The 542,501-nt window shown below is 35.3% G+C and overlaps 1 protein-coding gene and 1 long non-coding RNA gene across 4 annotated transcripts; one reads left to right on the top strand and one right to left on the bottom strand.

The window, feature by feature from the left end:
- Positions 1 to 61,297: 61,297 nt before the first annotated feature.
- On the bottom strand, positions 61,298 to 517,633 carry PLD5 (phospholipase D family member 5). Of its 3 annotated transcripts, none has more exons than XM_001377837.3 (10): positions 516,986 to 517,633; positions 355,190 to 355,326; positions 270,567 to 270,735; positions 248,887 to 248,998; positions 196,563 to 196,690; positions 97,880 to 98,077; positions 92,624 to 92,760; positions 90,530 to 90,698; positions 80,410 to 80,524; positions 61,298 to 67,410 (listed from the first exon to the last, which is right to left on the bottom strand). In XM_001377837.3, exons 1-10 carry the CDS (start codon positions 517,172 to 517,174, stop codon positions 67,142 to 67,144), a joined length of 1,623 nt encoding a protein of 540 aa, XP_001377874.1. In that variant the 5' UTR covers positions 517,175 to 517,633; the 3' UTR covers positions 61,298 to 67,141. The 3 variants fall into 3 exon arrangements, with proteins under 3 accessions (XP_001377874.1, XP_007481612.1, XP_007481613.1); XM_007481550.3 differs by lacking the exon at positions 516,986 to 517,633 and adding an exon at positions 443,368 to 443,957; XM_007481551.2 differs by lacking the exon at positions 516,986 to 517,633 and having other exon boundaries at positions 355,183 to 355,320.
- Positions 322,783 to 355,681, top strand: LOC107651316 (uncharacterized). Its single transcript, XR_001627941.2, has 4 exons — positions 322,783 to 322,901; positions 352,609 to 352,651; positions 354,225 to 354,362; positions 355,218 to 355,681. It is a non-coding gene; the product is annotated as an uncharacterized LOC107651316 (long non-coding RNA).
- Positions 517,634 to 542,501: the final 24,868 nt, after the last annotated feature.

The following is a 542,501-nucleotide window of genomic DNA, read 5'->3' as shown; positions in this document are numbered from 1 at the left end:
CCTTGTGACCTTTGGGGCTCCTTCCGACTCAAAGATTCTATGTTTCTACAGTTCTGTGCTTTGTACCAACCCAAGTCTCTAAGTGTGGATGGATAGCTAGTACACTTAGAATGAAGGATAATAAGGAAACAGATTTCATTATAGTTAAAAGTACAGGATTAATATCACCAGAAAGGCTCTATGATCACCCTGTTAGCATTAGAGTCATCTTTTCCTTCATTCCACCTCCTTTAGTGCTTAATGTACTGACTTGAACTTTTTCCTGGTTGATTCATGTATATATTTTTTGCCTTCAAAGATAAAGCTCCTGAAAGGATTAGATCTGATAATTACTTTATATCTTGAAAAGCACCCAAAATATTTCTGTGCACAAATTAGATGTTTTATAATACTTGTTAATTCTTCAATGTTTTTTAATCCGACACTGAGGATCTCAAGGACATTCCCTATCTAAGATGGGAGTGAAGTGAGAAGGGGAGTGAGAGAGAAGCAGGAAGAATAGCAAAATGGAAAGATCATGAACCTGAGAGTCCAGGCTCTAGTCCTGATTTTTCCACTAATTAGTTCTGTGACTTGGAGAAAAACATATCAACTCTGAACTTCAGCTTGCTCTATTGTAAAATGCTATCACTGTATTTGATAGTTTGTCAAATCCTTCTTGCTATGATATTTTATGGTTCCAAGAGCTTCCTTCCTGCATGATACTCTTAATTCAAGGCTGTCCTTCTATGTTCCTTCCTGTTATTATGGGTTACTTTTGAGCCTGCTGAAAAGACAAGAGTTATGGATCAGCCAGGAAGCTATTCCAACTTTGCCTCCTTTGCCAATATTTTCCTTTTTATTGTCATATGGAGCTTTTCTCTGAAGTTAGACAATTTAGAACTTATGGTTTTAAATAGGCTCTAATAATAACAATAAAATAACAAAAAAAAATAATGAAAATGAGATGAACCTGATTTTAGCAGCTTTCTCTGGGAAAATATCTAGCATACAGTGGTGTAGTATAGATATCTGGCTTGAGAAAACCAGGGTGCAGGTTTGTCATCAATATGCTAGACCTGACAGCTGGAAGAAGTTGGAGGTTTTAAAGAACTTCTGGAAATTACTATATATATATAGAAGGGGGAAAATAGACTCCTCTGCAGTCAATCATCCTCTGCTAACATGCCTCTGAGCTTCGGAAGCCAGGTCATTTTCCATTCTCTGACTAAACGTTTTTCTTCTTATCTGTCCCTCTAGCTTGCTAAACTTTACCTCTTTTAAAAAGAAAAGCTTAATTAATGTCCTTCCCCCCCCCCTTTTAAACACCGTAGGCATTTCTGTATCTCTCTATCCTCATCATCCAAAGCTCCAACCCAGATTTTAAATTTCCCCAAACAAAGAAAAACATTTAAGCAAAAACAATAATACCATTAACGAATCTCAAAGTGTACATAATACTCTGCCTCTATAATCTTCTACCTCTCTGCTAAGAAGAGGGAAATATGTTTTATTATCTATTTTCAGGGCTACTATTGGTGTATTTATTTACTCGATGTTTGATTTCTCTTTAATAACCTTAAAAAATATCCTTACCTTCCATCTTGATTCCATAGAATCAATACAATTATTGATCCAATTATCATCAATACAATTATTATCCATTTTATACAGTTTCAAGACAAGGTCTAGGCAATTAAAGTTAAATACTTGCCCAGGGTCACACAATTTGTAAGTGTCTGAGGTCAGATTTGAACCCAGGTCCTCCCAACCCTAGGCTTGTCACTCAATCCACACTGAGCCAACCAAGTGCTCCTAATATTTTCTTTCTTTTTAAAAAAATATTTAAGGGGGCAGCTGGGTAGCTCAGTGGATTGAGAACCAGGCCTAGAGACTGGAGGTCCTAGGTTCAAATCTGGTCTCAGACACTTCCCAGCTGTGTGACCCTGGGCAAGTCACTTGACCCCCATTGCCTAGCCCTTACCACTCTTCTGCCTTGGAGCCAATACACAGTATTGACTCCAAGATGGAAGGTAAGGGTTTTTAAAAAAAATATTTAAAATATTTTTTCTTTTTAAATTTTGGATTGCAAATTCTCATCCTCCCTCTCGTGCCTCTCTTGTCCACTGAGAAGGCAAGCAATGATATCAATTATACATGTGAAGTCATACAAAACACATTTTCATATTAGCCTTATTATTTCTTAAAAGCAAGAGAAACAAAGTGAAAAAATTATACTTCAATTTGCATTCAGAGTTCATCATCTGGAGACAGTATTTTTTCATCAAGTCCTTTGGAATTGTCTTGGATCATTACATAGATCACAGAAGCCAAGTCTTTCACAATTGATTGTCATTACATTACTATTACTGTACACAATGATCTCTCTACTTTGTTTCAATTCATGTAGATCTTACCATATTTGAAACCACTCCCCTTGTCATTTCTCATAGCACAATAGTACTCCATCATGATCATATACCACAACTTGTTCAGAAATTCCCTATTTGATGAATATCCCTTTGATTTGCAATTCTTTGTCACCACAAAAAGAGATGCTAGTAATATTTTTGTACATGTAGGTCCTGTTTCTTTTTCTTTGATCTCTTTCATATACAAACCTAGTGGTGGTATTATTGGATCAAAGGTATACACAGTTTTATAGCCCTTTGGGTAGAGTTCCAAATTGTTTTCCAGAATGGTCAGACCTGTTCATAACTGTCACCAACAGTTCATGAGTATATCGATTTTTCCCTCATCCTCTGCAGCATTTTTTATTTTTGATACATGTGAGTTGGTGCCTCAGAATTGTTTCAATTTGCATTTCTCTAATCAATATTGACTTGGAGCATTTTTTCATATGACTAGATAGCTTTGGATTTTTCCCCCCTGAAAACTGCCCATCAGACCATTTATCAATTGTGGAATGGCTCTGACTTTTATAAATTTGACTCAGTTCTAAACTCAGTATATACTTGAGAAATTAAGTGTTTGTCAGAGAAACTTGATGTAAGTCTTTTTGTATTAATTCATTATTTGGGATATTTTAGAAAAATACAGTTTCCCTAATTATCTCCTTAAAATGGGTCCATTTTTGCTTTGTCATGACTGCTACTCCTGTCTTTTTTTTTTTACTTCATCTGAAGCATATTAGTTTTTATTTTAGTTCTTTATTTTAACTGTCTTTCTGTTTCAAGTATATCTCTTGTAAACAACATAGTGTTGGATTCTTGTTTCTATTCCATTCTCCTATCCATTTCTGTTTTGAGTGAGCTTATCCTATTCACTTTCATAGTTTTATGATTGCTATGTATTATCTTCTTTTTCTTACCCTTTCTCTCTTTTTATCCTGACCCTTTTCAAAAGTCCATTTTTCTTCTTACCACTTAATCTGCCCTACACTTGATCCTCTTCCATTTTCTTATCACTTTCCTTTCCTCTTTCCTTATTGGATAAATAACATTCTATACACAACCAATTGTGTATATATTCTTACTAATTTGAACCAATTCTCATGAGAGTAAGGTTTAAACATTGCCTGCCACCTCTTCCCCATTTTCTCCTCCATTGTAAAAGCTTTTCCTTGTGTGCCTCTTTTTATGTGACAAAATTTTCCCCATTCCACCTTTCCCTCTCCTAGTGCATCCTTTTTTCTCCCCCCACCCCACCCCTTCATGGTTTAGGACAATGATGGTGAACCTATGGCACAGATGCCAAAGATGGCATGAATAGTGCTCTCTGTGGGCATATGGTCATCCCTTCTCCCTCTCAGTTTGTTAGTAGAAAGGCAGAGGGATGTGGGAGGAGCTGCTCCCTTTTCCCTCTCCACCAGGCCTGACAACATTTTTTCACATCCCTGTCCCTCTGTCTAGCAGCCCAATGGGAGTACTTCCTCCCTCTCCTGTGGGAGGGGGGAGGGAGCATGTGGTCTAGGGGGTGGGATCCAGTACTCTGTCTCTAAAACATCACTGTTTTAGGAGATCATTCTAAGATAAACAACTTATACTCATGCCCTCTGTCTGTGTAAACTATGTAAACTGTTCTAACAATAATAAAGTTCTTAGGAATTACATATATCACCTTCTATAGGAATATAGACAGTTTAATTTTATTGAATCCTTTTTGATTGCTCTTTTTATTTTTAAAACCCTTATCCTCTGTCTTAGAATCAATACTGTGCATTGATCACAAACTGAAGAACAGTAAACACTAGGCAAAAAGGGTTAAGTGGATTACCCAGGGTCACACAACTAGGAAGTATCTGAGGCCAGATTTGAACCCAGGACCTCCCATCTCTGGACATGACTGTCTACGTACTAAATCACTAAGTTGCCCTCATGATTACTCTTCATAACACCTTACACATATATAAACAAAAATAACATTAAACTATTATTCAATACAAGCAACCTGATTATACATATCTGGTTCCTCTAAAAACATTCAAAGAAATACAGTGCAATGTGCCATCCTAACTCCCACTTGCCTAGCAAGTCAATCATATTAAGCAAAGCTTAGCAAGCACATTTTTCAGTGTAATTGAAAACAAATTCATGAATTCTTTTGCTTTGGTCTACGGCAAACAAAATTCAGATTGTTGGTTAAAATTAGCAAATGTTTTCATTAAGTTAAGTATTTCAGTAGTTTCTTTGATCTGGAAAGATCTACATGAACTGATGCAGAGTGAAATAAGCAGAATTGGGAGAACATTGTACACAGTAGCAGTAATGTTGTGGAATGATCAACTGTGATATGTAGATACTCTCAGCAATACAATGATCCTGGACAATTCTGAGTGACAGGACAAAGAATGCGATCGACCTCCAGAGAGAGAACTGTTGGAGTTGGATGCAGATCAAAGCATGTGATTTTTCCCTTTAGTTTATTTGGGTTTTTATTTTGGGATTCTGGTTTTATATGAATATTCTCTTATAAAAATGAACAATATGGAAATATGTTTTGCATGGAAATACATGTATAACCCAGATTAAATTGTTTAACAGGAAGGGAGGGAGGGAGAAATTTGAATCATATAACTTCAGAAAACTTACATGGGAAATTGTTATTACATGTAATTGGTAAAATAAAATATCTTCACAAAAATAGTTTCTTCTTTGTTTTTATTTGTTTTCTGTCTAAAATAGTTTGTTTCTACCTCAAGGCAGCATCTTAAAATCCAGATAGAAAACTTAGGGAAAGATGAGAGCATATTTGAGTGAATTTGGAATTCCTTGAATGATTAGACCCCCCCAAACAGTCATTAATGACTCAAAGTCATGGCTAGAGTGGAGCCACAGACATTTGTCCTTGACCTTGGCTTATTTAAAATTTTTCTCAACTTTTTGGATAAAGACATAAATGGTAAACTTCTAGAGTCTGCAGATGCCATGGAGATGGGAGAGACTACAAACATACCATAAGACAGAGACAAAATCCAAAAAGATCTCAGTATACCAGAATGATGGGCCTTATTAACTAATTTAATAGAGATAAATATAAAGTCCCTACACTTGAGTTCAAAGAATAAACTTACAGGTACAAGGAAGGAGGAAATATGGCTTGAAAACAGATCATGTGAGAATGATCTGGGAGTTTTAATGATAACAGATATAGTTATAATACTTTATGGTTTTCAAAGCACTTTACACAATTATCTCATTTGGGTTCTCACAATAGGAAAAACTGTGAAATGTATTTTAGTTGTGATTATTCCCATAATACAAAGAAAGTGAGGCTAAGAAAGATTAAGTGTTTTGTCCAGAGTCATATGATTAGTAGGTATCTGAAGCAAGATTTGATCTTCTCTGTCCAAGATCAGTGGTTTATCCACTATTCCCCCTTTAAAATTATAATTAAAAAATATGGAAATAGGTCTCGATCAATGACCCATGTAAAACCCAGAGGAATTGCTCGCTGGCTACAGGAGGGGTGTGAGAGGAGGGGAAAGAACTAAATAAATAAACTTTTAAAAAGTTATAATTAAAAAAATCTGGCACATATAGCATTTTAAGGTTTGCAATTCATCAAACCCCTTTTAAGTACATTATATCAGCTGATTCTCAAAACTCTATGAAATAAGATTCATAGTTATTATTATCATCCTCATTTTGTTGTTTTCCAGTTTTTTTTTAGTCATATCTGACTCTTCATATCCTCTTTCAGGATTTTCTTCATAAAGATATTGGAGTGGTTTGCCATTTCCTTCTCTAGCTCATTTTACAGATGAGGAAACTGAAGGTTAAATGACTTGTCCAAGGTCACACACTCTCTGAGGCTGAATTTGAACTCCGGTCTTCCTGACTCCAGGACTGGCATGCCATTCACTCTGCTGTCTAGCTATCCATTAGTCCCATTTATATGTAAGTAATCTGAGGCTTAAGGACATTAAAGAACTCCCTAAAGTTCACCATATAGGTAGGAATTGTCAGAAACAGGATTCAATCCAAAGTCTTCTTGACTCCTAGGTCTATCTTTTGTTCCACACTATTTCAGCTGACCAAGTTGAATAGGAGTCAACAGTGTATAGTATAGGAATAAAAACAAAACACTATGTATTAAAATAAACTCTTGTGTCTGAAATAAAGCAATTCTCTGGCCACGTAACCTACTCTGTGTAGACCATGTCTAGAGTACTGTGCTCTTTCTAGAAGACACCTTTTGGGAAGGCTATTGAGAAGCTTGGCTGAATGCAGAGGAAGGTAAAAGGATAGTTAGAACACCAGAGACCGTGCTATTTGGGGAGTTAGAGGAAACAGAGATGCCTAGTCTGGAGAAGAGCAGAACACCTGATAGTGAGGGTGGTGGAAGCTGCAGAGGTCTAGATTAGCCTTGAAATAAAGAACATTTTATTAATAAGAAGAGCTTTCTAAAAGTGAGATTGCTTGCTGCAGATGGTGGCCAGAGCTCCATTGGCAGTCTTCAAGCAGAAACCAAAACCCACTTGTTGAGTACATGGAGGGCGATGCAATTCAGGTACAAATTTGACTGGATAATGTGATCCCGGACAAGCCATTTAACCTCTGTCTGCCTCAGTTTCCTCATCTGAAAAATGGAGACTTAACTCCAAGGGTTGTACTGAAAATGAAATGGGATATTTTTAATTCTTGCTGCTGAGCTGTGTTGGAGATATATAGAAATGCTGATGACTTATGTGGGTTTATTTTGTATCCCGCAACTTTGCTAAAGTTGTTGATTATTTCAATTAGCTTTTTGGTTGAATCTCTAGGATTCTTTAAGTAGACCATCATGTCATCTGCAAAGAGTGATAACTTGGTCTCCTCCTTGCCTATTTTGATGCCTTCAATTTCTTTTTCTTCTCTAATTGCTACTGCTAGTGTTTCTAGTACAATGTCAAATAGTAGAGGTGATAATGGGCATCCTTGTTTCACTCCTGATCTTATTGGGAAGGCTTCTAGTTTATTCCAAAATGGGGTGTTTTTAAAAAGGCATTGCAAACTTTAAAGTACAAAGTCAGTGTTAGCTATTTTTCTTATTAAGTGGTAGCCAATGTCCCGTTTCAGTTGTAAGATTGTAACAACACATCTAGAGAGAAGCAACTGTAATAGCAGGTGATGGCCACTAGATGTCGCACCTCACCTAGTGTTTTCCTGGTTAACTCTCCAAAGGCATGGGGATAGCATGAGGTTGACATGCACTCAATTTCCTTTAGTTTTTTGTTTTTTAAGAAAGAAAACAGTTCAGACACATATTTTTCACTCTTCTAAACAGATTTTTGAATGTTATTTATTTTCCTATTTCAATGAACTTAAAAAAAAAACAAAAAAACCTCTTACCTTTTGTCTTAGAATTACTACTGTGTATTGGTTCCAAGGCAGAAGAGTGGTACAGTCTAGGCAATGGAGGTTAAGTGACCTGTCCAGGGTCACACAGCTGGGAAGTGTCTGAGGCCAGATTTGAACCCCAAACTTACTGTCTCTGGCTCTCAATCCACTGAGCTACCTAGCTGCCCCCAATGAACTCCTAATTATCCTTGCTAACAGGGAGAACAATAGTATGGTTTATATGTGATCATTTACATTTGGCTTCAGAATGTATTATGTAACGTCCCCCCCTCCCCAATCAGATTAACTTGTACTGCCTGATTACAACAAAATCATCCAGGAAACAGAACAGAAGAATGCTGGATATAAGAGAAAAGGATCTAGAAATGATCAAGTCACAAGATGGATAATTGCAATTTGTCTTTACCTAGAATTTGGTTTTCCTAGGAGGATTAGAAATAGTTTTTTTGGAAAATAGTTTCATAGAAGGTGATATAATTTTACTTGCTTGAAATAAATACCAAGACTCAAAAGTTATAGTTAATAATAACATCAAGTTCTTTTGGCCTGGGTATCTATGAAAATGAGGATGGAGTTAGAATAAGCTCTTCCAGAAAAAGAGACGCAAAAGGCATTTTTACTTCACTGTGAGGTGTCCATTGCCCTTTAAGGAAAATGATTCATCTCTCCCCAATACACCCACAAGAGCTCAATTAAAAAGGCTTGCTTATTTGGTTGTGACTATGGCTGTCTCTTAAGGTTAGCTTTCTCCCTACGGTCAGCTCCCTGTAGCCTGCCTTTTACTGAACCCATTATCAGAGATGCCCAGGGCACTTTTCTTTTCCATTTAGGGAAAGCAGATTGCTATGTTACATTAACAACAGGATGGCTTTTAATCCAGGTCAATATGCATGGAGGCTCCCCTTTTCCCACTAGTGATTATAAAGCCCTATCACCAAGTATCCCAGCAACCTTCCTCTGGTTTCCTGTATGCCTCTGGTGAAGCCCCCAAGCCCACTAACATTTTACTAGATTTTTCTTCTGTTGTCCGTGGACTTATGAGTCCTGATAGGCATATTTGTCTGTTCAGTGTGATGAGAGGTAGCAAGGTATATAGATAATAACCTTGAGTTATCCCCAGGACTCCTGGATTTGAGTCTCCAAACTCTTATCACTTATCAGTATAACCTTACTAAATCATTGAACCTCTCTGGGCCTCAGTTTCTTTATTGGTAAAATGGAAATTCACTTTAATTTAGCAATTTATTAAATGGCTACTACATATAAGACCCAACCTAGATATAGTACCTATAAACTCTGGGGGTTCTTATTCCAATTCATAAAAATACCGGCAGGTCAAGTCCCCAGAGGGGTAGCTACATCTCTCCCTCAACATTTTATGCGTAAGCTTAAGTGATAGGGCTTGAGCCCCCAACCGCCCCCAAATCAATAGCTCAGTTTATATCTCTTCAATATCATCCAACCAGTGATCAGCATCTAATGTAATTTTGACCAGTTAATGTCTCTTCATTTAGCAGTAATAAGCAATGAACATCAATTAGTTTTTACAAGCCAAAGTATGACCACCTGAAATTAGCAGCTATCTTTCCCCCCTCTATGTACCTCTTAGCTTCTTAGTTTCAAATGATAGTGGTGATTACAAAATATTTCTACCACTGAATTCACTTCCAGGTGCAACAGAACTGATGGATGAGCTAATCCTTTAAGGATATGACATCACAGCTTCCAGGTTAATTCCCTTCTGGGTAGGATAAGGCAGCTTGTTTCTCAGGGTTGCTTCTTGCCATGGTTTGACCACTGGACTGCTGGCTTTCTTTTGAGCTATCAAAGCTCCCTGGGTAGCACTTTGGTCAGTTCCATTTCAGACAATTATAAAAGAGTAGTAAAAAGGAAATACAAGCAGGACAGCAATGGTGTAGGTTCAGAGCTATATCTGTGCAGCCCAGATTGGGAAAGTACTCTACTGGCACCACTTCTCTTCCCACCACAGACACTTACCTTGCTTGCTCCCAGGAAAAAGAGTGTTGGTGTTCCTCAGTGGGAGAATTTTACGAAAAGCACCTTTATCTCTGGTTTAGTAGCCTTAATTGGTCTTTCCTTTTTACCCAATAAGTGGATGGGACTATGTCAACAAATAGGTATGAATGATCTGAATCAGGTATGGGACCTTCCTATTAAGCATTATCACACATTGCCATAAGCATTCTCCCCAAATGTCCATGAAGTTTTGCACCAGGTAGGGCAGATTCTGTATGTTCAAACGACTTTGCTTCCAGGCCCCCTTCCTTCTCTTTTTTCATTTATACCTTTTGATATTCTTGATGTTTTGTTGCTTCAGATGAATTTTGTTATTTCTACTTGCCTGTAAAGAAATCTTTTAGAAGCCTAATTGGTATAACACCAAATACGTAAATTAATTTAGGTAGTATTGTAATTTTATTATATTAGCATAGCCCAACTGTGAGCAATTAATCTGTTCCAAATTATTTAAGTCTGTATTACAAGTATTTTGTAGTTGTATTCATATAATTTTTATGTCTGAGTTGATAACTAGATTCTAAATTTTAATATAATCTTTAGTTATTTTTATTCAGTTTTATTATATTTTCAGTTCTAGATTTTGCTCTCTCCCCTAACCTCTGTTATGCAATCATTTTGTGTAGAATTTCTTCTCTTTTTACTATTTTTCATATATACAGAAAGTATGGTTTTGGGGAGGAGTTATTTTACATCTTGTTAGTTTGTGAAAGTTAATTAAATTAATTTTTAATTTCAATCTCTAGGGGCCTCTAAGTAACCACTATATGATATTAAGAAGGGATAATTTTGTTTCCTTCCTGGTTATGTTTATTCTCTTAATATATATTTTAAATGATTTTTGTTGCTACCCTTAGCATTTATAGAATTATATCAAATGGTAGTGGTGATAATAAAAATCTTTGCTTTATTCCTTGCCTTATTGGAAAGGTCTCTGTTATGTCTCCATCATAGATGATTTTAGATGAATATTATTGATGCTGAATTTCATCATCATTTAGCACTTTCTAATTAGACTAATGTTTTTTACTATTCAACTGAAAGGCTAGTGGAAATAATTAACAATGTTAGCAAAGTTGTATAAATTATCACCTTTTCTAATTTGATTATGACAACTTTTATGTCTACATCATATATCCATTTTGATCTTACCTTAGTGAAGGGTATATAATATCAATATACCTAGTTTCTGCCAAACTACTTTCCAGATGTCCCAAAGAGTGATTTCTTATCCTAATAGCTTGGGTCTATATTTTTGTCAGATACAAGGTTATTATAATCTTTTATTACTATTTTTTTACATCTATTCTGTTCCATTGATTTACCTTTTTGTTTCTTAGCCAGTACCATATAGTTTTTATAATCATTTCTTTATAATCAGTTTAAAATTTGGTATTGCTAAACCTCCTTCCATTACATTTATCATTAATTCTTTTGCTATTATTGATCTTTTATTCTTTCAAATGAATTTTGATATTATTTTTTAGATCAAAAAGATATTTTTTTGGTAATTTGATTGGAATGGCATTGAATAAGTAGATTGGTTTAGGTAGGATTGTTATTTTAACTGTATTGGCTCTGCCCAACAATGAATAATGAATTTATTTATATCTGACTTTATTTGTCTAAAAAGTGCTTTTATGATTATATTCATATGGTTGTTGGGTTTGTTTTGGCAGGTACACATCCAGGCATTTTATTCTATCTGTGGTTATTTAATTTATTTTTTATTTTTATTTGTTTATTTCATTAAAACCCTTACCTTCCATCTGGAATCAATACTGTGTATTGGTTCCAAGATAGAAGAGTGGTAAGGGCTAGGCAATGGGGGTTAAATGACTTGTCCAGGGTCATACAGCTGGGAGTGTCTGAGGTGAGATTTGAATCTAAGACCTCCCATCTCTGGGCCTGACTCTCAAACCACTGAGGTACCCAGCTGCCCCCTATCTGTGGTTATTTTAAATAAAATAACTTTCCATCTCTTCTAGCAGGACTTTGTTAATATATAAAAATGCTGATGATTTATGTTAGTTTATCTTATATCCTGCTACATTACCAAAATTATTGAAAGTTTCAACTAACTTCATTAAATCTCTAGGATTTACCATGTTTATAATCATATCACCTGCAAAAAGATATAGTTTTATTACATCTTTGTCCATTATGATTCCTGCAATTTCTTTTTCTTCTCTTATTGCTATTGCTAGCATTTTTAATACTATGTTGAAAAATTTTGGTGATAATGGACATCCTTATTTCACTCCTGATCTTATTGGGAAGATGTCTAGTGTATCCTTGTTATAAATAATACTTAATGATGGTTTTAGGTAGATGCTTGATATCATTTTAAGAAAAATTCCATTTATACCTATGCTTCCCAGTGTTTTTATTTTTTTGAAAATTTTATTTAATTAGTGAATTTAGAATATTTTTCCTTGGTTACAAGAATCATGCTCTTTCCCTCCCCTCTCCTCACCACTTTCCATAACAGACATGCAATTCCACTGGGTTTTACATGTGTCCTTGATCAAAATCTATTTCCATATTGTTGATGTGTGCACTAGGGTCATCATTTAGAGTCTAAATCCCTAATCATATCTCTGTCGGCCCATGTGATCAAGCAGTTGGTTTTCTTCTGTGTTTTTACTCCCACAGTTTTTCCTCTGAATGTGGATAGTGTTCTTTCTCATAGATCCCTCTGAATTGTTCTAGATCACTGCATTGCTACTAATAGAGAAGTCCATTACGTTCGATTATACCACAGTGTATCAGTCTCTGTACAATGTTCTCCTGGTTCTGCTCCTCTCACTCTACATCAATTCTTGGAGGTCATTCCAGTTCACCTGGAGTTCCTCCAGTTCATTATTCCTTTGGGCATAATAGTATTCCATCACCAACATATACCACAGTTTGTTTAGCCATTCCCCAATCAGAGGGCATCCCCTCATTTTCCAATTTTTTGCCACCACAAAGAGTGTAGCTATGAATATTCTTGAACAGGTCTTTTTAATCTCTCTTTTTAATCCAGCAGTGCTATGGCTGGATCAAAGAGCAGAAAATCTTTTAGTGCCCTTTGCATATAATTTCAAATTACCCTCCAAAATTATTGGATCAATTCACACCTCTTTCTAATCCACTCTGCTATTGGCTTCCATTTTATGGGTAATTTCATTCTATTTACATTCCGAGTAATGATTACCAGCTGTGTATTTCTCAACATTTTGATTTCCACTCCTAGTCCTGCCCTTTCTTCCTTCACTATTTCCTTCTATACCAGTGTTTTGTTTTTAATCAGTCCCCCTATTTCCCACCCTTATTTTGCTTCCCTTTCCCCCCTTCTTATTCCCCTTTTATTTTTCTTTAGGGTCTTTTTACTCTACTCCCCACACTCTCCCTCTCTTGTATTACTCCCCTCCCCATCAGGCCATTTGTTACCCTTCTACTTATCTATAGGGCATCAATCAATTCTCTGCCCCAATGGATCTGATTGTTCTTCCCTTTTTGAGTCAATTTCAATGCACATAAGAATTAAGTATTTTCTGTTTCCAACCTCTTTACCTTTCCAGTGTATTGGTGTTCGCCCCCACTCCTGCAATGAGCTTCTTTATGACATATACATTTACCCCATTTTGTCTCTTCCCATTTCTCTTAGTATTAACCTTTTTTTACCTCTAGTTACACACACATACACACACACACACACACACACATCTATATATCTCTTGGCATTTCATCATATACAGGTTCTCACTGTTCTAAGTATAATTCTTCTAGCTACCCAGGTAATAATAACAGTTTTTAAGAGTTACCAATATCCTCTTTTCTTATAGGGATACAAATCATTTCAACTTATTGGGTCCCTTAAAAAAAGTTTTTTCCCCCTTTCTTAATTACTGTTTGGTGCTTCTCTTGAGTTCTGTGTTTGGGCATTTTTCTGTTCAAGTCCGGTCTTTTCTTTATGAATGCTTGGAAGTCTTCTATTTTATTAAATGACCATACTTTCCCCTGCAAGAATATAGTCAGTTTTGCTGGGTAATTGATTGTTGGTTGTAGACCTAGATCCCTTGCTTTCCAGAATATCATATACAATTTCTTCTTAGCAGATTGTAATTTTTTTTTCTTGGTCTGGCAGTTCTAAATTTGGCTGTAACATTCCTGGGCATTGTCAATTGAGAATTAAATACAGGAGGTGATCTGTGGATTTTTTCAATCTCCACTTTTCCCTCTTGTTCTAGAATGTTGGGGAAATTCTCTTGTATGATTTCCTGTAGAATGATATCCAGGCTTTTTCTTTTGTCATGATCTTCTGGTAGTCCAATGATTTTAAAATTGTCTCTCTTGGACCTGTATTTTAGGTCTTCCACTTTTGTGCATGAGGTGTTTAATATTTTCCTCAATTTTTTCATTCTTTTGATTTTGTTTTATAGCTACCTGCTGCCTTGTGAAGTCATTTGTTTCTAGTTGTTGGATTCTAGTTTTTAAAGACTGAATTTCATCCCTGGCTTTTTGGTCATCCTTCTCCTTCTGATCTGATTTTCTTTGGAGGTCATCTTTCATCTCCTTTGCCTCATTTTCAAGCTGGTTAATTTTGGCTTTCAAGACACTATTTTCTGTTTCCAGATGACTTATTTTGCTTTTTATGTTCTTTTCCTAGTTGTCTTCAGCCTTTCTTAATTGTTTTTTGAATTGTATTTTGAGTTTTTCCAAAGCCTGGGTCCAGTTTGCTTGAGTTTCTGTGTTTTTGCTTGGTATTCCTTGGTCCTCCTCTGTTCCATTTACTTTTTGTTCATTGCCTGGATAGAAGCTGTTGATTGTAATTTCTTTTTTCTTTTTCTGTTGTTTACTCATAAATTTCCCCCTATTTCCCCTTCCTCCTGTAATTGCCTGTAGTCTTGCTCCTCTCATTATATGGTGGATCTGTGGGTTTGGGCTGTTCTGTACTGAAGGGGCTTCTTCTTTGCTCTGCCAATTGATCAAGTTAGGCTGATGGTATTAATGAGCCCTGAGGTCAGATCTTCCCCAGCTGACAGCAGCAGCTAAAAAGGAGCTAGGCTTCCCACTCCATTATCAAGATTGTAGCCTGTAGTGGTTGTAGCCTTTGCCCTTGGAGATTGGTCAACAAGGCTTTCAGAGCAATCTGGAGGAGGGGTGTTGGAGCATGAGTTTCCATGCCCTCTGAAGGCTTCTTATCTGCCATATTGATGAAATTGAGCCAGGACAGAGTTGATCTTCAGAGTTGGATGTGCCCTGAGGCCAAAACCTCAAGAAGGGGGTGGGCAAGATGGAGTGTCTTGGCTGTGACTAGGCTGCCTGCTCTGAACTTCTCTTCCAGTTGCCTCCTTGCTGCCTGTGTTCAATGCCCTGAGCCTGGCATAGCTATGCCAGAAAGAGGCCTTGCCTGCCCAGAGATTCCAGCCACTGCTGGAGGCTCAGCACTGTAAGTCCTAGGACCTTCCTTCTTCCTTCCTCTTAAATCCATGTGTTCTAGAATTCAGGCTTTTTGGGGGTGCATACCTTTTAAGTTGAGTCCAGCTGGAGGGTTCCCTGGCTCTGTCCTATTAGATTTGGTTTTCAGTCCCCTCAAAGCATTGTGTTTTTGATTTGGTGAGGAAGGGTTTGCAGAAGTCTGAACTTTTATTGCCCCTAAGTCTCCATCTTGACCCTGCCGCCTCCTCCCAGTGTTTTTAATAGGAACAAGTGTTGTATTTTATCAAAGGCTTTCTCTGCCTATGTTAATATAAACATATGATTTTTATTACTTTTTGTTAATATAATCCATAGTTTCTCTTATATTAAAACATTCTTGCATTCCTACTATAAATCTTGTTTAGTCACATTGTGTAACTTTTATAATGGATTGTTGTAGTCTTTTAACTAGAATTTTATTTAGGATTTTTGCATTCATATTCATTAATGAAACCGATCTCTAATTTTCTTTCTTTATTTTTTTCTCTTCCTGGTATAGGTATTGTTACCATATTTGTTTCATAAATGGTGTTTTGTAAAACTCCTTCTTTACCTATTATTTCAAGTGATTTATTTAATACTAGAATTAGTTGATTTTTCAGTGTTTGGAAGAATTCACTTTTGAATTCATCAGATTCTGATTTTTTTTTAAGGAAGTTCATTCATGGTCCATTCAATTTCTTTTTCTAAAATAGGTTTATTGGGACAACTAGGTAGCTCAGTGGATTGAGAGCAAGGCTTAGAGATGAGAGGTCCTAGGTTCAAATTTGGCTTCAGACACTTCCAACTGTGTGACCCTGGGCAAACCATTTAACCTCCATTGCCTATCTCTTACTTCTCTTCTGCCTTAGAACCAATACCCACTATTGACTCTAAGACAGAAAGTAAGGGTTTTAAAATAAATAAATAAAAATAGGTTTATTTATATATTCTGTTTCATCTTATTGTAGTCTAGGCAGTTTATATTTTTGTAAGTAGTCTTCTATTTCACTTACATTGTTAAATGTGTTGGCGTATAATTGAACAAAATAACTCCAAATAATTACTTTAATTTCATCTTCATTTGGTGATGTATACAACCTTTTATCTTTATTGCTATGATTTGGTTTTCTTCTCTTTTAAAAATCATATTGACCTTTTTATCATTATTTTGATTTGGTTTATCTATTTAGTTGATTTTTTCATAAAACCAGTTCCTGGATTTATTTATTAATTTAATGGCTTTCTTACATTCAATTTTATTGAACTCACTTTTAATTTTTAAGATTTGTAGCTTAGTGTTTTCTTGTTTGTTCTTTTTCTAGTTTTTAAAATTGCATTCCCAATTCATTGATCTGTTCTTTATATCTCATTAATATAAGCATTTAGAGATATAAAATTTCTTTTACTACCTTTGCTGTAGCCTATAGTTTTTTATATGTCTCATTATCATTTTCCATAATAAAATTATTTATTGTTTTTACAGCTTATTCTTTAATTTACTCATTCTTTAAGATTAAGTTACCGGGGGCAGCTGGGTGGCTCAGTGAATTGAGAGCCAGCCCTAGGTTCAAATCTGGCCTCAGACACTTCCCAGCTGTGTGACCCTGGGCAAGTCACTTAACCCCATTGCCTAGCCCTTACCACTCTTCTGCTTTGGAGTCAATATACAGTATTGACTCCAAGATGGAAGGTAGGGTTTAAAAAAAAGATTAAGTTATCAATTAATTTTTATTTTTGATTTCCAGGGTCCCTTGTTACATACAACTTTTATTGCATTATGGTCTGAAAAGGGTACATTTAATATTTTTGCTTTCCTACATTTAACTGTAATGTTTTTGTGCCCTAACATATGATCAATTTTTGTAAAGTTACCATATACTACTTACCAAAAGTTATACTCCTTTTTATGGGAGTATGGGGATAACCATTCAATTCTCCCTAGACATCTGTTATATTTAATTTATGTAAGAGTCTATCAATCTCCTTGATTTCTCTTTTATTTATTTATTTTTTTGTTAGATTTCTCTAGTTTTGAGAGGGGATATTTAAGTTCTTCAGTATTACTTTTTGTTATCTATTTCTGTCTGTAACTCTTTCTTTTAAAAATCAGGATGGTATAACATTTGGCACAATCAGGCTTAATATTTCTAATGCCTCATGATCTACATTACCGTTTAATATGATATAGTTTCTTTTATTTCTTTTGATTATGTCTATTTTAGCTTTAACTAATTTGTTATAGATCATGATTGTTACTACTGTTTTTTTTTTTTTTGGTATCTGCTGAGGCATAGTACATTCTGTTCTCTTTATTTTGACTTGATGTGTCTCTCATTTTTAAGTGTGTTTCTTGTTGCATTTTGGTTTTTGATCCATTCTACTATCCATTTTGGTTCATGGGTGAATTCATTCCACCCACATTCAAAGTTATAATTACTACCTGTATATTTTGCTCTATTCTATTTTCCTAATTATTTGTCCTCTTTTCCTTTTGCCATATCCCTTCTCAGGCATCCAATTTCTTTTACCCACTTGTTATCCAATTCATATCCCTTATTAGAATCCCTTCCCTTATCCTCTCCTCTTGCTTTCCTAATTCTAAATTGGTACACCCATCTATGGTTCCCTCCCTTCCCTTCTCCCTTCCCTTCTAGTTCTTATTCTATCCCTACTTCCAAATGTCCTTCCCTTATCCCTTCACCCTGCCCTTTAATTTCTTGATATCAATTCCCTTCTAAAAATCCCTCCCTTCCATTCTGAGAAATACTCTTTTATTTCCTTACCTGTGTCTCCCATTTTTTGATATGTACTCTCTTCTAGGAATTACTCCCCTTTCTCATCTCCTTGCTCTACTCTCTTTTAATCTATATGGTTAATTTTTTTTTTTTCTGAACTAAGGTGGTCTACAACTTGGTGTTTCCCTATTTCCAGGGTCTTACCATATTGGTACTGGGGCTTGGACAGTCACTCAAGTTGCTTTAGCCTTGCTGCTCATCAGACCTCCCAAACTCAGGCAATCCATTAACCTCAGTTTTCTTGGTTGCAGACTATAGAAATGTGCCACACTGGTCTAAATGCTTGTTAAATGGAATTGTTTCTCTGGACTAGACTCTCAGTGTATCTAAATTTTAAAAGTTTTTAAATTTTAACAAAATCCATACCATGTTTTCCCTAAAGCCATCTCTTCAGATCCTTAAGTTTTCTTCACACCTCCCATACTCCCATATACTAGACCTTATGGGTCATATTATTGCAAGGTATTGGGGACCAGAATAAAGTCTACAGAAATAGTAAGTGAACATTTCTTTAGAAAAGAAACAATAATTCCAATGATGTTTTCACTAACCATATAAGGCCCCTCTGAAACCCTCAAATTCTGCCCTTTCAGTCTCTCTAGGAACCCCATCTACTTGTGTTTTTTTTTTTTAAACCCTTACCTTCCGTCTTGGAGTCAATACTGTGTATTGGCTCCAAGGCAGAAGAGTGGTAAGGGCTAGGCAATGGGGGTCAAGTGACTTGCCCAGGGTCACACAGCTAGGAAGTGGCTGAGGCCAGATTTGAACCTAGGACCTCCCGTCTCTAGGGCTGACTCTTAATCCACTGAGCTACCCAGCTGCCCCCTACTTGTGTTTTAAAAAATATTTATTTATTGTTTCTAATTGGGATTTCAGGAAATCATAAGCAACTAGATTAAATTGAATTTATTTTGGCTTGTAGGACTTAAGGGAAATGCTAGACTGAAGTAAATATTCTTTCTGTATTATACCATGGATCAATTCCTTCTCAATCCCAGTCTTTGACTAAAAAAATTCAGATGTTAGAGATGATAGCATTCTGCCCCTTGAAATCAGGAAGTGTTTCCCATTACAATTAAATAGCACCAGGGAGACTGATCAAAGTCAGAGGTATAGAGAAGAAAAGGACTAAAGAAAAACTGGGGGCTCTATACATGGTTGGCACTCAGGAAAATGGACTATGGGATTAATGACAGTTGGTAAATATGAAAATCATGGAAAAGTATTAAGTTTGTAGCTTCTCTTAACTCTCACCTGTGAATGCCTGATATGGCTGATCTTTAAGGAAATGGTGATCTTTAAGAATGACTTCTCTCAATGAACAATACACCTGCTTTCTCTCTACATTGAAAAACTTCAGGCTGTTTGAAGAATTACTGAAAATGGTAAGGGGTAACCTTTCCCTTCCCAAGTACTTTAAAGAGTTGTTCATTCTATTTCTTCTTCCTCACCACTTGGTAAAATATCTGATCCAAGTATTATTTTCTTCCTATTAATACATAGAAGCAACAGATAGAATTTGGGAAAGCTAAACAGCTGTTTGATAGCAGAGTTCACAGGAAAAGTCAGTTGATGTTTTCTGTGCTTATGATTGAGAATCCATTCTATCCCTGGATTCATGGTTTCTTATTTTATTAAGATGAAGAACTTTGAGAGAGGCATGACCATAACCTTCAAAGCAAGACTTGATTTAAAAATGTCTTTCTTTTAGAAGATGATGGGCAGAGGAAGAGAAAACATCTGGGAAGGAAAAGGACTATCAGAAGAAGAAGCAAGTTAACAGGGTCACAGGACTCAAGACAAGATCACATTCAGATCAATAAAGGAGCAGAGCAAATTCTGAGTGGCTGTAGAGAAGGCTCCTTGGAGATATAAGATCGCATGCTTTATTTTCAAAGACTCCTGAAATTTCTATTTTGGTGGAAACATTACAACATGATTTTCCTTTAAATGTTCTTATTGAAGGTATATTTATCCTTACTTATGGAGTCTTAAAGATATAACTGTCCTTCTCTCAATGGTCCCTGTGGGTGGGAAGATATGGTTTCTTGAAGAAATTTTCCCAGAAATAATAGCCTACATTTAATCTAGTGCTATAAGGTTCACAAAGAGTTGCAGGTACTGTGAGAGCTACTATTTCCATTTTACAAACCAGGGAACTGAGTGAGGTTTAGTGCCTTGCCTACTGTCATATAAAGAGTAAGTTCTAGAGTCGGAATTTGAATCCAGGTTTTTGGATTTGGAGCTGAGCATTATTTGCAATAATGGGGTAGCTAGATAGCACTTTGGGTAGAGTGCCAGATCTAAGTCAGGAAGGCTCATCTTCCTAAATTCAAATCTGATCTTAGACACTCTAACTATATGACACAAGACAAATCACTTAACTCTGTTTGCCTCAGTTCTTAGCTATAACATAGCTGAGAATGAAATGCCAAGTAACTCTAATGTTTTAAAAAAACTATAAATGGGGAATGGCTGAACAAATTGTGGTATCTGATGGTGATGGAATATTTTTGTGCTAAAAGAAATAATGAACTGGTGAAATTCCATGTGAACTGGAAATACCTCCAGGACTTGATGCAGAGTGAAAGGAGCAGAACCAGGAGAACATTGTACATAGAGATGATATACTGTGGCACAATCAAATGTAATGGACTTCTCTACTAGCAGCAATGCAATGATCCAGTAAAATTCTGAGGGACTTATAAGAAAGAACGCTATCCACATCCAGAGAAAGAACTGTGGAAGTATAAACACAGAAGAAAAACAACTGCTTGATCACATGGGCTGACGGGAATATGATTGGGGATGTTGACTTTAAATGATCACTCTATTGCAAATATTAATAATATGGAAATAGGTTTTGAACAATGATACATGTAAAACTCAGTGGAATTGCTCTTTGGCTCTGGGAGGGGGAAGGGAAAGAATACGAATCATGTAACCATGGAAAAATATTCTAAATTAATTAATTAAATAAAAAATGGAAAATGGTAACAAAAACCCCAAATGGAGTCATGAAGAATCAGACAAGAGGAAAGTTTTGAATGACTTATTCCTGCTCATTATTTGAGCAATACATTAGCCATTTATTGTTTGATTCAGTTATATCCCATATGAAGGGATGATAAGAAACTGAATCCTAGAATTTTAGAGCTGTGAGGGAATCATAAGGGTACCTGAAGCCCAGAAAGTTTAAATGGGTTAAGCAAGATACCAGCTAGTTGGCAGAAGAGAGACTGGGACCTGGGACTCCTGATTCCTAACTTATCTCCTTTCTATGACTCCTCAGTGCTTCCTTCCACTGTAAAGAATGTGGTTTATCCCTTCTCTGACAGCTAATTTTTGCAATTTCTCTATTACTGGTCTAAACATTGATTACTTGCATCCTGTGACTCCCAATCACTATTGAAGTTGCCTAGTATTGCTTGATTTAAACAAATCCTTTTCAATACAGGAACATAATTTGTTTTATTTCATATTCACTTAATTTGTCTAATCATTATTAGTTAATCTAGTGGCATTCAGAGTTTGTTCGGATTGTAGAGACCACACAAAGCAATTCAAATCTTTGCTTAAAAATAAAAGAGTCTGTGCCCTAAGGAAAATTGCTTCATCTTAGTTTTCATCCCCTAAAAAATGGTTTTCAGTGTATTGATCAGTGTCACCAGAGCTAGAGATATTTCTTGAAACACAGATTTACTTTGCTGACTCACTCTCAGGATATATCACATTCTCTGTCATAGCGTTTGCCATTTATGGAACATAAACTTCATGCATTCAAAGCAAATATGTTTTAAAGAAATGCTTGATATCCCTAATATTTTGACCTAAGAATCATTCATCTTTGTTGGTGATCAGGCAAGACATCATAAATTGTTTCTGTTCTAATTCTTTTCCCCTAAGTAACATTATGAATATTGATGCTGCCAAGAGCTCTAGTCTATGAGTGGGTGTGGGTAGAATGGATGATTATTAAAAAAAATGCAGACAGAAATCAATGTGGTATAACTTCAGGGCTATGTTTGTATTTTACTTCAGGGACGGCCTTGTGGTTTGGAAGGATGTGTATTCGATAGTATTTGTCTGTGACTTTGTAGGATCAGTTAACTATATCCAGAGAATGGAATCTCAGTCAATGAAAACTGTGAAAAAAAATGACAATCCCAATATGAAAAATTACGGAAGCCCAGAAGAAGTAAAAGTAATATTTTTTCCTTCAATTTTTGACCTAAGTAGGATTACTGCCTGATTATTACATGGTTGTTAGGATCCTTACTGTGTGGTGGTTTTATAGGTAAACCTGTCCTTTAAATACTTTGGTACTTCAGAAAATTAATGGCCTTTATCTAGTCAAACATACCTTATACCAGATTTCATTTGATAATGAACAATTGTTTAAAAAGGGTATAATATATTTATTTTCTCTTTGTCCAAATTATTAGCATCATTCAGGTCAAACAATCAATTCCGCTTCTTCTACCACTATGCAGAAATTCAAGGAAATGGTCCACTAATGACAGCAAGATTTATGGGTCATTCACTGGAGGAAGTACTTTCCAAGTTGAGAAGGTTCTCAGATTAGATTATCCACTATCTCATTGCTCACACATTGTGAAAAATCATTATAATAATCTCATATTAAGAATTTTTTGCCTCATTTTCACTAGAAAATAACAGTGTATCAGCCCCCCTTTTCTCCAATTTCTATCATTAGTACCCTCCTCAATATCCTAGTCCTATGATGGTGAACCCATGGTACATTCCAAATATGGCATGTAGAGAACTCTTTGTGGGTATGTGCATCATAGCCCACCAGAGTTAGTTACTAGAAAGACAGAGAGACTTGGGTGGAGCTGCTCCTTTACCCTTCTCCACCATGCCTCCCCACCCCTCTGCACAGAATCTCAATGGAAGCACTTACTCCCTCCCTGGAGAGGAGTGTTGGAGCCACTCCCCTCTCCCTCTCCACAGGCACCTCTCCCTCCCCTGAGTGGAGCACCTGGGCCACTTCCCTCCTTTTTTCCCTCCCCCATTTGGGGGAATGGAATTTGGTCTCTGGAGGGTGGGAACATGGCACACAGTGTCTAAAGGGTTCTAAAAGGTGCTAAAAGGGGGAAGCTAGGTGGCTCAGTGGATTAAGAGTCAGGTCTAGAGACAGGAAGTCCTGGGTTCAAATATGGCCTCAGATACTTCCTAATTGTGTGACCCTAGGCAAGTCACTTAAACCCCATTGCCAAGACTTTACCACTCTTCTGCCTTGGAACCAATACACAGTATTGATTCTAAGGTGGAAGGTAAGGGTTAAAAAAAATGGCACTAAAAGGTTCACCAGCACTGTCCTAGTCTAAGCCTTTCTAGAAGACAAGAGGAAGGCAACTAGCCATTGATATTCTAATATAAACTACAGAAAGACCTCCAAAGGTAATTAAGGGGGTGCTGGGGATAAGGGAAAGAGGCAAGGTTCCTCTTATTCTATTTTTTCTTCCAGTTATTTTTGAGCTCTATTAAGTACCATGGGGGCAATGAGCACTAAAACATTACACATTTTATATTATATCTAAAAACTAAAAATGAATCTAATAAGGTATTGGGAAGACTTATGAAGAATGGGAAATGGCAAAGTATAGGACAACAGAGCATGAATGCTTTCCTCTACTGAACCAACTTTGTGCCAGCTCAAAGGAGTGTTTTAGGCTGAAGCATCAATGGAATTGGCTGAAAGAATGGAGGTGGAAGATCAATCTCTGTGTCTTTCAGTTGTCAGGAAATAGAATCTTGCTATCTGGCTTTCAACATAAGCACAGACAACTTGTCTGAAAGATAATGAATCTCTGGAAACTCCTTTGAAGAATGCACATCATTCTGCAACCACAGGCACAGTCCCCCAGGCAGAGACAAGAAGACGAACTAAGGAAGAAAGGTTCAGCCTGGAAACATAGCAGGTTGCTTCAGACTGTTTGAGGCAAGTGTCATGAGTAAAATTCCAGAGGGTGATAGAATCTACAGTTAAGTTTGAAGCTTAATAAGTAGAGAGAGAAGGACTGAAGGATTATGAAGTTTTGTTATAACTCATTACTTGATAGTGTAAAATTCATTAGAGCTACAGCCAATGGATATCCACTTTTTTGTTCCTTTGGAGAAAGGTAGGGATGAGGTAGGGGGAGAGGAATAAGACCCATTTCTGTACCCATTGTATGATGGAAAGAGATGGAAAACTGAGGTACTCTCTCTGTCTTCCAGATTTATCTGAGTATAGTACTATAAAGGGCAACTACATGGCATAGTGGATAGAGTGGAATTCAAATCTGGCCTCAGACACTTTCTAGCTATGTGAACATGGGTTAAACCATTTGTGTCAGTTCCTCATCGGTAAAATGAGTTGGAGAAGGAAATGGCAAACCACTTAAAGATTTGTCAAGAAAGCCCCAAATAGGGTCACAAAATGTTGGACACAATCCACACAAGTGAAGAAGAACAATGTACTATGGTACAAATTCTCATTACATTAGATATGCCATCACTGGCACTGCATACTTTATAAGAAACTAAAGTAGCCATGGAACACTTAGAAATAAAGCCCATCTGGTGCCCAGCCAAGGGAAGGAATGACAAAGTAAGCCAGGTGTTGCAGCCTATGTTGTATCATCTTTTCTGTTTCCTGCCTTGGAACTACATTGGAAGCCCTGCTCTACTTTTGGTAGATGATATGCACTCATGTCAAGGGAAGAAACTATTGGTCCACACAATCTTTTGACAGAGTAAAGAGAGGAAGAAACTGGGAAAGCCAGTAGTTGTCCCTTAATAATCTCAAGCACAGGCTTTTCCTTAAGATGATTACTAATTACTAATTACTAAACTAATTACTAAACCTCCAAAGGAGATAATGATTTTCATATGGGTATTACCCATTGTAGCCCAAATGTTTACAGTCAATGCTTCTATTCCTCAAATTTAATTCCATATATTATTGATTGGGATTGAGTCATCTACTTCCTCCTTCTGACATTTCTTCAATTTAATCATCTGTAAAACAAAAAGGCTGAATTACTGGGGTATTTTTTCCATTAAAGCTGATAATCAAGAATTAGTCATAATTGTTCTTATAAAATATTTCTTTTATCTTAGTACAATTCAAAATAACTGGGTAAGAGAGAATTTGCAAGACATACATGCAAGAGAGAATTTACATGCATGTAAGACAGAAAGCTGTGGACAGAAGAGCTGTCAGTCAAGTGACAGTTCCTTTGGAATGTTTCCGGGAGAAGCAGTTGGAGCCAAGCCAGCAACTGTAAGGGGCTGGACTTACTTCTGACCTAGACTGGATCCCTTTTGCTTCTGGAGTTGGGGGAGAGACTTGTGAACTAAGTTTGGCTGTTTGTTACTGATGGTGAAGACCCTGAAGCTTTTGCTGACTGATTGATATTTACCTGGCTGGTTAGAAGAAAAGAAGACAGAGTTGTCCTCACACCTCTCTGACAGACTTTGTGTCACAGTTGTGACAGAAATGCCATTTCCCCAATACCCTCCAAACCAAGGCTCCTTATATAGACTATGGAAAACTCTACCCCTCTTACCTCATCCTCTATCCTTGTCTTATCTTCCCCAATAAACCTCCTTATTTGAGAAATTAAGAGAAAAGAGTATCTTCTCTAAACCTCATAATTCACTCTGGGAAGTGAGGGAGATCTAAGTTGAAAGTTGCCCTGAGAAATTCAGCCAGGAAAAATGCCAAGGCCCCACAGACAGATAAGCTTCCAGCTTGCGCTGGGACCTGTCCAAGGTCCCTGGTAAAATTCAGCACCGAGACCCCAGGTGCAAAAAGCAACTTTCCAACAAAGGTTATTCATGAAAAAGTATTTAAACCCCAGCCTGTCAGAAGCAACTTGGAACTCTGATGGCAGAGGTTCCCACTGATGCGCGTATCAGTTTTTCAATAAAGGGCCTTTTCCGTGTCTGATTGCATTGTCCGTGATCTTCCATGATGGTGGGTGAATTCCTGGACACTAACAGAAGGAGAAGGGGGAAGGGAAGCTAAAGGCTTCAGAAGAGGGGAGGAAATGGGAGGCATTGAGGGAGGAGGGTAGGAAAACCTTTGATCCATTAGCCATCCAGCATCATTCAATAGATACCCTCTGAAGTATCTCTCTATTACAATTATCCCTCTATTAAATAACTTGAGGTGATTTTGACCAAAAACATGACTATGGAATAATGTCAGATTGATGCTATATGTGTAGATTTATGTATACATAATATATAGTATATTTGTATACATACACACATATATGCATGTATACATATCTACAAATACAGATGAAGATACATGAACTAAAGAAAAAATCAGCCTGAGAACACAGCAAATGACTTCAAATTGAATTGTGTCATCAGTCAAGTCCACAGGGAGATGGAGAGAATCAAGACTTAAGATTGAAATATTTATTGAATGCACATGTATGGGTGTGTATACACATTCCTACCTGCAATACACACATATGTGTATGTATATGTGTATACTTAATTCTTCTTTATTTCTTTGACAAAATATCTTCTGCTTTTGAAATCCTGGGTCTTCTGATGAGTATAAATCTGGGCAGTATTCCTTGTAGTTATGCTGATTTTAGAGAGCTATTTGGGTCATCTATTCAAGACCACTATTTGAAGCCCCCAGCAATGTATCCGTAGAGCAGACCATACCAAAAGATACAGGATTTCAAAAACAGAAGACATTTTGCCAAGCAAATAAGGAACTTAAGGAGGTAGGAAATGTTTTCTGCATCCATACACAAATGTCCTCTCTCTCCCATGCCCTGGGGAGAACAGCAGTCAACCACATTTAATCCCTCTGTATTTGTAACATAAGGAGAGAAAGACACAGCCAAATCCAAGTCAGACCACTAGTGCTGAAGTGTTTACTCTGAAATTGCTCTATTTCATCACTTTTCCCTTTAGACCTGGCAGGGAAGGCTAGAGAGAAATAGAAAAACAGTCTTATGGCCCCATGATTATAGTCTAGATAGATTACTGAACCTCAGGACACCAAGGCCAGATCTGCACCATTTGCTTTTTCTCTTTTCAGATTTCCTTCCCTCTGCTTGTATCTCTTCCACCATTTAGGGCTATCTGTATCACCTTAGTTTGAGTCCACCTCTAAGGGGAGAATCTCACGTTTTAAACTTTCCAAATTATTGTATATAATGTCAGACTTCATCATTGTGGATAATTTTACTATACTTTCCCTCTCCTCTGTTTTATTCTTTGTTATAAGAAATTACAGAGCCTCCTCAATCAGAATCTGGATCATTAGAAGATGACTCATGAACAGCTTTCTGGGAAAAGAAATCCAAAGAATTTGCACCAGTGAATGAGGCTTTCTCAGTCCCACACTGCTCATCACCCAGATGAAACTGCTAAAGGTGCTTCAGAGGCAGCTCTGGGGAGTCACCATCCCCAGTATCCATAGCTCTTCAATGCTCTCTGATGTGTATAGCCAGATAACAAAATTAACTCAAAGAAAAGGCAATTAATGAAAAAATATAGTAAGAAAAAGAGGAACATATTTTCTCCATAACCTGGGGCACAATGTCCCACAAATACACATATCCATCATTTGGAAAAAGTAGAGAAAAACAGACAACAAATATCAAGGGCACATGCTTGGTTGGGTACATATATATATATTAAACCCTTACCTTCTGTCTTGGAGTGGTAAGGGCTAGGAAATGAGGATTAAGTGACTTGCCCAGAGTCACACAGCTGGGAAGTGTCTGAGGTCAGATTTGAACCCAGGACCTCCTGTCTCTAGGTCTGGCTCTCACTCCACTGAGCTACCCAGCTGCCCCCTGGTTATGTACATATTATGTACATATTAAGAGACATGTGTAGGGGGCAGCTGGGTAGCTCAGTGGATTGAGAGCCAGGCCTAGAGATGGGAGGTCCTAGGTTCAAATCTGACCTCAGACACTTCCCAGCTGTGTGACTCTGAGCAAGTCACTTAATCCTCATTTCCTAGCTCTTACTGTTCTTCTGCCTTGGAACCAATATTGGTTCCAAGGCAGAAGGTAAGGGTTTAAAAATTTTAAAAATTAAAGTATTAATTTACTAATTAATAAATTAATAATTATAAATAAAAAAATAAAGAATTAAAGAAATTAAAAATTTATAAAAAGAGAGAGAAAGAGACATGAGCAGCCAGAGTATATGGGTACAAGAGCAACTCATACCTCTGATGTTGCAGGACTGCCAAAATCTTTTGGTAACATGACTGATGGGCTTTCTAGGCCTATTTCTCACTGGACATATAGGCTCTGACAGGTAAATGCTGTTTTCTGAATACACAGATACTGCCAGCTATAGATTTTTGCTTATCTCACTTGGCTACTGTTTAGGTGGTTCTGTGGTTACTCCTGATTGCTGCTGGACAAATCTCTTTTGGGCAGGAGGTTTTAGAATACCTCTTTGCTTCCAGTTTATGGCTTCAGCTGCAGTCCTCAGCTGGTTTCTTAGCATATCCTTTAGGAGAAATGAGTTTTAACTACTTTTTTTAAACCTTTACCTTCCATCTTAGAATCAATACTGTCTATTGGTTCTAAGATAGAAGAGTGGTAAGGGCTAGACAATGAGGGTTAAGTGACTTGCCCAGGGTCACACAGCTGGGAAGTGTCTGAGGTCAGATTTGAACCCAGGACCTCCTGTCTCTAGGCCTGACTCTCAATCCACTGAGCCACTCAGCTGCCCACTAACACTACTTTTAGCTTAAAGTCCAGACACTTTTCTGCAATAGCTCTTTCGAAAGGCAAAAAGTCTTTCTGATATAGACAGTCATTGAGCAAGGGGGAAAGACTCTCAAAGGCTTAAAAAAAACTGGTCTCTTTCTTTGAGCTTAGCCCAGAAGGGATTTTCTTCTTTAGAAGGGGAAATCTTGCCCCAAGCCAAGTTCTTAAGAACACAGAACCAGAACCACTCTACTAGCCAGTACCCTGAGGCTTAAATTTGATTCTCCATCTGCATTTCAAGGTCCCCCATGTCTGCTTCTCTATTAGAAGTCTCTATGACTTAAAGTGAAAAAGTCCATGCCTCTTGCTGCTTAATAGTCAATTGCTAACTATTTCCAGTTGGCATCAGTTTACATAGTACTCTTGCAATAAACTACCAAGGGCTCTCAGGGTTCAGCCTCTTCAGTTTCTCAATTACGGAAGTCTTATTCCCTTATGTAGACCATTAGAAGAGGGTCAAGGTACAGGGGCAAAATTAAGCCCAAGAGGAGAGACGATTCTTTGTTTTTCCTCAGTCTAACTTCATTGCTGGCATTTCATATAGATATGTGGCCAGAAAAGCTTTCACTTTGAGGTTCAAGCTTTTAAGTCACCCCCACATCTCTGTCCCAATGTAGTGCTAGATTCCTTATATCTCGGGGAGACTGAAGAAGTAGTCTTGACTATCAGCTCTACTGGAGAAAAAGCAAGCATAGACAGTTCAGTTTAACAGACATTTATTGCCTACTTATTAATCAAAGGGTTAGTCAAAGGGAATAGGAAATTCAGAAGGGAATAAGCATTCATGAAGCAAGTGCTCTGTGCCAGGCATGTGCTATGCACTTTACAGATACCATCTCATTTAGTTCTCACAACAGCTCCTTGAGGTAGGTGCTTCTTTTATTCCCATTTTACAACTGAGGAAACTGAGACACAAAGAGGTTAGGTGACTTGCCTTGGTTGACATGGCTAGTGTCTGAGGCAGGGTTTGAATTTAGGTCTTTCTGACTTCTGATTCAGTGCTCTATGTACCGGCTACCTAGAGAAGGCATGGTTCCTGACGTTAGGGAATTTATAGTCTAGTGGGGGCACCTGACACATACCCAAATAAGTGTAAAATAAAATACTAGACCTACTGGAAAGCATTGATGTGGAATTTTCTTTGCCCTGGCATAGGTCACAACTTCTGAAAAGCAACCTGGCAGGATGGAGAGAGGATTGGATATTGGAATCAGAGAAACTCATGTTTAAACTCTGTCTTGGGCACTTCCCAGCTGTGTGCCCTCAGGGCAAGTCACCTAGTTTATTTGATACAGTTTTATCATCTGTAAATTGAGAATAATGCTAGCACCTATGGCATACAGTTGTGAGAATAAAATAAGATAATACATGTAATTTACAAACTTCAAAATAATATATAAATACTGTATGTTATTATTGCTTAGTGGGTGATCTTCAAGAGTTACTGTAGGTTGAAATTTAATTACCCTAAAACCAGGTTTAGGATGAGTTTCTCCAACTTTGCTAGCCTGGTCATAGGGCAACAAACATCCTCCTATCTTGGTTTCTATGACACTATATTCTTATAGTTCTCTTCCATCTCTGAATGCTCTTTCTCCTTTGCTAGTTCTTTTTTCCTCTTGCCCCCTAAGCCATGTTTTGTAGAGGTTCTGTCTTTGGCTCTTTTCTTTATCCTTTCTACTCTGATCTCCTCATCCATTCCCTGAAGTATACCAATCACTCCTATATTTTCAGCAGCCTTTTGGATATCTCCATCAGGATGAGTCACCAGTCCCACAAACTCTATGTGTTCCATCTATCTATATCTATCTATAAAGATAGATGACTAATTTAAGACATTTGACATGATAACAATTTAAATAACTACGTATATAATCTCATTCTTAACTGCTCATTTGTACTTATCCCATATGTCCAATTTTATCATTTCTACCTTCACAACATTTCTCATATGCTTCTCCTCTATACACATACTGCTGCCAACATAGTATAAGCCATTGATGGTGAACATTTTAGAGTCCGAGTGCCCAAACTGCAACTCTCACATGGCATGTGAGCCATCCCCTTACCCCAGATGGGGAGGGAAGAAGTACTTCCATTGGGCTGTTGGGCAGAGGAGTGGTTCATGTGAGAAATGTCCTCAGGTGTGTGGGGAGAGTTGGAGGGGAGCAGCTCCCTCTGACATTCTCTAGCATGCGTGCCATAGGTTCACCAACATGGTTAGGGCATGCTGCCTCTATGCTCTAGGATGGTGATGGTGAACCTTTTAGAGAGGTGGGTGATATGTGAAATGTCCTCAGACATGTATGGAGTGGTAGAGGAGAGCAGCCCCACTCCACCTCCCTCTGACTTTCTAATAACAAACTCTGGTGAACTCTGTGCTGGGGTGATGGTGCTCATGCCCAGAGAAAGGGTTCTGAGTGCCCCATCTGGTAAACATGCTATAGGTTTACCACCACAGATATAGGTCTTCAACTTCTCTCATCCAGACAATTGCTGGTCTACTTGGTGTGTCTTCTTCAAATTGGGCTCCTCCTTTCAAGTTTCTTTCCACACTAATCTGTCTTCTAGTCAACTAATTAAGTGATTTTCATAAAAAGTAGGTCTGATCATGTCACCTCCTACTCAATAAACTCCAGTGGCTCTCTATTATCTCCAGGATCAAACATAAAATCCTTATCCTCTCTTTGGCCTTTAAAGCCTTTCCAAACCTCGCTCTTTCCTGCCTTGCCAGTGTTCTTACACTTGACTCTTCTCCCTTTTGCACATTCTTCCATTCATCTGCACTAGATTGCTTACTGTTCTTTACAGACAGCACTCCATCTCTGTACTCTGCCTTTGCAAGGCCCTTCATGTCTGGATAGTTTTCCTGCCTCACCTTTGCATTTTATCATTTAGTCATCTTCATTCTATTTGTCCTACAGCCTTCTAATACCATAAAACTTCTAGAAGTTTGGAGAGAACCCTGGGCCTCTGCATACCAAGATTTGTCAGTTCTTGATTTGAATGTTATAGTAGACCTAGAAAAAAAAGCAATGAAGGTTTGCCTCATCTTTTCTTGTATGATATATCCATTTCTCCAGTCTAACCACTCAGCCTTGAAATTTACCCTTTCCTTGGATTTATTGTTCTGGCAGAGGAGAATGCCTATAGATTTCAAAATAATAGCAGAGATACAAGTATAGGACATTACTAGACTGCCACATGTTGCAATGACTAAGTAAGCATGTGAGAGGTGTACTTGTGTGACTCTGGGCAAGTTACAGCCTCTCTGGGCTTCAACGCCAGAATACATGTCCAACAAGGTTCCTTCCAGCTCTATATGTCTAACCCATAAATCCCCAAGTTTGAATTGGTTCTCATCAATACATGAAAGGAATCATCTATAACATATCTATCAAGTGATCTTCCAACCTTTGCTTGATGACCTCTTGAGATAGACCATGAGATCTTTGGATAGTTCTAATTACTTAAGTTTTTTATATAATCAAACCTAAATTTTACTCTTTTGTTACTAATTTTGGGAGTCAAGTGAACAAAATAACCACTCCTCTACAACTATCATTTTTCCTCCTTGAGTTTTCTGTTTAGTCTAAACATGGCCAATTCTTCCAATTTATCGTCATATGACATGGGAGCCTTTACTATCCTTGTTGACCTTTTTGGGACCCTCTTAACCTTACCAATTTTCTTAAACAATGACACCTAAAATTGAACACAATGTTTTCTCTGAGTGCTGATGAAAGCAGAGTAAACAAAAATGATGATAAAAGAGTAGAATAATTATGTTTTGATTTTTGGAAGCTATGCTCTTTTTTCTTCTAGCTACCACATATTTATTTTTATACATAGCATAATATATGTAATATAACATAATGCATATGATTTGTTATAAATACATAATAAATTATACTAAATATGCTTATCCAAGAGAAACAAATTCTCATGTTAACTATGTCCAAATATACTATCTTCACTTTACTTCCTTCATGGACTTTTCTCTAGTGTAAGTAATATATGTCTTATTTCCCAAAATGATGAATAGAGAAATATGTTATATGGTAATAACTATACAATCTATATCATATTACCTGCCTTCTTGGGGAGAGGGAAGAAGTGGGAAGAAGAGAAAGAAAAAAGGGCTATGCACTTTTAATGTAGCCCCAAAATCACATTAGTTCTTTCACACTACTAATACTATACCACTAACTTAAATTAAATTTACAGTCTACTAGGCACCCTAGGTCCTGGATAAAGAAAGCAAAATAATATTCACTATCCATTTCTCTCTCAACTCACACCTTGTAAAGTTGACTCTTTATACCCATGTTCCATCATCCTATGTTCCATCCATCTTCCTCTGGATCCAATATTGATCAGTCTATCTGACACTGGGCTCTTCTAGAGGAGTCCCATCCTTTGCACAAAAAAGGATGGGGAGGGAGGATATGAGAAAAAAGAGAAAGGGAATGAAAGTAGAAAGGAAGAAAATAATCTAAAGCTTATCTTGGAGTGATGCAGTGATTATTCTGGAGAAGTTTCCACCAACTTGGAAATGGGATATAAAAGGTCCAGCATGCTCTTCCATTTCAACTTGGGTCCTTTAACATATAGGTTTTCAACAACAAAGTATATTTACTGAATTTTTCAGCCAGACTGAATTTGCTCTGGGACATCTAGTCACAGAGTGGCATCTTGCCATAGTACTGCAGGGGTAATGGAACCCCTGGCAAGGTAAAGGGCAGTCTTTAAAGAGAATTTAAGTAGTTTTATGGTGATTACATTTAAATTAGAATCCATCTCCAAGGGGAAGATATATGCTTATCCAATCCGCTCTTTGAGAGCTAGGGACTTTTTACAAATGCCACCTACTGCTTTAGAAACTGTATGTGAAGCAGCAGAAGCAGCAGTAGAGAGCAACTCGAAAGATGTCCCCTGCTGTTGAGAATGCTGTGATAAAAATGGAGGTTTGCTTTGGAGTTTTCAAGCCTATGCTGCTCAGGCATATTTAAGATTGCTCTAAAACACCCCCTTCAAGGCATCAGGATATCCTTTAGTTACAGACAGGTGCCACTTATCCACAAACATCTACCTAGAAACATTTTCAGTAAACCAGGGCAGCTCCAAGATGATCTTTTTTCAAGCACCCAGAGTGTGAAGCCTATTGCTCAGTCACCTGCTGAGTCCAGACTCCTTTACTGGTTGAGTGGGAGTGTGGGGATTCTTTCAACATGCTTTAAACCATTGTCAGGCTGGAGGAGGTAGAAAGGAATAGGAAGGGAGGAAGCTGATGGAACATTGGGGTGAAGTGGTAAAATCACACAGCTGAGAGATCTTGCTTTGACACTAACCAGCTGTATGACTTTGAGCAAGTCACACCATGAATGAGTAGATGATGTGTAACATCATCTTCTCTTCCAACATTCTCTGATTCTGAGGTCCCCTTTCTATATGACATTATGCATTCTACATTCTTTTCATAATACTATCTCTCCGCCAAAAGACAATAAATAGTGAGCAAACGAGAAGGCCACCCCAACTCCATCTCTCCCCTCTCTCCCCAACTCCAACAATTACATTTCTTTTTTGATGAAGGGTTGAGGGTAAGTTCATAATTTTACTTTGGGACTCTTCACTAAGCTCTAAGTATATTGCTTAAACACTGGGTCTGTGCCTCTAAGAAATCAAAGTGAATTTTTCATTAGTAGAAGTGAGATGTAGAATAATAAAAGCAATAATTTGTATTTGGATAAAACTCAGTTTCCCCCAAAATCATATTTATTATTCTAGTCAATCTTTATAACAACCCTGTGAGGTAGAAAGGTATCACCCAATTTATATAATCAAATATTCATATTTGATTATATATAATAAATATATATTATATTTATATGTATTATAAATATAATTATATAATCAAATAAACATTTATTAAGTATCTACTTTGTTGGGTACTATGCTAAGTGCTGGAAATTGAGACTCAGCGTAATTGACTTATTTCAGGTCACACTGCTGTTAAATGATACTCAAATATTCCACATCTGGACTATGTTATAATAACTAAAATTTTAAAAATTTCTTTTCCCTGGTGAAGACTTTATTAGAATAACTTGTGGGAGGGGTTGGGCAGGTGGGTAGCTTAGTGGATTGAGAGTCAGACCTAGAGGTAGGAGGTCCTAGGTTTAAATCTGGTCCCAGATACTTCCTACCTGTTTGACCCTGGGCAAGTCATTTAATTCCCATTGCCTAGTCTTTACTGCTCTTCTACCTTGGAAGCAATGTACCATATTGATTCTAAGACAGAAGGTAAAGGTTGTTGTTTGTTTTGGAAAAAAATTTGTTATTAAAAGAAAAGAAAAAAACCCCATGAAAATGTGATTTCTTAACCGTATATGCAGCCTGTAGGGATCTTTACTGATGGGTTAGAAATGATCCCCCATTTCTATTTGACACTCCTGCATTCTGCACTCTGCTTCTCATGTAACAGAGATGATAATAATAGAAGGTCTTAAAGGTCTAAAAAAAAAAGAATAAATTAGCTGATTTTTCTACTTTCTGCAGCTCCCTTTCCTCCTATCTGTAAAGGACTAAAACATGGCCAGGTATCATGGACTAATTTTTGATCCAGCCTAGTGTTTGAAGAACATTTTATAAGTAATAATTATAACCAAAAGCTACCTTTTTGAGTATTCATTGAAATTTTCATGAAAATTCCAACTTCAGGGTCTAGTCTGATTTGATCATCTGAAGAAGTAGTTGTTGAGCTTTCTCTCAACTTCTCCCAATTCCCAGGATTTCAGGAAACTCTCATAGAATTCTAAGTCTAAAGATGAAAGGGCTGTCAGAAACCATGTATTCCAACAATAATTTCATAGTTAAGGAAATAACCCAATTGGTCCTCATAAAAGTCCCTGAAATATTTGGTATGCTTATAAAACTGGTTTGATGATTATAGCAAAGAGAGACAATGGTAGCCAAAACAACAAATCTTCCTTTAGAGCAGGAATCCTTGCTCTTTTTTGGGGTGTATTTTGACCCTTTTGGCAATCTGATGAAGTGTTTGGGTCCCTTATCAGAATAATATTTCAAATGCATAAAATAAAATATAGGATTAAAAAGGAAAGCAACTATGGTACAATAAAAATATGATTTGTTTTTCCCCACTTAAGTACATGGATTCCATGAAATCTATCTATCTAGGAACTCCATATTAAGAGAGCATAAGAAGAGATAAGTGGGGTGGAAGTCAGAGAAAAAGAGGAAGTGAGAAGAGAAAGCCAAGATAGTGAGGAGCAAAAGGAAAGTGAAAAATACTCATGAAATGAAGTAGTAACCTCTTTACTTTTATTTGTTTATGAAAAAGCAAAATATCAACATTGGATTTTTAGTTCATCCAGAAAATTATATCAGCATTGGGCTTAAGATATGAAATCAGAAATTGCTATTGCTCTTGTGCCCACTGCTTGAATAACAGAAATTTTGCCTTTAGGAGCTTGAATTTGCAGCCAAATCCAGTTTATGCATTTTCATAAGCACAGCCATGTATAAAGTATTTGGTCCGTAGTACAATAAATTGCAGTTGAATTGAGTATGTCCTTGTAAATTTCATGGTATTACTATACATTTATCTAGATAGAAAAAACACTTTACCAGAGGATCGTATTAGGATTGTCAAAAACAAAATAAAACAAAACAACTTTCCTGTCAAACTCCAAAAGACAGAATATATTTCAACTTACATTTTTCCTTTGTGTATTAGAGAGACAAAAATAACTCACTGCCTCTCTTGCATGTTAGATTTTTGGCTTTAGAAATTACTTCTTTGAGGGTTAGGATGGAAGAATACTCCAGACACATTACTTTTTTTTTTCAAGGCTAGTATAAATCAAATTACAACTGGGAGAAGAAATTATGATCTCAGAGTTGATTCTGTTATGGCTATGTAAATAAGTTTCACACACTCTTCCCAAATATTCTAAAGAGTGCTTAGATTTTTCCCTTCTTAATTAAAAATATCATATTTCATTTCTCACATCCTAGGCAGCCACATATTATTGACTCTCTTGAGGTGTAAAAATGCTCTCAGAGTCAAGTTCCTACCTTCCATGTACTTTAGTGAACTAGAAGTGTTACTGAAAGCAAAAAGGTTTGATTTTGCTTCTCTGAAACTATCCCACTGGGAAACTTTATTTCTTTTCTCTCTCCACTCACATATTCTTTCATACTTTGGCTGAATTGGGGAAAAAGGAGGTTGTTACACAAGGATGTGCTATTAAATGTTTAACAATTACCTTACCCAAAAAGCACAACACACTTTTAAGTTTAATCTGAGCTATTAACATTGTCTTCTTTCCTTTCTATTGTTAAGTTGTTTCAGTTTCCTTTGCGTCTCTATGTAGGGTTTTCTTGGCAAAGATACTGGAGTGTTTTACTCTTTCTTCTCTAGCTCATTTTATAGATGGGGAAACTGAGACAAGCAGAGTCAACTGACTTGCCCAGTTTAGGTCAGGTCAAATTTGAACTCAGGTCTTCCAGACATCAGGCCCAACACTGTATCCACTGCTCCTTCTAGCTGTCCCCATTCACTTTCTTAAGTCTAGACAATCAATATAAAAATAAATCAGCCATGATTTGTAGCATTCACTAATTTCTGAGGTAAAAATGCTCATACTGAAAATTTAACAAATATTTCTTATCAGCTGGCTTTAGCATGCCCTTGGTGTTACATGATGCCGATTCTCCCACTGACTGTTCAGTAGTTGTTGTAAGGAGGCCAAATGAAGGCTAGCTTGAGTGCATTCATCCTAGGAGTCCTTTCAAAATAATGTAAGTTAAATCAATCAATCAAAACATTTATTAAGCACCTACTATGTGCCAGACATTCTTGCTAAGCTTGGGGATACAAATAGGAAAAAGAAGGAGTCCCTGTTCTCAAGGAACTTGCAATCTGATGGGGGAAACACACAGACACAGAAACTAAAAGAGGAAGAGGAAAGGGCAGGGAGTAAGTAAGGGGCATGATGGAGATTCAGGGGTTTATCTGGGCAAGGGATGGCTCTCCTAGATCACCCCCTTCAATGGAGGTTTAGGAGTTCAAGTCTCCATCCTCCAGTGAGAGAGGCAGAGGATACTGATGAGGTGTGAGTACCAAAGCTGATAGACTCTTGCAGGATGATGAGAGTTCTTGATGAGGTTCCTGGGGTTGTGAAAATTTCAAACAAGCACACAGAGAATACAGTTGGAGTGAAATCATAAAGCATAATTCCTTAGAAATTGAACAAATGATTTCTTATGAATGGAAATTAATTCATGCCTTTGCTCCTAGTCTGATAGCACTGTGTTCTTATACTTCACTTATTCACAGTAGATTTTACTTTCAGGTTTTTGAATAGGATGGAAAGAGAGATCATTGTTAGACATCAAAGGATAGATGTCATACTCCAAAGGAAAAATAGTTGAAACCTGCATAAACTTGCCAAAATCAATAGGTCCCAGACAGAAATCATTATATCTCCCCTCAAACCTATTCCTTTTTCAAAAGTTCTGGTTCCTGTTGAATTATCACTCATCTAGTAAGGTACATCCACAAACTTGGAGCCATCTTCCAAGCTCCTTACTTCCCTTCACACCATACATCCAGTTAGTTGCTGGGTCTTATTGATTTTGCCTCTAAAAATATCTCATTCATCCTTTCCTCTAAATTGCCATCACCATCAGTATAGTACAAATTCTTATCACTAAGTTGGCCTTCATGTTGTTCCTCATAGAGACCCTTCTTTCTCCCATCTCTATGCCTTTGTACATAGGCTTTCCCTTACATCCAGAAAACACTTCTTCCTCACTCTTCCTCTTAGAATTCCTAGTTTCTTTCAAAGTTCAACTCAAATGCCACCTCCTACATGAGGCTTTTGTGAACCCCAGCTCCAGATGCCAGTCCTTACACATCCCTAAATTGCTTTGCATTTACTTTGTATAAACTCACATGCTTAATAGGAACATCCATTCCCATGAAGAAGAACCACTAGAGAAATAATGGAACATGCCTTAAAATGATAAATAGCATCTATTTAAAATGACCAGTCCACATTATCTTTAATGGGAATAAACTAGAGGCCTTCCTAATGAAATCAAGAGTGAAGCAACAATGTCCATTTTCACCACAACTATTAAACTTTTGCTAGAAATACTAGCTGCAGCAATAATAATAATGAGAAATTGAAGGAATTGGATTAGGCAATTAGGAAACAAAACCGTCACTCTTTGCAGATGATATGATACTATACTTATGGAATCCTGGATGATCAACCAAAAAACCAATTGAAATAGTTAACTTTAACAATGTTTCAGGATATAAAATAAGCACATGTAGATCATCAGCATTTCTTTATCTTACCCAATAAAGCCCAACAGCAAGAGATAGAGAAATCCCATTCAAAATAATTGGAGACAATATAAGACACCTGGCCAAGACAAACTCAGGAACTATCTGAACACAACAAAATAATGCTTTTCATATAAATTCAGATCTATATAATTGGAAAAATATTAACATCTGAATAATATGGTAATAGGCTGAATCAATAGAATAAAAATGATAATTCTATCTAAATTAAATTACCTATTCAATGACATGCCAATCAAATTACCCCAAAATTATTTTATAAAGCTAGAAAAGATATGAATAAGAATTATCTGGAAGAAAAAAAGGCCAAGACTATCAAGGGAACTGATGACAAAAAGTATAAAGGAAGGTGGCCTAGCTATACTGGATTTCAAACTGCAATATAAACTGGTGACCATCAAAACAATTTGTTACTTTTTGAGAAATAGCATAATGAACTAATGGAATAAATTAGAGACTCATCAGGCAATGATAAATGATCATGGTGTCTAATGTATGATAAACCCAAATTTCTAAGCTTTTGGTACAACTCACTATTCAACAAAAATGGCTGGGTCACCTGGAAAACAAAGTGGTAGAAATTAAGCATAGACCAATATCTCGTGTCGTCTACCAAGATACAGTCAAAATGGATACATGATTTAGAAATGAAGGCTGCTGATACTGAAGCCAAGAAGAGCAAAAACAAAAAAAGAAAATTATAGGCCAATTTCATTAATGAATATAGATGGAAAAATTCTAAATAAAATATTAGCTAGGAGAGAACAAGAATGTATCAGAAAGGTTATACATTATGACAAAACAGGATTTATACTAGGTATGCAGGGATGGCTTAATATAAGGAAAACTATTGACATAATTAAACCAACAAAAAGTAATGAAAATAATATGATTATATCAATAGATATAAAAAACTTTTGATAAAATACAAAACTCATTCCTACTAAAAATACTTGCAAGCATAGGCATAAATAGATTTTCCTTATCTGAATAAGTATATTTAAAAAACATCAGCAAATGGAGATAAGTTAGAAACCTTCCCTATGAGATCAGGAGTAAAACAAGGATACTCATTATCATTAATATTATTTAAAATTGTACTAGAAATGCTAGCAATAGCAATGAGGGAAGAAAACAAAATTTAAAGTATCAGAAAAGGCAAAGAGGTAATAAAACGTTCTCTTTTTGCAGGTGATATGATATGATATGTATATAATCCAAGATATTAAACTGAAATTAATAAAAAGCTATTAATTTAAGCAAATTGTCAAAATATAAAATAAACCCACAGAAATCACTGGTGTTTCTACATAGCACTAACAATGTCCTGCAAGAAGAAATAGTAAGAGGAGGGGATGTGGAAAAATGGGAACTATGAACTGATCCAACCATTCTGGAATTATGTTCAAAGAATTATAAGACTGTATATTCCTTTTGACCCAGTAATATCTCTATTAGGGTTATTTCCTAAGGCAATCAAGGAAAAAGAAAAGGAAACTATATATTCTAAAATATTTATAGCAACTGTTTTTGTGGTAGCAAAGAACTAGAAACTGAAGGGATATCCATCATTTGGGGAATGCCTGAACAAGTTGTGGTATATGCTTGCAATGGAATACTATTGTGCCATAAGAAATGATAAACAATGTGATCCCTCAAAAAAATCTGGAAAGACTTCTTTGATATGAAGAGAAGAGAGCATAACCAGAAGAACATTGTACACAGTAATAACAATAATGCATGATGATTAACTGTGAACTATTATCAACAGGGCAAGTATAAAGGACAAAAGGACTCAGATGAAAAAAGATATCCACAGTCATAGAAGGAATTAGCAGATTGAAGCATACTATTTTCTTTATTTCCTCCATGAATTTTCCTCTAGTTTATGCAGTATGCATCTTCTTTCACAACATGATGAACAGGGAAATATGTATTATATGATAATATATGTACAATCTATATCATATTACCTGTCTTCTTGGGTATGAGTTAGGGGAGAAAGGAAGAGGAAAAAAAGAATGAGACATAGATTTTTGGACACAGCTAAAGTGAGAATTTGTTTCTCTTGGATAAGCATATTTATAACAAACATATTATATTATTATGTTATATATTAAAATATTAAAACAAATGGTAACTAAAAAAGAAATAGAGTGATACCATTAAAAAAATTAGGGGAACACACAATACTGTACCTATTAAAATCTATGGAACTTCTAAGGGAAGAACTTATGACCAAATAATACAGAGGGAACAATTCAAGATCTAAAATAGATAATTAACATTCAATTAAAAGTTTTTGCATCAACAAAACCAATAGAACCAAAATTAGAAGGGAAACAACAAACAGAAAAAAATTTGATAGCAAGTGTCTTTGACCAAGACCTAATTTCTCAAATATATAGAAAACTGAGTCAAATTTGTAAGAATACAAATCATTCCCCAAATGATAACTAGTTAAAATATATGAAAAGGTGGTTCTTAGATGAAGAAAGTAAAGCTATTTTTCATCATATGAAAAATGCTCCAAATCATTATTTGAGAAATGAAAATTAAAACAATACACGTATTGAATTGGCTAAAATGACAAAAAAATAAAATGATAGACATTGGAGAGGATGTGGGAAAATTGGGACACTAATGCGCTGTTGTTGGAGTTGTAGACTGATACAGGCATTCTGGAGAGCAATTTGGAACCATACCCAAAGGGTCATAAAATTGCATGCCCTTTGACTAAGTAATACTAGTTAGGTCTGTATCCAAATGAGATTGAAGATAGGAGAAAAGGGCCTACTTGTACAAAATATATTTATAGCAGCTCTTTAATGTGCCAAAGAATTGGAAACTGAAGGAATGCCCATCAACTGGGGAATGGCGGAACAAGTTGGTGTACAGGTTTGAAGTGGAATACTATTGTGCTATTAGAACTGAAGAACAGGAAGATTATTTAAAAAAAAAAAAACCCTGAAAAGACTTATGTGAAGTGACCTAAGGTGAAGTGAGCAGAACCAAGAAAATGTTATACATAGTAACAGCAATAATGTATGATTGTCAACTGTGAATAACAACTATTATCACCAATAGATCTAAGACAACTCCAAAAAAAATCTGTTAATTATCACAAGACCTATGACAAAAAACAAACCAACCAACTGTCCACCATTACATAAAGAACTAATGGTGTCTGAATGCAGATTCCAGCATATCATTTTTTACTTTATCTCCTTCATGAGTTTTTTTCTTGTATAAGCAATATGTGCTTTCTTTCAAAACATGAAGAACATGGAAATATGTATTGTATATTACATATATGACATATATTACCTACTGTCAGGGAGAAAAGAGAGAGAACATGAATCAACAAAAGTATGAGAATGATTATTAAAATTTTTGTTGGCTTAAAAAATTTAATGTAAAAATATGCTTAAGTGTCAATCTCCCCTCCATGATATAAGCTCCTTGAGGCAGGAACTATTCCATCTTTGTCATTAGATCCCTAGTACCTAGGACAGTGCTTTGGTACATATTAAATATTCAATAAATGCTTGTTGCTTGGTTGGCCATTACAATCATCAAGAAAAAGTAATGAAAAAATTTCAGGACAATGACTCTAGTCTTTCTTATACCCAATTTGTTAAATGAAGATTCTTCTATATATCCAACTGGGCTTTTTCTCTCATGGGAGTTCACAGGTCTTTGAAGTAGACTGGAATCATTGACTACCCGAGGTGAAAAAGAATTAGGTTCAATAGAGTTAGAGTAGCCACTTTTCGACCAAAAAATTTCTATTCCATTCTCTACAGAAGCTGTTCCAAACTGTATCTCCTTTAGCCTCCACTGTCATATTGCAAAACTGCCCCTCTCTCTTTCCCCTGGCTAGCTGAGGATCTTGTCTCATACTTCACTGAAAAAAAAAAACAACACAAAACTATTCTCTGAGAGCTTTCCCCTCTCTTCCCAGTTCATATCATTTAGACATCTTCCTCCACTATTTCCTCCTGTGTTCTGGTCTAGGACAAATAGGTGGCCATTCTCTTTGCCCAGAGAAAGTCCTGTACTTACACCATTGACCTTATTCCATCTTGACTTATCTAACAAATTGCCCCAACTATCAATCCTGAACTTTCTTTTTTTCAATCTTTCCTCATTTTTTGCTCCTCCTTTCCTGCTTACAAATGGATCCATGCCTCTCCCGTCCTAAAAAAACAATCAAGAAAACAAAACAACTTCCACAACAAAAAACCTTCAATTGATGTTATAATCCCTTGCTAGCTTTCTTTCACTTTTATAGCTAAATTCCTTGTTAAAGTCCTCCACAGTCTATAATTTGGCTACTGACTTCAGGATTCAGCTGAAACTCTTCACTTTCAAGTATTTGATCTCTAATAGTTTTTGATCAATACTTATTCTTCTTTAGATAATAGTTGTAAAGCATTTAGCACAGCACATAGCACCTAAAAGGAGTTTAATAAATTCCCTTCTCCTAGTACAACTTTAATTACAGGCAGGTAGGTAGTACAATGAATGGAACACTGGGAGAGGAACCAGGAAGACCTAAATTTAAATTTGGCCTAAGACTAGATTTGTGCCCTTGAGCCACTTAACTACTATTTGCCTCAGTTTTCTCATCTGTAAAATGATGATAATAACAGTACCTTTCTCAAGGGGCTGTGGTAATGATCAAATGAAGTAATATTTGTAAAATGTTTATCCCAGTGTCTGGCATATAGTAGGCACTTAATATATGCTTATTCTTCCTCCCTCTTAGCATTTGGTAAAATTGATTATCTTCTCATGGATATTCTTTCCTTTTTTTGGTGTGGCATTTTTCTCTCTTGGTTCTCTTCTGTTTGGCTGACACCATCAGTTTTCTTTGCTGGTTTTTCATTCTTATCAGACTCATTAAGATTGTCCTTTGATCCTTTCTCTTTTGAATGCCTCAAACAGGATGTCCTGAAGGAATCTCAAACTCAACAAGTATAACAGAGAACTTAATATCTTTCTCCCCAAACAAACCCTTTCCAACTTTTCTATTATTTTTGTGGGCAAAACCATCCTTCTAGTGACTTAGTTTCAAAACCTCTGTGACATTCTTGACTTCTCACTGTCACCCATCCCAAATATCCAGTCTAATGCTAAAATTTGATGTTTCTATCTTCACATCTCTAATTTACTTCTACTTCTCTCCACTTGCACAGATTTAACCCTAGATCAGGCTCTCATCACTTTTTGCCCAGACTATAGAAATACTCTTCTAACTGATTTCCTAGCCTCTTTCTATCTCAATCTCAACCACTGATATTATTATAAAATGTTAGTCCATCCAAGTAACTCCCCTTTTCACCTCCACCCATCTTAACCCACCCAAATTAGTTCTAGGATCAATTATAAAATTATCTATTTGATATAGAAATATCCTCATATCCCCATCCCTTCTTGTAATTCTTGCCTTTTTATAGTTTACTCTTTTTAATGTACTCAACAACCCAGCTATACTTTCCTACTTGTTATTCCTCACATACAGCTCTTCATCTGGAGTCTCTGTGCTGTGCACTAGGTGTTCTCTATATCTAGAATACTCTGCCTCTACCTCTCTTAGTTTTCCCAGCTTCCTTCAATATTCAGATTAAATCCTACCCTCAGTAGGAAGCCTTCAATGTTAATGCTTTCCCCTTTAAGATCATATTCCATTTATCCCTTGAGATTTTGATTATTGCTAGATATTTGCTTATTTGCTCCTCCATTAGAATATAGTCTCCTTCAGTTCAAGGACTTTTCCCCCCACCCCTTTATTTAGTTGCCTAACAATTGACAAATGATCAAAGGGGAGGGCAAAATGAAAGGCAAAATGCCTCCCAAACTGGGAGGCATTGAAAGTCAATTTTGTGCCACTGACAATCTAGTCCTCCTATTTATTTCACACTGGCTAGTTCTAGTTCCTTGTTAATGTTTTCAATCTGTGATGAATGCTGCCTTGTTGAGGATTCTACATGATCTAGGCTAAAAATAATTGATGTATCCCAAATGGGGTATGAGGATCCATCCAGTTTGTGTAAGGAATTTTAAAAATTCTTGGGATAGAAATAGGAAAGCTTTTAGAAAGATTTTTCTAGATAGGATAATTTTGCTCCTCTGTGGAATTTTTCACATTTATCCTCTGTTTTAATCAATCAAATGAAAAATTATAACGTGAGCAATAAGATAGTTGGAAAATATGTCATGCTTTTAATTTTTTTTTATTCTAGGTAAATCTGCTGATTGATGAGCATTGCTCAACTGTAGAACATATCTAGTCTGTTGACAGAGAGATGACACATGTATCAAATTAAAGACCTAGAAGTTTCCATTCCATCACAAAAAATGAGGCACTGATTAGTCAAGCAGTAAACATATTCAGTGAAGAGAAACACTGAAAAATAAGTTTATGAAAGGTAAAAGATGATAAAGAGTTACAAATTTTAGAGTTGAAGGACCCTATGTAGAGGTAGTCATCTGGTTCCAGTCCCATGTAAATGCATGAATCCCATTTACATTTACATTAAGTGCTCATTTAGACTATAATTAAATACTGCTATTAATAGGGAAGTCACTATATAATAGGATAACATTCAATTTTCAGACAGTTCTAATTTTTAAGACATTTTTTCCGATGTTGATCCAAGATCTTCTTTCTTACTATTTCCACCCATTGGTTCAGTTCTTACTCGATTAAACTGCGATAAAATAAATTTATTCTCTCTGCAATGTAATAATGTTAGGAAAGAGGTCTCTGATTTTGTTAGAAAACCCTTCATAAAGAAACTTCCACTACCAATGAATATTGGAACCTTTTCTTTGCACCTTATAGATTTAGAGAGTTTCTTAGAGCCCTGGGAGGTTAAGTAGTTTGTGCCAAGTTCTACATCCAGCATTTACCTTTAGACCCAACTTCTCCTTGACTCCAAGGCCAGGTCACTAAGCACTCTGCTACACTGTTGCCTATCAAATTCAAATAGAAGTCAGGTTTCCAACTGTACATAATTACCCCTGAAGATTGCATATTGACTTGCTTTTCAAATATAACATTATCCATATTTTATTGTATTTTAATTATTTTGTTAACCATTTCCAAATCACATTTTAATCTGTTTAGGCATCCCCTGGAAAGCATTTTGGTATGTGTGTTTGACACTTCTGGTCTATATAATAGCCATCTTTAAATATCTGAAGGGTTAGCTTGTCTTTCCATTCAGTTGTTTTGAAAAATATTAATACTTCCCAGCATTTAGTTATGACTTCTTGCCAACTTTGTCACCTTCCTTTAATAATGCTTTTACTTTGTCAATGTCTCTCCTACAATGTGATTCCCAGAACAAAAATCCAGCTTTCCTCACTGAAAACTAAAGGAAACCAAAACCTATTCTAGACGTGTGTAGTTAAGCAAAATGAATTTCCACATAAGCTAGGGGAAAAATGTCTTATTCTGCATCCTGCATCTTTCACCTCCTTAAGCGAGTGGCATGTTTCATCATTAGTACTCTGCAATGGTGGTTGGTCATTTATGCTGATGAGAGCTCTAAATCTTTCAATGATGTTTGCTTTTAACATATGTCATAATACAAATTGTACTGGTTCTGCACTTTGCATCTGTATGTACAAGTGTTTCTACATTTCTCTGAAAGCATTTCCTTCATCATTTTTTTGCAAAATAGTTTTCATTACATATATACACCATGAATTATTTATCTATTTATTTATGGGCACCCCTCTGATTCCCAAAGCAATTTCCTGAAAACTATCCTGAAATAGGTATACAAAATATTTTTACCATTTTACTCTATCATGACATTTAGAGATAGAAAGAACCATTACTATTATTTGGTCACTATCATAATTTCCCAAATGAGAGAACTGAAGACCAGATAAGGTATAGGACTTCTCCAAAGTGTCACAGCTTGTTCATGGTAGAACTTGAATCAGAACCCAGACTTTCTGACTCCAGATCCAGTAGGTCTGCTTATCAATGGTAGCATAACTTTGGAGATGAAATCGACTATTTTCTGACATTCCTAGACAAAATCTTGGGATGTGCCCATGGATTATATTAACTATGTGATTGTCACCTGATAGTTAAATTCCTCGATAATAATCTCTACCTTAATATCCTCTCTCTTTAATTTTCCTTCCCCTTCTATTTCTTCATTGAGTGAAATGTGGTTTTGTGCCCAACTCTGTGTGTGTTTTTCTTTCTTTAAGCAGTTCAAGTTAAACTTCCCCATTCCTCCTCCTTTTTTGTAGGGAAGTCTACTTGTGCACTTTTATTATGTGAGATTTCCCCCCTAACTTTCCTTTTACCTTCCCTTCCCTTCTCCCTAGGTATTTCTCTTTCCTTCTTTTTCCATTCTTTTCTTAAGATCATCCATACATAACCTCTCTCATGTCTTGTCTAATTAGTCTTTCTCTATGACCCTGATGATGATAGCGATTAGATGGGACATGTATCATCTTCCCACATTTGAATATAAGCAGTTTATCATTACTTTTCATTTTTTTTTATGTTTTTGAACTTAAAAGTCTTTATGCAACTCTGATCTTTTTATGCTTGAAAGTCACTAAATGTTCATTTCCACCATTCCTTACTCAGTTTTCATGGTTAAGTTATTCTTGAAAATAAGCCCATATATTTCTGAAATATATCTCAAATTCTTGGTTCATTTATAGCAGTGGCTGTTAAATTGCATATAATCCTGATTGCAACACTTAGTAGTTCTTTCTTTCTGGATGCTTGCCATATTTTTCCCTCCTGTAAACTAGAAGTTCTGATTTGACTATTATGTTCCTTATAGTTTTCTTTTGGGAGTTTCTCTCATGTGACCTATATATGCTTTAAATTTGTCTTCTGGTTTCAAGAGGTTTGGGAAGTTTTAAGATTTTTTTGAAATATAATGTCTATACTTTCTTCTTGGTCATGGCATTAGGATCTCCCAATGGTTATTATTTTTTTTTCTTCTTGATCTTTTTTTTCCAGACCAATTATTTTTGCTTTGAGACATTACATTTTCTTCTATGTTTTTTTTTTTGCATTTTAACTTTGTTTTAATAATTCTTGTTGTCTTAGGGAGTAAATGGCTTCTATTTGGTCCATTCTAATTTTCAAGGAATTTGTAACTTGGGCAATGTTTTGACTTTATGCTAAATTATTAATTATTTTTCCAATTCCTTATGCCATATCTTATTTATTTTCCATTTCATCTTCATATATTTTTATTTATGAAATATTTTAAATTCTTAAAAGAATAATAGAAATCTTGCTTTATCTCTTTCTGGACTTCTAGTTGAATAAGTACTCAAGTTGTGTTTTTCTCTCAGGCTTTGATTGTAGATATTTTGGAGTCATTCTCTTCTGCATTTGTGTCTTGAGTTTCCCTGCTACCACAATGGCTCTTTTTAAAAAAATATTTAGAATATTTTTCCATGGTTACATGATTCATAATCCCACCTCCCCCACTCTCTCCTTCCCTCTCCCAAAGCCAACAAAAAGTTCCACTGGGTTATACATGTATCATTGTTCAAAAGATATTTCTTTCCTACTTCATTATTTTGGACTTGATTTTAGGGCAAAGCTCTTCGGCACTTTTTAAAAGAGAGTCTGGGTTTGTTCTATTGCTACTTTCTTACAGTATTGGGTATTGTGTTGTTCCAGCATGTTAGGGGCAGCCTGGGAACTCATAAGCTTTCAAGGTGCACAAAATGGTTTGATATAGGCAAAGTATGGATGCTATCCTTCTTGTCTTAGTTCCTCACATTCCTGATCTAAGTATGGATTTGAGCAACAGTAGAAGGCTCTGAATCTTTGATTGTGATCTAGAACTGGCTAATGGGTAACAAAGTTACTTCTTACTATCTATAAACTTTGAGATGCCCTGGTATAGACCTGGGGATGCCCCAATATAAGCTTGGATTCTCCTATTGCTTTGGTACATAACTTTTGCATGGGCATTCGAGTGGAAGCCTTCTATATTATATCTGTCTTGTAAGAGGAACCATCTTGTGTCATCCATCCATTCACTAGTAGTTAGGACCTAACAATAGGTAAGCTGGTAAATGAATGGTTGCTTTAGAGAACTTTCAGCTACAGAAGCCCAATAGTCATTAATCTGACAATCTCTTTACTTTGTCAGAAGCTCCACTAAACCTGGTCCTTAAGGACAGAGACTAAAAAAACATTCCCCCCCCCCCCACCTCAGGATCATAATGATCAGAAAGAGAGATTGCTTTATGTCTTCCAGTTCTATTGATCTTAGTCCTACCTGAATGAGGTAGACAGAGATGACTCAGTATATATGGTGAGTATTAGGATTTCTAGTTAGTAAATATGGGTTCTCTAGAACCTGCAAAGTCTAATAAGCAATCGAGCTTCCTTTTTAGACTATAGGGGAGTGACAGTAGCTTGTGGACTACATCTAGAATTATATAATTTTTCTTCATTCAATATAACCCCTAAAACTTAACTAAGAATGCTGGACTTTAAATTTTCTTAAGATTTATATCCTGTCCTTTGTTTTCAATATAATCCACTATTTGATCCAGGGCCTTTGATATCATGGCTTCAATTAGTTCAGTCAACATTACATCATCAGTATGGTGGTAGAAAATACATTCCATCAGTAAGTTGGATTTCTTTTGGGTGTCTGTCCACTAAACTGGCAAGAGGAAGAAGAATTTTTATGAAGAAAGATTTGGAGACATACTAAACTCTTCAGGGAAAAGCAAACTTCTGCCTAGGAGACTATGAAGAGAAAAAAATATTAGTGAGATCAATAACTCCATACCACTTACTGGGGGCCCAGGCTGTCTGGTCCATCATGTTGATAAAATCAAGAACAGCTGCAACAATTGGCATAACAGTTTTATTAAGTTCACTATAATCTTCTGTAAATGACTAGGTACCATCTATGTTCTCCACTGCTCATACAGGGTCCTTATGAAGGGAGCTTGCACGTGAAAATATTCCAGACTCCTTCATCTTCTTTCCTCCCTCATATTGTTTGACATTAAGTACACCAGATGGAGCAGGAAATTCTAAAGTCTTCCTTTTAATATGTAATAAATGGTAAATAAGCTGCTCTCAGTGCTGATACAGGTATTGATGCCCCTAAACTCATAACACCCATACTCCTGATCCACTCTTCCTGACCAGCTGTCACAAGTGAGACCCAGATAGGGGTCTTTCACCTACCTCCACCTGAGAAAAAGTGTTCTATTCCTCAGTGATTTTCTTCCCAGACCCCTGATGGAAACTAGATTATCTATATAAACATGTTGAGAGTTCCTTGGTATAATGGTATCTTAACTATTGGTATTCAGCAGCCTTTTTAACACTTTCTTCCTCCACTCCTATCCCCTACTTTTCAAGTCATTGTGACCTGTAAAAATTATATGTCCTCTATCCATCAATGCAGTTCTCAACTTAGAACAGAATAAGCCACAGTCTAAGCTCTTGCCACAGGAGTATTCATCCTAAGAGTTCCTCAAATCTGAACAGAAAGATTTGGGTGCCTCAAAAGACCAGATGGGCCAAGGCTAAGGACCCCATCAATTGCCTAAGGGATACATATTTGTGGGTTCCCCATTTTAGCCTTCTCTAAAGGGACAAGGAGTAATCCTTATCTGAAACCTCTTATTGGTTCAGCTGATTTTGCAAGAACAAATCTTTGGTAATCTTTTTAAAAAGTCTGCAAATAGAACTAGAAGAACATATACTGTGGCACAATCAAACGTAATGGATTTCTCTATTAGTAGCAATGCAATGGTACAGGGCAATTCTGAGGGACTTATGAGAAAGAACACTATCCCCATTGTAAACCTCAAAATTTCTTAGACTTATAAATGTTGGAAATTTCACCATTGGGAAATTTCATACTTGAAAAATTTCCTATTGATAGTGGGTCTTGGCTATTGGAATGTGAACCCCATTGGCATGAGAGTTTCCTCCTCCTCCCTTCTTAAGATTACTTTAGGATAGAAACCTTTTGCTGAACAATGGAAAGGACTTTGACCTATGCTTAAGCATAGAACAGGAATTTCTTTGAGTCATGATTGATTTTAGAATTGATACAATGGAGATACTTGGAATCAATCTCCACCCTACTCAGTCCTAACAGGATTGAGGAAGGGCTGCAGCATAGATCAAAATTTAATTATTCCAATCTCTACCCTACTCAGGTTAACAGGATTTAGGAAGGGCTGTAGCAAAGGATCAAAGATTTAATTATTTGAAAATATGACCTTCAACAGACATGTGCAAAGCCAGAGACCTCTGGGCAGTCCTGGGTTAAGCTAGAGCCTCCATTGGCACAGGGAAATTGATGGACAGTGATTGGTAGATGTGAGAACTGAGGGGAGGGAACTTGGATGGTTTCCTTAAAGATAGAGGGCTCTGAAGACTCAGGGTGGTGGTTGAGGAGTTTGTCTGAGTGGTTGGAGTGTGCTCTGAGAAGCTTGCTCTGAAGGAAGCTGAAGGTGGGGGCCTCTGAGACTGTTTCTTCATTTTGGTCACGTGAGTAATAGGGACTGATCTCTTTTCTTTGCCCCAGCTATCTAAGGGCTTGGGCCTTTTGGCCCAGCCTAAACAGAAGGGGTATTTAAGCCCTATTCCCTTCTCTCCCTTTTCTCTCTCTCTATCTCTAATTCCTTTCTTCCTCCTGTTGTAATTAAACTCCATAAAAGATTGACTGCTGACTTGAGTTTTCATTTAGGAATTACATAGCTGAATTCCTTGGCGACCTTAAATTAATCTATATCAGTCTTTTAAAGTGATTTCCTTGTCACACCATCCAGAGAAAGAACTGTGGGAGTAGAAACACAGAAGAAAAACATTTGCTTGATCACATGGTTCAATGGGGATATGATTGGGGATGTAGACTTTGAATGATCACTTTATTGCAAATATTAATAATATGGAAATAGGTCTTGATGATGATACATGTAAAATTGTTGAATTGCTCATTGGCTATGGGAGGGGGAGGGAAAGAATATGAATCATGTAACCATGGGAAAATATTCTAAATTAATTAATTAAATAAAATTTGAAAAATAAATAAAAACTTGACAAATGATAAAAAGTCCAAGTTACCACCATTTAGAGACACCCTTATTAACAACTGGTTTGTGATTAATTAATTTACAGTTTAAATTTTTCATGTAACCACCTCTTCCCCAGTTCCTTGGTCATGAAAGCCCACTTATCCTCTAATTTGCCCATAAAAAGTACAAGTGGCATATTATCCTTAATGACTTGTATGTGAGAAGTAGAATAGAATCTGTCATCATGGACATGCATTTATTGAAAAAAGAAGTGATCATGTAATAAGAATAAAGGGTAACAGATGGTGAGGCTAAGTGCTACATCACTATTAATAAATAAAAAAACAAAGAGAGAAAGTTCACTAGCACACTGGATGACTCTTTCATGGACCTATTTATGGAACAATATGTATAAAAATAACACAACATGAGGAAGTTACTGGAAGATGGAGTACTCACTAATAACACTTTATCAGATTGGGTTACTGTTCATTGTGTGTGTGTGTGTATTTAACAACTAGAGGCTGAATGGAAGAAGTTTCTTATTGAGTTACACAGTATGAATGACATCCTAGTCAAATTATTAACAGAGAAATTCAACTTCCAAATACCTTAACAATCAGAACATCTTACAATCTTAACTAAAAAAATTACTGCTTTCCCTCCTTGTAGATGTCTATAGAAGTCATTTTATTTATGTTCTTCAGAAAAGTAGATCTTGTCTCTTACCAACATGGTCCCATATGGGATTTTAAAAACACTGTAGTATTATTATCACTTCCTCAAATAGTGGTGTTGCTTGTTAAACATTTTTTGCTCTAAAAACAAAATGAAAAATTGAAATCTCTGGGCCTTTGATCATGCAGCTTCCTATGTCTGAAGTGCCCTCCCCATTCTTCTCTGTATATTAAAATCCTGACTGCCTATTTTTCAAAGCTCAGATCAAATTCTACCTTCTTCTTCTAGCTTTCTTCATTACCTTTACTCCAGTGAAAGATGATACCTATAGCCTATTAACTCTCCTAATAGAACTTTGTATCATGAATGCATTTGTAGGTCTTGTATCATATTTATCTTTATGTATCTCACTTATACTTGTATCTCCTGTCTGAGAACACTCTACTTAAATGTGAAAATGGTCATTACCAGAAGTGTGATTACCAAGTAATGACATGGATGTCTGTGGTGAACCATGAAAGGTCAAGAGTAAGGACAAAAGTACAAAATAGTCCTCAAACCTGTGTGACCTCCTTTTGCTTCCATTCTAGTTGAAAAATGGCAGAAAAGGAGGAAATGTCTAGAATTGTATAAATCTTAGGAAGTTCATGATAATTGTCATTACACTTAATGTGGAATATATCTAGTCACAAAGGTGATGACACAGGAGGAATAGAATTACATTTATACTAAAATTCATACTGTAAATGTCATTAGAAAATGTGAAGTTCCAGCTGAATGAAAGAACAGCTAACAATATCTCATTGGAGAATTCCATATAAGTTGGCAGAATTGAGTTCATTAAATGCCCAAAGCAACAAGAAACATCATTTCATGGGATAATTAAGGACTGTCAATCTTCACAACAAACACAAGCAAATGAGCTACAAGGGCAGCTAGATAAATCAATCAATAGAGTGCTAGGCTGGGAGTTAGGAAAACCTGAATTCAAATCTGGATTCAGATAATTTCTAGCTGAGTGACCCTAAGAAGGTCACCAAACTCCATTTGCCTCAGTTTCCTCATCTGTAAAATGAGTTGGAGAAAGAAATGGCAAACCACTTTGTATCTTTGCTAAGAAAACTGCAAATGGGGTCACAAAGAGTTGGACATGAGTTAAAACAGCTAAACAAAAAAAAACTGGCCACAGTAAAGATAATTACAGATTATGCATCATCAATGACTTTCTCAAAATTAAAAAGTGAAGAAATTCTATGAAGAACTTGACAACATCCTCCAAACTAAGTTAAGATGACTTGATGCTTCTAGATTTTAATATAAAGGTGAGAATAAGGGAGAATATGTGTGAAAATTCTGTAGGGAAATATCAGGATCAAGATAAAAAGAGGTTTCTAGACAATTCAGAACATCAGATTGTACTCAAATATCATGAGTATTGAAGTGATACTGAGGTACTGAATAAAATTGCCTTTACCTCCAGCAGATATTCTGGGCTCACATGGATTAATATGATCTGAGGGGGGTGGGTTGGGGGTGGGAACTGACTCCAAGAGGGTCAGTTTTTTTTGGCTCATTGATTACATCTGGAGATGCTGTTAGACAACCTTCTAGTATACTCATTATATAATTTATATCTAGATATCCTGAAATGTGGATAATAAGATATCTGGGCAATTAAGTGGCACAATGTATAGAGCATTGGACTTGGAATCACAATATTTATCTTCATATGTTTAAATCTGGCTCTAGACATTCCTTGTTTGACCCTGAATAAGTCACTTAACCCTTTTGCCTCAGTTTCCTCAGGTATAAAATGAGCTGGAGAAGGAAATGGCAAACCTCTGCAGTATCTTTGTCATAGCTCCTAAATGGAATCATGAAGAGTTGGACACAACTGAAAATGACTAGTTTCTATAAAAGCACTTGGGGTGGTACAACAAATATGTATGTGTGTAAACATACATACGTGTAGATATATGTGTATGAGTGTTCACATAGATGTGATGTATATGTGTGTGTGTCTGTCTTTCTATATATATACGTATACATGCCTGTGTATATGAACTTTTATTTCTACTTACAGGAAATAAAAGAGAGAAATGACATAAGGGAGCCTACAAACAGATATAGAAACACACCGAGCACCCAAAATAGCCTATCTCCCTCAGGAGAACTGAATTTGGGAGTTGCTTTTGAGTCATTTCCATAACATGTTGGTGAAATCCCTCTCTTCCATAAGATCATATACAGTCTTTTCCATATTAATGCCATCCTGTGCTTTAGACTTCCCCCAAGAAGGTAAACATATGCTGCTGACTACTCTCCTCTTCCAATTGGACTGATTTTACCTGAGTAAATTACTGGCTTTGTTCACAGGATGTTGCACGTGAGCTGTATGGAGAGTTTCTTTTTTTTTTTTCCCACCAAGTTGCTCACTGAATCAGGAAATCATTGTAACATACAATCCCTGAATTTCAGGACTGAAAATGTCTTAAACTTGAGGTCAGCTTTTGATTTGAATTTAGTCTTAATGAGGTCAGAGTACTTATGTGGCCCTAAGCCATAAGTAGAATCTGGGGAACTTGTTATGGATCAGTTGGGTTGATTTCAATCAACCTCAAGTGTTTAATCCCTTCCTCAAGGGAGCTTATATATATCTGAGGTGTGTCTAGATTTGCTTGACATTTTTTGAGCAGGTTAGGACTTCTTGCTCTTTCATTTGCTCAGATGATTTGTCTGTGACACTTGGACTCCAGATTCTATGGAGTCCAAATCTATGGGACTCCAGATAAGTTATTTCTCTTTTTTAGAGCATTATCTTTTATGTTGCTTAAGAAGAAGGTGAAAAAGCAATGGCAAAGGGGAAACCCAAACAATGTACCACATTAGCTCTTCTGAATGATACTATGATTAGAGGTAGAGCTGGAACCTGTAATTTCACTGGTATAGGGAACTCTCAAATAAGGGAACTCACTCTACCAATGTAGGTTAGTACATTCTCCACAACTTACAGTCAGAGTCTCATAGATCAAGAGGTCTCTCAACATCCCCAAGTACATGTGAAACCAGATGAAAATGTAATTGGGAAATATTTAACAAAATAAATAAAATACAACTATAGGCAATATATTTTAAAATTAAGTCAATAGGTAGTCACAGAGATCCTTATGTGTGGATCAATAGTTTCTACTTCTTTTTTAAATTTAAATTTATTTGGTTGTTACCTTAAAATACCTAGTTAAATCTTCCCTCCCTTTCCTCTCCCTATTAGATAAGGCACCATTTCACAAAAAAATATGTATATATAAAACTATATATTAATTATTTCTGTCAGGTCTTTTCTCTGGAAGTGAACATATACAATTCATTCTTCAAACAATATTTTCTGTGGCTGTATACAATGTTCTCTTGGTTCTGCTCATTTCACTCTTTATGATTTCATGTATTTTTATGTATTATTTCCATATTTTTCCAAAATTAACCTGCTTATCATTTCTTATATTGCAGTAGTATTCCATCACAATCATATTCCATAACTTAATGGACATTTCTTCAATGTCTAGTTTTTTGCCAGCACAAACAAAGCTGCTATGAAGATTTTAAAACAATAGTTTCTTTTCTTTTTAACCTGATCACCTCATGAAATAAACCTAATAGTAATATTCCCGAGTCAAAAGATAAACAGTGATACCTCTGTTTTCATTGACATTGGTTATCATTGGTTTCAGTTTTCCTCTATTCCCCCCCCCAAAAAAAAAATTTGTCTGGATTTTTGTTGATTGCCTTGGATTTCATTAGTGTGCCCACTTGACCTTGATGCTAATTTTGCAAAGACAAAGAGCAACTCATGCTTTCTCTTGCTCAGTGTGGCATTGTTTCTCTTTGTGTGAGCATCACCTTGGGTGTCTAGCAAAGCAATTGCATTGCTTTCCAGTGTTCTTGTGCTAAACTTGCCATGACTTTGAGCCTCTCCTTATCTGCCTTGATGCTGATGTTGTCTAAGATCTTCTTCAGGTCCTTGGAGTTGGGGGAGTCATTGTTGCCGAGGACAGCCAAAAGGCAGGCAGCCACGTAGTGTATCCTGATGGTCTGGGTTCTGCTCAGGTGCTCATTTATTCTTTACATTAGTCTTTTATATTCATTTTATATTCATTTTTTATTGGTTTTAGTATTAAACACTATATTTATTCTCTATGAAGTGTGTTTTTGGTATGTATTTTGGAGTGTCTAGAATGAATTAATGGGATTTACATTGATTCAAGTGACAATAATTGTCTCAGTTTTCCTCAGTTTTGGATTTTGCTGACTGTTTTCAGACTGATTATCAATGAAAAGGGAAGTATCACTGTAGATAGTTTTATAATTCTTTGAGCATAGTTCCAGATTGCTTTTCAAAATGTTTGGATCAGTTCACAGTTCCACCAGTAGTATATTAGTGTCCCCATTTTTTACATCTCCTTCAACATTCGTAATTTTTCCCTTTTGTCCATTTAGCCAATATTATAGATGTTAGGCCCAAGTTTTTGGAATAAGAATTCACTATTTGGTAAAAATTGCTGGAAAACTAAAAAGCAGTCTGGCAGAAACTAGATATATATGATTTAGTCATTTACCAAGATCAGTTCAAAATGGTTACATGGCTTAGGCATAAAGGGAGATATTATAAGCAAATCAGAAGAACAGGAAACATATTACCTATCAGATTTATGGATAAGAAGGGAATTTATGAATAAACAAGAGATGGAAAGCATCATGAGATATGAAATGACTAATTGTGAATCATTAAATTAAAAAGGTTTTGTATAAATAAAATTAATGTAGCCAAAATGAAAAGGAAATCAGTTAAGAAAAATTGTTGTGGACAATTTCTTGGACAAAGATCTCTATCTAAAATATACAGAGAACTTTGTCAAATATATAAGAATGAGCCATTTCCCAGTTGCAGTTGATAAATAGTTTAAAGATATGAAAAATAGTTATTAAATTAAGAAATCAGAGCTATATATAAAATATGAATAAAATGCTCTAAATCATTATTAGTGCTGCATTTCTATTTTAGTTTGACACTACTGTCCTAGAACTCTGAAAGATTGAGTGATTTTTTCAGGGTCACATAACTAGAATGACTCAAAGACTCAACTTATAATCTTTGAAACCAGCTTCCTATCTACTAAATCATGTTGCTTCTGTTACCAAAACTAAGAGCAGAGAACACATAATCAGCTATCAACCCTTAAGCCCACTTTAATTCTACATATATATCAAAGGTATTTAATTAAAACAGGAAGCTTTTTGCAGATGATCTTCCATCAGGTTATCTAGCAGATACTACAGTAAATGGCATAGGACTTAACTGAAAAGTATAGGGAATTTAAGATAATCTATGTCTACTGTTTTTTTTTATGCAAGTATTTGACTTTAAAGAGAATATGTAGCTTCAAAAATTCTCTTCAACAAAGTATCTCCTTTGTACACATTAAAATCATATAAGATTGTATAATAGATGCTTCTGGGAACATAAATTAAATCACTGAAATTGACATCAAGTGAGCCATAAAAACTTAGATGCATTTTTACTTAGGATATTTGCCATTGCTATATGTCTCTTATGTACAGTTCAAATAGAATAATTTTCCATCATTAGGACAGCATTTGCTTTCTTTTTTAAACTCTGTTTTAGTGGCAACTCTAAGAAGGGCAAGGGCTAAGCAAATGAGGTTGGTTAAATGACTTGCCTAGAGTCACACAACTAGGAAGTGTCTGAAGCTAGATTTGAATTGAGGTCTTCCAGACTTTAAGCCTGGTGCTTTACCCGTTGTGTAGGGGAATGCTTTCAGTGAGCCCAGGGGGCCAGGAGATGCAGAAGTCAATTTCTGTAATATTAATATACTCCTGGTGAGACTAATTGGTTGCAAAACATGGAATACTACCATCCTGCAAAAGTTGGAATTTGGTATGAAAAGAGGGCAACAGAAAGGAGAAACATAATAGAGAGCAGGAGATTAGGCTATGGCATGTTCTAGCAATGACTTGACCTGCCAAAGAGATATGCTTTGAAGTGAATTATTGAATGCTCTATTGGTTACCTCTAGTTATTAAAATGAATGAAAGAATGAATTAACAAATAAGCAAATGAACATAAAAACTAGGAAAAGAATACAGAGCAAACCACAGCATTTGATAGGACCTCTATGAAAATGCATAGGATAACATATCATGGAGGTGATTTTGTTTGCTCTTGTGGGATGAATAATCGCCAATGGCATCACAGATATGTCTTTTTCCTCTCTTCTAGAGTAGCAACCCCTTCAGGATTTAATACTTTTTTTTTGCCTCTTTCAGCATGTAGCACTCAGCTGAAGATTAACTAATATTGCTTTAAGTGACTTGAATTCTTTTAAATAAAAATAATCAAAACAGAGATTTCAGCTCTACTTTATTTTATATTATAAAGCCACATTTTCTAAGTGGCAAATATGAGTATCTAATACTCTACATTTGTTGTTGACTACTCCTTTCAGATCTAAAAACATCTCTTGAAACCAATGATTGTTTTATTTTGAATTTTTTCTGAACTCTGGCCTGAAGTATATACTTTTGTGCCTTTCTAAGGAAAGGCAGAATTTAATATCACAATTTATTTCTCAGAATTTCAGACTTGAAGTAGATGACATAGCAGCACTATGATAATTCTAATAACTTGCAAGCTTTTTGAGCCCTAGAAGGATAGGTTTAATGATAATTATCCATCTTGAGAAAGAAATCACTCTTTTCTCCATATGATTCTATTGCATGTATACAAAAATGCTTACCCAACACCACACTTAAAATTTAAGCATATTCACATATTTTCCTGCCTAGTAAGCTGTTAGTTACGAATAAAACATGAATAAAGGCAGTCTCATGATTTATAATTTAGTCACTGACTTCAAGCATCACAATGAAGAAGAAATTGCTCAACTTGTGGGTCACTCCCATTTGGATTTCTTCTCACACTTTTCCTGTGCCAACTGTGCTATCACTCAAAGAACACTTATTAAACACTTATACTCCTAATCCGGCTAGAGATAATATTCCATTTCTAATCAAGTTGTTGTTCAGGCTTTCAGTTGTGTCTGATTCTTTATGACCCCATAGATAATCTAATCAGTGGAAACCAAAAAAATGTCTGCCTGAACAAGTTCTGGGCTTTTATTTGTCAAGGCAAAGAATAGTATTTTATTGTTGTAAGACTGACCTTTTAGAAGGCATTGAACAAGTCTACAAACACTAAGCAGACATTACCATGGATTGAGCAACTCTGGGGGGGAAATAATGGACCTGAAAAAAAGGAAATGTTGATGGTTGAAATTCTTCTTTTCTCAGTTGAGATGCAATTCTTTGTTGAAAGCTTTGTCTAATTTCTCTCTCTCCCCAGTTTCCCATTCCTGTCTTTCCTACACACTTTTACTCTGATTTATATTACAACCACTTGTTTTTTTAAATATATTTTTATTCTGTTAAATATTTCCCAATTAAATGTAAAAAAATTAAGATTCATTTAAAAAATTGGAGGCTTTTACTTCTCTCCCTCAAATTATACATATGAAGTTATTATTTCAATTATTTGTGATCATATCTAATAATTTTATCAGACTCTAAGCTTCTTGAATCATATATGATAACATTTTTTCATCTTTGAGAGAGTCTAAAAGAGTCTACATATGTTTTTGGTGTTGATGGGGAACCAGACTTTGTAACAGGGAATTTCCTATATGTATTCCTTTACTGTAACTTATAGTCTTTGTGAATTGCCCAAGAGATTATATGGTTTATTCATGGTCGTATAGTTAATCTGTGTCAGAAGCAGGACACAGATCCAAGTTTTCCTAACTCTTAAGACTCATTCTCTATCCTCTACACCAATTGGCCTCACTGCCCTACACATAGCAGGCATTTAATAAATACGTTTGTTTGCTGAGTGGTTCATTTCAAGGAGGTATTTTGATAATTTCAGAGGACAGAGGCAACCAAAGAAAGGAAATGCTTACTAAGTAGACTGTGATAAGACATCTCTGAAAATGGATCATTTTCTACCTTGTCATCACTGGATCATCCATTCAGTAGAATGAAAAGCAGCATCTCCCCCTTGTTCTCTTTGATGTCTGTGCAGAGAAAGATTGGATACCCAATGGCTTAGTGTAGAAAGATGATGAACTAGACTTTCCATGTACTAATTTTCTCATTTGTAAGACATTACTAGTACATATACAGTGACCCTGGTACTTTTTCTATATCAAAGAGATCACTCATTCATTTACAACCAACACATTGTTAAAAACAAATATTTTTATAGAGATAAGAGTAATGTTACAAAGACAATTTCTTGGGCTAATTTACAAAACAATGGGACCATAACCCCTGGTCCTTCAGCATAGACTTTATTCTTTTCAGTCACTTATCATGATATAATATGGTAATTGCCATCTAACTTGATTTCTGAGACCAAGATATGATGAAAAAGAAAACCAGCCTCATTTCACAGTATGAAAAGGCCTTCATTTTGATACTTTATTCTATAAAGTTTAGTGCTCAGTTACGAAAGAATTGAGATTTATAACCATCTCCCAAACCCAGCCTTTATTGTGCCAACTTATTTATGAATTGAAGAACTAGTTTCATGTCCCTACATAGGCTGAGATATATTATTCCATCAGTATAATTAAGATGCATTTACAAATTTAATATATTTATAACAGAATAGAATGTTGTTAGCATAGCAAAAACAAATACCCATCCAGCTTCTCAAAATTCATACTTCTTTTCACCTAGGTATCTAAAGTTACTTATGTAACAAAAGTCATCTCAAAAAATTCTGGACCTGCAGTCCTGCTCATGGTCCACATAAAATGAAGAAAATACAGTTTTTGGGGTTCAAGAAACTGCACTGTGACATAAATAAAGTCAGGATTGCAAGATATGCTGCATCTGAGTCCAAGGTTTATTTAAGCCTTTCAGCAATTTTAAATGGATAAAGCAGAAGTGGCAAACAGCAATTTGGTTATCAAAATAGAGCAGGAAAGGAGTAATAGCTCCCATTTAGGAAAGGAAGCAAATTTATATTGCATGGTGGAAAAAGAACCAAAAAATGTATTCAGCCTGTCTATAGTTAGAGGGAATTCAGATTAATTTTATATCCCAGAAGGCTGAAGATAAAGTATATCCTCTCCAAAAGTCTGGCATTAGGAATAAGGTGTATAGATAAAATGAATGAAACATTTACTAGGAATACATGGGACTCTTTTAGGGGACTTGTTTGAACAATCAACAACAAACATTGCACTTGACAAAGTAAGCTGGTTCTAATTAGAATTCAGGCAGTTTTTTTTAAAGAAGCATCAAATATAGTAGAATGAATTTTGAACTGGCAAACTTAGGAAAAGAGGCATCATAGTATAGTAGGCAGAGGGTTGACCTTGATGAAGTCAAGGAAGATCTGGATTCAAGTCCTGCCTCTGAGAGATGCTAGCCCTGTGACCATGGGTAAATCACTTAATCTCTCATTCTTACCACACTATTCTCTAAAATTAATATAATCTGTTATAGATAATTTACTGATTTGCATTAATGGAAAGAGTTTTCATACTTGGGGTCCTCCACTCTGACGAAATCATATGCCAGATTAAAAACCAACAACAAAGCAACATCCCTTTCTAGTGTAATGAAGTATAAATGACACATACAGAAAAGGCAAATTCTAATACACAATTATTGGGCTGGATGGACCTTCAGTTTGGCCCAGTTTAGTGGTTCTTATGTTCTAATGTTTTCTCAGTCTCAAATTCCATTTGTATTTTTAGAACAAAACAATGTCTTATACAGTCTTCTGTTTCAATTGATTTACTTGACTACAACTATAGGTTGGTGGGAAATGAGTATCATTCAGTCTCTAGGGCTCAATGAGGCACTTAAAAAATAATCCAGTAATTGAATTAACAAAAAGTTAAAAAGGTTAGATTTAAAAAGGTTTGAACTCATCTCACTTCAACCCAAGATGAAAATTATCTATATCTACATACAGATATCTAGCTAAAGATATGTAGATTATAGATACAGCCTTATTGGGAAATGCTCCATGACCACTGAGATAGGGATGATGCTATACAGATTGAGAATATTTTCTTAGTTCTCAAAGCTGTGTATTTGGGAGCTCTTGACTCAGTCCCTTCTGTTGTCAGTTAGAAGATGTCAACACTGTGATGCACTGAACCGCAGAATTCCATGTTATACCTTTCTACATGTTCTTTGAGACACAGTAATATCTTGGTAGAAAAATTTAATGTTTATTCCATCACATTCAGGAATAAACTCAATATCAAGGCATGGAGTCTTAAGATCCACCTTACTGGAGATGCTCAGTCTGGTGCTGGGTGACTATTTGACAAAGATGTCATAGATGGGATTAATACTTTAAGTAGGGGTTAGATTTTTAAGGTTCCTTCCTAAAATATTCTAAATTAACTAAATAAAATTTTCAAAAAAATATTAATAATATGGAAATAGGTCTTGATCATTGACACATGTAAAACCAGTGGAATTGCACATCAGCTACAGGAGGGGGTTGGAGGGAGGGGAGGGAAAGAACATTAATCTTGTAACCATGGAAAAAATATTCTAAATTAACTAATTAAATAAAATTTTCCAAAAAATTAAGGTCCCTTCCAACCCTTAAGAGTCTATGACTCATAAAGGAAAGAATGATGGTATGATCTCTAGGACTTTTAAACCCAATGATTTATGGCTAAATTAATCTTTCAAATGCTTATGTTTCAGGGCCCAATTACAGTGCATGACATACCAATGGTAACAAAAATATATATAGGTGCTTGAATTTGATTGTGTAATGAGGGAAGTATGACTTGAGAATGGTAGAGTGGTTGAAAGAATTGGGGTATTTATCTGCAAGGCTGTAATAGAAAGGTTCTCAATCTTTATCTATTCAATAAGTGATATCACATTGAACTGAATAATTGCCCATGTACAAGTAACCATTATTTGAACTCAATGCTTGAGAATGAATAAGGCACTAGTCAATGTTTGCAGTACACAGGTCTATCATATATTCTCAAATAACAACCATGTTTCATTTTGATTTACTTGGAAGAATCATCCCTGGGGTCAACCAACTACTCTTATTGGAAGTATGATGATAACTTCTTGAAAATTCTTGTAGTGTTTGGGGAGAGTTTAGAGAAAACACAATTTCCTCCAGCCTTCTTCTGATGGAAGTAGAATCTTTTGAATCTGTAAGCATACATAGCTTCAAAGCCAAAAAGGAGATAAGCCATTTCACAGGGAAGCAATGAAACCCCCTTCCCCACCCAAAATAGAAAAACAAATCAAAATGCTACAGAGCATAATACCTTCTGCATAGTAATGTGTCTGCCTATCACTGCCCAAGAGCAATCTTCTGAGAAGTTGGATAATGTCAATGTTGTCTTGAAGCATTTCTTGACCAATCTGCCATTGCCAAATATGTTCAGGCTGGTAAGTCTCTGCACCATATTTCATGGGGTTACTAGGGTAGAAATATTGCTATTGGTGCATGGGCAGAAGCAGCAGATTCTGTGCACAATCTGGATATAATGGTTCTACCTGGGCAGGGTAGGGAGGTAAGTTGCAATGCCCAGCCAGAACAATGTCTCCCCTCACATGTACAATGCTTAGCTGTACTTTCTCCTCTTCTCATCCACCCCCTGTCATTTCCAACCTGTTTCTTCACTGTAGCTATTCCAAGAGAGTTTGTGTGGTGTTTCTCACCTCTCCCTCTAAAGCTAAAACAGTGCTGTCCCAGTGGAACCAGCTGTTCCCTTCTCCCTTTAGAGCTGTCCTTTGCAGATCTAAACTCAGGCTTGCTCTATTTAGTTCAAGGGTATTCTTCATCCCCACCCCACCCCATTTTATTTTTATTGAAGCTAACTTACCAAAATGTACTGCACTTTAGTGGAATGGTTATTGATCCCCGCATTACATCAAAGCTATCCATGTAGCACCCTACAATAAATGGAATCTGTGTAAAATATTCAGACTAGACAGGCTGGCCATTAGTGATAAAAGAATGTCTTTAAAACCCACAGACCTTTTAAAAAATCAAATTCTTTCACAAAAGTACAGTATCCTTTAAAAAAATACAGTTCTAGTACATGCACCATTTTCTAACTGGTTGACATGTCCAACCAAGCATTATTTGAAATCATCTGGAAAGTTTTACAGTGGTGAGTCAAATAACCAGTTGTTTTTAATAGCAGGATCCACCTGATGAAGTTGATGCATATTTCTGTTTCTTCTGGTATGATAAGAACCAAGTGGTTGAAAAAGAAGCATGGTCAGAGAGAATGCTTTTTCTTGTTCTGAAAACCAATTGTTTTGTTGGTTTCAAAAAGGATGGCCAGCTAGTGTTCCATGTTGATGCTACTATACACTGGTACAAAAATGGCACACCAAAATGTTCCACTCAAATGTTTTCCTAGCATCATTGATAACACAGACTTCCATTAGGGTTCTTATGTCTCCATGAGATTTTCATACAAATCTGTAACTTCGAAGACACATGCTTTGTTCCTCCATCAGTTCCTCAGGAAGAACTTAGTATTTATTATATTAGGTTATCACCAAGTTGATTTCAAGAAAGAAGATTATATGTAATAATGCTTAGCATTTATATAGGCTCTTTTGATTTCAAAACACTTTGTAAATATTTCCTAAACCTCACAACATCCCTGTGAGGTAGGTGGGTATTACTGTCCCTACATTACCAATAGAAACTGGAGGCAAAGGGGTGATGTGTCTTGTCTCTAGCTATAGAGGGAACCAGGAGAAGATCCGGGACTCTTTCATCCTGGCTGCCAACTCTGTGCTCAGACTAGACCATGCCTCTCTCGTATGACAACAGCCTCTATTAATATATTTATGGGTCTATATTGTATATTTATAAAATAATGACTAGAGTATAGAACTAGAGTATAGAACAAGCCTAATCAGCATTAGTAAACCAGCTGATTAGTAAAATATGGAAAGCACAGTTTTAAATTTAAAATTGCATTTCTCTGAAAAGCATTTGGCATCTTAAGTGACTATAGAGGAAGAGTGCTACAAACTTTTGCTGAATTACTCTCAAAAGCAAAATAATGATTCAAAGCAATCTAATACCATTGTTCCACAAAGGTCTTTCCTTCATAATGCCAAATTCTTTACAAACGTAAAATAAAAAATTCATCCCTCTCCAAATCCAAACCCCAACAAACCTAAACCAAATCTGGCTTCACCTAACTTTGTTGGAAATTAGTAGTGATTATTATTTTTCTAAATTGGCAATCCACCTGACTTTTGGAGCAGGCAAAAATGCACAAGAGAATGCAGGTTGCAGTTCAAAAATACCAATTTAGTAGAAAAGCATAGTTGGAAAAGTGAAAATTGAAGACTTTCATTTCCTTTGTATAGTCATTCAGAGGAATAAGGCATTTGCAAAAGATACTGTATTCAGAATTAATGTTGTAGAGAAAGAACATAATAGAATTTAGAGGGATTCCTTAGAACAAGAACATTTTATAAGGGGTGAAGAGAATATAAAATTTATGCTATTAGAAGGAACTGAGAAAAAAAAAACCAAATGGAATTTTTTTACACATAGTTTTGGAAGACGGCATATAAATGGTAGCCAATAATGCTTGCAGGAGGATGTGGTGGTCTAGGAATGGAGAGTGCTTTATATGCTCCTACTGGTATCCTTTCCAAGGTGAAATACACACCCTCCTCTGTAAGTCATCAGATCTTGAAGTGGCATCACAGAGCTCACCTTCATTTCCCCTCAAATCTTGTGGTATAACCAGGCAAGGAAACAGGAAGAGAATTGAAGTCTTTAAATTGAAATGTAAAACTTGAAAACTAACCTCTAAGCAGAAATGACATTCATTGTCAGAAGTAACAAATATAAAAGTCTTAAGTCACTGTATATAGAGCTATAATATAGTTATATAGATATTATTGTATGCAGTTCTGAGAACATTTTTGATGTGTGCTTTTTCCTTAAAAAAGACTTTTTTTTTTTGGCTTCCCCACTTCCCTTAGTTTCTTATTAGTAGATAGGAAATGTTCATCTGTCCATCCTGTTGGGTGTCTTCATTCATGTTGTACACTCAAGAGGTCATTCTCACTTGTATTATATGCCACAGCAGTTTTGTTTGTTGCCAATTTGTTAAGTTTGTGACTGGAGCAGTTTGACTGTTTAGTTGGTTGTAAGTTTTTGGCATAGGGTGAATACCAGTCCCTTTCAAACACCCCTTTTAGTTGCCTGATGATACTTGTGCTGTTTTCCACATCCGCCTGGTTGATTACGAGGCCTGTGCCAGCATTCTGGGTAAAATCATTTCCTACCCAATCAAAATTCCCTGCAAAAAAAGAGAGGAAGGGCTTCATGATGAAAAATTCACACCCACTGGAGTCTATTGCAAATGCACTAAAATGTTACACTACTACTCTCCCCCCCCAAATAAATAGGAACAGTAGTAGAGAGAGGCTTGCACTGACAATTATGGGGGAAGAAAAAATGTTCTGAGAGCCCTTACATATGGCATATTAATATTTGCATATTATTTTGGCATTTTCTCATCAGCTTTGCTCAACTTGAAACTCAAAACAAGTCATCTGCTGTTCTTTTTGTAAATGTTATTTCTTATTGACATTCACAAGATGCACTAAATACAGCAACATCTAAAATATATAGGAATAAACTTAAAATTCCTGTGAACAATTAATACCTCCTCAAAGAGATGACACATTACTCCATATGTACACATATAAATGTAAGTCATTGTCCAGAGGGGGAAAAAGTCTTCTCCTATCTTGATACTATGTCTCTTTGCCCAGGGATATGGATCATTTCCTTGACACCAGGGTCAGCTTGTTTTTGCCCTGAATGCTGAATGGCCATCCATATAGGTCTTGGTCACCTGGATAGAACTCAAGGAAAAAGTGGGCCAAAAAAGAACTAGAATCGATCCCAGAGAGAGCTCAAATTCATCTGCAGGCACTATTTAGCCTTCTTGTAAAGGTGTAAGTGGGTGACACTTTTGAAAGCTAAGGGTTCCAATCTCCAATATCTCACTTTTCATACCTGGAGCCTAGAGGAACAGCAAGGGCTGCCCTTGGAATGGTCTACTTAATATCTTTGTTATGGTTATCTTTCACTCTGTTTATTTAAAAGCAGGCAGGACTATTTTCACTAAAAATGAGATTCATTCAGATGAAAACAAGCTGAGTTAGTCATCTTTCCTTTCCTCCTAAATATCACTCACTATAAGTATCTGCACTTGCAACCCTTTTTGGCTATCAGATGGTACCAATCAATAGATGTGCCAGACTTCTCTGTGGCATCTTTTTGTAAAAGAAACTGATGGGTGCTAAAGGACAGTGCATAATTTCAAGGTCCTCAACTCTATCTTTTGCTATGTAACTCTACTTCTACCCCACCCTGCCATGATTTTTTCCCCTGAAGGACAGCCTTGTGACCTGTGCTATTTACTTGTAAAGGGATGTGACTCTTGATTGGCTGAGAAAATGCTGAGCTGTGATGTTGTGTGAGTGGAGGAGATATTTATTTCAGATGCTTGAACAGATACTTTGAGAAATGACCTTGAGAAAGCCAAGTCAAGAAGGAGCTGAGGTACATCCTTTGAATGGTAGGTGCTGTGGACATACAGTGGAAGCTACTCTCCAGCATGTCTTTTGACCTCCATGTTCTGTACCCTTAAAGACTGCTGAGAGTAGACTCTGCCTCAGTGAAATAATTTTCTCCTCCTTTGAGTCATAATCTTATCTCTCTCCCAGCTGGAGTCTATTAATTCCTTTATCTTTTGTGGTATATTCTAATCTGTATAAGTTATTGAATTTCTGTCTATTCTCTTATTTAACAGTGGGGGTTACTAGCTATTTATGGTGGTCTTTTGTATAACCAACATTTGATGAGAAGAAGCTAAACTGACAGAGAGAGGCTAAGGGCTTTTCCCCCTAATGTGAACAATCAGGGATGGAAGCCATTGTTCTGAATTCTTCAGAGTTGTACCCCTTTGCTAGAGATTAGTGAAGGTGATAAATTTATCTAATTCTAGCCTGACACCCATCTTGGAGTCTGGAGGAGAGATTTCTCATTCTTGACAGTTGTGGATCCTGCCTTTCTTAGATGCTTATATTAACTATGGGATCCTGAAGAAGTTGCTTAGACTCAGTTTCTTCATATGTAAAATGAGTGGGGAGAGATAGATGACCTCTGATGTTTAAGACCTTCTGGCCTTCAATCCATGAATTAGCTGGATGATCCTGAATAAGTCACATACTCTCTGAGCCCCTATTTCTTCATTAGAAAAATGGGGGAAAAACCATTTATCTCAAACAGTATTATTGTGACTTTCAAATGAAATAATACATGCAAATCTCTCTGCAGTCTTTAATGGTCTATATACACTTGAGCTATTATCATGAACATTTTTATTATTAGACTGCACCCCAGATTCCACAACTAGAAGGACGGAATGTTGGACAATGTGGAAGAGGCATGCATGCAAAGGGCAAGAAGCTGGAGATTGATCATCTGTCAGTCAAATGAAGATTCCATTTGGAATGTGACTGGTAAATAGTTGGAGGCAAGAGCCAACTACTGGACTGGACTTGGCTGAAAGGTCTTTGGCTGATGGTGGTGACTGAAGCAAGAAGCTGGTTTTATCTCTGGGACTTGAGATACTCAAGTTGGAGGTGGCCTGGCTGATTTGAAGGAAGAAGAACAATAGTCCTTATATCTCTCTCTGACTGGCTCTGTTTTATGCTAGGGACTGAATTGCCATTTCTCTCAATATCCTCCAACCTAACACTCATTGTAGAGAATAGGGAAAACCCCTACCCCTCTTACCTCCATCTTTCACCCTTGTCCTGTCTTCCCCCAATAAACCCCTTGTTTGACAAAGAAGATTAAGAACTATTTCATTGAAACCTCACAGCTCACACTGAGTGACTTGAAGGAGACTGAAGAAGAGGGGAGGGGAGGCTGAAAGGCTTCTGAAGAGGGAGGTACAAAAGGGAGGGGGTTAGACAAAAAGAAGATAACTACTTGATCCATTAGTTATCTAGTATCCATCAAATATACACCGGCAAATATCATCTATTACAAGAGAGAGGACCTTGGAGGCCAACCAGTCAAATTCTACCCAGTGTAGTAAGCTACAGAATTTTAGAGTTGGAGCTTTAGAGATCATTAGGTTTAAGCCCCTTGTTTTAAAAATGAAGAAACAAAAGTTCAGAAAATTTTAATAACTGGTTCAAGATCATAGAGCTAGTTAGTGGCAGAACTGGGACTAGAAACCCAGGTCTCTTGATACATTTCTGTAACATCCTTCATAGATACCCAGCCAATCTCTGCTTCAGTATTTAAATATTAGGTTAATCTGTTCTAATATTGTTAGAAATTTCCTTCTCATGTTGAGTCAAAACCTCTTTTCTTGTAAATCTTACCCATGGTGCTAGTTCTGCTCTGTGGAGCCTCATAGAATAAATTAAAACCATCTCTCATATGATAGCCCTTCTGATATTGGAAGCTATCAATCATGCTTCCCTATCCTGTGTTCTCTTCTCCAAGCTAAATATTCTCAGTCTCTTAAGTGATTCTCATTAAAGCCTAAGGAATCAGCATTATTGAATATAAATCATTATTATCATAGAGAGGAACAATTCACAAACAAAATTCACATTACTAAAATGTTTTTACTGTTTTCTTACAAACATTTCTGTAGATATATCTTTTCTTAACTAATGTGTCAGTGCCTTTACATAGATATGTTTTTTGTTTTGATGAAGAGGGTAAGTTGATGAGGTGATGGTTAGGGATTCGCAAGGTTTTCATCTATCATTTAATAGCAAATGCTTTCTAAATGTGTGATTTCATGCTGTCCATGGCCAGACTAGAAAAATGAAGCTGCTCATGCATACAACATTTACCTGAAGTCAAATTTATTGAGATGAAATTTGGAAGTGTGGGCATCTGGCTTTCAGTTTTATGGCAAAATATAGAACACTTTTGTTGACTTTGCCTCTTAGCATCTCCAGCTTATATCATGTTCTGTTAGACCTACAGGGTCTGTAACTTTAGGTCATTGATGATTGTTCTAGTGGAAGTGCCAAGAACTAGGAAGAAGGTCTACAGAGAAAGCAAAAACCCAAAGATGGAACTTCTTGGCCCTCCCTTGTGTAAAGGAGGAGATGCAGATTCTGCCATAGATTATGATGTTCCTAATAGTTTTAATAATTCAGAATCTATAGTGTAGGAGTCCTGAGGTTGTGATGGCTAAGATAGAAGTAGCTAAATTCAGCATTAGAACATTTGACTCTTCTTTTTCAAGGCTTTGAGATGGAATTCCCTACTTGTATATTCCAAGACACAGGGACTTTGGCCTATCTCACAGATGTTCAATATTTATATAAATATAGCTGCTTGAGAATTGGGAAAAGAGCCTTAACGACTTGGATATTCAAGGCTAGAAAATAGCAAAAATTAAAAAAAAAGCTCTAAAGATTCCACAAAATCTATCCATGGTGAACACATGTCAACTCTCCAGGTCAGTTTCTTAGAAGTCTGCCATATACAGTAGATAGAATAAACAGAGTAATATCCTTTCAGTGCTTTTCTTCAGTACTTTATATTCTGGGGAACTTTGCATTTATCTTTGAAATGGTCCAACAATCAAGTAAAGGGGGCTAAACGGCTACCATAACAGATGCACTTCTTTCTTTTGCCTTTCAGTTAATTCAACTGTTTCTTTGGGTTATAAGGTCCTCCCAAGAAACACTGCTTTCTTTAACCACACTGTTTTCCTGATTAAAGTATTATCAATATTCCCAGAAGTAGAATATAAATTATGCATAAATGAAATGTTCCTTTCCATGCCTATTAGCAGACTATGGGTCCAAAGGAGTAAAAACACATGGCTATTGGTAGAAGCACCTGAGGTGTGTCCTTGTAAGCAAGCAACCCTTTTCTGTTGAATGCTGGGGGATTTATTAAAAAAAAAACCATGAGGGATGCTTTCATGTTGCTGATGATCTTTTTCTGGGTTATTAATGTTGGTGCTGGGGCAAGTTGGAGGGGGTTGAGAAAGAAGTATGTTTTGGTGGATTGTGCAGATGAGGCTAATTAAGTTTGTATCAGAGGCAAGCAGGGGCTGAAGATATTCAGACTCCTGCCAAGATTAGGAGAAGGAAGGAAGAATCTCTGTGAATTCACCTCAAGCAGGGTAATAATGAGAGTATCACGAGTGTGGGCAGCAGAAATCTGCTGGTGATGCAAAACTGGCTAATGCCATTTTATTGCTGAAGAAGGCAATCTAGGATGGGTCAATTGATGTGAAAGCAGTCTCTAAGGCCCATGAGGAGTCAGGACGGTTTCTACAGGCTGGAGGTGTCCTCAGCTCCCTTTTTTTTTAGGTAGCCTTCCTGGAACACTCAGAGATCTGCTCTATTTCAGGGAGTGCTTTCAAGCTCATGCTCACACTGACAAGAAGTCTTCTGAGTCCTACTCAGATGTCACCTGAAGGGATTGGCCTGGGATGAATGGAGTGCCCTCAGACACAATTAGCACTGCATGCTTCAAGTGTCCTGCCCAGGACTCCCCACTTTCTCTTAAGAGAGCCCTAATCCAAGAGGTCTTGGCTTCTGACAGACTGAGAATATATTTCTGAGGCTCTTTGTGTCTGTCTCTCTTCTACCTCTCACACACAGAAAGAGGAACAAGTACCTTCCTATTGGAGAGATTTTCTTGTAAGATCTAGAGTTTAGAGCCTACAGAGCAACACAGGGTCTCCTTTTTCAGGTCATTATCGAGTTTGATTTTTATATACACTTATAGTCCGTCTGAGCAGAATACTCTAATTGAAAGAACGTTGATTTGCTGTCAGAGTTCTTGGGTTCAAATCCGGCACGGCTGCTTTCTGTCTATGTGACCTTGGGGAAGTCACTAAAACTGTGTAGTAAACCATAAAATAAGAAGGTTAAACTGGATGAACTTTCAAGTCCCTCCTTGCTCTGTGATCTGATCAGCCAAGTAAAACAATCGAGGCACTGAGACTGGACATTAGAGTATAAGATTTAGAGAAACTAAGGAAATTGACACTGGGTAGGTTCTCCCACTGTCAGGAGAAATAAGCAAGCATCACATGTTCTTTGCTGCCTTTCCAGGGTATTGCTTATATGTATTTCTGGGAAGACAGAAATAATTTCCCTTTAGGCTAGTAATAGTGTTAGCACTTTACTATGGACTTCAAAATCACCTTGTCCTGGGCAAAGAAAATCACAATGCTGCACCATGGAAAAATGTAGTAATTAGAACATTCAGAGCAGCTAGATTATTCACTTGTATGTTTATTTGTTCTCTTCTTGTCTCTGTGTTTTGCTCATGACATTGTCTGGGCCTAGAATGCCAGCCTTAACTACCAGTCTTTATGCTTACTGATGTCTAATCTACCCTAAGGCCCAGTTCAAAGAAATCTCTTCTATGAAACTCTCATGGATTCAACCTCACTCAGTTGGAAATGAGCTTAATTGTTCCTTCCTCTCAACTTGAATAACATTTTGTACCACTCCCATGTTTATATCTAGCAGAATTTTATTTTATATAATTAAATTTTATTAAAATATCAAATATTTGTATATTTAAGAACTATATATCTATTGTGTTATTCTATTTAATTCTATTTTTAGGGCAGCTTGGAGGCACAGTGAATAGACTGCTGGAATCTAGAGTCAGGAAGACTTATCATTTTTTTTAATTTTTGGTTCAAATCTGACTTCAGATACATTTTAGCTGTGTGATCCTGGGCATGTCACTCAACTTTGTTTGCCTCAGTTTCCTCATCTGTAAAATGGGTTGGAGAAGGGAATGGCAAACCACTTCAGTTATCTTTGCCAAGAAAACTCCAAGTGGGGTCATAAAGAGCCACACATGATTGAACAACAAAATTCTACTTTTGTATCATTATTGTATAAATAGTGTTCATATTTGCCTATGTGGCATAACACTATGATGATTATAGGCTTCAAAAAAGCAAAGATCTAAAAAATTCTCTTTGAGTCTTGCTAAGTCCATAGCACGGTGCTTTTCTGACAGTAAATAAGTACATTTTAAAAAATTTTAATAAGTAAATGTCAAATGAATGACCTTGTTTGTGGCATATAAATGCTAATTAAATTTGGATCCCATTCTGAGAAAGTATAAAAAGAATAAAATAAGTTTTTTTCACCCCTTTATACCTTATTGAAAGATCCAAGGAATTCTATGTATCTTTGCCAATTTTTCTAAAGGTTGAATTAAATCATTCTCTGTAAATTATGGCTCTCTGCAGCTTTCACAAGACTTACAGTTGGATTCCCAAACACAGTACTGGCTTTTATTCTCCTTTGTCCTCCCAAACATATAATTTAACTTCCAAACTAACATACAGGACCTCAGTGTTTTCTAATTGGGATGTAATTTCACCCAGCTGCAAATCTCCTTCTTAGCTTCCAAAATACATCTTGAAGTCTCTGATTTTTGAGCCTCACTAAGCCACAAGCAGTCTAAGTGTTTGCTGTGGCCCTCCCTGCCAGTCTGCCCAAAGGAATAACAAAGGGGTCCAAGTTAGGCCAGTTAGGGAATGTGGGAAATGGGCCCTTTTGTGACTTCTTGATTCTATTGATTAACTTAGCACCCTGCTGGTAGTTTCCAGCCCTGTCCCAGAACTTTCTAAGCAAGTTGGCCATCTCTAATAATCTCCATCACCTGCTCCTCCAGGAAATAACATGCTCCAATTATGTTTTGGAGAATTTAAGAACTAGTGAATACATAGGCTTGAGGATGTCCTTGGTGTGAAAGCTTTGTGTAGCTGCATTTCTGTGATAAGGCTTCAAATGGATTTTTCCAAGCAGCTTTACTCAGTATTCTAAATATGACCTTTTCCAGAAAATGCCTGACTGAAGATTAAAAAAAAAAGATTCCTGGGCCAAGCTGTTAATTATTTAAAACATCAACAACCCTTTCCTTCTGATACCCTTTAAGTCCTCCCACAATGCAGCTGCGCTAACTTGATGGTGTAGATGTGTCTCTGAAAAGTGATGTGGAAATCAAATCATATTTTAGATGTACTAGGGACAGTCAGATGCTGTGAATCTTTTTGGAAAGTGAATAAGGTTTTGCATAAAATTGGGTTTTCATTAATTTGCTTAAACAAGATTATTTGTTTATATCTTTTAAAGTGACTCAACTTGATTTTATGACTCAAGTCCTCTTTTCATAGCTATGATTAGATTATATTTCTCTTAAGTCATTTCAGTTGGATCTGACTCTTTGTGACCCAATTTCTTGGCAAAAATATTGGAATGGTTGGCCATTTCCTTCTTCAGATCATTTTACACATGTGGAAACCGAGGCAAATATGTTTAAGTGACTTGCCCAACTAGTAGATTCTGAGGATCACTTCACTTCTGTTGCTCTATCCATTATACCACCTTACTGCCCTATAAGGTGTTTAAAAAGCAGCAAATTATTACACTACAACAGGGAAAAATAGTCCTTGTGTTTAGATGGAATCTATTATTATTACTTTTATGTTTTTAACTTTTATAAATTAATAATTTAGAAGTAGTTATTCATGGATATTGTGAAGGCAGCATTGTTTAGCCTTTAGAGAACTGAGCTTAAAGTTAGGAAGCACTAGGTTGGAATCCTACTTCTGATATTACAACTATAACATGTAACTTTGGCCAAGTCACTTAACTTTCATGGGGCTTAGGTAACTGTAGAACTTGTCTAGTAGGCAGAATAATATTAGGAGCTCCTAGGAGAAAACTCCCTTTTTCAATGCATGTCAGTGCTTTCTTTGCAAAGTACATGTTTAGAGAGTTTCCCAGAGCACTGATATATCAAGGAACTTCCTTTTGGGTCCAGTATATGCCATAAGTGAACTGTAACTGAAGTTTTCCCAGCTCTAATGCCAGCTCTCTATCCACTATGCAGTTTTCCTCTCTGTCCACATACACAGTGGAAAAAAAGTATAAAACTCCTTATGAATTCTGAGCATCAAGACTTATTAAAAATTTCTTGCCTTGCTTAAGAGGCAGGAAAGGAATTTTAAGTATTGTTATTTACTAATCACATTTTATATTTGACTACCTCTCAATCAATGAAACACAAGTAGGAAAAACTCAGTGTCCATATATTAGTCAACAAAAGTAATCCACTTAGGGTTACTAAGAGAAGCAGCAAGGATGAAATAACATTCCTGTCTTCCAATGGAATTAGATCACATTCCATTATTCATTACAGTTATATGGAAATAGTGTAGCATGTATCCTAACATTTTGCAATATTGAAAAAAATAACACCACCAAAATCTTAGCTCTGAAATAAACCAATATTCTTTAAACTTTTAAGTCTCTCCTTTTTGCAGATGTAGGTTTTCCAACTATTTCAAGTTAGAGGAAAAAATGTTTTTCTTGGTTTTCTTGAAGTTGGGGTTAGGGCATAATAAATATGAATACCCTATGTTTTCTTAGTGTTTGCAACTCTACTGGATATTTTCACATTTTTATGTCTTCACATGATCTTCACAAAAACTTCATTAAAAAAATATGAGAGTGATATGGTAGCCAGTAGGGTCCTTGCTTTAGAAATGAGGAAAGTCTAGCTCAGCAAAGATAAGGGACTTGTCCAAGATCCTCAACTGATTATAGACTTATCTAGGATTAGAACTCAGGTTTTCTGACTGTAAGGTTGGGGGTTCATTATAGAAGAGAGAAGTTACAGAAGGAGAGAAAAATTCAGATCCAGCAATGCAAAGGAACAGCTCAAGTGGGGAAAGGGCAAGGAAGACTCAAGATTCCAGGAAGGAATAGAAGAGCTGAGGGGAAAAACCCCCCAAAAAACTGCCAGTTTACTTCTGGTCAGCTCGCTACTAGAGTGGACAGTCTGAGAAGAGGGCCTCTGAGGTGGAGGATCCCTCTGGACACTGACTACGTTCCAGTGAACCCCTAAATACCTTTGGCTCCAGCTGAAGATTAAAGTAGACTGGGACTTTATAGAAAGCCATCTACTGAGATCTCTCTTTCCCCAAATTGTCCTGAACTTCAACTCATAGCCAGATTAGTTTAGGAGGAAGGACAAACCCAACAACTGACCAAAAGGAGGATCAGGCAGACAGCCTGAACCCCTCAGGATTTTCGGGGGAGGCCAGTTTCTAATCTGTAGGGATTCCTATCTCCCACTTTCCTCAGTAGACACCCTCACTCTCCCTGCCTTATATGTTCTCAAGAATAAAGCATCACAATTTAGATCAGGTCTGCCTTCTTGCTGATATCAAAGGAGACTGAAGATTTGGGGAGATTCATACCGTTCCTCAAAAACAGAGAATAGTTCAATACCAGGGCTGGGGAATGAACTAAGTCTCAAAGGGAAAGGTGGCAGTTGGGATAGTGGGAGGATCCAGAGGCAGGAAATTTACCTGCCTCTCAACAACATCTAAGATCAAGAAAGGAGGCTGTGGGTCATTTCTCTTAAGACTTTCTCCTCCAGTCCTTAACCTCTGTCTCCCAAACTTAATCTCTGAGGAGACATATTCTGTCCCTCTGGAAAACAAATTGTTCTATCTTCCCCAAGGGGAAAGGGGAGGATCAATCTCTTCCCTCTCTCCATTTCTTCAGTTCTCTCACCTTCTTCTTTCCAGTTCCCCAGTGTGTGCCTGACCTCTTTCTGGTCTTATATTACAATTGATTATTACCTCATCCTCCTCCACTTAAAATTAATTATCTTTGTTACAAAGCTACTTCTTGATTCAATCAATCAATCAGTCAGAGATTAGTAGAAGAAATGATTGTATATTTCTGTAAACCAATGGCATTTCAATTAGTGCAATAGGAATACTATTATGAATGGCTGATAGGGCTTAGTCCCACCCTTTGGAGATTGCTTAAATGCAAAATTACTTCAGCACTGATGAGAGATTTTGAGGGTCTGACAATGAAAAGGAAAGCATAAAGACATCAGGAATTGAACTAAAAAGAACTTACAACTCAACAGGTGAAAGGAGAAAGAAAGTAGGACAGAACTGTGACACAGAAGGGAGAGACTGAGGATGGACTATGGTCCTTCTGGAATCTCAGAGCAAGAGATCTAGTCATTCAAAAAACATTTATTGAGCCTATTAGTTTCAGGCATGGTGCTAAAGTGTTAAAGATTTAATAGTTGGGACTTAAAGGAAGTCAGGGAAGTCAGTAATGGGTGGAGAAGGGAGATCATTCCGTACATGAAGGGCAGCCAGAGAAAATACCAGAAGCTAAGAGATGGTTAAAGTAGTCAGTGTCCAGAGGGATCCTCTGCCTCAGAGGTCCTTCTCTCAGACTGTCCACTCCAGGAGTGAGCTGACCAGAAGTAATAGTGAATAGTCAGGGAGTCAGTTTCACTACTTTATACATGTTGGAGTGAAGTATAAGGAGAATGGAAAGACAGGACAGGATTGAGTTATGAAGGGCTTTGAATGCCAAAAAAAATTTTGTATCTGACCTTAGGGGCAACAGGAGGCCATTATCGAAGGTGGTGGAGTGTGTGTGTTTTAGGAAAATCTTTCTAGAGTATGAGTTGGGGTGACTGGAGGCAGACAGACCCATAAGCAGCTATTGCAGCAATCAAGACCTGAGGTGATGAAGACCTGCAATAGAGTGTTGGTGGCAATATCAGAAGTGAGAAGAGGTATATTTGAGAGATGTCACAGAGGTAAAATATCAACAGGCTTTGACAATAGTTTGATTTTTCCCAACATGTATCTACCTAAGATGTATCTACCTTCTCATAGACTGAGCGAAATTCCAAGGAAAAGGATGCTCTTTTCCCAACTTTCTGATTCAATGTTTGTCTGTTTTCAGACATGGTAGGTAGCATAGTGGAAAGAACATCATGCCAGGAGTTAGCAGACCTGGGTTCAAATCTGGTCTTGGATACTTCCTACTTGAGTGACTCTGGGCAAGTCCTTGTTCTTCTGTCTTAGAAGTGATTCTAGGACAGTAAAGACTTTTAGAAAAAAGTCAAAAAGAAGATTTTATATTTAATCCTGGAGGTCATTGGGAGCCACTGGAGTTTATTAAATGCAGTGAGATAATCAGTCTTAGGAAGATGAGTTTGACAACTGACTGGAAAATGGATTGGGGTGGGGAGAGACTTGAGGATGAGAGACAGGCGTGAGATGATGAAAATCTTCACCAAGTTAGTAGCAATATCTTAGGAGAGAATGGAGGCAGAAACAAAGGTTAAAAACAATGGGTAGCTGGGTAGCTAAGTGGATTGAGAGCCAGGTCTAAAGATGGGAGGTCCTAGGTTCAAATCTGGCCTCAGACACTTCCCAGCTGTGTGACCCTGGGCAAGTCACTTAACTCGCATTGCCTAGCCTTACCACTCTTCTGCCTTGGGACCGATACACAGTATTGATTCCAAGACAGAGGCAAGGGTTTAATAAGAAACCAAAACAAAACAAAAACAATGGGACTTGGCGAGTGATTTTATATGGGATGTGAGAAGGAATAAGGACTTGTGAATATCTGGGTTATGAACCTGGAAGAAGCAGCAGAATAGAGTATGTTACCAAGCTGCCCTCTGGTTGGCTTTTAAAGTTCTTCAGAACCTGGCCCTTCCCTTCTTTTCCCTCTTATAGCCCCCACATACTCTGCAATCTAATGACACTCTTTGATGTTCCCTACACATGACATTATTCATTATTATGAACCTGGGTGAATGTAAGGATGTTGGTGCCTTCATTAGTCATAGGGAATTAATGAAGAGGCGGCAGGGGAAGGATAATGAGTTTAATTTTGGACATGTTGAATTTAAGATATTTGGAGATATCTAATTAGAAATGTCCAATAGTCAATCAGTGAGTTAAGACTGGAGTTTGGGAGAGAGGTTAGAGCTAGAAAAATAGATCCTAGAATCATCTGTATAGAGATAACAGTTGAATCCATGGAACCTGGTAAAGTTTCCTTGTGAAATAGGTTAAAGGGAAAAGAAAAGTGGGCATAAGAAAGAGCCTTGGGCAGTACTTTAGTGGTGTGACCTGACCAGAAGATTCAGAAAAAGATACTGAGGAATAGTCAAACCTACAGAAAGAGAAGCAGGAGGGAGAAGTGCCATGAAATCCTAGAGAGGAGAGCATCAAGAAGAAGGGTGATTGGCAGTATTCAAAGTGGCATTTTCTTTACTGTAATAATGGAAAAATAAAACTTTTACTAGCTATTTAAGAGGATCAGTGTGAGGATCAAATTAGATATTGTACATGAAATCACTTTGTAGACTACTTAAGTTTGTTTCAGCTCTCAAATCCTATGACACTTACCAATGTAAGCTGCTCCATCAGTTACCATATATTTATTTCGGTTTAACTTGGGAAAGGAATTGTTCTTTTGTTCTTTTGTAGAGCAGGCACTCTCTTTTTCTAAATCAAAGAACTTCTGCAATAGTGAGAAAGATAAAACAAATGAATAGAAATGAACAGGGAATACTTTTTGTTTTCATTCAAAGGGAAACAAGTAATACAAGGCAGAATATTTCTATCAGACCTGGGACATAGTTTAACCTTTTAAAATACATTTCTATTTCATACAAACAGCCTTTATGATTGCATTTCTTCCTATCACTTTACCTGAGTAACCAAAAGAGAAAGCATACATTTATCAATTCATATTATAATTCATAGTTTTAAGAAATAAAATTAACATAAAATCTGCCATTTCAATGAATTGAGTGCCAGGAGGTTATTTATCTCTCAGTATTATTCATCAAGGTATATTGGGATTAAGTCAGCCTTGGGATATTGGCTGCCAAGCATGCCAGGGAACTGAATGAATATTCTCATGTGTTGCATAAGTTATGAGAAGTGATGTTCCCACCTTAATGACTCCTCTTGATTAAATGTGAAACTCATAGAGGTCACGGTATTCTATGCAAAGGAGTGAGTTTTCTTTCTGAAAAATGTGCCTGGAAGGTTTCGTGTTAACAAGTTTCCCAAGAATTGCATTTCAAATAACAGTGTCTCTGTTTTCTCCTCTAAGATGGCCCCTCCAATTTAGAAGGTGTCAACTATTTAGGAACTGAGTGCTTTAAAGGGAAAGATTTGACAATATAGCATGGTAGATAGAGTAATTAACTTGTAATTAGGAATTGAGTTTGAATATCAATTTTTGCATTTAGTATCTGTGATCTTGGACAATCTATTCATTCTCTTTCAGTCTTGGTGTCCTCTGAAGCCAGGTCCTCTGACTCTACAGCCAACATTACTTCCATTTGACCCTACTGCCTCCAAATCCATCCATTTGTCCATCCATCCATCCATCCATCCATCCATCCATCCATCCATCCATCCATCTATTTTAATATAGGTATATATGTACATATATTTGAAGTTATAACATTAAAAATATAAAATAATATTTTTATAAGTAATAATAAATATGTTATATATAGATAGGTGAGCTCACTTTTTAATGCAAATTCTTAAAATGCAATGCAATTGATAATATTGTTATTGGGTATCTTTTTTAAGATTGAGGATTACTATTTTGTCTTTAGAATAACATAAAACCCTTTTTAGCAGAAATAAGAATCTATATACAGTAGTAAAATCTATATTTTGATAAACTAGTGAATTCTTCACTAAAAATGAAAGCATAAAATAATGTTTATGTTCAAACACATTTCAATTTTAGTGTACTAACCAAATGATAAGTCTATAGAGCATATTTGTTCATGGCAAATGGTTCTTTATCTATTAAAAATTTTTTAATGTAGTTCTTTAAAATGAGAACTTTTGAAAAGTGACTTATAATTAGCTCTTTCATTTCAATAGCTGCAGGTAGCACCAATATTTCTCTTACCAAATGAGGCTATTTTCATTTAGCAATTCTATAAGCAAACATGCAGTGTAAAAGATCTTTTTGATATCACAGATGACTTTTGAAAAAATTGTTTTTACAACTAACTTTTTCTAGAAAATCTCTCTCTTGTCTTGACAGTGTATTCTGCAAGAACATTTTCAAGATATCCTTTCAGCTTCTCCATTTTTGAACGGCAGAGTAGGTTCTTCTCTCATTTGGTGGTATGCTGGACCCCTGCTCTGAGAGAGTCACTATATTCATGCCATTTCAAGTGGACTCTGGATCACATTAGTCCACTGCAACTCAGAACTTCTGAGCTCGAGATATGCTGGCTTCAGCCTCCCAGAAGCAGGCATTATAGGCCTGTGCTACCACACCTGGCTTAAATTTAAATTAAATTCTGGGAAATTTCAGTAGAGTATTTGTAAATTTTCTCAAGATATTCCAATTTTTAAAAGTTGAAGGTTTTTTTTTTGCAAACTAGTTTATTATAAGACACTTCCCAATGTGAATGAAGTTGATAAATATAATAGATACTGTGATCATTTTAACTTTTGCCCAGAAAATATTTAACTTCTAAGTTTAAAATCTTTACATTCAAAAGCAGCAGGCAGTGCTATAACATAATTCAGCTCTGTTTATAAGTCTACCCCACCTCATGACTGATGACAGTAGCAGATTGATATTTGAAACACATATTTGACTCTTTCAACTCATTGATTACTCATTTTGACCTTATTTTTACATAGTATATTAAAATATTGCTGTATAGCATTCATGGTCAATTGACAAGAATTTACTATGTTAACTTTGCATTTGTTGACTTTGACTTGAACTTTTTTCCATGAACAAAAGCCGATACATTTAGGTGGTCATTAGTTTTGGTTATTGCTTAATACTTCCTTTGAACCTTGGGAAAGTATCTTAAGCGAAGACCTCCATGACTTGATGATAGCTAAAAAACTCAAAACTTAGTGACTGCTATTTTTGTTATAAACTTCTCTATACTTAACTCAGATGGCAGTCATGCAACCACTTGCTAGGTCCCTATTCATTTTGCATCTTTGTAAAACCAACTTGGGATCACCTCCATGCCATTTACAAATACCCTGGAGAATGTTTTAATGTGCCTCTAGTCAGATTTGATATTCTTTCTTTAAATCAAAGGTTTTACAGTTTCTTTTTTCAGAGTTATATAGAACTTGGAAAAAAATCAACAGTTGATATTGGGTAACCTGTGGGGAGACAGTCACTCTAATATCGTGTTGATATAACTTTTGATCTAACCATTTTGGAAACAAATTGGAATCATGCAAGGAAAGTGACTAAGCTCTTCATATCTTCTGACCCATCTTTCTTCCTTCTGGGTATACAGTCCAAAGTTAAAAAAAGAAAAGAAAAGCTCGCACATATGCCAAAATATTGTAATTTTATTTTTTTGTAGTAGCAAAGACCTAGAAAGAAAGACGTATCTTTCAAAAACTGAACAGTGTGTAGCATGTGGATATAATGTAACATTACTGTGCAGGAAGAAATTAAACATGTGAAGAATTCAGAGAAACTTGGGAGGTTTCTTGTGAACTGACACAGAAAGAAATAAACCTAACTAGAAGGATTATATATATGACTATAACAATGTAAATGAGATTACTAAAAGAAAACTGAAAAACTGAAAAAAATTATTCTAGTATCTATTTCTCCAGATACTTATATTTTTTGAAACTTTATCGCTTTCTTCCTTTACACTCCTGATCTTGGGATTTGTAATAACCTGACTTTTATATCAGCCCTGTCAAATTTGATTGGTATAAATTCAGCTTGCCTGGAATAGTCAGAGCTGCCTATACCCAGGTTAATATATAACAAATACACCTTGACAAGTTGCTAAAGGCCATTTAAATATATTTCCTTTAATAAATATTTAATTTTAAGGGCACATTCATATTGCACTGAGGAATACTACCCAGAAGAATGAAACTTAGATACTCAGTTTATTAACACAAAATAGTCATTCACTTGACATTTTCTTCTGTAGGAAGATATTATTAGGGGAAAAAAAGCTAACATATGGACAAAAGAGAGATGCATTTTAATGAAAGCTGGGATTAGAATGACAAAATAGGGTTTCAGTAAAAACTTCTTTGCTCTTAAAAGTGGCCACAGGGAAGAGAAAGTCTTAGATAGGAAAATGAACTTAGATAGCAAAAAAACCTGCCAGAACTAGTACATTCCTAGAGCAAAGACTTGTTAGTCATTGAAATATTATCATCTTTTATGTGTGTTTGACAGAAAATGGAGAGGTTTCAAGTATGGTTTATTTATTTAATTAAAACCTGACTCTTTTGGATGGCCTTGTGAAATCTACATTCATCCATTCTCCCAATGTCCCTCCATAAAGGCAGTTGTATAGTATTACTGGATTCCAATCAATTTTACGATCATGATTAGCTTTTCAGACACTAGAGCACTCACTGAAGGGTACCTGAGGACATGCTATCACTAAGTTCTTTGTCTGCCTTCATAAAATGCTCACCCTCTGTAGCCACACAGGGTATTTGGGGAAGCAATCTGCTTTTCTACTTAATCTTGTGGTTGTTTCTAAAATTAATGGATTGTCTACCCTAAAGGACACTTTTATAGCCTTTGCATTGCAAACTAGCTATTGCCAAAGACAATCTCTTAGTAATTTGCTTTACTTATTCAAGTAATGGAGCCATCTGTGTTTAGTAGAGGCTAAATTGATTAAGTTGCTTTAAAAAAAGATTAGAAATCTTAACCAGAGGCACTTAATATTCCCAAATAAAATCCTTCCACCTGATGGGCATCCCACTAGAAGGCATTGATGGTGTCAGACCCTCTGTAGAAAGTGGGATGAATAGACAGGGGTTAATTTGCAAGCCAGAATGAGGAGCCGGTACAGACAATACTCCAAATTATAGCTATTTGCCTCTTTTGCCCTATCCTGAGCCTGAACTGTGTGGATTCCCTTCTCTCTCGTGCATGTGGCATCCCAGCCACTGGATCTCTGTCCTATTACATAGCTGAACTTTTGCTTATGATATTGACTTTGCCTTGGATGCTGATGTCTGTATTTTTGATTCATCCTCTTGTGATTATTACTTTTCCTTGACAGTTTGGCTTGGATTCTTTGATCATCAACCCTTGCCTTTGTGAGTCGGTAGGAAAGTCTCAAGTCTCATCCCTCTGATGTGAAATAATAATCACAAGAACTCAACTTTATTTTCAGTCTCTTTACTGATATGTGCAATTTTGGATTTGTGTATGCTTGCCTCATTTCCCCAATCTGCAAAACAGGAATGAGAACCAGCCCCTATTATCCAATTCACCAGCAGGTTATGAAAATAAAGGAAAACTTTGCAAAAAGCACTGATATCCTAGATTGTACAATGAACCCAAAAGCTCTGTCCTCTTTGCACTGTTCATTCTCCCTCTACCTTTCACTTTCTGTTAAGACTGAATGAACATTCACATGACAAAGTTAGACATCATTAAGTTGCTAACTTTGGCCATGGTGATTTTGAAGCAAGAATTGCATGTCTAAATTCACTAGCCATTAGGTGGGTCTAGAGTCAGGAAGACCTGAGTTCAAATCCAACCTTGGACACCTATCAGCTATACAACCCAGGGCAAATCATTAATTTCTGTTTGCTTCAATTACTTCTGTAAAATGGGCATAATAATAGCACCTGCCTTTCAGAACTGTTGTGAGGATCAAATGAAACAATTGTGAAGGATTTAGCCCAGTGCCTAGCACACAGTAAGTGATATAGAAATGTTAGTTATTATTATTACTTTGATCAGTAGCAATAGTAGAGGTTTTCTAAAAACAGATTAAGATTTTTTCCAAAAAAGAACTTTCTGGTCTGAATGACAGGGAACTATGAAGCTTTCTATCCATGGCTAAAACCTTTTATCAATAAACTCATAAAGAGTGACAATAACCTATGGATTTTAGAACCTGGACCAAACCACTGAGTTCAAAGAAGGTTAGTCCTAGCAGTCAAAGTTGCTAAGTGAGAGCTAGTCTTTTCAGTGTGAATTCTATTATCTCTGATCAGGACCCTTGCTATTAGAATGGCTGGGCTCCTGTAGCTAAAAATGAAATGAATGATAAGTAAGGATGTTTTAGGTGAATGAGAAATTTCTGATAAAATGAAAGTGATAGGAGAGGTTGGTTGGTATTGCTCAAAGAACCCTAGGCTTGCTGTCAGGGTCCCTGGATCCTAGCTCCAGTTGTGCTATTACTGTGTGATCCTGAGCTGGTTAGTTCTTTGTGCCTCAGTTTCTTTAAATATTAAATAGGGGAGATGTTGTCAACCCAACTACCTCTAAGGGTAGCTGTGATGAGAAAACAGTCTAATAGGGGATGAAGTGTTTCAGAGAAGTAAAATGTGCTGCAAATACAGAATGTGATTATTATCTGAGAAATAAGACCCATGGCCTTCTATACTTTCCCAGTACTTCTCAGTAAGAATGACCTGGCTTTTAGAGGGATGACATCCTGGAATTAGGTTTGAAGAAGTCTCGAGGATGGAGCTGTTTTTATATGAGAGGAAGACTGTCCCACCAACTCTGAAGTCAAGAGAGACCTGGGTTCATCCTGGCTCTGCCATTTATTAGTTGTGTAACTGAACAAGTTGTGGAACTTCTAAGCCCTCAGTTGACTCTTCTATAAAATTTATACGTTAAAGTGTGTACTTCCTGCCTCACCACATTTTTAATGAGGAAAGTACTTTGTAAACAAAGGGATTGTAAAAAATAGACTCGAATACAGGACTACAATCCCCATGAGCCTTTGCTCCACTTCCCCAGAATGCCTTGTAATCTCACCTGGGCCGAGATCGAGAAGATATTTAAGCAAAGGCTTTTGAAGGGTTTGGGCTTTTTTGGACTTCCGTTTTTGGAGCAGAGAGGTCTCTTCCATGATGTGAGGTTATTTTGTCTAGGCCTCTGGCCTAGGCACATGTTTCATACTTGTATATTCTTAATCTTTAACCTTTAATAAACCTCTAAAAAATATATATTCCTTGCAGAGAGAAACTAATTTCTACCTGCCTCAGTCTCCCCCTCTCCCCTAAATTTTATTCATTACAGTTATGGCGACCTAATGGGAAAAAGAACTTTCAGTCTTCTGATTTCTTTTCTGATCTTAAATTCAATTTTAATAGCTAGTACCTAGAAAGCGGCCCCGCCGCTTCCTGCCTGCAGCCTGCAGCCCTGATCATCCTCACCTGGTACCTGGTCCCGGCCTTGCCCACCCCCGCAGCCTCTCCTGCTCCTGGCCTCTCACCGGCCCGCTGCCTGACTATTTCTGCGCCCCAGACCCAGGAGCCTGACCCAGCCGGCTCATCACCCAGATCCTTGGAGCAGATCGCTCAGGACTCATTGCGACCAGCTGGTAACAGTATTGGCCACGTGGGTGGAGGGGAGAGACTAGAGGGAAAGGAGACGGGGAAATTTTCCCTTAGGCTAAGCCTCCACGTGGCTGGGGGTATTGGCTGCAGGGGTATCAGAGAGGGGAAAGACAGAAAAGACTAAAGAGAAGAAACAGATCTTTTCAAACAGAAACTTAATAGCAATGGGCTGTTTAAAAGGATTTTTGACTCTTCTGGCAATTTCATTGATTTTGCCTGCCTATCTGGGAGCAGACTCAGCCCAAAGATTCAACTTTGAATTTGAAAATGGGTGGCCCAGCGAACTGGAAGCCAGGCCCAGAGACCGGAGGTCTCTAGCTAAAATCTGGCCTCCGATGCTTCCCAGCTGTGGGGCCCTGGACGGATCCCTTGAACCCCATAGCCTAGCCTTTACTACTCTGCCTTCGGACAATAGACATTTAAATGGATAAATAAAAACAAACAAACAAAAAAAACCCCAAGGAACTTTGAAGAGGCTAAAGGCTATATTCTAAGGCATTTCAGACTCCAATGGTTTATAAAAATCTCTGTATTCTATTGCATTGTTTTGTTTAAGGTTTAACTTTGTGATTTTAAGTTCATATATTACTGGATTCAATATTATTCTGCTTGAACTGAAGGTTGATTGAATTTATTTTGAATGTACTGAATTTTGAAATTCTGTTGTTTTTCCCCTATAATTGTGTTGAACAAATATTGTGAATAAGCCCATATATGAAAAAACAGCTTTTTTTCTATTTTGCTGAGGATAGATGGACTTCAGAACTGGTTATAATTGTATTAACAACCTTTGGAATTTTAATGTGCTAAATACCTCAAATGATTTGATTTTAAGGGTTTTTTAAATATGATTTTGGAATTTTTTTTTAACAGTCTGGTTATTTTTGCCTGCCCCTACCACGAGGTAAGGCCCATTCTAGTAGCTGAAGTGAAATGTATTTTATAACCCCCAACCTTCCCACATGCGAATGGAAGTTGGGCAGTTAATTTCAGGGCATTTGTACCCTTGGGAAAAGCCTCCAAGAACAAGGAGCACCCCTTTATTTATACTCTTCAGCTCACTATTTTACTTCTACCAGGATGATATATAGATTTCTTGATTATGTTCTTAACCCAAGATGAGTTTTACTTTGTTTAAAAAATATGTTTATTACCAAGGTTGAAGGATTGCTACATTTGTAAAAATTGTGACAAATGTCCATCAATTCATAGGTTTTAAAAATGTCATACAGCAACTTATGTGAAATATGAAAGTGTGTTTGTTTGCTATTGTAATTAATTGGGCTATTGAGAATTTTGGGGATTTTGATATCTACATATTTGTACTACTGTATTTTTAAAGATGAAAAAATTGTTAACCTTGTTCAATTCATTTGCCTTCTACTCACAGTGATCATGGCCACATACAAAGAGGAAATGGATCTCATTTTTTGGTGAGAAAGCCTTGCATATCTCTTGCCAATTGATTCATATACCTCATACCTCAGCCATGCATCCCTAACTGATTCTGAATCTTTCAATCACCCACAACACGGGGGAATGTAAAAATATCATTATTTAAATTGCAAAGTTTAAATTCCTTTTGAGAAGAATTTTAGGTGAAGAAGATGCTACCTCTCTGAATTCAGAAACTGAACTGTTGGAGAAGCCACCATGAAGAAGCCTCCAGACCACAAGTTGCACAAAATTGAACTTTGGGTGTGGTTGATTGAACATTTATTTGTATGTATACTTTCATGCCAAAGGGGACTGCCCCCTAACGGCTTTTTGTCAATGTGTTCAGAAATTATTGGTTTTATTCTTTTTTCTCTTATCCTCACACTATTGTAATCTTTTAAGTTTATTATGTTTTTATGATCCTTTTGGGGAAAAATTAATTTTTCCACAAATGATCACACGGGGGGATGTAAAAAATAGACTCGAATACAGGACTACAATCCCCATGAGCCTTTGCTCCACTTCCCCAGAATGCCTTGTAATCTCACCTGGGCCGAGATCGAGAAGATATTTAAGCAAAGGCTTTTGAAGGGTTTGGGCTTTTTTGGACTTCCGTTTTTGGAGCAGAGAGGTCTCTTCCATGATGTGAGGTTATTTTGTCTAGGCCTCTGGCCTAGGCACATGTTTCATACTTGTATATTCTTAATCTTTAACCTTTAATAAACCTCTAAAAAATATATATTCCTTGCAGAGAGAAACTAATTTCTACCTGCCTCAGTCTCCCCCTCTCCCCTAAATTTTATTCATTACAGGATACAGAAATAATGAGCTGTTGCTATTATTTGAAGGTCAAATTCATAATAGAGACGTGTAAATAATAGAAGGGAATATGTCCCTAGGAATTCTTCCTAAGTAGTGGATTAAAGAACAGCAAAGCATCTTAGAGAAACCATTATGTTATGTGTTCTATCTTATAAATAACTCCAAATTATTGCCTAATGGGAAATTCAATTTGTATGAATTTTCGCTGAGCTGATCAGTAATTTAACAAAATCATATTTAGAAAATAAAAATATGAAAAAAAATTTATAGTAGAAGGAAGATCCTTGAGGAAGGTAATGTTCTGTTTTTGTTTTTATATCCATAGTGAGGTAAAAATAGTTGGCTATTTAATAAGTGTTTTTTGAATCATATTGAATAATGAAAGTCTAGCACTGCTTGAATACCTGAAGTTCTTTTGATAATAAAAAATTAAAATAATGACTACCATATTATTCATCTTTCATTAGTAGGCCAAAGCAGTTCGTAGCACATCATAGCCCCTATTAAAAATATATTGATTACTAAAAATGTTCGACAGCTAGGTGGCAAAGTGGCTTAGAGGCCTGGCTGGGCCTGGAGTCAAGAAGATTCATCTTCCTGAGTTCAAATCTAGCCTCAGACACTTGTGTGACCCATGGCAAATCACTCAACCTTGTTTGCCTCAGTTTCCTTACCTGAAAAAAAGAGCTGGAGAAGGAAAGGGCAAACCATTCCAGTATCTTTGCCAAGAAAACCCCAAATGGGTTTACCAAATGTTTGATGGACACAACTGAAAAGTGACTCAACAACAATTAAATGTTTGCAGATTAATTAATAAATTTTATTGGAGGCCATTAAAGGAACATTCCACACACTCACCGTGAAATGATTCAGAAAACCTGGTACTTACCACTTTCAAACTGCAGTTGGCGATTTCAGTGCAAATTGCTTTAAGAGATGAAACAAAGTTAAATGTGAGGGGGTCTGTTTCCTTCCAGAAACTGATGAGGAGCCTAACTTTAACTCTTCGCAAAACTAACGCTTCTCTTATTTTCCCATCCAAATCTGGCCAGTAAGTTCTGTGGAAAAACAATATTCTTTAGTTAGGTGAAAAGAAAGCAAAATACTGAAGAAAAATGTAAATTTGGGGGGAGGAGAGGGCAATTTATTTCATAATAGTCAAAAGAGGTTTGGGAATAGGTTGATTAAAACATTTCCATAAACAGATTTGTCAAAATCTGTGAAACTAGAACTAGTCCTATCTTCAATCTCTTTTTGCAGATATATTAGATATAAATGCATCTGTGAAGCTATGGTTTTGCCCTAGGGTAGGAGTGGGGCATAAATTTGTCTCTCAAAGAGCATGACCCATGGATACATCAACCCATATTTCACCATCTTCAGCTGATGGCATGATATACCAAAGAGTACAACTGCACCTGGACTGCAATGGCCAGGATCTCATTACTTGAGGGACCTGGGGTTTACCTTCTTTCTTCTACCCTTTCTGGGACAATCATATTGTCATTTTAGGTTAGACTTGGGTAGGAGTCTTTCCCAGTAATGCCATGACTTGTCCTTACCCTTCAATAGAATAAAATATTAAAGCACCTGATGAGTACTAAGAGCTATTCTCATGTGCCATTTCAGTGAGTGGTCAACAGATAAAATAATTTATTCAGTCATCTATTTGTGATGTCCTTTTATGTAATCACTCTTGGGATGTGTCAGACCTCTGAATGCAAGATTGAGGTACCCTTTCTCCTTTAACAATTAGTGAATGGGAAATTTACCTTAATCTAAAAATCATTTACCAAATACTAACAATATTTAGGGGACCAGACATATATAATTTTGTCCCAGTACTCCTCTCTGAGAGACCAAAACAGCCAGTCTTATGGCCCCTTTTCCTGCTCACTTCTAGGCAGAAGTAAATTTTTTTCTTGGAGAGGGATAGATTAGATTCTAGATATATCTATTCATGCCTTCCTTCAGGCCACACTGAGACAAACTTATATATTCATGCATGTAATATCCATGGGCTACACAACACACTCTATCAATCATCTAAAAATTAATTTCCTTATAAAATGTTATTTATCCATTTATAACACTAATAGAAAATACTTTCAAGATATGAAGAATAAATCATATTAAATTCTTAAGCCATAGGAAATTATTTTGGAATTCTGCTTTCCAAGAGAAAAAGTTCTATATTTCTGCTCTCAAAACTTATATTTAATTTTGCAAACTTTCCCTTAATCAAATTGATCATTTCATGCATTTGTGATATTAAACTCCATGTATACCCAGTAGGAAAGTAAAACTGGAAAGTCCTAGGACATGGACATCTATCTATTTATTCATACAATGATTTTCCCCAAGAGTTTGGCATAAATTGTATGCCTAAATTTAGTCCATGCATTTGCATGCTGAAACAATGATGAATTATTGAAAAACTTCTCTATTTGTAACACATTGGGGCTCTGTGTCTCCCACAGAAGAATGAATAGATTTGATGAAAATGTTTTTTAAAGCTTTTTTTCTCCTTTAAGTTAAAAATATCTTTATGAAAATCCAGGTTTTGATGGAGGTTGCACCAAATGACATAAAACTATTTCCCCTTTCAAGAGAAAGCTTCCAAACTTCACTGAAAGGCAGCATATCCTTTAGAAAGATTTCAACAGATAATTCTAAATTTGGTGGCTGCCATATCATGCTGTGACATCCCTAACTCTTGTTCAGTTTGGCCTTTTAACTTTAAAGAGCTCACAGGTAGATCAAAGGGAAACATGTTGATACCTTCTGCAGAGCAAGACCCTGGGATCCTAGAATGGTTCCACTTAGGGTACAGATCCTTGTGGATAAATCACTGCAAATATTCCAGATTCTCATTTTACAAAACTCAATATAGTTGCCACAATATAGCCCTGTGCCTAAGGTTAGTTTCTCAGTCATTTCTTTTCTCAGTAATTGTGTGGTCCTCATCTAACATGGCACTCACCTTTTGGTGCTTGTGTTAGAGATAGGCAGGTAATCCATCACAGCAATGAACACAAACTCCTTAGCATCATCAATGACACTATAGATGGCGTCTATGTCAAAACTCCTGTTTTTAGGGCAAAAGACTTTAGGAGAATTCTGTGAAGATACAAAGATCAAATTATTGAAGAAGAAAAATATGTAACTGAGGACTTTTTGTTTTTTCAGCGTCTGCCTCTTAGCGAGTTTTGATAATGGCTAGTTGCCATAGTCCTAGACCTGGTTCTCTTTAGTTGACAAGCAAATAAGGTATTGTAGGTATCTGATCCCCTGTAGAACAGGACCTAATACCAGATTTATCAGGGCTATGGGAAGGGATTTTCTACTAGTGGAGATGTAAAAATAGATGTACTATATTTTCTTCCACTTTTATATAGCCTATCTGTATACCTGATTGGAGTCTGGATCTTAAGAGATATATCTCTGCTGGTCTATATTCAGAGCTTTAACTAGAGAGGGGAGAAAGGGATTTCCCTCTAGAATTGCTATCTAGAAGGTGTATTTTTTTCTGATAATGTTTGGAGATCATCTCCATGTGAACCTATCTGGTCCACATCCTTGAGAAGCATTAAGGCTAGAATTGAGTTGAGCAAAACACATCTAGCAAAGGCTGATGAGATATTGTCTTTGGGATCCATACAACAAGCTTCTTTTTTTTTCCTCACCTTAGTCCAACAGTATCTAAATATTTTTCCTATCCAAAGACACTGTTCTGCAATAGGCCTTTGGTGCCCTCTTTGGTTGGTGTTTTGGCTCTAGAGAGCAATTATAGAAGTAGCCATAAGGCATCACATTGGCAAGAGTAGAGAGGCTTTATCAGTTCTACAGATTAACTGTAGTTGCTGTTCATGTTACTGTGAGTGTGTAGTCTCCCTTAACCTCTGTGTCTTTATTTCTTGGATGGATGGATGGATGGATGGATGAATTGAAGAGTTATTGTGGAGATAGAATTGACTGAACTTGGTAACCAATTGTTTACAAGAAATGAGTGAAGAGTCAAAGATAACACCAAAATTTCAAACCCAAAAAATTTTATCAGTGGAACAGGAAGAGAAACCAGTATCAGAGACAGAGGAATAATAGTAACAGAGTTTGGACTCAGGAGGTTGTAGTAGTAGAGATATCAAGGAAGGAGATTATGAATGTATCTATTATAGCAATATTTAGGGTCTGGATCCAAATTGGAAGAGGGGGTTTTTTTATATACAAACAATGACTTTTCAAGTCTTTTAATTTCTTTAATAGAATATTTCACTTCACCAGGCCCTACAAAGCATACAATGGAAATGATGATTGTTAAAGTTGTTCCACAGCCAGAGTGAAGACTATTGTTCAAATATGGAAAACCTAACTTGCAAGTTAATAAGAGAATAGGCATTCATATTGCTAATTAGCAATCTTTATTAGTTCTCTAAATGTTCTTTTCAATTCTTTTGTATTATCCCTCACTGGCAAAAGAGAAAGAAAAAAATAAGGATGAAAATGACAGGTGATATTCTGAGGGGAAAATGCTGTGAATTGGCTTTTTCCAATCAATTATTTCCCTGGAAACTCATTTCTGAATCAACACCAAGCATTCTGTTCTAGTACAGTTCAGTGTCCCATATCTACTATGTTAACATGAGCACCAATAGGCTTCCAGCTTATTTCCAGGCTTGTTTCTGATTTTCAAAAAGCTCTTTTCCATAGCATCTTTTTCAAATCACAACCAAGTTGTTTTTAGGAAAAATAATCTAAACATCACTTTAATGGATTTCTCTTCAGACTCACCAAGTTTTCAGTGCTCTAACTCAAAAAATATATTTTAGACTAAATGACTTTGATGGGTGATTGATTTGGGTAATAAACAAGAAGAAATGAAATCCACCTCCTACCCAGCTCAATCAAAACAGACCTTGAGCTAGTCCTTGTCTTAGAAGACAAAGTACAGACTCTCAAAGGCTTTGTAAACACACACACACACACACACACACACACACTGAGAAAGAAGCTATATCAACTGGTTCAGCAAAAAAATGTAATAAAAATAAAATCCTTTCCCCCAAATTTAGAGGAAGTTTAAAGTTATATTTAGTTAGTGGTCTATTCAGGAAGATGAAAAACTGGAAAATAAAAACAAAAATATAACCAGTATAACCCACAGCTTTATAAGAATTTTTTAGCAGAAAATATTAAATATGGCAAAGTTATGTTATTTTTCTGGGACTTCCAAATGTGGACTTTTGCAATATTTGCATTCTGTAAACTCTTGTTGGGATCGATATCATACTAAAACCAGAGCACAGGAAACCATTTTGAAACATTGTATAAGTATAGCGAAAGGTAGATTTTTCTGTTGAATCATACAGAATATTTAATGCATTGTTGGAACAACAGAAAATACTTATTATTAATAACATCCCAGAATTATTGATGTGTGTGAGAGAGAGGAATTTGTGAGTAGGCTATTCTTTCACAGTATCTATAAACCTCCAAGGATATTAACCCAGATGGCAGCAATGAACTGGTTTTTGTTTAATACATGTAGAGTGATGAAAAAAAAAACCTGCCAGTGAGAAACTGAAAAAAAAGGAGTTAAATTTCCCTGTATAAGAGAAGAGAATTTTTCAGGGTGAATTAATAAAACATTTCTCAAAGTTGTCCTGTCCTCAAGGTATGAATTCTGCAGAAGTTGCCTTAAGAAATCCAACAGGTTCCATTAAATGTGGTGAGGGTTCTCCTACTTCTAGGCTTTTATTTTGCAGTAGCAATTTTTCTTTTTCTGGAGATCTTAGAATGTAAAATTATGCTATTGTCAAGATTATTTCCCAACTGTTGTTCAGACATATGGAACTCCAGGTATGGAAACTCTATCAATGCAGATAGGCAACTTAGTCTGGGAGAGCTGTTTGAGGCACTTCAATGTTAAGTAATTTTCCCATGGTCACATGGGTACTATTAGGAGAAGGACTTGAATCCAGATTTATTCTGATTCTAAGACTGTTTCTCTATCCACTATGCTGTATAGTTTCTCATCTTCTAGCATAAAACCACAAATTTAAGACTGTATATAGTAGAAGTTATATATTGATTCAATTCCCTTTGGTTTGTATATGTATTTTATATAAATTTCTGCTCCATATAAATTCTCTCTAGGCTTCCTGTCTCCCTAATTCAGTATTCACTGGTAGAGGCTGACATGAGGTGACGACCACAGATTCAAGACATTCTGTGAAAATTATTGCTTGTGAGTTCCTACCTGTGCATTCACCATGAAGGGTTAGTCAATCGATGCAATGTCCTTAAAGCAAAAGCATTTACTGAAATGGTATATCACAAACAGTAGTAACAAACTTCCTCTTACTCTTAATATACCTAGCATGCGTTCTCCTACAAACATCCAGGGATCAGTGGAAGGGTTGAGTATATACACACCAGTAGAGAGACATACATACATATAAGGAAGCTTCCAAAGCCAAGGTAATTCATACCCCCCAAAATTTTGGTCCTGGTTTCTCTTCTTATGATATTCTGATGCTGATCTCCTTGGATGCACTGTGTCTCCTGGGCATATTATTCCACTGGGCTCCATGGGTCTGTTTATATCAACTCAAAATTTACAAATGACTCTCTGTGACTACTCTGTGTTTGGTATGGTGTTTCCTACTGGGCAAATAGCTCTGACGTGAGATATTATTGCTTTTGGGAGAAAGGAGAGAGAAATCCCCCTTCCCCTATCCTATACTATGTAGTCTGGAAGAGGCAGAAGGGAAAGAGTGATGAGAAATTCCCTCTCAAAAAATCAGGTTTCTCATCCGTAGCTGGTTCTCTGTCTGTCTGTCTGTCTGACTGTCTGTCTCTCTCATCTTAGATAACTCAACTGGCTTCTAGGAGACTCCTTAAAGATATGACTGTTACTTTTTAAAAAGGCTCACCAGGGGTATGAATGATGCTCCAACTAGTCAATGACTAGTTATTTTATGATTCTATTAAATTGGTTAAGGATCTCTTTCATACTTTTTAAAGGAATAAAGAAATATAAATACTTTATTAACTCCCTTTTATATGTAGGTAGTCTCATATATTTCTATTGTCCATCTTGTGGTCACAAATCCTTTATGGTATGAACTTTCATATATTCATAGAATTTAAGATCTATAAAGGATAATAAAGGTCATTTAATTCAAACCCTTCACCTGGATCCCTTAGAACTAGAGATGCCACATGACTTTTCATAGAGCTATTTGTAACAGATGCCATACTGGAATTCTGTTCCCTTAGCTGTCAAATGATTTTCTAATGGATTCCCACTGCTTCTATTTCCATGGCTATTTATCAATCTTATCTCATTCATGTATGTAATGTTACTCCTAAAATTCACACACCTTTTAACTTGCCTACTATTACAAATATTGTGTTATCATTTCACTGTTTCTATCTTGTCTTCTAAATATCCTGTAGATATGTGGGTTTGTTATCTTTGCATTTCTCTGACTGCAAACTCTTTGGAAACAGAAGGCTAATACTTAGCATGTTATCATGGACCATTTGGCATTTGATTTTGATGTGGATAATAATGTGAATATTTAAATATCTCCTGAAGAGAGGCAGTCCAGAGCCATTTAACAAATACCCAATTTTCAGAAAAGAGTGGAGAAGAAGAGAAAAATAATTCTGCTAGTGGACTCTATCTCTTCACTATCCTTTTCTTGATGACAAAACTAGAGGTAAGGCTCAGTCATGCAAGAAATAGTCTAGCTATATTGGTGATATAGCTCTTGATAGAGAAAAAAGGTTTGCCACAGAATATGTATATTGGAACAATTAGAAGTTATTATTTCTGATGAAAAGTAACTTTACCATTTATTTTGACCACATGCTTTTCAAGGAACTAGTACATGGTCTCTAATTTAAAAAGATTGAGCTAGTGTAGTGTTAACTTTGATAAGATATTCCATAGCCTTAGCAAAGTTGATACAATTATTAATTTGAAGAACAGCTGAGGTCTAATGCCTAAAGAGAGATAACATTCAACTGGGAGCATATTCTATAGCTATAGATTTAAATAGCCCATTTGGTATAATACTAAATAACAGTCAAACCAAATGATCAATAAATGATCAAAAAGCAAAAAGGCTTGAGGAATCTATATCTCTGTTAACTCTTTGTACATTCACATTAATAGCACAAAACATAAATAGACACTCAATATAGGTCTTTGATAAGGATGTCAACTCACCGACACAAATGCTTGAGATTTTGTTTCATTCAGTTGAAGTTGTAATTTTTTTTGATTGTCATACACTCCATACAACCTCTTTGACCAAGTTTGAGGTACTCTGCTCTTGTATCTTAATGAGCTATACAAGGCAAATATCCTTTGTAGATCTAGGACCAGACAGCTGCAGTTGTAAAAGATGACACCCAGTTCTTTCATCTGTGTAATTAAAATGGAAGTCATTAATTGTGTCACTATCTTTCTTAGTCTATTTGAATAAGAGATATTTCAACATCATTGTTTTCTTATATCTATTGTCATTCAGGAATATAAAAATAAACAAGATTAATGTACAAATGATATGAAAATGTATAAATTTACAATGATACACAAACACAAACACAAAAGAAAAATAACAAAAAATACCTCTTGGATACTCAGGTTAAGGTAAATTAAAGTCCCCATTTAGCTGTACTCATTTGTGATTTGAAGCAGAAGTGCTCTTTTTCCTTTAAATATGTTCAATAGAATTGTCATCATACTTTCAGTTTTTTTTCCCAGCTCTAAGATTGTTTAAATATAGCTTTGTACCCTGCAGTATTTTATAGTATCTTTTTCTTAATCTGTTACATTTTTTCATGTAATTTTTCTATAATTGATTTGTTAATTAAATAATCTTAATATAAAATCATTCTTACATTCCAGGTTTAAATTCAATTTGGTTATAATGACTATTTTGAGGATATATTGTTGTTTCCTCTGCTAATATTTTCTTTACTTTTTTTAATCAATATTTATTAATAATATTGCCCCATGATTCTCTTCCTCTGCATTTTCTTTTACTGGATTTGATATCAGTATCACATTTATTTCATATAGAAAGTATGATAGGGTACCTTATTTTCTATTTTGAAAATAATATATGTTGCATAGGAATTATTTGTTATTTAAATATTTGATAGATTCACTTGGAAATTTATCTGGATGAGGCTTATTTTGTTTTTGTTTATTAGAATTTGGAGTATATTAGCTTGCTCTCCCATTTCCTTCAAGAATAGGTTGATTTAATTCTTTGTTTTCTGTTACATTAATTTGGTTTGTTTATATTTTTGTGGAAATGTAACTAATTTATTGGCATGACATTGGATATAGTAATTTCTGATAAAATCTTAATCCCTTCTCCATTTCTTATTAATTTCTCTTCTCATTTCTAATCTAGGCAACTTGATTTTCTTCTGTTTTTTTAAAAAAAGTCAATACAAGAGGTAGGTAGATGGTTTAGTGGATTGGGAGCTAGACCTATGGATGGGAGGTCCTGGGTTCAAATCTAGCCTCAGTCACTTCCTAGCTTTATGACCCTAGGCAAGTCAGTTACCCCCATTGCCCAGCCCTTTCTGACCTTCTGCTTTGGAACCAATATACAGTATTGATTCTAGGATGGAAAGTAAAGTTTTTTTTTTAAAGGTCAGTATAGCTAATGACTTGATTTTTAAAAGGTCTTTATTAGGGGGCAGCAAGGTAGCTCAGTGGATTGAGAGCCAGGCCTACAGATGGAGGTCCTAGGTTTAAATCTGACCTCAGACACTTCCCAGCTGTGTGACCCTGAGCAAGTCACTTGACCCCCATTGCCTAGTCCTTACCACTCTTCTACCTTGGAACCAATACACAGTATTGATTCTAAGATGGAAGGTAAGGGTTTTTATTAAAAAAAAAAGGTCTTTATTAGTTTGGCATTCATAGTTTAAAATTTTACTTGTCTGTCCCTTTTTCAAAAAATATATATTTTTTCGCTTGCCTTGACTATTAATTTCTTGGCTTCCTTGTTCTAAAATTGGACAATTAATTCATTAGTCCTTTCTCTTTCCTGTTTTTAATGAAACTTATTAGGAATATATGTTTTCCTCTAAGGATTGCTTTAGCTTAATATTATAATTTTTGGCATGCTATTTCACTGTTGTCATTTTCTTTAATATGATTATTCCTTGATTCTATTCTTTTGTGAATCACTCCTTAATTAGGATGTCATTATTCAGTCTCCATTTAGATTTATATCTTTTGTTCATACTTCCCTCATCAGTTACAATTTTATTGTCTTATATAGTATAAAATGTCTTTATTTTAAAGAAAGCATTTAATAGAGCAGAACAAAATGCTCATTTATAGACCCTTTCATACAAAATATCTATCATCCACCTATCTAGCTAATTCCAGATTCTTTGGAAGGTACAACAAAAGAAACACTCTTGTTCAGTAATTCCCTGATAATAAACACTGGTTAAAGCATACAATAGAGGAAAGCATACTTGAAAAGGTATTTAACAGTGTAATGAAGAGAAAGTGCTGAGTCCAGGTTGAAGAGAAATTTCCTTGAAATAGTGAGATATTTCAGACTCTCTTGTTTTCAAATAACATGATGCCTATTGCATCATGCCCCAGAATACTACTGGGACTGTTGGAAGAGACTTTTAATCACTCAAAAATTTTTGGCCTGTCCACCTATATAGGAAAGATCAAGTAGAGGGAAAAAATGCTCATTTCCCTGGATTTCATCATGTATTTGGATCCACACTGTATATAGCTTGTCAAACAGTATGAATATCTGGGACAGACAATACAGATAGACAATAAATTGAACCTACGGTTTATAAAAAAAGAATAGAATGGACTGGATTGTTTCTGGGAACCTTCAAAGTTCTTATACAGATCCAAAATTTTCTATGAAAGCAAAGGCCCATTTTTTTTTATAGCAGCATTTTACAAGTGTTGCTAAATTGAAGCAAAACATGGAACACTGTTGCCTTTAAAGAATTAAAAATGAGCACAGAAGGCAATTAAGAGGTATGTGGTAGATTTGAACAGATTGTAATGTATAACCATTGAGGAACTCTAAAGTAGAACAGGAGTAAAAGATGTTATCAAGAAATTATTTACTAGGAAGTAAAGATGGGCTGATTATGTGCCAAGGCAAAGGATGGCAGGTGGATAGCCAGAGAGCACCATCAATAACCTAGAAATTTTGGGAAAAATTGAGAAAGACTTCCAGCACATAGGGTGGACCCCTACCCTACTCCTAGATGAATTTTTATTAGGACATAGACCCAAGGTCACACAAGATGAGCAAGAATGAATGGATGGTAATCTCTATCATTTGAAAGAATAAAAAAATTGATGAGATAAAAGATACATTTGATTAGGCCAATAATTAAAATCTTAAATAGATTATATTACTGTACAGAGAATCTTAGATTACACTAAGATGTCAAAATAGTGAGAAATCCATCACAATGTGACCTTCTTTATAACAGACTGTTTTTTGCCTTTCTTTGTATCTCTCTAGCCAAGGACCTGGCACATAATAGCCACTAAATAAATGATAATTTAATGGAACCATATTCACTGTCATGTAGACTTAGAAAACTTTTCATTCTATCTATCCTACCTTGAAGTATCTATATGTCTATGGCATGAAATACATGCTGTATCTTTATTTTTAGAGGTGTTATTAAAAAGGTTTTAAAGGAAAAAATCTAAATATCACATGTACCATCTATACATTTTGATGGTATTTAATAATGATACTTTTAAGAGATTATAAGCTTTTATTTCCTGGACAAACACAAAGCAAAATTCAATGGAAATTGGTTTTATGCTGGAAAGTTTCCTGTGACTTGGAAAGAAATGGCACAATGGGAATATATATGATACATTTGTAATATCATGTTCATTATAAATATCAATCGAAGCTACTAGCATATATATATAGCTTTGGAACCTCAGAGATTGCATCTTGCTTCAAATGCTTTTAAATGGAACTTCAAGAGATGGACTTTATTTTTAAAATGTGAAAATTCTAGAAATTTAAGATCAAAGACAAATTGTCAAATTTTGTTCAGAAGGGGAACAGGAAGCACCACTTGGATCAGTCAATAAAAGGCTCTGTAAGAGGATTAAGGGCATTATTTCTTCAGATTTTCAGTATTTCAAGGATTTATGATTTCATCTATGAGTGTTCTTGCCACTGCTGTGAATGTAAATCCTTCATGCCTTAGTAAAGTTGTAAGTTGTTATGGCTAAAAAAAAATTAATTAGCCAGTAGTTGGAATAGTGTATCAAGATAAGCATTATATTTAGAATCAGAAAAACCTGTTGATTCTGGCTCTGTTTACCAGTTGATTTGTAGGCTTAGATGATAGTACAATTATATAATATTTTAAAATTTTCAAAGTAGGACAGGAAGATGTCATAACAGATAGAACTCATGGCTGAAGTCAGGAAAACTTGACTTCAAGTCTAACTACAGATGTATTCTAGCTGTGTGGCCCTAGGCAAATCACTTAACTTCTGTTTGCCTCAATTTCCTTATCTGTAAAATGATAATATTAATGTCCCTGAATTATGATGATTAAAGGAAATAATATTGGTTAAGTGCTATCCCCAGAGAAATTCAATAATTATTTTAATGGAATTTAAGGTGAGGATGGGCAATGCAACTATCTGTTGACATATATTTTGATTAGTATCAACTTGGATACCACCTAGAGGAAAATAGTAATACTAACCAATTATGAGTTCAATATGCTCTAGTGTCCAGGCAAAATAAAATTGTAGTTTAAAGTTCTGGACTTCCCCTAGTGCAGAGTTAGTATATGTGAACTTTGTGTCATTGAACTAGTCCTTTTTGTCTCAGTTGTCCTTGTCCAGTGGATGGCTGGAGAAAATGGCTGCTAAAGAGTGGTCAAAGAAGTAAAAAAGTGAACCTGTGCAATTCAAGCTTCATTTCTAAGAAGGCACTTTACTAATTTATATAGCTCCAACTCCTCACATCTACATTAGAAAGTCATTAGGCACCTATTACATTCCTACTATGAGAATACAAAGAAAGGTATATGATAGGTTCTGTTGTCAAAGAAGTCACAGTCTAATGGAAGAGATAATATCCAAACAATTATGTACAAATAAATTACAGACAGGATAAATTGGAGATAATCAACAGAAGAGACATTAGAATTAAGGGGAATCTGGAAAGTCTTCTTGGATAAGATGGGATTTTATCTAGTTATTGAAGGAAGACAGAAAAGCCAGAAAGCAGAGTACTTTTAGTATGGGAAGCAACCAGTGTGCCAGAGTTTAGAGAAGAAATATCTCTTCTGAGGAATAACATGGAACCTAGTATCATTGGATCAAAGAATAAATGGGGGTTAGTAAGATATAAGAAGACTGGAATGGTAAGAGAAGACCAGGTTGTGAAAGGCTTTGAATGTCAAGAAAAAGTTTATATTTGATCCTAGAGGTTAAAGGAAATTGATAGGGTTTACTTAATGGGGAAAGTAGTGACATGCATTTTTAGGAAAATTAATCTGATATCTTAGTAAAGAAGGAACTGGAGTGAGGAGAGAGTTGAGGCAGAAAGACCAACCAGTAGACTACTGAAATAATCCAGGTGTAAGGTGATGAATGCCTCTACCAGGATGTTGGCAGTGTCAAAAGAGCAATAGGGATATAGGTATATGTATCAGAGCTTTTCTGAAGGTAGAATTGAAAGCACTTGGCATCATATTAAATATGGTAGGTGAAACACTGAGGCATTGAGAATGATGAGTTGTGAGCCTGGGAAGGTGTTTCCATAGAGTAGGGTTAGGGGAAAGTTATGGACATGCTGATTTGAAGATGTCTAACAAGTAGTTGGAGATATCAGTATGAAGGTTAAAAGAGAGGCTAAGGTGGGATAAGTAGATATAAAATCGTTAGCATAGAGATGATAATTAAATCCTTTGGCACTGATAAAATTACAGATTGAAATAGTATAGAATGAGAAGAGAAGAGGGCTCAAGATAAAGTCCTGGGGAACATCCTACCTTTATCAGGCATGACCTGGATGAAGATCTAACAAGGGCTACTGAGAAGTAAGGATTAGACATGTTGGAAGAGAACCAGGACAGAGCAGTGTCATGGAAACCTAAAAAGAAGAAGCTATTGAGAAAAGGGTAGATGATCAGCAGTGTCAAAGGCTTCAGCAAGGTCAAGCAGGATGGAAAGTGAAAAAAGGCTATTAGATATTGCAATTAAGAGAACAATTCTGGTTGACTGATGAGTTCAGAAGCTGGTCTGTAGAGATAAAAGAGAGCAAGAGGAAAAGAAGTGGAGATATAGATTATAGATATCTCCTCACACTTTTCAGATTGGCTAATATGACAGAAAAGGAAAATAATAAATGCTGGAGAAGATGTAGCAAAATTGGGACACTAATGTACTGTTGGTGGAACTGTGAACTGATCCAACCATTCCAGAGAGTGATTTGGAACTATTCCTAAAGGGCTTTTGTGCATACACTTTGATCCAACCTATACCACTAGTAGATCTATATACCAAATATTTTTTTTAAAAAAGGGAAAGGACCTGTTTGTACAAAAATATTTTTAGCAGCTCTTTTTGTGGTGGCAAAGAATTGGATGTTGAGTTGTCCATCAATTAGGAAATGGCTGAAAAAGTTGTGATATATGATTATAATCAAATACTACTGTGCTATATAAGAAATGATGAGAAGGATGATTTCAGAAAAACCTTGAAAGACCTACATGAACTGATACAAAGTGAAGTTAGCAGAACCAAAATATTGCACACAGTAACAACAATGTTATATGACAGTTATATCTAGCAATACAATGATCCAAGAAAATCCTCAAGGACTTATGATAAAAAAAATGGCATCCACACTCAAAGAAAGAACTGATGCATTCTGAATGCAGACTGTGACATACTGAATTTCAATTTATTTCTTTGCTTTTTTTACTTTGAGTTCTGTTTAACAAAATGACTACTATGGAAAAATATTTTACATTGTTACACATGTAAAATCTATATTTGACTGCTCACTGTCTCAGAGAGGGGATAAGTTTGGGTGAGAATTTGGTTCAAGGTTTAAAAAAGGAAGCTTAAAATTGTTTTCTCATGTAATTGAGGGAAAAATATCAAAATTATAGATGATTTTCTCAGGGAGTTTAAAAAAAGGGAGGAGAAATTGGGGATAAAAATAGATGGGTCATCTGAAGGCTCTGTGGATGCAGGAGACAGGTTTGGATGTGTTTGTAGATGGGAGGTAAGTTTTCAGGTGTGGCATGAGCCTTTTTATAAGCTGAAGAGAGCACAAATGGGAGTCCCAGAGCTCAAAGGTGGAGGGTAGCCTTCAGCTGCCAAGTTGAGGATTGGTCTAGACAGTGATGGAAAATCTTTTAGAGACCAAGTGCCCAAATTGCTGCATATGAACCCCACAACTTACCCCAGATAGAGGAGGGAGGAATCACTACCATTGTGCTTCTGGGCAAAGGGACAGGTTTTTTAAAGAAATGTCCTCAGGCATGTGTGGAGAGGGGGAAGTGAGCAGTGCCCTCTGGCACGAATGCCATAGGTTGGCCAACACAGTCCTAGGAGATGTTTCTAGTGCACAGTACAGTTAAGTTTTAAATGTCATATTACAAAATCTTTTCTCACTCTTATTGATTAGAGATTTTTGCCATATCCTAATGTTTCATATAAAATGTTAATCTCTTTTTCCTTGAAAGTGCATGGAGAATTTCACTTCTGTAATTTAATCTCATTATCTTTATTTCATCTTATCTAAATGCCAGTTATTCTCTCAGTACTTAAAAAAAAAAAAACTAAATTCAACACAATCCCCATCCCTTTGGGATGTTAATGTCTCCTAGATATTTGAAGAGTTATGGAGCTGCCTAACTAACTTAGCACCATATTTATCTACCCCCTTCAAGGGAAGTATTCTGAATTTACAACCATTCATTCTTAGACATGAAATTGTTAAAATTAATCCTGGGAAATAGAATATTTGCAATTGAATTTGAATATCTTCATAAGAGGAAAAAGTAAAATCATTAATTTTCATTGTAATAGAGGGAGGAATGAAGTATGGGACTCTGAAGGACCATCTTTATAATTTCACTACCTATTTAGTGCTTCCTCTAGGAAAGAGCAGAACCAGGACACAGGTCTCCTAGTTTCTGATGGATATTCTATTTTCTTGTTCTGCAACACATCTTGTTTGGAAGACAAAGAAATATTCAGTTCGACTGGAGGGTAAGATACTTGGTTGGTAGTAGTATGAGAAACACCTGAAAAGTATGGTAATGCAAAATTGTATAGGGCTTTGAATAGGAGGCAAAGTTTTAAAAACTACTTGGTAGACAATAGGGCATCATTGAAGATTTTTGAGCAGAGTAGTGATATGGTCCCATATGTGAAAGAAAAAAATTAGTTTAGGTGATGGCATTAAGATTTGAGGAGAGAGAATAGAAACAGGAAAATGTATTAGGAAGCTATTTCTTATAGCATAAATGGGCTTTAATGAAGTGGGAATAAAAAAGAGAGGAAGAGGCAGCAAGGTTGCACAGTGGATAGAGCGCCAGGTCTGGATTTGGGAGGATCTGCATTCAAACCTGATCCCAGAGGCTTTCTATCTTGTGACCCTGGGCAAGTTAACCCCATTTGCCTAGCTCTTGCCCTTCTGTTTTAGAATTGCTACTAATATAGAAAGTAATGAATTAAAAAGAAAGAAGAGGAGAGAGATAAAAGAGATTATAGAGAAACTCTTTGCCTGTGTAGCTATAAGAGCAGACCATTGGAGAAATTGATTATTTAGGATTATACTAAAGATTACATTTTGTATTTATAGAAAAACTTCCTTAAATGGTTATAAGTGGAAATAATTGGATTTGGAGAATTTATGCTTCCAAATCCTGAAAATATAGGAAAGATCTTCATTTCTCCCTCCCAGGGAACTTTAATGTAACAAACAAATCAATTAACGTTTAATTTTAAGAAATTAAGGCAACAGCAAAAAAAAAAAGAAAGATCTTCATTTCTAACTTATTGGTGGGTATATTTTTAAAGCTGCTTTAGAAATGAAAACAAAGGTTGCTTATATAATCACCCTCTTATTCAGGCTCTATTGACTAAAGTCTTTGACTTTTAGTATGACTCAAATGATTCATTTCCTCAAACTTTCTGTGTGTCTCTATATATTCTTGGTTTGAGCATTCTGACACACTTCACTGATTTTATAGGATCAAAGGAATTAGAACTGGGGGTGAAGTACTTTGCTACCTTATAATATAGCTATGATTCACTTGTCACAAAGATAGTAAGCAGCAGAGTTGGGATTTGAGATAAGGTGAAAAGTTTGAATTCAATGTTCCATCCACTATACTATATTGAACAGTTTTCTAAAATAATTGAGTTGTTTGGAAAGAAAGAGTGAAGAAGAAATAAAGAGGAAGGTTGAGGAAGAGGGATAGTTAGATAATGATTAAGTAGTATTTGATCACTTTCTCTAATACTTTCAATAGAAAGACCACTCCTTTAACCTTTTCTGTGTTTAAGCAAGTATAAAGAATTTTCTACCTGGACAAATCACTGTGCTGTCCAGGAAGCAGATGTACATTAACCTCATGGCAGAGTCATAATTACTGGCACCTTTCATGTTTTTTTTTTTTGTGTCCGAGGCATAGAAGGTAGCTTCTTACACTGTTTAGTGAATAAAACTTTCTTTAAAAATACAGACACATATGAAATGGCAGTAGAATAATCTCATTCCTTTGAGAAACAGTGATCTGCCACAAAAAGGTCTTTACAAACTCACTTCATCCCCTTTCTATCAATCCAACACATATTGCAATCAGAAATAAGGGATTTGGTTTAGAAATGCCAAGCCAGAGTCATGAGCTAACCTCATATTTATGTAAGGGAGTTAGATTTTCATAAATCTAATCCCAGGAAAAAGGACTTGAAAAAGTCAGAAAATTAATAGTAAAATTGTGATAATGATAGGTATTGTGAATTTTAGATTTATTCCACCCTGATTAGTCTTTAGAATTTTAGCAATCAGGAATGTATATACCCCCACTTAAGTATTAACTGTGGGGGAGGAAGGTCTATGACCCTAAACAACTGACTGACCCCCTGGGCAGTCCAAAGCCAAGTTTAAGCCACCATTGGTACATGTGAGACACAGGAAATGATGTAAAGAACTGCTTTTATATTTTGAGTGACTTCCTGTGAGAGGACTTTGGTGATGGAACTTGACTTGGAGCTCAAGTATGGGACCTCAGACAGCTTCCCTGAGACGACCATCTGGTGAGTGATAAGGCTGACTCCCCTTTTCCTTGGCTCTTTCTGGAGGCACCAACCTCCAAGGAGGCCCCTTGTCTTGGAGGAGGCCTAGTGGCTGGAAGTCAAGTAGATTTAATCTTCTGGGAAGGTCCCCTGGCTGAGGCCTCTGAACTCCCCCTGACTCAGACCAAACTGGAGCAGATCTTCCCCTTTCTCTATCTCTCTCTCATTCTTAATTTCTTCCTTCTATTGTAAATAAACCACCATAACATTCCATTCTGACTTCTTGAGTATTTCATTGGGATTTAGAATTTAAATCCCTGGAGACCACTAAAATTATATTCATTCTCAATCCTAAAATTTTACCTTTAACAGTATTCTCTTTCTTAGGTATGAATAAGTCCCTTGAGTGAATAAGAAAGGAAGGCAATAGCCTCATATAAAAATGTGACATGCAGATGAACTTTAAAAGTTAGTTCTTTGAATTTTAAAGAAATTCTTTATTACTTACTGATTAGTTTAAAATATTTTATTTTCCCAATTACATACAATAAAAATTTTTAACATGCATTTTATGAAATTATAAGGTCTGAATGGTTTCCCTCCATTCTCTGTCTTTCCCTGAGATAGTAAGTGATTTGATCTGGATTATATATGGATAATCATGCAAAACATATTTCAATATTAGTTAAGTTTTGAGGGACTATTCATATAAAACCAAAGACCCCAAATAAAAATATGCATGAATAAAATAAAGTGAAAAATATTTTGCTTTGATCTATATTCAGACTCTATCAGTTCTTTCTCTGGAGATGTATAACATCCTTTGTTATATGTCCTTTGATCATGGTACAATATAATTGCACTATGTACAATGTTCTTCTGCTTCTGTTTACTTCACTTAACATCAGTTCATATCAGTCAACAACTTTTCCTGAAATCATCCTGTTCATCATTTCTTATAACACAATAGTATTCCATTATCATTATATACCATAATTTGTTTAGCTATTCCCTAAATTATGGACATACCCTCAATTTCCAATTTTTTTGCCACCACAAAAAGTTGCTATAATTATTTTTGTACAAATAAGCCACTTCCCATTTTTTGGATCCCTTTGGAAATAGGTCTATTAAGTGGTATTACTGGATCAAAGTGTCTATGAGTCTTGATGACAGAATAAAAAAAGGAATGCAGCTCCTGATAGAAGAGTAAAAGAAACATGAGTTTGGAGAAAGGGAATCTGTAAGAAGACATGTAGAGCTGGGAGTAGAGAAGAAGTACAAGCAGAGGAAACCACAACAAAGAAAAAGGACAGGACCCTGGAAGTAAGGCTGCTTGGGACAATAAAGCATGAGCCGTCTGGATCCTTAAGACTTTTTCCTCCAGGCATCGGAAATATTGATATAGTTTTATTTATTCAAAATATCTGTCTTTTTAAACAGTGTTTCTTACTGGTTGTACTTAGTGGGAAGGCAATTGCAACTGAAGGGAGAATACACCAATAAATGAGAGAAAGATATATCTGACACTGAAGGACTTTGCCAGAAATATCATCTCTGGCTGGGGGCTCAGGGCTAACAAAAAGATAAAGAGAATTAGAGCTCTTTGGATACTACTTCCTAGAGTGGAGGAGTGCTTATTACAGGAAATCCATTTTAACCATGTCAGCAGGGGGAAAGAAAAAGTGAAGTAGTTGAAAAACTCTGATTAAAACCTCACCACTGTTACATAATTTCAGATTAGGAGGCAAATTGAAATCCTTAGAGCTATTAACATCAAATGTCTTCTTACCTCAGCAGTTCTACTGTTCTGACTCTGAATGTGATAAAAATTTCACCATAATAATATTTGTTTTAAAAGTAGAACAAGCAAATGATGGAAAAAAGTTTTGTGAGGAAAATAGTTTTTTTTTAAATTTTCTTCTCAAATATTCGTTGGGGAGAAGGTTGTTAATGGAACAGGGAGGAATGTGTGAATAAAAATGAATGATTTTAAACCACTAGCAAGATAGCTACAGAGTCCACAGATTTCTCTGTAACAAGAAGAAAAAATCTGGGTATAGATGCTGCTTTTGATGAACTATATTGAGCAATAACTTGATGTATTGCACTGGAATGGAAAGAACAGTAAAATTGGTTTCATTCCTGCTATGTTTTAGAATAAGTAATCTGAGTTAGTATAATCATAGCTCAATTTATCATTAACAAATCAGCCTCCAGTTAATTTTTTACATGATTATATAGCAATGTGAACAAGTATTTCTCTAATCTCTTTGGCAAAAGGATCTGAAAATGCAAGCAACTTAATTTCTAGCTAATTTAAATTCTGTAATGTTGCAAGAAATATAATTACTGTGATGTCTAACTTGATTTTCTTTCTGCCTGCAAGGTGAGATTTTTTTTTTTGGATGCAGAACAAAAGGATTGATTCTTTGTTGCTCCAAAGTACCTCAAATCTATACTCTTTTCCTTTCAGCAATATTTTGCACTTTGCTTCCTACCCTTATTCCTACAGTGTGTTATTGGCACCACTTAACTTCTTGTTAGTTCATGTCCTGCATCTGCCAAATGAGAATCTTGCTTTCCATATGAAGCATGCTGGGGTTTTAATCAATGCTACACTTTTCACAGCCATCTTAAAACTTCAAGGATAGTCACTTTGTAGCATTCCCTCCTGGCTATGAAGACTCACACCCTATAGTCTTAGTTATTTTCCAAGAAAAGGAGGAGCTAGGTGGTATAGTGGTTGAGTGCCTAGTCTTGAGTCAGGAAGATGTCTTCTTGAGTTCAAATATAGCTTCAGACACTAATTAGCTGTGTGACTCTGGGCAAGTCACTTAACCCTCTTGGCCTCAGGTTCCTTATCTAGAAAATAAGCTGGAGAAGAAAACGGCGAACACCTCCAGTATCTTTGGATCCTGGACCCCAAATGAGGTCATCAGGAATAAGGCACAACTGAAGACTGAAAAAACACAAAAAATTCTGAGAAAATGCAACAATAGTATAAAGAACCCAGGATATTGAAGGATTTATATGAGAGGAATCTAACAGTTTTTACTTTTTAGAGATTTAAAGTCTGTTCTTCTGAGAAGATTGATGATCTCTTTCCTCTATCAACTCTATATCGTCCTGTCCCACACTTCTACTTTCTTTTCTTCTAGTTGACTTCCCTCCCACTTTCCTTTCCCTCTCCTTGAGGGTGGAGGGTAAATAAGAAGGGCAGATTCATTCCATCTTAAGCTTTGTCTGGGTTGTTGTCTCAGTTCTTATTTGACTCACTCTCTGGTGCTGCATTATTTGGGTGTCCTGGGTTTCAGTATTGGGGTTTGTTAAATGGAGCTACTGCCCTAGTTGTCACACCAGGATATTGACTGGGAAATAGATAATACTCCTTCCCTTTTCTATCCGAAAAAGATAATAGGAAAAATAAAATAATAACAGAAAAACATATTTTTTACTTAAAAGGAAGAGGAAAACCCTCTATATGCTATGTTTCTAGAATTTTGGGAGAGGGATCATGGGCAAAGGGATTGGAAAGTTTTTTTGATACTCTATGTAAAGCTGATTTAGTTTTTGAAGGAGGCAGAGAAATCCTGAACCTGGCCAGATAGATGTGAAAATGCAGGAAGATATTAAGAAAGGATATTGGTCCCTCTGTACTTCTCCCATTGCTTTATTCATTGTAATGCAGAGTGTGGCATTCTCAGGAGGATTATTCACAAAATAATATGTTTATATAAAATATTTCCTAGTTTTGTTCTAACTTAGCAGCCTCTGAAGAAACAAAAGCAATGGATAATCATTTTTAAAGAAGAATTCTATACCCAAATGATCTCATCTCTTCTCCTGTTCAGCTTTAGAAATGTCATCAAATGTCAAAAAAGTGGACCAAATGTAAACATACCTATTCTGGTTTTGTTTGGATTAGCCTGCTGAGCTATGAAAGAAATAACAGATTTCCTGTGGGCTGCTAGCTAGATGATAAAGGAGATCAAGTTCTGGGCATGAAGTCAGGAAGACTCATCTTCCTGAGTTCATATCTGGTCTCACACATTTACTTGCTATGGGACTCTGGTCAAGTCACTTAACCCTGTTTGCCTCAGTTCCATATCTATAAAATCAACTGGAGAAGGAAATGGCAAACTACTCTAGTATCTTTGTCAAGAAAACCCCAAATGGGGTCATGAAGAGTTGGGTATGACTAAATAACAACAATGTACAATTAGAGTTCTGGGTTGTATTTGGTTCTGGTTCTGGTTTGTCTTTGTACACATACACACACACAGAACTATGCATTCATCTATATAAATATACTATATATTTTAGAGAAATACTACAGATGCCCAATCCAAAGTCCATCTTTTAATATAATTAATATATGTAATATAATATAATAGCAATATCTATATAAAGCTGAAAATCACAAAACACTTGTCTATCATCTGTCTGTCTATCCATCCATCCATCCATCCATCCATCTATCTATCTATCTATCTATCTATCTATCTATCTATCTATCTATCTATCTATCCATCCATCCATCTATCTATCTACCCATCCATCCATCTAGTTAGCTAACACATATATACACATATACATTGTGTTTGCATGTTATTTTCCTCATGGGATATGAGTTCCTCAAGGATATAGTACATTTTTCCTTTCTTTGTAATGTTGATGCTTAGCACAGAATCTGGAACATAGTACGTGCTGAATAAGTTTCTAATGACTGACTATAAATTCCCTCGTACAATAATTTGCATAAAGCTATATAAAGTACAGTGCAGGTTATAGTCTTCCTAGGTTCTTAGTATTTAAAAGAAAACAAAACTGCTCCTTTTAAGGATATCATTTATTGCCTTTTTATCTATTCTTAATATCTCTATTCTCTTTTTTCTCAGATTGCCATAGAAGTGCATGGGGTATAAAAGATGGCAAGGGGATTAAAGAAGGCTGAAGGCAGAGGCAGAAAGGCAGAGCAACAGTATCAATTAAAGGACACAAAATTACATGGCAGTGGATATATTGCTGGACCTGGAATCAGGAAGATGAGTTCAAATATGATATAAGACATTTACCAGCTGGGTAATTGGGGCAAATTACTTATCCATTATCTACCTCAGTTTCCTCTTCTGTAAAATGGGGATAATAAGAGCACCTACTTTCCAGGATTATTGTGTGGATCAAAAGAGATAATATTTATAAAGATAAATGATACATAGCAAATATTTGATAAATGCTTATTCTCTCCCTCCTTCTAGTGGAAACTTTTTTTGCTATTGTAAACTGATTTTTACTTTGACATCTATTTCATTCTTACAATGACCCTATGAGGTAGTTAAAATACCAAAGAGATGGACAGATGCCCTAGTATTAGCCTGTTCTACCATTACTGATACTCTTTTTTATCCTTAAAATAAAGGCTTATAGTTTTTTTGTAATATGACAACTAGAAACAAGATCTTACCTAGATCAATAGTATTTGATAGCTTTCAATGAAACCAGTAGAAGGAAATTAGAAGGGAAGTGCTTGGGAGGCAGCTACAGGGATGATGAGGCTTTATTTATCTCCTTATATTTTTTGAGCACTGGAGTATCTGAAAGTTTACCTACTCTTAGTAAGACACATTTCTTTTTACCATCTCAGCATTAGATCATGGAATTCCAAAAGATCATATCAATCCATCTATATTCAAGCATTTATTGACCATCCACTCTGTACCAGGTATTAGCTAATCACAAACAAAAATAACAAACTACTTTCAATCTTGTGATTAAAATCTCTCAAAAAAGAAATGTTAACATATAAATGCATACATACTTACATATTTTCTATTACATATAACACAAAAACAAAGTAATTTCTTGAGAGAAAATAGAGGGATCAGGCAAGGATATATGTAGAAAGTGTTATATGAGCTGTTGTTCAGTCATGTCTGACTCTTTATGACTCAATGAACTATAGTACACCAGACCCTTTTATAAAACTTTCACTATTTTCCAAAGTCTGTCCCAGATCATCTTCATTGTTTCCATGACACTAGCTAACAATATTATCCACTATAGCTCTCTTCTCTTTTTGACTTCAATATTTCCCAACATCAGAGTTTTTTCTAACAAATTTTGTCTTCTCATAATGTGGCCTAAGTATTTAAACTTCATTCTCACTATTTGACCATCCAAAGAATAGTCTGAATTAATTTTTTAAAGTAATTACTGATTTGCTCTCTTTGCTATTCAAGGGACTCTCAGAAGTCTTTTCTAGAAGTGCAATTTGAAGGTATCATTTTTTTCAGCAGTCAGCTTTCCTTATAGTCCTAGATATATGCCTTCTATGTTTGTGATATATATATATATACATACATAAACATACACCTATATGTATATGCATATACACATATGCAACACATTAATAATTTTGAAATGTTTGATAGAATTCATTTTATGCACACCTAGACTGTTCTGCTTCTCTCCCTAACATCCCTTTCCTTAAGAGTTCATTTAGTTTATTAAATTTTTTTTCTGATACTTATTTTGATTTTTTTAGTTCTCTAAATTTAGGTATTTTATTATTTAACAAATATACATCTACTTTATATTTCCAAAATGTCAGTATAGAATTGAACATAAAAGGTTCTGACAATTTTCTGTTTCATTTGTTGTGAATTTCCTCTTCATTTTCATTTTAGTGATTTGCTTTTTTTCCTCAACTCCCTTTTAAAATCAAAATAGTTAATGGGGTTTCTATTTTAATAGTCTTTAAAGAACTCTTAGTTTTACTTATCATTTCAAAAGACTTTTTGGTTGTAATTTTTATTCTGTGATTTTTAGAATTTTTATAAGGTTATTGATTTATTGATTTTTAATGCTTTAAAATTGCATGCTCAATTCTTTTAATCTCTTTTTTTCTTTTTTTCATTATGTAAACATCTAGAGAAAAAAACTTTCCCCTCAGGAGTGCATTGGCTAACATCCCAAAAGTTTTTGTGTGTTATCTCATTATCATAATTTTCTTTGATATAATTATTGTTTCTATAATTTGTTCTCTGACCCAGTCATCCTTTTGGATTTGTTTATTCTCCATTTTGGGATGAAGTTTTTAAAATCAGATTTTCCTTATTGCATTATGATTTGAAAAGAATGTGCTTACTTTCTTCCTATCTAATTTATTTATAGTTCTTCATTCCCTAAAGTGCCATTCCAAAGCTGAAAAACATGAATAATTCTTATAATTCCCATTTGGTTATAGCTAATAGTTTCTCATACCTACTTTTTCTAATATGTTCTTATTCCTACATTCTTTCTTAAAGTGGAAGAATAAAAACATTTCTTGGTTATTGCTGCTCATCTCCTTTTTGTCCAGCCCAGACCATGGTCTGTGCATAAATGTCTCTCTATCTCTTCAACATCATTAATCTAAATTTATTTTGGTTATGATTATTTACTTGCTAACTGTACCCTTCTTTCAAAGCTTCCTTCTTCCATTCCCCATCCCAGTACTGAATCTTTATTTTATTATATTTGTACACTATATTTTCCAATTTTCTAATATTCTGTTCAGGTTAGAATGAAGTTTAGGATATTATTCCTCACTCCCTAACCCACTCCTGCTCTGCCCCACATTCTTGTGTAAATTTCTTTGAGAAATATTAGGATTCTACTTCTTGTTCGCCATTCTTTCTCTAGGATATTAGAATGCTGTATTTTTCTTTGCTTTCCTATCCTTTTTTTAAAAAAAAGATACCCTGGACCACAGTTCCCTCAATAGACTTTTATTAGAGATGGTAGGCTTTTGAAGACATCATAGTTTCTTTTATCCTTTTCAGATTATAAGCATCTGAACATCATTTAACTGTATCAAGTGATTTAAACCTATTTAAGTATCATTTGTCACCTGTGTTTATTTCTGAGATTTTACTTAGTTTGAATTCTTGGAATTCATCAGTGCAATTAAAGGTTTACTTTATTCTCATAGGGTTAAATTCAGTTTTTCAAGATAATTTAAGTCTTTTTGTTTTACCCTCATGTGTATTTTGTTCTACACTTCCCTTATGGGGATTTTAACCTACTCCTGAATGTCTTATTGTGGCTCCTTGATAATTGGTCTCTTTCTGGCTATTACATTTCTCTTTTCCCCCCACTAACTTATAAGGTCTGGAGTTGATTAATCATATTCCTGGGTGAATAAAATTTGGAATATATTTGAAGATATGAATTCCATTTTCGATTTGTCATTTGGCTAAATGTCTAAATTAAAATATCTAATAGTTTTGAACTGTTTAAAATGATTTTTTATAAATAGGTTGAATTAAAAATATTTTTAAAGTACTTCATTGATTTTTAATTCATAACTGCCTTTCCTGTTTTCCAGGGTAGTTATTTCTTAAAATAAATATTTTGTTTATTCTTATAATATTTAGTCTATTCATAGGGTTCTAATAACCTTGCAATATGACTGAATTTGCTAATTCTATTTCTTCCATTCTATTGCTCCTGGTGTCTAGTATTTTCATAAGTTTGTACAGTTTTTATTTTGGATTATTTTCTTTCTAAAATTTTTTGATGGAGAAGAGAATTATTTTCCTGGGTTTCTTTCTGTATATGTCTCTGTCTTAGTTACTTTCTTTTTTCTATGTTAATACAAAAGCATTTCTGTTTAATTTAAACTAGTTCAGCTGACTTATTCCTTCATTCTAAGTAGCTATTTTACTTTTAAATTAAAAAGCTTCACTGAACAAAGAGGCAGCAGAGATTATACATGCCCAAACAACTACATGGCAAATAAGAGAAGAATATAATTTTGCTATTTTTATTACATCGTATTTATAAGCATAAGGCCAGGTATCATTGCCATAAGAAGCAAATGACCTGTCAATATTTCTATTTAAAAAGTTGTTCTGAGCAATTGAAAAGAGAATGCTTTTAATTAACCCATGGGACGTGGTTTAAATAAGTTTCATACTTTTAAAAAGCATGACTAATGCCAATTTATTTTTTAAAGAATGCATGTTTTTAAACAAGTTTGTGTATTCTTTTATTAGCTGAACTTGACACCAAATTATTGCCTGGTGTGACAGCAACTATAAAAATTCAACTCTATTCACTTTTTAAAAAAAAACCTTTTCCTTCTATCTTAGAATCAATACTAAGTATCGGTGACAAGGCAGATGAATAGAAAGAGCTAGGCAACTGGGGTTTAGTGACTTGTTCAGCGTCACACAGCTAGGTAATATCTGAAACCAGATGTGAACCCAGGACCTCCCATCTCCATGTCTAGTGCTTTATCCACTGAGTCATCTAACTGTCCCTGACTCTATTTACTCTTGAAGACTCAGTTCAAATGCTATCTCCTCCATGAAATTTTCCTTTATACACTTATTCAAAAATGATCTTTCCATCCACAGATCTTTCATAACACTGAGAATTTCTCAAGCATTTACTTACATTCTATTTATATTACATCTATTTTCTTGTCCTATAAGACACAAGTTTCATGAAAGCAGACAACCATAACTCATTCCATCTTTGTAGATTTTTTCATCATGTTCTGTACTCCCATTGTTATTGTTGAGTTTTTTTTCCAACTCTTCATGACCTGTCTAGGGGTTTTCTTGGCACAGATACTGGAATGATTTGCCATTTCCTTCTTTAGCTCATTTCTATAGATGAAGGAACTGAGGCAAAAGGGTTAAGTGACTTGTTCAGTCATATAACTAGTAAGTTTCTGAACCTAGATTTGAAGTCATGAAGATGAATCTTCCTGATTCCATGCCCAATGCCTTATCCATTATACTACCAAGTTGCCCTTGAATGCTAAACAAATATTTGCTGAAATGATTGAATTTAAAGAAGAGGATAAAATGCACCAGTCTTCATTGAAAAGTACAATATGAAATGGAAGTGAGTTGGTTATTTGGCAAGGATTAGAAAGACAAGGGCAGTGAGGTGGCTTAGTGGTTTCAGAGCCAGGTCTGAAGATGAAAGGTCCTGGGTTCAGATACTGTGTGATCCTGGACAAATTACTTAACTCCAGTTGCCTAGCTGTATCACTCTACTCCCTTGGAACCAAAACCTAGTATTGATTCTAAAAGAGAAGGGACACTTTAAAAAAAAATTAGAAAAAAATGGCCCAAGTGCCACAATGCCATCTGTGGAATTATAAAAGACCTAGAGGAAGTTCTCCAGCACACTGAGTGGATCCTCTGGGCAGGATGGAGGAGAAGGGGGGGGGGAGCAGATGCAATCTGTGTTATGGTATCCCACTGATGTGATTATATACCCATTCACTGAACCACATTGTGCTGGCATATACATAGACTTTTAAAATTATTAAATGATATTTGAAAAATAAGTGCTTTCTTCATTAAACAAACAACTCCTTACCTTCTGTCTTAGAATCCTAAGGCAGAAGAACAGAACAGTAAGGGCTTAGGCAATGGGGGGATCAAGTGATTTTCCCAGGGCCATATGGTGTCCAAGACCAGATTTGAACCCCAGACCTCCCATATCAAGGCATGGCTTTCTATTCATTGAGACACCTACTGCCCCCCACAAGTACTTTTGTATGTAGGACCAGAAGAAATGGATTCAAGTCTTGGCATATTATTATCTATATGACCTTGAGAAAGTAATTTTACAGTAACCACAAAATATAATACCTATATTATCTATTTCACAGACTTGTTGAACCAACCAAATAAGATGTGGTAAAGCAATAAATATATCAAAGGTATACATAATATATACATATATATGAATGAATTATGATAGTCATTTTTTTCATGTTTTCTGAAAAAAATTTGAGACTATTCCAAGTCTTTATCCCTGAAATATTAGTTAGAACCATCAACTCACATTTTTGTATTGCTATGGATAATTAGTCAAATAATCAACATTTCTGGGCAAAGTTTCAATAAAGTCATTAGCATCATAGAATAAAGGAAAATATTAAGGTTGAAAGGTATCTTAAAGGTCATTTAATTCAACTTTCTCATTTTATGGAAGAGATCATTGAGGCCAAAAGAGGAGACATTTTGGCCCAGAGTGGCTAAAATTTTTACTACTTTATAGCCAAAAAAAGTCATTAATCATTTCCTAAGTACTTCTTATGTGCTAGGCATTGTGTTAAGTGCTGGGGATAAAAAAGGGAAAAACAGTATCCCTCTCCTCAAGGAGCTCACATCTTAATGGGAGAGATGGAAAATAAATAACTATGAATTTTAAAAATGAATACAGTGCAAATGAAAGGTAATCTTAGAGAAAAAGCATTCACAGATAAAAGAGATTAGAAAAGACCTTGTTAGTAATTGTTTTTTTTAAAAAAATAAAACAACCCAATAAACTATTAGCTAATTTGATTTAACAAGAAGAAAACACAAAATTATCAGTATCAAAAAAGATGAATTAATAATAAATAAAAAAGAAATAAAGGAAATGATTAAAATTATTTTCTCAAATTACATTCCAATAAAACTGTTGACCAAAATAAAATAAATTAATATTTACAAATATATAAGATACTCATATTAACACAATATCCAGAGGATTTAAATGTCCTAATGTCACAAAAATTAAGAATTAAATGATTCACTCCCTCCGCAAAAATCCATTTATGGATTTATCTGGGCAAAAGTTCAGATAGATTTATAAGAAATATTCATAAAATATTAAAAAAAGTGAATTTCAACATTATATAAACTGAAAATATAGGAAAAGAAGGTGTCCTATCAAATTCTTCTGTGAAGCAAATATAGCCTTAATACTTAAGTCAGAGAGAGTAAAAGCTAAGAAAAACATTATAGAACAATATCCCTAATGAACACCGATGACAAATTTTATAATAAAACATTAGGAAGGAAACCATAGTGACATATTACAAAGATTATAAAGTATTACTAGGTTGTATTCATATCATATAGTATTAGTTCATTATTAGCAAAACAATCAATATTGTAAATTAATAATAAAATAATAAAATATTATATTAAGATATTCCCAAAAGAAACTCCTTAACAAGACATATTAAAGCATTCCTTTTTGTAAAAAAGCCATAGTCTATCATAAGCAGAACTTTCCTTGATATAATTAGCATCTAAAACAGAGCCGGCACTATATGCAATTGGGATAAATTAGAGGACTTTTGAGGAGACCAGGGGGTACATCAAGAATTTCCATTTTCAATACTATTATTTGCTAAAGTGCTAAAGTTGATAGCTATATCAATAAGAGAAGAAGAGATTAAGGAAATAAGCAAAGACAAAAAGGAAATAGTTTAAAAAATAGATGTTACTTAAAGTACTATAGTAAATTAAATAAAACTGAAAAAATAACCAGTGATGTTTCAAGATATAAAGTAAATACATATAATTAATAAGCATATTTTTATATTTTACAAAGAAAACCCAGCAGGAAGACACAGAAAGAGGAATTCCACTTAAAATTGCTATACAAGGTTCAATATACTTGGGAGTCTACTTACCATGATACACAAGAATTATAAGAACATAATTATAAAACACTCTTTATTGAAGTAAATAAAGACCTAAATGGAGAAATATGAATTGATCATGGATAGGTCAAGTCAAAATAATAAAAATGACAATACTTTCTAAGTTAAGTACCATACCAATCAAAATATCAAAAGATTAATTTATAAAGAGTGAAAATAATAATAAAATCACATGGGAGAACAAAAGTTCAAAAAACAATTATGAATGACAACTATGTTTAACAAGACAAGAATCTAGAACAACTTCAAGGGACTCATGGCCAAAAAAAAAAGGATAACATCATTATAAAAGGAACAGACATAGTCCAAATGGAGACAGAAATATATCATTCTTCACTTTATTTCTTCCATGAATTTTTCCCTAGTGAAAGCAATATGCCTCTTGTTTCAAAACATGACAAACACGTGGCTATATATTATGTGATAATATGTGTACAACTTATATAATATTACCTCCCTTCTTGGGGAGGTAGGAGGGATGAGAGGAAGAGATAAAACAAAAAGAATGAGACAGATTTTTTGGACAACGGAAATGAGAAAATTTGTTTCTTCTGGATAAGCATATTTATTTCAGTAAATATTTATAACAAATCATATGTATTATTTTTATCTTATATGTCATATTGCATCATATATATAAAATAAATATCTACACTTTAAAAAAAGAATCTTTAGGCTAACTAGTTCTCAAATTTTACTACAAGGCAATAATTATCAGAATGATCTGCTAGAAATAGAGAGATTATTCAGTAGAATAGATTATGTATATAACATACAGAATCAAACACTTTAGCTTTATTTTTGATAAATGCAAATATCCTGGCTACTGAGGTAAGATTTCACTATTTAAAACAATAATCATATATTCCTAGGAAAACCAGAAAGTAATCTGACTGTAACTAATTAGAAACCATGAACCTTCACTTTACATGAAGATGTGCTTTAAGTGGGTATAACTTAGACATAGATGACATCATAAACAGCTTACAGGAGTAAGGAAGGAATTACTTACCTTTCAGATGAAGAGAAAAAATATTCATGACCAACAATTAATAAAATGGACAATTTTAATTACACAAAAATAAGTTTTTTAAAATAATAAGACAAATTAGCTAAAATTAAGATAGAAACAGATAACTTTTGAAAATATTAAAGGCAAGTTTCCCTAAGGACCTCATTTCTAAGATATTTAAGGATTTGATTCAAATTCATACAAATAAGAGTGATTCTCCAATTGATAAAGATCAAAGAATCTGAAAAGATGATTTTCTAAAGAAAGAATCTATGCAATTAAAAGCTATATCTCTTGAAAATGCCCAAGTCACTAGTAACTAAAGAAATTCAAATTAAAACCATTGTGAGTTCTACTCTATACTCAAGATTGGCAAAGTTGGGGAAAATGGGAAGATGACAAAGAAAGGAAGGACATTTGTTTTAAGTTTTTCTTTTTCTCCCAATATAGGATGGAAAAGGAAGGAGATGAAACTAATTTTTGTTCACTGAAAAAATAAAATGAGATTTAAAAAATAGGAAATAAATTTGGATAGATAAGAAGGACCTGGTTAAAAAAAGGATTATATTCCAAATAGGATTTTATTTATGATCCTAGAGGTAACAGAGAATCATCAGGGTTTATTGAGTAATGGTTATGTCTATATTTTAGGAAAATTATTTCAGTAGTATCAGGCAGATTTAAGCAGGGAAAACAATTGGAAGACTATTGTATTAGTTCAGGCAAGAAATGAGGTTCTGTACTAGGATAGTGGCTGGTGATCTGACAGAAAAGGACATATCCCAAAGATGACATGAAGATAATAATTCGACAACAGATTGGATATGTGGAGTGACTACAAGTAAAAAGCAGAGGATGGCACTTTCTTCATGATCCTAGATGACTAAGAGAATGGTGAAAAGAGAGGAAAGTTTTGTGGTAAAGATAATGAGCTCTGCTTTACTCATGTTGAATTTGAGGTGTCAACAAGACATCTATTTCAAGATAACTAAAAAGAAATTGACAACATGAGAATGGAGCTAAGGAAAGTAGGATTATCTATTTATCTGGGTGTATATATATGGACACACAGATATAAATATAAAATGCATAATATATCATATATATGGGAATATACCCATGATATATAAATCTATATATTCCACAGGGAATCATTAAGGCATATATGATAATTGCAGCCAAAGGAGCTAATGAAATCAGACAAGATAGTATAGACCAGGGGATTTAAAAATTTTTTTAGCCATGAACATTTTTGAAAAAATTTTAGGGAGTGGGGCCAGAATGGTAGAGAAGATACAGAGGCTCATCTGATCTCTACCAAATTACCCTCCAAAAATTATAATATAATACTTCAGAATGAATTCTGGAGCAATATAGCCCCCCCAAATGACAACATTAAGTAATTTTTCAGTCTGAAACAATATGGATGGCCAGCCTGAGGGGATCTAGTGCATCAGGATAGAGGAGGAACATAACCCTATCATGGCAACAGGCCATGGGGCAGCTGATGCAGGAGCAAAGCCTACCAGAACTTTCAGCTGCAGATGGTAAGGAGGGTTGGACAAATGCTCAGAATATTACTGGAATCCCTTTGCTGACTCTGGCTGCAAGACTGGTCACATTGCCCATACACAGAACCAGGATTCAGACTTGGTGCTAGATCTCAGAGTGAGGAAGAACATTAGCAGACAACAGTGCTTATGGTCCTAGGGAAGCAGGGGACCATAGTCACAGTTCCAACGGGGAAAAGAGTGCTTGGGTTACTCACAGACCAGAGCGCCAGCCAGGAGAGTATTAAACACACCTCTTCTTACATTGTACCACCTTGGAAGAACTGAACGTAAATAGATCCTTATAGCTAGCTCTGAAGATTTCTGCACAAAGGTCCTGAAGGTTGGAACAGTGCTTCCTTCCTTCACCATAGCTACAAAACTCAGTTTTAAGTTTTTTAAATTAAAAGAAAAAGGCTGGAAAATGAGCAAACAACAAAAAAAGAAACTCAAAATAGAAAATTATTTTGGTGACAGGGAAAACCAAATGCAACTTAGAAGAAGACAACAAAGTCAGTACAACTGCATCCAGAGACTCTAAGAAAAATATGAATTACTCTCAAGCCCCAAAAGAATTAATAGAGGAGCTCAAAAAGGATTTTTAAAATCAAATAAGAGAGGCAGTAGAAAAACTGGGAAAAGAAATGAGAGTGATTCAGGAAAATCATGAAAAAAGAGTCAACAGTTTGGCAAAGGAGATACAAAAAAATACTGAAAAAATTAATAACTTTAAAAAAACTAGGCCAATTGGAAAAAAGTACAAAAATTCACTGAGGAAAAGAATTCTTTATGAAGTATAATTGGCCAAATGGAAAAGGTGGTACAAAATCTTGCTCAAGAAAACATGTCTTAAAAATTGTAACTGGGCAAATAGAAGCTAATGACTCCATGAGACATCAAGAAATGATCAAAATCAAAAGAGTGAAAAGATAGAAGAAATATGAAAAACAACTGAGGTTAGATGCAAGGTTAAGAATAGAAACCTTGGTGAGTGGAATTAGCAAATTGATTAGTTATATGTAAAAAGGATTGTGTCCTCTGATATTTTCTAGAGTACACATTTAAGTAGGTTAAATAGGACCACAAATATATTGACATAGAATTTGCAAATGGTTGTAGCATCTGTTGTTTCTTTTCTTATAAATATTTCAATCTCATTAGGAATTATTTTTCTTCCTTAAATTTTTTTAAGTTGATTGTCTTTTTTTTCTTTTCTAACATCACTGTCAATTCCCAGTCACTCCACAAGACTTCTCATTCCACTCTAAATCTTTGCCCCTACTTAATAAATGCAATAAGCAAAATAATTCAATAAATCAACCATCAACCTCATTCTACATCTTTGTAGTTTACCACCTCTCTGCTGAGAGATGGAAAATACATTACCATTAGACATCTAATGTTCTGATTGGTTATTTCATTGACATCTTCCTTAATTTCCCAGCCATGTTAATTGTTTTTAATCACTTACAACAGCAGAAGGAGACAACACAGAAAATAGAATGAGCAAGGATAGCAAAGAACACCAGAAATGTTTATGGGGTCATATGGTTCCTAGGAAAGGATTTAGAAGACCTTGGCTTCTTACTACATAGTGAAACTGGCAAAAGGGAAAAGAACTTCTGGGTTATGATAATGATCCAAAGTTGTCATGAAACTATTCATTCTCTGAGGCAGCTGGTGGTACAATGGAAAGAGTACTGAGCCTAGATTGAGGAAAAGCTTAAGTTCATATCCAGTTTCAGATACTTACTAAAACTGTGTGACTCTAGGTAAATAACTTTAACCTGTTTTCCTCAGTTTCCTAAACTGTAATAATGGAGATAATAACACCTACCTCAATGGGTTATTGTGAGGATCAAATGAAATAATAATTGTTAAGTGCCTAGCACAGTGCCTGGAACATAGTAGGTATGCTTACTCCACTTCCTTCCTTTCTCTTCTGCTTCCCAAACCTTGTTATTATGTACTGGTTTCAAAGGATATTGTAGTTGATGGGCAACAAATACTCCTAAAAGTATAAATAGTAAATTAAATCAAATACTGGCAATGAAGTGCAAGGCTATTATTAGGCTATCACCAATGAGAAGTATTTTGGCCATTACTTTGGAAATGAAAATCCTTGTGAATTCCAGACATAATGACGTTGATACAGCTAAATAGTTTGTACATGTATACATTTTTTGGGGTGCTAGATTTATGATCTCTGCTATAGAAAACTCCTGTGAGTAAACTCTCTCTACCAATGTAAATTAGAGACTATTCTGACAGTCTTAGAATTTCTTGGGACACTGAAATGGCAGGTTGCAACTAGGATCACACAACCAATAATTTATATGACCAGTTTAGATTTGAACCCACTTCTTCCTGATCACAAGGCTGGTGGCCTATCTATTATTCTTAGACACCTCTTAAGCATTAACTTGGCACCCACTAAATGTCAAAAGGTTGATATTATTGAATGATGAAATAAATATCACCCAACAGGAAAGCATTGGTTTAAATTAAAGGACAACTTTTTTTATCCTTCCTGATTAAACTAGATGTGTCTGGTGAGTATTTTCAGTACCAAAATAACCTTCCATTGTTTTCATCCATCATTCACTTCCCCTTGATGGCAGAGTAGTAATTTAATAGCTGAAAGGTGCTATTTTGTGATTATAACTACATACTACTCATCCAATCAGACCAATCTTACTATTGGCATTTTATAACTAAGGAAAGGAAAACACTGGGGAAAAGACATTTGACTGAGATTATACAGCAGATCAGAATAAGACTTTGATGGGAACCAGTTCATTACATTTAGTGTCTCTTCATCAGAGTCTGCAGACCTTGTTAATGAGCAGATAACTATATGGAAATGGAAAGCAGTGTTACAATCTAATGTTTGATAATAAGCAATGAAGGTAGACAACCATTTAAACATTTCTAGCACCAACATTAATTTTCATTTTATCTTTTTTAGAGTTGGTGGGAGAGGAGGGAATGGAAAGCCAGAATTAGCTTCTAAATGAAAATTTGCTTCAGGCTCATTTAAAGCAAAAATATATCAACTAAAAAGGACAGACTCTGGTCCAAAAATCATTTCTGTAAACAACCCCCTGCAAATACAAATATAGATAGAGGATAGCTCATTAGATTTGGCTGATGCTTTAAGTTATGTGCATTATTTTTAGGTTAGAACTGGGTGTTTTTGGACAGTGTGGGTAGAACAGACCAAGAAATGCACTCTAGGTTGTCATGAAGAGAAGAAACCAGTTTCCTCATTCGATCCCTAAGTATAGAGAAGAAAATTCTAATAAATATTTAAATTTAGAATGTTAATAACAATAATATATGTTTTATCAAAATAGCAATTCTTAGCATCTCTGACACAACTCACTTATTACCCCTTGATTTTCATTATTATTTTTTCAGCAAAAGTGACAATGAAGTCCTTAGAACAGATTTGAAAATTCAAAAAACATAAATGCCAGCAGAATCAAAAGAAGAAAAAAGTCTGATACTTCTCTGTATCTCAAAGCCAAGGCAGTCATTATAATGTTTTAATTTTCAAGGAAGCAGTACCCTTTGATTTGGGGAAAGGGTTGGAGTGAGCATTGCCACAGCTATACCAAAGAGTTAAGATTAAAAAAAAGTGGAAAGGATTTTTTAATTATCTCATTAAGGAGGAAGGAAGAAGGAATGCTCAATAAATTTACACATATGGTAGAATCACATAATGTTAGCTCCACTGGAAAGGCAACACAGCTGAGATACAAAAAATGGAAGTTGTCTATATGAGTTATCTTAATTGTGTTTTCAGGGTCCCTTTCCCATATTGTGGACTGAGTCACCTTAAATATAGCTGATATATTTAGCAAGGCTAAAGAGAGTTTATGCTTTCAAATGCCTTCAGGAAAGTTATAGAATAGAGTCCTCCATCCTGCCTTAAACAAAAACCAGAAAGTCTCAGGTCAGTTAGAAGTCTTTCGGCTTGTGAGTAAATTACCTTAGCTTTAGAACTGAATAGCCTCTGCCTGACGTTCAGGGTTTAAGGAAATGAATGGTTTCACATAGGAATGTTGTTTATAAATAATACAATTCAACATTAATTTTCCTTATATCTCTATTGATAATTGGGGTAGTCTTACAGGTTAGTAATTAAGAAAATGAAACTTTAGTTGGGACTAAAAGGAAGTCATGAGGCACAGGTAAAGAGGAAGAGTTCCTGGAATGTGGAATGGCCAGTGAAATATTCAGAATTGGGAGATGAACTGTCATGTATGAGGAACATCAAAAAAATCAATAATGTTGGATTTGAGGATCATGGAATCATAAATTTAGTGTTGGAAGGGACCTTAAGAGGTCATCTAGTAAAATCCTCTTCATTTTTTGGAGATAAGAAAAATGAGGCCCAAAGAAGAATAAGGAGGTGAAAAAGAAGATAGAATTCAATACAATAAGCATTTATTAGGCATATATTTTGTATAAAACATTTATCCAGGCAGTGGGGAAATTCAAAATTAAGAGGGTAAAATCAACATAAAATCACAGAATCTCTGAAGAAACATCAAAGGTAATCTGTCCCAAACCATACTTGGCTAAGTTTTTCCTTCTGGAACATACATAACAAGTGGACAACTGACTTTTGTTTGAATCCATCTAGTGAAGAAGAAGTTTTAGGCAGTTCATTCCACTATTGGGTAGATATGTCTTAGGAAGTTTTTCTTTACATTAAGCCTAAATAGGCCTCTGAGACCCTTCTACATGACTACCCTTCAAATATTTAAAGATAATTATCATATTTCCTACCCACTCCACTTGAGTTTTCTTTTAACTATGTTAAATATCCATATTTTCTTCAAACAATATGTCATAAACTTAGGGTTTTTTGGCATCTTACTTGCTCTCCTCTGTATGTTCTTTAAATTATTAATGTCCTTCTTAAAATGTATATAGATCCAAACTCAATACTGTAAAAGTGGTCTAGCCAGAACAGAGTATAGCAGGACTGTCACTTCCTAAGTCACCAAAACTATTCTCCCAATATATGAATTAAGGTCATTCATTTTCTTGTGTTCCATATTACTCTGTTGATTCATATTAAATTTGTATTTCTTAATATCATGGAATTTACATTTGATTAAGAGGAAATGACAGAAATAAATATAAAATAATATGCAATAAGTTTTTAAGAGTCCTGGGGGTGGTAATTTCAAGATGTCTATAGGCTTGTTAGATCAGGGAAGGCTTCCTGGAAGAAACAGTAATTGAATTGAGCTTTAAAGAATGAGTAGAAAGGCAAAACACAGAGAAGCTGAGTAGAACATTCTAGGTATAGGGAACATAGGGATCAAAAATCCACGACTGGTAAAGTCTGTGTCAAGATATGGGGAATGGAAATCTGAAAAATGGAGTAAAAAAGTATGGTGAAAAAGCTAGAAAGGTAGGATGACATCAGATTACAGATGGCCTGGAATATCAGCTGATGGAATTTGGTCTTTATACAGTGTGTAAAAGAAAACAAAAAAGGTGAGATGAAAAGGGGAAAGCATGAAGAGGAACAATGTAAATACTCACATTTCTGCTCTGTATCTATTGATATATTCGTGATTTTTTCCCCTAAAATTTATTGTTGACTTTATTACATTAGTTATTCTAATATTGGATAATCTTTGTCTCCCTGGTAATAATAATGACAATAATAAAATTTATGTAAGCATTTTAAGGTTTACAAAGTGCTTCATAAATAATATCCCATTTTATCTTCAGATCGACCCTGAGAGGTAGGTGCTCTTATTATTTCCATTTTACAGATGAAGAAATTGAGATACAGAGAGGTGAAGTGGTTTGCCCAGAGTTAAAAAGTTGATAAGGACCAGATGTGAGATTTGAACTCAGGTTTTCCAATTCCAGATCCTATGCTGGAATATTCTATCCACTGCACCATCTAGCTGCCAATATAAATCCCAACTAGATGTGATGAATAAATATAAATATATACTTCTATAGATGTTCACAAATATTCCTTTGAATGCTTTCATATGGCTTTTGCATAGCTATTTATTAATATTGCACCAATATTGTTACATGACTTTAAGTCATGGAATAGCAGAATTAAAAATGAGTATCACAGAGGAGGAAAAGAGTTACTTATGAGTATTAGCAGGCTACAATATATAATAAAGGAGGTTTGAAGAACTAAAGGACAGCATAAAGATACTTTTTGAATGAAAAGTATGGACTGGTCATATGAAAGTCAGGGACAACAGATGACCAGATTAAGTGTTCTACCCCTATTCTTGAGACAATAGGCAAAAGTGAGGAAGACCCTCAGGAGATGGGAAGAGTTACAAAGGATGAGAAGGTGTGAGTAGATTGTGATCTTCTTCATTTAAGGGGACATCCAAATCAATGAGATTACAAATCCATTGAAGTAGTTGAATATTTGATGATATCCGTCTAGACTTCTCTTTATGTGTCTCTCTGATTTGGGGAAATTGAACCACTTTTTTTTCCTCAAAAAATTCTGTGCCAAGCTTTAGAAAAATTTAAACTTCTGCTCTTAAAAAAGGAATTATAGGTTTTTTCCTTCTTGTTTTCAAGAGATCCAGGAAGAGCTATAGTGTTTGAAAACTACAGGGGAAATAGCAGCAGATGGGAACCAGAAGCTCTGAAGTATCTAAAAAACATCCTAGATCTTGGAAACAATCACTTGTGGTAATTTCTTGATATTGGCAATGTTTGAAACTTTCTTAAACAGGTGATTTAAAAGACCACGGGCATTAGAAGCACTTGGAAGTATGTGAAGGTTGATGTGACTTCTTCATCTAAAAAGAAAGAACACCCAATACATGGATTTTGGTCAGTTAGTTATGCATCAGTAAGAGATCAACATGGGGAAATTGATGAACTATATGTATATACTAAAGTGTGGGAAACCATCTGTTTCTGGAAACCAAAATCTTTCTTAACTGAACTGAATATAAGAAACTTGAGCCAATGTGGGGTAAGTGACCATGAAAACTAATTTTGTAATTGAAGAGAATCTTTATTTGCTTGATGGGAATTGAGTAGGATATGCCAATAGAAACTAAAACTGAGATATTATCAGTCCTCCTAGGGATATGTCAAATGGTTTTCAAATCTATTATATGTTATCTAATTTTTTGTGTCATGTCTACAATGCCCACATTTTCTGGAAATATCATAATTACTTAGGCCATGTTCTCATTAAGTTTTGCAACATTTTCCTTGCAAAAGGCAAAAGAGGAAAAGAAAAGAGCTTGGGAAGGGTTCTTGCAAGAATCCATATCTAAATCCACCATCCTATCCACACTGTATGAAATGATTATAATATTTTATTGTCCAGGTTCCATTTGACTTATAAAACAAAGCAGTATCATACTAATACCTTTGAACTTTAAAACTTCTTTCCTTTATTCCATATAAATGTGTGTATTTATATGTCAGAGGCCTCTTTTAGGGGGTTTTCATTTGTTTTCAATAATGTTTAGCTCTGTGACCCCATTTGGCAAAGATACTGGAGTAGTTTGCCATTTTCTCCTCTAGCTCATTTTATAGGTGAGAAAACTGAGACAAACAGTGTTAAGGAACTTGTCCTGGGTCACACAGTAAATATCTGGGGCTAGCTTTGAACTCAGGAAGAGGAATATTCCTGACTGCAGTCCAGGTACTTTATTCACACATCACCTAGCTGTCACAGGATATGAGAGATTATCTAGTTTAATCCAATCATTAAACAGATGAATAAACTAGACACAGAGCTTAAATGACTCTTTTAAAGTCAAAGAGTTAGTAAAGCAAAAAGCTGAATGAAAACAAAGATATATTTCCTTATTCTACTTGGTGTTATTTCCATCATGCTATACTTCCTCTTGTTATAATTGAAATTCTCTGGAAACTGTATATTAATTTGTAATTAATTTTATGTAAAAGTTAGAGGGGGAGAGAATCTGATGATAGCTTAACAGCTCCTAATTAATCTGTATGCCCTACTACCCAGCTCTATTTGAAAGACTCTCCAGTTGAAAGAATCCAAGCACCTACTCCATCCTCTTTCTTATAAGGCCATTGATGCTGCTCTTTTTCTCTGGTTGGACAGATTTGACCTCAGAATGTGTTAGAGCCCAGTCTTCTGGATGTCAGGAATCATGTGGCACTGGGGGCCAATGTCTTCCTAAAGTCAAGGAGCCACAAGACCTTTGGCATCTTCCCATAGTCAAAGTCTGGGGCTGACATTATTCAAAGTGGGTTTTCAAACAGAATATGGGGTACAATTTATATTAAATTCACACAAATCCCCCCTATGATTCTTTGGGAGATTAACATGTTAGTCTCCCTACTCTGATTCTTCAGGAGATTAGTATGATAGTCTTCCCAATGAATCATCCCATATATGAAGTCTATTTACTTCAGGATTGTCTCACCAGAGTGCTTAAGGGCACAAAGTCTTCATGGAGGGTCTAGCTATAATTTAGTTGTTCTTAACAAATTAAAAATTATTGATAGGTGCATTAACAATGAGCCACTCAAGGGCATTCCCCTTTTTGGCACGACTTCTCAGGATTAAAAAAGGCCTATCTGGCTACACTTACCAACAAACCTGTTCACGATAGCCATAAGAGGTTCTACCACACATTATCAGATGCCACATGTATCTCTAAAGCAATTTGCTGAGTATCATTCAAAATTCTTTGAAGCTCATGGACATTTTTAACAACTTCATCTGATCTATTTATGTAAGAACAACAAGATTAATAAGAGGATAGAAATCCCTGAATGTGACTGTAAGCATATCAAGAACTAGTTGGTTTTGTATGACTATCTTTTACCAATGAATCAGTCTCCTCCTGGAGGAGGGAGATAGCCTTAGATGTTTGGGAGATAGCTTGAACTGTATACTGAGTCAATTTCTCAAGCTCAGCAGAGATGTTCCCAATAGAATCTATTAATGCCATCATCCCCAAAGTGGGCATAAATGCCTAGAAAAATCTCTGTGTTGTAGATGAAGTGGCCACTGAATTAGACCTACATCTTCTGCTCTGTGTATGTCAAGTGTCCATATTTCTAGTCATGGACTTGTATACCCAGTCAAGAAAATAATTATGCACCAACACTGGTGGCAGACCACAGATTCAACAACACTCTTCGGGAAGGGAAAAGTAAGCAGAAAAGTTAAAAACATAGAATTACTTGGGGGCCACCCAAGCCAATGGGAATTCTGTATTTAGCTGAGATGACACAGTAACAATTACAAAAGATATGGATTCATGTGACCAACCCTTTATGCTATTGAGCTTTTTCTTAGCACAAATAATGCAGTGGTATAGAATGGAATAGTGAGGTTGTACCTCACATTGTCCATATATCTGCTATTCAATGGATCCTTATCTCTTTTACCACACAAGTCAGAGGTGGGCACATGATCAGTCAGTGATAGTGGGACTCACGAATATCTGAAAATTACCTTGGAAGGCATTTTTAAAGCAACCATGATGTACAAATCTGTGAATCTCTCAAAGGCCAAAGATAGTGACTGAGATCAGGTGGATGGACTCTACTTGTCACTATTGATATGACATATAACTAAAGCAAAAGGGGCATAAGACTTGTTTGGCAAAAATATGACCCTTATAAGATACAAGTCATAGCAAACTCTCATTTATATGGACTGGATTGTTGCCCATACTAAAACGAAACTGTATTGGAGCTGGTGAGATACCTAACATCCATAGGATCCAATGACTATGCTTTATTGTAGGGTATACTCTATCTGGCTATGAACACCAATAATGGCATTATCCTTAGTTTATTCATCAGAAGGGGTAACAAAAGAAGAAAATATTACATGTTTTAAGACTAAAAACAAAATAGTATTAAATGAATGTAATTTTTTAAAAACAGAGTAAACTAAATTAGATTAACCTATAAACTCCCTAATCACAAAAAAAGAAAAAAAGTGAAAGCAAAACCAAATCCAAAAACAAATAAATAATGATGTACAATAAAATAGACAGTACACAATTAATCTGTGTCAGTATATGGTAAACATATTAAATGAGAACAATGAATCCCAAGTGCCTTTTTCTCAAATTTTAATGGGATTTGGAATAGTAAGCAACACTTGAAAAGGACCTTCCCAGTGAGCTAAGTCTCTTTAGTCCACTGAAAGCTCTTTGCATATACCTTGTCTCCTGGGTGCAGTGAGAATTCTAAAAGTCTAGCCTGGAGGCAGAGTCAAGATGGCAGCCTAGAAAGAGCAGAAGTTCAGACCTCTGAATACCCTTCCTTACCAGTCACAAACTGAATGCTCCTAGGGGACTGAAAATCAAACCTAACAACAAGACAGAGCCAAGGAACCCTCCTGCTGGACTCAATTCAAAAGGTATGTTCCCCCCCCCCCCCAAGCCGGAATCTGAGAACACTTCAGTTTAAGGGGAAGGCAGAAGGAAGGCCTCAGGACCTCTACCCCCCTGTGCCCACCTAGAGCGCTAAGCCTCCAGCAGCAACAGAAACCTCTGGGTGGTAAAGGCACTTGTCTAGAGGGTGTACCTTGTGGGCAAGACTGTGCCAGGCTCAGAGCATTGAAGACAGGAGGTGGGGAAGGAGCTGGAGAGGGAGCGCAGAGCAGGCAGTCTGGTCAGAGTGGTGGAGACCCTCCATATTGCTCCAGCCTTCCAGGAGGTTTTGGCCTCAGAGCACATCCAGCCCAACCCATTTGAACTTAATCCCATCAAAAGTCTTCAGAGGTCAGGGAAGCCCAAGCTCCAACACCGTTCCCTCACAGACTGCTGAACTTTAATCCAATCAAAAGCCTCCAGAGGACAGAGAAGCTCAAGCTCCATCACCCCTCCCCTGGAGACTGCTCTGAGAGATCTGACAAAGCTCCAAGAGGGGAGACTGACAGAAAACCCCAAAACAAAAAAAATGAGAGGAGCAAGAGCACAGACAAATAAGGGGAGCAAAGAACGGTAAATATTTTTTTTCCCATTTGAATTAGTTTATTTAGTCAATTTAGAAAATTATTCCTTGGTTACAATAATCACATTATTTCCCTCCATCCCCTCCACTGACATTCCCGCAGCCAACATGCAATTTCATTAGGTATTACTTGTGTCTTTAATCAGAACCTTTTCTCATGATGTTGTTTGCACTAGGATGTTTATTTAGAGTCTACATCCCCAACCATATCCCGTTGATCTATGTATTCAAGCAGTTGATTTTCTTTGGTATTTTTACTCCCACAGTGTTTCCTCTGGATGTGGATAGTGGTTTTTTCCCCATAGATTCCTCCAAGTTGTTCAGGGTCATTGCATTGACACGAATGGAAAAGTCTATTACATTTGATTGTACCAAAGTGTATCAGTTTCTGTGTACAATGTTTTCCTGGTTCTGCTCGTCTCACTCTGCATCAATTCCTGAAGGTTGTTCCAGTCCCCATGAAATTCCTCCACTTTATTATTCCTTTGAACACAATAGTATTCCATCACCCACATATACCACAATTTGTTCAGCCATTCCTCAAATGAATGGCATCCCCATATTTTCCAATTTTTTGCCACCACAAAGAGCGCAGCTATGAATATTTTCGTACATGTCTTTTTCCTTATCTCTTTGGGGTACAAACCCAGCAGTGCTATGGCTGGATCAAAGGGCAGATATAGTCCTTTATCGCCCTTTGGGCATAGTTCCAAATTGCCCTCCAGAATGGTTGGATCAGTTCACAACACCATCATCAATGAATTAATGTCCCAACTTTGCCACATCCCCTCCAAAATTCATCATTTTCCTTTGCTGTTCTGTTAGCCCATCTGCTAGGTGTGAGGTGATACCTCAGAGTTGTTCTGATTTGCATTTCTCTGATTATAAGAGATGTAGAACACTTTTTCATGTGATTATTAATAGTTTTGATTTCTTCAACTGAAAATTGCCTATTCATGTCCCTTGCCCATTTATCAGTTTGAGAATGGCTTGATTTTTTATACAATTGGTTTAGCTCTTTTTAAATTTGAGTGATTATACCTTTGTCAGAGGTTTTTGTTATGAAGATTGTTTCCCAATTTGTTGCTTCCCTTCTAATTTTGGATGCATTAGTTTTGTTTATACAAAACCTTTTTAATTTGATGTAATCAAAATTATTGATTTTACATTTTGTGATTTTTTCTAGCTCTTGCTTGGTTTTAAAGTCTTTCCTTTCCCAAAGATTTGACAAGTATACTATTCTGTGTTCACCCAATTTGCTTATAGTTTCCTTCTTTATATTCAGGTCATTTCCCCATTCTGAGTTTATCTTGGTGTAGGGTGTGAGATATTGATCCAAACCTAATCTCTCCTATACTGTCAAGAAGGGGTAAATATGAGCAAACAACAGAAAAAGAAGAAAGAAATTACATTTGACAGCTTCCATACAGGCAACAAACAAAGAGTAAATGGAACAGAGGAGGAGGGATCACCAAACCATAAAGCAGAAATCCCAGAGAATTGGATACAGGTTTTGGAAGAACTAAAAATGCAACTCAAAACACAATTAAGAGAGGTTGAAGACAATTGGGAAAAGAATTTAAAAACTAAGATAAGCCATCTGGACACAGAAAATAGTGTATTGAAAGCCAAAATCAAGCAGCTTGAAAATGAGGCAAATGAGATGAAAGATGAGGCAAAGAAGATGAAAGATGAGGCAAAGGAGATGAGGGATGAGGTAAAGAGAATGAAAGATGACCTCCAAAGAAAATCAGACCAGAAGGAGAAGAATGACAAAAAATCCAGGGATGAAATCCAGTCTTTAAGAACCAGAATACAACAACTAGAATTAAGTGACCTCATAAGGCAGCAGGACACTATAAAACAAAACCAAAAAGAATGAAAAATGTTGAGGAAAATATGAAGCATCTCATTCACAAAATAGAGGATTTAGAAAATCATTCGAGGAGAGACAATTTAAGAATCATTGGTCTACCAGAAAACCATGACAAAAGAAAAAGCCTCGACATAATACTACAGGAAATTATCCAAGAAAACTGCCCTGATATTCTAGAACAAGAGGGAAAAGTGGAGATTGAAAGAATCCACAGATCACCTCCTGAACTTAATCCTCAACTGACAACACCCAGGAATGTTACAGCCAAATTAAAGAACTATCAGACCAAAGAAAAGGTATTGCAAGCTGCCAAGAAGAAGTCATTAAGATACCATGGAACCACAGTGAGGATAATAGAGGATCTGGCTGCATCCACACTGAAGGACCAAAAGGCATAGAATATGATATTCCAGAAATCAAGGGAACTAGGTCTACAACCAAGAATCAACTACCCAGAAAAACTGACTATATTCTTACAGGGGAAAGTATGGTCATTCAAAAAAAATAGTATAATTCCAAGAATTTATAAAGAAAATACCAGAACTGAACAGAAAATTTGATGCCCAAGCACACAACTCGCGAGAATCATCAAAAGGTAATTAAAAAAGAGGGAGAAAAGAAAAACAAAACAAAAAAAACCACTTTTTAAAAGAGAATCAATAAGTTAAAATGATATGTATCCCTGTAAGAAAAGAGGTTATTGGTAACTCTTAAAAATTGTTATTATCACCTGGACAGCTAGAAGAATTACACTTAGAGGGAACAGTGACAAACTGTATAGGATGAAATGACAAGACATAAATAGGTATATAGATATATGTATGCCTAAATTCATATACATGTGTATATATACATACATACATATATATATACATACATACATATATATATATATATATATATATATATATACAACTAGAGCTAAAAAGAGGTTAATACTAAAAGAAATGGGAAAAGAAACAAACGGTGGTAATTTTATATGTCACAAAGAAGCTCATGGAGGGAGGGGGGAGAACATCAATATACTGGAAGGGTAAAGCGATTGGAGATAGGGAATACTCAACTCTTACATGCATTGAAATTGACCCAAAGAGGGAAGAACAATCCAATCCATTGGGGCAGAGAATAGATTTGCACCCTATAGGGGAGTAGAAGGGTAACAAGCAGACTGGTGGGGAGGGAAGCAGTACAAGGGAAGGAGAGGGTGGGGGGTAGTTTAAGAAAGACTTCAGGGAAAATAAGGGGGGTGGAATAAGAAGGGAGGGAAGTAGAAACTAGGGGGACTGATTAAAAACAAACATTGGTGTAGAAGGAGATAGTGAAAGAAGAAAAGGCAGGATCAGGAGTAGAAATCAAAATGCTGAGAAATACACAGCTAGTAATCACAACTCTGAATGTGAATGGAATGAACTCCATGAGAAAAACCACTATCCACATTCAGAGGAAATACTGTGGGAGTAAAAACACTGAAGGAAAACAATTGCTTGAATACATGGATCGAAGGGATATGGTTGGGGATGTAGACTCTGAATGAAATCCTAGCGCAAACATCAACAACATGAAAATAAGTTCTGATCAAGGACACAAGTAATACCCAATGAAATTGCACATTGGCTGCAGTATGGGTGGGTGGAAGGGAGGGAGGGAAATAATGTGATTATTGTAACCAAGGAATAATGTTCTAAATTGACTAAATAAACGAATTCAAATGTCAAAATAAATAAATAAATAAGAAATTAAGAAATAAATAAAATTCCAGGCTGTATCACAGCCCCAGATTCTTGAAGTCCATGTAATTTGCCATAAATTGAATCAGAAAACTATCCTGGAAAATCATATTAGCTAAATACTGTTGTAAAATTTGCAAAAACCAAATTGGACTCTCTACAAATCCCTGAGGTAACTTTATCCATGTCAAATAAACATTTCCAGGCAAAGGCAACTATTTTCCAAGAATTTTTATGCATAGGAATGGAGAAAAATGCAGAACAAAGATCCACAACTGTAAAATATATAGTTTCACTAGGGATTGATGAGATGATGGTTGCAGGATTTGGAACCACTGGATATAATATGGTATAACATGTAAATTAACTGCCCTCAGATCTTGTATAAACCAATAAAGAGATTTCACATGCAGTTAGGCCTATCTTTTTTACCACGAGAATTAGCAAATTATATTCAGATTTGCATGAAACTATTATCCTTTGCTCAATTAATGAATCAATTATCAGGGAAATCCCTTGGGTAAAAGAATCTGAGTTATGGAAGGTGGGAGGGGCCACCTTTTGTCTTAATCTGAACAGGAACAGCTGATTTAAGGAGGTCTTTATTAGAAGAGGATGAAGCTCACAAAGATTGAAGGATACATACCGGGATTTCCAAGGAAGGGGCTATTATCTCCTGACTATCAGGAATAAAGACCAGGAAAAAAGTTAAAGTCCTCTATCTAGAAAACATGGTTTAAATAAGAGAACTCTCCCTAACAGATTTGTAGGAAATCAGCCATTAAGCAGAATGAATGTTCTACTGACACAGGCCCCATAGACACTATGCACCAAAAAAAGCTTTCTAACATTTTTGAGGCTTCCCTGACACTCCTCCCACATATAAAGAATCAACAGAATTATATTCAGAATCAGGTTTGCTCATTAAGAGCAATCTTCTAGAAGGCCAAGGGTTACTGAGGCCTTTTACTTGGGGGAAAAGAGTGGACTGGAATAATTGTCATTAAAGCATTGAGATATGGAAAGGAATAGATGTCACCCCCAAACAATGAGGTCTCTTCTCCTTCATGCCATCACAAATCATGAATCCTTTGACTATTCCTCTGAGGTCTCCCATACTGTTGACAATTTCCTCGAGGTGCATTATTTGGTTTGCATCATGAGAATTATAAACCCTGTTGGAGTCCCTATTATTCCTTCAGTTTTTGTTTTTAAATTTTTTATTTTCCTTCTAGAGTTCATTGCTACATGACCTAGCCTGCCACAGAAATAAAACTGTATTGAAACTCTTATCTATTAGAGTCTTGGCAACTTCCTTCAAAAGGGCTATGATTTCTTCAGTTGTAGTTGTTAAAATGGTAGCCAAAAAAGCTGTTTATCTTCCCCTGTCCTGTTTAATTCCATCCAATTTGTCCATTTCAGCTTTTTACTTTTCCTTTTTCTTATACCTTCAAAAATACACGTAGCTATCCTCTTCAACTGTTCAATATTCATACCAGGGCAGTTTGGACAAAAAAATTCTTTTATTTTTGGGGAAGAGTGTTTCACAAAATGGTGCATTATGATGTGAGCATCAATCAGTTTAATGAGGTTGAGTGCAGTGTTATCTCAAATCCTTATCTATACTGTGATCTTAAAATTGATTTGGATGCTCATTCTCTTCCTGATTAACATATTCAAATCTTTGCCAATTTCCTGGGAATGAAGAACAGGCCCTCGTGTGATTCAACAGTTTCTCCCTGGCTTCACATAAACTCAAGTAGTCTTCAGGTTTATTTGGGTTCTGTTGTGGGTTATGTAATGGCCAATGTTTCACTTCTTCATTTTGAGAATTATTGCTGGCTTAAAAAATGGCCTTTCTCACTTGGTAAGTAAAGTATGCATGAGATCAATTACATCAACTCAGCTTGGATTAAAACTCCATAAAATACTCTCAAACTTCCTCATTATGAGCAGGGATTCTGTTTCAGAGCTTGATATCTCTTTAATCCACATGTTAAGATTCAATGATATAAACAGGACATGTTTTATTAATGTTACCAGACTTCTTCTCATTTGTGGTAACTTTCCTCAGAGGAAACATGCCCTTATGGGAGACATCATTTTCCACTACTGAGTCTAAAGTCTAGGTAAAGACTGAGTAGTGAAGAGGAGGGGGAGGGAAAAACAGAATGAAGGAGTATGATCTGAGAGGTTTGTGGGCCACAGCTGAAAGATAGAGCCTTAGGGAGAAGGCCAAATCTTTAGTGAAAAGAAATGGAGCAAAGGTCAGGGTGTAGATGAACAGAGTGAGTGTGGGAGGGAAGGTCAAAAAAATTGGGGGGAGGATCCTAGAAAAGATGGAAGAGGCAACAGGCTCAGACATTGGGAGAAAAAATGCCCAAATATACCCATATTTAAATTCCTTACAATTGCTATCTCCAATAGTTAATCTTAACTCTTTTAATATCTTATAATCAAAAGAACTGAATGAGGCCATATAAATCTATTTTTTACCACTATTTGCATAAATCGATAACTTCCTTTCTAGACATGCCTGGCTCAATCAGTAACCATTTCTCTGCCTATGAGATAAGTAGTGTATATAATGGGCTCCCACATGGGATACTCCTAGTATTTCCCTTTTTCAAACTCTTAAAAAGAAGAGAAAAGGAAAAAAAATCAGGTCATAAACTATGCCAATCTCCATCTTAGACATCTCTCTTAAGACCATGTGGTTCTGTTGAACCATCTAGGCACAGTTTAATTTTAATGAAAGAGTAGAGATAAAATGGAAGCTATTCTCTTTATTTAAATTCATACTTATTCCTATCTCTTTAAGGTTAAACAAAAGGCTTTTTTCACTTTTCTAATTCCAGAACTTATTCTATTATCCCTTCTCTGTATTTAAAACAACACAGGAAAGAGATGATAATTTACTCAAAACTTCTCCATGGTAGCTTCTCAAGAACCCAGAAATAAAAAAAAAATAAATAAAATTATGTATCTGTATCTATATCTGTAAATCACTCTTATCTGACAAGGAAAAAAGTGAAAGAGAGAAAAGAATATGTGAGAGAGTTGTCTTCAAACTACATGGTCACTAGACTTGATTAAAATTCTCTGGAGATTGTATGCTATTTCATAATTATTTATTAGGGGAAAGAGGGGGAGAGAGAGAGAGAGAGAGAGGGAGAGAGAGAGAGAGAGAGAGAGAGAGAGAGAGAGAGAGAGAGAGAGAGAGAGAGAGAGAGAGAGACAGAGAGAGAGAGAGAGAGAGAGAGGGATACAGAGAGACAGAGAAAGAGAGAGAGAGAGAATAATGTGACAACTTGACTGCTCCTAATTACTCTCTATGCCCCCCTACCCAACTCTGACTCTCCAGCCCAAAAGAGTCCAAACACCTGCTCCATCCCTTTCTTGTAGAGTCAATGATGCCACTTCTGCATCTCACTGGTTGGAGAGACTTGACCTCAGTCTGGGTCAGAGCCCAGCCTTCTGGATGCCAGGAGTCACTTGGGACTTGGAGCCAATCTCTTCCTGGAGCCAGGGAGCCATGAGAAGTCAGGCGTCCTCCCATAGTAAGTATGTGGGCTAAGTCAGAGAGTGGGGCTGATACTAATCAAAGTAGGTTTTCAAGTAGAACAAGGGGGTACAGCTTATATTAAATTTACACACTCAACTATTTTCCTCAAAAACGTTTGATACCTCTTCTAGGAAGCTCCACTTGATCATGAACGCCTTCTCCCTGCTTTATTACTCATTTACCTTTTGTCCTTTGAACACCCAAATACATAGTTTACACCATTAATTTATAGGTTTAGATATGTTACTATCTTGCTTTGTTTTATAGACTCCATATCTCCCCACCTCAAATGGAGAATCTTTTTACATCCTTCTTGTAAGCCACATAGTAGATATTCAATAGATACTATTGGCTATCCTCCATCTGTTAAAGTAGTATCTGTATTAGGAGAAAAAAAATGAACTCTCAGGTGAGGAGGGAAGTGAGAAGTCTATATTTTACTCAATAGAAACAAAATCCAAATTCTCTTAAAGGAAGCTTTCTGCATGAATAAGAAACACTGACATGAAAGGGAATGAGAATATTGCTCAACAATACCTAACTATTAAGGAAAAGAAATTATAGGCTTAGTATTGTTTGTCACCAAGCAGTAATATTTAAAGGAAAAATCATTCTTACCAACTCAGTGTGTCAATAGCCTTTTGGGGGAAGCTTCATTTTTTTTCTCCCATTCCATCTACAAATTTTATTTATGGAAAATTAATGTTTTTTCAAACTCTCTTTTTGATAAATATCTTCTATAGGAGAACCTTGCTGAAAACAAATACCTGTCAGTTCCCTACTGAAACACAGACTATGCCAAAAAGTATTTTTTAAGTCTTCACAGTAGTATTCACACTTTCACTAATGACTGGTCTTTACCTATTTGATGTATACAATTAAGTACAAGTTTAAAGCTGCCATTTAAAACATTCCCATCACTGATAAAGCACAGGTATTTTGCAGCAAGCATCTCTTTCTGTTCTAATGCTAAAGGAGATCTAGGGAGGAAAAAACACTATGCAAGAGACAATCTTACTTAGAAGGGAAGCAAGAAATTGGGGGGGGGAAATCCTTATAAGAAAAACTTCTGACAAAGGTCTAATTACTCAAATATATAAGGAGCTAAATCAGTTGTACAAAAAAATCAAGTCATTTCCCAATTGATAAATGGGCAAGGAACATGAATAGGCAATTTTCCAATAAAGAAATAAAAAATATCAATAAGCACATGAAAAAGTGTTCCAAATCTCTCATAATTAGAGAAATGCAAATCAAAACAACTCCGAGGTACCACCTCACACTTAAAAGATTGGCTAACATGACAGCAAAGGAAAGTAATAAATGTTGGAGGGGATGTGGCAAAATTGGGACATTAAAGCATTGCTAATGGAGTTGTGAATTGATCCACCATTCCAAATGGCAATTTGGAACTATGCCCAAAAGGCCCTAAAAGACTGTCTGCCCTTTGATCCATCTATACCACTGCTGGGTTTGTACCCCAAAGTGATAATAAGGAAAAAAAAAACTTGTACAAGAATATTCATAGCTGCGCTCTTTGTGGTAGCAAAAAATTGGAAAATGAGGTAATGCCCTCTGGGGAATGTCTGAACAAATTGTGGCATCTGTTGATGATGGAATACTATTGTGCTAAATAAAAGGAATAACGAACTGGAGGAATCTCATGTGAACTGGAACAACCTCCAGGAATTGATTCAGAGCGAAAGGAGCAAAACCAGGAGAATATTGTATACAGAGACATACACTGTGGCACAATCAAATGTAGTGGACTTCTCTACTAGCAGCAATGCAATGGTCCAGGTCCAGTACTGAGGGACTTATGAGAAGTGATGCTATCCACATCAAGAGAAAGAAATATGGGAGTAGAAACAGAGAAGAAAAACAACTGCTTGAACACATGAGTCGATGGGGCTATGACTGGGGGTGTAGACTCTAAACAATCAACCTAGTGCAAATATCAATAATATGGAAATAGGTCTTGATCAATGACACATGTAAAACCCAGTGGAACTGAGAGTTTGCTATGGCAGGGGGGTGGGAAGAGTGGAAGGAAAGAACATAAATCATGCAATCATGGAAAAATTTTCTTAATTAATCAATTAAATACAATTTTAAAAAAGATACTCTTTTCAGTTCCCTCCTTTTCTCTTTTTCTAGTGGGAAATCAATGTGACAATTCCATTTTTTCCACCAGGAAAATAAACATCCTTTTCACTGATAAATTTCATACTTCTCCAAGAGGGTATGATTGTAAAGAGATAGGGAATTAAATTTTATATTTATTTCAAATAGGATACCAAAGCCACAAACGTTCATGGAGATCAGTCAACTAAGAGACCACAAAAGCCATGGAGGGGGCCACATCTCTAGATAATTCAGCAGATTCCCAATTTGTTTTGTGGATTAATTTGATTCATCATTTATAGTCTTTCTCCATTTTGTGACTTTACTTTGGGCTATTCTACTGATCATCAATTATACCATCAGTCAGGAAAAGTACTATATCTTCCTCATTTAAATAAATCTTTGAAAAAATTTATTGGTGCCATAAAAAGGTGATGAGGGATTTGAATCTATCTATTCTCTCCATATCCCCTACTTATACAGATAATTCTCTCACATACATAAAAGAAACAACTCATTACATAAGAGAATATTCTTGGAATATTTTTGAATGCCAAAGATAACTGATTTCCATTAGAATTTTCTTCCAATACCTCCCTTGGTCATGGACATGACCCTTGGTTATCGATGCCTTTGTCTATAGAATCTAAGGTCTGCCCTTTGACCCATCTATACCACTGCTGGGTTTATACCCCAAAGAGATAATAAGGAAAAAAAACTAATAGATTAGAAAGACTTTGAATCAAAGTAGGTCACAGACTAAAAAAATCCATTATCTGGAGATCTTCAGATTTGAATTTTTTCAGCAATGGAAATCTTTGAAGATAATATGTTAATTAGGCAAAGTAATGAAAGAGGTCTTAATACATTTGAATTTTTTGTTTTTTTGGCTGTGCTATGATAAGGTTTTAAATACAAATGGACAGGAAATATCAAATATTAATCAGTGCTTAAAAGCTTCACTCATATTTTTGACTTTGAACATTTTCACTAGCAGTCTAACATGCCAAGGAAGCTCTTCCTCTTCATCTCCACCTTTGGTTTCCTTCCTGTTTCAGCTAAAAAGCCCATCATTTATAGGAAATCTTTACTAACTCCCCTAAATTCTAGTGCCCTTGTGTTGATTATTTCAAATTTATCCTGTATATAGCTTGTTTTCATGTTGTCTACCCAACAGATTTGCTCCTGGAGATCAGAGACTGTCTTCAACTTTCTTTGTGTCCCTGGTGATTGGTACAATGTCTTCCACATAGGAGATACAAATAAAACTTAATAAATGTTAAATGATTGACTAGGAAAAAATAGCCATATCTACAAATATACATATAGACACAGGTACACAGATGTATTTCTTTCATATCTCATATTGTGTGGTTCTTGCTGGAGAGAAAGAACTAACAATCACATCATGGAGAAAGACATGAGAAAAGTTGCGTCCTATAACTATGGTGTTGATTCTATTGAGTTTCATGTTGACTTTCACCAGCACCAGATTTGGAATTAGAGAACCCCTGTGTTTGAAAACTAGTTCTATTCCTAATGGTTTCATGGACAATTCATTTAAGTTCTTTGTCTCTCTTTCTTCATTAGTTGGACTGGTGACTTCTAAAGGCCCTTCCAGTTCTAAATTTATTTTACAATGAGATATAATTTAAATGCAAGATGACACCAGGCTAAGAAAATTTCCATTAAAAACTTTTTTCTATAACATCCCCTTTCCCATACTCCTCCTTTTATATCTCTTGCATTTCACAACAGAACCTCTTATTCACACACATGCATAATTGCCCTTCATCAAATCACAGAAATTCTCTTTTTTTTAAAAAAAGGTCATTTATTCACTATATTCAGTACGAGCATGCTATAAGCACTAACTTAAGTATTGAAATATAAATATTCTGCTACAAAAAGAGGATGATTTGCTTTTTATTGATCATTTGGGGGTAAAAAATTCAATTATTGAATCTGTGTAGATGATTTATTCAGTTTTTACCTCCAGTTTTACATTTGCAGCTGCCAACTGGACATCCTCAACTGAATGTCCTGTTGACATCTCAACCATATCATATTTGAACTGGAACTTATTATCTTTCTTCCCAAACACTTCCATCTTCCAAACTTCTTTATTACTGTTGAGGGCATCATCAGGCTCTTACTAACACAGGTTAATAACCTAGATATCATCCTCAATTCCTCGCTCTCTCTCACCCTCCATATGCATTCTGTTGCCAGGGCTTGTTGATTCAATCTTTGCAGCATCTCTTGTCTCAAATCCCACCCTATTCTATTCCATTTATCACTCAGCTGTGAAAGCAATTTTCCTGAAGCAAAGGTATGACCATATCACTTCTGTATTCAATATGCTCCAGTGGCTCTCTATTACTTCTCTATTAAATATAAAATCTTCTGGATTTTAAGACCCATCATAACCTGGCCCCTCTTACTTTTCCAGGCTTCTGTATATATTCTACATTTGGATAAACAGGCCTCCTTTTTTGGAACACAACACTCCTCCTAACTGGGTATTTTCACTTTCTGTTTCTCATACCTGAAATGCTCTTTTCTCTTGTCTCCATCTCTTGGTTTCCCAGGCTTCCTTCAAGTCTCAACAGAAATTTCACCTTCTACAAGAAACTTTTTCAGTCTTTCTCTTATTCTGTGTCTTTCCTATAAGACTATCACCAATTTATCCTGTACATATCATTTGTATATAATTGTTGGCTAAATGTGTGTGTGACAGAAAGAGGTTTCAAAGTGAGGTAAAAGTTAAAGTTTTTGGAAAAAATATTTTTCTGATGAAGAAGGTATATACTATACTAGAAACATGACAAATAAATAAAGCTGCTTATTTGGACTTCATTAAACAAAGAAAAATTTGTGATAACTGACCTGGAATGAAATTCTGGGAAGAGAGAATTTGCTAACCAAACCAACAATATTAAAGGCTTTAGGTGGGAGAAATCCCTACTCTGAGACTAACTATATGATGTTGGCCAAGCCACTTTTCCTCTTGAGTCCTCAGTTTCTCATCTTTACAAAGAGAAAAGTGAACAAGATGATCTATAAGGTTTATTCCAGTGTTAACATTTTCTTATTCTGTAAATGATCTGATAATTAATATTTCCTTATTTCTTAAGGGAGCAAAATATTTTAAAATACTTTCAGCAAAGGGTTTGAGTAATTATGAATACTTGAAACAATTTCTTTGAACATATTCTGTAATTCGATCCCCCCCCCCCATTACCTTGTTACTGTTTTACAATACCATGCTATGGAGCAGGTTACCAAGAAATTGGTTCTATTTATTTAAATTATAATTTGTTGAACTATCTGTCATTGAAAAATTTCCATGAATTATCTTCTTCCCTATAGTCAGTTAATAAATGTTTATTAAGTCCCTTCTATGTATTAGGCATTGGGTTCTGTTGAGTTAGTATAAAAGAAAGAGTTCTAGCTGTGCATGCAGAAAACCTAGGTGTAAAACAGATTTTTTTTTTTACTTTTTAGCTATGTGACCTTGAGAAAATTTTCTAGGCTTTAGAATTAAATTAATTCATATTGTATGGAGAGCTTTAATTCATTTCCAAACAGGTTCAATTAATAGTATTTAGTATTAGAAAATAGTATTTCCTAATATGTACTAAGTTTCTTTTGGACAAATAATCAGGTCTACCATTAGAAAAAACTTTTACTGGATATTCTCAAGCTAACTGCAACTCAAGGGTTGCAGTTAACTCTGTCTAGGTGGTAACTTGGCTGGATTTTGAAGGAGATAGGGCTTTTTTTAGAAGCGTAGATATGAAGGAAATTCCCTAAGATGTATGCTTGTGCATGGGGTGAGGGGTGGGGGAAGAGTATAGCTTAGCTGAAAACACACAATCAGTGAAATAATGAGAAGAGAAATTACTTTCCACTTATCACAACTTGCTTATACCCTAAAGCAACGCAGCTGCTACCCCCTAGTTGGAGTTACTTATGCCATCTGTTGCCTCTGTGGGATTCACCAGGCCTATCACTCTATCACCAAGTGAAATGAGGCCAGTTTGACAGGACCTGCTCTTTACCAATTAATGCTAGTGAAAACCTCTTGCCTTGCTCTTGTGGCAAATATTTTCCCCACATTTTTGGGGGCATAGTTACTAAAGAAATCTGTTTCTATTTCAATGATTCTGTATGCTCCAGGAGTGAGATGTTCATATGCTAATGCCTTCTAGCTACTAATACATTAATTAACACCCAAATCACAACTTAATCTCCATAGAATTGCAAGTTGCTGCCATATTGCAGAATCTGTATCATTACAGGAAAATCAAAATGATTAATGAGTTTTGGAATCATCTCCATGTCAGTATTCATTGAGCCAGATGTGGGGAGTGTATTCTTTCCCAGTAGGTTTACTAAGGGGTAGGGGTGGACATTTGAGAAGGGCATTTTTCTTAAATAAAGCTGTTTTTAAAAAAATCTTTAAGAAAATCCAATACAAAAGTTATTTTCCTTTAATAAGTACAGATGATATCCAACTATAATGTCTAGCTATTAGACATTATATATTTCTTCCTTTCTTTTTTGTCCATTTTTAGGAACATCCACTCTTCTACTTTCTTTCCAGATACACTGTAAGGAGGACATTAATGTGCTGGAGTGGTTGCTACTCTAGTGGCATGGCAACTTGTCTTCTGGCATCAAGGCCTTGGGCAAGTCACTTCAATTTTGAATGCCAGTTTAAGATAGACAATGATAAGCTGGAAAATGTGTAGAATGGAGTAACCAGAATAATGAAAGATCAAGTCTATTTCATAGAATTGGTTGAAATACCTGGGAATGCTTAGTTCAGAGAAAAGAAGACTTGGGATGGGTTGGGGAGGGAGTAAGAAGCTTATCTTCAAATATTTGAAGAGTAGTCATATGGAAGATGACAGATTTGATTCTAGGAGTTAAAACTAGGAGCAATGGGTGTATATTGTGGAAAGACAAATTTTGACTTGATATCTGGGGAAAAAAACATTTTTTTAACAGAACTTAACCATGTTTGCCTCAGTTTTCTCAACTGTAAAATATCTGGAGAAGGAAATGGCAAACAATTCCAGTATCATTGCCAAGAAAACTCTAAATGGGGTTATGATGAGTTAGATATGACTAAAATGACTGAGTAACTCTTCAACTGATAAGCATTAATTAAACTGTAATTATGTTCCAGGCAATGTACTAGGTTCTAGGGATACAAAGAAAAAGAGACCTAGATCTGAGATTTGAAAAGTAGTAGAAGAAAGAGATGGGAAGTACTAAGAGTAAGATTCTGGCTCATTCTTTCAGAGGTAGGCAGGCTATACTTTCTTCTTGGGGCATAGGATATTTTGAAGAGTTCAATGTCCCTTTTCTGAAGCTTCCATAACCACAAGCTCATGTTTCTATCTCCCTCTCCTCTTTTCTCTTCATTATGTGCCTGTACTGCTGCCACAATTCCACTTAATAACTTATTAACTTTCATGAAGGGATATTTACTTCAAATGTATAGCAAGACCAAAGTATACATATTCCCCCAATGCCTCAAGGATTCATTCTTTCTATACTACCTGAGTATGCTCAAAACTCAACTCACTTTCCATATAGCCTTATTCCCATGAAATTCACATCCAAATGCCAAAGGGATGAATCTATCTCAGAGTTGGGTCCAACCCTGAAGGTCATTGCTTGCCACTCTGGATTATGAAATGGCTGCAAAACATGGATACAGGGAATCCTGCTTGGCCACTATCCTGACTTTTTGAAGCTCCCAGAGTTGGAGTTCTAACCTCTCTATTTATACTGAAAGAGCAAAAACAGAGGCTAAGGACCAAGTTATATATCTCAAAGCCATATGGCCTTAATAAGGAGAAATCCCTCTCTAGTAGCAGCAATGTAATGATCCAGGACAATCCTGAGGGACTTATGAGAAAGAACACAATCCATATTCAGAGGAAGAACTGTGGGAGTAGAAACACAGAAGAAAAACAACTGCCTGATCACCTGGGTCGATGGGAGTATGATTGGGGATGTAGACTCTAAATGATGACCCTGGTGCAAATATCAACAATATGGAAATAGGTTTTGATCAATGACACATATAAAACCCAGTGGAATTCTGTGTCAGCTATGGGAGGGGATGGGGCGAGGGTAGGGAAAGAATATGACTTATAACCAAGGAAAAATATTCTAAATTGACTAATTAAATAAAATTTTCAAAAAAAAAAAGAAAAAATAAGAAGTCCCTTTATACCATGACACAAGTAAAGAATTTCAACCATAAAAAGAGCAGTTGAAGAGAAAATAACCAAAAAAAGTTGGCTGGAGCTAATCAGGTCTTTTTGAAGACATTACTTATTCATGATACAAGTTAGCCAGAAGTCCAGAACTTGTTACTAAATGGTTACTCATGCTTCATATCTTCTGCTAGGTACTTCTGTTTTATGTCATCATATATAAATAATGTTGGGGTGTATGGGGTACTCAGGGAGGGGTAGTATCTCTGGTATGGAGGGCTTGTCATGCCCTCTTAGGGCAGCTCTCCAGCCTCTGACCCCCACCTGACACCCAGCTCTCACTTGTGGCTCCCAGTAGCTGCTAGCATGTGGCAGCAGCCACACCCCGGGCAATGGCTTCGACAGGCCGGCTAAACCTTGTGAGGGTAGCCATCGGGTTGTTGACCCCTGGTGAACCAGGGCTTTGCTCACCCAGCATGTGAAGACTGCTTTGGCCAAACAGACGGAATAAACCAATAAGAAGGTTCAACGGCTGAGATGGCAACACAGCAAAGCACTGTGGAGTTCTCAGGGAGTGTTGGAGCACAAAAGACAACATGGTCTTCCAATGCAGCTGAGGAAGTCTCCAGGTGTAATGACTTTTCGTGCCACTGGACCCAGGCTTCCAACGCCGAGAGAGTGGGACTGTCTCTGTGCATCGACTTTTCCACTTAAATCTCCTTCATGCACAAGTGTCTTTGTGCACACTCATCTATACACCATAGATGAAAACACACAAAGACAATTGTCATCCTCGGTTACCAAGAGACTACTACTATAATTAAGGTTAGCTATAAGCAAGCTTCATCTGAGGAATTTATATCAGGAGAGCACTTATTACAGAAGTATTAACTCAAAACAAGCAGGCAATGTGGGAGTCTCAGACCCTGAGAATACAAAGTTATTGAAGATCTTTTTTAGTATTAAAACTATGACAAAATAATCCTTGGGTAATATAGAAATTTGTGATGGGTCTGTGGGTATTACAAATTTTGGGCAGGTGTGTGTATGTGGGTATTGATAGGGTTTTTTCAGGTATAAAGTTTATGCACCTAGATCATTCCTAGATCCAATTCCTTTCTTTTCCAAATGCTCTCTCATCTTTAGCCTGTGATGTTCCCTAATACAGCAACAGTCTTGAATAGAAAGTGAAAAGTATACCGAAGTGTTTCTACCTGGGGATGGGCATCATGTTTTACAGTAATCCAGACCAGAAACACTGAGAAGAAAGAAAACTACAAGCATCCCTATTTGTACCCTTTCGGTCTCTCTTTCAAACCTGGCTACCCAAAACCTACCCAAAGATGGCTTCTGAATCTCCAATTAAGGAGGGCACCTAGGCATCTCTTTGTTTCTCCCTTTTTCTTCTTCTCATTCCTACCACCCATCTCTTTTCAGATTTCTATTATGTGTTGTCTTCCTCATTAGCATGTAAGCTCCTTGAGGACAAAGAATATCTTTCTTTTTTGCTTGTATTTGTATTCCCAATGCTTTCCTCCATCTCTGGTACACCGTAAGTGCTTAATAGATGCTTTTTGCTTTGCCTGTCTGATATATTTCTATGTCAATGTTTCAAGTAATGGAGAATTCATCAGTATGGGCATCTTTTTCTCCCAAACAACTTTTTAATCCTCTTCAGCATCTTAGTAGGAACTTCTTATGTGTTGCTGTCCTCCTCCCAAATCCCAAATTTATTTCCTGGCTGTCAGCCCTCTGGGCACGAATACCATTGAATTTAGCTAGCCAGGGCTTCAGAAAACAGTCAATGATTCCAACAAACTTAGCAATGGACCCATGATAAGCCTTCCCAATATAGAAGAGCCTGTATGAGTTATTTATCCTCTACTGGCAGAGCTTGAGAATCTAGGCTCTAAAGTCACTTCCATAACACATTAAATATCAGAATAGGATTTCCTTGGGAGGTGTCATACTAATATTTAGGTAGATAGGTAGTTGAGTGGATAAATTGCCAATCCAAGAGTCAGATTTGATCTTGGATTCAGATTTGATCTCAGAGGTATAAAGTGCTAATGAAGTTAAATATAAGTGAGGAACTATAAAGTGGGAATGAAAATAGAATCTACACCCCAGAGTTGTTGTGAGGATCAAATCAGTTTATATTTGTAAAGCACTCTGAAATATTAAGGTATCATGTAAATGCTAGCTATTATTAATATTTTGTCATATTTATACACTATTATTTTGGACCCCTCCTTATTATAAACCGTTAGCTACAAACCCACTTATTTTTTACTTCATTGTCACTTTCTCACTAGAACATTTTGATTAGAGTTTTTCAAAGTAATTTTTAAAAGTATTAAGGTTCCATTAGTTGAAAAAAATTTAAATCCCTGAACTGGCTCAAAACTCATTAGAATTTGAGAAAAAGAGGCATCCTTTGGTAGGATTGCAGGCAAACAAAAGAAAGCAAAAGGTAAAGATAGTTGAAGTGTTGGAGAGTCACAGGAATCCTAGACTTATGACTAGAAGGGACCTGAGAGGTCACCAAGTTCAACTTCCTCATTTTATAACTGAGGAAACTGAGACCGAGAGAGACCAAATGCCCTGATAATTATGACAGGTAGAGAAGCATTTAAAGTTTGAACTCAGGTGGGTAATTTAGGCTCCAAATCAATATTGTTCTTTCAAAGAAGTAGGGGAATGAGTGATGACAATGTATCTGCCTATCTCACTATTCTAACACTAGAGTTGAAGGTGAATCAGCAAATACCTATCAATAGCTAAAAAGTCTAGAGGTTATTAGCAAAACTGACAATTCTTCCCTCTTTCATCTCACTTAAGAACTTTCCTAAAAACCCATTTTCTTCTCATTAGATTAGAGAAGAGCTCCCAGGCAACATGGCTTGACCAACTTAATCAGCATCCTTATGTATGAAGCTATGATTGAGAATCTGGGACAGTGGGGACTTCCTGAGCCAACTGTCTGTCTATGTTTATCTCATTTGGAATCCCACTTGGGAAATACATTCATTTGTCACACTGTGTTTCTGTAATCGAATGAGTCTATATATTAGCCCTGCATGTAATTAAAATAGCCTGGTGCCACATCTAGACTATAATGAAGGAAGTTTCCCTCGCCAAATGCAAAAGGGATCTACCTCAAGTTTGGGAAGCTTCCAAACAACAAGAAAGCGGGCAGAAAGGAGTAGGTGAAATATAACCACTATATGAGACAAATGCATAGGTCAGTCAACAAAATGCCTCCAACCATTCATTTCCAGGACCTGGGCCATTTTGTAAACAAATGAGAATACTGTTCATTCCTTCCAGATTTTTTTTGGAGATATGAAGGCAAAAATAATGCCATTTAAAAAATTATTTGTTGCATTAAAATACTCAGTTAATTTTTCTTTCTCCCTCCACTCCCCTTATCATTTGAAAAAGTAAAATAAGTATATATAAAATGATGTCTTACTTATTTCTATTTATCTGTTCTTTTTAGAGGCCAAAAATCCCATTCTGTATTATTTTTAGATAAGACAAGAGCAGTGCTAATATTGTTTAATTAGGCTTGCCTGGGGGCACTGGAAAAGACAGACAAGATAGCAACTGTCTTATTTGTCAGGGAATCAGATTTTCATACTCTGTCCTACATTATTTTTCTTAGCCTCCACTTCCTACTTCCCTAAAGAATATTTCCAGTGTCTCCTTTCCAGTGCCTAATATTAGCAAGTCAAATTGACCATTTGTTATCCAAATGAAGACACAAAAAATATGATTCTATACATCAATGATTTTTTTTAGAAAATTTTCTTTGCTTCTCTTAGCAAGGGGAGGGATGCTCTACAGATTGTGGGTGGCATTCCAGAGGGTCCCTATTGCTTTCAGGTATCCAATATGAAATCACATTTGGTCAGCACAGATCCCAGGTGATTATCCATTATTTATGAGGATCCTAATTAAGCCAGTTGCTCTTAGAAAAATTTTTTTTGGGGGGGGGTAGTGGGAGAATTGCTGCAGTCATATCTCATGGCAATTACCTGATAATGGATAATTCCAAAATTCATTCTTTAAAATTTTTTAAAAATCTTTATTAATAATTTTATTTTTACATCCCTTTCCTTTCCAAATAGAACCCATTTCCTTTTCTACCCAAAGTTCCATTACCTACAAAAAGAATTTTTAAAAAAATGGAATTATAAATCAAATTTTTGACATCTTGAGAAAAAATGAATTTAAACAGGGTTGAAACAGAGTAGAAGAAAGGCCAAGAAATATTGCCATTCAAATTTCTAGTATCAGAGTTAATTCTTCATTTCAGTAAAAAACCTTCCTTCTTGGGCCTCATGGAACCTTGTTTTTTTAATAAGTCAGCATTTGTTAAGGTACTACTATGTTCCAGGCATGGTACTAATGTCAGTCACCTCTTTAATGCTTTCACTTAATAGCATTTATTCTATTACTTGTGCTTATTAGTTTTAACCTCTGACTAGATATATATGCACTATTACAGGTAGGGATTATTTTTTATCTAAATTTTGTATTTTTCCCAGTACATATTTTCTGTACAAAGTAGATATTGAATGAATATGTTGGATTCAATTTTATAGGAAATATACTACAACTAGGAGTTTACTGGTCTTGGATATATCTGTAATCATTTGTAGTCTAGAGGTAGAGATCATTGTAGTATATGGTTTTGGATAGAGATTTATTGATTACCAGCTATATTCTTTCTGGCAGAGTCAAGTGTTTGAATGGTTAAAAAGCAAATCGAAAGTAGTTCTTTCATCTCAGAGAAAAAAAATAGGCTGGGCATTTTTTTTATCAAGCATGGGCTTTCTTTTCCTTCTTGAGTGCTTTCCAAGCCTCCCTGAAGGGCCCAGTTAATGAGTGAGTTCCCATGAAACCATCTTGTCCAGCTAGTATTGGTGGGCTATCAGTATTGTCCAAGGAACTCATCTGTAATATATAAACACTCATGCATTGAATTCCCTCACTCTAAGGCATTTTCATTTCATGGATTCTCAAAGCTGATACTTGGAGGTTATTTGTCTAACTCACCGATAGTCCTTTTCAACGACTTTGAGAAGTAATTATTTATTTGACTTCTCCTTGAAGGACTTCAGAGTTGAGGAGCCCATTACTTCCTAAAGCAGATAGCTCATTCTACTTCTAGAGAGATCTCATTATGGGGAAGTTCTTTCTTATATTCAGCAGAAATGTTTTTGGGCAACTTCCAGTCTTTGCTTCTAATTCTTCCCCCTTGGGCCAAACAGCACAACTTGATCTAGCCCCTAGATGCATAGAACGCTGGAACCAGAATGGCCCTTTGAGATCATTAGTAACATTAACTCATTTCCATCTAATTAGACTAGAGTTACTTCAGTACACAAAAGATTAGTTCCAAAGATTGTAGAGAGTGAATCATTATGTTAATTAGTTAATGGTGTAATGGGAAAAATAATAGAGATGAGGATAAGATTTAAGAGAAGTGGAAGGTTGTCTTTAAGGCACATGCTAGGAACTCTAGAGAAAGGATTTTAGCAGGAAGGGGGCAGAGGAGGAACACTTTGGAAGGGACAAGTGTTAGAGTGAGTGACTTCCTGTGGTAGAGGAAGAATCTTCCTGACCGGAAGGGAGGAAGAAAGTTTGCTTTGTATGAGCTTGGCTACTTCAGCCTGTCTGTGGAGAAGAAAAAACCCTAAAATCATCTTGGGAGGGGCTCTGTTTGACTGGAGAACATGTAGCAAAGGATCTGGCTATAGCTGCTGTGTTTGATCAACTTTTCAGAAGGTTTTGTCTAAAATCCTGTCAGGTTGGCTTTGAGGTTTTACCTCAGGGTTCTGACCCACCAGGGTTGGACTTAGCCATTTTGAGAGCAATCATTATGGGTTTTGGAGACAGCTTTTGAACTCAACCAAACCAATGACTGAGCATCATAGATAAGCAGCTTAGGCAGCTCTTTTGGAGGAACACCAAGGTAGACATAGAGAGCTGGTAGGTTAGCTTGAAGAACAGAAGACTCCCTCTTGTGAGGGACATAGTTTGTGGTGGGTTGAATAGCTAGATCCTTTAGAGTCAGAGACACCTTGTTTTGATCCTCAGTTTGTACTCTCTTTGTATAGAGATACTGATTTTATATATCATTGTCTCCAAGGCATTTTGAGAGACTGGCCCAGTGAGAGAAAGTGAATCTGCTTCACTCACTAACAGGGACTAGAATACCCAGAGACCATGGCTGAGTATTTAGGGAGTTCTTTAAAAGGAAACTACATCTATTCCCTTGAGTTCTCCTATTAGCCTTCTGGGCTTATTAGCTACCTTCTGTTTTTTTTTTTTTAATTGTTAGGAGAAGATAGAGAAGGATAAGGGAAAGGAAAAAGGAGAAGAAAAGAAGGAAGGGTGAGGGAGAAATGCATTTATATGAAAAGAAAACTTTTGGTTATTGACTTAAAGGCATACAGATGGGATTATAATTTCAGATAGTAATCTGCATCTATCCATATTGGTTGAGATGTCTGTAACTTAAGGTCTAGAGAGTTACTGAAAATTGAGAGACTTGTCCAAGGTCACATAGTCAATATATGTCAGAAGTGAGACTTGAACCATTCCTTCTTAATTCTGAGAAGAGCTCTCCCTCCACAACATCATTTAGTGAACACGCAGTTAAATTACTGACACCAGAAAAGATAAGTATCTTATGTAACAGAATCCCAGAATTTCTATGGGGCAAAGGAGGAAACCCTCAAGAAAGTAATAGTAGATTTAAAGACATAATAACTTGATATTTCTTTTATATTTATCATCCTTGACATCTCTGAAGTCTTTGAAATTCTTGATCATTTTCTTCTCTTTAATACTTCAAATTTTCATAACATTTTTCTCCCTTGGTTTTCTTCCTGCCTATCTGACCACTCCTGTTAAATTTACTTTTCTGGATCTTTACCTAGGCTGCATCTTCTAACTATGAAAGCCCACCAAACCTCTGTCTTGGATCATCTTCTTTTTGCCTTCTATAGTATTTCATCTGATGGTTTCATCAGCTTTCATGGATTTAGTTATCATTTTCCTGCTGAAGACTGTCAGTTCTATTTAGCTAGACCAAATCTCTCTCATAAACTTTAGTCTTGCATCTATAGCTGTCAACAGGATATCTCAAAATGAGCGTATTGTGTTATCTAGACTGTCTTACACTAAACTCTTTGTCTTTCCTCCTAAACCTTTTCCTCTTCTGAACTTCCTTAGTACTGTTGAGGTCACTGCACCCTCCAAATCATCCAGGCTGAATGATCTGTGTATCATCCTTAACTCCTCACTATCTCTCACCTACCATATTCAGTTTGTTGCAAAACCCCTTGTCTTCCTTTACTCTCATATATGTCCCTTGTCTCTGATACTGCCACCATCTTGGTACAGGCCTTCATTACTTCATGCTTAGCTTATTGCAATAAACTTCTTGTTGTTTTCCCTGCTTCAAGTCTCTCCCTACTTGTCTGTTCTCCATTCAGTTGTCCATTCTCCATTCACCTGATAAAGGGCTCTTGTGAATGTATAGATCTGACCATTATTTTGTTGTTCAGCACTTTCAGTCATATCTGACTCTTTGTGATCTCATTTGGGGTTTTCTTGGCAGGGACATTAGAGTGGTTTGCTATTTCCTTCTCCAGTTCATTTTATACATGAGGAAACTGAGGCAAACAGGGTTAAGTGACTCACCCAAGGTTATATAATTAGTAAATGTCTTCTAGACTCCAGGCCTAGCACTATCCACTAACTGCCCAAGGTCTGACCATATCACATGTTTAACCCTGAAGGTGCCATTGCCATTTACTGAATAGGTATGTGAGGTTTGATCCCTATTCAATAAATGCCGATGGTTCCCTATTGCCTTTGGGGTTAAACATAAATAAATATAAATATAAAATCCTGTGTATATCCTTTAAAAACCTGCCTATTCTGACCTACCTTTCTAGTCTTCCTATACCTTAATGCTTAAAATCCAAAGACAATGGCTCTCTCCCATTCATGCTTAACATCTAGTGACAATAAATAGCTTTCTTGTTCCTCAGACAGGATAATCCATCTTCCCAATTCTGTGATTTCATTGACTGTCACCCACATCTGAAATGCTTTTTTCTTCTGTCTGCCTTCTTTTTTTCCCTGGATTCCTTCAAGTCTCAGATCAAATCTTATTTTCTATGAGAAGCCTTTTTTCGGTCCCCTTTAATGCTAATGGCTTCCCTCTGAAATTATCTCCAATTTACCCTCCATATATCTTCTTTATACATAGTTGTTGGCATGTTGCTCACCAATTAGAATGTATGTTTATTCAGGACAGGGACTGTTTTTGCTTTTTTTCCCCTGTCATTTTAATACCCAACATACTTTTATTTTGGACTTAATATTGAGTTTCATTGCATTTTTATCAGAGACTGTTCAATGAAAGACTATGGACCTAGATTGGCACTTTATGTATGACCAACTTAGGGAAAAAAGGGACCATGAAACAAAACGCAATTTTTTAAAGTCAATGCACAAAACAAAGGCTAAAGCAGCTTCTGGCTACTGAGTTGACTTCTCAGGGTTGAAACTCATTCACATTTAGGTAAGTGTTGTTCATCCTGCATCTTTCATTTCAGTAAACAAAAGCCATTCTGCACATTTCAATACTCCAATCAGACATATCAATTCCCTCTTTCTGCCCCCTTGCCGATCCTTCCCAGAGCAGGAATAAGAGGAGCTTCGTTACAGGTCTGAGGGAGATGACAGGGTATAATGTTAGGATGTAAAATAGCTTAAACTTAGTCTGCTTCTACAAGACCACAGTCAATGCCTTTTTTAAAAAAAAATTCACTTCTGGCACTGAAGTGTAGTGATTGATCTCCCTACTTTTCTCTGATATAAATAATAAGTACAAATAAGCAAGCTATCGGTTTCAATTTTCTAGCCCAGCAGTTTTTCACACTTTTTGTTTTCAAGATACCTTTACCCTCTTAAAAATTACCAGGGACCTCAAAGAGTTTCTGTTTATGTGGGATTTTGTCGATTACTACTTACCAGGTAAATCCTGTGAAGGGTGTCATGGATTCCTAGAGCTCCTCAAACAATATGTTGAGTATTGTTGCCCTAGTCCTTTATCGGCTTTCAAAAGGGTGTTTACCACCAATCGTTTGATCTCTATTTCCAACAAGAAGAACAACTCTCTAAAACAAGCATTCTTAATCTGAGTCCATGAACTTAAATGGGAAAAATCATATATTTATTTTGATAAAAGTAATTTCTTTAAAAATTCTGTGTATTTTATTAATTTAAAAACATTATTCTGAGAAGGGGTGGTAGACATTTATTAGACCACCAGAAGTGCCTATGACACCAAAAGTTTTAAATAGTGCACTAACTTGAAGATAAAATACCTTTAGTTCCCCTCCCATGCCTGCCTAGGCAACTGCCATTTAGGAAAAAATTAAATTGAAAAATGAATTTTTTTTGGTGAGAATTCAAATGTTTTCAATTTATCATTTAGCTAAATTAAGAAAAGGATTTAGGAAACTAGATTTAATTAATATAGTTAGGATAACAGAAAGAAGGAGATGAGAAAAATGCAAAAAGAATAAGTAGAGACATTAAGGGGAAGAGAGAGATTATACACAAAAGATGAAGTGGAAAAGAGCAGATGGGATAATAAGGGAATACAGGAAAAAAATAAAGAAGGTAGGAGAGGCACAGAGGGGAAACGCATGCATAAACATCTAGAGAGTGGCAAAATGTAAGAGGTAGAAGAATAAAGACAGAAAATAGTCAAAGATGAGAAAAAATGATTGACAACTAGGTGGCACAGTCATCCAGTATATTGGACTTGGAGACAAGAAGACTTGAGTTCAAATCTAGCCTCAGTTCGGTGTGACCTTGACACTCTCTGAGTAGTTTTTATAATCAAGTGAGATGTAGATAAAGCATTTTACCAACCTTAAAGTTCTATATAAATGCAAGTTATTATTATTAATAAACTATATTAAGTTGAAGTGAATGCTAGTTATGGAAAAGTGCTCTATCATTTACTGCTATTCATTTGTGAGCATTAGAATTATAAATCATATTATTATAATTTAGATATTATAACTGTCCTTTGATATTGTATCATTATTCTTACTAATATTTGCCAAGACATAATTCTTCTCCTTGAAAAGCTTATGCATTAATTTTGTCAAGGAAATAGAATTGATACATTACTAACAATCCCAGTGCTTCAACATCTTAAATTCTTAAACTTTTAAGAGACTTGCTGTCAATAGAATAGTCAGACCAGTTCATCAGGGAGAAAACTACTATTTGGTCAACATCATCAAATAACTGAAAGAAATAAAATCTAAGGTGAAATTTGTGCTGAAAGCTTAAAAGAAATTCCCAATCATTGCTCTCAGTTAACTGTAAGTAAAATATTATCCAATAAGACATCCACAATATTTTTCTCATAGTGTCAATCAGGTATAATGGTGAAATGTCTAGAAATCTTATTCCTAGTTTGGAGGAGCAAGTGAAAAGATATTCCAGTGTTCAGAGAAGAGTTAAATCAGAAAGAAGTGTTTTGAAGCCAACAAGAATAAGAAAGATGGTTTAGGTAGTTTTTCCGGTGGTATGTTTTGGCTGTTTGAGTGAAAAGGGGCAAAGAAATTTTAAGGATAATTACTACTGGCTGGCTGAAAAAAAGAGAAAAAATTAATGAAGCTAAGTTTAGCTAAACAGATAACGAAATAACATAGTACTGTGGAAAAGATCAATGGATCTGGATTCAGAAGACCTCAGTTCGAATCCTTCCTTAGCTGATTACTCCCTATATGACCTAGGTAGAGTCACTTAATACTCTTTGACCCTCAGTTTTCTCATCTGTAAATTGAGGGAGTTGGACTAGATTGGTTCATAGATCTATTATCCTCTGATCCCATATTCAGGTATAAAATGGTATCTGTGGTGTGGTAGAAAGAGCATTGGATTCTGAATCAGATGATCTGGGTTCAAATCCTTTCTCTTCCACTTATGTCATGTATCATTAGGCAAATTATTTCATATCCTCCAAATCCAAGTATATTCCTAGAAGGGATCCACTAGTATTCACTAGATCACTGAAGGTGTCCATGACAAAAAATGGTTATGATTCGTGCTCTAATCTGAAGACAGATATCCCTTTGGTCCCCCTTTTTGTCAGGGATTACTGACATTTGGGCAAGTAAGTATGGGGATAGCAGTCATTATCTACTTGTACACTATCACAGTGGTTTCTTGCAAGTATAAAATGAGATAATTTATGTCACTAAGATATGATTTACATCCATATTACGCTTAACATTGACCCCACTTATCTAACGTGTTGCCAAATTTTGTGTTTCTACTTGAACAACTTCTCTTGAATAAAATCCCTTTTCTCCATACTTACACAGCCATCATCTTAGTTCAGGCTCTTGTTACCTCTTGCCTGGGCTATGGCAATAGCTTCTTACTTTGTTTCTTGGCATCAAGTTTCTCTTCACTCAATCTATCCTCTATGCTGTTGAAAAAGTGATGTTTCCTAAAATACATTTCTTACTATTATTGATGTTATTTAGTCATTTTCAGTTGCACCCAAATCTTCATGCCCTCTTTTGGGATTTTCTTGGCAAAGACACTAGAATAGTTTGCTATTTCCTTCTCCAGCTCATTATACAAATGAGGGAAATTAAGCAAACAAAGTTAAGTGACCTGCCCAAGGTCACACAGCTAGTAAGTGTTTGAGGCCAGATTTGAACTCAGAAAGTTGAGTCTTCCTTACTCCAGGTTTGGCACTCTATCCACTGCATCAACTATCTGATCTATATTACTGATATATTAAAGAGAAGCCAGGAATTCTCTATTAAACTGAGAATCATATATAAATCCTGGCACTTAAAGCTCTTCCCATACTGGTGCCATGCTCGATGCTACTTTTTTATATTTCTTTTGTAACCCATGATCTGACCAAACTGATCTTATTTCTCATCATTTATGATACTCCATATTTTGCCTCTATGGCTTTGCTCTGATTGTCTCTCATGCCTGGAATATTCTTCTTTCCTTTGCCTCTGGGAGTCCCTGACTTCTTTGAAGAATTAAGATCTTTTCTGATGGCTGCCTTCTAAGAGGTAGGGTCTTTCCCCACAAGATTACCTTTATTTGCTCTAAATGTGTTTTATCTATGCACATCTCTCACCCTAAGAGAAAGCAAGCTCCTTGAGGACAAGGAGTCATTTTACTTTTGTCCTTGCATTTCTAGTACTAGACCCATAGAAAGTGCTTGAAAAATGGCCACTAATTTATAATGCAAACTAGTTTTAAAATCATAAGGTTCTATAACACGTTGGAACTCTCCATTGCCATGGTTTTTGAATAACATTTTATATGCCTTCCATCATGGGATCCTCAGAGATGTTCACTTCCCCACTGGGCTGTGGGACAACTATGGAAAACAAGACAATTAATTCTAATAACTTCCTAGCAAACATTTCATGCATAACTTTAAACATGCTATGAGCCACTTCCCCTTGGTTAATAGAATAGATCAGGCATAAATAACATCTCTGTTTCCTTACCATGACTATTGAAGTCTCAATCCAAAGGGATTTTCCATAGGTGACTGCACTCATTAAACAGCTTTTTAAATCCTACTCTTTTGAGGTCACCAAAGAGAAGACTGCTCAGGACCAAATTATCACACACGAATACATTTGTGTATGTAATTTTGAATCTTTGGAAGGCTTTTGAAGAACAGTCTTTACAACATCTCACAACTAAAAAAGATATTATATATGTCTTGTGTAGTTTTATAGGGTTGGATTAGGACTAATGATGGGAAGTCACAAAGAATTTTATTTTAGCTCAATATAATAGGAAGAATATTCTAATGATTGGAGTTGAAAGGCACTTTTGACATCATCCAGATCAGCTGACTTCTCACTCCAATTGGAATTCTCTTTATAACTTCCTTCCTTGCCTCTTCCTTCATTCCAATTGCATAAGGAAATCTTGTCCATTCCTAATTCTACAGTTTCATGATTCCATTTGGTCTATTTAGAGACAATGTGGTACAGTGGCAAGGGGACTGTATTTGCAGTCCTAGGACCTTGCCTCATTCTCAGTCCCAACACAAGTTCCATCTCTGTCACTCATTTGAATGACTTTGGGCAAGTCAGATTAGGTCTTTGGGCCTCAGTTTGCTCATCTCACTCTTCTCTAAAATGAAGAGATTATATTAAATTATTTCTAAGTGCCTTTTAAACTCTATATCTTTGTTCCAGAGAGAAAAAATAATAATGAAATTTGAGCTGAAAGGGATCTTAGAAATAACCTCATCTGACCCCCCTTCAAATAAATGGGGGGGGGTGTCCCACAGAGACAATTTTTTATCAGGAAATCTATGAAGAAATACCAGCTCATTACTCCCCTGCATTTATCACTTTGGTGAGTAGGATTTAATTTACAAAGAATTGTTTTATGTGATGTTCTCTCTTCCTCTCTTTCACTTGGTACTGGATGTAAGTGCTAAGTGAATCTAGAAAACTGACAATATTAACTAAAAATAACTAAAAAATAAAAACATTTAAGACTTCTCTTTTAAATATGGAAAGCCAGCTGTGAGTGTTATGCTTGTCTGGCAGGCGAATTCATAACTAGGGATAGAATTGGGGCCAACTCTTCAGCCTCCTCCATATATCACATGTCTCTCCCTCTCTTATGAGGGTTTTTTACTGACTCCTTTAAGGGGAGCTCCACATACAAAGGGTGAAATGAGAATGTGCTTCACTGCCTCTCAAGCAGAAAAGCCTTCTGGTTAAGTGGCTTCATGAAAAAAGAAGTCACTTAGGCAGACAGTTCAGGATATTTTTGAAGATGTGAGCTTCAAAAATGAGAAATGAAAGGAAAAAATGTTACATGTAATTTAAAGGCATATTTTAATTCAATAGCTATGTCAGGGTCTCAGGTGTGATGTGAAGAAGGGATGTGGGAAGTTTACCATCTGTGAAAGAAACTAAACAGATCCACTATATGAGACTTCAATTAACTTCCACAGATCAAAGTGTACACTAGAAATCTAAAGTATGGAAGAATTAATTTGTTGAGCATATTAAGGAAGTGGTTTCATCATAGTCATGCAAATAAATACTACCAGGTGAATAAAGATTCAGCTGACCTAGAGAGTTCTAAGCAGAAGTTCTTAATATAATCAGGTTAAATTTATGTCTAGGAAGAAAAACCTATATTTTGGAAACCTCAGATTTGTCTGTTAATACATAAAGGAGAGAGAGAGAGAGAGAGAGACAGAGAGAGAGAGAGAGAGAGAGAGAGAGAGAGAGAGAGAGAGAGAGAGAGACAGAGAGAGAGAGAGAGAGACAGAGAGAGAGAGAGAGAGAGAGAGAGAGAGACAGAGAGAGACAGAGAGAGACAGAGAGAGACAGACAGAGAGACAGAGAGACAGAGAGAGAGACAGAGACAGAGAGACAGAGACAGAGAGAGACAGAGAGAGAGAGACAGATAGACAGAGAGACAGAGAGAGAGAGAGACAGAGAGACAGAGAGAGTGTCCTTAATTTCCTTTGTTCTTACGCAAATGACATTGGTGGTTATTGGTGTTGCTTTAAAGGATACAGGTGGTTGGCCAGAAATTAATCCTCTTTTCTCCTCTCCTATGATAGATAGAGAGCTGAATCTGTACCAAGCCCTTTCTATCTCCTCTCTAGGGGGTGATTTAAGGTGAAATATTTTCTCTAGTCAATACCTTCTGGATTTTCCTTGGAGAATTAATCAGTCACATCTTGTTACAACAATTGTATCACTTTTTAGCTGGAATTAATATTTTGACCCCTCAGTTCCACACAGTCATTTCTTTTGCTTTATGGAGTTTACATCAGAAGCATGATAACTAATATAATTATTACAGAAGTTCAGAACCTCCTCCCCAGGATACGAAAATTTGTAGCATTCAGGTAGAGCTTTTGTTTCTGCCCTAATTTTAAAATATATTTATCTCTAACCAAACTTTGTTCTCTTTTGAGGGAAAAATGAGGATAGTGGGAAAGAAGGGGGGGGGAGTAGAAAAGGGTATATTGCAATATATTGTTTAGGCATAAGGAGAGGAATTTAGGGAAAGAGAAAATTTTAGGAGGAACTTCTTTCAATCTTTGATATAGATAATGCAATCCATAGCTTTAGCTTGAACCTTCTCTTCCAGGTAGGTGCCAATAGCCCTCCTTTCCCTGATAAAGTCCAGTTTTCTTTTTTATTTTCTCTTCTTGGTTTCTATTTTTACCTTCACTTTTCATAGCACCAGTTCTTTCCACATCGGATCATTAAATCTTGGGTAGAGATGGGACGCTGTATCTCCAAAGATACTGTTGTTCAGATCTTAAAATCCTAACTCTTATCTTGGTCCTACTATCACAGACTACGTGTGTTTCTTAAGAATGTCTGGGTATGATCAAGTTTGGCTTCTGGCTCAAAGATCATCAGAGTTCCAAATTACTTTTAGGGCTAAGTAGGGAATTCTTGTCCCCGTGAACTACAAATCCCCACCAGTCAATTTTCTAATGTAAACTTTTGGTGTCTTTCAAGATGGTGGAGCATTATTTATTTACAGAATGTCCAAGTAGATTGGTACAACTTCACTTTAAAAATGGGACATACCATTAGCCAAAATACAATAAAATTATAATGGCAATTGTTATCTGTGAGATATTCTTTGAAGAAGATTAGCAAGGTAATAAGTGTGATGATAAAACCTAATTCTAAGAATCAAAGTTCTATAAATTCTATAAATCAGTGGTTATTGTTGTTTGGTGGACTTATTAAATGAAAGAAGCTCTTAACAGTGTCAACATAAACATTATAAAGCATCTCTCATTCCTTTGAGAGCAAAAACTCATGAGTAACTATATACCTGTCTTTAGTCAAGGCTCAGATTAATAAGCTTAAAAATGAGCTAAAATAAATCATTCAGGTGCAAAATATTCATAGTAATAGGTGAGACTTCAGTCATTTACAAGAATTACAAGAATTATTTTTGTATATTCCACCTTAAAGTGTGCATGATTAATATCCATAAACAGCTTGAGCAAGAGCCTTGGGACTTCTTACAGGAGCTGAACCACTGAGGGAAAAACCTGAGGCACAGAAAAATAACTTGTTCTGCCTAAACCAATACTGTCAGTTAATAAGAGAATGAAGTTCCTAGTGTCTTTTCCCATTAGTATAGTAATAGACCATTGTATTTACATATTGATTTAAGTTTGGTATAGCTTTCACAAGTATACTCTCCTGTATTACTCCTCACAATGGTGCCATCTGATAGCACAGAGCTGACTCAGTAATTCTCCAAGGAGACACCAGGAAGCCAAAAGTCTGACATATCTTTCAAGCCTGAGAAGGTTTTGAGTGGGCTCTAGAAGTCTGCTCTGTTTCTATCTTTTTAGTACCATCCAAAGCTAAATGTGGAAAAGAGACTCATGGAAAAGAAGGTTGACCATTAGGAGATGAAACTCTTGACCTGACCCCCAACAGCAATTCATGAAATTGTCCACTAAGGTTCATCTAATGTGGATTAATAAAAACGATACCTACAATGAGGAAATTAAGTCTCTTTGGAAGTAATAGACCATGAAATAGCCTAATCTATAATAAATTTAAATGTAAAGAAATTAGGTTACCCTTTGGCAATCATAGAATTAAATATATTGGAATATATATGTCATAATAAATAAACCAATAATATGAGAGCAATTTAGGAAGATTTGTATGAACTGATGTAGAGAAAAGGGAGAAGAAACAGGAAAATAATCCATATAATCATAGCATTATAAAAACAAACAACTTTAAAAGACTTTAGGATCTTGAATCAATGCAATGACCAACCTTTATTTCAGAGGACCAGTAATAAAGCAACATGCTACTCATCTTTTGACAGAGATGGAGCCAAGATAAAGAATGAACATAAATACTTTTGGATGTGCCAATGCTTGCCTGACTTTGCATGTTTGTTACATGGACTTTTTTTTTTCAAAAGTGAGGCAGTGGGTAGAAAGAGAAAATGCATGCCTGTTAATTGAAAAAAAATTTAAGTGGTCATATATATGGAAGTAAATTCTTAAGCATTTTCTGTCTGTTGTGTTCAAAATACTGATGATGATGATGATTAAATAAGGTCAAGGAATACTCCTCATTTATGACATATAAACAATATTTTGGGATGCCCATTGCTAAAGGGATTGTAATGAAAGCTCTTAGAAGACAATGATGGTGTCTTTTATCTTCTTAAGACAGTACCACAGATAGCAATATCTGCTAAAAATTTCTTCTGTTGCTAATGATGATGATTATGAAGGAGTTAATTAATGTTAATCATTTTCAAAGGGTATGAAATTCCTATGTTAGCTTAGGTGACAAATCTTGCAATCTGAAATCAATACTTATGATACATGAACTTCTGACTACAGCTATTCTGAAGTAAAACTCAGAATAATCAGCCCTGTAAAATCAATTAATGAACAGATCAATTAATCAAAAAGGCACTTATTAAGTATAGACAACCTGATAGGTCATGCAAAAATTATATAGTCCCTGTCCTCAAAGAACACATATTCTACCTGCTATAAAAACAAGTGGCTTACTCTAATCTTTCTGGACTAATCTTGCAAAGTAAAGTTGAAGACTAATAGCTGTACTATATTGATAGGGAGAATTCCTTGATGGGAAATCTGAACCAATAAAATCTGAAGTCACTGTACCTGATCTTTGTTTATATTTTTTACCTCCTTGGAATATATGCCCAGTAGTAGAACTGGTGGGTCAAAAATGTGTCAATGGTTTAGTTACTTTTTTTGAATATTTACAAATTGATATTCAGAATTTTTGTACCAATTCTTCACTTTACCAATTATATATTAATGTACATATATCTTCCTTCAATCTCTCCAATACTGTTTCCTATTTTTTTTAAAAAAAATCTTCACTACCCATGTACTGGATGTGCCATAAAAGTTATTTTAATGCATATTTCTTTGACTATTAGTGATGTGGAGCATGTTTTCATTTGGTAATTAAAATTTGCCATTCTTTTAGAAAATGTTTGTTCATACCCTTTGACTCCCTACCTACCAGGAACAATGTGCTTTCATTTGTAGAAACAGAATTGATGAACTATAATTAGCTTCAGGCTTCATGACTTTTCAGCATCTTTGGACATTTCCCCACCTTTCTCCTTGTTGAACACCTCAAAATTAACATGCCTCAAGCAGAATTTATCATCTTTCTCTAAATTTGACTCTCCTTCCAACCTCTCTATTTTTGTTAAGGACAATAACCATTCTTCTAATCGCTCAATTTTCAGGCTTCTGAGTCACTCTTCTCTCCTCTTCATCCCACATATCTAGTAAGTTGCCAGTTCTTTTAGAGTTTATACACACAATGTGTGTTGCATAAATTCCCTTCTTTTCCCTCAAACAGCCACCACCCTAATTCAGGCCCTTTTAACATTTCCCCTAACTATTGGAATAGATTCCTAATCAGTGGGCTCCTACTAGAGAGAACTGGGAGTGCAGTGGATAGAATACTATGACTTGAATCAAAAAGATCTGTATTCAAATCCAGTCTCAGACATTTAATAACTGTGTGATGCTAAGCAATGACTTTACTTCTGTCTGCCACAGTTTCCTAAACTGCAAAATGGGAATAATAACAGCACTTATCTTACAGGGTTATTATTGTAAAGAACAAATGAAATAAAGTTTGCAAAGAATTCAGTACAGTGCCTGACACATATTTGTTCCTTTACAAATGCTTATTCTCTTTCCTTTCCTTCCAGCTCTTCTTTGATTATACCAAAATCCTTGCATTTCAGGCGATAAATTGGCCATAGCCTGAGTTTCAGAGAGAAAATGTTGTTGTTCAGTCATTTTTATCAGCTGTACCCAACTCTTTGTGACCCTATTCAAGGTTTTCTAGGTAAAGATATTAGAGCAGTTTGCCCTTTCCTTCTCTAGCTTATTTGACAGATGAGGAAACTGAAGCTAAAGTTTAAATAATTTGCTCAGAGACACCAAGCTGATAAGTGAGCCAAGAGTTGAGTCCAAGTTTTTTTGATTCAAGTCCACCATTCTTTCCATTGATCAGGCTCCCTCTTAGTATAGACTTGGACAAGGCTATTGTTACTACTTAAGGAGATAATTTTGGGGGCAGCTAAGTGACTCAGTGAATAGAGAGTCAGGCCTGGAGACAGGAGGTCCTGGGTTCAAATCTGATCTCAGATTCATCCTACCTGTGTGACCCTGAGTAAGTCACATAATCCCTATAGCCTAACCCATACCACTTTTCTGCCTTAGAACCAATATATAGAACTGATTTTCAGATGGAAGGTAAGGGTTTAGAAAAATAAAAAAAATAATTTTAAAAAGGAGATAATTTTGAAAGGAATTTATGAACTGTCAAATCCTAGAGTAATATAAGTCATTTCTTGTTATACAAATGTTAGTATTCTGATTAGCATGAACACACTTGTCATATTTTTTAGTCTCTTGAAATAAACTACTTGTACTATTCCTAAATTTCTCAATACGTAATCTTTACAATATTATTATTCTCATTCCAAATATTTCTATCATAAGCTAAGATGAAATTCAGAGTTGTTGTTTCTGGAACAGCCATTTTCAAAGCCTCAGGCAATTCTGATGCAAGTGAGTATTTTTAGACAGCTCTTTAGGTCCCAAATATGGCATATCTGGCTGGTTCAAACCTGTAACCAGGTAATTTAGCAGACTTCTGGATGGAGTTGAGAAGAGCAGGTTAAAACTGAGAAGAGCTGATTTTCTGCCAAGTTAATTTTCTGCACACACTTTGGTCACAGAGTGCTGGAACTCAAGACAAGGTTACAAAAGTATGAAAGACTGTTTTTAGGGAATCTAACAATAAAGCAGCGAAGTGACAGCTAATTACATTAATGGATGCACACAGGGTAGCAGTTGAAGCATATAGCATGATTTATAATGCAAGGGAAAAGTGTTCCCTCAACTCATTGTATTGGGATAATACATTATAATTTTTTTCCTATTAAAATATGAAAGCCATGAAAGAAGAATGAGGAAGTAAAGTTCACCTAAATGAATCTTCGTTAATAGAACTGTTACAATAAATACATTTGTCTGTGTCAGAACAGAACCTTTCGAGGTCTCCTGTGAAATATTTTAATATATTTTTGTTAAAGTAACAAATACACTTACATTTTTGGGCAAACTGTGACAATTAGAATTTTAGGTCAGCAATAAGAATTGATGTCATGGAACTTAAAAAAAAAGAACCAAGCCTCTATTTTCTTTTCTATGTTCAGAATTTTGGTATGGAAACTCCATTCACCAATACAAGTAAACAGTGCTTGTAACCTGTGGTCTTAGAGAGTTGCTTGGGGGCCACCAAGAGGGCAACTTGTTAACAGAACTAGAACTAGAACAAGGTAAGACTTGAATTCAGGTCGTCCTGATTCCAAAGGCAACTATATCAGAATGCCTCTTGAAAGACCTGTGATGGTATTGGGCTAGCAAACTCGAGATAAGCAAATTCAATTTATCAATGCAGATTGTAGTTTATAGTCTTAGAGTTTGTTGTCTGGAGCAGTAGGAGATTGATAGAGTCTCAATGTACGTTAAACAGAAAGAGGACTTGAACCCAAATCTTTCTGATTTTACTACTCCATACTGTCTCTTGCCCCTAGAATATTAATATAAAATAATAACGGATATTTATATACTTTCATGGTATTTCCCCCTTTGATCTTTTATTCCTTGTGGCATCCTCAACCTAGAAGTTCATTTCACAATCTCCTGCCCCAGAAGTCTGCTCATTCTGTATTTCTTTTTATCCCAACTTGCACACTTCACCACTGGATGAGAAAGAAAAGAAAGCTCTTTACTCTTGAAGAGTCTTAAAGTTTATACGAACAAGGACGGAATGGGAATGATACTTATGCTTGGACATTGTAAGGATTTTTTGAGTCCCACTTCTGATCTGATACTTTATGTGGAACAACAAGGAGTCAATTAACCTCTTATAACCTAGGTTCCTCGTCTGTAAAAGTGGGATAATGAATTGTACTGCCTACCTTTTGGCTGAGTGGTACAATGGACAAGGTACCAGACCAGGAGTCTGGAAGATGAGCTCCTGAATTAAAATCTGGTCTCAGACACTAGCTATGTTACCCTGGGCAATACATTTAACCCTCTTTTACCTCAGTTTCCTCATCTGTAAAATGAACTGGAGAAGGAAATCCTCCAGTATTTTTGCCAAGAAAACTCAAAATACAGTCATTAGGAGTTAGACATGACTGAAATGACTGAACAACAACTACCTTCCTGGTAGGTTACTGTGAGGAGAGTGCTCTGTAAACTTTAAAGTTTCATATAAGTATATACACATAAAAGTATGAACAGAGAAAAGACAGAACTCAACTTGGTTTCCAGCAAAGACAACTTTCTTTAAAACCCTTACTTTCCGTCTTAGGATAAATACTAGGTAACAGTTCCAAGGCAGAAGAGCAGTAAGTGCTAGGCAATTTGGGTCAAGTGACTTGCTCAGGGTCACACAGCTAGGAAGTGTAGGAGACCAAATTTGAACACAGGATGTCCCATTTTCAGAATTGATGCTACCTATCCACTGAGCCACCTAGCTGCTCTTGAAAACTGTCTTTTAATTGAAAAGATTAGAATACCCATGTTTAGTGATCTAGTGACATTAGCCTCCTTGCTATTCCTCACATATGGCACTCCATCTCTCAACTCCAAATATTTTTACTGTTTGACACCTGTACCTGGCATGCTCTTTCTCTTCTTTCCCTCCTGACTTCTTTTGAGTCTCATTTAAAGTCCCAGCTATGACAAGACTCTTTTCCCAGTCCTCCTTAATGTTAGTACCTCCCCTCTGAAATATTTTCTAATTCATCCAGTATAAAATCTTGTTTGTATATTATTATTTGCATGTTATTTCACTCATAAATCTGTGAGCTCCATGAAAGCAAGGACTGGTTGGTTTATTTTGATCTCTTTCCCCCAGTACTTAGCATAGTGCCTGGCACACATTAGGTATTCATGTTGTAGGGAAAAAAAAGGTTGAAAGCTGAGGAAAAAATATCAGTGCTTTGGCAACCTCTGGCGCTACAGCCAAAAGCTCCTGGACCAAAAGCCCCTCCTTAGCATGGGATTGATCTACTTCTAGACCAATACCACACCAGGACGTAAAAAGAATGGAACCCTGAGGAGAGCAGGGAATGCTGGGGATGCCCCAGCATACAGTTTAAAAAAACAATATATAGTTGTTGATGATGATTTTACTACTTTAGTATTCAATATTTTAATAGGTAACTAAAACTCAGATAGAAATGGTAAGAAAGAATTCAGCTACTTTAAATGGGGCCAAGTCTCTATGCTGAGATGAATGATTTCCCAGAGCACTACTAAAGAAAGCTGGAGATGAGATTCCAAAGCCACTGCTGATAAGCTGTGAGGAATGATGATAAATGGTAAAGATGCTCAAAGACTGACAATCAGTATCTGTTCCAGTTTTCATTAGAGGGGAAATAATTTCAGAAGCTATTACTTGGATGCTTTGTGGCTATTTAGAAAATAAGATAATTATTAATAAGGGCTCTTCTAAGAATTATTCATGTCAACTGAAAATTTATTTTTTGGATGGGTTTATTAGACTAGTACATAAGAAAACAAATGGAACTGAGGCCCCTATTCATATGCTATCGGTTTTGTTTTCCATTCTTTTTTGTCCAAGAATTATTTTAATGACTCTAATTATCAGATTTGTAGATGACACAAAGCCAAGAGATACTTAATCTCAGAAGTGATAGAAGCAATAGTTGAGACAGATTGGAACAATGCACTTAAATAAAATAAAAGTAATTTAGACAGAAATACTAAAGTCAATAAAATCATATTTATTGAGACCAAATATAAAGTTCTACAATTGGGAGTCAGAAATAATTTGTGTAAATAACTGGTTTGGCAATAATTCATGTAAATATTCATGGAAAGAAAAGTCAAGTTATGCAATAATGTGGACATAAGGATTTTTATGAAATCATGAGCTTCCTGCCATTAGGTGTATTCAGGCAGAGACTAGATGGCCATCTATAAGAGATACTGTAGAAGAGATTCTCTGAACTAGGCAAAAATTTTGACTAGAAGATGTCTGTTCTTCCAAACTTCTCACGTTCCATTGTTATTTTATTTTTTAATTTTTATTATTTGAATTGAAAAATTTTATTTAATTAATTTTTCTTTGTTATTTTAGTAGCACAAAGCAACATATCTTGCATAAGTCAGGTGTTGGATACTTGTGTATAATGTGGAAAGGAAACTAGACTGACAGTTGGTGGGGGAAAGGGCATCTGGGAGTGGCAGTTGGGTCTTGTGACTAGCACTTCCTTCCTGCTGGGGTTTGTCTTCCTTCCTGGTGTTGGAGGAGAGAGGAGCTTGTTCATCCCAGTCTGGAGTGGCATGCTCTTCTTGATTCAGTCTGAAGACACAGGCTTCTGAAGGTTAGAACTGTTCTTGTTTGCTTTCTGTTTACTGCTAAGAATCTGAATTAGACAAAGCGGGGACTGATATAGAGTAGAAGGGAGTGGGAAAAACCCTCTACCAGCCTCTGGGGCCTGGCCTCAACTCTGAAGCTGAGGAAAAGACTCCAATCCCAACTGGTTATTAAACTTTATATTATTTGAATTCACAGTCAGATAAGTGGACTATCTTTTCTGGTCATAGAGGGAGCTGAACTTCAGTTCAGTCATTTCAGGACAAACAGTCCTTATCGGACCCCTGCTGCTTCCTCTCAGCAGGGGCATCTCCCTCCTTTGCATCACCAAGCAATATTCCCTCTCTCCCCTCAACTCCTCCATACCCTGCTACAGACCTCACATTATCTCCAGTTTTTCCTATCCTCCCCATCTCTCCCAATAAATATTACAATAATAACACCAACAACTCTGCCCTCATTACATTTTAATATTCATATGTTTAATGTCTAATGTTAAGTATTTTACTTTTCATTTTGCTTAACATATTTCTAAATAGGTCATACATATGTAATTATTTGATTCCCCCTTTATTCTTTTTTCCTAGATTTTGTATCCCTTTGCCTTATATGTAGTAATAATTATACATTTTAAATGCTTGTTGATAAATTAATAAATAAAGCAATATATAAATAATAATCAATTAATTAATGCCCATTGAATTAGGGTGAAGCTCTAAATAAGCTAATGAATAAATGTAAGATCTACAACAGATTAAGTCACTTGAGGGGAAGTTGGTTTAAAGTGAGAGGAGGAAAGCAACCTGATGATCTAATGCTCTTTTTATTCTTCCCTTCTCAGAGAAAAGATGGACTTTGTCCCAGTTTGAACAATTTTCTTGTGAAGTTCTTCTCTTTACTTAATTCTATTCCCAGTTCTATGTCCTTGAGCCAATACTAGTGTTCACAATTATGTCTCCCACATATACAAGAAAATAAATGTTCAACATATGTTCAGCTCTTCTATTTCTTCCTAGGGATACAAACAAGCAAAGGATAGAAAGTCTATCTGTCCCATAATTACTAATTTCCCCTTAGTTCTAGGATCCCTTATACTCTAATAGCCATTTTCTCAATTCTCATCATTCTCCACTCCTGGAAATTACTATCTTCCCACAGAAAATCTTTCCTCTTTAAGTTTTCATGACACCATTCTCAGTTCTTTCTCTATTTAGCTGAATGCTCCTTTGTTATCTCTGATGTTAGATTTCATCCAGGTCACACCCACTCATCATAGGTATCTACCCAAAATTCTATCTCCTCTGGGCCTTCTTAACTTCTCTGTCTAACTCTATACTATCTCAGGTTGTGGTCTCATCAGTAACCATGAGTTCAATTATGCCTTTTCATATTATTCAGTTTTATATGTGCTATTGATCCATATCACTTCAAATTAAATGCCACATAGGCATCCCAACTCCAATATGTCCAAAAATGGGAATTATTATCTTTTCCCCAAAACCCTCTCCATGCCTATTCTCAAAATTAGTTTCCTTGACCCAGATATTCTCTCAAGCCATCATGCTCTCCATCCCTATCCTACTGTTGAACCTCTAGAAAAACTGGTCTATAATTGCCTTATCCATACCAACAATTTCACTGAAAGTGCCCTAAGGTCATCAATGAAATAGGCAATATGATCAAATGAAAAGAGCAGTGAGACTGCAGTCAAGGAATTGGGTTCAAGTTATATCTCTTATGCTTATTAAAAGTGTGACTTTATAAAGATCACTTATTTTCCCTGGAATTTAATTTACTCATCTATAAAATGAGGGATTTGGAATAGGTGATTTCAGAGGTCTAGTCCCTATAGATGTATAATTCTATGCCAAATCCTATGCCTTTTTCTCAGTTTTTGGTCTCCATTTTTCTTAGCCATTTGACCACTTCCTGGCCAATTCCTCCATGTTATTATTCTCTTCTCATATTTTTGGTGATACTTACTACTTTATTTTGATTATTCTTCCACTTCATTGTGCAGACTTTTTAGGTCCCCCTTATTGGTCTCTTGTCTTCTTCTGCCCTCTAAAAATGAGTGCCCTCCAAGTTTCTGTCCTCACTCCTCTTGTTTTCTCTAAATTTTCTTCTTAGCATCTTATCCATCATCTTTGTTCAGATTATTACTACATATTTATCTTCAGAAAAGAGCTCTCAGGTCCTGATTCTGCTTTGTCAACTGTTTTCTGGTCAGTTCTACTTAGACACATAGACACCTCAATTTCAATGTAGCCAACCTCAAACACACCATTTTCCCTCCAACTACTGACCAATTTTATATTTAATAGTGTAATAATTATGAATATAAAATAACACCCAACTTTTGTTATCTCTTCATCATGTTTTCTACACTCTAGACATTTCTATCTCTCCTCAATTGAAACCAGAGACTTCCTCCTCCTGTCTCCTAGTAGTTCCATAATATCCTCATTGGTGATCTTCATCCTTGCCTAGTGAGAATCTGTTTTTAGGATTTTTTATGCCACTATACATATACTTCTTTTAAACCATCTCCAGTAAATAATAATTATTATAGAAACTCATTTATTGTCTCCTAACTGAAAGATCAAATTATTAGCAAGGTAATTTTTTCAGCAGCTCTGCTACTATTCCATTCATTTCTTCAACATTGAATGAGAATTTATGTTTCTACAATAGCAAAGATACTATCCTGGAACTGTAGTGAGTTAATACAAGTGAACATGCAGATTACCTGAGTGCTCTATCACAACTCATTTTTGTTGTCATAGTGGCATAGATCTATGGTGGACAAAAGGTAAATTCAATAAAATTCAATAAAAAATTCAATATCCATCACTTCCACCTGGCGTGGCTTTCTCTAATATGCTTCCATGACAATTTTACTTTTGTTCATCTTGCATGTAAATGTTTTCTATCACATTGTAGTCAGGTTCTTGGGTTTATGACAGGTGTGTATCATCTTGATATACAAAGATACTCTAGTTGTCACTTTTATCAAATATGTTCCTTTTGAAACAGCAAGTATTGGTGAGTAAGGATCTTTGATGATATAGAAACCAGGGATAGAAGAGAGAGACTCTTTATGCGCTTAGTCACCAAGAGAAATAATTTTAGCAAAATCACTAGAAGCAAATGATTTTGGTACTGGCTCTCTGAAAATACCTAATTGCCAATTTACCAATGTAACTAGATTAACAAACCATCTAGAACAGATTTGTTGGTGGTAGGGAGTTGGGGGATAGGGGAGTAGAGGAAGATAAAGAAGAAAGTTTTGGAAATAAATAAATGTATTCATAATTCTGAGAATGAACTACAGCTAATTTTACTCCCCTTAAAATAGTTTCCATAGGACAAAAGATGATCTTATTACTTCATCCAAATGTTAAAATCATGACTATACACAGAATGCAATAGACTTGCTATGTTGGAATTTTTCCCATGAAAACATTGAGAAGAATGTTTCTGTCTCTATTTAGATCTCTTTTAAATGGTATTATCTTCCATATAAAGTTGCTTTCAACACTGTGGAAATTATGCATGAGTTTGAATCAATTCTGGAATGGTTGTACAGAAATATTATGCACGCAGTTCATTTTTTAAAATAAGAATTCAGCCCCCTCATTCCATTTAGAATTCTGTGAACAACAATGACAATTTTGAGAAGCTAGGGTAATTTCTTAAGTCAATATTGAGGAACAGAAGCATTAATCTTTTGTTTTCTTTCAACTGATATTTCCTGAGCATGATTAATTGTTCTCTCTTATGTTTGCAACTAAATTATTTCTGTACTTTATTGTGTTTTCAATTTAGTTCTGACATCGAACTCCCTCCACAAGGAATGTCTACAAAGTGACATACAAACTTAAATTCATTAATATTATGATTATGATTCTTATTTTTCCTATATATGACAGTTCAGATGTAAATGGTACAGCAGCAAGTTAATATCTCACTCTTGGTTTTTTTATACTTAATGTTTGTTGGATTATTATGCAGGATGATAAAATAATTTCCTTTTATTTTGAATAAAAGTGTTAGGGTATAAATTCATATTCTGTCAGTTCATTCTAAGCATTTGTGAGACGATTCTGAGAGCAAACAGGATAATAGGAATTAGTATTGTTATTATCAGTAGAACACTAATTTTCATCTTAAAACCCATTACTTTCTGCCTTAGAATTAATACTATGTATTGGTTCCCAGACAAAAGAGTGGTAAGGGCTAGGCAACAGGACTCAAGTGACTTGCCCATGGTCACACAGCTAAGAAATGTCTGATGCCAGATTTGAACTCCAAACCTCCCATTTTTAGTCCTGTCTCTCAACCAACTTATTTGTTTCAATAAGCATTTCTTGATCACCTGCTTAGCAAAGTACTTTCTATTGAAGGAAGTCATATAGAGGGTCTTTGGATAAGTTGCTACAATGCTATTTTCATTTTGTATTTCATGTCTACAGATCATTGAAGTAGATATGCATGAGTATAAATTTTTAAAAATTAAATAAAGTCATTAGGATATAAAGTTATCTTTTATGAGTTAACTGAAAATATGTTCAGGAAAACTCCAATAATCAAGCACAGTAAGGGAGATGATTTTTCAAACTGTGCTCCTGTGATTTTTATTCCTTCTCCTAGTTGTCTTTATTTTTACTTTTTGTTGTTTTTTACCTGGTTTTGGGATTATTAGTATTCTGTATGTCAATATTTATAAAAAAAGTTTTTCTTAAAATTTTTATCGTCTAATTTTATCTCTAAATTATTTTAGGTAACAGTTCCATCTGTAAGAATAGTCCAGCTAGTGTAGTTTAATTGAACTCAAGGAAATTTTGAAGTCTGTATTTGTGCATATCTTTCATCTGTTAATTTATGAAAAATAATGAGCTTCTCTTGTATAATTCTAACTACCAAGTCTTATCTCAGTACATATTTGCTGGGTGTTAAATTTTTGCGACTAATGCTAGTCTGTACCATTTTGTTGCATTGCCTACCTTAATCAATAAATCTAGGAATCTTAAGAATAGCCCTTCTTTAATTTCTGATGATAATGATTTGGTCTTGAACTGATTTTATAAATCACTCTGTCTCCAGAAATACATCTGACAGCCATTTGATCAATATTTCTTCATTAATATATTATTAGTTGAATTTATATGAATGGAGGGTCTTTTGATTCCACTTGTGAATCTTAGTAATTTCACAAACTTGATTCAAGGATGACATTTAGGTTTTATTAGCCAAATCATAGGCATGAACCTATTTTCAGCCTTTCCTATGGCCAATGAAATGGTGTCTTTTGTATCAGAGGTGTTCTAAATACTTTTGACCTATTTATCTATGTGCTTCAAGAATGACTATTAATAAAAGGAGAAAAGACCTATTTGTACAAAAATACTTATAGCAGCTTTTTTGTGGTAGCAAAAAGTTGGAAACTGAGGGGATGTTCATCAATTGGGGAATGACTGACAAGTTGTGGTATACAATTATAATGGAATGCCAATGTGCTATAAGAAATGCTGAGTAGAATGATTTAAAAAAACCTGTAAAGACTTATATGAACTGATGCAAAGTGAAATGAGCAGAAAAAGAAGAATATCATACACAGTAACAGAAATATTATTAGATGAAAAAGTATTAGTACCTTAGTTATTCTCATCACTACAGTCATACAAGACAATCTCAACCACTCATAATGAAAAATACCATCTTCCTCCAGAGAAAGAATTTATATATGAATGCAGACCAAAAATACCATGCTTCACTTTCTTTCTTCTTTTTTTAAAGAAATCTTCCACAAAATGACTAATGTGGAAAAATATTTTACATCATTGCACATTTAAAATCTGTATTGGATTGCTTACTATCTCTAGGAAGGGGTGGAATGGAGTGAGAGTAGAAGAGAATTTGAAACTCAAAATTTAAAAAAATGTTAAAAACTGTTTTTGTATAAAATTTTTTAAAAATTTTAGAAAAGAGAAAAAGAATATCTATTTTTTCCACTATGATCTTTTGATTTCCCTTTTTGGTTTGGTCTATTCTGCTTTTCATGGCTTCCAGCAGGTCATTTCTGGTCTTCAATTTGCTTATAATTTAATTTGATTTCTGGACATCTTTTTCCAAGGTTGAGATTCTGTCTTTTAAACTGTTATTTTCTTTTTGAACTATTTCCCACTTTTCTTGCCAAATCTCTTTCATCTTTCTCATAATCTCAGATTTGAAATCTTTAAAAGCTTGTGACCAATTTCCATTTGGGGGGGGGGGGAGGTTTGGATGTGTTTATTTGTTTGTCATCCTCTGCTGTCACCTCTGTAGTTTGGATTTTTTTCTCCATAAAAATTATCCAGGGTCAATGCCTTTCTCTTGTTCTTTCTGGTGGCTGAAGGTTATATTTCTTGGACATTGCTGGTCATTATATGCTCATTTTCCCTTCCCTTCCCATCCAGAAGTCTGAGTGAGGAGGGTAGGCCCTCTGTGTATGGAGCTATAGAGTGGTTTTTGCCTGAGGCTATTTTTTGGGTCTCTGTGGCTTCTACTGTGTGCTGCCCCTCTCTGCCCAAAGTCCACACTCCTCATCAGTCTCAAGTTTAGTTGCTCTCAGGGGTAAATCCTTGGTCTTAGTCAGCTGCCAAGGACATAGAGATTGACTCTCACTCACTCTGATTCTGGCACTGTAGGTGCGGTGGGGGAGGGTTGATCAGTTCCCATTTTGGTGGGAGCTATTTCATGCCCTTATAGTGTAGAAATGACCAAATCCCATGTACCATCAATGCTGTGCCCTATTGTGGAGTGCCTTCATTCATTTGAAATTGTTTTTTTTTCTTTTTTATCCTTTTGAGGTAGCCTATACTGGTCAGTGGTGAGGAGAGGGAGAGTCCTGCTTCTCCATATAAGCTCGGAAGTCTCACTCTATCTATCCTTTTAGATGAGCAAATTTTCATCTTTCCCTAGTTGCTTTAGAGTGTTTAAGTCAAGTAAGTACATAATCATTTATAAGCACTTACTCTGTTACATTAATATTATATGAATTTTTATTTGGATACTTTCCAAGTCTATTGTGGCCAATTTTATAGTTATAAAACTACATATTAGATGGGTATTGTTCAGATAATAATTATATTAAATATGTTTTCATCATTGAGTTCTGATTGGAAGATGGAAGGCTTTTGACATAACACAATCACAACTTTCACCCTGAAAGATTTACACTTTGATTTTTGCATGGAAGAGACAAAGATATTTCCAGATATTATCTTCATCTGTTGATTGTTTGACTTCTGGATTCAAGTGCAGTTTTCAGTGACTATTTTTTTTATTGGAGTACATTAAGACATTTATACATATGAAGTTTAAATGACATTTGATTTAAATGGAGAAAATTTTACTAGATGGAGAGGCTAACTGCATATTTTAATGGAGTCGTATAACATAATGTCAGTCATGTATTTCAAGTGATGATAAATGTTCCAATACAAGTTTGTTTCTTTAACTTGGAAATTACATGCACTCAGTTTTAAGAGAGATTAAGTGGGATTTAAATCTTGGTGGAACCATAAGGGGCTTAAAGGTGGCCCTTTTTATATCAATGGTTCATGGCATTATTGTGTTGGTGGTATGGGGAAAATAGAGAAAAATTTCCTGTGTGAAAATCAAATACTCTCATTATCTCACTATACTTGAGATATTTGTAAGTATCGTCTTCATCCGCTGATTTAATAATTGGGTCTATTTTATACATATAGAGTATAAGCTATGAATGCAGAAATGAGTCAAAGGTTTACAATAATCAATAATAGAATTATAAATGTAAAAATTCTTAAAGATAGTTTGATGATTACTGAACTGCTAATAAGTTGTTCACATTCCTGGAATTTTTTGGCCCCTTCCTATTGCTCTGTAGCAGAAAGATTTTTTTTTCAGTAATGTTTATAGATTTCTTTTGGAGGGGGTGAGAAATAAAAATCACACACATTATAGAAAGCAGAGCTGTAAAACATGGGCAGTTGGCTACAGCTGGAAACTCCCAATTCAAATTAACATGGAATGGGGAAATATTTAACAAAATAAACAATCCAATAGAACCTAGTTTCTGCTAGTATATGGTATTCAAAGTTAATATGCATCCCACAAGGATTCTTATGTAGGGATTATATTTGAGTTTTATATTTCATATTTGAGCTTGACACCACTGACATATAGCAAATGGACACATCATTGACCCCTTTGCTTGGAAGGTTCACTGTTATTTTCATATTTTGGTAGAGGATATGTGATACTTTCTGTTAAAAGAAAAGTGAGACTAATCTTGTACCCTAGATAAAGCCAGAAAAGTGCTTTAAAAGTAATTCATGAATCATCATGAACTGTCTGAGCCAATAATTATGTTTTTTATCCAGCCACCTGCTACTTTCCATTTTTACAGGGAAGGTAGAGTTTAGTAACCACCTGTGATGTAACTAGTCTCTTCATTGTATTCACGCTGTGCAAACTTTCTGTTTCTTGTTCAAATCAGCTTGCACATTCATTGTGTTGTACTTCTTGTGTCTATATTGACAACTATAAATAGTTTAATATCTTATTTCAATATGGGGTCACTTTTGACTATAATTTCTTTAATTAAATATTTTTAATTAAGTTTTTATTGACTAACGAGTTTACTTTGTTCTTTCTGCTATTCTCTGTTCCTAATATTACTTTAACCTTTCGATTTTTGCTTTTAATTGCTGATTGATTAAACCTAGAATTTCTTACATGTTTTTGTTTTCCATATTCTTTTTTGTGTATTTGTTTCTAATTGTCTTTAATTGGCCAATATGACATTAATCTTCATTCTGCATTTATTAGCTAGATATTGATGAAATCTTTTAATGCTTTCCTATAGATCTCTTATAGATTCAACATATTTTTTCCATGGTGATTTTAAAAGTATCTTTCCTTTGGAGAATATTCCTTAATAACTTTACTTCCCTCTATATGATTCTTACTTTGGCAATGACTGTTGCATATAATGTCTGTATGCCCTGAAATGCTTTTGAACTTGCTTTCAAATACTGCAGACAAATGCATTTAATCATGATGTCAATAGTAGATAGCAGCTTGAAAAAAAATTCTTGTTTTAGTATTCATGGTCTGCTAAGTGAGATTCATGCTGTCGAACTAATTGAGTTTTTTTCTAAATTCCAGTCTAAGAATGCTCGTTTCCTTTTCAAAACAATTTGAAATATAGTTTTTATCATCTATTTTGTAATTATGTATACTTTCTAGAGTTAGCTTACTACCAACAATATTTCCAATGACCTGAGGACCTTCATCTTTTCCCTTCGATTATAAGAGCACCTAAAATCTCTTATTTTATCTAATCTGGGTTTAAGGATGATTTAAAAAAATGATTGTCCTGAACTGGTAGGCAATGTGTTATGTGACTTGGAGCAGAAGATATCACTAACAGAAACTAGTATTGTGCCCTTGTCTATAATCTGTAAGGTCTGATTCCAATTTTGATATAATGTAATAATGAAAATATTCATGTCTTCCCTCTATACTATGTATGCTTATGGTTTTCCTATTTTAGAGTCAGTACCATATGCAGTGAAGCATTTCTAGAGGGTTGGGTATTGGTTTTTCTGATTTGTTCTAATATAACTTGCCTTCTTGTGGTAGCAGAATACAAAGGATAGATGATTTCTTTCAGATAATTTTGGTGATTTCAAGTAGGGCCAGCATAAAAACCTAATGGTATTTATATTTCTTAGATTTCTACAGGTATTTATAACATGTTAGTTGGGATACTAACTGAATCACTGACATCATGAGAGCCCAATTGGCCAATATTTCAGGACTCTCAACAAGCCTTCACAACAATTATAACTGTCTCAGGGGATATAAAGTCCTAAGTATATATCCCTTTTACTGACATTCTCTTACTTTATGTTTTTTTCCATCCATATAACATAGACAGAAAGTTGGGTTTTTAGAGGAATATTATTGTTGTTATTGTTGTTATTATCCAAAAGTGCTGTTTTTTTAGGAGTGAAAACATATTCTCAAAGTCCTATAAACAAGGAGAGATGTGTTAGTTGAATTCTAGGATGAGTGTAAGACATCATAGAAGGTATTGCTTTCTTGGCTATGTGATCTTGGCAATTCATTATTTAATTTCCTCATCTGTAACATGGGAATAACAATATTTTCTTTACATATTTTATAGGATTTTTATAAGCATCATTTCACAAACTGCAAAATATTTATTATACAATTGCAAGATATTACTATGAAACAATAACCAGTTGACATTCATTTCTCCCTTCCCATCCTTCAACTATGTAAGGTAAGGGTTAAAAAAAGAAATAGTGTGTATGCTGTGTCATTTTCCTCTTTTCTCTTAGTAAGGGAAAGGTTGATATCTTCCTGGATACAAGAAACCAGAATATACAGGACAAGGGGATAGGGAGAAAAGACAAAAGTAATATATTATTTCCATCCCCACTAGGACCAACAGAGAGGAAGATTGTATGAAAGGACTAGAAGGAGGGAGAACTTTATCAGGGGATCCCTTACACTCTAGACTTTGACTTACTTGCAGCTATGGGATAAACAGTTGCTGCTTCATTAGGAATTTATTCTTTTTCAAAGGGGAGCCAGTTTTATATTGAGGGTATCATGTACCAGAATTGGGATTTAAAAGCCAAGACAAATGAGAAACAACCCCAACCTTATAATATATCCAGAATTAGGAGTTAGAAGTCAGGGCAACTGAGAAAACTCCCCATATTAAAATGTAACCATTGTCAGAGACTTCATTGACATGAATTAACCAAGTATACAATGGCAGATTTTATATTTAAATTTTTTATTAATAACATTTTATACCACTTAATTCTGAAGATATGCTCCTCTCCTAGATCAAATAAGATGTCCCCTATAAAAAGATTTATAATAAAGATTTTTAAAAGCAGTTCAGAAAAATAACAAAAAGCTAAATTTATTCTGAAAGTCCATGCAATATTCTACAGTTATATTCCATATTCTTGCAAAAAAAAAGGGAGGAAGGCACATTTTCTCATCTCTTCTCCGTGGTCAAAATTGATCATTTTAACTATCCAGTGTTCTGTTTTATTTAACACATTTTTATTATTCTGGTTCAGATTCCTTCACTTTGTATAAGTTCATATAAACTTACATATGCTGCTCTTTATTCTTTATAGTTATTGATTACTGTACCATGTCTATCTATTTCCTAACCAATGGGCATTTACTTTGTTTTCAGTTTTTTTGCTGTTGCAAAGAATGTAGCTCTTACATACATCTTTCTTTCCAGGACCTGATCTTTAGTTCAAAGGACATTTTATTCTCTTTTTATGATGAGATGTATTTATTTTAATGTTTTTTTCCAATTACATGTAAAAAAGCTTTTATGCTTCTTTTTTAAAATTTCAAGTTCTAAATTCCCTTCCTCTTTCATTGAGAAAACAAGCAATTTTATATAGACTATACATGCATAGTCATGCAAAACACATTTCCATATTTTCATGCTATTAAAGAAAATATAAACAAATAAGCCCTTAAGAAAAACAAAGGAAAAAATTAAAACTATACTTTCATCTGCATTAAAACTCCATCAGTTCTTTCTCTGGAGGTGGATAGCATTTTTCACTATAAGCCTTCAAGACTGTCTTAGATCATTGTATTGCTGAGAATAAGTCAGTTATTCATGTTTGATCATCATAAAATATTGCTGTTATTGTGTACAACATTTCTCCTCTTCTGTTTACTTTCCTTTGCATCTGTCATTTAATACACTCTGCTCTCTGCTTCTGTTTGGATAAGTTAATTCCATTCACACCCACAGTTATGATTTCTATGTATTTCACTCCATCCTACTTACCCCTCCCCATTTATCTTTCTTTCTCCTTTTACCAAAAGTGTTTTGCTTCTTACCACTTCATTCCCCCAATATGCTCTCTCTTCTAAAAGACTCACTCTTCTTATCCCTGTCCACTCCCACATACCTATAGTGTAAGATAGATTTCTATACCCACCTGAATGTATATTTTATTCCCAATATAAGCCAATTCCAATGAGAGTAAGGTTTAACCTTAGCTTCCTCATTATCTTCCCTTCCATTGTAAAAATCTATTTCATTCCTCTTTTATGCGCTAATTTACCCCATTCTACTTCTCCCTTCCCCCACTTCTCCAAGTGTATCACTCTTTCTCATCTCTTAATTTTATATTCTTCCTAAATGCCATAATGAATGTTTGAAAGTCTCCATTTTATTAAATATTCATTTCCTCCTAATGGATAATACTTAGTTTTTCTGGGTAAATCACTCTGGGCTGTAATTCTAGGTCCTTTGCCCGATAGCATATATTTCAAGCCCTTTAATCTTATAATGTAGAAGTTGGTAAATCTTGTATCATCCTGAGAGTGGCACTATGGTTTTTTAAAAATTTTGACTGCTTGAAATATTTCCTTCTTGACCAGGGAGTTTTGAAATTTGCTTATAATATTCCTGGGAGTTTTTGTTTTGAGATTTCTTTTAGGTGGTTATTAGTGAGTTCTTTCACTTTCTAATAAACTCTCTGCTTCTAGGATGTTGGGATAGATTTCCTTGATAATTTCTTGAAATGTGATATTGAGGGTCTTTTTTATATCAGGGTTTTGAGGTTGTTCAATAATTCCCAATTTATCTCTCCTAGATCTATTTTCCAGGTCAGCTGTTTTTCTGATGAGATATTTCACATTATTTTCTATTTTTCTTTCTTTAAATTTGTTTTTATTATTTCTTGATGTTTTAGGGAGTCACAAAATTTTAAAACCTTTAACTTCTGTCTTAGAATTAATACTTTGTATTGGCTATAAGGCAGAAGAGCTAATAATTGAGGTTCAATGACTTACCCAGGGTTACACAAATAAGAAGTGGAGAGATTTGAACCCAGGAATTCCTGTGTCTGGTCCTAGATGTCTTTCCATTGAGATATCTAGCTGCTCCTTGTAAATTCTACTTTTAAGAAGTTCTCTTCATTGAATTTTTGTACATCTTTTTCCATTTGGCCAATTCTATTTTTTAAAAAGTTATTCTCTTCAGGGTTCTTCATGCCTCTTTTACCATTTGGCCTAGTTTATTTTTACAGATCATTTTCTTTAGGATATTTTTGTGCCTTTTTTACTAACCTATTGACTTTTTTCATGATTTTCTTGCATTACTCATTCCCTCCTCCTAATTTTTCTTCTATTTCTCTTATTTTATTTTAAAATCTATTTTCAGTTCTTCCAGGAATGATTTTGTTCCTCAGACAAAATTACATTTTTTTCCTTTAGGCATTGTATGAAGTTGCTTTGATTACTTTATCTTCTTCTGAGTTTGTGTTCTTATCTTCCCTGTCACCATAGTAACTTTCTATGATCAGATTCTCTTCTTTTTTTTTGCCCATTTTCTCAGCTTATTTTTGACTTTTAAGCATATTGATTGATTCCCAAGTGGTATGATCAAAGGAGAGATATTCACTGCTCTCCTGGGCTGTATTCTTGCCTTTTAGCATCTACAAGCAGTCTTTACCATCCTGGAACTGTGTCTAGTGTTTCTTCTCTTGCTAATGTATCTTCATCCCTGGGGACTGTGACCCAGAATTGCTTATAGTCAATGCAACAGAATCCTGCTCCCAGTGCCAGCAAACAGTCTCTTGTAATATCCTGAATAGTTGTCTGTCCTCCTGATAATTCTATGAACTGAGGGCTCTGGAGCCATCATTGCCTATTCAGTTACTCCCAAGGCCTACTGTTGGCTTGCTGGGACATAGCCAGAGTTGGTAAAACCTCTGCTAGATTGCAGTCCATTCTCCTTCCAGTGAGACTAACTTCTGGACTGACCTTCTATTTTGTCTGGGGCTGGAAAATAGTTTCACCTTCTCCTTTGTTGGTTCAACCATTTCAGAAATAATTTTGAGGCATTACTGTTTTTTAACCTTTACCTTCCATCTTAGAACTTAGACAGAAGAGCAGTAAGGCTGGGCAATTTGCTCAGGGTCATCCACCTAAGAAGTGTCTGAGGCTAGAATTGAATCTGATTGAGGCATTATTTTAATGATATTTGGAGGGGTATTTGGCAGAATTTGGAAAAATATGATGATGATGTTCTTTCTTCCTAAATGGACCCTGGTATTTGAGACTTTAAAAGGAGCTCCACAACCACAAAGGAAGTCAGGGGATGGGGTGAGGCTGGTTTTGACAACCTATTCTTTTAAACTCATAACCCAGAGCACAGGTGAGTTTGAGGTAACTCAGATACTTAATGAAGTAATGGCAACTATTTGCCTTTAGTCCTCCATTTCTGCTCTCCTGCTCTCTTCCTATGTTAGTCACATTCAAAGCATTACTTCAAATTGTCTTCTAAGAATGGCCAGTTCAATCCCTAGATTCACCCTTAGAAGATCTCTAATATTTGTCTTAAAAAAGAATTTGGGTGATCATTGAGAATGATAGATAGGTGATTCCTGTTTGGGTGTAGGCTAGATCATATGGTTTTGAGGTCCCTTCTGATTCAGTGATTCTGTGAAAGAGTTAGAAGGCATATTCTATCTTGCTCTTACTTAATGAGCTGTGTGACCAAATCACTAACAGGTCTTCAATATTTTCATCTTTAAAACTAGACTAGATAATTACAAAATTCAGAGCAGCTCTAAAATTCTATGTTTCAAATTACATGACTCATTAACAAAATTTAAGTTGGCCTCTTCTCAATTTGTTCTTGTCTTATGAGAAAATTTCCTTTGAAAACATTTTCATACATTTTGATGATCAATGAACATATTGACTTCTCTTTTAACCCCCAAAATTATTCAAGAAAATCATCATTTTAGATATACTTTTTGGAAAGTTTCAAACTCTACCTTTTTAAAAAGCAGGAGAATTTAACTTTTCTTCCTTGTTCTTTTTACAGGCTTACACCCACATAGTCCTGTGGCTTGGATACTGCTGTTCTATTCTCCTCACTCACATACTGGCTGGAATTTTTTGTTTAGTTTTATCAACAATGCGTTTTTTCATCTCCTCTATGGTGCTTGCAAGGCCCCCAAGAGCCTTCATAAAATAAGACGCCCATGTGGAAAAATGTGATGGTGATGTTCTCATTCTTCCCAAATGGCCCCCGGTGTTTGTGACTTTAAAAGGAGCTCTTCAACCACAAAGGAGGCATGAGGTGTGGGGCTGGTTTTGACAGCCTATTCTTTTATACTCATAACAGGTGAGCTTGAGGTAACTCAAATACTTAATGTAAGAAAAAGTCTTTTTACGTCTATGTAATAATGGGCATTTTAATGACACTGAAGTTTGCAAAACCTCTTACATATATTATTTCATTTGATTCTCCCAACAATCCACAAAACAGGTATTATTAGTCTCTTTTTACAGATGAGGAAACTGAGGCTCAGAGAGCTTAAGAGACTTGTCTATGGTCACACAGCTGTCAAGCTAGCAAATGTTATAGGGGGGACTTGATACTTCATCTTCTTACCTGTCCTTCCTGCACTGAGCTCATACTATTGTGCTCACCTACTTGTATCTCTGTAGAATTTATTTCTAATTACATTATATACTATGACTTCCTTCATCTTAGATCAGCGGTTCTCAACCTCTCAATTTGTAGTAATGAGAATACATAATGCATATCAGGTATTTACATTCCAAATCATAACTGTAGCAAAATTACAGTTTTGAAGTAGCCACCAAAAGCTACATGAGGGGAAGGGTGGTAGTAACACAAATAGTGCTGTTAAGCCCTTTTCATTATTCAAATAACTAATGTTTACAGTAGAATCCAAATTCCTTGCCTTTTCCTTCCCCAATATTTTGGTTTATTCACTGTAGTTCTTCTAGCCTATGGATCATGCATCTTCTCACCAAGAAGTTGAACTCAATAACCCTGCTATATCTTTTTCCCCTAATCTTGAGGGGATAAGATTCTAAAATCCATTTTTTTCTTCAAGAGGTTGGTACTGCTGTGACACTCATTTCCTTTCTCTAGTACAATGAGTTCTGGAACTCTCAACTTTGGGATACTAAAGAGGTGCTTCCTAGGGATTGCTGATGTCTTTCTAGAAGCCTGGATTTCTAAAATGATGGTACAAGTATTCTTTTCAAGCTCTATGGGTGAAAGAGTAAGCAGATTTCATATATGACTCTACTTCAAAGCTGCCATCACTAGAGATGAGATGGGGCGGGGGGGGGGGGGATGTGTGTGTGTACATAGTGATCTGAATGAAGCTTTGTTAATTTTTAGTCTGTCTTTCAGAAAAGGCAAGAAGGAAAAGGAAATAATTGCCATTAACTTGCTTTTTGAGGGATTATCTATTTCGCAATGGTCCAGGTCAAAGAATTCATCGATGTCCTCCCTCCTGCTCCATATCCCAGAGAAGGTCACTATATTATAAACTAATTGCATTGATTATGGAACTGTCTTGATTAACATCAACCTGAACCCAAACTGCCAAAATTAGAATAGTTATTAGAAATTAAGCAAACTAAATTTTCTCTCTAAAGAATATTGGGAGAACCTGAATTTGAATTCTTAATTCCTTGCTTATTTACTGGATGACCTTGGTCCAATTAAACTCTTGGAGACTTTCCACATTTGAAAAGAGGTGTTGGACTAGATGATATCTAAAATCTCTTTCAGATGTCTTCTAATCTTAAATCTTTTAAACTACGAGTAAGAAATCACTTCTAAATAAATGAGTTAATTATAAGAATTCAGGAACATTGGGGCAGGGATGGTAGGAATTGTTGATGGAGATCTGTTATAATTTACATGCTTTACTTGAAATACATATACTCTGTCTCTCTCTGTCTCTGTCTCTCTCTTATGTGTACACACACATAGACACACACACAGACACACAAATAGAAAGAGAAAAAGAAATTCTGGAACAAAAGTAATAAATCTATAAGAAGCTTTAGACTTTGATGATTAAAACATACTAAAATTGAATAACTGACTTTATTAAATCGTCTTTTGCTTCTCTATAGCTAATGAATCACACTCCTGTCATCCTTCTTAAGGAAAGTCCCAATCAAATGATTGTGTATCATTTTTTGTCTTCTCTGCTTGGGAGAATTTCAGCATTTCAAACTGTTTTCCAATAATGGATTTATTCCAGGTGAGAAAATGAACATTATTTATTCTTCTATTAAGCCATATCTATAGCAAAGAAATAACATATTAATTCAACTAGAATTTTTATAACTCCATAATAACATTATTTAGATATTTCTTATGAAACACTTAATGGATGTGACTAAGAATCTAGTAAATTATTTCTCTGACCATTTTCTTGCCCTGGAAAGAACAGAAGCAAATAAATACTTCAAAGGGCATAACTCAGGTTCAAATCTATATGAAATGAAATGCCACAAACAGTTAAATAACATAACCTCATATTTTAGCTCACCAAATAGCAAAATCTTTGACTAGCACAGGGTGACTAGACCTTTACACTAGAAAACAGACAGGGGAAGGAGAAAAATGGATGATATATTTGCTTGTTTGTTATCATCCAAATGTTTGAAGTTCATCTGCTTACCCTGAAAAGTTCTGAGCCACAAGAATCCTGCTCTTCTCCCACACCACAACTAAAACCCCTCTCCTTAGTTCTCCAACCCTATTTCCTCTACCTCCTTTCCAGGGCTTCTAAGTGTTGCTATACTATCTTGGGGTCCACCTTCTATCATGAGCATCTGTCCCTCTTTCATGTGCCATTCAATTTCCTCCACCTCCTTCACAAGCATTATTAGCCAATGAGATTATACCATTAGGGCAGTGATGGTGAATCTCTTAGAGATGGAGTTCCAGACCCCACCCCTACCCGATCCCCCAGACCAAATGTTGTGCCCCCCATCCCTCTCTGCAGCCTCCATTAGCCCAGTCCCTCTGGCGTTCTAGTAAAGAACTTTGGCTGGTGATTGTAGGTGTGCCCTCAGAGAGAGCCCTGCATGCCCTTTTTGGCACCTGTGCCATAGATTCACAATTATGGCATTAGGGCATTGCTCCTTTTGTGTCTCAGTATCCCATTTTCTGCTTCCTTCTCTACTTCTTCTCAAGGGGTACAGGACTATTCCTTACTCTCACCCATTACACAAGTATAATGAATATCCTATACTCAACTGAGCAGGACTGGACCACAGCTCTCATAATTGAATTTGCACCAGCTGCCAGAACTCCCAATTAATAGGTTTATCAACCACTTCCTTTTGGACTTTTAAGTACATGAACAATAAGGAACTGAATACTCATTATGAAGGGAACTTGTTTGTTACTGAGTTATGAAACTCAGCCATAGCACTTTCTTCCTTTAGTTTCTGACTCACCAGAAAATATTTTGGACTTTAGTAAGATAAAATAGAATTATCTATCATTCAGAATAAGTAAGATTTCATGATGGCTAAATTACTAAAGTTCTTAATCAGAAAGAACAATTCTCTTTGAGGTTTTCTTTTTAAGAACCATTTTATGTGGTATGTTTACTATGGAAAAATAATTCTTTTCCTGATTATTATTAGAGAAAAAACAAACTTCTATGTCAACTATGATATTTTTTCTTCTAGGCAACTGAAGGACTTTTTATTTTGAAATCAGGAAGGTATTATATAAGTTTTAATGCCATTTTAGACTAAATGTTTAGAATACCCTGTACTCTAGAATAAGGAAAAGAGTCAGTATATGAAAAGAATCAAGAACATTAAAAGGAATATGAGAAAGATAATTTTGATTCACTGTATTATTTCTAATATAATTAATCAGGAATTTGTGGTGGTTATTATCTTGGAGTCATGAAGAACTGAGTTCAAATATGCCCTAGTCACCATCATGTCCTTTAACCACTGTCAAACCCAGGTCCTTCATTTAAAAAATGGGAATAATAACAGTACTTAACTCCAAGCTTTGTTGTAAGGATAAAATGAGATATTTAAATAAATTTTTCAAACCTTATAGCCTGTGTAAGTGTTAACTATTAGGTAGACTGATTTATCTTTGCCCAGAAAAAGGATTTACTGAAAATTAGCATTGTAGATAGGCCTTATTGGGGGAAAGTTTTTGTAAGTTCAAAAAATCAAACTATATTCAGTATTCAAGATTAAAACCACTTAATCTGCACTCATTTACACACAATCAATATGCTTAAATACTGCTGATTCTTATCTATTTATGCAGCTCTAATCTCAGTGCCTAGAAGAAAAAATATCTGGAGAGCACAAGGAAGCAAATGACTCCTCTATGACCATACCAGGGAAAATCTGACAAGAGAAGCCCTGAGGCTCAGATGAAAAGCTATACTTTGTAGGAGACATTAGTTCACTTTAATCCCACTTGAAGGGAGCACTTTTAAAATGGTCTCAGACTCACCAGAATGAGTCTTTGTCTCAGAAATTCAGAGCTGCCATATATAAACACCTGCTGGGTACAAGGCCACTGGATGTCTCATTGTGCTATGGAGTTGATGCTGGGTTATTAAAGGCTGGGCTCTCAGAACATCATAAGCTTTGGCAAGTTCTTCCATGCAGAAAAACTTCCAGTATGTAAAAGAAGAAAGATTGAGGCAATATTAACAGATCATCCTAATTAAGTAGTATTAGGAAGTGATTTTTAACATTTCCTTTGCCTAGGGTATAACTACTAAGAAAATCATTTGTTTAAAAAAACATTATCTTTTGATAGTTCACTTGTTTGGGAAATCAGTCTGGTTAGAGTTTTAAGAAAACAATTAATCTGTCTTAGAGCCCTGAGACACCAAATGCTTGGGTTTTTTGTTTGTTTGTTTGAATTCTTAAATGAGAGCTAATAAATACAAGAATGAATGGAGGACACAGACTGCCTCAATGATGTGTATATAAAGAACTGAAGAATTTAAGTAAATTACTGGGGGGAAAAGGGCAAATATAATTTATCTAACATAGAAAATGAGAATTTGGCTATAAATTAGAACTTATTATTATTATTATTGCAGATGGGACCTAGAATCTGAACAGAGAAAGAAAAGAGAGATTAAAGGACTCTTTTAGAATCATGTAAAAGAGAGACATTAACTCTCTCTCTTAACTAGTCTTTTGAGTTAAATTCAGCTGAACAGGGGAAGAGTTAGAAGAAGAGAGTCAGAGAAGTCACTCAGCAGGTTACCTGGCTTGGCTGAGATGTGCTTAATAAGGTGTTAATCTTATATATGTATAGATGTATATATCTTATATATGCATATACATTAAATATAATGTGTATCAAATAAACTTCTTGTTAGAAGCATAGGCTCAACTCAATGGATGTGTTTATCAAGGAGCGTTAATGGATAGTTACAAAGCCTGAATGATGAAGTTTATAGTTACAGAGTTATGAGTTGCCATAAGCACATGGATTTTGCTCAGTCATGATTTTCCTGTTAGGTTTATGCCAGTGGATGCTTCCACTCTGATATAAATTGCTGGGTAAGTATGATCAGAGTATATAAATAGATTATAATAAAATTAGTATTATTGTATTTAAAATATGTGATTGTGATAAAATTAGTATTATTGTATTTAAAATATGTGAGCATCTATGATATTGTTATTGCTTTGCTTATTCCCAAGTAAGTGGTCATGTTGAAGGTCTAAATGTAACAACATTCAAGTGACTCAGCCAAATAAGCTGTTCATACTGAAAACTGGAACCTGGAAAAAGGCAAAGATATCAACCAATATGATCATCAATTGTGGCACAAGGTGAGTTAAATCAAATAGTCACAATATGAAAGCCAAAAGAGACCAGGAACCACTTCAGTCCACAAACATTTGATCATCATGTAATTTCCAAAGGGAATATCAGTTTAAAATGAAACTTACTAAGGGAAAAAATTAAATAAGATGGCAAAAGATTATAGACAATTCCTTTATAATATGAAAAAAATCAGGGAAAACAAAAACAAATATATAGAAAAGTTGGGATAAGATGCAGTTGAGTTATAAAACATCAAGAAAGCTAACATATAACTGAAGAGACTACAAATGGATGGAAAACATAATAAATTTGTCTGTATTTATACAACAATTAATTTTCATCATCAGTGGCAAGAACTACCACATTGGCTTCCTAACCCCTGTCTTCAATGAAAATGGAAATGTCACTTAAGAAGATAAAGGAATGAACCTCATTTATGTTATATCGAGTATCTCAAGGAAATTTATTTTAGAGGTGACACAGATATAGAAGCACTCAGAGAAAGTTTTATGATAGCTCAGATAAAAGTAATAATAATTTCCCTCCAAACAAAAGCACACCAAAACCCCACAGATGATATTATTAAGTACACAAGATAACTTATGAAGATACCAATAAATATCAATCCATATATTTATAAAATCCTTACTGATGAGGATCCCTTTACCCTTCCTAGACTATTGTTCATGTTGATACTCTTGGTTTGTTATTCAGTCATATCTGACTCTTCTTGGCCCATGAACCACTGATGTCCACGGGGTTTACTTGGCAAAAATCCTGAAGTGTTTTGTCATTTCCTTCTCTAATATATTCTTATGTCAGACTATTAGAAGTTAAGTAACTTGCCCAGAGTCGCTCAGCTGGGATGTGTCTGATACTGCATTTGAACTCAGTTCTTTTGGACTCCAGACCTGGTGCTCTAGCCACAGCCACCAGCTGCCATTCCTTGATCCTTTCACAAAACAATGCTCCTGGCTCCATCCTACCGTTTATTAATATATTACTCTAATTTTTCCATCATGGCATGAAGATGATCCATGAATCCAAAGCCATCTATGCTCCTTTAGGGAGACCAAACTGGAAATGCTTTAACTATAGTCAATGATCCATTAAGTATATATAAAGTGATTTGTCAACCTTATATTAGTCTATAAATGTCAGTTCTTCTTATGCTTTTTAATGGTTATTATATAAGACTAAGTCTAGATGATCCCAAGAATTTTGGTGATGAATTTTTATTTATATCAAATCTCTACTAAGTTGGTTTCAGTGAAAGGAATAATCAACTAATAAAATCATAGACCCCCAAAGTGAATACTGCATGACACATATTTATAAAACATTCTCTTTATATAATCTTGGGAAGGGTTAATAAGTTCATTATTAATCTTCTTATTTTATTGAAAAGAAGCTTGCCTAATAATAATAATAGGATTCAAACACAGGTCGAATGTCCTCTCCATTAAACCAAACTGTCTCTTCCACACAATCCTGACCTACTCATATCTTCTATAGTCCAGAACAGAAACACATACAGATTTATGCATACAACGGAGGCAGGCAAAGGGTGAGAATTGGGGAATAAATAGTCTAATAAGAGAACCTTAGATTTACTTAATGTGACATTATTTATTTTTCTTTTCCTTAGGATAATTTAGGGACACCTCAAGATATAATTCCTTTTCATCATAGAGTCATAGATTGAGAGAAAAAAGGATTAGGAAAGTTAAGTTACTTGTCCAAGGTCACAGAAGTAGTATATGCAAATTGAACCCAGGCTCTGACTCCAGTACCACTGCTCTTTCCATGGTATCATGCTGCCTCCTTAAATTTGTTTACTATTTTAAGTGTCATGAATTGTTAAACACAGTGACTAAAATATAAAATAGGATCTGAAGTTTCCATTGTTGTCAGCTTTGCATGCCTATGCAATGGAAGCTTCAGGTTTTACAGATAAACCATGTATAGGGTGTCTCTTAGTGAAATTTTCATCTTGTAAGGTTTAAAACTAAAGTAATTATGTAACCATAAAAAATATTCTAAATTAATTTATTAAATAAATAAACTAAAAAAAAACTAAAGTAAAACTTTCAGGACTCCCTGTAGAATGACAAGACAATGATTTTTTTAAATTCAGTGTGACTTACCTCTAATATACATAGGCTTACTGAAACTATCTGATATTCCATAAACATCTTCAGAAAACTCATTCATTGTCAAAAAGTGGAAAGAAAACTGCTTATTCATTTTGAAATTTATTAGAATTGAATGATTGTAAACAGCAAAATAAAATGAATAAAAGTCATGAATCACAAACTAGTGTTTTTTTTTCATTCCCATAAAATGCTTAAACTCATTTTGAAAATCTGAATTTGACTCACTTAAATGATACACCAACCTGCTCTGCTGTGCTCCAAACTGTACACAGCTTCTGAGATGCACGTTTGGAGAAATGGTTTATTTCTGTTACAATAATTCTGCTACGGAAGGGCTAAATCGTTTTCACGTGAAATGAACAGTTTCAGCCATCACAAACACATCGCTTGAGATACAAAAATAATGAGAAAATGGTCTGGTTTCCCAAGACATGGTAGAGGGCTAGGTGAAGAGTAGCTTTTGGACATTGTATATTCTTTGACTGATATCATGTGAAAAAGTTACCTGCCCTAGTGACCTCCAGTCCAAGCTGGCACTACCAATGTATATGTGCTGTTTATCAACGATCCAGAAGGATGACTGGAGTCGACCTTTGTTGTAGGCATTCATGTCGATGTATGTCACCTCTGCGCCTAGGAGGGCAAAGACATAATATTAAAAATCTCTACTTTAATGTTCAATGCTTATGATAAATCATTCAATTAATCAAAACAAGCTACAAAATTCTCAAAGCTTTCCATCAAGCACAGCTAGTAAGCAGTGAAAGGAAGATATTTTAGTAATAGCAAAAGAATGAATATTACAGAATGAGAAACCCCAACATAGGAAGGAACCTCAGAGCTTCTCAAGAACCTAACCCGGAGCCTTCACCATATCACCTAGTCAATAAATACTTGATGAATTAATTTGAATCCCCTTATCTAAACTCTTCACTTTACATAGGGTGTCAAAGAGGATGAAACAGGAGGCAGCGAATTGTCTGGAAAAAAACAACACTTGGTGAACCTAGAGAAAGTTAGGTGTGCAATGGATAGCATTCTGATCCTGGAATCAAAAAGACCTGACTTCATATTTGACCTCTGTTTTAACCTCTGTTTGTTTCCTCATCTGTAAAATGGGGATAATAATAACATTTCTTGGGGTTATTGTAAGAATCGAATGAGATGATAATAATTGTAAGATGTAAGCACTATGTAAATGTTTAAAAAAATCAAAATGGGTGGTAGATCCACAGTAAGAATTATGTAAACTCATTGGACCTTTGCTTTCTTATCTGTTCTTTCTATTATTGCACATTTTCTCTTTCCTTCTCTTATTGAATGCAGATTAGACTTCTAAACTCATGTTTTATGTCCCAAGATTCTAAGACATATGTTTCCACAGAATATTTGATATTTTCTGATATCTTGTGCTATTTTCTTACTTTTCTGGCATACTAAAATATATAACTCTGGTTCCTATATTATTTTCATATCTAGTAATATAACATCAATACTATGTGCCACTGGAAAATATCTTTTATGCTAACAGAAAGTAATTTACCATTATATTTCTTACCCTGTAATAAATTTGCCTTGTGTACATTTGATTCAATTTAAGATATTTATTAAGGCTCTACCATGTACAAGATACTTTATTAGGCACTGGGGAGACAAAGTTCAAAATGAAACTGTTCCTGCACTCCAGAATCTCATATTGGGTAGGTAGGTGGATAATATGTACATAGTTGAATAAATATAAAGTAGGAAGAGAAAGGAATTAAGAAAATCTTAGACAAAAAGCTTTAGGAAAAATTGAGAAGGGAGAAAGCATACAAATCTGGAGGCAAAGAAAGATTCTTAAAGTTGTATAATATATCTATATATATTATATACTATAGATATTAGAAATGCATAATGAGTCAAAATAGGCTCTGTCTTACACTCATTATGCCAAGTTAACTCCCTCAGTACTGCTTTCCAAATTGGCTTTTGATTCTAGCCACAGAGAAAACTCAAATTACCATAAAAAAATAGAAAACCTAATTACCCATGAAAGGTAGGCTCTAAAATTTATTTGAAAAGTCACATTATGCAGACTGAGGCATATAAGGCTAAAGGAAGGACTTAAATAACCAAATGACCAAAAAGGAGTCAGAGGGAATAAGAAGAAAGTAAAGAAGGGAAAATAATGGAGGTAAATGCAGGGTTTCATGCAAAAAATTATTTTTTAAATAAAGTCTGAAGTTTATTGTCCTAATAAGATTGCTCATATGTCACACAAATTGTGACATGTGAAAAGAAATTTCATTGGGAATGGGAAAAGAAATAATGTGTACCTTTAACTACGAGAATGTTTCAAGAAAAGAAACTCTAAATGCTAGAGTATCTACATAGAAATCTCTTCTTGTCAACAACATATTATTCATTTCATTGATCATTATTTACACTTAAGGGGGTTTACCACCTTAGAACCATTTAGAGATCTCTGCCTTGCCATTTCTCTCAGCATAGAAACAAGTTATATTATTTAATTTAAAATTGCATTTACAAACTAATTTTGGGATTTCTCTTTTGATTCTTGACATGAATCATCTTCATATTTCTTTGTAATATTTGCATGTAAAGGGAAACAAAGCTGAAACTTTTACTATTTGTATTTCAGACTTGAATATAAAACATTACAGTAATCTTATTAAATGTACAGCATTAATTAATTTTTATTTTATGTTAATGTAAAATTGTAATTAGCAAGCTTTGTTAAACAAAAATATGGAATTCTTCCTTTAGAGAACGCTTTTATTAACAATATATTTAGATGGTTGTTTCACATGATATTTTCAAAGACTAGGCATTTGTCTAATAGGCAAGCATATTTATTTTAATGGAAATTTTTAAAGATTTGAAAAATGTAACTTCTCCAATTTTTTTAAAGAGTCTTTCACAATTTAAATAGGAAAACAAAATGGTATATTTATCCATGCTTATCATGTGGTTTTCTTGAGGGATTCTTACTTCTTTGAGAGATTACATATAACATAGATACTGTAGTCAATATCCTTCAAGAAAATGGTCGATGATAGTTGTTGACACACTTTTTGATCTGATCACTCACTTATTTAATTGAAAGATATATGAACATTTATATACTATAGGTTACATTTTGCTAATGCTTACTTTTTGATTCCCAAAATTTAACTGATAGTTTAAAATGTATTATTTTAATAGCTTTGTTATACATCAAAGAATCCCACGGTAATATGAAGTTTAGAACAAAACTTTCAATGGGGTAGAGTGGATTAAACTGTTACTTAAACATGAATGGGTAACAAATCTTGATAGTTAACACTAATACAATTCCAGAGGTGGATAATTTATAAAATATTCCAGTTGGAGGGGATTTCAGTGGCCATCGGATCTAACCAACAACTATCTGAATAATATCTGCTTCATGTCTGAGAAATGGCCATCTCTCCTTGAAGACCTTCAAATAAAGGTCTAACCTCTAAGAGAAGCCCACTCTTTCACTTTGTGATCTTTATGCCAGTGGTGGGAAACCACTGAACCTTCATAAGCAAGCTAGTGATAAAGTTTGATCTAAGCTTCAGAAATAATCATTTAGCAGCTTAATGGAAGATGGGATGGAGAGAAGAGATTGGGAATCGGTAATATTAATTAAGATACTATTGTTATAATAGTTCAGGTGAGTTGTGAGAAGGGCCTGAAATCCAACCTATTTTTATATAGTATCATCTTGAGGTCTTTGGCCCTGCTGTCTTCCTCTGTTTTCTTTCTAGCTTATCAATGTCCTTCATAAATTGTGGTACTCAGAACTGAACAGAATCCTTTTGATGTACTCTGATTAGGGAAGTGCACACTAGAATTATCACCTCCCTAGTTTTGTCCACTATGTAACTTTTTTTCATCCTTATAGTATTTATTTATTTATATCTCATTTCCTCCAGGATTTTAATATGTATTCTTTACATTTGCTGCAGAAACAATTCTTAAAATTCATTTTCTGACATTTTATAATCTAAATTATTTTCTTCTCTCCCTCCCTTTTACCACTCCACAATATGGCAAGCAATATGATAAAGATTTATACACATACTATCATGCAATGCATATTTCTATATTCATCATGGGAAAGAAGACACATATCATACACACAAATAAATACTCATGAAGGATATAAAGGGAAAAATAGCATCCTTTGGTCTGCATTCAGACTCCATCAGTTCCTTTTTGGTAGTGGAGAGCATTTTTTATTATCAGTCCTTTGGAGCTGTCTTGGATCCTTGCATTGTTGACAGTAGTTATGTCATTCATAGTTGAACATGCAACATTAACATAATTGGGTATAATGTTCTCCTAGTACTGGTCACTTCAAACTTCTTAATATCTTACAACATTTACCAAGAAAAGTTCAATATATATATATATATATATATATATATATACACACACACACACACATATATATATATATATATATATATGATCTAGGCATAAAGGGAGACATCATAAGCAAATTAGAAGAACATGGAACATGTTACCTATCAGATTTATGGACAGGAAAAGAAATTATAAATAAACAAGAAGTAGAAAGCATTGGGAGAGGTAAAATGAATAATTTTAAGTGCATTAAATTGAAAAATTTTTAGAAATAAAATATATAATGCATAATGCAACAAAGATTAAAAGGCAAACAGTAAGTTGAGAAAAAATGTTATGGACAATTTCTCAGAGTACCTCGGACAGAGGTCTTGTAACTAAAATGTTTAGAGAACTTTGTCAAATATATTAGAATATAAACTATTACTCAATTGATAAATGGTCAAAAGATATGATGGTTTGGGGATGAAGAAATCAAAGCTATATATAACCATATAAGTGTTCTAAAACATAGATTAGAGAAATGCAAATCAAAACAATTCTGGAATATCTTCTACCTATCAGATTAGATAAAATGATAAATGGAGAAAAAGGCAAATGTTGGAGGGAGGTGGAAAAATGGGGAAACTAATACACTGCTGGAATAAGTGTGAACCAATGCAAGTATTTTGGAGAACAACCTGGAATTATGCTTATAGAATCATAAAACTGTGCATACCTATTAACTGAGCAATATTACTATTGGGCTTATTTCCTAAAGAAATCAGGGAAAAAGGAAAAGAATATATATATGTATATATATAATCAGCTTTTTTGTGGTATCAAACAACTGAAGGGCTATTCATCAATTAGGGAATGACTAAGCAAGGTGTGGTATATTATAGCACCATAAGAAATGAGTGGAATAGATTAAGTATTCAGTACAACTAGTAAAAGACCATAATGACCTAGTGTTTAATAAACCTAAAGATCTAAACTTCTGGAGCACAAAATCATTATTTGTCAAAATTTTCTAGGAAAATTGGAAAGCAGTTTGGCAGAAACTAGATATAGACCACATCTCATACTATATAAAAGATAAAATCAAAATGGGATCATGATTTAGACAAAAAGGATGGTGTCATAAGCAAGTTAGCAGCACATGAAATATTTTACCTGACAGATCTATGAATGAGGAAAGAATTTTTGATCAAAAAAGAGATAGAGGGGATTATAGGATGAAAAGGAGAATTCTGATTATATAAACAAAAACCAATGCAGCTAAAATTATAAAATAAATTGGAAACTGGAAAAAATTTAAACATCAAGTTTCTTTGATTAAGGTCTCATTTCTCAGTATATAGAGAACTCTGTCAAATTTATAAGAATATGAGTCATTCTCCAGTTGGTAAATGGTCAAAAAATATGAATGGGCAATTTTCAGAAGAATAAACCAAAGCTATTTTTAGTCAGATTAAAAACAGTCTAAATCACTATTAATTAGAGAAATGCATATTAAAACAACTGTGAGATACAATTTTATACCTATCATTTTGATTAATATAACAGAAAAGGAAAATGACAAATATTGGAGAGGATATGAAATAATTGAGACACTATTGTACTGTTTGTAGAATCATAAATTGGTCTGATCATTCTTGAGGCACTTAGGTGGTACAGTGAATAGAAAGCTGGACCTGGAGTCAGGAAGACTCTTCTTCCTGAGTTCAAAACTGGTCTCAGATATCCACTAGCTGAGTGGCCCTGAACAAGTCACTTTGTCCTGTTTGTTTGTTTTTTTAATATGTAAAAAGAACTGGAGTTGGAAATGGCAAACCACTCCAGTATCTTTGCCAAGGAAATTCCGAAGTGGTTCATGAAGAATTGGACATGACTAAAATAGCTGAACAACTAGGAGGAAACTCCATTTAGCAAGGTAGATCAGTACCTGTTTTGCAACTTAGTCTTGGAAGTTTCCTGAGATGCTGAGGGATCAAGTAACTGTCTCAGTCACACATCCAATGTCTGTCAGAAATGGGACTTGAACCTAGATCTTGACTCTAAGAATAGTACTCTTAACTGCTATGCCACTAACTTCCCAAAGATTTTATTTAAGGTTTTGGGATATTTCCTCTAAGTATCCCACTGTGTATTTGCAATAAATTAAAAAAAAAACATATCTACTGTTTTAGAATTTATCCTAAATACTGGTTCCAAGGAAGAAAAATGGTAAGGACTAGGCAATTGGAATTAAGTTACTTGCCCAGGGTTATACAGCTAGGAAGTGTCATGCCAGATTTGAACCCAGGAAAACCAGGCAATTAGTTGGCAAATATTGATCTAACAGTGTCAGAAATAAAGATTTGATCTACTTTTGAAACCACATTATTCAAAAATTTGGACAATTATTCACTCCATCCTACCTCTTGACCCATCACCATCTAAAACATGATCCCTTTGATTTAGGCACTTATAGTACCTAAGTTTTTCTACATTTAAAAAGAGAAAATGATTAACTGTATGGAAAAAAATGAGAAGGAAAATATATATAGTACTTATGGGAAGAAGGGGGAAACCTGTATGATTTCTTGATAGGAAGAGTTTGAAAATCTTCAGAAAAAATGAGAGAAGTTAGAAAAAATGTGTGCCTATTACATGTAAAGTTAATACAAAGTGAGCATAAATTATTATCTGCTTTCTATTTCTAACCAGCAGTTTGTTGGTAAAATCCCATTTTATAGTGGAATAAATAGAAGCCCCATCAATGAGACCTACAACCCAATATTTCAATTAATACATTCGATATTCAATGTAATCGATCAATATTTACAAGGTCCAAGGCAAAGCAACTTGAACAGCTCCTTAGAAGTTTTTGTTTTTCTTTATAAGTAACAGGATGTGACCAGAAGAAATTGGTTAAGAAAGATTATGATAGATATAAATGAAGATGGATCATAGAAAATAAAACTTGATGAAACTCGAGGAAAATTTTTTTAAATGAGAATTTTAGTTTTTAGAGAGACCATATGAAAAATAAAGGGGATCTGGCCAATAAATTTTGGTTGCTGTAAAATAGCTACTTCTATTCTTGAGAGCCTGCTGGTGCCCTATTTTCCATTTCCAAACAATCAGGCTGACCTGAATAGGCACTCTTATTTATCACCCACACAGGTACAGTATATAAGACATAGGCTTTGTCTAGTAAGAACTGAAGTCCAGCTGACTGTGGCTATCAGGTGAGAAATGCAAATTATACCAAGCACTCAAATTGTGTAATTGAAAACCAATTAGCATACTAGAATGTTTTAGAAGTGATCATCTATTTCTCATAATAATATCTCACATTTATATAATATTTTAAGGCTTACAATATTTGTTCATAATCTTGATTATAAGGAGGTAATGTGGTGCAGTAAAATGAATACTGGATTTGTAGTCACACAATCTGGGTTTAAATCCCAGTTCTCTGAATTGTTAGCTCTTTGGCTTTAGGGAAGGCAACTAAATCTCACTGGAGTCTCTAAAACTTTCTCTTCATTTATAATCTTCTTGAGGACAAAGTATTTCTTTTCTTTTTGTTTTTGTATTCCCAGCACCCAGCACTGTGAGTGGTCATAGAGTAGATATGTTATGAATGCTTGTTAATAGGTCTTGTGAAAGAAAAACTGAATCAAACTTTGGCATTTCTGCCCCAGTTTTCCAAGAAAAGAATAGAGGACATTGTACTAAATTTATTGTAAAACCCCAAAACTACCCTTACCCAAAACTTTCTTGCAAAGAATTCCTTAGAATTATAACTTATAATTATAATATTAGAATAGGTTAGCATAGGATAGTGATAGAGTGATTGAGGGAAGATTTTATTTTTAGGGGAGTAGTTAAAAAGTAGATTTAGTAGCTTGGTAAGTATAATAAATATAAGTGATCTTGAGAAGGTCACAACAACAAAAAAGGGAACGATTGTGGAAAGGAAAACTGAATCAAGTTTTGGCATTTCTGCCACTGAGGTGGAGGAGACAACAGTTGGAATGTTAGAGTGAAGACTGTTGAACAGTGAAGGCAGTTGGATAGGGGAGGGGCAACTGGGAGAGTGACAGTTGCTCTCGAGTGGTTACTCTCTTTCCTGGCCCTTGGACTAGAAGGAGTGCTCTCTCCCTGTCTCTGGATAGAAGTATCTCTATTCCTGGATTTTTCCGTAATGTGTGCTCTCCCTGAATTCCTGTGGATCGTGTTATCGAACAAAGGGATTTAAGGGGAGCAGCTTGAACTGTAGCACTGGTCTTTAGGGTGTTAGCCTGAAGAGACAAGCCCAATCACCTCTGAAAATCAGAACCTTTTCTTCCTTTTGCTGTCTAATGCTAAAGATTTTGAACTTTTTAAAAGCTAGCATAGATTAGCATAGACAGGAATAAAAGAAACCCTCCACCAGTCTGTTAGGCCTGAGAGAGACTCAAACCATGTCTGTGGCAAAGTATAGGGAAATCCCTATTCCCTGTATCCTGATATCTTTCAAAATCCAACTTATTATTAAATCATCTTTAGTTAAATAATGCAGTCAGATATCTTTGTAAGGATGAGGGGACCCTGAAGGGAGTAAGGGTTTTTAGGGGAGAAGGTTCTCTGTAACCTCAAATACCCAAATCTTGAGCTGCCTGTCCGTGCCTCTCCTCCCTTTCACCTGTGGTTAATATCTATAAGAAGACTATTTTCTTAGAGTCTACAGAAGAAGGATAATATATGTATCATAGGGTTCTGAAAAGATCATATGATGAAGTACATATGAAATGCTTTTAAAAATCATAAATGTTACAAAAATGTAGCTGCTAATGATAATCACCCCTCTCATCATCTCTTTTTCTTATCTTTTTTGATAAGGTTTAGAGAGAAAAGTCACTGAGACATGTGCCTTGCCTAGAGAAAACCAAGGTATTTGTAAGCATCATCTTTATCTATTTTTTTTAAAAAAACCCTTACCTTCCGTCTTGGAGTCAATACTGTGTATTGGCTCCAAGGCAGAAGAAGAGTGGGAAGGGCTAGGCAATGGGGGTCAAGTGACTTGCCCAGGGTCACACAGCTAGGAAGTGGCTGAGGTCATATTTGAACCTAGGACCTCCCATCTCCAGGCCTGGCTCTCAATCCACTGAGCTACCCAGCTGCCCCCAAAGCGTGGTAAGGGCTAGGCAATGGAATCAAGTGACTTGCCCAGGGTCACACAGCTAGGAAGTGTCTGAGGCCAAATTTGAACCCAGGACCTCCCATCTTTAGGCCTGGCTCTCAATCCACTGAGCTACCCAGCTGCCCCCATCTTTATCTATTGATTCAATTTAATCTCCAAGTTCAAAGTCTTCAGCCTGTATTTTTCTTTGGTATATATTAAGAATTTTATATTTAATGAGTTCAAATTGTAATTTGATACAGTAGTAACATTTTCATATAATAACCAGCACTAAGTTTTGCAAAGAGCTTTATAAATTTTTACTTCATTTGATTCTCACAACAATATTTTAAGGTAATGCTATTATGGTTGCCCTTTTATAGCTAGGGAAACTGAGGCAATGTTAAATGACAAGCCCACAGTCACTTAGTAACTATATGAGGTTGAATTTGAACTGAAGTCTTCCTGACCCTAGGTTCAGTTTTCTATCCACTATATTCTCTAGTTGTTTTTTTTTAAATAATAATGCACTTTTCAATATGCTTTTCAAAATTCAGTATTCAATAAGCCATATAATCTCCTTTTAATCATAAGCATTAAGAGACCACTGTACTATTTTGAATGAATCACCCCCTTTTTTAACTTGATAGTCATATTCAGTTCTATTCAGGTATTATAATAAAACAATTTAAGATTAGGTCGAATCATACTTAAACTGCTTCCATGAAAAAGGCCATATTTTATATAAATAGTTCTTGAAATTATTGTGATAGTTGTATGAGTTCAATAGATAATCTTTTCCTATGTGGACATCAACTACTTTAGTGTTCTCACTAAATCTATTTATTTGAATCTATTTTTTTTTACCTTTGTGGCATATGACTAAACCATAATTGTGAAATGTAATCAAAAGTTTTGTGAGAATCAATGAAACTATAATAAGCATATGGACATTTTTGGTGACTTGCTCAGTAATCAAAGAAATGACAAATAAGCTTTTTTGTGTGTTCCAGTGCCATTTTTCCTCCTTAACAAAAATATCCTATTCTCGTGATTATGGGTTTTTAGAAAAAAAACATTTTATTATATTATCTTTGAATGTTTACATAATATATATATGTATATAAACATGGAACTGATATAAATTTTGAAATTTCTAATGTCTTCATCCTTCAATAATAAATACATGATGCTGTCTGTTAAGAAATATATCAAGCTTATATCAGAGAGAAAGCTCAGAAAGTATATTCCTAATAATTTCTGTGGCCCAGTATGGTATGCTTATATCAGTAATTATATGTCTCATTCAGATCAGGTTGTGCAGAAGTTAAGAATTTGCTACTTCCCTTGGTTTAAATATTCTGTCATGAATTATATTAACAATAGACAAGCTTTCTGTTTTGTATTTAACTCAAGTTATATTTTCCTTATGTTGAAATTCTTTTATCAGAAATTTTTCATAAAGGATTCTCTCTCTTCTCTATTTATATGCCGAATTCTTTTATTCTTTGTATTGCTTTGGCTAGTTGCATCAACTTAAATTTTTGCATTTTTCTCTTAGTTGCCAATTTAAGAATGCAAAGAATTCGTTGTTTTCATGTTGTTTCTCCATTTATACTCTGCTTTGTACTTTCTCTGTGTCCACAGAACTTATCTCTAAAGAAATATTTACTGCCTGACTGATTTATAGAAGGACATGGAAAAGAAGTCAAGAATGGGTTGTGATTTTCACCGATGGATAGACTCTCCATATCAATAAGATCATGGTGCTTTGAAATATTGAAATTTCATGGGCTATTTTCTCACTACCCACATCCACAAGTTCCTCTACAAGGGTTAAAAGAAATGGCTTATATATAATCTCAAGGACTTCATCATCTAAATCAGCTTTCCTTATCCTAGAAATCTTTACCTAATTGATGGCTTTTGTATAATTCTGCATTTTTATTCATGGCATCTCAATTTGGCCTGGTTTTATTTGACTTTATCTGAGGACGGATTCCTAACATGAGTAGGAAAATGGGAAAAAAAATTTGCTCCCTTTTACTTCTGAACCTCCTCATGATCACTTGCTTTATTTTTACTTCTTTCATTTTGGGAACTATTTTCATTACTCAAGTGAAATTTAAGCATTAATAAAGAAAGTTAAAATGGGTAGGGTTGTACAAACTCCTTAGCCTTCCATAGGGAATCTTTTGTTCTACAACAAAAAAGCATTTCTGAATAAACATAAAAGGGTTTTCATAAATTCTTCTATCATAAAGGTATTCAATTCCACTTAATAGTGGAACTGGGGGAAAATTACAGAGCTTCTAAAAATATGAGAGTTCACCATGGGAGGTATTAGCTAACATATTAGTATATGTGTTCTGATGCTTATTCTCTTCTTAGTTCATAAATTCTTCCTTTTCCAGTGCTCGATTTAGAGAAATTTAATCACAGCTTGTGGAATCTATTCTCAACTTAAATGTGTCAGTAAAGACTTCAGCTCACTGCTTGTTTCACCTTGAAATGACAGCCTGAACCCTACAGAAAGAAAACTTCAAGAAGGGGGGTTACTTTATATTCATCCATAGCCAGGCAGCAGACAGGTGATATTTCTTTCAATCCTTACCAACTAATGCTTTGGTGAGTCAATGATTTCAGTGGTGTGGTTACATCCTCCTCAGATGCAGACCACAAACTTCATTCTGAGAGACTCTTAGCTACATTTTCTCATAAATCCTTATTGGTAATGGACAAGCCTCTATGGAGAATTTATGGGAAATCTTTTTTCTTGTCTCCAGGGTACTATTGTATGCTTCTGTATTTCTGTTCGCTGTCTTCATTTAAACTACATGACCAATTTAACCACTTGGGCTAGACAGTTTCTGGATGAGGTCTGTGATACCACTTCTCACATCATTCATTTTATGTAACATGGTTCAGTTTGTCTTCATCTACTATAGAGGGATCACTCCCCCTTTACTCTATGTACTGGTGTGAGAATATATCACAGCCTTCTAGGGAGATATTTACTATGTCACCTGTAATAAATGTTTGTTTTTGTGTGTGTGTGTGTGGGGAGAGAGGAGAGGGAGAGAACGGAGTCTTCCCTCCCTCAAGGCAAGAACAAAGGGAGGAGAAGTTGATGTTGGTTTTGGACCAAGAGGTAAAAGGAGGATGAGTGTTCTTTCCCCTTTCAGTCCTCTCTAGTTATGGCTCCTCACTAAGCCTGCCTGTTCACTCCCCACTGTAAGGTTCTTTCTAAATAGCAAGCTTCTTTAATCTGGGGAGAGAGATAATTTCTCTCCCTCCTCAGCTATAACTGCCTTTCACTCAGTCTTGAGTCAGTTAAAGTTTGGAAACAAGTTTATCCTAAACAACAGGGATGAAGGATAAGGTTGAAATTGGGGTTAGGAGGGAAGAGGGAAGAAGGGATCCCTAGCTAGCTAAACCTTTCTCCCCAAAGTTAGGTAACCCAGGTTTGCTGGCCTGAGCCCCTGAGAGATTTAGAGCAATGAACCCTGACTTTTGGCACAGCACAGCAGGTGTCCCAAGTTCAAGGTAACAGGGAGATTGTAACAGATCTTCTTTGTGAATTATTCTCTTCTTCAAGTCTTTTGCAATTGTGGTCTTTTAAGGGGGTTGGGATCAGGAATTCAGGGAGAGAAAGTTTCCTGGGATTGGGATCCAGTCAGAGATTGAACCCTCTCCTCAGGAAGTCTCAAGTCAAGAGAGCAGATCCAATTGTCTCTCTCCTTTCAAAGTTCCAAGGTAGAATCTTTGTAGCTCATCCAGTCTTTTATTCCAAAAGTCTCTGGGTTTCTCTCTTACACACCTTAGTAAATTTCTATAATAAAATTAATTAAATCTGGTTTAGTAACTGATTTCAGCTCCTAATCAGGACAGGAAGCACACTGGTGGGGGTTATATAGAATTAGAAAAGATACATGTAATCTTTTCCATACTAATTCCATAGCTGAGGAATGATGATGCCATGATCATGAGACCTGATTCGTCAGTGTGACGGGGAAGTGGGAGTTGAGTTAGTAGCTCTGGAAAATGTAAGATATGGTAAAAATAGTTATTGTCTTTATTCAGACAAAAACATCATATTTTATGTCTATAAGTGGAAAAGTTCACATAGTTAACTTTCTGCTTATTTTTATTGCAGTTTCTAATTGTACTGCAATAGAGGAAAGAAAGAAATATCATTTGGAGATAAAAGAGTTAGGAACTGGGCTCAAAAATGATGTCCTCAAACAAATTAAATTTGGAAAAGTCAGTAATTTCACAAAATACCTAAGACCTAATGTAACTTGAAAAATATCTCCTCAGCCAACTCAAATCAACAAGAATCAATCTAAATGCCACTCATGTGCCAGGTAATGTGCTAAAACACAAGGGATATAAAAAAGGCAAAAAATGAAACAATACAAAAACCCAGTTCCTGCTTTTTTTCTTTTATTTTTTTACCAACTCATTCCTTTTATTATTTTTTCAATTACATGTGGAAATAACTTTTTAACAATTGCTTTCTGATCTTTTATAATTCAGATTCTCTCCTTCTCTTCCAGGTAGCAAACAATCTGATAAAGGTTATCTGAGTGCTGTTATGTGATATAAATTTCCCTATTCCTCATGTTGAGAAAGAAGACATGTATCCCACATGTAAGAAAAAGTCATGAAGGAAATAAGGCAAAAATGTGATGGTTTGATCTGCATTCATACTCTGGCAATTCCTTCTTTGGCTGTGGATAGTATTTCATCATGAGTCCCTTGGGGTTGTCTTGGATCCCTGAATTGCTAATAATTTAATCTTTTGCAGTTGATCACTGTATAACATTTCTGTTACTATATACAATGTTCACCTGGTACTGCTCACTTCACTTTGTATCAATTCATACAAGTTTTTCAGAATCATCCTAGTCATTGTTTCTTATGTCTCAATAGTGTTCCATTAGAGCCATACATCACAACTTGTTCAGCTGTTTCCCAATTGATGGACATCCCTTCAGTTTCCAACAATGGCTGTATTTTTATGAATTCATAGTCTAATGGGGGAGACAATCTAATATAACTATGAACAAACAAGAAATACTTAAGTTACATAATTTCTTTTGATGTTATCCTGCACAGCCAGAATTATTTTATAATTTTCCCTAACTTTGTTCAGTGGTATATGAGTAAGAAGGAAGGTTGCAGTGGTGGGAGTAATGCAAGGCTGAGGCTTAATAGGCTAAGATCTTTATAAGGATAAGGTGGTAAGAGACTCGAGAAAAGAGGACAGGATATTGTTGAACTGATTCATCCAGGTTTCAAGACAGGGAAAAGAAGAGTGAATGCCTTACAAAGGGAAAATGGCCTGTGAAAAATCCCTAACAAGCTTGTCATACTTAATCTAAAAAGCACTGTCCTAGATACCATTTTTTTAAAAATCAGGATGATATTCTTACTCTTTACATACTCCAAAGTTTCATAGTCGGTAGGAAGTCAATATACAAAACCTGAGATAAATGTAAGAGTAAGATGATAAATTCACCTTATTTGAAGAAGAGGCTAAAGCGGTTTGTCCAAGGTCCAAAGTAAGAGATCTGGGATTAAAACCCAAGTCCCAAGGTTCTAAATTTAGTACGTTTTCTGTCAGGATGCATTACACCTCTCTATGTATCTATTTCTAAAATGGAAATAATTTCAAGCCTAATAATGTTTCTTTCTCATGATCCATTGCTTTTTCTACTATCCCATCTCACATGTCACCATCTTTTGGGATTTTCCACTGGCTTTTTTCCCCTTATCACCTTAAACTCAGAATGACAAGGTCAAAACTCATCTTTTTATAATATTCCCTTGGCCCTAAATACCTAAATCCCCTTTAGCACAACCACATTCTCATTTATCAGATAAGCTATAAAGTCTTCTATTACCTTAGGGAATCTTGGGAAACTACTCTCTGCCTTTGACCCTGGCTGACTCCCAAAGTCACTGCTTCCTTCTACTCATCATCTCTCACAGTGAATTTTGCTCTCCCCATCCTCACTTACCACCTTTCATTTCCATGTTCACCTCCAAGCAATGTAACTTCATCCCAAGCTCATCAGTGATTTATAGCATACAGTTCTTTAAACAGCTATGCTTGAAAGACATGTCTTGATAATTAATGGCCTGTGAATTGTTTGAAAGGAAATCTAATGACCTATGAATAAAGCTGATGTTTTACATAAATGTTGATTTTCTTTATTGAAGGGATTGGTAGACTTCTCACATGCATACACAGACCCTATCACCTCCAGGTCTGAGGGGTTAGAGATAAAATCCTGAGGACAAGTCTAGGAAAGAGGGATTATGCTAGAAAAAAAGGCAATGGGAAAACAAAGAGATTCCTCTGTTTAATAGGAGTAGGGAAATAATCAAGGACAACAGGGAATTGTCTTTAAGTGGGGGTAGAGGGAAAAAAATTAGGTAGAAGGATAGGGAGAAAAGCAATTAAATTATCAAGGATATTTGTTATTTGGAAGCTTCTTTAAGTACAAGGGTTCTTAAGCTGGAGACTAAATTTATCTTTAAAATATTTTGATCCTGCCTGGCTATTAATGGTCTATCTTCTGTTCTAACTTAGTTCCATAAGTGACATATGGGAAATCAACAATAATGAAACATTGAGAATGCATTTTATAGAGGAGGTAATATGCACATAACAGGTATATGTAAAATAGTTACTAGATGATTTCTTAGGGAGTAAGGAGAGTCATTGATAGTAGAGATTTGAGAAAAGGTTTCCTAGGGAAATCAGTAAACATTTATTGTCTATGTACCAGGCACTATACTAAATGCTGGGGATAAAAAAAGAATCAAAAATAGGTCAGACAAAATGCTAATAAATAAATTCAAAGCAATCTATAAATGGAGAAAATAGGAAGGAAGTCATAGAAGGAAGACAATGGAAATAAGGAGGACTGGGAAAGACTTCCTCTAAAAGGTGGGATTTTGTTTGAGATTTAAAAGAGCCCAGGGAGGTCACTAGTCAATGGAGAAGGTAGAAAGTTCCAGAAATGGTCAACATCCAGAGAAAATGCCAAAAGCCAGAGATAGAGTGTCTTATTCAGGGTACAGCTAGTATCCAGTAAATAGCTGGAAAAGGTAAAAGGAGGCTAGGTTAAAAAGGGCTTTGTAAGTCAAACAGAACATTTTCCAGTTGATTCTGGAGGAAAGAGGAAGATGGTGTTTGAGTTAAGTCTTGAAACTAGGGACTCTAAGAAGCAGAAGTGAGAGGAGAATGCACTTCAGACAGGTGAGAGGTACTAGATTAACCATTACAGAAACAAGGATGGGAGATGGAGTGTTATGTATGAAAAGTAGAAAGAGGTACCAGTCTGACTGGAATGGAAAGTGAATGAAGGAGAGTGATACATAATCGGGTAACTAAGTGGCACACTGGATACAACACTGTACTTGGAATCAGAAAGATTCAATAAATTCACGTCTGGCTCAAACATTTACTAGTTATGTGAATTTGGGCAAGACACTTAACCCTGTTGGCCTCAGTTTCCTTACCAGCAAAATGAGCTGGAGAAGAAAAGGCAAGCCACTCCAGTATTTTTGCCAAGAAAACCCCAAATGGGGTCACAGTGTATTGGACATGATTAAGACAACTGAACAATAATACATAATAGGAAAGACAGATTGAGCTCAGATTGTGAAAGGCTTTAAATGACAGAGGAGCATATATTTGTACCTACAGGTAATAGTGAGTCATTGACATGTACTGAGTTGCAAGAAGATGGTGACTGTTTCAACTAATGATGAAATAACAGGTAGCAGGAAGCTAAGCCTGTAGTCACGAAAACCCAAGTTCAAATCCTGCTGTAGACACTTAAGAGGTGTGTGATCCTGGGCTAGTCACTTAGGCTTTATTTGCTTCACTTTCCTCATCTATAAAATGAGTATAATAACAATATCTACTTCCCAATGTTATTGTAAGGTGTGTGAAGTAAATATCCCAGGGGGATCTCCATCCCAATCAAATACCCAAAAAAGGCTCACCCCACTGGATGGACAGAGGAGTCACAGAGTCACATGTCTGAAGCCAGATGGCAAGCTATTGGCCAATGGAAGTATTGGGGGGAGGAGCTTAGGTTTGAAAAGCCAGTGTGGGAAGCTGAGTCTCTTTCCTTCCTCCAGTTCTTTTCCCTTAACAAACTCTCTCTTTCTGGGCTGGCTCTTTCTCTTAGCTCTTATCTCATCTTACCATCTCTGGCAAGTGGTAGTGTGGAGAGGACCCTGCCAGGATGAAAACTGGGATATGATCTTTAACTTAATCTAACTTAAGTTAGAAAGGCTGGAAACCTTATTTCTCTCTGACTCTCTTTACTAATAAATGCTTATAAATTTAATATTAAGCCTCCAAGACTAATTTTTATTTTTAACAAAGGATCAAATGACATATTTTTAAAGGTCTTAATAGGGAGTTTAGGTGGTGCAGTGGATAGAGTGCTGAGTCTGGAATAAAGAAAACCTGAATTTAATCCTACTTCAGACATTTCTGAGCTGTGTGATCCTGGGCAACACTTAACCCTGTTTGCCTCAGTTTTCTCATCTGTAAAATGAGTGGCAGAAGGAAATGGCAAACCACTCTAGGATTTTGCCAAGAAAACCCTAAGAATTGGGTGTGTCTGAAACAACTGAACAACAAAAGTGTTTAATTGTCTGACACATCATAAGATCTATATAAATGGGTTAGGAGTGTTAGGAATAAAATAGGGGTCTGACCAGAGTTTTAAGCATTTATTAATAAATTGAGAGAGTGAGAAATGAGAGAGAGATTTAGCTTTACCAATTTAAGGTAGATCTGATACCAGATTTCAGCCCAGTGTGGTCCTTCCATGCTGGCTGCTACTTGCCAAGTGGCAGCCCATGGAGCCAGTCTGTTCAAGAGCATAAGTAAAAAGACCATCTCCTAGAATGGCCTTATAACCCCCCCCTAGCTCCTTCCTCAATGGCAGTAGTCCACATTGACCCTCAGGCTGATACAAGGGGACATCAGGCCAGTCGGGCCATTAGATATGACTTACATCTATTGTTGGGGTGCCACAGGGGGATGGGGGCATTTTTCCTTACACAGAGTTATTATCATTATTATTGTCATGTTTTCTTTGAGTCAATTAATGATTTTAGGTGTTTAAGTAGTTCCAAAATACAAAGTTTCCTGGGGAAATGTTCTCCACAAGAATTTGTTCTGTAAGCCTTACTAGTACTTATACAGGGTTTTTACAAATAGTGAGATGTTTGCATAAATATCTAAGAGCCAGTTTTAGGAGAGTTGAATATTATACTGGGCTTAGATGAGCTGTTACTTTAAAATACACTACATTTTAGACATTTTTGTTGTCCTTCTAAAATCCAAGGTGCTTTTGCTCTTGAGGCTCCCAAATTCATATTCAATTTAAATAGCTAAAAGTCAAGGAGCACTACAGGAACATCTGGACGTGACATTATTATCTGGCTCTAAGCTGCCATTCCTAACTGGTGACTGACCTTTTTCAAATCTCATTGGAGAGAGGCATGAAGGGATGACTTTAAGACTTGACAGCTAACATGTGGGCCTGTAGAAAATTAGAAAGAAGACTATTTGCTCAAACCTGCCTTCATATTAATCTATGGCAGGCACACCATATGGACTTGTGGAGTTGGTGGTGGCAGTGAAAATGTAAGGTCATGTGAGTAGTTCCAAAGCTGTCAATTGCTTATGAGCCTGCTCACCCTGCTACCTCCATGTCTCCCTCTGCCTTTGCCTACATCCCAACTCATCTATAAGTGGCTCATGCTTTATATAGAAACCTCTAAAGTGACCTACTCTTAGGAGCCCTTTGCAATATTATGATTAGCAGTCACAATTAATTATATTACAGTCCTTGAAGTGGCATTATGAAGGGGATATTGTCATTACCTTTCCCTTCATTTTCTGGCAAAATAAAAGGCTTGAGGACTCAGGAGAAAAAGATCTGTGTTCAAATACAGCCTGAGAAAACCACTAAGTGACCTTGAGCAAGCCACTTAACCTTTTTCTGCCTCAGTTTTTCATCTTTAAAGCGAAGAAAATAATAGCATCTAATTCCTAGGGTAGTGTTGGCAAACCTTTTAGAGGTTGTGTGCCCAGACTGCACCTTCACATTGCCTGTGAGCACTCAGCATCATCCCCCCTCCACAGTATTACCCCAAAGAGCAGAAGAAGTGCTCATATTAGGCTGCTGGGCAGAGGGGGAGGGCATGCAAAAATGTCCTCAGGCATGGTGGAGAAGGGGAACAGAGAAGCCACCTCCTGCACGCCAGGGAGACTTGTGCCATGTTGTTGCCAACAGGGTCCTGGGGTTTCTGTGAAGATAAAATGAAATATTTTTAAAGTGCTTTGCAATGGAGATCTATCAGCATTAGTTATGATGATTATGGCATTAAAGATCAAGAAGAGGATTTTCAATTTGAAGATGAGGTAGGATCTTTCTTATGTTCTATACTTTATAGAATACATAGCCTAAGAGCCAATCGTTCAGCCAATAAACATGTATTAAGTGTCTGTGAAGTACCAGGCATTGTAGCACACAAAGAAAGGCAAAAGACAGTCCCTGCACTCAAGAAACTTAAAGTCGAATGGGGGGAGGAGGTCAATATGAACATGATGTACAAACTGCTATATTAGAGTAGTAGAAGCACTACAATTAAGGGGAACAAGACAGGTTTCCTGTCAAAGGTGGGATTTTATTTGGGACTTGAAACCATGAAAGAACATTATTATGACTAACTATGGCTTACCTTCAAAAATGGAGGGGGGTATTTCTTTTTTTCCTTTTCCTCTCCTATCTCAAGCAAGAAAGTAGAGAGGCAGGGGAGCAGACTATAAAGTAGCTGATTTCACAGTTGGAGCAGGCAATTTTTAGAAAGCATAAAGATGGAAACTGACATTAAGATGGCTATGGGTAGGTGTCCCACCATCTTCTGAATGGTAACTATGCCTGCTGATACCTGGAGCATTACAGAGAACATAGACAAGATAAATAATTGGTATTTAAATTAGAGATATTCTTTTTCAGTAATGTCAACGTCTAAAGACATAGTACTTTATACACATTAGAAGTTTAATAAGTGTTTACTGAAATGAATTAAAATATGCCAGAGGGTTTTCAGAACTGACAGCATGTGAATGAATGAGAAAACAAAACAAGCATTTATTGACTTCTGGTTAAGTTGGCTGCCTAAATAGAAGGCAGGCCACCTGGTTCCCACATATCTATTCCAATTGATGGGCATCACCTCAATTTCTAATCCTTTGCCATCACAAAAAGAGCTGTTATAAATATTTTTGTACATATGGGCCCTTTTCCTTTTAAAAAAAAACATCTTTTTGTTATGAGTAGGAATTTTGGAATAGGAGTAAAACAGACCAAACCTTCCTGATTATGAACAGAAGACTTTAGAGAAACTTGGAAAGACAAATTTATTTGAGGAATTAGAAGGAGCTTTATCTTTTATCTAATCTTATTATTTTAATAGATGGAGAAGAAACAAATACTATTCAAAAATATAATGCCTTCAAAGAGTATTGGATGACTTAAATAGAAAAGCAGAGGTTATGGGGAATGGATTGATTCTGTTATGAGGGTTTGAAGTAGAGAAAGAAAAAAGGAACATACAAAGATGAGCACACTGAAATAAAAAGAAGGAAGTAGAAAATAGAACTTGTTATTTCCCACCAAAGGGGTATGTGAAAAGAGTAAGTTAACATGGAAGGAGTGGTGGAGTGGGCATCAGTTGAACCTTATTCATCTTAAATATTGAAGAGATTCGAATGTACATATAATGTTTAGCACAGTGATGCATTTAATTTGGTAGGGAATAAAGGGTTGAAAAGGAAGAGGAGAAAGATTATGTTGGAGGATAAATTATGAAGCAATTGCAAAACAAACTTCCTCATCCAGAAGGGGTGAACAAAAAGGAAAAAAGAAAAGAACTAGAATCTAATGAGTATGACTTAGATTACCTGTTAGACAATTGGGGAATGCATAAACAAATTGAATGGGATATTATTATTGTGCCATAAGATTGATGAAAGAAATTCTATCAGACACTCCAGTGCAGTATGAACTGATGTATAGTGATGTGAGGAGAATCAGAAAAACAATTTATTCAAGAACAGAAACAATCTAAAGAAATACAACTTTGAAAGACTTAAGAACTATGATCAATGTAATATGTTAACCAACTCTCAGCAAAGAGATGATGGACATTTTTAGACAGCAAATATATATTAATTTTGCTTGACTATCCTTACTCATTATAAGGTTTTAACTTTTCTTTCACTTGGGTAATTGTTCAGGGTTGGGGTAGGCAGGTCAGAAGGAGGCAGGTTAATAATAATAGTTTTTTAAAAAGAGGACTATTGAAATATTTTTCCTTTTTTTAATTTAGAAAATGTTTCCATGGTTACATGATTCATGATTCCTTCCCTTTCTTCTCCCCTCCTGAAGCTGACAAGCAGTTCCACTGGTTTATACATGTATCATTGTTATTGAAATATTTTTTAAGAAAAACACACAGGAGAGAACAGAAGGAAGTTCAGAAGAAAGCGCAGATAAGCAAAACAGTTATGAAAGTTACCATGATGAATTAATTATATACTTTAAAAAAACCTTATATCTTAGAATCAATGTGTATTGGTTCCAAGGCAGAAGAGTGGTAGGGGTTGGGCAATGGGGGTTAAGTGAATTGCCCAGGGTCACACAGAAAGGAAGTTATCTGAGGTCAGATTTGAACTTAGGACCACCTATCTCTAGATCTGGCTCTCAATACACAGAGCCACTCAGCTATCTTATCATTACAGTTGCCCCTCGTTATATCATGGTTCACTTATCAAGGTTTCACTGTATTGTGGGTTTAAAAAAATATCTAATTCTGTATCATGGAATTTTTGCTATACCGTGGGATTTTGCAGATGAATACCATACTGTACACAATGGAAATGCATCATGCCACTACCACTTGTGAAAGTTTGCCAGTGTGAGATTGTACAAGCATGCTATTGGCTAATGGAATGAAAGGTGACCAATCACAGCTCTGTGTTCTGTATCTGGGTGCTGACTGGCTCAGTGACTGTAGCATCAGTTTATTTGCTCTTCCACACTGTTCCCATACATTTAGTATCTCTCCTTGTCCACTTCACATTGACGTCTGATGGCTGTGTGTAGTGTTGCTCTGCAGTGTTGTGTTTTTGTGAAGTTTTTGTAAAAGTCTGAATTTATTTCAAGCCCTATGCCACCCAAACATTCTGTGCCTTCTAAGGCTTCTGGTAGTGAACCTAAGCACCAAAGGAAGATGCTTAACATCAAAGACTAATAAAATAAATGTAACACCACTACTTTGTGGATTTTCATCTATTATAGGGGTCTCTGGAATGTAACTCCCACGATAGGTGAGGGATCACCATGTATACTTTTTGAAAAGCAATAAAACGTGGGGATTCACAGATTCATAGACAATCCTATTTTTGCGTACCCTTTACTAGTAATGCTTTTTTTTCTGATATTTAAATTCTTGGTATTTAATTTAATTTAATAAAAATATAGGAAAGTATTTATCACTTTCATGTGTGTTACGTGTCAATATAAGAAAGACATCAATCTTTCTCTAAGTCATTGACAAAAATTTGAACAACAGAAAACAAAAAATGGAATTTGAATATTAGATAAAATACTTCTTCACGATAACATTAACCTGTTAGTTAACATTTTTTGTATAATTGTTCAACCCATGAATGTGCCTAACTATAATTTTTCCATATTTCTTTATCTTGTTTAAAAATATGACAATATTTTTCATTTGCTTTGATGAGATATAGAATAATAAATTTCTCAAATTCCCTTAATCTACTAGAATAAGAATTATATTTTTAAAAGGTAATAAATGAGGTTATCTTAGGTGGTGATATGAATAAATGAGGTGGTGATGGAGGTGGGACATTTATTGTGCTCACTATTTGCCAATCATTCTGCAAAGTGTGTGGATACAAATACAAATGCAAAGACAATCCCTTCCCTCAAAGAGTTTTCATTTTAATGGAGGAGAGACACACATTGAGGAATGTTGGCCAAATAGTAGGTTGCTATGTCCCTTCCAGCTCTCCAGCCACTGACCCTCACCTGACACCCAGCTCTCACTTGTGGCTCCTAGTAGCTGCTAGCATGCAGCAGCGGCCACACCCAGGGCAATGGCTTCGACAGGCCCATTAAACCTTGTGAGGGTAGCCATCGGGTCGACATCGACCCCTGGTGAACTAGAGCTTTGCTCACCCAGCATGTGAAGACTGCTTCGGCGGAACAGGTGGAAGAAATCCACAAGAAGGTTCAACAGCTGAGATGGCGATGCAGCAAGGCACTGTGGAGTGCTTAGGGAGTGATGGAGCACAAAAGACAACACGGCCATCCAATGGAGCTGAGGAAGTCTCCAGGTGTAACAACTTTTCGTGCCAATGGACCCAGCCTTCCAAAGCCGAGAGAGAGTGGGACTGTCTCTGTGCACCGACTTTTCCACTTAAATCTTCATGAACAGGTGTCTTTGTGCACAAAAACGCACAAAGACAATTGTCATCCTCAGCTCGAGAGACAACCAACATGTCCCTTCCAGGAACAATGGTAGAGTTGATTTGATTATAGTTCTAGAACTTTAAGTAGGCAAGGATAGGTATATATATAACTTGAACCCAGATCTTTCTGACTCCAAGATAGGTAGGTCCTTTATCCAATGTATCATGCATAGATCTCAACAACATGATGAATGATATAAATAATAATAATAACTCATTCTTATATAATAAAGATTGCAAACCACTGTCCTCACAACTCAGTGCAAAATATTGCAAGTATCATGAGTCCCATTTTACAGATAAGAGCACTTAAGTTCCCTAGTGCTAGAGCTAATAAATTAGGTAGGACTTGGTTGAATCAGTTCCTACTCACTAGCCACTAGTAATTAATTAATCCACCAACAAGCTTTTATTGAATGTCAACTGTGGACTAGGAACTTAATCTAGAAGCTATGTCATGAGGACTGTCTTCTGCCTTTCTTTGCATCTGAGTCTCTAGCACATAGTAGGTACTAACAAATGTTTGCTAATTATAAGAAGGAAACATTCCTACTTAAAAGGAGCTCATAAAGATGAGTGTGTATGTGTGTGTGTGTGTGTGTGTGTGTGCGTGTGTGTGTGTGTGTGTGTGTGTGTGTGTGATCGATCTAAAGAGAAGACGGAGTACATTGCATTTGGAGATAGGGGGGTACTAACCTGAGTAGTGGCAGTATTACTCAATTCTTGAGCAAATATCTCACTAATCTGGACCCAAACTAGGCAGAACTCTGAGCTAGATGATGTAGTAGTCTTTCATGTGCACAAGTTAGCAATGCAATTAAGTAACTAATCTTCAGCCAGAACATCACATCAGAGACTTTGAGCTGTATAAGGAAACTGAAGTAAAGAAATTTTAAATTACCTGCCCAAAGCCATATGAGTAGTAAGTGGTACAGCCTTAAGGAATTAGAACTCAAGCTTTCTTGATATTTATCTTCCTCTGCACTGCTTATTTTGTTCCCTGAATGTTTTACCCTAGATATCTATTTACCTTGCATTGAGGGCTCTGTGTCTGTCTTAGTTCATCTATACCCATGTTGGTGAACCTTTGGCACACTTTCCAGAAAAGGCCACACCCTTCCCCCTTTCCATGTGGGCCTGAGGATTTTTTTCACATGATCCACCCTTCTGCCCAGCAGCCCAATGGAGTGCTTCCTCCCTCCCTTGTCTGGAATAAGGCAGGGGGGCTCACATGCAGTGTGGGGATTGTAGTTTGAGCACTCTGTCTATAAAAGGTTTGCCATCATTGATCTATACAAATGACATGATAGTTATCATACAAGTAAGAAATTTCCTGACTGCTTTTTTTATTATAGTAATTTTGAAGGACTATTCTGTCAAAGATGTTGAGGACTGCTTATTATATGCTAAGAGCCATAAAGGTTTACCTGGCTTTAACAAGTAGATGTGTTCCTGATAAATTGTGTGCAAGTAGAAATACATTAAAAGGACCTGGAGAACTGTGTGAAATGACTACTATATATGGTAAAATGAAGGATCTTTTTGTAGGGGAAATTACCATCTCCTAATTTATTGTCTTGAGAAATATAGATTTTCTTTTAAACTAAGGAATACCTGCTTGAGCAGATTGAGCACATGTACCATCTACTGGTGGTTGTTGGCATCTTTCCTTTTTAAGAAGATTTGTTTTCCCTGGCAAGAAAACCACAACTGTGACAAATGATTTTTTAGTCAGTTTTAGTCACATACCTAAACAAAGCACTAAATGGGGAAGATTTTAAGCAGGGAAGCAATGGGGGCTGCCAAAGAGACAGCTTGTACTACAACAAATGGTAGAGATGAGCACTTTACACATACACCAGGTGCCTGCAGATAACTTCTGTATGAGTACAGAAGCATCTTTGACAAAACTAGATTAGGGAGAAGAGGGCCAAAGTCATATTCGTAATTTAGTGTCCTACTCCAACCCCAAATTACTGATATTTACTTTAAATATTTTGTATTAACTTATCTATATCTACCTTTCTACCTTTCTATAAACTTTCTTTCTATCTATCTATCTATCTATCTATCTATCTATCTATCTATCTATCTACCTATCTATCTGTCTGTCTGTTTGTCTGTCTGTTCGTCTGTCTGTCTATCTATCAATCTTGTCAAACACATGGCCACATGGTAACATTCTTGAGTGCATCCAAAATTGGGAAATATTTAACAAAATAAATAAAAATATATCAAAACACAGATAATATTACCTTTTAAAACTGTCAATATGTTGCCTACAGGGATTAGTAATCTCCATGTTTTATTTGTTTGATACTACTATAGTAGAGCATTAGCTTCTTGAAGGCAGGGATTGATTCATGTTAATCTTTGTATGCCTAGCCCCTAGCTCAGTGTCTTGTATATAGTAGGGTCTCAGTAATTACTTGTTGAATGAATAAATGGAGTTATGCACAAAATGCAGAAAGAGATATATTTTTCTCTGTTTCCATTGAGAGAAAAATGGAATGAATTTAAATTTTATTAGGGGAGATACAGGTTAGATACTGGGAGGAACTTTACAAGTGGATTATGATTCACTTGATTCATTACCATGAAAAGTTTTTAATGTAAGAAAAGACCTCTATCCATTATGTTCAGGCTTCCTTTGAATTTAATTCAATTCAGCAAATGCAAACTCAGAATGAACCTTAGGGCGTGAAGGAACTTCATGGACTTTCTAGTCCAAGCAAAGAAGTCACCCTAAAATATAAACAATGGTCATCCAATTCATTGAATACCCACACCCCTTTCCCCAGTGAAAGGGAACCTGCTACTTCCCAAGGCAATCCATTACACTTTCAGATAACCTTAATTGCCAGGAATTTTTTCCTTATGCTTAGCCCAATTTGCCTCTGAAATTTCCATCTATTGCTCCTACTTCCACCCTCTAGGGTAGAATAGAGTAAGTCTTCTCTCTTCAGCACTTGAAGGCAATTACCAATCTCCTAAATTTTCTCTTCTCCAGGTAATATCTTTGTTCCTTCAATCTATTATACAATAACACCTCAAAGACCTTCACTAGAAGTCTTCTATGGATACTCTTCCACTTATCAACGTACCTTCTAAAACATGGCGGCCAAAAGTGAACAGAATTATTCAGATAGGTTCTGACTAAAGTACAGCACTGGGGAACTAGTAGATCCCTAGTTCTAGATAATTTGCCTCTTTTAAAGGAAGGTAATATGGTCTTGGGAATCATTTAGAACTAGGCTTGCCTCTTACCTCTGACAGAAATTAGCTATGTGACCATGACCTCTCACGGTCCCAGGCAACTCTTATGAGTTAAATATCTGTTGCAATTATATAAATGAAATCCCAGATCTAGAACTCTCATCCTCCAAATAAGGATAACCTGACATTCTGGGCCTGGGAAGTCACATCACCAACTTAAAAAAACCAAAACCAAAACCCTTATTTTCTATTTTAGAATGTTATTAAATATCAGTTCCAAGACAGAAGAGCAGTAAGGGCCATTTAATTGAGGTCAAGTGATTTGCCTAAGGTCACACTAATTGGAAGTCTCTGAGGTCAGTTTCGAACCCAAGGCCTCTCAACTCTAGGCCTGATATTCTATCCACTGATCAATCTAACTGCCTCACATCATTGACATATTTGATTTACATTGAGCTTGCGTTCAACTTAAAGTACTAGGCCTGCTACTAAGATATATCTCCATTATGTTGTTCTTGTTACATTTTTTTCATCCAAGAATGAAATTTTACTCTTAGCCCTATTCATTTTTATTTGATTTGATTTATTCCATTGTTTTTTAAAAATTCTGATTTTAATATGATGGCTATTTCTCCTAAGTTTTTTTTTGTCATCCTAAGGAGATAATAGGTAGTGATATTTCTTTCCTTATCCAAATACCTAATGACAAATAATATTAAATAGCACATGGCCAACTATAGATCCATACGGGACTTATCAAGAAATATCCTTTCAAGTTGAATTAAACTAGTGATGATGAATCTAAGGATCTGGCCAAGTAATTAGTTCCAAATCTACAAAACTATTGTCATCCAGTTCACAAATCCATGTATCACTTCTACAATAAAAGCATAAGAAAGTTTGCCACCTTCTCTTGACTGGATGGGGAGGGAGAAAAGGTCAAAAGAGGAAAAGAAGGGAGAGGGAGAATACAATAGATATTGGGGATGCCATAATAGTAGTTCACATTTACAGAGCATTTTTAGATTTCAACACACTTTATATACATTGTCTTATTTAATTGTCATAAGAATATTATGAAGTAGGTGTAATTATTACTCTTTTTTTAAGATAGAAAATTGAAGCTTAGAGACAGTAACTGCATTGGGATTTGAATTCAGATTTTCTAAACAAGTTCACCTACCTCTGTTATAAAACTATACTTTTATTCCATACCAATCATGTGATTTGTTTCCTAAAATCAAGGCTTCCTTCTTCCTTCCTTTCTTCTCCTCTCCTCTCTTCTTTTCATACTCTTGCCATCATAGAATCAGTACAGGCAATGGGAGTTAAGTAACTTGCCAAGGATCATACGTCTAGAAGGAGTCTTCTATATTCTTTCATTTCAAGTCCTTTTTTCCAAAGCCGTCCTTCAACTTTTTATTAAAGATTCCCAAAACCCACTTCCCCATATTCATCCAATAACCTTCACAATTTCAAAACACTGCATTTGTGGGCTAGCACTGGTTAAGACTGAGGAGATTTGAGTTAACCATCCCCCCCTATTCCTTCTATTATTTCAGCCAAGACTGTTGTGACTGAAGAAGCTATGTTATAGACCTTGGACAGTCTGAGTTAATTTTGCCCCTATTTGGATTGATTTGAGACTCAGCCTTTGGGCAAGAAGAATAAAAAAATTAGTTTTGTGGACTTTGGTAAAGATCTCCAGAGACCCCAGGGAAACTCCTAGCCAGCTGCTTTTAATCTCTTTGCTTTTATGACTTGTTTTTAACTGCCTTGGGAACTGCTTTTACCTAGAGGTTGTGTATATATTTTAATTAAAGGGATTGAATACTTGAACCCTCCCAAGCTCTAAGTGATCCTCACATGGGCATTGTACCCCCAGAAGTTCAGGCAAACTATTATCAGTGAAATTCCTTTGCTCCCTTACATCCTTGTGACTCCTAGACTAAAACATCCAATGACCCCTATAGAACTCTGAGATGATTGTCCTCCTTTGATCCTCCTTTAGATTTAAGATAGATAGAGAGATGCACCTCCAGGCTACACCTCGATTCTATCAGGCTGTATCTCAGACATATGTCTGTTCCCTAAAACTAAGAAATCTTTTTGAGGGTCATTCCCTATGTCTCCAGGCAGACCCCAGTCAGATGATCACCCCACTCCACCAAATGCCTGAGTGACTACAATTCTAGAGTCGCGTCCACACTATGACACAGCATTTATTGCAAGAGTATAAAATCCCCAGAATTGATGGGTTCTGGCAACAGCCTTCCATCTTGCGGTTCCACCTGTACCATCCTCCTGGCCATTCTCAACATTACTCTCTAAATTAATAAATTTCTCTTTTTATTTTTAAGCTAAGTTTTGGAGTCTTGCATTCTTGCAAAAGGTATCCTTCCCAAACCCCAGGGGTGCACCTCTTCACTCCCACAACAATCCCTTGTACCAGCTGTCAAACTACAACTGAGACACCACCAAGTCTTCAATTTAAGTCTTTTTTTCTCCTTCCCACACCAATATTAGGAAAGAGATTGTACAGGGGGTAACAGTTATGTTTCACCTCAAAGACAGATAGAGCATCCAAGAGGCAGAGAGGTAGGAAGGAGAGCATTTGGGCTTGAAGACCAAGCTAGAAAAGGCAAGGAGAGGAAACATAGACTTGAATACCAATTTCAGGGGTGGGGATGGAGTGTCATGTAGAAATTGGTTCAGTTTAACTGGAACACACAATGTGGGGATGGATGACTAATGTGAAACAAGTATTAAAAGATAGGCTAGAGCCAAATTATGAAGAGCTTTAAATACCAAATAGAAGAGTTTATATTTAATCCAAAATCACTAAAGAGGTACTGGAGCTTCCTAAGGAGGGAAGTGATAGATAAGAATATTAATTTATATATTTTATAGAAAATGGCTTAGAAAGAGGAGAAAGTAGAGACAGGAACATGTTAGAGAGCTACTAAAGAGGTCATGAATATCTGGGGTGAGTTCAATTTTTTAAAATATTTATGTGACATGAAGTTGTACCTATCCAAAAGGACATCAGGAGATTAATAGGGCTTCATATGGAGATTTAGTAGAATTTGAATAAAAATAAAATTATACCCATTCAAGCTGATGAGATTACTGAGAATAAGTACAAAGATGACAAGAGGGTACAGGGCACAGCTCTGTTTACTTCGATTTATAGTAGGCAGGTCTTGGCTGAACCATTAAAGTAGAACAAGAAGAAAAGGCTGAACTTGTAGGAGAAACAGAAGATATAAGTGCCATGAAAATCCAGGGAGAAGGTGATCATTGTCAAAATCTACAAAAAAGCCTGGAATGAAGATCCTTTACATATCCTGGCAGCTTCTTGGTATGATGGATAGAGCACCAGGTCTCAAGTCAGAAAGACTTGAGTATAAACTTATCTTTTGACACTTATTACCTGTTTCACCCTAGGCAAATCACTTAACCTCTATTTGCATCAGTTTCCTTATCTGTAAAATGGGGATATTAATAGCACCCAACTCCCAAGTTATTATGAGGATCAAAACAGATAATAATTGCAAAGCACTTAGCATAGTGTCTAGCTTATAGTAAGTGTTTTATAAATGTTAGCATCATCATCACTTCCTACCTAGTATGTTTATGGAGGTTCATAGTTTTCTGTCCTATGAAATGTGAGCTACTTGGAGGCAGGGCAGTTTTATTTGTGTCTTTGCATGCATGATGCTTTACAGATAGTAGGTACTTAAGAAATGTCTATTGAATTCAATTACCAGGAACCTAGAATTAATATAGAAGAAAAGAGCTTAACTTAACTCTAATCCCAAGAGGATCTGAAGCATTTGCTTCTTTGAAGATGACAAGTTTTCTGGAGCTCCTAAAAACAATTTTTGTACCTCAACACCTTCTCATCTTCCCCCTTCTTGTCTCTTTCATATATGATTGGAGGATGGAAGGACTGATCACTAAATTCCTTCCAAAGCCTTTTTTAAATAAGAGGCTTCACAACTTTCCTGGTAACTCCATTTTCCATATGGCAGCCTTGTTTGGCTTTGACTCCAGGGACATCATGCCTCTGCACTAGACACCCTATGGTGCCAGACCTTCCTTTTTTTTTAACTCCTTATCTTTTGTCTTGGAATCAATACTGTGTATTGGTTCTAAGGCAGAAGAGCAGTAAGGACTAGGCAAAGGTGGTTACGTGACTTGCCCAGGGTCACACGGCTAAGTATCTGAGGTCAGATTTGAAACTAGGACCTCCTGTCTCTAGGCCTTGTTCTCAATCCAATGAGCCACCCATCTGCCTCCCTCTACTCCCTTTTTTTCTTTCTGAACCCTTACCTTCTGTCCATTCTAGGGAAGAAAAGTAATAAGGACTAAGCAATTGGGGTTAAGTGACTTGCCCAGGATCACATAGCTTCAAAAGGTCTGAAGCCAAATTTGAACCCAGCTCTTCCATACTCCAGACTTGACAATCCATCCTTCTGCTACCATGATGCTCCTTATCCCTTCCTTTTGAACTTCTTTTTCCATGTCATTTACCCCATTACAATGTAACACACATGAGGGCAGGGACTACCTCTTTTTCTTATTTCTATCCCCAGCACTTAGCACAGTCCATGGCATATACTAGGTTCTAAATAAATATTTATTGAATTGAGTTGAATAAATTAAGTGTACAATTTTTTGGTATCTCCACAAGTTCTTTTTTCCCAGGGGAGCTACTGAATAATAAAATCTGCTTTGTGGTTAGGTAGGGTAGCGAAAAACAAAACCAAAAAAGAATGCCCAAGCATTTAGTTACTAAGTCTATAGGATCTTTGCTCATAATCTCTGTTTTTGAAAACGAAAGGTGGTATACCAGATTGTAACATAATATTTATCCACAATCTACAAAGTCCTTGGAATGGTTAGCTAGCATGGAAATGTTTCAGAATCCAGAGTTTCAAAAACAAGTTTTCTTCTTCCAGTTCCTGATAGTAACAACAGCCAGAAGAGGAGTGGCCATAGAAGTAGGCTAACTTCTCTTTACTCTTCTAAACTCCCTCCCCCCATCTTTTGGATCTTTTTCAAATATCCCAAAAAAGTTCAGCTTGAGCACATTTTTAATTTGGGATAATGCTTATAAATAAGATGCTTATTTTTATCCTAACTAGTCTGTCCATATGTGGTAGTATATAAAAAAAACAGGGTGGTCAAGGACATTCTTTTTTGATAGCAAGGGAAATGAGCTGATGAGCTTCATAGTTCCATTCTAATTCTACAGCTTAATATAATTGTGTGCATATGCACAGGTGTAAAGACAGCTCAATAAATGCCTACTCTGTGTCCAGTTAGGTACATTGGAGCATTCAAATGGACACCTCAGTCATTTTTGAAAAAATAGGATGGTTATACTTGAAATGCCTTCTCTCTATGATTATCTCCAATTTACTCCATATATATTTCTTTTTTGGGGGTGGAGTATATAGTCATTTTCATGTTGTCTCTTCCATTAGATTAGGAGTTCTTTGAGAGAAGGTATTTTTTAATCTTTGCTTTCTTTGTTTCTCTATGAGTTAGCACAGTGCCAGCATAGAGTAGACAGACACTTGATAAATGCTTATTGTCTTGAAATAAATAGAAACCAAAATAGGGTTATATTTAATTTAGTGCCACATGGCATGATAAAGATTAGGATATAGGCATCCAGAAACTAATAATTGTCTCTGCTTGCCTCACAGAGTCAAGGAAAGTCTTCAATGTGTCAAGTTATCCTTTTTTTTACAGTTGAAAGGACTGAGCTTAAAAGTCACAAGGTCACAGTGTTAGTAAATGACCATATCAGTTTCCAGGGGTCAAGTTACCATCTCTCTGCAGATGGTCCTCTATCCATATATCCAGCTCTAATCTCTCTCCTACGCTCCTTTTTAGCAGCATCCACTGATGCTTACTTAGTCAATCCAAAGTAGATATCCAATAGGCATTTCAAAGTCAACGTGCCCAAATCATCCTCTATATAGCTGCCAAAATTCTTACAATTCTGTTGGACCGCATCATCCCTCTATGAAATCAATTCTAATATATACTTATTGTCTCTAAGATCAACTACAAGTTCTTCTGTTTGTCATTTAAAGCCTCATATAAATTGTCCCCAACTATCTTTTCTCAATACACATTATTTCCACTTTCCATACCCAGCAAACTGGGCCTCTGACTCTTTAACAATCCCTCCCTCCTTTCCTTTGTTCTCATATTTTCACTGCTGTCTCCTTTTTTTCCTGGAATTCCCTCTCCTCATCTCTGCCTATTGGAACCTCTTGTTTTCTTCAGAATTCACTCGTGTATATATGTTCTACATGAAATCTCAACTGACTTCTTCAGTGCTAGAACTCTCCCATAATCTACCTGGCATTTTCTTGTATATTCTTTTCCATATATCATTTATATTCCCACCCCACCCTACATCATGTAAGCTCCTTGAGGGCAGATACTATGTATTTGAGGCTTTTTTATACTCAATACCTAGCATAGTTCCTGGCACGTATTGCATACTTAATAAATATCTGTAGACTGATTGGTTGATTATTTAACTGATTGACATGGGATCTCAACCCTAGGTCACCTACTACTGAGCCTTTCCATTATCTAACAGTGTCTTAACCTTGCCTGTGGGGGATTCTTGGGTAGATTTGAGAACATTCTCTAAAAAAAGTCTTGACTTAGACTTTACAAGAAATACATTTTTTACATACATGAACATATACACATAGGCAAACTGTGCCAGATATTCTCATATGTGGGGAATACTGAGAAACTAAACTTAATTTGAATTAGACAAAATTATTGGGAAAAGGGATGGAGAAATTGAAACAATCGAAATATTTTGGGGGATTCTGTTGTCAAAACTAAGTTCATGGAAAGCTAGTCTACCTTGGTTAAGTAGTATCAGGATGGGGTTCAATCTTGGGGTTCAGAAAAATTGTTTTACATATACAGGGTGTCCCAAAAGGCTTCATGCCATTTGAAGTTTTAAAGTCAAAAAGAATTTTGAAGTTTTAATCACTTAAAATGTCACTAAGATTTTTGAGATATCATATATATGAATGCATTTTTACATATGTGTACATATATATACATATAGATATGTATACATATATACATGCATATCTACACACAGACACACATATCTACAATAGTATCTGATATATAATGAAGGAAAAATTAGATATCTTAGATTATAATAATTGTCACACCCAAAAGGGGCATAAATCAAAGGGTTTTTTGGGTTTGTTTGTTTTAATTCACGTCTTGGCAACAGTCAATCAGAAATTCAGAATAACCCTTCAATTTCAGATCAATATAATTCTAATTAGGCAATGCTGCCTATGTACAATGAAAAACACACTTCTTGGCAAAAGAACATAAAATAAATGATTTTTGACAACTTGGATTCAGAGTCTTTGTTCAAATCTCCATACTACTTACTACTTAGTACTATACTTGTATGGCTTTGGGCAAGTTGCTTCATCCCTCTGGGTCTTATTTACTTCATACATAAAATGAAGAGATTCAATTAGATAATCTTTATGTTTCCTTCTAGTTATACATCTTGTTTTCCTTAATATTAGCCTAAGAGATTCACGTAAAATTTAGAGCACTAATAAATCTGACCTTAGGTGTCCCAAGATGATCAAGTAGTTTTATATTCTTAATTATTATACTTATTTTGGAGAAGGCTTGCATTTTAAGTGATGTAAAAAACTCCTGTCAAGGAACACCCTCTATCAATGCAATTTATAATCTTGGCAATTTGCCTGGGGGGCATTAAGAAGTTCAATGATTTACTAGGTCCAAACAATTGGTATATTTCAGGAAAGACTAGGCCAGTTTTCCATGCATTAATACTATGACTGAATGAGTCCCTCCAAATATTCCTTAAGCTAGGACCAAAATTTTTTATGATCATTCTTAGGATCCCATTCTATAATATCAAAGCAAATTGTATTTTTCTACACTGCATTTGCAATATCTGATTGTGCATCGCCCAGAGCTATTCTTGAGATTGAAAGCTCCATAATATTGATTTGTAGATATTAGGAAACATTTAGATTAGGTTAACTTCAAAGATGAGAACAATTCATCTATAAGAAAAATAAGATTGAGCAAGTGTACTGCTTAAACCTAGGTAGGGGAAGTGAATTTTCCACTGTATTTATTTTCTGGAAATGGAAAGTGTCAATATTTACCAGTATATGCAAACACCAGAAAGTTTAGCCTAAAGAAACATCCAAGCCCACACAGCATCCTTTTTGTAGGTTAGCATTTGCAGTCTCTTAGGTTTGGCTTTATGAATAACTAGATTGATTTGTTGACCTCTTTGTTGAAAAAGTACCACATCAAAGGCAGCCCTCCCAAAGTATGGGGAATTATGGGATAAATGTATTGGGGAAAGAATCAGTCTTACTTCTGGAGATCTGAGCCCCTTTCTTGAACATGTCAAATATGAGTTAAATCCCAACAGTCTTTTATCTCCCTGTCAGAGTTATATTAAAGGTGCAGGCCCTGTTAGAGGTTTTCACTTCTTCTCATTCAATATTTACAGCTCTTTGTGTTTTCAGCTGTGAAGAACTTTAGAATCTTAATAAGAAATTTCCCAAGTGGATGGGGAGTTATCATTCAATCATTCCACTGAAATAGCAAAGAGCTGTTGTAAAGTAGAGGTGTTTCCATCAAGTGGGGACTACATCTAATAGTCATACCACCCACTCTATTCCTGGCCTCAAAGCAAAATACAAGGTTGCAGTCATCTGATAAGTGGCCAAAGGCCAGGCAGTCACACAATCTAATCTAATCCAACTGAATGAGGGGATCAGGAAAGGTTTCCTATAAGAGAATAGTCCAGAAGCTAAGCCTTGAAGGAAGCTAGGGACTGAAAGGGGAGAAGTGAGAAAAGAGTTGTTCTAGGGGATGAGAAAATCCTGCGAAAAGGCAAGAAGGTGGGAGATGTACTGAATTTGGGAAAGAGTCTGGATGTAATGGAGTACCTGAGGAGTAATTCACTAACCCTGGAAAGATGCTAAGAGCCAGATTGTAAAAAAAAAAAAATACACACACATATACACATGCAGATGGGGAGATTGTATTTTATTTTAGAGTCAAGTCATTTACTTTAGAGTCAAGAACACCAAAGTTCTTGTATTTTATTTTAGTCAAGTCATTTACTTTAGAGTCAAGAACACCAAAATTCTTGTATTTTATTTTAGTCAAGTCATTTACTTTAGAGTCAAGAACACCAAAGTTCTTGTATTTTATTTTAGTCAAGTCATTTACTTTTGAGTCAAGAACACCAAAGTTCTTGTATTTTATTTTAGTCAAGTCATTTACTTTAGAGTCAAGAACACCAAAGTTCTTGTATTTTATTTTAGTCAAGTCATTTACTTTAGAGTCAAGAACATCAAAGTTCTTGTATTTTATTTTAGTCAAGTCATTTACTTTAGAGTCAAGAACACCAAAGTTCTTGTATTTTATTTTAGAGTCAAGTCATTTACTTTAGAGTCAAGAACACCAAAATTCTTGTATTTTATTTTAGTCAAGTCATTTACTTTAGAGTCAAGAACACCAAAGTTCTTGTATTTTATTTTAGAGTCAAGTCATTTACTTTAGAGTCAAGAACACCAAAATTCTTGTATTTTATTTTAGTCAAGTCATTTACTTTAGAGTCAAGAACACCAAAATTCTTGAAGAGGGGATTGAAATGGTCAGATTTGTGTATTAAGGAGATTATTTTGGGCCCTCTGCCGATAGACTGTAGGGGAAGAACCAGTGCACTTAATCTCTAACCTCCAGTTTCCCTATCTACAAAATGAAGATCTAACAGCCTTTAATCACAGGGCTGTTAGAAGAATCAAATTATATATATATATATATATACATATATATATATATATAGTATATAACATGCACATGTATACATACACATATACATATATGCAAGCAGATATATGTATACACAGATATCTGTATATATACACACATAGATATAGATATATATACAAACTGATATGTATATATGTGAATGTATATTTATTGCTTTGCAGATCTTAATGCTCCATGTAAACATTAAGTATTATCAAAATGATGATGAGGTCACAGAACAATTTCAATCTGCATTGGTGAAGGGTAGGAAAAATTATCACAAAGGAATTCCTCATAGTAATCCAATTACAGATATTAATTTAATTCATCTTGCAAAGAAAAGAGACATCCCCATGATATGACAGGTCATCCTCAAATCAAGGAAAACCAAGGCAAATTATGTTACATATTTCACTGTTTTTTGGGAAAAATCTAGTTTAGAATCCATATTGTAGAAGGACTTGAGAGGGGGAAAAGAAGTCATACAATTACACATTAGGCATCTGTGTAAAGAAGCAGAATGAAGGAATCGAATTCATTTGCCTTGGTCATAAGAGGTTTATGGGTGAAAACAGTCAATTTAATTCAACAAGCATTTATTAAATTTCTACCAAGTGTAAGTTCAACCTTCTAAGCACAGGGGAAACCAACATAGCTTTTGATCTCAAAGAGCTCACCATCTCTAGTAAATATTTGTTAAATAAATCAGTATATGACTACTGTTTCTGGGGCCTACGATGGCAGGGTAAGGAACTCTTTAAGCTCTCCCAAACCCACCTACAAACATCACTCACACATGCACTTGCACATGCACACACAGAACTTCAAATGATTCCGTACAGGAATTAATAATGACCTGTCGAATTCTCTCTTGATATCATTTACTCAATATCATTCATTAACTTTTTTCTTTAACCCTGCAGCAAAACGCCTATTCTCCCTTGAAGTAAAACCAAATCAAAGCCAGGAAAGAAAGTACAAAAGGCAGGGTCAGACTTGGCTTCTCTTTTATTGTACTTGCTAAGTGACAGGCTTATTTAATGCCAACACATCTGCTTCTCATTGGTAAAGCTTATCATGAACAGTCCTTTCGATGAAGAAATGTTCCAAGAATGAAGAAATCAGATCTGCAAGTCAGTGTGCTTTGAAAAATAGAGGGGAAACAAAATATTAATAATTATCATAGCATTTTTAAAAATTTCTGTTTGGCTATGTAAATATCCATAAGGGAAAAAAAAGTACTCCAAAGCTTTTCCTGTCTTTGATCTCCAGAAGAGCTTATTAAAAATCATAAATGCAAGCAGCTTGAACTATGTTAGCCCTAGAAATGTTCGTTTTACAATTTTCTGAGAGGAAAAGGCTATGCAAATTTTCATAAAAATCAGCATTTATATAGCATTTTATATTTTCAAAATGCTTGCACCATAATTTTACTCATTAGCATTGCAATTTTATACTCCTCAGATGAGAATCTAAGAATCATGTAAACCTTAAATATAGGAAAATTCCATTTCAGAACAAAGTAGAGAAAGAACATTTGTCTAACATTTTTAGGTATCCCTTCTGCCACCCCTAAAATCGTTATCACTTCAGGCAAAATTGCTCATTTCTTCTACATTCTCTGAGTTTTAATTTAGCTATTTACCATATAATCTTTTCTTTCCAACAGAAATAAAAATAGCAATGTAAGGTTATAAAGTTTAAGTCCAGAAACGAATCCTAATGAATCCAAAAGCTTTTCTCATTTTAAACTTTGTCTAATAATACACAACTACTGCTGGGCTCACTGGTCTATCCACCTACTTTTCTCTAAAGGGCCCCTTTTCTTTGAGTTTAGGCAGATTTGAATTTAATATAAATGGAACCCCTTTATTCCATTTGAAAACCCATTTTGAACAATATCAGCCCCACCCTTTGGGGGTGTGTCCGTATTATGGGAGGATGCCAAGAGGTTCTGTGGCTCCCTGGCTCTTAGAAGAGGCTAGCCCCAACTCCCTTGTGCCTTCTAGTGTCCAGAAGAGGTGCTAGCAATCAGAGAGGTGCAGAAGTAGTGATGCCTTTGACCTTATAAAAAAGAAAATGGAGGAGGTGCTTGGTCTTTTTTTTTTTGGGGGGGGGCTGTAGATTATTGTGAGTAGATCTACTTTTTGGCAAACTGAGATTAATTAGGAATGGTGAGGTTATCATGTGATTTCTCTCTCACACTTTTACTAATAAATAATTATAAATTAATGTGCAGTCTCCAGAAAATTTTAATCACAACAACCAAATTCCTTCTGGATGGCAATGTAGCCTCTAATGAGAGGTGAGTGGGCTAGACTTTCATAGTATTGCTAAAATCCCAAGCCTAGGATCTCAGAGAAGATTTACTTTTTGCTTTGGTTAAGGCTTACCTTTCTCAAAGGAGAGTAGTAGAAAACTATTCAATGTACAGCATGAATCAGATATGGGACAGGTACTCATTTCCTATCCATAAAAGAAATGCTAAAAAACAAGACTCTCCCATGTATACATTGAAAATAAGGCTTCACTGCAGAATAAAGCATAAAAGTCTTCACTTTATTTTCTCTATGAATTTCCCTCTAGTGTAAATAATGTGCATCTTTTTTCACAACATGATGGACATGGAAATATGTATTGTATGATAATACATAGACAACCTATATCAAGTTACCTGCCATCTTCAGGAGTGGGGAGAGGTAGAAGGGAAGGGGAGGACATAGATCACAGAATGCTAGAAAATGATTATTCAAAATTGTACCAAAAAAAGAAAATAAGGCTTTATGTTAACTATTATGCTTAGTTAAGAAGTCAATATTTAAACTATCTAGCTATAAAACAATTTATAGGATTGCTGATTATTTAATTTAGATTTTTGACTGGCTCTACACTGAATGGCTTTTGGTATAAGATTTCAACTAAAATGGGCCAGACTTGAGGCAATCCTTTTGATACTGTTCATCTTCTCCAACAGTTCTGGAGTAGTTTCTGCTCCAACCAAAATGAATAACAGGGAGTTTATATCTATGATTAGCAAGACAATAAGAAAGCCCCTGGATGACTTTGATATATCCATGTCACCTGGGCTAGATGAACTATAGAACAGGCAGTTGTGATGGCTTTTGTGACATTTGAAAGATTGTGGAAAACAGCAGAGGTTCCACAGATTGGAGAAAATAAATGTCACACTTATTTTTTAAAGGGAAAGAACTAGAGCCTATAAATTATAGGAGAGTCAGTTTGACTTTGATTTCTGAGAAAATACTAGAACACATCAGTAAAGAGGTTATTTGGCAAATATCTATGGAAGGAAATGATCATTTTAAAGACCTAGCTATGACCAGGACTGGCTAAGACACATCACTTCTCATCTTGTTCATTTTCTAGATGAGCTTGGGACATAACACCTCCTGCTTCCACTCTAGATTTCCAGATGCCTTGAGGCACACAAGATCACCAGGCTTGCCCCAAATCTGGCTTGAGATGCAGCAGCTTCCTGATCAGGAATACATTACATTCTGCTTATGACTGCTAGGAGGCAGGCTTTTTAATACCTTCTAGAATACTAAAACCTAGCTATTTAGGGAGTTAAAAGCTGTACTGAAAACTAGAGAGAGGGTCAAACTTGAACCTTCTAATCATTGCTAAAGGAGGAAACAAATAGTAGGAGATTTAATTTACAGATTAAACAACAACAACAACTAAAATTCAAAAGGTTAAAGGAATTACTCAAAGTCAGTGAGCAATGGGGCAGAAAATTAAAACAAGATCTTTTGATTCTCAGTGTAGTGCTTCATCAGGCTCTCAGGCAACATTCTATATGTGTGATACTGCAGCAACTGAATACACTCCTGAAAACAAGATAATTGCTAAATATACACATGCTGCCAGGTTTCCTTTATCATTACTTACATTTTTTAAAAGCACTTTAAAGTGACAACTCTATGGAGTAAGGGCCTGTATGGAGCAAGAAAGGGTATTACAATTTACATAATGGTTAACAAGCTTTTTTGACTGGAGACAAGAGACAAATCATTTCAACAAAAGCCTGACAATTCCAAAGAAGAACAGGTTGAACAGTGCCACAACAGCACAGACATTTCAGTGTTTAACAAAGTACTGCACCAGAGACCTTCTGTGGACAGAATTTTTATGGCTGACTACAGACCAAAGCCATTAGTCCCCTTGCACCAAAGCAATAGCAGGACAATCATTTATCTGGAGGAAAGGGGCATGAAATGGGAAGGAAAATGATGGACAAACACAGCAGAGGGAAAATCAAGGCACTTCTACCTCTATGTAAGTGATTACCTGAGCCAACTTAATGGAAAGCATTTCAATTTAACATCTTATTTAGGGGACACCTTTGTAAGAATGATTATAGCAACAGACCAAGCACATCCTTGAAGTGGATAGAGTGGCTGGGGTCAGGAAAATCTATCTTCCCTAGATCAAATATGGCCTTAGACATTTACTATCTGTGTGCCTGGGCAAGTCACTTAACTCTGTTAGCCTTTGTTTCCTCATCTGTAAAATAATCTGGGGAAGGATGTGGCAAAGGACTGTAGTATTGAATGAGATAAAATGTGTTTGTTTCTCAAAATGAACATTTAGGTTTATATCACTCCCAATATCCCTAGGTGAAACCTCCTGTTAACACCCAACTAGCTTGATTGGGGAAAGGATGGCTAGCCTGTTTTAAAATAAAAAACAACAACAACAACAACAAAATAACCTTTTGTTAATTATTGTTTATCTAAAGACTGGACAAACCTGGGAAAAAGACTGATAGAGGATGGAAAGCCCATGATTCAAGGTCAATAAACAACTCAGTTGCTTCCCTGATCTTTTAAAAATGTTAAAATAACACTTCTTCTGTACCCTGAAATGGGTTGGAACACATATGTTTTAGATTGAGTCAAGGTCCAATGCAGGGGCCTTACAGAGTAGAGAGGAGGGGTCTTATATTAGGAACCTGTATATATTGTCTGCTTATGCCTGATCAACTGGCACTTCTTAGCCCATTGTTGAGGTGCCCCTTTCATGAAAGGAATAAATAATTGCCTTTTTACTGCTATCTTCTGACTCCAGATTTGTAATTTAGAATAAGAGGTGAGTGTTCATCACTTTTATCCCTCTCTGTATGTTGGCCAAGAAAATTCCAAGTGGAGTCACAAAGAGTTGGAAATAACAACAACCCCTTCTACCAAAAGCTGACATAGAAAATGAAGGCTTGATATGATTCTTGTTGTTGGTGTAGGGTATAGATTACTCATGACAGTGGAAGGAACGAATATCATTGATATATATTATGTTGAATGATTGAATCAACAGTTCAAGAGATCTCCATGAGCTGGGATAATGGGTTAAATCTAATAAGATGGATTTTTAATAGGAATAAATATCAGTTGCAAAGTTGAATTTCTAGGAATTCAATCAACTTAGAAAAAACAAAGCAGTTTGCCTATATGCCAAGTTTAGTATAAAAAGACTGGTAGTATTCATGAACTGAAATCTCATATGAGTTAATGAAATGATGAAGTAACCAAAAAATGTTTACATGATTTTAGGTCATGATGAATGGAAAAAATATTGAATTTACAGCCAGAGAGCAATAGTTCAACTTCTGGTTCTTGGGCAGTTAATTAACATTTGTTTATTTCCCTCTATGTGCCAGGAACAATGCTAAATTCTAGGGATACAAAGTAAAACAAAGCAAGAATAAAAAATAGTTACTACTCTCCTGGAGCTTACAATCTAATGGGAGAAGTTTAATACATAAAAAGAAGTTGCAAGAGGCAGTAAGTGGCTCAGTGAACACTTCCTAGCTATGTGACCCTAGAAAATTTGCTTAAGCCTAGCTGTCTAGGCTTATCAGAAATACTCTGCCTTGGAACCAAGGCAGAAGATAAGGGTTTTCAAAAAAGAGTTGCAAAGTGGTAGTGAGGGTGGGGGGAAGAGAAGGAGGACATCACCAGTGGCAAGAAGTGATGATGAAGTCCAGAGGAGTACAGTTTGGTGGAAAATGCCAACTGTTCAGGTCACAATCCTTAAATGGAAAATCTAGGAAGGGCTATCCACATTGTCCACTTTCTACCCTCCCTAGTAAGAGAGATAAGGAGGGAGAAACCCCAGATGTAGGGTATTGAGGAGGTGTGAGTTTCTGGGTTGATACTATTAAGGGTTAAGGCAAGTCATTTATCTCTCTGGGTCATAGTTTCCCCATCTGTAAAATGTGATGACTGAACAAATTAACAATTTTGATCTCTTGCAGCTATCAATTTAGGATCATAGTGTTCAAAAATAGTAAATAATAGTATAATTGCAATTTGCTATTCACACCATACCCAGATTATTATGCTGTTTTGGGTACCACAAATCCTAGTGGTTCCCTACTACTTTCAGGTTCAACTATAAAAGATCTCCATTTGGTCTTTAAAAATTTACAATCTCTACAATCCCATCTCTATTTTTTCAGTTGTTTTACATTTTATAGTCTCCCAATCATTACAATCTAGTTACACTCACTGGTCTATTTACTATTCCGCACACACAACCTTCTGTCTTTGGTCTCCAAGCTTTAGCACTGAATGTCCCCTATGCCCAGAAAACTCTATCCTCCATTCTACTTCTTCCTTTCTTTGGCATATTTCAAGATTTAGCTTTAATCCTATTTTTTTTTACAAAAGGTCTAACAGTTTTCACCAACTTCTAAAGTCTTCCTCTCTGAAATCTATATTTTCCTTTTGTATATCTTGTATTTACATAATTTTTTGCACATTGTTTCCCTATATTAGAACCTGAGATTAGGACAAGGATCACTCTTTTTTATTTGCTTTGTATCTATAGTGTTTAACAGTGCTTGGCACGAAGTAACTGCTTATGAAATGCCCGTTGACTGATTGATATTTTAAGGAGGTCACCAATGAGCTGTAAAAGTATCCAGTAGAGAGATTCAGAGGATTGGAGACCTTAAGATGAATGGCTGGAGGAGCTCAACATGTTTAGGCTGAGGAAGCAAATTGATAAACTTAAAGTAACTAGTGTGTTTTCATGTGGAAGCAAAATTCCATTCATTCTATTTGACATTAGAGAGCAGAATTAGGAGTAATGCATGGAGATTTAAGAGGAACAGAATTGAGTTCAACATAAGGGAAATCTTCCTACCAAATCAGGGTATTTTCAAGGCACTTAGTATAAAGTTTAGCAAATGTTGAGTCATTTTAATTGTGTCTGACTTTTCATGACCCCTTTTAGGGTTTTCTTGGAAAAGATACTGGAGTGGTTTGCCATTTCCTTCTTCAGCTCATTTTAAATATGAAGAAACCAAGGCCAACAGGGCTAAGTGATTTGTTCAGGTACACAGATAATAAATATCTGAAACCAAATCTGAACTTGTGAAAATGAGTCCTCCTGATTTTTCCAAGCCCAGTGTGCTATTCTCTGTAATGATATCTACTGGATTACAGTAGACATCATATAAATGCTTAGTCCTTTCTCTTTCCCTACCATTCAGAGGTGTCCAAAAAAGTGCAATTGATTGCTCCAGGTAGAAGTAGATTCTCCTATACAAGAATCATTTAAAGTGAGGGCTGGATGGTCCCCTGTTGGGGATCTTGTAGAAGATGTTGGAGTCTTCAGAGTAGAAGTTTGGCTTAAATGTACTACAATAATTGGTCTAGAGGGTCTTTGAAGTCTCTTATAATTGAGATTCTAAAATTCTGCAACCAGAAAAGGGCATGATCAAAGATTATTTATGTAAAATTATTTTGCTAGCTTTTTAAGAATTGTCTACTTACAGGTCTGATTTGTAATCGACCACCATGTCCAAGGGTATAACTTCTTGATTCACACCTCTCCCTCAACTGTAACCTTGGCAGAAAGACTTTTGTCAGGGTCAAGAAACCAATAAAACTTCAGTCTCTGCTTGTACTTGATCCTATCTCTACCCTAGGATCATTCCTGAAGCCAGAAGTGGGGGTGGGGGGACAAATAGTACAATGGTATTGGTAAGTTAGGAATATCAATTTCAGAAACAAAGGAAAACTGACATGAAAGAAAAAATCTACATCTGAAGACAGATATCTAAAGAAAGAATTGTTTAGATAACCTCACAAAACCCCCTTGAATTGTACACAGAACACTGTAAAAATAAGGAATAAATATGATATCAACACAGACTAACCCAAAGTATCCATGTGTGTTCAATTCTTAAAGTATGTGTAAAGAAAAACATTGGAAAGGAATTTTAAAAGTTCTGAATATAAAAAGTAACAGTCAAACAAAATACAAACTATTCTTTCAAAACAACATACCACCTTTAACCCAAACCTGATGTTAAATACCAAGGAACTAGATTTCTGAAGACATGAAATATGACAAAACAAACAGTTAATTGGGGACAATAATATCCCACACTACTGAAAAACAAGGATTACCAGGAATTATGTGAAGGAAGGAAGAGAGTGGGAGGAAAAAGCAATGTTTGAGTCTAGTGAACTAAATCTTAACACCAGCTGACTTAGGACTAATCTAATAATGTTGAACATATACTAGAATATGTTACAGAAAGGAAGAATCATCGACAAAATACAGATGACTTTATATGCTTAATGATGAATCTCTTCTTAGAATATATCATGAACTACCAGGAAATTAAAATAAAAATCCAGAAATTTAACTCATTGGATCAAATTCATGGGATGAAATTCTTTGTTCACATTTATTAAATACAACATGCATTTATTAAATACCCAGTACATGTAAGGTATTGTTAGAGGTTAATGATACAAAGACAAAAATAATAAATTTTCTCAAAGAGCTTACATCCTCCTATAATGTGAATATATTTAAACAGGAGCACTTAAGTTGGTGTTGATGTGACCAATCACCAGAACTCATTCATTCAATACTTATTGAGAAAATGCTAGATGGAAGATACTGTCCTAGGCACTACAATGCATACAAAGAAAAAGACTACTCCCAAGAAACTTACAATTTAGTAGGAGTGATAAAAATCTGGATACATATAGTGACAATGTAAAGTAGAACATGATAGACAGATAAGGCTCTCTGAGACATTCATAAAGGGGTAAAACCTCTTCCATTTGGGTGGTGTGTAAAAGGAAGTAGAAATGGACATGTAGAATATGGAGCACTTCAGTTGTGGTTCCAAGGACAGGTAGAAATGAAATACATATTTTGGGAGATTCAGGATATAGTGTGAATAAAAACATAGGAGTGGGAAGATTAGAGAAATGTTTGGGGAATAGTCGGTAGTTCAGTTTGGTTGTTCCATGGATATATTAAGGGGTGTATTATAAGATTAGCCTAGAAAGGAAGGTTGCAGTTAGATAAGTAGGGGCACTAGGTGCCAGGCTAAATCATTCAATTGTAGAGTTGAAAGATATCTCAAAGTTCATCTAGCCTAATTTCCTCATCTTGCACATGTTGTCAAAGGAATGGAATAAACAAAAATTAAAGATTATTGTTTTTCATTGGGCATCAGTGAATATGTGACCTGGAATGCAGAAAACATTTTCTTGACTTCAAAACTGGCCTCAGATGCTGACTAGTTGTATCTAGGGCAAACCACTTAACCCTGTTTGTCTCAGTTTCTGTGTCTATAAAATGAGCTGGAAAAGGCAATGGCAAACTACTCCAGTATCTTTGCTAAGATGACCTCAAATGGGGTCATAAAGAGTCAGTTACAACTGAAAAACAACTAAACAATAACAATTACATTCATTGATGGATCTAGGATTAAGGGCACTAAGAAAATTACCCAATGTGGCAGAAAGGAAGGAAGTATAATGAATTTAAGCTTTCAATTCTTAGTGATGTTTTCAATAACAAAATTATGGAAACAAGTGAAGAAAGAAACAGGTCTGGGGAATAAGATGTTATAATCAATTTTGGACATGTTGAGTTTGAGATGATGTGACTGTCACCAAGGTGACTACCACAATATCCCCAGGGCAATATGTAGAAGAACACTGAAATGTAAGCATGACGCATGTGAGAAAGATTGGGGGGTACAGATATAATTTGGGCTTCATCTGCTTAGAACTGTTATTTTAATTCAATCAATGAAAAATTATGAAGTAACTATTATATACCATGAAACTTTCTAGGCCCTTCAGTAGCTGAAATTATGATGATTGATGAGATCTCCAAAAAGGGGGGGGGGGAAGGACTCTGAGCCATCTGCACTTCAGTAGAAAAAAAAGAACTTTGAAGGAGACAGAAAAGGATCATAAAGACTGAGAACAAGGAGAATACATCATTTTGGAAGCAGATGAAACAGAGATGAAAAACTTCAGGAAGGAGTCCATGGCAGAGTTTCAAGTATCTGTTGTCATTCAGTCCTATCTGACTCTGTGTGACTATTGACAATAGCATGATTCCTGGCTCAATGCTACATTCACTGAGCCATCTAGAGGTAAAAAAAAAAAAAGATGAGGAATGAGAGCCTTGGCTGACTTCTGGTTATAATGATATATAAAAAGATCATAAAGAAGGATGGTCCTTCCAGTTAGAAATAAAGTATTAGATTATATAATTACCAGGAAATCCAAAGAAATATTAGTAAGTTCCTTCATCCTGCTCAAAGCTGCAGAAGAGAGAGCCAGAGGTGGCAAGGCCTGATAGAGTCTAGCAAAGGAGCACAAGGGCAGGCAAAAAAAAAATTAAGAAATCTAAAGCAGCATCCTGATTGGGGAATCCACTTGGGAGTCAAGCCTGCAGCAAAACTAGGCTTGGGGAGCCTTTAAGGAAAGAAGTTGCAACCCTGTAATAGTGTCATAATTAGGAATAGCTAAACACAGAAATGATAGGGAATACCTATGCTTTCCAGCAATATGAGTTCAGACACATAAAAGGAAGAAGGAAACCAGGAATGATACCCCAAGAAATTAGAGTTAGGAACAAAAATGGTCCTTTCATCCTTTGTGAGAATATATGAGGTGAAGAACTGTGGTCCTGGCATAAAAAACTTGTATTAGGAACTGAGATTGTAGATAAGTGAAATCATAAGACACTGATAAAATTTATGAAGAAATATTTTAGACAAAAAGATACTCAAGAGGTAAATTTGGAAGAAAAGAATAACGCTACAGCAAGCAAACACCTATCTTTTTTTTTTAAAGTGGCTTGACAACATCTATAAGAGTGACAGAAAAATGAAAGGAGATAAAAATGAGATATGCAAATTAAAAGTGAAATAAGAAACCTATAGAAAATAATTAGAAGAATTAAAAATGAAGAACAAAATGTAGAAAATCTTACCCAAGTAGTTGTATCTATGAAAATCAGAATAGATCAAATAGAATTCAATGACTTCATGAAATTAAAAAAATATGTTACAACAAAACCAAAGATGGATGGAAATAAAAGAAAATACAAGATGCTTACTAACAAAAACAACTGTCTGGGAAAACAAGTCAGGGAAAGAGAATTTTAAAATCATCAGACTCCTTGAAAACCACAACCCTACCACAATATACATACATACATTATTGCAATACATATTGCAGTAAATTATAAATGAAAACTGCCTATATTAATTAAAATTAAAATAAGTCTGAAGTGTCAGCTCATACCCATAAGACTGGCAAAGATCACAAAAAAGAAAAAATGACAGTTGTTGAAAGATATTCAAGAGGACAGATATTCTAAAAAGCATTTTTGGTGCAGTTGCGAATTGATCCAACCATTGCAATCTATTACTATAGCCTTCAAGTCTTTAAATTTTGCACTGAAATTTGACACAGCAATTGTACTACTGGTGATCAGAAAGCACCTTATGAAAAAATATTCATAGCAATATTTTTTGTCATGGCAGAAAGCTGCACCTGAATTCATGGATGGCTGGAAAAATTCTAGTACAGTATATATGTGCAATGAAATATTATTGAATCATAACAGATATCAAAAAAGATTTGATTCTAGGTCCTCTGATGCTAGAACAAATGTCCACTCTACTAAAAAAGGCATTTTAACTTAGAGTTAGATGAACTATTAATATAATTTTCCTTTTGAAAAATTAAGAGGACATGAAATCATTCTACCAATTAAGTTTTAAAATAAATAAATAAATACTTAGGTATATTTCAACAATTTTTCACTAATTCTTAACTATTATAAATCATAGCTTACTTTTACCCTGGAGGCCACTATTATTTCCAGACTTTGATGAGAAAACCAGGCTGATTCATCCTGAATCCCATGTTGGAACTGAGCCTTCCCCCATGAGTAGCATTCAATTTAGCATAACAAACAGCTCTAGGCTCTTTCCCTTGAAATTAGAGCTTCTAGCTCTTATCTATTATAGTTAACAGTTCTTTTTAGCCTGCTTTGGATTTTAAAGTTCATTAAAGACTTAATTTGTGCTTACAATTTTTTTTATCAGCTAAAGCATCTATGATATTTCCCCCCTGCCTTATGCTTTCTTTCCCATATGATTGAAGTAAAATAGAAACAGAAGTTTGATGAAAGTTGGGCTTTACTGGTTGGTTAGGTTACCTTTAGAATTTTTTTAAAGGATCTCAAACCTACTTCCTCTTCACTTACATATTTGACATACACCTATATAAAATGACTCTTTATAAGAACAACAGTTGCTCCCAACATATTTTATACACTATTAAAGCAAATATGAGTTTCATTAATAGGATAAACTATAAAATAAAATTGTTTTCTTTCTACCTATTATTATACCACTTAAAGGATCATGCCAGAAAGTACTCAGAAAGATAAACAAGTAATGATGATTTAAATAATTGTTTACATATACCTGTTTTTAAAGACCAGTCCAATTTCATTAAATTAAAAACCATTAGTGATTTGATTAGGGTTCTATTTTTGGCCCAATTATGAAAGATAATCATTCATTCCTTTAATAAGCCTTGTGACTTGATAAGAATTCACTTTGTTAAAAATCTGAATGAGGCTATCCCCTCTACCCCCATTAAAGTTCAAGAGTGACATCCGTAGGCACTTAAGAAAATCAAGCCTGCCTTCCATTTCTGGGAAAAGTAATGATTATACCAAATTGACCAAATGTTATGGCAACAAATGGCTAAGGCTCACTAGAGAAAGGTAGATTCATTTAAGTGGCAATATCTCTTTACAAACATTAAGTTTTTTAAGTTCAAAGTAAAAAGCAAGCAATTTGTAAAACTTTCTTCTGAATAGATTGTTATCTAACCTAGATACGTTTTAGACATAAGATCAAACTCTATTGAGAATAGATATATCAGAATCACAGTATCACCAAATTTTAGGATTGGAGATACCAGGACAACCTTTAGACTCAACCAGGCATTGGGAACCTTGTCCAAGTTTTGCTCATATCATGAATTCTATCTACAAACTTAATAACAAGCAGTTATCAATTTTCTACTTAGACATCTAGTGATGAACAAATTGACCACTCTTGAACATATTTTATTCTCCCTTTTTTAGGTGGGGTTACAGTGAGTGGGGACAGGTCAGTTCAGATTCCCTTCCAGGATGAAACAAAATTAATCCAATCCACATGACAAGCTTTCAAATATTTGATGATAGCTATCATTCCCCAGTTCCCTCCACCAAGACTTTTCTTCTCAGAGATAAATATCTCTCGTTCCTCCAAATGATCTTTACGTGGTATAATTTTGAATCTTCTCACTCCCCTTGTCAATGTCCCTTCTGAACTGTAGAGCCAAGAACTGGCCACAGTACTGCAGTTGTGACTAGAATAGATCATTATTGATCAGGAGCCAATCAACAAACACTGTCCTGGATAAAAAAGGTAATGGGCTCCTTTGTTGTCTTCTTGCCTTATTTTCCTCCAAATTTCATATCCCCTATTACCAGGTTTCTTAAATCTCAAGGTTGGGGATATGAAGCTGGATATAATATCTATATATAATCTATATATCTACATCTATAGCTCTAGTTGCCTCTATATCAATATCATTTTTAACTATCTATATCTACAGGAGTCCGTGTTTATTTTCACTAATCTCAACTGATATTTAGCATTTCCTTCAATTATAATAAAAATATTATTCCAAGAAGGCATGCATACTTTTTACCAGACTGCCAAAGAGGTCCATGACACATACAAAAAAGGCAAAGAACCCTGTTCTTACACTCAATCGAGTTATGTATAAATTTGAAAAGTTCAGTTAAGTAGTGCAGTAGATAGAGTATTGGGGCTGGAGTCAAGAAAACACCTCTAATTGAGTTCAAATGTGGCTTTGGATATTTACTGGTTATTAAACTCTGGGCAAGTCATTTAACCCTATTTGCCTTCTTTTCTTCATCTGTAAAATGAGCTGGAGAAAGAAATGGCAAACCAGGCCAGTTTCTTTGCCAAGAAAACCCCAAATGAAGTCATGGAAAATCAGATGTGACTGAAATGACTGAACTAAAACAAAAATTTTAAAAGGTGCAAATATATCTGATGAGGAAAAAATAAGAAGTCTATGCTTGTGTGAATGTGAGTAATGTATGCAAAACTGATTCTGAGGAGTGTGATCCCTTAGAAAGATTTGCAAATATAATAAAGCATGAATTCTGATCCTTCCAAAGAGTTGGAACATTAACATTTTCAGTTAGGCAAGATCTTGGACATCTTTAGCTTAGTTACTGCTTCCTTTTAAAATATGAATTAAATTTTTTAAAACCCTTTTTTTTACTTGATAGGCAAGAGGAGAAATAGGATCTTTCTCTCTCTATATGTATATATACATATATATATATATATATATATATATATATATATATATTAAACACTTACCTTCTGTCTTGGAGCCAATACTTTGTATTGGCTCCAGGCAGAAGAGTGGTAAGGGCTAGGAAATGGGGGTTAAGTGACTTGCCCAGGGTCACACAGCTGGGAAGTGTCTGAGGCCAGATTTGAACCTAGGACCTCTTGTCTCTAGGCCTAACTCTCAATCCATTGAGCTACCCAGCTGCCCCCATATATACATATATATATATATGTATATATATATATATAATTTATAGTATATATTCTTTATGTTAACCTCCATAATTACAGAATGGTAGAGTTAGAGATCAATGAATCTAATTCCTATTTTCCTTGATGAGGAAATTGAGGCTTATAGAGTTTAAGTTACTTGCCAAAGATCATATAAATACTCAGAAATGGGATTTGAACTCAGTTCTTCCTGACTCAAAATGTAGTGCTCTGTTCTACTATGCCATGCTAAAATGTTAACATAATTTAGCTCTCACGTGATTAAAGTGTCAAAAAAGCACAATAATATTTTTCTAATTTATAATGCCTGTCATTAATGACAGTTAATTAATCAATTAAGTAATATCAAGTGCTATTTTTATAGAAACAACATTTTAGGCAAAATAATACTTGACCACACATAGCCTTAAAAAGAAACTACCAAATAGAAATTGTTTCTTTTTAAAAAAAGAATACTATAAGTGGCAGAATTTTTCCAAAAGGAAATAAAAGGTACAATATTTAAGGATTTGGGGTTGATGAAAGACATTACATAATACTTGAAACTAAAGTTTGTTTTTTTTCTTGCCGGGACATTTAGTGGTAGAATAGCAAATCAACCTTTATCTTACCCTTTACTTTCAAGTCTTCTAATACCTTTGACTGGACTGCTGCATCACTCACTAATTTGATCTCAATATTTCGAGCAGCTAATTGTAGCAACTTTTCAAAAAGACGCTGACCCTAGGAAGAACAATAAAAAATGCGAGTGAGGAAATATCTTTTTAGGTAGTTAAAAATTAAAGCATTTAAATTTTTTAAAAAGTGAAACTAATTTTTACAAAAGATGGACAGAATAACCACAATAATCATTTGTCTCACTCTTACAAAATATTCAGTATAGATGGAAGTTAATCTGAAAAGCAAGTTATTAGAAATTAGGGATAATGAGAAAGGCCTCCCTGTACAAAGTGGCCTTTGGCCTGAATCTTCAAAGAAGTCAGGGAAACTAATTAAATTAAATTAAATATATTGCCCTACATAATTTCCAATGATATATATTGGTTTCTGGATTTTTAAATACTTTAAAAAGAATTTTCCTAAATTAATATACTTCATAAAGTCAATACAGTAAGACATATATATGGTCAGTCTTAGAGTTGGTAAGGAACCTTCTTCTTTGTATTGTTGCTGTTCAGTTGTCTGAGTCATGTCCAACTCTTCCTGATTCACCCCCATTTTTATCTTTTCCTTAAAAAGTTTTTAATTTATTTTTTGTTACATCAAGTTCTAAGCTAGTCCCCTCTCTCCCTGCCAACCCCACACTAGAGAAGGTTTGGGGGATTTCCCTAGCACAGTAGCTACTTTTTATTTTTCCCATCTCCATTACCAGAGAAAGGGATTGGGGCCTGCTCTGTGTACTCCAGTGTTAATATTTTTGCATTTTTTAAAAAAGTGGGCCTTGTTGCCCTGAATTAATACTCACACTATATATTTAGTCAATGTAGAAAAAAAATAACTCTTCTCCAGCCTGTATTTATGGCTCTGTAGCTCAACATTGACTCTGAATGTGCTATTTTTATGGGACTAAAAACAAAGGCTATCAGGCCTCTCCTAAACAATCAGGAATGGATACTCCAAGCTACATAGATGCAGACAGACTGTGATTAAAGGAAGTATATTTTTAATTTTCTCACACACATTCTTAGTATTTACACAGAGGTAGCTTTAAAAAAGCCTAATTATGTAAATCACTGATAGTGGATGCTGTATTTAGGCTCGTTTGGAATATCTATTGATGCCACTTCCTTCATTTTGAATGTCTGGAAACTTTCTTAATTTGTAATTGCAGAATTATCTCATGCCTAATATCTACTAAAGGCATTTACTGAATGCCCACTTTGTAGAGAGCATTATATTTAGATCTCAGACTTCACACTTAAACTCATTTACTATCTTAAGAAAAAGTCAATAAATAAAATAATAACTGTCATTTCTGTGGCATTTTTAGTTTTGTTAAGTTGTTTATATTCAGTTATATATATTATATTTATATATATTATTTATATATATATATATAAACTGTTTATATTCAGTTTATATTCAGCTGATACTCACAATAGTTCTGCTAGGTGAGAGTTGTAAGTATCATTTACATTTGACCAATGAGGAAATGAAGGCTAAAAAATGTTAAGTGACTCCCCAAGGGTCACACGGCTAAGAAGTGTCTGATAATAGTAAGACACTTTCAAAGTTTGCACTTGCCAACATGTATAATTCTGTATCAGCTAACATACAGCCAGCAGTGTAAAAATTTTGAAGATATAAATTAAGAAATGACCAGAATCAAGGCAATAATTTACATAATTACACTATTGGAAAACTGTAAGAAATCTGAATTACAATCATTATCCAGGATTCCAGAGATCTAATGATGAAACACGCTATCCAATTCCAGGCAGAGATTACAGACTAAGGGGACAGAATGAGACATATTTTTTGGATACGGTCAACAAGATAATCTGTTTTGCTTGACAATGTGTATCTTTTACAATGACCTTCATTCCCCCCCCTCCCCCCATTGGGGTGGGTAGGAATGAAAGAAAAATTTTTGTCCAATTATTTTCAGTCTTTGTGACTCCATTTCAGGCTTTCTTGGCAAAGAAACTGAGGTAGTTTGCCATTTCCTTCTCCAGTTCATTTTGCAGATTAAGAACTTATTTGGCCAAACACTTTTTAGCTCATACAACTAATGAGTCTGAGTCCAGATTTGAAATCAAGAAGATGAGTCTTCCTGACTTCAGGTCTAGCACGCCATCTACTCTGCCACCTAGCTTCCTTGTGAAAGATAATACATGTCTGTTATTTAACATTTTCATAAAACTAATAAAATGGGATAGGTATGGACCAGTGATTTCATTAGGAAAGGAAACTCCCTCTATCAATGAATCAGCACTTTCTCTGCAAGTCAAAGTCAAGAGAGTTGCCTAAAACACTAAGTGGTTAAATGAATTGTCCAGAGTAGCAAAGCCTGTAAGTGTGAGAGGTAGCATTTAAGCCCACCTGGCTATCAGACTGGATCTCTAGCTAATTTGCAATGCAACACTGTTGCATATTACATTAATTAAAATACAACTTCACATGGTGTCTGTAAACATGTTTATGAAAAGCAGAAGGATCTCCAGGATGGATTTCAGGATAGTTTGGTGCTAGTTCATCAGCATGCATAAAAATCATGAAGGTTGACTGCAGTGGTTGGGGTGGAAATGAAGGAAGATAAATCAGGTACCCAAGTCATTAAAGGAGGATGGATTACTTACATTTTTACTGAATAAAATGAAGTTTGACAGGGATAAATGTAAAACTTGTTTTTCAATCATTCAGTTATTTCCTATTTTTCATAATCTATGGATCATATAGCAAGTTGGGTTCTTTTATCTTCTGCTATTTCTTAAAGTCTGTCTAAATTTATAGTCATGGTTTCCATGACATTATCTATCCATCTCATTCTTTGTCATTCCCTTCTCTTTTTGCCTTCAACCTTTATCAACATCAGGGCCTTTTCTAATGAATCTTGTCTTATTATGTGTCCGAAGTTTTTAAGTTTTAGTTTGCTCTACAGAAGGAAAGCTATAGCAAATCTGGCCAGTATACTAAAAAGCAAGACATAACCTTGCCAACAAAGATCCATAAAGCAAAAGCTATCATTTGTTGTTGGGTTTTTATTCCAGAAGCATCATATAGCTGTGAGTTTTGGATGATAAAGAAAGCTAAGAATTGCAGAATTGACACTTTTGAATTGTGCTGGAGAAGATTTTTGAGAGTGCCTTGAACAGCAAGGAGATCAAATGTAAAAATTCTTTGGTTCAAAACAAACAAGATCTCAGAGGTAGAATGGGGAGGTATGGCTGGGCATTAGCTCCTGAGGGGGAGAAAAACTGGAAAATTTTAGAGAACTACAAAGTTTTAGGTGAGTTAACATTCTACCATGCAAGGCAAAAAAGCTATTGCTGTTTTAGACTATATTAATAATGGAATATTATCTAGAATAAGGAAAATAATAATATTGCTATACTCTGAGCTAGTCTGGCCATATATGCATTGCTGTGTTTTTCTTACATGAATATTAAATATGTTTCTCTATTACTTTCACTGTTTGTTCTTCTTTCCTCTTTCTTTTTTAAAAATTTTATTTAATTAGTCAATTTAAGAATATTTTTCCATGGTTACAAGAATCGTGTTCTTTCCCTAACCTTCCCCTCCCCCCTCCCGTAGCCAATACACAATTCCACTGGGTTTTATATGTGTCCTTGATCAAAACCTATTTCCATATTAGTGATGTTTGCACTAGGATGTTCACTTAGAGTCTACATCCCCAACCATATCCCCATTGACCCATGTAGTCAAGCAGTTGTTTTTTCTTCTGTTTCTACTCCCACAGCTCTTTCTCTAAATGTGGATGGAGTTCTTTCTCATAAATCCCTCCGAATTGTTCTGGATCATTGCATTGCTACTAATAGCAAAGACCATTACATTTGATTGTGCCACAGTATATCTGTCTCTGTGTATAATGTTCTCCTGGTTCTGCTCCTTTCACTCTGAATCAATTCCTGGAGTTCATTGCAGTTCACATGGAATTCCTCCAGTTCATTATTCCACAATTTGTTCAGCCATTCCCCAATTAAAGGGCATTCCCTCATTTTCCAATTTTTTGCTACCCCAAACAGTGAGGCTATGAATATTCTTGTAAAAATCTTTTTCCTTATGATCATTTTGGGGTACAAACCCAGCAGTGCTATGGCTAGATCAAAGGGCAGACAGTCTTTTAGCACCCTTTGGGCATAGTCCTCTTTCTTATTTCTAAGATCAACTAGAGCAAGTCTAATTCCTCCTCTCCCCTTACTGCCTTTCAAATTCTTGATCAAAGTTGGTATAGCCATGTCTTTTCTAGGCTAAACAACTCTGGTTTTCTTTCCCTTCAGGAAATCCCTGAATGACTTTTTCTTATTTCAGTTTCCCTTTTCTGGAAACATTTCAGCTTACCTATTCCTTTTCTAAAATTGGAAGTCATAGATCTAGACCTGGAAGGGACTTCAGAGGACTCAGAGGAGCAGGAATTAAGTCCTGTTCATTTTGCAATACTCTTCCTACATTAATAAATTCCAGTGACTTCCCATTATTTGCATAATCAAATATAATATCCTCTCTTTGCATTTAGAGCCCTGAATAACCTGGATCCTTCTAGTCATTTTTATACTTCAATTGCATTCATGTATGCTACAACAAGTGTTCCTTGAATGGGACATTCTATCTCCCTACTCCATGCCTTTTAACTGGCTGTTACCCCTTCCCTGAAATGCTGTCCATTCTCACTCTTGCCTATGGGCTCCTTAAAGACTCAGTACAAATTCCACTTTCCATAAGACTCTAGCTTCCAAGACTCTTTCCCTACCCAATCTTTCCCTTTCTTGAGATTATTTCCTACTTATACTGTGTGTTTATGTGAATGTATATATACATATATGTGTATATATATATATATTTCTACATCTATATATATCTATATATCTTACATGGACATAGTAGTTTGCCTATTGTATTCTTTGTTAGAATATGAGCTTCTTGATGGAAAAGATCATGTTATTTTCCTTTCTTTGTAACCCCAGGATTTAGCTCAGTGCCTGGTACACAGGAAATGCTTAATAAATGCTTGTTGTTGACTGACTGACTAATAGTCATAGCTCAGGATGAATATCAAGTTGAAAAAAGCTCTTTGACTAAATTGTACCAAGGCTTTATTAGAATTTAGTGTTTAAGAACCTTCTCACTTAATTGCAGTAAGATAAGGGGAAGGTTAAGTTTTATTGTGGCCCGCAGGGTTCAGGAAATAAACTGTTGATGAGCATGTCTCCATCTTTGAATACCTGATGGCAAGGTACAGTCAGAAGTGTAGGGGCATAGACACTTTCACAGGTAGAGACCCCTCGTTGAGAAAATCCTAGTACATTAATTAAACCAGCAAAGGATTAAGTGATTGGTGCCAGCTGAGGGGTGCTCATAGAGAGAGTACATATTACTAGTCAATTCATCAGTAAACAGATTTTGTCCCATTAAGGGTTTTAATTATTCTGTGCAGTGCATTATGACTCCATTATCTAATGACAGTTCTCTACAATTATGTATCCCCAAGGGGGGGATGAACGCAGCCATCGCAGCAAGGAGCAGATGAAGAGATATTCATGCTCCATGTGATTAGCATTTGGAGATCCCACTGTTTGAGGGTATGGGGTGGGGGGAAGCTTGGCTATGAACAAACTCATTCTGACAATAATGGGCCCTAGAATGGCAACTCCTATAGGGTGAGATATTATAAGCAGGAATGGTGCATTTGTACAAAAGACATCAGATTGAGTCCTACAGGGATGCAAAGAGGCATCTTTGGTTATGCTCCAATATCCAGTCTAGAATCTAGTGCTGACAGATCTTCCTTACATGTCATGATCCATTAGCAATTTCTGTCTGAGAGGATGGAGAAAGGGATAGCCAGGAAGCAGGAGGTCCCTTAAGAGCTCTAAATTAAAGAATTCTTGATAATGTCTAAAATAAAAATAAGGAAATTAGGAGATAAAGGGTGGAGCACAGAGATGATATGGAGTAAAGTTTTTGTGAATTTAGGATGCCTATTGAATGTCAAGGTGGAAAAATGTTATGCAACAAACAGGTATTTATAATTAGCCTGTTCTAGACAGTGGTAGGCACTGGATAGAAATACAGAGAATGAAACAATCTCTACTCTCACGTGGCTTATAGTCTAAGACAAATACTTATATCAGTATATATCAAATATTAAAAGAATAAATACAAAAAAGTGAATCTAATACTATCAATGAAGATCAATACAATAAAGAACTATAAAGTTTAGAAGGAGAAATCATTACAAGTTGTGGGCATCAGGGAAAGCTTTCTTAAGGAGGGAATTGTGGAAGATTCATGCATGCAAAGGACAGAAGCTGGAGATAGGTCAGCTGTCAATCAAAGGAAAATTCCATGTGGAATGTAACCGGGAAACAGTTGGAAGCAAGAGTCAATTGCTGATGGGATTTCTGGACTTGGCTGAAGGCTTTCTGGGCTTTCTGATTATTTGAAGGAAGAAGCTGGGTTTATCTCTGGGACTTGGGATAATCAAGTTGGAGGTGGCCTGGCTGATTTGAAGGCAGAAGAAGAAGGACAATAGTCCATATCTCTCTCTCTCTGACTGTCTCTGTTTCATGCTAGTGACTGAATTGCCATTTCTCTCAATATCCTCCAACCTAAGACTCACTGTAGATAATAGGGAAGCCTTCACCCCTCTTACCTTCATCCTCTATCTTGTCCTGTTTTCTCCAATAAATCCTTACATGAAATAAAGAAGAGAAAGGAATATTTCCTCTGAAACATCCTAGCTCACTCTGAGTGACTTAGAAGGAGGCTGAAGAAGAAGGGGGAAACTGAAGGGAAGAAGAGGGGAGGAAGGGAGATTGGAAGAAGGAAGTATAAAAGGGAGGAGGGTAGGCAAAGGAAGATAACTAGCTGATCTATTAGTTATCATTTATCCATCAAATATACCCTCCAATATCACCTATTACAATTTGGCACCTCGGGCTGACTGAACTTACAATCCCAAAACAAACAGCAAGATGTTCAAGCAAGTATTCTGTGGGGTAGTTGTGCTGGCAGCCATTATGAATTACTGGATCTACAACATCCTGTATAGTAAAATGACCACCATGATAGTTGATTTGGTGGAATACCTGGGCAACATCACGATGCTCATACTACAATGGCCATTCCAAAAAGAAACTGTCCTTTGGCACATTACGACTCAAGTTTATATCATCTCCATGGTGGCCATACAGGCACTGACCTATTTGAAGAACATCTATAGATTTATAATCCCCCAAAAGGCAACAAAGATAATGGTGGTAGATACGAACTTGGAAAATGTTGTTAAGAACATGTTTGAAGAATTTATCAAGGCAAAAGGGATAGACCAGATTAAAGACAAGAACAATGGCCAGACAGTACATCCAAAGAGAAAGACAGAAAGGCAAAGAAAACAAAGGCTAAGGCACAGGGAAATGAAAGTGACAAGGACACTAAGTCTGATAGTGAACCTGAAAAATTTTTTCCACTAAAGGATGTCACTAAGTTATCAAGTACAGCTGGTGTGTTACATTCAAAAGTGCATCGACAGTTTACAACCCAGGAGTTTGATCCCCTGAAGAAACGGGTTCCAAAATTTATTGATCAGCCCTATAAGATGCAGAAAGAGCAGGGACCTGAAAGATAAGAAGGACTTGTCAATTAATCCAACATTGCTGGCATACTTATTCAGTGGAGACAAGGGCATAGAAATGGTGATGTTGATTCAATCCATAAACATTTATTAAGTGCCTACTATATGCCAGGCACTCTGCACAGACTATCATAGCCTATTTCTAAGCCTATTATTCTCAAGGAGAAGTCATCCAGCCTTGCAGCAGGGATACTCTGTGTGTTGCCTGGAAGCCCCAAGAGTTCAATAACTGTAGAAAACAGCTGCCAAGGCAGTAGAGGGAGATTAGAGAAGTGAGGGGAAATAGATAAGCTAAATATAGGAGAGAAAAATCTATAGAAAACAACTTAAAAGGGAAAATTATTGAATTGAAAAGATTTAAAACAATCCAGGCTGGTTAAAGATTTAGGTAGTTCTATACAAAAGAATTTAAATAGTCTCAGTTGGGTTAGCTTTTGTTAACGGTGGTGCTTATGAATTTATATCAGGGTGATTCTTTCCTCTGGGGAAAAATAATGAGCATCCTTTGTAGATATTAAGAATCCTCACACCCTTTTGTGAAGCAAGGAATTGAATTAACATTATTCAACAAACAGGGAAACTGGAACATATAGAAATAGTGTTTTCGGCTTAAAAAAACATTTTATGGCTTATATAAGATCATCAGAAAATTCAAATACCCCCAAATAACAAAAATATTATATGTAATCCATACAGTTGATTATTTATGATTATTATAAAATATGTTTAATAATTTTAATAATTTTTTGAGATGCTGAAGTTTAAACTTGTGATCTCGTTAGGGTGGAGAACTCCCTCTTCCCAGCTAACATAGATGGGCACATCTGTAATTTAAGAGTGTTACATTATTGTCTGAGGCTCCAAGATGTCTAGTAAAGGACCTACTGTCACCCCAAACACTCTCTGCCCCATAGCTGATGTACCCAGCTCTTTCAGACTTTAAGGCCTCAATTCAACATTGTACCACACTGTTTCTCTCTTCTTTTAAATAAGACAAAACACTTATTTTCTGTTTATTTTCATGCATTCTGTCTTCTAAGTATTTTTTCATATTTTATTGCTTATTATTTTTGCATAGTTATAGGCTGTAGATATATTGCTTTTATCTTGCTTTCTCACTCAAACATCTGTAAATGTTTTTCCTTCCTTAACCAATATAAATCTTATATCTCTCTAAAGAAATTTTCCTCTGAAAAAAGAAAGTCACTGAATCAGGACTAGAGTTTTTGCTTTGGGGACCCTATCTATAACAATAAGGAATAGAATGTTTCCCCATGTGGGGGAGAGAGTGCATAAAGTACAGTCATAAGGAACAGTCATCAGAATTTGTGAATGTTCTTTAGGGCTTTTTAACTTTGTGATGCTCATGTTATGATCTGTCTTCACATTGATGGCTAGGAAACCAGGGCAGAGACCATACATGGTAGCCCTACCCAACATTTTCTTCAAGCTCCCTACTTTATCAGTTTCCCTGACAATGTTATGTTAAAAATAAAAGTTAGCATTTCCCAGATTTTCTAGTCCTTTGTCTTCCAATTCACTCTCACATAGAAAGGAGTTCTGGAAAGGCCCTCAGAGGCCATCCAGTCCAACTGCCTCATTTTATAGGAGATGAAACCAAGATCCACAAAGATGAGGACATTTGAACAAGGTCACAAAGAGTCAGGGATGTGATCTGAATCCAGATCTTTTTATTCCAGATACATTATTCTTTTCTATTGTCCCATATAATCCAGGACCTCAAATAACAACATGGCTTTGATTCTGTGGAAAGCACGCTAGACAGTCAAAAGATTTGGTTTCTAATATTCATTTAGCCACTTTCTAGCTTTTCAACTTTGGGGAAGTCACTTATTTTTTTGACTCAGTTACTACACCTGTACAATGAAGATAACAATACATATACTATCTCCCTCAGAATGTTACTATTAAAGATTAAGTGAATTAATGTATGTAATGTAATTTACAAGGCAATGCAGGATCACAGATTTTGGACTGGATAAGAATTTAGAGGCTGGGTTCAATCCCTCACTTTTTGCTGAAACTGAGACTTAGAGAGGTTAACTAACTTCTCCAATGATGCAAAGATAATAAGTGGCAAAGCTGGAATTTGGAATGAGATTTTCCATTTCCTAAATCTAGTACTTTTCCAATTGCTCTATGCTTAGTTATTACTGTAATGAGATTTCTTAAATTATAATTATTTATTAAGAGTTAATATGTGTGGAGAAATGGATAAGGTATTATTTTAAAACTGGGTGATGCTCTCTTCCTATGTTGTTATTTCCTCTCATGCTAATAACACTGCCCAAATATAACAACACTATTGGAAAAGAGAAGGCTGAAAGATGATCTAAACATCATTTCCAAGTATATACTTTTTATGACATTAAGAATATTAACTCTGCTTTTTATCACTATGGAAGACAAAACAGAAGTAAAAGGTCATTACATTTAGCAGGAAAAAATAGGTTATCTAATATTGAAGAACTTCCCAAGGGTGGGGATTATTACATTGGATAGGGGAAGGAGCCTAGTTTTTCTCCAAAATTATTTTAAAAAAGAAGATTCTCATCCAATAGATGGTTTAGTGATGGTATAGTTCAAACTAAAAAATAAGAATAAGCTTCACTATGTCCAATAGTCCTACCGAAATCAGAAGAGCCCCCAGCACTCTGAGTTGATGTGCCAACTAGGTGGAATGGACCTTAATTTCTTTAACATTTATGATTCATGAGCTAATCTCTGTTCTATCCTTCCAGTTTTAGGTGGACTATTGCTTCAGTGATTTCTGGACAGCTAAATGTTCTTTTTATTTTTATCAGTTAGAACAGGAGCCAAATGTTCCTTAGGAGACCATTCATATTGACTTCAGAGTCTTCTTGCTCCTTTCCTCTGAGAGAATGCACCCTGCTGTGAAACTATGCTTTTCTGTAAAAAACTTATATTTGAACCTTGAAACTAAACAAGCAACCATGTCCTGGATTGTCAGATGGATTGTACAATGTGAGTTTTCATTTTGTTTCTGTTTTGTTAATTTACAGAGGCTTAAGAAACATTGCACTTTACCAACTTTATCAACTTGGAAAAGTCAAAACAGAATGTAAACAATTTATCAATAACAGCCTACAGATGTGATGCACATTAGAAACCTCCAGGAACCCATCGATCTCAATTCAAAACAAAATGATCTGCATACTTTCCTATTCTTATCAGAATTCTTTCCCTTGATCTGCCTATACTCTTGGCTTATTCAAAATCTATTACTCATTTAAAATAATAATAATGCTTACATATGATCCAAGGTAATTAAACTATTTAAAGATATTTTCTCAATGATGCTCATCTTCTATCAGACAGGATGAAAAGTGTCCAATTCTGTGACCCTTTCTCCACAAATAAGAAAGTCTAGTTTCTTGGTGAAACTTTTCCCTGTCATGCTGAAGAAACTTAATGAATCATTTAAATACCACATAATCAAGTTATCAAATATTTAGCACAAAATGTTATTAAGGCAGGTATTTTTAAAAATTTTTATTAAGGGCCCCCATGAAACCTATAAGCTCCTTATCAGAATAATGATCTTAAATTCATAAAATAAAATATATATGATTACAAAGGAAACCAATTATGTTGAAATATAATTAAAAATACTTTTTTAAAAATCAAGGCAAAAACTAAAGATAAGAATACCTATGTTAGGGTTTGGAGATTCCCCTTAGCATCTAAAAGGGTTACACCTTCTCATAACTTTGCTCAATTGCTCTTTTATTTTATTTTAGTTTTTGATCATTGAAAAATTTTATTTACTTAATTAATTTAGAATATTTTTCCATGCTTACATGATTCATGTTCTTTCTCTCACCCCTTCCAGCCAACATGCAATTCCAGTGGATTTTACCTGTTTCATTGATCAAGACCTATTTCCATATTATTGATAATTGCACTATGATAATCATTTAGTGTCTACATCCCTAGTCATATCCCCATCAACCCATGTGATCAAGCAGTTGTTTTTCTTCTGTGTTTCTATTCCCACAGTTCTTCCTCTGAATGTGGATATGATCTTTCTCATAAATCCCTCAGAATTGTCCTGGATCTCAATTGCTCTTTTAAAGGTCTTCGATAACCTCTTTTTTGCTGATGACAGTCTTCTCTTCTTAAATCTTATCTTTCTTGACCACTCTGCAACATTAGCATTGTTAATTAACTTTTCATCACTGGTACTTTCTCTTATCTTCCTGATCACTCTCTAGTCCCCATTACTGATTTTTCCTTCTTTCTTCCCCCATTTTTTTATTCTTAACCACCAGAACATATCCCACCCCACTCAGTGTATGGCATGTAGTAGGCACTACATAAATGCTTATTCCCTTCCTTTCCTCTTCCCTAGTCAGTCATATGGTCCATCTCTAGCTCACTTCTCTCTCTATTCTCTTTTGTAGTTTTCATGATTCTCTCATGCAAATAGGTCTCCAAACTCTGTAAAATGATTAAAGGGCCTTTAAGGACCCTTCAAGATATAGATCTATGATTCTCATCTTCTTATCCTGAACTCTCTCCCCAGTGCTGACCAGTATGGATAGAGTGACAGACCTAGAGTCAGGAAGACTTAGTTTTCCAAGTTGAAATCTGGCCTCAGATACTTAGCAACTGTTTGGCACTGGGAAAATCAATTATTTAATCCTGTTGGCCTCAGTTTCCTCATCTATAAAATGCACTGGAGAAGAAAATGGCAAATCACTGCAGTTTCTTTGATAAGAAAACTCCAGATAGGGTCACAAAGATTCAGATATGACAGAAATAACCGAACAACTATTCAAATCCATGAAGTCAATTCACTTTCACAAAGTTTTCTAAATGCCTACTATGCATCAAGACATCAATCACCATCTGGATTTTCAAGGACATTCCAACTTCAACATGTTCAAAGATAACTCAAAACCTTGATTTCAAAAAGGCACTTGTCTCTTTCTGACTCACTCTCTGTTGATATTACCATTATTTTCCTAGTCACTCAGGATATACAAATATCTATATCTATGTATATATCTCAGAATCATCTTGCACTTCTCTTTTCCCTCCCTAATTCTAACAACGTATATTAGGATTTTAAAGATTTGCTCATACTAATAAGTATACTTTGTGAGGTTCTTTTTAGTACTATGATGCATTGGTTATAGAGAAGTATCAGAGTCAGAAAAACCTGTACACTGAATAAATTGGCTTTGTGATTGTGGGCAACTCATTTAATCTCTACTGCCCCTTAGAAAAATCATTATATAAATTGCAAAGCAGTTACCACTGAATTAACTAACTGAGGGAGTTTCCTCATTTAGAGTTTCCTACATCAATGAAACAATAGATCCAGACCTATTCTTCAAAACCCAATTCAAATGCTACCTCCTACACAGTCCTTCCTGATTTGCCAAACTGAAAATTGGCTTTTCTTTCTCTAATGTTTAAAAATACTTTGTACTTGTCAATACTATTATTTTGTATTCTCTTGGAATTTATTTATTAAAAAACCATGAAATATTATTTTATAGTCTTGCATATTTGCACATGAGTTTTATCTTCCTGCTATGCTCCATGAGGGCAATGATCATATTTTAATTCTCTTTTAAGAGTCTAGCTCAGTCTTTGCATATATATAGTGATTAATAAATGGCTTCTAAAGGAATGAACAGATAAGACAAGAGTTATGAACATGGTTATAGTATTGGTTTTAAGTGAGCCCCTGACTCTTAATTACTCTAGATGTTGAAATCCTAAAGGTGAATTGGGGGTCTTCTTTAAGCCTTTATACTTTCCCTGGGCTATAATGGTATATAAATTAAAAGTGTAAAAGGACTCAGTCCATCATTCTTTTAATAAATAAATAGTTTATGTACACTCATGACCCTTATATTTTATCCAGGGGAAAAAAGCCTCATCTAAGTCAATGTAATAGAGAAGAGAGAGGCATGAGATTGTATTCAGTTTCTGAATACTAGTCTAAAGAGTGGTAAAACCTTTTTAAAAACAGGTTTTATTAACAAGAAGGACACATTTTTTCTTGTTTAATTTCAAAGGGAGCACTGATAGACATGAGTATATTCTGTACAGGGTGAGCAGAACATTAAGAGTCTGGAAACCAGGACAAAGGATGAGTGATGGAAAGAAAGAATGATATTTAACTCAGAAAAGTAGGAGAGATTAGAATAATCGCCTTTAAATATTTGAAGAGCCATCATGTTAAAGAGGGTATGGACTTATTCTGTATTGCTCCAGAGTCTACAACTAGAATCAGTATGTGAGAGTTGCATGAAGGTAGATTTTGGCTCACCCTAGGAAGACTTTCCTAAAAAGCAAAGCTCTTCAATAAGAGGTAACATCAAAATGAGTTCCTCAGTCTTTAAAAGCATTTACACTGAGCTGTGACTGATCATGTTTCAGAGATGCAACGAGAACTCCTATAGGAAGGAGGAAGATTCTATCATTGTCATCTTTCATAGAGTCTAAAGTGAAGAAAACTTTTACAATATCCATGACCAAAAGTAAGAAAACTAAGCATGTTCAGATCGTTAAGTGTGTAGGGTCCAATCCTCTGAGTAGATACAAAGGACTTTGACTACTTCCACCTCAACAAGGGATTAGGTGAACTTGCATCATGAAGCATTTGATAGAGGGTAATGACGGAGGGGTTAGGGGTAGGTAGGGAGCTCAGGGGATAGAGAATCAACCCTGGAACTGGGATGTTCTGTGTTCAGATTTGATTCCAGACACTTCCTAGCTTTGTGACCCTGGGCAAGTCACTTAACCCTAACTTCCTAGACCCTACAGCTCTTCTGCCTTGAAACCTATGCTTCGTATTTTAAGATAGAAGTTAAGGGTTTAAAATAAAAAAAAATAATGGAGGGGTTTGCCTTTGATTTAGAATATGTTTGGGAGTTCTATGAATGGTTTTCCTGTTGGGTAGCTACATTAAAAGAAAAAAAAGCCTTTTTAAGGACCACAGATCTGGAATTAAGAGTGCTCCCAAAAGGCTCCAGTGGAGGAATTCAAGCTCTCTCTTCCCTGTTAATGATGGAGTTAAAAATTGCTGCATCTCTGAAGTGAATTAATCAGTAGCTGACTTCATATTGAAAATGAAAAATTCCTTGATCAATTTGGATGACCTTGAAAATAATTGGATGATGTGGGCTGATTTAACATAGCAAATGTGCTTAGACTGGTTGAGAAATCTTGCCGTGTTTGGTATAAAATAACAGACCCATTCAGAACTCAGATATTTGAGTGTTTAGAAGCTAGTGATTTCCAGTCAAACTACTGGAAAAAAATACATTGGGTAGAAAAAAAACCCTAGTCTCAGCCTCAGTCTCAACCTCAGCCTCAGCCTCAGTCTATGTTTCCTCTCTCCTTTCTCCCTTTGACCAGAGGAGGGTCCTGTGCACTTTGGAAGATCAGAAGATTTAAACTTTTCATGAGTGTCCTTCCAACTCCTCTGACCTGATAACAATGTCTAAATCAGGAGTTGAGGATATACTATATACAAAGATTTAAGAATCTACAAAGAATCCAAAAGGAAACCTATACTCTAAATAAGGGAAATATCTCAATTTTTACACAAAGAGGAGAAAAATATTTTCAACAATCAAGAAACTGAGAGCACTTTCTCCTGAATACTGCATGCTTCATGGAAGAATGTGTCACAGACTTTAGGGAGGAATGTGTTGTACCAACTGTTCTTACTATAGCACCTAAATAAAGATCCCTTTATTTTGTCTCAGCCGGCTGACAAATTTCTATCTACTATTAATCAATGAGGAAACATTCCAATTGGAGTTCGTGAGATACAGCATTACAAAAATTACTCCTACCCGCTCAGGGCTACCATGAAAATCCTGAGAGGGATGTAGCAATAGCTTCTGGAGACCCAACCTGTCTTTAAGTGTGGGGGTTTCAAGAATACACCCAGAGCATATATTACAGAAGTAATAATAAAAATACTGTGGGAGGAAAAATGTCAATTTTAAGAGCTTGTCAGTTGTTCAGAATTCAGATTGTTTTGCCACTTATGTCATATGTTTAGAGAGGAGTTTGTTTTTTTAATGTGTGAACTGGGATAGATGGCCCCTGAGGTTGCTGTCAAGATTCTGATTCCTTTTTTCTCTCCCACCAAGCATCTTCCTAAAAAGGCAGGAGATGGGATAGTAGGGTGTAGTCAGTATGAATGCAGGTCAATAGTGTAACCTGAGCCACAGTATTTCTTAGTTTCTTGAAAGGCTTGCTCAGGAAATGAGCTCCCCTCATCCCCCTTTATATAGTCTATATGAAAGTATAAAGTCTACTAAGTTCATTAGCCTTTTTCTGTAAGATCTGCTAAGTACATTAATCCACCATTAACTCTGTTCTCTTCAGAAGTCAATCTTTCCCTCTATCACTGAGATCACATGGTTTCCCTGTTAATGCAACTTCACTTAAGGATGCCAACAAATATTGATTGACCACTGATACAAAAATTGTAACATTAATTAGATATGATTTGGAGTATATTATTGGCAATTGTGTTTCACTATCAATTATTGATTTACTTCACACAAATGCCTCTTTTTTGGCATAAAGGATATAGGATTCCCTCAGTCATGTCACATATTTCTGGTGGGAATGTAAAGTAGAAATAAATGTTTTACCCAAAGAATTTCTCTTATTCTACTCATTGTTTAGTCACTTTTCAGTTCTGTTTATTGTGGTTTTCTTGGCAATGATATTAGAATGGTTTGTCATTTGCTTCTCCTGCTCATTTTACAGAAAAGAGAACTGAGGCAAACAGGGATAAGTGATTTGGTTAGGGTCACAAAGCTAAGAAGTAATCTGAGGCCAGATTTGAATTCAGGAAGTTGTATTTCTTATTCCAGTTCAGACCAACCACTCTATCTACTTTTCCAGGTGGCTGCCCTGATAACTGTACATTTCATCTATACAAGTCTTCTATTACATATATGGGGAAAGACTCAATCCCATTTAACACACAATGAGGCAGTTGTGGCACACTTTTTAGTTTCAGACTTTCAATCAAAAGTTTTATGCTGGCTTGGAAGGATGTCTCTCAAAGAGTACCCAGGAATCTGTGTTTGGTCTCATGCTACTTTACACTTTGATCAATGAATCAGATAAAGGCTACCTGGGCAGAAGGGCAACATGCTCAGTTGTCTCAAATTCAAAAGAAAGGGATCTATGTAGAGTGAATTTGACAATTCTCTGTTAGATCATAGTCTGGATTAAAAAAACAAAAATAAGACTAAGGTGTATCTAATTAGATTTGGGTGTATCTAATTAGATAAATAGGATGAATATACAAATCTTGCACGTGCCATCTAAAAATCAATTTCTTAAGAAAAGCATCAGTTCTTTTGAAAAGGATATTAGGGACTTAGTAAACAGCAAGTCCCTAAGTTAATAATGGAAGCCCCCTCCAAAACTAATTAATTTAATTAGAGAGCATAGTATCCAGGTCAAGGTAAATGATAGCTCCACTCCATTATGTTCAAGTCAGACAACTGTATTTAATTCTGGATGGCACACTTTAAAAAAGATTTCAATAGGCTGTAATGTATCCAGAGGAAGTCAAACAATATGGTGAAAGGTCTCAAGCTGATTCCATATGAGAACAGGTTGGCAGAATGAGAAATGTTCAGCCTAAAGACGAGTCACAGAGAGGGTATGTGGAACCATTCTTCAATAGTTTGAGAGATTAGACTTGTTCTTCTTAGCCCCAGAGAATAGAATAAGCATCTAATGAAAAAAACTTGCTAACAATTAGCATTTTCCAAAGAGGAAAGGACAACATTAGGTAACTATGGATTCCCTCCTCAATGGAGGTATTCATGCAAAGGCTAGATACCCCTTCTGGGGTATGCATGGAGATTCTTATTGAGATAATGGACTAGATCTGATGGTCTCTACTTTTAAATCTGAAATTTTAGGATTCTATAAGTCCTACCTTGTTGAGTGACCACAGGCAAATCTTGCTTGGCTACAATTTCCTATCCTGTAAATCATGTAAAAGTAAAATCAACTAGATTATATCTAAGATCTTTTCAGTCATGATTCTGTGAAAATTTATGTCTTCATTTAAATCATATCATGTTTTAAAAAAGCATGATATAATTTAAGCAAAGACACAAAGGATAAAAAAGAAAATGTTGGTGCCTGATTGTGAACTTAATTTGTAGAATACTGCAGTGCTTCAGGATGGTCTCCACGAAATATGAATAAAATCTTTAGCCCTCTGAGATATAGATGGAAAGATTTTTCCCCCTTGTTCTGTTTATTGCTTTGCAAATATAGACACCATTTGTTCCTAATTATTACTCACTCTTACAAAATAGCCACTAGGTGGAGCAGGCCATTATGATACTCTCCATGCCAATAAAATTTCTGCCAAGATAAGGTATGAATTGTACATTTTGTCTTTAGAAGCCTGAGTTGTAGCTAGTGGGTATTTTATTTGCAGTTGCATCTATGTTCCTGTTGTAGTCTATTTCTATTTTCTATTTAGGATTTTTCAGGCTTTGCTGGTTCAGAAGGTGACATGTGATTTTTTTTCTTCCAAAGTAAAACTGCTATTAAAAAAAAGATAATGTATTCATGTAGCAATGGTTGTGAACATTGGTAATTTTTGTTATTACATATTTGTAAATGACTATGGTTGCTACTGAAATATTTAAATTAGACTTGATTTAATAATTAGGGTGGGAAACTTTCTCCTGCAGTTTTCAAATGCAATGGAGTCATTCAAAGATCAAATCCCATATTCATATGTATGTAGTAGACAATTATTGTTGTGTTTCCTTCAAGGCAAGATTTCTGGATTCTCCTGGCTGGGAGCATACCCCTCTTTAAAATGTCTTCTATTTTTATAGACATATAGATGTATATATTGTCTCCCTTATTAGAGAATAAAATTCTTGAAAGCATAAATTGGGTCTTCCTTCCTTTCCTCTTCCTCTCACTCCCTCCCTTGCTCCTTCCTTCCTTCCTTCCTTCCTTCCTTCCTTCCTTCCTTCCTTCCTTCCTTCCTTCCTTCCTTCCTTCCTTCCTTCCTTCCTTCCTTCCTTCCTTCCTTCCTTCCTTCCTTCCTTCCTTCCTTCCTTTTGATAAAGGCTGTTGACATAATATGTTTACTAAGTCTTCATATAGCTACCCGATCTAAGTAAAAATATACACTTAAGTTTGAGTGGATAAATTGTGCCAGTTTTGCCCAGTTGGTAACTAGTTTGATCTGACACTGCCATGTTAAATGACTGGCAAATTATTATAATGTTCATGTTCATCACAGATTGGGAAGGTTTGCAGGAATCTGGGTCCAAAGCATACCAGCAGGGATCATCAAATCCATATGAATTCTGCTGCCCCAAATAACTTTCAAGGTTGTATTAAATATAATGGGCTATGTTTTGTGCACACACACACACACACATATATATATATATATATATATATATATTTAAGATTGTCATTTTTATTATATTGACTTGTCTTATCCATAAGTGTGAAGATTAAATTTAACTTTCCCTGATGATAACAATGAAAATAATGAACTCTCCCCTGATTGTGAAGATTAAATTGTAACCCCTGCATATTTTTAGATTTTAATCACCAAAAGTATAAATACCCTATATAAAAGTTGAGTAGAAAGATCTGCCTATTTTTAGATTTAATCACCAAAAGTGTAAATACCCTACTTACAGTAGTGGGGAGATCTGCCCATTTTTTAGATTTAATCACCAAAGGTGTAAACACCCCATTTCACACATTAAGTGGGAGGACTGTGACTCATGTGTGAAATAATGGGTGATGAATCAAAATCAACTGACTGCCTCTGGGCAGTCCTAAAAGCAAAAGCTTCAACTGTGATTGGCAGATATAAAATTAGGGGAAGTGACTCAAAAGAAAGTGCCTTTAAAAGGAAGTGACAATTGCCTGAGTGCAGTTCGACTTGGAACTCTCACTTGAAGTGGAACTTCCTGTGAGAGAGAGAGTTCTACTGGGAGTTTGACTTGGAGTGGAGGCTGATAAAGAATCTGTTGACTGGACTGACAAGTGGTGAATGAAAAGTTGATCCTTAAGTGCTAGTTTTGTTGTTTGAAGAGACTGGCCTTAGGAAAGACCTGTCCTCTTGAGAGACTTGACTGGGTCCTCAGCTTTGCTGAGGTCTGCTGAGACTAATTCTCCCTGCTGGGGGGTGGGTGGGGTGGGGTGGGGAGGGGAAGAGGGAGGGGGGAGGGGACTAAGAGTAAATTTCTTAATGCTTAGGCTGGATATCTTACCCTATGCTCTCTCTGATTTTCCTTACTTCACTCTTTCTCCATTTTGTAAATAAATCTATTTGGAATTAATATAAATTCCTGGCGACCACACCCTTAAATAATCCAGCCCAACCCTTTTAAAAATAACCCCTTTCCCCCCTCACATAAGCAATTAATTTTTTTCTAATTGTTTACTTCTGACTGTATGAAAATTATTTTGTAATTGTGTTCATGTAGCTGTTGGGTTTATTTTGGTAGGTAGCCCCCTGGTATTTTAGTGTCTCCTATTACTTATTTATTTAAATTATAATATAATAATTTATAATTTGTAAATTACATTTATAAATTATGAATTATAAAATCATAATATGTGTATCTTGCCTTAGTTAAAGGCAGTATCATACTTCAAATGTGGGATCTCTTTTTCTCTGTTGATGAAATCATGTCTGTGAGAGAAGAAAATGTAGAGAAGCAATAATCTTTTTTAATACAATTTTGATCTTGATTTTTAAAATCTATTGTCCAATATCTCTTTGATCTTCAAACAGTACCACAAAGGCTAAGCTCATAGATTTAGTCTTCAGATAGAATAATTAACTTGACATTGAGATACTGTATAAATAGACATATCACCAATCCAAGAAGAATGAATGGATGCGTCCAGGTGTTTCAGCATAAGCTTTCTCCACTACTGAAAAGCATCATGTTCTGTTGTCATTTATTTTTTAGCAATATCTCCATATATGTATTTAGGGAGATTATTTAGAAGTCTTTCAGGTCATTTAGTTCATTTATTTTTGACCCTTGTCTTCTGTCATGGAATTAATACTAAGTATCAGTTCTAAGGCAGAAGAACACTAAGGGCCTCTTTGGCAAACCTTTTCCAGTTTGAGTGCTCAGAGGGCAAATTCAAGCTGTCTGTGAGCCCCCCAAATTACAGGAGAGAGCTGAGGGAGGAAGTGCTTGCTTTGGGTGGCTGGACAGAAGGGTGAGGAGTGCAAAAATGTCCTCAGGTGCTAGGAAGAGGGGGAACAGAGCAGCTTCTCAGTGCTGGCTCTGCATGGGTGTCACATCTTCCCCAACTCTGGGCTTGGCAATTAGGTTTAAGTGACTTGCCCAGGGTCATACAACCAGGAAGTCTCAGAGGGCAGATGTGATCCCAAGTCCTCCTGAATCCAGATCTGGCTCTGTCTATTGACCTACCTAGCTGTTCGTAGTTCTTCTCCTAATAGTTGTATCCCAAAAATAGTGTCATCTTTTTTCCATTCTACCTTTTAACAAAATCAGGAAATCATTTTCAGAGTGCCATGTGAAATAGATTTCACTGTTAAGAAATTTTTAGCTTTTGATTCAAATTCAAACTCTACTGCTTGATAAAGTGGAAAATTCATTGTCAAGTATTTATGTAGTTCTCATTGGAAACTGCGCATTTATAGACTAAGTGCTAGGAAATAACAGAGTGAAAATTAAAATAATCTCTGCCCTCGAGTAGCTTGCATTCTAATGGAAGAGAAGGACATATAAAATACACAGACAGAAATATGTAAACATCACAATATAAATCTACTTTGGGAGAAAGTCAAATTGGAAACAGTTACAGGACTGATCAGAAAGGACAATATAAAGTACAACATGCAAAATCATCCCAAGACAAAGAGCTGGGCAGGTGCCCCGGGCAGCTCACCTGGCACGCTGATGGATGACTGTGGTTGAGGTCCCAATGGGAAGACACTATATCAACAGACTTCTGGGCCATGTTGAGCAAATTCATCCAACCTTGGAAAAGCGACAAATGGAATGGTGCTGTTTCCGAATAGTTAAGGCCTTCAGGAATGTTCTCCACCAGAGCAATTCTTAGAAAAGATTTTGAAGATAAAATATTTTAAAAACTAATTAAATATTAAATGATAGATCTTTATATATACATGTAGACATGTACAGAAACATCCATGAGATCATGAGCTTCTTGAGAGCAGTTTTATTTCTTCATAGAGCAGTTTCTTTCTTCACATCTCCAGTGCTTAGCATAGCGTCTGGCCTATACAAGGTGCTTAATAAATATTATAACTGACATAATTTTTCGCACTACCTCACCCCCCAAACACTTTATTTCCCATGTTGCTTATGCACTGAGTTTCAGCTGAGTGGAAAATTGGGTTTTCCATAATTTGCTGTCCTTTTCCAAGGAATCACAAAATAAAATCTTTGGGGTGGATTCATGAATATATCTTTTACTTTTTCTTCTTTTGGGTACTTTTAAATTAATTTTGAAATTTGAAATCTGGAAAACTGGTGGCTTTCCTGATAAACAGGCAACTAATTTAGGAAAGACTCCCATTTTAGCAACAAGACATTCCTCTGGCTTGTCATCCTCTGCATCCAAAGTAGATGCATTATGCGAGTTATTATTGTAGTGGTATTTTGGAAATATTTATGATGACTATTGTAATATAAAATGACCTACACAATGATATTTCTGCTGACTTTTTAAAAAGCCCTTTGCTTTCAGTTTTAGAACAAATACTGTGTATTGGTTCCAAGGCAGAAAAGTGGGAAGGGCTAGTCAATTGGGGTTAAGCAACTTGCTCAGGTCACACAGTTAGAAAGTGTTTTGAGGTCAAATTTGAAGCCGGGACCTCCTATTTCTAGGCCTGATTTTTCAATACACTGAGTCGACCAACTGCCCCCCTGGCTGCTTTTTGGTGCATGGAATAACTAATAATGTGAACTGACTTTATTTACCTCTCAAAGGAAAACCTGTAAGTCATCCTTCTATTTAGCTGCAATTGTAATTTTTTAAGCTGAAAAATTTTGTGAATTTTGATTTCTGATTCCGTATGCATAATGAAATCCTGTTATGACTCAGTTCCTCCAGTATTCTATGCTCTTACTGGTTATAAGTTGAGAGTTCATATTTAAATTTAGTGTTAAATACCAAACTCCAAAGCACTCTTATCGATACAATGAATAACACCAATTACTCCCATTTACTTAGACTTTGTAAAGTGATTTTTTTAACCATAACCTTGAGAGGCATTTCATGCAAGTATTTCTATCCCCAACTTTCAGAGGATGAAATAGAGCCTGATCAAGGTTAAACAGTTTGTTCTCAATCAAAAAGCTAATGTGCTGCATTTTTTGTTTATATTTCCAATATTCTTTCCACTATGCTGTGGTTCTGAATACTTCTGCAGGCATATGCTAATCTCCTGTATCAATCTCAGAGAAAGGAGATAAGTTGTCAATAAGTACTTTAAACATTGAGAGATGCATCCCTTGATAGATTTTACCTAAAATTAACAGGAAGAAAAGTGTTAATGTGCCCCTTGAGAAGGTCTTGTTGAAATGTCTGAGATGAGAAAAATATGACTTTTTTAATGTCAATGATAATAAAATCTTTGAATAAGTATGACAAGCAATATTTCAATTAGTTTAATAGAAGCAAAACATGTTAGACCCACTGCAGACAAATGTCAAATATCCAATGATCATGGGGGATGGTCCAGGTAAAAAATAGCCAAGATAATCCAATATCTCTTTCTATACTTAAATTTCAACCTCCTTTCTTTCATAATCAATCATTCATTTGACAAGCATTTGTTAAGCATCCTTATGTATAAGGCACTATGCTAGGCACTGGGGATACAAAGTCAATAATAAAATGATCCCTGCTATTTAGGCACTTAAACTATATTGGATTCATAATGATAATTTTCTTCTTTTTATAGGATTTTAAGTTGGCAAACTACTTTCTACTATAGCTACATTGAGGTAAATATTATTAACATTAATAACTCCCATTGTATCCTTGAGGAACTAGAGATAAGAGAGGTAAGGTTGTTTGCTCAAGTTTATACTATTAGCAGGTATCAGAGCAGGGATGTGGAACTTTGTTTTTCCTTAAGCTTTCATTACACTACAATGGGGTGCTACTCATATGATATTTAGTTTGGAGAGAGAGAGAGACAGACAGACAGACAGACAGAGACAGAAAATTTAAATAAGTGGAAAAATTCATGATTATGGTCTTTACTTCTCTTGACAAGGTTCTGAGATCACCAAGAAGCATGCTAAGAGAGAGCAAGAGAGAAGAGAAACAAGAGATTGAGATACTTTACTGCATCTATGATCTCCCCAGTGTATAGTCCCTCCTATGATATAGATTCCAACCTATCCAATCCTGTTCATCCTGTGTGTTATTCTTGTTCAGGTGTTCCCATTAATTTAGTACATAGGGTCCATTTGATGTGCTGTTGGTTTTCTTATACCTCTCTGGACACTGGAAGCCTAATATGAAGAATTCTTAATCTTCTTTTTTGTACCATGCATCCTTTTAGCTTTCTAATGAAGCACTCTCTCTCCCGCCCTCTTTCTCTCTGTCAATACATATATATATAATAGCATAATATATAATATAATACATATGTATAACTGAAGGAAATGTTAAATTTCAGTTAGAGGAGAGTGAAGTAATTTTTGCCATTCCAAGCTAAAAGCTCCCAAAATATACACACAAAACCACTTCTGTAGATCCAATTAAGAACCTTTACTTTAGATCTTTTGGCTTTTTGTTTTATGTAGGCTCTTTTGTTTGATGGCAAAACATGAAATAAAAAGAGCTACATAAGCCAAAAGGTAATTAATACTTTCTCTTAGAAATTAAGGGTTATCTCTGTCAAACTATCTTCATAATAATGTAATGTTCATGTATTACAGTAGTGTATAAAATATCCAAGTGGATTGTCAAAAAATACCTTTTAAAAATTGTTGACAAGAATATCAATTTCTTCAGGAATGCAATATTCCTTTCCTTTATCCAGGTTTTACTGAACTACAGTTTCTCAGAGTATTAATTATGAGGGCCTCTTAATAAATAAAGTCAGTGGGACTTTAAAGGTGATTTGTTCTCATCCAGGAGCATTTCTTTGCTTAGATTAGAAATTGCATAAAAGACAATGAATGGAAGTTGCCATATGGAATTGAAACTTCAAGTGATTTTCACAGGAGGGCATTAATAGGTTCCTGTTTCCCCATTGCCATATCCATAATGGAAAACTACTACTAGATAATAGAGTGATAAGCTTCCAAGTAACAAGAGTCATTTTTACTCTTATTAACCCATCTGAAAAACACTGAAAAAGAAATCAGAGGAATTCATTTCTCTATTTTGCCTTCAGAAGATCATTTGGCCTCTGCATTCCTTCATTTTTTTTTACCTCTGAAATGAAATCACTATTCACCCAGAGGGTGGGTTAATGAACCAAAGATACACTGAGAACTTTAGATGAGAAACAAAGAATTTTTTTTAATATGGAGATGGTTCCACACTGTCCTATCTTCACCCCATCCCCTCTTCTTTTTACTAGACATTTTAGCCTCCAGTGATTCTCAATATTTTCTGGATAAAATCAACATTAAAAATACTACCTATTATATCCTCTCCTGTTTGACCTTCTCAGATAAGACAATCAATATATGTTATACATGTTTACCCAAACTTTTTGGTAAAATATTTATTCACATCAGAAATGAAAATTGATTATAAACATCGATGAAACAAAGCATCAATGTTATGATCAGCATAACATGCAGATCACATTTCTAGACCTATTGATTTGGGCAAACTAGGAAGTAAGATGATGCAGCTTTATTGACTTGATGACCAAAGAACAAAGGGTATATCTTGAGTCTGATTATTGCACTGGGTGAAGCTGGGGATTCTGTACCCAAAGCTAATAAAAACAAATAAAACACACATGAATTTTAATTTTTACAGATTGTTTCCCTCAGGACAACACTGTGAATTGAGATACTACCAGTTTTATACCATTTAATCAAAAATAAAAGAATCTCAGATTTGTCAGGGATTTGGGAGATTACCTATTCCAAATTTTAGCTAAGGAGGATTCCTTAATGATATTCTCAAGAAGTGGTCACAAATGGTTCCCTTTATTACTTGTCAGGATTATAGAATTTAAGCAGGAAGAGTATTTAGAGGTCATATAATACAATCATGGCATTTTACAAGAAATAGTGAGAGTAAGGATTGGAACAAAAGTCTCATGATTCCAAATCTAGTACTCTTTGCACTAATATCATGATTCCTACAGAGATGTTTTTTCTAAGCCTCAGATTCCTCATCATTAAACTGAGATGATAAGTATTTTTTACTACAAGGGGGTTATTATTAAAGTTTTGCAAATTCTATGATATTATACAAATGCCAATAGTTACTATTATTATCAATTTCATAACTAACTATTCTTGGAGTCAAGAAAACCTGCACTCAGTTCCTACCTCTGATACATTCTCAGTATGTGGCTTGAAGACTATAAATTGTAGGGGCAGCTGGGTGGCTCAGTGAATTGAGAGCCAGGTCCAGAGATTGGAGGTCCTGGGTTCAAATTTGGCTTCAGACACTTCCTAGTTGGGTGGCACTGGGTGACTGACTCACTTAACCCCACTCGCCTATCCCTTACTGCTGCTCTTCAGCCTTGGAACCTAAGACAGGAAGTAAGAATTAAAAACAACAACAATGATACATTGTAGAGAAGGTGCCATCCTGCATTGATACAGTCAGTTTCATCACCAGGAGTTTCCTATTAAAATCAAATCATAAGTCTAGCCCTTATTCTTAACTTTTTATCCTTATTGTTGTTGCCACTTCATTCTTCTTGCTTATTTTTTGAGGAGTTCAGATACAAAACATTCTGAGGACACGATTTTGCTGTCATTGATAATATAGCCTATTGACAGGTAAATGAGCTAACTGACTACATTTTTGTTATATACTATCAGTATTGGTACATAAACTCATTCTTTGTGATATCATGAAAAGCATCCCAAGAATAACTACAGTAGCAGAGAAGGCAATAGATACTGATTCAGGGAGGTAGTGCTTGATCAGTATGTTGAAGAAGAGAGAGATTTTATGAGGCATACGTAACTAGGGCATATACTTTAAGCATAGGGAGTGGCCACTGCATAGGGCTGTGGGTGATGGAATATTGGTTTGCCTGGATTTGGGGGGGGGGAGGGGAGAGGGGCCAAAGTACAATGAGGTTGTAAAGACAGGTTGGGGCAAGGTGAAGAAGGGTTTTCAGTGCTAAACAGAGGAATTTTAACCTAGAGACAAAAGAAAGTCAGTGGAGTGTATTGAATTAGAGAAGGAATATAGGCAAATCACACATAGGTATCTGTGTAGATTATTATATATCAGATGACAAAATGCTTGAGGCCAACAATTAGGAGATCATTGTAATAATCTAGGCAAGAGGTCATGAAGTCGTGATTAGAGGTAAGAACTATATGAGTATAGAGAAAATGTTAAATGGGAGAGATGTAGAGGAAGAAAGTATGATCTGATAACTAATTGGATTATGAGGGTGAGGGAAACTAAGGAACAAAGGATAATATCTTGGTTACAGACATGGAATACTAAAAAATGGTTGTACCTTTGACAAAAATAAAATAGGGAAGTTTGGGGGAAAGGATGTGTTCTATTTTGGATATGTAATGTTTGAAATGTTCTTGATATTTCCAGTTTGAAATATTCAATAAACAATTAGTCCTAAGGTACTGAGAACTGGAGAGAGATTAAGCCTGGGAACTTTGATCTTTGAATAATCAGCTAGGGGAATCAATGAAGTCACCAAGACTGAAAAAACAGAGAGGAGAGAGGATGACATATATTTCATTCTGTTATCACATTGTTTTAATTTTTTGCATCACTGTGCCAAAAATGTGAAATGCTGTTCACTCTTTGGAGATTAAGAAAATTTATTAATTTTTTCCCTTAAATTTCATTGATTAATATTTAATCCAATTGTTCATGGGCATTGATTAATAAATAAGTTTAGGTTCTTTAAAGATAAGCTTTATTTGGGGGCAGGTGGGTAGTGTAGTGGATTGAGAGCCAGGCCTAGAGATGGGAGGTCATAGGTTCAAATCTGGCCTTAGACACTTCCCAGTTGTGTGACCCTGGGCAAGCCACTTGACCTCCATTGCCTAGCCTTTACATAGTATTGATTCCAAGACAGAAGGTATGGGTTATTAAAAAAAAGATAAGCTTTATTTAATTTCTGGACCAATTAACTTTATCTAGAGTTGCTATCATAAATCTTTCAGTTTAATAGTTTTTCTCAGTTTCTGGTCAGTGTGTAATTCAGCCAAAAAGCATTTATTAAGCATCTACTATGTGACACTGTGCTAAATAATGACAATATAAAGAAAATGAAGAAAAAAATGATCCTACTATCAAGGAGCTCAGTCTAAAAAGGGAAATAACATGCCAAAAACTATGTACAAACAAAAAAATAGGCAATTCAGGAAGCACTGGGACTGAGACTGAAAAAGGCTTCTTGCAAAATGCTGGACTTTATCTGTAACTTGAAGGAAGCCAGGGAAGTAAAAAAATGAAGACGAAAAAGGGGAGAGTTCCAGGTATGGGGAAAGCCAGTGAAAAACCTCAATTGAGAGATGGAGTTTATTGTACGAGGAACAGAAAGAACAATATCCCCAGATCACAGATTACATGTTTATATCTATCTATCTATCTATCTATCTATCTATCTATCTATCTATCTATCTATCTATCTATCTATCTTTCTATCTATCCTCCCTCACGTTTGTCCTCCTTTTTCCTTTCTTTCTGCCATATCCCTCTATAGATGTCCAATTTTCTTTGATCAATACCTCTCCAATTCATATTTCTTCCCCTAAATCTTCTCTTATCCTTTCCCTTTGCTTTCCTAGTTCTGAATTGGCCTACCTTTCCAAAGGTCCCTTCCTTGTCCCTTCCCCTTTACCTTTTAATTCTTATTCTAACCACCTTTCCAAAAATCCCTTCCTTATCTGAACTTGTGCCTTTCTACTTCTCCTTCCCATATCTCATCCCCCTTCCCTCCTATTTTTATGTTAAGATAATTTTTACCCTTCTAATTTTTATATTGTTCTCTCTTTATCTCAGGTCTGATGAGAGTAGGGTTCTAGTACTGCCAGTCTTCTACCTCCATTCCCCTACTCCATGGCAAGTTCTCCACTCATTCCTCCTCCATATGGGATAGTCATTCTACCCTATCTCCTTCTAGTCTATTCCTTTACCATTCTGACTTATTTCATTACACTTACGTTGACTTCAAGTCTTTCTTCCATACATCTCCCTTCAAAATACCCAAGCAATGATGTCATTTCCAGGAGTCTTAGATGACATTTTTCCATACAGGAATAAAATAATTTGACCTTTTGAATTGCTTATGATTAGTCTTCCATTACTTTTGTATGGTTCTTATACATCAAGTTTTCTACTGAGTTTTAGGTTTTTTCCCCAGGAACAGTTGAAATTCCTTTAGTTCATTGAATATCCATTTTTTAACTTGTTCAATTATGCTCATCTTTGCTAGATATGTTATTCTTGGTTGTTCTTGGTAAATTCCAGGTATTTTAGTCTATGGAAGGCTGTGTTCCATGTTGTGGCTTGTATTATTTTGACTGTAGCTCCAAAGCATTTAATTAATTTTTTCTCTCCTTGTTGCTTATAGTATTTTCTCCTTAAATTGGGAACTATGGAACTTAGCAATGATTGTCCCAGGCATTTTCATCTTTATGTTTATTTGAGGTGACAATCGGTGGATTCTTTCAATTTCTATTTTACCCTCTGATTCTAGAATTTCTGGGCAGTTTTCCTTGGTGATTTCTTGAAATATAGTGTTTAAACTCTTCTTTTAATTATAACTTTCCAGGAGTCCAACAATTCTTATGCTGTTTCTCTAAGGTCTGTTTTCTACATCAGTTGTTTTTGTGGTAAAATGTTTCATATTTTCTTCTATTATTTCATTCTTTTGATTTTGCTTTATTATTTTTTTGTTTTTGTCTAAGGAAGTCATTAGCTTCCCATTGTCCAATTTTAGTGCTTAATACATTATTTTCTTACATGAGTTTCTGGATGTCTTTTTCTATTTGAGTGGTCTTTCTTTCATAATTTTTTTTTCATTTACTTGCATTACTCTTATTTTTTTCCTTAATTTTTCCTTCCCCTCTCTCATTTTGTTTTTGAGGTCTTTTTAAAGCTTATCCAAAAGCTCTTTTTGGCTTGTGGCCATTTACTTTATTTCTTTGCTATTTTTAAGGTAGGTGCTTTTACTTCACTATCCTTTCAATTTGAATCAAGGTCTTCTCTGACCACCATAATAGTTGGGTTCTTATTCCTTTGCTTGCTCATAGTTTTAAGATTTTAGTGGTCAGACCAATAGATGTAATTACTGTTTTTTACTGGACTACTAGGGTTCCTATTATGCTGGGGTATGTGACCTCAGGTTTCAAGATTTTTTTGTGTTTGTTTTTACCTGGGTCCTACTTACTTATTCCAGTTTTTACAATCCAGAGTCTGATGTAATCCCTGGTCCCCAACTCAAGCCCCAGTCTGTGTTTGACCTTACCAACCAGAGCTCATAGGCAATTCTCATATTGATACTGCAAGTAGCCAGTCTTCCTCCTGCTGTGGGGCATCAACCAGGGACACTAGTTTCCTGGGAGTGACTACAGCTGACAGGACCTCAGCCCCTCTGCAACCATATTCATTGTAGTGTGCTTCTTCCTCACTTCTCTTCTCCCACTGCAGCAGGTGTCCAGTTCACTATTACCTTGGGCCTCTGAAGTCCCTCAGTTGTTAGCAATGAGGCTTGAGCTCCTGACATCAGGGGTTGGCAGCAGCTGTTGTCCACTCCTTTAAATCCCATAGCAGCATGGCTGCAGCGGACACAGTTGTTCCTAGAACCCTCTACCTGAGGATTCCAATAGTATCCTGGGGATGTAGTTTTCAGGTACTCAGCAAACAAGGTGAAGTTGTTAATTCTGCCCTCAACAGTTACCTTTTTGGTTCCATTCTGTTTTTTCTATTCCAGTCCCCAGAACCCAAGTCAGAAACCTTACTTCCCAGTTTTCTCAAACTGTTCAGCCTTACTCCTATCTTTTTGCTGCTTTTAGCTTTATTCTATTTTTTCCAAAAGTATTTGTATAAATTCTTGCCTTGCTTATCATGATCCTTGAGAACATTGGTCAATTCTTTTCCTCCTATTTAGGAATAAAAGTTAATTTTTCTATAATGGTCTTTGAGTGAAGAGCCTCGAATCCTCTAAACACTGTACAACTTTTGATTTGGGTGCCTCTCATTTTATTTTATCTTTATTCTTCTCATCTTGTTTTCAGTGGAATTCTGATATTAAACGATCCTCAAATATTTCACTTATCAGGATCTCTGTGAACTACATATTGATTTAGGAAACCACATATTATGAATATCTATGTTTTATCATATTTTTATTTATTTTAATCTGTTTTAGGTTGTATATAAAGAGTGTGGCACTTGGACCATGTGTTTGACACCTCTGCTATAGATTATTGCACCAATGCATAAAATGACTTTTTTACTTGCTAAAATAAAAATTTACTAAAAAAGTAATCTTATAGAAGCGTACTCTAAGCAAACAACAAAACTCTAGCAGTATATAGAATAAATTAGTTATTAGCTCATCCTGCTCTTCAATGATTTTGGTTTCTTGGACAGGTCTCTGTATTTTGAAATTTCATTCCTTACAAGTCTTACAAGAAGACAAATTGATGCAACACTTTGGAGCCTGCAGTGACTTCTTATACATTTTCCTTATGTAATCTACTTTGACCAAGTATAGACTTTTTCTATAATTGCCAGAGATTGTCTGTTCTGGTCCTGAATTCCCAACATAAATCACCGTTTATATAAATAAAATTCACATGACAAATTCATTTGTTTATTATGAATGATTTGGCTGCTGCCTATTAAGGATCTTTTGATTCTACTCTTGGATTTTAGATATTTTATAGTCTCTATCTGAATGTAACAACATTAGGTTATATTTTCCAGATCTAATGTTATATATGCTATCAGCTTAGCTTTTGCTTAATGGAGTGATATTTGCTTGTTTCAAAGGCATTTCCATAAGGAATATAAGTAAGATGATCAGAAAAGAAACATTTATCTGTTGCTAGACTATGGCTAAGGAAGTATAATGGCTACACTGAGTCAGTAGAGAGTTTGTAGAATCTTTGCCTAAGTGAAACCCTGTTTCTCCCAGGCGTTTGAGTCATCCACTTTTCAAAGCTGCCTCAATAGATGCAAGAAGAACCATTCTCATCTGGCACTAAAAAAAAGCTAACAATCATTGTACTCTTTCCCTAAATCTTGTTCCTTATTATATTTCATTTTTTCTACCCCTTCCCAACCTAATCTGAGAGATTAGGTCATGATCCCTGGTGTCTTGACTTGTCTTCTTTTTTTTAATTCTATCCACTAGGGAACAAGGACCAAAAGAAAATGGATTAACTTATTTCTGTGACCTAAGATTTCTTTTAGCAGCCTAGCTTGCTATATTCTCAGGGGGCCCAATCTAGTTAGCATACATGCAGAATTCATTTACAAGAGATAATAGTCCTTATTCTATTCTTACATCTCTAGCAAAGAATGAAAGTAGAACTCATTAATATTCACCTTTGGGCAAATAGTTGGAATGCCTGCTTATCATCTCTATGAGGACTGTGCCCCCGAGGCTGCAGCACTATTTCTGAAACAGTATGAAAAGAAGAAAGCTGAATTGTACTCAATCCATATTTACAAAAAAAAATTCCTCCTTGTATGCCTCTTCACATTTCACTCAGGATTTTAGCTATAGAAAAACTGGGCAAGAGGATTGTATGTAATGAATATGAGAGGACCATGATCTATGTGGTTATATCTATTAATAGGAGTCTAATTATTTTTGGTACTGTATGTTTATATGCCAGCCTTAATCTGGTCTTCAGAATGAGCTTTTTTATAATGGTGAATCAATAACTTTTTCCCCTATTCAGAGTGATGCTTGTAGATTCCTTCTTAAAAGGCTGGAATGTAAAATGCCACTATTTGAAGGAGAATCTGTAAATGTACAAAGATAACATTTGTGGTATAGAGTTCTTTACATAACACTAAATGCTCTTATTTGTAACTAATTCCTTTAATTTATTAGAGATCAACATTAAATAGCATACTTGATTACATATTTGTCATTATCAAAGGTTATGGCAGATACTGAAAAAAAAACAGTTGAAAAGTGGGACATTGAATAAAATGATTAGTATGATAGCAGACGTAAGTGTTTCCTCAGTGAGAGCTGAGAGTAGCTAGGTTTCTTACTATTCTAGGTAGGGTATCAGTAATTAGAGTATATTTATCTGTTAAGACTCTTCACTGGATTCCATTCCTTAGGCATTTGATCTAAAGGGATATAAATCAGTGGGCCTTAATAGATGATTAGAAGTAGTCAACTTAATTAGACTTACAGTCAGTGCCATTTTTTATCTGCTCTATATGAATTTATCTCAGGAAAGGCAAACAAAAGGTTCATTCTCTCACCTAGCTACAGGAGCCACTCAGATTAAATGGGCAGATATACTTCTGTCCAGAGTGCTGAATCTCAGATATGTGATTCTCCTAAAGCCAAAAGTAGTGAAACTAGACCTCCCTAGACTGGTTTGTTTTGGCATGTGATTTCCTTCACCTTGACCATAGCCCTTCTCCTTTAAGCTATAAAAAACCAGAGTCAGAATGATTTTACATATTAGAGGAAGAAGAGAAAGGTGAGTAGGAAGTATGCCTTCTGGTTGGCAAATTATTTACTGATCACACAAAGATCTGGTAATCATCCTATACTATTTGGAAGTTTCCATTTTCCCCTTAATGACTACAGGAGGGGACACCAGGAAATGGAGTTGGCAGCAACAATGAAGATGTGATGGCAGAGGCAAAAAATTGGCTCCAGATGCCCTAATTCTGTAAGTCAAAGATGTTTGTGAATTTTTAAGTTTAATTTCATTAGGATAACTTTATTACTTTTTCCAATATTGTTGTTAAGAAGCACTATGAGACAATTGGGGAAGAAAGAAGAAATATGGATTAGGCACTTCTTTATCTCAGGGTACTTGCCTTGGGCCTCATACTTTTGTTGGAAAGGTAGTGGACTGAAATAAAAGAGCTTCAGTAAATAAACAATATTTAAAGAATTTATTGATAATTAACTGTGATCTTGGACAAGTCATTTCACCTCAATGATTCTCAGTTTTCTCATTATTCAGTAAGATAGATGGATTAGGGTCTCTTGGGTCCCTTCTACCTCTCAAATTCTTTGGTAGAAAGAATGCTAATTCTAAAGCAGAGAACCTAGGTTCAAAGTCTGTCTCTGACACTACCTGTGTGATCTTGGGCAAATTATTTAACCATACTTAGACTCAATTTTCTTATCTATAAATTAAAAGGGTTGGGCTAGATAGTCTCTGATATTTCTTTCAGGTCAAGTCTGTGGTTCTTTGTTGAATCAATTCAATAAATATTTATTCAGAGTCTACCATCTACATGTTTATAAGGCTATGCCATCTGATCATGTGTTATACCAGGCTGGAAAGGCTGTGGTTCTGGTCTCAATAGAAGAATAGGACCAGTCTAACTGGGTGGAAAGAGGCTGAAAACAAGGAGGCAAGCTACTTGATGATGAATTTATTGCTCATGGAAACCTATTAACCAAAGAAAAATGGAGGCCTGGGAGGCCTCTTTCCACATCTACAATGAAGGTGATGGAATAATAAAAAGTGAGATAGAGGGTGCTAGGAATGTCAGTTTTAAGATAATATAAAAATGTTAATTTGATTTTTGGTAATTTAAATATGATTCTTCTCTTATGCCAAATTAATTCATACAGCTCTGGAAGAACTGATGTGTTAAGAACTCATGTTTATAACTGTAATATGTATATGTACACACATGCATACAAATATATATTTACACATGCAAATACATATTCACAGATAATAAATATATATGACACATGGACATAATACATAAAATATAATAAAGTATAAATATGCAATATAATAAATATATAATACATAAATATGTTAATCATGAAGGTGCTAAAAATGAACAACTAACTGGACCCAGGATTAAACATGTGATATATAAATCTTTCATTCTCTCTGTATGAAATCAAATTGCTAAAGAAAGTTGCAGTTAAATAGGAGTATAGCTCAAAGAAAGTTGGTTTGCATTATCAGTTAGGTCATACATCAAAAGGCAACCAGAAATGTCATTGTGTAGGACATTTGACCATAAATACTTACAAAATTCCAGTATAAAAATAATCCCAGAAGAGTGTATTCACTGGATGCAAAAGAGGACAAGCTGGAGAAATATCTTGGGGAAGCTGACTCAGTGTATAAAGAGCCAGGCTTAGAGACAGGAAGTCCTGACTTCAAAATTGGCCTCAAATACTTCCTAGCTGTGTGTCCCTAGGCAGATCACTTGACCCCAATTGCCTAGCCTTTACTGTTCTTCTGCTTGGAAACTGCTACCCAGTATCAGTTCTAAGGAAAAAAGTAAGGTTTTTAAAAAAGAAATGTTTTATTGCTCATAAGGGAGGAATTTATGAATTATCAGGAAGGCACCCAATTTTCTAGAACAAATTTCAAAATTAATAGCACACTAAAAAAATAAAAAATAGAAAAAGATGTGGCATATTATTAAAACAACTACATGACCTATTCAAGCAAGTAACTGATTCCAATAAAAGAGACATAGATGGGGGGGGGGGGGAAGGACATCAGCAAATATTCTAGCAATTTCATGCTTGCTTGTCCAAAGGCAATTCTGAGCTCAACTCACTGTTCATTTGCAGAATCTATTGTATCTGAATATGCATATACCTGGTGTAGACCAAAGTCTTAGTGTGTTTTTAAGCTTTAATAGGAATGAAAACTTTAATAGGTATTAAAGTTGAAAAGTACACTAGTATTCAAATCTCTCTCTCTCTCTCTCTCTCTCTCTCTATATATATATATATATATATGCACATACATTTATATATAAATAACACGCCTATAGAAATAGTACCAAAAGCCTGCATATAGACATGTGGCAGGCATGTATGTGGTTGTACTGACTACATACATGTATATGCACATAAATATGCACATATAAACATGTAAACATGACAAATGACCAAAAAAAACAAAGAGTTGCACTCAGAATTATATAGGAAGAAGAGAGTTGGCTAAACTGCCTTTGGAAAACCACATGGTCTTTTTTAATGACTCTCATCCAGGACTTGAAACAAAAGATTATATTTTAAAATATAAGTATCTTGTCAATATTGTTGGGTAGCTATGAGTCATGGTTATTATAAATCTGGCTATAACAGTTGAGTGTTACATAGCTAGAAAAGTAGTAGTGCATAGTGAGTCAGAACAGGCTACAATATATTAAAAATGAGGAATTCAGCATTAGTGGCATAACTATCATCAGAACTAGAAAATCAGTATAAATCACTGGTAACCATGCAATAGGAAGGAAATTTGCAAAAGGTTCCCAGCATGTTGAATGAATTCTCTATGGCAAAGCTATCGGAGGGCATGAATGACTGTCATGCAAGATAGAAAGGTATGAATGGTGATCTGCATTGTGATAAGAAATGCTCACACAGATGAGGCTGGATTGTTATTGAGAAAATACTTTGTTGAGTGTTGATAACACGAAGAGAAAAATGACAGTCCTTGTCTACAAGAAGCTTGCTTTCTAATAGGAACCCAATACTAAATAAAGTTAAGGAAAGAAAGAGCAATAGAATGAGGAGGGGATGTTAGGAATATTGAGGAGTTAGAATATGATGTCATTCTTGAGGAAAGATGAGGATTTAGGGGGAGGAGGGAGGAAGGAGACTTTCTCAGGCTCTGAGTTGTGGGGAATGTTCTGAAGTAGGCAATGAAATGTAAAAACTGGGGAACACATAGTATTTCAGTTTGGCTAGAACAAAGGATGGAAAGGAGAGCAGTGTGAAATAAGAATGGAAAGAAAGGTAGGCTACACCTATGCTATGGAGGGTCATTAAATGCCAGGCCAGAGAATATTTTATTCTGGATATAAGGATTTTAAGCAGGGAAGAAACATTTAGATGGAAGTTCAGTGAGGTCAAGTCACTTGAGTAAAGTTAGATATCTAGAAAGTGCAGGAGTCAGACTCTGAAAGTAGGTCTCTCCTGACTCCAGCCATCTGTCAACAAAGCCATATTGCCATTTAATTAGCCTGTCTGTTGGTAGTTACTTGACTGAAGGAAAACTCAAGGAAGGGGGGCATGAAACATGTACTTCTTGCATTGTACTACTGCAATTGTACTAAAGTTCACCAGATTGTAAATTCAATGAGGGCAGGAATTATATCTGATTTAGACTTTGTATTTCAGTCCACCACTCTCGTATGTAGCATGCTGATTGCTGATAAATATTGATTGAAGAAATCAGTGAATGAAAGAATAAATTAATACAAATATGTATGCATTTAATTAATATTGCTTGAGAACTGGGCAAAAGCAAAACATCTGCATTTTTGCCCCACAGTTGTGACTAATGCTAACTTAAACAATCCCATGGACTCCACTGGTGGTTGTGTAGACATTCATGATGACAAATTGCTATCTCGAATTATATCTTCTGTGGACAATTGGAGTAAGGGAAGGCATTGCTCAATTTTGGGACAACCAGGCTTGAGTTGGGAATCTTCAATACATAACCCCCAACCATACATACATTTGTGTATACTCCTACAATCAGATTTTGCTAAATGGTATATACATACATGTGCTCCATATAGATTTACCTGGCGATAGCAATATTTAAAAAATGTTTGGAAGAAGCAGTGGGATTTATTTGCTAGTATGCTGAAATAGGCTGCTATAAGGAAAAATGTGTTGTAAACCTTTAAGTAGGGCTTTTTGAAAATCTTTATTATGTCATCAATTCCTTCTAACCTACGTAACCCTTCTGAGAATTAAAAAATACACAGAATTACCTAGGGAATCAGTTATAATGAAAGAGATGACAAAATATTTTTAAAAAGCACAAACTCACAGACTTCAAGTTAAGCAACCTACAGTGATTAGAAACATGAATTACTGCTATTCTTCCTCTTCCTAATACACTTATGATGATGACTGACACTAAGGAAAGAACCATGGAAAAGTGTTTTTATTAAAACCTTAATACATTTTAGGAGACTAGGTAACTGTATTATCTTAATTTCCAATTAAACTATCAGTTTTCCTTTTGAAAAAAGAATATTCTAGCATAAATCTTCATCTCACTTTTGCAGTGGCACAATGGAGAGAGCATGGGCTCTGGAGTTAGAGGACCTGGTTCAAATCTTGCTTTTGATTCTTCTGGGCAGGAAACTTTGGGCAAATCACTTATCCTTTCTGGACCTTAGTTATCTCATCAGTAAAAATTAACCTCCAAAATTAAAAATATGTATTAGGTGACCTGTAAGGTTCATCCCAGCTCTGATCTCTGGTCCTACCTTAGTAAGTAGAACTCATTAAACATCACTAAGTCTATTTTTTTACTTTTGGATGTTTTAAGACCATATAGTATCTTAACTATCTCATATGGAATTTCATTTTTCAGCATATAACACTGGAGATATGGAAATTATATATAACTGAACAGAAGGTGCATATTTGTTTTCACTCATGGACTAAATTGCTAATTGTTTATAGTATTAAATCAATAAATTATTAAGCATCTATTATTATGTCAGGTACTATACAATGAGTTTGTTTCATTATAATTTGAAGCTTTCTCTCAAAGTCAATTATACTTCACAGATTTGTTTTGAGGATTAAATGTGATAACTTTGTGGATTGTAAAGTGATCTACAAATGTGAGCTACATAATAATATTTATGTAGAGCTTTGAGATTTCAAAATTGCTCTTCATTTTTTATCTTATTACTATCATACAAATTCCAGTTAAATGATTATTCTGAGTAACTGAGTGTAAAGAAAGTTACAATTGGTACTATATCTTTTGAATATACTATTTGAAAAGCACATTTGGTTAACAATAGTAACAATAAAAGGTTACAAAAAAAACCTGACAAATATTTGGGGCTAGATGATTTCCAAATAAACTATATGATTAAATTATTTAAAGCTTAAATGTTATTTTTCACTGTGTTAATAAATATCTTTTTTTTAATTAGAGGTGAATACTAAGGATAGATATTTTCTTCTCTCCTCACCTCCAGCTTTGAATATTGAAAGGTCTAAACTGAAGTCACTTCTAGAAACACCCAAAATTGTTAAATTAGTTTTCTCAACTATGATTTGTATAAGATTCAAAATGCCCCTTTAACAAAAGAAATAACTAATGGCCAATATAATAAAGTCATTTTATAGCCCACCACTGAGAAACAGTGATTATTTGGGGCAAATCTTCATATACTGACATGAATTCTCAACCTCACAAATGAATCAGGACCTTATGAAAGGAACAGCAAAGAACGCAGCTGTTTCCTGTTTATTAAAGCTTTATGCATATGACACTATTTTTGAAGCCACAAGTTTCTTTTTTAAAGGGCAGGGATAACAACATATAGTAGAACTATTATTTTGATCTCAGGATTCATGAATCCCAAATTGTTTCATATGGAGTCTAGATGTATTTCTACATAAATCAGCAGAGGGGAATGTTAGCTGTTGAGGATCAAATCTACAAAGAATGACCGAATTTATATGGTAAAATCTTGTCACTAGGACAAAGAAAAAAAGATTTTATAAACTTTCAATAGCTAGAAAGATGCTAAAGTTCTTTTGTTCTCTGTGTTGGTACCTGTGAGTGCACAAACACATGGGGTTGCATGTTGAGATTGAACAATTCTGGTCATGTTTTTCAATATCAAAAAGAATGTCTTCCAATGAAAAGATTTTATCAGATGAGTGTATTATGCTTAACATAAATTAAACAATTTGAGAGATTGTTATTTAGACTATACAGGTCTAGGAGCACACTAGAGCTATGAGGTATAGTTCTTATAATAGTTTCAACATCAGAGGACTTGAGTTAAAATCCCACCTCTGATAATATTTGTATGACCTTACAGAGGTTACTTACCCATCCTTTGCCTAAATTTCCTCTTATGTAAAATGAGGGTTGTATTAGATAGCTTCTGAGATTTCATCTAGGTCAACAATTCTACAAATTCCTGAAAGTGTTATATTTAAGTAGAACTTCTGTGAAGCCTTTGTGAATTCATTAGAGTAGTTCTCCCATATAAATATGCGTGTGACAAAATATTTTTCTATAAAGAAAAATTATTCAAGAAGTGTTTTTATAAAACAATTCCAAATCACCATGGATTGATCACTAATATAAGATCTGATTCACATGTGTCTAAATATGTATGAGAAGCCAAGCAAATTTTCAATAGAGAGGCAATTATTCAGGGAACAAGCATTTATTAAGTGCCTATTTTATGCTGGTTATTGTACCAATTCCTGAGGATAAAAAGATATAAGATGTGCCCTCTTTGTAATTCTCTTGGATTGGGGGGGGGGGGAGGGCAGTGCGAAAAGCCAAGGCAGGAGAACTGTAGCTTTGAAAAATTTATCTAGGCTATTTTAAAAAATTGAGAATTCTTTCTCCAACTTCAGTGGTTGTCATTATTGTAAAAATTAAAGTTAATCTACAATAATTTCAAATATATTTTTAAATTTATTAATAATCACTAGAAGTAACACAATAAAAAGGTAACAAAATAAAACCACATGCTCATGGCTAATCTCCCTGTTCAAACAGCCTGCTCCACCACAGTACCAGACAAGAAGCAAAAAGAGCTAGCCACAGAAGGCCACCTTATTTATACCCCTGTCTACCTCAGCACATATTGGCAGGAAGTCAGTGGGCTCCTGGGAAATGTAGTTCAAAGGCACAAGATTTCCAATTACACAGTGTATATATGTAGAGAAAAGATTATACAAGTGAGAAATGTTGTGGAGGTATTACCAATGACTAGGCAATAGTTTAGACATGTGAGGTGGTGAGGGACAAATTGAAGTTCTGAAAACTTGGGTTCAATCCTACCTTTCTCACATGCTATTTATGTGACCGTGGACAAATCATGAAGCATCTCATTGCCACCAGGCAACCCCTTTAAGGCCAGTAATTATAGAGAAGCTGCTGATTTGCTGAAGGGACTTTCCCCAATGGGAATTAACCACATCCCTGAAATCATCATCAGTCTACTCACACCAAATATAGAAAATAAAGATACTTAATGTGAACACATCTCCCTCTATACCCATTTTCCAGGTTTTTTTTAAAGATCCATAAATATATCTTAGCAATTATTTTGACTTTAGTCTGTACCCCCTTGCACTGTTTTTCTAGGCTATCCTCAGTATTATTAGCATGTGCAAGATCAGGGGATGTAAACTTTAATTTCCACTTAAAATTTAACTGAAACTCAGCCAATTGTCATTGTTCCATCCATCTGGGAGCAATTTACTCAATAGTTATGATTTGACCCAAAAGGAAAACTCTAACTAACACTGACTCTCCCTAAAATTGGAAAAGAATCAAAGAAAGTCTGAACTGTGAATGAATGGTTAGGGTCACACATTTTTATTATAGATGTATTTATTAAGTGTATTACATTAAAAAAATAATTCTGATGGTCCTTCCAGGCTAATGCTTACCATTGTCTAAGCTGAAGGTAAGAAAATACATGATTAAAATCCTTGTGATTTCCCTTCAGAAAAAATTAAAGTGAAGAGACAGACTTTTTATTCCCAGTACAACATGCAAATATTGGGTTGGGGTTTAAAAATATCCTTTTGATTAGATCCTGAATGAAAACAGAAAATAAATGGAAAATCTAATTCATCCAATGAAACCATTAATGCACCTATTTTCTCCACTTTCAGGCAGGAAGCGTTATTTTGCATCATTTTTTGATAGAAATCATATTCAACTTCCCAAGGGAGTAACATGTAGGTTAAGAGATTTGTTCAGCAGTTAAGCTGCCATTTGTTGGTGGCTCATTACCAGTCTGGAAGGGAAAGTTAAGTTCAATGGCTCATTCATTTCTTTCTAGATACTTAAAATACTTAAAATGCCACCAACACAAAGCGTGAATAAGCTCTGAACACAGACTATTAGTCCTAGTCTTCCTGGTGAGAAGAGAGTCAATGGGTTACATTGCAGAGGTGCATTCATGTTTCTGGACTACCAAAGTCACATAGCAGCATATTTCTCCCAGTGTGTGAAAGAGAACTTGTCAACAGAGGATTCAAAGTGAGCAAAAGCTTCTGTTCCAAAGGGAGGCACTGATTTACTACTGTCAGTGACTTCTCCTTTACTCATCTGGCATGGCCTCATTTTGTCATTGGATGTTTAATGGGTTTGTCTCCTCTCTCCATTGAGATTGTCACCTTCTTCAGGGAAGAACCATGTCTTCTAATTTTTTGTATCCTTACAATGTTTATTCCAATACTGTGCTTGGAGCAAATCCTCGATCAATAAACATTCTCTGAATGAATCAATGAATGAAAAAACTGTCTGTTTCCATGTGTGGGTCTTATATCTTGGCAGTAATAGACTGGGACATCTTTGCAATTACTTTGATCTAAGTTTGTGCTCCCTTGCAATATTTCTGGGCTATCTTTCCATGCTATCAGTAGGAATGAGCTCAGGGGATGTAATCTTACATTAACATCTATTTAATATAGTTATTATGAAAGTAAATCTGCAAAATTCATGTGCCTTTTCAAATCAAAGAGGTTTTTAAATTACATGCCGTTATGGGATTCCCTACCACTTCTGCCTACATGTGTAACTAATCAAAAGCTGACTATTTTTTCAGAATTCTGATTACATTTAAATCAACTGTATCTTGGACATATCAAACTATATGGCCTTAAACTCAATATGTTCAGGGCTGAACTCATTATCTTTCTCCCACCCCCAATTACCTCTTTGAATCTTACCTGTTATTTCTCAGGACACCACCATGCTCCTAGTAACTCAGACTCACAATGTAGTTGTCATCTCTGACTCCTTACTGTCATCTTACCCCCATATGCATTTTTTTTGCCAAATTCTGATATTTCTTCCTTTGCAACATTTTTCCTTCTCTCCCTTCTCATTGCTACCACTCTGGTTTAGGTCCTCATCACATCGTCCCTAGATTTTTGCACCAGCTTTATGTTTTGTCTTCCTGACTCGTCTCTTCCCAATTCAGTTTATCTTTCATTCAGATGACAAACTGATCTTCCTAAAAGCACAGGTCCGAGCAGATGAACCACTTTACTGGCTCCCTATTGTCTCCAGGATCAAACATTTTATCTGTGGCTTTTATTGCCCCATAAAAACTGGCCAATTCCTATCTTTCTAGTCTTATTACATTTTACTCTCCTGTAAATAATAATAACTAAAAAAAAGGGGAGATTTTGGAAGAAGAAATAAAACAGAGAATGTGCATAGAGTTGATGGAATGAAGGGAACTTCGCACTGTGGAACTGGCAAGGACCAGAATCCTGGATTGAAATCCTGTGAATATAACTGCCATCAAGGGATTGTGGGGTTAAGGCTCTGGAGGAGAAAACATTCTAGGACCCAGCTCTGACATCCTATGGACCTTTCCACTAGTTCCTGTGGATAACCCAGTTGATTCTTTTTTTAAATTTTTAAAAAATTTATTTAATTAGATGATTTAGAATAGTTTTCCATGGTTACAAGACTCATGTTCCTTCCCTGCCCTCACACTACCCCCTCCCATATATGATGCACAATTCCGTTGGGTTTAATATGTGCCATCAATCAAGACCCATTTCCTTATTATTAATATTTGCACTAGGGTTATCTTTTAGAGTCCACTTCCCCAATCATAGCCCCACCAATCCATGTGATCAAGTGGTTGTTCTTCTTTTGTGTTTCTTTACCCACAGTTCTTCCTCTATATGTGGATAGTGTTCATTCTCATATGGCCCTCCAAATAGTTCTGGATCATTGCATTGCTACTAGTAGAGAAGTCCATTACATTTGAATTTATCACAGTGCATCAGTCTCTGTGTATAATGTTCTCCTGGTTCTGCTCCTTTCACTCTGCATCAATTCCTGGAGGTCATTCTAATTCCCATTCCACTTTATTATTCCTTTGAGCACAATAGTATTCCATCACCAAAAGATACCACAATTTGTTCAGTCATTCCCCAATTGAAGTGCAGCCCCTCATTTCCCCATTTTTTGCCACCACGAACTGCGTGGCTATGAATATTCTTGTACAAGTCTTTTTCCTTATTATCTATTTGAGGTACAAACCCAGCAGTGCTATGGCTGGATCAAAGGGCAGACAGTCTTTTAGTGCCCTTTGAGCAAAGTTCCAAATTGCCTTCCAGAATTGTTGGATCAGTTCACAACGCCACCAGCAATACATTAATGTCCCAATTTTGCCACATCCCCTCCAACATTCATTATTTTCCTTGCTGTCATGTTGGCCCATCTGCTAGGTATGAGGTGATAACTCAGAGTTGTTTTGATGTGCATTTCTCTGACTATGAGAGATTTAGAGCATTTTTTCATGTGCTTATTAATAGTTTTTATTTCTTTATCTGAAAATTGCCTATTCATGTCCCTTGCCCATTTATCAACTGGGGAATGGCTTGATTTTTTGTACAATTGATTTAGTTCTTTATAAATTTGAGTAATTAGACCTTTGCTAGAGGTTTTTGTTATGAAGATTGTTTCCCAATTTGTTGCTTCCCTTCTAATTTTGACTGCATTGGCTCTGTTTGTACAAAACCTTTTTAATTTAATGTAATCAAAATGACCTACTTTGCATTTTGTAATTTTTTCCCAATTCTTGCTTGGTTTTAAAATCTTTCTGACAAGGATACTATTCTGCATTTACCTAATTTACTTAGTTTCCTTCTTTATGTTCAAGTCAGTCACACATTCTGAGTTTATGTGTAGGGTGTGAGATATTGATCTAAACCTAATCTCTCCCATATTGTTTTCTAATTTTCCCAGCAGTTTTTGTCAAAGAGTGGATTTTTGTCCCAAAAGCTGGGATCTTTGTAACCCAGTTGATTTTTGAAGATCTATTTAGTGCTTTACTCTGTCACCACTTAGAAGATATATGTCAAATAAAGTTGATGTGACCAGTTTGGTTTACCTTGGGAAGGGCTTTGGCCTCACCTGGGTAGACCAAGGACACACCTGACACCTGGCTCCCTTACTATCTGGTCTTACACTGGAGACTATTTCCTTTGTGGGTTTAGCCTAGATTAGATCAGATTAGAAAGGAGAATTGAGGTAGAAAGGGCAGAGATCATAGTCTCAGCTCTGCTGAGGACTGGAGAGACTCTGTGAAGAGTCAGGTGGTGGGATAATGATAGTTGTATTAGTATTTAGGGAATTATTAGGGAATAAGTATTAGGGAAATCCTCTGCCCACATATCTTTCCCCATCTCTGATAACAACTCATAATAAACCTGTTACAAGACAAGTGGAGTCAGAGTGTTTGCCTATTGGCCTGAGGCACAGAAAGAGAAGCCATCTTCACTCTGACCCTGAGAAGATCATCTTGCCTGATTGGGTTGAGCTAAATCCCAGTCAACCATTTATTTATTTCACCTTAATAATACATGCATATATATAGATATAGATATAAAACTACATATATTTATTATTGTTCAGTCGCTTAAGTCATGTGTGACTCTTTGTGACTCCACTTGAGGTTTCTTTGGCAAAGATACAGGAGTGGTTTGCCTCTTCTCCAGCTCATTTTATAGATGAGTAAACTGAGGCAAACAGGGTGAAAGGACTGGTCCATGGTCACACAGCTAGTAAGTGTCTGATACCATATTTGAAATGAAGAAGATGAGTCTTTTTGTCTTCAGGTCCAGTAATCTATCCACTGTGCCACCTAGCTATCCTATATAGAAATATAAATATATATACTCACATATCTTCAAGGTCTGCAAAATAGTTTTACAAATATTTTCACATGCTCTATGATCTAGTGACACTGACCTCCTTATAGTTGCGAGCATAAGCTACTCCATTTCCTATGTCTTGGCTATTCCCCATACCTGGAATATTCTTCCTCACCTATGTCTCCCAGCCTCCCTTGAACACTTTGTCACAGCTAAAATCTCTTTCTGCATTTAAGCCTATCCAGCCTCCTTCAATTCTATGCCTTCCATCTGACATGATCTTCCATATATGGGATCCTTTATAGTGGAGACCATTTCTTAGTCTACTGAGGCCTTAGCACAGTGCATGGCACCTAGCAGATGTTTTATAAATGCCTAATGGCTAAATTGTTGTACTACTGTCTGTTGTTACACGGCCACCTAATGGGGTACAAAAGGGTGACAGCATTTTCAATGGGTACTGAAACCAAGATGTGGAGATGTTAAAAAGCTAGCCTATTCTACTGTATCACCATAACATGGCAATGCTTTGGGCTTCTCAAGGGGTATGCCATCGTAGGATGACTTTGTTTGACCCTATACCAATCTATAAGGACTCAAGAAAGTCAAATACATTCACAACCTTGGACTCACCCTCAACTCTCCCTCTCCCTCAAGCCTCATATCCTTCCAAAAAGTGAATTTTATTTTTTATTCTAAATATAATGAAAACCAAATAGAACAAGCATTTGTATATATACAATAAAATGGAAAAAGATGATTATATATTAAATTATAAATCTCCGTTATGTAAACCTTGTTTTTCTTTTTAAGTATACAAGATAAACTTGTAGCTTTCCAAGCTGACCTGTCAAGATCCCTTTCAAATCATTCTGGATCCAATCTTGTCCATTAAATTTCCATAATATGTATCACTTCTATCCCCTTATTTGCATTCATTCATACAATCTCAAACTAATTCAAGTCCTTATCACCTCTCATGTGAAACACCATAGGTTTTGAATTGTCTTCCTTTCCTTGTTTGCCCTATCTCTGACCCATCTTCCACACAGAACATGCTTAGAACAAAGTTCTGATCATGTCCCTTTCTTGCTCAGAATGCTTCAGCAACTCCCTATTCATTCAAGGAGAAAAGACAAACTCCTTTTTTTTTTTTTTAATATATAAAGCCTTTCAGAAACTCATTCTAGCCCAACTTCTCTGACTTAATAGATATGAATTCCCTTCTCAGACTATACATTCCAGCCAAATCAGGTTATTTTCAGTTTTCCAGACACAGCATTCAATATGTCATCTTCCCCCCCCCCCACCTTTGTACTAGCTGCATCCTCTCCCTGGATCAGATGCCCTCCTTATCTTCACTTCTTAGAATTCTTAGTTTCTTTCAAAGTTTTACCTCAAATACCATCTTCTAAATAAAACTTCCTGGCATGGTCCTGTGAGTGTCTCCAAAAATCACTTATTATTAACAATATATACTTTGGTGATTTTACTCGTATTTTTATATGTTGTCTCCTCTGATAAAATTATACTTTTGAGGATGACTATTCTGTTTGAATGTCTGTATCCCCAGTGCCAAACAACGAGTCTTGAATATAGTCCTTAATAAATAAATCAGTGAATGAATAAATGAATATTATCTGATTTTATTATATTATATATATTATATATTATAGATAAATAAAAAGAAATTTGTTACCAGAAAGTTGATCACCAGGTAATGAATTGTTTTTTGGGTAGAGTAACACATGAAGTAATTTGTTTAAGTTTAAAAAAAATTGTGGAAGTCAGAGTACCATCACAGGATTTCTGTTGATTTAGCTGGAGAGTTCCAAGGCTAATATTCACTTTCATCAATACATATTTGTCAGTAAGTCAGTTTATATTCATTTATTAGGCACTTAAAATGTGCCAAGTTCTGTTCTAAGTCCTGGGGACAAAGGCAAGTCTCCTTCCTTATGGCATATTCATTCAAATGAGGGAGACAATATATAAATAATTGCATACAACCGAAATATATACAGGACAAAATGAAGATACTTCACAGAGGGAAGGCACTAGCATTAGGGGGAGTGGGAAAGGTTTCTTGACAGATTTTAGCTAGAACTAGAAGGAGCCAGAGAAACCAGGAAATTAGGGCATAGAAAATTCCAAAGTCTGAGGTCAACCAGTGAAAAAATGCCCCAAGTCAGGAGATCTTGTGTTAGTGTCTTGTGTTAGGTTGGCAGGGAGGTCAGGTCACTGGATCATAGAGTACTTAAGAGAAATGAATGAGGAGATAGTGAATAAAAGCAGGTGGAGATAGGAATTGAAGAAGAAGGTTTAAGAGGAAACTCTTAGTAGAGTTTCAATGCAAAATCTATAGAGAAGCTAGAAGATAATTTAAAAGAAGAAAGAAGAAGGTACTATTTAGTTATCAACTGTAGCATATACATGGCAATGAGTTAAATATTAAAAGCAAGAAGGTAATGCTGTATATCTATGTCTATATCTATCTATCTATCTATCTATCTATCTATCTATCTATCTATCTGTCTATCTTAATGTGCCCCTTATCTTAACGGACTTATATTCTAAATTGGATAAAGAAACCTAGTCCTTGATCTGCTATCTTTCCATAATACCCATTCCCTTGGTTATTTCACTCATGTTGTTTTTCCTTGCCCTCACAATAATTTGTGGAAACAAACACCAAATTCAAGAGAGCCATTCTGTACTCCAGGTTCTTACACAATTGGACCTTTCCATTAACTATGATTTCCTAGACAAGGCACAATTTCTTTGTTGTTCTTTTTTTTTTTCATTTGCAACTTGAAATATCAGTACCTGATCCTCTTACCTCACAATATTGTGAAACTCTTATAAGACAATCTATTAAACAAAAGTGATAAGTACAAATACCTAAATAAATATAAAACATTTGTATATATAAATAACTGAATTATGTGTTCAGTATTGACTGATCTCCAGTTCTATTTGTAAACAACTAGTTATAGAACATATACACTCCATTCTTTTGCTGGCTACAGCCTCAACTCAGTGGAAGCTTTATTGGATCTAGGTAGTGAAATTGAATAAATTTTCTATTTTTGTTGCCACCTGTACCTAGAAAGTGAACTATAAAATTCCAATAAAGGGGCCAAAATAATCAAAGAGAACACTAATAAATTCAAATTACTGAATATATAGATACATGTTCAGAGACAAATATAATTCTTTCATAAAATATCTCCATACTATCTCCATATTCTTATTTTCTGAGTATTCTTAGGTACACAGGTTGCATAGTAGATAAAGTATCGAGGCTACAGTATAAAAGACCCAAGTTCAAATCCATCCTTAGATACTTAAATGAGTTTAGTAAATAGCATCTCCTTCACAAAGTTGTGATGATCAAATTAAAATTCTCTTTGTGAAGCACTTAACATAGTTCTTGGCACATAGGTATAATATAAATGCTTATTCTCCCTTCTCTTATTGACTTTAGGATGAAAATGAATGGACCTAAATTCAGCATTTAGCATAGCATTACACAAAAAGATTGAATATGTGATTGTTGAATTAGTTTGATTTAATTTAATTAATTAGTCAAAATTTCCAAACTACTGGAAATAGTATAACTTCTGTAACTGTAATCATTATGATTTCAATGTTTTATAACTCATCATTTATATTTACAAGATATCAGAGATATTAGGTATCTGAGACAGGGAAAATTAGCAGAAAGCCCTCTCAATGAGGTTCTTTTTCAAAAATATAAACATTTTTATAATGAGGCAATAAACCTTTCATTTATATTCACATCATAATTAACTGTTTAATTTTAAATAGCATCCAAGAAGATATAAATATAAGATTCAAATGTACTTTCAATCACCTGCTAATTTATAGTTGATCTCATTGCTCTTCAGCTATGGAACATTATGACCTTGTAATTTTCTAGCATTCACGGAATATAATTGCTATCTGCTTTATCATGTATTTTAAAATCAGTGTTAGTAAAACTGAATATTCACCAATCCAAAGTAGAATTAGAAAGATGTAAAAGCAGTACCACATAGAATAGAGAACATGAAACAGAAGATTTAAACATGAGCTCCATACCCACATGTACTTGCTGCACGACTGGGTCATTACCTGAACTGGGAAGGTTGCTACTTGCCTTACCTATTTTTTAGACCTGTGGTGAGGGAAGTGCTTTGTAGACTGCAAGAGTTAAACTTTAAAGTCATTTGATGTTAGGAACCAATAGGTTATTGCCATAATCTAGGTTCAAGGCAAGAAGGACCTGCATCAGTATGGTGGCAGTATCAGAGGAGAGGAGAGATATTGCAAAGGTAGAACAACCTTTGGCAACATTGCATATGGGGTGAGAGTGAGGAATTCAGGGTGAGAAGAACATTATGAGTCTGAGTGACTGGGAAGATGGTGGTGCCCTCAACATAAATTGGTATGTTTAAGGGGTAGATAAATGGTTTAGTGGTTAGAGAGCCAGGCTTAAAAATTGGAGGTCCTGGGTTCACATCTGACCCCTGACACTTCCCAGATGTGTGACCCTGGGCAAGTCACTTACCCCTAATTGCCTAGACTTTAACTTTGCTTCAGTGTTGGAACCAATACATATTAGTGATTCTAAAACAAAAAGTAAGGGTTGAAAAAAATAATAGGTACGTTTAGAAGAGGTGATGAGGTGTGTGACAAGGAAATCACTTTAAAAGACTGATATATATTAATTTAAGGTCGCCAAGGAATTCAGCTATGTAATTCCTAAATGAAAACTCAAGTCAGCAGTCAATCTTTTATGGAGTTTAATTACAATAGGAGGAAGAAAGGAATTCGAGATAGAGAGAGAAAAAAAGGGAGAGAAGGGAATAGGGCTTAAATACCCCTTCTGTTTAGGCTGGGCCAAAGGCCCAAGCCCTTAGATAGCTGGGGCAAAGAAAGGAGATCAGTCCCTATTACTCACGTGACCAAAAATGGAGAAACAGTCTCCAGGGCCCCCACCTTCAGCTTCCTTCAGCGCAACCTTCTCAGAGCACACCGCAACCACTCCGGCCAACTTCTCAACAACCACCCCCCTGAGTCTTCAGACCCCCCTATCCTTAAGGAAACCATCCAAGTTCCCTCCCCTCAGTTCTCCCATCTACCGATCACTGTTCATCAATTTCCCTGTGCCAATGGAGGCTCTAGCTTAACCCAGGACCGCCCAGAGGTCTGGCTTTGCACATGTCTGTTGAAGGTCATATTTTCAAATAATTAAATCTTTGATCCTTTGCTACAGCCCTTTCTAAATCCTGTTAACCTGAGTAGGGTAGAGATTGGAATAATTAAATTTTGATCTAGGCTGCAGCCCTTACTCAATCCTGTTAGGACTGAATAGGGTGGAGATTGATTGCAAGTATCTCCATTGTATCAATTCTAAAATCAATCATGACTCAAAGAAATTCCTGTTCTATGCTTAAGCATAGGTCAAAGTCCTTTCCATTGTTCAGCAAAGGGTTTCTGTCCTAAAGTAATCTTAAGAAGGGAAGGAGAAGGAACCTCCCATGCCAATGGGGTTCACATTCCAATAGTCAAGACCCACTATCAATAGGAAATTTTTCAAGTATGAAATTTCCCAATGGTGAAATTTCCAACATTTATAAGTCTAAGAAATTTTGAGGTTACAGGTGGGGGGAGATAAGTTCAGTTCTGGTCATGTTGAGTTGAAATATATTTAGGACATTCAGTTAATGATGTCAAAGAGTAGTTGGAGATGATACACTGGAGATCAGCAGAGAGGCTGGAGGTTGAGAATCGAGTTGATAATCAGTTGCATAGAGATCACAATTGAATACATGGGGGATCACCAAAGCCAAGACAAATTCAAGGGGAAAAAAGAAGAGGACCCAAGACAGAGCCTTGGGTGACCCCCACGAGTAGCAGGAATTACATGTAAGAACATCCAGCAGAGGAAACTGATAATACAAATCACCAGAAAAAAAGAGGAGAATCAGGAAAGAATGATAAACACCTAGAGAGAATAAATTATCAAGGAGAAGATGATCACAATAACAAAGACTACAGAGAGAAGAAGCATAAGGACTGAGAAAATGTCATTAGACTTGGCAATTAAGACATTAGTAACTCTGTAGAGAGACACTTCATGAGGTGAGAAGGAAGACTACAGAGAATTAAAGAGTGAGAAGAGAAAAAGTGCATTTGACTGAAGTCAGTTTCCTTAAGGAGTTTAGCTACCAAAAAGACAAGAGTTATAGGATGATAGCTAGTGATGATAGATAGATCAACTGAAAAAGATTGAGGACTGGGGAGACAAGAGCATGTCACATGGAAATAGCCAGTAGAAAGAGAAATTAGAGATTAGTGAGAGTAGGAAAGATAGAGGGGACAATCTGCTGGAGAAGACAGGCTGAATGAAATGAGATCAGTTGTGCAAGTAATTAAATTTACCTTGGTAAACAGTTGAAAGAGGAAACCCTAGTAGAATCTTAGTGATGGGAGATGAGGAGGGCAGAACAGAGTTCCTGGTGATTAATCTTATTTTTTCACAGTGAAATATGGTACAATGTTCTTAGCTGAGAGGGTAGGGAGAGAAAAGGAAAGAATGAATTCCCAAGTTCATGCTCTGCCTCTGACTATATTATCTTTGTAATTTTGAACAAGTCACTTAGGATGCCAGACAGCTCTCTAAGATTGTAAATGGAAGAACTGTCTATTTAATACAAGGGGATTCTTCACCTGAGATTTTCCATACCAATGAAGACACATGTCTGGACAAATTCACAATAATAATGATTAATTATTGCAAATTAATTTGTAGCTAAACAAAAGCTTTTTTTTTGCAGTTAGACATGCCTGGAGGAAGGAGATGAAATGGGTTTGTTTGGAATATTTTAAAGTTATAAATTTTTTCTAATGAGAGCTTCCTTTCAAAAATTTAGAAAAATTATTCAAGTGGCTTTTTATTTAAATGCTTAAAATACCTTTCTCTTTTTATACATGCATTACTAATCATCCTAGGAATATAATAGTTACAACCTAACCCATCTGGGCTTAAGATGACAGGAAAAAGAAAAAGAAATAGAATTATTCCCTCCCCTATTTCTTCAAATGCTCACAGTGATTTCAAAAACCTGACTATGCCGTCTTATCCTTTTGTCATATTGGTTGGTTGTTTTTGTTTGAAAGGTTAGTTGTTTTTGTGTGTGTGTGTGTGTGTGTGTGTGTGTGTGTGTGTGTGTGTGTGTGTGTGTGTGTGTGTGTGAATGGATGGGAGAGTTTTAAGGAAAATTGGCAAGACAGTCACATAGAAAAGGAATAAAATGCAGGTGAAGAGGATGGAAGAGCTAATAAGGAAGGAATAGGTTTGAGGTCGTGTTTCAGAATGGTCTTTTAAAAGTATATCAAGGGAGTAGCTGGGTGGCTCAGTGGATTGAGAGCCAGGTCCTAGGTTCGAATCTGGCCTCAGACACTTCCTAGCTGTGTGACCCTGGGCAAGTCACTTAAACCCCATTGCCTAGCCCTTACCACTCTCCTGCCTTTGAACCAATATACAGTATTCATTCTAAGAGAAAGGTAAGGGTTTAAAAAAGTGATAAAGAAATGGACATCAAGATGTATAGCATGAAAGGAACCCCAATAAATAAAATGAAAATAAAATAATATAATAAAAGTATTTCAAGTAAATTGGTTGAAAGACCTCTACCAACTGATGCAGATTGAAATGAGAAATTGTGTACAGAGACTGAAACATTGTAGGACAATAACATGTAATAAACTTTGCTACTGATAGCAATGCAACGATCCAGGACAATCCCGAGGGATTTATGAGAAAGAACACTATCCACATTGAGAGAAGGAACTGTGGGAATAAAAATGCAGAACGAAAACATTTGATTTTTCACTTGTTTATGTGGGCATTGGATGTGGGGTTTTGGTTTTTAAAAGATTATTATAAAAATGATTAATATGGAAATAGGTATTGAGCGATAAAACATGTATAACTCAGTGGAATTCCCTATCAGATTTGGGAGGGGGGAGGGGAAAAAGATGGGGGAAGAACAGGAATCAGGTAACCATGGAAAAATACTTAAATAAAACAAAAAAAATAAAAGTATGTTAAGTACTTTAAGTATCTCTTGTACTAGAGAAAGTTTAAGTATCCTAATTATCATTTTCTTGTGCAGGAATGTGATTAGTTTATCCATATTGATTACCTTTAGTTTTTTTCCTGTTTACCTTTTTATGCTTCTTTTGAATGTCATATTTAATCATTGAGTTTTCTTTTCAGCTCTAGATGTCTCATTAGGAATGCCTGGAATTCTTCTATTTCATTAAATGTCCATTTCTTCCCCTCGAGTATTCTACTTAGTTTCACTGGGTAGATGATTTTTGGTTGAAGGCCTTGCAGAATATCATATTGCATGCTTTATGATCCTTAATGTAGAAGCTACTAGGTACTGTGTAATATTGATTTGGTTCCACAGCATTTTAATTGTTGGACTTTTTTTCTGACTGCCTTTAATATTTTCTCTTTGACTTGGGATTTCTGGAATTCGGCTATAATAGTCTTGGGACTTCAAAAATTTTATTTCTTTTAGGAGGAGAGGAGTGGATTCTTTTAATTTTTATTTTCTCCTCTTGTTTAATAACATTAGGATGGTTTCCCCTGAAAATTACTTTCTATATGGTATCCAGGTTCTTTTTTGGATTATAGTTTCCTGGCAATGTAGCTATTCTTAAATTATATCTCCTGGATCTCCTTTTCCAACTCAGTCATTTTTCCAAAGAGAGATTTAAAGTTTTCTTCTATTTTTTCATTGTTCTGAATTTATTTTATAGTTTTCTGCTGTCTTATGAAGGTTTTAGCTTTCATTTGTCCCATTCTAATTTTTATGGAGCCATTTTCTTCTTTGAGGCTTTGTAATTCCTATCTTAGGAAGTTATTTTTCTAATTGAGGTACTGCATTTCTTTTTTTAGGGAGCTGTTTTGTTTAGTAAGTTTTAATTTTAAACTTGATTTTTTCCTATTATTTTCTTTTTGAAATTTTCTTCTAAGTTTCTTCTTATTTGTTTTGCTCTCTCTCTCTCTCTCTCTCTCTCTCTCTCTCTCTCTCTCTCTCTCTCTCTCTCATCTCTCTCTCTCTCTCTCTCTCTCTCTCTCTCTCTCTCTTTCCCTCCCCCCCCCTCTGTTTTTGAGCTCTTCCAGTAGTTCATTTTGGGCTCAACATCCTTTCACATTTTTCTTTTGAGGTTTCACATATTTTCATTTTTGTATTTACTGTCCTTTTTGTAGCTTGTATTTTGGTCTTCTCTTGAGATATTTTTCTAGGATCAGGTTTTTTTCTGTGTCTTTTGCTCATTTGGGGGTTATTTTTTTCCTTAATTTTGTCTGTATGCTGAAGCTAGGTCCTTTCCTGGGATGAAGGAAGTACTGTTCCATGCTTGTACTGTGCCTGTGATCATCTCAGCTGCCTTGATATGAGATTGAGTACTCTGTAGAGGTTGCCTGCTTGGCCTCCTGTGTGGAGATTTGCAGCTATTCAGTTCAACTTTTTGGAGTTAAGTTCTGCCAAATGTCACTGAGGCTAGACCTTGTTGAGCTGAATTCCTCCTATTGATGCCTGTGTTGGGTCATATCTAGCCTCTGTTTTGATTGAATTATGCAGGGTCACTTTCTTTCCAACACTGCTTTTTGGTTATTGCATTGGTTTCTGCTCTTAGGTTGGATTGAACTGGTTATTCTCTTTTCTGGCTGCTTGCACTGTATTGTGTCCACTGGAGTTCTGCTAATTCAGCACTCCCTCCTCATATCCCAGTCCAGTGAGATGAGTCCTCATAGTTGTTTCCTGAAGTTTTTTTCTGGGTTGAAAGCACTGCTTTATACTTCTTTTGTTTCTTGTGGCACTATCTTCACCTGATCTGACCCTAGCACTGTGGTGGCTGCCACTGCTCCTTTCATTTGCTTCTATACTTCCCCAAAGAAAAAATAAAATACCTAACTCTTCATTCATCCATGCTCTAAAGGAATCATTTCCTTGAGAAATCTGTGCACTAAAGGAGAGATTTCAAAGCAAGCTTAAACAAAAGGAAGGAACTTGCTTGGTTAAAGAAGCTTATGCTTTCTATTTTAAAAATTCAACACCATGAACAAAGTGAGTCCCTACTTTCTTTACAAATTTAATGTCTGGCTTCCTAAGAGGTGGAAAAATATCTGTCAGTCAATATGCATTTATTAAGTGCCTAAATGTTCCAGGCACTGTGCTAAATATTGAGGAGAATAGTCAGTACTGGAATATCATGAAAATAAATACAAATCTTGAAGAAGGAAAATTGTAATGTTTAAAATCTTGAAATTATACATGGAAGTCAAGCAACCTGCAGGGCTTTTAACTGTCTATGTCCAACCCAGCAGACATAGGTGGCAAGAGTGTCCATGTCCTTCTGGGTTAAGAATTCTTTTCACTCATAATCTTAAAGAGTCATGAAATCTCTGAGATAAAAGGCACCTCAGGGTTGAGCTTTGTTCAATCCTACTTGGAAAGGACTCCTGTCTACAATATGCTCAATAAATATCCTTTATAGAATAGGAGTCCACTATCTCCCAAGCAACACATCCTACTTTTAGACAGCTCTAATTGTTGCAATTTGTTTTGATTTTCCTTAAGATATCAAGCCTGCACTATCCTTTTTGGTCTTTTGCCCATGGCTATTATTTCTGACTCCTGGGGTCATAAGTCTACCCTTTAAGCATTTGATAGTATTCATTTCTCCTCCAAATCTTTTTTTAACCCTTACTTTCCATTATAGAAACAATACTATGTATTGGTTCTAAAGTAGAAGAGAGGTAAGGGCTAGACAATGGGGGTTAAGTAACTTTCCAAGATTCACACAGCCAGGAAGTGTATGAGGTCAGATTTGAACTGAGGACCTCCTATCTCTAGGTCTAGCTCTCAATCAACTGAGTCACACCACTGCCCTCCCAAAAATCTTTTTTTAAAAACTATGGTTAACCACTGTGATTAAAGAAATGCGAATCAAAACAACTCTCAGATATGATCTCATACATATCAGATTGGCTAAAATGACAAAAGGGCAAAATGACAAATGCTAGAGGATATGTGGAAAAATATTATTACTAGTGTATATGTAAAATGAACCAACCATTTTGAAGAGCAACCTGGAATTATACTCAAAGTGATATAAAACTGTGTATATCTTTTGAACCATTAATAACACTTTTTAATTTATTTTCTAAAGCGATCAAGGAAAAAGTAAAAATATATTCTAAAATATTTACAGTAGCTTTTTTTTATGCTGTCAAAGAACTAGGAACTCAAGGAATGTCCATCAAATGGGGAATGGTTGAATAAGTTGTGGTATGTGGTTATGAAGAAATACCATTGAGCCATAAGAAGTGACAAACAAGATGATCCCCGCACACCTGGAAAGACATATGAATTGATACAAAGTGAAATGAGAAGAACCAGGAAAATGTTGTACCCCAAAACAACAATAATATATGATGATCAACTGTGAGTGACTTAACTATCATCAATAAGGTAAGGATCCAGGACAACTCCAAGGGACTTAAACAAAAAAGGATATCCATTGTCATAGAAAGGACAGATAAAGTCTGAATGCAGATTTCTTCCATAAAATTTTCTCTAGTGAAAGCAATATATGTCTTGTTTTGTAACATGATGAAGAGGTTTCTTTATAGCAAAATGCTCATCCTAAAGTCATCATTCAGGATGATTTGATAGGTAGAAATGAAATCAAACTCTGTCTTCAGACCTAAGGTTGAACTCACCCATTTGACAAGACTGCATTGTGTTGTGATCTCTCCCCTTAGGAAGGGAGCCCCTATAGTCACATTTCTGGCAGATTCTGGACTGTTCCATTTTTGTCCTTGCACCCCCAGCACCTAGCATAGGATCTAGCACATAGTAAACATTTGATAAGCATTTCTTACGTGGAATTGATTCTTCTCAGCTTCTCATGGAGCTTTAAATATAGCTTTGCACAGTTCCTCAGCACAGTAAGAAATTTATTGTGCCGAGGAGAGTTGAGTGTAGGACAAAGAATGCTAGATTTAGGAGTGAGAAATGGATTTGAGACCTAACTGTCATTTGCTGGCTGACATTTGGTTTGACCTCTCTGAGTTTTAGTTTCCTAAGCTTTTGTTAAGTGAGGAGATTAGACTAAGTGATTAATATTCTTTCAATATCTAACATTTTATGGGTTATGGAAAAAAATTTGTGCATTAAAGTTCCTTAAGCATCTACACAAAGCAATAAATGGAGACATGTCAAGAAGATTCAGAAAAATATTATATAGTTGACTTATCAGCCAAATGATAAAAAAAAATCATGTACATATACAATAATTTAGTCACAGAATGTTAAAGCTAGAAAGGAGTTCAGAGATCATATAGTCCAAGGTCCAATTAGATTAAATGATTTATACAAAAATACACAGATACCTACTGAGAGGGATATTATGATTTCTAGTCCTATTGGAAATCTACTATCTCCCTGGCAATACAAAGAAAACAAAGATCATTTAGCAACTTTTTTTAAAGAAAAAATATCTTCTCATAATAGAACTAGAAAGTTGAGATGGAACATCTTATCTTTGCTAGCCAACTTCTCCATCACTGGGGATTGGAATAGTAGTGATAAGAAGCACTATCCTACAAAGTCGATGAAAAAAACTGTTAATACATAAAGTTGACACAAATTGCTATTGAATCAAACCCACAAGATAAAATGAAGATAGGCTATATTTTAAATCATTTCTCAAACCTTTGGTATTGTATGTCTCTAGCTTTGCTTATTTGGGCTAAATTTCATAAATTTTTAATGTTTTACTAATTATCCACAAAAATGAATTTACTGAATATATTTTGCCCTTGTCTCATGTTTTCCTGAGTCATTCTCATTTAGCAATTTCTGTTTCTGTCATTTATGCTCTGATACATTTCTCCAGTGATAAAATGAGAATGCTGTACACACATAGAAAAATTATCTTTAGAAGTGACTTGGCAAGGGCTTCATTTTAACAACCTTCTGCATGATGGAGCAATAAAAGAAAAGGGTCACATTTTCCTTTTTTAAATGCTGCATTCAACATTCATCAATTAACCAAAGTCAGTTATGTACAACCCTTAATTCACGCATTTGACAAATTTCTGAGATGGCTATTTCCTCACTTGGAACAAAAATACAACCCTTCTCACGCCCTTTTTGAATTTTATATGTATAGAATCAATTTTTTTTACAATATAAATTCAATTTCTTCATATAATAAAATTCCTTTATGATATTATCCTTGTGAATTTAGCTCAGAAGAACATGTGGAATATGTTTCATATGGGCTAATTTCTGATTTTTTATGAATATTATGGAGTGTCAGGACAAATGAAATCTATTTGCACTGCCATTATAGAAATCCCTTGAGTGAAAAATATATATACACATATATGCAATATGTACATAAATGCATATGTATATATATATGTATATATAGATACACACACAAACATATATACATTTGTTTATATTTATTAGTTTCCTAATAAGCCTCTGTAAAATAAGGGGACTGGATTAGGTGGTTCCTAACATTCTTTCCAGAGGGAACATTTCATGGGTTATAAAAAACTGATTAATACATAAAAGTGATAAGTTCTTTTAGCATCAACACAAAGCAATAAATTAAGAAAAAGGCCAAATAATTTAGGCCACACATAGAAAAATAATGACTAAATTAACACATATATGTAAATCTTTTTTTACCACAATTCTTGGATTCCTTTAAGACCCAACTCAGGTCATATCTCCTACACAAAGACTTTCCTTGAGGCAAGGTTGTAAAAAATTTCACTAGGAGTTTCTATCTAATTCCAGTGGTGATAATGAGCACCTGGAGTTTAGAAGAAGAACGATATTGTCACATCTGAACTTAAAGAAAATCACCATGGTAATTCTGTTGAATACACACTATAATGGTGAGAGACTTAAGGCAGGGAGACCCATTCAGAGGCCATATTTGCTAAGGCATGAAGACCAGACCCAAAGTGGTGGCATTGGGCATAGATATTAAGGGCTGGTGGAAAAAGATGTTTTGGAAGAAAAACTGTAAAATTTGGCCGCTAATTGAACATATATGGAGAGAGAAAGAAGAAAGGAGGATAATATCAAGGTATCCACCTCGGAAATAGAATTATGGTGTAATCTTTGACAGAAATAGGAAAGTTGAGAAGAGAAGTCAATTTAGAAGGAAAAAATAATTATGTTTTGGACACAGTGAGTTTGAAATGTCTCTTGAAGATCCAAAGAAAATGTTTTTATTTAATATCAATGTACTGTTATATTGTCCTGGATAACATTAACATTGGGAGAGCAGAATCTCTCATTTTTACCCTTGTATGTACAACACTTAGTTGATACCATGAACATAGAAGGTGATTGATAAATATTGGTTGAATTATACCAGTGACCTACATCGTGTAAATTACTTATGTAAGTAGCATTTCACTTGTGAGTTACATTAAGCAGTTTTTAGGTGGTGGAAGCTTTAAAGAATATATTTTGGCAGCAATTTCTTTTTTGTTTGACTTTTAAGTGCAGGCCTTGCTAGGAAGCTAGAAAAGTTAGTTCGAGGAGTTATTGGTGATGGTGGTTGTCTTGTTCTTGTTCAATATACTTTGTATATTAGACGCTGGAATAAACAGTCACTTGGCTATCCAAGTTATTTGAGAATTGAGACTCAGGGGACATTTACAGAGAACTGTTGCTTTGGGGGAACAGTACATTTTAAAAATCCTTAGCAAAATATTAAAATGGCTTTACACTCTACTGTGGTTCTATTAATTTCCCTTAACTTTAGGGGCTTCCTGTCTTTATACAGCCATATCTATGCCAGGTAATTGGGACAGCATTCCTTTTAAAGTGATTTCTGGCTATGCCTTTACAAGCTGCAGGTTTGAGAAAGCCTTCTTCACTTGTCCCTTGGAAGAAATAAGTTGAATTCCAAATACCTAGGGTTCTTGATAGGCTGCTCTTCTTAAAAAGCTATCATTTCTTGTAGTCATTACTGCGAAGTAGAGAGGCTTTCATTTTTTTCTTTATATCTCTGGCAACTTGAACAGTCCCTGGAACCTAATGCGTACTTAATAAATTCTTGTTGAATAGAATCAAATAGCATGGATTCATATGTTGCTGGCATGCCACTCAACTCTGGATTCATAGAGTACAGAAGGATGACATCCTGCTGAATTCAATTTAGAAGATTCCATTTAGCTAAATGGACTTCTGAATACCAAGTAAGGCATAGAAGATGAGGTCACTGTCATATTGTGCAAGCTGTCTGAAACTGTGGGGATACTCTTGGATATCCAAAAAGAATAAATGGCAAAGGGAAAGGAGCCGTACTTTATTCAAGAGAGGAAGCTCCCACTGGTTTGTCAAAACCTGAATCTACTGAACAGGCATCAAAAAACAGACTCAGGGTAAGACAGGTGGGCTACTCCAGGCCCTGAAAAAAAATTAACCTTTATGCTCACCACTTTTCTGGGTTTTACCTCTAGACTTTTGTGGTTTTTACCACTAGACTCAGAGGAGCAGTGACAGTGAAAATTTAAGACGTGGAATGTTCTTCTCTGCTGAATAGCAGATTTCAAGTGATAATTCTACTCTAGGCATTTTATAAAGGATACAGTGACCATATTTCTCAATAGCTGATGCAGAGTCGAGGCTTCTGTTCTTTCAGGAAATCTTGAGATTAAGCAAGATGGTCAGCATTCAGACTTGGAAAACATTCCTAGCTTTCTGGCATTGATTGGGACCAAACCTAGCCTTATCAAAGGGCTAGCAGAGGACTATAAGCATGAGTAGGGCTTAGAATCCAAAAGCCCAGACCCCTACTAAGGAAGAAGTTCTATGGAAGAGAGGACAATGGGCTATACCCTTAACACTCCAATCCAGTTAAGTTCAACTCTAGTGATTCTCCAGCATCTGAAGAATGGAAAAACTGTCTCACATACTTAGTATTAGAAGTCGATTGAAGTAAAATGTATTTTCTAAGTTAAATTCCCAAGCACTATTGTAATCCTTCTATAATCCATATAAAACGACATTCATGTAGCATGCTAGCTAAAACCAAATTCATCTTATTCAACTCGTGAAACATTTAATAAATTTAAGTACTAGAGGCTATTATAGACACTGGTGATAGAAAGAACAAAAAAGAAATCCCCTTCCTTCAAGGAGAACTTACTTCCTACTGAGGGAAACAATAGGTACATGGATAAATAAAAACATAACATATATTATCAGAAGACTTATAACATGGGTTTACCATATTCAAATGGTTCTTAAGATTTAATGCCCTATTATTAACCTAAGTGAATTTCTGAATGTTGGCTCTGAATGCATTCAACATTGAAATAGTGATTTCATCAAGGTAGATACTTCCCCAAAGGGGCACATCAAAACTCTTTCATGCATTCTTAACCTAGGCAGTTCTTTTCCTCATCTTTACACAAATCCTTTATCATGTACACAATACTACTGACTCTGGATAGAGGATTGGATATCTGCAAGTGTCTCTATAAAGTTAAAGTATTATAAATGTGTTCCCTCATATGTTTCAGGAAAACTCTCATCCTACATCAGTGACTATTGGAGTTCCAAGTTTCATCTCCAATATCACAGGAGAGGAATCCCTAATAGAAATTTATCCATCTTTGCTGCTCAGATCCTGGGGTCCTCATTTTCTAATCCTCTTCAGAGGTAGAAGAAAAATTTTTATTGAATGGGAAGTAGTAGAAAAATTGAATGTGTCTTTCCAAGTTACCTTTAAGGCTAGTCAAGGACACAATATACAATATCCATTTTAAAAAAGTCTCATTACTACACACTAGTAGTATGGCACTAAGCTGCTGAATAAAGTGATTGGCATTAGAATGATCTAGATTTCAGGGGGAAGGTAGGTGACTCAGTAGATTGAGAGTGAGGCTAAGAAATGGGAAGTCCTGGGTTCAAATATGATTTTATTCACTTCCTAGTTGTTTGAACCTGGGCAAGTCACTTAACCCCAATTGCCAAGCCCTTACTGCTCATCTGATGCCTATGAATTAATACATGGTATTGATTCTAATATAGATGGTAAGGGTTTTTTTTAAGAATGATCTAGATTTGAGGCTTGCCTAAAATGTTGCAATGTAACCTTGAGGAAGTTATTTAACTTCTTAGCTTCATTTTCCTTGTCTATGCAATGATAAATAATAAAACCTTAGAGTAAGTACATTTGAAGGTTGAACAGATTACATATATATATATATACACACAAATCTGCATGTAAACAAATAATCTGCTTTGCAAACATTGAAGCTATATAAATGTCAGTTCTTCTATAATACAAAGTCAAATTTTAATCAATAGAGATAGACAAACCAAGTTAGAATACCATAAAATGTGCAGTGGGTAGAGAGAAGGATCGGGAATCAGAAAGACCTGAGTTTAAATCTGGCTTCAGTCAGTCAATTAACTATGTGACCCGTGGCAAGTCACTGCATCCTGTTTGCCTCAGTTTCCCCATCTGTAAAATGAGCTGGAGAAGAAAATGGAAAACCACTCCATTATCTTTACCAACAAAATCCCCAAAGGGGTCCCAAGTTGGACATGAATGAAATGACTGTTACTGTTGTGTGATATAGAAGTCAACAGTGCTTTTAATAATTTTTATATTAAAAAGAGCCTAATCAAAGAATCATAGGTTTAGAGTTGGAAAGAACCTTAGAAAGCATTTAATACAACCTTTTCATTTTAGAGTTGAAGAAACTAAAGCCCAACAAAGGTAAGTGAGCTGTCCAAGGTTTACACAAGTAATAAAGCTGCAGAGCTGGGGTTTGAAACCAGATCTTATAACCCTATATCCAGCAGTCTGGCCACTTTCTACAATGGCATATCAACAATACGGGAGGAAAAATTATGCTTATCCATCTGCTCCCAAAAAGTCATAAATATGAATAAAAAGCCCTCTGTCTTTAAAGTGATGCTCCCAATATTTTTCTCCTAAGGCTTGACCTAGTTGGAATTATTTATTAGGTTTTGAAAAATCATACTCTTTATAGTAAAAATCACTCCAGGGCCACAGTACTAAAGTAATAAAGTCACAATTAATTAGGATATATTAAAACAGAGCTGAAATGACAGGTACACATTACTACTGCTAAAAAAGATGAAAAAAAAACTAGTTATGTCTAGCACATATCTAAATAGGCTGTAGCTTGATAATAATTTAAAAAAGGATAAGGAATTTAATAAAAACTTGTGTGATAAATAAACATCCATCAATCACTAGGTCACTAAGAAAGAATTTAGGAATAATCAGTTTGAAAATACCAATTTAATCTTAACTGCTAAGACAGCATCCAGGGAGAAATGTGATGTCAGGATGACACACCAGAGAGAATGCTGTATTCCTGGCAAAAAAGCATGAGTTCAAAGCTAAGCTCTTTTATTTATTTATTTATTTTATTTATTACCTGTGACCAACAAGAAGTCATTTAAAATTAAGCTCTCTGAGCCTCAGGATCCTCATTTGTAATATGTATCAGATAACTGATAAAGTCATTTCCCACCCTGACTTGATGATCTATAAATTTATTGCTAAGGTGGAAGAGTCACAAAAAATTTAGGGCTGATAGACCATAAACCACACCTCAGTATTCTACTAGGTGGAAAGGGGTTTCTTAACTGTTCTGCCTCAGCAGTTGAAGCTCTGGGCCCAGAGTTGGAAAACCTTGTTCCTGGTTCCAACTCAGACATATTGGTTGTTGACCTTCATACTCAAAGAGGGCCAAAAAGACACCCTTATCTTGAAGTCAATGTACAGTGTCTGATTGTGGCTGATTAGACCAATAGGGGTTTAGAAGGTTCTACACCAGTCAGGCACATATAGTTCACATGAGCATTGGGTACATCTCTAAATTTGCAAATTTCACCTTTGAGACTTTGATTCAATTTGACCCAGTGATTCATTACTTTCAACCTCCTCTTTCTCATCCATAAATTATAGAGTAATAATATGAATACTGACTCTATCTCAGAGAGTTGTTGAGATAAAGGTGCTTTTTAAAACTTAGAGTCCATAGAAATGTGAATTGTTATTTTTGATGAGAGTGTTAATCACCTGTAAAAGGTAATTTCATAATGAAATTATTCATATCTGATATATTCCTGAAATTCATAACTTAAATAAACTATTTCAGAGATCACAAAGGTAGAATGACAGCGGTGAGGTCCATGTGGTAGATTTAGAGTCAGGAAGACGAGTTCAAATCTTGCCACAAATCTACTAGGAGCTACCAGAGCTGGAAGATCAGAGGCAATTTATATAGCTGCAGTTTCTGTTTGCTCTTCTGAAAATGGGGATAATATCTGAAGCACTTAATTCACAGAATTGTTGTGGGGTTCAAGTGAAATAATACATATAAATTTTTTTTTAATTTTTCAAGCCTTTGAATTTGAAGCCTTAAATGCTATGTCATTGTCTATGTTAATGGTGCTGATGTCTGAGAGAAGTGGTCTCAACCCCCAGATTGGATGTTGATGAAAGGACTCTTTCCTAATTAGTGATTACCTAGGATACCCAGAAGGAAGCAGCTATAATATTACATGCCTTCATGGCAAATGACTGTACCCAAATTTTACTTAAAAAACGTAATGAAAAGAAGGCAAAGAAGTTGAATTCTCTGTCACCTAAAAAACCAAAGTACCACCAAATTTAATGCCACTTAAAACAAAGTATAACTCAATTGTTTTTTCCTTACTATATTCTTTGATAATGTGTTCAGTCAACTTCCTATTTGAGGATTTATGTATTCTAGAAGACCACTAGCCCTGCTGCCATTATGGAAGCTTATTTGATTACTCTTGGACTTGTCCACACATTTGCTACCCCAGTCAGATTCACAGTTAACTTCATTCCAGCATTCTTTGGGCTAATATAGTTTTGTTTCATGGCAGAAACAGTAGATTATTAGATGGGTCATTATTTTCATTAGAAAGAAGTTTGCTCAAGGGAAAAGTCTGTTGTAAAGGCTATGTTCTTTTATTAACCTTGAATAATTGATATTCTGGTAGGCACACTTGCTCCTTGCCCTGTGATTATTTTATATCCAAGGCTATAAAAACAGTTGCAGGTTTGAAATACATAAGTAACTCAAATATATAGCCAGAAGAAACAACATGGGGCACATCACTTTACCTCCATGGAACCTCAGTTTCCAAATCTATAAAATGGGGAGGCTGACTAGTTGAACTTGAATATCCTTTCCAAACTAAGTCTACAATCCTGAATAAAAAACAAATCTTGGACCAGCTAAGGGATCTTCATAAATGACTAATATTGCTAACCTTATGATTCCATAAAAATTGAAACAAATTGCCATTTATTGGAATTAAAGAAATGTATTTGGACTCAGGAAAATGTTCCTGCAGAACAAGATAGCCTTCCCCATCATCACTTTAAAATTACCTTGGCTGGTAGATTAATATAATGATGGAACATTGTTCCTTTTTTCCAGTTATAGATATAAATAGAATGATGCCTATGTTGTGTTCTGCTGGCTTACTTAATCCCAGCAACTGGTTTCCCCTTTCTATATCTCTTTAGTTTCCTTTTGTAGTTTACTATAAACAAATGCATACTTTGAATTCTAACATTGAAAACACAATTTTCTCTGACTAGAAGGATCAATGAACCTAAGAAATGTCATAAAACCTGGAATACAATGATCTACAATCTCCTTGATCTGCACCAAGCAATGGAAGGTGTAAAATAAACAGGTTAAAGATAAGAAATCTTAGAAAAACATTATATATAGTTCCAAGTTTAGAAAGTACTGATTTTATAGCTTCCTTTGAGGCAAAAGTATACTTACATTCACAAACATTTAAATACTATGTGCCAGGTATTGTATCTATGTTCATATGTAGTTAGATTTTTATGGTTGGACTTAATATTTAATTGGTGGTCACCAGGGATTTAATTTCTAAACCCCAAAATGAATTACTCAAGTAAATGGAATTATGGTAGTTTATTTTACAATAGAGGGAAGATATTAAGGAAGAGAGAAAAGGAGAGAGAGAGAGAGAGCTCTGCTTCCTCAGAGTCAGGTAGAAATTCTAAGCCCCAGCCAGGAGAAAGGAGTCTCAAGAGGATGGGCCTTTCTCAGAGGTTCACACCTCCAGAAAAGCAAGGAAACTAAGTCAGCCTTTCACTCACTATGGTGACCATCTAAAAGGAAAGCAGTCTGAGGTATCCTGCATGAGCTCCTCCAGGGGTCCAGTTCCACAGCCAAGTGTCTTCACTCCAAGTCTGAGTGTCTGTCTTCCAGTCTCTCCTCTGAGCGACTGATTGAAGTCTCGCCTCCAAGTGACTCTTATTCATTCTTCATTTTTTCCATGTGCCTCTGTTTCCTGTATTTAAAGACCTTTTTCTCTTGTGTCACCTTCCCTAAATTTTTATGTCTACCAATCACAGTAGACACTCCTCTCCAGGACTGTCGACTCATTGGGACTGCCCACTCATTCACACCTTAGTCATAGATCTCCCACTCAATGTATGAAATGGCTGTTCACACCTGTTTGTGGTTACTTCACACCTTTTTGTAGTTAGTTCACACCTTCTTGTGGTTAAAATGGGTAGATCTACTTTAAATACTGAGTTAACACTTTGGGGATTAAAATCTAAACAGACTGGGAAGAGCTAAGTACCTTCATTATTACAATCAGGAGATAGCCAAGTACAATCTTCACTATATATATATATATATATATATATATATATATATATATATATATACACACATATATATTTATATGTGTGTGTGCATGTGTGTGTATCTGCATATAAATCTATAGTATTATATAATAGTTAGCAATTACATAGCACTAAAATTTGCAAAATATTTTACAAATATCTCATTTTATCTTCATAGCCAGACATGGGAGATAGGTCCTATTACTATCATTTTAGAGATGAAGAAATTGAGACAGAAGTTAAATGACTTGCTTAGGCTATATGACTATTGTCTATAGCAGGATTTAATTTAAAATATTCTTGATTCCAAGTTTAGCAATCAATCCAACCAGTTTCTCTAGGCAGCTAGAGGAGCTAGATAGAGCATTGAACCTAAAAATGTAGGATGATCCAAGTTAAAATTCTGCTAGTAATGTGACCCTGGGCATCTTGTTGGCACAGTATATATAGAGTGCAAGACCTGGAGTCAGGAAGATTCATATTTCTGAGTTCAAATTTATTCTCAGAAGCTTATTAGTTGTGTGACCCTTGGACAAGTCACTTTACCTTGTTCACAACAGTTTCCTCTCTCCTCCGTAAAATGAGTCATGGAAAGAAATGGCAAACCACTCTAGCATTTTTGCCAAGAAAATGATGAGTGCACAAAGAGTGGATTGAAATGACTGAATACACTGGGCAAGTCACTTAACCCAACTGTTCTTTAATTCTTTCATTTATAAAAGGAGGGGTTTGAAATTGATGATCTCTAGGTCTACTCTGTCTGTGATCTTATGGATCTTTTTTCATTGAATATATCCATATTAGGGAAACACAAGTGAGAGAATTAGAACAGTCTTTTAATATTTTATACTTATAAAATCCAGATCTCAAGAAACAAAATCAGTCTGTGACTTGGAACAAAATATTTAAGTACCTACCATGTACTAAGCAGCTAGATGGCTCAGTGGATAGAGCACTGGTCCTGGAGGCAGGAAGACCTAAATTCAAATCCAGATTCAGACACTTACTAGCCATGTGATCCTGGGTAAGTCATTCAACCTCTGTTTGCCTGAATTCACTGGCAAAGGAAATGGCAAACTACTTCAATCTATTTGCCAAGAAGCTCCCAAAGAGCCAGACACAACTGAATGATTAGTGACCAAAACATGTACACAGTAATTATGCTAAGTGTTGGGGACACAAGAAGAGGCAAAAGGTAGTCCCTGCCTTCAAGGAATTTACACTATAATGAGAGAGATGTGTGTAGAGCTGAATCTAAATCACTATGTTTTGTGCTTTTGAGATCTACCTTCTCCCTAAAGGAAAATTAATTGGATTAAAACCATCTTCATTTTATGGACAGGCAATTTAGAGTTAAGAGAAGGACCTGTCATTCCAAAGGCACACAAACCAGTGGCAAAGGCCTTTAAAACAAAATCAATCCTCAGTGCTACAGTTTTTCCTTATTACAGAAATACACAGAAGTGAACCTTAATGTCTGAAAAAATTTACAGGCTTAGCACCTAATGTAGGGAATTCCTTAGCTCCTGGAGAGAATTAAGCTTGGCTGCCTCTTATTATGTTCCATCTAAAGAATTTTTTTTAATTTCTTCTGGACATGTCAATTGCTCTTTCCCCACTCAAGAATCTGCATTCAAGCCTTTAAGTCCTCCCAAACGTTGCTTAGAAGCAGAATACATCAAATATTTCCTAAATGCCTGATTGTCAGGCAGGCAAAATTTACATTTTTACAGGACGCCTTCTTTCACTAAAACTAGAATGTTCAAATGGGCTTTGCTGTGAGGCTCAGGGGTCTCCCAGAGAGTCAGTAGACCATATAGTAGCCTGGGAGGAAAATGAAAAGTGTTTGATGACTCAAATGGGGGAAAAATAACTTAAAGAATTTATTGGACTCTATGCAGAGAGCTGAGAAACCATTACATCTCCAACAAAGAAAGCATGTTCATTCCCATAGAGAGTGATTTTTGCAGTCAAGCATTAAAATCCTTATCTCCACCAGATGCATAAAATGGAAAATAAAACTTAGACACAGCTTTCTGGAAACATGACTGATTTTAATTTTACCGTTTGAGTCTCACAACATAGGTATTTTTAGTAAACACTACTGTAAAGGCAGAGATCTCTACAACCATTAGGCAAATGAGATGCCATTAAAAGCAAATCATGATTCTGGGCTCAAAGTCCAAGGCAATGAGTTTATGAAGAGTCAAATTAGGTAAGGGAAAAGGAAGATGGCTTCAATATAAAGGTCAGAAGGAATGCTATGGTCCCATGAGAAAGGTGGCAGCCTTCTTGGCTTATAGCATACATTTGTACACTGAACACAAAGGAATTAAACCCTATATCAGTTTTAAAAAGTAAATCAGTTAAAAAGGTAAAATAAAAGAATTAAACTGCAAAAGCTGTATTCATATGTATTCACAATAACTGTTCTAATAAGCAGGGAGATCTGAAGAATATTGCATCCCTCCTAGAAAGTCCTACTCTAAGTCCTCCAGACATGCATAAGATTAAATAAATAATCAGACAAAAATATCTAGTTCAATGGTTTCAAAACTCTTTGCCACAGGGGAACACATTACTTAAAATTCTCATCTCATCATATATTCCACTTATATGCCATGACTAAAATTCATTGAAATTAAGTTTTGAAACTTCTGAGGCCTCAGGACCAACAGAATTTTGCCCCCTTCAAAGTCATCATTTTGGGGGTGAAATTGTTTGAAAACCTTTGAGAACTGTTGAGACTATCTTCAGAACCACTTAATTCATAGTGTATTCAAGAAAAACAGTCTCATTGCTTTATAATCAGGTTTTGTTTTTGATGTGAAACAATATTGTCCAGTTTCATTCACTTGACTTACTGGATTTGACTATAAGCAGGATTTGTGAATATCCCCCAAATAAAATTTTCCTTCAAAGCATTTACCACTATTAAAAATACTTGAAAGAATATGCCACAGGTTTTCAAACAAATTCCAAAAAGGAATTCCAAAGGGTTCTAAGTCATGGGTATCATTATTGGCATGAAGTATATATCTTCGTAAGGTGAATACTTTGAAGGATAGACACCATACTAATCTGGATAAGTTCTACTACTATTAAACCAATTATAGTATTTTTCAAGTCTGTTCCAGGGTCCTCTTTGTACATGGTTCTTCTTCTCCCTCTTATAATTAAAAAATTTTAGGAAGTTGTCCCTTAAGCCTATTCAACATAAAATAACACTGCTTTCATAATCCAGAATGAACTATTTTATGAAGCTATTTCCTTTAAAATATATTTTATGGATACTTTTTGTTTTTATAACTAAACATTTCTGGGAGAAAACACTCTTTTCTTCCTATTCCAAAATAAGCACTTTCTTGTAATAATACCTAACAGTAATGTAGGATTTTAATATTTCCAAAGTACTTTACATATGCTATCCCACAGAAGCAGCTGGTTGGTATAATAAGACAACACAATGAAGTCAGGATGACCTGAGTTCTAATCTGGCCCCAGATCCTGGACAAGTCACTTATATCTGCCTTTATTTAAACAGTAAGGTAGGAATAATTCCAAAGTTGTATAAGAATCAAATTAGAATATTTGTAAAGTACTTAGCACAACATCTGGCATATAATAGTCACTTAGTAAATGTTTGCTTCCTTCCTTAGTTATTATTTGATTATCACAAACATCCTTCATAGTGGGTGCTAATCTTATCTCCATTTTAGAGGTAAGAAAACTAAGAGAAGAAATTTTAAAAAATTATGTCAAAAAACTTGACACAAAGACCATACTTGGCAATGTATACAATCTTCTAACCTAGTGGTCTCCCCACTCTGGAGAGATGAGATGAAAAGAGATCTATATACCAATATTAGTATCTTTCCCAAGCTACTCAGAGTTCAGTTTTTTTTTTCAGGGACCTTTTTATTTATATTGTTTTAGTTATTTTATTAATTACCTTTTTGCTTATTTTCCTTTATAATATTCCATTAAAACCTTCCCTTTTCTGAATTCCTCATATTCAAGTTTTTATCCCACAATTATATTCTATTTTATTCATACACCACAGTTTCTAAACCTATTACTGAATTAATGGGCACCTATTCATAGATCTTTGCTAAAACAACTGTTGCCATCATTATTCTGGTTTATTTTGGGTTTTTCCTTCAGTTTTTTTAACTTCCTTGGGGAATATGACCAGTAATCATATCACTAAGTAAGAAGTTTTAATTGCCTTTCTTGTACAATTGTTCTGAATGGAAATCCAGAATGGCAAACCAATTCAGAGTTCCACCAACAATGTATTAATGTGCCTGTCTTCTTGCTATCTCTCCTTGCTAAATAAACCCTTTGCCAGTTTGTATGCTGCAAGGTAAAAATCTCAAGAGTTGTTATTTCTCTTACTCTGAGTAAATTGGAGGATATTTTCAAATGGCAATATAAAATTTTGCATTTTTTTCTTTTGAAAACTATTCATATTGTTTGGCAATCCATATACTAGGTAATGGCATTCAGTGCTATACATGTGTCTCAACTTCTTATGTGTCATTTACTTGTATCTGTGATATTTTATGTTCATAATTTCCCTCTTAAGAGTTTCTCTTCTTAATCTACCTTAATTGATTCTGTTTCTGAGAAAGCTTTTTATGTAATCAAACTTGCCTATTTTGCTGTTTATAATCTCTTATATATCCCATGCTTGGTTAAGAAACATCCCCATACCCATACTTGTGAAATGAATGTCTTATAGTTTTTCTCTAAATTTGATTTTTACAAAATGAATTTTTATATATAAAATAATATTTTTAAAAAAGTAGATCCTGTCATATGTTATGAGTTGCTGATCCAAAATTAGTTTCTGTCAAAATATTTTTCTGTTTCCATTGCAGTTCCCATCAAAAAAAGAACCTTCCTTTAGTACCTTTTGTTTGTAGGTTAATCAAACATTAATTTATTTCTTTGCTTCTATTTCTTAAATATGCAGGCTGTTCCACCAATCATTTTTTCTATTTTAAAATGATATTAGTTATGATAACTGCTGACAATATAAATTGTAGTACATTAATATTATGTCATGTTCATAAGTTTTTCTCATTTCCTTTGAGATTCAAGATTTTCTGTCCCTCTAATTAAAAAAATTAATTTAATAACTCCTTGGAAATCTGACTGCTGTAACATTATATCTATAAATTAATTTAGGTAGTATTGTTATTTTTCTTATATTGACACAGTACAATCATGAACACTGAATTTTCTGCACTTATTTAAATGTTTTATTCCTATAAAGAGTATTTTGCCATTGCATTTATATTGTGTGCATTTTCAAGTTACTTTGAATGAAATGTCTTATAAAAATTTCTTCCTCAAAGTGCTTGGAGAAAATCAGATATATAATGAGTGTAAAGGGATTGGATGAAAAAATTGTACATTCCACTGAGCTTATACATATGAGAAGAGATTCCCACATCTGCTTCAGATGTAGTTGGTTTTGAGTGCATGTTGAGGAGCTAGACCTAAGCATTTGTTAAAATAAAGTGAGAAGGAGGTAAATCTAGTGAGAATGTGATAACAGGTGCTCAGGTAGGTGTGGTTACAACTATTAATTCTCTAGTTGGATTTGTTCTCTCCAATTTGCCTTCATATAGAAAGTCTAGGAAGATTGATGACAAATACTGATTTTTAAACTATGGGAATTTACTGGAAGGAAAGACATGAGCAGCAGAAGGAAGGTGGGGCAAGAAGGGAAAATACTTCTTGAAGAAATGGCACTTGACATGAATCTTGAAGAAAATCAAAGATTCCAAGATGTAAAAGGAGAAAAAGAGAACTTGAGACATCATAAAGAATGGTCATAGAGATGACCAATGGTCCAGAGACAAGAGATGGCAGAATTTGTGTGGGAGGACAGACAGTAGTTAGTATGATGTATGGTAGAATACTTAATCGGGTAACAATGGTTAAGTAGAGTTGGAAGGAAGGAAAATGAATATTGCAAAGAACTTTAGATGGGAAACAAAAGTATCTATATTTTATCCTAAAGATAATAGGGAGCTACTAGAGTTGATTGAGTGGTGGAAGTAGGAGGATAGGTGAGCTTCAGGAAAATAACTTTGACAGCTGTGTGAAGGATATTTTAGAAAGGTCAGAGTATTTATACAGAGACAACATATAAAAAAACTATTACATTAGTCCAGGTGAGAGGTAATGAGGTTCTAGACCAGGATAGTGACTTCATAAATAGAGAAACAGGTATCTATGGGAGAGATGTTTGGGAATTCCAAGAAGTGGCATTGAGTTGCATACGTCTGGTAAGAGTAAGCAGTTAAGAATAATATCAACATCAAAAGCCAAATGTGTCAATTTTACATAAAAGGGTAAGTTTGGAGGAGGAGAGTACTGAGTCCTGTTTTGCAATATTAAACTTGAAATGATTTAGAACAGCTAACCAGAAATATTAAACAGGCAGCTGATAATGCAGAACTTGAGATTAGGAGACTTAGTTCAGTGCCTGGTACCAGGGAGGCATTTAATAAATGTTCATTGACTGACTGTGTATTTAGGTTGAAAGGAAGGAACTAGTAGATAGGATATATTTGAAGATTAGAGAGAGCAGATATTTTGTTGGGGCAATCAACTGAAGAAGATGGGAGGGGGTATGATCCAGTGTACATATGGGAGTTGATCTTGTTGTAAGGAGAAAGGGTCACTTCTTTACCACAGACTGGAGTAAAACAGAAAATAGTGAGAAATGTAATCAAGAGAATGGGAAATGAAGAGGAATGGGGAAAATGAAAACTTATGGCAAATTACTTCAACTGTACATCATATTTAATTGTTCTAGATTATATATTATGGCAGGACCAGAAAATAACGTATTTTCTGCTGATATATCCTGTGAGGATGCAGAGCTACCTACACATAATTAGACATATGAATTGCTCATAAAGCTGTTGAGTTGGAGAGTACCAAGTATCATGCCATTAGAAACTCTTACCCAGGAAAATATATAGTAAGCATTCTTTACATACAAATATTCACATCAGCAAAAAAGTATTTAAATTTTATTCACATTGATACTGATAGACTTTACTGATAATGGTAGACTTTGTTAAATCCCCTGCTCAAATTCAAATATCTATATAGTTCCTCTGATATAATGAATTTAGTAATCGTATTCGAAAAAAGTTCCTTCAGTATTACTTACTCTTAAATGAACCTACTCAGATCCTAAATCATTTTTAAGTGTTATAAAAGTATCTGTTCAATTTGTTGTAAAATTTTGTCATAGATTGATGTCATAGTCTTTGTTTTATAATTTCTGCAATCTATTTATTCTCTCTTTTAAATAATTTAGATTGTTTACATGTATATGATCTTTTGATATTTTTTAAATTATTGATAAATTCTCAAAGTTTTCCTTTTGGAGGTTCTACAAAAACATCATGATATTTTGTGTGTCATTAGTCTCTGACCTCATAACAGCTAAGAGTTCTCACAATCTTTTCTCTTTCCTTGGGTTCATTCCCAGTCTTACTTCCATCATCAGTTAATATTATGCCTTCTTTCCCAAGCAATTGTCCTAGCCCTTCTTGCTTATTGTTCCAAATATAGCTTAAAATGCCCTTTTTGTTCTGACATTTCTGCAAACTTCAGTACAATATGGGCTTTATCCTTCTTGATATTTTTCTTGCAGGGCTCTGCTGCTCTTTTGGTAAAAATCTTTGCCATCCTTGATTATGTGCATATTCTTTCACTGTCTGTGTGTTTAAAAAGCTTTATTTCATCATCCTGTATAGCCAAATCATCTTCTTTAGATACCTCCTCCTTTTTTCCTCACTGGAATAATTAGTGTCTGTAAGAATTTTAGATTTAGAAACTACCATTCCTCTTGAGTAGACTTCTTCTAAGTATGATTGGATTTCATTCATTCTTTTCCTTGCAATTTTGTAAGTTTATTCTCTGAAGTCTAGGGTACAAATTTGATTATCACATGTATATGTGTGTTTATTATGACTATTATTCATTCTAAAGCAGCTTGGGCATTTATCTTTACAATGTTGTCATAGTATAAATTGTTCCAATTCTGCTCACTTTGCTTTGAATTAATTCATACAAGTATTCACAAGTTTTTTTAAAAAACATCTCTTTAGTCATTTCTTATGGCACAATAATATCCTATTATGCTCATATACCATAATTTATTCATCTATTCCCAGTTGAAACATACTCTTTAGTTTCCAATGTTTTTTTCCACCACAAAAAGAGCTGCTATAAATATGTTTTGTACGTGTGGGGTCTTTTCCATGTGTTTACACAGCTTAGGAAAATTGGAGTGTAGTTCCAAATTGGTTTATAGATTTTCTGGACCATTTCACAGCTCCACCAACAGTGCTTGTTTTCCCACAGCCCCTCCAACATTTTTCTTTTTCCTTTTAAAAAAATTGACTTTGCCAGTCTGATAGGTAGGAGGTAAAAACCTCAGAGTTGCTTGATGCTTCCTCATATCTTTAATCATTTACTAATACCTATTTACCAATAAGTTACCAGTTATTTTTATACATTTAAATTAAATGCTTATATATCTTAGAAATGAGACCTTTCTCAGGGAAATGACCCCAAGATTTTTTCCCCAGTTTTTTCCCTTCTAATTTCTGAATGTATTCATTTTGATTATGCTAAAACTTTCATTTTATGATCAGTTTGTCTATTGTTTCTTCTGTTATTCTCCCTATCCTATTTTTCATCGTGAACTTTTCAAAGATGGGAAAGGAAATTCCTTGTTCCTCTTCTCTTTTTTTAACTGTTAGGTATCTATTGTGTGAAGTGTTGGTCTAAAATTACTGCCCTATTGCTTTCCAAATTTTCCAGAAGTTTTTGATAGTGAGTCTTTATAAAGTGAATCTTTTCATCCCTTTCCATTGTTTGGAAGAAACAATCATTCAACCTCACATGAATTTACAAGGTAAACAGAGGTCAATGAGTTTATCAGATCCTGGTAGGCTCTTTATCATTCTTCAAACAGACTCTAGGAAAGCAATACACCTCATTAGCTGAGTTTTCTCAGTATGCTCAGGAAAGTCATGGGCTATGTGTATTCCTTTGCTCAAACCATCCTACATGTCTGGAATAGATTCCCCTCAATTATACTAGTTGAAATTCTTCCATATCTTCAAGGGTCAGCTTAGTTGCTAGTTCCTTCATGAAGCCCTCTTTTATTTCATGAATTTAAAGTGATCTCTCTTCAAATTTCTTCAAACTCTTTACTTAGAGTTCTTCTCTGCACTTTTCACACTCTTTTTAAATAGTCATTTATGTTCATATTTAATTCCCTTCATTGGATGGTCAGCTCCTTGAGAGCAAGAGATTATGTCTCATTTCTTTTTTTCTTTTTTTTTACTCCATTGCCTAGAACACAGGGTTAGGTGCAGTAATAAATATTTAACTTTATAGACAACTTTAGGATTTACAAAGAATTTTCTTACTCTGTCATGTAGTGAGTCTTATCATCTCCATGTTACAAATGTGAAAATTGAGGCTGAGATAGACTGTTTGCCCTCCCCCTCAAATATATAATAAATGGTAGAGCTGAGACTAGAACTTAGCCATTCTCATTTATAGGATCACAGAGTAGGAATGGAAAACAATTTAGAGATTATCTATTCCAATTAATTAATTTTTGTGATAATGAGCTGAAGCCTGGATGTTAAAGTGAATTTGTAGTAAGTAGTGATAGTTAATAAGTATCAGATTTGGGGCTTGTGTAGTAACTCCTGCCTCTTTCCAAAGGTAACAATGATCTGAAAAATTTTTATTAAAATAATTGCATTATCACCCCTTCATGATGATAAAATGATATTTGTTACCTAGTAATATCTATGAATCTATCCTAAGATTGTATGGAGTATGAGATACTTCCTCCTCTGAACTTTTTTTTTTTAAACCCTTACCTTCTGTCTTAGAATCAATACTGTATATTGGTTCTAAAGCAGAAGAAGAGTGGTAAGGACTAGGTAATTGGGGTCAAGTGACTTGCCCAGGGTCACACAGCTGGGAAGTGTCTGAGGCCAGATTTGAACCCAGGACTTCCCATCTCTGGGCCTGACTCTTGATCCACTGTGCCACCCAGCTCCCCCCCTCCCCCGAACTTCTGTAGTCAACTTTCCTGAGAAGAGTTACACACCTTTTCTTTGAGTGGTATGTTTTCTCCTGTTCTATTGCTGTTGATTCTCCTATATGTTTCTGAAATTTTTCTAAAGATTCTTTTTGGCTTCTTTCCTGGATAGTCTCCCTATCAAATTATAAGAGCTTTTTAAAGACTAAGTAATTAAATTGTTATTTTCAGCATGTCTACTCTCTATCAAGTATTTTGTGCTAATAACCATTATGATGATGAAGCTAACTATTACTGTCCCCCCCCAAAAAAACTTGATGGGGCATAGCAGGTACGGCAGAGTCACAGATGAAATGACTGCTCATCTCCTAGCTAGAGAGTAATTTGATTAACAGAGTAGAAAATTGGTATCTAGACTCTTGTTCAGGTTTGTCATATCTCCACTGTAGTTCATATTAGAGAATACTCATAACTAAATGAACCAACTTCTACCCCTCAAACAATAACATTAATGTAGTTCCAAACTTTCTCCAGAAAAATCTCGAGCATAAAACACCATAGATGGAATAAAGAATTAATTGCCTAAATGTTTGAGATAAAGCTGAAGATGCCATTGGAAAACAGTTAAAAAAAAACCAAAGTGAAAAAAGAAGGGGAAATAAAAACTATCACTAGAACTTTCCTTTTTTGGCTTCAGCAGAATAGTGTTGGAAATAAATACTTCCTAATTGCCTTACATTTAGTAGGTCCTCCGCATTAGTTTAATCATTATTGATTATTGGATTCAACATTTTACAATAACAAAATGAAACATATGAATTTAGATATATGCTGTCACTTGCTCTTTTCTCTCCTTAACTCCAACTTCTGTATCCTCCCCACCCCATTATGCAGCAGCTACCCATTTCAGATTTAATAGGAGGCAAAAGGCCATCCTTAGAGCACGAAGAGAGAACATTTTCAGCAGGCAGCATAATTGTCATGAGCTACTGAATAGCACCTGAATTTTAACTTCCTCACCAAATCTAAGTTGTCATCCTCTAAGTGTTCCAATTTCCAGAAAAGAGCAGTTTGCTTAAGATAAAGTTTCTACAGGAAGTTCAAGGGTGACCAAGCAAAAATAGACCACTAATTGCCCACATATGAAGCCACCAATATCAAAGGTTTCTTGCTCATGCAAAGACAACATCATTTTGACACCTCAATAATGACATTCTTTTGTAGAGAACCAAGTTCATAATCTCATTATGTGAAAAAAGTTCTCAGAATTAATTAACATCTTTATGGAAAGAATAGGAAGCAAGCATAGGATTATGGGATTTATATGTGTAGGAGAATTTAGAACATCTAATCCAACTCTCTCATTTTTGAAATGAGAAAACCGAAGCTTAGAGATGTTATATTTTTTTCCATACTTACACAGTCATTAAGCAGCAGAAATGCATTGCAAACCCAGTTTTTGGGTGCCAGATCTGATCCTGTTTTCACTAAATCTTGTAATTTAACCTGACAGTAAAAATAAAAGTTTTGTGTTTTTAAAGCTTATTTTAAGCTAGATCTATCTTGCTCTGAGGATTCTGCAAGATAAATTAGTCAATTAACAACATATATGTGCATATACATATATATATATATATATATATATATAACTTATAGAAGTATCTTTAGTATGCAACAATGAAGCATTTGCCCTCAAAAAGCTTCTAAATCTAGCTAGGAATCATATGTTCTTATCTATCTAGTTACTGAAAATGAGTTTCAATTTCCATGAAGTCTTAATATTTACACAATACCTTCCTTACAAAAAGCCTGTAAAGGCATATTATTTTCCCTATTTTGGAAATGGGGAAAGTGAAATCCAAAGAAAAAAACTTCTGCATCATCACACCAAAGTACCTAGTGTCATTTTTGATTGAGGAATTCATTCATCTTGGTGGGCTTCCACATATATGTATGACTTCTTAACACATACTGCCCTGATAACTTCAGTTAAATGTTTCCTTTTCTATTTTGTCAAGGTCTCAGAGATCTTGAACTTAGGAGGATATCGACAGAGACAGAACCTGTTATTTTATATGTATAGGGCACTTCAAGATGAGGAATCTTTAAAAAAAAATAGATGAGGAAACTTTCCCTAATAACACAGGACAATAACTTCTCTGCAATTTATGGTGTTAGAGAGTTCTCTTGAACAGTGATATAAAGCTCAAGTAAAAATAGACTTTTGTTGGCTGCATATTAACTTAGAAAACCACATATTAGCATTATATTTTTTATTTTGTTTATTTTATTCAGTTTGTATAATGTTTACTAATGATGTTTTAATTTGATTCAGCAGCACTAGGGCTATTGCAGACAGTTTCTTGCTTGCTCTCAAAAGATCAAGAAGTTAAAGAGACTTCTCCAGGGTCACAAAACTAATATAGATGAGTCTGGGCTTGAATCCAGGTCCTGATGGATTCTTATATATGATAATACAAATGTTTGGAATTACAGACTTTGAACAAGCACCAATATAGGCAGCCAGAGATTGACAGTCTTAACTTGAAGTTTCTCTGGTTAGCCTTCATTTGCTGCAAGTTATGTATTAAAACACTCAGTCTTCCCCTATCAGGGAGAGGTTTTCTGGCCAGCATTCCTTAGTAAAGGTTTTTTTTTTTAACTTAGGAGCCAAGAATGTTTTTTAATATTTTGATAACTATTTTAATGTAATTTGATATTCTATTTCCTTTGTAATCCTATATATTTTATTTTGTGCATTTAAAAACATTATTCTAAGAATGGCTTCACCAGACTACCAGGGCATTCAGGACACAAAAACAGTTAAGATACTTGCCTTTGTAGTTGGGAAGCAGAGAGACAACAGATGGCTCTAAAGAGTTAAAAGTCCAGGAGATGGTAGCAGAAATCAGGTTGGCTGTCCAACAGGGACAATGCATCACCCAACAGAGAAGTAAGGTACCAACATAGTTTGCTGTCTAGCAGAGATGTGACACCTAGCCAAGAGCAGCAGCCCTACGGCATCAGAGGCTGATCCCACATGTTCCCTTGTTATATAGTTTCCATATTTCCATATTTTCCATAAATATGTGCTTAGCCACCTGGAATCCTATATGCCACCTTCATGTTTATTTCTTGGCCACTCATTTCCAAAACATTCTCCCTTCCACACAAGTGTCTTGGCCACACATATTTCCTATTATATCTCATCTACCTGTGTCCCTTGGTTACACATATCCTCTGCACGTGTGCCCTGTCCGATTGGTGGTATGTCTGCTATGTGAGAATGAAGAGAAAATCTTTTGTCCTCATCATTCTATTTTGTGATTATGTTTGTGTCTTTTGTTTGGAACCTTTGGCTGGCTGGTTAAGTGCAACATTGGGGGAGGCTAATTGTGACACTTAAGTCAAACAAAACATTACTATTCTACAATGAAGCTGCAATATCCTTAATTTAACTTCCACTGAGTTCCAAAATTCCGAATTGCTCTGTCCAGGATCATCACTTATTAAACAAAGTGTGGGTGGATTGCATAACTCCCAATGCCATAGAAACTTCTCTCTGATCCACTGCAGATTGTTGACTTTCCATTGCTGTTGTGATGTCTGTTCTCATTACCAGCATCCCATAAAGCCATTCTGCTCACTCAGCAGCTTATATGCAGCAGCTGTTGCATTGCTCAGGGTTGGAAGCTAAACATTTATTCTCAAATATTTTCTTTGCTGGACATCAAATACCACCTGGCCCCCAGCAGCCTGTGGACAGGAAATTCAGGCCTTTTTCTTGATGAGTAGTTTAGAAATAAAATAGTGCATTAATCATGGATGCTTCAGAGAAACCTATCTCACATTCTAGTAGCCTGAATTTCTGGTGATTAGAGAAGGGGAAAAAAGTTTTTAAAATTAAAAGAAAAATACATGAGGAATTAGTCTGCAGGTTGTACATTAACAACATCCTGTAGGTCTTTTAAGAAGAGTGGTTTTTAATAAAATTGTCAAGCTCTCAGTAAGCAACAAATGCTTATATTAAAGGAATTAGGACTTAATTCTGCTTCTATTAGGAGGCAGTGAGGCGTCTGTCTAAAATCTTAAAGAAGATGATTAGATAATGGGCTCCAGGTATCAGAGTTTCCAACAATATAGCTGATCTCTAGAGAATAATAGCTTTATATAACCTCTTCAATTTTATACAAACGTGTTTTTAGTGTTTTGAAGCAGTAGGGAGTTCTGATTAGGGATGTAAGATATAAACCATTATAATTTCAACTCATTTGATAATGATGATTAGAGATACTATTATGTCAAGATGTTTTCCCCCCATACTCAGGCCTCCTTCTAAGAAAATTATTCTATTTTTTCTAGTTTTAAAACATTAAGGAAAATCAGGGCCTGGTATCATTTTACTTTTAATATTAATATGAAATGCCACAAAACTTTAAAAAATAATTTTCTCAGATGAAACAGTAACAGCTTTGAACTTTGGTTAGTAATGAAGGATTTATGAAATGAAGCCCAAGCCTTGTGATTCAAGACATTTCAAACAACTCAAGATAGGATTCCAATTCTCTGAATAATTTACTTGTCAATTAAAGAGGAAAAGGGCTAGTGAGGAGACTAGAACATCAGCTGAAAAATTGATAACATGAATTCCTTCTTGTTCACCTTTTTTGGGGTGGAGGGGATGATGGAAGAACACAGGCCATAATTTATAGCATCCCTTGGGTCTCAGAGTATGGGGAAAAAACCCCACTAACACTAGTATGCCATTTTACTGAAATTTCATCCTTGACAGACCTATACAGATTTATACTTCAATTCTGATTTTTCTAGTTATATAATATTACCAGATTCCTGACACCATTCTAGGCAGAAAATTTTAGACTTATATAACCTTAGAGTTATAAGGGAGATCTTGAAGTCTAATGCCCTTAATTTGTAAATGAAAAAATTAAGGTCCTTCATAGCAGATCAGTTTTAGAGCTGGAAGGATCTTAGAGATTACCTAGTCCAATTACATCATTTTATCATTTTACATCACTTTTTGAGGTTCAGCGAGATTAAATAACTTGCCCAGGGTTACGTGGCTATTGTCAGAGCAGTCGGTTCAATTAATCACAGATCTTGAAACTCCTCCAACTGTACCATGCTGACATTTTTCGAGGGAGGTAAAATTATTCTTAAAAGGTCATACAGGTTGGCCAAAGTCTCCTAATCCTCAAGAGGCAGTGTGTTACCATGGAGAGGTGGTTTTAGAATGAAGAGACTTGTTTGAATTCAAATTTACATTCTTGTTATTACTACTGTAATTTTAAAGAAAATCACCAAACCTCTTTGAACCTCAGTTGCCTAATCTGTAAAATCTGTTAAAAATGTTATAGTGGAGGAATTTCTATATTTAAAGTTGGGAAGGCCTAAATTCAAATCCAACCTCTAGATCAAGTTATTTAGCTTTCCTGGAACTCAGTTCCTTTGCCTCTGAAATGAATAAACAATTTGAATATCACAAAATCATAACATCTGAGAACAAGAAAGGAACCTATCGGTCATCTGATCCAACTAATACATAAAATAAATACCAGTATAACATACACCAAGAAGTAGTTGTTGATTAAAGACCTTCAAGGAGGAATAATCCACCACCTCTCTGGCTAGCGTGCTGCATTTTTTGACAGTTCATATTTTTTAGGAAGTTCTTTCTAACTTCGAATTTAAGTCTGTCTCTTTGCAACTTCTACCCAGTGGTGCTGGCTCTACCACTGCGGACAAACTGAACAAGCCTAATTCCTTCTCCACATGACAGCCTTTCAAGTACCTAAAGATAGCTGGCTTTTCCATCTCCTGCCCCACCGACCAACACAGCCTTCCCTTCTCTAGAATAACATGCTCAGTTCCTTCAAACAATCCTCCACTCAAGACCTGAGAGTGCACTTGAACGATCACTATCTTATTCTTGGAAGAGTGTCTTGTTCAAGGACCAGTAAGGACGCCAGTGTCACTGGATCTAACAGTATGGAGTTGGGGAAGGTGTAAAAAAATTATAAAGGCATTATAAACAGTTTTGAATAAGAGAAGATTTTTTGTTTTGGATCACTGAAGTGATAGGGAGCCACTGGAATTTTTTGAGTGGGGAAGGAGTGGCAAGGAAAATCACTGGTGGCTATATGGAGAATGGATTGGAATAGGCAGAAACTTGTGGCAGATGGACCAACCAACAAGCTCTGTCAAGTCAATATGTGAGAAGAGAAGCCCTACGTCATTAGTGTGATGGAAGTATCAGAGGAGAAAAAGGAGGCACATTTGAGATGTTTCAAAGGTGAAATTAGATACTGGGAATTGGCAACAGATTGGCAACAGATTGGATATGGAGAGTGAGAGTGAAGAATTGAGGATGACAACTAGGTCTTAAGCCTGAGGAATTGGAAATATGTGGTTGCCCTTGACAGGAATTGGTAAATTTAGAAAGGGGAAGAGTATAGAGAGAAAGATGAGTTCAGTTTTAGACAACCTAAGTTTAAGCTATCTACTGGACATCTAATTCAATATGCCTGAAAAGGTCCTTGGAGATATGCTACTGAAAGTCAACAGAGAGTTTAGGACTTGATAAGTAGATCTGAGAATAACCAACATAGAGATAATAATTAGATCCATAGGAACTGATAAGATATTCAAGTGATAGTAAGAACTTAATAAGTGCTTGTTAAATAATTATGTCTTCTTTGATCCTCTTTCTCCCATTCAATATAGCTTTAAAAAAATCTTTTTCGTTGTTCTTGATTTTTGTTTCCCTCACTAGCATCAGTTTATTCTGATCATTAGCCTTCATCACACTATTTTTACAGGACCAGACCACGCTCTTCTTCAACTTTTATTATTTGGCCTTGCTTTCATTTTCTATGTTTCTTTTTTTAGATCTAAATTGGTTGGGGTGTTGTCTTTGCATTCACGTAGGTTTCTTCAGACAAATCCCATTATGCCTCTTTAATAGAATCCAGAATTTCATTTTTAGACATATTCTATCCTTAGGATGACTTTATGAAAGGAATTTTACTCTATGAAATCTTATCTATTCTTTCTCCAAACTTTTTAAAATCTCCAGCAAATTTCTGCCTAATTACTCTATTATGTGATTTTGCCAAATTTGTGATCTGTATCCTCTGTCTTCATTTCCCATCCACTCTTATGGATTTCTAAAATATGCCACAGAAAACTCTTAATCCTAGAAGATCACCTCAGCCCTGGAATTTATACCTCAGAAGTCCCCACTGCTCCTGTGCCCCCTCCTTTGATCATAAGGCTCCTCTCCATAGTTTCATTTAAGGGTACCCATGCCAGCCATATTTTCATTTCCTATCTGGCTATACTCCTTTAGACTTTTCCATCATGCTCCTTCACTAACTACTTCCCACCCCCATCTCATCTCTTCCCTTTTTCTTCTTTTATGTGTTGTCTTCCCAATTAAAATCTAAGTTCCTTGAGAGCAGGGATCATCTTTCTTTTTGCTTATATGTGTATACTTGGTACTAGGGTTTGGTACTTAGTAAGTGAATAAATGCTACTTACTGACTGGTGTATGATATATTTCATTGACAAAATCACTTCTATTTTTATCCTCTTTTGACTTTCATTCACTCTTCCTATACTGTCTCAGATTTTCCTTCATCTGACCTTGCTTCTTTTGGATAAAGTATACCCAACTAGAACAGTCCCATCACGGATTTCATAACACCAATTGTCTATCATCCCTTCCAGAACAACATTTATGATTCTATGTAAGCCCCCTCCTCCTTCTACTGCACCATTTCCCACTGTATGACTTTGTGATTTGCCACTTTTCTCTATTAAGAATAATCAATATTTTCCTATTCTCAATTCAATGGGCCTCATAGTTTCGTAGTTTCAGACTTCAGAGGTCACGTTCATATTGGTTATGTTACTCTGGACTTATTTTCATATAAGTTTTAATAAGGCCAATAAATCATGACAAACTCTGAAGCTATTGTTGGCTTTTCTTAAAATTGTAATGAGAAGAAACTGGACACTATAATGGAAAGAGTATTGGTCAAACAGATTCAGAAAGCCAGGGTATGAACCCCAGAGCTACCACTTACAAGTTGTGTGCCCAGACAAGCTATTTTAGTCTCCCTGGTTAAAATAAAGAAATAATGCTTGCTTCTTTATTTAATGAGATAATCTTTATAAAATAGTGAGCATGGTGCCTGGCACATACTATATGCTTACTATTTGCTTGTTCTCTTCCCTCCCCCTTTCTCTTCTTTCACTATATCAAGGGAGATATAACAAGCTTGTTGTGGGAAAAATACCACTAAAGCACTATATTAATGTTGCTATTATCAAAGAGATTCTTTGAAACTCTTAGGATTTAATTAATGCAAAAGAATCATTTAGCGTAATACAGAATAATAATAGCACACAGAGGAAACATGCCCTTCTTGTTCATTGCTCTAGAAAATACCAATAGCAAGACAAAGGATAAAAACCCAACTTTTCCTTTTCCATGTTTTCTGCTAGGGTCTGCTGAGACAAAGACAAAACAATCCCTCTCTGTGGTACTTACATTTAGTTCACTGAGGCATATAACATGTATACAGATAAGTAAAAGGTTAATTAAAACAAAGTTATTTCAAGAGGATACAACAAAATCTTATGGAGTTTGGGGGGTGGAGAAGGGCATGGATTAGGAAGGACTTCAAGTAGGAGATGGTACCATGGTAGTTCTTTGAAGGAATTTAGGAGTTTACGAAGCAGACAGAAGTGAGGAAGGAGTTCATTCCAGATCTGTGATGGCCATGGGATGATGGTGGAATTAGTATGGGAATATGCTGGGGAATGGGGAGGGAGAATTTTTCATTCAAGGACTCAGGCCCATGAATCAAGGCCAATGCCTAGAACAGAAGGAGAGAGGTTGGGAGGTCACATAAATTGGAAAGCTGAGAGAGTATAATGGGTGATGGGAGTAATGTGGTTGCATGGAAGACAACCCCTAATATTGATTATTCTAGTGAGAGAAATATGTGAGCAATCTTTCCTATGCTCTAAATGACTTGTCACACTCTTTTTGAAGTCCTGCATGGAAATGAAAAAGTATAAAGGTTTTTTGTTTGTTTTCTCAGGAGGTAGAGAAGAGATTTAGCCAATTTGATCAGACCACCAAATGCATGGAGATAAATAACATAAACTAAGGCAACAAATTCAATTCAATCTCTATGCACTGAATGCCTATATGTGCCAAGAATTTTGCTAGCCACTGAGGACTTGAGATGAAAATAGGAGACTTTGACTTTAAAGGATTTATAATCTGCTGGCTGGAAATATGCACAGATAATTCATAAAAAAGATATATTTGAAGGAGAAATAAAGTAATTTGAAGGGCACCAACATCTAGGGGGATTATGAGGGCCTCCTGTGGGAGGTTTTTTGAAAGGGAGACCCCTAGCAAAGCTTTACTTCATATATACCTGGCCTCTCTCTCCCTTGAATGACACATTGTTGCTCCTTTCTTCCTCTAACTTCTCCCTTAGGGTCTTTCCAGATTCTACTTTATGTGTTTTCTTCCATGCTAGAAAGTAAATTCTTAGAGGGTGGAGATTGTTTCTCTTGCATATATTTAGTGCATAGTAAGTGCTTAAGTAAGAAATTTCTCAATATCTACCTGTCTCTCTTTCTCCTTCCCTCCATCCTCTGTGTCTCCACTTTCTCTCCTCCATCCTGATCTCCATCTCTTGTTCTCTCCTCTCTGACTCTCTCTGTCTTGCTTTTCCTTTTCTGCATTTTCCTCTACTCCATGTTCATCTGTCTCCTCTTCTTTTTATCTCTCTCCTTCTACTACCCTTCCTTTGTCCCTACCGCTGTCTCCCCCTTCTCTCTTCCCTCCACTCCTACATGAACTATGTTTTGTGGAAACTTGGAATTCTACTAGGTAGAGGTGTATGAGATAATTTTAGGTGCAGGAACAACCTGTGCAAAAGATACAGGTGGGACCTGTAGGAGATGGGAATGAGACAGTTTGCTTTGAACTAAGAATGTGTTAGGAGAGAGGATGTGTGATCAGTCAATAAAATGTATTCAAATTGTGAAGGTCTTTAATGACAGATATAAGAACCTGTATTTTATCTTAGAGGCAATAGGGAGTCATTGGAGTTACTTGAGCAGGGGAATAACATGGACCAGTGCATTAACAATATCTATTTGGCAACTATGTGGAGACGGATTGGAGAGGAGTCAGAGAGATCTACTGGGAGTTAATGAAATAATCCATATGGAGGGTCTGAACTATTATGGTAGCTATCTGAGTGAAGAAAAAGGGTTATTAGAGATGTAAGCTAGAATGACATCAGATTTTGGAATGTCCTAGAAAGCAAAGAAATACACTGGGCAGAGGTAATGTAGCATTCTAAAACCAAGAATACAAAGTGCAGTAGGAATCAGGCCATACAAACATCTTGCTTGTATGAATGGTCATATGAAACTCAAGAATACTATGTCAGTAGGAAAAGGTGTTGCCCAGTTTGGTCAATCTGCACAAGAGTTAGACTTTGCTAGGAATTTTTTTATGGGATGTACAAATTATTACCTTGTACATCTTTTCAAGAGGAAAATATATTGGCACTGACATTCATAGGATGGTCCTTGTTTATATAGTTGATGTTTAATTGGAATTGGAGATTCTCCATTCCCTATGGGAAGGCTCAAAAGTCTCAGTGGTCATTTGTGATAAATCAGTTGTTTTTTGCTAGTGTTCAATTGTTCATTAAGTTTTGATGACCCCTTAAAGTCCCAGTAGGAGTTTACTAGTAATGAAAGTCAAGGACCCCATGAAAGAATATGAAAGTAAACAAGCCAGGTCAATACAATGCTTCCACTGGAGCCCCAGGTGATCTAAGGAGAATGATCAAAGGGAAAACTCATTTATTTACAAAGGCCAAAACAATAAAAAACAGTTGCTACATTTTCATTTACTAGATGGTTTTGTCAACAATCAGAGAACACACAGGAAATATTAAAAGTTCTACAACAGGAGCAACTATTTTATGATGATTATAAATATTTTATTCCCAAACTAGCTAAATCCACTGCTTGATGGCCTTCACACTGGCAGTATTTATGTTATTGATTTGTTATGTGACCTTGAGTAAGTATTCCTTAAGTTTTCTATTTGGGAAAAAAAAGTTGATTTATCTTTTTGGTACCTGCTTTCTTAGTCTTAAATCACTTTCCTGGCATTTTGCCATCACCATCCATATATACATCTTGTTTGCACCAGTCAAATGAAGAGGCAAAGAGGACTCTAACAGGCAGCACAGTATGGGCTAGTCAAGAGAATGAGACTGAATATTTAGTTTTGATCCACAACCCTTCCATTTATTAAATGTCTGCCTGGAAATCATTTCATACTTTCCTGATTGGTAACAGGGAAATTATATTTCTACTATCTATGTACTTACCTCAGAATTGTTATGATCAAGTGAGATAATGGGGTATTTTGTAATCACAAATCTAATGTTATAATTAAATTGGAAAAATCACACCACCACCATCCAATGAAAATTAAGTACGGCAAAGCTGGTCAATATTGCATATGTTTTTGCAAAACAAATTGCCTGAAAGACATACTTTCCATAGGAGGCCAACTTTTTATGAATTGTGTATTTATATACATATAAATGAAATATATATGTGCTTATATTTTTTTCACAAGTTATAGATTATTTCATTATTAACAGCTTGTCCTTTCTTTGCAGATAAGTAAACTGATGATCAGAGAGGCTAATTGACCTCTTCAGTAAAACAGTTAGCAAAGATCAGAGATAGGATTTGAACTTATATCCCCTGACCACAAATCTCAAACTCTTTGCTCACACCATACAGCTCTTTGGTGCTTTATGGAAATCATGAGCTAAACAATATACTAGGTCTTGCTTTACTGAACTCAAATGAGATAATATTTGTAAAAGTACTTGGCACAGTGCCTCACCTATAGTTGCTGCTTAATAAATTCATGTTCCATTCCTTCCCTTTCCCCCTTCCTTTCAATGTAAAATCTGACTCTTTTTCCCCCTTTCTTGGTCTAGAACTGTGATTTTATTGATAAAAAGAACTCCTCCCTGGTGTTTACTCCTTTTAGGGTGAAGTGATCATATTGAATCAGAATCCTGTATTTGAAATTCTAAAGTAGAGTTATTCAGAGCTATGTTCTTGGTACATTTCTGCCACTAGCAGATGTAATCATGAGAACCAGGTCAATGATTCTTATTATTTTAATTCACGAAGAGAACACCTGTGAAGAGAAATGATTAATTAAAAGCAAACATGGCTGCACTGTCCATTTGCACTATCTCTCTCAGTCTGTTTCTCTCACTTCCTTTCTCTGCCTCCTATTCTTCTCAAAACACTTTTATCATTTCTCATTAAATAATTTCAGTTACACTGATTTCTCCCATGATGAATAAGCTTCTATTAAGATTAGTTTGGGATCAGAGAAGAAACAGGAAAAGTTCCTCAGAAAATTGTGATTTCTCCTCTATCAGACACAGGCAGAGAAAATTCACATTTTATCTGCAAAAGTCAGGGCTACTTACAACAAAAATAAGGAGATTTGTACCCAGTTGCAAGTCCTTTGCCCTTCCCTGAACTATTTTAGAAGGGCACATTACTTCACCTAACGATAAGTTTGCATCATTCGTTTCTCCTGATTCAGTGCTGAAATAGTATGCTACCAGTAGATATCACTTTACCTTGTTGGAGCTGGAGTATTTTCAGACTCCCTCCCCTTCAGTTTGGATATACCTTTGATTAATTTTGGCATACTAAGTTCTCTCTGGAAGCTTCATCCTACTAACTGTGCAGATATAAATCCTTTGGTTAGATTTAATGTTTATATGTAGAGCCTTTTGGTATTATGTAAAGCTGAATAAGATTTCCTGGTGCTATTCTGGACATGCCAAGTCAAGTCCTACTTCTATCTTACCAACACTTGAATTGCACTAAGGTCTGGACATATATGTCTAGTACTAGGCTAATACTGAACCCACCTATAGGAAAGAAGCTTTGAAATAATACCATTAACTTATATTTGAAAAACACTTTATGATTTATATGACATTAGAATAATACGAAGCATTTACCTAAAACTATTACAATGTATCATTTGTAATGGGGAGAAGTTAGATACCTTCCCAAAATCAGGAGTGAAACAATGATGCCAATTATCACCAATATTATTTAATATAGTATTAGAAATGCTAGCAATAGCAATAAGAGAAGGAAAAGAAATTGAAGGAATCAGAATAGGCAAAGAGGTAATAAAACCATCTCTGTTGCAGATGTCATGATGGTATATGTAGAAAATCTTAGTAATTCAATTAAAAAGTTAGTAGAAACTATCAATAATTTTAGCAAAGTATCAGGATGTAAAATAAACCCACCTAAATCATCAGCATTTTAATATGTTACTAACAAAGTCCAGCAAGAAGATAGAGAAATAGATACTCCACTTAAAATAACCACAGATAGAATAAAATACCTGGGAGTATACCTGCCAAAACAATTCCAGGAACTTCATGAACATATTGTTTATGGACAGGCAGAACCAATTTAATTGATGATCTTACCTAAACTAATTTCTTATTCAATGTCACCCCAATTAAATTACCAAAAAGTATTTTGAGTTGTAAAAAAAAGAACAAAATTCATTTAGAAGAACAAAATATAAAAATAAAAAAAGTAAAGGAAGAGAGTCCAGCAGTACTGGATTTAAAATTCTTTTAGAAAAATGCAATTATCAAAATTATCTGGTACTGACTAAGAAATAGAAAGGTAGATGAGTTGAACACAACAGACATATAACAAACAGTAGCAAAAGGTCATAGTAATCTTGTATTTGAAAAAACATAGATCCAGGTTTTGGGTAAGAAATCATTATTTGGTAAACATTTCTGGGACAACTGGAAGCTAGTTTGGCAAAAACTAGGTATAGATCAGTATCTTATACTAAGATAAGAACAAAGTGGATACATGATCTAGATAAAAAGGAAGATATGAGTAAATTAGAAGAACAGTATATTACCCATCAAATTTATGAATAGGAGAGGAATTTATGAGTCAACAAGAAATGGAGAGCATTTTGAGATATAAAAGAGATAAGTCTGAATACATTAAATTTAAAAGTTTTTGTACAGACAATATGGTCTTATACTGAGTATCTGGTATGATTCCTGTTCCAAACCGGAGTCAAAATGTTGTGACTGAAAAAGTAAAAATAAATGGATAGAAGTTCTAGGTATTCCATTTATGGGACCACAGGCAAGTTACTTTTCCTCCTTCCACATTAATTTTCTCTTTTGCAAAACAGGGGAATAGAATCTTAAGATCTGAGAAATCCTTGTCATGAAATCCTATAATCTTAACTCTTGAGATACATCAATCCTGTCTAGACTTTGTTTAGCTTACTAAATTTTGGCTACTTATTTTTTGTTCATTGCTAACAACTGAAGTAAATGGAGTCTGGCACTATCTAGCTACATTCAAATTTCCTCTGAGTTCTCCCAAACTGTATGCATGTAATGCATGAAGTCTTCCTAATTATCCACAAACACAAGTAGAATAGCATAAATATTGTATTTTTCTGCTCCTACATCTGAAAACATTGAAGATTCATTTGGAAAGAATGATGTGGCTTGAGCATGAAAAAAGCTAAGCTTTTGAACAAATAAAACAAATATTACCATGATTAGGAAGAAAACAGAAAATTGGAGGGAAATTTTATAGATAGCCTTTTGTGATACAGATCTTATACCTACAATATTTAGAGAACTTTGTCAAATTTGTAAGAAAAAAAGCCATTCCCTAATTGATAAATGCACAAAAGATACAAACAGACCATTTTTGGATGAAGAAATCAAAGCCATATATAGGTATATGAAAAATGATCTAAATTACTATTGTATAGAGAAATGCAAACTAAAGCAACCCTCAGATATCACCTTACATCCATTGGACTGGCTAAAATAACAAAAGAGCAAAATGACAAATGTTGGAAGGAATATGGAAAAAGAAAGACACTAATACATTGTTGGTGGAGCTGTGTACTAATCCAGCCATTTTGGAGAGCAAATTGGAATTATAACCATAGAGTTATAAAACTATGTTTACCCTTATGAGTAGTCATATGGTACTACTCTCCTGGGTGAACCTCATTATCCCAAGCCTTGAAGAGGCAAAGATTCATAACCTTCATTACATCTCCCCTATCATTTTTATCTATATTAGAAAATAATATCTTGTTATAGTTGTAGTAAGATTATCCTCATTTTACAGATGAAGATTAAATCTGTAGGTCATTTGTTCAAGAGTTTACAGCTACTAAGTGGTAGAACAAAGTTTAAAGCACAGCTATGTTGTCACTCAACTCTAATGAGACTACTATTCACTTTCTAATGGATGGTGCCTAGGTGACTAGGCAATTCTGTGTTTTATAATCATATTGATTTCCTTTAACTTGTATTTTTTTTATCTTGATTGCTTTACTCATAGGAAAAATATTTATCTGCCAATTTTCTAAAACAGCAGAAGAATTCTGGCACAATTTACAACCCAGTGTAACAAGATTTTATTGAATCTGTTGCCTGAATTAAATTTTTTTCCATTACACCAAACTAATTCTATTGGTACTCAATTAAATGGATCTGCAGCATGACAGGCAAAATTGCCCGATTTCTAAAAAGAGCTTCCTAACCAGCCTCATCTGTCACTGCCTACCCAATACTCTGTATCTCATGTATAGAATTCATTTTTTAAAAAGACCTGAACTGAAATAATTCATTACCTTGATGTGATTGATTTTTCAAACACAGATATGTCAAAACATATTTTCAGAAATTACAATTTATGCCACTCATTTTAAACTATGGTTAACTATTTTTAAGCTGCACCATTTTCTTCATCTAAGATCTCACAAAGTAATCTTCTTACTACAATGCCTATGAAAATAAAATGTAAGTGTTTCAAGTCCTATTATTGAAATTGGTTACTAGGAAGGCTATTTTTAAGGATGCAATAGGTTCTGTGATACTAGTGGTGAAGGAACAAGCATGACAAACCATATCTAACTTTCCCAATGGACATGGTTTTCTAAACTGAATTGTTTACTATAAAAAGAGAAATAAGGATTTCATTTGATTAAATAATTTTAAAAAGTGGGACTCTGACCTGATATATAAAAGTAAAGAAATTGAGAATAAAAGTGTGGTTTAGAGAACTTAGTTTCCATAAGATGATGCCATTTCTGTTTTTATTCCATTCCAATCACAATGAAGTCTCAGGATTATGATAGTATAGAGTTGCTACTCTTTCCAGAGTAATTTTAGAGATAATTCTGTTTTTTTGGTTGGAGCTATTAGGGCATAATTTTTATAGATAATATGACTCCTATCTTTGACATTTTAATTAAAAAAAAAAAACCCTTACCTTCCATCTTGGAGTCAATACTGTATATTGGTTCCAAGGCAGAAGAGAGGTAAGGGCTAGGCAATGGGGGTCAAGTGACTTGCCCAGGGTCACACAGCTGGGAAGTGTCTGAGGCCAGATTTGAACCTAGGACCTCCCATCTCTAGGGCTGGTTCTCAATCCACTGAGCTACCCAGCTGCCCCCTCTTTGACATTTTAAGCTATAGAGATCTCTCCTAAATTTCAATTTTTATCAAATTTTTAAAAATTTATTTAATTATTTAATTTAGAATGTTTTTTTTGTGGTTACTTGATTTGTATTCTTTCCCTCCCCTCCTCCCTCCCCTAAATTTCTATTTTGATGTTTCATCATAATATAAATGTCACTCTAGTTTGTTAAAGGCTAAGCTAAGGTAGTTAAAATTAGAGGAGGCCATACTAACCTGGAAAGGCTTCAAATATAGGTCCAGATGTAAATGGTATGCCTATTATAGAATCACAAAATCAGAGAATATCAGAATTGGAAAGAAATTCAAGTCAATGTCGTTCAACAACTGTATCTGACAAGGAATCCTTTCTATAACACACTTGACAACTGTCCAGCCATTCTCCAATTCAATGTCACCAATTAGAGGGAACTTCTACTACCCAAAGCAGCTCATTCCAATTTCTTTGTTGTTTTGGTGTTTAGTAGCTTCAGTTATATATCTTTTCTTTGTGACTCTTTTTTTTTTGGGGGGGGGAAGAGGGTGTAAGGGTTTCTTGGCAAAGAAAGTGGAGTAGATTGTCATTGCCTTCTCAAGTTCATGTACAGATGAGGAAATTGAAGCAAGAAGGATTAAATGAATTGTCTAGGGTAATGCAGATAGTAAGTATCTGAGGCTGAATTTTTACTCAGGTTGTCCTAATTCCAGGCCTAGAATTTTATTCACTGTGTTGCCTAGCTGCAACTGGTATTTTTAAAAATATATTTTATTTCTCTTATTTACCAATCTAATAAACCTATCAAAAACAAATAAGTTTAGCCTAGCATGGTCAGTGCTTGATGAAGTCAGGTTCATTCTTTGTAAGTATTGTTTCCATTTATTAAAGGATAATTTTGAGTACTATTAATAGTTCAAGAATTTTACAAGGAGTTGAAGTGAAATTCAAAAAAGTCTATTTTTTGAGACTCCATAATCTTTTTGAAAATAAGGAAAATGTTTGCTTATACTTAATACTGTAGCCTCTTGCCCAGTTCCATGATTTAAAAAAATCACTAGCCATAACTCAGAAATCACATCTGCCCTTCTGGTACTCTAGAATGTAGCTCATCAGGATCAAATGACTTTGACTTACTTGGGGCAGCTATTTTTACTCATAACTTTTATTCACTTTCACCTTTCTGTTGACCACTTTTGTTCTATTCTTTCCAGTTTGAAGACCATTCTCCTTGGTTAAGAAAATATAAGCATAATGAAAGTTGAGTCACTCTGCCTTTTTTTTCCCCTTTCATCTTACCATCTGTTACTTCTTTGATCTCCTTCTTACCCTCAATATCACTGAAAAAATCCATTTTCTTTTCCTTAACTCTATTGTCAGCCCCAGCTTGTTCTGAGCTGAAGTTCTGCTTTCATCATTCTGAAAAAGATGATGACATTCCTTTTAATTTATCCTCAGCTGCCCCTTCAATCTACTCTTTAAACATTAATCCCCCCCCAAAACGCAAGGTTCAGAAATTCTCTATATATTCAACTAAGTCTATAGATACTTTATTTTTTTTTCTTCAGTGGAATCATATATCTTCAAAATTTCATTCTTGACCCCCATTCACCCTGTAGGCCAACTGCCAAGGCCACTGAATCTGATTTATTTTTTCTCTAGATGAACTCTGAAATCTGTTCTCACAAAATTTAGGATGCATGTCAATTATGTTCAGCTTTACTCTCTTTGTTCAACATGGACATTCAGATGGAGTGACTTCCCAAATTTCCTCCCAAAATTTCCATTATTTTTGCTTCAGTGAATTCCTCTTTCTTTGAATTAGGTACAGAGTAGCACTTACTGTCAAAAAATTTCCATAGATTTTGAAGAATAAGTTCATCAAAATACAAATCAATGTTTACATTTTTCTGCAGTAGATAAAGAGGAAAAAGAGATTAGCAGTTATAGAGAGAGTTCCTTCTTATCTCTGTGCAAGACTGTGTAGTCTTGGACACATAACTTAATCTCTTCAAGTCTCAGTTTCCTCATTAGAGGAAGGATAATAACTAAGTTTTTGTGAAGATAAAATTATATAGCAGTACTTTTCAAATTTAAAACACTATGCAGATGCCAAATATTACTACTATTTATTATTGTTGTTGTTGTTGCTATTATTATATTTTATAAACTGTGCCTCTTTCTGTCCAAATAACCTGATAAGGAAACTGAAACTTAGAGACATTGTTGACTTATTCATGAACATACAACTAGTATGTCAGTATTATATTATAGTCTCTTGTTTCTCCTGCTGTCGGTTTCCTAGCGAATCTCTCCAGTACTAGTTGAAGTTGTACTTCAGGAAATTCTTCAAGTGCTCCTTCCCTTTTGGCTGCAGTTACCTCACATGGGAGATTATCAGTTACATCAATCAATTGCTGTAGAGACACACTATGCTGGTCAGCTTGATTGAAGGGTTGCTCAGAATGTTTTTTTTTCTTTTTAAAACAAATTATTTAATTAATGAATTTGGAATATTTCCCCATAGTTTCATGATTCATGTTCTTTTCCTCTCTCCTTCTTCCCCCCTATTGGAGCTGATGAGCAGTTCCACTGTGTTTTACGTGTATCATTGTTCAAAACCTATTTCCATATTATTACTATTTGCAATTGAGAGATTTAAAGTGAATATCCCCAATCATATCCCCATCAAACCATGTGATCAATCATATGCTCAGAATGGTTTTCAACCATCATAAACATAAGCAACCTAAGAACAATCCTTATGCAAATGATAGAATCACCAAATTTGAGAGTTGGAAGAGACCTCCTTAGACCTCTCATCCAATACATAGAAGAAAAGGACTCCTTCACTATGCAATGTGCCTATAATGTTACACATCCTAGGCTAGAAGACTTCCAAGGAGGAAGAATCAACCTAAAGGTAGCACATCCCACTTTTAAACAGCTCTAACTCTGAGTTTTTCCCAAGTTTCAGCTTGATTTCCCTATTTGTACCTTCTATCCATTCTTCCTGGTTCCTCCCTGTTGAACCAAACAGAACAAATCAACCTCCTCTAAATTATATCCCTTAAAATATTTGAAGATAGCTATCACATACTTTGGAGTTTTCTCTTCTGTAGACTAAACATGTTTAGTTTCTTCATCTGAATATTATATGAAATTGATACAAGATCTTCCACCACTCTGGTTATCTTCCTTTAGATATTCTACATCGGATAATGTAGGATATGTTACCAGTATTTCATTGTGCATGAATTAAATTCAATCAGCTCAAGGTTGTGCTATTTCATTTTTATCTCCATCAATGTGCTTCAGAGGAAAATTCTGAACCCAGATCTCTGGACTCTGAAAACAGAATTATCCCCACTACCACACTGAATCTCATTTTGATGATATGCTATACCCAAATAACTTCACTAGAAAGAAACCTGCCATGAAGAAATGCCAGCATAATTAATCATATATTTAGTTTCATTAAAATTAAAACTGAAATGATTAGCTTCTAGTACAAATTAGTAATTATAAGCCATCAGGAAGCTTTATGCTCTCTCAAACTTCCTACTTTAAACATTAAATGCTAAAGATTAAAATATCATATTTTTAAATTATCTCTGATGTTTTCACAGTGGAGGGACAAACAATGCTTTTTTAGGTAATAGGCTAACTCAAGTGTGCTTTGGCCCAGGAAATCAGAGCTTCATTCCAACTATAATGATAGATTTAAGATATTATTTCAGGTAATTATCTGTAAGAGTAGAATTTAGAGCTAGAAGATCTACCCTTAAATACATTTTGGGATCATTACTTTTCTTCACTAGGACTTGAAAATTATTTTTCCATCGTCTTTTATTTTCCATGATCATCATATCATTGTGCACTTTTGATGCACAGGATTTAGGGAGATTTGTAGTATGAAATCACTTTGATTACACTGAGCAATCTTCTCAGTAAAATTTTAAATTCTAACACATATACATTATTTTTTATTGTTCCTATAACACATGCATCTCAGTTTCTCCCCATGAAATTTTCATGGATTTTCCCAGAGGTAAAATTTTACCAGGGAGATGGAATAAATAAGTCTACATGATATATGATCACATCAAATATGACTGTTCAGTTTGGTTGGTATACTTCTGTTTACATATGAAACCATTGTGTTCAAGAAAGGAAATTAATTAAACATTTTAACATTTACTATGTGCAAAGAACTATGGTCCAGTGGAAATAAAAAGATGAATAAGAAATCTTTATTACAACCTGCCTGCTGTTACTGAGGTGAGTGCACATACTTGCCAGTGTTGTGATGAATGACTAGCAGAAAGTCTAAATAAAAGCGTTTTTTTCCCCTATAGATATACAAGTTCCATAGAAATTCTGTTGTGGATGCTACCATGATAATTATGTTGAGCCCCAAAATACTATAGGAAGGATCTCCTGAATGAGATCCATATGAACTCAAATCTTTCACAGGAAAAAAGTGGATATCAATGCTCAGGTTATAACATGCAGTTTGTTGGTAGACTAATTAATGAGCTTCCAATCCATCATGTAGCCTGAGCAAGGGATAACAGATGGCCAATCAATATGACTTCTATCCCTGAAATAATTAAAGAACTAAAAGTTAGTACATATATCTTAGACAGGTAGCATAAATCAAGAAAGGAACTGGACCTAGAGCTAAGCAGGAAAGGGAGGGAAATACACATTTTAATATTTTTTAAAGTATCAGCCAGCAATGGAAAACAATATTAGAACTTGGGCAAAGAGAAGCACCTTTTTTTAAAAACTCCTTTGAATCCTCAGCAGTCCAGAGATAGGAGACTTTCAGGGCACTGAATAAATCCTCTAAGGAGGAATTATAGAAAGACACAGATCAGAATCACATTCACTGAGAAGGCAGGGATGAGATGAAATCTTCAAAGACAGGAAATACTTATATAATGAAGTCACAGATCTGCCAACAGAATAAACTATATGTCTTGTCTTATCACCTAGAATGTAAACTTAAGGGGAGATATAATTTTTTGTATCTCCTTCTGTTCCTGGCATAGTGTCTTTCACAAATAGGAGCTAAATGAATATATTTTCAACGAATGATTAAATCATAGAGATTTTAAAATACGGGAGATTACTATTGGTTAATCACACAGATCTGCAAGAATTCAGGAGGAAAAAAAAAGATTACTCCCCACAAAGGGATCAGGGAACCTTTCACGGAGCAGGTAACAATTGAGTTGAGCTTTAAAGCAAAAATGGACTTCAAACAGGAAGAGATTGGGAGAAGTATTTTTCCAGACAGAGAAAGGAAAAACATATCAAATCCTGATCATTTTGATTACATGACCTATTTCTCAGGATTATATATGGAAGTCAAGTGGAAAAAAAATCTAGAAAGTACTTATTCAACTGCATAATGCTATATACATATGAATTATTATTATAGGGAATAACATTTTGGCTAAGGTAAAGAGGTAGAAGAAATATTTGCAGAAAAGCTGAAATCAGAAGGGAAGCTTACACCAGAGCAAGGGTTCTTAATTCTAGTAGCTAGTGGCAGCACAGACAAGGAAAGGTTTCAGCTTGCAAAGTGCTGAGAAAAGAGTATTAGATAGCAATGAGAGTATTAATAATAACAGCTATCATTTGTATATTGTTTTAAAGTTTTCAGGACATTTTACAGATATTATCCCCATTTTGCATGTGAGGAAACTGAGGCAGGCAGAAGTTAAGTGACTTCCCCAAGGTCACAAAGCTAGGACACATCTGAGGCAGAATTTAAATTCAAGCTTTCCAAACTCCAAGCCCATTTGAAGACAACTTGTCAGGAAGAAAGGACAGGAACTTTTTAATGAGAAAAATATATTCATAAATTTGGTGGCTGCTACTTCCTGAAAAAAGTTATGTTCTTTTCTATAGTACTATTGCATGTCTGTTTTTAGGTATGTTGTTCTCATCTTGAAATTCTTTACGAAATTCAGTATGCTAGAGAAAATACATTTATGGAACATGGAACTATTCAACACAAAGGAGTAGAATTTAAAATATATACCTATTCCTGTCTTTGAAGCTCACTTCTGTTTATTACTCTGCTGCCTGATGACTGCATTAAAATTCATCACCAGATTTTAAAAATCTTATTTCAGTTCCTTTCAAAACATTCACTGTGCCAAAAGTTTCAACACCCATAGAAAGCCACCATACAACAAAATAAATAAGATTTAAAAAATGCATTACCAGGCTGTTGCTATTTGAAAATAAAAAGCAGGGAAAAGCATTGCAGTTATAATTATGCCTCTTTTCTTTGGCAAACACACAATTGGAGTTCATAATCTTCCCTAAATCACAATTATTGCTGTCTTGTGACCCTTGAAAAATTATGTATATATTTATATATATATTTATTTATTGGAGTATTGGAGACTTACTTGATTCTTCTACCATTTCTTCATCCAGATGGAGGGAGAAGATATAAAACCAAGTCATATTTTAGTGATTAGTATTTGTTGAATGGGAATGAGCACCCAGAGCTAGTATATAGTATGTGTACACTAAGAGAAGTAAATCCTACAATCTGTGCAGATAGAGAGTAGCTGATCTGAAACAAGTTGAGGCAGCATGTTTGGTTTCAAACCAGACTCTCGTATTAGGCAGCCTGAGATGCTAAAAGAATTTAATCAGGCAGTTGACAAACATTTATTAATCACTTCCCACATGCTAGGTGATATAAGTACTAGGTTTAGAAATTTTAGAAGAAAATGGAAGGCATGGAAAGCAAAGTTAAGAAAGTTTCTAAAATATGGCATTTGAGAATGGCATTTGGCTATCTAGACCACAGCTTAAAGAGAAGAAATGAAAGGCTTTTGGTGAGGAATGGACAGCATGTGAAAGGGGTTTCAAAGAGCAAATTTATCCATTGGACTTAGGTAGACTATATTTGATAAAGAGGATTTTGGAAAGACAATGGAGGGAGGGGGAAAGAAACTGCCCACATATATCTCCTAGTCTAGGTAACACAAAGGAGAAAGACTAGTGGTATAAGTGAATAAGTAATTCATCAAAGATAATAACTAAGAAAGGGGTCCATAATCATAGTAAGGATGTTTATCCTGGAGGAAATAAAACTAAGGGGAACACAAAAGATATATTTGAATATGTGAAGGGCTGTCATATAGGAAAGGGATTTGACAGGTTTTATTTTGTTATGTAGTATAAAAAATAGACTCGAACTCTGGACTTAAATCCCCAGAAGTCCTTGCTCCACTTCCCCAGAATGCTTTGAATTCTCACATAGGCCGAGATCAAGAAGGTATTTAACCTGATTGCAAAAGGTTTTTGAGCTCTTTTTGGACTTCTGCTTTGGAGCAGATGCATCTCTTCCGTGATGTGAGGTTATCTTGTCTAGGCCTCTGGCCTAGGCACGTGTTTTTTCTTATCCTGTATTTTCTTTAATCTTTAACCTTTAATAAAACTCTAAAAATATAATACTCCTTGCAGAGAGAAACTAATTTCTACCTGCCTCAGATGCCTCAGTCTCCCCTAAATTTTAATCTTTACAGTTGGCGACCTAATGGGAGAAAAAACTCTCAATCTTCTCATTTTTTTCTGATCTTTAGTTCAGTTTTAATAGCTAGTGCCTAGAAATTTTTTTGAGCCACTTTTCTCTGGCCGAGGATTTTTTTTTACCCTCGCAAAGCTGCAGCTTGTTCCAGCCATTAGCTCCCAGCCCTGCCTGCCTGCCTGCCTGCCGCTGCCATCCGCTTTGGACTGCCCACCCCAGCTGCCCACTCCGCTCGGCCCTGCTTGTCTGTGCTCTGGCTCTTGCCCCGGCCCTGCCCACCCCAGTGGTCCTTCTCTCTCGCTCACCTGATTCAACCAAGATTGCAATCACCTGGTGATCTGCATGCCCAACAAACCCAGATCCTTGGCTGGCTCCACGTGGGCGGCCTGGGCTCCACGTGGGCTGGGGTAGGAGGAGGGATCATAGCAGGGGAGAGGAGAAAAAACAGACTTTTCAAACAGACTTTTAAGCAATGGGCTGTTTAAAAGGATAACTTTTGACTGTTTTGGTAATTTCATTGATTTCACCTGTGTGCCAGAAGAAAGATACAGCCCAAAGATTCAACTTTGGGGAGGCAAATGGGTGGCTCAGCAAACTGAGAGCCAGGCCTACAGACATGCGGTCCTGGGTTAAAATCTGGCCTCATATACTTCCCAGCTGTGGGGTGCTGGAAGGGTCCCTTAACCCTCATTGCCTAGCCCTTACCACTCTGCCTTCGAACAATAGACATTTAAATGGATAATTAATTAAAAGAAAACAAAAACAAAAAAACAAAAGAAAACAAAAACAAAAAAACACACACCTAAGGAACTTTAAAGAGACTAAAGGCTATATTCTAAGGCATTTCAGACTCCAATGGTTTACACAAATCTCTGTATTCTATTGCATTTTTCCTGATTTTTTTGTTTAAGGTTTAACTTTGTGATTTTAAGTTCATATATTCTGTTATACTGTTCATTTAATGTACTGAGTTAACTACTGTTAAATTCTGTTGTTTTCCCCCTATAACTATGCTAAACAAATATTATTGTAATTAAGCCCATATTAAAAAAAACACAGCCTTTCTATTTTGACTTTGCAAATTGTCACATAGAGGATTGATGGACTTCAGAACTGGTTAAATTGTATAATAACCTTTGGAAGATTTAATGTGCTAAATATCTCAACTGATTTTAAGGGTTTTTTAAATATGATTTTTGTAATTTTTTTTAACAATCTCTGGTTATTTTGCCTGCCCTACCATGAGGTAAGTCCCATTACAGTAGCTGAAGTGAAATACATTTTATAACCCCCAACCTTCCTGCATTTCTAAATATGTGAATGGAAGTTGGGGCAGTTAATCTCAGGGCATTTGTACCCCTAAAAAGCCTCCAAAAAGGAGCATCCCTTTATTTATACTCTTCAGCTCACTATTTTACTTCCACCAGAATGATATATAGATTTCTTGATTATGTTCTTAACCCAAGATGAGTTTTACTTTGTTTTAAAAATATGTTTAATTACCAAGGTTGAAAGATTGCTACGTTTGTAAAAAAAAAAAGTGTGACAAATGTCCATCAATTCATAGGTTTTTTTTAAAATGCCATACAGCAACTTATGTGAAATATGATAGTGTGATTGTTTGCTATTGTAATTAATTGGGCTATTGAGAATTTTGGGGATATTGATATCTACATATTTATACTACTATTCTTTAAAAATGAAAAATATAATACTGTTCAATTCATTTGCCTCATACTCTCAGTGGAGGATGGCTAGACATGAAGAGGAAATGGATCTCATTTTTGGTGAGAAAGCCTTGTATTTTATATTTTCTTAGCTGACACGGAATGTCAATGATTATAAGCTACATTTTTGAATTCTTTAAAGACTTTTATTATATTTTTCTTGCATGTGCAATATACTATTTGGGTTTTTAAAAATTTTTTTTCTCTCCTTTTATATTTGAAGCACATGTCACCATCATTAAGATTTTCTTTAATTTTTTGATTTTTCAGTACTACAAGTTTAAGATACATTTGCTAATGCATGCCCTAAAAGGCTTGTGACTATAAAAACGATGCCACTAATTATTTAAATAAATTATGGGACTTTGCTTAATGATTCTGTCTGATTCTAGGACAAGGTATACACATGAGAGTCATTTCACAGAGCCAAAGAAAAGCCAATCCAGGATGGATTGATGCACTTCTAGGCCAAGAGATCTTGAACCTAGTGTGAAGACTCCAGGTTACTGTGTTTAACATTGTTAGACATAGGCTTTCCTTGTGTCCACACTCACTCTGAAAATACTCACAGATGAGTATCCCGGAAACCTTGGCTCATAATCTGGTCCCTTTTCTGTCTTTCATAGTGTGGTACCTTTCTGTAGTCCTGGCTACTGACTGGGTAAATGCATCATTGCTTCGATCATTTTAATTGGGCCCTGATTCAAGGATCTATTATAGATTTATTTTTCTTTTTACTTGGAATTTTACACATAAGACTTTGATGGTCAATATTTTCATCCAGGAATCTTTCTTTTTTTGGATTTTTCTGATATCTTTTTAATATTTCTTGCCAATTGATTCATATACCTCATACCTCAGCCATGCATCCCTAAGTGATCCTGTGTTTTTTAAATCACCCTCTTAATGGGGGGAATGTAAAAAAAAATCATTATTTAAATTGCAAAGTTTAAATTCCTTTTGAGAAGAATTTTAGGTAAAGAAGATGCTACCTCTCTGAATCCAGAACTGAACTGTTGGAGAAGATACTATGAAGAAGCCTCCAAACCAGCCAGTTGCACAAAAAATTGAACTTTGGGTGTAGTTGATTGAACATTTATTTGTATGTATACTTTTATGCCAAAGGGGACTCCCCCCCTAACTGGCTTTTTGTCAATGCATTCAGCAATTATTGGTTTTATTCTTTTTTTCTCTTATCCTCAAATTATTGTAATCTTTAAATTGATTATGTTTTCATGATCCTTTGGGAAAAAATATTTTTTTCAAACGATCAAATGGAGGTAATGTAAAAAATAGACTCGAACTCTGAACTTCAATCCCCATAAGTCCTTGCTCCACTTCCCCAGAATGCTTTGAATTCTCACATGGGCTAAGATCAAGAAGGTATTTAACCTGATCGCAAAAGGTTTTTGAGCTCTTTTTGGACTTCCATTTTGGAGCAGATGCATCTCTTCCATGATGTGAGGTTATCTTGTCTAGGCCTCTGGCCTAGGCACGTGTTTTTTCTTATCCTGTATTTTCTTTAATCTTTAACCTTTAATAAAACTCTAAAAATATAATACTCCTTGCAGAGAGAAACTAATTTCTACCTGCCTCAGATGCCTCAGTCTCCCCTAAATTTTAATCTTTACAGTAGGAAGAGGAATAAGAGAAGTTACAGAAATATTTGGACTTAATATAAGGAAAAAACTTCCTAACAATTTTAACTTTCCAAAAGATGGAAGGATGCCTCAAAAGGTAATGAGTTCTCCAACAGGAAAAATTTCCAAGGGTAAGTCAGTTCATCATTTGTTGGGTCTATTGAAAAAAGGGATTCCTGGTATTAATGTATTAGGCTAACTGTTCTCTGGATTTCTTCTAAAATCTAAAATCCTTTGTTTCCTATATTTTATCCTTTTGTGCCCATAAAATGAGGAGGTTAAACTAGATGACCATTTTCCTTGACCTCTCTTCCTGTTCTAATAGGATAAGGGTGAAAAGAATGGAAAAAAGAAATTATTAAACACCTATAGGGCAAGCAGTATGCAAAAGTACTTTAAAAATATTATCTCATTAATAGTCTATGAGATGTCAGCATAGACCCAAATGGCAGATATTTAGGTCTATGTCTTACTTTAAGTGTTTTATTGGAATTTGTGTTGCCTTAGTTTTAAAAGAGAATCCCTTCAAGCGCCCATCACAGTGCCTTCCTTACATATAAAAGACTTTTACTGATTATTTGTTGAATGAACCAATGTTTCTTATCAGGGCATATGTCTGCATTTTATAGAAAATGTAGTTTGTCCAGGATATAGCAGATCATTCAATATATGTATATTAATGTTATTATTGAACCTAACTGGGCCCAAGTAAAGCTACCAAGAACAAAGGATACAAATTTGTAAACTATTTCCAAAATTCGCCATTTTTTTCTCTTCCTCCAAATTATGTATATTAAACTGTATTGTTTCTTCTCTTTCTACTAACTTTTTAAATTTACCTTAAGCAAATATAATCTGATCCAAGTCTGATAATTTTTCATTTTGTTTCACAGATTTTGTCCCTCCCCAACTCTCTGTTCCCATCCCCAAAAGAGAATTTTTGTTTGTTACCTCTTACCGACAGTTATTTTGACAATTCTTTTCAGAGAGTCCATCCTCATCCTCGCCTGCAATATCCACAGCTGAAAAGATCAAGGCAACTAGGATGGCAAAGCAACATACCAAGGCAAAGATCACAATGCACTTTTGCTGGGACTGAAAAAGATTAAAAACAAGGAGAAAGGGAGAAAAAAGAAAGATGAATATTGCAGTTCTCATTTAGGAAACTCAAGATATGACAATTTTTCAAAACTGGTGGAAAATAAACCTTTGAATACATTACTTTCATCATTGGCAGAGCAAGATTGTTCTCTGGATGAAAATGTACAAGACCTCTAAGCCTATTCTTCAACACAGTCTCTGAGTTCATGCTATATGTCAGACACTTAAATAATTCACATTATAGTGCTGAGACTTTTGAATTCTTTCTTTATTTCCCTCTGATCAAAAGTGACTCAGAATAGATCACTAAAAAATCCATTACTTCTAATAAAAAATAGAACACAGGGTAGCTCAGTGATTGTAATCTATTACCTATTTACTACCACTCCCTTCCACCTCTGCTTGCTGAACTTGATTTCCTTTTTGTCTCCTCTCTCCTCCAACTCCCTGCTTCAAACCCTATAGTAATGACTTCCAGGAGAACTCCTTTTAAGGATGAAAAGCACCCTGAATTTTGATCAGTCTCAGAGTTGACAGAACAAGCAAAGAAATGGATTTAGTTTATATGTAGGCAGCAAAGGTATGTTTAAATATAAAATTTCACCTTAAAATACACAATTAATTGCCATTCACCCACCTAATTACAGTGAATACATGAATACAACTAAAGTTGTCAAGAAGTTACTTCCTTACTTGTAAGGTACTATGCCTTTCAAATTTTAAGGTCATTAATTCCAGAGAATGTTGGGGAAATTTGACTATAGAAAACAGAAACTCTCCTTTGGTAGGGAGTCTAGAGAAAATCTAGGAGTCACTAACACTGTTCTCCAACTCCTGACATTTTTAGAGAGAAAAAATAAGGTTGAAACGAACATTAAAAATAGCCTTTCAGGAGCAATGCTGAAGTTATATCACAAAAGCACAAACTAACTTGAGAGGCTTTTTGTATAAGGCAGGTGGGGGGTGGGTGAGTAATTATGCACATTTACTAGGGTTTGTCAAAAACTCAGTGCCTATGAACATGGCCACAACTTACTGTATTTTAAAGATGGCTACAGATCACAGAGACTAGAAGTGTAAGACTAGAGGTATGCTAGATGCTCCTGTGACCAAATTACCACTGAATGGCTACCTTCATTTTATATTATCTTCTATTCTTCTTATTTCATCATTCTTACCAATTTCAATAAACATAATCACTTCATCACATGACAATTGCCTCCTCTTATTTTCCTATTACTATACCTGACTGACATTAGATAAAATAAAAACCACCCCATCATATCTGAAATAAAAGGAAAGCAGTATTATTATTGCTCTTCTTTTAAGAACATCATATAATTAAAATTAAATACATATAGATGCATTTACAAGTATGCATGTACATATATGTGGTACACATTTATATAAATGCATGTGGATATGTGTGAATGTCAAGTGGAAATATAATGAAATGAATATGGGATTTATAGATGGAAAAAATTAAGAATCACTGTTCCAGGACAGTCTCTAGTAAACAAAACCCCAAAGATGAAAGATTAGTTTTAGTATACTGGACACTTGCCTAACATATCTTTTCAGACACACCTGCACTGAGTAGTTTATCTTTAGACTCAAAGGATAATAATAAATAAGCCAACCTAGTCTAAATGTAACCAATAAACCCTGGGTCAATGTAGTCTTCCCTTTATTTGTTCAAAGTTAACCAAGAAAATCCCCCCTACCACCACCATTCTTTTTCATTGGTATTTCCTTTTTAAAAATAAAAACAAATTAAAATACTTATTTTCCAATAATCCAATAACTCTCTGGCATTCTATCTATCTATCTATCTATCTATCTATCTATCTATCTATCTATCTATCTATCTATCTATCTATCCATCCATCTATCCATCTATTATGCTATATATGTATATGTCCATATATGTGTATAGCAATCCAGCCTTATAGTCAGGAATCAATCGATCAATGTCTTTATTAAGTGCAAGGCAGTGAGGATAAAAGGGCAAAGAATGAAACCATTTCTATTCGTGAGGGACTTGCATTCTGTGAATTTTAGATTTCAATTTTAGTAGAGCAGAAAAAAAAAGTACATATAAAAATATACAGTAGAAAGTTAAAATTGTGTAAAGGAAAAATGAATCAAGCTTTGGCATTTTTGCCACTAAGGTAGAGTATATAGCAGTTGGAATGTTAGAATGAAGATTGTTGGACAGGGAAGACAGTTGGGGGAGGGTGCAACTTGGAGAGTGACAATGACTCTCAAGTGTTACTCTTTCCTGGCCCTTGGACTGAAAGGAGCATTCTCTTCCTGTCTTTGGATAAAAGTACTTCTATTCCTGGATTTTTCCCAACTGTGTGCTCTACCTGGATTCCTGTGATTGTGTCATTGAAAAAAAGGATTTAAGTGGAATTGTTTGCACTGTTAGGCCAGTCTTTAGGACATTAGCCTGAAGAGACAGGCCCAACCAGCTCTGAAGGTCAGAATCTTTTCTTCCTCTTACTGTCTACTGCTAAAGACTTTGAATTTAAGAAACTTAGCATAGATATAGCATAGTCAGGAATAAAAGAAACCGTCCACAAACTTGCAAGACCTGTCCTCAGCTCAAAAGCTGAGAGACTCAAACTCAATCTGTGGCAAAGTATAGGGCAAATCCCTATTCCCTTGACCCTCATACTGTCCCAGTTTGAACTTGTTATTAAATTCATCTATAGTGAAATAAACACAGTCAGATAATTTTTATAAGGGTAAGTGGACCCTGAAGGGAGTAAGGGTTTTTTAGGGGAGAAAGTTCTCTATAATCTCAAGTATCCTAAATCTTGAGGTGCCTGTTCATGCCTTTCCCCCTTTTCATCCTGATTAAATTATCTGTAAAGAGACTATTTTCTTACAAAATGAATAAATACAAACATGTATATATATGTACAAATATAACATTGTTTGGGTAGAAAAGCTATAGTAATTGGGAGAATCAAGAAACAATGACATTTAAAACACGGTCCTCAAAACTTCATTCTAACGGAAAAGAGGGACTCTTGAGTTAATAGGGGCTGCTAAGTGGCCCAATGTATAGTGTCAAAAAGACTCCTCTTCTGGAGTTCAAATCTGTACTTGGACACTTACTACCTACATGAGTCTGGGCAAGTCATTTAACTCTGCTTGCCTCAGTTTCTTTATCTATAAAATGAGTCAGAGAAGGAAATGGCAAACCATTCCAGTATCTTTGCCAAGAAAACCTGAAATGGAGTCATGAAGAGTTGGCTATGAATGAAAAAATGATTGAATGATGAGGTACATGTGAGGAGGGGGAGTACATTTTTAGGAATGTGATATGGCCATGACAAAGGCATGGATATAGTATATGGAGTTTCATATGAGATAGAAAGGAGGCAAGTTAAGAGTCAAGTTGTCAGTCTGCACTTAAGGAAAATGACATTATTAGCAGTATGCAGGATGGACTGATAAAGATGAGACAAGGAGACCAATTAGGAGACTGTGGCAATAATTTAGGCAAGATGGTGTGAGGGCTTGACCTTAAGTGCTAGCTATGTGAATAAAAGGAAGGAGTGGATACAGTGGAAACTGTAGAAAAATAAATGGAAAGATTTGGTAGCTGATTGGATATTTAGAGTGGATGGAGAATAAAAAGTTAGAATAATGGCAAGACCACAAATCTGAGAGAATGGAAGAAATGTTCCTTTAGAAGTTGGAAAGTTTGGAGTGGAGGAGTGGTTTGAAGAAATGACAGTGAACTTTGTTTTGATCATGTTGAGTTTGAGATGTCTCTGGGACAGTAGGTTTGAAATGTGCAATAGGCAAATGGTTGTGTGGGCATGAAGTTTAGGAATAAGATGAATTCAATACATGCAGATGCATATAATGTATATATGAATATAAGATTTTCTTCCAAAACACACATAGAAAATAAAGGAAGCAGACAAATGATACATAAAATCTCAACTCTGACAATTTTTTTCTTCTAAAGCACTTTCTAGACTCCAAACTCTCAAGATTTGTATAATCCGGTTATAAAAACAGTTTCTTGCCATTTCACGTAGCTCAGCCTTAATTGAACTTAATTATATTAAAAAGTGTTCTATCCTAAGAAGCACTCATCCTTAAGTGCAAAACAGCAATTTGATGCCAGAAGTATAACTTCTCTATCTTTCCTATGTCCTGCTTATTAGGATGAAAAATGAGAAAAAATATCATTGGCCAGAACTTTGCTGACTCAATTTATTTTCTTTCTTTCAAAATTCCATGACTTAAAAAAATTAAAGAATTATTGGTGATGAGTCTTGACAATTTTGCATATTGAAGAAGGCATTTTGATTTTATAGTAAATTCTATTTAAAATGAGCAAATAATTTTAAGGAGAATTTTAATTTGCAGAAGAGAAGGAAATAAGGCTACACAAGTCATTTAAAAACTAATTAATGAGAGCAAGGCCTTGGTGAAAATGCCATTAGTAACATAAGGTCATAATACTACTTTTCCTCAATCTTAATTTAAAAAAGCAAAAAGACTGCTCACAAAAGGCAATGCAGCCTCATAAACCAGACAAAGTATAAGGTTATTAAAGGATTCATTCATTTTCAAATTCTGAATAGCATTTCAAGATCATTCAGAAATCAATTTAAAACCATCCATTCAAGTTTTCATTGAATCACAATAGGGTAAAAATCTGTCTTTCTGAAAAATCTATAACTATGATTACAGTCAGAAACTCACTGATGAGTCCAAGCCATTAAGTGAAAACTAAATTTGAACTATTATCAAAACCCATTTAATCTGAATCTTTCAATGCTGTTTATATCTATATTGAAAAAAAACTGCTTGCCTGGCCAAGTGGTAAATCTAATTATGCTGGTATTGAAAATATAAAAATATCACATTTGAACAAATTACATTTTGCTTCCAAAAGAAATAGAAGAATTTATGATCTATAACTAGGGAGATGGTGATAACCTTGAAAATTATAGGAATTGCATTCTTTTGAGTTCTGCTTTTATTTCACTTGGCATGTTAAAAAGTGGTGATTTTAAGAAAGGGTTTTATCTTCGCCAAGTTAAAAAAAATAAATTTAAATATAAACGTAATTTTTTTTGCATGGAACAATTTAAAATGTAGAAACTTTTAAATTAAAATATTCAGTTCATATGAATATTACAACACATGTGGCAATATTAGAGTAACGAGCCCTATTCTTTAAAAGAATACATGATATATATAGTAAACTTCATTGATACCACCTTTCATTAGATAATAGTTTGACTTGTCAAAACATATTCACTTCCATGGTCTTCTTGCATCCTCAAAACACTCTCAGGGACATATTTGGGGTAGGTTCTCATCTTTGAAAGAAATGAACAATTTTCTGCTGAGAGACCAAGTGATTTGCCCACAGTCTTACAATCAATTAATAGTAAACACTTATTAATCATCTACTATTTTCCTAGCATTGTGATAATTGCTGAGGATACCAAAATGGGCAAATTATAGTCTTTAGTTTCAAGGAACTTACAATCTACTCAGGGAGACAAGCAAATAACAATACAAATTTGCTATAAACAAGAGAAATAGGAAATACATAAGGGAGAAAAGTTACTCGAAGGTTTCCCTCCAATATCTTTCTTTGGTTCTCTCCAATATCTTTCCCACAGGCAATTTCAATCTCTTCCTGGTACTGCACTCCAGGATGCACTTTGTAACCAATGAGTCCAGGAAAGATGACAGGTGAGGGCCACCCTTAAAGATTCAGTATTAATCCATTTCTCTTTTTTTGTAGGAATCTCTAGAATGGCAGTGGGGGAGAAATGCAATGCTTTAGTTAATGCTAAATTTGAACTAATAATCATAAGAAAGATTAACTATCTATACATCTAGTATGAATTCTAAGAATTTCTAATCTCAGTCTACTTTTGTTATAGTCATCAGTGCCTGTCTCAATTTTCACAAATAAGTGAGCAGTTTACATCTTATATTTGATAGGAGGCTCATTAATATTTTCAGGTATTTATTTCTGTAATCAAGGAATAGGTTTTAATTAAGTTAATGAATGGTTGTTTGAACTAGAAAAGATTATATTAAATATATATATCTATCCAAGATCAATGTCAGTTCCAAATATCTCACAGACTTGGAAAGTTATAAAACAAATTTTGCAGAAGAAATGAGAAAAATATGATAGACAAATAACTATCATCAAGTTAAAATAATAATTGCATATGGTGGCAAACCAATGGAATGAATAAGTATGATGAATTTAAGTAAAAAATGAAGATAAAGAGGCTATTTCCTTTTTTGTAAAAATTATTGATAATGAAATGAATCTGATATGATAAAATATTTTCTTTTTTTTCTAGTGAAGCTATATAAAGTGATCAATATCTCCTAAGGCTTTTTTTTTTCAGCTCAAGCTATTAATATTTTTAAACCATGAAACCACAAAGAGGGTGAAGAAATGCCAACTGAGATAAACATCACAGATGAAAGCTATTGTACAAAGAAATATAGACAAATATTTTTGGAAGCGGTCAGTGTTGCACTAAATGCTTATGAAGCTCCAAATGATTATTTAGAGCAATGCTATTAAATATAAGACCCATAATAGCCCAATACTTCCCAGTATGCCAGCCAGAACCAGATTAAAATTTGAGAAATGTTTAACAAAATGAATAAAAATATAATAAAACATAAATAATGTTCATTTGTGGGGAGGTTTTAAGTCAATATGTGCCCCCAGGAATCATTATGTACAGTGCAATGGCTCTATTTCTATTTCAGTTTGACATTCATGGTTTGGAGCCATGTCTGCACAAGATGGGTAATTCAGTTTTTGGGAAAAGAACATAAAATATTCATAAAAAACTCATTACCTGATAATCACACTAAATATGTATAAGTGAAGAATACTAGAGCCTCTAGGGACTTAGAAGGGACTTTAGAGGTAATCTAATACAGTCTGCATCAGAAAATGAATCTTTTCTTGAACACTAAGGTGTCAACATTTTATAGTAGATGAAACTTTAGATTCAGAGTCAGGAAGACATTGATTCAAATCCTTCCTCTGAAACTTTCTACCTCTGTGACCCTAATTATTTAACCTTTTTTTGTGTCTCAGTACCCTCTACATTGGACTCAACAAATTCTCAGGTCTCTTTAAGCTCTAAACCCATTATCTGGTGATATTTAGACAATGTTCATTATACTTCTACCTGAAGATCTCCCAGTGAAGAAAAAACTCACTACTTTCTGAGGTAGCCCAAACCCAGAAAACCGATTGCTAAAATAAGTACCAATATAAAGCCAAGTGGAAGAACAAACATAAAGAAAAATTTCTTCTAGGAAGTGGCAAGGAGATAATATACTGATAAAGAGTTACAAAGGACACTGTTGACATGGATTTAAAAAATTCTTGATAAAGACTTCTTTGATAAGAGTATTTTTGTAGCATATAGTATTATTTTTAAATGGTGAATACTAGTACAACCACTCTGGGCAGAGTAGAAATTAATAGAAGACATAGAATTGAGATGATAACAAATTTTAATTAAATATCTTAAATTTTTTAAGTTAAGAATATTAGCATTAAGAAACATGTTTTAGGAGGGTAAAGTCAGTCTGGCTTCTTTGAGTCACTCACTAACCATCCTCTCAGGAAATGTCAAGACTATTAGAGTTGAGAATAGAAAGAGAGAAATGGTTTAACTTATTGCTTAAAGACATTGCAATCACAAGTCAAGATGCAGGACTTACTGCTATTCGGGTGCTAAAGCTCCCCTCTGAATGGGTAGCTAGAAGGGACCTTAAAAGTTATCTTTTTAAAATAATTTATTCTGCAGATGAAGAAACAACAGTCAATAAAGGGAAAATGACTTGCCAAAGGCCATGTAGATAAAAATAGCTGGTTTGAATTTGGGTACTCTCATTCTAAATCCATTACTTGTTTTTAGCCTAAACCAATACTACAGCAAACTTTTTGAAAAAAATATACTTTAAAAGAGTTTCTGGTGAGGATGGGAGGAAGATATATGAGTGTAAATGCATCATGACTATTATAAAAACAACTCTAAACATTTACCATAGCAATAATAGGTTGGTCTTGTTACCTTTATATAGGAAGAAGAGCATACTATATACCCCTATCAGAGATAAGTTCTTCAGATGATTCATGAAGCCACTACTTTTTACATGATAAGTCCTCAGTTAATATTTGTTGAATAAATGATAAGGAATGGGTGTGAATCTATGCCTAGAATAGACCATACTATTGTCTCATGGGAGACCATATGAATAAAAATATCCGCTAGCAACTTTCTTCATTTTCTCAGCAAGCTATGCTGGTTGAAATGAATTATGCTGTGAGATGTGAATTTCTCTACCATCATTACTTTCTAGCCCAGCCTAGTCTGATAGGAATGTCTATAGATCAATTAGAATTGTAATATGACACTAACAGTTCTGAAGTCATGAATAATAACCTCATAAAAGCATATAAGAATTGATGAAAGTACCTTCACATTTCCATTATTTCATCATACTTTTCCCTAAAGGCTGAGTGATAAAATATTTTTGAAGTTTAGTCCTTTTAATAAATATCAATAAGGTAAGAAATAAATATAACATTTTGACAAAATAAATTGAGATGTTGAAATTTTTTGGTGCTTCCAAAGTGTTGTGATCTGGGGAGAGATGATCACTGATGTCTTGGGCAAAATTATAATCTTTAAATCTATTCCATGGTCCTTTCTAGCATGTTGTAAATAAAGTCTGAAAGGCATCTCATCATGTCTTCATCTGACATTATTCAATAAAGATGTACTGCTTCCTCTAATATCTGCTAAATGTAATTTTAAGTGATCTCAAATTACCATAGAAAAATCACAATATTTTTAATGAAACAAAGCTAAGTGTATAGAGAAGTAGGCCTGGAGACAAGAAGTTCTGGACTCAAATCTGTCCTCAAGCACTTCATGGCTACGTGACCCTGGGCAAATCACTTAAACCTAATTGCCTAGACCAATTGCTGACCACTCTTCTACCTTGGAATGTATTGATTCCAAGATAAAAAGGGTTTAAAAAAATTAAAAACTGGTCAGAAAAGTGATCACAGGACATACCTGTGCTAGTCCTGGACACAGGACCAGGCAGTGTTTGGAAATTCCATTGCTTATACCCACTTCTTGGTCATAGTTCAAGTGCAGAGAGGAACACTTTAAATTAAAATGGAGTAGAAGTCCTGGTAACCTTATTGCATATACCCACTTCTGGGTAATGGTTCAAAGGTTAAAGAGGAACACTTTCAGGTACGAGGAAGTAGGAACCTAGGAGGCAGCATCACTTCCAGCCCCCAGGGAAAAAGCACCCAAAGGAATATTATAATTTCTAGTTAGAAAAGGAGGGAGTCTTAAGGATTAGTACTGATTATAATCTCAAGGGGTCAGAAACCCTTCCTAGGTAAGGACTACCGAGCAGACCAAGACAGCAGTGACCCCACTCTCCCCTGTGTCAACATGGAAATCTAGAAACCCCCAGTTTACTTAGTTTAAGGGTATAAACCCCAGGTTTTGACCTTGTCACAGGAGAGGTTTTCCCCTGAGGGAAGGTCCCACTTCACCAGACAAATAGTGATCCACTTCAGCTTTGGTGCAGTAGGTCTTGCATCTGTCTTGCAAGTTCAATACTCAAAAGGAGGGAGTGATATACTAGGAAAGGCTTCTAGAGACAAAAGAGCTACTTGACTTTGGATGGGATTTACCTCCCCACCTGAAGTGGATGTCTATTGTCTGGTGAAGTGGGACCTTCCCTCAGGGGGAAACCTCTCCTGTGACAAGGTCAAAACCTGGGGTTTATACCCTTAAACTAAGTAAACTGGGGACTTCTAGATTTCCATGTTGACACTTGAAACACCTTGGAATAAACAAAAACTTGCAAACAACTTGAACTACCTCTAAAAATAGCAGTGCAAAAAAGTCTGAAAGTTGAGACAGAGACCCATCCCTAACTGATGCCAGGAAGAGAGCCCCAACATTTGACATCAAGTTCAAGTCAAGACTTTGGGGAAGGGGTGGTGTGATGAACAAACAACACAAAAAAGTGCTTGAATATAAAAAGTCACTAACAATGACAGAGATCAAAACATAAATTCAGAAGAAAAAGAAGTAAGAAAAGCTATATGGAAAGCATCAAAGATTGGATGCTAATACCCAAGAATTCCTAAAAAGAGTTTAAAATAATGTTCAAAATCAAATAAAAGCAGCAGAAGAAAAATTAAGTAAAGCATAGGAAGAAAACTATGAAAAGACAATTTACAGTTAGGGAAAAGTAATGAAGAAAACAATATCTTAAGAATTGAATTTGCCAAGTAGAAAAAGAGGCATAAAAAATTCACTGATGACAACAATTTATTAAAAAGAATTGTCCAAATGATAAAAGAAGTACAAAAACTCACTGAAGAAAATACTATTCTAAAAATTAGAATGGGAAAGTGGAAACTCATCACTCTATAAGACATCAAGAAATAATAAACCAAAAAAAAGAGAAAATTTTAAAATGGAAAAAATATGAAATATCCCTGAAAAACAATTGTTCTAAAAAACAGAGGAGAAATAATTTAAGAATTACTGGATGACTTAAAAACTATGTTCAAAGAAAGAACCTAGACATTATATTTCAAGAAATTACCAAGGAAAACCGCCTCAATATCCTGTAACCAGAGAAAATAGAAATTATAAAAGTTTATTGATCACCACTTGAAAGAGATCCCCAAATGGAAACTACCAGGAATATCATTGCCAAATTCCAGAACTCATAAGTCAAAGAGAAAACATTTCAAGCAATAGGAAAGAAACCATTCAATTACCAAGTAGTCAGAGTCAAGATCCAACAACATTTAGCAGCTACCATATTAAAGGAGCAGAGAGCTTAGAATATGATATTCTTGAAGGCAAAAGAGCTGGGATTACAATGAAGAATAATAAAACCAGCAAAAGGGGGAAAATGGATATTTAATGAAATAGAAAATTTACATGCATTAGTGAAGGAAAGATAAGAGTTGAATAAAAAAGTTAACTTTCTAATACAAGGTTCAGGAGAAGCATAAAATGGGTCAGTTAGATGGTTCAATGGATTAAAAGCCAGGTCTAAAGGTGGAAGATCCTGGTTTCAAAGCTGGCCTCAGATACTTCAAAGCTGTGTGACCTTGGACAAGCCACTTAATCCCAATTGCATAGCCATTGTTCTTCTGCCTTGGAATCAATGCTTAGTATTGATTCCTAGACAGAAGGTAAGAGTTAAAAAAAAAAACCAGAGAGAAGCATAAAATGGTAAACATGAGAGAGAAATTATAATGGACATAATAATTTTCAACTGTTTACATTTCTATAAAGGTATATGATATAGTTATCTTCTAAGAACATCATTATTACGGAAATTAGAAGATGCAATTAATATACACAGAAATAAGGTGCAAAAGTAAGCTGATTATGCTAGGATGATGTAAAAAATGGATAGGATAGAAAGGATGTCCTAGGAGAAAGGGGGAGAGAGAAAAAATTATCTTACATAAATAAGGTGATCAAAGAACTTTAATACCAGAGAAGAAAATGGAAGGGGATGCTTGGATCTCACCCATATCTAAATTAAAGAAAGAACATGAATATATGTGTGTGTGTCACAGACATGCATACATATAACTGTAATCTGTCTTATCCAACAAGGAAATGGTAGGGGAAAGGGATAAAAGAAAGTATATGTGATTAAAGGGAGAGAACTTAAAAGGTAGTAATAAATAGCAAAATAAACTTTAGAGGAGAGTTAAGATAAAAAGAGAAAAGGATAACCAGAAGAAAAATAATGGAGGGAAATGTAATGTTTGTAATTATAACTGGGAATGTGAATAGGATAAACTCACCTACAAAACAGAAGCACATAACATAATGGATAAAAACTAGAATATAACAATAGGTCCTTTTCAAGAAACAATGGAAATAAAGGGACAGCAATTAGTTAAAATAAATGGATGGAACAGAATTTATTATGTTTCAATTAAAGTAAAAATAATAGGAATAGTAATCATAAGTTTATAAAATGCAAAAGAAAAAAATGGAAATAATTCGAAGTGAACAAATCATAGAAACAATAATTTCATTAAAGGGAATGATACTAGGGCAACATGCCAAAATTTGTGGTATGCAACCAAAGCATTACCTAGAGAAAAATTTATGTCTAAATGCTTACATTAATAAAATATAGAAAGAGCAGATGATAGAACTTGGCATGCAACTAAAAAATTAGAAAAAGAATAAATTAAAAATCTCTAATTACAAATTAACATGACATTCCTGAAAATCAAAGGGGAGATGAATAAAATGGAAAGAAAAGCCTGTTTGAACTAATAAATAAAACTAGGAGCTACTTTTCTAGAAAAAATGCTAGTAAAATTGTTAAAGAAAAAAGAAAATAAAATTATTAGTATCAAAAATGAAAAAGAGTGAATACATCACTAAACAAAGATGGATAAACGCAATTATTAGGAGTAGTTTTATCTGATTATATGTCAGTAAAACTGATAGTCTAAGTAAAATGAATAAATATTTTAAAACTATAAGCTGTCCAGATGAACACAAGAGAAAATAGAATTCTTAAGTAATCTTAACTTAGAAAAAGAAATTGAACAAGCCATCAATGACCTCTCTAAAAAAAAATCCCAGGTCCAAATGGATTCACAAATGAATCCTATCGTACATTTAAGGATTAATTAGTTCCAATGACATACAAAACATATGAAAATATAGGTAAAGAAAAGTCTTATTTAATTCCTTTTTTGATGCAAATAGGACTTTTATAACTAAACTAGGGAGAATAAATACAGAGAAAGAAAACTATAGAGCAATTCCATTACTCGATATCAATGCAAATAATTTAAATACTGCAAGGAGAATAGAGCAATTATCCCAAAGATCACACACTATGACCAAGTGGAAATTATGCCAGGAATGCAGGGTTGGTTCAATGTTAGGAAAACTCTAAATGTAAATTATCCTATCAATAACAAAACAAAAAATCATGACTATATCAATAGATGCAGAAATATTTTGTGACAAAATACAACACCTATTCCTATTAAAAACACAGAAAGCACAGGAATTGGTAGAGCTTTTCTTAAATTATAAATAACATTAATTTTTTTTGTTTTTAAAAAATTCTTGCCTTCATATTAGAATCAGTACTACATATTGGTTCCAAGACAGAAAGTGGCTAGGCAATCAGGGTTAAGTGACTTGCCCAGGATTTCACAATTAGGAAGTGTCTGAGGCCTGATCTTAAACCAGGACTTTTTGCCTCTAAGACTGACTCTCAATTCACTGAGCCACTCAGCTGCCATCAAGTAGTATCTATTGAAAATTGAGAGCTAGTATTATCTGTAACAGAGATAAACTTCAAAATTTCCCTATAAATTAGGAATGAACCAAGGATGCCCATTATTATCACTATTATTTGACATTGTACTAGGAATGTTAGCTATAATAATGACAAGGAAAAGGAACTGAAGGAATAAAAATAAGCAATGAGGAAACAAATTTATCATTCTTTAATTATAAAATGGAATATTTACAGAACCCTAGAGAATTAATTAAAAGACTAAAATAATTAGCTTTAGCAAAGTTGTAGGATATAAAAAAATTCATATAAAAACATCAGCATGTCTATATACTCAGAAGAAAACTCAGCAGGAAGATAGAAAAAGACATTTCAACTAAAATAACTGCAATGTACATAAAATACTTGGGAGTCTACCTGCCAAGAAATACCCATGGATTATATAAACACAATTACAAAATACTTTTAATATAAATGAAAACAAATCTAAACAACTATAGATATTATTTGTTTGTGGGTAGGCTGAACAAATGATAAAATAAATGACTTCTTCCTAAGTTATTTTAATTATTCAGTGCCATTCTAATCAAATTACTAAAGAATTGTTTTATAAAAGTAGGGGAAATAATAGCAAAGTTCATCTGGAAGAACAAAAGGTAAAGAACATCAAGGTAATTAATTAAAAAAAGTTAACTGAAAGTGGCCTAGAATCTTCATATTTTTGATTATATAATAGAAATACAAAGCATCAAAACAAAATGGTACTGGCTGAGAAATAGAGAAGTGGATCAGTGGTACAATAATAAATGATCACAGAAATCTAGTGTTTGATCCAAAGATCCAAGTTTTTGGGTAAATACTCAACATTTGAAAAAAATTGTTCAGAGAATTGCAAAGTAGTTAGTCATAACTGAGGCATAGATTGTCATTTCGTATAGTATCTGAATATAGGGTCAAAATGGGTACATAATTTAGCTATAAAAGGTAAAATAAGCAATTGAAAAAAATCCCATAGCATCTTAGAAGCAGATGAGTTCACTATGAACAAAGATATCAAGGAGGGATTCATTCAGGATGTTGTATTTGACTGGGATATTGAAAAATGGGTAAGATTTTAAGAGTCAGAGATATTGTATGGAGAGAATTTCAATCTCAGCAGTAGGAACAGGATGAAAGTACATGGGACTAAAGTCCAATTTAACAAGAGAACTGTATACCAAAAAATATCATTGGGAGATTAAGTCTGAAAAGGTATGGAATGGCTAGATGTTAGGGGGCTTCAACTGAACCAAGGCAGTTTTTGAGTAGCAGAATGATACAAATGGGAATAGTAAAGTTATAAAAGTGATTGGGATAAATTAGAGAATAAAGAGACACAAGTCATGAAAAAGAGGTAGGAAGCTACTGCACGAGTTCACATGTAAGATAAAACCTTGAATGAAGCCTGTAGAAATGGGAATGGAAAAGAAGAGAGACATGAAGTAGATACTTTAAAAGAAATACAGACAGGACTTGAGTAACTGATTGTGTGAGAAAGAATGGAAGAGGCAAAGGAAGTCAAAAATCATTCCAGTAGTTCAAATCTAAGAGAATGGGAGAAGGGTGATATCACAGCAAAAATGGAGAAATCAGGGACAGGTGCTTTGGGGTACAGGAGATTTTTATGGTGGTTATAGTATTTATATATTGTAGTATATTATTTTTATAATAGTATATGCTAAAATTAAATTTTAAGTACGTCAAATTTAGGATGACTGCAGGACATCTGAGGGAAATGCAAAGAAGATAGTGAGAAATGTGGTTCTGTCAGCCTACACTTGGCTGAATGACTTCAGGAAATTCATTTAATGTCTCCAAGAAAGTTTCTTCAGCTAAAAATTGGAAAGGATAGTTTACAAGATTGTGTGGGAGAATATTTTAATACTTCAAAAAATTTCCTTTGAGATTTTAAGTTCTGCACAACTTGGTAAACAATGGTCATTGAGTAGTTACGGGCAAAAAAATTTCAGTATCTGCTGATACACATTCCATTAATAAAGCTTCTTTATACTTATTTAGGCTGGTCCCCGGACAACAGGCAGTTCATCCATCCCTGGACGATTACTTGAAATTTTCCAAGCTAAACAGAACTGTCTAGGGCCGGTGTATTGCTGGCCATTGAAATTCCACAGTCATCACCATGCTATAAATACTGAGACACTAAACAAAGACTTTAGTGGCATTTTTTGGTAATGATCTAGATAAAAAACTATTCTATTTTTTAATACACAAAATGCATATGTATGCCATTTGGAAAATGAATGTTGAAATTAATTTTTTCTGCTGTCTTGCTAAGGGCAGCTAGGTGGTGCAGTGGATAAAGATGCTTCTTTCTGACTTCAAATCTTTCCTCAGATCCTTAATAGGTGTGTGATCCTAGTCAAGTCACTTAACCCTGTTTGCCAAATCTGTAGAATGAACTGGAGATGTCTTTGCCAAAAAAAATGCCACATTGAATCATGGAGAGTCAGATTTGACTGAAAATAATTGAACTGTCTTTCTATTCCCTTTTTCATGAAGATGGCCCTCAGAGGTTTCACAATATAATGACAAGATCTAAGTTTCCATGCTGCATCTAAAGAGTGAAGGGTTGGTATTTATGCAGCACATCACGGAACTCTGAACCAACTCAGAAAAAAGGAATAGGTTAAAATGTTCAGGGATTTTAAACCTAATGTCTGTGAACTTAAAAAAAATTAATTGATGGCTGTGTTTCTATATAATTATTATATATTATATATTTTAAAACAATCTTCTGAAAAAGAAACCAATGGTTTTTACCAGAATGCTGAAGGGGTTCATGACACACAAAAATTTTAAGCACTTTAGTCATAACTTTTTAAGTGAGGTAATATAATAAACTGTCCTACTTACACATTCTGGATATCTCCAGAGCAATAATTCAATTAAATTAAAAAAAAAACATTAAGTATATTCTTTGTAAAGAACACTGTCTGAACCTGAAACATCAATTTTAGATAACTATTATTCTGCCCTCATAAAGTTTACATTCTAGAGGGAGGCATAATACATACCCAAACAACACAATGAATTCTCTAAAAATTGCCCAATACATTTAAATACACACTATAATAAGTCATTATGAGGGCAGCTAAAGTGGCTATGTGAATCGAGAGCTAAGCTTAGAGATGGGTTTAAATCTGGTCTCAGACACTTCCTAGCTGTGTGACCTTGGGCAAGTCACTTTGCCTCCATTGCCTAGCCCTCATCACCCTTCTGCCTATGACAGAAAGCAAGGTTTGTTTGTTTTTTAAGTCATTAGTTATGTTAAATTGGTTGTTGGTTTTGCCACAATGGAAATATGCAGTACAGATTAAAACACTGGGATCACTTTGGTGCATTCCTTATTCATAAAAATCAAGGATGCATTAGGCATTTACAAAGTGCTATAGGAGAGCCAAGAGATAAAAATCATTACCAATGGGCACAATCAGGAAAGGATTTCTTGATGAAATGGCCTTTGAGTAAGATTTAAAAGTCAGGAAGCAATTCAACAAGTAAAAGGAGAAAGGGAAGATCAGAGAGTATCCTAGGGGTCATAGAACTTTAAAATGTAGACTTCTGGAGAGCAAGGACTATTTCATTCTTTGTATTTATATTCCTAATACCAAACACAGTACAAGCAATAAAGTAGGAATATGATAAAGGCTTGTTAGCTAATTGATCACATAATGCCTTTCCTACTTCATTGTTCCTATCCAAAATAATCATTGCATTTTTGTAAGTAAATAAATGATCTCAATCCTACTATTATATATTTTTACTTTCAAATTAGCGGTTTTTCTTTTAAAATGCATGTAACTTGTATAATGGGAATTTCCCAAATTTTCAAACTTTTTATTTCCTCCATCCATTGGGAAAAAAGTATAAGGAATAAACCTACATTGCTTATAAAGTCCCAAGACTAATAGAATAAATCCCTGATTATGTCAGATGTTTACTGTACAACTGTAGAAAGTTTAAGGAAACTTAAGCACTAACCATTTCAATATGAGGGTCAAGAACAATCTGACGTAATTGCTAGCAGTACAAAAAAGTAATTTCCTACACCAGGGAATTCTTACGGTTCTTGCATAAATTCAGTGGCCTGGATTAGTCTTTCTTTTTAAAGCAGATTTAAATTAATTTAATCAAAGCTAATAACTTATAAATTCAAATAGCCATTTCTGAGCTTTTACAATAGCATAATCATAGTTACTGATCCACTATTTATGATTTTCTCTCAGAATCAAAATGAATTACAAATATTAAATATAAAATTTGAACCACTCAATCCCTCCATATCATCCTAGAAAAAAGGATACCATAAATTACTGAATGAATTAACTTTCTTTGTCCAAAACATCAAGAAACAAAAATTAAGAAACTATTGAAAATAAAGCTGAAAGCCATTTTTGGTGACCAATAACAGAGAAGTAACTAACCTCAATGAAAGGAAAAAAGGGGAATGTTTCTGATGTTTCCCCACCTCTTCAAAGCAAGTCATTTACCTACAATTTGGTTTCCTGATGTGTATAAGAATGACAATCTAAAGTCCAGAAGAAATGTTAAACTTATAATACAAAATGCAAAATATAGAAAGATTCATGACCTCTCAGGAGCCATTCCTCATTGTTGTATTTATAGGATTTGGTATTAAGTACCAAAAGTATGCCAAGCATTATGCCAAGTGCTGGAGATACAAATAAAAAAGTTAAACATTTCTGCTCTCAAGGAGACCATGCTCTACTTAGGGTAGACAATAGATAAAAGAGCATTCATCTGCTGGAGAGCAGGTGAAGAGTCCTGGAGTGCCAAGATTAATTATTAGTCCTTGTCCTTCCTTTTGAAGGGGACCAACGGAATGATGTCTTGACACCCAAGTGAACTGTGTTCAGGTGAGGCACATTTGCACAAAAATCATTAACCTCATTAATGATCATTAATTATTAGTCATTTTTCTTCTAGAGTTATCCAAGTCCTTTGGCAAGACAAACACCTAGATCATTCGCAATGGCAGAATACATAGTGAATGATCTTAATGTCTTTGATATTGAACCCAACTTAATATGTTCTGCAGAGCCAGCTTTAGTTACCTTGATGTCTGTTGGAACAAATTTTTCTTATCTGTCTATTCTTCAGGGAGAAGTCTTTACATGCTTGGAAGGGAGGGTAATAAGACTTAGATTTTCCTAGGTTATTTAAGTACTTGAGATAACAGTGTGGGCAGACTGTGGTATATTGAGGGAGGACATGTAGTGAGTCCTAGAGTCTTAGGAGGCAATAGAAGGAGAGGTAGTAAAGTTTAGAGGTCCTACTCATCAGGAGGAAAAGAGTTAACAACTTCCATCACATTCACACTCTATGGGTGGTCCAGTAGCCTAGGAGATAGGGCACCCCCAGTGGTACTGATGTGTGCTGGCAATAGTAAATTATTTAAAATATTAGAAATGCTTTGAAATGCTTTGAAATGGTGTTTTTAGATTCTCCAAGATTATGCAAGTCTTGGTAAGTTCTACTAGTCTGGAAAAGCTTAAGTATTGGCACTACCACAGATTGGGTGTCTACTCTAGGTTGGGATAACTAGCCTAGGTAGGTGTGAAGATGCTTATCACCAGATGTTTGACAGTTATAACAATTCATGAAGATACAATTTTTTAAGTTGTTGAAGTTTCAATCTGCCTCAAGGGAAAGAGTTACTTTGGCCCATGGGATGAGGTCCTTGTGCAAGGCTTGTGTTCCAAGTCTGGCAAGAAATCTTGTTCTTCTAAACCTTTTTTCTTCTCTGGAGAGAGAAAGAAAATTCTAGCACAGATAGAGATCAGGTATGTGGAATATCAAACCCCTACTCTAAGCAAGGCAAAAAGGTCAAATTGGTGGGAGGAGTTAGTGATGGGAAAAGAAGCAGAATCATGAGAATTTCCTAAAAAGTAGAGCTAACAAGAAGCAAGGGAGAGACTTTGGCATCTCTTCTTTCCCGACCTGATGTAGCTCCCATGACATTAAGAGGTCCTTAGTGTTGCTTCCCTTAATCCCCTTCATTTAATTTACATGGCTATGAGTTTACTCACATTGCTGTTAGCTGAAGTACTTTCCATGCCTTCTCATTCACTGCCATTAATTTATGAAAAAGTAAGTCAAAGTACTCATGGGGATGAAATTCTGAAGCCCTGGAATATAGGATCCCTAACAGGCCTTATCTGCATTGTGCATATTCTCCTTTCAATAAGAAGATAAATTAAATACTCATCAATTAATTAATCTTTGTTTGAGTGAAGAGTCATTTGGCAACCTGAATTCTATACCCAATAGCCTCCCTGACATTTTTTGCATGCTCCACCACTCTGTCCAGCTGCCCAAAGCAAGCATTTTCTCAACTCCCTCCCATAATGGATGGGGGGGAGGAGGCTCATAGACAACTTGAATTTGCTCTCTGGGTACTCAAATTGGGAAAAGGTTCGCCAACCCTGCCCTATGGCAATCAGTTTGAATTGGTCTTGGCTCATTCACAACGTAGCAATATAATTTCCATTAGTTTAACTTGATGGGAAAATATTTCTGATATTCAAATCAGTTGAGATTATTTTAAGCCTTAAACTTATTTTACTTGCTTAGCCACTAAAATAATCTACAGTTCTAATTTTTAAATGAATGAGTAAGAGAAATGGAATTTTACTTAATTTTTACCAACAAAAAGCAGGAAAAGAACAAGGAGTTGGCTTTGGATAAAATGGTTTTTTATCAAAGACAAAGTTTGTTTTTGGTACGGCCTCCACTCCTTCACTTTCCATCTTCTCTACCTTCAATCTTATTTTAAGGACATATTCATGTCAAGTAAAATCACTTAGATATTCTTATGTTAACATCTATGTAGGATCAGAGGATCTTAATTGTTGCAAGGGATCTTAGGGATCATCTAGTCCATCTTCCCACTCATGGAACTATCCCTTCTGAATCTTCCCTCACCGCTTGTCATCCAGCAATCATTTGAAAAGCTCTAGTTACATATAGCTGTCATAAACCTTGTGAAAGTTTGTTCTGCTGAAGCAGGGTTTCGACTTGCTGGATTTATTGTGGGTTTAGGGGATTGCCCTTGGCAATTCTCCACCTTCCCTCAGATTACTCCTCCCTAGGGGTATTTCAGACTCAATCTGATAAATAATATTAACTGACATTTATAGAGTATTTTGCTATTTCCAAAGAGATTTTCATTTGGTCTTCAAAATAGTCTTGTGAGTTAAATTACATTGGAATTATGATTGCCATTTTACATAAGGGGAAACTTGGGCTTGTGGATCATTTCTTGTTTTTGATAGTTCAATCTCGATCACTATAATTTTTACTGTCTATAATTTGTTTCATAAGCTTTAAATTAATAAAAGCCTAATTCCTCTAACATTACTGGGTAAGGATGGGAGATTGAGGGAAAAATCAGTCTAAATTCATGAGAAACAGGTATATTTTTAAGGAATCAATTTTGTTTCATTGGACAGAAGTCAAGGACAAACTGTGATGAAGGATTTTCTTTAATAAATAATTTCAAATCATGTGTACTTAGCACATTCATTGTACAAATACAAATGTTGCTGCAAAACGCCCTTAGTCAGCACTATGTTCCTGATGACTAATATTAAATAACAATGACATATATATTAGACATTAAGGTTTGCAAAGTGCTTTTTTAAAGAGATTATCACTTGATAACTAATAATAACCCTATGAGTTAAATAGTGTAGGTATTAGCACTGCTGTTTTACAGAAGAAACTGAGGATCAAAGAAATTAGTTTAAAAAAAGTTGAAACAAAAGAGAGTAGTAAACCTTTTTACAGAAATTCCATCATATAACTTCTGGATAGATAAAAAGAAGATGGCATACAGTGTTTATTTATCTGTTTATAGTACAAGATGAGAGATTTTTTCCACACACAAAAAAAATTTAGTGTGACATTCTAGTCCCTGACCGTCAAATGGTGACTGACCATAAGAATATTTGGTGTTGTGGATAAGAATGGATTGTGGCTCTGGGAGACAGTCCAGTAGTTAATGATTTTTTTTTCTCACTTTTCTCTTCTGACTTTGGTAGCAACCAGGCTTCAACTTTCCTCTCCAATCAGACCAATAACTTACAAAGAGCAATAATAGGACTTCCACTACAAAAACCAAATACCTATGCACTCAAGGTATGCAATAAAGCATGAAAAAAAAATAAACAGGAATCAGTAGGAGGAATGAGGTAGGAATGTTTCTTTTTCCCTCCTGTGATTTTGAGCTGAATTCTGACTCCCTTCTTGCTTAGTTTCTATCTTTTCTCATCTGAAACAATTATTTTCTCCTGGAATTCCAACCTTTTCTGGTTCTCTGGTGCCAGAGGACTCTGAAAAAAAGTCTTCAAACTTGTCTTCTCAGCCTTTCTGCTCCCTGCTTGGAGTCGACAAGGCATCATGAAGAGTACAAAATTTTTTATAGCTGATTGCCTTCCCTAAAGGAGAAGGAAGTTGTTTTCTCCAAACCTCATACATTTTGTGTGTCAGTGATCCATCATTTGGATAGCATCTACACCTGAGCATAGAGAGGCTGTTTCACATTTATCTTTGTATTCTCAGTGCCTACAATATAAAAGGTACTTAATAAATCCTTATTGCATGACTGATATGATTACATAAGGATAGTTATAAAGATATATAGTCAGAATGAGAATGAATGTAGCTGTCAGAGCCAGTGGATGACCTAGGGCAGCAGTATGGCATCTATTATTCCCAGCAAGATAACTTGTTCCACTTATGGAATATGATTTCAGGCCCAGGAAAATCCTTCTACAAAAGTTAAATTTCTAGACAGGACTTCTATCACTTTTTTGCCAAAAGTAACAGCATTTTAAAAACAACTTAACAATAAAACAAAAATATTTAGTGCTAGTGAAACCCAAATATTTTCCTCCTTAGTATTACCCAAATTCATTTCATGCTGCTCAACTCTGTGCTCAAGATGTTTTAAAGAAGCTAAATTAATTTTCATTAAATTGAGATCTTTGACTTCTCCTTAAATATATTATCTTCTCAATTAAGTATACCTTCTCAGTTAAGTATAGAAAACTAGTTTCTCATCGTTAAAATTTCTTCACAATTCGGAAGTACACTAATCTTTTAATTTAGTTTCCTTTATTTCTACTTGCTATTTGATGGCCAGAAATAATTTTTTGATTAAGGTCTTGACAATCCCCTTCCCTTCATTATTTTTAGTCAACAGCTATAGAATCACAAGAATAAAAGTTTTCTTTTGTCTCCTTGACTTTGTATTTTTTCAAATCTTCTGGTCTTTCCACAGAGCTTCTTCTTGGTTGTTTGGATGCTACTCAACTCTTTTTCTTCATTTCAGAGCATAAATTTTCTTCTGAATAGCCTTTTAAAAATTCCACTAAAGAACAAAGCTATGTTGAAATATATAGTAGACCTAACCCTTTCCTCCACCAAGCCTTGTTCTCTAAGTAAGAATTGGGGGGTAGGGGGAAATGGTTTTGAGATTTCAGAAATTAAGATCAAAGATCCTTTGGGATTCTGGGGGACTAGGTGAAAAGTTTGACTTTTTAATATTGTTAAGAAGGAATAGCATTCCTCTTGACTTTGCATCAGAAATAGTTCAAAACAAAAGGAAAACTCAATTCCACCAAGTCCATAACCCAGGAGGCTATTTTGTTTCACTGAGCTATACTATCTTTAGTGAACTATAAATCCCTTGTTCCTCCAAGGGATATTGGTCTTAATTAAGGCAACTATCAATTCTTCACTGAAGTGAAAAACCACTTCTGAATTGAGTTTGAAATTCACTACAATGATAAAATATCATGTACTGTACTTATAACAAAAGTATCCAAACCAAAAAGCCTGAATTATATGTTTTATTCAACAAATGAATAATTTTGCCTGAAATATTCCCAAGTACTTTATTCTTAACTTTTAGTGATAGATATAAGAACGAAATACACAGAATTTCTTTCAAAATGTCAAAATACTTTAATAATCATAAGATATCACTCAAGTATATTAAAAACCTTAGGAATTATTTTTCATACATCAGGAGTGCATTCACTTTTTCAACAAACATTTATTAAGTATATATTTTATGCAAAATGAATGTCTTAATGATTTATCATGGCACAGGAGAGATTCTGGAGTTTCAAAGATTATACTATGCTGAGAAAATATCTTCCCTTTTCCATAATTAAGTCAACAAGCATTTATTAAGTGTTTTATTTATAATTATTAATACTTATCATATTATTTATTATGTGTCAGGCACTGTATTAAGCATTAGGGATATCAATCTAATTAGGGAGACAACATGCAAACAACTACATTTAAACAACATATACTGTAAAAATGGAGATTTGAACCTCAGACTTCAATCCCCAGAAGTCCTTGATACTTCCCATAATCGTATAATCTCACCTGAGTCCTCACCTGAGTCTGAGATCACAAATTATTATTTAAAGGGCTCTCTGCCTACTTTGAGCTCTCTTCCTCCACTCAGAGATTGCAACAGGTTGTAAGTAGGCTATGAATGGGCTGATCAGCCCTGGGCACATGGCTTATTATTTTGTATCCTTGATTTCTAACATTCTTTAATAAATCTCTAAAAATATAATAACTCTTAGTAGAGAAACTAATTTAACTGTTACAGTAAATGGCAACCACTAGATTGGATGAGAACTTCTCAAAAAAAATTTTTTTTTAAAAAGATAGCCTAGATAATGATTTCTAACATGTTTCTCCAAGGCTTTTTAGAAAACTGTCTTGATCAGCTCGAGGCTGCTTGGCTGCACTCCTGCCTTCAGCCATCTGCTTTGGACTTTCTTGATTCAATATCGCTCACCTGGGACCAGCCCTTCTGGACCGGCCCAGCTCCTGTTGCCTGCTTCTGTGCTCCTGCAACCAGATCCACTGTTTGACCCAGATCCACTCTCCTGGTCCCAACCCGCTCGCAACTCTGGCCTCCAAACCAGATCGAAGATCACCCCAGGCTGCTGGTAGCAGACCCAATTTCTTCAGGATCAGCTGGTAAAAACGGGGGTGATTTTTCCTTAGGCTATGATTAGCCTCCACATGGCAGGGGCAGGGAGGGAGGAGAAAGAGGAGAAGGAAGAGACTTTTCCGAACAGGAACTTAAAAGCATGGATGCTTTAAAAGGATATTTTTTGACTACATTGATTCTTTTACTTAGCTTACCTGGGAGTCAGGAGAGAATTTCAACTCCCTGCAATTCTTTGGCCCAATTTGAGATTCCAAAAAACTACCATTACTATAGGGAGGCAGCTCAGGGGCTCAGTGGATTGAGAGTCAGGTCTAGAGACTGGAGGTCCTGGGTTGAAATCTGGCCTCAGACACTTCCTGGCGGTGTGGCCCTGGGCAGATCATTTAATCCCCATTGCCTACCCCTTACCAATCTTCTGCCTTCTGACTATAGACATCTAAATGGATGATTAATAAAAGAACCCAAGGAACTTTAAAGAGACTGGAGATTATATTTTTAAGGCATTTCAGACTCCAATGTTTTATAAAAATCTCTGTATTCTATTGCATTTTACTGATTGTTTTGTTTAAGATTTAATCTTGTTGGGTTTAAGTTCATATATTACTGCATTCAATACTATTCTGTTACACTGAATCATTTTAATGTACTGGGTTTTAACTACTGTTATATTCTGTTGCTTTCCCCTCAATAACTATACTGAACAAACATTATTGAAGAAGCCCATATAAAAACAGTTTTTCTGTTTTGACTTTGTAAATTGTCACATAGAGGATAGATGGATTCCATCAGAACATTGCTACAGTTGTATAACAATCTCTGGAAAATTTAATTTAGCTAAATATCTCCAATTGATTTTAAGGGGTCTTTAGACATGATTTTTAGAATTTTTTTAACAATCTCTGGTCATTTTGCCTGCCCCTAACAAGAGGTAAGGCCCATTTTAGTAGCGGAAGTGAAATACAATTATAATCCCCACCTCCCACATTCACAAAAATGTGAACAGATGCGACATCATAGTCTCATACCAAGGAGCTGGGAAGTTAATCCAAGGGCATATAGTACCCCTGGAGCACTCCCATCTCTCATTTATAACTCTTCAGCTCACTTTACCCAACACAACAGTACAGAGGTTTGGGTTTTTCCTAGACTCCTCTGCCACATTTTTTTAATGATATCTAGATTTCTTGATGATGTTCTAGACCCAAAATGAGTTTTACTTTTTAAAAATATGTTTACCAAGGTTGAAAGATTTGCTATGTCTGTAAAAAATGGTGACAAATATTCATCAGTTCATAGGCTTTTAAAAATGCCATAACAAGAATATTCATAGCTGCGCTCTTTGTGGTGGCCAAAAATTGGAAAATGAGGGGATGCCCTTCAATTGGGGAATGGCTGAACAAATTGTGGTATATGTTGGTGATGGAAGACTATTGTGCTAAAATGAATAATAAAGTGGAGGAATTCCACGGAGACTGGAACAACCTCCAGGACGTGATGCAGAGCAAAAGGAGCAGAACCAGGAAAACATTGTACACAGAGACTGATACACTGTGGTACAATCAAAGGTAATGGACTCCTCCACTAGGGACAATGCAATGTCTCTGAACAATCTGCAGGGATCTAAAAAACAGTATCCACAAGCAGAGGATAAACTGTGGGAGTAAAAACACCAATGAAAAGCAACTGCTTGACTACAGGGGCTGAGAGGAAATGACTGAGGAGAGACTCTAAATGAATACTCTAGTGCAAATACCAACAACATGGAAATGGGTTCGAACCAAGAACACATGTGAAACCCAGTGGAATTGTGCTCCGGCTATGGGAGAAGTGGTGGGAGGGGGGCAGGGGGAGGAAAAGATAATGATCATTGTTTCCAGTGAATAATGTTTGTAAATAACCAAATAAAATAATGTTAAAAAAGTAAAAAAAAATAAAAATGCCATAGAGCAACTCATGTGAAATATGATAGTGGGTTTGTTTGTTATTGTAATTAATTGGGCTATTGAGAATTTTGGGGATATTGATATCAATATATTTGTACTACTGTTCTTTATTAAAAAAAAAACTGTTACTTTGTAAAATTCATTTGCTTGTACTCACAGTGGATCATGGCCAGATATGAAGAGGAAATGGATCTCATTTTTGGTGAGAAAGCCTTGTATTCTATATTTTCTTAGCTAACACAGTGTGTCAATGATTATAAGCTATATTTTTATTTTTAAAACTCTTTTATTATATTTTTCTTGTATGTGCAATATACTATTTCAGTTTTTTATTTTTTATTTTTTCTCTCCTTTTTATATTTGAAGCACATGTCACCAGCATTAAGGTTTTCTTTAACTTTTTTGATTTTGCAGTAATATAAATTTAAGATACATTTGCTATCATTTCAATGCATGCTCCAAAATCTTGAGACTATAAAAATGATGCCACTAATTGTTTAAAAAATTATGGGACTTTGCTTAATGATTCTGTCTGATTCCAGGACAAGATATACATAAGAGTCATTTCACAGGGCCAAAGAAGCACAAAGCAAAACCTGAATTGTGCCAAAAGAGCACACAGGTCAACAAAGAAACCAATCCAGGAAGGACTGATGTACTTCTAAACCAATACAAAGGACTTGAACCTAGTGTGAAGACTTAAGGTTGCGATGGTTGACATACATGAAGACATAGGCCTTCCTTGTATCCACACTCTGAAAATACTTTCAGATGAGTATCCCTAACTTGGCTCCTACCTGGATAGTATAATTTAGTCCCTTTTCTGTCTTTCGTAGTGTGGCAAACATTCTGTAGCCCTGGCTACTGATTGGGTAAATGCTTACTTGCTTATATCATTTTAATTGGGCCCTGATTCAAGGACCTGTTATAGATTTATTTTTCCTTTACTTAGTATTTTTATACATAAGACTTTGATAATCTATATTATCATCCAGAAATTATCTTTTTTTATTTGGATTTTTCTGATGTCTTTTTAATTTCTCTTGCCAATTGATTCATATACCTCATAACTCAGGCATGCATCTCTAAATGATCCTTGTGTTTTTTCAATCACTCTCTTCAAGGGGGGAGAATGTAAAAATATTATTATTTTAAATTGCAAAGTTTAAATTCCTTTTGAGAAGAATTTTAGATTGAGAAACATGATACCTCTCCAAATCCAGAAACTGAACTGTTTGGAGAAGACACCATGAAGAAGCCTCCAGACCACAAGCTGCCCGAGAAGATCAAGAATGAACTTTGGGTGTGGTTGATTGACATTTATATGTATGTATACTTTCATGCCAAAGGGGGCTGGCCCCTAACTGTTTTTTTGTCAATGTGTCTAGCAATCATTGGTTTTGTTTTGTTTTCCTCTTATCCTCAAATTATTGTAATCTTTAAGTTGATTATGTTTTCATGATCCTTTTGGGGAAACTGGGTTCCCAATAATGATCAAATGGGGGTATGTAAAAATGGAGATTTGAACTCCAGACTTCAATCCCCAGAAGTCCTTGGTACTTCCCAGAATCCTCTATGATCTCTCCTGAATCCTCACCTGAATCGGGGATCACAAATTATTATTTAAAGGGCTCTCCGCCTACTTCGCATTCTCTTCCTCTACTCAGAGATTGCAACATGTTGTAAGTAGGCTGTGAATGGTCTGATCAACCCTGGGCAGGTGGCTTATTATTTTGTATCCTTGATTTCTAATAATCTTTAATAAACCTCTAAAAATATAATAACTCTTAGTAGAGAAACTAATTTAACTGTTACAATACAAAGGATACATTGCAGATGATCTCAAAAAGAAGGTACTAGCATTAAGGGGGTTTGGGAAAAGCTTCTTTTATGAGGTATAATTTAAGCTGAGATTGGAAGAAAGACAGTAAAGCCAGAGAAATGGGGATGAGGGAAGACTGTAAGTAATGCCCCAGTGATAGATTGTTTGCTTTCTTAAGATGATCCTAGGGAAAAATGGAAAGGCTCATCCCCAGTGAAAAATGACATATTCTTAATGAATGATGAATGAAAAATGAATAAACTTCATAATTTCATATCACTTCCTATCCTAAAGCTTTCTTCTCCAACTGTGGTAGAGGGGGAGAAAAGAAAGATGATTTTCTAAAAAAAGTGGTTTTTGGATGATGTTTAATGATTAACTTAATGGTTGTTATTCTACACATGAAATCTTTGTTCAATGACTAACAAATTACCACATAACAGAAAGATAAAAAACACTGACGTTTTTACTATAAATGAAATGAAAACCAAAAGAAAATTGCAATTAAATTGAAAGATGGTTCACAGGTTCTCCTTCATTAAATAAAGCATACAGAAAAGTAATTTTTATGATCTCCAAAGGCAACAAAAATAACATTTAATGGAAAACTTGGGTCTCCTCATATTAGATAATGAGTATTTGGGGTGGAAATCACCATAAATATAAGTGGAGTTTATTAGCCAACATCTATTTCAAGGGACAAGTTAGACAAAGAATTTGACAATATTAAATCAATCCATATTTTAAAACTCTTATTATAATGCCTATGTGAGCACAGGAGAAGATAGAAATAAATATATATGTATATGTGTAGGAAAAATATAAATGAAAATATGGGTCAGAATTTTAAAATGAAAAAACCCTAAAGGATAGGATTATTGATAGCAATGAAGATTTATACTTTCACATATGAATACATTTCAATAAAACAATTGCCATGTGTTAGATGTAACAAATACAGATTAATAGCAAAAACAAAATAGATGATTTTTTTAAGGACAAGAAATAACTGCCTAGTGATGTGGAAAATATTTTTAATAAGTTGTCTGTGTACAGTCAGCCTCTTGACTTTTAAAGCAAAGATCCAAATTAATGTCGTTAGAAGAAAGAACATGAGAAGATGCTATTAAAACAGATCCAAATAGAGCTATTTAAATAAACTGCTAATGCAAAAAGTATGAAAGGGAAAAAGAACAAACACTAATGAAGACACAGACATCATTTCTTAAGGAAGTTTAGCCAATGAAAGTGAATCACCACAAAAAAATAGCCTAGAAACCATCTTGGCCTATAAGCATATGATCTTTTTTGTGAATTAGGGAGACATGGTAATAAAGAGAACTGGGTTAGAATAAAAACAAATTTGTAAAATCTTCTGAGATGAATTATGGAAAATTATGGAAAAGTATTCATCTAGAAAGAGTGAAAAGTAGTGTAAGAAAAGAATTTATAATCACTGCAATGAAATAATATTAATCGAAATCATCCCAAATACTTAATCCAGGATCTGTGAACTTATTTTTAAATGTTTTTAATTTGATGTTGATAACTACTAATGCAAAGGCTTAATTTCCACAGCAAAATCTTTATGATAATAATCATTTTATATATTGAGGACATCCTTGATAAAAGCCTGAAGAAGAAATTATATTGTGCTTAAATATAATTGGTTCTTTTAAAATTATACATATTTTGTTTATGCATTAAAAACGTCCTTCTGAGAAGGGGTCTATCAATATCATCAAATTGTCATGTCACAAAAAAAGTTAGAACTCACAATATAGAAGAAGGTGCCTATCATACTAAATCAATGCTCCATACTATATTTTGAGGAGAATACAGCAAGGTATCATGCAAGATGAGGAAGGACTTATACTCTCAGAAAAATCCAATCAATTAATACATGTAAAACCCAGATGAAATCACCTGCCTACACCAGGAGAGGGAAGGGAAGGGAGGAAGGGAGATAAGTTTGGTCATATAATTTAGGAAAACTTGTGTAGAAATTTGTTACTATATGTAATTAGTAAAAGGGTAAAAAAATAATTTTTAAAGATATCAGTGTAACAATGAATGAAAATGATAACAGACATATCTAGGTCTTTAAGGTTTTAAAATATTTTGCATATACTGTCTCATTTAAGCTTAAAACTACCACATTAGGAGGTACTACCAGTATTATTCATCATTGAGAGGGGGCAATCTGTTATTTGAGGACCAGTCTAAATAAGTATAAAGAAGCTTTATCACTATGATATATACCATCAGGTAGTGATTTTTTTTTGCCCATGACCACTCATGACCATTGTCTACTAAGTTATTCAGAACTCAAAATCTCAAAGGAAATCTTTTGAATTAGAGAATTCTCTCACAAAAATCTTATAAACCATATATTCCATTTTTTAGCTGAAGAATCTTTCTTAGAGACATTAAATGAATTGCCTGAAGTCATTCAGCCAGGTGTAGGCTGACAGAACCACATTTCTCACTTTCTGCCTCACATTTCTTTCAGATGTCCTGCAGGCATGTCAAATTTGACATACCTAAAATTTAATTTTAACATAAACCACTATAATAATAATATTATAACCATAATATATAAATAATATAATAACCTTCAATATCTCCTATACCCGAAAGCAATTTCCCCTGATTTTTCCTTTTTTTTGCGGTGATACAATCATTCTCCTATTCTCTCAGATTTGAACTACTGTAATGGTTTTTTACCTCCTTTTCTCCTCTATTCTTTCTCACACATACAGTCAATTATTAGTCTTGTCTGTATTTCCTTCAAGGTATCTTCCTCATGTCTGCCTTTCCATCTCCATTTCTTTGACCTTCATTCAAGATCTTCTTACCTTACATGTAAACTACTGTAGTAGCCTCTTACCTCATTTCATGACTTGTGTCTCTTTATTCTCTCAACTATCCTAATTGTTTTCGTTATCTTACTATTCTCAGAGAACCACTCTGCTACTCAGAAACTGCCCTGGTTCAGTTGAAGCCCCCTAGAATCTGGCTGTTCCATACCTTTTTAGCTTTAACCTCCCAACAATATTTCTATATGTGTGCAGTTTTCTTATTAAATTATACTTGAGTCTCATTAACTAATGAAAATTTGTTGATGCTTTTTCTTCTGCTTACAATGTATCTCTCCCCTACTGCCTTACAATTTCCCTGTCTCTTGAAATGTTACCCATCCTTAAAGATTCAGTTCAGATGCACTTCCTGTATGAATCACTCAGTTGACTGTTCATAGGAATCTCACCTACTTCTGAGTTGCCATAAGATTTTGTTGTCTTGTATGTGTCTTTTACTGTACATGACTTGGCTCCTTAAAGTCAGAGACCATATATTGTATATTTCTGTAAAACATACTGTGACTTAGTCATAGTAAAAACTAAATATACTTGACTGATGCAAAAAATATTTAGTTCCCAGGGGAATTATGGAACTATATGTTGTTTTCTTTTAATAATAGAATATGAGTTTCCTGAGGTCAGTGTTTATGTGTGTGTGGGAGAAGGATGAATACTCAGTGTTTAGGTGGGCCTTGTCCATTGTAGTTTATTAATACATGTTTTTGAATTGAAATAATAGTCTCTTAATATTTTTATTTAATTACTTTTATTTATTTCATTAGATATTTCCCAATTTAATGTAGAAACTTTGAACAATCATTTAAAATGTTTTTGAGTTACAAATTTTTTTCCCTTTCAGCCTTCCCCCCTACTTGGGAGAACAAGTAATTTGATTTTGATTATAAATGTGAGGTCAGCAAAACATTTCCATGTTAGCCATGTTGCAAAAGAAAAAGAAAAATAATAGTTCATTGCTTCTCTCTTTGAAGATGGATAAAATTTCATCATTAGTCTTTCAGAATTGTTTTGGATCATTTTGCTTGTCAGAATAGCTAAATTGATCATTCCTATAATATTGCAGTTACTGCATACAATATTCTCCTAGTTTTGTTCATTTCACTTTGCATCAGTTCACATAACTTTTCCCAGGTTTTTAAAAAAATGACCCTTTCATCATTTCTTATAGCATATTAGTATTCCATCAAATCATATACCAAATCTTCCTGGACTATTTTGCAATTGATTGACATTCTTTCTGTTTCTAAATCTTTGCCACCACAAAAGACCTGTTGTAAATATTTTTGTACAAATAGATCATTTTGCCTTTTCTTGATCTCTCTGAGATACAAACCTAGTAGTAGTTTTGCTAAGTCAACAGGAATGCATGGTTTTATAGCCCTTTGGGCATGGTTCTAAATTCTTCCTCAGAATGGTTGGACTAGTTCCAAATCTAGCAACAGTGCTTTAGTGTTCCAATTTTTCTACACCCCCTACAAGATTTATCATTGTCTTTTTCTGTCATGTTAGCTAATCTGATAGGTAAGAGGTGAAACCTCAAAATTGTTTCAATGTGCATTTTACTAATCACTACTTAGAACATTTTTATGTGAGTATTGAAAGCTTTAATTTCCTCTTTTTAAAACTGCCTGTTCATGTTCCTTTATCATTTATCAATTAGGGAATGGTTCTTATTTTTTTCTGAGTTCCCTTAATAATTGAGATATATGGTCTTTATCAATGGAACTTGATATAAAATATTTTCCAAGTTTTCTGCTTTCTTTCTAATTTTGGCTGAATTGATTTTATTTCCACAAAACCTTTCTAATTTTTTGTCATCCAAATTATCCATTTTATATCCTGTAATGTTCTTTTGGCAACATAAAGACTCCACACTTTTCAGGTTTACTGTCAGAAGAAGATTGGGTCTTTGTAAGCACAGCTAGAATAAGTGGTTTGACATGTATTGATTTTCTCTGCTTGTGCACTGAATCTTATATATGGATCCTTACAGGTTGCATATTGACTCAGAAAACCACATATTAACATTATCTATCTTCTATTGTATTTATATTTATTTTTTTAAATCATTCCCAATTACATTTTAATCTGATTTGGCCATACTTGCAAGTTTTGCCTCTGGTCTACAAAATGTATGTCTAAGCAGAGACACAGAATTTTAAGGGTGACAAAACTGATTAATGAGGATATAATTTTTATTATTTTTGTAAAAATAATGGTAGGGATACTGTGTATCTGAGCCAGCAGAATAGAAGAGTGCTATGCAGCAATGCAAACCAGCATGATTTTATCCCTATTTACAACTATCAAAAATCTGCAATAAGTGGACTTTCTGCTTTGAAATTCTACATTGGAACTCTGACATTAGTGACACTGATGCTCTCTAGTCACATATCTATGACTCAGCTATAGGTCATTAACTCTTACCTCGACTACTGTGATATCCTTCTGATTTGTCTCACTGCCTCATGTATCTTTCAACTCCAATCCATCCACTACACAGCTGCCAAAATGATTTTCCTAAAGTGCAAGTCTGACCATTTACACCTTCCCTTTCCCTCTACCCCAACACTTTACAGACTTCCATGTCTCCCTGTTACCTCTAGAATCAAATATAAAATTTCCTCTGATATTTAAAACCCTACACGATTTGGCGCCTTCCAACTTCTCCAATTTACTCTCCCCCCACATATGCACAGTTACCCAGGATCACTTACTGTTTGTCAAAAGGACATTCAATCTCTCAATTTTGTGACTGTTCACTGGCTGTTTCCAATGCTTGGAAAGATCTCCCTCTTCACCACTGCCTTTTATTTCCCTGCCTTTCTGACTAAGCTCAGATCCTCCCTTCTGCAGATATACCTTACTTGACTTATATACTAAAAATCTCCAAGCAGTGAAATGATGATGCCAAGATGATGATGATGAAAAATTTATTTATTTAAAACAATGAATATGTGTTGCACACAACTTGGTGAGAAATTAGTGAAATAATAACATTGCATTGCTATGTAAAATAATAGTGATAATTCATACAAATATAAACCACTTTAAATCGACTATGAAATTTGACATAAAATTAAACTGTTAATCTATCCTAAACACTATGTTCAATTAAAATTCCCAGATTAAATGGACTTCTTTATAGTAGAATACCCTATATACTCATGCCCTTCCAGATGTATATTATTAGTAATTTGCTAATGATAAGTGTTACTAATAATAAGCATGTGTGTGACATATGTGTGATAGCACATAAACAGAAAATATGGTGGTACAGTCATGTATACAGAAGAGGAGTAACAGAGGAAAGGTCAAATACTGTAAATGGCAGTCTCAGAGGAAGGCCTTTACTGTATTTACACCATTTCTCAAATGAGAATTTATGAGAAGGCATGGAAAATAGTTTCACCAAACGAAAATGGATAGTGATCTGCACCAAAGTAGGAAATATGTATACTGATGAGATCATGGACCAACTGATGTATCAAAGTATCTTTTAGAAAGAAGCAAGAAAAACAAAATTCTTAATATATTTTGACTCTGTTTTTGGTTTTCAATGTAAGGTCTATGGATAATGGATAGGAACATACTGTTCAGAGGAAGTGATACAAGTGATTTCAAATTTTAAATATTCTTCGGAAACACATTGTTTCATTTCTGTAATCCATATATAACCTAGAAAAGTTCTGCCTTGAATATTTCATTATGGTTAGCTTGATATTGATACTATCATCCACTTTACTTTGAATAAGAAACCAGTTATTTTCCATCTATTGTCCTTTTTAAGGAAAAAATAAAATTTGCATCATATAGAATACATAATCATATATAGCTGGAAGTTTATATGGACTATGTCATTATTGACAATAGAATTTTATTGATTTTTTTCAGAGGGTTGTTTAGCAGATGTGATATAAGTTCAAAGATTTCAGCCCAGATATCAGGAAAGACACGTTATTAATATCCCAAATGTGACAACCCTCAAAAAATTATGCAAATTAATCACATCAGTAGAAACTGGACTTTTGTTTCTGAGCAATTTCTTTTTGGTAACAATAACAAACTTGTGATGAACAATTTATAATACCTTATCTTTAATATATCTCCAGACTATTTCAATTCAATAAACATTTGAATAGTGTCTTATCTAATACAAGGCACTCTGTATGGTGTTTGTGATATAAAGAGAACATGAGAAATAATCCACTCTAAATATGTTTACATTCTATTAGCCACCTAGTCTCCTGATTAATGCCAGATATAAAAATTGCCTGATCAGAATGAGAGGAGCAGTCAGTGAGCTAACCAGGATCACACATGAAATATACACACACAGAGCTTTGGCCTCTTTAGCCTGGTTCCCTAGCCTAATACCAGCCATTTAAAATAAAAGTATGACAGAACATAGGCCACATCAGTAGACATAGATATTATTTAAATTTGCTTGAGACAGCTAGGTGAAACAGTGGATAGAGCACTGGCCCAGGGGTTAGGGAGGTCTAACTTCAAATCCACCTTCAAATACTTACTTGCTATATAATCTTGGGTGAATCAATTAACCTCTGTCTCAGTTTCCTCAGCTGTAAAATATCACCTACCTCTTAGAGTTGTTGTGAGGAACAAATAGGATAATATTTATAAATTGTGCAGTACAGTGCCAGGCATGACAGAAATGCTACCTTTTATTATACCTATTAATAGTGCCCCATCCATGAAACTAGAGACCTTGAGGGGAAAATAGACCATGTTATAATGAAAAGAGAAACAAATGTGGAATCTGAAGACATGGCCTTACATCCTGGCCCTTTCAATATGTGAGGTTGCAGAATTCACTTAAACTGTTTGGGACTTTAAAAAGTCTGTATAATGGGGATGTTAGGCAAAAGAATAAACAGTGGAAAAGCCCTGGGTTTAGAGAAAGAAAACCTGGCCATCGATTGCATGGATCCATGGACATGAAGCAATCTGCTTCTGCTTTCCAGTATAACTTCTACTTATCTACTTTGGACCTTAGTTTTGTCATCTGTAAAATGAAATGACAGGCTTAGATGACTCCCAAAGTCTATCCAATTCCACAGTCTATACTAACTAGCAAACATATTGTTCTTTGATATTTGCAGAGAGCTTTATGTGTGTGATCTCATTTGATCTTCCCAATAAGCCTCTAGGTGCTACCATTTAGCCATGTTTTACAAGCAAGGCAGCAGACACTGGAAGAGGCTATTTACCCAACATCACTGAAGCTGGAACTAAGCTCAAATCTTCCCGACTCCAAGTCTTACACTTAAATTAGCTTTTAATCCTCTACTTTTCTATTTCTGATAAACATGAATTAAGCAAATTTAAAGATAGGTAGGCATCAGTGAAAATAATGAACATACTCTTGGAGACAAACTATCTCAAACAATAAGAGGGGAACCTAGAAAGACCATTGTAAGATAGACAGAAAAATATTAAATAGCATAACAGAACTACATTTATATTGTTCAAGAACAACCCTTAGAAAGGACCAAGTTTTAGTGACTGATAGGCAGTGAATTATCTACTGTCCCTTTTAGGAAGAAAAAACACCCTACAATTTTAAGGGGAAAAAAAAAGAATTGACTAAAGAGAAGTTGGTTCAATAGTCATAGCAACATTCAAGTTAGCAACTTCTTAATAAAAAAGAAAATGGGCACATTTTAAAAATATTCCTTAATAGCACTAATAATGTTTTTCAAGTTGCCCAGGGTGCTTCTCCAATTTATATACCATAGTAAGTAGTAGTAAGTAGCCTTATTGAGAAACACAAGAGAATAAGATAGAGGCAAAAAGAAAAGAAAGAGTTGCAATTCCAAATCTGCCTAAAATTCAATCCTTTTCCTGAGGACTGACACTTAGCATTTTATTTCTCAAATTTAATGCTGTCATATTAAGTATAGAAAATCTGAGGGATGTCAAAGTAAATGGGATAAGGTAAGAATATATAAGCATAATAAAAAGGCAAAAAAGGAAAGAAAGAATATCTGATCACTACTGAGCTCTCTTGATTGGTGCTATTTGCCAACCAAAGGTTGTAAATACCTTGGAAACTTGTTTCTTTTGAGACCTCAGTTCAAGTGCCACCATCTTTATGAAGCTTTCCTAGCACTCTCTGGTCCCCAGCTATTTACAACCAAAGGTACAGAGAATTTATGGGTGTATGTGTTATACACAGAAATATGTCATATATATGTAAATACTATGTTATATGAAGACTTTACATGAATAGTTTGAAGAAAATATGACATCTTATCATTAGACTTCTTTTAAAATTAATTTGTTTCATTAAAGTTCCTAGGTATTTCCCTGCCTCCCTTTTCACAGTAGAGAAAGAATCATTTGATTTTTTAAAATGTATATATAAAATTATGTCTTGCTTGTTTCTATTTATCAGTTATTTCTCTGGAGGTGGACAAGTTATTCTTCAAACAATCTTTCTCTTGCTTGGTATGTTTGCTTGTAATGTTTGCTTTGTTCAGCTCATTTTGCTCTTCATAATTTCATATAGGTTTTCCCATTAAAAATTAACTGGCTCATCATTTTTTATTGTGTAGAGTATTTCATCACTATCATATGTCATAATTTGTTTAGCCAATCCCCAAGTGTAGGTGATCCCTCATATTTCCAGTACTTTGCCACTACAAAGAAAGCTAAATATTTTAGAAGATATGGGTTCTTTTCATTTTCCCCTAATCATCCTAAGAAACAAACCTAATTGTGATATTGTTGGGTTGGAGGGTACATGTAGTTTTATAACTCTTTGGGTGTAATTCCAGATTACTCTCCAAAATGACTTCATCAATTCATAGTTCTACTAGCAGTGTGTCAGCATTCCCAATTTTCCACATCCCCTCAAACATTTGCCACTGTGCTCTCTTATCATTTTAGTATATATAATAGGTGTGATATATCTCAGATTTGTATTGATTTACATTTCTCTAGTCAATCATGGTTTAGAGCATTTTTTCATATGGTTAAATACAGCTTTGATTTCTTCATCTAAAAATTGTCTGATCATATCTTTTGATCATTTATCAGTTGAGGAATGGCTCATATTCTTACAAATTTGATAAAGGTCTCTATATACTTTAGTTATGATACTTCTATCTGAGAAATTGTCTATAAAATTTTCTCCATTACATTCAGTTCCATTCCATTTTCTTCCCATCTCTATGCCTAGAAGCTTCTGCCTCCTCATCACTTTTGTTTCTTTTAAGATCTCAGTTCAAGTGCCACCATCTTTATGAAGCTTTCCTAGTACTCTCTGGTCCCAAGCTACCTTTATATTCATGTATATATATATATATATATATATATATATGTATACATATATATATTACACATACAGAGAGAGTAGTTATATATATATATGAACAAGTTTACTACATATATATAGAAATATATGTATAAATACGTATTTGTTTATTATCTAAAACATATTGGGGACTGTACTAGATTCTGGAAATGCAAATGTGATGAATGAAACAACCTTTTCTTATAAGAAGCTCACATTCTACTGGGAAAGACAACAAGTACATACATCATCAGATACAGAATAAATTAAAAGAGAATAAATAAAAAGTCATTAGATGCAAGGTTGTTTGAGAGGGAGCAAACTGGCAATTGGGATAATCAAGGAAGGCTCCATGTAACAGCTGGTTTTCAGCTGTCTTGAAAGAATAGAAGGATTTTGTGAGGTAGGGTAAAGACAGAGTGAATTCTAGGTATGGAAGGTAGAGAATATAAAGGCAAGAAGGAATATTTCGTGTGAGGAACAAACTATGGCTAGCTTGCCTTGATCACAGTGAAAAAAGGAAGTTGATATTCAATAAGGCTATAAATATACTGCTGGGGCAAGTTTGTGAACGGCTTTAAAAGTTAAAGAGAGAATTTTATATGTGATCCTAGAGAGAGGGAAAGCTTGGAATTTATTGAATAGAGAAGTGGCTTGGTGACATATGGCAGACTATTTGTGTGGAAAATGGACTAGAATGGAGAGCCACTTGAGGTAAGGAGATGAATAATGATGTTGGGCCCTTGAAATAATTGAGACAGCAGGTATATACATATATTATTTCTCTCATTAAAATATAAGCTTCTTGAGGACAAGGAACTGTTTCATTTTGTCTTTAGTAAGGATTGGAGGAGAGTGTGACTGAGCCAAACAAATCACACTACTACATTTTGAGTAATTAATAAAATATTCAAGTCCTGATACCTTTATCATGTGAGAACACATTTATTAAATAAAAACGAAGTAGAAAGTAGTTGTGAACAGGTTCTAGACATCTCCATTGAGATATCAATCAATCAAATACTTTAAGTCAGGTGTAAAAAAATCCTCAAATACTTTAGAAGTTGAAATCTGTCAGATTAAATGGATGGGATTGCCTAGGAAGTATATTTGAAATGGTTTAGGGAATTTCGTCATGCCTAATGCTTTGTATAAAATAGAAAAGTAATTCAAAATACAGTCATTCAGACTAATATGGAAAATGTTTTACATTATTGTATGTATTAATTCCATATCAAATTGCTTGCCCTCCCAGGAGAGGGAGATTGGGAGATTAAAAAAATTTTTTTTAAAGGCTTAAAACTGTTTTTACATGTAATTGAGGAAAAAATAATATTAAAAATTTAAAAAAGAAAAAATACAGTCAAAATTTAATTGGTTCAGTCAAATAACAGATGGAATCAAGAGGGTAGGGGAAAGGAACAGTTCTTTGGTCTTTGATTTGGTCTATATCTTCTCAACACTACTACCATTACCAAAAAGGACCTCATGGATTTCATAGGGTCTAGAAAAATTTGGACTTCCTATATGCATTCTAGCAGCTTCTCAAGAACAGCCTATTTCTGTGTACATGTTAGAAGCTGAGGACAGATTCTATAGAAGAAAGGTAATTTCAAGGTTCTAAAAGGAGTCTAATATACCATATCAAGTAGTGTGATAGTTATTGAAACAGGACAATGAAAGTAAAAATGGAAAACAGAAGGACTTTAGAAATATTTTGGAAGGAAAAACAAGAAGATTGATGAAATATAGGAGGATGAAAAGAAAGATGACTCATACATTTCTTACTTGCCTCACAAACTAGATTTTTAAACTACTCACAAAAAGGGACCATGTCATAAATTTCTCTTTAGCAATCAAATGACCTGGCATATATAGTAGGCACTCTATAAAATTGACTGATTGAGAAAGGTTGCAATAAGAGTCACTGAGTTGGAGGCTTCCTCTCTGCGTGGATAGAAAGAGTTTATGTGAAAAGAAATAACTAGATTGCTTTCATTGAACATAAACACTATCTTATCCAATTTACTACTGAAAAAAAGATGTTGGCACTCACTTTTACGTGTCTTGGGAATGCTCCAAATTAAATGCATTCTGGACAAAAACACATGACACAATTAGGAAGACACTAAATATGTAAATTTTAGCTGAGCCTATTCATCATTTCCTAGAAGTAGCAGCAGCCTTATTGTAGAATAAGACAAGACTTCTATTTGCAATCACAACTCTTGCCCTGTACTACAAGGCAAGTATAATTCTTGTTTTTAAGCCTTGGATAGATGAAAGGAATGTTAAAGTTTAGAAACTTGATGTAAGAGATTGGAGCAAACATTAACCCATTGTCTAAATTTGTCTAATACAAGGAAAAGACAAATATTCTATGTATAGTGGAGTAGATAATATAATGATACCTTGTCTTAAATCTTTCCAAATTTCAAGAAAATGTTTATTTTTCTCCAAGCACAGAGACTGTGTTTTGCCTCTTTTTTGGTATGCCCAGGTTTTAATACAGTATATAGCACAATATTAACTACTGGTTCATTGACTGATTTTTGTCATCTTTCAATAATGCTTTCAGTTGAAATTAAAAGGGGGAAAAGATAATGATTATTTAACAACCCCAAAGCCCCTATTTATTGAAGTCCCACTATGTGATCTACATTGTCCTAGACATTAAGAGATTACAAAGAAATTATTTACTCCCTCTGTATGAGGAAATAAAACAAACAGAAAAATAATCTCTCAATCTCTGAGGGAAAGAGGAGAGCAGAGGACAATGAAGAAACAGTGAGTTTTAGGACCCATATTTAGGAAGGAATGAGAAGAAGTGTAGTTGATGAAGGATTTAGAGAAAGAATTATATTTTATAGGGACAGTGAATTAAAAAATTAAAGTGGTAGCCATCAACTTGGGAACAGCTGAACAAATTATGATATACCATTGTGCCATAAGAATTTGTGAAAGGAATGGATTCAGAGAAACCTGAGAAGACTTGTATTAACTTATGTGGAATGAAGGGAGGGAGCAGAACTGGCAAAACAACTTATATACTAATAAAAACAAAAAGTTTTGAAAGACTTGAGAATTCTTTTCATTACAATAGCCAGTGATGATTCTAGAGAACTGATGAAACATCCTACACACCTCCTAACAGAAAAGTAATGGATTCTGAGTAAACAGTATGAAATATTTTAGATAAGGTAAATGTGGAAATGTTTTCCTTCACTGCCTATTTGTTATAAGGATTTTACTTTTATTTCCAACAGGAAAGAGAAAATACGTTTTTGTCAATTGATAGGATAATAAGGACAGTGTTGTGTCATGGATGCTAAGAGAGGAAAGTTTTATTTTCCATTCAAAATCTTCTCTAAGAGAACACAGAAAGCTTTCAGATTAATGCTAACAATCCACATGTAAGATATCTCAAGATTTACAAAGCACTTTCATCACAGGAAACATTGAGGTAAGAAGTATAGGTCTTATTTTACAGGTGAAGTAATTAGGGGTAAGAAGCCAAGGGACTTAGAGCTAATGACTAATACAGGATCAAAAACAGGTTCTTCTCTCTGTGAGGTCAGCAATTTTTGCAACATACCATGTTGCCTCTAGATAGTCTACTTCTGTTCTCCATCACAATTTCTTTTTCAGGGTAAACAATAATGTTTAAGATAACTGATTTATTGCAAGGGGCTTTGGTACTTTTAGAAGATAATCTAACTGAATTCCCTCATCTTATGAATGAGAAAACCAAATTTCAGGGGAGTAAGGGACAGGCCTATGGTACTGCAACTAGTACTTAGACTTTCAAATTCAGTGCTCTAATCAGAGTCCTTTCCAGGATCCAAATGACTAAAAGATTTCAAACCCATGTGTTTTGAGATCAAACAATTATCATTCAACTAATTAACAAGCATTTATTAAATGCTTATAATTTACTAGCGCCTATGTTAAACACTGGGGGTCAAGGGGAGAAAAGCAGATTTCCTGCCTTAGGGGAGTTTTTAATTTTAATGCGCAAGATGGTACATATGTAATTACATATATCTGACACATGTTCATCTTTCATTTTTGGAGAGGACCAATAGACATCATGGGGTAATTTCTTCATTTGTGCATGTGTTGGATTTATCTGAGGCAGAATTGCACAAAGTCATTAGTCTCACTCTCTCTTCCAGAGTCACTGAAGTCCAGTAACAAGACAAAAGTCAAGATGAGAGGTGATGCTGTAGGATGCAGTGGATGACCTTGGTTTTTTCAGTGTCTAACCAAGCTCTAAATGTTCTATAGCTTCTGCTTCAGCTGCCTTCATGGCTCTTGAAACAAATTCTTCTCATTTGATCCTTCTGCTAGGGAAGTCTTCATGTGCCTGGGGTAGACACTCCACTAATTGACTGATGAGTTGGAGGCCTGTCAGTTGCCCTCAACATAGTTTAGCTCAACTGCTAAAATGTTTTATCAGGATGTGCCTTTAATATGTCATAGCTTCTTGGAACCACAGATGAGAGCTGAGTGGCAGATGGGCACCAAAGGAGGAAAGTAGCCCTAAAAAGGGCTCAGCAAACCATCACAAACCAGGTATTAGTTTTGTCTTCCCTGAACACCCCATACATTCCTATAAAGCACTTACAGCACAGATAGATAGTAATCTAATAGGGAGAGGAACTAGCAACTGGCAGCAAACATGTAATATCAAATCCACTCTAAATTAGAAAGTAAACATACTAATGAAAATAGTGATTCTTTTGGTTCTGTAGCACTTATTCTGCAGTAGAACAAAACAAATGAGACAAAATTTACTTAAAGTTGTACACTGTCTGCCCTTCATTTCATTAATCAAATACTTACAGAAGAAGGCATTTTAATTTCATGTTTTCTATTACATAGTAGAAATACAGCAATAGGAAACATTGGTAACAGAAGTGATTTGAGACAGCAGTACAGCAGCATCTACTATGACAATAAAACTAATGATTCATAAAGTCAAGAAATACAACAGATCAATTAATTGATTAGTTTACACAGTATCCACCAGCTTAGTTGATTTCTTTTACTGTAGACCAGCTGCTTTGGCACCACTTCACCAAAGACTGAGGGCTTTAGTTACATTTTATAGGTGGTGTAACAAATGTTCATTTACATGTGTAATGGATGATTTCATTTTAATTTGCATGACATCATAAAATTGTTTTAGGACAAAGAAGTGTCTCATTCCCTAATGACTGACTAAACATTCTTTAGGAGGAGTGGTGGTCCTTCTAATGCTTAAGAGGAAACTTTATTTAAGAGTTTCTATAGTATAGTATGTTCATAGGCAGTGAATATGGGGAAGGCTGAAAACAGAATTGATGAACGGATTTTCTACTGTCTGAGCTAAAACACTCTATCTTTAGAAGTAGAGGTGCATTACTTTAAGATTCAGAAAGATGCTTGGAGTTGTATGCTATTACTACCTACCATGTGCATTAATGAATAAAAACAACCAACATGGAGGGTAGTAAATTTTTAGTTATTTCAGGTAAAATATGAATACTATTTCAAAGGTAGCATCTCTTCAAGTTTTCTCCTCTTACCTCTTCCTTCAACCAGGCACTATGGATTGGTGCAAGACTTATTTAGCTAGATTCTCACCTATATAGAAAGTTCCATAGGATCACTTCTATAGGAATATATGCAGCAAAGATTTTTGCAACATGAAAGACTATCAGGTCAGGGATATTAGAAAAGGAGTTATATGACTGGGAGATAAGATGAATCACAATAAACTAAATCAGTTTTAAGTACCTGCTATTTGCTATGCACTACTCTAGATACCAATAGGAATACATATTTAATTTAAGACTGTCCCTTATCTCATGAAGTTCAAGGTCTAGTTGAAAGAGGGGAAGGAAGAAAAACACTAATAGAGAACTAGATGTAGATGAATTCCAAGGTTGGATCTCTCCCAATTCAAAGATTATATAACTATTTAAAATAGGAAGTCAATGCTCTATGCCTCTTACTTTAAACCATGAAATATGTTAAAAGAATTGGTTTAATTATTCTTCCTAAATTAAAGTATAATACTTCTAAGAACACAATGCAATATTATGAATTCATCAATATTAGAAATTATGTATGTATGTACAGTAAAAATATAGAACTGTTAAAATAGCTGTTGTCAGGCATTTTCTTTAGTCTCATTGCTGGAATGTGGCATAGGAAAATACTATTCCACAGAGTAAGTGAGGGAAATTGCTACAGTATTTCCAGTTGGTCTAAGTCTCTCCTAGAAAAGATAATTTCAACAATATTTTAAGTTACTCAGAACCTTTTTCTCTCTACACCCAATACCCAACTTCTATAATACTAATTTAAGCAGTATTTCCCCCCAATAGCTAATGAAAAATACTCTTTGGTCCAAATAAGTCACTTAGGGTATTCTGAGTCATTTGACCCAACATAGTTTCAGTATTATACTGTAAGGAGGCCAATATGCAACTATCTGCACCCTAGGGCAATTATCTAGCAGCCAAATTTAATGCCTGATAGAAAGCTATTAACAATTAGGAAGCATTCAGAAAATTCAGATCTAAAATAAGTGCTATAAAAACCTTTTCTTTTCATTTGAGACTGATTTTTTTCCAAATAGTGTTAAATATATTCAACATTCCAGAATTATAAATCACACATTGCAAAATTTAGCACTCTTCTCAATTTTCTCATTCAGGCACTTACCTGATCAAAATGAATCACAACTTCTAAAATGGAAATAAGAAATAGCTACCAGATCATCCTGTCTACTGCCAGATTAGAATGCCTTCAATTAGCCATAAAAAGATTTTATTGGTTGGGATAGTATTCAGAAAATATATTTCTTAAAATAGGAAAGACAACCATCCATTTTGTATGTGTGAACTTCTGACTTGTCCAACAGCAGGAGGATACACTAAATGACATTTTAAGGTCCTAATTATTTCTTTGTTATATGACTGCACAAGAGAAAATTCAATTTTTCCTCATTTGCATGAATAATACTATGGTACATAGGTTCTAGTTTCCAACAATAGTACTTCTTTAAGAAACACTACAAGATGGAGGTAGCAGAAGCTACAGCTCCTTCTGAGTAAGGCAAAACTGACAGTGGTAGCTCTGAAATCTTGTTTTAGTTTTGTTTCTTGAGTTACTGAATATTCCAATGCTACACTATCACCAATAGATTGTTCTCCTATTTTTCTTAACCTTGTCAGAAACTCCTAAGCCCAATTTAACTATCCCTACTCATCCTACTGCAATATTTAAAGGGACATGTAGAGGACTGAAGAGGTATAGGGGGTAAGGAAGGTTTTGTAACAGGAATGGAGGAGTTGAAGGGATAGAAGGAATATGTACACTGGTGAGGTAAAAAGAGAGGCTATCTTTACTATGAGCTTTTGCAAAGTGTACTAGAAATTAGAACTTGCAAATTCTCACCAGTGAAAGACAAGAGAAATTTGATAAATTATGATACCATAATTTGTTCCCAGAAAGAAAACAAGAGAAAATTGTATAAAATACAGTAAGAAATTAAATTCAGATACAAATAAAACCTTTCTGAGAGCAATGATAATGATGAAAATTTTTTGGAGATTGTATATTAAATTATAATTATTTATTAGTAAAAGTTGAAGAGGGAGAGAAAAAAAGATCACCTGGTCAGCCTAACTATAAAAAACAAAACCAAATACTTCCACACTTCCCCAGATCCAGTTCCCCATCAAGGTTCAAGCAGAACATTAAGCTCTCCAGAGAAGGGAGAGAGATAGTACTTTAGCTCTTGTTCAGGAAGAGTTCCAAGTCTCTCATATCCCACTTCTTATAAGGCCAATTATATCACTTCTATTGGGTCACTGATTGGCCAGCTTTAACTTCATTCTTGTCCTTGAATCCTGACTTCTAGACACCTTCCCACATCACCTGTCATACAGAGACCACTACCAGCCTCTTCCAGAAGCCACATGACTTTGGTGTCCATGCTGCACTTTAGTCACATGACTTGCTGGTGGCCTGACTTAATGCACCTGTGTGGGTAAGAGGCTACATTTTATATTAATTTAACACAACAATGACCAAATACTAAAAGGACTATAAAGGGGTAACTGTGGAAGCTCTACTCCTAGAAGTCATCAATGGCATCCTTGTTGACAACTGTATACATTTTGTAGCCAAAGGGCTAAAACTTCATGGTGGAGAGTCAGGAGAGCTTGACTCAAGATTGGATTGTAACACTGAGTGGCAATTTCCTTAGCTGACTCATAAATTTAAAAAATTGAAGGAATTTATGGGGCATTAAGGGTCAATGTGAGGGTATTCAGTATAGTCTCCTTATTTTACAGGTAGTGAAACTGAAGGCAAAGAGAGGTTAAATGACTTGTCCAGCATCATACAGCTCCTAAGTTTCTGAAGTAGGGCACTCAGGTCTTCTTGACTCCAAATCCAGAATTTTACCAACTTTACAGTCACCTCACCTACAGCATCTTGTATTCTGAGATGGCCCCCCATGCCCTGTGATATTTAGATTTTAAAACCAGGAATACTCAAGCTATGCCAAAAATGGACAAGCAAAAGTCTGAATCAACAACTTCAGATGAAATGAGATACCAATGGAAATGATTTAAATGACATAAAAGATTAGGCAAATATAAAGTTTCTACAGTTCAGCCTGAAAGCATGAAGGAAACTCAGTGTTTTATCTGATTACAGAATTATAGACTTGGAATTGGAAGGAAGCATGTTGGCCATATAGAGGTTACTGGAACCTCTGATATAATACATGAGCAACCAAGGCCCAGAAAAGCTGAGGTCCAACAAGGAGAAACAGAATCTAAATTTGAACCCATAGCTTTAATGTCAAATACAAGCTATATTCCATTTTATCATGCTGTCTCTTTATTTTTCTTCTAATATGCTAGCAAAACATGAGAGAATGAAGAACAAGTAATTATTTTCTGATACGTCTCTCTATTATGAATGGTTGTGCCTATGGCTATATTGGGTTTTGGGGGTAACAAGCAGAAATAAAAAGTCCCTGGGAGGTATGAAAAATTGATGTAAAAGTACATTCAGAGTTAATTCACATTCAGTGATGACTTACCCATATCTGGATCTCAGAAGGTGCAGTCAGGCAAGGGTTACTCATAGTAGAATAAGAAGCTGCCCCTGTTCAGGCCCCCAAGAGACTTCTGCTACATAAATAGCTCTATCTGGACAGAGTCCAAAGAAACCACTCTCTCTGTAATGTCAAGTCATCATTCTTAAGCCCCTAGAGATATTGCCTTGGACCTATTCTTAAATATTTCAAAGGAAATGTAGGTAATGGACATATCGTAAGAAAAGAACTGTTAGGAAAAGCTACTGTTTTCTGACCTTAAAACCCCTCCTTTGTCCAGTACATGATTTTCCATTGCACGTAACATTGAGTTAGCACAATAGCTATGGAAAATCACACTATTTCCCTAGAAATCCATCTACAAAGAAAAAAATCACATCTACATTATCCAACTACTATTGGGTCATACAACTGACAAGAATGTTATTGCTAAAAATTGTATTACTTATGGGTCAATATCTCTCTGGGGAGATTTAGGTATTCCATGTGAATGAGTCCTATGCCGAATAGTATTTTCATTAATGGCCTAGTATTTTGAATAAAAACAATATTTAAAGTGTGAACATCACAAAAAGCAAGGGGGGTAGAGTTGGCCAAATATAATAGGGTTAAAAAATCAAGGTGAATTTAGCAAAATTGGATAAATAGATAAAAACATTGAAATGCTAGTTTTTATATACATATATATTTATACAAAAGGCAGTATGGCATCATGGATAGAGAATGAGTGGAATCAGAAAGGCCTGTGCTAAAGGCCTGTATTTCTGACATGGTGGCTTGGTTCTGTGTCCCCAGAGAAGTCATTTAACCTCTCATGGCCACCTAACAACTCTTTTGGACTGTAAGTTGTAGAGCAAGTACCAATCTGCATTGGTGAAGGGAGTAACTCATTGGAATCTCCCCTCTAAAATGAAATGCTGGGTTATCCCCCACCCTGATTCATAAACATGCATACAAGGCATATAGAAGGTTAAATTAAATATCAAGATTTCTTCCAATATTCTGAGTTTAGTATTAACATTTATAAAGTCATATAAGATTACCAAGTAGATTTAAGAACCAGTGAGTGCCACAAAGTAAATTTAACCAATTTTCAGGAAGAAATCACCATGCTCCATTGAAAAGAACAGCTTCTTGACTTTTAAGATGTATTCTGATTTTAATATAGGCTATTTTATCTGCATCAATGACCTGTAATCAACACATCAGAAGGAAATACCATGAAATGAATCTGGGGATGAAATCTATTCTGATTATATAAAAAGTACACTGTACTTCTAACATTTTGAAATGTCAGTAATTTATCTCCTTTCCTTCTTGATAAAAATTTATAATATTATATTGTACTATATCTCATGAATGATTTTCTAATAAACACCAGCTCTGGTAACTTTTGAATCAAATGACTTGGCAAAAATGAAAATGAATATGTCTATGAAAAGCTTTTGTTTTCTATTGGGTGAACTCTTTACAATTAGTTTACTTGGAAATATCTACTCAATAGCTCTTACTGATAAGTTCTTTAGAGAATAAATAGTCAAATTGTGAAGCTCCCACAATACCCATTGGTAGTACCTGACAATCATCATAGTGCCCACATAAGGGCATTCCCTCTTCATCATTATTAATTGAACTTGAGATATTTAAAAAAAATGGACCAGAATGCAGCATTCTGACTGCTAAGAAGGACACATCACCAATGTTACTACTATATTTGGAGGCATGTCACATAGCCACCATAGCTTCAGAGGGTCTGAAATTGCACAAAAACATGTTTCTAGTAGCTTCTGGAATATTCTGTATCCAATGAATTCTATAATTATATGATCAAAGGTTGAAATAGTAAACAAGTTGGATGACCATTGTCAACAAAAGACTATAGAACAGCTGGGAGGATCAATTTGATACAGCTGGTGCTTCAGAAGGTAGTTAATTTTCCTATGAAAATTAATAATGGAACACTGAGTTGGAATAAACAAAGGATGAAAAATAAGCCTTTCACCAAAGGAATAAAAAGCCAAAGAATAAATTCAAATGTCTTTAGTTGAATAGTGTTGGACTATGAGAAGAGTCTGCACTCTGAAGATATGGGTTCAAAATCTAGATTTTTTTAAATTTTCTATGTGACTTTAGGCCCCAGGTTCCACATCTATAAAATAAAGTAGTTGGACTAGATAAGTGGTTCTCAAGAGATATCTGGACATCCCAAGGGTCCCCAAGACCTTTTTAGGAGTCTGTGAGGTAAAAACAATTTTCATAATCATACTAATATCTTAATTTCTAATATAGTAAATGTCAACAGATATAACCCAATAATCTCTCTCTCTCTCTCTGTCTCTCTGTCTCTCTGGCTCTCTCTCTCTGGCTCTCTCTGGCTCTCTCTCTCTCCCTATCAATATCTTGATATACACAAAAACTCTTTGGAGTACTTGATTTTTTAAAAGAATAAAACGGGATCCTGAAATCTAAAAAATTGAGAAACACCAGATCAAATCATCTTTAAAGTCCCATAATGGTTGTGAATTGATCCAACCATTCTGGAGGGCAAATTGGAAATATGACCATAATATGACCAGGTGATAAAAAACTGTCTGCCCTTTGATCCAGCCATAGCACTGCTGGGTTTGGACCCCAAAGAGATCATAAGGAAAAAGACATATACAAAAATATTCATAGCTGTGCTCTTTGTGGTGTCAAAAAATTGGAAAATGAGGGGATGCCCTTCAATTGGGGAATGGCTGGACAAATTTTGATATATATTGGTGATGGAATACTATTGAGTTCAAAGGAATAATTAAGTGGAGGAATTCCATGGGGACTGGAACAACTTCCAGGAACTGATGCAGAGTGAGAGGAACAGAACCAGGAAAACACTGTACACAGAGTGATACACTGTGGTACAATCGAATGTAATGCACTTCTCCATTAGTGGCAATGCAATGACCCTGAACAACTTGGAGGAACCTAGGAGGAAAACCACTATCCACATCCAGAGGAAACAATGTGGGAGTAAAAACACCTAAGAAAAACAACTGCTTGAATGCATGGGTTGAAGGGATACAGTGAGGATGTAGACTCTGAATGAACATCCTAGTGTAATGGAAATAGGTTCTGATCAAGGACATAAGTAATACCCAATGAAACTGTGCATTGGTTGCAGGAAGAGTGGGTGGAGGGGAGGGAGGGAAATAATGTAATTATTGTAACCAAGGAATAATGTTCTAAGTTTACTAAATAAATTAATTCAAATGGAAAAAAAAGAAATAAACTCCCAGAGGAACCCCCCCAATAAAAAATAAATAAAAATATGTATCAGAACATAGTCAAATAAAAAAAATCCCATTAAGAGTTAAAATTTCTAAACCTATGATACTATGTTCCATAGCTCTTTTACTTATGAGGAAGAGTCAGAGATAATCACATATAGCTTCAAATTCAAAGAATCAAGGCAACACTCCTGAGGACCAATTAGTATTGATATGTCAGATGTTGAGAACACATCTTGTTGACTAAACAGATGTATCTTGCTTTGCGCAATCACTGTTTTCCTTGAAAGAGAATGTGCAAATTGATCAAAATTTTTGAATGCAGCAAAAGTAGCTTTTTCTTTTCCAGAAGAAAGCAAAGTCCCCTATAAAATGACTCTAAAGAATTAAAACCAATCACAAGTTATCTATTTTATGAATTTTTATTTAATCATTACATTTTCTTAAAGTGAAACATGTAAAAATAAATGTTATTTTTTTAAGTACTAGAAATCTATTAAAGTCTTACTGATCCATATACCAAATCAGTTCACCTGTTTGTGCCTCAGTATTCTTTTTTAAAACCCTTACCTTCTGTCTTACAATCAATACTGTGTATTGGTTCCAAGGCAGAAGAGTGGTAAGGACTAAGCATTGGGGGTTAAGTGACTTGTCCAGGGTCACATTGCTAAGAAGTGTCTAAGACCAGCTTTGAACCTTCCATCTGTAGGTCTGGCTCTCAATCCACTGAGCAACCCAGATGCCCTGCCTCAGTATTCTTATTATCTCCATAGTACCCTCCTGCCCCAAAGGCATCTAGGTGATGCTGTGGATGGGGTCCTGGGCCTGGAATCAGGAAGGTCTGAGTTCATAAGTATCACATATTTATTTGCTGTGTTATCCTGGGCAAGTCATTTAATTTCTATCTGCCTGTTTCCTCAACTAAGAAACAAGAATACATGATACCATCTACCTCCCAAAGTTGTTGTGAGGATCTCATAGATGATATTTGTAAAGCACTTAGCACAGTGTCTGGTACATAGTAGGTGCTCATTAAATATTCATTTCCTTTCTGCTCATACCCAAACTTCTTTGATTATGCAATTCATCCCTGTAAACATAAGCCAAATTCAAATTTGGTCTCTTTAAATATGGTTTGCATTCTAGGATCTAAAAGTCATCATGAAAGAGGATGTTACTTTTTAGAAAAAAAGGTTTTGGTGGTGAGCACAGAAAGAATAGGGCTGAAAAACTTAGTTCTAACAGAAAATGTATGGTATTTCCCTGAGGAAATTCAGACTTTTAAAGAGTTTTGTTGTTGTTTTGATCATGTTAATTAGCCTCCATAATAATCCTTCTTAATTACACATCTATTATGCTTGAACTAGGGTCTCAATGGTCATATAACAACAACAATAGCACTGAAAATAAAATACCAAACTGGACTCTAAAAACATGTTGACAAGAGAAATGGGTTTAGGATCAAGAGAAATGAGTTTGAATTCCAAATCTTCTGTGTGACTCTTAGAGGACATCACTTCATTGGATTTCATTTTTTTCATCTGTGATCTCATCTTTCTCATGCTCAATCAGGCCCCTGGTCTAGGTGACCACTAAGATCCTTTCCAGTTCTAAGTTCTATAAATCCATTATTTTGCAGGTCTGAATCATGGCCAACTAACATCCTGGAACTTACAACAGACATAGTCACATTATTAAAGGTACTGATATGAGCATGGAGGAACAAAAGTCTTCAGTACACAAAGACTTGATGATTTAGTTGAAAAGATGAGGCAGACATAATTAGAAGTACCTGTGTTGCAAATTCCGGTGCTCGATGCTAGGGACGAAAAGACAAAACTGAAAAAGTTCCTGATACTAAGCTATATGTGTTCCATTAAAGTGACAATAATGGTAAGTTGGATAGTTGGAACCAAATGTACAATCTTTGATCATGGAACAAAACAAATCCAGTAATATTTGTGTTACAATGAAATGAATTAATGACCCATGACATATGTTTTAATTTATAAAAAAAAATCAGCACATATGTTTCAACCTAAATTTTAAAAGAATTCTGTTATTATTTTAATTACATTAGGTACTCTCTATTTAACATACTAGAACTCAAATACAATGCTGATATTCTGGGATATGCATAATCATATATATGTATATATTATTATATATTCTCTATTCTTTAAGTTATTCTGACCTTAGCAATTATCAATAAAAATAAGTACAAAATAAAAATAAAAAATTATTATAATGAGGCCATAAACTACATAATTTATAATTTTAAAGTATATATTAATTTTAATAAGCTAAAATTTTCAATATGCTTCTATTTTCAACTCAACTTTTTTCCTACTTTTTTTCTGAATTTGTTGCTATGTTGCAAGTCCATGTATGAAGAACCTGCAATTTCATCAACACAGACAGATATTGGAACTCCTTTCACCAAAGCAATGCATTTATGACTTTTAGAAGTTAAGTAACTTGTGCAAGTCATGCAGTTAGTATCTGTCTGAAGCAGAATTTGGTCCAGATATTCATAATGTTAAATAATACTATCAACTATGCCACATTGATTTAAAGCAAAAATTGCTATTATTGCTATGTAAGTGTATTCAGCAAACATATTTTGGGTCTAGTTCTGTTTTTTTACTCTTCCTCTTCCCATAAATCTTCTAATATCTGTATTCTCCATGTTTGTCACTTATGACATATAAAGATAAATATATAGTCTGTTTGGAGAACTCTTTCTACTATTCAAAGTCAGCACCTTCTATGCTATGTATAGGCTTAGAAAATTGCCTAAGGTAATAAGAGATTAAGTGACTTGGCCAACTATGTGTCAGAGGTAGGATTTGAAACCCAATGTCACTTCTCTAAGTATTTCACGATGGTATTTCTTATGACACACAGGAGATATATTTATAGATCAGAATTTGCCCAGCCATTCTCTCACTTCTGCTTATTTAGGTTCTTTCCAGACTTTTTACTATGATAAATAATGTAGTTTTTTTTACAGGTACCCCTAGAGTTTAAAAAAATAAAAGTATGATCATCGGATACAAATATTATAATATTTTATTGCATTACATAATGTAATATTGCTTTCCAAAAGGTAACTCTCTCCACCCCCAGGAGTGTTACACTGTACTCATTTCTCTAAAGCCCTGGAACTGTGTTGCTATTCTGAGAAGAGTCTAGTCTAAAGATCTATAAAAGTAGGGAGAAGGACATTTGGCTTTGAGGTTCAATCCATGAACTAATGGGATACGTAGATGTTACTAGGTATAGCTTATCTAACATTTAAAAAGTTAAACAAAATATTTGATTTGAAGGTCATCTAAGCTCAGCATTTTTTTTTAAAGCAACTAGCTTTATGTCACTTTATACATTATCAGACTCAGGAATGTGGAAGTTGGACAAGTTTGTTCCCTTCTACACTCAAATTTTTCCTTTACTGGGTTGGGCCTCAGAATCTTGAAACCCAGTCACAAGCCTAAACCTAGATTACTAGCCTGAGGCCTCTTTTCACCCCTGGTGTTCAGTCCCTGATGCCTACACAGCTTAGGAAAGCTTCCAAAATCCTCCAAACACAAGAAAATGCATATAAACCTTCAATATCCCAATATGGAATTCCTCTTTTCTGAGTACACAGGGGGGGAAAAGACTTCCCTCTGCACTAATAACTAGCAACCTGTCAAGGAACAGAATATTATCAACACATATTCTCTTTTCTTTTCCTCTCTTTTTTCTTCTTTCCCTTTCTCTTTCTCTGTCTACTTCTGTTTATCTAGAGGTCTCTCTTTTTTCTCTTTATGTGTGCCTCTCCATCTCTATCTTTCTAGTTCTGTCTCTGTCACTCTCTCTGCCTCTCCAGTGAGTACAAAAAGAGTTCACCTACAATGCACGTTCCCAGAGTTACAGTTCTCAGGAAACCTATTAGATAAACAGAAATAGCAATTATAAAACTAATCAGCAAATCTTATAATATCTGGACTTTCTAGACACATCTGAGCAGAGCTTATCAGTGACAAGTATGGTTATGCTCTCTATTCAGCAGTTTTAGTATATAGGAAAGTTTTTTATACATTTCACATCTAAAATTTGTTATTAAAATCAACTCCCTTTTATGTCTTATCTTCCCCCTCTTGGAATGTAAGTTCATTGAGGGTAGCAACTCTCCTTCCCTGTACCTGGCTTGCATTTATGTCTGCAGTTCTTAACATAATGCCTGGCTCATGGAAAATAATTAATAAATGTTTACCAACTTTGATATCCCAAGTCATGTTGAATTCTTTTGCATGAGGATAATAGAAGTATAGTAGTACACTGTGATTGGTTCCAGGACACAGACAGCTCCCAAATTCTATTTGGACTGAAGAAACTATTCCATATTTGATCTGAATAAAGTACAATAGGAAAAAAATAAACTGTTTTATCAGGCATCTGAGTGATTTGGGGAATGGGATTAAAACTTTTGTCTAAATAAAAGTTTCTTTATGAAACGAAGAGCCAGGTATGTTCTCTCTTATAATGTCTCTTCTTCAACTTAAGAATTGTAAATTCATTCAAGAACTATCTTAGATACAAGTAATTCATCATTAAATATCAAAGATATGATACAGATATAACTTAAAATAGTAGAAATGGTAATAAATATTTAACTTTTAAAGTGTTGAATTCATGGAGTTTTCTTGCATCTTTTCCAATTCCTATTGACTTCCATCAACAAAAACAAACCATAGAGTCCCACCTTTTAAAAAATACAGTGGTTTACAATGTATTCATTATACCACATCTCTCTTTTGAGAGGTGGGAGGTATCTTCCACCATCAGTTCTCTAGAGTTGCAATTAGTCACTGCAATGCTTAGAAATGACATTGTAGCAGAGCTAACTAATTTCATCCTGGTATAGCCTGGTTAGATTCATTATCTAAATCAGTTATTTGGTAGAATGTTTGTTTAAGGGGAAGCTGAGAAAGGATTTCCTGTTCTTAGAGCTAGAGGTGGTAAAGTGTCTTTATTTTGCTTTCTAACATTACTTGTAATGGTTTATCTGGTAATCCACCTGCTTTGCATAATTCCCAGATTTCCTTTAAGACCCCTTTATACCAAGCTGTATATCTCTCTCATATGCTCAATGATTATTGAATTTTCACTCCAAGTATCTCATTCATTTAACTCACATGTGTGACCCTTGAAAATTGAAGTAACATGTCAGACATCTTTTGAAATTTCCACAAAGGTATCCTCTATAATTATAGCTAGTGGTTTATTTCTATGCAGTTAAGTATGCTGCTGTACTAAGATGGAAGCCAGGAAACAAGAAGTGAAGTCCTAGGTCTTCTCTTGATTACTATATGATTATAAATAAGCAATCTATTTAATGTCTCTGGGCACCAGTAAAATGCAGGAGTTGGAGCCGATGAAATGTAAAACCCCTTTCTAAATTCAGGCTGCTAGGTGTCACAGTTGATAGAATATTGGACTTGGAATCAAAAAGACCCGAGTTCAGATCCAGCATCAGATACTAAGACAGATGATCCTATGCATTTATTTAACCTCTCTGGCTCAGTTTCCTTATTTGTAAATAAAAATAACAATACCTATCTCCTAGTGCTGTTGTGAGGATAAAATGAGATATTTGTAAAGTGCTTTGCAAACCTTACAATGCTATAAAATGTTGCCCATCATTATTTTTCCAAATAATATGATTTGACTATGAGCAACAAAAATAATTTAAAACAAAGTCATATATGAATTCATACAGAGCAAAGTGGGCAGAAGCAGAACACTATACACAGTAAAAACAATATTGTAACAATGATCAATTGAAAAAATGTTAGCTGCTCTAACCAATACAATGACCAAAGTCAATTACAAAAGAGAGGTAATGAAAAAGGTATTCTACCAGAGAGAATTGATGGTGAACCAAGTGCAGAATGAAATATACTTTTTTCACTTTATTTTTCTTATTTTTGGTAATATGGCTAATATGGAAATGTTTTGCATGACTTCACATATATAATGAATATCACATCACTGGTTTGTATTTGCAATGGTGACAGGGTCTAGAGGGAGGAAGAGACTTGGAACAATTTTTTTTTTTTGGAAAAACATAAAAAGACCTCTATGAAATTAAGAGTGAAATGACAGGCCCAAGAGAACATTATATACAACAATAGAAATATGGTCTGAAGAATGACTTGTGTATGCTCACCTCCAGAGAAAGAATTGATAAATAGAAGGAAGATATAGTTATAATATATATATATATATACATATATATATTCAAATGATGATGCCTTCTCTAATTGGTGAAGGGATGTAAGGAGAGAGTTAACTGGATATTTTAATAAAAGAAGCACATTTTTAAAAGGAAAAAATTAATGTTAAAACAAACAGAAATAAAGAAAAAAGTCATGTAATCTTCAGAATTATACAATGAAGACTAATATAATGTTGTGAAAGTTCATATGGCTCTATCCCAGAATTTGTTTTCTAACTTTCCCGTGTCATCATTAGCAATCATGGCGATCTTCTTAGTGAGTCAGACTATTGTGATTAAAGTAAACACTATCACATTGAGTTTGTCTTATGAAAAATACGGAGCACAATTACAACAGATGGGCAGCATGAAAAGATTTTCTGGTCTACCTTGATGCGTTTGAATCCAGTGGGCTCTAAATGCTTGTGGAATTTTACAAAATATATATTCCGCCATTATATCTCGAAAACCAATTATGTTACTTTGAAACTTGTTTACTCTTATATGCCAGTTGCTGCATCATTTTGAGTGGGCTAGCTATTAGCTGGCAGTCATTTCATCTTGTCTACCAGGATGTGTCGAGGGTTTCACAAAGGGTTTTTTTTTAAACTTTCATCATGTACCATAAATGATGTATGCCTAAAATGAAAGTAATGCATAATGCTGTTATTTGCCCAATATAATGAGGCAATCAATAATGTTAATTATGAAAAATACTGTCATAAGTGAAATCTCCTGATAGAACACATTATTTAAAAAGTTTTTCATTATGACCCTGTAATATATTCTTAATTATACAGGCAATGAAACAGAAGGTCATAGGATCAAGAACTAGAAAGGAACATAGAGCTTACACAATTCTTTCTTCCCATTTGACAGAAAAGGAAACTGAGGCATATAAAAGGGAGTGAGACTTGCCCAAAAGGGCAAAAGTAATAAATATCAATGCCAGATTCAAAACCAGATTTCATGACTCTAGATCCATTACTCTTTTTTCATGAGGCTGAACTACCATATATAACACCAATTAAAACTTTTACATATATTGAAAGGGGTGAAACTAGAACTCAAATCCATGTTAAACTCAATTTTCCATTGCTCCAAGTTGTTGGGCAGTTGTTTCAGTCATGTTCAACTCTTTATAGCCTCATTTGGAGTTTTCTTGACAAAGATACTAAAGTGGTTTGCCATTTCATTCTCCAGTTCATTTTATAGATTAAAAAAAAATTGAGGTAAATAGGGTTTAGTGACTTGCCCAGGGTCACATAGTTAATAAGTGTCTAAATATGGATTTGAACTCATATCTTTCTGACTCCAAGCCTGGAGCTCTACTTATTATGCCACCGAGCTGTCAAGTCATAAGAGTTGGAAAGGACCTTTCAAAATCCAAACCTTTTTATTGCATGGATTCCCTATTCAATAACATTAATGAATGATATCCCAACCTCAGTCTGAAGACACTTAATGACAGGATAGTCACTGTCCGTAAAAATAATATATTTTGGATAGTTATAACTAACAAAAAGAAATGTGTGTCTATGTGTGTCCATTTTTCACACATCATTTTCAGATTTATGATAAAAACTTAAAAAGTCTTTTGAAGTCTATGAAAAAAATCAACAAGTTCCAATAGACAAGATGACTTTGCCAGCTAATAGCTAGCCCACTCAAAATGATGCAATTAGTTTATAAATATAAAAATGTGGCAAAGAGGGATCAGTGAGGTGGCTCAGTAGATCTAGAGTTACCAGGAGGTACTGGGTTCATATGTGACCTCAGATATTTCCTAGCTGTGAGACCCTGGGCAAATTATTTAACCTTCATTACCTAGTCCTTACCACTCTTCTACTTTGGAACCAATATTTTATATTGATTCGAAGATGGAAAGTAAAGGGTTTTTTTAAGTAACAAAAGAAAATAATTGGCACACCAGATATGTATGTGTATGCATGTGCATGTACATGTGTGTGTGTATTGCTGCTATTTTTTCTAGACCTGCTCTTTCTCCTGGACCTGGTTAGGCTCTCATCTCATTAGGCAGGCATCTCATTCATTAAAGGAGTAGATATAAAGTTGGGGTCTATCAACTGGAGGCTGGCTGAATAATTATGGTGTATGAATGGAATGGAAAACTAATGCACTGGAAAAAATTATGACTTTGAAAAATTTAAAGAAGCATGGGAAGAAAAAATATGACCTAATGTTGAGTAAATTAAGCAAAACCAGGAACAAAATATACACATTGAAAGAAATGCAAATTAAAACAACAACAAAAACCTAAGAATAATTAAGAAAAATGTATTTGGGTCTGCTCCTTCATGAGGTGGGGAACTGTGGGTATGGAATGTTACATGTACTGTAGGGTATGGTTGAAATATTGGTTGGTTTTTCAAGCACATACACCAGTGTGTTGGCAGGACAGAGATTATGAGAAAGTACTTTCAGTGTCTAAATAAAAAATATCACTTGAGCTGTGATAAGAAGTACTTTCTAGGTGTGACTATATTGTTTACTGTGACTAGTCTCCTCTGACCAAATCTCCTAATTATAATTTTACTTATACTGTAAATTTTATAATTTATATCATATCAATTTTGATATATAACAGTTATGGTGAACCTTTTAGAGACTGCCCAAACTGCAACCCTCACACTACATGTGAACCCCCCACCTTATTCCAGACAGGGGAGGGAGGAAGCACTCCCATTGGGCTGCTGGGCAGAGGGACAGGTCATGTGAGAAATGTCCTCAGGTGCATGTGGAGGGGGGAGGGGAGCAGCCCTCTCTGGCAGGTGTGCTATAGGTTCACCAGCATGGATGTATAATAATGGAAGAAGATTCTATCCAGCATCCCAAATGAAAGTTAGAAGAAAAGTAAATTTCACATTTTAAAATCTATATAATATGCACCAACACATTTATATTTTTGTAACAGGTATAAAAGGCAATTTGCAAAAGTTCAAAACCATTTATTTTAAGGTTAGAAAGTGTTATCCTTCTCAGATTGTTTCAATGCAGTCCTGTCTAACTTAGCTGCTTTTTTCGGGTTTCTTCAAATCTTTTGATACGATGAGACCCAAAAGAACAAGTTACATTTCAAAGGTAAAGGAATATTGAAATATAACCGCATTAGAAATAAATGTCAAAAATAATATCCAAGTGAACATACAATTTGACCTTGATGTCTAAATGATACTCAAAGCCAGATGGAATTTTCTTTGATGTAGATACTTTTAAAGTGTGCCAAACTCAATTATTAAAATCAATTTGGAACAGGGAAAACCCCTTTTTCATTGGACTCAGGAGCAAGCACAAAGCTTCCTATAAACATTTAGCTAGTGGAAAAAATCAAAGCTACAGCTAAGATGTGGTTATCAGTGGATATTTTGAATATGAATAAGAGCATGCCTGATACCTTCATTTTTCCAAGCATCATCAAGTCACTCAAGGAACTTGAATGAAGCCTTTGCAAAAGTTATCTTTCAATATAATATGGAAAAAAAGTTTTTCCTCATAAAACTCTAAAAACAGTTATAGAATTTAAACTAAAGGGTTATTTAATCCAAAACCTTCATTTTATTGATGAAGAAACTGAAGTACAGGTTAAGTTAAGGGATCAGCCTCAGTTGACTCAAGTAATAAGCAGTAGAGTCAGGGTCTAAAGTCAAGTCTTTTATCACTAAAGTGACTATTTTCTTCCATATCATGCTTTCTGTCATTAAGTTTGGGGCCAGGAGCAAATTGAGGCTTCATTTTGATTTACCAGTAAGATTATTTTGTTTTAAATGATACCTTTTGTTTTTACATCATATTTACTTCCCTCCTGCCCTAACTTTCCCTTAAGTAAAAAGAAGGAAAAAAATGTATGACCTTTCATATATATTCATTTAAATTTTATTGTGGCATATGATATAAAATGCTACACTCAGCCTATTTTTCTTCCAAATAACTTTGCAGTTCTTAGTAAATAGGGCATTGTTCCCCAAGTATTTTATGTTCTTGGATTATGGAATATTGTGTTGCTGAATTTGAACATTTCTTATTTTTATCTAAGTTATCCTACTGATCTACTTTTCTATTTTTAAACCAGTAACAAATAGTTTTGATAATTAATGACCTTTAATAATAAAACTTGAGGCCTAGATGTGCCAAAACCATTCATTCATGGTTTTTTCCAATTATTTTCATTGAATTTCCTCTAAATGTATTTTATTTTTGTCTGTCTAAGAAGTAACATTCTGGTAAAGCATTAAATTTGCAAATTAGTATTATTTTTAAGTATACTGGCCAGATCCAAACATCAATAAGATTCATTTTAAAATGTATTTGCTAAGTAATTCTGAAAGTCTCGTGTTTAAAGTTTTTTTTTAAGTTGTGACAGGAAGTAAGGCTTTTCTTAGTATATGACAACCTTCAAGAAAATAGCTCAAATGTTCAGCTCTGTATTGTGGAGGAAGAAAGAGACCTTTAGTGTATGATTACTCTTTTAGAGAATGGGCAAGTAAAAGAATCCATATGCATATGGAAAAGTCTCCCATGAGTATGTGCCCAGCCTCCTCACATTCCACTGTCACCCCAGATGCCAGACAATGAAATGTCTGGTGCGGGTGGCACTTGAAGACATGTTAAAAATAATTCCACTGTATTTCATATGCACAGTGCAACTCCATCCTTCCTTTTGCCCTATTTTGAGAGGAAATAAACATGAGAAGAATAACAAAAACATCTATCAGCCCTGGCTGTCAGCTACCTGACAGACAAGGGATTTAACTCTTTGATGTATTCCATGAAGTAACTAAGTTACTGGGATTCAGATATTTATATAGTTGAGGTTCTGATTATCTCATCAATTTTGTTCACAAAAAAGCTTTTCATAATACTGGTGTTAATCCTGGCTTCACTACCATCTCAGGCATTGGATATAGAAAGTCCTGGAGATCTTTGCAGATTCCCTTTTCTTCTCAGGCCAATGAAATCCAAATTTGCTCACAGATGTGGTGGGAATTTTTTTTTACAAAACATAACCAAAATTTTTGAGGAATAATAAGTAAAAAGACACTAGGAAAGCTATATACATTGTTACTTTGGGATCTCAGACAAGAATTAAGATAACCTTCTTCACTCAAAATCTCGATTCCACTCTCTGAGGACAAGACATTGACAAGGACAGGAATGAGAGAGACATTTGTAACTTCTGTTCACTGCCTCTCTTGCACTAATCCATGCCTAGTATGACAGAGAGTAATGTTGTCATAAATAAAAAAGGTAAGTAGCAGCTACCTAGGGGAGATGGGAACATGATTCCTAGAAAGTAAGGAAAGGTCAGATACTGTAATTATCAATATCAATAAGTATTTATAGGATACTTATATACACATAGTTCTCAAACTTCTGCCAGCTAGATGGTATAGCCCTGGGCATGGCATCTAGAAAACCTGAATTCAATTTCAACTTCAGACATTTAGTAGTTGTGTGACCCTAGGCAAATCACTTAACCTCTATGTGTCTCAGCTTCCTCAATTGTAAAATGAGGAAAATAACAGCAGCTACTTCACAGGGTTGTTGTGAAAATCATATGAGATATTTGTAAAACACTTAGCAAAGCACCTGGCAATAAGAGGAGATATATAATTCTTTGTTCCTTTTCCTTCCCCTCTTTCAGCTCAATGACTTCTTAATCACACGACTTACTGATATACATTGGTAAAGAGATATTCCTCACCTAGAATTTCCACTACCTATGAAATAAGAGATCCCCCTCCAAAGGAATACTGAGATATAATAAAAGACCTATAGATAGCCTATCCCATTCTCTTCATCTGCCACTGGATAAATGAGAAACAACTTCCCAGAATCATTGGAAGGTTGGCACTACTTTTGACAACTTTTTGACCTTTCCTCACTTTTTTCCCCATAGGACGTTCTTTCTCCCAATTTCAGAGCTACTTGGAGACTATCTTGCTTTCTATAGCAGAACTTTTCCTTCACAGAGAGGGTTTCTTAAGATTTTTCACTACTAGAATAGATACTTTGGAAGGACAATTTCTCAGCAGCTAATGAAATTCTCCTCTGGTTCCAAAGCAGGCTGAGGAAAACCACCCCTGGCATAAAGCCTAGGATGCCACTAAAAGTTTTGAGATGCGTCATAAGGGTGAATGCTAAAGGAGTAGCAGCAGCAGTAGGAAGGAAATGGAAAAATGCCACCACCTTGTACCTCTGTGTCAATTCTTCCCAATTAGATTTGTGATGCAGAACTGAATGGAAAGCTACCAGAAAGGAGTTCCAGGCAAAGGTTACCACTATTAAAATCTGAGAAGTAGAAGGTAGTTTTTAATAGAAAAAGGTGGTAATTGAAAGAGCTGCATAAAGGTAGCATTCTCCAGATTGAATATGACTATACAATGCTGCCAACTTGACAATTTGCCTGTATCATCCTCATGTCAAAGGCTTTGTGGCAGATGGCAAGGACCAGAATGACCCAAAAATGTCAACCCTTCCTTCTTTTAAGAAAGAAGGACTTTTAAAAATTGCTATGAAAACAGAGAAAATTTTAAAAAGAAACTAGTTTTAGAGTCTTTATTTCACAGAAACTGAAAATAAATCTACTTTTGTTTATATTCTAAAGATTGTATTCCTCTACAAATTATAACCTCTACTGAGTGTGAAGCATTACCAAAGAAAATCTCCTAAACAATAATTTTTCATTAAAATAATTAATCATATATGACTAAGATAAAAATATATTTAGCATATCACATATATAACCTATATCAAATTGCTTGATGTCTCAGGGTTGGAGTAGGGGAAAGGAGAGAGGGAGAGAATTTGGATTTTAAAATTTTAGAAAAATATTAAAGTTGTCTTTTCACACGAGTGGGAAAATAAATAAACATAAAAGAAGAGGGTGACTTAGGAGGTTGGAGAAAGGTATTTGATTTTATATTAAACACTGGTAATTATGATCTATCCTTGACATAAATCTAACACTGAAAGTACTTGGTGAGATTACTTTGACTACTCCATGTCTTAAGGTATGACCACATCTCATAGTAGTTTCCTATTTTTAAACATCAGAGTAGGAAACTTTGTTTGTCCCATGCTATGTGTACACAGTGGGCACTCAAAGAATGTTGCTGATTAACAAATGTTCCTAGTCTATTATATCTAGCAGCTTTCACTGTCAGAAATTTATTTTTGTGTCTAATCTAAATTCCTCATGCAAAGTAAGGCTCATCCTTTATTTTTTTTTACTCAATTGAAGAAATAGGGGATGAACTGAATGTCATCCTATATAACATATTCAGAATATTAAATATTTATTACTCTGACCCTCAAGGACTCCATTTTCTAGGCAAAATAACACCATTTTCTTGAACTTTTCCTTATGCCTAATTAAAAAAATACTTTGCACTTCTTTTCTGAGTTCACATACTGTTTCTAACTGTGAACATGTCATTTTACTCTCTTTTCCCTGTTCAAATGATTCCAAGGAATTGTAATTTCCATTATATGACCACTGGAGTCCATGTGTCTGTCACAAATTTATTATGGCTAGGATCCTTCCATATTAAGGTCCATTAGCAATCATTATGACCAGCAATTTTTCTTCTGGCTCCCCTACTTAAAGTTTTCTCCTTGAAAACACATTTTCAAAGTATTGCAATGTACCATGAAACCATGTGAATTATTAAAGGAACAGCTGAAATGTAGGGCAGCTTGGTATATAGCACTGAACTTGGAGTCAGGAAGACCTGAATACAAAACCAGTCTCAGATACCTACTGACTGTGTGGGATTCTGTGCAAGTCACTTAATCCTGTGTGGCTCAGTTCCTCATCTGTAAAATAACCTGTGGAGGAAATGGCAAGCCACTCAAGTATCTTTGCCAAGAAAATCCCAAATGAGGTAATGAAGAGTCAGACATGACTGAAACTACTGAATGACAACAATATATGGTCTCAGATACTTACTAGCTATGCGAGCCCTGGCAAGTCACTTAATCCTATTTGCTTCAGTTCCTCATTTGTAAAATGAGCTACAGAAGGAAATGACAAACCATTTCAGTATCTTTGCCAAGAAAACACCTAGAGTTGGACGCAACTAAAAATGACAATGACAAAAAGTTGAAATATGGAGGCAGATAAGGATTTTAAGTCAAAGTAAATTAAAGAAAATTAAGTAAACTCAAGACAATCAACCTAAAACCACAAGTCAATAAGCAAGAGGACTAATGATTACTGACTAAATTTCTTAGATTCTGCTACCTTTTATTAAGGTAAAAGCACATATACTTTTCTTATAAAACTCTCACTGGTAAGTTTCCTGGTCACTGCCTTCTCTCTCTCTCTCTCTCTTTCTCTCTTTCAACTCTCACCTTCTGTCTTAGAATTGACACTAAGTACCAGTTCCAAAACAGAAAAGGGGTAAGGTCTAAGCAATAAGGGTTAAGTGACTTGTCCAGGATCACATAGCTAGGAAGTATCTGAGACCAAGGATTTGAACCAAGGATCTTATCTCCAGGTCTGGCTATTAACTGAGCCATTTATCTGGCCCCTTCTATAATATTCTTATCATGTGGACCACTTGAAAATTAGAGCAAAAATAAACATGATGAAAATAGTTGGAATTGAGAGAATACTTCAAGGTTTGTGGAGAACTTCACCTACATTATTTGATCACTGGAATATTTCTACATCTGGTATTTTCATGTCCATTTGAGTGATAAGAAAACTGAGGAGCATAGAAGTTAAGTACCTTATCCAGTCACAAAGCCAGTGTTTGAGACTAGACTAAATCCCAGTTCCTGTAGGTTCTAAATCTCCTAACCAACTATACCTTGCTGCTTCACACCACAGCTCAGTCACATATAAATACTGCATTTGGTATGTGTTATGAATACAATAATACTTTTTAAAAAAATTATAAGGGTAGCCTGAAATAGAGAATAATGTGCTAGGCTTATGTCAGGAAGACCTGGGTTCAAATTCCTTCTCTGACACCTATTAGCTATGTGACTCTTGCCAAGATATTTAATATCAGTGATTAAGACAATTGACCATGACTTATCTACTAAATAGATGGGGTTCCCATGCAAGAAAGTCCCTTTGGGGACCAAATCAATAATCAATAAAAAAAAAAAGCATTTATTCAGCTCATACTATGAGCCAGGCACTCTGGGAAATCACAGATATTTCATTTATTGAGGTATCCTTAAAACTATTCTAGACATTTTACCAAGCAGAGAAATTGTACCCAGGGGTTATGCTGTCTTGAATCATTAAGGGGAATAGGGTTGTACTTGAGGGAATGATATGCTGGAAGGAGGCCCAAATTGGAATTAGAGTATTTGCTTTCTAATCCTGTCTTTGCTACTATATGAGCTTTACTAGGCTCCCATCCCTCTGTCCAGGAACCTCAGTTTCCTTAGATATAAAACCTGGGTTTTGGAAAAGATGATAAAGTACCTTCTATTTTTTTTGACAACTAGACCTTTTGTAATAATTGAGGAAGAGTTGAGGAACAGTGGCAGCAAAAAATTACAGACATGGTTAAAATTATATTAATGTAAAAGGAGTCAATAGTCAGTAGTTAGGTGGTTCAGTGAGTTTTGAGTCAGGAAGACCTAAGTTTAAATATTTCCCCAGATACTTAATAGCCATGTGACCCAGGACAAGTCACTTTAACTCATCTGCCTCAATTTCCTCATCTGTAAAATGAACTGGATAAGGAAATGGCAAATCATTCCAGTATCTTTGCCAAGAAAACCCATAAAAGGAATCACAAAGAGTGAGGCACAACTAAACAACAACCACAATGAAGTCATTAATGGGGAAGGAAAAATGCCACTATGGTATAAGTTCATAAGAGTGGCAAAGGAATATTTAGCTTCATGATAAGGGAAAATTAGGTCTTTTTGAAAGTGGAATGTAATTGCTGAGAAGGGAGTAGATTTTCCTTCACAGGAAGTCTTCAACTGGCTAGCTGTTATGGTTATTGTATGGATTCATTTTCAGAATCAAATTGAACTAGATGACCTCTTACACCCTTTCCAACAATATGACTGATATTTATACATCACTTTAAGATTTGCAAAGATCTATGTGTACATCATATTATTTGACTCCATGGCAAATATATGAAATTACTATCCCCATTTTCCTGATGAAGAAACTAAGACTGAAAAAGTCAAAATAATTTACTCATGGTTGCACACATTTTAAAGTGTCAGAGCAGAATTTTAATCTAGGTTTTATGATATTTCTACTATATTGCTCTGCTTCTCATGAGTTACATTATTTCCTCCAATGTTTGCTACTCATTTCCCCACCTGGAATCTATATCCTACCCTTTTTTCAAAGCCTACTTTAAGACCCTCCTCCTTTAGTGTTCACTCCCTTTTCTGAATACTGTGAATTTTAGATTTACTCCACCCTGCTTAGTTCTTTAGAATTCTAACAACCAGGAATATATATACCTCCACTTAAGGATTAAATGTGGGGAAGGATGGTCTATGAGCAGCATGTGCTACCAAGTGACAAATCAGAAAAAACTGACTGACCCCCTGGGCTGTCCAAAGCCAAGTTTAACCACTAGTACATGTGAGACACAGGAAGTGATGTAAAGAACTGCCTTTATATTTCATGTCACTTCCTGTGAGAGGGACTTTTGTGGGCTTTTGTGGTGGAACTTGGCTTGGTGGAGCATGGGATCTTAGACTACTTCCCTGAAATGACCACATGGTGAGTGATAAGGCTCACTCCCCTTTCTCTTGACCTTTCTGAAGGTACCAGCCTCCAAGGAGGCCCCTCATCTTGGAGGAGGCCTCATGGCTGGAAGCTGAACTAGATTTAATCTTCTGGGAATTTCCCTTGGCTGAGGCCTCTAAACTCTCTCTGGCTCAGACCAGGCCGGAGGAGATCTTCTCTTTCTCTATCTCTCCTTCATTCTTAATTTCTTCCTTCTATTGTAAATAAATCACCATAAAATTCCATTCTGACTTGCATATTTCATTGGGATTTAGAATTAAAATTCCTGGAAACCACTAAAAAATATATTCAGCCTCAACCCTAAAATTTACCCTTAATAGTACCTACTAATTACCTAATGGTAATACCATCAGTACCACATTATATGGAATATGATTAGTACCACTCACTTGGCATTTAGCCTACATTACCTTGTCTCATTATGCTTTTCAGTATATTTCTATATTCCTTCTCCCCCAAAGTTCTACTCTGATTCCTTTTCCTGTTACAGAGGCAAGCCTGAGTTCTCAAAAGCTATGTCAGTGAATATCTGGAAGGTCTGAACAAGTTGTAAAAGCATTGTTTGTCATTCCATGACCAGCCTCATAACCAAAATGGTTGCTGGGTGATGAATTTTTTTCAGCCATGGAAGATTTTATGTATTTACCCCTAAATCATGGAAGAATTTCTTACAGCATCAATAAAAAGAGTGTCCATACCAATAAAACCTTAAAGTTCAAAGACAAAGGGATATTCTCTCAACAAATCAAAGTAATTAAAATAAAGTAATACCTAACATTTATATCATGTCTCCTATATGCCTGAGCCTGTGCTAAACATTTTACAAATATCTCATTTGATTTCTCACAAAAACCCTAGGGTGGAAAGTGCTATTATCACCCTCCTTCCCCATTTTAAAGATAAGGAAACAAAGGCAAATAGAGATTAAGTAACTTACCCAGAATGGGACAAGAGCTGATTGGAGTAGATCACTCAGCTAAGTGTATAAAGCTGCATCTGAACTGAGATCTTCTTCAGGCCTGACCCTCTATCCGTTGTAACACCTAGTTGCCCTTAACTCAAGAAACATTTCTTAAATGCTTACTCTATACAACACATTGTATTCATGTTAGCTTCTTGAGATTTGAGACCATATCTCATGCTTTTGGTATTTTCAGTATCTTGTACATAGTAGGTACTCAATAAATATTGATGGTTATATTGATGATACTGTATCCTGCAGTCCACTAGGCAAAGGAAGGGAAGGAAGGCTGAGTAAACATACAAGATTACATTTTCCCCCTGATTTTTTGACCAAAGAAAGTCTTTCAAGACATAATGTGAAATTATAACTCCCATCCCAAACCTACACCATTCGGTCTAAGGAAAGGTGACAAAAGAGATCAGAATATGTTCTCATAATTCCTTCTGAGGGTTGATAATTATGCATCCATCAGTGGGGATGATGATTGGAAGAGCTGAAGAGCAGTAAGCAACTTTCCAACTCCTTTTAAGATAAATTTACAAAGTGTAGTTTTGCTATCTTATCAAAAGTCTTTAAAACACCCAGGACAGTAATGAAAAAACCAAAAATGCATTATAAGGCCAACATGTGACAGGAGTTGTTCATTATTTTGAAGTAATAGCAATGCTGCTACCCCTTCATCATTGCATATACTGTACCTCACAAAAGGGCAATAATCTCACCAACATGAACACTAAAAATGCTTTAAAAATGTTTCTTCATTCAAGGACAGAACTATGGTACCTAAAAAGACTGGCAAAAGCAAAAGCTCAATTACTGAATTTGGCTCAATCTAAAAATATAAAAAACAAACACATGACTATTGGACAAGAGTTAGCTGCTCAGACATGCTCATCTAGATGAACAGAGTCTTCTGAAAAGGATTCACATCTTTTTGCAAATATGCATGTGCTTTTATGCATTTCTTCCTACTTAAGTAATATGAATTAGATACATCCTCATATAAAAAAAGAAATGTGATTATGACAAAAGGGCTAGGTAACTAAAAGTAGACCAAAAGTAGGTCACTGGTCATGAGAATTAATTAGGTCTGGTGAGCTATAAGGTCCTAAGGGGGTGGGATAGAGTGCCATCTTGGCATCTCAGTTGCCGCATGCCATGCCATATGCTCAAAGTTTCCTCTTGAATCAGCTGTAGTTGTTTACTGCATCTATTTCCACCAAAATGGGGGAACAATTTAAGGGCAGAAACTGTTTAAGTGAGACTTAGAGTATCTTAATGCTCATCAGACATAGGTTATAAACCATAATGCTCCATTTATCAGACCTATATATCTTTCTTGTTATTACAAGGTCCAGCTGGACCACATGATTAATGAAGCTGAGTAACTTTCCATTTAAAACTTGTACTATCCTTTACGTTTAGAGCCATAGCATTTTCAAGGCAAGAGATGATCTATTCCAACCCCTTCATTTCCTTCTCTCCTTTAGTCTCTTGTCCTATCTATATGGTAAATAGGATTTTTTTCCCTGAAAAGTTACTTTTCTCTTCTCCCCACTCTTCTTCTCCCCAGCATTAATGTGAAATTAATATATTTTGTAGTTTTAAAAATTCTTGAATTAATTTACCTAATATGATATATAAGTGAAACATTAAAGAAAACGAGATTTATGGAATCTTAGAGTTAGGAAGACCTTAGAAGTCATTTAGTCTAAAGGATAACATTCCTCTATAATATCCCCAATACGTAGTTTTCCATACTCTGACTACTTTCTGTGACAGAAAACTAACTACCTCATGATTTTTAGGTCAGAAGTAGTGATAACCAATGTGTTATGTGAACTGTGTTCATTTAGAAGATACCATTAGCTATTCTCTTCTATTAAGGTAAAACAAGGAGAAATGAAATTAAAACCTCCTACTTACATGGCTCATGAGAATATACTACTAAGGGAATCACATGTGATCTTTTTTCTCTAGAGAGCTTTAATAACAGTATGGGAAGCCAATATCCTCAGCCTGAGATAGCACAAGGCACTTCTGACTTAAAGGTTGGTAACTGGACCAAATTTCTACTGAATCCATTTGAACTTCAAGAGGTTATGTGACTGCATTAAGAAAATCTTTCTAGTTGATACTTCGCTAAACAAAGGCAGCTATAAGGGTCAATTAGGCATTGCAGCAGACAGAGTGCTGGATCTGGATTCAGAAAGTCTCACCTTCCTGAGTTAGAATCTGGCCTCAGATACTTCCTAGTTGGTGTGACCCTGAGCAAATCATTTAATCCTGTTTGCTTCAGTTTCCTCATTTGTCAAATGAGCTAGAGAAGGAAATGGCAAACCACTCCAGTATCTTTGCCAAGAAAATCCCAAATGAGGTCACAAAGAATCAGATGCATCTGAATAACAGAATGAAGGCACCTATAGCTTGTGAATTAACAAATGATCATAGAAAACAAGTATTTTTCTGACAAATTCATTTTTCAGAAAGATATACAGATGTCTGCCTATGAAAATTCTATTTCAATGTCCTAACCTGGAGTTTCTAGAAGACCCTATCTGCAAAACACATGTTTTAGTAGGGAATTATGCTGGAAATGGACTCCACGATAGACTATTTGCTGTCCGAGGACCAGCTTGGTATAAAAAGACTGTAAAAAATAGACTCGAATACAGGACTACAATCCCCACGAGCCTTTGCTCCACTTCCCCAGAATGCCTTGTAATCTCACCTGGGCCGAGATCGAGAAGATATTTAAGAAAAGGCTTTTGAGAGGGCTTGCTCTTTTTTGGACTTCCGTTTTGGAGCAGAGGCGTCTCTTCCATGATGTGAGGTTATTTTGTCTAGGCCTCTGGCCTAGGTACATGTTTCTTACTTGTATATTCTTAATCTTTAACCTTTAATAAACCTCTAAAAAATATAATACTCCTTGCAGAGAGAAACTAATTTCTACCTGCCTCAGATGCCTCAGTCTCCCCATCTCCCCTAAATTTTAATCTTTACAGTTGGCGACCTAATGGAAAAAAGAACTTTCAGTCTTCTGATTTCTTTTCTGATCTTAAATTCAGTTTTAATATCTAGTACCTAGAAAAAAAAATTTTTTTTTTGAGCCATATCTCTCTGGCCAAGGTTTTCTACCCTCGCAAAGCTGCTACAGGCTCCGGACCTGCCCCGCCGCTTCCTGCCTGCAACCTGCAGCCCTGATTGTCCTCACCTGGTACCTGGTCCCGGCCTTGCCCACCCCCGCAGCCGCTCCTGCTCCTGGCCTCTCACCGGCCCGCTGCCTGCCTATTTCTGCGCCCCAGACCCAAGAGCGTGACCCCAGCCGGCTCATCACCCAGATCCTTGGAGCAGATCGCTCAGGACTCATTGCGACCAGCTGGTAACAGTATTGGCCACGTGGGCAGAGGGGAGAGATGAGAGGGAAAGGAGACCGGTAATTTTCCCTTAGGCTAAGCCTCCACGTGGCTGGGGGTATTGGCCACAGGGGTATCAGAGAGGGGAAAGAGAGAAAAGACTAGAGAGAAGAAACAGACTTTTCAAACAGAAACTTAATAGCAATGGGCTGTTTAAAAGGATTTTTGACTCTTCTGACAATTTCATTGATTTTACCTGCCTGTCAGGGAGCAGACTCAGCCCAAAGATTCAACTTTAACTTTGGGGAGGAAAATGGGTGGCCCAGCGAACTGGAAGCCAGGCCCAGAGACGGGAGGTCTCTAGTTAAAATCTGGCCTCCGATGCTTCCCAGCTGTGGGGCCCTGGACGGATCCCTTGAACCCCATAGCCTAGCCTTTACTACTCTACCTTAGGACAATAGACATTTAAATGGATAATTAAAAACAAACAAACAAAAAAAAAACAAAAAAACCCCAAGGAACTTTGAAGAGACTAAAGGCTACATTCTAAGGCATTTCAGACTCCAATGCTTTATAAAAAAAAAAATCTCTGTATTCTATTGCATTGTTTTGTTTAAGGTTTAACTTTGTGATTTTAAGTTCATATATTACTGGATTGAATATTATTCTGTGAACTGAAGGTTGATTGAATTTATTTTGAATGTACTGAGTTTTAAAATTCTGTTGTTTTCCCCCTATAACTGTGTTGAAAAAATATTATTGTGAATAAGCCCATATATGAAAAAAACAGCTTTTTTCTATTTTGCTGAGGATAGATGGACTCCAGAACTGGTTATAATTGTATTAACAACCTTTGGAATTTTAATGTGCTAAATACCTCAAATGATTTGATTTTAAGGGTTTTTTAAATATGATTTTTGTAATTTTTTTTAACAATCTAGTTATTTTTGCCTGCCCCTACCACGAGGTAAGGCCCATTATAGTAGCTGAAGTGAAATGTATTTTATAACCCCCAACCTTCCCACATGTGAATGGAAGTTGGGCAGTTAATCTCAGGGCATTTGTATCCCTATAAGCCTCCAAGAAAAAGGAGCACCCCTTTATTTATGCTCTTCAGCTCACTATTTTACTTCTACCAGAATGATATATAGATTTATTGATTATGGTCCAAACCCAAGATGAGTTTTACTTTGTTTAAAAAAAATATGTTTATTACCAAGGTTGAAAGATTGCTCTGTTTGTAAAAATTGTGACAAATGTCCATCAATTCATAGGTTTTAAAAATGTCATACAGCAACTTATGTGAAATATGAAAGTGTGTTTGTTTGCTATTGTAATTAATTGGGCTATTGAGAATTTTGGGGATTTTGATATCTACATATTTGTACTACTGTATTTTTAAAGATGAAAAATTGTTAACCTTGTTCAATTCATTTGCCTTCTACTCACAGTGATCATGGCCAGGTACAAAGAGGAAATGGATCTCATTTTTTTGGTGAGAAAGCCTTGTATTTTATATTTTCTTAACTGACACAGAGTGTCAATGGTTATAAGCTATATTTTTGAATTTTTTAAAGCTCTTTTATTATTATATTTTTCTTGCATGTGCAATATACTTTTTCAGTTTTTTTTATTATTTTTTCTCTCCTTTTTTATATTTGAAGCACATGTCACCAGTATTAAGATTTTCTTTAACCTTTTGATTTTTAAGTTTAAGATACATTTGCTAATACATGCCCTAAAAAGCTTGTGACTATAAAAATGATGCCACTAATTATTTAAATAAATTATGGGACTTTGCTTGATGATTCTGTCTGATTCCAGGACAAGAGATACACACAAGAGCCATTTCATAGGGCCAAAGAAAGGCCAATCTAGAATGGATTGATGCACTTCTAAGCCAATACAAAGGTCTTGAACCTAGTGTGAAGACTCAAGGTTACTATGTTTAACATGTGTTAAGACATAGGCTTTCCTTGTATCTACACTCACTCTGAAGATACTCACAGATGAGTATCCCCAAAACCTTGGCTCCTACTTGACTTCTATAATCTGGTCCCTTTCTTTTCTGCCTCTCATAGTGTGGTACCTTTCTGTAGTCCTGGCAATGACTGGGTAAATGCATCATTACTTAGATCATTTTGATTGGGCCCTGATTGAAGGACCTGTTATAGGTTTATTTTTCTTCTACTTGGAATTTTTACACATAAGACTTTGATAGTCTATATTTTCATCCAGAAATTTTTCTTTTGGATTTTCTGATGTCTTTTTAATATCTCTTGCCAATTGATTCATATACCTCATACCTCAGCCATGCATCCCTAACTGATTCTGAATCTTTCAATCACCCACAACACGGGGGAATGTAAAAAAAAATCATTATTTAAATTGCAAGTTTAAATTCCTTTTGAGAAGAATTTTAGGTAAAGAAGATGCTACTTCCCTGAATTCAGAAACTGAACTGTAGGAGAAGCCATTATGAAGAAGCCTCCAGACCACGAACTGCACAAAATGAACTTTGGGTGTGGTTAATGAACATTTATTTGCATGCATACTTTCATGCCAAAGGGGACTGCCCCCTAACTGGCTTTCTGTCAATGCGTCCAGTAATTATTGGTTTTATTCTTTTCTTTCTCTTATCCTCAATTATTGTAATCTTTAAATTGATTATGTTTTCATGATCCTTTGGAAAAAAATTAATTTTTTGCAAATGATCAAAGGGGAGAATGTAAAAAATAGACTCGAATACAGGACTACAATCCCCACGAGCCTTTGCTCCACTTCCCCAGAATGCCTTGTAATCTCACCTGGGCCGAGATCGAGAAGATATTTAAGAAAAGGCTTTTGAGAGGGCTTGCTCTTTTTTGGACTTCCGTTTTGGAGCAGAGGTGTCTCTTCCATGATGTGAGGTTATTTTGTCTAGGCCTCTGGCCTAGGCACATGTTTCTTACTTGTATATTCTTAATCTTTAACCTTTAATAAACCTCTAAAAAATATAATACTCCTTGCAGAGAGAAACTAATTTCTACCTGCCTCAGTCTCCCATATTCCATAAATTTTAATCTTTACAAGACTCATCACTAGAAAGATGGTTACAAGGTCATGGTTATTTTGGCTACTACCAAATCACACAGGTGATCTACTGAGTAATGGAGGACATACTATTTTCACTGAAAAAACTGTGCTTTTTGAACAGCAAGATAACTGCCTACAGTCATATGAATTCTCTTTTAGCTATTTTCTACTTCATGATAAGTTCCCTAGTCTTTTGCCTAATTCTTATCTGATACTATCAGTGCAGAATAAGTGTACAAGTGCTCTGTGAACAGCTACTCTTACAGGCAAGCACTTATTGACATTTGGAGGTGCTGTACTGGGATTAATGAATTCTTCCCCATTGAAGAGCCCAGAGATGTATCAAAGAACTCTGCCTATTTGCTGACTGGAAAAATTGAGGAATAGGCAGGTCATCTTCAAAAATTTCAAGGATTTGTTTTGGAGTATCTTGTTTTTTTGTTTTAACAGTTGTGTGTCACCAGATTCTCCTGTGACTTCTGTTATAACATTTTAATGGCATTTGACCATTGTTTTAAACCAACAACCTGTTAATCCTATGATATCTCTCTCTATAAAATAGGGATTATAATTTCTAGGTTATATAGGAAGGGAATTCATTTTCTTTTATATGAAAGCATAATTACAATGTAATAAATAAGTATAAACATGGGCAAAGAGTTATCCTATAACCACCAGAAGATGCTGTGGTGCTCTAATGAAAAGATATGCAACAGTACACTTGCTGTGACTAAACCTCTGACAAAGTCATTTATACTCTTCTTTAACTGATTAGCATAGGTCCTTTAATTAATCAACATGCATTTGATATGCTATACTGGGTGTTAGAGATTAAAAAAAACACAATCTTGGTGCTCAAGGAGCTTACAATCTATAGGAGGTAACATCTATAGAAAAATCAAATTACATATAAATACATTATAATATGAGGTGCACTGAAACTCTAGGGAAATCAGTAAAGGAGTCTTGAAGGAGAGTGGCTATAATCTGAACCTTTAAAAAAGAGTTGCAAGATTGCAATAAGTAGCAGTTAAAGAATTGAGAAAATTCCTAACTTGCCAAACAATGAGTGCAAAGACATAGGAGATAAAATATCTAATTTTGAAAATACAAGTAGCCCTTCCTATTTGTTTATAGTTAGGAGTTTATAAGTTGGAGTCCTGCCATCATCCAGGAAAGTTACATTAAAGCCATGTTGTAAAAGAATTTAATGCCAAAGTAATGTATATCTGTTAGGTTGTTTCTTTTCCTAAGGCGTTAGATTCTTTTAAAGCTTCCAGAACAAAAAGGGGACATGGGAAAATCTGGCTTTTGGAATAGAAAACGGTAGCTATGTACCTATATAGAGGAGAGTAACTAACAGAGTTTGGTAGCTGGGTGGGAGATGAATATGAGAGAGACTGGATAACATGACTATTTCAGTGGCCGAGGGAGAGCTGATAAAGGCTTGTGATGTTACTAAAAAGAAAGTAGGTTTAAAAGTAGGATTAACTTGATTTAACAGTTAATTATGTATGGGAGCTGAGAGTGAGAGAGAATGAAGACTTCAGAAAAACTGGTTTATGAACCAGCCTAACAAGGAGAATGTAGGGGCCTGGGGAAAAAAACAAGGAAGTTTGGAGGGAAAGGGAATTAGTACTGTTTTGTACAGGAGTTTAAGATGTGTATGGGACATTTGAGTAGAAATGTGTAGCAGGGAATTAAATATGCTAGCCAACCATGGCCTCCCTCAGCAGTCTGAAAAAGTGTGGGTGGAGGAGAGAGACTAGCAGCCAAATGTAATGTTTCCCTCTTCTTTGTTGGCCATGATATCTATCCCTTTAAAATACACCGCGTACACATTTCTTATTTTTCACTCATATTTATAAAAGCCAAAATGGTTAGCAAATTAATCCAAGTTTTTCTGGGACACACACGTCCTGAAGCCAAGTTTCACATAGTACATTCTTTCCTGATTTTTGGTGACTTCTTAGATCATGCACTCACAGAGTAGTTTCCTGTCCTATCTCTATATAATTTCCAGGCCACCTAACTGTCAAGTTTCTTATAAACTCTGGGGCTTTTTGGCTTGCTTCACTGATCCCATGGCATCAAAACCTTTGGAGTAATTTTTCTCCAATTCTCCTTTGTCTTCTAATAAAGATCCACCTCAGTTTACCAACATAACTTTCTCCTTCCAATTCTGCACTATGATGAGTTCTGCACCTAATTCAGTTTGCTTACTTGAAATCATGGAACCACAGGGTTTTAGAATTAAAGAGGCCCTTTGTGGTCATCCAGTTTAATCCCATAATTTTAAAGTGGAGGAAACTGAGGCTCATTAAGTGGCTTGCTTAAGGTCCTACACATATCAAGTGGTATATGAGTGTCACTGAGAGCTAGGTTGCATAAAGTATGGTGTCTGCATTCAGGAAGACCTCAATTCAAATTTTATCTCAGACTGTATGACACTGGGAAATTCACTTAACCTGTTTGGCTTAGTTTTCTCATTTGCAAAATGAGTTAAAGAAGGAAATGGCAAACTAATCCAGTATCTTTGTCAAGAAAACCCCAAAAAGGTTTACAAAAAGTTGGACACAACTGATACATAAGTACTCTCCACTCCAGTTGTTTCTAAGCTCCTGAAACTTTCCACAAGTCTTTATCATCTTATCTATAGTACTCTGATTTTCCAATCTTCATTGTACTCCAGAGAAAACCTGGATGACCCCTCAATAGTCTGAATTAATCTATCTCTGCTTTGAGATCTCCTCAGCTTACCAATTATTTCTGAACATCTTTACTGGTTTTCCTAGGACACAGTTCTCCTCTAACTCAAAAATTCTTAATGAACATGTACTATATGAATGAGACATAGCACAAAGTTGTACAAAACACTCTCCCTGCTCTTTGGAAGCTTACAATGTAGAAGGGAAGATATTATCTATTGCTTTATACTTTAGCTCATAGCATCAAAGATTTAAAATGGAGAGGGCTTAGAAATCCCAAGGTCATAGGGAGCAAAAGAACTAAGATTTGAACCCAGATTTTCTAGCTCCTAATCTACTGAACCATGAATATGTGATCAGCGCCATTATTAGTAGGGCATTTTAGAGGAGGAGGAAGCATCATTTTCATCTCTTGGCATTTTCACTGTTTCTCATGTTTAAAATTCTCTTATGGGCAGAGTCAAGATGGTGGCCTAGAAGGAGCAGAAGTTCAGACCTCTGAATGCCCTTCCTTACCGATCACAAACTGAATGCTCCTAGGGGACTGAAAATCAAACTTAACAAGACAGAGCCAAGGAACTCTCCTGCTGGACTTAATTCAAAAGGTATGCCCCCCAAAAAGCCGGAATCCAAGAACACTAATACTAAAAGAAATGGGAAAAGAAACAAATGGGGGTAAATTTATATGTCACAAAGAAGCTCATGGTGGGAGGGGGGAAAACATCAATACACCTGAAGGGTAAAGAGGTTGGAGAGAGGAAATACTCAACTCTTATGTGCTTTGAAACTGACCCAAAGAGGGAAGAAGAATTCAATCCATTGGGGCAGAGAATAGATTTGCACCCTATAGGGGAGTAGAAGGGTAACAAACGGACTGGTGGGGAGGGAAGCAGTACAAGGGAGAGAGAGGCTGGGGGGTCAATTTTAGAAAGACTACAGGGAAAATAAGGGGGGAATAAGAAGGGGGGGGGGAGAAATGGAAGTAAAATAAGGGTGGGAACTAGGGGGACTAATTATAAACAAACATTGGTGTAGAAGGAAATAGTGAAAGAAGAAAAGGCAGGAACAGGAGTAGAAATCAAAATGCTGGGAAATACACAGCTAATAATCATAACTCTGAATATAAATGGAGTGAACTCACCCATAAAATGCAAGCGAATAGCAGAGTGTATTAGAATCCAAAACCCTACCATATGCTGTTTACAAGAAACACACATGAGGAAGATAGATACGCATAGGGCGAAAGTAAGAGGATGGAGCCAAATCTACTGGACATCAATTGATAAAAAGAAGGCAGGAGTTGCAATCATAATATTTGACAAAGCCAAAGTAAAAATAAATCTGGTTAAAAGAGATAGGGAAAGTAATTACATCCTGATAAAAGGCAGTATAGACAATGAAGAAATATTTGTACTAAACATGTATGCACCAAATGGCATAGCATCCAAATTTCTAAAGGAGAAAATAGAGGAGTTCAAGGATGAAACAGACAGAAACACTATACTAGTGGGAGACCTGAACCTTCCTCTATCCAAACTAGATAAATTAAAAAAAAATAAATAAATATAAAGAGGTAAGAGAAGTGAATGAAAGCTTAGAAAAATTAGAGTTAGTAGACATGTGGAAAAAAATAAATATGGACAAAAAGGAATATACCTTCTTTTCAGTAGCACATGGTACATTCACAAAAATTGACCATGTATTAGGGCATAAAAACATTGCAAATGAGTGAAAAAGTGCAGAAATAATAACTGCAATCTTCTCAGACCACAATGCAATGAAAATAATAATTACTAAGGGTACAAGGAGAGGTAAACCAAAAATTATTTGGAAATTAAACAATACAATTCTCCAAAACTGGTTAGTTAAAGAACAAATAGTAGAAACAATTAATAACTTCATTGAAGAAAATGACAATGATGAAACATCCTTTCAAAACCTATGGGATGCAGCCAAAGCAGTACTCAGGGGCAAAATTATATCCTTGAGTTCATATATTAACAAATTAAGAAGGGCAGAGGTCAATGAATTGGGCATGCAAATTAAAAAAAATAGAAAGCAAACAAATTAAAAATCCTCAGATGAAGACTAAATTAGAGATCCTAAAAATCAAAGGAGAAATTAATAAAATTGAAAGTCAAAGAATTATTGATTTAATAAGTAAGACTAGAAGCTGGTCCTTTGAAAAAAATGAATAAAATAGACAAAGTACTAGTCAGTATAATTAAAAAAAAGAAAGAAAAAAAACAAATTGACAGTATCCAAGATGAAAAGGGAAACCTCACCTCTAATGAAAAGGAAATTAAGGCAATCATTAAAAACTACTATGCCCAATTATATGGCAACAAATATGTCAATCTAACTGAAATGGATGAATACTTACAAAAATATAAATTGCCTAGACTAACAGAGGAAGAAATAAATTACCTAAACAACCCTATATCAGAAAAAGAAATTGAACAAGCCATCAAAGAACTCCCTAACAAAAAAATCCCCAGGTCCAGATGGATTCACAAATTAATTCTATCAAACATTCAAAGAACAACTAATCCCAATATTATACAAACTATTTAACAGAATAAGCCAAGAAAGAGTTCTACCAAATTCATTTTACGACACAAACATGGTACTGATCCCAAAGCCAGGCAGGTCAAAAACAGAGAAAGAAAACTATAGACCAATCTCCCTAATGAATATAGATGCAAAAATCTTAAATAGGATACTAGCAAAAAGACTCCAGCAAGTCATCACAAGGGTTATTCACTATGACCAGGTAGGATACATACCAGGAATGCAAGGATGGTTCAACATTAGGAAAACTATCTGTATAATTGACCATATTAACAAGCAAACTGACAAAAATCACATGATTATCTCAATAGATGCAGAAAAAGCCTTTGATAAAATACAACACCCATTCCTATTGAAAACACTAGAAAGTATAGGAATAGAAGGGCCTTTCGTAAAAATAATAAACAGTATATATCTGAAACCATCAGCAAACATCATCTGCAATGGGGATAAACTAGAAGCCTTCCCAATAAGATCAGGGGTGAAACAAGGATGCCCATTATCACCTCTATTATTTAACATTGTACTAGAAACACTACCAGTAGCAATTAGAGAAGGAAAAGAAATTGAAGGTATTAAAATTGGCAATGAGGAGACCAAGCTTTCACTCTTTGCAGATGATATGATGGTATACTTAAATAATCCTAGAGAATCAACCAAAAAGCTAGTTGAAATAATCAACAACTTTAGCAAAGTTGCAGGATACAAAATAAACCCGCATAAGTCATCAGCATTTCTATATATCTCCAATCCATCTCAGCAGCAAGAATTAGAAAGAAAATTCCATTTAAAATCACCCTAGACAATATAAAATACTTAGGAATCTAGCCAAGACAAATACAGGAACTATAAGAACACAACTACAAAACACTCTCCACCCAATTAAAACTAGATCTAAACAATTAGAAAAACATTGATTGCTCATGGGTGGGACGAGCTAACATAAAATGACCATCCTACACAAATTAATTTACTTATTTAGTGCCATACCCATTTAACTACCAAAAAAAACTTCTTTAAGGAATTGGAAAAAAAAATAACAAAGTTCATTTGGAAGAACAAAGGATCAAGGATATACAGGGAAATCACGGGAAAAAAATGCAAAGGAAGGAGGACTTGCATTCCCAGTGATTTACCAAAACAATTTGGTACTGGCTAAGAGACAGAAAGGAGGATCTGTGGAATAGAATTGAGGTAAATTACTTCAGCAGGACAGTCTATGATAAACCCAAAGACCCCAGCTTTTGGGACAAAAATACACTATTTCATAAAAACTGCTGGGAAAATTGGAAGACAGTTTGGGAGAGATTAGGTTTGGATCAACATCTCACACCCTACACCAAGATAAACTCAGAATGGGTGAATGACCTGAATATAGAGAAGGAAAGTGTAAGTAAATTAGGAGAACACAGAATAGTATACTTGTCAGATCTTTGGGAAAGGAAAGACTTTAAAACCAAGCAAGAGCTAGAAAAAAAATCACAAAATGTAAAATCAATAATTTTGATTACATCAAATTTAAAAGGTTTTGTACCAACAAAACTAATGCATACAAAATTAAAAGGTAAGAAACAAATTGGGAAACAATCTTCATTACAAAAACATCTGACAAAGGTCTAATTACTCAAATTTATAAAGAGCTAAACCAATTGTACAAAAAATCAAGTCATTCTCCAATTGAAAAATGGGCAAGAGACATTAATAGGCAATTTTCAGTTAAAGAAATCAAAACTATTAATAAGCACATGAAAAAGTGCTCTAACTCTCTTATAATCAGAGAAATGAAAATCAAAACAACTCTGAGGTATCACCTCACACCTAGCATATTGGCTAACATGACAGCAAAGGAAAGTAATGAATGTTGGAGGGGATGTGGCAAAGTTGGGACATTAATGCATTGCTGGTGAAGTTGTGAATTGATCCAAACATTATGGAGGGCAATTTGGAACTTTGCCCAAAGGGCAATAAAAAACTGTTTGCCCTTTGATCCAGCCATAGCACTGCTGGGTTTGGACCCCAAAGAGATCATAAGGAAAAAGACATGTACAAGAATATTCATAGCTGCACTCTTTGTGGTGTCAAAAAATTGGAAAACGAGGGGATGCCCTTCAATTGGGGAATGGTTGAATAAATTGTGGTATATGTTGGTGATGGAATACTATTGTGCTCAAAGGAATAATAAAGTGGAGGAATTCCATGGGGACTGGAACAACTTCCAGGAATTGATGCAGAGTGAGAGGAGCAGAACCAGGAAAACACTGTACACAGAGTGATACACTGTGGTACAATCGAATGTAATGCACTTCTCCATTAGTGGCAATGCAATGACCCTGAACAACTTGGAGGAACCTACGAGAAAAACCACTATCCACATCCAGAGGAAACACTGTGGGAGTAAAAACACCAAAGAAAAACAACTGCTTGAATACATGGGTCGAAGGGATATGCTGGGGATGTAGACTCTGAATGTACATCCTAGTGCAAACAACAACATGGAAATGGGTTCTGATCAAGGACACATGTAATACCCAATGAAGGAAGAGTGGGTGAAGGGGAAGGAGGGAAATAATGTGATTATTGTAACCAAGGAACAATGTTCTAAATTGACTAAATACACTCATTCAATTGGGAAAAAAATAAATAAAATTCTCTTATCTTCATCTCTGCCTCTTGGCTTCCATAATTTTGTTCAAGTCCCAACTAAAATTGTACCTTCTTCAGGAAGCCTTTCCTGATTCCCTTTAATTCCTGTCCCTTCTCTCTGTTATTATTTCCAATTCATCCTGTTTACAGATTATATTTCCATAGTTATCTGCATGTTGTCTTTCCTATTAGACTGTGAGTTCCTTGGGAGAGGAATTGCCTTTACCTTTCTTTGTATTCCCTAGTGCTTAGCACAGTGTCTGGCACACAGTAAGTGCTTAATAAATACTAAATCACAAACTCATTGGGTGAAGAGACATTTAAAACTGTCCTTAAAAGGATGAAAGGGTCATTTCCTTTCTCAAAGAAAAAAAATTATAGGCAATGGGGGTCAAGTGAACTTGACCAGGGTCACACAGCTAGGAAGTGTCTGAGGCCAGATCAAGGGAAAAATTTATGAGAAGTATATTCCAAGAAACTGGAAGAACATGAGCAAAGGCAACAGATGTGTTGAAAGATGCATATGTGTCTGATGAAAACTAATTAATCCAATTTGGATCACAGGGTTCACATTGTAAATTCTTGTGAGATAATGTTACAAATATAAAAACTTGTCTCCTTCATGAATTCCAAATCAAATAGAAAAATATTCATTTGGTGGTTGTATGTTAAAATCCCTGTACTAGGCTCTGAGAAAAATATTAAGGTAAATATGGCATTTTTTCCCTCATGGAGCTTATACTACAGATGGAGAAATTAGGCATTTGCCCACTTAAAGACTGCTCTCTGTATCTCATTCCTTTTCACTCCATATTATATCCTATGCAATGCTAACTGCTCTGATTGGTTAGTATTTCAACATAAATTAATCTTCAAAAATATCTGTCCTTTTCTGAATTCTCCCTATTCCATGGCTCTAGAACCACTTGGATACACACAATGTTTAGAGCTAAAACTGGAATTAACAAAGTGAATGAAAATAGAGCAATTTGTCCTTTTCCCTTTTTTGGAAAATGTCTTATTGATATCTTTTTAATATAATAATTATTTCTTAATATGCACTACACCCTCACTTTGGAAGCCCATAATTTGGAGAATGGTTGAACAAGCTGTGATGGAATTGTGATGGAATACTATTTGTGTTATAAAAATGATGAGCAGGAGGTTTTTAAAAAACTGGGAATATATTTATGAACTGATCCAAGTAAAGGGAGCAGAACCAGCAGAACACTGTATATAATAACAGCAATACTGTAACAATGATCAAATGTGAGAGACTTAGCTACTCTCGCATGATGAAATATGCTATTCACCTTCTTAGTGTGTACTGAAGCATACTTCTTCCTTATCATTTTCTTGAGTGTATAAGTATATATATATATTTTTCTTTTACAATATGACTAATATGGAAAGATATTTTGTTTGACATCACTTGTATAATTGGCATCATATTGCTTGTTTTTTCAGGCAGTGGGGGATAGGTTGCAGGAAGATAATTTAGAACTCAATATTTTAAAAAATTAATACTAAAAAGCTTTCAAAATATAATTGAGAAATATTTAATAAAATATATTTTATGTGAATATATTTACACATATTTGTATAATATGTATAATCTATACACACTTTACTTTAAACATTCTCTTGTAATGGTTAAATGAACATTGAGTAAAGCCACACTCAAGTTGACCCTGTTTTGATGACATACAGAACCTTATGACAACTTGAGTTCCCCACCTCTCTATGATATGGGAAATATATTTCATTATCTTTTCACAAGGTGTGTAATTTGATCATTGTAATTATTCACATTTAGCAGCTTTTCAATATTATCATTTACATTTTTGCAATCATGTCTTTCTTTTGATTCTGTTTTCTTTACTCTCTTAACAATTCATGTCTTTACATTTTTTCTTAATTCTTCAATCATTACTTATGATGAAATAAAATTCTAATACACTTATATACCAAAACTTGTTCAGTCATGCTTCAATCCACAGGCCCCCAGTTTGTTTCTCTTTTTTTCCTAATACAAAATGTTACAACTAACATTTTGGTACATAGGCAATCTTTATTTGAACTCTTTGGAATGTAAGGTCAGTAAGAGAATTCTATTTTCACAACTATAAAGTCTAGTACATTATACACACCTCATGGATTTTGAGGATTAAATGAGATAACATGTGAAAGTACTATAAAATATACAGTTGTACTATTTACATATATACATAGAATATACACAATATACATATGTACTAATATTTAATATAGAATTTATTATAAGTGGTAAATCTCCCCAGTCAAATTTTGTCCAAGCAGGACTGTCAGAGCTTCCTGTCACTTACCACTCTATATCATATACAAATTTTTCTTGCTAGAAAATAACTTTAATATATTCTTTTTAAATTTCTTTTATGTACTTCAATGTTTTGTATACTTCTCTATTTACTTATTCCTTCTTGCTTTACTTCACTTTTAAATTGCCAAAAAGTCTGAGATTAGGACATTGTTTCATATCATACCTATGTTCTCCAGAAAATTTCATAATGAACCAATTCAACAAACATTTATTAAGTACCTACTATATGCAAATCACTGTGTTGTGAACTGGGAAGACAAAGTTACAAAATTCAAGCCCTCCAGGCCAGAAGACTACATTTAACTGTGATAATTTACCTTTTTTTTTTCCATGTCAAGATAATACTTCTAGATAGTGAAAAACACTCAAAACTACTTTCTCTTTCATCACAGTGTGAACTTAATCAGATTTTAATGTATGTTTTGCCTTTCCTTAGAAAGAACACTTTTTCAACTCATTGATCTTTTGAATAATTCTTACTAAATTATGTGGTGAAAAAAAGGGGTCCTCTCGACATTCAGGTTTTATTTCCTACAGAAGTATTACCTTTTTAAATTTAGCAGTCAAGAGAAACTCATTTGGGATGAAACCTTGTCTACAAATTGTTATTGATTGATCTATAGTAATTTCCCCCAATCCTTTAAAATGGAAATCAAATCAAATAAAAATAAACATAGTTATATAATAGATACAAATCATTATTGATTGATCTCTATCTTAGTTATTACTTATGGCAAAGCTTCACTTTCCACATAAACTTATCACAATGTTTATTCTCTCATTATTTTTTCTGTCCCAAAAGAAATTGGATTTTCTTTTTGGTGTTTATAGTCTAGCATTTAGCTCTTCTACTGTATTTATTATCTCATTCTTTGACAAATCCATTATTTTCTCCCTAAGTACTATGTGAAAATGTCAATTATGCTTATGTTTACACCCATGCTTAGAGGTGGTTCTGATGGAAAACTGTATATTCATTTCAGCATGCACATTTTTAATCCACAAAGGAATGTTCCCAGGGAAAGAAGAGAAGGAAGAAATTACTTTGCCAACTAAGTTGAGGAAAAATGTGTCAAGAGACCAATTAATCCTAACTTCTATATTTATTGACTTTCCTACCTATTCAGCAACTTAAAGGGAAGTGTTTGAATATTTGATGCATTTGCCTGGCTCTAGCTTAATGGTGCTTCTGAAAATGGCTGAGATGACATAAGATGAAAATGAAAAACCTCTATAACTTACCAGATGTCAAGTAAGGTGGGAAAGATTCAATACAGATCTTCTGAGTTTGCTTTTTATTTCTGTGGCCTTGTTTACTTTTTAGGAATCCAGGATTGGACAATGTGGTAGGAAGAGTGTAAATGAAACTGAACATACCCAAATAAATCTGGCCTCCAGTTGTCCCCTTTCTGAGTTGCTGGAAAGGCAGACTCACTTCTAAAAATTCCCACATTCCCTCCATCAGTCCTCTCTTCATTCATTTGAATTATAAAAGGAATAATCATTTCCCACACATCAGCTGTGCAGTCAAGTAAGCATATTTCAGATTTCCCCTCTTATAGCTTATAAAATAATAGGTTTTATTTTCTCCTAAATCTTACATAACCTCATCACCAATGCCCTGCATTCCTTCATTATTTTAAGTACCCCATGAATTAAAAGTTTTAGTTTCATCCTTAATGTGTCCCTTGTAATACAGGTGTCTCAGGCAGGGGGAGAAGGATGGAGTAGGGAAGAGAAAACAGAAAGCTGTAGCTAAATGTATTTTTGTTTCCAAGGCAAAAATCATTAGCTCCCTCAAAGACCAAGTTCACAGAAAATCCATCCTTATAGCTCAACATCCACTGACAAACCTTTGATTTTTACAGCTGTGTATTAAACTTTCACTTTAAAAAAAAGTACACACACCACTTTCTTTTAGACAGGAGATTTCTGTTGTCCCATTCCCCATAAGTTCATTAAAAATATATAAGTGGTCCTTCCGAAGTTTAGTTGAATAATGTTTCCAATCTAATAAACTCTATGGATGAAAGTAAAAATCTTACAGTAAGAAATAAAACATTCAAAAACCAGAAAAAGAAAATAGTTAATGGATGAGCACCTCCTTTTTTGTACAACAGAGAGAATCTGGGCAATTACTTGTTTTCCAATTACCACCAAAAGGGGGAAAGGGACTCCTGGAAAACACATATTCAGATAAAAGTGATATTGCATTAGTTAAATCTCATACAAAAGCCAAGGTGTAAGTGCCCCTCTGTATCAAAAGCCCTAGCAGCAGACAGCCCTTTTCCATTTTCAGTCAGCATAACTCCCTGACTTCAAAGGCATCATTAAAAAAACAAATGCAGTGCACTGGTGCCAAAGGTATCTGGTCCCTTCCTGTGAGAAACAGCTAATGCCAGTGGAGCCTAATGAGTTAGTGTTCCATTTAAATGCTGCAAACTGCTGTTTTCGCTACCAGCTCCCAAGCAGTCGTTCCTTCCCATCTATCAGCCCAGCTTTGCTGAAAACTAAAGAGTGACTTACCATTGTGATCCTGGGTTTCCTCCCTCTGGAGATCAGCAGCCCGGAGCTGTTGTGGACGCACTGCTTTCAGAGCCACTCCAGGCTTTGGAGGCAGACAATGTTTTATGTAGTGAAAGTGTATCGCTACCGATTAGATTTCAGTCCCTCAATTGCTAGCCTTGGTGCTTTGGAAATCAGCCAAACCAAGCGATAAGAGAAGGGGTTGCAGCAAGCAATTTCAGAATTTGTCCCAGAACATGGGTTGAAAAAATAATTGTGCCTTGCCTTTGGCATTTTAGCCAAAGCTGAAGGGTTGCTACATTCGATTATGCTCCTTTTTTCCCTCTTTTCCTTTCAAATTTGTAGTTTCTGGAATGAAATCATAGCAGAATCTGGACCCAGGGGAGGAAGGCACTGTGCCAACTTCCACACCCAGATCTACCAAAACTCCTCTGTCCTGGTCGGTCACATTGTTGCTATTCCAATCAAAGACAAGGAGTATTCACTGCCTAAAGAGGAAAGGCAAAAAGAGGGGGCAACAATACCTAGCACTCGTAGTTACTATGATTTGATGCTTAGCAGGTGTTGGGAAAATTCTCTGAAAACAAAGCAAGAGCAGCAAGTCCAGGCTAAGGAAGTTATTTGCTACATGGCTGTTTAATTACATCACCAACAGACGGGGAATCAAAATTCTTTAATCCAGCTGTGAAACCTAGAACAAAGCCTTTTTTGATGAATAAACTGATAAACTCTTTAAGGACAATGAGCATGGCATTCTAGGTTCTCCATCTCTGTTTCAGTCTTATCAATACTTCATAAAAATATTATTAATAATAATAACAACAATAAAGTGTGGCACAATAGACAATGCCCATGATACTAATTACCTGTATGATCATGGACAAATCACTGAGGTTCCATGTCCTCACCTGTAAAATAGGTATAATAATACCTTCAGTACGTACCATACAATAAAATGAGAGGATCAAATGAGACAATGTAGTTTCAATCACAAATAACAAGTTGGATCTCTAGGGAACAGTTGACTACTTCTTCCAATGTAGTTCTAGGGGGTAAGACTGAGGGCCTTACAGATTGATCCGTAAGCTGTTTCTCATAAGATCCAAATTAGAATCCACTTCCCCAGTGATCAAATAACAAGGGAGAATTTTAGAATTGGCTTTTAGAAAGATTTACTTGCTACAATTCTATTGCTAGTATTGTTGGCCATTTCCTTCCTGGCTCACTTTCTCATCTGCTCCACCTACTGACTGATTGCTTTGTCCACACACTGGTACTCCCTCCCTCATTATGTATCACCTTTTCTAATTAGAATGTAAGCTCCTTGAGAGTAAGAACTATTTTTTTCTTGTTGTATTCCCAGTTTAGTACAGTACCTGGCATATAGTTGAGTGCTTAGTAAAAGAAGATCCATCCATCTAGTAAGAATAATTGGTACAAAACATTCTCCAAAAAGAATGAGACATATTCTCCAACAAGTACATATAGAATCTTGTAGGTGCCCTTTTAGAGACACAAGGCTGCATTTTCTCTGAAGATACGATCTCTAAAACCTTCCTTTCTTCAGTGTCTAACTTGGCTTCTCAATTCGCAGCTGAACCAATTTTTTGTTACTGAAAAAGTCTCTTTGATGACATGGATAATGGAAGAAGAGGAGAGAAGTGTGCAGTTATGTCTGGAAATCCCTGCTTTCTGATATCTTCTGGGTAGAAGCACATGAGTTGGTTCCTCAAAGTTCTCAAAGTGGTTTCTGAAACATTTCTGCTGGAACCTCCTTTTTAAATATAGAGATGTGTATGTTTAATTTTATCAACTGGATGAACTCATAAGATGTTCATATGATGTTCAAAGTATTTCACTTCCTTGAACCTTGATTAAGTTGTTCTTAACTAGTTTATGACTTTCAATACCCAACTAAAATGTTTTAGGCACATTAAAGTACTACATATGTGTCATTCATTACCTTTACAAACTTGATTATAACGACAACTTTCTTAGAACACTTTTGTACCTTTTTCTTTGTACTTCATGTTTTACCTAAAGTTATGAGTTTGTTAGTATGTTAGTATGTTAAAGTATGTTAGAAGATTGGTCTGCATCTGAGTCTATTCTGTATCCTAACCGAGCAGAGTGCCTTTCACATAGTTGTTATTACACAAATGCTTTCTGAAATAAAGGGAATCAATAACATATCTCTATAAAAAGTGTTAAGCACAGCTAAAAAATTGATTAGCTGCCAATAGGTTTAGGAACCTTTCCTTTCCTTTCCCAATTTACTCCTTGTTTTTACTACTGAATTGACTATGGAGGTGGGAGTGTGGAATAGCTAAGTGGTTTAGTGGATAGGGAGCCAAGCCTAGATACAAAAGTTCCTGGCTTCAAAGATGGCCTCAGATGCTTCCTAGTTGTGTGACCCTGGGCAAGTAACTTGACCCCAATTGCATAGCCCTTATCATTCTTCTGCCTTGGACTGGAGTATTGATTTTAAAACAGTATATAAGGTTTGTTTTTGTTTTTTTAATGGCCTTAGGCAAGTCACTTAAGTTCCCTGAGTATCAATTTACTCATCTGAAAAATAAAAGAATTAGACTAGATGGTTCTGAGGACTCCAGTAGTTTGAGATTGACCAAAATCCAATAATCCTAAAACCCCTGTGCTAGAATCTGTGGCCAATAGGATTTGGTAATCCAAATATATACAGCAACAGAGCTTGTAGGCTATATTTTCAATTCTTGTTAAAATCCTTTCTTGCCTGGAGCCCAATTTTCTTTATAAGGTTTACAAAGAGCTAAATTCAAGGGTGGATTTCTCCTTTCCCAGAAGGATAAGATTTGTTATACTGAAATACATGGCCTGCTCTGAGAGATGCATGAATAACATCCAGATAGGTTCAGTAGAATTCTGAAACAGAATTCAGATCACACAATACAATCTAAGCTGAAGACAAGAATCTGTTCAATAAATGTGGAATAATAGAAAGAGACTTAGAAGACTTAGAAGAGCTGGGGTTGAATCTTGGCTCTGCCACTTACTATCATGTGACTTTGAGCAAGTCATTTTTTACCACTCTGAAGTCTCACTTTCTTCATCTGTGAAATGGCAGGCATTAAGGTTAGATTAGATGATATCTAGAGTAACTTCCAGCTTTAAATTGTCTAACCACATTTTATTTTCATAGTCACTTTTATGACATCTATAAATGGAAAGAGTGAGGCGAACAAATAGAACTAGAACTCAACATAAAGAGATAAATAGGCTATTTTTTCAATGTAAAAATGCCATTCCACCAAAGCAAACCACAACATATTGTAGTGTTCTATATATACATAGATGATATTTGAATTATTGATTAAATAATTGCATGAGATAAACACATGAGATGCTGTATCCATAGGTAGAGTAGAAAAAAATAATACACTTGGATTCAGGAGAAAACTGAGTTTGAACTCTGGTGCTTACATACTTACTTGAAAACTAAGTATAAATAAGTCTCTGGACCCCTCTGAGCCTGTTTTCTTAACTGTATAAGTGATATAATACTATCTGTACTATTCACTTCACAGAGTATTTGTGAGAAAAGTATTCTGTAAACATTAAGTTGCTCTAGAAATGTAAAGTATCATGATGGATAGAGAGACAATGTATAATAATGGATAAAGAGCTAGCCTCAGAGTCATGAAGTCTTAAGTTCAAGTTCTACTTGTTGAGTATTTCTGGACTCTCAGAAGCCCATGGCAACTAACACGTTCTCTCTGTCTCTGTTTCATGTATATTTATATGTACATGTATATGTAGGTTTATATGTGGATATGTCTAAAAAAGGCATTTATATATATATGTCCATTTATACATTTATACATATGGGCATGTATGTATATATACCCCTGCATATATTATAGCCATTCTCTATTCTTTTACTCACAGAAAACAACTATTTGATGTGTATATTTATTTGTCATATAATACCTATTTATATTTATTGTACATATTATACTATAAACTTCTAGAAGGCAAGGGCTACTTCTGTTCATATATTTTAAAAAGTATTACCCAGGTATGCACTTAAAATTACCTAATGCCCAGTCTGGTTAAAATTTATAGTTTCAAATGTATAAATCAAATGAATAAGGAATAGAGTTTATTTAGGTTTCTAGTTTGGTTGGGTTTTACTCTACCAATATCCTAAATGAGGTTTAAATTTCAGTAAGCTGCCAACATAGGTTCAAGTGTATAAAGCAAATTTTGGTAGATAAGAGAAAGGGCTTATTTTCATCATGTACATTTGGTTTGGTTGAGTTTTATTCTACCAATATGCTAGACTAGGTTTGAAGTGAAATAAATTACTAGTGTCCCAACCAGCCATGCAGATGACTAGATGAATAAGTGTAGTGTTTAAGTTTGCATGCTTTCTTCAGTGTAGTAACAACTGCCTACACTGAGGAAGATTAAAAACCATCTAAACGTTGAGTTAATGAGCTGCTGAAGCTCAGAAAGGTAGAGGAACTTGATAACATGGTCACACAGCTGGCAAATATCAGAGTCAGAGAGGTCCCTACAGAATTTTTATTTTTTCTCTATTTATTGTTGTGAAAAGAGTAAACTGCAACTCTCTTACAGATGACTGGAATGATTTTTTTTTTGTGATTTGTGTCATTTTTACATGCCAAAGTATTTCAGAATTTGATTCTCTTCAAGATGTGCTTTTTATTTTTGTTAATGTCTGTCTGTACTACATAGTATAAATACAATTAATGCTTTAATAAAACTGTATTAATGACATTTTCTTTGCCAAACAGATCCTGCAATAACTTTGAGTTCCCTTCTCTTTAACCAAAATAAATGTTTATGAAAACACTTTAAAAATCCAACATTTTTTCTTTCTATTATGCCATATTGCTTCTCACACTGCCTTAGTTTACTTTCATAAAACTCTTCAGGGTATAAAGAGGGTTTCTATATTATCTAGTATTTGAATTAGAATTGTATAATAATGCTTCAGGATCCCCATCTTTTTTTCAAGTATTAAATGGCAAACAAAAAATAGTATGTGCTTGAAGTGGATGATAGCTGAAGTAGGTCTAGTAAATGTTTTCTGATTGATTCATTTTTTAAAAGTTGTTTTTAAGTAGTATTTCTACTATACTTGACTGCTATGGACTATAAATACTTCACTGCTCAGGAATCCAGAAGCTTTCATTTCCTTCCCCCTGATCAAATTTCTTCCCTATGCTTTCTACACTGAGTTCAATTCCCACCTCTTTCATCAAATTTTCTCTGATCATACCACCTATGGCACCTATGGAATCACAGTACTTAAATCTTACTACTCATTTGGCAGTTATATAGTATCTTTAAATATCTTGTTGTAAAAATTGATTTAATCCTTGCGTAGCTATTTACCTCTATCCTATGAATATTGTCTTCTAATTGGGCTATAAATTTCTGATGCTAGGGATCATGACCATATTCCCATTTGTGTCCTTCATGATCCACCGTAGTTAAGTTTCCACAAGTGAATATAACAAATAAATACTTGAATGTATGGGAGAATCAATGTTAATGTATATTAGTGACAAACAATGGGTGCTGAGCTTTTTCTAGCCACTTAAAAATATTAAAATATGATCCCTACTTCCACAAACAACCTGGTAAGAGGATGGGCAACATATCCAAATTACATTTTCAAAATTGAGCAATTTAAGATTTCATCAGCATAACCCTTTTCCTCAACTGAAACCTTTTGGCAATTTAGTTTTTGAAGTTATTCCACAAGATCAATGATAAAACATACTACTTATTTATTACATAGAGTTGATGGATGTAGGGAGCAGAAAGAGACAGATACTTTTGCATAAAACAATTTAGGGAATTGTTTTGCTTGACTGTGAATAGCTTGATATATATTAGAAGAAATTTTCTTTTCTTTTTTTAATAGAAGAGGATGGAGAGAAAATTGATTTCTTTCAAATTTTCAAGGAAACACAGAATTGAGAGGGATGCAGAAATGCTGCATTGAGATGCCTCACTAAGCAGCTCTACTTTGTTTATAAGAGACTACTCCCAAAGTAGGAATATTCTGTAATTGCAAAATCAGTAAATGTAATTTATCTTTTTCTTTATTTTTGGAAATTTTTATTTAATTAGTCAATTTAGAACATTATTCCTTGGTTACAAGAATCATATTCTTACCCTCCCCTCCTCCCACTCCTTCCCATAACCGACATGCAATTCCATTGTGTTTTACATGTGTTCTTGGTCAAAACCCATTTTCATGTTGTTCATGTTTATACTAGGATGGTCATTTGGAGTCTACATCCTCAATCATATCCCCCTCGACCCATGTAATCAAGCAGTTGTTTTTTCTTCAGTGTTTCTACTCCCACAGTTTTTCCTCTGAATGTGGATAGTGTTCTTTCTCATAGATCCCTCCAAGTTGTTTAGGATCACTGCATTGCCACTAATGGAGAAGTCCATTACATTCGATTGTACCACAGTGTATCAGTCTCTGTGTACAATGTTTCCCTGGTTCTGCTCCTCTCACTCTGCATCAGTTCTTGGAGGTTGTTCCAGACCCCATGGAATTCCTCCATTTTATTATTCCTTTGAGCACAATAGTATTCCATCACCAACAGATACCACAATTTGTTCAGCCATTCCCCAATTGAAGAGCATCTCCTCATTTTCCAATTTTTTGCCACCACAAAGAGCACAGCTATGAATATTCTTGTCCAAGTCTTTTTCCTTATGATTTCTTTGGGGTCCAAACCCAGCAGTGCTATGGCTGGATAAAAGGGCAGACAGTCTTTTAGCGCCCTTTGGACATAGTTCCAAATTGCCCTTCAGAATGTTTGGATCAATTCACAACTCCACCAGCAATGCATTAATGTCCTGACTTTGCCACATCCCCTCCAACATTCATTACTTTCTTTTGCTGTCATGTTAGTAAATGTAATTTAAAAACAAAACACATCAATACAATTTTTTTTTAAAAGGTTACTGTCACTGAAAAAAATTTAGCATCCTTTCTCCTACTTGATAATGAACTTCTCTGAACTTGCTTAGGCTAGTCTTTATGACAGAATCCACACTTTAGGTCTGACCTTATCATCCTCATTCTCCATTCAATAAACTGCAGTTGGTTACTATCACCTCCAAGATCAAATGTAAAATCCTTTCTTTGGCAATCAAATCCCTTCATTTTTTATTTAATTAATTGATTTAGAATATTTTTCCATTGTTATATGATTCATGTTATTTCCTTGCCTTACTCCCACCCCATTCCCATAACCAATGAACAGCTCCACTGGGTTTTACATGTGTCATTGGTCAAGACCTATTTCCATATTATTAATATTTGCACTAGGGTGATCATTTGGAGTCTATGTCCCCAATCATATTCCCATCGACTCATATGATCAAGCAGTTGTTTTTATTCTGTGTTTCTACTCTCATAGTTCTTTCTCTGGATGTGGATAGCATTCTTTCTCATAAAACATTCAGAATTGTCCTGGATTACTGCATAATCAGATCCCTTCATAATCTGCCCTAACCTCCAGTCTTCTTACACCTTGTTCATGTTCAGTCACTTTTCAGTCTTGTCTGATTCTTTGAGAAACCCCATTTGGGGTTTTCATGGCAGAGAAGTGGTTTGCCATTTCCTTTGCCAGCTCATTTTCCAGGTGAGAAAATTGAAGTGAACAGGGTTAGGTGACTTGCCCCAGATCACACAGCTAGGAAGTGTCCAAGGCCAGATTTAAATTCAGGAAGAGGAGTCTTCCTGACCTCAAGCCCAGTCCTCTATCCACTGCAACACCTAACTGCCTATATTTATACCTTACATTCTCCCAAATACTTTGTGATCCAGTAATACAAGATTCCTTGCTATTTCTTGGACAAGAATAGAGCATCACTTGACATGGTGTATTTTCACTGGTTGTTCCCCATGCCTGGAACACTCTCTCTACTCATCTTTTCCTGGTTCCCCTGGCTTTCTTCAAATCCTCTCTAAAATTCCATCTTCTATTGGAAGTGTTTATCAATCCCTCTTAATTCCAATGCCTTTCTTCTTTAGATTAACTACAATTTATCCTGTATATAGCTTTAAAAAAAAACAACCTTTGTTTACTGTCTTAGCACCAATACCAAATATCAGTTCTTAGGCAGAAGAATGGCTAAGCTAGAAAGGATTTCAGATGTCATCTAGTCCAGAGGTTTCAAACTCACCAAGGCTACATATACAAATCCTGCCCCAGGTTAATATGTAAATTTGACATGTATAACAAATTTTAAAATATAACATGAGATAATGTTAATTTGTGATTTTTGAAGTTAATATGCACATTTGAGTGCACTATTATTGTGACAATAGTATTCACTATTGAGTGAAGTTAATATGCACTAATCTAAGTCAACATCCTCCTTTTACCAATAAGGAACCTAAGGCACAGAAAAAGTAATTTGCTCAGGATCACAGAGACAATAAAGGGAAGAACTGGGATCCAAACCCAGTTTAAATCTATTAAAGTTTAAAATTGCACTACATCTCTTAGAATACTGTGTGTAAGTAAGGGATATCATTATCATTTTCTTTATAGAAAAAAAACAGGTTTATTTATTTGCTATCTAAGGAATTTATCATAAAGAGAAAGATTTTATGAGCCAGGATTGATATCTCTCCTACTGTAGCCTTCAGACTGAATAGGGAAGAGAGTAGACCCTCTTCACTACTGATAAGCTTCAACAAGGCACCAGGAAACTTCAAAGAAGATAGGCAACTGGCTTATATTTTCCTTTCTCTCCTATCCAATAATTTAGACTCTAGTTCCACCCCTTCTCCTTCAGTAGATAATTAGAAATTAGCCTAGAAGTACTCTTTCATTCTAGTACATCTCCTAACCAAACAACAGCAGATAAGAAAATCTGTAATAAAGTTGAACATTATAACTTAAATTCATATACAGAGTAATGCTTCCCTGAAGAGCAACAAGAGGACTATTAACATTTGTTCTACAGTTGTGACCTGATCACAGAATGGTTTGATTTGATTTGATACTGTCTCTCTTGGTGGTCAGCATCAAAACCAAATTGAACCATTATTATCATATTCCTCTAATTCTATGAGTTTCTTTTCCTTTTTTTAAAGTACAGTCATACATTATCAAGTTTAGCACAAGGGAAGAGAAATGAGAATATGAAAATTTTGCACTATGCACATTTCTGGAATGGTATATAGAACTTGAGGAGAGGCAAGGTGGTAGGGCCGAGGAAGAACAAGAAGAACAAAAGAACAAAAAAAAACTTTCCAAATTGCTTAGTGTTTTTTATTTCCCTTGTTGTTCAGAATCTACAACTTTAGCTCATTTTTCTATCACTCATCAAATCATAAGGCTGTGTATGAAAAAGATATCTTTAGGTAGATATAAGCCAGGAAGTTTGCACTAATTTTCTGTTACATAAAGTTTTGTATCTGAGATTCACTAGTTAATAATTCCATTGATTAGCCATTTAATTTTAAATCAATAAGAATCCCAGAGCCTTTGAGTTGGAAAGTACCTTAGAGGTCAACTAGTTCAAACTGTCTTATCAATTTATATTCACTCTTTGTCTCTTCAATAAATGAAAAAATCAATCAGCTTTCAATTTTTCACTTAGTTAGATGATCCAGGATGACATTTTAATCCTGTGCTATCTTCCTTCGAATATTTCCTTCCCAAAATCTAGCTAATGTGAACTCATGGAGTGCAAATTAATTTAGATATATACCCAAGTAAAACAAAATTAAGAATAAATCTAGTTATTGGTATGACTCTGTAATTCTCTACCAAAAAAAAATAAAAACAACACAAAAAACCCTTCAATAGTGCCTTCCAGAATCATGTATAAATAACCTGAATTTTCCATGCTCCTGTTGCCCAATAGAGGGCATGAATAATTGAGAATTGACATTATTTTACTGATCTTCCTCAAAGAACTTCTATAATACATGAGATATCTATGTGATCCACTAAAGTACAATTATAGGTTATGAACATTTTTATCAGTAAAGAAGAAAACAATAGTGGACCAAATACTACTTTTGAAGTCTTTTCAAATGACTGTATACGGACATACATTAAAACTTCAGTGAATCTGATCCTGAGAGCTGTGACAATGATCAATGAAGCAGGGAGTTTTTCTCTTTAGCAGAATATAGATAGAGCCCTCTTGTAGCTCCAGGGGAAGATTGGAAACAAGGATGGCTCAGAACCTTTCAGATGGAAGTGCTGCTGCCATGTGACAGACAGGAAGATAAATTATCATGAAGATCAGGAAGGGAAGATAGTCTTTAATGGAGATGGGAGAGAGGGAACTAGGTATTATAGCATATGAAATTTAATTTTTTTAAGTCAAGAGGCTTTGGGGTAAATTATATATGAGACAGACAGTGCAGTGGATAGAGCACTGGGCCTGGAGTCAGGAATGCCTGAATTCAAAATTGACCTCAAATACTTACTAGCATTGTGGCCCTGGCCAACTCATTTAACCTCTATCTGCCTTAATTCACTAGAGCAGAAAATGGCAAACCACTCCAGTATATTTGCCAAGAAAATCCATGGACAGTATTGGTGCTATGGTCCACAGGATCACAAATAGTTGGATATGACTGAGCAATAACAAGCAAACTGAGTTTAATTGACTTGTTCAAGATCACAAAGGAACTAATTAGTAGAGTCATGAATTGGACCTAAATCCTCTGACTCCAAACAAATGTTCTTTCCACTATACCATCTGGTTAATATTTCCCTTCAGTAAAGTTGTTAGGATTTTCTAATCACACTTCTGAGATTATCCAACCTTCCCTTCCCCTACCCCAGTTATATCATCCAAACCTTTTGGGATGGCTCTGTCTCCTCTTACCCACTCCCTGTGTGGGTGGCTCCACTTCTATCATGACTCCATTTTTGTGGAACAATGAAATAAATGGTTATATACTGCTTTTAGTTTACATTTTATTGTATTGTAGCTCTTAACAGTTTAAATTTACAGATGTTTAATGATGACCATTTATATGCTATTATGCGTCATCTGCTTTAGTCATCTCAGACAGCAGTGTCATTGTGGTTCTATAGTGCACTTTTAACCCTTAGCCCAGTACTATGGCTATGCCACTCAATAATAAATACTAGATGAGATTAAAAATGAAGAAACATGGTGGCGGCAATCATACAGGCAGGGAGGCATTTTAAATACAGTCTCAAGAAAATCAACAATTAAAATTCAGGTACCAATTCCCTTTAGCACAGGATGCTTTTTAAAATATTTTCTATTTGATGAAATTAAAATTCTTGAGAGAAAAAAAAACAACCGATGCTTTCCTGAACCAAAAAACAGCTCATATTTACTTCGTGAGAACATTTATAATATGATAAATATTTTTCAACACAGAAATAGATGAGAAAATTTCAAGTGTATTTCAAAATGGATACAGAGTTGCTCTGGATAACCTCTATTTACAAAAAGTTATTTGAAGAAGAAGCTTAAAATGTAACCTGACAAGCTATACTTTTTGTCATCATAATTGCATTGTATTTCTTGTTTAATTTTTTTACAGAAATAACTATGAGGACATCTTTGAAAATTATCTTTCCCTCGGACCCTTCAGAAAGACATATCATAGCAATTCCCTAGATCAGAAGAGAGAATTCAGGATCTTTCTAGTCCTAGTTGATGATTTCCTATTTCCATTTCCAAAAAATAGATGACCATACCTACTTTTCACCACAGGAGGGAGCCGCAGTACCATGAGGGCATAGATCCCCATCTTTCTGTAAATAGCAACAAAATTATTGCTTCCTTTTATGTAGAACGACTTAATCATGTGCATTTAAATACAGGCGAAATATATAATCAATTTGTTCAAAACAATCTTTTTAAAGCCAATGTTAATTGTCACAGTTTATGAATATATGTGCTTATAAATAGCACACATATGAATACATTTCTGGATTTCAAGATTCATTTTCTAGAATCTAATTAATACTAACTTCTACAAAATGTGTAAAGGTCTACTTAAATGAGTATAGGTTAGATTTTATAAACATGGAAAAATCATTAATGTGTTTGAACTTTTATTTAATGAGACTAATCATGTGGAACTCATTGGATTGATTTCAACATGAGGTAAATGTAATTCATCTCAAGTCCCCAAATCATTTAGCACAAATGGATATTCCCCAAGAGAGAAGGGTGTGCTGAGGCATGGACAATTTTGTAATGGAGAACAAGTAGTTTAATGACATGAACTCTCCTCATTAACCCTTTCACCAGATTAAAATCTAGATATACTTCTTTTATTAAGCTACCCAAACACACCTAAATAAGAGTTGAAGATTTTAAGCTTACTTAATGAGATACTTTTCCCATGCATTTTTGAAGGAAGGAGATTTTTGTAGATTAATCAAAATTAGAAAGCTCACTTTTATAGAGCAGTTCTACAAAGTTAGTCAGAGAAAACAAAATGAAGATTCCAATCACTTTCTTGGACTTTTGGTTATCCAAGCCTCTTCTTATCTAATGGACTTATCTATCTTTTCTAATTTCTATTGCCTTCTATATTCCTGGATTGATTCCCTAGGGCTGCCTCTAACTTCACTGTTTTTGTCCTTTCTCAATCTCAACTTCTGTAATGGTGATGGGCCAAAAAGGGGGAGGGGGGCAGGCAGAAGTGGGGGAAAGAAAAGAAGGTGCTATACCAAAGACTTGACTTAGAAATTATCACTTCTATCATACCTTATTAGCCCAACAACTATTTGGAGCTTCATTGTTCCTACAGCTGTTTATAACTCACCTATAAGAGTGCCTAAAATTCCTACTGGGGAATAATTCCTTACCCTTTTTATGGGCTATGCAGTGAGATTTTGTTTATTTTTCCAGTGTCTATGATTCAGTCTCCTCTTCATATTAAAAATACTTTAAAATTAATACTATTATTCCAATGTGTCAACTAGTTAAGATAAAGGCTCTAAGGGCACAGGGTACAGAATAAAAGCAAAAGAGCATGCTTCACATTTATAAATAATTTGGTATGACAAATACAAGATGTGACATTAGATAAGTGTTTACAAAAATTGGGGAAAGCAAACTCAACAAAAGTCAATAGTATGATATGACAGACAAAAAAAAGCTAATGTGATCATTAACTGCAAAAGGGAAGCATGACTCACAGGACATAATCAAACTATCTTGAGTATTATTTTCAATTCCGGGCACTAATTTTTTAGGAACATTATTTATTGATAAACTGTAGTCATCTAAAGGAGGACAAGCAAGATAGGAATGGCCTCAAGATCACTAATTAATCATTGATCTGCAAATATTTATTAAGGAACTACTCAGTCAATAAGCAGTTATTAAACATGTATTATTTGTCAAGCACTGTGCTAAGATACAAGGAAAGGTAAAAAAAAAATAGTCCCTGTTTCTAAGGGAGACAATATGCAAACCACCATACCTATTCAAGATTTATATATGATATAAATTGAAGATATCGGGGGAAGGCACTAGAAAGAGAAGGTCTAGGAAAGGTCTTCTTCTGAAATTTGAAATGAGACTTGAATGATGATAAGGAAGCTAGAAAATTGAGATAAAGAAGAAGAGTATTTCTAATATATGGGATATCTAGGGAAAAGGTACAAAGACAGGAAATGGAGTGTTATGTGTGAGAAAGAGCAGAATGTATGTAGCAATTGTGAAAAGCTTTTATTGCATTGTTTGATCCTAGTCTTGCACAACTGAGAAACTGGACTCTTGTCTACCTCTGACCCTTAACTAAAGATCTAGGATATGGTGATCAGAAACAGGACAGGTCCAAAGATCTGGAGTTTTCTCACAATTGTATATCTTATGTTTTATCTGAAAACTGGTTATATTGTTAATCAGTTATGTTTCCATGTTCTTTTGATTGAAAACTTTTGGGAAGATGGGATACTTCTGATTTTAGGGAATTGCACCTATTTGCCTTCCCCCTGCCAACTTGGGAAATCCCTAATCTTTCCTCCAATTAGAAATCAGATTACCTAATTTTATATCCTGTTTAATTGTTTTTCTTTAATTAATTGGTTTTATTTGATTAATTGTTTTTAATGTATCAAAAATCTGTAACTCCTCATTATTCAGGGTCCAGTACCAATGTTGAGGAGTCCTGGTCCTGATTTGTTGAGCTTATGATATACATTGCTTAATAAATTGATATGCTTGAAAGCTCAAACCTTTGTTACCTCAGTTACTTCATCTTTTACTTGCTCACAATGGTGAGAAAAAGTCAAGGCATATACTAGGGTATAGGTTTGAGGGGGAAAAGATGTGTTTTATTTTAGACATATCTATTTTGAGATGCCTTCATGACATATAATTCTAAATGTTCAAAAGCCAATTGATAATGTAGACCTGAAGCTCAGAAAGGAGACTGATCTTGAAATCATCTGTAAAAAGTGAATAATTGCACATCTGAGAGGTCAAGCAATCACCAAGATTGAATCAAACAGGGATTCTTTTTTTTTAAATAAGAGTTTATTTTTCTTCCTATTATATGTAAAAATATTTTTAATGTTCATTTTGTTTTAAGTTTGGAGTTCCAAATTCTCTTGATTCTTATGGCTCTTCCTCCCTGCCCTCCCCATTCCCTGAGGTAAGCAGTGTGATATAGATTTTGCATGTTCAGTCAAGTAAAACATTCTTCCATATTAGTCATTGTGTGGAAGAGGAGGAGTAGGAGGAAGGAGAAGGTAAGGAAGAAGAAGAAGAAGAAGAAGAAGAAGAAGAAGAAGAAGAAGAAGAAGAAGAAGAAGAAGAAGAAGAAGAAGAAGAAGAAGAAGAAGAACAAGAACAAGAACAAGAACAAGAACAAGAACAAGAACAAGAACAAGAACAAGAACAAGAACAAGAAGAACAAGAACAAGAAGAACAAGAACAAGAACAAGAACAAGAACAAGAAGAACAAGAAGAACAAGAACAAGAAGAACAAGAACAAGAACAAGAACAAGAAGAACAAGAAGGAATTCTTTTTTTTTAATAAGAGTTTATTTTTCTTCCTATTATATGTAAAAATATTTTTAATGTTCATTTTGTTTTAAGTTTGGAGTTCCAAATTCTCTTGATTCTTATGGCTCTTCCTCCCTGCCCTCCCCATTCCCTGAGGTAAGAAGTGTGATATAGATTTTGCATGTGCAGTCAAGTAAAACATTCTTCCATATTAGTCATTGTGTGGAAGAGGAGGAGTAGGAGGAAGGAGAAGGTAAGGAAGAAGAACAAGAAGAACAAGAAGAAGAAGAAGAAGAACAACAACAACAACAAGAACAAGAAGAAGAAAAAGAACAAGAAGAAGAAGAACAAGAACAAGAAGAAGAAAAAGAACAAGAAGAACAAGAACAAGAAGAACAAGAACAAGAACAAGAGAAGAACAAGAAAAACAAGAAAGGAAAGGAAAGGAAAACATAGTCTCTTTCAGTCTGCATTCAGATCCAATCTATTCTTTCTTGGAAGACAGAAGTAGTTTATCTTGGGATTGTCTTGGATCACTGCATTACTGTGAATATCTTGCTGTGTACAATGTTCTTGTGCTTCAATTTGCATCAGTTCATGCAAGCTGTTCTAGATTTTTCTGAAATTATCCTATCAAGCAGGGATTCTTGATTATTTTATAGCATGGACTCCTTGGGCAGCCTAATGAAGTCTATGGATATCTTCTCATAATAATATTTTAATTATTTTAGAATATATAATTAGAATATATATAATTTTAGAATATATAATTATTTTAAAATACACAAAATAAAATGCATAGGATTTTTAAAAATTATATTAAAAACTTATAAAAATATTTTAAATAATACCACATTTAGAGATGCTAAGTTAAAAACCTCTGGAAAGAAGAGAAAAGAAGCCCTAGCACAGAGCCAAGATAACCATAGTGAGGGTGATGGATGATGGTCCAGCAATACCATCTGAGAAAAGGGGAGTCAGATAAGTAGAAAAAGAACCAGGTAAGATTAGTGTCATGAATATCTAGACAGGAGCAAGAAACCAAGAAGTAGTTATCAATTGTGTCAAAGTCTACATTGAGGTCAAGAAGGATGAGAACTGAGAGAAACCATCAGTTTTCTACTATTATCAAGAAAAGGCTTATGAGTCATAGTTCAACAACGTTAATCAGTCTAGACATAAGAAGATTAAATTATTAATGGTTGGCCACATTTAGAGTCAACAATCTAGGTTATGCTTAAACCAAAAAAGATCTATCTTTGAAAAAAAATTTTTACTACTCTCTTGGAACTCTAGGATATCTCAATTATTTTAATATTCTTCATATTGAAAATAAGAGTCCTATACTTCTCAACAGAGAAATGTGTGTGTGTGTGCATGAATGAAAGCAAGAGCAAGTTTGTATTTCAGAGGAGAGAGAGAGAGAGAGAGAGAGAGAGAGAGAGAGAGAGAGAGAGAGAGAGAGAGAGAGAGAGAGAGAAAGAGAGAGAGAGAGAGATTGAGAGAAAGAGGGTGGGGGAGGGATAGAACATGTATATGTATCATGTCTAGCTTTATCCCCTAGACTAAGAACTTATAGGAGGTTAGAAATAGTGGAATGGAAAGAACACTGGTTTAAATCCTGTTTGACTATTTAATACCTGTATGGCCTTAGGCAAACCATTTTCTCTCTATAAGTCTGATTCAGCATCTGGAAAATGAAAGGTTTGAACCAGACGATCTTTAGCCCTCCTTCTCCCCTAGTTTAAATCTTTGATCCATGATCTTGCTACAAACCTCTCACTTTGCAGATGAATAAATTGGTGGCCAGAGAGAGAAATGAAGTGACCTATTCAAGATGAACACCTAGGTCAAAGAAAGGGCCTTTGGAAATTCTAAGCAACTGTCAAATTCCTCCAGGCTCAGTTCTGAAATTACTGCATTTATAAAGCAGTATTGATTTCAATGGGATGTGGTTCACATCATTGTAGAGAAAAATGAAATCATTTGGGGATGACTTGATAAAATGTGAAAATTCTACAATCCTCTAACTTTCTTAAAGTGTCCCTCTGTCAGAGGAAGTTTTTACTTTTCTGAAGGCTGCCCAAAAAAGTATTCTTTAAGGATTCCCATGAGAATCTTCTCTTTGACAATTTGGAAGCTATCCAAACCAACTCGCCTCTATGCCAATAACTCAAGGAGGAAATAGAATTCTTTTCCCTTATTATCTTGGGATGCTCCAGCTGTATGTGAAGATAGGATGAGATTCAAGTTACAAGAGAGCAGGAAAAAACATGTTGCTTGTCTCCAGAAATTACCTAGGTAGGCCACTAGGTGGCAGAAGTCCATGGTTATCAAAGCTACTAAGGTGGTTCACCTTGACACTTCTCAATCTTTTTCAAATTAAGCTCTGTTCTGGAGTCTTAAAAGTCATATCATCACACCTATCATTTGGGTCATTGTGACAAACAATTCCATAGGAAATCCCCAAAACAAATTATCCCAGAGCCTGACAACCCTAAAATATCCAAAGACAAAAATATATCTTCAACATGCAAAGTCAAGCCAAAATTTGTACATTTACTTCTATTTCAACTGTTTCACAGGAAAACAAAGGCTGGGATGCCAGCAGATACAGAAAGTAGGGAGAGGATGAAATCTGTTATTTTCATAATGAAATCCTTCAAAATATTTTGAGCTGTAGAACAGTCCAGGCTGACAAATAGGATAGCTAGCTTCTATTGTCACTTTACACATCCCTTCAGATGTATAGCCCATACCTGAAAAGCCAGAGCCAATTTTAAAACTACTCCTAAAGCTCTGGTGTGATCTTTCTAATGCTTTTCAGAATTGTGATGACAAGACATTGAATTGGTGCCTATGATATAAGTGGGTGATGATGGGTTCATCCCTGGACTACAGAAAGGTTACTCTGTAAAAAGGTAGCATTTTTACTACATTGTTCCATAGGAAACAAAACAAAACAAAAAAAGAGATGGGAAGGTCCTGATACAAGAAAAAATGTAAAAAAGGATAGACTCTACTATTCTCCATGTAATGACAAAAGATAGAAAGGAAGCATCCAAGCACATTGGGTGTCTGAATGTCTTTTAACAGATTTATGGGAGGCTATGAGCATAAGAAGCTGATGGATGACTTGCAATTTGGAGCCCTCGAGGAAGTGCCCATATTGGTGAGACTGCATCTAGCAAAGTTTTGAAAAAGTCTTCATGAGAGTAAACATTCAGTATCTACTTAGGTAATCAATTTCTACAAGCCAGGATTAGAATTCAGAATTCCTTTCAGACATGGCTAAAATCAGAAAGGGAAAGCTATGCTTCCAAAATACCATAACCCAAGCCCAGAAGTATGGTTTATCTCAGTGAAATTGGAATTCATCCTGCAAAATATACAATCTAAGAGCTCCATATTGGCAAAGATAGATATATATATATCTTTTTATTAAATTTTAAATTAATATTTTTATTTATTATTATTAAAATCAATAAAATTTTAAATTAATAATTTAATTAATTAATTTAGAATATTTTACCATGGTTACATGATTCATATTCTTTCCCTCCCCTCCTCCCTTCACCCCTTTAGCCGACATGTAATTACATTGGGTTTTACTTGTGTCATTGATCAAGACCTATTTCCATATTATTAATATTTGCATTAGGGTGATGATTTAGAGTCTACATTCCTGATCATATCCTCATCTACTTTTGTGATCAAGCAGTTGTTTTTCTTCTCTGTTTCTACTCTCACAATTCTTCCTCTGGATGTGGATAGTGTTCTTTCTCATAAGTCTCTCAGAATTGTCCTGGATCACTGCATTGCTGCTAGTAGAAAAGTCCATTACATGTGATTGTGCCACAGCGTATCCATCTCTGTGTACAATGTTTTCCTGGTTCTGCTCCTTTCATTGTGCATCAATTCCTGGAGGTTGTTCCAGTTCACATGGAATTCCTCCAGTTCATTATTTCTTTTAGCACAATAGTATTCCATCACCAACAGATACCACAATTTGTTCAGCCATTTCCCAATCAAAGGGCAGCCCCTCATTTCCCAGTTTTTCATATTGGCATATATTGAAATGAAAATGTTATCTCAGCCATATATCATTATTGATTTATGCTTATTATCGCTTAAGATAAATGCTATAGACTTCTGGTCAAGATGGCGGTTTAGAGAAAGCTAAAGTCCAGATCTCCTGAAACCCTTCCTTACCGATCTCAAACCAAATGCTCCTAGGTCACCGAAATCCAAAACGATCAACAACATAGACCCCGGGAGTCCTCCTCCTGGACCTGGACCTGAATCAAAAGGTACGCACCCCCCCAAAAGCCAGAACCCGAGACCACTTGGATCTAAGGGGTAGGCATAAGGAAGGTCCTAGGACCCATCCCCCTTAACCCAGAGTGCTGAGTCCGAGTCTGAGGCAGCAGAGGCAACCTCAGAGCCCCACGGCCTGCTATTCTGAAGGCCACTTCCTGAAAACAACCTGATCCAGTCGAGGGGGCACCCACACAGCAGGGAAACAGAGAGAGACGGGGGAGCTCTTAACCCCCTGGGAGGAGCACTCGGAGCTCCAAGAAGCCATGGCCCCTCCCCCTCAGAGAGCAGGGTCGTCTGGAACAACAGCAACCCTCAGGGCTGGCAAAAGGGCCTCAGGAGCCGGCTATTCTGAAGGCCACATCCTGAAAACAACCTGACCCAGTCAAGGGGGCACCCAGACAGCACGGAAACAGAGGGGGGGAGAGCTTGTAACCCCCTGGCTGGATCCTTCCATTGGAGTCTCATGAAAAAAGTCCCTGCCTCAAGGCATACTAAATTCAACCCAGAGAAAGCTAATCTCATTAGGAGCCCTCTGAGCTCCAGGAAGCCGTGGCCCCTCCCCCCGAAGAGTGCTGCAGCTGACCGGCTAAGGCACAGGAACAAGAGCCAAGCTAGGCTTAGAGCGTGGAAGTAAGGCAACTGAGAAGCATAAGAAGGGTGCCGAGGAGAGGAGGGCAGTAACAGGGACACACCAGCAATTCCTGGCTCCCCAGGAAGACAGAATAACAACTGCATAGAACTGACAATCTGCCTAGGGCTAAAACCTCCGAGTGCCAGACAGAGATAAGAAAAGCTAATCCTCCCCACTCAGATAGAGATGGCAAACTACACAGAAGCACAAAAGCCCCCAAATTCCAAAAGAAACAAGAAGGAGGGGGCAACTTTGGACACATTTTATGGAGCAAAAATACAAAACACAGAGGATATAGAAGAGGAAACACAAGCAAATGCTTCGATACCTTCCAAAGGAAATGGAAACCCTCCACAAACCCATGAAGAATTTTAATCTGAAATGATCAAAAAGATGGAAGCCTTCTGGGAGGAAAAGTGGGAAATAATGCAAAAGAAATTCATGCATCTACAAAACCAGTTTGATCAAACTGTAAAAGAAAACCAAGCTTTAAAGCAAGAACTAATAAAGCAAAGCCAAAAGACCAAGAAATTAGAAGAGAACATAAAATATCTCACTGACAAAGTGACAGATTTGGAAAATAGAGGGAGAAGAGATAATTTAAGAATAATTGGACTTCCAGAAAAGCCAGAAATAAACACCAAACTTGACCTCGTAATACAAGAGATAATCAAAGAAAATTGCCCAGAGATTGTAGAACAAGGGGGCAATACAGCCACTGACAAAGCTCACAGAACACCCTCTACACTAAACCCCCAAAAGACAACTCCCAGGAATGTAATTGCCAAATTCCAAAACTCTCAAACAAAAGAAAAAATCCTACAAGAAGCCAGAAAAAGACAATTTAGATATAAAGGAATGCCAATCAGGGTCACACAAGACCTTGCAAGTTCTACTCTAAATGATCGTAAGGCATGGAACATGATCTTCAGAAAAGCAAGAGAGCTGGGTCTTCAACCAAGAATCAGCTATCCAGCAAAACTGACTATACACTTCCAAGGGAAAGTATGGGCATTCAACAAAATAGATTTCCAACTTTTTGCAATGAAAAGACCAGAGCTCTGTGGAAAGTTCGATATCGAAAATCAAAGAGCATGGAATAGATGAAAAGGTAAATATGAAGGAAAGGGAAAAGGAAAAAATGTTATCTTCTTCTTTTACTCAAACTCTCTTCTATAAGGACTACATTTATATCAATCTATGTATACTAACACGTTTAGTTAGAGAAGAAATCTTAGAAACAATTAATAATTTCATCGAGGAAAATGACAATGGCGAGACATCCTTTCAAACCCTTTGGGATGCAGCCAAAGCGGTAATCAGAGGTAAATTCATATCCCTGAGTGCATATATCAACAAACTAGGGAGAGCAGAGATCAATCAATTGGAAATGCAAATAAAAAAACTGGAAAGAGATCAAATTAAAACCCCCCAGCAGAAAACCAAACTAGAAATCCTAAAAATTAAGGGAGAAATTAATAAAATCGAAAGTGATAGAACTATTGATTTAATAAATAAGACAAGAAGCTGGTACTTTGAAAAAACAAACAAAATAGACAAAGTACTGGTCAATCTAACTAAAAAAAGGAAGGAAGAAAAGCAAATTAACAGCATCAAGGATGAAAAGGGGGACAGCACCTCCGATGAAGAGGAAATTAAGGCAATCATTAGAAATTACTTTGCCCAATTATATGGCAATAAATACACCAACTTAGGTGATATGGATGAATATATACAAAAATATAAACTGCCTAGACTAATAGAAGAGGAAATAGAATTCTTAAATAATCCCATATCAGAAAACGAAATCCAACAAGTCATCAAAGAACTTCCTAAGAAAAAATCCCCAGGGTCTGATGGATTCACCAGTGAATTCTATCAAGCATTCAGAGAACAGTTAATTCCAATACTATACAAATTATTTGATATAATAAGCAAAGAGGGAGTTCTATCAAACTCCTTTTATGACACAAACATGGTACTGATTCCAAAACCAGGCAGGTCAAAAACAGAGAAAGAAAACTATAGACCAATCTCTCTAATGAATATAGATGCAAAAATCTTAAAGAGGATACTAGCAAAAAGACTCCAGCAAGTGATCAGAAGGGTCATCCATCATGATCAAGTAGGATTTATACCAGGGATGCAGGGATGGTTCAATATTAGGAAAACCATCCACATAATTGACCACATCAACAAACAAACCAACAAGAACCACATGATTATCTCAATAGACGCAGAAAAAGCCTTTGATAAAATACAACACCCATTCCTATTAAAAACACTAGAAAGCATAGGAATAGAAGGGTTGTTCCTAAAAATAATAAACAGTATATATCTAAAACCATCAGCTAATCTCATCATGGGGATGAACTAGATGCATTCCCAATAAGATCAGGAGTGAAACAAGGATGCCCATTATCACCTCTACTATTTGACATTGTACTAGAATCACTAGCAGTAGCAATTAGAGAAGAAAAAGAAATTGAAGGCATCAAAATAGGCAAGGAGGAGACCAAGTTATCACCCTTTGCAGATGACATGATGGTCTACTTAAAGAATCCTAGAGATTCAACCAAAAAGCTAATTGAAATAATCAACAACTTTAGCAAAGTTGCAGGATACAAAATAAACCTGGATAAGTCATCAGCATTTCTATGTATCTCCAACACAGCTCAGCAGCAAAAACTAGAACAAGAAATCCCATTCAAAATCACCTTAGACAAAGTAAAATACCTAGGAATCTATCTCCCGAGACAAACACAGGAACTATATGAACACAACTACAAAACGCTCTCTACACAACTAAAACTAGACGTGAACAATTGGAAAAACATTAACTGCTCATGGATAGGATGAGCCAATATAATAAAAATGAACATCCTACCCAAACTTATTTATCTATTTAGTGCCATACCCATTGAACTCCCCAAAAATTTCTTTACTGATTTAGAAAAAAACATAACAAAGTTCATTTGGAATAACAAAAGATCAAGGATATCCAGGGAAATAATGAAAAAAATCCAAAGGAAGGTGGCCTTGCAGTCCCAGATTTCAAACTATATTACAAAGCAGCAGTCATCAAAACAATTTGGTACTGGCTAAGAGACAGAAAGGATCAGTGGAATAGACTGGGGGAAAGCGACCTCAGCAAGACAGTATATGATAAACCCAAAGATCCCAGCTTTTGGGACAAAAATCCACTATTCGATAAAAACTGCTGGGAAAACTGGAAGACAGTGTGGGAGAGATTAGGAATAGATCAACACCTCACACCCTACACCAAGATAAATTCAAAATGGGTGAATGACTTAAACATAAAGAAGGAAACCATAAGTAAATTGGGGAAACACAGAATAGTATACATGTCAGACCTTTGGGAGGGCAAAGACTTTAAAACCAAGCAAGACATAGAAAGAATCACAAAATGTAAAATAATTTTGACTACATCAAATTAAAAAAACTTTTGTACAAACCAAACCAATGTAACTAAAATCAGAAGGGAAACAACAAATTGGGAAAAAATCTTCATAGAAACCTCTGACCAAAGTTAATTACTCAAATTTATAAAGAGCTAAATCAATTGTACAAAAATTCAAGCCATTCTCCAATTGATAAATGGGCAAGGGACATGGATAGGCAGTTCTCAGATAAAGAAATCAAAACTATTAATAGGCACATGAAGAAGTGTTCTAAATCTCTTATAATCAGAGAGATGCAAATCAAAACAACTCTGAGGTATCACCTCACACCTAGCAGATTGGCTAAGATAACAGCAAAGGAAAGTAATGAATGCTGGAGGGGATGTGGCAAAGTAGGGACATTAATTCATTGCTGGTGGAGTTGTGAACTGATCCAACCATTCTGGAGGGCAATTTGGAACTATGCCCAAAGGGCGACAAAAGAATGTCTACCCTTTGATCCAGCCATAGCACTGCTGGGTCTGTACCCCAAAGAGATAATGGGGAAAAAGACTTGTACAAGAATATTCATAGCTGCACTCTTTGTGGTGACCAAAAATTGGAAAACGAGGGGACGCCCATCAATTGGGGAATGGCTGAGCAAATTGTGGTATATGTTGGTGATGGAATACTATTGTGCTAAAAGGAATAATAAAGTGGAGGAATTCCATGGAGACTGGAACAACCTCCAGGAAGTGATGCAGAGCGAGAGGAGCAGAACCAGGAGAACATTGTACACAGAGACTAATACACTGTGGTATAATCCAACGTAATGGACTTCTCCATTAGTAGTGGTGTAATATCCCTCAACAATCTGCAGGGATCTAGGAGAAAAAACACTATCCACAAGCAGAAGATAAACTGTGGGAGTAAAAATACCGATGAAAAGCAACTGCTTGACTACAGGGGTGGAGGGGATATGACAGAGGAGAGACTCTAAACTAAATTATAATGCAAATATTAACAACATGGAAATGGGTTCGAATCAAGAACACATGTGACACCCAGTGGAATCACGCATCGGCTATGGGGGGTGGGGGGGAGGAAAAGAAAATGATCTATGTCTTTAATGAATAATGCTTGGAAATGATCAAATAAAATATTATTAAAAAAAGATAAATGCTATATTGAGAAAGAGAATAGAAGATAGAGGAAGCAGATAGAACAAAGTATAGATAGGCCAAAGAATATAAGGAAACTAGAATTGCAAGAGGAAGCTATAATGGCAATAAATTTCTTTTTTTTCGAAAACCTTCTAAAATCATTCTCATAGGAAGTAGGCATTTTGCTCAGCGTTGGTTGTAAGGTCTAAGAAAGTGTTCAAATAGCTTAGAAACCAATTAAAAGGTAAAGTAATTCTGTGTGATTTAGCAAGTGTATATGAAAAGTGATAGCAATGTCACTGGATCACTGTCAGGATTATGACCTAGACCAGCATTGGCAAAGGTTTTCAAGTTCATGTGCCCAAATTGCAACTTCAAGCTGCTTGTGAACCCCCCACCCCCACCCTACCCCCTGAACATTATTCCAGAGAGCAGAGGGAGGAAATGCTTGCTTTAGGTGGCTGGAGAGAGGGATAGGACATGCAAAAAATTATCTCAGGCACTGGGAAGAGGGGGAATGGAACAGCCCCCTCATCTCCCATACCATGTCCCCTTGGTATGTGTGACAATACTTCACAACTGCTGATCTAGGTCCTCTAATTCTAGTGCACTTAGTATTCTTTCCATTTTACTAACTACCATTCAAAATATTAAGGTGCCTCCGAAACAAAAACGACACTGTTCATGTATCTTGCTAATTTCCAGGACTCTTTTATACCTAATTTATATAGCACCTACCTCCAGAGTTCTTGGGAGGATGAAATAAGATCATTGTGGCAAGCACATAATAAGAGCAACAGGTTAGTTGTTATTACTATTTTATCATTATAATTATTATTACTTAGACTATAAGCACCTAGAGGGTAGGTGCTTCATCAGCTTCATTTTTCTTTTTGTATGTCTAATATATAGAAAAAGGACTCATAGTGGGAATGTTTGTTGATATCGAAATTAAACACTGTAGATGTTATAGGCACTCAATGTCTGGATTCTGTGTTGTATTCACTTGTTTTTCAATTTACAAAAAGGCTTACCTATTGCCACCTTAGGTTCAATGAGAGACATCTGAGTTCAAGAGGACTTAAAACAAGACAGTGATAAAAAGGCTTGGAAGATTTTCTTGAAAAACACAGAAAACATGAAAAGGAGAGGAATTCTATAGGGTCACCACTAGGGCTATCATACTTTTGTGAATGCAATTAGTTAAAGATTGCTTTCAGGGAAAAGGAAGTAGTATTTGTAAATGTAATCCAAAAAGCTAGGCTCAGAATTTTATCCTAAATTCAGCAACCTAGATATGATGATTTATCTCAATAATTATGGATGCCAAAATAAAGAGCTTTAGGGAAAACTCAGAAGAGGTTGCTATGAGAATCAAATGAGTTAATCTATATAAAGCACATTTCTAACATCAAAATTTATATTAATAACAGTAAATAGTTTTTTTTTAACAATAACTGCCAGTGCCTTCTAAATGACAAAGTCTAGGACTGAAGGGACAGGATATCTTCACTCTTGAAATTATAATACTAGGGACTACTGTAGGGTCCATAATTCTAATTATAAAATCAAGAGTTTTCTCTCTGTCCCAAAGTGAAATACAACTACTCCATCTTAATCCAGTTCTAAATACTAACACAGTGCATCATGAAATTAAATGAAACAATACACAAAAAAGTACTTTTTAAAAATCTCCCAGGCAGGTGGGTGTGATCCATGTAGGCTATAACTACTTAAGCAATCAAATAACAATTATTTGGTTGGTATTTCTGAAACAACCTAAATGAGTATAGAGGATTAGTATAAAACAGTGTGAGGTAGAAAGCGAAGGACCAAAATAACATAATAAAATGTCCCTCCACAATATTAACACAAATTTAAGACTATATAAATGAAGGACTGCTATTAAAAACCCAGGGGGGGGATTTCAAAATTAGAATACCAACAAAACTAACTAAACTAACTGAGAAAGGTAGGAAAATAATAAAGACAGAAAGGTTAACATTTAACTATTGTATTAGTGCCCCCCAAACCACTTAAACCAACAAAAAAAGAGGAAAAAGATAAGTTGAATTGGGCACCTACAAAACTTAGCAATGTTTGTTTTCATGTTTTTCCAATTACAACTCCAAAAACACCTGAATAACAACCAATGTCCAACTCCTGAAGAATTTAATGTATCACAAAACTGTAATTAGTATGTAATTTAATTAGTTCTCTTTCTGCTGTTGCATTCCAATGGTCTACTAAACTATGTGAATATTTGTTGTTTCATTATTTGGGGTCTTGTCTGACTTTTTGTGACACCTAGAATGGTTTGCTTCTCTAACTTACTTTGCAGATGAGGAACTGAGGAATATGCCTCTCTTATGGAGCCCAAGTAAATTCCTGAGGCAACCTTATGGCAACTCCCACTCTCATGGAGAAGATGCCCTAGAGACTGGCTACATCTACTCATCCAGGTTCTAAGGGATCAAGGGTGAGTCTCTAATGCCAACATTTAAATTTCTCTAGGTCTCTCAGCTAGTAACTGTCTGAGGCTGGATGGTAACTGTCTGAGGCTAGATTTCAACTTAGCTTTTCCTGACACCATATTGGTGCTCTAACCACTGTGCAATCTAATTTCCCACATGTGACTGTAGGTCTTTAATTTAGAAACCATACATTCCTTGATCTGAGGAAATATTATTCTCAATTGATAAAGGATAAATTGGAAGAAATAAATTTGAAAAGCAAGTTGGACACCCTAAATAAGAAAAGTCTTGATTATTGTTCAAGAGAAGTTTGGTGATGAAAGTGAGTCCCACTCTAACATACAAGAATAAGTGGGAGGAGGAGAAAGGAACAAGCATTAATTAAGGGCCTCCTATATACCATCCACTGTGCTAAGCACTTTATAAGTGTTAAAAAGAAAGGAGAGAGAAGATTAAAAAAAGGAGGAATAAAGAGGAGGGAGATAGGGTAGGAGAAAGTTGTTTCCTCAAAGAGCCCCAGAACCAAAGCACTACTAAACCAACCTTTAAGGACATTTCAAGATTAAACAAATTGAATATAAGTTCCTTTAAAAAATAATGACTAGCCCTTGGCTAGCTTCTCAAATATCACACCGTAAAATGTAAGAATATGTAAGAAACTGAGAGGGATAAAATTTAGGAACCAAAACATAAAGTACATTTTTATAATTGCTTCAAAAAGAATTCAAAGTATGGGAACAGCAAAAAGGGCTCCTCCTGAGCTTAGGCAGAAAAAGACAAGAAGATGTCTCAGGCTTGAGGCTATACACTGGGCAAAGAGTAGGAACAAAAGTCAATAGCAACTATGTGACTCTGACCCTGGGGTGGGGTCTTGAAAAAAGAATTCTAAGTATTTTCACAAATATCTCATAGGTCTTACCATCTTTTTACTAGAAACTCTTCCCATCCACTCCCAGGTCCTGCTGTGGTACAGCATAAAATACGATATATTATAAAATTTTGAAGAAAAAAAGAGAGCAACATTTTAAACATATAATTAAATGACATCCCTTGGGGAATGCCAAAATGTCTAGGCATGCTGCCAATCAGCTTGTGCCAGGAAAGCAGTGGTTAAGGGAATGTCCAAGGGCAAGACAGAAAATAAATCAAAACTGCCAAATGTGGGTTCTCATATGCCCAGGATTTCTTTTATGGTGTGGTCTTTGAATAATGTTGGCCCCTGAAAACCTCATCCAGTACTGTAATACCTAGAAAGAGCTGTTTTATTGTTTTTAAAAGGGTTTTTTATCTTTTATTTTTGCATTTCCAGAATTTTTCTCAATATCCCTCTGAATTCTCCTCTTAGAAAATATCTCAGAACTAGCCTGAGGTAGAGGCATCCAGAGGCTTCTGAAGGTATGGTTCCATTTTAAAATGAGAGTGTGGTCCAGAAGAAAGAGCAGAAGACTAAAAATAAGATGATAAAAGTAGGTTTCTAGTTCCAATTCTGCCATTAACAAGTTTTATGAGTTAGGTGACAACTGCTTTGTGCCTCAGTTTTCTCTTCTGTTCAATAATGGTAAGATATGCTTTAACTTCCTCTCAAGTCATGAATTTCAGGTAATCTAAGGATTCTAATTTTTTTTTCTCCTCAATATGTTTTTCAGGTCAGGTGTTTTCACTGAAATATATTTCATCCTTTTTATTTTATTTATATTTTTTTAGTAAGGACACTGGCAATTAATAATGTTATTAATGTTTCATTTTCTGTCTTGATTCACTGATTTCTGGAGAACATATTTTATATGGGTTACATTTATTTTTTTTATTTCAATAAGCAATATTGCCTTAAAAATAGCAAATAGCTGAGGAGAAAATGAGAATCCAGAGAATATGACATCAGATACATCCAGGTTAGATCCGCCCAAGAATATTTTTCTGCTCCTAGCTTGGCTTGCTCTTCTTCACAGTTTCATGTGTGAAATTCTTTTCATGTTTTTCTTGGATTTTGTATTTTGATGTCAGATTTTCTTGTTTAGTTCTGGTTTTTTCTTTACAAATATTTGGAAGTCTTCTATTTTGTTGAATGCCCATACTTTTCCCTGGAAGTATATAGTCAATTTTGATGGGTAGATGACCTTGGTTGTAGACCCAATTCTCTTGACTTTCTGAATATCGTATTCTAAGCCTTGTGGTCTTTTAGTGTGGAGGCTGCCAGAACCTGTGTAATCCTGATTGGTGCTACTTGATATCTGAATTTCCTCTTTCTGGCTTCTTGTAACATTTTCTCCTTAGATTGGAAGCTCTTGAATTTGGTAATTATATTCCTGGGGGTTGTCTTTTTTGAATTTAGTGTAGCGGGTGATCTTTGGACTCTTTCAATGTCTATTTTGCTATCTTGTTGCAGAACCTCAGGGCAATTTTCTTGGATAATTTCTTATAGTATGGTGTTAAGGTTTCTGTTTGTTTCCAGGTTTTCAGGTAGGCCTATGATTCTCAAATTGTCACTCCAAGATCTATTTTCAAGTTCAACCACCCTACCAATGTGACATTTTGTGCTGCCTTCTAATCTGCCATTCTTTTGACTTTGCTTTATTAATTCTTGCTGTCTTATGAGATCATTGGCTTCTACTTACCCAATTCTAGTTTTTAATGACTGCTTTTCAACTAAAATCTTTTGATTTTCCTTTTTGGTTTGATTTATCCTGCTTTTCATGGCTTCCAGGAGGTCATTTCTGCTCTTCAATTTGCTTATTATTTCATTTGATTTCTGGGCTTCAATTTTCAGGTGGGAGATTCTGTCTTTTAAATTATTGTTTTCTTTTTGAAACATTTCCCACTTTTCTTGCCACATCTCTTCCATTTTTCTCATAACCTTGGATTTAAAGTCTTCAAGAACTTGTAACCAATTTGCATTTTTTTCAAAGGTTTGGATGTGTAATTGTTTGTCACCTTCTGCTGTCTCTTCTTTAGTCTGGGTTTTTTTCTGCATAAAAATTATCGAAAGTCAATGTTTTCTTCTTGTTTTTTTGGTGTTTGTGGATTTCAGTTCCTGGGAGTTGGTGGTCATTGCCTTGTTCCTTCCTGGTCAAATGTCTAAGTGAGGAATGTGGGTGATCTTTGTATTGGGGTCTGTATTGCCCTGAGGATATTTTCCCCAGTCCTCAGCAGTGTCCAGCTGCTCTTAATGGCAGGTCCAATCCCTTAGAATTTAATGATTGCCTGGAAAGAGGTCTGGATGTGAAGTGTAGGCAAGTCTCTGTGTTGAGAGCTGGAGAGGTTTTAGCCAAGGGCTTTTTTGGTTCTCTGTGGCATTTTTCTGTGAGTCATCCCTTTTCCCCAAGCTCTGCAACCTACCTCAACATTTCCTCAGCCTCCCAGTGTTCTGAGTCTAGTTCTCTTAGGGGTAAGTCTGTGTTGACCTCAGCCAGGCTCCCTCCTAGAACTTAGAAGTTTGTCCTGTGCTTGCTCAGATTCTGGAAAGATGGGGGTGGGGTGATAAGTTTGCCCCTTAATGGGGGAAAGTTTGCCCCCTTTTAGAGTGGAAATGCCCTAACTTTGCCTACCTTCTGTGCTGTGCCTTACTATGGAACTCCTTGGCTCATTTGATTTTGGTTTTGTCATTTTGAGGCACTCTGTCTCAATTGGTGGAGAGGAGAAGAGCTCTGCTTCTACTGGGTATCCATCTTCCATTTCATCCTTTTTAAAAGAAGATTTTTTAATGTTTTTTTTAATTTTATTTTGCTATATCTTATAATTTCATAGAGTTACTGCCTTCCATTTGGTTCAATCTAATTTTCAGGAAGTTTGTTGCTTGGGAAAGTTTTTGTACCCCTCCTGTGCCAAGCTATTATTATTACTTTTCAATTCTTTCTTCTGCATTTCTCACTTCTTTTCCAATTTTTTCCCTCTGGTACTCTTATTTTATTTAAACACACATATGTATGCATATATATATATATATACATATATATATATATATAAAAGCAATTTAAACTCTAAAAATCTCTCTTTCTGGAATTCTACTTGAATTTGTTCTTTAGCTAATGTTTTTCTTTAAAAAAAATTTTAATAGGTGTTTTGGAGTCATTTCCTTCTTCTGGATTTATATCTTGAATATCCATATTGCCACTATGATTTTTATAACAGGATTCTTCTTTCAGATTGTTTTCTAACTTTAGACTCTATGGTAGGGATTGACTCTGAGTCCTTCTGGAGGAAGGGTCTAGCTGACCCTGTTGTCGCATTCTTAGGGTATTGAGTGTTACGTTATCATATCCTTGGCATTCAGGAACAGTCCAGACATTGGAGCTGCAAGGTTTCAATGCTCCCCAAAGGGTATGATCCATGGCAAAATATGATTGCTGATCCTCAGTCTGACTTCTGCAAGATCCTGACCTGGGATCTGATTTGAGCAAAAGTCCACTGCTACTTGACTTAGTTGCCATCAGCCTACCCTGACTTTTTTCTCTAAAGGCTTCAGATTAGTTCAGAAGTCGGAACTAAGGCACTGCTCTGCTCCTGAGTTCTAAGCCAAACTACTTTGCTTACTTCTGGTCTTTCTCTTTCCTTGGTGCTTCCTCTTTGCCAAGGCAAATGGAGTCATGAAAAATTGGACATGTTTGAAAAGGAAAAAAGTGTCTGATCAACAAATGTGTGTGATATGAAACTTTAGTGCAGTGTGCTTTTCATTTTTCTTAGTGATTTTGAGCTTCCTTATTAATGTTAATAGTTTCTGGTTCTGTTCAGAAATGTTTATTTATATGCTCTAAAAATTAGTTTTTACTCATCTATTTTCATTGTCTAAATAAATATCAAATCTCAAACATTTATTAGAAGTATCACAGGATAGGACCTATGATCACTCCTTTTTCTTTTAATTTGGAAATTTTTATTCAATTAATTAATTGCTATCATTACTCCTTACTTATACACATGGGTGCCTTTCTCAGTCTGTCCTGGATCTGTGACATAGAACTTGTAATGAGTGACAGAGCTTCTAGTTGGCACCTGTTCCCACTCATTGTGTGAGTTCATGATTCCCTGGTATGAGTTTGAGAATTTCTCTTACTCTGGTACACAGTCTTTCCCTGTGCTGGGGTGTTCCTGGCAATACTCCTCTTCTAGTGCCTGCAGATCTTTTTGTCTATTTCCTTATGTCAATCTAGTCTGGAAAAAATGACTCCTTGATTTTTTTTCTTGGATTTCTCCATCAGGATTTCATCTGGAATGTTTTCTAGATTTGTTTAGAAGAGTTTTCAAGGGGATCTTGGTTATACTTCTTGCTACTTCCCTTCCATCTGGGCTCTGCCTCATATTGTTTCTACATAATAATCACAACATTCAAGAGGCCAACAAAAAAAAGACATTAAAATAACTAAAAATGCATAAATATTAGCAAAATATATTTGATATTTGCATAGAATAAATTATAAAATTGTCATTACAGAAATACAGGACAACCTGAATATCTAGAAGAATATTCAGTGTTCATACCTGGGCCATTCAAATTTAATGAAAATGCCTCAGTTAATTCACAGGTTTAACGTTATTCTAATCAAACTAAAAAAATACTTTATAAGGCTAGATAAATTAATAACCAAAATATCATTTGGAGGAACAAAATATTTCAGAAATCTTGATGACACTAGTAATTTATTTAGACAATGATATTTATTAATTCAGATAATGAAAACAAGTATATGAACAAAAGCTATTCCTCAGAACTTACATATGAACATTTCTGAATGGAACTTCAAACTATTAATAGCCATAAGAATGCTCCAAATTACTAATTAAAATGAAAATCATAATCATAATTCCCTAAAGTTTCACATCAGACCCATTTGTTGATCAGTCACTTTTTTCTTTTCCAATCATGTCCAACTATTCATGACTCCATTTGGGATTTTCTTGGCAAAGATAATGAAGTGGTTGCCATTTCCTTCTCTAGCTCTTTTCTTTTAAGCAGACAAGGAAGAAACTAAGGCCAACACGGTTAAATTATTTTCCCAGCATCACATAGCTATAAGATATATGAAGACAGATTTGAACTCATGAGTCTGAGTCTTTTTTGGCTCCATGCTCAGCACTTTATCCACTGCACCACATACCTGCCTCATCCTCACCCTAACCCAACAAGTTAACAAATATGAACAAAAGTTGGAATAGTTAATATTGAAGGGGTTTAAAACGACATGTTAACCAATGTATGATAATTATAGCTATAAACTGGTCCAACCATTCTGAAAAAAAAATTAGAATCATGCCAATAAAATGACTAAAATGGCCATACTTTATGATATGCTGGTCACCTTCCTATTCAATTACCCCAATGAGGTAACTAGGTGGAAATGGTGTATACACCAAAATATTAATAGTAGCAGTTTTCATGGTAGCAAAAAATAAAATAAAATAAAACAGGAAACAGTAGATGTTTGTTAACAGAAGAATTGCTAAATAAATTATAGTACATGAATATAATAGAATATTACTATGTCAGAAGAAATGACAAGCATGATGAATGCAGTGAAGCATGGAAAGACATAAAACTGATGTAAATAGAGCTAGACAAATAGCATATGTAATGATTTAAAAAAGGAAATGGAAAAATAACAATCACAATAGAATATTGTGTTACTATAAAGAACCAAATTAGTTTCAAAGAAAAAAAAAATCAGCACCCCTCACTCCCTTCTTTGTAGAAGTATGGATCTACAAGTATGGAGATTTTTAAAAATATATTTATTGTTTTTGCATAATTTTTGTGATCTCTTTCCTCTTTAAGAATTTTTGTTCTAAGGATATTCTTTGAGGGGAAATTATAGGGAAATAAGGGGAAATATAGATTTTAAAAGATGATATAAAACCAAATTATATGCCTAAGTATAGTTTTTATTTTGTTCTACAAAAATACATATTTTTTTAAAGTTGAGGGGATTTTGTGAAGAAAGTATGTGATACTGAACTTGAGCTTTAGGAAATCAGGAAATCCTGAATATCAGTGGTGAGGAAAGAGCATATTCTGAACACAGCAGCATTATTATATGCAAAGGCTTGGAGAAAGGAAGTAGAATGTTGTCTATTCAATAACAATCAAATCAGTTTGTCTGGACTGTAGAAGACATGAAAAAGAGTAATTTATAATAAGCATGGCAAAATCTCCACTTAAGCCATGTCATCTTAAAACCTGCTAAATTAAAGTATTACTTTCAATTTTAATTGATTCATCCAATTCTTTGGTGCAATCTCACTTTTAAGTCTCAGAAGTGAATCATCACACCCAAAGTCATCCTTTTCAAAAGTTTACATTTATTTGAGTGAAGCTACCACCATCCAAAACATTTTTTTAATTCCTCCTTTGTAATTGCCTTTGGCATCTTCATGAAACCAACTCTCTTACAAGGTTATTTTAACAAAAACATTTTATAAACTTTATAGCACTGTCTAAACAGGAGTAAGATCAATATAGGTAATAAAAAATAAGAATATCTGACTTGTTAAGTGATATTGGTGATCTTGAGGGTAGTTTTATCATGCCAGAAGCAATCAAAGCTCCAAGCCAAACATGAATAACTCACCCTCTTTATTAGTGACATTTATATTGATCTTATATAATTTATTTATTGATCCTATTTACAATTAATTGAGTTTGTCCTCTAACTGCTTAAGTCATGGCTCTTTGTCTCTGAATTTGGATCAGAGATTCAGCTGACCTGTAATGTGTAAAGTTTAGAATGGCATCTGTCTCAAGGAATTTAATTGACCTTGGAACACACATATAAACACAAGGGGATTTGGGCCTAATATCTTTAAACCACCAAGCCATCCTTCAAGGATGTCTGACTTATTGTGTAAAATGGTTAGTTTTGTATCTTTTGATCTTGCATCTGGACTTTAGCAATGAGCACTTCTGAGTCTCATGAGAGAAGAGCAGAAGAGAGAAGGTCAGAGCACTTCTGACCAATCGTAATCATGTTTGTACCCAGTGCCTCAGCTCTGTAATAAATTATGCTTTCCTTAATCCTATGATGTCTATAATCCCATGATTCTAGTCTTAGTTCTGTCCTCCCCAAAACTGATATAACAGGAAATATCCTTTTGCTCAGGGTCTTTGGCAGAGAGGCAAGCCATTAACCTAGTTACTGATAGGCAACATTCCACCTGCTAATAAATGTGAAGACAATTGCCTCAGTGTTTCCTTTTGTTAAAGTTTCAAGCACAATATTAATACAGTATGTAACTATCATCAAATTGTTCCTATGTTGTTATTTTAAATTTTATTTGTATCTTTTTTAAAAATTACTTTCATTTCTGAAAAAATTTTCCTAACTCAAAAATCCATCCCTTCTAATAAAGAGAAAGGAAATAGCTTACAAAACCACCCAATCCCTCAGTTATGACTCATGGTCTATGCAGTATTCTACATTCATAATCCCTATCTCCGAAATGAAAGGAGGGAAACACATTTTCTCATCTCTTTTGTGGTACTAAGTGTGGTTGTCACAATTAGACAGGGTTAATTTTCCACTTTTTATAATTTTTATCTACGTTGTGGTAATCATTGAATATATTGTTTACTTTGCTCTACTTGTTTCAATCTGAATCAGTACACATGTTTTACTATTTTTCTCTGAATTCTTTATATTTATATATTTTGTGGTATAATTGTAGTAATTGCCAAATTCCTTAAAGTCATATCCTGGTTGACTGGCATTTAGTTTGTTTTCAGTTCTGTGCTATCTTAAAATGTGCTTTTATGAATATTTTGGCATACATGAGATCCTTCTTTCTATCTTTGAACTCCCTGGTGTATATGCAAAGCAGTGGGGTCTCTTAGTCAAAGGGTAAGGATGTTTTAGACACTTTCTTAATATATTTCCAAATTGCTTTTCATAATTATTAGATTAAATTATAATCCTACTAAACAACGTGAACTCTTTCCATCTTTTGTCATCTTTACTTAATTGTTGGAGGTAAAGGGAAACCTGAGAATCTGGATTTCTCTCCTTATTTGTGATTTAGAATAATTTTTCATGTAACTGTTAAGAGTTTGCAATTCTTTAAAAAATTGTTTTTATATCTTCTCACAACTTACCTATATAAAATATATCTGTGCTAATCTCCATTATTGGACGATGAATATGTGTTTAATGTGTTTACTTTGTATAAGGCTAAGCACTGAGGATATGAAGAAAAAACAAAAGTCAGTTTGTGCCCTAAAAGAGGTAATAATGCAATAGGAGAGCAGAAATTAGCACATAAAAGGTACATATAAAATAAGTTGGAAGATACTAGAAGATGTGAAAATTACTAAAAGCTTCTTGTAATTGGTGAAACTTGAGCTCTCTTGAAAGAAGCCGGGCATTATAAAAGGCAAAGGATAGGAGGTAAAGTATTCTAGACATAGGGGACAACCAGTGCTAAAGTACAGAACTGAGAGACTGAACTTTCTATAGCAATTCCAAGTAGACAACATTAACTTTCAAAAAGCACTAAGGTGGCATAATAAGAATAATAAATAGAATGTTGCTTACTAATGCATACAACATCCATAAAAAGGGTGGGCACATAGTTTCTATTGAAATTTTTATTTAATTAATTAATTTAGGATATTTTCCCATGGTTACATGATTCATGTTCTTTCCCTCCCCTCCTCCACCTGATGTGCTGATGTGCAATTCCACTGGGTTTTACTTGTGTCATTGATCAAGACCTATTTCCATATAATTAATATTTGCATTAGGCTGATGATTTAGAGTCTACATCCCCTATCATATCCCCACATAAACCCACGTGATCAAGCAGTTGTTTTTCTTCTGTATTTGTACTCCCACAGTTCTTTCTCTGGATGTGGATAGTGTTCTTTCTCATAGGTCCCTCAGAATTGTCCTGGATCATTGCATTACCGCTAGGAGAGAAGTCCATTACATTTGATTGTATCACAGTGTATCTCTGTGTACAATGTTGTCCTGGTTCTGCTCCTTTCATTGTGCATCAATTCCTGGAGGTTGTTCCAGTTCACATGGAATTCCTCCAGTTCATTATTACTTTGAGCACAATAGTATTCCATCGCCAACAGATACCACAATTTATTTAGCCATTCCCCAATTGGAGAGCATCCCCTCGTTTTCCAATTTTTTGCCACCACAAACAGTGCAGCTATAAATATTTTTTGTACATCTTTTTCCCCTATGATCTCTTTGGGGTATAAATCCAGCAGTGGTATGGCTGAATCAAAGGGCAGATAGTCTTTTAAAGTCCTTTGGGCACAGTTCCAAAATAGGCAAGTATTTTGAATTCAAGTAAAGTACATATATGGGCAAAATGAGAGGCTATGGAAGCTCAAAAGTCCTGGTCTACAAGCTCTAGAAGTCCTTTCTCTCCCTGGAACATCCTCTCTGTAGGTTAACCTTTGAGGGCCAGGGATAAATTATTTTTCTTATCCATAATGAGCTCTTTTTTGCTGTCAGAGATCATGTTCCTGAAGATGCTTCTTCACTCAGGCTCTTTATATGAAAAGTGGGCCTTTCACCCTGCTGCACGTAATGTCTTTTTCTAGTTGAGTAATTCCCCTTCAAAGTCACATAGAAAGGGAGGAAGGAGAGAAATAACTCTATTTTCCCTGGTAGAAAACTATTCTCATAGACTGGGTTCCTTCTCCACTTATAGCTTGAACTAAGGAAATTGAAACATTTTTATCAGAAATATTTATTTTTGATTACTATTTTTAATAAGAACAAATGGAAAATATATCAACCCAAAATTAGATGAAATATTAAATAAATTATGGTCTATATACATAGAAATAAAATGTGAACAAATATGAATAATTCAAAGAAATATGAGAAGAAATATAAAGTGATAGAACGTGAAGAATAAATTAATGACATAATATATGACAATAGCCTTATAGTTAACTGCCATAGGAAAGTTCTAAATCACAAAATAATAGTTAACATTTAGATAGTACTTTTTAGGTTTCAAAAACCTCTACATACATAATCATTACTTTTTCTCACAACAAGCCTATGAGCTAGATACTACAGGCATTATTATCCCCATCTTAGAGGTAGGCAAAGTGAGATCTAGAGAGAGTAAGATGTCTGTCCATAGTCATACAACTCGTAAATATTATAGCCAGAATTTAAGTCTACTTTGAATCTCTACAAGTTCCAAATCCAATATTTTTTCCATCACACTACAACTAATTAAACAAAGAATTATTAAATTAAAATATGTAAAATACATGGAATTATCATTAAACAACATAAAATTATTTCTTTTAATAATCAGTAATCAGTGTATTTTTGCATTTACAGTAATTTATAATCACTTTTATTTTGTTTTTATTAATATATTTGTTTTATAGGAATAAATAGTTTATAGGTTCAAGTGTTTATATTTGTTGATTGAATGCGTAATAAAATTTAATGTTAAGACTATTTTGTTTTGAATTTGTTTTGTTTTTTATATAAATCAATAGAAAAATAACTTCAAATAGATATAATACACATAACTAGGAATAAGTCGAATACAAATAAAAAAATGTTTAAAAAAAAAGAAGATTCAAAACTGCCTTGATGATTCATATTCTATTCCAGAAACATGCTCTCTCTATATCAATGATTTTATTTTTATCTTAGTTTCTTCCAGCCTGCTTTCTCAATTTTTATTTCATTTATTCAAAGAACATTATTCAGAAAGTACTATGTATAAGAAATTGCTAAGAACAGTGGAGGACTAAAAGATGAATGAGACTGTTTTCAAGGTGTTTAAAATCTAATAGTAGAAACTGTGTATCTAACAAAAATGACTCCAAAAAACCCAGAAGGCATAGGATATTATGAGGAAGGCATAAATAAGGTGTAGTTTTATGTAAACTACTTTTACTTTCTCAGTATGGACTATACGGAATATCTAAATACCAAATTTAGTGGGCTTTTTGGTTTAGGTTTCATATTCTTTAATAACTGCAGCCTCTGATACTATAGACCATTGCTTCCTATTTGAAACGCCTTTCCTTTACCAGACAATGTATCTACCAACTCTGAATTCTCTCTTATCTGAAGAACGCTATGCCCTGGATCCATCCCTGATACTTCCCTCCTAAATGTTACATTTCATTCTTTTAAGTGCCTCTTTATTACATCATCCTTCCAATAATTTTATATTGCTGAAAGCCATGAGAACTGAAGTTGAAAACAATCCAAAAGGCAATGAACTGGTGCATGATGGGTAAGAGTAAGCATTTGGATTGAAAGCAGAGATTGTTTAAATATTGAAGTGGATCCTGAATGTTTTGCCTATAAACATGCTTATATATTTCTAATAAGAATGTAAGAGAGATTCAGACTGGAATTAGGTGATTTGTAACTTCCCCAATTATGAAGGATCTATTAGTGATTCTGAAATGGGGATTGTTTTCTGTCACTGGGGGAGTCTTTACCCTCCAATTCAGAGTTCTGCATATTCCTTTCCCAGGTTAGGAAAAAAGATTAAAAATAATTTAAAGCCAGTTAGAGCTCTGGTTACACTCAAATAAAAACCTTCCCTATACCAAACTACCTGTTCAAGCTATTGTCACTTTTGTCTTCTTCCAAAACCTTTGAGAGAATTCAAGTCAATTGAATAATCAATTATGCTAATGTGTAGCCAGCCCTAGAAAAATAAAAGGAAAAGAGCAAGTGTTTCTGCCCTCAAAGAGTTTATATTCTACTAAAGGAGGAATGATATGCACACAGATAAATAAGTACAAAATATACACTGTATAGCAGCAATATGAATAGTGATAGAGAGCCAGTCTTGGAACCAGAAAGATCTGAATTCAAGTCTAGCTTCTGACACATAAAGGCTTTGTAATTCTGGGCAAGTCACTTAATAGTTCAGTATTATAAGCAATGCTCTAAGATTATGAGTTGCAAAAAAAGGTACTATTTTACACTGATAGAAAGCATTACCTCATCTGGGAGTTCCCTATGCCAAGGAAATCACAAATTTAGTTCTTATTCCCTATCCTTTGCTTACAGTATATTGGAAGGATTACACAGATGGAGTTCTCTTCAGATGATCTTTCTATTAAAAGTGATGTCATTTTTTTTAAAATAAAGGGGCAGAGTTTGGGTTTAGGGCTTCTTTGGAATACCTACTAGGAAGAAAAAAGAGAAGAGAAAGAAGATGATGGAAGTTTACTACAGGATTCATAGTTGATAGTACCAATACATCAAAAGATTGAAAGAAGGTGGACTCTAAAGAAATAGTAAAAGTATTATTGAATTTTTAGATAAGATATTCATGACTGATTATGGAAGAAAGTGAAGACAGTATGAAGATAACAGACTAGAAGAAAAGAGAGAAATTGAATACTAGAAGCCATAAAGAAAATAAAAAGGACCTCCTATAGCTGAGATGGTGAACCTTTTAGAGGTGGAGTGTAGGGCCCCAACCCCCAAACCCCCCAAACCAAGTGCTGTGCCTGACCCCACCAGACTGAATGCCACACTCCACCCCCACCCCCAGAGGTAGTTACATGCCCCATCCCACCTCAACCCCCATCCCTGTCTTACCCCAGACAGGGGAGGAAGGAAGTGCTCCATTGGGCTACTGGGCAGAGGGGTGGGTGATGAAAGGCACTTGTGGAGAGGGGGAGGAGAGTGGCCTGAGTTCTCTGCTCCCCTCCAGCTGTGTATCATGATGTGAGCTATGCTACCCTCAAACCTAGCTTCCTCCAACCCCACCTTGGGAATCAACTTCACCACAGACTCAATAGGCTTCTGTTTGTGTAGCATACTCATGCAGAATGTGAGCCTCCACAGCTCCCCCAGGCTCCTTACCCCAGACAAGGAAGGAAGGAAGCTCTCCCATTGGGCTACTGGGCAGAGAGGCAGGTAAAGTGAGGAATGTCCTCAGGCACATGGAGAGGGGGAGGGAAACAGCTCCACCCAGAGTCCCTCTGGCTTTCTAGTAATTAATTCTGGTGGGAGACTGAAGTCATGCTCATAGAGAAGGCTCTGTGTGCCCTTGTTGGCATGTGTACCATAGGTTTGCCATCACAGTCCTATAGAAATGAGGGAAGTAATGGAGTGGAAACAGGTTAAAAAGTAATTTCAAAGCTCAAGATTATAGATACATAGTACTTGTAGTTAATTTCATGATCCAAGGTGGGCCGATGCTCACGCATGGATTGCTGAAGTGGAGTGGAAATAAAGGTCAGTGAAAATAAGCAGAATGAAGAACTATAATTTAGGATTTGGGGAAGATCATCAAAGGATGTGAATTTAGATAATGAAGATATCAAAGGGAGGGAGTGTTCTCAAAGTTGTTCATCAGTTCTAGAAAGGGTAGGAAAATTTTTCATCTTTCCTTCTACCACCGTCTACCTCCATTCTTATAAGTCCTTGTTTAGATGGCTCTATACTTTGATTCCTCCTTCAACCTGAAATGTTGGTGGTAAGTAACTCAGGGAAGGAGCTATTGGAGAGAAGGAAGTGGATCCTCCAGCTTTTGCTAATGAAGATTTTAAAGTGCACATGCATATATTAAATGAGTTCAGAACTCCTTAATCTTCCACCAATGCCATCATCACTAAGACAAATATGTTCCATTTCCAAAACCATAAACTTCCAAAGATGTTGTGGGTTTTTATTTTAGTAAGATTTTACCTATTTTTAAATTATTTCAAGTAAGTTATACATGGTACACTACATCATCTGTCTAGGTTCCAAAGCCCCTTGTGAAAGCAATAACTATTCACTTGCTTTTAAAGTATCCATTTTTCCTTTAATTTCTTCTCCATTCCCATGAGTCTGAATTCCTCAATTTAAAAAAATTGACTTTGGATATCAGTATTTATCACAGGATTGAAAGCTATAATATATCATTTTAATATATACTCTCATATCATATCTATAAGCTACAAATACAGCTAAACAGATGTTTCCTTCTTTTTCTAACCTTTACTTTCATTTTGTCAAATATTATCTTATCAGAGCATAGATGAGTAGTATACACAGCAAAGAAATAACCTATGCCTGATTCTTGAGGTTGTTAGCTCTTTTCTAAACCAAGGATAAGAATATTAGTAATGGACGTGGCCAGCATTCTGATGTGTCTCCTGAATTTTTAGAATAATTTTATATATCTAAATAATTTTAAGTAAAGAAACAAAAAAGAATCAAGATATTCCCTACTAATATAAGCTCAGGGTTGGGGGAAGTTCACTTATGGAGAACATTTCTACTATTATTTTTGGATGACTAAGTTTTCAGCCATCTTCTTAAACTTTTATGGAGAATATGTCCTTTAAAGAGTGACCCTCATTAATTTTTATAATAATAATCTTGTGAATATGTCATGGTCTAAACTCAATAGTGTTGGAGGGGTTCAATTTGCAAAGCTTCCTTTTTCTTACCTTTCTTAAAATAGTCATTCAGATTATAAATTCTGTCCTTGTATAATTGCACTGACAATCTCTGCAAAAGATTGAAAAGAAAATGACTTTTTAAACAAAAGTCCATAGACAGCCCACCTGTACTAATTTTGTTTCTAACTCCCTTCCTAATTGCTTAGCTTTTCACTTTATCTGTGAAGCTTTCAGTTCAGTAAGACCTAGTCCATTTTGTAAAAGGTGTTTGGAGAAGTGAAATATGGCTATATTAAGCAAGGTGGATACAAAAATCAAACAGTCCCTGCTATTTAGGAGTTTCTCTAGGGCACAGGATTTGTAGTGAGAGTGGTGGTATACAGTATGGATATTGAAATAAGTACAAAGTATATAGAAAATGTAACAAAGTAATTTTAAAAAGGGATTAAGTACGCACTAAATGCCATATACTGTGTTAAGTGCTTTACACATATTCTCTCATTTGATACAACAGTCTTATGAGGTAGTTGCTATTATCCCCATTTACAGTTGAGAAAACTGAGGCAGAGAGTGGCTAAGTAACTTGCTCAAGGTAGTCCCACCACTATTAAGTCTTCCTGACTTAATAGCCTAACAAGCCTAGCAAGCTATCCATTGCAACACCTAGCTGCTTGAGAATTAGGAAAGGAATTGAGATTAGATTGAGGAAATAAGAAGAAAACTCATTAAGGAAGCTATCCTTCATCTGCATTTTAATGGAAAACATGGATTCTATGGGCAGTTGGATGACTCAGTGGATTGAGAGCCAGGCTTGGAGCCTGGGGGTCCTAGGTTCAAATCTGGACTCAGACACTTCCTAACTGTGTTACCCTGGGCAAGTCACTTGGACCTCATTGCCTAGCCCTTACTGCTCTCCTACCTTGGAACCAATACATAGTATTGATTCCAAGATGGAAATAATGTTTTAAAAAATAACAACATAGATTCTAAGAGACATTGGTGAGGAGGGGTAATATACAGACATGAGGTATCATTATGCAAGAATGTGGAGATAGGAGATGTAAGCTCAGTATTATCTGGTAGGCAAACTTGACTGCAACATTCATTTTTTTTAAATGTGAATTCCAGATTCTCTCCCTCCTTCCCTCCCTTCTCTCATCAAGGAGGCAGGCACTTCTCCTTCTCTAGAGGCAGAGACCATTTTTCATCCTAAATCCTTTGGGGTTGTCTTGAATAAGATAGATTCCTTTATGATTGTGTGTGTGTGTGTGTGTGTGTGTGTGTGTGTGTGTGCATCTGTTTCTATACATATTCCTTTTTCTTTGAATCAATTCTAATGCAAGTGCAGTTCAAGTATTTCCCACCACTATCCTTCCTATTTCCCCCTCCACTCTAAAAGCTATTCCTTGCTTACTTCTTTTATCTGATATATTTTCCCCTATTCTATCTCTCCCTTCTTCTTCCAGCTTTTATTTTAATACAGCTAATAAAAGAGAATCCACTATCTCTTGAAGCAGTCATTTCTGGACAACTCTTGTCCTTGGGAAACTTTTCATTACATTAATTTTACATTTATCTCTTTCTACTCCCACCTATTCATTTCTCCTAGTTATGCTCTTAAGGGCAAAAAAGAAAAAGTAACAGTATTCACAGAGGAACACTTCATATATTTGAAAATTGCTCGTCTTCCTTAAGTCTTCTCTTCTTCAATAGAAACATCCCCAATTCCTTCAATTAATCCTCAAATGGAATGAATTTGAGGGTAATTTCCATCCTAGTTGCCTATTTCTGGACAATCCCTAGTTTATCAATGATTTTTAAAATGTAATGTCTAGAACTGAAACCAATATTTCACATGTATTCTGACTAATGAAGAGAATAGCAGTCTTGTCACTCCTTAGTCTAAAGAATAATCTATTTTTCACATACTCTAATATATTATTTCCTTGTCAAATATATTATTTGCTTAAATTGACAATTTAAATTGTCAATACAATTTAAAACATATTATCTATGCCTTTAAGTTAATGATATAGAAAATAGTAATCAACATCACAGAATCAAACAAAAGATTTCTGGGCCACTCAACTGGAGGCTTGCTTCCAAGCTGGCATTACACTATTAATGAAACATCTTTGGATCTAGATATTCAACCAGCTCTGAAGCTACTTAATTGTTCCATTGTCTAGCCCACTCTATTATATATTTTCCACAAGAAAGGCATATGATTATTCTTTAGAAAACTTTTATGAAATCCAAGTTAAAACAAATTAGATTAACACAAAGTTGTCCTTTTCACAATCTAACATAGTTCTAAAAATGCTAGCCAAATCAGCAAGACTGGGGAAGAAAATAAAAAGTATATGTTCAGAAAAAGAGATGACAAAATTACCTTTATTAGTTGATTATATAATGAAAAACCTCAGAGAATCAGAAAAAATGGTTTGAGGAAACTAAGAGCTAGAGTTAGGTAACAAGATAGAAAATAAATCTCTCTCCTGCCCAAAATGTTTTTCTAAACAGCATTAAAATAGAGAAATAAGATAATAATTCCTTTAGAGTAACTATAAAGCATAAATAAGATGTGAGAATTTACCTATAGAAGATGTAAAAATTGTAAACAAATACAAGCACAAAATTATCTTTACAAGAAAAGGAAACATAATTAGCTAGAGATTCATTGCCCATGATGGTTGGGTTACATCAATAAAATAAAAATGTATTCAACTTAATTTTTGAATTTAGTACTACATAAATTAAATGCTTGAGTGGGACTTTTTGAAATAGATAATAAAATTCATATGCAAAAAGAAGAGGTGTAGAGTATCATGGAAATAATCAGAAAGAGGGAAGATAATGAGAAAGGTGTATGGCATTATTAGACCAGACCAGACTAAAAACAAAAAAATATTAAAGCTATTTTATATGAAGACATCTAGGTGGTTTAGAAGATTGAGAGCCAGGCCTAGAGATGGTGGGAGATCCTGGTTTCAAATCTGTCCTGATACTTCTTAGCTCTGTGACCATGGGCAAATCACTTAATGTCCATTGCCTAGTCCTTACTGCTCTTCTTCCTTAGAACCAATATATAGTATTGATTCTAAGGCAAAAGGTAAGGGTTAAAAAAAAAAAACTTTTATAAAAGTTAAAAAGCAGAAAACTAGATTAGTACAACAAAGGAGTTAATAAAAAACAGAAGCAATCAAGGGTAGTATATTTTTTGATACAAATAATAACCTAAATTATTTGAAGAATCAATCTCTCTCTCTCTCTCTCTCTCTCTCTCTCTCTCTCTCTCTCTCTCTCTCTCTCTCTCTCTTTCTCTCTCTCTCTCTCTCTCACACACACACACACACACACAAGCTTCTGGGAAAACTGGAAAGCAATTTGGTATAGAGTAGATTTAGATCAATATTTTACACAATACTTGGGCTCAAAATGGGAGTCACCCTATAAAAAACACACTTTAAAAAAAAGATAGAATGAGGTCAAATATCTTTTAAAAGTATAGCTAGAGGGAAAAAATTTTAACAAAGACAGGATTATAAAAGAATAAACTTAAAACGGACAGGCTTTTCCATGAATAAAACTGGTGATAAGAGAATTAAAAAAGGAAGTAGTAGAATGGAAAAATATTTATATCACATAACACAAATACACAGGGAATGAAAACAAATTTGTAGCACCAAACATCTTTTTCCCAATGGACATACAAAGGATAAAAACAGTTTTTTAAAAATTGAATCCATAAACTTTCACTTAAAAATTTCACATTAAAGCAACTCCGAAGTCTCCTTTTATGTAGTAAAACTTGGCTAAGATGAAAAAAATGAAGGGAATAGTTTTTATTAGAAGAGCTATGGGAAAACAGGTACATTGCTGCATTGTTGGTGGAACTGTGAAATAGTTAAACCATTGTAGAATTCAATTTCTGTCTCTATATTTTGACCTTAGAATCTCAATATTGGTCATATATCTTCAGGAAATGAAAGTTAGGAGAGATATTTGCCTACATTATAGTGTAAAAAAACAACAACAACCTGCAAACAAGATATTCATCAACTGAAAAATCTGAATATAATGAAACAATGTTTGGAAAAAAGGACAAATGTTGAATTTGGTTGAATTGGGAATAAGAAGTGATAAATTGCAAAACAAGTCAATGCATAACTATAATATACAGAGTTCTCAGCATCAAATGTTGTTGCTTAATTTTTTTTTCTTGTTCACAAGGCTAATATGGAGGGGAAGGAAATAAGGGATGGCAATATAAACAGAAATGCACTAATAAACATTTTAAAAATAAATAAAACTGATTAATTGTAGCTATGTAACATAAATATAATTATTATGTTCAGAATTAATTATACTTATGAAAAGAAAATTAAATCATTTACAGGACTACTATTTCTAAAAAATCAATTCAAAATTTATAAATCTGGAAATTTAAAAGGAATAGCAAAAGCCTAGAGAAACTATGATAAACATATTATAGAGGTAATTCTACAAAAGTTTCACCTAAAATAAGAAAATTTGACTTCAGTGAAATGCAAGTCAATAATGATTAAACTTTCATATAGCAATTCAATAGGAAGAAGCAATGGAACACTCAAAACAGTGATGATGCCTTTCAACCATAATAGTTGATGTTAATGTCCTTCTCAATAACATAACTATCAATTTTACTAGTAGGCTTTGTTCTAATAAGGTATTTTCATTACTCTATCATTAATATCAATCAATTTGGCAAAGAAAACAATTAAAACAAAACACAGTCACCTGTATAGTCACTACAAATAGATCCAAAATTGCCATATCTGGTCCAGTACAGAATGTCAATTGAACATATAAATTGAATTCTATAAAACATCCCATAAGACTTTCCAATCACTGTGACAATCTAAAACAGTTATAAGACATTTGGAATTTTATGGGGAAGTCTCAAGCTGGGGCAGGTTCTCAATGATTCTAGTTGCATTCCTAAAAAAGAGAATTAGAAGTCCACAGTAGTCACAAACTAAGTACAGAATTGGAAAAGATCCTATACTCTGGTATGTTATGAGAGGAGTCACTGTACAATCTCTTTTTGATGAAACAGTAGTGGCTTTTTGTGAACAATGCTTCTTTTTATATGTATATTTTACTAACCAGTTCTTTTATAATATATTATAAAATTTCCCGAGGAATCAGTCAATACAAATTGAGTTTGCTGACTCTAGTCTCTTCCTTTAAAAAAAAAAAACTGGATATAATTTGACCTCTAAATGATATCCTGATTTTCTCTCTTCCTCTGAGATCTTTCTAAGATTATTATCAGCCCATCAGCAGTCACATTTGCCAGGACCTTCAGTAGTCAGCCAGATGGCCCAGTGGATAAGAGCAATGGATGTGGAATCAGTTAGTTAATAAATAGGTGATCTGGAGCAAATTACTTCACCTCTGTCTGTTTCAGTTTCCTTATTGTAAAATAAGAATAATAGTACCTGCATCCTGGTTTTTTTTTTCAATATGTGCCTTTATTTGGCTAGTGTATTTAGCTCTGAATACATTCACTAAAGCCAGTTACAAAGAATGCAAAGTTAAAATCAATCATATGAACAAATATTAAGGGCCAGCTCTGTTTTACAAAAGCCAAATAAATCACACACCAAAGAGAGAGAGTATTTTAAAAAAATCCCAAATCAATTTCCAGGTCATAATTCTAAATTGTTGCTGAAAATGAAGCAATGACAAACAAATGGACAATATATTATCTAAGAGAATGAACCCTTTTGAACCCAGGCTAAAATGAGATAATATTTGTAAAGTACTTAGTGCTATAGAAATGCTAGCTATTTATTATAAACTAACTATTAACTAAGATATCCTTCCAGGTCTTCAACAAACATTTGTTAAGCACCTACTTGTTTGCAGGGCAATGGGGCTACACATTTTCCTTTTGTGTGTGCCATGGACCCCATTGGCAATCTGGTGAAAACTATGGAGTCCTCATAATAATGTTTATAAATGCATAAGATAAAATACCTAGAATTACAAAGGAAACTAATAACAATGAAATATACATATCAACATTTTTAAAAGAAATTTGCTCACCAGAGGTTAAGAAGCACTGTACTAGGGGCATATAGCATGTATATTAATAAATATTCACAAAGAAATATCAAATAATTTCAAGAGAGGACATTAATAATGGGGGATGGTCAAGACAGGCCATATATGAGAGTTATGATTTTAGGAAGGCAAAAATTCTAAAAAGTGCAGGTGAAGAGGGAGTAAATTCCAATCACAGGGATCATATAGTCTAATAGCAGGAAGATCAGTGGGTTCAAATCCTTACTACTTGCTCTTTTTTTAATCAAGGGTAAGTCAAAGGAACTTTCAGTTCTGGAAAGTGGGTGTTGGATATCCCAACAAAAGTTCTACAAATTTATAATCTCATATAAATCCTATATCTAGATAAGTGAAGGCAATTATTATTTCCAAATCATTACCAACCCCACCCCATATTGTAGATTTGTTAGCTGATTCCTAACCTCTGTCTAGCTCCTATTCAGTCCAAGTAATCTTTGATTGACAATATGGCTTCTGGTTCTAATTTTTATTTAAGTATTTTTCCATGTTTATATGATTCATGTAGTTTCCTTCCCCTTTCCTCTTCCCCCATTCAGAGACAACAAGCAATTTGACTGAGTTATATATGTATTATTACTCAATACCTATTTCCATATTAATCATTTTTTGTAATAATCTTTTAAAAACCAAAACCCCACATACAATACTCATCTAAAGAAGTGAAAATCAAATGTTTTCCTTCTGCATTTCTATTCCCATAGTTCTCTAGACATGGATAGCATTCCTTTTCACAAGTCCCTTGGGATTGTCCTGGATCATTGCATTGCTATCAATAGCAAAGGTGATTTCATATGATCATCCCACAATGTTTCAATCTCTGTGTACAATGTTCTCCTGCTTCTGCTCATTTCACTCTGCATCAATTCCCAGAGGTCTTTCCAGCTCATAAGGAAATCAAGCATTTTATTGTTCCTTATAACACAATAGTATGCTATCACCATCATATACTACAATTTATTCAGCTATTCTCCAATCTAGAGACACTCCCTCATTTTCCTTTTTTTTTTTGCCACCACAAAGAGCAGGACTATGAATATTTTTGTACAAGTATTTTTCCTTATTATCCCTTTGTGGTACAAACCATAATTCCAAATTACTTTCTAGAATAGTTGGATCACATCTCCACCAGCATTGTATTTTGTCATATTCCCAACATTCATTATTTTATTGTACTTTCATATTGGTTGATCTGCTAGGTGTGAGGTGGTATCTCAGAGTTGTTTTGATTTGCATTTCTCTAATTAGGAGTGATTTAGAACACTTTTTCATTTGATTATTGATAGTTTTTATTTCTTCATCTGAAAACTGTCTATTCATATCCTTTGACCATTTGTCAATTGAGGAATGGCTTGGTTTATTGTTCATTTGACTTAGTTCCTTATAAATCTGTCAAGAGAATTTTGTTATAAAATTTCTTTCCCAGTTTGTTGCTTCCCTTCTGATTTTAGTTGCATTGGTTTTGTTTGTATAAAACCTTTTTAATTTAATATAATCAAAGTTATTCATTTTAAATTTTGTAATGTTCTCCATCTCTTGCTTGGTCTTAAATTCCTTCCCTTCCCATATATCTGACAGGTACACTATTCTATGTTCAACTAATTTATTTATGATTTCACTCTTTATATTCAGGTCATTTACCCATTTTGAATTTATCTTGGAATAGGTTGTAAGATGTTGATCTAAACCTAATTTCTCCCAAACTGTTTTCCAATTTTCCCAGCAGTTTTTGTTAAATAGTGAGTTCTTTTTCCAAAATCTAGGAACTTTGTGTTTATCAAACACTAGTTTGCGGTACTTCTATTGACTTTGACCAAAATACACTCTGCCACATTTCTCTACTCGGTTCCTGAATTTTCTCACAGAAACATATCTCTTCATTATAAAATTCCATCAGAGGTAACATGGCATGTTAGATAGAAAGCTAGCCTTAGAATCAGGAACACCTAGGTTCAGGTTCTACTCCTAACTCATAATTACTGTGGAATCCTGACGAAGCCACAACTTTTTTTTAAACCCTTCCCTTCCCTCTTGGAGTCAATACTGTGTATTGGCTCCAAGGCAGAAGAGTGGTAAGGGCTAGGCAATGGGGGTCAAGTGACTTGCCCAGGGTCACACAGCTGAGAAGTATCTGAGGTCAGATTTGAACCTAGGACCTCCTGTCTCCACACCTGGTTCTCAATCCCCTTAGCTACCCAGCTGCCTCCTCCAAGCCACAACTTCTTAGTGCTCTAGGCAGCTAAGATTATAAATCAAAAGGAAAGTGCCAATTTGTACTAAAAGAGGGAAGTTCCTGGGCATTTTGGAGATCTTTATACAAAGAAATCAGAAATGCTGCCTTTGTCTTTATCATTGCATTGCAATATTACTGGAACACTCTTTATCATGTACTTTTAAAATTAGGAATATATCTTTGGGACCATATTCAAGTGATGGGTCTCATTCTGCCAAGTCTCAGTGATAATTGTGAAGTCAAATTTGTCTCACTATAATAGTTCACCTTGTCCCCTATGATTACCAGTGAGTGGATCTGACTTGAGGATAATTGATTGATGATAGTCAGTGAGTCTTGCTGGAAGAGTTATCTTTCTCCCTATATGCTATAAAGGAAAGTTGACAGTGTCTCAGTATTTTTGTGCTCTCTTTGATATTTAAAGGGTTAAAACCATGCCATTTGGCAGGGATATGGGTGGGGGGGAAGTTAGGACTAGGTATAAGAGTAAACAAGGTCTAAGGGTAAATAGGGAATGTTTTCTAGCAATCCCCCATAATATATTTTTTAATTTCTGGGGTATCTAAAGGAATGTTTGAGTGTTTTATACTTCCTTATTTGTGCATAGGTTCTCAAAAAGCCTTTGTATCTTGTATATTTTTGTTGGTGGTTGAAATAAAGATGGTTCCATCTCAGATATTCATATTGTACATTCAGTGATCATGCAGGACATAGGCAACCTGTAACCTACATTTGGAGAAACAAAGACATAGCAGGCTTTATTCAGGAGATTTCCTTACTTTATGAGTGGCAAAAAAAAAGAGAAACTGTCTCTCTTTCAGTGAGCACTTACAATCAAATATAATCCAAATGGGCCTATAGTCACTGCAGTCCTCTAGGTCATGAGTTATGTTCTATCCTTCTGAGAAATGAAGTGATTTGTCCTAAACCACATAATTATTTGTATGCCAGGGATAAGATTCAAACAACCAGGCATTTGAATCTCTAAATCTAGTGGTCTTTAGAGTGTTAGGGGTAAAATTTATGGTTGGACTGAATATATTTTTAGTTGGTCACCATGGATTTAAATTCTAAATCCCAATGAAATACTCAAATCAGAATGGAATTTTATGGTGGTTTACTTACAATAGAGTGAAGATATTAAGGAAGAAAGAAAGAGAGGAAAAAAGAGAGAGATACCAGGCAAGAGTCCAGAGGCCCCCGCCAAGGGGGGGGGGGGCAGAGGATTAAATCTAGCATGGTTCTCCTCCAAGATGAAGGGCCTCTCCAGAGGCTTGTGCCTCCAGAAAAGCCAAGGAAAGGAGAGCAAGCCTTGCACTCACCATGTGACAGTCTAAGGGAAGCAGTCTGAGGTCTCACGCTGGAGCTCCTCCTCCATGGTCAAGTTCCACCACCAAGTTCCTCTCACAGGAAGTGATAAGAAATATAAAGGCAGTCCTTTAGGTCACTTCCTGTGTCTTACATGTATCCCATGTACCAATGGTGGCTTAAGCTTGGCTTTGGATGGCTCAGGGGGTCAGTCAGTTATTTCTGATTTGTCACTTGCTAGCACACATGGGTCAAAGACCTTCCTCCTTCCTTCCTTCCTTCCACTTAATCCTTAAGTGGGGGTGTATGCAGTCCTGGTTGCTAAAATTCTAAAACTTAAGCAGGGTGGAGTAAATCTAAAATTCACAATAGCAAGCATGTAATAAAATGCTTGTTGACTTGCTGATTCCCCTTTCTAGTACAACAAAACCATCTGAATCATCTTTGAAAGGAAAGGAAATCAAGGCCCATTGTTTCCTTAAAATCAACAGATTTGTAGGAGGAAGTATGATCAGGAAGAAAAGGGGGTCACATTGTCATCTAGGACTAATGGATTCAAATGGGAAAACTGTAAATTGCTATACCTACTTCCACCAGGAGTACCATTGATTTTTCCAAACAGAGAAAAATATTAGTTATAGATGACCTGGAAACGTTCAAAGTAATTGAATTCAAATAATATACAATAAAATAAAAAATAGAGAACAAAAAGGACATATAACTAATATCCCAGGGAGAAAAATGATGCAGGACCCAGAAACTACTATAGAGATAGGGAAGAAAGTACTCAAAAGAACTCAAACAATATTCCTATTTTAAATATCTTCTAATTGCTGAGCATTGAGCACATATTAGGTTTTTAATAAAATGCTATATCAGTTCAAGAAAAAGTATGAATAAAAATGTTTCAAAATTTACATGATAAAAAGACTGGTGATTGGAGCTTCCAAGAACTGCTTTCTGGTTTCTGATATTGTATGTTTTTACAACAAAAAAATAGTCATTTGGTGTTAGTTTTACCTTTGTCCCAGCCTTAAATCCTTGTTATATTGTTATTAACTTTAAATTATTAGAAATGACAAAAGTATCTCGTGGTAATATTAATATACTCATGTGTCACATTCTGCAAACATTGTAATGTCATCATATCTAATCAGAGTCTTAGGGCACTCTAATTTATATCTTGTGAAATGAAAGTGAATTAATGTCACCAGGAGACATTTAACTTTCATATTTCTAATGTTTGGGGTTTAATTTATTACTGTAATATCACACTAATTGAGGGAAATCTCATTTACATGATATTAAAGAAAAAAATTAGTGCCAATCCCTACTTTAAAATGATCCATTTTGGATTTTTTTTTTGGCAATTAACATTGATATGGAGACTAGGGGAGCTCTTTCTTTAGCATTTATATCAGTGGGAACATTTTCCAAATTACACTAAGAAAGAAAACACAGGATTACATTCTCACTAGCAGTTTTTTTATAATAGTAAAAAAAACAGTAACAAAAATATGATTTTTTTCTTTTAATTATAGAAGAGAGAAAAATCTATAATTTCTTTTCTACTTGAATTTTTCCTCTTTATACAGTAACAGCCATTTTAAAGAAAATGTTACTCCCCAAAATCTGTCTATTAAGATTGTATACTCTCTGAGAACAGAGAGAGGACTCCTGATCTATAATCTGTATTTTGTTCCTCCTCCAATACCTGATCAAGTATTCTGTTGAATGAAGTCATCACCAATACATACTAAAGAATCCTATCATAAGATAAGTTTATATTAAGCCATCTGTAGAAACTTCCAGATGATAAGTATATATCACTAATGCAGACTGCAAGATTTCCTTTTCTGTACACACACACACACACACACACACACACACACACACACACACACACACACATATATACATACATATGTATGTATAAAATCAGTATTCTTTCAGAACTTTCTAGCATAGTCTTAACATAAGTTCTTTGAGCCCAATGATTTTATAAGGTAGACTAAGATACAAATTTGATTGCTTGACTTAAAAACACCTGAATAGTTGAATTCTAAGTTGGAAAATAAGGAGCTTCACAAAGGGTAACTGAGAAGGATAGAGGTCAGAGAGTCAAGGATAGGAAACTTCTCATCCCAGTCCCACATTAATAAACCAAGAAGTCTTTAGGTTGGAAAAAATCTTGTCTTCTACATCCTTCCACTTTCAACACATCTAAAAATAATTCAGTAATAAATAAAATCAGTGCTGCTAAGATTAGAAGGAAATCAGAAAATTGGGGAGAAAACTTAGAGCAAGTGTCTTTGACAGGGGCCTCATTTATCAAATATATAGAATGGAATCAGATTTCTAAGAACACATGTCATTGCCCAGTTGAAAAATGTTCAAAGGATATGGCAGACAGTTTTCAGACAAAGGAATCAAAGCTATATAGTCATATAAAAAATACCCTAAATCACTATTGATTAGAGAAATGCAAATTAAAACAACTTTGAGGTACCATCTCATACCTATCATCATAAGACTGGATAATATGGCAGAAAAAGAAAATTATAAATACTGGAGGGGATGTGAAAAAAAATTGGGATTTTAATGCATTGTTGGTGGAGTTGTAAACTGATCAAAACATTCTGGACACCAATTTAAAAATATACTCCAAAGGCTATAATACCAAGGTCTGTATCCCAAAGAGACTTAAAAAAATCAGGGAAAAGGGCCTATTTGTTTAAAAATATTTATAGCAGTTCTATTTGTGGTGGTAAAGAATTGAAAACTCACAGGATGCCCATTAACTGGGGAATGACTGAACAAGTTGTACCATATTATTTTAATGGATTATTGTACTATTAGAAATGATGAGTATGGATGATTTCAGAAAAACCTAGGGAGACTTACATGAACTCATACAAAGTGAAGTGAACAAAACAGAAGAATATTGTCTACAGCAGCAGCAATACTCTATCATGATTAACTGTGAAGTAGTTAATACCAGCCATATGATGATCCATGACAACTTCTTAAGTACTTATAATGAAAAATGCTAACCATCAGGAAAGAAAAAACTGATGGAATCTGAATGTAGAACAAAGCATACCATTTTTACTTCATTTTCTTCATATTTTTGTGATATATGCCTTTCCCCATAACATGATGAAAATGGAAATATGTTTAACATGATAGCACATATATAAAATTTCTTACCATCTCAGAAAGAAGAGAGGGGAGAAAGGAAAGGAGAGAATTTGGAACTCAAAATGCTAGAAAATGAATACTAAAAATTGTTCTTAAATTTAATTTGAAAAAATATTACTGAAGTAAAAAATGCAATAATAAAAACAATGAAGAGTAAAAGATTAAAGAAAGTCGAAGAAGTGTTTTGATTTTTAAAATCTTCCTTTTTCTCTCCAAAAATAATTGCCATAAAATCTTGGGCAATATGATGATTTCATTATTTTTCCTTAACAGACCATTCCTTGTTTTATGATAAATACAACAAAATAAAACAAAAACACCTAGAATCAACCCCAGATTTAAGTTCTGAGTAAGCTAGATCAATAGATTCTAAGGCCCACTTGTATCTTTTAGATCCAGTTGAGAACCTACCTCAAATGGCTTCTATAATAGTTGTCTCTATACTATAAATATTAACTAGCTGTGATTTTGAACAAATCATAGTTTCTCAGGGCCTCAGCTTTCCCATTTCTAAAATGAGAGGGTCAAGTAGGGTCACACAATCTCAAAGGTCTCTTCCATCTCTAAAACTCTAAGATTTCATGACCATTGAAATGAAAGAATCTCTGTCCTTGTTACAATGATAATCCATTACCTAGAGAAGAGTAATATACACTTTAAACAGTAAATTATTTTTGTGGTGGTCCATACCCTAGTGATTACTACACTAAGCCAGAAAAAATGAATACAAATACAATAAAAAATAATGATTCCCCTTCAAATAGTCTACCTCCAGTTGAAAAACCAATTTAAGAAATCCATCTGGCAAAAAAAAAAAAGATGAGGTTCTTTTCTCCCACAAACATTTTCCTTCAATTAAGCCACAGAATTTGAAATATAACTAACCATCTCCTCAGCCTTATGGCTAAGAGGAAATAGTCCTTATGGATTCATTAGCACATACACTGATACTCATCAGTTTTATCCCCAAACCTTTTCATCTTCATGCTTTTATTATGGAAGTATGCAAGCAAAAAGGAATGAAAGAGGCGTTAATCACAAGTACTGACCTATTAGAGGACAAATTTAATCTAATGCATAGAATGGCTACCTCTTTCCTTTCTCTCTCCATGAGACCCAAACATTAAAGCTTCCTTATGAGTAATTTGACAAAGGATTTTTTCTCCCTTTCTTTCTGCAATGTCGGCAGAGGCTATTGTCAAACTACAATCCTACCCATATCATTCCTGCCCAGAAAGAAACAATTAATGGTTACCTTATGAAGTCTGCATAGAACAAATGGTAAGAGCCATCTGAAGATCATTGTGAGACAGATCCAAAGGCTTTTGGTAGAACATGACGCTTTCATGTGAGACTCATCCGAGATTGTACACTCTACTCCACAGCAGACCCTTACTACACTGTAAAGGAACATGTCTTTTTCATCTAATTTTGAGCCAAGCATCAGTGCTATAATGAAGATGGAGTGATAAAGGTCCCCCCCCCCCCAGGCACCAAATTTAGAAGATGCCAAATTTAGAGGGTGCTGAAAGCATTCGAAGACCTTCAGGATCAGAAAAAGCTTACTTAGTTCTCAGTTAACAAAGATAATTAGTTAAAAGAGTAACCTACAGGTAGACTAGGATATGTATCTCCCTTTCCCCATTCTGCATCCTCTCTTCTTTAGCCTCTTGAACAGTTGCCTCAAGTAGTGATGTAAGCATTAAATAGAAATAAGGGTGAAAGAGGGGAATTAAATGGTACTTAAGGATCCAAGGGAAGGCAGTTCATATTGATAGTTTTAAATAGAATGTTATTTTATATTTTATTATGTTTTACTTTCTTAAATATTTTTCAAGTACATTTTAATCTGATTCAGGCATGCTGCTGACCACATGAAGCCCACACACCAGGATTGAATACCTCTGGCCTAGAGAACTAAGAGGTTAAGTGATCTGCTGAGGATCACAACACCTATATTTATCAGAGGCAGAATCTGAACGCTCTCCAGTTTTGAGGATGAGTATCTGATATGGCAGGCAGCCTCTTTAGGTATAAGATCATAGAATTATAGTTGAAAGGACTTGAGAGACCATCAATTTAATAAAAATTAATAAAATTTAATATTGATTATTATATATTATAATTATAATTTAATAATAAAATATTAATAAAAAAGAGAGATTCCTGATTTAATAGATGAGAAAAATGAGACCCAGAGAAGTCAAATATTACCACAATTGTAAATGAATTAACTCTCCTTATTTTTTACTTAGGTAAAGAAAAGGTTCTTCATTCACTCTTTAAGATACAAGTGATAATATTAACCCTGTGATGCTTTAGAATTCAATGTAAAACAAAATTCATAACAATATCATAAAGGAAAAAACTCTAAAGCAGCAAGACTGGTAATTATTTGTAAATGAGTTTATTCAGGGTCAGGGAAAAGAAGGAAATAAAAAATCATTTATTAAGCATCTAGTATATGCCAGATGGAGGCAACTAGGTGGTACAGTGGATAGAGCATTGATGCTGGAATAATTTTCCCGAATTCAAATCTAGCCTCAGAAATTTACTAGCTTTGTGACTTTGGTCAAGTCACTTAACCCTATTTGTCTCATTTTTGTCACCTGCAAGATGAGCTGGAGAAGTAAATGGCCAGCCATTCTAATATCTTTGCCAAGATAACTCCAAATGAGGTCACCAGGAGTCAACCATGACTGAAAAATGACTAAACAGTAATCAAAAAAAATATGCCAGATATTGTGTTAAGTGCTTTATGGTTATTATTTCATTTGGTCTGGTCAGTGGACACCTTTTTAATGGTACCCTACCAGAAGCACATTCTAGGTATACTATAATTAATAAAATTCTTCACAATTTGCATTGAATCTGCAAACTACCACTCATTTCCCCAGAGCATGGGTACTTCTTCCTTCTCATTCACAAAATATATCATTTATAATTTTAATCAGTCAACAAGCATTTATAAACATGTTATTTTCTTCATATTGCACTTTCATTCAGTGCACAACATTACCATGCACTTCAACTTAATCCCAAAAGTGATATAGTTAGGCAGAATCATTTTGGGTAGCATGGCTGAGTAGGAAGATAGGAATGACAATTCCCTTTGAGCAAGATGATGTCCAAGGTTCTTCTAGTTCTATGATATCACTAGCACTGATGTCATTTGGTATCATCAGTCTTAGAAATCAAGAAATTGTGAATTAAAAATATGATGGGTTATTTTCTCTTCTTTCAGTTAAGTTTCATAATCTGCTATGATTAATTTATATAAAAATGACCCTGTCTGTGAGAGAGTCACAACAAAAATAGTGTATAAAATGAGAAAATGTTGGTGCAAGACTTTCCTTGGGTAGCTAGTAAAAAGTAAAAAAAAGTAAAAATAGAAGAAAGTAACAAAATTTTGTCTGCGAAAATATTCAGATAATAACAATGTCTTAAAGGAAGATACATCATAAAGTATCCTGAATGAATTATAGCAGTGATCTTCAATCTTTTTTTCTCCAAATTCTTTTACAAAGTTAAAAATTATTGGGTAACCCTGCAAAGAGCTTTTATTTATGTGGATTATGTTTACTGATATAGATATTAAGTTAAAAATTAAAATATCTTCATATTATTATGAAAATGGTTATCACCTTGTAGATGTCCTGAAATAGGCTCACTTACCCTCAGGCATGGCTCCCCAGCTCACATTTTGAGAGGCAAAAATTAATTAAATAAATAAATGAATAGAATTCTTTCTATTTTATGTATATAAGAAATTCATATATATATATATACACATACATATAAAGAACATAGTCTACATTTTGCTCTGCCATAAAATTTTTGACCATCTAATTATATATTGGGGCCTCTTGCATTGAAACACCATATAACATTACATTTTCAAGAGTCACATTCTTTAAAAGACTATTTCATTGGTCAATTGTAAATTTATTCTGTTTTGGTCTAGGCATGATTCATGGTCATCCTTTGTTAGCTAAAATCCAAAACCAGAACAAAATGAGATTCATTTGGTCATTCAACAGTTAACAAAAGTCTTGTTTAGTCATAGAAGGGGGAAATATCTGACTAATAAATGTATACTCAAGTATTAAGAAGTGATTCAGCTAAGCAAAGCTATGCTGATTTGAAGTAACCCATGATATCAACCAGTCCAACATCAGAAAATACCTGTAGCACATCATGGTTGTGTTGTACTCAGGCCACCAAAAAGTGATGCCAACATCCTGATTTAGTCACCTAAGCCAGTTAAGTATCAAAAATTGTTTTAATACTTGTAAAGGAGAAAGAAACCTAACTTGAACAACGTTGGGGGAGAAGGAAACATCACATATCATATGATCGATGACTAGAATCTCTTAGAGAGATATTCTTTTCTAGTCCTGGAATGGATTGGTGTGTATTTGTTCAATAAATATATACTGAGCATCCAGAAGGTCTCCATTTCTCCAGGTCTGTGAAGGATAGTTATCTTACTTTTTAACATCCTGATATAAAATCACGGAAATAAAACCTAGAGTTATGAGACCTTAAAAGTCACTTAATACAACCCTCTCATATTATGTGAGATTCCCCAGGCTTGAAGAAATTAGGTGAGTTTGTCCAAGGCCAAACAGATAGCATGAGAACCTGAATTTGAGTCCTTCATCCTCTCACTTCAGTGCTAGCACACTTTCCACTGCATTGCCTCCATCCCTAATCCTGTATTATAAATCTTAAAAGGCAGCACTTTTAATTATGTTTGCATGTTTTGTCATGGATTAAAGCAAGAAGATTTAAAGGAATGAAAATAGTTTGGAAACAGTCAAGCCAGAAAGACATAGTAGAAAAAACCTAATAATTAAGATTGGCAGGTCTTTAAAGGGATTTTTAATTGTTTTGACATATTCTTTGCTGGCAAAGTATCTTAGATTTTTCTGGCCTACACTATTCAAACAAAGTAAAAGAATGAACAATGAACAGGTGAATTTAGATAGGGAAGACAGTCCATCCTGATACTCAGTATTTTTTTTTCTTAACCATAATTGCTCATCAAACTAATTGCTGTGGTGGTTGGTGGGAAAGAGAAACTGGTATGTGATTTTGTCAGTTTAGGGAGCTTCTAGAAAGGAACTTCTACCAAATTAGAGGAGTATCTTTCTCTAACATTTACAATCTGAAGGAGTTGCTAAGGTGTTTACAGCTAGTATATGAGAAAGGTCTTCCTGACATCATTTGTCTATCTCCTATAAGAAATTGTCTCTCATTGAAACTAAATTATATAAAAAATAATGGCCAGTGCTATCACAGTTTTGGGCACATATATATTAGGAATTAAGTAAATGCTTATTTTCCTAGCAGTTAAGAGGCTATATCCTTTATTTAGTGTGTGACCACAGACAAGTGACCTAACCACCCACTCATCACAAAGTAGAAAAAGTTGCCAATGATTAGCAGTGTTAAATCAGAAATCAGATTACCATGTATGAACATACTACAAAAGATATTTATATATCATGTAGGGAACGAGAGTTAATGGAGTTTCATTCATTCCTCTGAATTTAGGATGGTATTATTTATGATGTTAGGGACTAAATGACCAAGAAAATTATGGATCCTCCTTCCCTAGAGTTATCCATACTGTATATTCTCTCATGTCTAGAACAATTTTCTTACTTATTTCTATCTTCTGGATTCCTTCAAGTCACAGCTAAAAGTCCACCTTCTGCAGAAAGCCTTTCCTTAGCCCCTTTAATACCAATGACTTCCCTCTGTTGGTTATTTCTAATTTATTCTGGTTATGGTTTGTTTATATATATATTTGTTTTCCTGTTTTTCCTTCATTAGGCTGAATTCCTTGAGAGCAGGGAATATCTTTTGTGTTTCTTTATCCTGGGCATTTAGTATAGTGCCTAGCATATAACAAATGCTTAACAAATTATTATTAATTGACTTCAAAAAATAAAATGAATTCTGAGGTTGAAGAAGGAGAGTCATTAAGATGTGGCACTCTCTATGATGTGAGAATTACTGAAAGGAGCCCAAGAGATCATTTAATCCAACCCTTAGATGAATCCAGAATCTTCCTGTGCAAAATCTCTTATTAGTACTCATTCAGTATATGTTTAGACATCTCCACTGATGGGCCACTCACTACTTCATAAGGTAACTGTAATCATCATTGTGTTCTCCTTTATCTAGCCAAAACCCACCTTTATCACTTCTACTCAATGGTTCCAGTTCAGTGTACCACCACTTCCCTTCAACCAGTAACAGAGTAAAATGAATCTCTAATTTCTCTTCCATATGACTGAATTTTGGATGACCTTGGCATCTTGGATGTCTGACCAAGCTCTACGCTATGCCTCAATTAACCTGCTATCGTTCTTTTAATGGACTTGAGAAGGGTAACCGGGAAAGTGAAGGGTCGAGACTCAATGTTACATAAAGATCAGCTGTAAGAAGTGGGATTGTCTACTTTGTAAAAGAAAAGATTCAGCAGGGGCATAATAGTGATCACAAAATATCTGAATGGCTGACATGTAGAAAAGTAAGAATTAGACTGTTCTGATGTGCTCTATAGGGAAGAACAAGAAACAAAAAGTGGAAGTTGAAAAGGGATTCAGTGTCAGGAAAATTTCTGAACAATCAAAACTATCCAAAACTAGAAGAGGCTGCTCATGTAGGTAGTGGGTTGTTCTTCACTGATGGTCTTCAAGTGGAGGCTGGATGATCACTTCTCAGATATGTTGTAGTGGCAAATCCTATCAGATATGGATTGTACAAGATGGCTGTTCTTCCAACCCTACAATTCAAAGCAATTCTATGATTCTGTCTTATTTAAATGAAGCACTGATTATATTTTTTCTATATCTTTTGAGCAGTTCCTTTTTATAATCTGATCTCCCTCTCAATTTCTAGAGTATTCATTTGGCATTTAGCCTATAATATATTAAGCTATTATTTATCCATGAATAAATCCTGCCCGATCTTTCCCACTACCAACTTCCCAGTCAGGCCCTTATTACCTCTCCCCCACACCATTACCAAAGTCTTCTGACTTACCTACTCATTTTTAGCTCTCCCCACTTCAATCCATTTCAAACACTGCTGCCAGAGTAATCTTGCCAAAGTAGAGCTGTGCTCCTAATAATAACAGCTCGAATTTACACAGTACTTTGCAAAATTATTTTCTCACAGTAACATAAATAAGTATGAGTATTATAATCTTCATTTTACAGTGGAGGGACCTAAAGCTCAGCGCCATTTTGGCTTGTGTCAGAACTAGGACTCAAATCTAGATCTTTATTAATATAGTGCTCTTTCTTTTATGTAATATTGTATCTTCTGTCACATTGCTCAGAAATGATTCCTTATCATCATATAAAAGATTCAAAATCCTTAGCCTGGAATGCAAAATTTTCAATGGTTTGGCTTTTTACAGCATTATCCTACTATTCGATTCTGAAAAACTGAATTTCTCTACATTTGAATATTTTTCTTGCCCTATTTTCTGTCTGGAATGCAGCTCTTTTCCCCAGCTCTGCCTATCCAATTCTCCTATTCCTTTAGGTCCATACCAAATACCATCTCTTCCAGGGAGTCCTCCCTTCCTCATTGGCTTGGGAGATCTCTTTCTCCATTGCATTCCAATGGCTGTGATCTATGTTGTATTATATAAATCTGGAGTCTTATTTCATCTTCTTTAACTGCAGCCTCCATGATTGCAAGAACGTTCTTGTTCATCTCTATAGCCCCTATCATACATATCATAGTCCTTTGCATATAGTAGATCCTTCAAAATATTTTCTGATTGTTTAATCCAATCTAGTTGAAGACAGGGGCAGGTCTTCTAATTCTTTGTATTTTCATATACTACCTACCACAGTAAATACTTGCCATAATAAATGCTCCTTAAATACTTATTGTTCATTATGATATTTTCCAAGATTCTTATACTAATTCAAGTCCTTCATCTTGAGCTCCCATATCCCCTTCCTTAATTCACTTTGACCTTTCTAAACCTTTCACATAAATTTGTCCAGCTTCACTTAATCTACTAATATGATCATAGACTTAGCTCTGGAAAGGAACTTAGAGGTGATTTAATCCAACTTCTTTGTTTTAGAGAATAGGAAACTAAGGTCCATAGATAGGACATAATTTATCCATGGTAATGCATAGTAATTAGAATATATCCAAAAGATCATAGATTTAGGGTTAGAAAATAACTAAGAAGCTGTCTGTACATTTTACAGATGAGAAAACTCAGGCAAAGAGAGGTTAAGTGACTTGTCCAGGGTTACACACTTAATAAGTTTATGATGTAGAATTGAATTTTTTTGCGATCAAATTCATTTCTCTTTTCATTATACCATATTGTTTCCCAAGACCAAGATTTCTTTTGGATATCACCTTATTTTTGACTCTCCTTTTTCCTCTCTTCCAATTATTTATCCACTCCAGACATATACCATAGCTTAATAACATCTCTCTCCTTATCCCATCCTGACTACATTTATGACTACTCAAATACAATATACTTTTGTATACTATACAGAATGTCCCCAAAGTCTTAATGGAGTTATGTCTTAATAACTTAAAACTGGACACTTTTAGGATATCTTATATTGCTATTTATTATATTGCAATATTGCAATATTATATTGCACCTACCATATGCCTGGAAACCATGAAAGGTACTGTATGAAATACAAAGAATTAGAAAACCTGGCCTTGTCCTCCATGCAAATAAATTGACCAAAGAGCAAATATTCATTATACTTTAATAGCTTAAAACTATAGTAACAACCAGAAGGCTACTTCAATAGTCCACATATGAGTTGATGATGGATTGGAATAGTGTTGTTCTATAGATCTAAGATCTCTCCCTAAACAAGTCCATCCATTACTCCATTTTCAAATTTGTCTTCCTAAAGAATAAGTATTATGAGGGCAGCTAGGCTGCTCAGTGGATAGAGAGCCAACCTTAGAGTTAGAAGGACCTGGGATCAAATATGGCCTCAGCCACTTCCAAGCTATGTGACCCTGGACAAGTCAGTTAACCTCAGTTACCTAGTTCTTACCACTGTTCTGCCTTAGAACTTCAATATTTAGTATCAACTCTAAAACAGAAGGTAAGAATTTTTAAAAAATCATTACTAAAATATCATCCCATATTCAGTGAACTCCAGTGGTTCCCTATTACTTCCAGAATCAAATATAAAAAACCCTGTTTAACTTTTAAAGTCTTTTATATCCTAGCCCCTGTGGCCTCTCCAGTAGCCCCTTTCTACATTTTCATCCTCATACCTTTGTTCTCCTCTACTTAGTCTGCAATCCAGTGATGCTGATCTCATTGCCATTCTCCAAACAAAATGCTACCTCTTCAAATTTCAGGAATTTTCACTTGTTCTTCTCTGCACCTAGAACTCTCTTCCTCCTCATAACTAACTGCTGAATTCCTTGGCCTTTTCCCACCTACTGCAAAAAGCCTTTCTTAGTCATCCTTAATTTCAATGTCTTTCCTCTAAGACTACTTCTAATTTATTCCATATTGATATATAAATCTATAATATATCCTATAGAATATAGAATATATGTATGTCCTTTATATTCTATAGAAGGAGAGTCTATAGATCTATATCTATAAATATATTTTGTTTATACATTGTTTTTGTATTATATGTCTCTCATTAGCCTTTGAGCTCCTTGAGAGCTGAGAAGACACTTTTTAAAAAATCTTATTTTGTTTGTTTGGCCAACCCTTAGAACAGTCCCCGGTACATAGTAGATACCTAAAAAGTATACAAAGAGACAGAGTATGTAGGAGAAAGGGACAGTCAGCAATGCAACAGATGGGCTGAGAAGGATGAAGCCTCAGAAAATACCTTACTTTGACAATTAAGGAGTCATTTGGTAACTCAAATGACCTTTTTTTATGCCTTGAATGCCCACCATCCTTCTCTCTGCCTAATTAAACAGTCAAAGGCCCCATTCAAAATATTTATCTCCTGTAAGGATTTTTCTGATCACCTCAGAATTCTAAAGCATTGCCCTTTTAAAAATAATAAATAATAAATTTGTACTAGGGAAAAAAAAAAACTTATGACAGGTAATACAAGTATTAAAATTACTATTTTGCAGATAAGAAAACTTAAGATCAAAGATGTGAAGGAATTTTCCCTGGATCCGATGGCTTCATCTCTTCTGCAAACTCAAAGATAGTTAGTTCTAACCTTGTAGTAGGTGGTAAAGAGGAGAGAATGTTAGATCTGGAGTCAAGAAGACTTGAGTTTAACTCTAGCCTCAGACACTTACTAGCTGTGTGATCCTGGGCAAGTCACTTAATCTTTCTTTGCCTCTATTCCCTACCTTCCAGGGCTGCTAAAAGGATCAAATAATATAATATTTATAAAGCACTTAGCATAGCATCTGGCATACAATAAATACTATATAAATATTAGCTAGCATCATCATCTAATTATTATGCCAAGGTAAACTTCCAAAATAGAGACACATTTTTTGTCTTATCACTCAATCCAGCTATTATTCAATGCCTAGGATCCCTTCCTTCTCAATTCTGCCTTTTAGAACCCTTGGTCTCTCAAAATTCAATTCAAGCACTGTATACTACAAAAGATCTTTTCTAGTCTCTCCAGTTGGTAGTGCCTTTCCCACTACCTTCCATCTATTCTTCTTGTAGCTCATATTTCTTATTAGGTACATGATACGGTGTCCCCTATTAGAATGTCAGCTCCTTGAGAGAAGGGTCTGTTTTTATTTTTTCTTTGTATCCATGGTGCTTAGCATGGTGACTAGCATATAATAAGGGGTTAATAAGTGCTTAATTGATTGAAGAGTCAAGTACACTAATTTGAAAGCACAGAGTAAGCTTAAAGAAATTTGGTAACATAAAAGGAAAAAGGCTTATTAATAGAGGTTTGCCATATTATCACAAAGTCCTGCTTATGGGTTCCACTACTGATTTCAGAAATTGTGATGCTTTGAACTGTCACTTGGGAAAAAAGATACTTTCTTGGTAAACACTGGATCTGTTAATATTAGAAATCTGGTTAGCATTTCAAGGCACTTCAACCCTTTTGATTGCATTCTTTTTGAGTGAACATTGAGTCTCTGCTGACAATAGCATTATTATATATTTCAATACAATGGGTAAATGTTTAGAAAAACCATCCTCCAAGATGATTACCTCTGTTGTTTTTGCACAGTCTATCATACCTTGAATGTGGAATGCCTCACAAGTTTGCCCACTTAACTTCCTCTAAGATTGAATTCAGGTATCAACTCATCCCTGAGAAAAACTCATTGCTCATCCAGTTCAGTTATTTCTCCTTGGCTATTGTTGAGTTTTTTCAGTCATGTCCCATTCTTAGTGACCCATTTCAGGTTTCCTTCACAGAGATACTAGAGTGATTGGCTTTTCCTTCTCCAGCTAATTTTTATAGATGAAGAAGTGAGACAAAGAGGATTAAATGACTCCTCCAGAATAACGCAGCTATTAAGTGTTTGAAGTCAAATTTGAATTCAGGAAGATGAGTCCTCCTGACTTCCTGCCCAGTGTTCTATCTATTGTACAACCTAGCTGCCCTTCTTTTTTAGATCTCTACTCTTTGATTTCTCCCAAGTGCATATAAGAAACATATTACTTATATACAGATATTTATATGTATTTGTAAAAAAGAATTCTTTATTCCTTTTTTAATTTAACAGAGACCTGGAAGTCCTTTTACCATAGAGATGTGTAGGGATTAAACAGACCACAGTGATAAGAAGTAGGAACCATAGAGACAGGAAGTAGAAACCATAGAGACAGGAAAGAGGCACCATAGAGACAGGAAGTGAGGTTGGAAATGGGTAAAAGGGGCTTAGTGTGGGTTGGTTGGGAGGTTAGTTGTTGACAGTTGAGGTTGGTCAGTTGCTGACAGTTAGGGCTGACAGTTGCAGGGAAGTTGGCTGCTGGGTGTGAGTTGATCACTGGGGGTTTGTTTCTGGTGGTATGGGTTGATGATTAAGTTGGTGGTTCCAGTTTAGTTGCTGGAATATAAAGGTGGGCCTGAGCTTACTGAGAGCACTATGGGCTTTAGCCTTTAGAAGGTTTTTTGCCTTTTGAGTTTTTGGCTTTTGGTTTGGGCTGTTGGGTTTTTTTCGCTTCCTTGAACTTTTTGGAAGGTGGCTGGTCTTCATTAACAGACCTAATTGGGGTTGGATTAAATACTGATTGGGTTGGAACTTTGTTGGGTGGTTGTTATTAGGGGTAGTTATAGGCAGTTATAGGTAGATATAGGCAGTTTTAGGAGGTAATTATAAGGTAGTTCATTAGGAATTTTCTTTCTCCACCTCTTTCCTATCTTTCCTTCCTTTACTATATTCTTTTACTGTCTCTATTTTAATTAAACTAAATTGTTCATTGTTAAAAACTGTTAGAAGTTTTCTTTTCTCTGGCTCTACTTTTCTCATTAAAACTTAAATTATTAAAAGTGGCTCTTTTATTTTGTCAAAACCCGTATTTTAACCCTTACATATCCTTTATCTTCTCTAATAGCTGTCAATGACGGGAGCTGTTTTATTTTTCATATTTGAATCTGCAACACCTACTTTCATGTACATTTTGTTTTTGTCCTGGATTTATGATTTCATAAATATAGGGGCTCCATGGTAAAGAAATCCTTCCATTTATTAGACTCTGCAACTTCAGGGTCTTAGAGATTTTTCTAGGGCACTTATGGGTTAAGTGATCTTTCTAAGATCAAACAGCTAGCTAAGTATCAGAAATGAGACTTATAATGTTTGTTGAAAGGAAAGCTACTGAAACAATCTAACATCATTGTTAAAATGTAAACAAGGAAAACATTATTAGAGCTCAAATCTAACAGAGGCACAGGAAATCAAAATGAAACTACATTTTCAAGGGTATAGCATCCTCACTAAACATGGGTATAGCCTGTACCTGTATTAGAATTTGAAGTCCAAGAATCTATATTTTTAATTAAATAGCTATAAACACACACATATGCTCTAGTCCAGGCAAGCATATTGGCCCAAGATACGAGGGAAAATATCAAATGCCATTTAAAACTAACTTAAAAGTCAATATACTTTGAAAGAGTACATTAGTGATGCAAATGCGATAAATACAATACAAACCAAAAGAACTCATTAGACAATACTTTGAGACTTAACTTTATAATTTGGCTTCTGGGAATTTAAAAGGCACAGAAATAATTATTTCTTACTTATTCTGGGAGTTTATGGATTTGAAGTCAGATGCAAAAATAATGTCATTTTTCAAAAGTCCAAAATGTTTGCTAAGCATCTTTGTAAGGGAAGTATAGAGAATTTTATCATAAAAATGGACAAATGTTAAGCTTCATTTACTTGTTATCTGTCCTTTTTTGTCCTTTCCTTCTGATTAGTTCTGTGGAGATAGAAATTACATTCTATGATATCAACACTTACTACCAATCTCAAGTTTGTCCAATGTAATACACTTCAGCAATGTCTGTGCTCCCCTTGGAAATAAATTATTGCAAGAGGCAATGATCCTTGTGTTATTTGTTTGCTATTCACTGGCAATGTAAACCCTATTTATGCTTGTGCAAATTCATGCTTAGAAGAACAGATTTTTTTAAAGAAAGGTGAGAAGAAATTAATAAAGAAAACTACTATGGTTCACTGCAATTGCGTTCTCAGTATTCTGATGACTTTCATTAATTTTTGTATTTTCATTTACCATTTGACTTAAAAGTGGGTAGATCTCAGAGTATAAATAATTTTATAACTATTGGTATTTTGTAGTCCTGGCCTATAGAAAGCAAGTAAAATATCAGCTTACTTGTAGGAACTGAAAAATAAATTTTGAGTTGAAAAGAATCTAAGAGGTCTTCCTGGCCAACACATACCTGAACAGGAATCCCCACCCACTATCTCTCAGAAGCAGTTACCCTTATGCAAACTTGAAGAGCTCAGTGATAGACAACTCATAATTTTATATGGCATTAGGACAGGTTAACAGTGGAGCAGGCAACAGGGCAAGCACAGTTAGCAGAAAACAGAAAAAACAACAACAACAACAACAACCAGGAATCAGCAACAGATTATATGGATAGGCAGCAGGGTTAAGTAAATATATATAGAATTTGATACAAAAGCTAAATCTTGAGGAATTCAGGCAATCAGCATAGGGTCAGATCCAAGCAATCATCCAAACAAGGAAGAAATTTTGACTCTTTAACCCTCTCACTTGTATAGAAAATAGGCAAAAGGCATAGGGCTGAGGCAACCCATTCTGAAATAGGGACTTCTCATATCTCATTTCTCATCTCAGCCTAGGAATTACTTACATGAGCCCAGGAATCACTTAATAATGTCTTTGGGCCTCATTTTTCTCATCAGTAAAATAAGAGTTGGGCTATATGGAGAGTTAGGTGGCACAAAGGAAAGAGTGATGAAAATGGAGTCCGGAAGACAAGATAAAAACCAGTTTCAGCCATGTATTAGCTATGTGACCTTGGTCAAATCACTTAACTTCTATCTATTTGCCTCAGTTTTCTTCATCATAAAATGTAAATAATAACAGCACCAACCTCCCAGGGTTGTTGTGATAATCAACTGAGATAATATTTGTAAAGGGTTCAGCAAAGTACTAGGCACATAGTAGGTGGTTAATAAATTCTTATTCCTTTCTCTTCATTTCCCTTCCTTCAGCTATTATTCTATATACTCCCTGTCCTATCCCTATAGGGATATCCATTCCATTCCTATAGAATTTTGTTTCAGAGTGTGGATAAACCTGTTCCTCCAGGGAGAAAAAGCATGCACACCTGACTGCAGTCAGAAGAGAAAGAGGACAGGAAACTCAGTAAATTATTTGACAACAGCTAACTACGTGAATATCAAATGAAAGAGGTGAACTACACTACCACCCTTTCCAAATAGGGTTGGGGATATCCATTGAGATAGGGCAAAAATGTCCCCTTGATGTCAAACTACACTACAGAGTTTCTAATGGAAACCATTACTTCTTCCTACCCTTCTGGGAAGGTGCAAAAAGGGCTTTCAATTTAATGATTAATTGGCTCTCTAGGTTAGTCAAACTCTACTAAAGGCTTTTATCCAAGCCTCAAGGATGAGAGAATAAGGTTGGCCTTCTGTCAAGCATTCCTGTTCATGGATTTTGCCAGATCTTCACACTACACTTTTAAGCTTGTGCCTAAAAGGGATCTAGATGCAAGCTAATGGGGAAAAAAAAGGCTTCCCCCTCCCCTGAAGCACATCTATTACTAAAAATATTTGGGCTCCAAGGCAAAGGAGAGCATTAGGTACTTGACTCCTTGAAAACATTTTCTTTGTGACTAACTCAGTAACTGTTAAAAAGTGGCTAGCAACCTCCTTGATATTGGCATGGAAACAATCCTACAAGATTCTTAGCAAAAACACTTCTCTCTACAAATTCACATATTTTGAGCCCAAAGTACCCTAAAAGATCATCTAGTCTAATCCCTTCATTTTAAAGATGAGAAAACTGAGGCCCATAGAGAAATGACTTATTCTAGGTCACACAGATAGATAGGGATTGAGACTGGATTTGAACCCATGCCACACTGCTATATTTTACTTCGGGACGTGGCTTTGCCATTAAGAGCTAAAAATGCTTCTCTTTGAAAAAGAATTTTTTTTCATTTCTCTTAGGATTGATATGACCATGAAAAGCATCCAAAGAACTATATTAGCAACTTTTTGTGCATGTGCTCTACTCCATTATAAACCTAAATTAATTTTGCCCCACATAATTACAAATAATTATCATCCCTTTGATGCAAACAAGGAAAGGAAAGGGGAGAGGAAGACCTTAAATATATGTTTCTTTTAGAAATATTATCTTTGTGTATTGTTTAACAAAGCCCAATCATATCAACCTTTGAACTTATTCTTAAAAGATGCTGCTATAGAAATTCAGTTCACTTGCTTTATGGCTATGATTACATAATAATAATAATAATATATATGATATACTGTTACATTTCACACATCATCAGTATGAGTTGTAAACTATTGCATTCATTTTGGAAGTGTCTGTTTTATACTTTTATATGTGTAACTTAAAACCAAAGATAGACTATGATATAGTTTATGATACATAGTACACAGTGCACAACTTCAAATCAAGTTTTTAAACAGGAAAATTTCATTTTCTTCCTAGCACATTTAAAAGTATGATTCTAGAAGCAGAGAGAAATTGTTGCCAGCAAAATTCCATCAGGAGTAACATGCCACCAAAATAGATGGAACTTGAGGCAAAGACTTCTTTCAGAAAAGTAAGCAGACACATAAGGAAATATCAGAAGAGAAACATAAAATCTCATAAAAGAGGAGAGCAGAAAACAAGCCCCCATAATTACTGAGATTGAATAGCAACACAACTTATTTCTTAATGTTAAGAATACTGTATTCATTTAAGGGACAGAGGTAGAGGGGAGAAAGCAGTTTGAAGGAAGATTTTAAATGATGAAGTCATCCATTCATTTATTTGGCTTCTTAAGAGCAGCAAAATTACCCTACTCTTACAACCCCTGAAAGCATATGCTTGCTTTACTCCATTATCATGTAATTCAATTAATACTTTTAAAGACAATCTTGAAGTGAATAAGCATTTAACAATAAAATCAGTCAGGGTACATAAACTAACAACAATCACCCATAGAAAGTTTCCCATCTTTTATCTTTATTGATTTACAGTAGCAGAATAAAGGAAATGGACCAGATAAAAGCACATAGCTTCCAAAGTACTTGCATTAATAGTGAAACTAGATACAAGGAAGCATTTTTGTTTTGGTGCTTCAGGTTTGTGAACATTTCATCTTAGTACTAAATGCAGAATATCACAAATATTCAAACTGCATGAAAATATTACTTATTCTTCAGTTTTAGACAAGAAAGATATATCCTGCTTAGCTTGGATAAATGTTTTGTGCCCAAACTGCCTTTTTAAACCTTGATCTCTTTAATTTTCTCAATTGTTAAAAGAATCAGAGATGGAGGAGCAGCCTTGTCTTAGCAAATGATTATCCACACTCAAAGCAGAACCTGCTACCTAATTCAAAGTCTGAAATCATAAGCTTTCCAAGACTTAAACATTAGTCATACTGAGAAAAGGCATTGACCTTCCTTTTTTGATTTGTAATCGGGAAATACCCTGCTAACAGGCTTTCTCCTGTGAAGCTGGTTGTAACTGTAAAGCTTTAGAGAGACATGTGGAGGAGAGATAGAATTCAGTACACTATGCAAAGGCTTGAAATGTATGATTTCTAGGAGTTCTTATCCTTTCATCACAACTGGAGATGTAACCTGAATACTATGAGATCATAATATTCCATTATCGGAGGCCAAGGTGGATTACGCAGCTGTGAGAGATACTTTCTTCACCTTACTTAGTTATGCTGCACTCTTGACTTAGTTCTCCAAAGCTCAACTTTTGACATTTGGCATATAGAGAGTCTGGCAAATATAATGTATAGGACTTGATGAAATATACAGAATTTTGAAGAAGAGTGGATTCATCCAGAGAGGGGCTTTTTCCTTACTTATAAAGCTAGCCTCAGACTTCTGCTTAAATATTCTGCATGAACAACATATCTTCAAAAGCACCTACCCCTGTTTTCCAGTCCTTGATGTGAGTACTCTAAGCAGGTTTGTGAGATTCCAGTGATCTGTCTTTTGCCCTTTTTTTGGTTCATGCACATTCCTCTGGTTTGGTTCAACTCTGGAATGTACCTAGGAGCTTCATCACAATGGACCCTGCAGGACAAGTCTAAGGGACCATGCATTTCATCTTCACTAGGTAACTTAACCCGCTCCAAGTTTATGGAAGCTTACGTTTGTGAGAAGAAAAGAAAATTCCCCTAACAGGCATCATAAATGCACTTTTAAAAATACATCGAATGCAAGATCGCATTCACCAGATCCACCCACAGTAGCGGATCCTCCGCAAATCTCACCTCCCCCCACCCCCATCACACATCGCGCACCCTCTAGAAAACACTACGGGAGCTCTAGAGTTATGTATATGATACAAGGGACTGAGCTCTGAAGGGAACCTTCCAGTTCACTCTCCTCAGGCTGGTCATTTACAAAAAGAAAGTGTAAGCCAGGAAACTAGCACACAGTACGGAATGAGAAGTCACAGCAAATAGTGAGACCCTCCTGTTATCTCCGGACTAGGAGCCACTTCTTCCTACCGTTATAACCTGGGCAACCCAAGCAAGCAACCAACTAGTCCCCTCCTCAGACTCCAGAGCAACTCCCAGCGTCCTTGGGGCGCTTGAAGGAGGGGGAGGCAAGGCATGGGGGCAGGAGTCCCACTGAAGAAAGTGGGGGAGACCCTTACGTGTTCCAATTTGTCTTTCCTCCGGAGCCAGACACTGGCACTGTAGTCTTGCTGTTTGACGCTGCTGTAGAAGTTCGCACCTACTCGAGTAAGGCTCGGGGAGGGCTCCTTGGGGCGGCTTTTGAGCCTCATCTGCTCGAAGCCCTCGTGGGGGGAGGACGAGAGCCACTCGTGTTGCCGGATCTCCATCCTGACATGACAAGGCTACGGCCCCAGTCCTGGGGAGGGGATGCTTCTGGTTGGGGGAGGGGGAGAGGAGCAGGATAGGAAGACAGAAGGAGGAGAGAAGAGGCTGAGAAGGGGAAGCCCAGGAACGAGCACAAGCTGGCGGGGAGTGGTGGGTCTCAATGGCAAGAGCAAAGGAAGAAGAGAGAGGAGGCAGTGAGAAGCTGTCTGAGCTCCCCAGAGAAGGTGATAGTGGAGGAGGGGGAGGAGAAGGAGGAGGCTGATGTCAGGGTTTGAGGAGGTGGGAAAAAAGGAGGTGGGGGCAGAAGGGGGAGGGGAAGAGAGAGCCCAAGATCCTGGAAGACAGCCGCGCCAGGTGCAGGTGGCTGGCAGTCTCTGTCGCTCTGGCCAGCTGCAGTCCAGGGCAGACGCCTCACAACCCGGCTCCTTGCGGCACCGGCTGGGACTGGAGGGCAGGGGACTGAGGAGAGGGAGAGAGAGAGAGAGAAACAGTAGCAGTGGCGGCGGGGCTGCGGGGGGGGGGGGGGCAGGGAGGGGGGTGTAACGGTGGGGGGGAAAGGATGTGAGGGGAGGGTGGTGGTGAAGGGGAGTGGGAGTGGGAGGGGCCGGCGCTCTCCAGCCAGCCCGCAGGTTGGTGCAGTGAGCAGCTGAAGCTACTGCTGCTGTTGCTGTTGCTGCTGAGGTTAGGGCAGGAACACGGAGTCCAGCTGCCTGAAGCCGCCCAGCCTGCTACTCATCCTCCATAGGGAGAATCTAGGAGCGGTGGGCCCCTGACTGTCTCTTCTCCCAAACAATAGAACCTCCTCCTTCTAGTTTTAACTTTAAGGGACAAACACACTTCAGGGAGGGAATCCTTTCTTCATCCCACCTCCTCTTTCCTCTTTAGACATTTCCCGAGATGGATAGGTTGGAAAGTACTAAGACAAATAACTTCTTTTCTCGCACACGTTCATCCTTCTATCTACCTTCCCCCCTCCCGAAACCCCCAACTTTCTTCTATTTCCTTTTCTTTACTCTGAAAGTTGAATAACTTCCCTTTCAAGGAATCTATTAGTCCCTCTGAGTGTATTGTGGATGTAGGAACACTGGGGGGCGGGGGTAGATCCACCAGGTTTTGCTTCCAGAATGCTTTTTTTTCATGGATAATGCTTTGCATGTTAGGATGCAACAATGCAAATCTTCCAGAGTGCATTATCATTTGTCCTTAACTGGCATTGTAAATAAACATCATGATTACCTAAGTCCAGCACAGCCACTGAAGCTTGATGAAGCTTTCTAGTCTGTGGCCTGGCCCCACCCCACTCCACCAAGTATCTTTCTGAAATGGATTTCATGTTTCTTAGTAATAACACTCTTCCATTGCTTCCAATTGATCCCTTTAATTGTAGTTTCCTTAAGATGCTGGGAAGTTCTCTTATGTGTTCCTAGATATCCATAGTCAGTCTTTCCTTCCAGGGCTGCTTCATACACCCACACATAGTCCTAAAACAGAAAGGAATAAAGATTAGTACACATGATTTGATGCATTAATAATTAAATTTAAACTGCCCTGTTTGCTTGCTTTCCTCACAGCCAACAACATCTCAGAGTGTTGCAGATTTTACTAGAGAGCAGAAGACACTTTTCCTTAATGGCTTTTGAGATCAGTTAAGAGGCATCAAAAAATGAGTTTCAAAGATGTAGAGTCAAAGCAGGGTGGGTACCATGAAAAGAGTTCTGGATTTGGAGTCAAAAGATCTTGAGGAAGATTAGGAAAGACAGAGGTCACAAGGAAGTCTACCTTCTTAATGCCACCCTCAACAGTAGGTAGTAGGAATGCCAAAAAGAAGCAGAGCCATTAGAGACCCTTACAAGAAAATAAAAAATAACTATTAATGATCAAATTGAATTTCCTTTCCTCTGTTAATTATTTCCTCTTTATTCTTTATATAGCTTGCTTTAAATATATTTGTTTGCTTGTTTTATCTCCCTTTAGATTGTAAGATCCTTGAAGTTAGGGACCTTCTTTTGCTTCCTTTTGCATCTCCAGTGCTTAGCACAGTGCCTGGCACATAGTAGTCCCTGAAAAAATGTTTATTGCTTGATTGATTGATTATGACAAATCAGAAGACTTTGTTTAGTTAGTTTTAGTATATGATTGTGATTTTCTTAGTTTAAAGAATGCCAAATAAAAAGGAAGATTTATCATCTGAATTAACTGCCTCTGGAACTACGAAGTTATATGATGACTTGATCATGATCATATAGCAAATATGTTTCTGAAACAGGACTTGAACTGAGATCTTCCTAACACTTAGACCAGCCTTCCAACTACTATTCCATGATTCCTGTCACAATATAACCTGAGCTTCAGTTTACTCATCTACAAAATGGAAATAATAATACTCTACTACCATTTGGGGGGGATTTGGAGGATATTCAACTTAGATAAAATATTATCTTAATATTATCTTAAAGCCCTATTATTGATTTCTTCTTCTTTTTTGCTTTTCTTGTTCTTGATCTTATTCTCCTCATCCTTCTCTTTTTCATCCTCCTCCTCTTTCTCCTTTTCCTCCACTTCCTTCTCTCTCCACATGTGTATATGTATAACAAAACTATATTATGATGCTTATAAAAGTCTGAGATTTAGAATTAGATAGGAGCTGGTAGGTTATTCAAATGGATTTTAAAGACTTGTATATAAAGGAAGGTTACACTTTTATAAAACTTCTTAAAGGCAAGAACCATCTATTACTCCTTCAATATCTTAATAAGTATCAATTTATTTGAATGATTAATTGATAACTACCATTAATTTTAAAAATTAATTATTTTTACCACATCCCTGAATAACAGCAATTTTCAAGAAAAAATTTCTACAGAGAAGCATGATCAGTTTTCTAAGTGACCTGATTTGTATTAGCCATTCATTCCTCTCTGCTTGAATGTTTTCAGACTTGAAGATTTGTTTCCACTCCGTTTCTTTAATAGTCAATTAATAAGTATTTAATAAGCATCTACTGTGTTTTTGGTATTGTGCTAAGTGCTAGGGATATGAAAAGAGTCAAAAGATAGACCCTGCCCTCAAGGACCTTACAATCTAATAGGGGAGACAATAAACTAAAAACACATAGAAATGTTCCATCTATATTCTTGTATAATTGCAATTTTAATATACAATTAAAATAACTCTTTATAAGTGTTGGGATCAGAACTAATTCACATGGATATAGGATATCTATGTTATCTCATAGGGTAGCTAGGTGGTACAGTGTCTAAAGAGGTGGCCCTAGAGTCAGGAATGTCTTTCTGAGTTCAAATCTAGCCGTAGACACTTAGTAGCTGTGTAAACCTGGGAAAATCACTTAACCCTGTTTGCTTCAGTTTCCTCATCTGTAAAATGATCTGTAGTAGGAAATGGCAAACCCCTCCACTATCTTTGCCAAGAAAACCACAATGGCATTATGAAGAGCAGATATGACTAAAGAATAAGATATTTTATTATGCTTTTTTTAAAAGAAATTTTAATTTTTACATAATGATTTGACCAGAGATGTGTTGAAATTTGAGTCAAAACAAAGGGTGTTATCATAGGAACTTATTGTGCTAGGATTTAAATAATGTATTTTAGAAAAATGCTCAAATATCATTAAGCTAATTATTCAGTTCTCATGCAGTGCATTTTATCGGAATCAAGTTTCTGTAAAAAAAAAAAAAGTCCTATATTTTTAACATCCAAAGATGTGTGTGGCTTTGTTTCCTAGAACAGCACTATCTCAATAGATTTGAAGTTGAGTGCCCAAAGGAAAATGGGAAGGGACATGGTTGATGTGAGAAGATGGCAACAAATTATGTATGAGGAATTTTACATAAGAAATGGTATCATTAGAAAGGATGTCACTAGAAAAATATATGAATAGAAAATAAGAGCACAGTTTTTATGACAAGAGTGAACTCTGAATGATTAGCAGCATGCTTGCTCCATTATTGTGCTTGCAATATCAACAGAATAAGACAGGAGCAGCCAGGTTCTCAATGGAGTGTGAGCCATCACCTAGCCTCAGACACGTCCTAACTGCGTGATCCTGGTCAAGTTATCTAACCCCATTGTCTAGCCTTTACTGCTCTTCTGCCTTGGATGGTAAGGGTTAAAGAAAAGAGAAAACAAAGACAGATTGGATGTGCCCCCTATAATGGATTTACAGAAGACCATGGACAAGACCATGGACAAGAATTATATGAGATGGACAGAGATGGAATTGTCACTCTTTGAATTGTTGAAGAAAGAAGACACAATGGTGAGATCACAAGTCAATTGAAGAAATGAACTGTTTTAGGATTATGCAAGATGATTTACTTCTTACATTTAAGACCTCAGAATGAAGGCCAATTCCTGGTTATACACTAAAATCTCTAGCAAACTCAATTTCAAAGAATTTAACTATGTTTCATGGAATGTTAAATATGTTATCTATATTTAATACTTCAAAACACTGAAGTACAACTGCAGTATATAGATATGGCAGGATTGAAGTAGACCTCAAGCTTTCAAGATAGTAACAGTTCTGTTTGGTTATATCCTTATGGGATAATGTAAAGGATCTCTTTGAATGAATGTCTCCAAATCACAAGCAAGCATACTGATCAGTCTTTAATTCAAAATAAACTAATCCCAACCAAACATTTCTATATTTTTAAAGTTTTTTCCTTTACAGTGGGCACCCAGATTTTATTTTTTAAAGTATACTGTCACATAAATGAAACTTTAAATAAGACCTTACTTTGTAGTGTGAATTAATGCCCTCTCAATACCAATAATTATCTTCATCTTTTGGGAGAGCATAATAAAAGGCTTATTCAAGGAATTATTGTGATCTTCATTTTAGTCTTTTTTTTTTCAACCATGTCTGACTTTTTATGATTCTATTTGGAGTTTTCTTGGTAAAGATACTGGAATGGGTTCCTATTTCCTTCTACAGTTAACTTTACAGATGAGGAAACTGAGACAAACAGAGTTAAGTGACTTGCTCAGGGTCACACAGGCCTTAGGCTGGATTTGAACTTGGGAAGAAGAATCTTTCTGACTAGAGGCCCAGCAATCTATATACTCTATCACATAGCTTCCCTGTGGTCTGTATTATCAAAGTATAAATCCAGAAGAATAAAGTTAAATAAATTTGTGTTTTCTCTTAATAAATGTTAGCTATGGGATAATGGTTATAGATAAGGTAAAATAATTACATTAATATTGGGACAAAATCTAGTTAGCTTTACAGCTAAGTTATTTAGTAAAAAAGATAAACTAGAAAAAGATATCTGTGACTTATGCTTCGTTCATGAAGAAAATATACAATAGATTACCAATAGCTGTGGTACAATGGAAAGAGCACTGTTTTTTAGTGAGAATTTGAGAATTCTCAAGTCTGAATCTACCACTTGAGTTCTGTGACACTGAAGAAATCATTTAAACTCTTTTTAAAGTTTCTCATTTATACAATGGAAAAATGCCTGTGCTACCTACCTCAGAAAAATGTTATAAAAATAAGTTATTTTGTTTAATTCAAACTGTAAGGCTTCACATAAACATTAGTTGTTACTCCTTCTGGTACTGCTGGATTAATTTAAATTTGGACAAAACAAAGTGTTTTTTTTTTTCTAGATTATCATGGATAAAAAAAGAACTCGAAAATTTCAGGGAGTGAAGAAAACTTTGTTATAATATCTTTACATTTGTATGCAGAAAAAATGATCTGGAAAATTAAACAATTATCTGCATAAGAGTAAACTGGAAATCAAGAATAAGTTATTCTCATCAATAAATCAAAGCATTGATAAATTTGATAAAAAAGAAAACCAAATTACCAGCATTAGAAATGAATAGGGTGAGATAAGAACTAATGAAGAGGAAATTAAAGAGGAAATTAAATTAAATTATTAGGAGATATTTAGCCCAATTACATGACAATGGCCTGATAATTAAATGGAATAGATGAATGTTTAAAGAATATAATTTGCCCAGATTAACAGAAGAGGAAGTAGAATTCTTTAAACAATATCATCTCAGAAAAAAAGAAGTTGAACAAGCCATCAATCAGACACCCTAGGAAAAAAGCCCCTGGGCCAGAGAGATTCACAAGTGAATTCTACTAAACATTTAAAGAACAATTAATCCCAAGACTATGTAAACTATTCAGAAAAATAGCTGAGGAAGGGACATTACCAAATTCCTTTTATGACACAAACATGGTGCTGATCCCTAAGCTAAGAAGAAGAAAAACAAAGGGAAATATAGATCAATTTCTCAAAAATTTTAACAAAATACTAGCAAGAAAATTATAACAACATATCACAAGAATCATACAATGACAAGGTAAGTTTTATACCAAAAATGCAGCAATGGTTTGATATTAGGAAAACTATCATCATAATTCACCATATCAATAAGAGAACTAATAGAAGCTATATGGTTATTTTGATAGATGCAGGAAAAAGCATTTGAAAAAGTACAATACCCATTTCTATTAAAAATACTAGAGAACGCTGGAATCAATGGATCATCCCCTAAAATGATAAATGTCATCTCTCTGAAACCATCAGTAAACATTATATATGTAATGGGGAGAAACTAGAAGTCTTCCCAATAAGATCAGGAGTAAAACAAGAATGCCTATTATCACCACTACTAATCAATATTATACTAAAATGCTGGCTAAATAGCAATAGCTCTCTTTGAAGATGATATGATTATATACTTAGAGAATCAACCAAAAAACTAATTGAAACAATTAGCAACGTTAGCCAAGTTACAGGATATAAAATAAACCCACAAAAATCATCAGCATTTCTTTATTTTACCAATAAAGCCTAACAGCAAGAGATAAAAAGAGAAATCCCATTTAAAATATCTAAAGCCAATATAAAATACCTGGGAATCTACTTGCCAAGACAAACCCAGGAGCTATACAATCACACCTACTAAAATTTTTTCACAGAAATAAAGTCAAATCTAAACAATCAGAAAAACATTAATTTATCATAGGTAGGTAAAACCCATATAATAAAATTATAATTCTCCCTAAATTAATTATTCATTGCCAAGCCAAACAAATTACCCAATAATTATTTCATACAGCTAGAAAAAATAATATAGAATTGGCATGGAAAAATGAAAGATCTAGACCCATGATGGCAAATCTATGGCATGCTTCCCAAAGATGGAATGCAGAGACCTCTCTGTGGGCACTGTCATCATTCTCTGCCAGAGTTGGTTACTAGAAAAGAAGAGGGACTCAGGTAGAGCTGCTCCCTTCCCCATCTCCACCTTGTCTCTCTGGTCCTCTCCCCAGCAGCCCAAAGCAAGTGCTTACTACCTCCCCTGAGAAGAGCACTTGGGCCACTCCTTCCCTTTCTTCCTTTTCTGTCTGAGGTAAGGGGAAGTTGGCACTTGGCCTGGGGGTGGGCTGGGGAGGGGATGGCATGCAGTCTGAGGCAGGGTGGCAAATGGCATGGAGTCTCTAAAAGGTTTGCCATTACTGACCTAGACCATCATGGAAATTCATGAAAAAAAATATGAAGGAAGATTGCTTAAGTGTACTGGATCTAAGACTATATTATGAAGTGGTGACCATCTAAATACTTTGGTACTGGCTAAGAAATAGAGTAGAGAACCAGTGGAATAGACTAGACACTCAACACACAATGGTAAATGACAATAATAGCAGTGTTTGACAAAACTAAAGATCCAGGCTTCTGGAAGAAGAACTCACTATTTGACAAAAAACTACTGGGGAAAACTGGAAAATAGTATGGCAAAAATAGGCATAGACCAACACCTCATGCCATATACCAAGGTAAAGTTAAAATAGAAACATGATTTAAAAATAAAGGGTGATAACATAAACAAATAAGAGGAGCACAAAATAGTTGACCTGTCAGACCTATGGATAAGGGAAGAATTTATTTATTTATTTGTTTGTTTGTTTGTTTATTAAAAAAAACCCTTACCTTCTGTCTTAGAACCAATACCAAGTATTGGTTATAAGGCAGAAGAGTGCTAAGGGCTAGGCAATGGGGGTTAAGTGACTTGCCCATGGTCACATAGCCAGGAAATTTCAGAGGCCAGATTTGAACCTAGGACCTCCTATCTCTGGGCATAGCTCTCAATCCACTGAGCCACCCAGCTGTCCCATGGATCAGGGAAGAATCTAGAGCAAAGCAAGGCATAGAGAACATTCTCAAATGTAAAATAGATAACTCTGACTACATTAAATTAAAATTTTCTGTACAAATAACAACAATGCAAATAAGATTAAAAGGCAAATAACAGTAAAAAATATTTATAGCAAGTCTCTCTGACAAAGGCTTCATTTTTCAAAAATATAGAGTACTGAGTAAAACCTATAAGAATACAAAACACTTCCGATTGACAAATGGTCAAAGAATATGAAAAGGAAACTTTCAGATGAAGAAACTAAAATTATCTTTAGTCATATAAAAAATTGCTCCAAATCACTGTAGATTAAGAAAGGCAAATTAAAATAATTTAGAGGTACCATCTAATCACCATCTGATTGGCTAACATGGCAACAACAACAAAAAAGGAAAATCATAAAAACTTGAGGGGATGTGGAAAAATCAAGACACTAATAAACCATTGGTGGAGCTACAAATTGATACAACCATTCTGGAAAGCAATCTTTAACCATGCTCAAAGGGTCATAAAACTATGAATACCTTTTGACCCAGCAATGCCACTAGTAGTTCTATTTCCTAAAGAGATGAAAGATAAAGGAAAATAACCTAACTATACAAAAATATTGATAGCAGCTCTTTTTTTGTAGTGGCAAAGAACTAAAAACTGAAGGGATATTCATCAATTGGGGAATGGCTAAGTAGTGCTTATAATAGAATACTCTAGAAATGACACACAAGATGATCACAAAAAAAACCTAGAAATGCTTATATGAAAAGATGCAAAGTGAAATGAGCAGAACCGGGAGAATGTTGTACATAATAACCACAATAATGCATGATGATCAATTGTGAATGGCTTAACTATAACTATAACAAAAAAAGGATCCAGAACAACTTCAAAAGACATGCCCAAAATAGGATATACACTACTGTATAAGCACAGATGAAGTTGAAATGCAAATAAAAATATACCATTCTCTATTTTCTCCATTAATTTTTCTCTAGTTTAAGCAACATATATCTTCTTTCACAACTGATAAACATAGAAATATCTTTTATATGATAATATTTGTACAATCTATATCATGTCAACTGCCTTTTTGGGAGAGGGAAGTCTGAGGGAGGGGAGAAAGGGAACATGGATTATAAAATATAATAAACTGAATATAAGAAATTATATTGGGGGAAGATAGGCGACTCGGTGGATTGAGAACCAGGTCTAGAGACTAGACTTCTTGGGTTGAATAGGCTTTAGACTCTTCTTAACTTGATTCTGGGTAGGTCATTTAACCTCTACTACCTAGCTCTTACACTCTTCTGCCTGGGAATCAATATAAAATGGAAGGTAAGTATTTTTAAAAATAATTTGTATAGGTATATGATCTGGAAAATAAATTTATAATTATAAATTAAAAAATAATATTATTCTCTCTTATCTAGATTTAACAGAGAATTACTCAGTCCTCTGACTTACTTGGCCTCTAAGGATACAACCCTGGAATAATATAGAATGGTTCTGAAATAATTCTGACTCTTGATTTTCTGCCACAGTCACCATTGAAATGATTTCCTATCTATAAAAATATATTATCCTGGCTATCTAGGATGATGTAGGCCCAAATGTAGTATAAAAGACAGATTTCCTGATGATAATATAAACAACTTGGTGGTTTTTACCATTCCCTAGATTGTTAAAACTGATATATAACCCTAAAGTGTTGGTTTTGATACTGACATATTTATGGCATTTGAGTACCAAGAAAAACTATGAATTTTGAAAATGTGGTCTTATATTTTTCCATTCCCCAACATTTTTTCTCTTAATTGACCAATTTTTTTCAAATTGAATCTTCTGATAGGAATTCAGAGTTAATACTGTGTAGGACCAAAGAAATCAGGCACTACTCACCTCCTGCATTTATCCACTTAGGGATTTTCTGGTTTCCCAAAGTGCTAGCTTTTATGGCATTAGAACTTGTTTCCTCTACAATCAAACAAATTAGCCTGATTAAAAAGTGATATGAATCATATCTGGTACTGCCCAAGTAAACTTCTAATTGCTTCCAGCTTATATGAATTACAAAAAATCTTTTGATGAAAATTTTAAGAGTGACATTCACATGGCAATAATTTAAATCTATCATAAACCAAACTTCACTGGCAGCAAACATATTAGCCAAACAGATTGATTGCAAGTTTGAGGACCATTAACTTGATCTACAGGAATTCAGAAATGCACTTTATACATCTTCTATTTCCCTCTTTTAATATATGAGTTTTTTTATATCCATGACAATGCCACTGATAAAATAAATAATAAAATACAGAATATAATTAAATGACAAAATTAATTATTTATAAAGGGAGAAGAAAGGGAATATACATTTATATGGTGCTTTTTTAAATCATCGTCTTATCTGATACTCACAATAACCCTGGAAAGTAGGTGCTACTTTATCTTTATTTTACATTTGAGGAAACTGAAGTAAGCAGAGGTTGTTATTTGCCAGTCACATGACTAATTAGTGTCTGAAGTAAAATTTGAACTCAAATATTCCTGACTCCAGACCCAGTGCTCTATTCACTGCTCCACCAATTGTCACTATAAAAATAAATAATACAAAAGAAAATGAAGAAATATGGAGTTTAAGACTATTCTCTTCTTAAAGGTTTACTCTGGCTAGTGCTTGTAATTTTCTAATGTATGGACATGACCATGTACTATAAAGCAGTAATTATCAAAAGAGCCTGGTATTGGCTAAAAAATAGAATGATGGATCAGTGGAATAGATTAGGTACAGAACATACAGGGGCAAATGACATTAGCAACTCTAGTGTCTGATAAACCTAAAGACCCCAGCTTTTGGGAAAACATTTACTATTTAACAAAAACTGCTGGGGAAACTGGAAAACAGTAATGCAGAAAGTAGGTATGGACCAAAATCTCACACTCTATACCAAGATAAAGTAAAAATGGCTTTATGATTTAGATAAAAATAGTGTTCCTATACATAAATCAGGTGAACATAGAATAGTTTACTTGTCATATCTATGGAGAAGGGGAGAATTTATGGCCAAACAATAGACAGAGAGGTCTGTAAAATGTAAAATGAATAATTTTTATTATATTAAACTAAAAAGCTTTTGTTCAAACAAAACCAATGTAACCAAGATGAAAGGGAAAGAGAAATCTGGGGGAAATGTATATTAAAAAATTCTCTGATCTAGGTTTAATTCTAAAAATTTTAGAGAATTAAGTCAAATTTATAAGAATCAAAGTCATTTCCCAATTGACAAATGGTCAAAGGATATGAAGAAATCTTCTGGTGAAGAAATCAAAACTATCAGTAATCATATGAAAAAATGTTCTAAACCACTCTTGGTGAGAGAATTACAAATTAAAACTCTGAGGTACCATCTCACACCTATCAGGTTGGTCAATAGAACAGTAAAGTTAAATGTTGGAAGGGATGTGTCAAAACTTGGACACTAATGCCTTGTTGGTGAAGTTGTGAAATGATCCAACCATTTTGAAAAGCAATTTAGAACTATGCCCAAAGGGCTCTAAAACTGTGTTAGATGTTTAGAACATCTAGGGGCCAGATTGGTCAAAGGAATCTAATTATCACAAGGAGGGAAGCCCATCTTACCCAAAAGGCTATACCAACATCTATGCAATGTGATTCACTCCAGAGGTCATTATGGAGTTCAATCCATGCTGGAGGAGGTCCGCCAGTTTTGGGAAGCTCCAGGGATATTAACAAATGCTATAAGAGTATGTCAGGCATGTGACATCTGTAGAAAGTTTAATCAAGGTCATTTCAAATGCAAGGCATTGGGAGGGTGATCCCTAGCTTTTCAGTGTCTGCAGACTGATTTTATTAACATGCCTGGAGACCAAGGATATAAATATGTTTTAGTCATAGTGGACAAACTTACTTGATGGGCAGAAGCATATCTATCAAAGAAAAATAACATCAGCATGGTAGTGAAAGCATTGCTTAAAGAAATAGTTCCTAGATATGGCATTCCAGACACCATAGACTCAGACAGGGGAAGTCACTTTACATCTAGCATTTTACAAGTGTATCAGTCTCTGGGAATAAAGGGTAATTTCCATAATGCCTATAAACCAGAAAGTTCAGGACAGGTGGAAAGAATGAATAAGGAGTTAAAAACCATGATAGCTAAATTCTGTGCCCAAACTCATCTAAATAGACAGAGGTTCTTCCATTTGTACTGTTCTATCTGAGGATGAAACCCAGAGGAGACTTATATATTTCCCCATATGAGATATTGTATGGATAGGAAGGACAGCTAAACCATCTTATATTTCCATGCTGGGAGGGGAATGCCAGTTACACACCTATCTGACACAGAGACAGGATAGGCTGGAAGAACTGAGAAGGCTAGGACTACTATTGCAAAGGGACCCACTAGATTTCTCATTACATAACATCAGGTCAGAGGATAAAGTATATGTGAAAAATTTTACCAAAGAGAAACCCACAGAGACCAGATGGATTGGCCCATAAGATGTAGCTCTCACCACTCCTACATCGATCAAAGTAATAGGAAAACATTCTTGGTTTCATGCATCTCACATTAAACATCACTATGCCCATGATAACATGCCAAAAGACAACTTAATGGAAGCCCAAGAATCCATTCAAACACAGACTCCCCAAGAACAATCCTTGATAAATAAACATAGAGCCCATGAATCCAAGGAAATCGTACAAGAAGAAATAGAGATACTAAGCAGGGACAGTGTATCCAAAACAGAGTAATGCCCAACACAGATAGTATAAACTTGGATTAGTTAGATCAGGTAGGATTAATATAGCCTGTGAAACACAGGAGAAGTGGTTCCTTGTGGAACCTGGGAGTTTATTTGGGTGGATTTAGAATCCTTTAGCATTAGTAAACATATATACAAATCTCCATCTCAAGTCTGGACTAAAATATCATTAACCCCTACAATCAACCTCAAAGGAATATAATAATTGCTTACAATCACACATTAAGAAAGATACCTATATTCATTCCCCCCCAAAAAAATCTTGCTTGCACCCATGAAGATGGCACAAACATCCTGTATAAAGTTTCACTCACATGCATCAACATATTCACTTTTACATGCATGCACACATTAATCTTACACACACTCATGATCCTGTAGTTCTGGATACCTGAGATCATCTTTCAAGGTGAAAGAACAGGCAAGTATGTATCCTGTAAAGGAGAAGGTGCCCTGGACTGGTGACTACTTCAAGCAACACCAAAAACTAGCAGACACACTGACAACTGGAAAGAACTTTGAATCAAAGACATTATGGGGAATGAACTTCAGGAAAATGGGACATGTAAGATTAATCGCCGATCACATTAACTTCACATATAGGGAAGTACATTTACATGCACATTGGAAAAAAATGCATCCACCATGACATATCTAGAACATGAACAAATTTCACACTGACATTAGGGGCTGTGCCGTAAATAAGGACAACCCATAAATTGTATATCTGTAAATAGATCTCTAGTATCAGAGGATATATATATATGTATGTATGTATAAATAACATGTAACATATATAAATGTGTAGAAAACCCAGACATATATATAGATAGCATATTAATGAGCTAATCCACTAAAATAGATAGAAAGGAAAGAGTTAACATACTAACCATTAGCAGGGACAGAGTAGTTTAGGGTGGAAAAGGGTATGTTATAACTAGAGAGGTAACATAGGGACAGAATAAATCAAATTTCATTTAGATACAAGTTAATATATATACACATATAATTGTTATGAATTGTTACATTGGAATTGGCATTACATAAGGCATAGGATAGTTTATTTTTACTTAAGAGTTAAATTTTATAGTGATTGCAATACAAATGACCTTTGTATCAAGAAATTGTTAAATTGTAAAACTTTGTTGGCACATAATCCTAAACCTCTTCCCGCAACTCAGTCTTAGCATAAGATAGGAATTTAGATTAGCAAATAGACAGATTAGGATAAGATTTATTATTTTGGGAGGGGGGAGGTTAGATGGGAACAATAAGTAACATAGATAGATTAGAATAGACATAGAAGGTAAGTAACTGGTGTGGGCCAGGGTGGCACCATGTGAACAACAGGAAATGGAGGATTTGTGACAGAGGCTGACACTAAAGAAAAAGTGCCAGCCTGAAGACTGTGAAACTGATCACCTCGACGGGGGAGGGGCCCCAAGGGATTGGAATCTTGAGGAGGAGAAGACTCTGGCTAACTACCTCCAGAGAAAGAACTGTTGGAGTCACATGCAGATCAAAGCAGACTGTCTTTAATTTTTTTATGTTTTTATTCTGGGTTTTGGTTTTATATTAATATTTTCTTAAAACAATGACCAGTATGGAAGTATGTTTTATATAATAATTCATGTATAACCCAGATCAAATTGCTTGCCATATCCAAAAGGTATGAGGGAAGGGGGAAAGGGAGATAATTTGGATCTTATAATTCAGGGAAACATTTTGAAAATTGATATTACATGTAATTGGGAAAATAAAATATCTTTGAATATAAAAAAGAAGGCCTGATTTGATGTAAAGGAAGATATCACTGATTTCTGTTGGAGTATGATTGATTCTTAAATCTTCTTTAGCAAAATATAACTATTTGAGCCAGAGACTAGATAATGCCTCCTTGGGATCCCCTTTGGTGGATTCTACATTATAATAATGGTCAAATAACTTTTTTCACACTTTTATTTTTATTTCATATTTAAAACCATTTAAATAAACATTTATTAAGCACCTACATGTGCCAGGTACTACTATATGCTAAGTACTTGGGATATGACAAACATGAAATAATTCCTTTCTCCAGAGGCTCACTGGTATATTCTGCTATATTCTGAAGCATATTTATATTGAGGGCACTGCTATTATTCAATGCAATCAGTCACATATTCTCCACAGCCTTGGAGTCATCTTGGACTTCCTCACTGTCCCTTCACCCCACATATGCAATCACTCGAAAGTTCTTGTCAGTGCTGATTCTAAAACTTGTCTCCAATCTGCTCCCTCCTGTCCATTCACTTGGCCACCACCCTAGAACAATCTCTCATAAATTCTCATCTGAACTACTGTAAAAGCTTCCTCATCTGTCTCTTCCTGTCAAATCTTTCCTCTTTCTAATCGAATCCTCCACACAACTGCCAACATAATATGCCCAAAGCACAGCTCTGGCCATGTCATTCTGCTTCAATCCCTATTACCTTTAAAATCAAATACAATCTCTTTTGTTTGGGATCAAAGTCCTTTATAACTTGACTCCAAATTGTTCCTTCAAGTTTAGTTTACATTATTCCCCTTCATGCACTTTTTGGCCCAACAAAACTGACTTTCTTTCTATTCCTCATATACAACATTCCATACTTCAGCTTAAATGTCACCTCACACAAATGCTTTCTTGATCATCTTAACTGCTAGTGTGTTTCACTCCAAATCACCTTATATTTATTTTGTGCGTATACTACATATGATATGATATATATTAACATAAGTATATAATCATAGGCAGCTAGGTTGCTCAGTGGATAGAGTGCCAGGCTAAGAGTCAGGAAGATTTATCTTCCTCAATCCATATTTGGACTCAGACACTTACCAGCTGTGTGATGCTGGACAAGTCAATTAATTCTATTTGCCTCAGTTCCTCATCTGTAAAATGAGGTGGAGAAAGAAATGAAAACCACCTTAGGATCTCTGACAAGAAAACTGGATAGAGTCAATGAAGAGTCATTAAAAAAGTGAAAATGACTCAGCAACATAATATATAACATAATAAATGTAAATATAAATGTTTACATATGATATAAGTCCTGAGAGAACAGAACTGCTTCATTGTTATCTTTGTGTTCCCAATCCCTAGACCAGTGCCTGACATATAGTACTTCATAAATTAATGCTTTTTGATTGATTGATGAAAGAGAAGATAACCAATGGAATTGTGTGAAAGAAAAGGATGAGAATAGAGGCACAGAAAGAAAAAATGACATTAACCGTGAGTAGGAATAACTCTTCCTTGGTAACTGGAAGGAAGAGAGGATAATCAAAAATTCTGTTAATTTTTGAGGAGTGAAATTGAGGGACCAAACTCCATTCAGATCAACACATTTTTTGAATGAATTAAAGGTTTTGGCCACCTGCTCTAAGAGTGGGGATGGAAAAGGGAGGTAGCTGAGAATTTGTTAAGAGGGGAAGATGTTCAGAAATAATACAAGAATTTGCTTCATCTATAGGATTTTGTTATACTTTAAGTTCTCTACCTTTATATGCTTTGGTTTAAGTCTTTCCTGTGTTCATTATACTTTAAAACTTTACCATCATATAAAATAAGAAAATTAAAAAAAATGATCTACTTTATAAAAATATTTTCCGATGAAAAATTGAAATATGTTATGCTATATTAAAAGTTAATTATGCTTTTTTACGCTAAATTTACTTGATGCTAGCCACTTAAAAATACATTTAATTGAAACCTTGATACTTTAAATGGACCTGAGATCTCAGTGATGTGAACATTAACTCTAATGGTGAATATATTACATACATACATTTTTAACTACACATACATTCCGTATCTTCCCATGCAACTTCTGTTCAGGTCTCTCCATAAACCCTTCCAAAAGTATATACTCAGAGTGCTAGAGGCTATTCTCTAGACCTTTTCATGTTTTAGGGATACTAGTATACTACTTGATCTGTACACCTGTTGTCCCATACTCTCGCTACCTGACCCATCCGTTTCTTTTTCTATTCATATATATTCTTCATTATGCCCTTCAGTCCCCTTTTTGTATACATGAGTGTGAGTGAACAGATCAAGGGAAGACCTTTTGGTCTCCAGTAGTGGAGGGGGGACAAGAGGGACAAGAGGGAACTGGGGAGAGTAGCTTTAGCTAAGGAGGGAAGGCAGAAGGGGAAAAATCTTCAAAACCCCTCTCTTCTCTCTGAACTAACCCATTACATCAGCTGTCTCCCTTGAACCCCACTTTGAGAAGGGAGGGTCTTCTCTCTTTTCCCCTCTCAATACTGAAAGTCTTAACCCCTCAGGTTACAACTTAACCTCCTTTTTTAATACACAGCCTGCCAACATACCCACCTTGAATCTTTAATTGATAGCTGTGTATAAAATGCCATTATAATATATGGCCGATGCACCAAAGGTAAATCCAAAAACCTGTGTAATCAGGATTTACAGAAGCCATAATGTAACTTTATCTTATCAAAATAGCTTCTAAATATGGCCTTCAAAATGTGCTTTCCCCAAACACTGGAGAGATAGATAATTTTAGTATACATACCACAAATTAAAAGTAATCAAATGATATGAGAGGTCCTGAGTTTAAATCTGGCTTCAGATACTTCCTAGCTGTGTGAACTTGGGCAAGTCATTTAACCCCCCATTGCCTAGCCTTTACTGCCCTTCTGCCTTAGAACCAATACATGGTATTGATTCTAGGAAATAAGGTAAGGAAGAGTTTAAAAAAATAAAAGTAATCAAGTGTTTTAGGCAGTCAAAAAATATAAACCAATTCACCACATTTTCACTTTGATACCTTAACTAGGTAAGATTATGTCTCACTGATAAAGCCTTTGAACTGGAACAAGAATTATTACATAGGAATGTAAGGAATATATTTGCATAGGCTGGATAGGCCAGGGAAAGTTGGTTATGCTCCAGGAATCATCTATAAATTTTCAAGCAAGTTGAGAAGTGATGAATTCCCAAAACTGGATTGAGCATGGAGTTTTAGCTGAAAGAATCACCTAGGGTAAGGTTGGAAAGGCCTTTAGGTCTGGTCTTGAACAGATATCCTCATCTTATACTATAGCTGGAGGAGGGTCCAGAGCATTTTATACTTTCTTTCTTTCTATTGGTGTCTTAGCCAGCATCCCCAGAGTAACTGATGACAGTGTAGACAGCAAGAGCCAAGGACAGATGAAATAGATTCCTAATACTTAAATTTCTTGAGCATCCTATGAATGAGATTTCTGGCAAGTAAGAGCTGAATGATTCTTTTGCTATATATGTTCCCTAAGCTTGGACCCACTTTACTCTGGAATCTCTATACTTATGGGAAAGTGTGTCATGAACCTTTGGAAGAATGTTTGGTACTAAGCGTTTTTATTATACCATCTTAGTAAATATCTCTTTCAAAAAAGTCACTGAAAAATAGATGACTAAATTGATTCCCAAAGCTGACTACTGGAGGCTCAAGCTGATAGCATTAGAGAAAGTTTTCCAATTTTCCTTCAAGAATGAACCTAAAACGTTGAGGGCCAAACTTTAAAGACTTGATTCAGTGGTGAGGGTGAGATTTTGGATCAAGATACTAAAGAGTTTACACATGTACTACATAAGGATACACTTACCTCATTTCTGTTTTCTCCTTACTTGCATTTTGTGGTTGTTGTGGTGGTGGTCTTTCAGATACTATCATATTTCACACAGCCCAATTTTGGAGAAAAGTTTGCTTTCCTTTGTCAGTTATTTCTACTTTCTTTCAAAAAATTACATAATGCTTTATTTTCCCCAATTACATGTAACAACAGTTTTAACACATGTTTTCTGAAATTATGAAATCCAAATTGTTCTCTTCCTTTTCTCCCTCCCTCCTCTCTGAAGTGGCAAGTGATTAGATTTAGGTTATATATGTGTGATCATGCAAAACACATTTCCATATTGGTCATGTTTTGAGAGAATAATCATGTAAGATAAAAACATACAAATAAAATAAATTGAAAATTACTATGCTTCAGTCTTTATTAAGATTCCATTTGTTCTCTCTCTCGAGTTGGATAGCATTATTCATTATGTCCTTCAGAATTTTCTTGTATCGTGTTTCTGAGAACAGCTAAATCTTTTACAGTTGATTATTATACATATTTCTCTTATTGTGTGCAGTATTATCCTGCATCAGTTTGTATAGGTCTTTCCAGGATTTTCTGAAATCATTACAACCATATACCACAATTTGTTTAATCATTCCCCATTCGATGGATATCCCCTCAATTCCCAATTCTTTGCCACTACTTTGCCCTATTTTTGTACAAATATGTTTTTCCCCCTTCTTAAAAATCTCTTTGGGACACAAACCAGGTAGTGGTATTACTATTAGGGTAAACATAGTTTTAGAGCTCTTTAGGGATAGTTCTAAATTGCTCTCCAGAATGATTGGATTAGTTCACAACTTCACCAACAATGCATTGGTACCCCAATTTTGCCATGTCCTCTCTAATGTTTATCATTTTCTTTTACTGTCATAACAGTCAATCTGGTAGGTAAGCAATGGTACCTCACAGTTGTTTTAATTTACATTTCTTTAATCGATAGGGATCAAGAACATTTTTTCTTGTTACTAAAAATGGCTTTTATTTCTTCATCTGAAAATTGTTCATATCCTTTGACCATTTGTCAATTGGGGAAATAATTTTTACTTTCACCTATGTCATTGTGCCAGTTGGGATTCATGACCAACAGAATTTTCCAGTAAAAAGTAAGAGATAAGGTATGACTTCAATTCCACATGCTAACTGAAGTCTATCTTGCCATGTCATCAGAAGTCAGATTATGAAATGACCTTAGCTTTCACATTCTCGGGAATGATTATTTCATCTTCAATCATGATTTGACAAACTCTCTTACTCATATCAACTTTTCATCAACTACCAACCATGACCAGTGAATTTAGGAACTGAACAGTCTCCATTTTTTTTTTAATTTTTAAGGGAAAAAGGACTTATTCAAGCATAACAACATTGTTTCCTTGTCACTTTTTACCTTACTATTTCTTTCAAAATGTCATTTCCATTTTAACAATGAACTGCACAAAAACTAGGTTTGGGTGAGAGACCAAGTAATTCTCCCAAACTTGAAAAAGGCAATTTGTCTTTTCTCTCTATCTGAGAATATTTCTCCAACCATTTTAGCTATTTCTTCTCTCTTGAAGTTTGAAAACTATTTAGATATCTGTTCTGTACTCTCCATAGCTGTGGCAGCCAATTTTCACAAGGTTGAATAACCCTTGCAAGGGCAGTATAATCAACAGTATAACCTTGTACCAGTGCATAAATCTTGTCATGCTCTAGCTCTGTGTCAACCCAGAAGCTAGAGCAAAGAGTAGTACCTTTGAATTTAAAATACCTACCACACCTATCACCTATTATGCTATAGATGCCTTGATGTCAAACTCCTGGGGGAACCTTTTTTCTTTGCAATTACAGTGTAACTCATAGCATAATGCTGGGACTTAACAAAGAATGAGTTCAATTCTCACTTTGTGAAGGCAATATATGTGAGAATGTTTTGATGTGAAAGGATAAATGTAAGAATACTTGGATGTGTGAGGTGTGTCATCTCCAGCTTTCCACTGGGAGGGGTAAGGCCATATGGACTGGTACTGCTTTTTGTAAGTACATAGATGGAAAAATCCTGAAAGGAATCATGGACTATGTCAGGGGTGAGATTGGGGAGAAAGAGAAAGAAAGGGAAGGGTAAACCCTTCCAGAAAGAAAGATTGACCATAGAATAACATTTCTAGGAAGAAATATCTTGTTGTGCACTGAGATAGCATAACCTCGGACCCAGATGATACCCAAAATGGAGATGGGAATTGTTTTAGCATAAGCATGGACATCAATTGTCCATCAAGTAACTGTATTTTTATTATTTCAGTCCTGTTGTTATTATTCAGTTGTTTCAATTGTGTCCATCTCTTTGTGACCCCATATGGTGTTTTCTTCACAAAGATATTTGCTTGTGTTTTTTTTTTTCTTTCTCAAACTCATTGTACATATGAGGAACTGAAGCAAACAGGGTTAAGTGAAGTGTTTGAGTTAGGATATGAACTTATATTTTTCTGATTCCAGTCTTGCTCTATTCACTGGCCACCTAGCTCCCTATCTTTTATTCATAGTCAGTGCTATGTAAATGTTAAATATTATTATTAATAATAATTTTAGTAATTCACTCTAATAATTTATTTTGTGGAAATTATTTCAAGGTAAGCAAAATTATTACATCAGCTTTGCCTTCAAAAGCATTTCACAACCTCCTCTGGTTGATAGTTAAAAGCCTTCAAAACCTAGATCTAATGTATCTTTCTAGTCTTGTTTTACATTACTCCCCTTACACACATTTATCCCTCTTGCTATTCTTTATCCATGATATTTCATCATTCATCATTGTTTCTTTACATAGACTGTGCCCCCTTTTCCCCATCCCCATAAATGGAATATATTACCTTTCATATCTCTAGTGCTCTTAAAAACTCAGCCTAGGTTATATTTTCTATAAATTTCCTTCCCCAGTTGCTAACCAGTGGTCTCATTACCATGATTTTACTGTGCATATATTTTATATTTATTTATTTATGGGTGTATGTATGTGTGTATATATCTAAATTATATCCCCATATACAATAATCTCTTTTAATTTTGTCTTTGTACTTCTGGGACATAGCTAAGTACCTTATTCCTAGATACTATTTAATAAATATTAATTAATTAATTGATAGTTTTTTTTTTCCTCTTAGTCTCTTTCCTTCCTACTAGGAAAGAATTTTGAGAAGCAACATGGTTTCAGGGAAAAAAATGATAGATCCTCAGATCAGAGGACCTGGCATCAAATTCCAGCTCCACCACTTACTGCCTTGACCAAGTCTTTAATTTCTCTAGTCCTCAGTTACCTCATCTATTAAATGAGACAGTATATTAGTTGGTCATTGAAGTCCCTTCCCAGCTATATATATCTATGGTCCTATACATTGGAATATGAAGAACAGCTTATCTCTCTTATGGACCTAGGATCTATAGTTAGTGAAGACAAACCCAGCAAGGTCAGGAAATCATTGATTCACTTACTGCTGCCATATCACTTATATCATACCCTGAGAAAAAGCACAGTGACTGCTGTTGTAAGCATTCACTATAAAGAAATTTCCACCATCTTTGTCCATGCATTGTAAAAGTCAAAAGACCATATCCCTTCTTTAGCTGGCTCCTTTACCTTAAAAGGGAAACTGATACAGATTTTTCAGCAGCTAATCTGACCTTTCTTTGTGATCTCAAATTCCCTTTCATGAGCAGAACTATAGAAATCCCTGCTGCTGATGTGGGCCAAGACCATACCACTAAGGGTAAGTCAAGAAGAACACTACTATTTTGCTTTTCACATACTTGATTAAAAGTGACTATATGCAAAAACTGGGTAGCACAGTGGATAGAGTACCAGGACTGGAGTTGAGAGGACCTGGGTTCAAATGTGGTCTCAGATACTGCTTAGCTGTATAACTCTGGGCAAGTCATAACCTCAATTGCCTAGTCTTTCCTGTTCTCTTTTAGAGATGGTACTAAGACAGAAGTTAAGGGTTTAAAGAAATGATCATAACATCAAAAATCATGTGAAAATTCTCTCCAACTCTGACTTGAAAACTGAATGCAACTTAAAGGATATTTCAGAGGCTCAAAAATGTTAAATAACTTGCCTGAGGTCACATCATGAATAATTATCTGAGGCTTTGAATGATTAAACTGTCAAATGTTGGTTGAACTGACACTCCTCCAACATTTTGAGACCTCTGACTCATTTGGGTTCTATAAAAAATCCCACTGATATTCTTGGCTTACAAAATTTAGAGCAAAGATAGGTAAATGTTTGTAGATCTTGATGCTTTCTTTTTAATGGTAGTAAAGTGGGCAAGCTTCTTCCTGGTTTCCTGGTTTATTGCATTAATTAGTTATCACAGGATCAATAAAGGAGACAGAATTTTTTTAAATAGTGCTTTATAGTACAGCTGGAAATTACCTGCAGATAAAAAGCAATTAGAGGGGGCAATTCACAGTGGATAATTCCACTTTAGGCATAATTTTACGAGAAAGGGCCAGTTGGATGTCTATATAGATATTATATAGGATTCTTTTATTGACTTCTTCAGCACAAGTGGTGGCATTCAATGAATCAACTTAGCATAGTGGATAGGGCACTGGACTAGAGGTGAGAAAGACCTAAGTTCAAATCTTACTTCTAATACTTTCCAACTGTGGGATACTAGGCAACTAATTTAACCTCTCTGTGCTTATTATTTCATTATAAAATGAGGGCAATTAAAATGGATGGCCTCTAAGGTCAATCTGTGATTCTATGTGGAAAAAAAATAGACACAAATAAAAAGATACTCTTTGAGGAAAGGCAACATGCTCAATAATTTAGTCAAATGCTTTTATTTACTTCAATCAATATGTACATTCTTCATTACCACACTCAATTTATTTAATTATTCAGTTACTTAATAGAGAAAAAGGAAAAGCTCCCATTCTGATTCTCACACCACACAATGAAAGTGACCTAAGTTTCTTGAGATGTTGAATAGGGAATATTCAATCTACATTTTATTAAAATCATCCAAAATAATTTGTCATACTCTGGTCTGAAAAACAAAAGGAATTTGAGTTGTAAGTCCAAGAGTGAAGGGCATAGAGTTGAACCTAGGCAGATCTGTTCTTCTCCTGTGGGAAGCAACAACTGGGATCCAGATCCCTTGTGGCCTTGATTCTGATGAAGCTGTAGTCAATCATCTCTGGATTCTAGAAGTCTAGAGGTTTGGAGTGTGGTTTCTTTTTACATCTTAGTTCATTAACAATGTGAGTTTTTCTGATTCTTCTTAGTCTGGAGCTAAACTTGCTCTCCATTGCAGTACTTGACTGGTTTATTATGGTCAGAAATAATAAGTGGGACTAAATGTGCCTTACTTTTAAGGAGAATTCAAACTATCATTTTCCTTCCTTCCTTCCTTCCTTCCTTCCTTCCTTCCTTCCTTCCTTCCTTCCTTCCTTCCTTCCTCCCAGTTTCAGCTATATTCATAGTCATTGGAATGAATTGTTCTCATCTGTCTATTCCACCAGTGGAAGTCTACACAGACTTGGAGTAGGGATTCCCCCAACTTACCAACAGGTTTAAGGTCCATAATTTACCCTCAACCTGGTTTAGACAATCTACTGAGATAGTTTACTAGGGTACAAACTATAGCTTCTTGGAGCAGCTAGGTGGTATAGTGGATAGAGTAAAGAGTCTGAAGTTAGGAAGACTTATCTTTCTGAGTTCAAATATGGACTCAGACACTTAATAGCTGTGTGACTTGGGGAAAGTCATCTAACTCTCTTTGTCTCCATTTTTTTCATTTATAAAATGAGATGGAGAAAGAGATGGCAAACTACCCAGTATCTTTGCCAAGAAAATCCCAAATAGGGTCATGAAATGTTGGACAACTCTGAAAGGGCTAGAAAACAATAAAAATTGCATAGTAGGTATCTAGGTAGCATTGTGGATTAGAGTGTCAGGTCTGGAGTTAAAAAGACCTGATTTCAAATCTAGTCTCAAACACTTATGAGCTGTTTGGCCCTGGGCAAGTCACTTAACCCAGATTGTCTCCATTTCCTCATGAGGAGAGGAGAGAGGAGAAACTTGAAGCAAGGTGAACAATTAGAAGACTATTGTAGTAATCCAGTAATTCAGGCAAGAGAGTTAACAACCTACATATCATCTTTGACTCTTCACACTCTTATCTCTATGTCACGTCACTGCTTACAATACCCATGGCTTCTATCCTCCTAGAATTTGTCATATATGCCCCCTTCTCTCCTCTGATACTGCTACCACATTAAGCCAGTAGTTCATTATTTGCTGGTCAGCCTCTCTGCCTCCTCTCCCCACTCTATTTTTTTCTCCTCTCAGCTATCAAATCAGTTTTTCCTAAAGCACGAATTTGACTATATCACAGCTCTGGTACTACTCTATTGCTTCTAGAATCAAATATAAAGTCCTCTATCTTTTAAAACTCTCTGTAACCTGAGTCCTTCCTATCTTTCCATTTTTCTTATATCTTACTCACTCCTGTAGACTTTGAGATCCAGTGATACTGGCCTCGTTGCTCTTCCTCAGATTATATTCTCCATTTCCCAATACCAGTCATTTTTACTTGTTGTCTTCTAAACCCAGAACTCTCTCTCCTTTCATATTCACCTCTTAATTTCCTTGATGTCCTTCAAATCTCAGTCAAAATCTTTGTGGAAGATTCATTCCTGATTCACACTAAAATT

The sequence above is a fragment of the Monodelphis domestica genome, chromosome 2 (assembly GCF_027887165.1).
Source record: "Monodelphis domestica isolate mMonDom1 chromosome 2, mMonDom1.pri, whole genome shotgun sequence".
Lineage (NCBI taxonomy): Eukaryota > Metazoa > Chordata > Mammalia > Didelphimorphia > Didelphidae > Monodelphis > Monodelphis domestica.
Note: the sequence above shows the minus strand (reverse complement) of the source record. Positions and strands in the feature narration are given on the sequence as shown.

Excerpts from the sequence above, each read along its gene's own strand:
- PLD5 (XM_001377837.3), bottom strand. The coding sequence starts at position 517,174 with ATGGAGATCCGGCAACACGAGTGGCTCTCGTCCTCCCCCCACGAGGGC. Across the intron at positions 248,999-270,566 it reads GTCATCCATCAGCGTGCCAG|GGTCAGCGTCTTTTTGAAAA; the intron begins GTGAGCTGCCCG and ends TGTTCTTCCTAG. Across the intron at positions 80,525-90,529 it reads CCAACTGCAGTTTGAAAGTG|AAGTTCTTTGATTTAGAAAA; the intron begins GTAAGTACCAGG and ends TCACTATTGCAG.